Source organism: Phocoena phocoena, chromosome 3 (assembly GCF_963924675.1).
Source record: "Phocoena phocoena chromosome 3, mPhoPho1.1, whole genome shotgun sequence".
In the NCBI taxonomy this organism is placed as follows: Eukaryota; Metazoa; Chordata; class Mammalia; order Artiodactyla; family Phocoenidae; genus Phocoena; species Phocoena phocoena.
This window is the reverse complement of record NC_089221.1, coordinates 121,439,057-122,015,772: the sequence shown is the minus strand read 5'-3', so window position 1 is coordinate 122,015,772 and position 576,716 is coordinate 121,439,057. Positions and strand designations below refer to the sequence as shown.

The window sequence follows — 576,716 nt, the reverse complement described above, 5'->3', positions numbered from 1 at the left end:
CTGCCATTTAAGCAAAAATTTGTAAAACTGAGATAGGAGTATAAGTTAAATTAATCTCTATAATTTCTTGTTGATATGCAGATGAGGCCAAAATGATTGCAAAGTCCTGAGGGAACACTCCCATGGTGGCAACTTTCCTGTAACTCATTCGCAATTTCCTTTCCTAGGCCCTTTCAGTGCATTTCAAATTGGACTAATTTTTGTATTTGTGCATACAATTCCATTTTATCCTTTATGAGTATCTTTTTGCTAAAGGGATCACCCAAGAAAGAGAATGAGACCCTTAAAAGCCTCATTTTTATCATTTTATTTAGTGGAAAATTTGGGGAACAATTTGATACAGTTGACTCTTCAAACACCCTGAAGTTCTATTTCTGAGATACCAGTGAATATTAATAAGACTTCAAATGATTTGCTGGAAACACTAGAAAAAAAAAGGCAAAAGATTGCAGCATGCTGAAGATACAGTTCAAAATAAAGAAATAGTCATTTCGGTTTCATATTAACGTGTAAACAGGACTAAAGCTCTATCTCCTATGTTGACTTTTTTTTTCTGATGCAAAACCTGAGAGTTTAAAATAAAACTCACAGACTTCCTTTAAGTAAGGTTTTGGGCTGAAGCTTCCAGACTTGGAAGTGTGTGTATGTATGTATACAAAACATACACACACTTACATGCAACTGGTATAAATTACACATGGTTTTAGGGGTTAAAATAGCTCCAATGCGGCTTTACCAAGGACTCAAATTATGTGACCTCAGACTCATTTTCTTCTTCTTTTAATCTCCTCTTAGCAAGATTTCCTATTTTCACAGGTTAACTCCCACTCTCTTTCATTCTCTCCCAGCTGCGCCCGCCCCCCGCCCCCCCGCCCCCCCCCATGCCATTTCTAAGCAATACTTTCTCAGAATCAGCTCCTTATTCAGTAAGGCTCTTTCCATATGATTTCAAGACAGGTAGCAGCATATCAGCAGTCCCATACTTCCTTGTCCATGTTCAGCTGGGAAAGAATCAACCTGCTTTTTCATAGCTTAACTAAATACCTTTAATTGTATCTCCTATTTTGGGTCTTGTGCCTATGCCAGAGTCTATTGCTGTGGCCAGGAAGATAACATATGTTGAATGACTTAAGAAAATTGGGGCCAAGTAGCAGAACCGGGAGTGAGATCAATTCCATTCATGAACATGACTGGGAAATTTGGTGTACTGCTAAGAAGAGGGAAAGATGAAATGAATATTAAAGAGACAAACATCAAATGACCATCACAACACTCATGTGGAAATTCAAGTCAAGTATGAGGAAATAAAAACTATCGCTCTGGGTCAATCCAAAGTGGGGGAAATCAGGATTTTTGTCTCTGAAGATGGCACAAAATGATAAGAGTTGGGACAAGTGAATGCTAATCACAATGTTATCTTCACAGATCAGGGTGGTCCCCTACCTTCACTCTAATCAACTTTCAATCAACTGTTCAGATTTTGAGTGACTTCAACCATATGTAAGTAATTTCTCACCATTGCACTTATTTGAAATGAAATATAATTTTCCACTTTCTAGAATCTTTGCTAGACTCTCTGGTTAAAAGCCTAGTGATCAGATAAAAATTAACTCATTTTGGATCATACTGAATTGCTTGCATCCAATGACTACATTAAAAAACAATATCCCCTCATTTAACACTAGCATTAGTTCTGAGTATGTGCCTCGGTGTTAAGTGAAGAGAAAAATCAGATCCTTGATATTTGTACATGAAATGGATGTAAGGTATTATTGCAATTTTATTATATGCATTCTTTCCCATAATTACCCAGCCACATAGAATATCTACACTTCAGGCACTTGTCCTCATCACTAAATATAATATTAAGCTTGTAGTAAGTACCAAAATTCTAAGCTTACGAATCAAAAGATTATCTGGGAGAAAGAATCTTCATGGAAGGTTGCTTGAAATACGTTCAGTTTGTCAATTCCTCCGTATATTTCTTGAATCTACCCAGATGGATAAAGGACAGTATACCTAGGCTACATCAACATACTAGCTATACCAACGGTGATTTTCGATGAATTGTGCCATATAAAACCTCCTTACCTTTATCTAGGGTCATTGTAAAAACTAATAAAAATACTATAGCAATAATTATAAATTTGTCATTGTATCCCCTTTTAGAATGTTGTCAGATATGATGCTCCTTATACCGAACTGTCCACTTTACAATAATTGTCAGGAAGGATTCCGTCTCATTGACTAGCAAGAAAATTGGGCTACCCCTAAACAGTATATGTATTTTTATACTGTGGGCTCTTAAAGTTGCATAACTAATAACCTTTCTCTCTTTTGCTAAAAGCTTAGATCCAAATTTTTCATTCACCTGTAAGCGAATATATTGATCAAGGATAGCAAATTATGGCAAATTCTGTGTAATTAATCCTCCTTTCTGACTCCATTGCAGATACCACTAATCAAACATGGCACTATTTCCCATGAAATGTGGACTCAGAAGCCTTCTCAACCTAGTTCTTCAGGCAGTGTTGGAAGTCCAGGGCTAGTCAGTCTTTATGTATAGATGGATTAGTAATTCCTTTTTCTGAGCATGTTGATATATCCAGGGCAAGATGAGGACAGGATGGCACTCATAAAGCAGATCAAGGAAAGTAAGAATCGATAGAAACTGGCATGGTAGAGCTGAGAAAAATGCAAGGCATTCATTGGTTCTCCGCAGAGGCCCACTTGGTCCACTTTTGATTCACTTTCTCCTTACCCCCTCTAAAACTCACAGTACTGAATTTTTATGTCTTTAAAAAAATAAAGAAAACAGTAGCCTCTAATTTGGGTTTTATTTGGCCTCTACAGTTGTAAGACGTAATTCAAAATGGATCAAAAATATACCCTAGATAGAGCTTATAATACTGCACAAGCTCCCACTAAAACTTTGCTGCTGCTCTGTGACATTTCAAAAATAGTAGAATCTGATGAGATGGCCAGTTCTCCAGTGTACAATTGCCAATCATATCAGAGTCCAGAGCCTGGAAATAAAAAGCAAGCATCTGCCTTTCTCTGCAGTTTCTGCAATGAGATATAGCAAGTTCTCCTTTGCTTATTTCTATGGATTTTATATATGATATAAAGGAAGAAATTGTTCTACTGCAGCATAACAGAGTGATACATTACCTGTGTGCAGAGCTTCAGTTTACGTTTTATTACACAGAGTTTCCAATATAAATCTCACTGGAATGTAAGATTCCAAAGGGAGTCTGTGTCTCCTCTCTTTAGAATGGGTCCTGACTGATGATATGGACTCAAAGAGCGTTTGATAATAAATATTTATTAGTTCAGTAATTTTGGCTGAAAATTAGAGAAAACTAAGACTGGCTTAAAACTGATTGGTTCAAAGGGCTAGAAATCCAGAGGTAAGATGGGCTTCGAGACTGACTTAATCTATGGTCTCTGGACCACTTCTCCTGCTAGTCTCCTGGCAATGCCTCCTTCTGTGTCATAATGTCCTACTCTGCCCATGAGCAAGACAAAGAATGATACTCAAAGGAAAAATGTGGTATTCATTAGTATTCGCCAACAGATATCTCTGGTTTCTTCCCTGGTGCCTGTAGATCGCACATCCTTGCTCCCTTGACGTTAGATGTGGTCGTGCAACTCTTGCTAGTGAAGTGTGAATGGAAGTTATTTAAGTCACTACTGAGTGTGGGCTCTAAAGGCCTATCTCCTCTGCTACAGTGATGAGCAATGTTCTGGAGAGTGGCTACTCTGCCAGCCCATGTCCATGGGAGAGGATGGAGCAGAGGAGAACCCCCATCCCACTTACGATGGAGCAGAGGAGAACCCCCATGCCAGTTATGATGGAAATTAATATAAAAAGTAGATAAACTTTTGTTGTTGTAACCCACCAATAACCCAACCTATCCAAACCAATATTAAGGGAAAGCCATTCCTGGATGGTCTCCCAGAAAAAAAAACAAGAAAGACCTTAATATGAATCCCCCAGATTCCCTCCTTATAACTCATTGGTGTCAATTCCCATCTCCGAGTCAATCTTCATCAAGGGACATCACTGCTGTAAAGCAACCCTAGATCTTGGATCCCAAATTCAAATTCCCTTGAGCCTCCTGGAACGTATGGGGTATATAAAATCCTGAACAAAAGAGGGTTTCTTTAGGTAAGATGAAAAAAATTTCTATCCACAAGTCAATGTAATTTTTGCTTCATTCACTGGGTTTCAGAGGGTGCTTAGTAGTATGTCTTCTTAAGAATAGACAGTAGAAACCTCTTCCTGCAAATTTCCTAGAATCTCAGCTGGACCATTTACAATAGAAAACCAATATCACAAACAGTGTCTTTAAATGATTCCCTCTTTCTCTTTTGGAACAAGAGATAGGGTAGAAAGGATAAAAGAGTAATGGTAGGGCTTCCCTGGTGGCGCAGTGGTTGAGAGTCCGCCTGCCGATGCAGGGGACACGGGTTCGTGCCCCGGTCCAGGAAGATCCCACGTGCCGCGGAGCGGCTGGGCCCGTGAGCCATGGCCGCTGAGCCTGCGCGTCCGGAGCCTGTGCTCCGCAACGGGAGAGGCCACAACAGTGAGAAGCCCACATACCACAAAATAAATTAAAAAAATAAAAAAAAATAAAAGAGTAATGGTAAATTCACTTTTTATTCACATGCTTTTATCTAACTTACTTTTTTATCTATACCCAGCATAGGTAAGAAATATCCACATAATTAATTCCAAGTAACTGAGAAAGTTCAGTTGGCTTTACTGGATTCACTAGTAGTATACTTAGTGCAGAATATCGGCAAACTATGGGGGTCGTCTCTGCAATTACTGTTTATACATTTTAAATTATAATCTGTCTCATACAGTCATCCTCCCAAACGTTTCCTAACAACTGAAAGAGAACATATTTCCGACACACAAAAGATTACTTCAAAATCAAAAACTTCCTTTAGAATAAAATATAATGGAATTATTTGGTCCTTTGAGCATAATATATATTAACTCATCCCATGTTTCAACATTAGAATGAGTTACATGGGGAGAAAGTAACTGTGTAGTTGATTCTAAAAGTCTTATACTAAAATCTTCATCAATTTGCTTAATAACCTCTGTGTTTATTGTTCTAAAGCCCCAAAGGGAGTAAAAGCACAGCAAACTATGCTAGAAACATCTTAAGGATATAAAAACCATTTAAAATAAAATTATGTAGCATGATACAGATACAAGTGAAGTTACCCTAACTCACTTTACCTTGAGTCTAATTTATAGCAAATAGCACCTCTAGTTTGCATGCTTAATTTGAAAGTACTGAAAGGTACAGAATTAAAACAAGACTGAAGTCCTAAATATCAGTAGCAATTCAGAGACTGCTAAACTTCTGTTCCCTATATCTTCCTTTTGGCACATGGTAAATCTTCCAACATTATCTGTTATATCAACCATGAATCTCCAATGTATTTGTTCATTTATTCGTATGTGAATACATTTGGAGGCATGAGAGAAGAAAAGAGGAGAGAGTGTCTTGGTTATCAATGTTGTTAATTGGATAAGCACTACTGTACCCAAATGTATATAATAAGGCCTTTGGGAAAATTATGTCCTGGATTGTATCTTTGCGTCATGGTTGCTCATTTTACTTCTTCAAGATGTTTTCAAAATGGAACAGGAATTTTGAAAGGTGTAACTACCTACAGCCAAGACAATAATCCTGTACCAGGCATCAAGGTCTATAAAAATTCAGGGCAGCACACAAACGATTCATTTCCTAACTCATTTCATTGTACATCCTACAATAAAGACTACAGAGAGTCTTAACATCTGAAAAAAAACTTACGCTCTATGCCTAGAGAGGAAGACTAAAATTTATTCAAAAACTTAAGACACTACAGCAATCTAAAATTACATTAGAAACTTGGTTAACTAGAATTCAAGCAAATAGAACCTTAAAATAAGCTAAGAACTAGAAGAAACTCTAGGGGCCATTTAGTCCAACCTCCTGGAAACACAGTAGCCTCTTCTTCAATATCTTTTTACCGGTGGTCATTTACCTCTGTAAATATATTTCCAGGAATGGAGACTTCCTTCTCGGGATTTCCTATTCCATTCTCAAACAGTTATAATCATGAGATCATTATTTATCGTGATGGAGGTGAAATCTTTCTCCCTCTAATTGGCTATAGTTTTTCAGTTTAAAATGAGAAGAAATGAGTCTTATTTTTCTTAAATTAATATGATACTCTAGTTTTAGATTGTGAATAAAGGGAGAAGAAGCATAAAAAACAAGTAGAAATCAATTTTTAAGTCAAATATTCAACATCCTTGAGTATATTCTATGATACGTCTATATTTCCTCCCAAATCCTCACCCTTGTATGTCCACAGCAGGAACAATAAACATAAACTTCTTCATGTCACTCTTCTCTATAAAATCCTTCAAAGGACTTTATCTTATCTTAGGATAATGTCTAAAGTTTTTACATGGTTTATAAAGCCCCACACACTCTGGCCTCATGCTACCTCTCTATCCTTCTGGATTCTTATGCTCACCTGAAAAATCAATGATCCATTTATACTAAATGTATTTCAATACTTGGAAATATGACACTTTCTCTCTTTTCCTTTTACCTCCCGAGATGCTCATTATTCTCTCTGTCAAAAACATTCTTTCACATCTCTTGCTCTGCATAACGAATTCTAATCCCATATCAAACATCTCTCACAAAGACTTCCCTGACCATCCAAATTTGGATTTGATGCCTCTCCTACAAGGTCTCATGGTATCCTGTAGTCCCATTAACATACCCATACATATACTATATCAATACATTACTCACAAGAACTGTAAGCTACATGAAAGCAGCAGCTGTAGTAACTCACTCATTATTTCAGCCCTTAACTCTGTTATAATGCCTGAAAAACAGTTGACACTTGGTAAATACTTGTTGGGTAATTAAATAAATGATCCAATGTGAATAATAAATATAAGTCAGCACAAGGCCACTTACCCAAGAAGAACAGAATTATTTTTAGTATATTCCACCTAATAAAGCTGAGAATAACCTAGTGTATTTTGGAAAGTTTCCAACAACCAAAAATGATAACAGAAAAAAACATTTCTACCTAATTAAACTATGAGGTTATTGTGGTTAAGCTCTGTATTTTTTTAGTTAATTTTAACAGTTCTTGGCACAGGGGTAGTTGTTCGGTTATATCTTTGCTGGTGGACTTATTTAAGTCTTGTTTTCTGATTAAATTGTGGGACATGTTTTTATAAAATGATACAGTTTCATGACAATTTCTTTTCTTTAACAATAATTGTTAAAAGGCCTACACAGAAACAATTATTATTCTCAACACTAGAGGATGTAATGACTCCAAATCAATGTTTTTCTTCATTTGAAATGGGGTGATGAAAAAGACGACTGTTTCTAACTCTCATACCTAGGGTGGATCATTAAGCCACTATATGTTACCTCTTATAGGACAGGATCATGAAAAGGAATTGACAAGGGGAGTAAATAAATGACCAAGAGATGGACAATTTGCCTTGTAAATCATAAGCACACATCCAGCTTTCCTTACTACCTACCCAGTGTGTACCTACAAAACAGTGAGCCAGGAGAAAAGACTGGAGCTGGATTTTATGTAATCAATGGCATAAGTTACTGCCTGGCCCCATTACACAAGAGCTGTTTCAACCTTGAATGTGGTCTTTTGTTTGAATGTATCGCCATATGTTCCCAAATTGCTGCGCAAAGACTGATTGTTCCACAGTCTCCTATTAATATTTTGCCTGGGCATAATGTTCACTTTTAATTGTCTAAAATGTTCCAAATTCCCAAGCAATTTTTAAAGTAATTGTTAAATTTTGCAAGTAGAATCTGCTATTCTGTGACTGAATCGCACAGTCGAAATATATGAAAACAGTGATCTGAGTTAGGATGCCACAGTAAGACAGAGATGACAATTGTCACTTTACAGTTGAAGGAGTTGAGATTGAAATCCAGAAAGAAAACTTCAAAAGATTATTTTCTTTCCACTGCCATACTATTCATATTCAGCTCATTAGTCTTGAAATAACACAGTAGAATGATGTTTTAGGGAATTTAAATCACTTGAACAATTCTCATTCCAGAGTTTCTAGAAAGGATAGCATATGTCCCTAGTAAAAAATTTTAGTATTAATGGCTTCAATTCTTCCTTTGTTTTCTTCAAGGACATAACCAGTGTGATTCCAGAACTCAAAGGGTAGGGAGGAACCAAACTGGAGAGGAGGTCTTCATCCCCCTCCTCCCCACACCAGCCCGCCTGTCCCCCTTCATGCTATTCTTCTCCAAAATGTAGCACCCAGTACACCCAGTAGTCTATGACAAAGGTGATCTACATGATCTAGGACAATCATACAGCAGCATGCTATGAGAAGAAACAGCAGAAGACAAAAAGCATTCTCTCTCTCTCTCGCATAGGCACACACACGCATGAGTGCATACACACACATTAGTCATTTTTACAATATCCTTTTGGCAAAACATGAGATCAGAGGACATATGAGACATCAAATTGGCACCACCTTAATCTTGTATTGTCCAATTACAGTGTTGAAAATATTATTTCCATGTTAGTCTCCCTCTGTAGACTTTCCTCAGGGAATAGGAACTTTGGTTATTACTTATTTTTCTAGTGTCTCCTGGGGACAGAAAGGCATAGTGATTAAAAACATGAACTCTGGAATCAGACACACTTGGATATGAACCCTGGCTATACTACTTAATAGCCGTGTGATTGCAATTTTCCACAGTTGCAAAAGGGACTGAATACACTTGTGAATGCTACAGGATATGTTTATATTTTCTGTATCCTAAATAAGAAGGCACACATTCAGCCTATGTATAAGCTAAGACTTAGAGATTTGTACCGTATTACCCAAGATCAGACATCTTATAAGTAAAAGAAAGATCTCAGATTTATACCCAGAGTATAGATTTATACTCTGACTTTCTAGCCCACGTTCTTGATTGATCTGCCATACTTACGCCATGGTCCCACTTGTACTGGGAAAGTGAGTGAATCTCTTACAATAAATTAAAAGCCCCACCTATGTATTTGCTTCAGAACCTGGCACATTTGCTTCAAGTAAGCACATTCTATCGTCAAATGCTAACCATGTGACCTTGGGCATACTTAAATTCTGCTTCCTCAAATGTGAAATGGGCATCATGATAACACTAATAACTGTTCTATAAGGTTAAAAGGATTAAATAAGTTAATAAGCCCGAAGTATTCAATACTTAGAACCTAACTGTCATATAGTAAGCAAGCATTATATGCATAAATATATTCTTATTAGTGTTTTGTTGTTATTATTAGTATTACTATTAAAGCATATAATGAGCAACAGAGATCTAACTTTAAGTGACTTCAGCAAATAGTGATATAGTTCTTCCTCATGTAATTAGGGGCCTGGATATGGGCAGCTCTGGGCCGTGGTTCTGTGGCCCAATGATACCCACAGAGGACAGAGTTCTTTCTTTTTCCTCCCCTATGCTTAGCATATTGCTTTTTTATTCTCATAGCCTCAGAATAGTTGCCAGAGATCCAAGATGCATGCTTACATTCAATTCAGAAAGAAAAGAGAAAGGGACCAAAGAAGTGGTGAAAGCAATGACTATCCCTTTCACCAGAAAAGTGAATTTTTTTGAGTGACTTGAAATAGTGGTGATGGGCTGGGGGCTGGGAGGGGGTGAGTTTATATAACAGGATTATCATCACAACAGCATAAGTAATAGTGAGATAAACTTTTTTTAAATTTAAATGGTTAAATAATCCATGACAATAATCCTAGCATGGAACATTATGGTTTTGCAAAATGCAATGTTCATGAAGTCTGTATAATACGGGAAATGCTTGTGATATAATAGTCACTGAAAAAAAAAGATTAAAATTGCATACAAAGAATGGACATAATTATGTAAAAATATGCATTAAAAAAAGCCCTGAAGAAAAGACATTAAAATGTAAACAGTGAAAAAAAATTGGGTGTGATTACACAATGTAATTTTGTGCCTAAATCATTCATTGACTCTTTTTTTTAAGGATATATTCTTTTAAAAACAATTGGTTTAACTCTAAAACTCTGAGTCTGTCCCTTTGAGAACATTCAATTTAACAATGAAATTGTTCAAATATAATCTGACATTGCTTTTAGAAAATTATAAGGTACTTTTAACTTAAAAAAAAAAAAAAGTGAACTTTTTCTCAAAGGCCATCCCTGCACTCCAAAAAGGCATCCACTATGTTTCCTTGATGAAACTACAGCGCATGGCCTCCAAGGTAGGCCGGGAGGGTGCTTTTTTAACTCTCTGAGCTTTTATGTTAGAGATGGCCAAAAGAATGGGTTTGGGAATGGATGTCAGGTTGGTGAATCACACCTGCCCACTGTGCTCACACAGAGGAGCTAAGAAGTCCTGAAATATGAATTAACCTGATAGTGAAAGTGTCATCAGTATTCATTCAATGTTAACTTTTTATTTCAAAAGCACTGAATGTAATGCATGGCAATTCTATTTAACTCAAGTAAAGACAATGTTCTGATTTGTAGCAGCACATTCAAGCAATAGTGAACATTTCAACTGTCCTGTGTCCTGGGAATTTATTTACAGAGATGAGCTCCAAAGACAGCTTTGGAAGCTGGGATTACAATACATAGAGTCCTGCAAATGGGCTCCCATTGATACATGGACACTGACTGAGAAACTGATCAAGAAACTGAAAGGTCATAAAGATGAAACTCAATCCAGAAAGAATCTCACATAACTTGTTTACAAAATAACTTGATACACCAACAGTAATGTAACAAATAAAAACACACATTAAAATAATTTTTGGTTGACTTAGATTGAGTGTTTATGTGACCATTTCCAGTGGAAATACTCTTTGATTTGTGGATTTAAGAATTTCATTGTTTTGGTGGCTCTGACATAGCCTGCCCCCAGGACATCCCCCTGGCCCAGCCTGTTTCCACTCCAGGTCCAGCTGGCTTGCCAAAGCCAGCCAACACAAGCAATCTACACAAGTGATGCTCCTACACAAGGCCACACATTTAAGACTGGGAGAGGTAACTCTTTGGACTAATCCATAGAAATAAACACAGAATGTCAAACAAATGAGAAGGCAGTATATTTTGTTCCAAATGAAAGAATAAGATAAAACCCCAGAGGAATGAAACAGACAAAAGTAACGTACTTGATAAAATGTTCAAAACAATGGTCATTAAAATGTTCAACAAACTCTAGAGAAGAATGGATAAACACAGTGAGAACTTCAACAAAGAGTTAGAAAATATAAGAAAGAACCAGTAAGAGTTGAAGAATACAATAACTGAAAGGAAAAATACACTAGAAGGAATCAAGAGCAAATTAGATAATAGAGAAGAACAGGTCAATGTTCTGGAAGACAGAACAATGGAATTCACCCAGTAGGAACAGCAATAAGAAAAAAGAGTTTTAAAAAACTAGGATAGTCTAAGGGACCTCTGAGACAACATCAAGCATACTAACATCTGCATTATAGAGGTACCAGAAAGAAAAAACAGAGATAAAGCAGGCAATAACTTATTTGAACAAATAATGGTTGTCCCTAACCTAGGGAAAGAAACAGATATCCAGGTCCAGAAAGCAGAGAAGTGTCCCAAACACGATGAACCTAAAGAGATCCACAAGAAGATAAATCAAAATTAAAATGGCAAAAGATAGAGATAATTTTAAAGATATCAAGAGAAAAACGAAGAGTTACATACAAGGGAACCCCCATAAGACTATCAGCAGAAACTATGCAGGAAAGAAGGGAGTAGCATGATATATTCACAGTGCTGGAAAACAAAACAATTACAACCAAGAATACTCTAGCTGAACAAGGTTATCAATAAGAATTGAAGAAGAGAGAGTTTCCCAGACAAGCAAAAACTAAAGGAGTTCTCACCACTAAATAAATTATCCTTACAAGAAATGTTAACGGGTCTTCTTTAAGCAGAAATAAAAAGGCGGTAACTAGAAATAAGAAAAAATACATATATACATGAAAAATATCTCACTAGTAAAAGTAAATATATACTAAAGGCAGTGGGACAGTCATTTAAAAACTTAGAATAAGATTAAAATACAAAAGTAGTAAAATCAACTGTAACTACAATAAACAGTTAAGGGACACACAAAATAAAATGACAAAAATATGATGTCAACAACTTAAACTGTTGGGAGAGGGGGTGTAAAAATGTAATGATTTAGAGTGTCTTTGAACTTAAGTGACTATCAGCTTAAAATAACTGATACACACACACACACAAACACACACACCTACCTCACAGTAATACAAACTAAAATTTAAAATAAGTGTATAAAGAAAAAGTAAACTGAATATAACATCAAAGAAAATCATCAAACCACAAGGCAAAAGAATAGGAAAAGAAGAAAGGATGAAAGAACTACAAAAGGAACTAGTAAACAATTTTTTTAAATGTCAGTAAATGCATACTTATCAATAATCACTTCAAATGTCAACGAACTAAGTGCTTCAATCAAAAGACAATCAAAAGGTTGGCTGAATGGATAAAAAAGCAAGACCCATCTATATGCTGCCTTACAGGAGACTTACTTCAGACCTAGACGTGATAGATTGAAAGTGAAGAGATGGAAAACATATTCCATAAAAATGGAAATGAAAAAGAAGCTGGAAAAAAAAAAAAAAAAAAGAAGCTGGGTGGCAATACTCATATCAGACAAAATGGACTATAAGACAAAGACTGTAACAAAAGACAAAGAAGGGCATTACATAATGATAAAGGGGTAAATCTAAGAAGAGGACATAACATCTGTAAATATTTACACACACAACATAGGAGCACCAAATATATAAAGCAAATATCAAGTGACCTAAAGACAAATGAAAATGGAAACATAACTTTCCAAAATCTGTGGAACACGACAAAAGCAATTCTAAGTGGGACGTTCACACCGAGAGCAGCCTAACTCAAAAAACAAGAAGAATGTCAAATAAACAATCTAACTTTAAGCCTAGAGAAGTTGGAAAAAGGTTAACAAACAAAACCCGAAGTTAGTAAAAGAAAGGAAATAATAGAGATCACAGTAGAAATAAATGAAAAGACTAAAATGACAGAAGATCAACAAAAGCTGGCTCTTTGAAAAGATAAACAAGGTTGATAAACTGTTAACCAGACTGAAAGAAAAAAGAGAGAGGGCCCAACTAATTAAAATCAGAAATGAAAGAAGAGATTTTACTACTGACACAATGGAATATTACACAGCCATAAAAAAAGAAAGAAATCTTGCCATTTGTGACAACATAGATGGACCTAGAGGATATTATGCTAAGTTAAATAAATCAGACAGGAAATGAGAAGTACTGTACAATTTCACTTATGTATGGAATCTAAAAAAAAAAAACAAATGAACAAACATAGTAAAACAGAAACAGACTCATACAGAGAACAAACTAGTGGTTGTCAGAGGGGAGAGGGGTGGGAGGATGAGATAAATAAGTGAAGGGGAGTAAAAGGTAAAAACTTCCTGCTACAAATAATCCACATGGATGTAATATACATCATAGAGAAAATAATAATATTGTAATAAATTCATATGGTGACAGATGGTAACTAGATTTAGGACAGTGATCATTTCATAATGTATATGTCAAATCACTATTTTGTACACCTGAAACTGATATAATATTGTAAGTCAATTATATTTCAACTAAGAAAATGAGGGCTCTTAGAACCTTATAAAAAAGTTCTATAGTTTTTGTCAAAAATATCTTATCATTAAAAATAACATGTAAAGTTGTGTCTTAGGCAAACAAACGTTTAAATGCTTAAGTCTAACACCTAGACACTTTCTAGACAGCTACTAGCCAAGTAAATATTTGAAACCAAATTTTAACAACAAAAGCAAACACATAATATTTGGGAATAGATGTATCATGAGTGTTCGAAATTATAGTCATGATAGAAAATATTTTGAATAAAGAAACATGATAAAAATTAATGACACCATTATTCAATATCTTTATCTTCATTGTGCTTATTTACTGACAAGTTATTGCCTTCCATATACTAAAGTGTGTGGAAATGGGCTGTTGGTCAAGGATGAGTTGGTTCCCTCTAAGGCCATGAAGAGAGGACAATCCGACTCTGAGTTTTGACTTCGTCACCTTCCAACTGCATGACTAGACAAGTCACTTTTTCAGCCTTTTTCCTCATGAGTAAATGAAGAATAATACTTGCTAGCCTACTGGGTGTTCAAGAGGATTAAAATTTGGACATATAGATAAAAAGCCTTTACAAAAAGTCTCCATGCCTGCCATGGAGAAGAGTCTCAATACATCTCAGTCTCTTTGATATTCCCTCAGAAAAATCAGCAGGAATTTGATGTCACAAATCTATCTTTAACTGCTATTTTAAATTTCTCTGATTTGTCTATTACATTTTTACTTTCCCTTTGTTACTACCTGAAGATACATCCCTTTCAAACAAGCAGGAAAGGGTTACCCCAGTGGGCACTATATTCCTACCAAAGGAGTGCAGTAGATAAGAGACTCTGGATTCAAATCCTGGCTCTATTTTTTACTGATAGGTGACCTTTGTCATATTACTTAACTTCTCTGCACCTTAGTTCCTCATTTGTAAAGGAAGGATAAAAGGGTATTAGTCTCATAAGATTTTTTTAGGAGTAGTGGACACACCTGTGATGGTTAATTTCATGAGTCAAAGTGGAGAGCATTTTTGGAAGAGACTAACATTTAAATCAGTGAATTTTGGGTAAAGCATATTTCCCTCCAATGAGAGGAATTCACATGCTCTTTGCAAGGCAAAGTGAAGCAGAAGCTAGCATTCTTTGGAAGGCTAAGAGAGCCAGAAGCAGTAGGCTTCCAGATCTCTTCACAAGCTCCCCTTCATGTCATGGTGCTATACAGACTGATTCATGATTGGTCACTTCGTTCCCCAAATCCAGGGCTTCAGCCTGTGTAATGAACATATGTTCAATCCTTCAGATGTAGTCTTTCAGGTCTTCACTCCCCCAGACCTTTCTTCATTTGTATGAGTCTTAATTCGCATATTAAACCCCTTAGTCACATAAAACTTGTAGTGTATCTTTTGGCTTATCAAGTTCAGAGTGATGTAGTATGTAAAACATAGTGGACACTGTAGCAGTGTTAATTTTTACTATTTCCAAATCACATGTTTATGAATAAATATATCTTGCCTTAAATCTGTCCTAAGAACTTCTTACTTTATTCAATAAGATACCAAATCACACACTAAAAATGGCTTTCTTTTCTATTAGAGGCCAAATCATTAAAGAAAGTCATGATTTGACTTCAATCCTCCCTCTTCCTGACAATCTGACTTTTGTGCATGATTATCATAGAATGTCATCTACAGAGAAAGCAGACACTTCAGGTGACAGCTGAAGATTTGTCAAATTGAAGTTTCTCTTCTGTGACAAATCACTTTGGAGCATGAGAAAAGTTTGTGTTCATTTATTTTATTCAAGACAAGTTGACTCAAAAGGAGGAGAGCTCAGACCCAGAAAGCAAATCATCAATTGGACCAATCGGTAAAATCTATCAAGGGACCCTGGAATGTTCTTCCTCAGCAGGTAAGGCTTTTAATATTTGTCACAGGGCAGTGCTTCCTCCACTTATCTACAGGTGATCTCAATGAGTTGTTCCTTGGATGGCAGGACATTGCAAGAGTTGCACCATTTGATTGCCACACAATAAGTTAATACACTATAAGAAGGGAATGGGAAGAAAATATGAGGTATCTTTATATCTTAATTTTTTTTACAATTAGTAATATTACTATTGCTGCTTATTAATGCTGCTGTTAGAAAACAGAGGTAGCCTGTTTCTGAGTACCCCAAACTAGAGAAGGAAATTTGAATTTGAATGTCATTATGGAATCCTCTTGGATTTTAAAAAAAATGAAAAGGCAGTCTTCACTAAAATATAGTGAGCAGATCATGTCCACAGAGCTTAGCGGTAAAATACAACAATTTTTGTCCATCTTTCCTAAGATAGAAAGAATCCCATTGCTCACAATTTCGTGACAATTTGAAGAAATATTTTTTTAACCAGTTAAGAAAAACAGTATGCTTAATTTCTGAACACTACTTAATACTAAAATAAATAAACGTGGTCTTAAAAATATAATGTATATATAAAAGTATAATAGGGGCTTCCCTGGTGGCGCAGTGGTTGAGAGTCCGCCTGCCGATGCAGGGGACACGGGTTCGTGCCCTGGTCCGGGAAGATCCCACATGCCGCGGAGCGGCTGGGCCCGCGAGCCATGGCCGCTTGGCCTGCGCGTCCGGAGCCTGTGCTCCGTGGGAGTGGCCACAACAGTGAGAGGCCCGCATACAGCAAAAAAAAAAAAAAAAAGTATAATAGACATAACTTTACAGACTTCAATTATCACAAAATGAAACATCAGTTTAACCGCCATCCAAATCAAAACATAAAATGTTACAAGGATCTGAAAGCTTCCCTCATCTTCCTTCCCATCCACCACCCACCAACTCCCTTAAAAGTTACTATTATCTCTACTTTTAGTACTAAAGATTAGTTTGACCATAAGGAGAATCATACAGTATATGTTCTTTATGTTTGACTTCTTTGCTAAATATTCTGTTAATAGGACTTACCTATGTTGTTCCATTTAGGAGTACTTCATTTTTTAAATTGTTGTAAGTATTCCACTGTATAAATATATTACATGTTATTTATCTGCTTTAATGTTTATGGGAAAATGGTTTGTATCTAATTTAGGGCCATTATAAATACTATCCTGGTCCTAAACAGCTAAAAATTAAATTTCTGAATGCTGACCAGAGCTGAAAATATTTTAAGTCATGTAAAGTATTTTGAAGGTCTCAATTCATGTAAGAATACAACAGTTTCCATCTCAGGGTCCCTCAGAAACTCCATTAGCTTCGAATAAAGGAGTTTCTATGTAGTAATTTTTGACATTACTTTTTAATTTGTTAGCAAAAAAAAATTAAGTGATCCTGATGGTTCAGTTTATAAGCAACTAGAGAAATCTGGCCTCACAAGGAGAGAATTAGAGAAATCATACTACCTTGTTCATGATAAAATCTCATCAGTCATCAATACAAGCCCCTTTTAAATTAATTAATTATTTTACTTATCCACAGCTCTCTACTTTAATAATATAGCAAGCACCTACTATGAAACTAACATCCAACACAAAAGGTAGAATACTGGCAATAACTTATATCTACCTATAAGTTCTACCCCAGGAAGACTGAAACCCTCCCTACCTGAGCTACCAAGTATCCTAAATACTGTGTTTTCACCTTGATTACCTTTTCATCTATGCATGGTCTCCAAAAGTATGTTTTTAAAAAGATGCTTCTAAATTTTTATTAAAATGTACAGGGTGTATTGATGTTTCAGAACTTACAGTTTCATTAAATATTATTTTAATGGACTTCTACTTAAGGCCATGATGTAATAACTGGTGTTGGGCCAGCCCTTTTGCTGTAAATATCTAAATATCAGTGGAATTTTTCACAGCACCAGAATAAATAATTTTAAACTTTATATAGAAACACAAAAGATCCCGAATAGTCAAAACAATCTTGAGTAAGAAAAACGAAGCTGAAGGTATCACACTCCCTGACTTCAGACAATACTACAAAAATACAGTAACCAAAACAGCACGGCACCAGCACAATTACAGACACATAGATCAATGGAACAGAATACAGAGTCCATAAATAACCACACACACTTATGGTCATTTAATCTATCACAAAGGGGCAAGGGTATACAATGGAGAAAAGACAGTCTCTTCAATAAGTGAGGCTAGGAAACCTGGACAGCTACCTGTAGAAGAACATTATCTCACACCATATACTCATAAACTCAAAATGGCTTAAATAATTAAACGTAAGACTGGAAACCATAAAACTCCTAGAAGAAAACATAAACAGAACATTCTCTGACATAAATCACAGCAATATTTTTTTGGATCTCTCTCTTAAGGCAAAGGAAACAAAACCAAAAATAAACAAACGGAACCTAACTAAACTTAAAAGCTTTTGCATGTCAAAGGAAATCATCTACAAAATGAAAAGACAACCTACTGAATGGGAGAAAATATTTGCAAAAGATATGACTGATAAGGGGTTAATATCCAAAATATATAAATAACTCATATAACTCAATACCAAAAAAAAACAACCCTATTTAAAATGGGCAAAGGATATGAATAGATATTTTTCCAAAGAAGGCACACAGATGGCTAACAGGCACATAAGAAGATGCTCAACATCACTAATAATCAGAGAAATGCAAATCAAAACACAATGGGATACCACCTCACAGCTATCAGAATGACTATCATGAAAAACAGTACAAATGATAAATGTTGGTGAGGATGTGAAAAAAAGAGAACCCTTGTACACTATTGGTTGTAATGGAAATTGTTGCAGCCACTATGGAAAACAGAATGGAGGTTCCTCAGAAAGCTAAAAATAGAACCACTATATAATACAACAATTCCACTCATGGGTGTATATCTAAAGAATATGAAAACACTAATTCAAAAAATTATATGCACCCCAATGTTCATAGCAGTATTATTTACAATAGGCAAGATATGAAAGGAAAATAAGTGTTCATCAAGAGATAAATAAAGTACACAATACAATACTACTCAGCCATAAAAAAAGAATGAAATTTTGCCATTTGCAATAGCACAGATACAGCTGGAGAGTTTTATACTTAGTGAAATAAGTCAGACAAAGACAAATACTACATGATAACACATATGCAGAATTTTAAAAACACAACAAACTAGTAAATATAACAAAAAAGAAGCAGACTCATAGACATAGAGAACAAACTAGTGGTTACCAGTGGGGAGAGGGAAATGGGGAGAGCAATATAGGGAATTAAGGGGTACAAACTACTGTGTATAAAATATAATCAACAAGGATATAGTGTACAGCACAAGGAATACAGCTAATATTTTATAGTAACTATAAATGGGGTAAAATCTATAAAAATTTTGAACTATACTGTACACCCTGAAACTGATATAATATTGTAAATCAACTATGCCTCAATAAAAAAATATATACACACATACATACCTACATACTAGTCAAAATATTTAAGGTAACTGTTTTCAGACTGAACAGCAACAATACATGACCATAACCCCTGAGAGAAGAGAAGCTCACCAGTAAATTCCTCATTTTTTCCAGCTTTCTGTTCAGGGAATATTTCCTGAATGTTGCAGAGGGGGGTGAATTATAAGCACACAATGGCAGTCCCACTGACCTGAGAGGGCAGAGAGCAGAGTTCTGAAATATCTGAAAACTGTAGGGGTAGGGAACTTAGGAGAGAATTACAGAGAGGAAAGAATCTAGAAGTTTGAGGGGAAGAGTTTCCAGGAAATTATTTGGCTGAGATTGGGCTGCATATGTACAGGACTAGACTTTTTGAAGCTTACCAGGAAGTAACTGCTATATGGTTAAGGGGAGAATGGAGATAAAAGAGATAAAATAGGTTAGAAGATATTGCAAATCTGGACCAACCAGAGTAAATAAATCTTGTTAATACCTAGCCATCTAGCTGAGACACCAAAGAGACCATGCATTAGGACTAAAGACCATGCCGAACACAGACCAAAACAAGCCTCAAAAAAAATAGCATGAGAGACAGAGTTTGGAGTTGAGTCTTGCCACGTTTGTGACATCTGGAGGGAAACTTGGACCATCAGCATAAGTATTTCATTTATATATAACACACACACACACACACATATATATATATAAGATACTTAAACCTGTAGTAAACAAATTATATGGTGGCCTTAGAAACCCTTATATATACATTGGCTAATTTAGGGATACATTGAGTAGATGGTTGATCTAATGGATATTCATTGCCTTATTTTCCATTATCCATTAATATTATTTTAGTAATACTACCCTGATTTTCTTTTGAATCAATTTAAATTGGTTGGCTGCAATTTTAATCAAATTAATGCATAAGACATCCGCCTCAACCCTGGATAAGTGATTATCATCTAAATCAGTTTAGCTGGATTCTCTGTCTCCTAAGACCATGAATCCCAAGTGAAGTGACAGATGTACAGAAAAATCACAGATAATTATGTCAACACTGAGGCACCAAGAATAGTCCAATAATTCTAATAGCATATTCTCAAAAGTGACATAATTCTCCCATTGTTTTGTTCTTTCTGAGTCTGGTTATTTAATTTTTTGTTTTGTCTTAAGATACACTGAATCTGGACAGACCTTCAAGACGGCCGAGGAGTAAGATATGGAGATCACCTTCCTGCCCACCAATAGAGCAGAAATATATCTACATGTAGAACAACTCCTATAGAACACCTACTGAACACTGGCAGAAGACCTCAGACTTCCCAAAAGGCAAGAAACTCCCCCACGTACCTGGGTAAGGTAAAAGAAAAAAGAAAAAACAGAGACAAAATAATAGGAACAGGACCTGCACCTCTGGGAGGGAGCTGTGAAGGAGGAAAAGTTTCCACACAGTAGGAAGCACCTTTACTGGCAGAGATGGGAGGTGGCGGCGGTAGGGGGGGAAGCTACAAAGCAACGGAGGAGAGCGCAGCAATAGGGGTGCAGAGGGCAAAGCTGAGAGATTCTCACACAAAGGATCAGTGCTGACCAGCACTCACCAGCCTGAGAGGCTGTCTGCTCACCAGCTGGGGCAGGTGGGGGCAGGGAGCTGAGGCTCCAGCTTCGGAGGTCAGATCCCAGGGAGAGGACTGGGGTTGGCTGCATGAACACAGCCTGAAGGGGGCTAGTGCACCACAGCTAGCCGGGGTGGAGTCCTGGAAAAAGTGTGGAACTGCCTAAGAGGAAAGAGACCATTATTTCGGGATGTGTGAGAAGAGGGGATGCAGACCACTGCCTAAACGAGCTCCACAGACGGATGTGAGCCGCGGCTATCAGCGCAGACACCAGAGACATGCATGAAATGCTAAGGCTGCTGCTGTAGCAAACAAGAACCTGTGTGCAAGCACAGATAACTATCCACACCATCCCTCCTTGGAGCCTGTGCAGAACACCACTGCCAGGGTCACGTGATCCAGGGACAACTTCCCCGGAAGAACACACAGCGCGCCTCAGGCTGTTGCAATGCCTTGCTGGCTTCTGCTGCCGCAGGATCGCCCTGCATTCTATACCCCTCCCTCCCCCTGGCCTGACTGACCAAGAGCCCCCTAGTCAGCTACTCCTTTAACCCTGTCCTGTCTGTGCAAAGAACAGAGGCCAGATGGCAACCTACATGCAGAGGCGGGGCCAAATCCAAAGCTGAACACCAGGAGCTGTGCGAACAAAGAAGAGAAAAGGAAATTTCTCCCAGCAGCCTCAGGAGCAGCGGATTAAATCTCCACAATCAACTTCATATACCCTGCATCTCTGAAATACCTGAATAGACAACGAATCATCCTAAAATTGATGTGGTGGATATTGAGAGCAACTGTAGACTTCGGGTTTGCTTTCTGCACCTACTTTGTTTCTGGTTTTATGTTCATCTTAGTTTACTAATTAGAGTTTATTGTCATTGGTAGTTTTGTTTATTGATTTGGCTGCTCTCTTGCTTTTTTTATATATATAGATATACAATTTTTTTTCCTTTTTCTCTTTTTGTGAGTATCTGTAGGCTTCTTTGTGTGATTTTACCATTTGTCCTAGGATTCTGCCAGTCTGGTTTTTTTTTTGTTCTTAGTATAGTTTTTAGCACCTGTTATCATTGGTGGATTTGTTTTTTGGTTTGGTTGCTCTCTTCTTTATTTCTTTTTATAACTTTTAAATTATGTTTACATTTAATAATTTTTTTTATTTTAATAACTTTATTTTGCTTTATTTTCTTTTATTCATTCTTTCTTTTTTTCTCCCTCTTATACTGATCCATGTGGCTGACAGGGTCTTTGTGCTCTGGCCAGGTGTCACGCCTGTGCCTCTACGATGGGAGAGCCGAGTTCAGAACATTGGTCCACCAGAAACCTCTCAGCTCCATGTAATATCAAACGGCAAAAGCTCCTCCAGAGATCTCCATCTCAATGCTAAGACCCAGCTCCACTCAACGACTAGCAAGCTACACTGCTGGACACCCTATGCCAAACAACTAGCAAGACAGGAACACCACCCCAACCATTAGCAGAGAGGCTGCCTAAAATCATAATACAGTCACAGACACCCTGAAACACACCACCAGATATGGTGCTGCCCACCAGAAGAAAAGATCCATCACAACACCAGTCCCCTCCACCAGGAAGCCTACACAACCCACAGAACCAACCTTAGCCATTGGGGGCAGACACCAAAAACAACAGGAACTACGAGCATGCAGCCTATGAAAAGACCCCCAACAAAGTAGTTAAGCAAAATGAGAAGACAGAGAAACACAGAGCAGATGAAGGAGCAATGTAAAAACCCACCAGACCTAATAAATGAAAAGGAAATACACAGTCTACCTGAAAAAGAATTCAAACTAATGCAAGTAAGGATGATCCAAAATCTTGGAAACAGTATGGAGAAAATAAAGAAAAGTTTAACAAGAACCTAGAAGAACTAAAGAGCAAACAAACAATGATGAACAACACAATAAATAAAATTAAAAGTTTTCTAGAAGGAATCAATAGCAGAATAACTGCTAACTGACCTGGAAGATAAAATACTGGAAATAACTACTGCAGAGCAGAAAAAAGAAAAAAAGAGAAAAAGAATTGAGGACAGTCTCAGAGACCTCTGGGACAACATTAAACGCACCAAAATTCGAATTATAGGGGTCCCAGAAGAAGAAGACATAAAGGAAGGGACTGAGAAATTATGTGAAGAAATTGTAGTTGAAAACATCCCTAATATGGGAAAGGATATAGTCAGTCAAGTCCAGGAAACACAGAGAGTCCCATATAGGATAAATCCAAGGAGAAACATGCCAAGACACATATTAATCAAACTATGAAATATTAAATGCAAAGAAAAACTATTAAAAGCAGCAAGGGAAAAACAACAAATAATGTACAAGGGAATCCCCATAAGGTTAACAGCTGCTCTTTCAGCAGAAACTCTGCAAGCCAGACAGGTGTGGCAGGATATATTTAAAGTGATGAAAGGGAAAAATCTACAACCAAAATTACTCTACCCAGCAAGGATCTCATTCAGATTTGATGGAGAAATTAAAACTTTTACAGACAAGCAAAAGCTAAGAGAATTCAGCACCATCAAACCAGCTTTACAACAAATGATAAAGGAACTTCTCTAGGCAGAAAGCACGAGAAGGAAAACAACTACAATAACAAACCCAAAACAATTAAGAAAATGTAACTAGGAACACACATATTGATAACTACCTTAAATGTAAATGGATTAAATGCTCCAACCAAAAGATGAAGACTGGCTGAATGGATACAAAAACAAGACCCATACATATGCTGTCTAAAAGATATATACTGTCTATCAGACCTAGGGACACATACAGACTGAAAGGGAGGGGATGGATAAAGATACTCCATGCAAACGGAAATCAAAAGAAAGCTGGGGTAGCAATACTCATATCAGAGAAAATAGATTTTAAAATAAAGACTACTGCAAGAGCCAAAGAATGACACTACACAATGATCAAGGGATCAAGCCAATAAGAAGATATAACAATTGTAAATACTTATTTACCCAACATAGGAGCACCTCAATACATAAGGCAAATGCTAACAGCCATAAAAGGGGAAATCAACAGTAACACAATCATAGTAGGGGACTTTAACACCCCACTTTCACCAATGGACAGATCATCCAAAATGAAAATAAATAAGGAAACACAAGCTTTAAATGATACATTAAACAAGATGGACTTAATTGATAGTTATAGGACATTCCAACCAAAAACAACAGGATACACTTTCTTCTCAAGTGCTCACGGAACATTCTCCAGGATAGCTCATATCCTGGGTCACAAATCAAGCCTTGGTAAATTTAAGAAAATTGAAATTGTATCAAGTATCTTTTTCAACCACAATGCTGTGAGACTAGATATCAATTACAGGAAAAAATCTGTAAAAAATACAAACACATGGACACTAAATAATACACTATGTAATACCCAAGAGATCACTGAAGAAATTAAAGAGGAAATCAAAAAATTCCTAGACACAAATGACAATGAAAACACGACAACCCAAAACCTATGGGATGCAAAAGCAGTGGTAAGAGGGAAGCTTACAGCAATACAATCATACCTCAAGAAACAAGAAACACATCAAATAAACAACATAACCCTACACTTAAAGCAATTAGAGAAAGAAGAACAAAAAAACCCCAAAGTTAGCAGAATGAAAGAAATCATAAAGATCAGATCAGAAATAAATGAAAAAGAAATGAAGGAAATGATAGCAAAGATCAAGAAAACTAAACTCTGGTTCATTGAGAGGATAGACAAAATTGATAAACCATTAGGTCAGACCCATCAAGAAAAAAAGGGAGAAGACTCAAATCAATAGAATTAGAAATGAAAAAGGACAAGTAACAACTGATACTGCAGAAATACAAAGGATCAGGAGAGATTACTACAAGCAACTATATGCCAATAAAATAGACAACCTGGAAGAAATGGACAAATTCTTAGAAAAGCACAACCTTCAGAGACTGAACCAGGAAGAAACAGAAAATATAAATAGACAAGCACTGAAACTGAGACTGTGATTAAAAATCTTCCAACAAACAAAAGCCCAGGATCAGATGGCTTCACAGGTGAATTCTATCAAACATTTAGAGAAGAGCTAACACCTATCCTTCTCAAACTCTTCCAAAATATAGCAGAGGGAGGAACACTTCCGAAGTCATTCTAAAAGGCCAAAATCATGCTGATACCAAAATCAGACAAAGATGTCACAAAAAAAGAAAACTACAGGCCAATATCACTGATGAACATAGATGCAAAAATCCTCAACAAAGTTCTAGCAAACAGAATCCAACAACACATTAAAAGGATCATTCACCATGATCAAGTGGGGTTTATATCAGGAATGCCAGGATCCTTCAATATATGCAAATCAATCAATGTGATAATTCATATTAACAAATTGAAGGAGAAAAACCATATGATCATCTAAATAGATACGGAAAAAGCTGGAGACAAAATACAATATCCATTTATGGTAAAAACCCTCCAGAAAGTAGGCATAGAGGGAACTTAACTCAACATAATAAAGGCAATATGTGACAAACCCACAGCCAATTCTCAATGCTGAATAACTGAAACCATTTCATCTAAGATCAGGAACAAGACAAGGTTGTCCATTCTCATCACTGTTATTTAACATAGTTTTGGAAGTTTTAGGCACAGCAATCAGAGAAGAATAAGAAATAAAAGAAATCCAAATCAGAAAAGAAGAATTAAAGCTGTCACTGTTTGCAGATGACATGATACTATACATAGAGAATCCTAAAGATTCTACCAGAAAACTACTAGAGCTAATCAATGAATTTGGTAAAGTAGCAGGATACAAAATTAATGCATAGAAATCTCTTGCATTCCTACACACTAATGATCAAAAATCTGAAAGAGAAATTAAGGAAACACTCCCATTTACCACTGCAACAAAGAATAAAATACCTAAGAATTAACCTACCTAGGGAGACAAAAGCCCTGTATGCAGAAAACTATAAGACACTGACGAAAGAAATTAAAGATGATATAAACAGATGGAGAGATATACCATGTTCTTGGATTAGAAGAATCAACACTGTGAAAAGGACCATACTACCCAAAGCAATCTACGGATCCAATGCAACCCCTATCAAACTACCAATGGCAGTTTTCACAGAATTAGAACAAAAAATTTCACAATTTGTATGGAAGCACAAAAGACCCCGAGTACCCAAAGCAATCTTGAGAAAGAAAAATGGAGCTGGAGGAATCAGGCTCCTGGACTTCAGACTATACCACAAAGCTACAGTAATCAAGACAGTATGATACTGGCATAAAAACAGAAATATAGAACAGGATAGAAAGCCCAGAGATAAACCCACACACATATGGTCACCTTATTTTTGATAAAGGAGACAAGAATATACAATGGAGAAAAGACAGCCTCTTCAATGAGTGGTGCTGGGAACATTGGACAGCTATATGTAAAAGAATGAAATTAGAACACTTCCTAACACCATACACAAAAATAAACTCAGGATGGATTAAAGACCTAAACATAAGGCCAGACACTATAAAATTGTTACAGGAAAACATAGGCAGAACGCTCTATGACATAAATCACAGCAAGATCCTTTTTGATCCACTTCCTATAGAAATGGAAATAAAAACAAAGATAAACAAATGGGACCTAATGAAACTTAAAAGCTTTTGCACAGCAAAGAAAACCATAAACAGGACAAAAAGACAACCCTCAGAATGGGAGAAAATATTTGCAAACGAAGCAACTGACAAAGGGTTAATCTCCAAAATTTACAAGCAGCTCATGAAGCTCAATATTAAAAAAACAAACAACCTAATACAAAAATGGGCAGAAGACCTAATTTGCCAACAAACACATGAAAGGATGCTCAACATCACTGATCATAAGAGAAATTCAAATCAAAACCACAATGAGGTATCACTCACACCGGTCAGAATGGCCATCATCAAAAAATCTACAAACAATAAACGCTGGAGAGGGTGTGAAGGAAAGGGAACCCTCTTGCAGTGTTGGTGGGAATGTAAATTGATACAGCCACTATGGAAAACAGTATGGAGGTTCCTTAGAAAACTAAAAATAGAACTACCATATGACTCATCAATCCCATTACTGGGTATATACCCTGAGAAAACCATAATTGAAAAAGAGTCATGTACCACAATGTTCATTGCAGCTCTATTTACAATAGCTAGGACATGGAAGCAACCTAACTGTCCATCGACAGATGAATGGATAAAGAAGATGTGGAACATATATACAATGGAATATTACTCAGTCATAAAAAGAGATGAAAGTGAGTTATTTGTGGTGAGATGGATGGACCTAGAGTCTGTCATACAGAGTGAAGTAAGTCAGAAAGAGAAAAGCAAATACCATATGCTAACACATATATATGGAATCTACCAAAAAAAAAAAAGATTCTGAAGAACCTAGAAGCAGGACAGAAATAAAGACGTAGATGTAGAGAATGGACTTGAGGACACAGGAAGGGGGAAGGGTAAGCTGGGCCGATGTGATATAGTGGTATGTATATATATACACTACCAAATGTAAAATAGCTAGCTAGGGGGAAGCAGCCACACTACCAAATGTAAAATAGACAGCTAGCGGGAAGCAGTACAGGGAGATCAGTTTGGGGCTTTGTGACCACCTAGAGGGGTGGGATAGGGAGGATTGGAGGGAGATGCAAGAGGGAAGAGATACGGGGATATATGTATATGTATAGCTGATTCACTTTGTTATAAAGCAGAAACTAACACACCGTTGTAAAGCAATTATACTACAACAAAGATGTAAAAAAAAAGATAAGCTGAATCTGTATAATAAATTTGTGTTCAATAAAACAAAACAATTTTCTTATGTAGTGCTGACTTCCTTTCTGTTGCTTATAATCAAAGAACTCTGGCTTATTAGAAGTAGTATTGGAGAAGTCTTCAGAATTTAATGGCAAGCATCCCACCATTATGAGTTGTCAGTACTCATTTCTCAGGAATTAAGGGCACCCATCCCCAATCTGTCTAGATTCCAAGTTTATGTGTGAACTATTTGGTATGTGATAGGATTTGTGCTTATTCCCAATGACCCAAGCATCTCTTGGCAACTAATTTTATACCTTTCATTTAATTTGCCTTTGGATGAGTGGTTTAAGGTCCTCAGTCTAGTCCAGATTTTGCATGTACATAATGTAACTCTGGCAGTGGGTGTAGGCATTGCTTTCACATATCTTGAAAGATAAATGGACAGGTTTAGTGTGTCACATAGGCATTTTCCAATCACAGTCTATAAGTAAACCCAAGTATAATTTCCCTGTCTTCGAAGTCTCCAGATAAAACACTCTTACAAGCACTGATTAAATTTGGACCAAGTAATAACAAGCTCTCAGAATCACTCTTAGCTGTCTACCTGAAGGATGGAATTTTCAATTATATGAGCTATTGTGGGCTCTAGACATGGCGAGTGGGGATGGCCAATTAAGGGGTAATTAGCACAGGCACTAGCCAAACTCCATGTATGTACTAATGAGAGAGTGTTCAAGGAAAACGGAGAAAAGGGGCTTCCCTGGTGGCGCAGGGTTTGAGAGTCCGCCTGCCGATGCAGGGGACACGGGTTTGTGCCCCAGTCACGGAGGATCCCACATGCCGCGGAGCGGCTGGGCCCGTGAGCCATGGCCGATGAGCCTGCCCGTCCAGAGCCTGTGCTCCGCAGCGGGAGAGGCCACAACAGTGAGAGGCCCGTGTACCGAAAAAAAAAAAAGAAAAACAAAAACGGAGAAAAGTTCTTATCCTTTGTTTTACTTTCCCCAACAGAGTTTGTTGTCCTTAATTACATCTATTTGCTGCTTTTTAAAAACCTTTTTTCAGTATATAAAAGTTACACTTTTCCATATACACATATAACCATATGACTGCCTACAAAGCAGAAAGTGTAAGAAAGAAAGTACAATTTCTCATCAAAAAGTCTTTTGGCAACTCCAAATAGTGTATGTTCTCCTCCATTGTGTAGGAAAACAGTTCATCTTTTCGATGAGGCACAAAGACCTGTTATATTTGGCTTTGAACAACAGGCACAATCTGTTAGTACCATCTCTTCCTGTGAGGGGGAAAATCATCCCAGGAAAGTCTCAGATTCTATTTAGGACCTGTCCTATATGTCTTCCAAATATTATGTCTGCCCATGGCGACTGTGGCTTTTAAGAAATATTTGCCCACACTTTCTCTTTTACATCATATGTGGGGAAAGGAGAACATTCTCTATTGTCTTTGGATCTTATTACTTTCATTCCAGGTTAGAATAATAGCACATGATCCATTTGAAATATCTGATGTAGGTCAGTATAGTTGTTTGTACTCATTATAATCCAATTAATAGGGTTAGTGGGAACTGGCTGTATCTATGCCCATCCATTTAATGTAATTCGTATAGACTAGGTAAACACAGACAAAGGGATCCAAACATTGAAGGCAGTAGTTTTAATAATTCACAGACAAAGCTTCCAGGTAAAGAAAACCTGATATTATTTGACATCTACATTTCTCAAACTTAATAAAACTTGCCTAGTCCTCCACTTCATATTCCCTCTGTACATAACTGATTTACAGAGAAAACATGAGGTTTTAGTGACTCAACTGGAGTATTTTAACACAAAAACCCTATTGAGACTTCCTCCTTAAAAGTCTACTATATTCGGCATGTTCTAAGACGATGCGCAAAGCTAACAAATTTTTTAAATGTGGACAAATGACTAAATCTACAGTTCTTGTAAATAAACTTATAAGAATTTTGCTAAAGCGATGTGCCTGTAGAACAGATGTTGATATATTCATGTTCCAAATAGGTTAAGTTAATCCACCTACCTAGTACTACATGTCTAATCAATGCTTTTTTAGGGGTTATATTTTTAGAAAAGTTTCCTACCTTCAACAGAGAGAAACTTTTGACTCGCTGTAATTAGAATTTATATCATTGCACAAGCTTAAAGTGACTCACTGAAAATATTACTTTGATTAGTTACTGTTATCAAGGTCATATTTTATTATCAAGGTACTGTTTGTTTATTTTGGACAAGAGTAATATTCTTCAGATAGACTGTCTAGATGGCTACCTTTATTACTTTATTTCTGTTCCTTTGCTTGAAAATAACCCAAGAATTTTTATTCACAATTGAGAAAAGGTCTAAAATATATGAACATTTTGGTAATCTGAGCATTTTTTTTCTGGTTAATTTTGATACACCAAAAGGCTAATATAACTGATATATCAAATTGACTAACCCAGTTACAAGCAAATCCATCAAATAGGACAACTGAATGGCAAAGTCAATGACAGTAATATTTACTTATTAGAACACTATGTATTGATGGATATGAATGTTTTAAACACATAGACTATGTATCATTTACTACTCTAAGTGTTTTTAAACTCATTTAATCCTTAATATAAACCAAAAAAAAAAGTTTCTGAAGAACCTAGGGGCAGGACAGGAATAAAGACACAGACGTAGAGAATGGACTTGAGGACACGGGGAGGGGGAAGGGTAAGCTGGGACGAAGTGAGAGAGTGGCATGGACATATATACACTACCAAATGTAGAATAGATAGCTAGTGGGAAGCAGCTGCACAGCACAGAGAGATCAGCTCAGTGCTTTGTGACCACCTAGAGGGGTGGGATAGGGAGGGTGGGAGGGAGGGAGATGCAAGAGGGAGGGGATATGGGGATATATGTATATGTATAGCTGATTCACTTTGTTGTACAGCAGAAACTAACACACCATTGTAAAGCAATAATACTCCAATAAAGATGTTAAAAAGAAGAAAATCATATTGTTTTAATATATACTCATTTTTATGAAGTCCTATATTTCAATAAATAAATTTTAAAATTATCTTCTAAGTAGAAGGTATTATACTAAAATGAAGATAAAAGGGTGTATAAGGGTGTATAAATCTATGTCTACAAGGGATTTGTAATCTATTAAAAATAATAACAAATTAAAATTAATTAATTAATTAAATAAACCTATGAAGTAGATGCTATTCTTATCCCAATTTTATAGATTAGGATACTGAAAGAGAGATTAATAAACTTGTCCAAATCTCACAACAGGTAAATGTGTGGAGACAGGTGCCGAACCCAGAAAATGTGACTCCCAAGTTTGCACTCTTATATTCTCATTGTTCATGTTTTATCACAGAAAATGTCTGTGTAATACAAACCAGAGCATTGCATTTGCTCATAACATGCATCATGGTGGCAGAAGGACTATTTCTAGGAATCTCTAGAAGCAAATGAACAGGATTAAGTCTTTTGCTTTGCTGTAAACATGATTTTCTATAGAATAGGGAATGCCTTTAAATTAAGAAAACAACAACTAAATAGCCTAGAAGGTAGAATCCAAATATGTTGGAGATATTCTAATATCTCTTCCATATTAGTAAGAACTGAAGGCATGCCTAGCTTCTGGAGTGCTATCTACCTATAAAAAATGAGTAGATTAAGTATCTCTTCTACTCATTCCTAAGGCACACACCTGCTATAAGATACCTGTAACTCTAGAATGCTTACTATTTTAGCACAATGGTGTCAGAAACTTCTTTGGTGAATTAATTCAGTCTGAGAAGGAGTGAGTGGGGAAGATACCTCTGTTCAACAGCAAGACAAATATTTGGTTCCTTTAAAAAAACAAACAAACAAAAAACCTCTGGCTTCTAAATCTTTCTAACTACCTTTTCTTCGTTGAATGTACAATAGTCTGCAGAGAAGGTGAGCTGTTTTCTTTGTTGGAACTGTCCTTATCCTTTCAGAAAATCACTGTAACCAGTCAATTCACAGTACAGCTATCAAATAGTGTAATGGAAAATGTGTGAAACTATACTTTTCATTTAATTAGAAGTAGTGTTTTCTCTAAAGTGACAGTTGAAAGAGATTAAAGTAGTAATATCATGTAATAAATTTGATCTTAAATGTAAATATTTGTCTCTTTTCCTCCCTGTTCCCACATTATCAATAAATGTCTCCAACCCGAAATCCCAATGGTTCAAAATGGTTCCATGGATTTCTAAAAGTATTCTTTGTCTCCCTAAAACCTCCAGAGTGAAGGCAGCCCATCTCTTGAGAAGTTCTGCCACACTGTTGAAATACTTTTCATCCCTGTTATTTCTGAGTTGTTCTTACACCCAAAATTGCAGTAATATTAGGAAAATCCCCTTTATTTCAGTGGAAAAACCTGACATTTTTGTGTCATTTTAAAAAAAAATTAACATGAATTGTTCTTTTCCTTAACTTTTTACATCTGCTGATTTTTTGTATCCTTTTATATTATTCAATTTAGTTTAATTGCAATATAAATCCCAGTGAACATATATGAAATATATATGATCCAGCAAAATGCATTTCCCAAAATGATTCTTTTCAACCAGAGGGGAATATGTGAAATCTTCATAAGCATATTTAATGCATATTTATGAAGGTATTTAACAAAGATTCAGTTCACACTTTTTCTTATCTACTGAAAACATTAATAAATTTTTGTCAGTTCACACTTTTTCTTATCTACTGAAAACATTAATAAATTTTTGTCAACACATTCATTCTTCAGTAAGTATCTATCACCAATTATATAAACATCTATATAAAATGATGCTGAGTGTTTAACCTTAATTTATTAGAGTATTCATATACTCTAGAAAACTGTTTCCAATTTATTTCTATTTTTCTCTGTATTAAAATTGACTTTTCAAAAAATAAATACATTCAAATTCTTTCTCTATAGTCATGATGATCTCTCTAGATCATAAGCTTTTTGAACACAGGGGCCAACCACTTCTTACTAAAAATTTTGTTCCAAATTTTTATATTCAAGGACCTAGCAGTTTTTAAATCTCAACACACTATATTTGGTAATTTATGAAGTAGTCTCTATAGCTAATAGAATAGAGAAACTCTCATTGGGACTGCTAGTGAGATGATGCTGCCGGTCATAAGACGATCGGAGGCAATGTAAGTGGTAATTAAGTGAGAATGACTTTGATTCCGACAGACTTGGGCTTAAATCTCACCTCTCATCACTTACTAGCTGTGTTTCTGGGAAAGCTGGTAAATCTCTGTGATCTTCAGTTTCCTCATCTATAAAATGTAAATGATAACAGTACCTACTTGATAGGGTTTTAATGAGAATCAATTGACGTGATGTTTGTACAAAACTTATCACAGCACCTGGTACACTTAATCAATGCTAATTAACATAGTTTTTAACTGCTACTGTTATTACTACATTAGCCTTTTGCATTATCAACTATAACGTAATCTGTGGTGCTGAACGCCTTAACTATTTACTTATCTATTTATTTATACGTAAAATCATCCTTTTTATTAACATAATAAGAACTTGTACACTATAGAAATGTTGAAAATAAACACAAGAAAAATTGTTAAAAATAATAACAATCATAATACAAACTTACATTTATACCACGCCAAGATCTCTGTTGATAACATCTTCAGCTCATATCTTTCTGGGTTTCTTACAGGAGCATGCTCACATACACATGTAACTTTTATACTCTGAAGTAACATCATATTGTACATACTGTTCTACAACCTCCTTTTTTATTAATTGATTTCAACTTTTCCATTTTAGTAAATTTTTACAGCTTTGATATCTAGATCACATTCTACATTTCCCGACTGATCCCAAATAATCTTTATAGCTTATCTACACCAGTATCTAATCCAAGACTATACCTTGCATCTAGTTGTTTTGTCCCCAACCATTCTTCCAATCAAGTACAAATCTTTTTTTCCTTCTTTTTAAAATGACACGGACTCATTGCAGAGAACAAATAACAATACGATTTTTCCCCATCATTTTCTCATTTTTAAAGGAGCCCAACTTAGTAGTCATGTTCTCAAAATTTTAGGTGATAGAAAGAGAGAGAAGACAGCCTTGCCTTCATCTACCATTTTTAAACAACATAGTTTAACTGCTTTCTGTCTCTTTTTAAAATGTTATCACAGATAAAATTTATTCAGTAAATCTTAGATGATTCTATAGGGTATACAATATGTCTACAATATTGCAAGGAAATAGGGTTTTTATTTTCCTCAGCCCTGACTCAGCTAGAAAAATTCTCCCTATTTTATAAATGCTAGTATCTCAGTATTTTCCACAAATGTCTCCTAGTCCCTGATATTTCAATCTTTCACCTGTTAATGTGTGGAGAAAAGGAATAAACTTACTGTTGTGTAAGTGTCTTCTTTCATCTTAGATTTCCAAATAAGCCAAGACCAGACATTTGATAACCCTTGGTGTGCCTTAAAAATCTTAAATTATCTAGATGTTTAGGTATAAAATGCTAACGATAATTCTCTATCCCAGTCTATATGCATATCCTTGGAGGCTTAAGACTAGTCTTCAGCTAAGATTGTACCAGCCCTTAAGTATTATAATACCTAAGACAATTGAGAACACAGAAATGCAAAGTAATTATGAAAATATATATCCACGCAGAGGACGAGATAATGTCCCTTAAAGGGGGAAGGGCAAACAGTTTTTTTCCTGTTTCTCTGAGGGGTTTTTTTTTTCCCCTTTTTGTTTTACTAGTATAAAAGGGAGAAAACTCAGTGATTACTATCAAGATGCTGGATGGTTGATTACATGATTCCTCATGAGATGCTGTAATTCTCTAGAGTGAGAGCCTTTCAACAGTTCAACAGCAAGAACAGAGGCTGACTGATGTGCGGAAGACCAGAGGAGAATGAAAGAGGTCTTCAGGAGGAAGATATACCACTGTTCTGGGGATCCAATAATAAGTAAGTATTAAATGGGACATCACGACCACCTCTTAGAGTATGTGACAGTTAACCAGCCCAAGATCCCACACCCCTCCCAAATGTGCTTACATCATTCCTAATTCTACTGAACATAATCAAGTCCAAATTAATGAATAAGAATGTAGAAAAATAATAAATGGAATGAAGAGGATAATTGCATAAATCTCTGTAGCAAAATCATATCTTTTTGACCTAGAAATTATATTGCTAATTATACACTTAACAGAAATGCATAAGTATGTTCACCAAAAGACACTGTGCAAAAATCTTCATAACACCATTATGTGGAATCAAATACTTTTCAAATTTCAAACTGGAAACTACCCAAATGACATTCAACAGTGGAAGATATGTTTTTAAACAATGATGATATATTTAAATAGTAAAATACGCTAAAGCCATGAGGATAAACAAATGATAATTACACACAATATTATTGAAAGTCTTGAACACAATATTGAGTAAAAGTACTCAGACACAAAAGACTACATACTACTATTTGTTTCCATTATATAAACTACAAAACAGAAAAAAGTCGATCTATCTTATTAAAAGACAGAATATTTTACCCGAGAGGGAGAGATTATAAAGAATATATACACACTCACGTATATAATTCAAAAACTTATTTTGCATCCCTTACAGCTCCAAGTTTTGTCATCTACATAAAAAGCAGGGTTTTCTTTAATTTAAATTTTTATTTATGTCTAGTTATTTTTTTTCGCATCTTTATTGGAGTATAATTGCTCTACAATGTTGTGCTAGTTTCTGCTGTTCAACAAAGTGAATCAGCTATATGTATACATATATCCCCATATCCCCTCCCTCTTCAGCCCCAATCCCACCCTCCCTATCCCACCCCTCTAGGTCATCACAAAGCATCGAGCTGATCTCCCTGTGCTATGCAGCAGCTTCCCAGTAGCTATCTATTTTACATTTGGTAGTGTACATATGTCACTGCTAGTCTCTCACTTCATCCCAGCTTCCCCTTCCCCCCTGTGCCCTCAAGTCTGTTTTCTATGTCTGCATCTTTATTCCTGTCCTGCCCCAAGGTTCATCAGTACCGCTTTTTTAAATTCCATATATATGCGTTAGCATACGGTATTTATTTTTCTCTTTCTGAGTTACTTCACCCTATATGACAGGCTCTAGGTCCATCCACCTCACTACAAATAACTCAATTTTGTTTCTTTTCATGGCTGAGTAATACTCCATTGTATATATGTGCCACATCTCCTTTATCCATTCATCTGTTGATGGACGTTTAGGTTGCTTCCTTGTCCTGGCTATCCTAAACAGAGCTGCAATGAACATTGTGGTACATGACTCTTCTTCAATTATGGTTTTCTCAGGGTATATGCCCAGTAGTGGGATTGCTGGGTCATATGGTAGTTCGATTTTTAGTTTTTTAAAGGACTCCATGCTGTTCTCCATAGTGTGTATCAATTTACATTCCCACCAACAGTGCAAGAGGGTTTCCTTTTCTGCACACCCATTCCAGCATTTATTGTTTGTAGACTTTTTGATGATGGCCATTCTGACCAGTGTGAGGTGATACCTCACAGTAGTTTTGATTTGCATTTCTCTAATGATTAGTGATGTTGAGAATCCTTTCATGTGTTTGTTGGCAATCTGTATATCTCCTTTGCGAAATGTCTATTTAGGCCTTCTGCCTATTTTTGGATTGGGTTGTTTGATTTTTTGATATTGAGCTTCATGAGCTGCTTGTAAATTTTGGAGATTAATCCTTTGTCAGTTGCTTCATTTGCAAATATTTCTCCCATTCTGAGGGTTGTCTTTTCATCTTGCTTATCTTTTCCTTTGTCCACTCTAACCACTGTTATTCAACATAGTTTTGGAAGTTTTAGCCACAGCAATCAGAGAAGAAAAAGAAATAAAAGGAATCCAAATTGGAAAAGAAGAAGTAAAGCTGTCACTGGTTGCAGATGACATGATACTATACAGAGAGAATCCTAAAGATGCTACCAGAAAACTACTAGAGCTAATCAATGAATTGGTAAAGTAGCAGGATACAAAATTAATGCACAGAAATCTCTGGCATTCTTATACACTAATGATGAAAAATCTGAAAGTGAAATTAAGAAAACACTCCCATTTACCATTGCAATGAAAAGAATAAAATACCTAGGAATAAACCTACCTAAGGAGACAAAAGACCTGTATGCAGAAAACTATAAGACACTGATGAAAGAAATGAAAGATGACACAAACAGATGGAGAGATATACCATGTTCTTGGATTCCAAGAATCAACACTGTGAAAATGACTATACTACCCAAAGCCATCTACAGATTCAATGCAATCCCTATCAAACTACCACTGGCATTTTTCACAGAACTAGAACAAAAAATTTCACAATTTGTATGGAAACACAAAAGACACTGAATAGCCAAGGCAATTTTGAGAAAGAAAAACGGAGCTGGAGCAATCAGGCTCCCTGACTTCAGACTATACTACAAAGCTACAGTAATCAAGACAGTATGGTACTGGCACAAAAACAGAAATATAGAACAATGGAACAGGATAGAAAGCCCAGAGATAAACCCATACATATATGATCACCTTATTTTTGATAAAGGAGACAAGAATACACAATGGATAAAAAGCAGCCTCTTCAGTAAGTGGTGCTTTGAAAACTGGACAGCTACATGTAAAAGAATGAAATTAGAACACCTTCTCTAACACCATGCAGAAAAATAAACTTAAAATGGATTAAAGACTTAAATGTAAGGCCAGACACTATGAAAACTCTTAGAGAAAAACAGAGGCAGAACACTCTATGAGGTAAATCACAGCAAGATCCTTTTTGACCCACCTCCTAGAAAAATGGAAATAAAAACAAAAATAAACAAATGGGATCTAATGAAACTTAAAAGCTTTTGCACTAGTATGTCTTTACTGAGGCAGTCCTACCTACCCAATACATCCTTCTCTTCCTTCTTCCTGCCCCATACGTACTAACCCAAAGGGGTTAGTCTTTCTCTTCAGGGAAAAAAACAAAAAACAAAAAACTTCACCAGCCTACTTGGCTCAACTTTAGTCCTTCTACTTTCCCTTTCCTAAGTTTTTGTATAATAAAATCATATTCAAAACTCCAGTATATACAATGGGCAGGGGTAGAATCCAGAGTTTTCTTCTTGGCTTTTCTATCATTTCCCAGGGGATTTAGAACCACTGATGAAGGGAAGTAGACTTTTTCTGTAAAAGTTTCTGCTCTGCTATGCATCCCCTCTCCTGTAGGACAGAAACAGCCATAGACAATATGTTATCTATTGGGTGTGACTGTGCTCAAGTAAAATTTTATTTACAGATTTGACCTGCTGCCTATAGTTTGATGTAGATGATGGTAACAAGGATGATTATGATGATAATGAAGCAGTTAACTGAAACTTTTGGGCATTTACCACATGCCAGGTATTGTACTGAATATTATTTAATTTAATAATGCTATAAGACAGCAATATTTATTGACATTTTATAGATAGGAAAACTAAGCCTCAGAAAGTCAAATACCCTCCCCAATGTCTTCCAGCTAGAATGTATCTGATTGAAGTATTTTTCTCTTCTTCTTCCCTCCTTACTGACTAAAGAAGGGTCCTAAGACCCTTTCCAGATTCAATAATATGTCATTCTTTGACAATTACTGCAGAAATGAGTTTATAGGAAATAATCTCTTGATCCTTACTTTGGTAAGTGCTTACCCTATTATGTCACTCCGTCATCATTACTGAGGCTGTGAGAGCCTTTACAAATGTATAGAGCCCTACATGGGGAATACATCTCAAATTCCAGAACCTTAGTTTGCTGATGCTGCTTTTAGTAAATGGTAAGCTGAACTTTTTTATGGTCTCTGAAGCAGAATGAACCAGTTAATGGACTTACTTGCATGCAAAAAGCCACTGAATCTTTAAGGAAATAGGGCCTGGTACATCTTTGTCCAGGTCTGAAGGCCATGTGACTTGAAAAGTGCTTTTAAAAATCACTCTTTTCAAATATGCCAGATGTGAAGAGACAAAGCCTCCCTGAGGTTTTGGGGAGTTTTTGTTTGTTTGTTTGTTTTGCAATGAGACTAGTAACAAAAGGAATGTTTAGTGATTGTAACACTTCTTGACACTGACTGGTTAAGAGACACTGTCTGACTCGGATTTCTTCAGTTAATGTCGAGAGAGAGTAAAGATAATGATTCCCAGTGCTCAGGGCTCACTCAGAGTGACAAGTCCAGCATCAAAGCCACATCTGAGGCTGACTGCATCGCTGTAATACCCAGACTCAGGCCTACTTTATTACCTACCTCTATTCCTCTCCTGAAGTGGTGGGCTTTGCCAAAAGTCAGCTTTCAGATTTACTGAAGTATATGAAAATGATTCAGTGGAAGAAATTGTGAAGGAATAGAAAAGAGAGGAAATGATGTACATAGAATGTTAGCCAATAACTGATGGAGCACAAGCATAATTAAGTCCATTCCTAAACTGAAAGTTCAGATTCTCCAGAAAAAGTGGTCGTTTTCTAGATTCATGAGGATACCAGAAACAGTGTTAATTAATTCCTCTTCCTTAATCTCATCATGATTATTAAAAGTTCCCTGAACAAGTGCTATCTTTGCCTCCTATATCTATGATACACAAAATATACTACTTTGGATTATTGTTATTTGTGGACTTGTCTATTTCTCAGTAATAAAGTGAGCCAGCAAGTCTTGGTGATTAAGTATACGGGCTTTGAGGTCAGAGTTGGTTTAAGTACTGACTTAGTCTCTTACCAACTATATGATTTTGGGAAAAGTCACTTGCCTTCCCTGATCTCCAGTCTCCTTCCTATAAAGTGGGGATGACAACAGCACCTACACTGTAGGATTTGTACGCAGATTAAATGAAATCGTGTTTTAGCGCAGTACCTGGGATATACAGGGTAAGCAATCGGTAAATGTTAGTTATTATTGGCATTACTGTGAAATCGGGATTTTATGTAAAAATAATCATCCTAGAATGTGCTCAGCGAGTATTTTATCTGTGTATATTCTGCATTTCATGGGGCACACACACCACATAGCCACATAGGGCAGGAGCTATAGGAATATTTCCAATACGGTAGGTTTCCCAACTCTTCTTTAAAATTGATGTTCTATCACTGTGTGAACACTTCTTTCTAACTTCTCTGTAGTCCTCTTGAAAATCAAGGCCATCTACTCATCTACATAATAGATAGGTATGGATATGATAACTGTCCAAGATAAACAAAGCCAGATATTAGTTAAAGCCTTGAAAATAGATTTTATTCAAAAACTACCGGCAGTAGGGGAAAGAGCTGAGCATAACTTGATTTGATTTGATTTGATTTGCACTGAGGTGACTGGGCATTTTAAAGGGAGAATGAAGATGTAGGGAGGGGAAGTGAGTGGGGACTCAAGTGAAAAATTGCAAAGGGTTAGTAAGTACACATGTGATTAGGCTAGTGGGTCTGCTTGCTGGCAATTATGGAGGGTAGGATGCTATCCTTCCACAGAGATTGGGAGACAGAGGTCCTATCCTTCCTGATGATTAATTTCAAAGGAATGGATTTCAGGTCTTCTAGAAAGACACTTCTGAGTGGTAGAGGATACATACATGTCTCAAAGGGAGAGAAAAAGGACTCCCAATTGTAAGCCCTTTTCAGTAAATGCTCTAAGAAAGGGAGGTCAGGGTCCTACCATCAGGCATTGGCTAGAACAAAAAGTAAATTCTTTTTCCAGCCGTAAGCTTTTCCAGACAGAAACTCACAAGGAGGCTGGTTGTCCCGGGGACATGGTCTTAGACTCCTGGAAGCTATATTAAGTCTGGGAAAGTCTCAGTGCAGGAGTTGAATAGAATGTTCATGCCAAGAGATGTCTCAGTTCTCACAACCACCCTGGTATATAGGGCTTCTCACTCCATTCCAGTGGATGTCACTTAGAATGAGAAGACATCATTTTGGACCCAAATGAAAACAGGAACCAGAGACCAAGGCTATGACTGCAAGTTGAATTAGTCCATCCAATTCAAAATAGGCACTTTGTTTTTCTAAATTATATAGTGATCTTATATTAAGCTGGGCTAAAAGACTTCAATGGTTTCTGCTTAGCTGATTGACTGATTTACTTATCCAACAGTTATTTATTAAGAGCTTACCACAAGTAAAGGTATAGTTTCTGCCTTCACAGAGCTTAAAATATAGTAAAGAATATAGTCAGCATATTATGTAAAATAAAGCATGAAACCTGTGACAGGGCAGGTGCAGGCTGCTGTGGAATCTAATACTAGAGAAACGCAATTCAATGGAGGACAATATCTTGGATGCGGTAGAGTTCCCTTTCCGTGTTACTTTTCCTCACATGCAGGCAGCTAGGCAGATCTGTTCTCATTTTCTTAAGGACAGGATGATGCTACAGCAAGCAGAGGAAGAGGTAAATTTTCCTGCCTTTTGAGTGTCAAATATTCATACCCTGAGGAAAGAGAAAGGACTCACGGTCCATAAAAAAAAGATTCAAAAGAAACCTTCACGGGAGAGAGCTATAGGAGCAAAGGCCTCCCCCGGCCAGATAAGAAAATGATTCCTTAGATGTAGTAATCTGAGTCCCAGAGAAAGATACCCCATAAACTAATTCATAGGACAAAATCCCTGGTGGATGTGTTGGATCTGAGAGCAGTTTCTTGCTTCCTAAGTAGAGCCCAACTAGATCCAAGAGAGAGGACATGACTCTTCATTGGTTCTAGACAGCCACAATGTTAGAAAGAGTCACAGTGACTCCCTGAATTTCACTGTGATGCTGACAGACAGATTCTTGTGCCCAAGAATAGCATGGAAATAAAGAAAAGAGTAGCTGAACCAAAAGGGAACATTTAGATGATAATGAGAGACATCTCCTTGGTTACCTATAAAGATGATAGGTCCAGGGCCAGATGGCATGATGGATTACTCAATGAATATCTGTATAGACAGATAACATCAACATATCAGTTGAATACTGCCCTGCCACACTGATGCCTTGGCAATATACAGTGTAACAGAGTGATTTAATGCACAAGCTCTAAATTCAGAGTGTTTGGGTTTGCAACCTAACCAAATGAAAACTATTTGGCTCTCTGTAATCTATATTTCAATACTAATATTTACTCCCAAGGTTGTTATGAGGCTTAAAGATGTGTTCAGTGACGATGATGATGACGAAAAAGAAGAAAACCCCTTCAAATAAAGGGGGAAGGTCCACATTGGCTGAAACTAATTTTTTACTTCCATCTCAGACTGCAGACTACAAATAGAAAATAAACTGAATTATGTGAAGAAATGCATAGTTATAATATACTTATTTGCAGACTAAGATTCACTATTGGTCCACCAGCCTAGAGTTATAGGGAGGTGGTGTCAGGGAAAAAAAACACGTCTCTAATTTCTTTCATACGTGCTGGTCTTAGTACCACAATGGCTTTCTGAATGTCAGAGATGGTGCACTGTCTTTCTGAGGGATCCCACACAGCACTTAGCAGCCAATGAAATCAATAAAGACTTCTGGGTTAATTGATTTTAGTATTAAAGGTATCTATCAATTCTGTATGCCACTTGGGGTTTTCATAGTACTAAAAGGAACATGAATTTAGGTAACCCTTCTGTTGGGTTTCTGTATAAAATGAAACAATTGAAACTTTACCAAAAAGAGGAGAAACGATGATGGAGTTTTCTTGAGTTATTAATTAGGCAAGACTTTGGACTAAAGAAACCCAAGGGGGAGGAAAGAGAAGTCTTTCTAGATGCATTCAAAAATTGTGTTGCACGGCAGTAAAGAAGGGAAATATGAATTGTACTGGTATGTGTGTGTGTGTGTGTGTGTGTGTGTGTGTGTATGCCATTCTATAAATCAAAGCCACCTAAAATAAGTATTTATGTCATATGTTATATGTCAAACAAATAAGAGTGGGTTTGGATGATTTATCACCAGTTAGTGGCCAGAGACATAGAAGACAGTATTGATGTGCTATTATTATGTATTATTTATATGTCTTCTTTCAATAACAGACACAATCCCTTAGCAGATGGGGCTGCAGCTTTTCTGAATATTCAGAGTTCAAATGATAAAACCATGAGGAATCAAATAAGAAAGTTAAGGTAGATTATGGCAGCTTGAGATATTCTACCAGGAATACATAAAATAATATCATATTCACATAGAGGGAAAGGAAATATCACTTATTAAAAACATTTTTTCATGTTAACTAATCTAAAACACTTGAGCATTTATTATTTTTGAATAATAAAATGTCTGAGTATCTACCATTTTTAATAAGATTTTATAACCAAAAGACCAATTCTGATTATACAACAAGTTAAGCTTTTTTTGAAAAATATAGCGTTCTTCTAATTTGCATAAATGGCTATAGGTGATAGAGATAGAAAAGATAATAAACTAGTTCTGTGAGAGGAGACTATGAACCTCACACAAATAATACATCACATGTTAATTAATAAGATATTGTATTTGACCATCATAGTCAAGGTTATACCTGATAATCAGAGGTAAGGGTAAGATGAAAATTACTTTGGAATAAGACAGAAAAAATGAAAATACTTTTGAAAAAAATAGCAATTTATTAATAGTAGAATCCTAATAACTACATATGAAGTAGGTACCATAGTAAAATATAAAATGCCAGAAATATTTATGTAAATGTCCTTAAGAATAAAAGATCTATTGGGAAAATTTGAATATGAGTATTTCTGTTTAAAATAAAAGCTAAAATTTGTAGAACTCTCCTCTCCTTAAAGTCGCACAGTTAACAGCCAGGACTGGATCTTAAACCTGTATCTTCTAATTTTAGATTTAACTTTCTCTCTACACTTGTATAGCCTTTATAGTTTACAAAGCATTCCCACATAAGTCCCTCACTTGCACTTCATGGCAATGCTGTGAAGAAAACAAACCAGAAATAACAGGCAAAATTCTGAAAACATGGTCTAGTTTGAGGACTGACCTCCTGAGTAGACAGAGCCAGTAGTGCCAGTGAGGTTATGTGTGAGAATAGTGGGGATCCAGACCATTTAAAGAATGGGGCTAGACTGTGATGGGCCCTGAAATCCAAGAGGAAGGGCTTACGTTACTCTTGTTTCTATATCAAAAATATATTTCTTTTTTTACTCTAGATTTATGCATTAGTTAGACCTAAATGCTGCAGACTATTCCAACCCTAATATTTTCAAAGATCTGATGGCTTTGTTAAAAGAAGAGGTGAACAAAGACCATCTTACAAGCGGTCAAGACATAGTTGACAATCAAATCCAAAGCTCATTGAATTTCCCAGGTATTTTTTGTTTTTGTTTCTTTTCCTGTTGTGCCGTGCAGCTTGTGGGATTTTAGTTCCTGGACCAGGGATTGAACCTAGGCCCTTGGCAGTGAGAGCTCAGAGTCCTAGCCACTGGACCTCCAGGGAATTTCCTGAATTTCTCAGGTATTCTGAGGAGACAGCCAAGCGAAAGAAGGAACGATGTGGTAATGTCTAAATATAAGTTATAATTCAACCTGCATTTCATTACAATATTTCAAAAGATAAAACTGGAGATATGAGTAGAATTTAATCATATACTTATGTTTTTCAATTTGAGTCTCATAAACCACCTGAGAGGGGTACAGAATAAGCATTAAAACTTCTAATTAATAGATGGCATCCACAGACGTTAACTGCCTTTCCTGGTGTCATATAATCCAAGTCTACTAACTAACTCTAAATTTACTAAGTCTTTCAATCACTCTTCAGCTTCCCGCTGTGAGCTCTCAGAGTCAGAAAAGACGTTTGCTTTCACCACCCCGCCAAATCAGATGACTGACTGCAAGTGTTCCCTGGGTTACCCCCAGGTCCAGCCTGGAAATAATGCCAAATCCTGTTGTATTTGACGGTTTCTGGTCAGAGGCAACTTTCCAGATGTCATGACAATGATCCATTTATAACCTTTGCATTTAGATCTTTATGGTCTGCCCCTGGTCCACTTATATTTTGACAAACAGTTTCAAATTTTTTGGCCATCCAAAAAATTGCTACTTGATTCTTCGGCCTTTGAATTTATCTGCCTCCAGTGAAATATCTTTATGAATTCTCTATTTTATATAGTCCCTAGACTCTGTCTTTGGGCCATCTGCCTCTGGTCAGTAAGAGATACCACCAATTTCCTAATGGACATAAAGTGGCCTACCTAGTCTTCAACTACTGACTCTTAGTTCAAGAGGGGCTTTTAGAGCAGGGCCACCATCTGGAGGAAATGAACTGCAACTACCCTACTACAAACTTACGCCCCTCCAGAGACCTCGTTCTCCTGCCTTATTTCTCACAGTCTTCTATTCTTACATCTATAATTAAAGATCTCATTAGCTAGAAAAAACATACTGGGTAGCCTGATTTTGCCCTTTCCTCAGCTGAGCCTCAAACCCTGAGCTAGACTGGGAGAGACCATCCAGCACAGAGGCTGCTCTTAACAGAGCTGTACTAAGCATGTCCTGCTTGAAATACGTCCTTCTTTATCATGTTTAGTTTTTCTGTCCTTTGGAAAATGTGATCAGGGTATTTCTCAGTAATTCAACTTTATTGCTAACCTGAAACAACAACGTTAACATGAGAGAAAAAGAAAGGGGGTGGTTGGAGGGAAGGCAATCAAGTTTTAATCAACTAAACCCTTTTCGACAGCCTGGAGAGAATGATCAAGTCCCATTCACCATGTTATTCAGTAAGACACAATTTAATCAGGTGTATAAACATATACACGTACTTACCATAACATTGCCGGCTACAAGTCAACAGGCATGCAAGACGCCACACGTGGGTGAATGGCACAATCTCCCCTCTGGAGCTAAAAAATACAACATTAAAATCTAGTCAAGGGTGAAGTATCTTCTACATTGGTGTGATATTTCTCTGGCTTTCCCCAAGCAACAAAACTGGTATTTCAAAATCAGACACACTCTCAAGTCTGAGTTACCCAAAGTGTTAAAATGTATGTTAGAAAGATGATAAGAGGTCAGAAGGGTCTGAGAAAACGTCAGGTATTCTAGACTCTGAGGCTTTTGCTGTCAGGCAAGGGAGCAGATAATACTACAAGTCAGCAAGGCCCACTTGCTTTTTTTTCGAGGTCTCTGATCCAACACGTCCTCAATCTTGAGTCTAGCCTGAATCTCTCAGTCTCAGGTGAAGCTGCCTTACAGCAGTGCACATTTACTCCTTTCTCCCTGCATTCAGTCATCACTTTGTGATTGTTTTAAAAACACAGGTCTCTAGCAGGGACCTCTGCCTCAGCCAGCCTTCCCCACACTGCCATGCTGTTCAGTGAAGTTCAACTAACCACTTAACAATTCTAACTTCTCCAGCTTGTAAATATTTACTGCTTCACAAGCACTCTCAACCATATATTCGCTAAGACTTAGAGAAATAACGAACTGTGGCTCTCTCCAAGGAGATGTGAGATTGTAGAATTTGTTGGGTTGCCATTAAGAATTAAATGGAAGACATCAATTCAACTATACACAGATTATTCAGCATCAATGCCTAGAATTTCTCTGGGTGCCAGTGCAATTTACAATATGTACACTCGAAAGGTAGAAGGGGAACATTAAAGAAAATCTTCTTGATATAGTTTACAAAAACAAAAATAAGACTATCTTAGGAAAAGAGAACATATGTCATGAGGGCATCCACGTTCATCTATTTCCAGGTCAGACATCACTAATTGATTACTGCACACTTCTGAGCCTAGGTTGAGCCTAGGTCAGTCTGTCAACAGAGAGCTCAAGGCAATCACTGCCAATTAAACAGTGTTAGTGTATGAGATAAAGCCTATTTCCTATCCTTACAGTGAGACTGTATTTTTTCTAAATACCATGTAATAGAGCCATTCTAAATCCTTTAATAGTCAGTCTGATTAAACACTAAATGTATGTTTGTTTGATAAATACATGAATTCAAAATTCCACCGCCTCCACATATTTACACACTATAATGTTTACATTATTGTAAACATTATTTGTCGAAATTTCAATGAATAATTCTCACTCTTATTTTACCTCTTTCTTCACTGGACACACCACTATTACTATTGGAGTCATCCTTCCCCTCACACTGGGTTTTTTTAAATTATTTTTCACTTCCAAACTGTTTTGTTGCAGATGAATTTTAAGTATCTGAAAGGATGATACACCTTCAAACAAAGTCTTCCAAATAATAGTCCATAAACCACTTGCGTTAGACTTACTTGGGTAGTATTTTAAAAACAGAGATCCCACTACAGACCTAGCAGACCAAAATCTTGGGGTGGGGGGAAGGGAGGAGAGGGACTGTGGAAGTATGTGTGAATATGGGGATAGGTAAGGAGTATGTAGTTTTAAAATGTGATTCTGACATGCAGTAGGATTTTCCCATTCTATGCCACTGATGCATGGTACAATATTTTTAAAAAACAGATTGATTTTAATGCTTTTAAAAAAAGTGTGTGCCTGTTCACCACATTTTCAACTCAAACTATTTTCCTACCCTCACAGCCTCACACACATATTCATTGGTCTCCTCTTTGTAGACATCTGATTTTATGATCTCTAGCTTAAATCATACACCTCATTGTCCATTTGGCAATCATCTGAGAGTCTTGCTTGACTTAAGTTGAGAAATGGCAATTTTAAGGGTCAAAATTGAAGTCACTAGATAATATTATGTTTCCTTATTTCACTTTGGCTATTTCAAACTTATGCTATATTCCAAGTTGGGACAAACCTAATCTTCCACACTAAAAAAAATCAAGGTTCATATATAAGCTGTTGACTGAGCCATCAGCCCTTTAAAGACATACCCATGATTTTAGGTGTGTCTTGGACATATTTTATCTTCTTCACATTTACCCTCTTCAGAATTTAATCAGTCAAAAAATAAGGGAAGCGATTCCTAAATTATAATTTCAAGAGGGAGAAAGATATTTGTTGTACAGAGTCTGGGCCATTTATTGTAACTTCGGCGTATCCGTTGGAGATAGGTTCGAAAAAAATTCTAATCTAAGGGGTTGTCATTTTCCCATGATTCTGAATAAACAGTTCTTAATGATAGGCTTAATTTCACCAGAGAACTATCAATTAACATTAATTAAGCAAACAGACACTTGTTGGGTACTCACTATATATTAGGAATTATTCTGGGTGACTGAAAACCACTGAACAATGTAAACTCCCTCCTCTCATAGTGTTGACTTCATAGGCTCAAAACTAAGAAAAATAGTCTTTTCATAACACACCAGAGACCCTCAAGCTATAGTTTCAATGGTGTCTCCTCTAGTATCACGGGTACCCGATGTGTGATGGTAAATATCTGCAGTGGATAAACATTTTAGCCTTCCTGGTATTAGTTATGTCTATACAAGATCCCTGTATTATTCCCACTTAAAAAAATACCTAAGAGGAAAGTGAGTAAGGAAGGATAAGAGGAAGGGATTTGCCTGGTGAAAATCTCAGGCACCAGAGAAGTGTTGTATGATCGTTTTTAATAAGAGCCTATGTTAATTTTAGAGTGGTTGATTTCCAGCATAATAAGATCTGTCAAATGCAAGTCATCTCATGGTCCCCACAATGTGAAGAGACATTCATATTATCTGGTATATAGCAGATAGATATTGCTGTTACGGGGAAAAGAGAAAAGGTGACAGGGATGCCTCATTTCTTGGTACGCTCCGGTCACATTTCATTTTAATGTGATTACAGGCCATTCGACACTTTAATCATGGTGATATCTCACATGCCTGGAACACTTAGCCTGGGACAGGAGACTGAACATTGACATTTGCTTTCTCCCCATGTTCAGTGCATCACTGTCACTCCAAGCTGGTGGGTACCAATAGGTGTGTGGGGAAGAATCATGGCTAAAACGTTTTAGTGAGTTCAGCTTGGTCAGAGACCCGATGACAGACGTAGTGAGTCTTTTATAAATGTACTCCTTAATAATTAAGCCAATCCCACTTCATTTCATGCTCTTGTTAGCTATTGGCTGCTTCCCTGTACTGAAGCAAGTCCCCCTAACTGAAATCTAGGTGACATATGCTATTTAAGATGCTAATTCTTTTTTGCTCATACTGAGGTCAAGTTTGGCCAAAACTAATTGATGGTACAGATCCCCAGGCTGGTACTTTTTCTATATAATGCCACATTTAACCATTATTACTGTACTTAGAGATGAATATTTTTATTCCAATTTCACAGATGAGAAAACTGAGATTCAGACATATTGATTTACTTGCTTGAAATTATATAGTTATAAACAGTATGGGAACTGAACATTTCCTCTTGTGTCCTACATCACTGGAAAAATTTAAGCAGCAATAAGAAAACTTCTGCAGATGCCCTTCACGAGAGCACCAAGCATCTGAACCTACATACACTGCCTTCCTGCCGATAGACAAAATATCCCTAGTCCTCTCCAAAGCTAATCCTCCACTTGCACACTAAATCCTACTTCCTCTCATCTACTACAGAACAACTCTCTAGAAACTGAGCATCCTTACGTCATCGATGCTTTGCTCACGACTGCATCATTCTCATCAGTGTGCACACATGTTATTACCCCCCCCACTTAGCAACCCTTCTTTTTATCATGTTTCTCTTACCAGCTTCCAGCTCATTTCTTTGCTGTCTTCTTTTGCAAAAATCTTCTAAAAACATGTCTACATGCATTATTCCTGATTATTCTCTACCCATTCTCTCTTAAAACAATTCCAGTCAGGCTTTATTGAAACTGCTTATATCAAGGTCACAGTGATCTCCATGTTGCCAAATTTTATAATCTATTCAGTCCTCACCTTACTTGACTTGGTAGCAGCATTTTACACAGTTGTTATTCTATGTCCTTGATACATTTTCTTCCTTTGGATTCCAGAGCAACACATTTCCTTGGTTTTCCTCTTATTCTACTGATCCTTCCTTCATAGATTCATCTGATGGTTCCCTCTCTTCATAATATTAAAGTGTCCCCGAGTTTGGTCATTGATCCTTTTCTTTACACTCGCTCCCTTGGTGAACCCAAATGATATTATGACTTCACATAGAATCTCTCTGCTGATGAATCTCAAATTTAGATTTCTTGGCCATGCATGCCTCTGTCACAAATTCTGGACCGGCAAATCCAACTACCTACTCACCACCTGCACTTGGGTGTCTAATAAACATTTCAATTTAACACAATCAAAACCACACCCCTGGCCACTATCAGTCATGAAGTTTCTTTGGTTCACTGATTGTCACAAACACTTCGGAAAGAGCACCTAGTAGACATTCAATAAATGTATTGTGTGAATGAATTAAAGAATAAATACTGCCTAGCACAGTTACTGGTACAGAAGGTATATTTCAATACATGCTTTTTGGGTGAATGAAAGAGTGAATCAAAGAATGAAATAATGGCAGGGCGTGATTTGAATCCTAGCTTGTTTCTTCTCCCTCAGACCTAATTTTAATCTACTTAAGAAGAAAAAAATACTTATGAAATACAAATTATTCAGGTGTGTCCTGTTCAGAGACGGATTTCTGACCACGACATCTGAATGAGCCAAACTTCTCCCACTCCTAACACCCAGTCACTCTCTATCGCGACTGCAGAATTTCCTCACAGCGGTTACTACTCTCTGTAGTCATCTTGTTCACTTAGTCACTTACTTGATTATCTTTGACTGTCTGTTCACCACTGCCTAGACGAGAATGCCTAGCCCACAGCATATACTCAATATTTGTCAAATGAATGAATCAATGTGCTAAAACATGTTATCTTTAAGAGTCAAATTGGATAATTTTGAGAAGAAAAGAGAAACAAGAGCTGCGGTTGATAAGTTAAAGTCTTCAGAGAATAGGCATAGGCTGACCCAGAGATGAAACTTTCTGTATTTTTACAGAAAACAGTTTTTAACACCATGTACAATGGATAGTGATTATTTTGCCACCCCACACCCCCACCCCCCAAGCCCTTCACTATTTAGCTCCTACACAGATCTACTAAGGGCTTTGGAGTCCATCCTTGTAACCAAAATTACCCCTAATCATGGTTCAGGAGCTCATGTATATAATAATTGGAGACCCTACCAAAACATTAAAAGGATGGCGCCATCCACCCCCACAAAAAGAAACCAATCACACTCAGTGATGTCTTTCAGAGCATGGAGTCTTTTCTCTCTTTAACATCTTTATTTGAGTATAAATGCTTCACAATGGTGTGTTAGTTTCTGCTTTATAACAAAGTGAATCAGCTATACGCATACATATATTCCCATATCTCCTCCCTCTTGCGTCCGCCTCCCACCCTCCTGATCCCACCCCTCTAGGTGGTCACAAAGCACCGAGCTGATCTCCCTGTGCTATGCGGCTGCTTCCCACTAGCTATCTATTTTACGTTTGGTAGTGTATATATGTCCATGCCACTCTCTCACTTCGTCCCAGCCTTACCCTTCCCTGCCCCTGTGTCCTCAAGTCCATTCTCTACGTCTGCATCTTTATTCCTGTCTTCCCCTAGGTTCATCAGACCTTTTTTTTTTTTAAGATTCCATATATATGTGTTAGCATACAGTATTTGTTTTTCTCTTTCTGACTTACTTCACTCTGTATGAGAGACTCTAGGTCCACCCACCTCACTATAAATAACTCAGTTTCCTTTCTTTTTATGGCTGAGTAATATTCCTGTCCAAGCGTGGAGTCTTTATCTTCATCTTTCCTTTCCCTTCGTGCATTTCTTTTCAGACCTTTAGTCATTGATTTGGTTTGGACAGGTACATCTCTCACTTTCTTCTTAATGTCTGGCTTCAAGTGAGTGATAAGAGGAGTGTGTGATCTTTGTTGTTGTCGTTCTTTACTTTTGCTTTGATAAGCTAGCTTACAATTTGTTTACCCTTTTTTCCCTTTTTGTGTCTCTAAATTTTCTTTGAGAGCTGTATTCCATCTCTCATTCTGCCTAACATCTACTGATAGTTCTTGCCTGGGAACTGAGTCTGGTGTCTCCTGTAGGAATAGCCGGCCCCTTAGAACCACTGGCATCAAGCAAAAGAAATACTCTCTCAAAATGTTTGGCAAGAAGTATCCAATAAATGCTGACACATTCTTAAGAGCCAAGTTAAAGAGAGTTTTGGAGAACACTGGTATGTAGCTGAAAGTAATTTCTACAGTGCAAAATAGGCCCATTCTACCTATAGGTGTTATAGGTGATACCATCTATGGTATCAAGGTAGTTGCAGTGCAGTGAGTAAGAGCAGGGTCTCAAAACCAGAACCCGAGCCATTTCTGTCACCAGCTTTATGGCCTTGGGGAAATTATTTGCCTTCTCTGAGGCTCAGTTTCTGTGTAGGTTCTTATTTGTACAGTAAGGACAATTGTACCTACTTCATAGGGTTGTGGTACAGATTTAAGGAGCAAAATAGTCAGTACTCCGTAAATAGAATCTATTGTTGTATACATTAATAAATATATGTATATATTTGTGTGTATACATATAGTATATATATAATTATATATGTCATTTGTTTTATTGTCCTCTTAGCATTCATTCTGTCTTTCCTTTCTATGTAAGACATGTTTTTTGCTTGGGGATTACCTGAGAAATAACATGATCTTGGGTACCCTCTCACAATTTTTCACTTCAGTAGTGAACCAGTCATCTAAAATAATCCAGTGGCTATGGTTATCAACTCAGGTCTGGACTGTCCCAATGTGTATAAATCTCACAGCGTTTTCTAGGATTATAGCTAAAGTATTCCCAATATACCCAAGGTCCAGGCATAACGCCATAGGAGACAGTGGAGATTGGGGAACACTTGATGAAGATTGTATGTCCTAACTAAGAGCACCTAAATTAAAAAGTTCTCAACACAGGATGACCAACTAAAAGAAAATTCAGGTCAGATTCTGGGCTACCCTGGTATATACCATGCCTTTTGTGAATGGGAGTGTGAATTTGTACATTTGTGTGATTATAAACATGTACCCATTTGGATCAATGAACTCCCCCTGGGATTAGACTGTTATTTGGAAAGCCCCAGAAGAGGATAAATGGCTACCTGATATGGTCTCGTATCCCAGGACCTTAGAAGGCGTGTAAGTGTTGTGGTTGTTCTGTAAGTCAGAGAAGAAACCCACCATAAGAACCACATCCTGGTCCTCTTCTGCCCCCCTCACTTAGCTTTTCCTACGACAAAGGCATTCTCTGGCTCGTGAGCCCCGGTACTTAGCAATCTGAAAAGCGCTCTTAAGGGGCCTCTTAACCCAGGGTAGGGTAGCTGATTGCAGTATGTATCGATAGCTTAAGTGTAAGATGGCTTTGAGAAATATTTAAAATGTATTGAATATCCTAACTGGCCTACAATTTAATTTCCTTTTTAGAAGTTCCTTTATTTCAATTAAGTCCTTATCTCATCCATTCATACATTCATATTTTCAGCAAACCTTACTGGCTGTACCTTGTGAACATATCCAGAATTTGACTCCTTTTCATCACCTTCGTTCATCCTCTTCTGTCACCTACAAGTCTTCTAACTGTGGCATCCTATATAGTAGCCGCTAGCTACATGTGGTTACTGAACACTTGAAATAAAGCTACTCTCACTCCAAAGTGAGATATTCTGCAAGTATAAAATACACACTGGACTTCAAAGACCTAATGTGAAAATAATGTAAAATAGCTCATCAGGTTAAGTATGTTAGTAATATTAAATTCACATAGTTCTTTTGACCTTTTATGTGGATACTAGAAAACTTAGAATTACACACATGGCTCGATTTTGTTGTTTGCCTTACATTTCTATTGGAGTTTCTCCTGCTTCCACCCTTGCTTCCTTTTATTCTATTTTCAAACAGGAAACCTACTGAAATGTTATTTAAATTGTGGCACTCCTATTCTCAGAGACGGATTTACGTCTTACTAAGAATAAAAGGCAAAGCCTTTACCATTCGCTACAGGGCTCTGTATAATCTGACTCCCGTTTCCTCTCTGACCTCATCTCCCACTTCTCTCCTTCTGCTTCCCATCATTCCAGCAACATTGGTCTTTTGGCTCGTTGCTGAATTTCATGTCTATTGCCTCCGTCTGAAATGTTCTTTCCCCAGAGAATTACATGGCTTGCTGTCTCACTTCCTTCAGTATCTCTCTATCTTTCCAAAGCCTCCTTCGCTCTATTCCCAAATTATTGTTTTAGAATATATCAATTATTCATTCCTGCCTACTTTTTCTCTTTGCCACTTATAACTAATTAACATTATATATGTGTGTGTGTGTGTGTGTGTGTGTGTGTGTGTGTGTGTATTTCATCTGACTTCTTGTATGTCTCTACCCCCAACAATGTAAGCTCTTCCAAGGCTGGAAAATGCATCTAATTTGTTTATAACTGTACTTTCACAATCCAGAACAGTCTGAACAGTGCCTGCTGCATAGTTAATATTCAATAAATACTTGCTGAGGGAGGATTTGTTCCAACTTCCTACTATAGCCTCAAGGCCCTCTATGAACTCAGTTATGCTTACCTCACCACTGTGAATTCTCACCTACCATTTTCTTTTTGAATATCCCACTGCGCTAGCTTTATATTCCTTAAATGGGTCAAGTCCTCCTTGTCTCAAGCCTTTATTTGCTTCTTCTACTACCTGGAATATTCTTACCCTTAGATCTGACTCTGTTATTTTTATATTTCTGGAAACTACTTCCTGAGCATGTTATCGCAAGAGAATATCTGACCTCTTACCTGGCTTTATTTCTCTTTTTACACTTTGTCACTGCATGAAACTGCTTCTTACCTACATCTTTGCCTGGCTCTCTGTTTAGTTACTGTCTTTTCACTTGAACGTGAGCTCATGCTGGGAGAAATTTGTCTCGTTCACCATCTCATTTTCAACGCCTATATCAGTGCCTGACACATAGTAGTACTCATTAAGTATTTGTTGAATAAATACAAAAAAATTGGGGTCCAGGAGACATTAGGTGCTGATGATTCAAAGTAAACAACACACATGAGGCTAGTTTTGTGGGGAGGACTGAACAGTTAGCAATTAAATTAGCGTACGATAAGTTCAAAGACAGAGGTAAGCACAAGAAAGTTCTGCTTTTTGAAACGGTAACTTGAAAGTAATGCTGCAAAATTGGGAGAAAACGTGACCTTGTGATTTTCTTCCCCACACGCTCGCACCTTCCACCCTATTGTGCCTCCTTAAAGAGTCCTCTCTCACCCTGCACCGCACACTCATAGCCTTAAGGATGTTACACAGGGAGAAAAAGTGATGCTCTCACCATACCTCCTAACAATCTCCAGTACTTCTCTCCAGTGAATGAATTAGGGAATTAAAAGCTGTGATTAAGATACTGGCAACCAAAGACTCCATGGCTGCTCTTGATGAGACCCAGGCTTTAGGGTTGTCAGAAGGGAAGCATTTCACAGTGTCACCCTCCGGGGAAAGCCACAGTACAAAGACAACATTCTCTCATTCACAAAGGACACAGAGAACTTCCTCATCTCCAGCACAGACTCATCCCCACCAAACATTCACCCATTCTTTGATCAATCCTGGTATGATGCAGGGCCTTGATACCTAGGCGTGGAACGAATGAACCAATAAAATGACCAGAGAAGTAGAGTCAGGTGGAACCCATGTCTGAACCTTGCTCAGCCCCCTAAAAGTCGAGTGACAACGGCCATGTTGCTTATTTTTGTTAGACTCATTCTCAGCATCTATAAAATGGAGTCAGTGATGCTGTTCTCATAGGGTTGCTATAAATGCAAACACCTGTCATAGTTAGGGGTACATTCTAGGCACTAAATGAGGCTATTATTTCCAGGCTCCTTTACAGAGGTCACACTGTCAAACCTCTCCTGAGGTCTCTGGATATAAGGGCCCTCTCCTTCCCACATGGAGTCCAGTACCACATTCCACCAGTATCAGTGAGTGGAATGGGTCTAGCAGAATTAGTCCAGTCATTACTTTCTATTATTCCTCAGGGAGGAAAGGTATTTCCCCTGAAACACATGGTCACAGACCTAAATGAGACATTAAAGATCCCTTAGTCCAATTCCATTATCTTACGGATGAAGAATGAGTCTCTTGGGTGGAAAAGGAATATGGAAGTACATATTTTTTTCAAGGGTCTTAGCAGACCAATATAGAAAAGAAAAGAAGGTGGGCCAGGAGAAAAGGGCTTTATGATCAAAACTACTCCGAGATCACCGTCAGGATTTTCAGCATTTCTAAATATGCCTATAGTAAAGCAATAAAAGATTTTAATTTGTAAAGGCACCGTCAAGTGAGTCAGCTCAACTTACCTAATGAAATATTATGGGAAGCATCTGTAAACAGATAGTACAACTGGCAGAGGCAAAATACCACCTGAATACACAGAATGCTAGACCCACGGTGTGATCCACTGAGTAACAGACACACACATAACAAACTTCTTGTTTAGAGCAAGGGATTGAGATGGGAAAGTACCATATGTTACAAGCATTCACAGAAACATGCACATTTATCCTCTGAATGACGGTGGCTTTTTCCATGTGCTCAATTCCACCGCTAAAACAGACATTCTTGATTGACTAATAGTGTAGCTAAATGGTTTCCTGAAATGCACAGCCAATGGTAGTAGTTTCGATATCTTTGATAACTTATGAGTATCACTCTGCAGTAAATTCGCAAAGAACTATGAACATAGTTTGGAGACTGGCTTACTTGGAACAACAGGAGGTACCCACTTTTGCTTCCACTTGGCTTTGAAAATCTAAAAGGAAAATTCAGCACTGATGTCTGTGCCATACCATACCTCCAAAAAACTTGTAAGCTGACAGTGGAAATCAGTCTTTTCCCCAACAGCCGACAAATAGGTGATCAGAATTTCACAGTTATAAGGGTATTTTGGAAGAAGAAGAGAGTTACATGTTTCCCTACATTTTTTTATGGCTTCCAAACCTCCAACTTTAAGGAAAAACAATTAAATATTGCTTTGCACTAGGGGGATAGCAGTCAAAGATGCACACTCAGATTGCTCTTCAAGAAAGGACTTGCTACCCAGCTCTGGGGACTCTAGTTAGCTGCTGGCTTCCAGTTGTTAATTCCTCTGGGTCTGCTTCAGCTTTTCAGCCATGCATGACCTAAGCTGGTGACTGGCAAAGCCATGGTTCCAGCGCCAAGCCATTTCCGTCCAACATAGGAATCCTCTAATGGGTAACCTTCCTCTGAAGCATCCCCTTCCACTGTCAGGTCTCCCTCCCCAATCCCATCTTCTCCCCTTTCCTTTCACAGGTTTTTCTCCTGAACACATTTTTTGCACTCCTAACTCAGTCTCAGAGTTTATTTCCCAGGACTCTCAAAAACATATCTGGAAACAACTTCCATCCAGGAAAGAAAAACCTGGGACAGATAGAACAGATATCTAAGCCAAAGTTCTTAAAAAAATTATTTACAAGGAAAACCTACCACCAATAAAAACAATAGAAAATAATTCAAATATTTCTAAGCCCTGCCAAACATGTATAGGATTTATGGAATAGTGGAAGTAAACAGAAAATGCATAGAATGAAACAGATTGTAATTAATGAATGGTCTCCTAATGTCCTTTTAGGCAGAACAGAGCACCTAGCTGCTTCTCTCCCACCAGAGCCAAAGGCCACACTAAGGATTACCACTGCTCACAGCCACATATAACTTGTACACCGACTCTCCTCTGCATAGGTGTGTCAGCGTCCAACAGCAATAAATAAGGGGAATAGATGGAAAACTTTATGCATCATAGAAAGGTAGTTTTTTAAGCATTATGTAAATTGGTGTGTATTTGAAATATACTAATGCACACAACGTCATGTTGATAAAATAACAGATAGCATTTTCATTTTGGGGAGAGATACAATGCGATTCTGTCCTATGCTTGATGGAATCCTCTGGGAACCAGTTGGGTTGTCAGAGGTCTCAATATTAAAATAAAAATGTATATAATTTGGAATGTAATGGACCATGAGACATCTTTTAAAATACTATGACTTAGTAGTATTCCAACTGTGGCTGTTCGCTGCTGCTAACTTTGCCCTGAAATAAAGAAATCCATGGGCACTTTAGCTCCACCAAGAGTTCCTGATAATGCCTAACTCTGTGATAGAAGATCTCAGTTAAATGTGTTGCTCTTTTTAGAACTGTAATGAAAACTGAAGGCCCCAGCGTCCTCAAACTAAAATTATTTTTTTCCTGTATACAGTTATATTAATTCAACTCATTGCTGATTTTGATGAAACCACAGTAGACTAAAATTTTTCATCCAAATGCATCACCTTTAGACTTGAATACAGAAATCTGCCATAATAATTGCTATGAAAGGGATCATCTGGTGGGTGCTCACTATGTTCTAGGTAGTCTGGTAAGTTTTATATGAAGTATCTCAATTAATTCTCATACCACTGCTATCCAACAGTTTTTATTGTCCCCGTTTGATAAGGAGGAAGCTTGCACAAAGTTATACAGTTAGCAAGTAGTGACGCGAGCATGTGAACCTAAGAATGTTAAATTTCATAGCCCTGAGTTTAGAAAGGTTAATAATGCAACTGCAAACAGTGATCCATGCAAGGAGAACCTAACAATAAAGCAGCATGAGCTACGAGCTGAGAAAAAAGAAATAAAATGTGCTCTTACGGGCAGAAACCCTGCCTAATCTCATTTCTTAAACTCCCCAACATCAAGCATAATGCTTGGCGCTCACTGGCTTCTGAAAGATTTAACATCCAAGTCTTGAACTGAGGTTGGGGCACCAATATATATGTAAAGTAGAGAAAATAAAAGAAAAATGTTGTGTATATTATCCTGATATTATTCTAGTATTTCTAAACAAATTCAAAATGACCACCTGGCTATAACATAAGAGGTAAAAGAATGAGTAGCTTGAGCATGTGAATTTGGCCTGAACTCACATTTTGGTTCTCTTCTTTATTAGCTGAGCAAGTTACTTAATCTCTGGGAGCCCCAGTTTCCAAAAAACAAGTTGTATAATACCCGTTTAGGCTCTTTGTAAAGACTGAATGAGATAATGCTTAAAAGGTATTTAAAATATCGTCTAACTAGAATTGGCTCTTTTTTTGTTTATACCTTTACTGGAGTATAATTGTTTTACAACGTCGTGTTAGTTTCTGCTATACAACAAAGTGAATCAGTTATATGTATACATATATCCCCATATCTCCTCCCTCTTGCGTCTCCCTCCCACCCTCCCTATCCCACCCCTCTAGGTGGTCACAAAGCACCGAGCTGATCTCCCTGTGCTATGCGGCTGCTTCCCACTAGCTATCTATTTTACGTTTGGTAGTGTATATATGTCCATGCCACTCTCTCACTTGGTTCTTGACAGTAGTAATTATTTTCCTCCCTAGCCTTGGCCATGAGCACTTTATAGCAATGTATCAATAACTTTCACATTAAACTTATTGCTTTAGTTGTAGTTCAATTATTTTGGTTATGGAATCCATTGACCCAAATGGAGTACGGTACTGTGATCAATAACTTAGCATTCCAAAGTTGCAAACGAACTTTCTGAATCACAGGGACTTTTTGGTTATTAATCTTCTTCCACAGGCAAAATGACAGAGGTAAGACAACCATATGAGTAAATTTAGAGGCCATTTCCTAAATCTAATTCTTCATATTCATAAAATATTGTACATGGTCTTTCTTCATTTTGATTTTATAAAAATACTGTGAAGCAGATAACATTATCCCTGTTTTAACCAATAAGAAGACTGCAAAGTAGAAAAGCAAGATCCATTGCTCAAAGTCCCCAAACTAGCCAGAGTAGAGCTGAAGAGTTTCTTCTGTGAATTACCTGTTTCTTTTCCATGCCTATCTTTTATTGGTATTCAACTTTCAATTACTAATTTGAGAAAGCTGTTTATATATTAATAGCATTAATTCTTTATCCAATTTACTGTTTCATGTATTTTTTTTCCAGTTTGTCATGTTTTTTAACTTTGTTACTATTTTTCTACATATAAAAGCTTTAAGCTTTTATGAGGTGAGATTGATCTTTTTCATTATAGTTTCTAGTCCTGGTAGAATACTTAAAAAGTCCTCCTTTATCGAGTACAGAAGTAATTATCTAACTTTTTCTCTAATCCATCTGGAAAAATCCAAAAGAGCTTAACATCTCATCAACACTGGAATGATTGATATGTCTGGGTGAGTGGGGTATGGGTCATTTTTCACTTTCTTCTCCAGATTGTTGTGGTTTAACTATATCAGTACTCTTCCTACCTCTTTAAATCTGTCTAAACCACCTACCTAAAGGAAACTTACTGGCTCTGGATCTGGTGAGTTCAGGGGTAGTTCCTCTTCAGGAGAAAATGATTCAGGACTCATTGTGATCAGAACCAAGTTGGTATTTCTGGCTTTTTCCTCCTTGGACTTGGCATTTAGTCACTCTGCTGCTTCTGCTTCATTCACAGATACAATCATACCTTATGGTGAAAAGATACGGTCTGGATCCAGCAAGTGGAGTGCTGTCATAGTCCCTTCTAAAGAAGTAAACTTTCATTTTCCTGGAACCCTCAGTTTCTTATGAGCTCATAGGCACCAGTTAGGTCATGTGTCCATCCCTGATATAATCACAATGGCCTGAGACACTTGGAGTGCCTTAAGCAAGTCAAGACCCAATCCCAAAGCTTAGAGTGAGGTCAATATCACAAAAACTATTCTAAGAGTGGGGTAAATTTCTTAAGAGAGAAACAAATGCTATTTGGCCGGAGATATTAACAGATGCCAGTGTTGCAACAAACAAATGCCCTCTACAAATCTATCTTCTATTTCTTTCTTTTCCTGTTGGTTTTTTTTTTGGGGGGGAGGGGGTAGAAAAGGAGTAAATGCTAAAAGAAAATAAAAACACTAATGAAGTAGTTTTTTGTTTTTGTTTTTTCTCTCATCCAATCAGTGTCTTCCCAGAGTAAAGAGAGTAGTTATTTCTGGAAGTGCAAATTGTAACCACCATCCCTGGCTTTGCTGTAAGACTGAACATGTTAACTGTGTGGTCCTCAGAAATGTCTTTCATCAGCTTAATTGGCCCTAAAGGAAGCACTTGTTTCAAATTAGGAGAAACAACGTTTCTGAGAAGGAGATAACAACATTAACAAAGTCAACTTGTTTAAGGCCGAGGGCTTTTAAAGCTGATTTTTAAATGAGACTGACTGGACCAGAACGATTTTTTGCTCACTTGGCTTTCCAGATCTCACAAGCATGTGGATCTTCATCACCTCAAACCACAGCTACCACCCTCATCATCCAGGAGGAAATTATTTCTGCAGTAATTGGTGGGCTACTATTAGAAGAGCAAAGTTGTGATAATACTGCAATCATTACTGTGATCCTAATGAATAACTATTTAGCTTTTGTGCTTCCTTACGGTTTACAGGAGACCTAAACTAGTTTCTATAATCAGTATTTCCATGCAAATATTCACGTATGTTCGAAAAAACTAACTGAAACAGAGAGGGAAAAGGGAGAGTTAAAGTAACAAAGTGAGTTAGCTGACTAAAAGGAGAATGTGTGACTTTTTATTATTTGATCGATTTAAATTATTTTGATAATACTTCTTCCTGAAGAGTTAACAGTATCCATCCAGTTGAATCAACAAGTGAAACTGTGAATAGCTTTGTTTCACCTTTCCAGCTTCCACTGCTGTTCCCCTAGTTTTCTGCAAATAAGCCTATTCTTTTTTACATTTGTGCTTTGATTTATGCTTATCTCTTTACCACAGTTTACTTAGTTTCACCATTATTTCCAGGTTCTTCAAACACTTTGGGAAAATATGTAAATTATTCATAAATAACCGCATATGTGTAGTGGACATATGCTGTTTGTCTGGCCAACCAACTTTTATTTGAGAACTCTCAGTAATGCTGTCAACCACAGATATTGGATCAACTTCCAGCCATAGGAAGGAACACGTGACTGTGGTAGTTAATCAGTGCCCCATACTTACGGCAAAGAGATTAGCCCAAGGGTGAGTTGACATAGGCAAAAGCACCGGAGGAAAGTCTCTCTTTAAGATCACGAGTTGTAATCGTATAGGCTACACAGGTGATCCCTTCCCCACAACATAGAAAGCTACTACCAGAGAATGAAGCTTAATAAAGCCAGTACTCATGAAGGGAAGCAGAGCTGAGTGATGGAAAAAAAAGAACCAAGACCAAAGTTTTTGCACTCAAAGGTTCAGAAGGGCCTAAAACTATTTTCCTGGATCTTCTAAGTGTACGAGCCAGTTATTCCCTTTTTTTGCTTCAGCCAGTAAGAGGTGGGTTTCTGTCGCCCATTGGCTACGATCAATAGCACATCCCTGTGAAACTTATCTTTTTCTTATCTTTTAAAGCTTCACGTTGAGCTACACTTAGTTGGTGCTTAAAAGCCATCTGTTGAACTTAAGCTAATAGCAGTTCTAAATCAAGAGCAGTATACTAAAAAGAATGTGGAAAGAGCCAACCACGAGGATGAGGATAATGGTGGTGATGCTGACCAGATGCAACGATGGTGACATCAAAGTTTTGAGGATGAAGAATTCATTAGCAATGTTGGAAGAGCCTGTCTTCAGGTGCTAAGCTCTTCCTCTAAGCCCTTATCCATAATTTTCTTGTGTTGCTAGTGTAATTGCAAAAAAAAAAAAAAAATTGTTGGGTTCATGTATGCAGAGAGATTTTCTAGTGGAGATATTTTCTTTTAATATACTTGTTTAGAGGAGAGGTTTACTTTTAGTACTCTTGTTTAGAGTCATGTCCAGTGTATCCAGATAAGAGTCAGTTGCTTGTGATGTGGCCTAATGATTAAAAATCAATCCTCCCTGATCATTAAAGACCTTCCCTACCCCAAATCTTACCACAACAGAATGGCAAGACCATTATTTTCTGACTCTTCCTGTTAATTAAGAGAGTCAAACCAGCAGTACAGAATATGTATGTTATCTGTCTCACCAGAGCTACATAGGCCCAGTCTATACTCAATTATATATGTACCTCGAGGCAGTGCAAAAAATATTTTAGAGGCGTCGGCCATATAAGAATAATCATCTTTATAGCAGCATAAAATACTGCAGGGGCAGAAATATGTAGTGGTTAGAAGCACTGCTCATATGTTAGGAACTTGGGTTTAAGACTTGTCTACACTCCTTGGTAACAGATTAACCACGAGTAAGGTAACAGAGCCCACCCAAGCTTGGTTCCTAACCTGTAGAATGAGGATGATAATAGCATCTCACCCAAAGGGTGGTTGTGAGAATTACATGAGAAAATGCTAGAAGGGCCTTTTGCTACGATACTAACGTCTCCTTAAGTGCCTGAGTATATAAATATGTACATGCACATGTTTTTGAATTAGGGCCTACTGAGAGCTACAGAGGATAGCGAAAACCGTAAGTTCTCAGTTCACTAACAGTGAAGCTGAGGCTCAGAGTAAAAAAGGCCATGACCCAAGATAGTACCACCTGATGATGGCAGAAAAGTAGGGAGGGTTCAGTCTTTTAATTCCCAATATGATGAGCACTGCACTGAACTGGAGGCCTTTCCTCCGGAGCCTAGGACATAAACCAAACATCCTCCTAAGTACCAGTTGTAGGTTGGAAATCCACAGACTCTCTTACGCATACACACTCACATCCTCATACCCATGTAAGCTAGTCTTAAAACTCATTTTTCTGCTTTGCCATCATAGACTTCCTGTTTTTCAGATTTCTCTTAAATGTAACCATTACTCCTCTGTTTTGTGTTCTGCCTATAGAATCCTCCCCTCTCCCTCCCTCCCTTTCAACCCGCATGTGTATTTGTGTGTGTGTTATTTTAGTTCAATTCATATTCTAGTTATGCATACACTGAACACGGGAGTACCACAACTACCACTAAGATATGATTAGGTCTCCAGTGGCCTTGCCAGGTAGGCTTGATACAAGCGGAATTGTACAGGCTCTTCCAAAATGCTTTTCAAAGCACTGCTCTCCACCACACCTCAGCTCCTACAAAGCATGACTTCTGAGCTTGTTGCCACACAGAGAGGCCACGTGGAACATTAAACAGACCATAAGCATCTACTTTCAGAATACCATTGTTCAACTTTCAGGAAGCAGCACAACAGCTTCTATAGAGACTTGGTTGCCCTCCACAAATTTGATGTTCAGTTAATGAAATTTGCTTTTTGGTGGTAAACATTTTTATTCTCTTGAACCAAATGCCTTATCTGAGCCTAGAAAAACCTTTTACAATTCCTTCAAAATGTTCTGCAATGATGAGGCAACTCTATTTTTTTTCTTTCCAAAGCAATTGGCTTTGATTTCCTTCTGATTTTTTATATCTTGCTTAAAAAACCCAAGCTGCTGAACCAATAATACAGGCCTACATTTTCTATCCTAAACAATTCTTTACAGAGTGTGGGAACACTTGTAATTTAACATGCCACTTAGGCAGTACAGGAGTTGAGCTGCTTGCCTTTTAACTCAGTAGAATGGGGATGAAAGAAGTCACTGTGGACAAGAGAAAAATCAGCTCATAAGGTACCAGTAGTCTCAACATCATTGCTTTAGGAACCAGAAGAAGTTTCTAGGTTTGGAGCATATGTATAGAAAGCACAGTATTATAAGCTCAGGTATATTAATAGACAGAATATCAAACCATACAGCACTGAACCATGTTAAAATGGGTCAACACAAATAAATAGAACTGTAATTGTGGAATTGTTGGTTATCGTAAAAACCCATGATATAGATCATTTGATATGGGTATCCTCCAACACATTATGTAGGCAGCCACTCATTACATTTATGTACAAGGCTCTAATTTGCACTGAACAAAAATATCTCATTATCTACCATTGCTTTGGTTAGTGGTTGATAGGAGAGGATTTTGGAATTAAAACAGGAATAAATGTTAAGGAAAGAAGGATAAAAATGAATGCCAGAAGGTTCTTGATAGCAGATCTGTCCTAAATGCGAATGAAGTCTTGCAAGATCATAGCACTGAACTTGAAAACAGACCTCATCCCGTAAGTCAACTATGATATGCTGATTTAGCTTTCTGAAGCGATATATTGAAAGAGATTCTGGGGCTGTTTATAGGCTTGATATAATCTAGTATTAATAATTTTTGTTACAGATGTGGAAAGGGGAAGAAGATAGAGTGTCCTGTAAGCCACATTATCAAATTTTGTTCTGAATACTTGTCCTTCATTAAAACTTTCTCTATTAGCTGATACCCAATAACCACTCAGGGTTTAACGAACATATAAACCAAGAACTGTACCGTTATTCTCTCCCACCTGAAATGTCTTTTCCCTATTCGCCTCTGAGTCTTCACTCACTTGAGTCCTTCCAGGGTCCACAGTAAGCAGATTGTGTGTTCCACCAAACAATGAGCCTCTGATTCTATGATGGCCTGACTACTTCACTAAACTCAAGTGTTTCTCAAACACCATCTTCCCACAGAGGCCTACCTGACTTCCCTATTTCAAGTTGCATCATTCAGTCTACTCTTTTTAAAACCTAATTCCCTCATACTGTACAACTAACTTCTTTATTAAGAGTATTGGTAACTACCAGTATCCCCAAGCTAAAATGTGAACTCTACTAGGGTAGGAATCTTTGTATCATCATAGAGGAGAAATACTCCATAAGTATTTGTTAAATGAACAACTTTTCACAGGTAACCTTTTCCACCCAACTGCTATATTAGCATCATGAAATTGAAGGCTGTTTTGTATTTCTTTTGTATTTTCCTGGGACACAAGGCAAAGCACTGGGAAGAGGCACTTCACCAAACATTAATAACTGATTTGACTTAACTTTAATAAACCATTTATCATGCTGTGCACTGCTACCGCAGTAAGAGGAAATATGTTTCAGCACTTAATGTGTACTAGGCACCATGCCAAATGATTTACAGACATCATCTCATTTAATCCTCACAAAAACTCTATGAGACAGTAATGCTTATTATCGCCATTCCCACAAATGAGGAGACTAAGGATAAAGGGGCTACATCATTTCTCCTAAGTCAATGTAGCTAGTAAGTGACAAAATGTGGGTTGCTTTGAGGCCGTCTGACCTCATGGGCCCAGGATTTAACCAGTATATGGATAAAGTATGGATTTGGGAAGGTAGTTTAAGACTACCAAGTTGGAAGAAAGTTTCTAATTCTGGTTCGACTTGATGTTGAGTGATTCACTTTCTTCCCCTCTTGCCTAGGTTTTCCTACCTAATACTGGGTAGGACCACCTAATACTAATCATTGTTGCCCATGCTAAGAAAGCCGACAACCAATCAATCAAGAACTAACATTTGCCTGCAGAAATTATGGGATGCCTACAAAAAGCTTCCTCTACGTTTCTAAGGAAACTATTACGTTGGGCTATGAATAACCTGGGGCTGCGGGAACACTGGATAGCAGTTAGCAGAAAAACAGCTGATAAAAAGTCACAAACTATTAACTCAGTGGGAAACAGAGTTCAAAGTGGAGGGATCCAGAGCAGGAGGGTGGTGCAGCCAGTGCTTTCTGAGAGACGACAACCATGGTACCAAACTGGAGGAAGGTAGCTATATTCAACTCAGCTGGATGAGCTGCGAACTCACAGAAGCCAGTAATATATCTGAACCCAGTTGTTTCAGTGGTATGGTATTGAAATAGCAAAGATATCCTTAGATGTCCTCTACAAATATTAAAGAGAAAACAAATGTCAGCTACTAAACATTAACTTCCAAAGCAGGGAATTAATTAGCACATTGATGAATTCAAGTCCTGTTTCTCTTTCTATCACCCAGAAACACTTGAACACACCAAATCTTTCATTTGGCTAAAGCCTGGTTCACTGCAAAGAACAGAGGCTTACTCAGATACTCTATGAAAAGAGGCGTATTATAAGGAATAAGACCTCATACAAAGACCACCAGACAGGAACCACCATCCAACAAAACATTACTGGAAGTAGAAAGCTGACAAGAAGAAAAGGAAATTAGGGCTGGATCTCATACTCTCAAATGTTCTGCCTCTCTACATACATTAGATACATTTGCCTCTGCTAACCAACATCTCCTTAATCTTAATATTTCCTATTATTTTCATTGTTCTCTTCCAAAACTTCTAACAGACAGAATATTGTATCTCCACATTCCATCACGTATGTGTCTAAATCAAAACCAAAATGAAATATCACTTCACATCTGTTAGGGTGGCTATTATTAAAAAACTAAAGACAAGTGTTGGCAAGGTTGTGGAGAAATTGGAACCCGCGTGCACTATTGGTGGGAATGTAAAACAGTGCTGCAAACAGTAAGGAGGTTCCTCAAAAAATTAAAAGTTGACTTACATTATGATTCAGCATTCCACCTTCTGAGTGTAAATCCAAAAGAATTGCAATTAAGATCTCAAAGAGATATCTGCTCATTGCAGTAGTATTTATAATGGCCAAGATATGGGAACAACCCAAGTATCTATCAACAGAAGAATTTTTTAAATGTGATACATTTTTAAAATGTGTGTGTGTGTATATGTGTGTCTGTGTGTGATGTAATGGAATATTATTCAGCCTTAAAAGATAAGGAAATCCTGACAACATGGATGAACCTGGAGGACATTAGACTAAGTGAAATAAGCCAGTTACAGAAGGACATATGCTGCATGATTGCTAAAATACTCAGAGAAGCAGAAAATACAACAGTGGTTTCCAGGGTCTCGGATGTGTGGGGAATGGGGAGCTGTTATTCAATGGATGCAAAGTTTCACTTATGATGGATAAATAAATTCTAGTGATCTGCTGTACGTGATAGTTAACCCTATGGTATTGTATACTTCAAAATTAAGAGAGTAGATCTCATGTTAAGTACCCTTAGAAAACAACATCCAAAAACAACAATACAACAACAAATAAGAACAACAAAAAAATCCCAACAACAGAAAAGGGACACACAAGGAAACACTGGGAGGTGTGTGTTACCTTGATTGTGCTGATAGCATCACAGATGTTTGCATATGTCCAAACTTGTCAAGTTGTACACATAAATATGTGTGGTTCTCTGTATACCAATTAACTACACCTTAATAAAGCCATTGAAGTTATAGTTGTGGTTCATTATATCAAAAGATAGATAAACACAGATATAGTATTTTAGGAACATATTGAATAATGTTTTTGGTCCAGGAAATCAAGGAAGTCTTCCTCCAGGATGTGAAGTCTAAGTGGTATGTTTCATTAACTACTTAACAAACATTTTTTCAGTACCTATTACATGCCTGAAACTAAGGAATGATACTGAACAAGACAGTTAAGTCCTCTCAGAAAGCTTACAATTTAGTTGGAGAGAAAAGTAATAAACAGTGAGAAAATAAAAGATAAAGTAAGTTCAGATAGTGATCAACACTTTTAAGCCAATGAAGAGATTGACTAGTGGTGGAGAGGTAATTTCAACTTCAACTGAGTAAAGGAGCCAATCAAGTAAAGATCTTGGATAAGAATCTTTCCGTAAAGGTAAGGACTTTGGCAACCCTGAGGACATAGAACGAAGCTGGGGACAGATCATGCAGATTGTTATAGCAGTATGGATATTATCCTATAAAATAAAGGAGTATATATTTTATTCTAATTGCAATGGGAAGCCACTGGAGGGTTTAAAATGGGATCTAATTTACCTAATTTTAAAGTTAAGTTGTAGTAAGCCCACGCAAAAGAAGGACTTGTTGGAAAGGATAAGCCAAAAGAATAGCCATGATATGCAAAGCCGCGGATCAAAGAGAGGGGTGGATGAATCACAGCAGCGAAGAAGAAAGTGGCAAACCATAAAGCTTAATCAGTACAGGGACCAAGATGTGGTGCCTTGAAGGACATGTATAATATTCGGGTCCTTGGCAGAGTGAGAAGCAACGTCATTGATTTCACCTTTCAAAGAGATGGCTTTGGAGGCAGTGAAGACAAAGGAATGTAGGAGAGCCGTAACAGAGGGCAGCGAGAGCAGTCAAATGGCTCTTAGACGTCCAGCTCAGAGAAGATAATGCCGCAGCCTAACGCTAGGGCGTGGGGATGGGAACTATGGGTGGTTTAGAGAGACATCTGGGAGCTGTAATCTATAAGACTGGGTGACAAATTAACCGCGGGTTATAATGACCAGATAGTCTGACTGGAATGACTGTGTGGTTGTTGGTACTACTGACTCAAAGAGGGAGCTCAAAAGGAGTGAACGCCATGGGGAAGATGAAGAGCTCAGCTTTGCTTAAGCAGCCGTTTAGGCACCTGCAACACATCTAAGTTGAAACGTCCAGTTAATTGTTGGGTAAAAAGGTTGAATGTCAGGAGAGAATTAGAGATACAGATTTGGGGCCATCAGCATAGAATTGTTAAAAGAAACAGTGGGAGCGTCTGAGGTCACCTTCCTCCTAAGGAAGGCCATTGTCCCAAACTAACATTTTTAGAAATATAAGAGATCTTAGAAGTCTTTTAGGCCAACTCTATTTCTCAAATGGTCTATCCAGAGAGAGAAAGTGATTTGTAAGGACCATGTAGCGTGAAGTTGGGGACGGGTGGAGAGGGAGAGAGAGATGGGAAAGAAAAGGGGTGGAGTGTCAAAATTCATTTCTCCCAAATACAGTCAACAACTTTATACTACCCTACACATCGAATTATATTGCAACATTAGCGCCCCATAAAATAAAATAGCATATTAGCTTACTTTACTCATATGTAAAAATTATCTGATTTCCAAAAGATCACATTACACCTACGGATTGGTAAAGGAATACTATGTGATTATGATTAATTACAATCTCTAAACGTTCTAGTTATTTTTATACTATTAATTAGATTAATGAAGCATTAATTTAGATTGCAAATATTATACTAGTAAGATTTTAATTTTAGAAATCAATATCTCATTAACAAGTTATTGCTGTATCTACAGGCATCACTAGATTAATCTCCTCCTATACAGGAAGCAATACATATTATGAGGTGTTTTTACTTTTAATTTATTTGAAAGGAATATATTTTCATTCTGTAGGAAGTATAGAATTACTCTGGTTCTGTGCTTCCCTTTGGCTCTAACAAGTCTAGGACACAGTCCTTTTCTTTGTCTTTATGATAATAGAAATATGTGAGCATTTTAATAATTAAAATTTAGCATAATACAAAAAAAAAAGTTTCCAGAACACTGAGCATTTTCCCGTCTCTGTTATTCATGGAACATGAAGGAATTAAGAAATCTTTTCTGTGAATAAGCCCAGGATGCATACCTATTAGTGACTATGCCATCTCATTTCCTTCTAAGCTATGAAAAAATCAGGATTACTGTCCAGTCTTAGAAACTTCAAAAATTACATCCGGAAAAGAGCTTAGCGATCACTGAAAGAACCCTATGTTCCTAACTTCACCCTTGACTTTCTCTTCTGCCCTAACTGTATTCCAGTTACAGTGATCTTTATTGTTTCTTGAGCAGGGCAAGTTTTTTCCTAAATCACTGTTCCCTCTGCCTGGCATGCTCTTTCCCTAGAGCTTTGCATGGCTAGACTATTTTCACCCTTGAGGAACTGATTTAAACGTCACCTTCTCAAAGACGTTCCCTGCCCACCATGTCTAATGTAGATCCTTGGTCCCCTTATTTGCTCTCTAACCCATTTTCTTCTTTTACAGTAGCTATCACCTTGTAGTATAAAGTTATCTTATTTATGTATTTTTAAACATATTGTCCCCTGTCTCTCCCAGCACAATGGAAGCTCCACGGGCTCCACAAATATTTTTGAATAAGTAGATCTAGCATATCTCCTCCAATTTATAGTTTGGGAGCATGTATCCCACTAACCAATGATAATGCGGAGGCAAGAACCCCAATGTTTTCATTTGAAGTCAAGAATCCTTTGTATCTCACACATTACTTTCTTCTATCTCATCTGAAAGAGTCCTCTTCAAGGCCTTTAAATATTTTTGAAATTTTATAAATGTTAACAACAATATGATAGTTAACATTGATTGAACACCATTTAGGTGTTAAACCCTAAGCGTTTTATATGCTTTAGCACATTTAATGTTTGTAATAACTTTAGACTAGTAAGTCTTATTCTTAGATTTAGAGAGAGAGAGAAATGGAAATAGAGACTCAGACGGATCTAAGTTATATGCCCTTGTTCACACAGCTGGGTTTTTTTAATGATTTCAAACACAATATCATAATTTTTTGCTATGTTATGTGTGTACATTTTAATAATTTATTGGGCATTGGGGGAAAAAGAAATCCTCTAAGAAAAGCAAACCTGAGGACAGATAAATAGCAGCAAATCAGACCAGCTAGACTTGTATCCTTTGCAAGCTACAATGTGATGACAACATCGGCAAGAGATTTCACTAGGTCATATCATATTGATCACCGGACCACTAGGCTGTTGGAAAGGTCTATGGCCTGAGGCTGACTGATAGACTGTCCATCACTGTAACTTCTCAAGCGCCTAATGGAGAAGTATCAGCATTTGGGCCCCAAGGATAAAAAGATTAATAAAACTCACAACCCGTATTTCAAGTATATTTTCACCCTAAAATAAAATGAATCCAAACCCTGCACTCATCAAATTGATTTTTCTGTGTGTTAACGTCAGAATTTACAGATTTTCTTTCAAGGTGCTCAAAAGTTCCTAAATGTCGCAATAAATAATAGACAAATAGATTATTTAATTTAGAGAGAAAGAGAATTTCTCTTTAAGCCCCTTTTTGAACAATGGATTTGTTGATTATTTTCAGGGTTGCACAATGTTTAAAAAATAGAAATATTCATCTTCTCCGAGACTGAAGTGGGAAAAGTGGGAATCCATTGAGTCCAGTGTTATTTGTAATTGAACTAGAGCAACAAGGATTATTATAAATATTTATATTGCCATTGATTTCAAACTTTGTTGGGTTTTTTATGGTGTTTAAAAACAAATAAGAGGATGGTGGGATGAATTGGGAGATTGGGATTGACATATATACACTAATATGTATAAAATAAATAACTAATAATAAAAAATAAGAGGAATACATGAATGTCAAATGTTTTTAATATCTTAGCTTCCTGTTTCAAAGAGCCTAAACATCTTAGATGGCATCCCTAAACACACTCCATTTCCTTAGTTCTTAAAGAGAACTGAACAGTTATTATTTTCCCATAATACCTTTTCATTCTTATTCCAAAATAATTCATTTGGGACTTCCTGTTGATGGTATATTTGCCTGAATCCATTTAAACTTGTCCTAATCTATCTGTTCTAATCTATTAGGAAGAGAGTTTCCCGTTGAATTAGGTGAAGGAAGGACGGCCATGTAGTAGAGAGGAGGGCACTAGTTACAGTCTTCCCAGGTGACCCTGCAAGAGATGTTAAAGTTTGTGGTGCCTCAATTTCCTCATGTATAAGAACACAGACATTGAAATAATGATCTCAGAAATGACTTTCGCCCTCAGGCAGCCTTAACCTTAAACCTAAGGTTCTCGTCCCATGCAAGGTCTGTGAATGCTATTCAAAAGGTCAGGAAAACACTGAAATATATTCCAAATCCATGTGTATGTGCATTATAATTTTTTTCCCTTGGTTAAGAGGCAAAGGTTTTATTTCATTGGATTCCAAAAAGAGCCTGTGAACAACTTCCCTGTTCCAATTTTAAGAGCCACAGTCTGCTCTGTAGCTCTGCCTATGAGAGTCTATATTTTATAATGGTTAAGAAAACATATTCTGGATTGAAACTCCTAGATTTCATTCCTACTCTCAAAATACTAATTTTCTGACCGTGCACAAGTTACTTAATTTATTCTTAAGTCTCTCATCAATAACAAAGGATAATAATAGAACATTCCTTATAAGATTCCTTTTAAGACTTAAGTGAGATGATGTAAGCAAAAGAGTTGACGCTATTTTTTTGTTTTAAAATAAAATGTCCATACAGATCAGATCATGTGTTTACCTTTCTAATATGTAAGTAGAAAATAACAGAGTTCAATAAATATTTTTGGAATGAATGAATGAATGAAGGCTTTTGAGTAGGCCAGTAAATTAACCTCGGTCAAAATCAGTGATGACCTACTTTGTGTCAAATTGTGCTGAAAATGTAAAGGGAAAAAACTGAAAATGCTCAGTCATTTAATCTTTATGTCATTTCTCCCCCTAGTACCAGGGCTCTCATCTAACCTTATCATGTAAACAAGCAGCCTACTCAGATCATTTTTGTTTTATTTTTTTGCACTCAGAATGTATTTTCCCCCAAATCACTGACCCAAATGTACTATCGAGGTAATGATTCTTAAACAGTTTTAACTATTATCTCCAACACATACTCTATCTTGAAGGTTTTTTCCTTAATTTCCTCAATCAGAATGTTCACTCAAGGTGCTACACAGATGCATTAATACATATTAAAAAAAAGCAAGTATAAAAACAGTGGGGTTTTTCTGTTGTTCTTGTAGACTAATTATAATACTGTCTTTACTATTTCAATTGTTAGTAGTAAGTGTCAGCAGACATCTGTTGATGTTGGAGTTTTAGGCAGCTTGTTCTGTAACAGATGGAGATCTGAAAGAATGATCTCTGAATACTAAGTTCACCTTTGAAGTGCATGTTGTACTCAACCAATTTAAGGCATTTCTGACACGTCTTAATTATTCCAGAATTGAGACATGGTTTTGGTACATTAGAAACAGCCACACTCAAGGTGGCCTAAGTCCTAGTAACTGCTCCCTCTCCAATTAGCAGGGAGATTTCTGAACAACCTTTAAAATCCCCAGGACTTGGTCTGCTCATTTGTAAAAATTAAGGGTGGGAGGGGTTGGCAGGATGATCTCTATGTTGCTGGCCAAATAATCCTGTGATCCTAGCTCTGTAAAGGGAGTTAATAATGTGAGTATTTTTTAAAAAGAAACCTCATTGAGTTGTTCTTAAACCAACCTGGAAAGTTCAACACAATTTTTTTTTCAGTTATGGATGAACTTGGAAAAAATAGCATAACAATGGCAAATGTCACCTTAAATACTGATCCAAACAAAGCCTCATGTTATCCAAATAAGAAAAGGATGCCAAGGGTTTGTACTCAACCACTTTATGTCTAGCTTGATTCACATTTATATCCCTTCATTGAACATTTGATGAACACTCACTATGCAGCACCCATAGGATGCAGAAATAAGTCTCACATAGTCCAAGCCCTTATGAACCCACAATGCCATGGATTTAAGACTGACAGGTTGACAAAAGCAAGATGGTGAAACAGGAAGCCCCAGACCCACCTTCCCCCTACAGAGACATCAATTCAATTAACCATTCAGAGAACAATTCCTTTTGTGAGAAGTGCAGAGAATAGCTAAGAGGCTCCTGTACCATAGATGAGTGTGAAACCAGTCTTATTGCAGCCAGGAGGAAAATCTGTGGTACCCACTCACCACAGACACCCCACCCAGATCTGCAAGCATAATTGAAAACAAACAAGCAAACAAAAACCCAGATCTTTGGTTCTCTCCAGGGAGGGGAAGAGAAGACTGAAACATATGTGCAATGGTCTGGCTTTTCAGCGGGGGTTCCTGAAGGACTAGTCTGTATCCTACCTAAATCTAAACACTGACAGGAAAAGATGCCAGATTGGGGGCTGCAGAAGACAGGGGAGAAACTTTTGACTAGAAGACCCTCACTCACCACACTTCGTATCCATGGCTAAATGTGGAATAAGATGGGAAAAACCTCCAACCCCCAGCTTCTCCCTGGGGAGGGAAAGAGTTGAAACATACACCCAACATTCCAGCTTTTCAGAGGATTGCCCAAAGGACTGGCTTTTATCTCACCTGTTTTGGAGTGCTGACTAGACCAGGTATACTCTGGTTGCCTGGAGGCTTCTGAGAACAAAACAGAGCAGGACACCTTATGGCTACTCCAAAAGACCCCTGGTGCTGCTCCAAGAAACCCATGGAATATCAGAGGATGATACAGATAGAGACCAGGGGACTCTTCCTGAGGTAAAAAAAAAAAAAAAAAAAAAAAAAAGCACAGAGGCTGCATCCAGTGTTCTGGGTTTTCAGGAGGCTACAAGACAGACAGGTTTCTTTCTCACCTGTTAGAGCACTGATGGGGCCCGGCATAATCATGAATTATGGGGGCCACTGAGAAAAAAGAGAGCTCCAGGGAAAATGCAATACTACAGACAGACACCACAGAGAACAAGAAATTATGAGCTCCTCAAAAAAGAAACTGGCAAATCTCTCTGAGAATTAACATACACGAATCTAGAGAAAATATATCAACAGACAAGGTTTGCAGGTCCCCAAAATCTCTAGCCAGGCTGAATGGTGAAGGCCTTTCCCTATAAAAAGCCAGTCGGTAATGACTTTGAGAGGTGGCTGTTTTTTCAAAAGTGTGGAGCCCAACAAAATGTTAAGAAGCATGTGAAGAAATAGGAAGACATAACACAGTCAAAGGAATAAAATAAATCTCCAGAAAGCAACCCTAAAGAAACGGCAGTATATGAATTAACTGACAAATAATTCAAAATAACTATAGAGATGCTCAGTGAGCTCAGAAAAACAGTACACGGACAAAATGAGAATATCAACCAAGAGAAATGTATTTTAAAAATACAGAAATATTGGGGCTGCGAATACAATAACTAAGTTGAAAAATTCACTAGAGGGGTTCAAAAACAGAACTGATCAACCAAAAGAAAGAATCAACAAACTCAGACAGGTCATTTATATTATCCATTAGAGGAACAAAAAGAAAAAAATAAAGGAAAAAAAAAAATGAAAAGGAATGAGAAACCCTAAGGGACTTACGGGACACCATTAAAAAGACTAATATATGCATTATGAGAATTACACGTGAACAGAGAAACAGGAAAAAAATTATTTGAAGAAATAGCTGAAAACTTCCCAAATCTGGGGAAGGAAATGAACAGTCAGATTCAAGAAACCCAAAAAAATACAACTAGAATGTCCCCAAAGAAGCCTACTTAGAGACATATTATAATCAAACTGTCAAAAGTCAAAGCGAGAATTATGAAAGTAGCATCACAAAAGAGCCCCATAAGACTATCAATAGATGTTTCAGCAGAAACCTTGCAGGCCAGAAGGGAATGGGATGATATATTAAAAGTGCTGAAAGAAAAGGACTGTCAACCAAGGATACTGTATCTGGCAAAACTGTCTTTCAAAATTGAAAAAAAAGGGGCTTCCCTGGTGGCGCAGTGGTTGAGAGTCCGCCTGCCGATGCAGGGGATACGGGTTCGTGCCCCGGTCCGGGAAGATCCCACATGCCGTGGAGCGGCTGGGCCCGTGAGCCATGGCCGCTGAGCCTGCGCATCCAGAGTCTGTGCTCCGCAACGGGAGAGGCCACAACAGTGAGAGGCCCTCGTACCGCAAAAAAAAAAAAAATTGGAAAAAAAAAAAAAAAAAAAAAAAAAATGAAAGACTTTCCCAGATAAAAAGCTGAGTAAATTTATCACTATTAGATTTGCCTTATAAAAAATGCTACAGGAATTCCTTCAAGGATGCTAGAGAAAGCAACACAGAAGCATATGAAAGAATAAAGCTCAACTATAAATGTAAATATATAGACAAACACAAAATAATGTGCTACAGTAATGGAGGTGGGAAAACCACTTTTAATTCTAGCATCTAAGATAGAAGTTGAAAAAAAGTATAAAAAACTAACTATAATTATAAAAATATGTTAAAAGAATACAAAATATAAAAATGTTATTTGTGATATCAATAACAAATTAGGGAGGGGAAGGAAAAACAGCAGAGTTTCTGTATGCTACTGAAGTTATTATTAGCTTAAAATAAATTGCTGTAATTATAAGATGTTTTAGGTGAGCCTCATGGTAACCACAAAGAAAATACCTATAGAAGATACATAAAAGGTCATGAGAAAGAATTAAAACATGACACTAAAAATAAATCAATAAAACACAAAGACAGCAAGAATGGAAAAAAGGGCAAAAAGGTTATTAGACAGAAAACAACAAACAAAATGGCAACAGTAACTCCTTGCCTATCAGTAATTACTTTACATGTGAATGGTTTTAATTTCCCAATCAGAAAACACAGAGTGGCTGCATCGATAAAACAAACAAAAAACAAAAAAAGGTTCCAACTGTACGCTGTTTGCAAAAGTCTCACTTTAGACCTAAGGGCACACAAAGAATGCAAAAAACGTATTCGATGCAAAAGGTAACCTTAAGAGAGCAGGGGTGGCCATGATTACACTAGCCAAAATAGACTTTAAGTCTAAAATTCAAACAAATGAGGAAGGCTAGTATATAATGACAAAAGGGTCAATTCATAGGGAAGATATAACATATTATATATATATATAAATATATATGAAACTGGGCTTGCATGTGTGTGTGGAAGAGGGACACAATAATGCTGTGTAAATTAATAGTTGTGGTCTCAGGTGAGTAAGATGATCACAACTTGAAAGCCCATGAAATGGAAGAGGGATATTATGAAAACCTCCTTGGAATCCTGCCTTGCATTCTAGTTTTCAGCTGGAACTCCGACTCCCCTCTGCCTCCACAGATGCCCTCCAGTGACCCCTGAATCTCTGGGGTCCTGAACCTCTCAGTCCTCAGAATATCTGTAGCATTTAATGTTTCTATGTCTCATAAACACTATCTGTTACCACCTGTTATCTTGAGTTCTTAACTCTCTCTTACATGCCTGTTGTGCTTATTAAACTAGTCTGTAAGTTCTTTGAGGATAGGTATTCACGTCTGGCACGAGATTTACTCAGTTGCTTAGAGATTTTCAATAATATTCATTCTACTCACGCGATACTTGTTTTAATTCACATCGGTTTATTCTCTGTTCTTTAATTAGTTGTTGGCTTGCACACCTCCATGTCTATGTTCATGGTGTTCCCTCATCATAGAAACTGCCCTCCTCTCTCCTTGTCTGCCTGAAAGATTTTTTTTTTTTTTTTTGGTGGTATGCGGGCCTCTCACTGTTGTGGCCTCTCCCGTTGTGGAGCACAGGCTCCGGACGCTCAGGCTCAGCAGCCATGGCTCACGGGCCCAGCCGCTCCACGGCATGTGGGATCTTCCCAGACCAGGGCACGAACCCGCACCCCTGCATCGGAAGGCGGACTCTCAACCACTGCGCCACCAGGGAAGCCCCTGCCTGAAAGATTTTTAATGAGCCTTCAAACTCAGCTCAAACGTTGCATCTTCTCTGTAACTCTCCTTGACGTCCTTGCCTTGCACTCTTGTCTCCGCTCTGAAGTTCTGTGTAACCTCGTCACAGTGCCTTTTGGTTATTTCTTTGGGTGCATGTGTGCTTCACTAGACTGTCAGCTCTGTGAGAGCAAGGTGTGTCCCTTTACGTTCCATGCCTCATATACAGTAAGTACTCAATGAATGTTTATTGAATTGAAAGGGAGTAGAAAGGTACAGAGACTCTGATAGAGATAAGCTAGTCATGCTTTAGACCAGCACTTTGCCTCTCCGTGATGTGATTCTCTATATTCTCAGCAATGAATTTAAAGCATGAAAGCGTTCTGATTTGGGAAACTTTCAGGGGCAATAGTGAGCATCCTACTTTTTGCAGTTTCTTTTTGGTGTGCTAAGTCTTGATCTGAAATGATAGAGTATCAGGCAGATACCTGTTAAAATCGCTATCAAAATTTGCACCAATGCCAAGATTATTCTTGAAAACTCTGCTGTTTTAAATTAACCACTTCCTTCCATTATTAGAGATCATTGAAAACTAAAGGCAACCAAAGCAATACTTAAAATACACCAGGAAGATCTGGAGACCCAAAAACACACGAACTGAGCTGCCAGCAGTTGTCCTAATAACTATCATTTCACCAAGATGTATTTATCAGACATCTGCGAATTGCTAAGTGCTGCCAAAAGTCTTTCAGAAAGAAGCACTGCGCAGTCAGGTCTCTCCTGGGAGGGACTACGCCAGGAGCAACACTGCTCAAGTCATTAGTGTGTGGTGAGCAGATGCTGTGAACCCTCTTTGAGAGGCTCACAGGGAAGTCGCTCAGCAACTCGCAAAGAGTTCTCGTTCTCATTACTGGAAATGCCAGGCAGGGAAGGAAGTGGGTCAGGGTATCCCTCATGCTCCTTGAGATGACATCATGGCAGTTTCTGGCCTTTGTCATTCAATGACCATTTTAATTGCCCTTATTCTGTGATGAGCCATATGTTATATGACTGTGAAGAGGCACCTTTACAAAGCAGAAAGCTTTCTCTACTTCACTCTCATGAATCTGCTATGAGAAATAATGACTCTTTGGTCTGCACCTTGGCACTGTCCTCTAACTGAGTGTTCTGAACAAGAATCAGGTCAGCAGCCATTTCGGCCACTTCGCCTCTTTGTCTTTCCCCCCAGACGAAATGCAGCAAGATGACACTGAATTCCATTACTACAGAGAAAACAGATTCTGAAAGACTCGTCGACTTCTGGACCTGGGTAGGTCCTCTTATGATGTTTAATTCTTTGAAATATAATAAAATTTTCCCCCACAAACTTTTCCTAAAGAGTTTATCTTAAAAGTAAGCATTTTATCCAGAGGCTTTTCCAAAACTAATTGCTAGCCAAAAGATATAAATATGATGATCCCTTTTCAGGAAGTTACAGCATCTCAGAATTTTAGGGCTGAGGGCAACTCAGAAATAACCTTTATCAATTATTTCCTTTCAAACCTGAGGAAGGCCAATTTGACAGGCTAAAGGGCTTTCCCACTACCATACCATTAGTTTGTGGCAGGACTCAGTCTAGAACCTGAGCCTCCTAACTCTGAGCAGAGAGTACATGTTTAATTAGGGTTTTGTGCCAAAGGGGAGAAAACTGTTTTATTGAACTACTAAATCAGTAGAATCACATAATGTGCATGTGATTTTAATCCGCAATGCAAACCAAATAAACACATGCAACCAAGAATGAATAAACCCTCTAATTTCCAAAGAAAAGCAGCTAATGTCAGAATAAATCCCTTGGCCTAATGTCAAGGGTCAGGTTCAGAATATTGGTATGGCGCACGTGTTTTGATCAATTAAATGATTCATCAGATTCAGTCAGAGTTTGTTATCTACATGATGCCAAAAACAAGCACTCAATTCAGTAAAACTGAACAAATCAGTGAGAAAACAATTCCAAATTGCTGTATTCAAAAGAACTGAATATAATGTGTAACTAGATATTGCCAGAAATTAAAAGAGCAAAGGAGAAATGGGAACATAATATCAGAGTCCTACCCTAGGAAACCATAGATATAGAAAGGAAAGCAAACCATCTGGAGATGTGTTTTGACACTTTTTAGAATGCACGCCTTTGCCCACACCCCCTTAATTGTCCCTATCCAAAAATGTGGGCTCTTCGCATGGATGCTTATATAACTCGACTCACTCCCCTAATGAGAGTTGACTGTACCAGAGCAGGTCACCTGAACCAAGCTGGGACAACCAGTACCATCCACTAGGAGTTTGGAATTGGGACAAGAAGAGTCAGTCTCGCTGTGTGAGTGAAACCCTAAAGGGTAACAAAAGACGATATGGACTCCATGTAGACTGAGCGGCAGAGAGAGCTGGTTGACTGAGAAGCTGGCGAGGTACAGACAAGCAGAGTTTATGACTGCAATCAGTGTTCTAAGAAAAATACACAGTATCATGTGATAGAGCATAATGGAGTGAGGATTGTCACAAGAGTGGATGATCAAAGACAGCATCTCTGAGATGGTGATTTATAACCTGAGACCTAATGGATGCGGAGCCAGCCATGCAAGGAGCTAGGTGAAAAGTATTTTACATAAAGTGGATAGCATCTGCAAAGGCCACAAGGGGGGAAGCTTGGCACTTTTCAGGACAAGAAAGAGACCAGTGTGATTGGAGCAGAGTGACTGAGGGGGATGGAGGGTGAGTTTGCAAACAGCTTTTAGTTAGGGTAAAACTATCTGCTCCCATTAGTCCAGAATTGTCTGAGTTTGTGCCTGTTGCCCAAACATAATTATTCATAGCATTCCTTTTACTCTCAAGATGCCCCATCTAGGACAATGAATTATATAGTCACCCTATAATTTCCTACCAAGAGGTAAGAATTTGTTTTTTCTTCCTAACACAAGGAGAAACCACTGAAGGTTTTGAGCTGAGAAGTGTCAAGATAAGCTCTATATTTCTGAGAGATAATTGTAGTAAAGAATACAAATTATATATTAGGAAGCAGAAACTATGGATAACTGGGCTTTTTTGGTCTGACATGGTATTGGTTTCTGTTCTATTCTGGTGTCCTTCGTGTACTTGAGCAGGAGTTCCTGGATAGGTTTGTGAAAGGACATACTAAGGAGTTTGAAATAGTATATGAGTGTAGCTGCTATCAGGGACAGAGGAGAACACCAAACATTCAGGCCACACCAATACAAAGTAGAAAGCGTCCGGATGCCTGGATGACCTAAGTAGTTGTCTCCGCTCTCCTCTTTGTAGGCACATCCTTGGAACAATTATGTATGAACATTCACTCACTTCTATTCAAAGCTGTCACTTAAAGATAATTCCTGTGAAGAAAATGCAAGCACAATCCCGCAGCCAAACCAGAGATGGAAGAAAAGATTAGGTGAGAAGCCAGTAAAGAATTCCACGTGTAGCTGCTGAGTTCTGAACAAGATCAAAGATCATTTTGAAACACCTGAAATAGGGGTGCCTTAAACAGGAAGCTTGCCTGGCAATCATCAGTCCCCAGAAATAAACGTAGTTATGAGGCAAGAAAGATTAACAATTTAAAAAATATTGCTGACTTTCAATAGTACCAGAAAGCACGAATTAAGACAAAGTTGGCTACCTCTTTAAAATGAAAGACTGCTCTCTCTATGCCACCCACTGGTCTTGGATGCTTATGAAGAGTAATGAGGAGTTGCTTGGGCAAATGAGAATTACTGAGAGCTCTGTAGGGTTATCTCTAAAGAAGCAAGAAGGTCAAATCAAGTGTGATGGCTATTTACACAGGAAGTAAACGTCTATTACTGTGGTGGTATGTAAATGTCTCCTCCTATTATGGTGTCCCAAATCATGGTCTATTTCCCTAAATCCAATTTATAGATTTGAGCTATTTTAAAGACACATTCTTTCCCTAGTCCAATCTCTCCACTCTTATATTCCTTACACCCTGCCCTTCAACAAAAGAGACAATATATAATTTCCTCAAACATAGTTGAAAGCCTATCTACTTCATCGGGAACACTTTTCCTTTAAAAAGTAGCATATTCCTAAGGGATGAGGGGAAAGCAAGAGAAATAGTAGAATTTCCATGGTTTAAGCATCATTAAAAGTGCATACTAATATATATATTTATTTATTTTATATATGTTTTTTCAACCTAAAAAATGCGATATAGAATTGTGATAGTATATAAATATCATTCAATTCAATTAAATAAGTGTATAGTAAGATGCCTTTTGCATGCCTTGCATAAGGCTAGGCTCCCTGAGGAACATGGCAGGAAACTAAAAAATGTTCTGTGGTCTTGAGATTATGGTATATTTTGCGAAAGTGTCTGCAAGAAAGAGGGGAAGGAGCAGATGTACGTGAGCCAGAGAAAGAGCCCCAAAAGAGATACAGAAATTGAAGCAGTGTTTGTCAGAGTGTGATCCAAAGACCATCTGCATGAGAATCAGTAGGGGTGCTTGAACACATGTAGATTCTCAGGTAGCTTCATGAACCTCATAAATCAGATTCCCTGGGGATGGCGCCAAGAACGCAACTAACATTCTATCAGTCTCCTGATAAAATCCCTCCAAACAAAATGAGAATAAAATCCAAACACTTTATCAAGACCCACAATGTCCTACGCGATCTGTCACCTGCATGCTTCTCCTACCTCACCTCCTACCCTGTCCTCTGTGCCCCCTCCTCTTTCCTAAAGGCACACATCTCACTCTCTCATTAGTCGCCAGTTATACTGGTATTCTTTCCAGTCCTCAAATAACAAACTTTCCCTACATTGTCCTCTGACTTACTCATCTTGTTTCCTCTTTGGAAAGTTTTCTATCATCACCTTGGCTAGTGCAGTCACCTCACCACTTTGTATACTCTGTATTCCATAGACATATCACTTTCTTTAAAGTATTGTATTAGTTTTCTATTGCTGTGGTAACAAGTTACCACAAACCTAGTGGCTTAAAACATCACAAAGGGATTATTTTACAATTCTGTAGGTGAGAAGTCCAATACATGTCTTTCTGGGCTAAGATTAGTGTGTAAGCTAGGTTGCATTTCTTTCTGAAGGCATTAGGAGAAAATCCATTTTCTTCCTTTTTCCAGTTCCCAGACATCATCCACAATCCTTGGTTCATGGCCCCTTTCCTTCATCTTCAAAGCCAGCAATGTTATAGCTCTCTAAGCCTTCTTCTGTGCTCACAGCCCCCTCTGACTGCAGCCAGGAAAGGTTCTCAGCTTTAGAAGACTCATATTATATTGGGACCACCAGGTTAATGCAGGATAATCTCTCCATTTTAAGCTCCTTAGCTTAATGACATCATCAAAGTCCACTTTGCCACGTAGGGTAACATATCGACAGATCCTAGGCTTTAGGACATGGATATTGTCGGCGGCCATTATTCTGCCTACCACAAATACTTAAACACTATCTGAAATTACCTTATTTGTTTCTTTATGCACTTACTGTATTATCCTGCTAAAACTAAAACTCATCCCAAATACTGAGTGCCTGGAAACTAGGCTAGCATATAGTAGCTATGCAATAAATATTGAGTGAATAAAGATTGAAAGAATGATGGACTTTCATACCAAATTCCTGAATGATTATCATTTTATTTTATGTATGCTCTTTTATTACATATAATACTTATACTTATCAAGGCTACCCAGTTAGTCTAATTTTCAATAATTCCAAACCTCTGACATAGTCTCATCTATACTAAATGGATGGGGCTTATAGTCTATTCGTATTGTATTCTAGAAGTGCCTCGCCTTTCTTGGAAAGTGCCTATAATGGAGAAATGTTTCATGTCTAACAAAAATCTCTTTTATTGCCACTAAAACTGCTTTCTTCCACTGTGGCTTTGAAGAACAGAGAACATACTGTTCTCTCAATACACTTCAAGAGATGCAAAATCAAATGGTTACAGAGGGATGTACAGGTGAAAGAAATGAGTGAGGGTAGAAGGGTGAAAGATAATATAGAGTGGTGAAGACTGTGTGTTCTATAAAATGCATGCTGAGTTGAAAGGAGAAGGATTCTATGTTACTGTAACTTGTTACTTTTCAAAGTGAAAAAAATCTGAATTTTCATGTGAGACGTACTGATGCCTAAAATAATGTGCAGGTAAGAATTCTTCTGCTTCAAGCTATTAAGGAATAGCACATCTCATTAACAACAACTAAAAATCCAAACACACACACACAAACAAACATAGACACAACAATCTGTTTGAAGGTACAGTAAAAACTGCAAAGACAACCAGGATTTGTGAGATCAATATTTCAGAAAAAGGAAGCTCATTGAGGTGAGGTGTAAATCCTGAAAATCACTTTTCTGCTCGGAGAATTTACCATTTTTGCAGAAAGTGAGAGTCTGAGAAGCCAAAAAGCAGGAGGCAGCAAATGCACACAGGTAGACAAGTCATCAGTGTTTGGGCAGGACTGGGAAAACAAAAATTGAAGTTTAAGGCTGTCAAGGCTATAAGTATGAAAGGAAATAAGATTCCTGAGAGGAGGAAGGGTAGAGACATAAGCCTAAAACTCATATGTTTTTCCTTCGAAACGTTTGCCAGTCCTTAAGCTGTGTCTTACTTTATGTCTAACACAAAACCATTTTACTGCCACTGAAGCTTCTTTCCTCTACTAAGTCTGAAGAACAGAGAATATCCTATGCTCCTACTTGATTTCAGGAGAAAGAAATCAGATGGTTACAGACAGAGACCATGCAGCTGATGAAAATGAATGAAGCTATCCCACCGCTGCCGCAAAAAAAAAAAAAGAAAAAGAAAAAGAAAATGAATGAAGCTACTTGTGTGCAAGACAATAGGGAGTGGTGGGGTTTGCGGTGAGCTGGAAAGTGCATGCTGCATCTAAAGCAGGCAGTCACTGAGCACCAAACCATTTTTGCTTTTTAGGAACAAGAATTCTGTATGTTCAAAATAGTATACATTTTTTAAGCAGTTCTGAGTAAACAAAATTGGAGTTGAGGATCCCAAGGAGGAGGGGTCATGATAAGAACTCCAGGCTTTCAGTTGGAACCCCTGGAGAATACCCTAGGAACATTTATTTTTACACTGATATTTAAAGAAACTCTCTCCCTGATTGTATTGACTGTATAAGCCCTATTCTGGCTAACTGCCAATGAAGAGGGTAAATAAATTTCTCGAAGAGTGTACTATCATCCAAAAACCTCTACAATTTCGCCTATGAATATTTAATCAAAAATTACCAAGCGTCTCAAGAAAAGTGACTAAGACAAAAAAGGCAATAAAACAAGCCTAAAGGTAACCCAGATATTTGAGATATCAGGCATAGACTTTAAAATAACTATGATTACTCTGTACAAGAAAAACAGGTAACAAGATGGAGAATTTCACCAGAGAACTAACTGTACTCTAAAAAAAATCAAATGAATATTCCAAAACTGAAAAATATAATAGACATTATTAGTGACCCAGAAAGTAGTTCAGGAAAAAATTAGTAGATGCACAGACATATATAGAGAGAGATATATAAAAGGGCTTAAGACATATATGGAAAAGGTCTAACATAGGTGTAACTGGAGTCTCAGAGAGGAAAAAGAATGAGATACCACATATTTGAAGTCAAATGGATGAGAATTTTCTAAAATGATTAAAAACAAAAATCAACCCACAGCCTTAAGAAGCTCAGCAAATTCTAGGCAGGGTAAATGCACTAAAGCCTTACCTAAGCTCATTATAGTCCAACTGTAGAAAACAAAACAAAAAGGAAATTTGAAGTACAGAGAGGAAAAAGAACATTAGCTTCAAAGTGTCAACAATAAAACGAACTGCTTTTTATTTAACAGAAATAATGCAAACAGTAAGATAATGGAATGGCATTTTTAACCTGCTAAAGGGAAATAAATGAACAACAACAACAAAAATCACTGACTTGGAATTCTGTGCCCGGTAAAACGTGCTTCAAAAACAAGGGTTGAATAAAGACATTTCCAGAAAAACCTATCACTGAGGAAATCTGTCACTAGCAGACGCAGACGCACACACAAGGACGTCATGCTGTGCTTCCATCATCCTTTTTGTTGACTTCTTTTTCTGGTGGTTCATTGCTGGCAGTGACCCCAGGTAGATCCAAGCTTATATTTTTATAATTATCAGTTGAGTGAATAAAAAGGGATCTCTTCCAGAAGTTCAAACTAGAATTGGGTCACTTTTTAACAAATCACTAAATCCCAGGAGCCCCGGTTATGATTATGTAGGCCTTGGTCACACAGAACATCTAGCTAGGAGTGAGTCAAGCTGGCTCACCCAAATCACACAGAAGATATGATGTTCCAAATGAAACAGGAGTTCTGTTATTCACAGGCTGGGGAATGGTAGAAAGGCAAAGAAAGTAAGGGCCCATGCTCCTGACTTGTGACACATTTACAGATTCCTCTAGGGCTCCATACTTTCTCTTGTGTAAATCAGCAGCTCTAGAAAGGTTTGATGGGTTTGTTAAGCCTGGGAGCCTCAAATCATGTCTCAGATGCAAATTCAAGGGAGACAGCACAACTTACTCTTTGTTAGTCCTGGAAGGTCTACATTTGGCCATCTCCTGATATATAGTGACCTGTGACTTTTGGAAACCCACATTCAGCTAGCTCCTTCCTTCCTTTCTTTCCCTCTTTCCTTCTCCGCCTGATCCCCTCCTTTTCTCTTGCTTTTGTTTATGTTTTCCAGCTTTCTATCCTGCATTTATTTGTCCAAGGTGGCTCCTCTCGAAGCCAAGGTTTCCTCCTAAAAAACTTAAAAGAAAAATTCAACTTTTTTTCCTTTACTATCTTTTGGTATTTTGTCCTGAATGTACAACCTTCTTGGATTTTTAAATGACTATCAAAACTTCCATTACTCTCCCCCACAAAGGCACATGCGTGCTTCATTATCAAGATTATCCTAGCAACCTCCTCTTCACCTTCAACACCCAGATCAAACTTCTGTTGTAAAGAACAGAAGACAAGGCTTTTCTGAATGACCTAAGCAATAAGGTATACACGTACAACTTTCATTTCACTTATCAAATGGCATTGCAATTATGGGATAATATTTCCCTCCCTAACACCTTTTCATCACCTCAGTGGTAAGGAGCATCATTAATTAGCGTAGCCTCAGTACCTGGCCACAGAGCCCAGCCCAGATACTTGCTCAACACATGTTTGCTGAGATGAATGGAAAGGAGACTGAACAGAAGATTCTGAACTAACTCTGTGAGGCAAAAGTTCTTATTTCTCTAAATCATTTTGACACTTCTTTCTTTCCCTTCAACTCCCCTCTCCCTTAAGAATTGCTTTATGTGTTTTCTGGGATGTAAAAATTTATGCAATAGCATAATATGATAGCGAAGTTTTTTTTTCCTATCAGATTTTTAGACCATTTAAAAAGTAATTATATGAACTCACAGTGTTATTAGTTATGTTCATTGAATTGGCACTTCCATTATGAATCCATTTTTAATTACATTGGACACATTTCATCAATATTTCTTCTGAGAGCGGCAGAATGTATAATGGCACTTGCAGAGACACATAAACCAGCCTAAATGGAAAACTCTATACCTGTACAGTTACGCCAGCCATGATTGAAGATTTGATAAGACCTCTGAAGAACCTCATCACCTTAAATGTGGTCAACACTAGAAAATAAAATAGAGGAAAGCAAGGGCACATTGCCTTGGTTGTGCAGGTCGTTTGTATCATTCAAGACCCCTTCGGTTACAAGCGTTAGAACTCTAACTCAAGAGGCTTTGGAAGAATGAAGGGGATTTGTTGGTTCATGCACATGAAAAGGCATGGGGGACATCTTGCCATAATAGAAGCTTAACTAAAACATATCTTGACATTTACCAGTACTCTAGTCTGGGAGTTAGCCAACTGTTTTCCGTAAAGATTCAGATAATAAACATTTTAGGTATTGAGAGCCTCATCAGGTCTCCCTTGCATATTTTGGGGGTTTTTTGGTTGGTTTCTTTTTAACAACACTTTAAAATGTAAAAACCATTTTGAGCTCATAAGTCATACAAAAACAGACCCTGGGATGAATCTGGCTCACATCCTGTAATTTGCCTATCCCTAATAATTCATAGTCCATATTCAAAATTTTGTTAATTATTACAACAGTATCCTTTATAACCTTTTTTTCCGCCATGCATAGAACCCAATTCAGGATAATTTGTTGTATTTAGTTGTCATAAATAATTCAGGATAATGTATTGCATGCATTTAGTTGTCATGTTTGTTTTAAAATAAACAGCACCACAGGTTTCTTTCTTTTTTTTACCTTCATATTTTTTAAAAGTACATGTCAGTTACTTTGTTGAGTATCCCTCAATTTGGATTTCTCTAACGTTTCTTCACAATTAGATTAAGCATATGCATTTTTTTATAGGAATGCCACTGAAAAAGCATTCCCAGGGCCTTATGACAGAAGGCACTTGATGTCAATTTACCTCAACATTAGGAGTATTAAATGTTATCTTTGTCATTTAAGGTGGTGTCTGCCAGGTGTCTTCACTGTAAGGTTACAACTTTTTCCCTTTGTAATCAAAAACGTAATTTGTGAGAACTATTTTGACACTCCGCAAATAGCCTGTTCCTCATCAAACTTACAGCTACCAATTTTAGTTGCCATTGATGATTTTTCAACTTCCATACATATTAGCTGTAATTCCACTATAAGAAAGAGCTTTATTTATTTATTTATTTTGGCATAAAATCGGGGAATTCTTACTTTAATTAATGGGTTATAATTCATTGCTATCATTATTTATGTTGACATTTAAAGTATTCAAGATTTGATCGCTGGGAGCCCATTCAAGCTGGTTCCTGTGGCCTTCTAACACATGTCTTCCTTACTTTTTGATAAAATAAGACATTCCTGACTCTTCTTGTCCCAGTCCTGGAATCAGCCATTTCTCCAAGAAAATTTCTTGGTTCTTTACAGTGCAGAGTGGCATATAACATACATGACAAGGACACCCTTTGTGGTATCAGTGAAGGTGATATGGGAAGAGTAACAAGCCTTCTTTAACCCTCCCAGCATTGGTGGTATCAGAAAAGAAGCCTGATGAGTAGTCTGAACTCCCACCCACCACCCAGCAGTACTGAGACATGACCCTACTCAGGAGTGTCTAGGACCTTGAGTGTGGAACTCGGGCTTCCAACCCTATCTGGTGGTTGGATAACCACCAATCCAACCAGGTCGTTATCTACTTGGCCCACTGCATAGTGTCAGTGCTAAAGCAGAAGGTTTAAACTAAAGTAATAGTCTCATAACATAATACCCAAATGTCTGGAATTCAATGAAAAATCACATATACTGCAAAGAACTAGAAAAATCCCAAAGACCATAAAACATGCCAACACTGAGATGACAAGAATGTTAGAATTGAGTGACATGGATTTTAAAGCAGCCAACTGAAAAATGCCCCGGAGGGCAATGATGAATATGCTTCAAAGTAATGGAGAAACAGAAAGTCTCAGAAAAGATGCAGAACATACTAAAAAGAATGAAATAAAAATTTTAGAACTTAAAAATAAAATAACCAAAATATAAAACTTATACATGAGTTCAACAGCAGAAGACAGAGAGGACAGAAGGAAAAATCAGTACACTTCAAGATGAAACAATAGAAATTATCCAATTAAAACAATAACAGGCTGAAAATCTATGAAAAGAACCTCAGAGACCTACAGACCTATAACGAAAGATCTAACGTTTGTGTCACTGGAGACCTCAGAAAGAGAGGAGAAAGAGGGTGGGGCTGAAAAAATATTCAAAGAAATGGAAAATTCTCAAATGGGGCAAATCAGATACAGAAATAAAAAGGTGAGCAAATCCACAGTGCATACTCAATAAGGGATCATTTGATGAGTAAACATCTACTCATATTCAAAGGGTTTTAACAAAATCCGAGTACATCTGTTAGTAACCATCTAATATAGCGGACCCATGTTAGGTCAGTAGCTTTACTGGCTGCCTTTAGATCAGATGTCAACAGTCTGTGGTCAGGAGAGAAGGGGTCTCATGATTCAAAGCGTATAGATTTAGGTATAAGGGATCCCCTGGGGCTTTGTTGGTCAGGGACTATAGCTATAATAGCTCTCAGGGCACCATGTCTATTTCACATGTTTACTACTCAACTGTCGTAAATTAAAAATCAGAGTTTTCTGATAGTCCCTGTCCTAAAGCTGAACAAAGTTTAACAGGTTACTCATAATATCCCTTCTGACTGAGAAGCCCTGGATGACATTGTGCAACTCTTGGATGACTCTCCTTGTAGCTTTAATTAACAGATTGATAACCCATGTGATAGGCCTCACATTAATGAAAAGACTGATGTCCAAGGAGATAAGGGCAAGGATGCACACCAGCTATTCAGTGAGAATGGAAAGAATGTAGGTAAAAAAAAACAAAAAAAGATGGCAGAAATTGCAAAATAAGTAACATTTATAATGCTAGTTAAGAACATCAGTCATTTCTTAGTTTCAAAATTTTTCACTCTCTGTGTATATTCTTGTACCCTTTCCCAGATGGATGGTTATCAATGTACAAAGAATAACTGAGATATTATTAATGGCATTCTGTTCCAGCGCCTCCTTGGGAGCAGGAAGAGGACAGGGAGGCATTGCATTAATAATGTGGGAGAAGAAATGGGAAAGAGGAAGGAGGTAAAGGCTGTTCCCTGGGGTAGCCTTCCATCTCCTGTACCTGCTGTCTGCATCTAGGACACAGGAAATCCACAGGAATCTCCTGATAATGCCATTACTCTCGGCACTCTACAAACATTATTATTATGGGGGAAAATTACTCTCCTTGGGGGAGTAATTTTTCTCCATTCATTGAGCGTGACTAACAGAAGAGTTACAGAAAGAATACCATCAGCTAAACTGAAGCTGCTCAATTCTCCTTGGCCATTAGACAGACATCTTCCTTTTTTGGCACAAAATAATCTGCTAATAGATGGAAAGTACATTACTCTTTGAAGGGAGGGTATGCCTTTCAGGTATGTCTTTCAGATTTTCCCAGTATAAAAACATAATGTAGCACTCTGTACAAAGTAGCTGCTAAAAATTAATACTAAAAAAAAAAAGTTGAACATGTCAAGAGCTATAAGACCCACATCAGAAATTCTAAGAAATTTGCTTCAGTCACAACATAGGATTATAGCTTATATTTCATCATATTTGTGACCTTGACCATCATTATGTAACCAAAGGAGGTAGTTAATATTATTTTCCCCATTTTACATGAGTACACGAGGCCATACAGGTCATAAGCTGTGGAGCCAGGATCTGAATTTGATTCCACCGTCCAAGTCCTTAAACACTATGCAGGAACATAGGCTTCATGATCAAGAAAAGTTTTTTCAAGTCACTACTTGGGACCAAGATGCCTTTGAATACCAAAATAAGGAGTGGGTGCTTTATTCTGCAAGCATTTGGGAATCACTGAAAGTATTCAGCAAAGATGTGACATCATTAGACTGATGCTCTAAAAGGATTAATGTGAGTACAGTATACAGAATACACTGAAGGGAGAAGGAAGAGATATTCAAAAAAAAAGTATGAAATCTACCATTTATTGAGCACCTTTTAAGTGCCCGGCACATTCTATCTAATTTAATGAAAGATATAAGGGCCTGGCATAGAGCAAAAGCAGTGGGATTCAGGCTAAGTGGACAAGCATACAGAATATACAGTAAGTAAAATCAGCAGGATTAGCCATTGATTAGCAATGAGAGTCAGCATTTGACACCCAGAAGCTTCTCAAACAGATCTGCAGTAGCTCATTTCTCTTACCTATAACATGAAGAAAGGGTGATAGTGGCAAGATTCAAAGGCGCTGGGGAAACAGGACGCCGTACTGTGAACTAATCAGCCCTATTGCTGACAAAAGCTGTCATGAACTGAAACTAGTGTTGTGGGTCAGCCTTGGCCAGGCTCGGTCTGCTTCAATCACAGCCTAGGATTACAGCTTATATTTCATCCATCAGTAAACAGCATTTATTGGGAATTCACAATGTGTATAGCGCTAAACCTGCTGTATATCTCTTCTAATAAAATACTCCGAAAGTGGCAAGTAGCACATATTTATTGTGAGATATATATATATATTTAATAATGTATATAGCTCCACGAGGATATCTATATAAAACTTCAGAGCTCACCTCAAATTCCCTCAAAGAGATCCCTTTTTCTTGGATCTGCACATGAATGTTGCAGCATGGGGGCTTTGAAGAAAAATGTTCAAAATTCCAAAACTTCATGAATAACTTTGATGTAAAAGATTTTTGAAGCTCACTGAGCTGAACATATTAGAAGATTTCATTTACTATTTCCATTTTAGGGTTGATCCTAATTTACTAGAAATGCTGGCACAATGTCAGTCAGTCTCTAGAAATTAAGCTAAATTCTCCTCTGATGGTTTCTGTTGCCCACAAGATCCCCAGTACCAGCTCTTTCCAGTGTAGTACAACTTCTCCCTTCCACAGCGTTTTCTAAGGACTGAAAGTGTAGAAAGCAAGATGCATTTCAAGTAGAAAATTCAAATGTGAACTAAGTTCTAAAAGAACAGGTGTCTTAGATGAAAGATAAGGGGTTGGACTGGGTATGGGAAGAAGTGAGTCACTGGGTTTGATTAGAGAGGAGAACAACAGAAAAATGGCACAAAAAAGGAAATTTTCTCTTTAGTAACTATGAATTTTATTAACTATGCTCCAGAGGTGAACACTTAATGCTTATATATTACTTCCAGGGCCTCCGTGACCTGTTATTTGGAAGACATCAAAAAGCTGGTTCTACAACACAATGGCCTTTTCAAGGTTACAGGAGTTAGTTTTACATGGGCCAAAGATCAGGTGAGAAAATGCACAACATGTAGAGAATATTAAAATGCTTAATAAATGAGTCTGACACTTAACAGAATTTAAATGTCCTGTGTGTATCATCTATCACCTTTCATGAGGGAAGGCTGCAGGTGTGCTAAGTACTGGATATACAAACTCAAATAAGAAAAGTCATTTCTTTCAAGGGGCTTATGGTTTTATGTATGGATGGCAAGTTGTGGAATGGATAAATAAATAAATCTCTTTAACTTAGTATTATATAGAGGTACATGCTAGAGGAGCACACAGAAAGGATATAACGTAACATTCAGGAGATCAGGGATGCTTCCCAGAAGAGATGAAATTCAGTCTGAGTCCAACCAAAGTGATTAAAGAACTGGGGAGAGTCATGCAAGATAGAAGGAGCTTCCCAATTTTGATAACTATCGATATCCTGCAACAAAATAAACCCAGCTATGCGAAGGCTTTCTAAACTCTAAAAATGATGCTCATTTTGATGGCTTTCAGTTCCCCGACCTTCAAGAGAATTCAAGCATGCTCCCAAAAATACTTGTGTCACACAAAGAGGATCTCCTTACTACCCAGTTTAAAGGAAACATACCTCCATCACAGTCACTTTCTATTAACCTTTCCCATTTAATTTTCTTTACAGCTCATATCACTTTCTGTAGGTCCTTTGGCTATTTACTGTCTAACTACACCCACCTGAACTCAAGTCCAAGGGAGCAAGGACCTTGCATAACTTGTTCACCCCTCTAATCCCAGTGTCTGGAACAGTCCTGGTCATATAGAAGTTGCTCAATAGATGCTGGTCAGATGAATGAATGGTTGCCTTCTGCACCAACTGGAACAAAGGTTAAGAGCATCTGGTGTACTTGTGCCCTGGCATTTCTAGCAGCATATAAATAGACCACATTTCTTGATTTTAGGGACAACTGAGTCTTAAAGCAACATCAAATTATCTATTCTGTCACATTAGAACTTTTTTTTTTACATCTTTATTGGAGTATAATTGCTTTACAATGGTGTGCTAGTTTCTGCTTTATAACAAAGTGAATCAGCTATACATATACATATATCCCCATATCCCCTCCCTCTTGCGTCTCCCTCCCACTCTCCCTATCCCACCCCTCTAGGCGGTCACAAAGCACCAAGCTGATCTCCCTGTGCTATGCGGCTGCTTCCCACTAGCTATCTATTTTACGTTTGGTAGTGTATATATGTCCATGCCTCTCTCTCGCTTTGTCACAGCTTACCCTTCCCCCTCCTCATATCCTCAAGTCCATTCTCTAGTAGGTATGTGTCTTTATTCCTGTCTTACCCCTAAGTTCTTCATGACATTTTTTTTCTTAAATTCCATATATATGTGTTAGCATACAGTATTTGTCTTTCTCTTTCTGACTTACTTCACTCTGTATGACAGACTCTAGGTCCATCCACCTCATTACAAATAGCTCAATTTTGTTTCTTTTTAAGGCTGAGTAATATTCCATTGTATATATGTGCCACATCTTCTTTATCCATTCATCCGATGATGGCCACTTAGGTAATTTCCATCTCCTGGCCATTGTAAATAGAGCTGCAATGAACATTTTGGTACATGACTCTTTTTGAATTATGGTTTTCTCAGGGTATATGCCCAGTAGTGGGATTGCTGGGTCATATATAGTTCTATTTGTAGTTTTTTAAGGAACCTCCATACTGTTCTCCACAGTGGCTGAACCAATTCACATTCCCACCAGCAGTGCAAGAGTGTCCCCTTTTCTCCACACCCTCTCCAGCATTTACTGTTTCTAGATTTTGTGATGGTGGCCATTCTGACCGGTGTGAGGTGATATCTCACTCACATTAGAACTTTATTGCAGTGCGAGTATTTGACAAAACAGAATCACTGTCACTGTGTCAAATAGCCTTATGATAGCAATCAATGAATCCTGTGCAAATATCGTTAAGTCCCAATTGATGACTGTTATACATAGAGACACATCTTATATGCTTACCTATCTTATATTAGAACAGATAATACAAAGAAAACTAACGCAGTTTTGTGGAGGAGTTATTATGTTCAAACTTTTAGGTGAAAGAATAATTACAACATGATTTAAGGGCTTTCATAAAACAAATCTACATCTTTTTGGAAGACCCAATAAAATTAAGAAGCTTTTCCATTTGTAGACCTGCCTCATGGTACAGGAACGGATTTGAACCCCAGTGAAATAATATTCAATTTTCAATTGTCCAAAGATGGTACCATCTTCCTACACACTATTTCAGTGGTAATCATAGTGATAAATCATAGTTGATGATTCAAATGTATCAAGGCTCACAGCAGGTCAGGCCCTGTGTATAGGGAGCATTCCTGTTATCCTCATCACTGCTTCATTGGTGCGTAGGTGCTACCATTATCTCCATTTTGTTGTGAGAAGACTGAGGCATAGAGAATTTTGTCCTGAAAAGTCATGGAGCTATCAAGTGTCAGGATCTGTAAATATTCCATCACAAAGCTAAAGTTTCTGGATACTAACACCTAACATACTTGCATTTTTCTTTTCAAATGAAAAATCTACTCATCTAATTCTTACCTAGTTGCTTTATAATTCATATTAAATTTTGTTATTACTAGCAGCTTGTCTGTTTATCTACTTTATCATAGATTTAAGTGTACGAAGAATCAATTCTAAATTCATTTGCTATTGAGCTGGAATCTCACTCTCATTTCTGAGGCTCCTGTGGGGAGCTCTGAAGACACAGTGAACATGAAAATGACAGACACCAAAGAGCCCTGATTGTACCTCAAAGCAATTAAAGATCAGAAGTCCTACTCACAACTCTTCTCTTGATGACTTTTCTTAACCAGCAGTTGCTATCCTACTCATATTATGTCATGAGTGAGTTATCACATAGTGTGATATGTTTTCTTCTAGCTGTGAATGCATCCTCACAGATAAGGTGAAAGCGTTTTGTTAACCCACTTAATACTTTCTCTCATTTGCCCTCCTCCCAGGCTCCGGTGATACTTCATACAAATAATGACTTAAAGTGATAGTGAGATCAATAATCTCCAACTGATCTAGCTTTGAGCTCAAACCTGTTTGTTAAAGAGGCCATTTGCATGCAGTAGAAAGCTCAAAAACATCAGCCTTACACAGACCTTGGTTCAATGGTGGCCCTGCCTTGTACCGTACCGTCTGTATGTCCTAGAGCAGGTTGGCTATTCACTTTGGCCCTCAGTTTCTTCTTCTATTTTAAATACATACATACATACATACATACATACATACATATATACATACAATTTATACCTATTTCTGAAGGTTTTTAATTTTAATGAAAAATTTTTTTAAATTAAAGATCATGAAAGTACAGTGTTGTCCGTGAAATAGGCACTTAATAAATAGTAATACACTTTGAGGACACAGCCAAGAATAACCTCAGAATGAATCATTACGGTAAAATTTCCATCATCTCTGACCCTGGAGTTAGTCCGCATGAACCATTTAGGGTAGGAGGAAAGAAAGTTGAGGGCCCAATAAATTTAGGTCTCTTCCTGGCAGACTCTAATCCCTCCTTTATTCACCATAGTGGCTTCCGCTATAACATTTAGTATCCTTGCTCCTATCTCCTGTGGTTGAGGCACAAATCTGACTAGAGGACAAAATCAGAGACCAAGACCAAAGAGAGCTCTTTTCCTTGGGCTGTGAACAATTCACTAATTAATTCATCCATTCTTGGCATTGAGGAGCGAGGAAACTCACACGTACCCAATGTTGATGAGGGATAAACGGCCAAATCTAAGATCTACGTACTGTTGCCAGCAGCTCCTTGACTAGTGAGTCATTAATAAGGGATGGGGGCAAATTTGAGCATCAAGATTCCTAGACTCCCCAGTGTTTTTCCATGGGTATAGCTTATTCATAAACCACCCAGTAAGAATTTGTATATTGTTTCCTTAGGGGATAAGAACTTGATAATATTTTTTTCTTTCAGTGGTATTAGAAGATAAACTATTCAGTTGTATGCATTTCTTTATTTAAAAAAATAACTTAGAACAAATCTTAATAAGATCTTATTTGGGGAAGAGGAAAATAAAAAATCTCCCTACAGGCATAGCCCATGGGAAAACAAACTGGAAAAAAATAGTAAAACATTTTAAATCAGCTTTCCTTAAATGTCTCAAATAATTCAATTCAAAAAATTCATGTTCATTTCTTTTAATCATTACTTTTCTTTCAAAAAATATTAGCCAACAGTGTTATCTCCACTGAAACAGGGAGCATTATCTGGTTTTGCAGCCTGTACTGAGTTTAGTAGAGCCAATGAATTACAAAGAGGTTAGTGACTGGGCCATATTTACATATGTAAATATGAGAACATCTTTGGGTTCTCCAACAGTGTGGCCACAAAATCTCCATCTCCACTTCCAGGACCAAAATACTACATGGAAATGTGATTGAAATCCAAAGGCACGAGTGACAGACAGGGAGACCAGACGACCGTGATGAGGGCAAGGGGATAGGGGTCTTGCTTGCAACTCAACACCAAGTTTTGAGTAGTGACAATTCTTTCTCTTCAAAGCCAGATTAATTCTGTTAGCTGCTTACACTCCAGTGGCTGCTTTTTTATGGGCCAAATAACTCATTTAAAAATTTATGGTTTATCCATTTTTAGTCCAAGTAATCATCTAGGATATAAACGTGCTTCCATAAAATATATGCATGCAACCATACACAAACACCCTTGAATTAATACAAACCATGGAGAACATGCCATCCATACAGATTAATTATTCTAAGTTCACTAACTCATGTGTTACTGAAGCCTTTACCTGCTGTTGAAAGCCTTCTTTGTCTCGCTCAAGCTGTACCCACTCTCTCTGCATTCTCACAGCAATTTCCCTTGGAATTTCAATGTCTGAAGAATTATTAAAAACATGATGATGCAAAGACTTAACCTTACTCACCCTAAGCTGGTGCCTGTCTGTCAAAATGCCTCATTCTGTCCCACGTCACACAGAACTTCAGTCCGAAATGCCACTAAAACACTAAGTTCCACTAAAACACTTAATCTTCATAGGTTGATCTATTACACAATTTGATTCAATCTTCTTTGTACCCCTAATTTTTAACACACTGGGTGACATATACCAGAAGTTTAAGCTCTGTTGGTTGAATGGAAGAACAAACGTTAGCCTTCGGAATTTTGAGTAATTTGGATACATCACATATAGATTTATTCAAAATTAAGCTATAGACACATTAAATCACCAATTTAATATATAGATATAGCAATTTAGTATGTTAAGTACAAAGCAAAAATGTTAAATTAAATTCTACTAGGTCTCCTCACTACCTCTGCACTCGCAGCCCCAGGACCTTGCCACATACTCTTGCTTTGTCTTAAAGGAGTTTCCTCCTCCTCCAGTCATCTATGATCTGACTCAAAGCCCACCTCCTTCCACAACATTTTCTCTGCTTGGTCTAGCTTTTGTTGTGCCTTTTCTTTGCAGGAATCTTTTTTTTTTTTTTTTTTTTTTTTTTGCGTTACGCGGGCCTCTCACTGTTGTGGCCTCTCCCGTTGCGGAGCACAGGCTCCAGACGCGCAGGCTCAGCGGCCATGGCTCACGGGCCCAGCCGCTCCGCGGCATGTGGGACCCTCCAGGACCAGGGCACGAACCCGTGTCCCCTGCATCGGCAGGCAGACGCTCAACCACTGCGCCACCAGGGAAGCCCTGCAGGAATCTTTTTTCAATAAAAGCAGGGAGGGTCATCATATACTTATGGATCTTTTCAGTTCAAAACATGCTAGGGTTTTGTCTACTTCTTCATTCTCCAACCTAGGAGAAGAAGTTTAAATAACCACATCAGAAAACAAAAGGGGTGGAAGCAAGGAAGGATGAGAAGGAGGACGAACACAGGTAATATAACCTTTCTTTTATTTTGTTTCTTATGAAGGCACCCTGCAGCTATTTAATAAAAGCATCCCCTTGCAGTGATAAATTACTTGCAAATTATATCAACCCTAAATTGCTTCTCAAAGTTTCTAGCTGCTGATGGCAGCAATGTTTTATGGAGATTTAAACAAGGTGATTTAGCAAAGGAGCATCAACACACACTTGTACAGCCCTGAAATGATTGTTGTGGTGGCAGAAAGAGACTGAGAAATGAGGTGAACGTCCCAAATACATGATTTGTCACTTTGTGTACTTGTGCTCCCTGAGTTAGCTATGACACAAACATTAGATAGTCAAAGATATTAACCTTCATTAGATATTAACCTGCTTCGGGGAAACCTGCTTAGGGGAACATTTGCCTATATTATTTTAGGCTAAAGAAAAAAAATACTTCTATGAAGATAGCTTCCGACCATAGTCGTCAGTGGGCTTTTGCTGTTTTGTTAGTTTGTTTAATGCCATGTAAAAATACTCCAAAGACAAAGGAGAGGTGAATACTCTCCTTCATTACAAAAGAGAGAAGTGAATACTTGAGTCTCAATTTGTCTCTGTCTCTCTCTCTCTCTCTCTCTCTCTCACACACACACACACACACACACACACACACACACACACAGCTTCTTTTTGCAGAGTGACAGCCTAATAAAATTTTAAATGTTTGGTTCTACTGAACCAAAGTTGAATTGCAATCACGTGACATTTTTGTTTTAAAATGAGATGCAGTCACTGTGTCAGTAAAATATAAGAAGTATTAGACTTAGGAATCAGCTAACACAGATACCTTTCCCGACTCTTGTCTTTTGGGCACAGTTCCTCCCACTTAAATAAGTAGTCAGCTACGTCTCAGGTGCGGGGATTGAGCTGCAGTAGCGTGATCCAGACCACTTCAAGAACATACGCCCATCTCTTTAAAAGTCTTTATTAACAAAACTTTCCCAACATTTTGGATTTCCTGGAAGCCCTTCAAGAGTAAGTGGCTGCTTTCATCAGAAACTGCCTGACTCACGTATGGAAGAGGAGGCTTTTCATGCTTGGGCATCTGGTGTGAGGACACATAATTCCCTAGGGAATGCACCTGCCTACAGTACAGATCAGTTTTATAATCTAAAGCAAAAATTCAGTTTGGGAAGAGGGCTGTTCTGACTAATAGAGCTTTGCAGAAATGAAGTAGACACTTCAGAGATGTCCAAAATTCCCAGATGTAGGTACTAAGATGCTTCGTTTCACTGACCACTTGCACTTCATTCATTCATTCAATTAATAACTATTTTAGAGTGCCCATCACTAGTGCTATGCATTTTGTCAGACACTCTAGCAATGCAGTGGGTATCAAAAGGACAAAATCTCTGCTCATAAGCTTATATTCTGGGAAAGGAAGGAAATGCACAAATCCGATTCTTTTACATTATTATAAGTGCTATAAAGAAAACACATAGGGTATGAGGTACTATGAAACATGGGATGAAGAGAGGCTCTGTTAGGTTGACTGATCCAAGATGTTCTTTAGGGGATCTGAAGTGGCTACATTTCAGCAGGGACCTCAAGAATGACCGAGCACCAGATATCCAGATATGCAAATAAAGCAGGAAGGGGTTTAGGACTGAGCCAGGCTGAGGCAAGAATATGTGCACAAATTTGAGGATCGTGTAATATATTACTGCACTTGATTTGCTAATATTTTGCTAAGGACTTTTGGCCCTTTTTCATGAGGGTTATTAGACTTGGATTGGGGTGTTTTTTTTTTGGGGGGGGGTGTCAGAATTATGCTGAACTCATAAAACATAGAGGAATGTTTCTTCTCCTGTTTTCTAAAAAAAAAAAGAAAAATGAGTAAGACTGCTATTACTTTTTCTTAAAAGTTCAAAAGAATTCACTAGTGAAGTCATCTGGGCCTCAAATTTTCTTGGTAGGAAGGTTTGATTTTTGTTATTTATGAATTCAATATCTTTAATAGATAAAGGTCTACTGGTGTTTTTCTGTATCTCCTTGCATCTATTTTTAAAAATTGTGTTTTTCAAAGCATTTTTCCATGTCATCTAAATTTTCAGTTACTTTCATGAATTTCTTCATAATATCCCCCTATCCTTTCATTATCTGTATAAGCATATAAAACAATAAATTTCTGTCTAACTCATAGAATATATTTTGATTATATTTTCTTCTGATTTATTTTGTGATTAATGAGTTATTTCAAGGATCTTGTTGAATTTCTAAATAATTTGAGTTCTAAATAATTGAGTTTTCTATATATCTTATTGATTTCTAATTTATTATTGTTGTGACCAAAGACAGATTCTGTACAACTTCAATCATTTACAATTTGTTGAGACCTGATTTGTGGTCCACCATATAATCTGTCTTGGTGACTCTTCCATATACACTTGAAAAAAAATTGTATTCTGCAGTTTTGGGGCCATGTTTATAAGTATCAAATAGGTGTAATTATTGATAGCGTTAGACTGATATATGCTGCTCCACTGGCCTCGACTGCTCTGGTTCATTTTTTTCACTCTTTTTTTCTCCAAATAATTCCACTTGGATAATCTTTGAGCTTCTTTATCCTTTTCAGTTATGTCCAGTCTTCTGTTAGGATCTTCATATTTATTTTTTCTAACAATTACTTTCTTTCTACTGTTTCCATTTGGTACTTTTCAATAGATTATTACTCTGCTGAAATTCTCAATCTGTTCACACAATTTGTGCACATTTTCCACTCTACTTTTTAACATAGTTGTCCTAGTTATTTTAAAGTCCTCATCTGTCTCTAATTCCAATTATCTGAATCATTTTTCCATCTATTGACACTTTCCTTTCTCGATCACATTTCATATTTTCTTGCTTCTTTATGTGTGTTATGCTTTAAAAAAAAAAAAACTAATGCTGGATACCATGTGTAGAAGAACAATAGAAAGCGAAGTAAGCAATATTACACCTAGGCAAAAAGGCATGGTTCTTCTTTTGAGGTTGCTAATCCGTGATTGACCTGAGTGTGATTTTTATTGCAGCTTTACTAAGATCCAGTTCACCCTTGGCTCCAAATGTTTATTCAGGAAGAATCAGGATTTTCCCTTTAGCAGGGCTTGAGATGCTAAGTGACAATGATTCTTCAGAAATCTTCACACATAACAGCCTATCTGCCATCTCACCCCACCCCCAGATTTAGGAACCTCAAAAAAACCTGTCTCCACATTCTTGTTCTGTCCTTGGCCTTTAGCAACAACTACGTTGCACATGATGAAGGAGTAGAGTGCCTTGAAGGGTCATCTCTAAACCCCTCAAAAGAAAGAGGAGAGAATTCAGCAGAGAACATTTTACTGAGTCTAGGCAGTTGACTAGAGATTTTTTCTTTTTTTTTCAGTTTCTATGTCTTCCCATTATGGACAAATGGAAATAAGAAAGACATTTCACACTTTCCAAAGTCATGCCCAAAGATTTTTTAACATCTAACATACTAGGTGCTTTGTGATCAGTAGACATTCTGCATATCTTTGTTTATTTCAGTTGAGTGCTAATGTAATTAGAACTAAAAAAAAGTTAGTCAGTAGATTAAAAGTTAACAGTTTTCAGAGCTCATCAATTTACACTATAGCCGATTCAGAGGGGTATGAACAAACAGTGCATCCGGCAATTACAGCACAGGTGAACACACACATCCTGCATTCTTCCCTGTATAAGGGCCTTTCTCATATTTTAAAATAAGTATAAACAAAGTATCAAGAGTTCCCTAGGGGCAGAAGCTGGGCAACACCCATTAGCAGTGTATTCCACTACAAGCATTCTTCATTTTGATATTGAGATCAAGGTGAGTAGGTTAATTGAAACGAGTATGCTTATGTGAACGTCAGTGAAGTCTGACAATTTTGTAACTAACTCTTTTATCTTTTGCATTTGGGGAACACATAATTCACTATTCTTCCTCTGTCAGTTCTTAAGAGATACATGAAACCCACCTTGAATTCTCTAATAATAATACTGTAAAATGTACCACTGTCATTTCCCTTTGAAGAGTAGCTATTACAATTTAAAGTGCATAAGAATCATAAGGTGATGATGCTAAAATGCAAAGACCTCCGTTTCTATCCCAAGAGTCTCTCTGGGTGATGAAACTATTATATAAAGCATTCAGGAGCTCTCAGGAGCCACTGTACAGATATAGCCATTGGAGAAGTATAGAAAGCCAGTCTCTAGAGAGAGAAGGATGAAGTACACATGCAGAGAGGTACGTGGGCAGATAATCCTGTTTACATTCTAGGCTGTGATTATTCCTGAGGCCCAACCACTTTCCTGTCTTTGAGCCTTCTGAGATAGTTATGTAGATCCAAAGTCTGACATGGGTCTCAACAGGCAAAAATCAAAGTGTCTGCTGGGCTGCATTCCTTTCTGCTGGCCCTATGAGAGAATCCAATTCTTGCTCTTTCTAGCTTCTAGGGGCTGTCCACATTCCTTGACTCATGGCCATTTCCTCTATCTTCAAAGGCAGAATGTCACATCTCTCTCTAAACTCAGCTGAGAAAGGATCTCTGCTCTTAAGTATTCAAGGGATTAGGCAGGGTTCATCTGGATAATCCGAAACGGTCCCATTTCAAGGTCCTTAATCTTAATCACATCTGCAAAGTCCCTTGTGCCAGGAAAGGGAACATATTCACAGGTTCTGGGGGTAAGGTCATAGACATCTTTGACGGACCATTATTTTTTCTACCACGCTCAATGTCCCCGAAACAAATTCCCTTGTGTGTATAAACTAGGTCGGCCTGAATTTCTATAATAAAATGAGTCCCCTCCATGGACACTCTTGTATTTTTTGTCAAAATTAGTGGCAATGAAATTCCTAGCTTATAAACCCAGAACTTTCTTTAATGTCTTCTCTTCGTAGCATACATAATATCCAGTTATTCACTAAATCCTGCACAATTTATCCCTAAAATGGAGTCACTAAACTTTTTTTTTTTTGCCAATATCCTAGTTTAGAGTTTTAATTCCTTTTTACCTGCACTACAATAGCCTCCAACCTGGATTCCCTGCCTGTATCTTATTTCTTTTCCCAGCCACTCTTCCCACTGCTAATAGTGTTTGTCTTTTACTAATAATCATGTAAGCACCTAATGCTACAAATTTCCTAACAAAAAGCATTTGATGACTCTTAAAGTCTTTAAATTAAGTCCAGACTTTCATAAAATGACCTAATTTAAACCATGATGTATTAACTTTTGTTTCACTTTTTTCTTCTCCCACCCATCCCACATTCTGAGTGACCTTAAATATTTAATGAATATTCGTGGCATGAAATGCTTGCTTTATCCATCTTTCATTTATGCCTGCACTATATCAGGTACTATGAAGGGCAGAAAGATATGAAAATATAGACTAGGGAAATTTAATAAAAAGTTATTTGGAAGGAATTTGAAAAGTGGGAGAGAAATAGATACACCATCAAGGAGACTGGCAGGGCTTCCTATATTAGAGGAAGTCTTGATGATGAGACACATTAAAATACCTTTTATTAAAATGTATTCATTCATTAATTCAAATATTTTAGAATATTTACTATCAGTCCATGTTTCTAGGAAACAGCAGTGTAAAAACAGACAAAATTCTTATTCTCAACGCATCTACAGTCTAGTGGACAAATAGACAACAAGTAAAAATGTTTTTGTTTTTTTTGTTTTTGTTTTTTTTTTTAGTAAAAATGTTTTTTTAATATACAATTTTAGATAGACTTATTGCAATGAAGAAAATAAAGCAGGGTAAGGGGTTAGAGAGCAGGGGTTTCGGTAGGAAGCTCTTAAGATTGGGTTATAGGAACAATCTCTGAAGGAGCGACATTTAGGATCAGATCTGAATGATAAGAAACACCCCACTACATGAAAACCTTAGAGGAGAAAATTCAAAGGCAAAGCTGTGTAAGTCATGTTTTGGGAAGAAAACATGAGAAAGAGAAAACAGGACAATGTGGCTGGAACAGAGAAAACAAGGAGAAAGCAGTAAAAACTGAAATAAGGGAAGGAAGGAGGCACAAATCCAAAATGGCCTTGTTCATCGTGAGATAGAATTTGAATTGTATCCTAAGTGCAACAGGAAAACACTGGAGGATTTTAATCAGGAAATCTGCAATCCGATTTGTGTTTTAATAAACTCACCTTGTCTGCATGAAGGGAATGGATTTTAGGGATGCAAGAAAGGACAAAGAGACCACAGTACAGGCTATAGCAAGAGTCCAGGCAAGAGAGAAGGGTGGCTGAGGCAAGGAAAGGGGAAAGGACTGTGGTTAGAAATAACTGGATTTGAGACTGCTGGAGAGGCAAAAAAAATTTCTCTGCCCTTCTAGATTTTTATGACCGGTCTAAGAATTAAATTGACATAAGATGGTTAACAGGAGAAAATCACGCAAACGTTTAATAACGTGTACATGGGAGGAACCCAGGAAAACTGAGTTAACTTGCCAAAATGCTCACCTTAAATACCATCTTCGGTTAAAGACATAAAAGGATGTCGGGGATAGTGGTTTGGGATTTCAAAGGGAAGGTAGGCAATTCACATGGAAAAGCAAAATTTGGTAAACAAGTGTTTGCTGGACCATACAGAGACAATAGGACACAGAGTGGACTCTCATCTCCAGGCCCCGCCTGTGTTTTCCCTCACCACACCTAGCCCATATTCTTGGCAGGTATCTCTGGTGGTAGCTGTATTCCGGGAGCCCTCTCTATAAATTCTTTTAGGCAGTTGGGAGAAGGTCAAAGGTTCTTCCTGAGTCTTTTGGGCCTTGATTGTTTTCAACTTGAAATAATCGGCATGCCAAAGACACACGTTTTGGGGTGGCAAATTTTGCTCCCCTATAAGACATGTTGAGGATTGAAGTGACAGGTCTTAAGGAATGGAGTGTAAAGACAGAAGATAAAAGGTCTGAGGATGGAGCCTAGGATGGCACTCCAGGGTGGCTTAAAACTTTGGACCTGGGCTTCCCTGGTGGCGCAGTGGTTGAGAATCTGCCTGCCAATGCAGGGGACACGGGTTCGAGCCCTGGTCTGGGAAGATCCCACATGCCGCGGAGCAGCTGGGCCCGTGAGCCACAATTACTGAGCCTGCGCTTCTGGAGCCTGTGCTCTGCAGCAAGAGAGGCCGCGATAGTGAGAGGCCCACGCACCGCGATGAAGAGTGGCCTCCACTTGCCGCCACTAGAGGGAGCCCTCGCACGGAAACGAAGACCCAACACAGCCATAAGTAAATAAATAAAGCAAACTGTCAACAAGTAAAAATAAATAAACACTATTAAATTCAAAAAAAAAAAAAAAAAACTTTGGACCTAAGGAAAAAGTCTGCAGAGGAGATTAGTAAGAAAGACAGTAAGGTAACCAAAAGAGTAAGAGAGTGTGGTGTCCCAGAAGCCAGGTGAAGAAAGCGTTTAAAGCAAGAGAGAGCGATCTGTCCTGTCAAAGAAGGCTGATACAACAAGGAAGACGAGCTTAGAGGTCATCGTTCACCTTCATAGGAGCAAAAGCCTTATCAGGGCAAAAGCCCTGTTGGACAGGGTTAGGAGAAAAGAGGAGGTGAAGATATGGCCTACTCTTTCAAGGAGTCTCCCTGTGAAAGGGAATAAAAATTAAGTAGTAGGTGACAGTGCACACAGGTTCAAGTGTGCCTATTTTTAACTGATATTAAGATGTTTGCGTGCCTGCGAGGTTTCTGATAAGAAGCTGTATTACAATGGGGTTGACTCCACTACAAATGTCGGTAATGTTTTGGATAACACTTTTCTTCGAAGTCTATTATTATAGTAGGCAGCACACATTGTAATTAAAACGTTGAGCCTAAGTAGGAATTATGACCCTGCTATTGGTAAATGTATGAACTTAGACTAGCCAGTGAAGGCCTCTGAGGCATTATTTCCTCATCCACATCATAAGGATGATAATAATTTATTTGAGGAGGAGAAAATATAATTATATATATATGGCATCTATCACAGTTCCTGAGACACAGTAAGCGCTCAGTAATTGAGAAGAGTTGTCATTATTTCTACTTCGTGCTTGACCATTAATCCCTTCTACAATCAGTAATAGAGCCTATTAGGATTTCAGTGGCCCGAAAAGAAACACTCTCTGTCTTGACTTCCTTCCCCATTATGCATACCTTATTGCAAGGCAGACCCTAATGCCTTTTCCCATTTCAAAGCACCACAGGGGTTATATAGCCAAAGGGATAGAACAACTGTGTGCCAAGCTCCACAGAGAAACTAAGTGAGTTAATGTCATTTTAAACATGGTTTTCTTATGTGTAAATTAGCTTGCAAATCTGCAAGCTCCCTACCACTAATTACTAGATTAGCTAGAGTTAACCTGCAGGGGAACAGCAGAGAGGAAGACAAACATGCACTCTTATGTGAATGTGCGTTTACATAGTTCGTGCCACTCTAGGCTTGCAGAAAACAGCCCCCTGCTTCCCCTAGTTAAATCTAGTATGACATCTACAATTTTGCACAAGAATATTAGACAACAAATTAGCCCAAAGCTGCAGTTAATCACAATCTAGAGTCAACCCAAGGGAAGAGAACTAAACAAATAAATCTCTTAATATTTACCTCTCCTCTTAACCCAGGCAAGTTGGGCAAGATAATTTCCTAACTCAAGAAATGCTCGTTGAAATTGCAGCAAAGCAGCTTCAGTAAGAAAGTTGGGACATTCACGGTTTCAAATATATAGTCATCCGAAATAGATATCTGACTTCAATCTCAATTCTCACTAACTTCTTGCACTGGGAAAATTTAGCCATAACAATCTTGTACGCAAGGAAGGGAGAGACACCTGATCCAAACCGGTTAAGCAAATATATCGGCAAACTTAAAGAAAAAGTTGAGGAAGAGATATGGGAATATATGTATATGTATAACCGATTCACTTTGTTATAAAGCAGAAACTAACACACCATTGTAAAGCAATTATACTCCAATAAAGATGTAAAAAAAAAGAAAAGAAAAAGTTGAGGGATCAAAGGACTGCAGGCCTGACTGGGATCCAAGAGCCCAAAGCATGTAATAAGCAACTGGTCTCTCTCTCTCAGTTCTGCTTTCCTTTCTGTACATCACCTTTAGTGCTAGCAGTCCCAGAAGAAAAAGAGATTCTTTCTTTCTTAACAGCTTGAAAGCATCCTTAGAATTGTATCACATGCCCAATATGAACCAATCACAGTGGGCCATGTTGTTATAAAGCTGATTGGCCAGGCCTGGGTCATGGGTGCAACACTGAGGACAGGATGGAGTCATCTTCACCTAAACTACACCAACAAAAAATGCTGGTGATTTCATTCCCCCAGGGAAAATCAGCATGTTGTTATTACCCTAAGGAAATAAAAATGAGTTGAAGCTAGAAAGGAAATTATAACAGATGCTCACTATTGCAAATGCTTCAACTCATAAATGGTTCAGTTTTTGTTTTGTAAAAATATAAGTAACTATTATTAAAATGGTATCTACCTAATGGGATTACGAACATATGCATAAAGGATAAAGAATTGTGTTTTATTATCAAAGCTTTCTCAAAGTTATTATTCATATGTGCTGGTATTGGCCCTGACAACTGATTTATCATTCCATTACTGTAATTACAAATACATTATGTGTTATAAATTAATTATGTTTTCCTGTTTAGCAAGAAGTTCTTCAGTCATAGGAAGAGAAGTCATTTCCAAAGCCACACATTATATTACAAGCATGGTTAGAGTTAGCTTTCCAGTCACCCAAGCTCAGATATGCCCATCTCTAGTTAGATGAGCAAAGAGAATTTTGTTGAATTTAAGGAGGTCAAACACCAGGACCCATCACCTATAAAACCTCTGATAAACCCCACATAAGGGTCAAGTACAGATACAGTTTATTTGTGAGGTATTATTTGCAATCTGTGCCCAGATCATCACTTGAGAAAAGTTTCCTAATTCCCTGCTGTTTGTATGTGCTTAAAACAATTCCACCATTGATAATATCCCACAGAGGGAAAGAGTAATACTTCCACAAACCTTTCCTTGAAAATAATATACAAATTTCAATTACAGTTAGATAGTTTAAAAATCACAAGAGACTTTCATCCTCACTCTAACAATGCAAACAAACCCAATAATTTATAAAATCAAACAACAAAAAAATCCATCAGAGAGTTCAGGATGCAAAGAACTCTAAAGAAACTAATTCCAGAATGTAACAATTCCTTCATAGAGAAGAGATGGGTAGAAACTATTAAAAAGTATGAAAAAATAAACACTAGAACTGAAAAATGTGGTATCAGAAATGGATAATTCATTTGGTAGAGGCCTAAGAGCAGGCTGAACACAGCAGAAAAAAAGGCAGAACTTGGAAGATTCGTCAACAGAAATATCCAAATGGAAATACCAAAAACTAGGGAAGAGGGGGCTAAAAATCAGATGTTTATGGGACAATATCAGTTGGTCTAACACCTATATATTTAGACAATATATATATTTTTGGTATATATAGACCTATATATATATATATATAGGTCTATATATTTAGAGTTCCAGAAGAAGAGAGAGAAAGGGGTAAACTGTTTGTACAGATAATGGCCAAGGACTTTCTAAAATGGACAAGAGACATCAACTTACAGACACAAGAAGCTCAGTGAGAATGAAGCGGAATAAATGCAAAGAATCTCACATCTCAAATTACCATGGCCAACTGACAGAAACCAAAGACAATGAGCAAGTCATAAAGGCAGAAAGAGGAAAAATAAGATAAAAAAAAATTTAAAGGTCAGCAAATTAAATCCAAAATAATTAAATGATGTTTATCCCTTGATAAACATTTGAAAATCACTCAATGTATTTTACTACAATAAAGAATAAAGGATACAAATCATGCAAAACTTTTTGATAAAATTCAGCAGACACATAAAAATTCTCAGTTAAGTTAAAAGTCAAAGGAAATTTGCTCACCTGAAAGAGGGCATCTAAAAAAATCCTGAAACTTAACATCATATATAACAGTAAAATACTGAACACTTTTCTTCTAAAATAGGAACAAGGCTAGAATGACTGTTCTAATGATTTCTAGGCATATTTTACAGGTGGTCTTGCCCAGTGCAATAAGTCTAATAAGGTTAGAAACAAATCTTTGTTTGTAGATAACATGAATGAATATGTAGAAAGACTGAATGGAATTTCGAAGAAAAAATAAAACTAATAAATGAGTTTAGCGAAAACAGAATATAGTCAATATACAAAAATCACATATATGTCTATGTATTAGCAAAAAATAATTCAAAATTTTTAAAAAGTACTATTTACCATAGCACATAAAACACAAAATACCTAGGAACAAACATAACAACAAATGTATAAGACTGGTAAAAATTATTCAAAATTCCTGCAAAAAATTAAATAAGACCTAAATAAATGATGACAAATAGAATATTGCTGAATTGGAAGACTCAGTATTATTAAGATACCTATTCTTTCTAAATTGATCTACATACAATTAGTATCTAAATTCCAACAGCCCTTTGAAGAAGAAATTGACAGGTTGATTCTAAAATGTATACGGAAATGCAAAGGATCTAGATGAGCTAAAACACTAAAAAAAAAAAACCACACACACACAAAAAACAAGAGAGAGACAGATGGAGAACTTAACATTATTTTATTTAATGACTTACTACAAAGCTTTAGTAATAAACAGTGTTGACTGGCCTAAAGACAGACAAATCCATGAATGGAATATTTTATAAGTAGACAGGCATTGTATGGTCAAAATATTCTCTAACAAGGTGCCAAGTCAAAATTTTTTTGCTTTTGCTCTGAATAATTTTAAATTTACAGAAAAGTTACAAAGACAGTGCGAAGAATTCGTATATATTCCTTACTTGGTTGCCCCTATTGTTAACGTCTTATATAACCATGGCACATCTGTCAAAATTTTAAAATAAAGGTTAAAAAAAAAAAAACCAACATTTGCAATTATTATTAACTAAACTCAAATCTTTCTTCAGATTTCATTTGTTTTGACACTACTGTCCTTTATGTTGTAGTTTCAGGATCCAGGTCAGGAAGCCAAATTGTGTTTAGTAATCATGTCTCCTTAGATTCCTCTGGTTTGTGACAGTTTCTCCATTTTGTTATTGACGACCTTGATAATTTTGGAAGAGTACTGGTCAAATATGCTGTACAATGTCCCTCAGTGTGGGTTTGTCTGTTGTTTTGAAGGTATATCATATGTACTTTTCTCATGTCATCATATCTGGGGTACATGCTATCAACATAACTTATCACCTATAATATTAACTTTGATCACCTGGCCAAGGCAGTATTTCCAGGCTTTTCCAGTGTTGTTTCTCCATTCTACACTATTCATTGGAAGCAAATCACCAAGTCCAGCCCATTGTTCAAGGGCAGGGAGGCAATTAAGCTCTACCAACTGAAAGGGGAAGTGTCTACATAAATTATTTGTAATTCTTCTGTATGAAAAACTTATTTTTTATTTCGTGTACTGGTTTTATTACTAAATTGTTCCAGCTTTGGCCATTAGGATCTTTTTCAGATTTGCTCTTGTGTATCTTCAACAAGCTCCCATCCTTTTGACTTTTGAGCACGTTCTTACGTTGAAGCACTACGAGAAGCACCAGGTTCATCGTGGATTTTCTTTTCTTCAGCCCTAGAATCAACAATTTCTCCAAGAGACCCAGGTACCTATTATTGGAGAATGGTGTCTAGAATCAAAGATTTGGGCACTGAATATCTTCATTGCTACTTGTAACGTCACTACTTTTAGGCTTTCTTTGTCGACAGCACTAAGACATTTATGTATGTATACTAACGCATGTATATATACGTATCTATAATTGTTTCTGGTTCTCTCCAACTGTATTAAGATAAATTAACTATATGTTAACACTAATATCTCCTACTCTAAATCCAGTACCATATAATTCATTCTCACCTCCCCTCTTGCTCATCTGTAACTTTGCTCTCCAACAATGAGAAGTCTATCTTTCACCACCGTCCATATCCATTTAATTGTTTTTTGACCTCAGTATACAAATAAGGCGTTTTCAGAATTGTTTAACCTGTATTCCCATGATAAACAACTTTACTGACTAGAGTACAGTGTTCATGTTCAGTACATTTACTCTTTAGCCTTACGGTTTCTAGTTAAAAATCTATTTTCCAAAGTTACCTAAGTCAACCCCTATTTCCTCATACCTGTCCATGAAGTCATGTCATACATATGCAATATAGACTATTCTTTTGTCACAGTCAACATTTCATCCTGGGATTTTCTCTAACCTCCTGGTTGATTTTTAATTTAATTTGCATACATTAAAGTCTACTCTCTGGAATGTAAATTTCAGTGGGTTTTGACAAATTCATAGTCATGTGTTCACCTTACCATACAGAATAGATCCATCACCCTAAAAATTCTTCTGTTTTCCTTTTGTCATCAACCACTTTCCCCTCCACCAACTCTTGGCAACCACAGATTTATTTTCTGTTCTCGTAGTTTTCCTGTTCTAGAATATCTTATGAAGGCACTCATTTGATATGCAGCCTTTGGTTCTTTCACTCAGCAAAATGTACTTAAGATTCATCTATGTTTGTGTATGAATCAGTAGTCCATTCCTTTTTAATGCTAAATAGAATTCCATTGTATGATACGTATCCATTCACCTATTGAAGGACATTTTGGTTGCCTCCAGCTTGGAGCAACCAAATTATAAATTATGAATAAATTATGAATTTGAGAATTATGAATAAATCTCCTATAAACATATACACCTGCTATCTGCATAAACAAAATTTACAGTTCAAATGGGTAAATATCTAGGCATGTGGTTTCTGAGTCATCTAGTAAGAACATTTTCTTTATAAGAAAATTGCAAAATATCTTTCAAAGTGACTGTACCATTTTGCATTCCAACCAGCAATATATTAGAATTCCTATATTTTCACCAGTGTTTAGTATTGTCTGTTTTGTTTTGTTTGCAGTACGCGGGCCTCTCACTGTTGTGGCCTCTCCCATCGCGGAGCACAGGCCCTGGACGCGCAGGCTCAGCAGCCATGGCTCCCGGGCCCAGCCGCTCTGTGGCATGTGGGATCTTCCCGGACCGGGGCACGAACCCGTGTCCCCTGCATCAGCAGGCCGACTCTCAACCACTGTACCACCAGGGAAGCCCGGTATTGTCTGTTTTTTGATCTTTGTTATCCAATATAGGGATCTGCATACAGCAAACATGAACAAATATAATTCCGTGACTGATTTAAGTAAGCTGTATTGACTAGGATAAGTTAGGAAAATGCCAGTCTAAATTAGTGTCAGGAAATGTGCCTTACAAATGTTTTAAGAAATTAGATCTCATTAAGAGGAAGTAAAACCATTTAGGATAGAAATGACAAAATGGTTCACCTCATGTGATGACTTTGATCAATTGCTAGAGGAATGCTTGGAGCTTCCCATTAAGAAGGATTCCGAGACTATATTGGGTCTCAGTGAAAAAGAACACGGTGAGCAATTAGCAATGCCTATGTTATAAGCAGACAACAAGGCACTGGAGTACAAAAAAAAAAACATTTTGTTTCTAAGGTCTAGACTAACTCTCTGCTATCCAATGAAGGTCCTCCAGAACAACCTACTGTGGTAGGTAGAATAACAGCCTCTAAAGATGTCCATATCTTTACCCCAGGGTCCGTGAACATGTTCTGGCAAGGGGGAATAAAATTGAGGATGGAATTAAGATTGCTAATCTGAACTTGAAATAGGGGGATTATTCTGGATTACTGATATGGCCCACCCGGGTCCTTAAATGTGGAAGAGGAAAGCAAAAGGGTCAGTGTCAGTTTGGTGGCGTGTGGGAAAAACTTGACTGGACATTGCTGACTTTGAAGATGTAAGAGATCATGGGCTAAGGAATGTGGCAGCCTCTAGGAGCTGGAAAAGGCTAGAAAACGGGTTCCCTAGAGCCTCCAGAAAGGAATTCATCCCCCATAAATACCTTGTTTTCATCCCGTTGTGATGCACATCAGAATTCTGACTTACAGAACTGTAAGAGACTCTTGCTGTTTTAATCCACTAAGTTTGTAGCAACTTGTTACAGTGGCCATAAAACACAGATTCACCTACTTTAATAATTAGAAAGCAGAGGTTGAACATTACAGTGTTAACTTTTTATCATAAAAACAAAAAAATTAAAGAGTTTAAAGTCTTTCAAATTCTTAGGCAGATGAGATAGTTTCTCAGCAATTAATTCATTTCTTAGACAATTGTGGAAAAGTAAATTTAAGACTTGTTCCTATTCTTTTAACACTATTTCAGAACTGGTGTGGTAGAAAATAATGAGATTTTCTTGTACTACCTAATCAAGTCATCTAGAGCAACTGAAAACTTCTAGAGGCATTCTGTCACAGTGGCCTGCAAGAACAAGGACCAAACATCATTTGAGGGACACTGGGAAGATGAAAACATCATCATCTCTATCATGTCATAACTGCTCCTCTGTTGATGGAAGAAATCCATGCGTGGGGACTCAGTCTCTGCTTCCTGTATCCAGCTTTCAGAATGAGAACGGCATGTGATTACCATTCAGCCAACCCTGCTATTCTTTTGATAACCTCTGCATTTTATTTACAACTCTGGACTGTGCCAACACATTATGAATGCTGCTGTTATTTTCTGATGGGCTCTGTGTGTTCATGGGTTCTACTGGCCTCATATTAGTGATAAGTTCTCCCTCCCTCACCTCTCAATCCACACCTCCTCATGTTTCCCCTCCGTATGGCATTGGAGGTGAGGGTAGAAGGAGGATCATGCTGTGAGCACATCTTTCTTTTCTCATAGCTATGAGCTGTATCCTTTTTATTAAATTTGAAATTGTACCTAGGGGAACAAAGGCAGCATCATGGATGGATGAAGGAGGTGCTGCTTTCTTCACATGTAATAGAAAATAAAGTCCACGAAGCATGCACACTGGTAAAATGGCATCTTTACAGAAACATTAAAAAAAAAAAAAACCAGAATAGCCTCAAAATCATAACTGGAGGCTATGTCCAAAAAAAAAGTTATTAAATAAATTCCTAAAAGTTAAAATAAAAGAAATGGATAGAAGAGAATGAGATTACTTTTTCCTCCAACATGGCTAAAAGAGTCCTTTTAACCACCAACAGAGCCAATCAAGAATAACAGAAACATTGATGTAGCCCCAAACCAGAACTCAGGGCAGCACAGGGGAAAGCATCAGGGAAGCTGCATTCTCTTCTGGGAGGCAGGAAGGAGTAAGAGGCCTCAGGGCCAGAGGAGCATCCCACAGAGCTGTTAAAAGATACTTTCGGAAGAAAAATCATCCTCTTTTGATCTTACAGTTCACATCCAAAGACATACACTTCCAGCTATTGAAACTTTTTGATGTTTTGTTTGTTTCTTTGATTTTGCCAAAAGTATTCAAGGAAAATCTTTTTTTTTTTTTTTTAACGTCCTCATTGGAGTATAATTGCTTTACAATGGTGTGTTAGTTTCTGCTTTATAACAAAGTGAAGCAGTTATACATATACATTTGTTCCCATATCTGTTCCCTCTTGCATCTCCCTACCTCCCACCCTCCCTATCCCACCCCTCTAGGTGGTCACAAAGCACCAAGCTGATCTCCCTGTTCTATGCGGCTGCTTCCCACTAGCTATCTATTTTATATTAGGTAGTGTATATATGTCCATGCCACTCTCTCACTTCGTCCCAGCTTACCCTTCCCCCTCCCCATGTCCTCAAGTCCATTCTCTTCGTCTGCCTCTTTATTCCTGTCCTGCCCCTAGGTTCTTCAGAACCAGTTATTTTGTTTTTTTTTTTTAGATTCCATATATATGTGTTAGCATATGGTATTTGTTTTTCTCTTTCTGACTTACTTCACTCTGTATGACAGTCTCTAGGTCCATCCACCTCACTACAAATAACTGAATTTCGTTTCTTTTTATGGCTGAGTAATATTCCATTGTATATACGTGCCACACCTTCTTTACCCATTCATCTGTCAATGGACACTTAGGTTGCTTCCATGTCCTGGTTGTAAATAGAGCTGCAATGAACCTTGATTCACGGAAAATCTTTACCCTAATTATTTACGTGGCTTTCTTACTGCTGTTTAACATCCCTGATAAAGAAATGACAGGCATTATAACGATGTCATGAAATTTACATTATTGCCCAAATATCTAGATATAGCACTTGTTACACAGTAAGTGCTCAATATTCAGAAGCTTCGACTATATCTTTGTTACATCTTCCAAAAAGCAGAACACCTAGTCATTTTTGTTGAAGTTATGAATGGGATATTATAAAGGCCTTAAAATGTAATGGGAAGGGGGAGACTTCCTCGTGTCTCATCACAGAAAGAGAAAATAGGACATATCAGACAAGAAATGTTTGCTTGCAAAAAAGTATTATCTGATATTTAACAACGTATAAGCCAAACCGCATCAATATCATCTTTCTCTGGTTTTGTCAGTTTAGTCAAGTCACGTGGGATAGGCTTGCAAGAGAAAATCCCAAAGACTCCGACTGGACTTACTGGTTACTGATCACTGGCAGAACGAACTTTGGCCAATGGCTTAAACTGTCTGAGCCTATGTTTCCTCATCTGTAATATTTCTTCTGAAAATCAGTAAGAGGCACTTAATAGTTACTGAATGACTGAATGAAAAATGAATGAATAAAAGAATGCATTTAGATATCAAGGTCTTCCTCCCCAAACTACTCCACCCATAACCTTCCCCATCTCAGTTGATAACCACTCTGTACATCACACTTCACAACAGATCTGTCAGTAAACATGAGGATCTACCAGAACTTGACCTCTTTCATCATCTTCATTGCTGTCACCTAGTCTGAGCCATCTCTTGGATTTCGGTAATAATCTACTAATAGATTTTCCTGTTAACACCTTCGTAATCCTATAGTCTAATCTCAGAGTGATTTGTTTAAAATAAAAGATAAACTAAGTCCCTCCTCTGTTTAAAACCCTATTTCAATCAAAATAAAAGAACTAAATTCTTACAAACCCTACCTACGCTCCCTGTTACCTCTTTTATCTCCTCCTGATCTGACCCCCTCCTCACTTGGCTTCTGGAACAGAGGCCTCTTTGCTGATGCAAGAACTTGCTGGGCATGCTTCTGCCTCAGGGTCTTGGCACTGGCTGTCCCTCTGCATGGAATGTTCTTCGCTATCTTTATGCTTACATCTCCCTCATCACCACTCTCTCAAGCCTTTGTTAATATCTCACCTTTTCAGTAACGCTTGCACTGACCATACTGCCAATATTGCAGCCATCTTCTACCCCAAATTTTTATGCTTAACTTGTTTTTACCCTTTTTAATAGCCTGATCACTAGGCAATATACTATTTCGCTTATTTATATTATGTTTATTGTTTGTTGTCCACTTCCCTCTGCTAGAACGCAAGCTCTCTGAGGGTTTATTTGATGCATTCCAAGAGCCTAGAATATAAGCAGTGCTCAATAAATAATTGTTGAATGAATACTAATTATTATTATTATTAATACTATCACATAGTACTCATACACAATGGTCTCCTGCTCTCTATCTTACTAAAGGACAACAGCAATGACAGAAAGAAAGTGCTTAGGGTACGGGAAAATTTTTGGCACCCGTAGGGAATGGAGATTGATTTTCTCCTTCCTGACATGTGAGAATAAAGCAGTTGTCTTCTGACGCATATCTGTGGGGATTTAAGAACACAGCACCAAACAATAAACCAGGAAGAATCCAGCTAATGGAATCAAATCACATATCAGTATCAAAATCATCTCCAGGAAAAGAAAAAACAAGGAGGAAAACATCAAACTTTTGGCATCAGGGGAGAAATCTAATAAAGAAAAACCAGTGAAAACTTCAGGGCGAAATAAGAAGCAGAACTCTAATTGTTTTTTTCTCCAAGTTAAAAACTATTTTATAGTATTTCTTTCTATAGACCCTGATATCTGATAACATGCATGCTTGATGGAGAAAGACCACTGTACAAAGATCTTGGGGGCAAAGATAAATTCGGGCCCTGAAATTTCACTGAGATGAGAGTTATCCAAAAGTCTTGTTTCTAATGATCTTGTGATCAAAAGAGTGATGACCAGCGTAGTTCTTGGATCAGATTCCCTGGATCCCCTGTGTGACTTTAGGAAAACACACTTTTCAGTTTCCTTATTGGTCGTATGGGGATAGAGTTCTTGCAAAGATAAAATTAGGTAATGTTCACGAAGCTCTTACCACAGTGCTTACGCAGCAAATTTTCAGTTCTAGCACGTGCGATACTCTCTCACGTTTTGTAAAGGCAAGGCTCAGAGTCTTCAGCAACACGCTGTCAGAGCAGTGCATTCTTTGGTCTCAAGGAGCCATTCTGCAAAGCAAGTGGCAAGGGGAATGTGCTTAGTAATCAGACACTGTGGCCGGGGGCAAGCTATATAAAAATAATCAGATTGATCTCTTCCAAATTAAATGGGGATAATAACATCCACCTCACAGGAGTTTATAGTGCAGATAATATACACAGGGGTAATGCTTACTATACAAGAGGTGCTTAATAAATGGTGTTTATTTTTATTATTATAATTATGTCCACTGAAGGACTATATCCTGTGACTCCCTTCCCACCTGTTTCTACGTATAGATCTCCCGTCTTCATTGCTTTCAATTTTTTGAGTTGTGGCTGAGCCTCTACTGGTTCGGATTTGCTGTCAGCACTTCTCTCTTTGCTGGTCAGGTCAAGAATTTTAGCCAGAACACTCTGTCTTTCTTCTTGCTTCTTTCACCACTTCTTTTCACACTGCTAGCAGATCCCGCAGCTTTTGCCCTAACTCCAGTTTTCACTTCATGGTCCACTCAGAGGGCATTTCTGCTCCTACTTACAAGTATTCCTAATCAGAGAAATCCTAAATATCAGGAAGCATTGGTAGAACTGGGTCTACTTGACTTTTATGCCCATATGAAGATTCGTCATTAGTATTCCCAGCTAACATTTGCTATGTTTACCCTCCCAGCATCCATTTCCTTTTATTTTGGTAATGAGACGCTAGCACACCAGTTTTCTTTCAAGGATCCACATTTCTTCCACTGTTACACTTGTGATGTGGGTGGACATTTCCACACCACCTGTGTCAAGACAGAATATGTGACTGCTTGAATATCCACATGAAAAAGCTTGAGAAGAGTGCAAAGCAGATGGAGACAGAGCTGAGAGATTGTGTCCAAGACATTGTTTGAGTCCCTAGATGAAGCCATACCTGAAGCTGAACCACCCCTGTTTGTTAATTATATCCACCAATATGTTCCTTGATAAATTAATCCATGATTTCTGTCATTTTCAAGTGTACCTTAATTCTCCAACTCTGTATAATTCCTCTTTCTCTGTTTGCTGTGATATTTACGTTTTTATGAGGTCCTAATAGGCCTCTTTGAGAATCTAATGGAAGCTATGAATCCCTCCTTCACTCAAAAGGTATATAATACAGAAACACAAATGTTGCAAATATTTTCATGTTGTTCAGGACTGCCTGGAAACCCAGATGCAGAACCTTACTGCCGTAAGCATGAGGAGAAAAGAAAATAGCATAATATAGCTTTTGAGAGTGAGATAATTATTCCTTAATTATTTGGTGTTAGATGGGTTAAGATGAGATGAATTGTTTGGAGGGTGGGTGTGGTTAATGCCTTTTACAAAATCTATCAGAGCTGTATACTTGAGTCAAAGATAGAAAAACAGAGGGAAAGCTCTGAGATTGCAATCTGCTCTGCAATGGGCCGATTAACCTATATCAGATGCAGTATTAATTTCTGTTATTCTTACTTTCATTTAATTTTTATGGAAAACAACTAACACATACAAAATAGACAATAGTATATGAACCCTCATATACCTAGTATTTAAATCATGGACAATATTTTTTCCCCTATATCACCACCCACTTCCTTCCTCCTGTTTTTTATTCTTTATTTCCTAATTGAGGTGAAATTCACATAGCACAAAACCGACCATGAGAAAGTGAACAATTCAGTGGCATTTAGTACACTGACCACTTTGTTCAACCACCACCTCTATCTAGTTCTGAAACATTTTCATCAGCCCAAAAGGAATTATGTGCCCACTGAGCAGTTGATCCTGTTTCCCACTCCTCCCAACCACTGGCAACCACCAATTTGTGTTCTGTCTCTTTGGATTTACCTATTCTACATATTTCATTAAAATGGAATCACACAATACGTATTCCTTTATGTCTGACTTTTTTCACTTAGCATAATGTTTTTAAAGTTCACTATATTGTACCATGTATCAGTACTTCATTCATTTTTATGCCTGAATAATATTCTCTTCTGTGGATTTAGCACAATTTGTCTACTCATTCATCATTTATGGACATTTGAACTGTTTCCACCTTTTGACTATTGTGAATATTGCTACTGTGAACATGTGTGTACATGTACTTCTTTGAACACCTGTTTTTAATTTTTTGGAGTATAAAGCCAGGAGTGGGATTCCTGAGTGCATGGTAATTCTATGTTTAACTTTTTGAAGAACTACCAAACTGTTTTCCATAGTGGATGAACCATTTTACAATTCCATCAGCAATGTATTAAGGATCCAATTTCTTTACATCCTCAACCAACACTTGTTATTTTCTGTGTGTGTGTGTGTGTGTGTGTATGTGTGTGTGTGTGTTTATTATAGCTGTCCTAGTGGGTGAAAAGTGGTACCTCACTGTGATTTTGATTTGTACTTTCCTAATGATTAATGATGTTGAACATCTTTTCATGTGTTACTTTGCCATTTTTACATCTTATTTGAAGAAATATCTATTCAAGTTCTTTGTCTATTTTTAATTGGATTGTTTGTCCTTTTGTTATTGAATTTTAAGTGTTCTTTACATAGTCTGGATCCTAAAAACTTATCAGATAGATGATTTGCAAATACTTTCTCCCATTCTGTAGGTTGTCTTTTCACTTTCTTGATAATGTCCTTTACTGCAAATGTTTTTAAATTTTGATAAAGCCCAATATCACTATTTTAATTATATTTTATACAATATTTTATGTAATATTCTCACATTTATGATGGTATGATCCAAGTACTCCAAAATTCTTTTGTTCCTCATGCTTTTCATGACATATATAAGAATCTGTTGCCAAGTCCAAGTTCACGACGATTTATCCCTACGTTTTCTTCTTCTAATAGTCTTATGGTTTTAGCTCTTACATTTAGATCACTGATGCATTTTGCAGGTACCATTTTGAGCACTTAGGTAGCAGGAACTTCACGTAAATTATCTCATTTAATCCTCACAAAAATCCTCAAAGTACCTTTAAGTTCTTTTATTATCTCTATTTGATAGACAAAGCAACTATGGCTTAGAGAGTTTAAGAATTGTAGCACTATTTACAATAACCAAGACATGGAAGTAACCTAAATGTCCATCAACAGAGGAATGGATAAAGAAGATGTGTTACATATACACAATAGAATATTACTTAGCCAAAAAAAACCTAAACAACGAAATAATGCCATTTGCAGCAACGTGGATAGACCTAGACATTATCACATCAAGTGAAGTAAGTCAGACAGAGAAAGACAAATATGGTATCACTTATATGTGGAATCTAACAAAAAAATGATACAAATGAACTTATTTACAAAACAGAAACAGACTCACAGATCTCGAAATCAAACTTAAGGTTACCAAAGGGGAATCATGAGGGGAAGTGATAAATTAGGAGATTAGAATTAACATATACACACTGTACATAAAATAGATAACTAACAAGGACCTACTGTATAGCACAGGGAACTCTGCTAAATATTCTGTAATAACCTGTATGGGAAAAGAGTCTGAAAAAGAATGAATACATGTATATGTATAACTGAATCACTTTGCTGTACACCTGAAACTAACACAACATTGTAAGTCAACTATACTCCAATGAAATTTTTTTAAAAAAACAAAAGAAAGAAATATGCCCAAGCTCACAGAGCTAGTAAGTAGGAGCCAGTAGTTGAACGTAAAGCTGTTTAACTCCACAGCCTTTCCAAAACAATTGGAAAGGGGAAACACTGGAGAGGAAAATCGATTTTTCGTCAGTTACTGCTCACTCTTCGATGTGTTCTGTGCTCCCTTCACGTTTTAAATACTGAACTAAGCAATAAGGATACACAGATGGCCTGGAGAACTTCCTAGTCTAGAAGTAAAGGTCAGGGAAAGAAGAAGAAATGCAAGATATATTCTAGCATTTAAAATGATATAGATCCTGGTACTCTGAAATTCTCACCCTGGACCTGTTCCCTGCAGTCTCTAATTGTATGGGAATTCTCTGTTTGTACCCTTTAATCATTATCCATCCTTCTTTCTTTTCTTTATGACCTGAGAGATGACCTTTATGAACCAAATCACCTGGGATCTTTTGCCCTTTCGATTCCACTTGGGTTTGACAGAATATCAGAGGTTGGGACTGGGATATTTCTTCCCCTGTGTTCTTTTCTTGCTCCAGCACTATGTTAAGGCAGTGGCCACACCTCTTTATGACCTCAGCTCCTCTGGGTGGCCTGTGGTCCACACTCCAGCTCTCATAGGCACTGATAATGTTATTTCCTGCCCCTGCCTCTTCAGGTTTAGAGATGGGAACAGGAAAGGGTAATAAAGAGCACCGTGTGGTTTATCCTATGATGCAGGTAAAACGAAGTTGGTGAGATGCGAGAAAACCAAACCGTCATTTCTGCCATTGTTTCTATGGGTACTACTGTTCTGGATCTCAAATAACAAACACTGCAAGTGAGCTTTTGGAAATAAATCTGTTTGTTGGATCAAGGTTCCTCTATTATCTGCCTCTCTGCCTTTCCTTCTCTCTGCAACCTGCAGAAAAGTGTACACTGCACCTTCTCCAACAAGAAGCTGCCTTCAGAGAATGAACTTAAAATATGTCACTATTTTATGGAGTTAGAAAAATTTCAAGCACAGCTGTTAACTTTGGGATATTAGCTGATTCTAAAATTAACAGACCTAGAAGGAAACATGATAAACACCACTAAAATATGGGAGTAGAGAAAACCTTTATAACTATGGATCAAAAATCCAGAAGACATAAAGGAAAAAATAATAAGCCATATAAATATAGAACAGAAAATAAAATATCACAAATAAAGGAGAAAAATATATGACAAACCAGGGAGTGGAAAACTGAAATTTATAGTATAGATAAATGATCAATCTCTAATATATTCAAAATCCTAGCTGAAAATCAAGAAATAATAACAACCTGATTTAAAAAAAAAGGCAACAGACATGTAAAGACTTCGTAGAAAAAGATGTTCCACCTATTTATAACAATAGAAATGCGACTGAAAATCCACTAAAACAGAGAAGTAGTGAAGATGGCGGAGAGTCAGACATGGAGATCACCTTCCTCCCCACAAATAAATCAGAAATACATCTACATGTGGAACAACTCCTCCAGAACACCTAGTGAACGCTGGCAGAAGACCTCAGACCTCGCAAAAGACAAGAAACACCCCACGTACCTGGGTAGGGGGAAAGAAAAAAGAAAACACAGACACAAAAGAATAGGGATGGAACTGGCACCAGTGGGAGGGAGCTGTGAAGGACGAAAGGTTACCACACACTAGGAAGCCCCTTCGCGTGCGGAGAATGCGGGTGGCGGAGGGGGGAAGCTTCGGAGCCGCGGAGGAAAGCACAGCAACAGGGGTGCGGAGGGAAAAGCAGAGAGATTCCCGCACAGAGGATCGGTGCCAACCGGCACTCACCAGCCCGAGAGGCTTGTCTGCTTCCCCGATGGGACGGGTGGGGGATGGGAGCTGAGGCTCAGGCTTCGGAGGTCGGATCCCAGAGAGAAGACTGGGGTTGGATGCATAAACACAGCCTGAAGGGGGCTAGTACGCCACAGCTAGCTGGGAAGGAGTCCGAGAGAAAGTCTGGAGCTGCCGAAGACGCAAGAGACTTTTTCTGGCGCACAAGGAGAGGGGATTAAGAGCGCTGATTAAAGGAGCTAAAGAGACAAGCGCGAGCCGCGGCTAACAGCACGGACCCCAGAGACGGGCATGAGACGCTAAGGCTGCTGCTGCCGCCACCAAGAAGCCTGTGTGCCAGCACCGGTCACTATCAACAACCCGCCTTCCGGGGAGCCTGTGCAGCCCGCCACTGCCCGGGTCCCGGGATCCAGGGACAACTTCCCCGGGAGAACACACGGCGCGCCCCAGCCTGGTGCAAAATCACATCGGCCTCTGCCGCCGCAGGCTCGCCCAGCATCCATACCCCTCCCTCCCCACGGCCTGAGCGAGCCAGAGCCCCTGAATCAGCTGCTCCATTAACCCCGTCCTGTCTGAACGAAGAACAGACGCCCTCCTGCGACCTACACGCAGAGGCGGGGCCAAATCCAAAGCTGAACCCCAGGAGCTGTGCGAACAAAGAAGAGAAAGGGAAATCTCTCCCAGCAGCCTCAGGAGCAACGGAGTAAATCTCCACAATCATCTTGATGTACCCTGCATCTGTGGAATACCTGAATAGACAACGAATCATCCCAAATTGAGGAGGCAGACATTGGGAGCAACGATATATATACTTTTTTTCCCTTTTTCTCTTTTTGTGAGTGTGTATGTGTATGCTTCTGTGTGTGATTTTGTGTGTACAGCTTTGCTTTTACCATTTGTCCTAGGATTGTCTCTCCTTTTTTTTTTTTTGGTTAAGTATAGTTTTTAGCACTTCTTATCATTGGTGGATTTGTTATTTGGTTTGGTTGTTCTCTTCTTTCTTTAATTTTTTTTATTACTTTTTACAAATTTCTTTAACAATTATTTTTTATTTTTCAGTTTAATAATGTTATTTTAATTTAATTTAATTTTTCTCCTTTCTTTCTTTCTTTTTATTCTCCCTTTTATTCTGAGCCGTGTGGATGACAGGCTCTTGGTGCTCCGGCCAGGCATCAGGGCTGTGCCTCTGAGGTTGGACAGCCCAGTTCCAAGACACTGGTCCACAAGACACCACCCAGCTCCACGTAATATCAAACGGCAAAAATCTCCCAGAGGTCTCCATCTCAATGCCAAGACACAGCTCCACTCAACGAACAGCAAGCTACAGTGCTGGACACCCTATGCCAAACAACTAGCAAGACAGGAACACAACACCATACATTAGCAGAGAGGCTGCCTAAAATCATACTAAGGCCACAGACACCCCAAAACACACCACCAGACGTGAACCTACCCACCAGAAACACAAGATCCAGCCTCATCCACTAGAACACAGGCACTAGTCCCCTCCACCAGGAAGCCTACACAACACACTGCACCAACCTTAGCCAATAGGGACAGAAACCAAAAACCACGGGAACTACGAACCTGCAGCCTGTGAAAAGGAGACCCCAAACACAGTAAGCTAAGCAAAATAAGAAGACAGAGAAACACACAGCAGATGAAGGAGCAAGGCAAAAACCCACCAGACCTAACAAAGAAAGAGGAAATAGGTGGTCTACCTGAAAAAGAATTCAGAGTAATGATAGTAAAGATTATCCAAAATCTTGGAAATAGAATGGAGAAAATACAAAAAACTTTTAACAAGGACCTAGAAGAACTAAAGAGCAAACAAACAGTGATGAACAACACAATAAATGAAGTTAAAAATTCTCTAGAAGGGATCAATAGCAGAATAACTGAGGCAGAAGAACGGAAAAGTGACCTGCAAGATAAAATAGCAGAGCAGAATAAAGAAAAAAGCATGAAAAGAATTGAGGACAGTCTCAGAGACACCTGGGACAACATTAAACATACCAATATTCAAATTATAGGGGTTCCAGAAGAAGAAGAGAAAAAGAAAGGGAGTGGGAAAATATTTGAAGAGATTATAGTTGAAAACTTCCATAATATGGGAAAGGAAATAGTTAGTCAAGTCCAGGAAGCACAGATAGTCCCATACAGGATAAATCCAAGGAGAAACATGCCAAGACACATATCAAACTATCAAAAATTAAATAAAAAGAAAAAATATTAAAAGCAACAAGGGAAATGCAACAAATAACACACAATGGGATCCCCATAAGCTTAACAGCTGATCTTTCAGCAGAAACTCTGCAAGCCAGAAGGGAGTGGCAGGACATATTTAAAGTGATGAAGGAGAAAAACCTACAACAAAGATTACTCTACCCAGCAAGGATCTCATTCAGATTTGATGGAGAAATTAAAACCTTTACAAACCAGCAAAAGCTAAGAGAATTTAGCATCACCAAACCAGCTTTAAAACAAATGCTAAAGGAACTTCTCTAGGCAGGAAACACAAAAGAAGAAAAAGACCTACAAAAACATACACAAAACAATTAAGAAAATGGTAATAGGAACATACATATTGATAATAACTTAAATGTAAATGGATTAAATGCTCCAACCAAAAGACACAGACATAGACAATGGATACAAAAACAAGACCCATATATATGCTGTCTACAGGAGACCCACCTCAGACCTAGGGACACATACAGACTGAAAGTGAAGGAATGAAAAAAGATATTCCACACAAATGGAAATCAAAAGAAAGTTGGAGTAGCAATTCTCATATCAAACAAAATAGACTTTAAAAAAAAGACTATTACAAGAGAGACAAAGAAGGACACTACAAATGATCAAAGGATCAATCCAAGAAGATATAACAGTTGTAAATATTTATGTACCCAACATAGGAGCACCTCCATACATAACAGAAATACTAACAGATATAAAATGGGAAATCGACAGTAACACAATCATACTAGGGGACTTTAACACCCCACTTTCACCAATGGACAGATCATCCAAAATGAAAATAAATAAGGAAACACAAGCTCTCAGTGAGACAATAAACAAGATGGACTTAACTGATATTTATAGGACATTCCATCCAAAAACAACACAATACACATTCTTCTCAAGTGCTCACGGAACATTCTCCAGGAAAGACCATAACATGGGTCACAAATCAAGCCTTGGTGAATTTAAGAAAATAGAAATTGTATCAAGTATCTTTTCCGACCACAACGTTATGAAACTAGATATCAATTACAGGGAAAAATCAGTAAAAAATACAAACACACGGGGGCTAAACAATACACTACTTAATAACCAAGAGATCACTGAAGAAATCAAAGAGAAAATCAAAACAACACTTAGAAACAAATGACAATGAAAACACGATGGCCCAAAACCTATGGAATGCAGCAAAAGCAGTTCTAAGAGGAAAGTTTATACCAATACAATCCTACCTTAAGAAACAAGAAACATCTTAAATAAACAACCTAACCTTACACCTAAGGCAATTAGAGAAAGAAGAACAAAAAATTCCCAAAGTTAGCAGAAGGAAAGAAATCATAAAGATCAGACCAGTAGTAAATGAAAAAGGGAAGAAGGAAACGATAGAAAAGAGCAATAAAACTAAAACCTGGTTCTTTGAGAAGATAAACAAAATTGATAAACCATTAGCCAGACTCATCAAGAAAAAAAGGGAGAAGACTCAAATCAACAGAATTAGAAATGAATAAGGACAAGTAACAACTGACACTGCAGAAATACAAAGGATCATGAGAGATTACTACAAGCAACTATATGCCAATAAAATGGACAACCTGGAAGAAATGGACAAATTCTTAGAAATGCACAACCTGCCAAGACTGAACCAGGAAGAAATACAAAATATGAACAGACGAATCACAAGCACTGAAATTGCAACTGTGATTAAAAATCTTCCAACAAACAAAAGCCCAGGACCAGATGGCTTCACAGGCGAATTCTATCAAACATTTAGAGAAGAGCTAACACCTATCCTTCTCAAACTCTTCCAAAATATAGCAGAGGAAGGAACACTCCCCAACTCATTCTACAAGGCCACCATCACCCTGATACCAAAACCAGACAAAGATATCACAAAGAAAGAAAACTGCAGGCCAATAACACTGATGAACATAGATGCAAAAACCCTCAACAAAACACTAGCGAAGAGCATCCAACAGCACATTAAAAGGATCATACACCATGATCAAGTAGGGTTTATCCCAAGAATGCAAGGATTTTTCAATATACGTAAATCAATCAACGTGATACACCATATTAACAAATTGAAGGAGAAAAACCTCAATAGATGCAGAGAAAGCTTTCGACAAAATTCAACACCCATTTATGATAAGAACCCTGCAGAGAGCAGGCAGAGAGGGAACTTTCCACAACATAATAAAGGAAATATATGACAAACCCACGGCCAACATCGTCCTCAATGGTGAAAAACTGAAACCATTTCCACTAAGATCAGGAGCAAGACAAGGTTGCCCACTCTCACCACTCTTATTCAACATAGTTTTGGAAGTTTTAGCCACAGCAATCAGAGAAGAAAAAGAAATAAAAGGAATCCAAATCGGAAAAGAAGAAGTAAAGCTGTCACTGTTTGCAGATGACCTGATACTATACGTAGAGAATCCTAAAGACGCTACCTGAAAACTACTAGAGGTAATCAATGCATTTGGTAACGTAGCAGGATACAAAATTAATGCACAGAAATCTCTGGCATTCCTATACACTAATGACAAATCTGAAAGAGAAATTAAGGAAACCCTCCCATTTACCACTCCAACAAAAAGAATAAAATACCTAGGAATAAACCTACCTAAGGAGACAAAAGACCTGTATGCAGAAAACTATAAGACACTGATGAAAGAAATTAAAGATGATACAAATAGATGGAGAGATATACCATGTTCTTGGAGTGGAAGAATCAACATTGTGAAAATGACTCTACTACCCAAAGCAATCTACAGATTCAATGCAATCCCTATCAAACTACCACTGGCATTTTTCACAGAACTAGAACAAAACATTTCACAATTTGTATGGAATCACTAAAGACCCCGAATAGCCAAAGCAATCTTGAGAAAGAAAAACGGAGCTGTAGAAATCAGGCTCCCTGATGTCAGACTATACTACAAAGCTACAGTAATCAAGACAGTATGGTATTGGCACAAAAACAGAAATACAGATCAATGGAACAGGAGAGAAAGCCCAGAGATAAACCCACGCACCTATGGTCACCGTATCTTTGATAAAGTAGGCAAGAATATACACTGGAGAAAAGACAGCCTCTTCAATAAGTGGTGCTGGGACAACTGGACAGCTACATATAAAAGAATGAAATTAGAACACTCCGTAACACCATACACATAAATAAACTCAAAATGGATTAAAGACCTAAATGTAAGGCCAGAGACTATCAAAGTCTTAGAGGAAAATATAGGCAAAACACTCTAGGACATAAATCACAGCAAGATCCTTTTTGAACCACCTCCTAGAGAAATGGAAATAAAAACAAAAGTAAATGGGACCTAATGAAACTTAAAAGCTTTTGCACAGCAATGGAAACCATAAACAAGACCAAAAGACAACCCTCAGAATGGGAGAAAATATTTGCAAATGAAGCAACTGACAAAGGATTAATCTCCAAAATTCACAAGCAGCTCATGCAGCTCAATATCGAAAAAACAAATAACCCAATCCAAAAATGGGCAGAAGCCCTAAATAGACATTTCTCCAAAGAAGATATACAGATTGCCAACAAACATATCAAAGAATGCTCAGCATCATTAATCATTAGGGAAATGCAAATCAAAACTACGAGTTATCATCTCACACCGGTCAGAATGGCCATCATCAAAAAATCTACAAACAATAAATGCCGGAGAGGGTGTGGAGAAAAGGGAACCCTCTTGCATTGTTTGTGGGAATGTATATTGATACAGCCCCTACAGAGAACAGTATAGAGGTTCCTTAAAAAACTAAAAATAGATCTACCATACGACCCAGCAATCCCACTACTGGGCTTATACCCTGAGAAAACCATAATTCAAATAGAGTCATCTACCAAAATGTTCATTGCAGCTCTATTTACAATAGCCAGGACATGGAAGATACCTAAGGGTCCATCAACAGATGAATGGATAAAGAAGATGTAGCACATATCTACAGTGGAATATTACTCAGCCATAAAACGAAACGAAACTGAGTTATTTGTAGTGAGGTGGATGGACCTAGAGTCTGTCATACAGAGTGAAGTAAGTCAGAAAGAGAAAAACAAATACTGTATGCTAACACATATATATATGGAAGCTAAGAAAAAAAAAAGAGTCATGAAGAACCTAGGGGCAGGACAGGAATAAAGACACAGACCTACTAGAGAATGGACTTGAGGATACGGGGTGGGGGAAGGGTAAGCTTGGACGAAATGAGATAGTGGCATGGACTTATATATACTACCAAACGTAAAATAGATAGCTAGTGGGAAGCAGCCGTATGGCACAGGGAGAACAGCTCGGTGCTTTGTGACCACCTAGAGGGGTGGGATAGGGAGGGTGGGAGGCAGGGAGACACAAGAGGGAAGAGATATGGGGACATACGTATAACGGATTCACTTTGTTATAAAGCAGAAACTAACACACCATTGTAAGACAATTATACTCCAATAAAGATGTTAAAAAAATAAAATCCACTAAAATACCTTATTTTAACCAAAAAGCGTGGCATAAATCAATACTCATAACAATATACTGTTATTGGCAAGTGTATGAAAAATGTTTAGACCGTTTGTAAAAATGACCACAATGATTCCCCTCCCTATAGCTACACCTCTTTGCTATGTGACTCTGCAACTCCTCCCATCAAGATATCGTTTCATTTGTGGGCTGCCCTTGTGACAGTGACTGAGTTTGACAAATAGAATACAGGAGAAGGAGCATCAAGTCAGGTCTCTCCTAGGTCTCACGCAGATTTCACTTGCTCTCTTTGTCCACTGCCCTGTAACCACGTGAACATGCCTGGGTTAACTTTCTGCATGAGAGACACTTGGTTTTGTCATCTCCCTTCAACCCAAACAAGAGCCTACCAATCTCAAAAGCTGACCTGCAGATGATCTCAGAAACATGACAGAGCCCAGTCTAGAGAACAGAAGGTCTATTTAGTTGTGCCTAGCCTAAATTACCCACCTGCATAATTACGAACTAATTAAATTAAATGGTGATTCTCTTAAACTAGTGGCTTTGGGGTAGTATTTTATGCAGCACAAACTGATACAAGGAAACAGGCATGCTCAGACATAGCTGGTAAGCGTATAAATCTTCCCTAGGAAAGGAACTCTGGCACTATCTAACAAAATTACACATGCATTTAACCCTTTGACCAGCAATACCATTTCTAGAAATCTATACTAAAGGTATACTTGCAAAAGTATAATATGAATTATGCATAAAAGAAGATTATTTATTAGGCTGCATTTTGTTTAGGAAAAGAGAGGAAATAATATGTATGTATATAGGCTTCTGCTGGAAAAAAAGAATCAGTGAAAAGATAAATCAAAAACTATTAAAAATGTTACCTATAGTGGGTGGGAGAGCTGACATGATAGCAACAGAGAAGGAAGTGAGATTGCCTGAGAGTATCGTTTCATATAGAGTTTACTCTTGAACTGTGAAAATATTTTATATATTAAAAAAGGAACCAAAATAGTCAATAACAAAAATACCCTAGTAACACAATAGAAAAATCATTTTGGGTCCCTTCAAAATGCAATTCTTGAACTGAATGTACAAAGTGAGATATACACTAAGGACCAAAAAAATTTGCAAAAAGATAAAATTCATTTAGTACTTTTAAATGTAATCTGGAAATGTTTTACAGACATGGTTGGAAAATGTGAATCAATGATTATGTTAATGTAATTAGAAATCACGGATTTTCAAAATAAGAAAAAGGAGACAGACAAAAGTGTAAAATCAAAGAAATTAAGTAAAAACTTAAACTCAATATGATTTTTTCACAAACACAAATATATGTTTTTATGTTAAATATATTTATTTATACATATTTAACTGGGTTAATTAAAAGAGCCTAAAGGCAAAGGCATTCTAGGACCAGATTTTGGTTTCCAAGCACCATTCCTATTAGAATTTGAGTTCCTTGGAGAAATAGTTATTTCCAGGTCTAAAGAAGGGAAGGACCTAGGTGTACCTGGGACATCTTTTGCCTGAAAGCAAGAAAATTTTCAGAGACTAATTGGATTGTATTAAAAGGATAAAGTTGATAACTGGAAGGCGGTAACTCAACTGAGACAATTTGGGTACAAAAAATAAAACTCTAACTTATTGAAACACATTAATATGTTAAAATTCTTGATTCTATAATTATACCTAAAAAGAGGAGCCAAAACCAAAGCAAACACATAAAAATCCTCATTTGCCACCAACCATTACTCTGAAAAATTATGCTTAAAAGGAAACAATTGTTTATCCTTTACAAAGGATTTACAAAGGATACAAGAATTCAGGGTAACAAAAACAGTCCTAGTGTTTAGAGAAAGAGATCTTTTTCACAGATGAATTATAGTGAATAAATGTATAAAGAATCACAGAATTAGAAAATCAATGCCTAATAAAATAATCAAATTAAGAAGAAAGCATTGATGAATATTGAAAGAATTAAATAAAATGTTACTGGAAAATTGCATACTCACAAGATGTAAAGTATCAACCATAATCTTTCCAGGCACAAAGCATAGGGAATGGGAGTTTACAATGGAGGAATCTAGCCTTCTCTACCTGAACCCAGTGATCAATCATATAATCACTATTAATTAGTAGGAAAACCATGTGTTACATGCCTCCTAACATGATGCATTATGAAATAAATAGTGTCGCCTATAGTATTCTTGCCAAAAATTTTTTTATCTGAATTTAGTCAAACCTTTAGATCTAACATTTACAGGAAAAAGGAAAACAAGATAATGAGACAACAAGGAAATAATCAGACAAATCCAGAAAGTGGGACATTTCTAAACGATAACAGGCTCAAATTCTTCAAGAAGTCAATGTGGCTGGTGGGGCAGGGTGAGAGGGCTGTCAGGAGTTGGGGGGGAGGAAGAGGCTTGGAGAGAGTGTTCCAGATCGAAATTTTAAGAGGTATATTATCAACCAAATGAAATGTGTCATCAATGATGACATCCTGGTTGGAACAATTCAGCTGAAGAAGTCATTTTTGAGATAATTTTGAAAATATGAGTTTATTAAGAATAATGTATTTAGATTCTATAGGAAAAATCTTTATTTTTCAAGATGCATATGATGAATTTAGACATCAAATGTTGTAAATTCTATAAATTATCTTAAGAAAACTTCAGTAAGTATATATTTATATACATGTACACGCATATCCATACACATATATGAAAAAATTGTTAAATCTAGTAGACAAATATATGGTAATAAATTTGTTCTTCTATTTCCCTAACATTTAACAATGTTTATAATAAAGATATATATATAACAAATAGGTAATAATGAGTGGGGAAAAAATAAGAGGGTTTTCATCTAGCACTAATCCCATGATGTCCCGTGCAGTTATAAAATTTTACTTCTAAGGAGGTCCTACTATAGTTTAATGGTATGGAATAAGATTTAGTTTAACCCTAGCTCTATGAGCTTAGACAAATTAAGTAAAATTTCTGATATATAGTTTCTCAGTTTTGAAACCTCTTCATATAATCCATTAGGATTAAATGAGATAATACTATGCGCTTAGCAGATGGCAAGCATTCAATTAATTTTAGCTATAATCATTATCATCATCATGATTCTGCCAACTGTAACTTATTCCATTAGATATACTATTTTACATATCAAATATATAAATTAATCCTGCTGACATTTGCAAAGGTGGATGAATTTGCCAAATAGCTAAATTTAGCTCTAATTCTCTAGGCCAGTGTTTCTCAGTGTTTATATTCTGCATAAACCTAATTTCAGGAGATATTAGTGTTGATAGATGCATCACAAATCAAAACAATTCTACTGCAAACAAAGAGATCACAAACAAAAATTCTATGCTCAAATAATATGGGAAAATATTATCTCTAGCCCTTCTCTGAGATTCATATTTCATGGTAGTATATTAGAAGCTCTTAGAAGTCTGTAATAAAGAAACCTGTGCATTTGTGTTTATCTGCATTTACATCAGTGTTTTTAAACTTAGGAAGCACTGAACTCTTTGCATGCTGCTCACTTATTAATATCATGGAGGAAAGTGTTCTGTGAACACCTGTTTGGGAAATGGATCCATGTGAGCATCTGCATGAGGAATATAGAGTCAGCTGTGAATGAGAATTTCTGAGGGTTTCATTTTCTGGGTGTTCATTACCTACAGAGCTCTGGTATCTTTAGCTCCTAGCATCCACTAACTGTTTTCCAAGATCAGCTCTGAACTTGGATCCACAGAAGTGTCTACATTGCCACTCTCATTGCTTTTGTTTTGTTTTTTTAAATTGTGTTAAAAATACATATCATGAGATCTACCCTTTTAATGAATTTTGACGTGCACAATACTGTATTGTTAACTACAGACACAATGTTGTAGGGCGGATCTCTACAACTTATTCATCTAGCTTAACTGAAACTTTATACCCACTAAACAAAAACTTCCCATTTTCCTCTTCCTCTAGCCCCGGGAAACAATCATTCTACTCTCTAATTCTATGTGTTTGACTATTTTAGATAACTCCTATAAGTGGAATCATGCAGTATTTGCACTCCTGTAACTGGCTTATTTCACTTACATAATATCGTCCAGGTTCAGCTATGTGGCTGCAAATGGCAGAATTTCCTTCTCTTTCATGGCTGAATAATATTCCATTGTGCGCATAAACCACATATTCTTTATCCATTCTTCCAGTGATGAGCATTTAGATTGTTTCCATGCTCTTATTTTTAAGGAATTCAATATCCAAACCAGCTTCATTTCCTTCATTAATGCTTATTTTATACATATATGTATTTATTCATTTATTTTTCACTCTTTATCTGAATATCCATCATGAGAAAGACACTACGCTAACAGTTCTGACAGAGGTTAAAAAGATGCACTATTCACCCTCCTTGCCCTGAAGAAGTTTGCAATCAAGTTATTTTTGTCCGATTGATTCCCTATAAGTGTAATTTTAATTTAAATGTCATTTTTCCTCTCCCACTATACATGAATGCATTAGGCTAACAGTTAGAAATGCATACAAAGAAAAAAAGAAAATCTAAACTCATTCCAAGAAATGACTTTAATATTGAAGTATAATTAATAGTTAATTATCCTAGCAGAATGATTCATTCTAGTTTTGTTATTGTTGGTGTTTTTTTTTGTTTGTTTTTTTTTTGTGGTAGGCAGGCCTCTCACTGTTGTGGCCTCTCCCGTTGAGGAGCCCAGGCTCCGGACACGCAGGCTCTGCGGCCATGGCTCACGGGCCCAGCCGCTCCGCGGCATGTGGTATCTTCCCGGACCGGGGCACGAACCCATGTCCCCTGCATCGGCAGGCGGACTCCCAACCACTGCGCCACCAGGGAAGCCCTGTTGGTGTTTTTTAATGAGCAAGTACTTTGTTTAATGTTTGTGTAACTGGGTCTGGGAGTTTTTCCACCCAAATTTATGAGCATTTTCACAACATGTGATACACATCCTAAATGTACTGATTAACAAAACAAAAGGAAAATGTATCTCCTCGCTGAATTCCAAGCTCAAAAAATAAATCCTTGAATCCATTTGCTTTCAACCAACAAGGCATAATACCTCATAGCTCAAAAAAGAAGAGGGAAAGAGTTATTTTTAAGTCTTCCCTAACATTAAATAGCATTTTTCCACTGATATATGACATAGGCTATGGGGAAGATTGGGAACAGAAATTTAGGGATTAAAAAACTTAGGCAATTTTTTAGATTCCACACATAAGCAATATCATACAGTATTTGTCTTTCTCTGTCTGACTTATTTCACTTAGCATAATAACCTTCAAGTCCATCTATGTTGCTGCAAATGGCAAAATTTCATTATTGTTTAGGGCTGAGTAGTAGTCTATTGAGTATATATATACCACATCGTCTTTATCCATTCATCATGAATATAACAGAAAAGCAGATGGGTATATAGAGAACAAACTAGTGGTTACCAGTGGGGAGAGGGAATGGGGGAGGGGCAATGTAGAGGTAGGGAATTAAGAGGTACAAACTAATAGGTATAAAATAAACTATAAGTATATATTATATAACATGGGGAATATAGCCAATATTTTATAACTATTTATAGTTATACTCCGTTTGTGGAGTATAACATTTAAGAATTGTGAATTGTACATCAACTATATCTCAATAATTTAAAAACACCTTAGGTAAACCCTCATGTCACTTCAGAGAAGTCACTTCCTCTCTGTATTTTTCAGTTCTGTCATAAAATTGATAAAAATCTAAAATTATATTGATAAAAATTGCTGTTCAACTGCATTTTCTGTAGAGACATTTGCTACAATAGTCTAAATCTTCCATTGGTCTCACAATAAAGATATTAGGATAAGAGAGTTATTCTGCATTCAGTCTAATTCTATTGGTACAGAATTCCACTTACAGTAGCTACTTAATGAATTCTCTCTGAATGAAGCGTTTCACTGAAGAGAGAGGATTCTTGATTTTTAATTGAAATTTAAAAGCTTCATCCTGGAGTTAAAAGATGATAGTAAAAGCTGGTTGTAAAACAAAATCATAATTGGTTTCAAGATAAATAGCTTCTCATCAGCCAAATGTTTCTTGTAATGTTGGAATGTAGAAACTCATCATCAAACAATTTAATTTTCATTACAATACAGTGTACATCAGGTAGTCATGCCCTAAACATTTGAATCATATGCATCTAACCTGCATGAATTTTTATGAATATTATACCTGTAGAAAATGTTTTGAATAAATTGGAGATTTTCTCTTTTCCAATTAAGAGAGAGAATGTTCAAGGTGTGGGGAGATTTGGGGGGAGGAAAATTGGTATACAAATATGAAAAAGCTCTTCCTCAAGTAAAAAAAATATTTCTGAGTTGTCTGTGTCTAGGAATCCTCAGTTCCCTTCTGTAATAATCGCACAGTATAAAACCAGAGTGAAACACCTGCTCTGGCAAATACAAGCTTTGCATGCAAACTGGGTCATAAATGCCTTAGCCTTCATCAGAGGAAAGGAACATGATTCCATTGAAATCTTACTACATGCCACACAGTTGACTCTGTTTTACCCGTCCCGTTTACAAAACAGTTCTGTGCATATCTTATATGGAATTATAAGGATAAATAACATTGCATTTTCCTTTCTTCCCTCAGGGTCTTATTCTTAGCAAAAACTACATTTTTTAAAACTATTAGTAATACTTATGATTCCTTTTAAAGTTGGTAGAATTTCCTGAATAGAGTCCAAGGAACTAACAAGATACTGTGGGAAACTGGACTAGGATGTGTGTTTGAGAAATGGTGAAGTCCAATATCATACCATCAAAAAATGAATTTAGAGTAAAACTTTTAAAGGTTCATTATAGTCTAGATATCTTTGGAATAAATCTAACAATCATCATACACTATGAAGAAATACATGTAAGTAAATTTCACATACTATGAAAAATACTTTCCACCTCCCATGAAGTGGACACAAATTGGGATGGCTGACTGACAAAATGTCCAACACTGTGTCACAACCCTATCCCTCACAGCTATTTCCAGGAATACACTCAAACTGGTTATAGGGGAAGGTGCTAACCCAAACTGATAGACTCATAGTACGCTCTTCCTTCCTCCATCACAGTTATTGGTCCAATGTGTGGGCATGTGACCTAAGCAAAGCCAATTGGACACTGCCCAGAATTTTTCAAAATCTAGCTGGGATTAAGGAGATTCTCCCTAAAGAGATGGGAACATGAAGCCATGGACATTGCTGGGTGAACCCCCATCTACAGTAGAAGAGATAAAAAAGCTAAAGTTCAGAGATCAGCAAAGAAAGGAGAGAGGTCGGGAGTGGGGAGATGTTGATCAATTCCTCTTATCTTTGATGTCAAGTTCTCTCCTCTACAGACCTACACGAATTCATGTTTGACTTCTATCACTTCCAAATGATAGCGTGCTGTCTAATATGCTTGGCAGTTTAGAACCGTCTGTCAACACTGGCTAAATCAAGTGTAGGTTTGAAGCGTTTAAACAGATTTTTTTTTCATGAAAACCTGGAATTTGATTCATTGTCAATAGCAATTAAAGTCACAGGGAAATCTACCATCACAGCTAATTTTAAAAATTCAAACTATAACTCCCATTATTATCTATGTATTTTTGACTTTTTGGTACACTAATCATCTCAATCCTCCATGCAATCAAGGTCTTTTTACTTTTGTTTACTCTGATCTATATACTTAAGTGATTAGACAATTAATAATAATACGACAAATTAATTACATTATACCATTATTAGCAGCTCGTATAACACATATCAACTATAAGCCAGATACTATGCTCTGTTTTAATTGCCTCAATACTCTTATATGTCAGTTATTATTAAAATCCCATATTATAAATAAATTGAGGCATAGAAAATGTACTCAGAGTTGCACAGCTAGTAAATGTAAAAGAGCTGGGGTTAAAACCCAGGAAATTTACCTCCTTTAAAGAGGGTATATTCAAACCTAAAGCAGTGTTTGCAAGACTGATGAGTTCTGAAGTCACAAAATAGTGGAAAAATCTATTTGTATCAAATGAGGTAGCGAGAAGAATAAAGGCAGTTCACTATCATCACGTCCAGGCTGTGCTCCCATCCCCACCGGAATTGTCAAAGTGATGTTGTGGGCTTTTGTTTAAAATCTCTCTCATCCCCTACACAGCTTCTTAGTTTTCATAGTATCCCTAGTGCCTGGCATAGAGTTTAGGACACAGTCCTCATTTAATAAAAACTACATGTATGAAAGAGTAGAGTCATTAAATGAATGAATCAATAATCTAGGGGAAAACGAGAGTGGAGAACAAGAAGTGTGTAATGAAAAATGAATTAAAGGATCTGTGAAATCTGTGAAGGGCATTGCAGAAAATTAAATCCCTCCAAAAGAACTCAGAATCAGATTGTACTCCATCCCCCCCGCCCACCACAAGGCCACTATCCTATTTTCCCTCCTCTTTGGAATGTTGAAGAGTTCAAGGATATCTTATTCCTACCTCCCCCTCCTCTTTTGCCCCCAGCACTTCCTTAGCTAAGAATGACTATATAGATGTAGTGTGCCTATTTTAGACATCATTCTCTGGCTTTCCAGCTACAGGCTTCTGAAGACCTGCTTGTTTCTTGCACATTTAATAAAGCCCACAGGCAAGTGGAAAAACAGCATAGAAAGGAGGTCAGACCAAGATCCATCTTTTTTTCCCGTTTAGCAGTGTGCTTTAACTGTGATAGCTAAGCGATGAGTAAAACCTTAAAGTGCAGGGTCCTTTTCTATGTCCCTTCTTTAGCTCCTTTGCCAAGAAGACATGAGTGTTACACTGAGGATCTATCTGTTCATTGCTGGACTTCTCTCCTCTTCTTCACTTGTCATTGTTGGAACTGGGGACAGAGTATATGGGGTTGGAAGGGGGTGGGAAAAGCAGAGAAACTCTATCTAGTCCATCACTAATTTCTCAAGTGCTTACTTATTCCGAATTTTAACACAGAAGGGAATTATGTGTAAGCTGAATTAACCACTGACTCCTCTGCTTTCTGGAGACTGTTCTATTAAAACAAATGATTTTAACCTCCTAGGTCAGATGACACATTGGTGCTCTCTGCTCTCAATCTAGTCTGCATATGTGTTTTGTTTTCCTAGTATTGTCTTCAAAGATATTTTCAACATTTTTAAACTGAAAGGTTTTTTCCCCACTAAGATCAGAGTAAAAATGTCCCCTTACCACTCCTTTTAAACATCACACTCAACGTTCTAGCTATTGCAATCACAAAATAAAAGGAAATAAAAGACATACAGATTGAGAAGGAAGAAATAAAACTGTCTTTGCAGATGATGTCTATGTAGAAAATTTGAAGGAATCAAAAACAAAAACTCCTGTAACTAATAAGCAGTTATAGCAAGGTTGCAGGATACGTGGTTAATATATAAAAGTTAATCACTTTTCAATACACCAGTACTGAACAAGTGAAATTTGAAACACACAATGCCATTTACCTTAGCATCCAAAAAAATGAAATGCTTAGGTATAGATGTAACAAAATATGTACAAGATCTATACGAGAAAAGCTACAAAATGGATGAATTAAATCAAAGAATAACTAAATAAATGGAGAGAGATTCCATGTTAATGGATAGGAAGACTCAATATTGCCAAGATGTTAGTCTTCCCAACTTGATCTGAAGATTCAATGAAATTCCAATCAAAATCCAGGAAATTACTTGGTGGACACTGACAAACCAATTCTAAACTTTATATGGAGAGGCAAAAGGCCCAGAATAGCCAACAATACATTGAAGGAGAAGAAGGAAGTTGGAAGACTAACACTACCTAACTTCAAGACTTACTATAAGCGATAGTAATCAAGACAACGTGGAAATAAGAGACAAATAGATCAGTGAAAGAGAACAGAGTCCAGAAATAGACCTTCATAAATATAGTCAACTAATCTTTGACAAAAATGTAAAGGCAATAAAATGTAGCAAAGATATTCTTTTTATCAAATGGTGCTGAAACAACTAGATATCTACATGCAAAAAAAAAAATCTAGATACAGACCTTATATCCTTTATAAAAATTAAGTCAAAATTGATTGCAGACCTAAAACTACATAACTAAAACAAACAAACAAAAAAAAACCCTAGACAATAACATAGGAGACAACCTAAATGATCTTGAATATGGCAATGGCTTTTTAGATATAACGTGAAAGACACAATCTATGAGAGAAGTGATTAATAAGATGGATGTCATTAAAATAAAAAACTTTTACTCTGAAAAAGACAATGTCAAGAGAATGTGAAGACATATCAGACTTGAAAAAAATATTTGCAAAAGACACACCTGATAAAGGACTATTATCCAAGATATACGAAATACTCATAAAACTTAGCAAACAACTCAATTAAAAAATGAGCCAAAGATCTTAACAGACACACCTCACCAAAGAAGAAATACAGATGGCGAATAAGTGTATAAGATGCTCCACATACACGTCATCAAAATGCAAATTAAAACAATGAGATACCACTGTACACCTATTAGGATGTCCAAAAACCAAAGCACAACACCAAATGCTAGGGAGGGTACGGAGCAAAAGGAATTTTCATTCATTGCTGGTGGAAATGCATAATGATACAGCCACCTTGGAAGACAATTTGGTAGTTTCTCACAAAAGTAAACATACCATTCCCAAACAACCGAACATCACTGCAGTCCTTGGTATTTACCCAAAGACTTTGAAAACTTCTATCCACATAAAAACCTGTACACGATTTTACAGAAACTGTATTCACAAGTACCAAAATTTGGAAGCAGTAAAGATGTCCTTCAGGAAGTTAATCAACTGCAGTACATCCAAACGATGGAATATTATTCAGTACTAAATATTTTGAGTTATCAAGTCATGAAAAGACATGGAAGAAACTTAACTGCATATTACTAAGTGAAAGAACCAATCTCAAAAGGTTACATACTATATGATTTCAATTATATAACATTCTGAAAAAGGCAAAATCATGCAGTCAGTAAAAAGATTAGTGGTTGCCAGGGGTTAGGGAGGGTGGAGTAATGAACAGGCAGAGCATGGAGTATTTTTAGGGCAGTGAAAATACTCTATAGGATACCATAATGATGGATAAAGGCCATTATACATTTGTCCAAAATAGAATGTACAACACCAAGAGTGAACTATAATGTAAACTGTGGACTTTGGGTGATTTTGATGTATCTATGTAGATTCCTCAGTTGTAACAAATACACCAATCTGGTAGGTGATGTCAATAATGGGAGAGCTATGGGTATAGGGGCAGGAGGTATAAGAGAAATCACTGCAACCCTCAATTTTTTGTGTGAACTAAAACTGCTCTGAAAAATTATCTTAATAAAAAGAACTGGGAAGTTTCACATACAACATTCTAATTCTCTTCAAAAATCAATCATTTTTCTCTTGATAAAGCCTAGCAGTCCTTGGGAAACTAGGCTCAGAGTCACTTGCCCTTTGTCATTGAGCTTATAAGGATTTTTTTTCACAGAGTAGAGAAATATCTCTGTCTCTCTCTCTCTCATCCTCTCTGTGTCTCTTAAAAGTAGGACTATAAAGGAAAGATTAAGACGGCAAAATGATTTCTTATGCCTACCTTACTTCACTCATATGTTACCCGTTGGCCCCTATGGACTATAGAGTTTATGAGCCTTAGTTATGGATGGTAAAATGATGCCTATTCATGGAAAAAATAGTATAGGAGTCACAATGATACTGATAATAGATAACATTTAATAGAGCACTTACTCCTACTAAGTGCTTTATATACAACATGTAATAAATATTATTATAACCTTCATTTTACAAGTGAGGTAAATAGAGGTTAGAAATGTTATGTAATTTCTCAAGGACGCTTACAACTAGTTAGTAGTGGATTTAGGAATCTAAACCAGGATTTTTTGATATCCAAGGCCATACTTTGAACAAATATGTATACAGTACTAGCTCCATAAAATATAAAGTGTTCGACTTAAGCTAGAGACTAGTTCTCTTTATAATTTTATATTAATGATTCCTAGGACTCCTCTCAGTAAGATTTCTACATGAGCATTGAGAGTGATAGTTATCCAAGATCAGCATACATGAAAAACATAAAACGTAAGAAATAAACGCTCAACAAGTTTCCAATATTAACTCTTTTGCATGATTATTTACTGGTTTGGTTAATTCGTGTGTGTTTGAGTGGGTTGTCAACAACATCAACCTGAATTCTAAATGGCGTTTTCCAGGGCTATTGGTTCTGGGATATAACTTGATAACTTGATATGTGGTAGGATTTCTTGGGCCAGACACCAACGGCTGAGTCTTTGAACACTACAGGTTTAGACAACTAGCCAGAGAGTGGGAAAATACATTTCTCTGTATCACTTGGGATCTTAGGAAGAAGCAGATAGTACACACAAATGGGTAATCTGAGGAGAGTCTTACATGTAGGCAGAATACTAGGAAACCATGAGGCATCATTACCGTTCCTAAGATAAAACAGCAAAGTAAGGAAGCAGTTACCAGAACCTGGAGACTGAGAGAGCTCTGTGGAAAGGGTCACCTGAAGCACTATAGCTTTGGTTAAAGGAAGCAGTCAGCATTGGTGATGTTATAAGAATGGACCCAGGGAAATAAACACCATCACCACACTCTTCTTCAGGCCTCCATTCTCCTACCAGTTCTTGGCACAGGCCAGAGAACCCACTGATGTAATCTAACAAGTCAGCTCTCCTAAGGTACACACAAGGTGGAAAAGGGCAGAGAGTATATCTGGAGTGGAGGAAGAAATTCAACACACAAATCCTGGCGGAAATGACTAGGGTTTTCAGGCTGACAGACATCTTTTCAAACATAAATCAGGGCAAACCATTAAGCAACTTACATTTTACTGGGTAAGACTCTGAAATAATGAAAAATACTGTACAAAATTTTAATATAGGAATATGCTTAGAGGTCTAGTTTTACACCTTTTCTGAAGCATGAGTCACTGCTAACAATACTCCCAAACAGTGGTCTCATCCATCCCCGGTTTGAGCATCTGAAATGATAAAGAACTCGCTTATCCCTGAATCAGACAAGACTCCTTAAGTTGCAAGAGACTGAAACCCAAGTCTGACCATTGACATAACCGGAATTTGAAGCGTGGCGTTCATGCAAAGGTGGATCTGGGGGCTCAGATAAGATCATCTGGTACTGTTATTATTGTTATCTTATGAGGAACAGAAAGGTTAACTGGCCCTAGGTTATTCAGCTAATAAAACAGAATATGTACAAGTAATTTTGCTTCCCAAGTTTGTACTATGATCCACTAAAAAATCAGAAGGCACTGTAATGGTATATAAACCCTCAAGGGAAATTTTTTCAACCACACTAGTAAGCAAAGAAATAAAAATTCTTCCAATATGAGACCACTTTTAGCTGTCAAACTGGCATGTTTCAATAAAAATAATATCCAAAATTAGTCAGCAAGAAATGCAAACTCTCTTCTGCTGCTGGTGGAAGTTGTGTAAGAATTCTGCAAAACAATTTGGCATTATGTAACCAGAGTCTCAGAAACATATATTCTTTGGAAACACATAGCCTATGGATGTATTCAAATCTATAACTGCAATAATGTTAAATGCTATGAAAAAAAAATATCAGAAACAATCTAAACACTGAACACTTAGAAACTGATTAAATTTTGAGACATCCACCCTATGGAATACAAAGCAACCATTAAAAATGTTGACACACTTTGCTGTATACCTGAAACTAACACAACATCGTAAATCTAGTACACTTGAATAAAATTTTTAAAAATAGACAAAGGACCTGAATAGACGTTTTTCCAAGGAAAACATCCAAATGGCCAACAGATACATAAACGATGCTCAACATCATTAATCATCAGGGAAATGCAAATCAAAACCACAATGAGCAATTACCCCACACCTGTTAGAATGGCCATTATCAAAAAGACAAGAGATACCAACTGATGGCAAGGATGTAGAGAAAAGGGAACACTCATGCACTGTTAGTGGGAATGTAAACTGGTGTAGCCACTATGGAAAATGGCATGGAAGTTCCTTAAAAAATTTAAAATACAACTACATTCCTCTTCTTGGTATATATCTGAAGGAGACTATCTTGAAGAGATATCTGCACTCCCATGTTCATTGCAGCGTTATTTTTTTTTTCAAATTTATTTATTTTTTTATTTTTTAAACATCTTTATTGGGGTATAATTGCTTTACAATGGTGTGTTAGTTTCTGCTTTACAACAAAGTGAATCAGCTATACATATACATATGTTCCCATATGTCTTCCCTCTTGCGTCTCCCTCCCTCCCACTCTCCCCATCCCACCCTTCCAGGCTGTCACAAAGCACCGAGCTAATATCCCTGTGCCTTGCGGCTGCTTCCCCCCAGCTATCTACCTTACTACGTTTGTTAGTGTGTATATGTCCATGACTCTCTCTCGCCCTGTCAAAACTCACCCTTCCCCCTCCCCATATCCTTAAGTCCGTTCTCCAGTAGGTCTTGCAGCGTTATTTACAATAGCCAGGACAACATGGAAACAACCTAAATGTCTGTCAACAGAAGAAGAGATAAAGAAAATGTGACATACATCTATATCTATATACAATGGAATGTTATTCAGCCATAAAAAGAAGAAAGCCTATTATTTGCAACAACATGGAAAAATCTTGAGGGCATTATGCTAAATGAAATAAGTCAGACGAAGAAAGACAAATAATGTATGATCTCATTTATATATGGAATCTAAAAAAGCCAAACTCATAGAAACAGAGTAGAATGGTGGTTGCCAAGGACTGGGGGATGTGGGAAATGGGGACATGTTGGTCAAAAAATATAAACTTCCACTTATAAGATGAATAGGTTCTGGGGATGTAAGGTACAGCATGGTGACTATAGTTAACAATATCATATGGTCAAAAGTTGCCAAGAGAATAGATCTTAAAGGGTTTCAACACACATGCAGAAAAAGGTAGTTATATGAGGTCTTGGAAGTGTTAAACTAGCCTAATTGCAGCAATCATTTTCCAATATATACGTGTATCAAATCATCACACTGTATAACTTAAACTTCCACAATGTTACAGTCAATTAGGTCTCAATAAAAGCTGGAAAAAATGTTAATGCCCTTAAAAAATAAATAAAATTAAAATGCTGATATACAATAATTAATAATACACAAATATGCTTATTTTATTTTCACTGAATGAGCTAAAAAAATAGAAAAGTAAATTGAGAGAAACTGGAATTTCTCTCCAGAGAATTTCCAAGGGGCTCACTAACCCTCATACAAACTCTCAGCAGAATTAATTTACACAGCAGACTCCCTTAAGAATTCAATTCAGAGAAATGTGATGCCTACAAATCTTTCTAGGAACATTTCTAGGACAGAGGGTAAGCATACCTGAACTAAGTGAGAGCTCTCGGTGCCTGCCCCCCACCTTGGCAATGGCCATGATTTATCAGCTTGTGTTATGCTCTGGTGGACAGAGCATCAGTGATAAAGGAATATCCATTCTCTACCTTGATTCAGCAGGTGTGTGTGAGAGAAAATCTCGATTAGGTCTTCACAGCTACCTCATCTCGTGTCCTTTCAGAAAAAGACATGTGGAGGCCTAAAGTAAATGACTTCTGTCTTCACTCCCATGAGATATTCCTCAATTTCTCTCTGAATTTAGTTGAAAAATAAAGTCTCAACCATATTCAAGGAGACTTTTTCCCTCTGCTTTGTACTAGTCAAGCCATACAACTTGAAGTACTGTATTTTGGGATACAAAGTAACACCGTGTTCAGCTTAGAATATGTAAAAAATAAGACAAACTTTTAAAAAATGGAAGAAGAGAAAATAATCCAAAATCCTACCACTAGTAGTATCAATACCACTTTTAACATTTTGTGTATCCATTCCTAGAATTTTCCTTTGGAAATATACACGTTTTTGGTTTTGTTTTTTTTGTTTTTTTGCGGTATGCGGGCCTCTCACTGCTGTGGCCTCTCCCGTTGCAGAGCACAGGCTCCGGACGCGCAGGCCCAGCGGCCACGGCTCACGGGCCCAGCCGCTCCGCGGCATGTCCCGGACCGGGGCACGAACCCGCGTCCCCTGCATCGGCAGGCGGACTCTCAACCACTGCGCCACCAGGGAAGCCCACACCTTATTTATATCCATGAAATCACACTCGGCATCCTGTGCTATAAGGCTTTTACACTTACTGAAACAACATGAATATCTTTGCCTATTGTTGTATACCCTAAAGCAGGATATTTACCACCCAGATGTGAATTTGTTGGTAAAAAAGAAAAGCTAAGGGTTCTCAAGGGAAGAGAGCAAGAAAGCAAGAAACTTTAATGCTGCTGGTGTGCGCTGATGTTCCGATTGCCACTAAAAACAATTAGGGATGAGAAGGAAACAATTAGGAACCTGATGTTTATAATTAACAAGACCTCTTACTAAGTACTTTACATTCACGAACTCATCCCAGTCATCACCCCTGGAGGCAGGAATGTTTATTCTCCACTTGCCATGTGAAGAAATTGAGACTCTGAAAGATTACGTGCCTTACCCAAGGTTGTGTTGCTATAAAATAGGAGCCAGGACAAAACTTGCTGTGTCTGACGCCCATCACCTTCCTACAGAATAGGAGAACTGGGACGCAAACTCAATTATATCGATTCCAAAATTGTCATGCTATTTCCACTTTACCACTGCCTCCTGGAATTTCTTTACAAAGTTCACTTCTTTTTTTGGACAAATACCTATTGAATGCTTACTATCTTTCAGTCACTGGGTTAAGAACTGTGCATGCAAAGCTAAACTAGCCAGAAAGAGTCCCTCTCTGATGAAGCTGATGTGCCAGAGAGGAAGACAAGAAATGGACAAGTAAATAAATAAATAACTAACACTAACCAACAGGCCCTTCCACCAAAATACTCCCACAGAAAATGAGGTCCACAGTTTGGGCTTTTCTAGACAGGGTCTCTGAGTCAAAGGGCTGTGCCCTAGAAACACTAGGCATTAGGTCAGTGCAGATTTGGGGGCTTTCTTCCAGAAAGATCCTTAACTCTTTCACCTAGGGCATGATAGAGACTAATAATATTCACCCCCCACGGAGCACCTATCATGAAAGGCTTTCTTCCAAATCAATGGTCATGAGACTTTTGGATTGAAAGACAGGAAAACACAATAGCCTGTATTGTCATGGTATATTACACACCGCCTCAGAGCATGAATTCTGGAGTCAGAGAACCTGGGTTCAAAACTTTCACCAGTTACTGTATGAGAGGGCTTGGGCAAGCTCTTCAAGTATTCTCGGCCTTGATTTTTTCCTATTTATGAAATGGGCAGAACAAAAACAATAATATTGTAATAATACCTATCTCACAGGTCAGTGTGAGCATTGAATGAGCTCAAACGCAGAGAACTCTGAACAGGGCCAGGTACGCAGTAAGTGCTTTGTAAGTGTTATTGCTATAGCATCATTACATGATGCCCCGGGACCCAGGGCATTGGACATACACCTTGACATTATGAGCACAGGAGATGAGCACATCTTGGCATCATATGGGCCTTATCACTCACTGCCTGGGTGATATTGAACATTCCCCTAAATTTATTTTTTTCAACCTTAAAAATGTGGACTTTAACAGTACCTACTCTTGGATATTGTTTTGAAAATAATATGGAAAAAGGACTGAGCACTGAGCTTAGCATATGGTACGATCCAACAAAATGTAACTATGATTAAAGTTATAATCACAGAACCTATTAGAAAGGCACTTTCCCTCCCACTTCTCCAAGCCGGTCCTCTTAAGGGGACATCAGGGCCTCTGGCCTTTAATTCACTGAAACCTCCTGTGGTCAGGAGAAAAATCTCATTTGCTGTCAGGTGAGATGTTTACTATCAGTAAGGCTAAAACAAGAAGTTAAGGCATGAGAATAGTGTGTGTGTGTGTGTGCATGTGTGTGTGAGAGTGTGTGTGCATACACACACATATGTTAAAGAAATGGATTAGCCCTGTAGTCTGAGAGTGTATCTTTCTGCTTGCAGACTTTCCTTACATTGTGCTTTCTATTGTCATACCATTTAAAAATTTCTCTGAGTATATTATAGTATCAGAGTTATCTTCCTCTTTTGATTATCTGGAACTATTATGCAAAATAAGAAAAGAAATGAGTTTTGCCATGAGATTTAATGTGTTGCTTTTCAGAAGTCCCCTTAACACCATGTTACAGTAAACCTATGAGCCATTTTGCCAGTAATTCTCAGCCTCGACTGTTGCTTTCTTCGCTGTCTTATTATGCCAGGAATGCATTTTCCCTTAGAGTGTCAGAGAGTCTCTGATCATTGAGCAAAGTCTACCTCTTGTTTTGCCTTTTTCATAAACCCCACATTCAGGCACTGATTCTCAAGTACGGATGCAACTGATACGCTAGAGAAGTGAATTTTACATGGAGTAATTAGACACACTGGCTCCCATGATATTTTCTTCTCACTACAATATTCATCTGCACTTTTAACAAGGTTTCCTGAGTGCCTACTACGTACACTGCATTAGGCATTCAGCATTGACCAAGACAGGTGAGTTCTTACCTGAATTATTGCACATTTCAGTGGGGGATACTGACAATTCACAAACACACAAATAAATGTGAAAATGCTATCCTGAAAATTGAAAACTATAGGGAGTGAACAGAGTTGAAGTTTGCAGGAGAGGAGTATCAGGAAAGACCTCTCGGCAGAGGTAATACCTGAGCTATACTAAGATTTGGATGCTAGAAAGACACAGTAAAGTCCAGAGGAAAATGAGCCCACAGAAAGTAGGTAGTGAAACATCCTTGAGGTGGAAATAAATCTGGAATATTAAGGCACAAAAAGAACTGTGCAGCTGGAGCATAGGGGTGGGAAGCAATGGGAAGGATAGGAAATCAGAGAAGCGGGCCAGTAGTCCTGCTTGCTCAAAGCTTGGAAGGAACTCTGGTTCATGGTGTCTTGTTTCTGTTAATAGTAAAGTAGTTGGAGGTGAGAGGGAAGACAGCTACAACAGTGAGGGTTCATGTGTGTCCTAGACAATGCAGTACCACTTTCTGTGACTATATGACACAAGCATAGATCAGTCTAGATTGGAGTCCACGCTCGCCGTCTCACACTGTAATCCTCAAAGGCAGGATACAGGAAACTTACGCTAAAATGGGGTTCTTATAAGCCTTGGGTTCCTCATCTGCAAAACGGAGCTAATAATAATAGCAAATCAATACAAGCACATGATATCCACAGCACGAAGCTGCAACATTAAAACACATGAGAACCAAAGAGATATCTGCACTCCCGTATTCACTGCAGCCTCATTCACGACAGACAAGGTACGGGGGAAGCCAAGTGTCCAATGACAGAGGGATGAATAAAGAAAAAATGTGGTATATACATACAATGGAATATTATTCAGCCTTTAAAAAGAAGGAAATTCTGCCATATGCAACAACATGGTTGAACCTGGAGGACGTTATGCTGGGCGAAATAAGCCAGTCCCGGAAAGACAAATACTGCAACAGTTATATGAGAAACCTAATGTAGTCAAATTCAGAGAAGTAGAGAATACAACAGTGGTTGCCATAAGGTGGGAGGTGGGTGATACGGGGAGTTGTTCAATGGGTATAAAGTTTCAGTTATGCTAGATGAATGTGTTCTGGAAAGATCTGCCATATAACATGGTGTCTATCTATACTTACCAATATAGTATCGAGCATGTCAATATCTGTGAAGCGGGTAGTTCTCATGTAAAGTGCTCTTACCACAAGGACACAAGGAAACTCTGAGACTTGATGGATACCTTTATTACCTTGATTATGGTGATGGTATCGTGACTGTTTGCACATGTCCAAACTCATCAAAGTGTGTACATTAAATATTTGGAGTTCTTTGTATATCAGTTATACCTCAATAAAGCTGTTAAAAAGGCAGCTAGACTCTTAAAAGGTACATTTCTGGGACAATGTGGTGTTAATCTATATTTTAGTTTCTGCCTTTACGCGGCAGCTGGGGAACTGCCTTCTGAGAAATCCAACCTTGTGTTCATGGCCATGCATGACTCCACAATACATTTTCAAGGCATAAATCATTTTCTCTTTACCTCTGTTATGCTTCATAATGATGCTAGTGGCTGAAAGGTTACCAATTTCCTGTCTGCTTAGAGTCAGCAGGGTTAATTTTTTCAACTGGCCAGAAAATGTCAAGCCCATCAGTAGCGTTATTCACTTCATTAGCTAATGCAGTTTAATGTTTGGGGGGGTCAAGAAAAGGCACTTTTGAAGAATACCTTGGAATAAGATCAAGGTTATTATTCAAAAGGGAAATTCTCTACTTAAATTACCATCATCACCACAGCTGATTATCTTTTCTCGGAAAATGACCCCATATGTCTGTATGTCATTTCCCAGAGAGCCCGAAGCCATGCTTAAAATAATCCTTTATAACCATTATTATATAATCATTCTAACAGCAAATATTTATTAAGCTCTTAATATGTGCAAGGCTCTGAGATGAGCATTTTAAATAAATTGCCTCAGAGAATACTCATGACATTCTCATGAGGAAGGAACTGTTGCTCTCATTTTGCAAATGAGGGATTGGATGTTTCCAAACCTCTAACTGGGGGAGAGCCACCATGCCTCTGAGGCCTCACCAGTTGAGATGCTAGGTGTGAGTACAGGCACCAGCCTCGGCTGGCTCTCGGTCATGGCTTGAAGTCAAGGGTAGTGCTATTTCAAGGTTTCAACAACAGTGAGAACACATGCCAACATTTTCAGCTTCATTCCCAGCTCTGCACCAGCTTTGCATCCAGCCTTTCTTGTTTCACTCAAATCTACTTTACTGGAAAGTTAACCATCGAGAGAAGAAATACATGATTGGGCGGGGTGCTCCCTACCCAGATCCCACATGATCTAGTCCATGACTACCTCTTGGAACACATTTCCTGAAACCTTCCTCTCCATGCAGCTAGCTCCAGCCACCGTGGACTCTGTCTCCAGCATGTGTTACAGTGCTAGCACATAGTGGGTACTCAGTAAAATCATGGTACATGCATTATTCAATCCTAGAGTGGGAAACATTAACCTGGGATGTTACTTGCCATCCTCTAATTAAAACAGAGTGTTTTTTTTAATTTTTTGTGCTGTTTACTGTCCTTTTTTTTTTTTTTTTTTTTTTTTTTGCGGTATGCGGGCCTCTCACTGTTGTGGCCTCTCCCGTTGCGGAGCACAGGCTCAGCGGCCATGGCTCACGGGCCCAGCCCCTCTGCGGCATGTGGGATCTTCCCGGACCGGGGCACGAACGCGTGTCCCCTGCATCGGCAGGCGGACTCTCAACCACTGCGCCACCAGGGAAGCCCTACTGTCCTTTTTTAACACCTTTATTGGAGTATAATTGCTTTACAACGCTGTGTCAGTTTCTGCTGTATAACAAAGTGAATCAGCTATATGCATACATATATCCCCAAAACCCTCTCCCTCTTGCTTCTGCCTCCCACCCTCCCCATCCCACCCCTCTAGGTGGTCACAACGCACCGAGCTGATCTCCCTGTGCTATGCAGCTGCTTCCCACTAGCTATCTATTTTACATTTGGTAGTGGATATATGTCCATGCCACTCTTTCACTTCATCTCAGCTTACCCTTCCCCCTCCCTGTGTCCTCAAGTCCATTCTCTACGTCTGTGTCTTTATTCCTGTCCTGGCCCTAGGTTCATCAGAACCTTTTTTTTTTTTTTAGATTCCATATATATGAAAACACAGTTTTTAGATCTTTATTTTCATTCTTACTTGAACACCACATCTAGGGCATAGAAATTAATTGAAAGACAAAGCCAGGTGCAAAATTTGCTCAGTGACTAAAGTAGAGATTGTCACCGAACACTCTAAATGACAACTCATTTTTTGCATAATGTGACAGCAAAGAAAGTGATAATACTGACCTAAAATCAATAAGAAATAGACCTGCAAGTAAGAAATCCTCTAATTCAACATGATGCAAACTTACAGCTGCCTCAAAAAAAAAAGTCAAATAATGTCTTTACTACCTTAAATAGGATTGCCAGAATACTACCACAGGGGTAAAACATTCTTATAGCATAATTCCCAGGAGAAAAGTAACCAAAAATAAAATAATAATAATGTTAGAGAATAGTATCATTTTCACAATTCTTTAAATGGGTTAGGGGAATACTCCAGCAACATTTGTCCCATTTTTTTGCTAATTATTTCTTCCCTGCTGATGTAATGGTAAGCCCTAAGCCATTAAAAAAAATATTGTTGTGGTTTTCAATCAGTGTTATTTATAGCCCAGTAAATCTAATAACCCAGAGCTGATACTGAAATGTCTGCCCCAACAAAGCAAAAGTGAATTCCCTGCTTTCATATTCCTGTGCTGTGAGCAGGGGCAGATCACTCCTAAGTGCCTAGAGATGGCAAAGCTCACAGGATGGGATGAACACCAAGGTTGAGTGCTCAAAGGAATGCGGGAAGAGAAACTCTCCATTTTACAATTTTCTCAAAAGTTAGCTTTCGGAAAACAGATGGGGGAAAAGTGCTTCTGGGCTAGATCTATGAATGATCCACATTAAAAATGAAAGGGGTGGCCAGAAAAAAAACCGCAAGGAAAAAAGCAAACCCTCGTCCACTGACACGGTGTCTTGTGTTTGGTATCGGGAGTCCAGCAGACCTGCCGTCTGCATGCTCTCTGCCACTTATGAACTGTGAGGCTTAGCAACATAGTTTAAACTCTTGGTCCCAGATTTCAGCCCTGTAAAGCGAAATAATAACAATTCCTATCTCAGAAGCATTTCTAGTGATGATCAAAACAGACTATTTAGGAAGAAAGTTCTTTGTAGAATAAAATGTCAAACAACTGCTCTTTGAAGCAGTTTCCAAGGCACTGAAGAGTGACTGGAATTGATCCATTTTCATTGAAACCCCAGCTCGTGAGCTAAAAGACTTCAGGCAACTGACTCTTGCTCTCGGAACCTTAGTTTTCTAATCTGTCAAATGGGAGTATAACAGTACCCCGTGGGCCAGCTGTTTTCTATTGCTACCTCACAGTCACTCTCCGTACTTGCCCAGGCTGCTCTCAGCCCTGGGAGATGATCTCTGTGGAGCAGATCAGTAGGCTGCCTTGCATCTAATTTCCAGCTGGATGTGGCTAATAGGAAGCCCAGATGAGCAGAAGATTCAGGGAAAGTGAGATATTGGTGTTTATAACTCTGGATCCCTTCCTATTATGTCTCAATGGCTTGCCTGCTGCTCTACCCAAGCCATCAAGTCTGTTAAGTGGTCCTCTCCTGTAACCACAGCTACTGTCTGAACTCTGCTAACTACTCCTTTCCCTTGTTCCCTCTCCAGACCTAGAGGTGTCAACACATAGCAGTGTCCGCAACAGCTAGGGCGCTTCACCATCCCCTGTTATCCTCTATTATGATCACAACTTTATAGTCACTTTATTAAAATTTCTTTAGCCCACATAAATGTCTTATTTGTTTCCTTCCAAGACCAAAACCACAGCTGATACAATAGGAAGAGCCTGTGGAAACCAGCCCTGCTGACGCAATTCTAAGATGAGGTTGCCCATATATTTGAGGAGGGCACAGATACCTTCCTTCTAAGAGATAAATGAAACAGCAGTATTCCATGGGATGCAGTGGCATTATAGTTAAATGAGTAATCACTGAAGATGGCTTGGCATGAAGTGCAAATGGAAGACAAGGGATGAAGAGATTATGTAACTGTGGCCTTTAGTTTCTATGGTAACAATGTTGATCAGGATGTTTGGGGAGCTAGTTAGTTGTTTCTGACAGCCTAGAGAGCTGACGGACCCCCAGAGAAAGAGTCAATGGGAGTCTTTAACTGCCCAGCTCATAACTCAAGTGGAAAATCAGAAAGCCTTTATGATAACTTTGCAGTAGCGCTTTGTCTCCTATAGCCATAGGGCTAATATGTCTGTGATGGAAACCAGAGTCTGATGGTAAGTAATGCTGAGTCGGGATACCAATTAGATGCTCAGCTCCACCAGATCTTTTATGTAATGGCTCTGATGGAGAAGGGTGAGACCCTGACAACGAGAAGGCTAAATGTGGACAGAACACAGATGAGGCTGAGAACTCTGTGCCCCTAAATCTCCCTGACAGAGACAGGTACCTCTCTGTACAAAACAATAAAAGGTAAATCCTAGCATATCCAAGGCAGAGAATTCAAGGCCCCATCTGGGAGGAAATAGCTTATATGCCAAAAGAGCTGTAAAAACATTGCCAATTTATATCCAGAGGAGTAAGTGGGGGTAGGATGCATGAGAGTAGACACTAACGGTATTAGACCAAAGATGCCAAAACATAAAACTGCATTTAGGCCACATTTTTTGATACACTCACCTCACTGGGAATAGAATGAAAAGTCTTCTTGGATGCCTAATTAAACTTGGATTCAGGAATGGCCTAAGGCCAACGAAGTTGTAATGTCAGAACTTTCCCGGCAAACGTATAGGGGGAGGAGTCAGAAGGCTCAGGGAGATGGGAACGGTAGACCAGGCCTCATACATATACCCTCTTCAGCCATGCCCTAACCATCACAACTCCAGGAGACCCAAAGGACACTCCCTTCACCAAAGTCTTAAAAATGCATCCATGAAGGGGCATTGGCTTTCTTTGAAAACAGTATGTTGGCCATTCTTCCATGCTAGAGATGACTAGAGGAGTTACAAAGAAAATTGCTTTCCTGACCTCAGTGGAAATAATGGGATTCTGGAGTAGTAGAGGGTATGGGGAATATTAACTATTATAAGCTCCACAGAGAACAGAGTGGTGGAGGGTTTTGATGTCCAGGAATAAAATGACAGTGGTTAGTGGGCTATTTGTCATCAGGCATTAAATAGACAGCTTTGAGTTCCACTTGACATACATGAGTAAGCAAATCCCAGGTATTGGTGGTGTGGTGAGAAATCTAATTCAAATTTGGGGGCTGATTATGACCTCTTACATAGTGTTCAGACCTAGGCTAATTTATAAATCCAAACCCCCTTCCATCTGAGGACAATCTCAACAAGTGGCCTTCGGTGTATATTATAAATATTCATCCAAGCATTCCTTGAGGGAATCTGTGGACATTTGCAAACTCTATGAGAGTCATTAGGTACTGACTTCATACTGAAGTTAGCTCCCTGAGACCTAAAACACTACTGTGATCTACCACTCATAACATCAGTCAGGTGATAGGTGAATTCTTGACCCAAGACCATCTCCCAGTAGGTCCAGTGGGACAACTGACCCATGTTGTTTCTTCCTCTAATCTTAGAATATTTAGTGGAAAGAGATGGAACAGAGCTCCCAATTTTGTTCTTTGACCCATTGAGAGCTATCACGTTAAGAAGGACTCAGTGGAAGCCCCTGGAAATGTTCCCACTCCAATGTACGCTGATATACTTTTATCCATGGTCAGGGGTGGGGATTGCAGGTGGGAGATTTGGTTCACCATCAAAGATGGTGAATGCAGAGGTGGGTATCACTACCTCATCTGCATTTAATCCACATATTTGGCCAGAGCTAATTCTAATAAGATAATATTTAAATTTACAAGCATGTGCAGATATCACACCGTTAAAATCATAGCAACAGTAACAATTATGTAATTGATGTGGCATTTTCACCTATCACCTAGGAGCCATAACTTGGGTCACTATAGAAAGGAAATAAATTCATCCAATTGAATAGAAGCTTATATTGTGGAGGGAAAGGAGGGAGACTTTAAAAAATCTATTTCTAATATGTGTTCAAAGAATATGAACTCATCTGTGACCAGAGTCAATAAAGCAATACTCCCCTTGCAATGCTTAGCCCAGCAACCATCACAGAAAGACCTTCCCTAAATGGATCATCCCTCCCCTGATCCAATTAAGTTTTTAATAGTAAATATAAAACCTAAGGAGGAGAGCAATACTTTTAGACAGATTAACTGACACAATCTAATTCTACAGAATTTTGTTCCTTCCACCCAATGAGAGACCTAGGAACTCTGATATTCGAGATCTATCAATATTACATAGGTGACCCACCCAAATTTGTAGAGTTTCATCCATAATCTAGAGCTAACCACTATTTCCTCCTTTTGCCCACGGACATTTCTTAGCACATTTCCTCTGATACCAAATAGCAATTAGATACTATTTTATTCTCCTCTTGGTTTCCAAATCGACAGTGAATAAATGACTTCTTCAACTAATACTTGGGATCAGCGAAGACTTTTCCTTTCCTGACCTCCATTTTCCTAGAGGACTCTGTCCCAGGGTATTGCTGCCTCAGTCTTCCCACATGAGTCTAAGGGGCTCAGAACAGATGACTTACTTTCTGGTGAAGCCTGGATTTCCAGTAAGTTCACTAGGAATGGAGCCTGGAATCATTTGGAATGTCTCGGAAAGCACATGTCCTTTTAGATAATGCATGACAAGTCTCAGATGTGCCAAGAGTGAAAAAAGGATGGCTTCTTAGCTAGAAGGGAAATACAAAATAAACAAACAAGACACTCAGAATCCCCAAGCTAAATCTTGTAAGGTTCAAAATGAATATAAGTTTCAGGTATCAGGAAATTCTTCCCAGTTGCTAAAGAGCACGAGCTTTTGAAGTCACAGGTAACTGTTAAAAAGAGGTTTGGACAAAATCCTTAAGGTAAGCATAACATCAAATGCTTCATTTATGTCTTTCTGTAGTATCCAAACAGTTTTTAAAACCTATGACCTGAGCCCCATTAGAAATTAGGAGAGGGGAGAAAGAAGTCATTTATATAAGGAGAAAAGTAGGACGCTGTTAGGGTAGAGAAAATGCTGTTCTTCTTGACTAACGTATCTATCACCATTGCCAGGCATGGTGCTTAACAAAGAGTAGGTATTTAATACATGTTGCTTGAATGAACGCATGAACAGAAGAAAAATATGGTAGGCTGAAGATTTTTGGAAGAAAATTCCTAGGTACATGATTCATCATTTCCCCATAAGCTGAGCTTCAAGCCATCATGAGGTACTTCCTCTGGAAAACTACAGCTCTTCCAGAACACTTTCTTATTTTGCTTATAACTCAAAAGAAAATAAAAAGCAGACATGCAAGATTAATTATTCTTTTTCATTATTTGTTTTGAAACAACTGTGCTCCATAGCATCTTCTCCAGGATTTCACCCAGGAGGTGGTTTATTTGTTTAATATATCATTATACTGTCCAGAAGATAATCTTAGGGAAATAAATATATCTTACTGAGTATTCCAGTTGTATTCCTTAGTATTTTCAAACAAGTTTCTCCATCCTCTTTCCTGTCTTCTTTCCCTTAATTTTTTTGCCCCTTCTTTCTTCTCCAATCCCAGTTATATTGACCCATTTTGTTCCCTTCTCTGCTTCTGTATTTGTGATAAAACATTTCCTGTCTCTTCTGCTTCTTTGATTTAAATATTATTCATGTCTCCTTGACGTAACAATTTAATTACTCTTTCTAGAGAAAAACTGTGTCTAATATTAATTTTCCCTCCTTCCTCATAATTGGATAATTGCACGTTTGGTAGCTTAATCAGTTAATTATGTATGTGCAAAAAATGCCTTAATATGTTAAAGACACTTTTATTTCATTGTTAGCAAAAGGGATTAATTTTGGGGTTTAGAGGATTTGTGAGTAGATTACTGTATAGTTTCCACATCCTATTAATGGCACCTTGGGCCAAAGGGACTTCTGTTCTTAAGGAAAGAATGGCTTCTAATAGACAGACTTTGGAACCTAAGGAGAATTGAATGGAGCATATTTCTTAGAACTAAAAAGCCTGTGCTTTTACAGGTATGGGGGCATTGTGGTTGTTGTTGAATTGATTGTCCAAAGCAGCCACAGCTTTTGTGAAAATGGTAGACAGTGTATAGAAAATGACATATCTTATGAAGGTCAAAAAACTTGCTCAGGCCCTAATTTTTAAGGATTCCTTATTAAACTTTCATGATTGACCACCCTGGTCTCTAGAAGTTAATTGATTTTTTTTTTCTATCCACCATGGGTAAAACACATTATCAGAAATTTTTAAAGAGATCCTCCCAACACTAATCCCTGGCCTAAGGAAAGGTTCCCGTAAGGAATGGGCTTGAAGGGAACCATTGGCTACTTCACCCTTCCTTGCAGTCAGTGCATGTAAAAGTGAATTCAGATTTTGAGTACCAGGAAGCTCTGAGGAATAGCTGATGCCTCACTATGGTTATAAAAAAATCTGCCCTGACTCTATTCCACTCCTTGCTTCTTGAAGATGCTGAAGTAGATAATGGGTCAGTTGCCAACTCTGCAACTCCTCCAAATGACAAGAAGGGAAATTCTTTTTTTTTTTTTCTTTAAGCACAGTGAAATTTACTAAACCTTAAACACTCTTGAGCTAGTGCCTGTGTCTTATTTGTCTTTGTGTCTCCAACACTGAGTGAAGATAACCAACATGACCAATGATCAATAAATGACAAAAGAAGAGAAGATTGAAAAACAGGTAGGAAGAAATAAAAAAATGTAGCAGACAGGATGGACCCAGGGTCCAATGAAGTGATAATGTAATGACAGAAGAACACTTAAAACACATCAAGAATAACTGTTACTGTCTTCTTCAAAGGCAGATGGACCCCTACCCAAAAACATGGTTCCCATATCAAGACACGATGCCACACAGAAACACACACACACACACACACACACACACACACACACACAAGAGGGTAAGCAAATGTTTTTTACTTAACATAAATTAAGTCTCTGGAGTGAGCAGGGAAGGCCTCTCAAGCAGATGCAAAATGGCTTCAGAGAACAAGAGGAGGAGATGACTCAGAGTGTGTGCCCCGGTAGAAAGTCAGAAACTAACATGGCAAATATACAACTACCAAGCAAACTTGACATTCACACCAAACCCTGGGTGGAGTCCATCTGCCTCTGCAGGTGACCATGAAGACAACCCACTATAGAATAATACACAGGGGTGCCAAAGAAGAAATTACAAGGCACTGTTTAGATAATAACTCTTGCAAGAATTCAAAGAAGTTAATACTCTCCATGACTTGAAATCATTAGGAGAGGAACCGGAGAAAATAACATGAGTCAGACACATTTATTCCAAAAACATCTATTGAGTCAAGCCCTGTGCCAAGCATGATGGATAGAGAGTCAATATGTAGCACAGGTTTCCTTCTGAAGTCCAGTGGTGGACTAAAAAATACGTAAATAACTGTAATACAACAACATACATTCTATGACAATAATAAGGACCTGTATAATAAGCACTGGGGCAATAGTATGAAGTTGGTGTATGGAAGCCTGGTTGAGTTACTGATTAGAGAAAGGGAACAACTGAGAAGAGAATCAAGCAGAGACTCCATATTCATGACACGGGCTGGCTTTTGTAGGGAAAGATATGTCTACTGAGCCCAGTGGTCACTCTGTCCACTTGAGCCACCCCTCACTAAAAACCCCCTTTGAGCTCCTAGGACAGAGCTACATCTAAGAATACGCAAAACGAAAGTTTAATCTTTCACTCTCTGCAACCAAAATGTTATGTAAGGGCACATTAGTACCCTGACAACAGCCACGTCCTCTGCTTATGAAATAACTACCACCTTATTGGAAATATCCTTCAATATAACAGGCATTTTAAATGCTCTCTCTTAGAACCTCTAAAACTGAAACTCTAACATCTGTATGTGTGTTTGTACCCGTTCTCCAATTCACTCAAGTGTTCTTTTACTATAAAGGTGATAAAAAGAAAACCAGTTCTGAAATACTCTAAAAATGTCCCACTACTGTGATCTAAACTCTTTCAGGTTCAGAGATGGTTGCTGATCATAATTTCAGGATTCTGCACACTAACCACTTGATAATCTTACCAAATAATCATGTATTACTAAAAAATACAAAGTCTTGGCTGAATGGATACAAACAAAAGACCCGTATATATTCTGTCTACAAGAGACCCACTTCAGACCTAGGGACACATATAGACTGAAAGTTAGGGGATGGAAAAAGATATTGCATACAAATGGAAATCAAAAGAAAGCTGGAGTAGCAATTCTCATATCAGACAAAATAGACTTTAGAACAAAGACTATTACAAGAGACAAAGAAGGACACTACATAATGATCAAGGGATCAATCTAAGAAGAAGATATAACAATTGGAAATATTTATGCACCCAACATAGGAGCACCTCAATACATAAGGCAAAGACTAACAGATATAAAATGGGAAAATGACAGTAACACAATCATGGTAGGGACTTTAACAATCCATTTTCACCAATGGACAGATCATCCTAAATGAAAATAAATAAGGAAACACAAGCTTTAAATGATACATTAAACAGGATGGACTTAATTGATATTTATAGGACACTATCCAAAAACAACACAATACACATTCTTCTCAAGTGCTCATGGAACATTCTGCAGGATAGATCATATCTTGGGTCACAAAGCAAGCCTTGGTAAAGTTAAGAAAATTGAAATCGTATCACGTATCTCTTCTGACGAAAACACTATGAGACTAGATATCAATTACAGGAATAAATCTGTAAAAAATACAAACAAATGGAGGCTAAACAATATGATACTTGATAACCAAGAGATCACTGAAGAAACCAAAAACAAAATCAAAAAATACCTGGAAACAAATGATAAAAACACGATGACCCAAAACCTATGGGATGCAGCAAAAGCAGTTCTAAGAGAAAAGTTTATAGCAATACAATCCTACCTTAAGAAACAAGAAACATCTCAAATAAACAACCTAACCTTAAACCTAAAGCAATTAGAGAAAGAAGAACCGAAAAACCCCAAAGTTAGCAGATGGAAAGAAATCATAAAGATCAGATCAGAAATAAATGAAAAAGAAATGAAGGAAACGATAGCAAAGATCAATAAAACTAAAAGTTGGTTCTTTCAGAAGAGAAACAAAATTGATAAACCATTAGCCAGACTCATCAAGAAAAAAACGGAGAAGACTCAAATCAATAGAATTAGAAATGAAAAAGGAGAAGTAACAACTGACACTGCAGAAATACAAAGGATCATGAGAGATTACTACAAGCAACTCTATGCCATTAAAATGGACAACCTGGAAGAAATGGACAAATTCTTAGAAATGCACAACCTGCCGAGACTGAACCAGGTAGAAATACAAAATATGAACAGACGAATCACAAGCACTGAAATTGCAACTGTAATTAAAAATCTTCCAACAAACAAAAGCCCAGGACCAGATGGCTTCACAGGCGAATTCTATCAAACATTTAGAGAAGAGCTAACACCTATCCTTCTCAAACTCTTCCAAAATATAGCAGAGGGAGGAACCCTTCCAAACTCATTCTACGAGGCCACCATCACCCTGATACCAAAACCAGACAAAGATGGCACAAAGAAAGAAAACTACAGGCCAATATCACTGATGAACATAGACGCAAAAATCCTCAACAAAATACTAGCAAACAGAATCGAACAGCACATTAAAAGGATCATACACCATGACCAAGTGGGGTTTATCCAGGAATGCAAGAATTCTTAAATATACGCAAATCAATCAATGTGATACACCATATTAACAAATTGAAGGAGAAAAACCATATGATCATCTCAATAGATGCAGAGAAAACTTTTGACAAAATTCAACACCCATTTATGATAAAAACCCTGCAGAAACTAGGCATACAGGGAACTTTCCTCAACATAATAAAGGTCATATATGACAAACCCACAGCCAACATCATCCTCAATCATGAAAAACTGAAACCATTTCTACTAAGATCAGGAACAAGACATGGTTGCCCACTCTCACCACTCTTATTCAATATAGTTTTGGAAGTTTTAGCCACAGCAATCAGAGAAGAAAAAGAAATAAAAGGAATCCATATCGGAAAAGAAGAAGTAAAGCTGTCACTGTTTGCAGATGACATGATACTATACATCGAGAATCCTAAATATGCTACCAGAAAACTACTAGAGCTAATCAATGAATTTGGTAACGCAGCAGGATACAAAATTAATGCACATAAAACTCTGGCATTCCTATACACTAATGATGAATAATCTGAAAGTGAAATTAAGAAAACACTCCCATTTACCATTGCAACAAAATGAATAAAATACCTAGGAATAAACCTACCTAAGGAGACAAAAGACCTGTATGCAGAAAACTAAAGACACTGATGAAAGAAATGAAAGATGATACAAACAGATGGAGAGATATACCACGTTCTTGGATTGGAAGAATCAACACTGTGAAAATGACTCTACTACCCAAAGCAATCTACAGATTCAATGCAATCTCTATCAAACTACCACTGGCGTTTCTCACAGAACTACAACAAAAAATTTCACAATTTGTATGGAAACACAAAAGACCCCGAATAGCCAAAGCAATCCTGAGAATGAAAAACGGAGCTGGAGGAATCAGGCTCCCTGACTTCAGACTATACTACAAAGCTTACTTGATTACTACAGTAATCAAGACAGTATGGTACTGGCACAAAAACAGAAATATAGATCAGTGGAACAGGAGAGAAAGCCCAGAGATAAACTCACGCATATATGGTCACCTTATCTTTGATAAAGGAGGCAAGAATACACAGTGGAGAAAAGACAGGCTCTTCAATAAGTGGTGCTGGGAAAACTGTACAGCTACATGTAAAAGAATGCTATTAGAACACTTCCTAACACCATACACAAAAATAAACTTAAAATGGATTAAAGACCTAGATGTAAGGCCAGACACTGTCAAACTCTTAGAGGTAAACAGGCAGAACACTCTATGACATAAATCACAGCAAGATCCTTTTTGACCCACCTCCTAGAGAAATGGAAATAAAAACAAAAATAAACAAATGGGACCTAATGAAACGTAAAAGCTTTTGCACAGCAATGGAAACCATAAACAAGATGAAAATACAATGCTCACTATGGGAGAAAATATTTGCAAATGAAGCAGCTGACAAAGGATTAATCTCCAAAATTCACAAGCAGCTCATGCAGCTCAATATCAAAAAAACAGTGTAATCCAAAAATGGGAAGAATACCTAAATAGACATTACTCCAAAGAAGATATACAGATTGCCAACAAACACATGAAAGAATGCTCAACATCATTAATCATTAGAGAAATGCAAATCAAAGCTACAATGAGATATCATCTCACACCAGTCAGAATGGCCATCATCAAAAAATCTACAAACAGGGGCTTCCCTGTTGGCACAGTGGTTGAGAGTCCACCTACCGATGCAGGGGACACGGGTTCGTGCCCCGGTCCGGGAAGATCCCACATGCCACAGAGAGACTTGGCCCGTGAGCCGTGGCAGTTGAGCCTGCACGTCCAGAGCCTGTGCTCCGCAACAGGAGAGGCCACAACAGTGAGAGGCCCGTGTACCGCAAAAAAAAAAAGAAATAATCTACAAACAATAAATGCTGGAGAGGGTGTGGAGAAAAGGGAACCCTCTTGCACTGTTGGTGGGAATGTAAATTGATACAGCCACTATGGAGAACAGTATGGAGGTTCTTTAAAAAGCTAAAAATAGATCATATGATCTAGCATTCCCACTACTAGGCATATACCCTGAGAAAACCATCATTCAAAAAGAGTCATGTAACACAATGTTCATTGCAGCACTATTTACAATAGCTAGGGCATGGAAGCAACCTAAGTGTCCATCAACAGATGAATGGATAAAGAAGATGTGGCACATATATACAATGGAATATTACTCAGGCATAAAAAGAAACAAAACTGAGTTATTTGTAGTGAGGTGGATGGACCTAGAGGCTGTCATACAGAGTGAAGTAAGTCACAAAGAGAAAAACAAATACCGTATGCTAACACATATATATGGAATCTAAAAAAAAAAGGGTCATGAAGAACCTAGGGTTAAGAAAGGAATAAAGACACAGACCTACTAGAGAATGGACTTGAGGATACAGCAGGGTGGGGGGGGTAAGCTGGGACAAAGTGAGAGAGTGGCATGGACTTCTATACACTACCAAACGTAAAATAGATAGCTAGTGGGAAGCAGCTGCATAGCACAAGGAGATCAGCTCGGTGCTTTTTGACCACCTAGAGGGGTGGGTAGGGAGGTTGGCAGGGAGGGAGACACAAGAGGGAAGAGATATGGGGACATATGTATATGTATAACTGATTCACTTTGTTATAAAGCAGAAACTAACACACCATTGTAAAGCAATTATACTCCAATAAAGATGTTAAAAAAAAAAATAGTCGAACACAGTTCCCTCTTACTTCCCTCCCCAACGCCCCCACACACATACCATGGATCAGAACTAAAAGAATATATGAAGAGTCAAACAATGCTTAGGTCACTTGCCCCAACATCCATAAGAATATAAATTAAGAATAAAGAGAGCCCCAAAATTAAATATTCTGAATACCATGAACATAGCTTAATACCAAGAATCTGACAGGAATGTTTGTTAGATTGAGACAGAAAAAAATCCAGTGAGAGTCCAGGGTTAAATCCCTTTCAACATCCCAATATTTATAAGCAAGCAAAGAAATATCAAGGGCCTCAATCAAATTCTGTCCAGAGCAATCATCAAATGGCTGGATAATCTGTAGTCGCAGTTGAAGAATGGTACTAAAAATAAATCAGCAAATTAGCAAAAGAAATTCAAAGGAGGATAACTGCATTTTCAATAATGATGTTGGAGCAATTAGACATCCATAGACAGAACAAAACCAAGAAACAAAAACTTTTAACTAAACATCATACCTTATACAAAATTTTGAGTTAACTCAAAATAGATCATAAATGTAAATGTAGAAATGAAACTATGAAGCTTCCAGAAAAAAAGCGTAAGAGAGAGTCTTCTATATCTAAAAGTAAAAAGTTAGATTTGACACCAGAAGCACAATCCAGGAAGAAAAAAATCCAAAAATCGGACCTGATCAAAATTGAAACCTTTTGCTCTGTGAAAGATCTTGTCAAGAAAATACAAATTACAAACCGGGAGAAAATATTTTTAATTATATATCTCACAAAGTTCTTTTATTTAGAAGATATAAAGAACTCTCAAAAGCCAACATTAAAAAAAATCCTCTCAGGGCTTCCCTGGTGGTGCAGCGGTTGAGAGTCCGCCTGCCGATGCAGGGGACACGGGTTCGTGCCCCGGTCCGGGAAGATCCCACATGCCGCGGAGCGGCTGGGCCCGTGAGCCATGGCCGCTGAGCCTGCGTATCCGGAGCCTGTGCTCTGCAACGGGAAAGGCCACAACAGTGAGGGGCCCGCGTATCGCAAAAAAAAAAAAAAAAAAAAAAAAAAAAATCCCCTCAGAAAATAGGCAAAATACAGGAAGAGATGTTTCACTGAAGAAGATATACAGATGGCAAATAAACACATGAAAAAATGTTCAACTATTATTAGTCATTAGAGAAATGCAAATTAAAACTAAAGTGGTATGTTAATGCACACTTGTCAGAAAAACTAAAATAAAAAATTGTGATAATACCAAATGCTAGCAAGGATGCAGAGAAACTGAATCACTCATACATTACTGGTGAGACGATGAAATGGTAAAGTCACTCTGGAAAATTGTTTAAGTTCCTTTTAAAACTCAAAATGAATGTATCATACAACCTAACTTTTGGATGTATATCCCCAAGGAATGAAAATATATTTTCACACAGAAACTTGTACACAAATATTTGTACCAGCTTTATTTGTGGTGAAAACCTAGAAACTACCTAAATGAACCTCAAGAAATTATAGTGAGTGAAAAAAGCCAACTTGAAAAGGATATATATACGTCATGATTCCATTTATATAACATTTGTGAAATAACACAATTATAGAGATAGACAACAGATTAGTTATTGCCAAGAGTTAATGGGGGAGGACGGGTGATTGTGTCCAAAAAGGGGTAGAATGAGAGTCTCATGTTGATGGTCAAGTTAAGTATCTTAAGTACCTATTATCGTGGTGGTTACATAAAGCTACTCATGAAGTAAAACTGCATAGAGCTATACATACACATACCACACTGGAGTGCATATGTAACTGATAAAAATCTGAATAAGCTCTATGACTTGTACCAAGGTCAAATTCCTGGCTTTGATATTGTACTATGGTCATACATGATGCTAACATTGGGGAGATTCGGTAAAGGGTCACAGAAACTCCCTGTATATTTCTCTGAAACTTCCTGCGAATCCATAATTATTTCAAAATAAAGTGTTCTTTGTTTAAAGTAAATTGGAACTTTCAGTCCAGACATGATAGTATAGACCCACTTTTACCCTGCTCCTCCCCACTAAGTACAACTACAAACCCTGAAAATGGATTAAGAGACAAGAGAGGTAGAAGTCTGAACAGTGTTAAGAAGGTGAGCTGGTTTGGGACCTCAGGACTGGAGAAACAGCACAGTGGCAGGGCTTCCTGGCTCCCCCACGCAGCTGAAAGCCACACAGACCTGGTGTTTCTCAGTCCCTGACTTAGCAACCGAAGGCAGCTCATGTAAGCTCATTCCTCCCCTGGGTGGAAGACATTGCCTTGACAACATCAGGCAAGCCTAACACAAATGGCATGAAGAATCCTTTAGGAGTCTCACCAAAAATAAGCATGAAGGGAAAGCACTCTCTTTCTCTTCCTGGTCCAAGACTCCCTCTTTTGCCAAAAGATACCCCAGTGGCAAGAGAAATGAGCAAGAGAGATACAGCAGCTCAGGCTGAGGAGCCAACTTGCCCCTGCCGTCCCAAAATGCTCCTCCACCTCCCAGAGACACCCGAGTAGGCAGATGGGACAGGAAACAAGGACCAGTCACAGCAAGTAGCCTAGCCTAGGAAGCTGCTTTGTTCTGTGGCCAAGGCTTTCAAGCCCCTACCAGAGATGTGGGGGCAATGGTCAGAGCTGAAAGCAGGATCCAAGTACATCAAGTCTCCAAATCTGGGAAGCCTCAATAGTAAAACAAAAACAAAAACAGACAAAGCAAAACAGAAAAAACAGACAAACAAAAAGAAACACCCCACCCAAAACAACAAAAGTAACAATAACAAAAACAATACAATAATACAATTAGAAAATGGGGAAAAGAAATGAACAGCTATTTAACTGAAGAGGACATAGAGATGGCAAATAAGCACATGAAAAGATGTGCAACAACATTAGCTATCAGGGACATGCATATCAAACCCGAATGAGATATAAATGTACGGCTATCAGAATGGCTAAATTAAAAAAAAAAAAAGTGACAATACCAAAAGCTGACAAGGCTATAGGGAAACAGTCACTTATACACTGCTGGTAGAAGGTAAAATGGTGCAACCACTCTGGAAAACGGTTTGTTAGGTTCTTATAAAACAGAGCATACAACTACCATAGGATCTAGCAATTGCATGCCAAAAGAAATAAAACCTATATTTTCAGAAAAGGTAAATCTATATTTACCTTTTAGGTTTATCCAAGAGAAATAAAGAGAAATAAAACTTATATTTTCAGAAAAGGTAAACATGAATGCAGCTTTATTCATAATAGCCACAAACTGTAATCAGTCCATATATCCTTCAACAGATCAACAGTTAAATTACGGTATACCCAAGCCACAGCAATCATATAAGAAAAAGAAATAAAAGGTATACAAATTGGACAGGAAGAGGTAAAATTGTCATTATATGTAGATAACCTGATTCTATATACAGAAAACCCTAAAGACTCCACACAAGATCTACTAGAACTGAGAAATTCAGCAAGGTAGCAGGATACAAGATTAACATTCAGAAATCTGTTGCATTCCTTTACGCTATCAATGAAACACCAGACAGGGAAAGTAAAAGCACAAAAACAGATATATAGATCAGTGGGACAGAACAGAGGGCCCAGAAATAAACCCACACACCTATGGTCAATTAATCTTTGACAAAGGAGGCAAAAATATACAGTGCAAAAAAGACAGTCTCTTCAGCAAGTGGTGTTGGGAAAGCTGGACAGCCACATGTAAATAAATAAAGTTAGAATACTCCCTCACACCATACACAAAGATAAACTCAAAATGTTTTAAAGACTTAAATATAAAACAGACACCATAAAACTCTTAGAAGAGAACATAGGTAAAACATTCTCTGACATAAATCATAGTGTATTTTCTCCCAAGGTGATAGAAATAAAGCAAAAATAAACAAATGGGACCTAATCAAACTTATAAGCTTTTGAACAGCAAAGGAAACCATCAACAAAAGAAAAAGACAACCTATGGGATGGGAGAAAATATTTGCAAATGATGCAAACAACAAGGACTTAATTTCTAAAATATACAAACAACTCATACAACTCAATATCAAAAAAGAAAACAAACAAACAACCCAATCAAAAAATGACAGAAGACCTAAAGAGACATTTCTCCAAGGAAGACATACAGATGGCCAACAGACCCATGAAAAGATGCTCAACATTGCTAATTATTAGAGAAATGCAAATCAAAACTACGATGAGGTATCACCTCCAGTCAGAATGGCCATCACCAAAAAGTCTACAAATAATGCTGGAGAGGGTGTGAAGAAAAAAAACCCTCCTACACTGTTGGTGGGAACGTAAATTGGTATAGCCACTACAGAGAACAGTATGGAGGTTCCTTTAAAAACTAAAAACAGAGTTACCATATGATCCTGCAATCCCACTCGTGGGCATATATCCAGAGAAAACCATAATTCAAAAAAATACACGTACCTCTATGGTCACAGCAGCACTATTTACAATGGCCAAGACATGGAAGCAACCTAAATGTCCATTGACAGACGAATGTATAAAGATGTAGTATATATACACAATGGAATATTAGTCATAAAAAAGGATGAGATAATGCCATTTGCAGCAATGTGGATGGAGTAGAGAATATCATACCTAGTGAAGTAAGCCAAATATATGATATCACTTGTACGTGGAATCTGAGAAAAAAAGATACTAAAAAAGACTTTAAAAAGGCAACATTACGAAATCAGGAATGTGGAATCCCCCCCAAAATTTCCCTTTACTGTCATTTTCGTGGTGTTTCAGGAGGGAATTAAATACACTCATTTGTTAAATTCATTGCAGTAATCAAAGTGACCATCAATTTCTTTTCATAAAATAAAATTTATTATGTATTTTTTAAAAACTGCATGTCAATCTGCAAGTATCTAAATAAAAATGTCAATTTAAAAAGTTGATGCAAGGCCCATCATTAAAGTAGAATTGAAATGAACTCATATGGGAATTTTCAAATATGCTGCTTTTGTCCCAATCTCTCGTAAGCTCTGTAAAGCAAGATGATCCTGAATGGCAGCATGGATAGTGGCTTTCTTTTGATTTTTCTGCTCCCAGTTATTTGAGTAATAATACATCTGTGCGACAAACAGACCCACAGACACTAGATGCAGTTACAGTCCTCTGTAAACAGGCTGGAAAGGTCATAAAGATGAAGAATGTCATTTTCCTCTATCTGATATATAAATTTTAGAAGATTTTTGAAGTTTAGTATGGTCTGGCAAGAAAGCTGATTGTTATTTGGTCTATTTAAAATAGCAAGATGAGAGAACATCTAAACGTGACATCTGTATCACAAGGCTGCTTTTATCCTGCTCAGAAGTCCCTATATCATGATCCTGCCTCTCTCTTCTCTTTCTTCTTCCCTCCCTTACCTCCTCTCCCACCCTTTTCTTTCTGTGTCTCTCTGGCTTCATCTTACCCCAGTCTCCTTGCTTATTCTCTTCTAACCACCGTGCCCATTCTATAAACCCCTGAAGATGCATTCCCACCTCAGGGTCTTTGCATTTGCTGTTTCCTCAACCTGGTTACGTCTTCCATCAGTTATCAGTAGTCTGCTCCCTTCCTTCAAATCTCCAAGCAAAGTCATCTGATCAGACAGACTTCCCCTAAGGACACTAAATAAAGGAGCACTAGTTCTCCCCAGGCAACATCATCTCCCTGACTCTGTTTTTTCTTTACAACAGCTGTTAATATCAGGCAGCCTGTACATTTGTTTGTGTCTCCCCACTAGAATATATGCTCCTTGAGGTCAGGGACTGTGTTCACTGCTATTTCCCAACACATGGAACAGTGCCAGGAACAGAGCTGGCATTAGTAAGTTTGTGTTTAATAAACTTTGTGTAAATAACATTCCCTTCTCCTTGCTGGAACTGTTATGGATGCAAGTGGTTTTATCATTAGGTTGTATGCAGGGCATGGAATTAGCGAGAAAGGGCTTGGGATTTTAGCATCATCTTGTAACTTGCAAGATGTTTGTGCAAACCTGTCTGTCTGAATCAGGGGTGGCTCCTGTCACTGATTCACCCGCTTGTGTGGTATGGAGGACATCAGACATGAGTAAACTTTGCAAAGACGCTTGCTTTCTAGAGTACAAATTTTAAATTTACAAAGTGGTGTTATTTTAATTTGCATTATCCTAGACCCATGGGCACAACTGGAGGGGATATGCTGAGGGCTACATCCATAACAAAACCAAGGTTTGGGCAATACTCCTTTGTACTGTTTGATGATCATTTTGGATTTTTCTCTCTTGCACTTTAGCACGAAGTAAAAAGCGTCCTGTTTATGATTCTTAACTCCTCATACCACCTATATTCAATCTGCATCACCCGTTAGACTTTTGCGATTCAAATAATTTTCTCCTCCTCTCTCCCCCCTTCTAGAAAACTAAAAAAGAAGAGAAAACTCTTTTCCCTGGCACCATTTGCCTTGCCACTGACCACTTAACATGTTTTCTCCCTTTCAAGGCCTACCAGCTCAGGGAAGATAGAGCTGCAGCTGTTATATTGGCTTTCTCATCTCTGCTCCCTGATATTTACTATATTCCAGTTTCTTCTTCCTGCTAAGGTTACTACTCTATTCTCTGCTTTTTTTTTCTGCAGGAAACATCATTTTGTCTTCTGCAGCCTCCAACTCCAGGAGATTTTTGTGAATATCATTGAGATTATCAGATGTCCAAGATGTGAAAGATGAAGACATTCCATCGACGTTCTCTTGGCTAATATACATGTGTCCCCTGGGGAACAAATTTCTTATCAAATTTCTTCACTTGTGCCTTCAAAGGACAAATGGAATGAGTTGAAACAATTATGCAGCAACTCCAGACCTTAGGAGGAACAGCTGCTTCCAATAACGAAGTAGGATTTTGTTCCAAATGATATCACCACTAATCATATTTCCTAGATAAGTTCCTGACTCTCTACTTGACCTCAGTGGGAAAAGACAGTACATAGGACACTAGAGTTGGGAACAGAGAAGAGTTAACCTGGGGACTTAAATCAATTGAAGTTGCTTTTGGATTTCAGCCTCTGAATAGAACAGTGGTGATCTATCACACGGAGCAATTCATTTCTCTAATCATTGTAAAGCCAAATGACAGCCATGTGTCTAGCCTGCCTCATCTTGGGTGTTTTCTTAAGCTCCACGTATACAGATAAGTCCCAAAAAAGTAAAGTAACAAGAGAAAACGTGGAGCAATTCTAACCTGGGTTATTTCGCTATTCCAGAAAAAGTGTTTTGGGGGCCTGGAATAGTTTTCTTTCTCTATTTCCTGGGACTAGAAATAACCAGTGCTTAAGGCTAGATCTCAGCCAGCATTCTGCTGCAATAAAGAGCTGACCTGTGCAGACGACTGTACACAATGCTTTCTTAATAGTTAGACCCGAGGTCCCCAGCAAGAAAGCTTCAGCCTGGAATCACTTGCACACTCGTCAGCCATTTGCTAATATCATTCGTGCGTCTGCATTGAAAGAAATGGTCACCAACTGCCAAATTAATACCATCTAGGCTAGTTTGCTGAAGCTCAGCCTTCAACATCCATGAGAAAGACAATCCTGGGTTGCCAAGCGGGCAAGAGGCTTTTAAAAAGATTTACATGTCAAAGGATCAGAGAAAGAATTTAAAATGACACATCTCCTAAAGACAATGCTCTAAAAAAAAGGAGGTGAGACCCACCCAAGACTCAGGAAAAAGCCTGTGAAAAGTTTAGTCAAGCTGAGGGGAATTTAAGGCGGTCTTGGTCAGTAGAGAGCAAGGGGAAGAGAGGGATGGGATGAGGTTATGCAGACAGGCAGGGGCACTGCTGAGCACCACGGTGGTGGGAGAGAGAGAAACCACTCCGAGTGTGGCCCGAAGCCACTCGAGGTATTGAGCAGGACAAAGAGTTATTCATTTATACAGATACAATATTTGCTATAAAGGAAATTTACATTTATCACCAAATTACAATGTACAGCACATGCGTTTTTTTTCATTTAAGCCTCATAATCTTGATGTGACGTTGAAAAGAAAAGCCTAGGTAACTTTAATTACATGTTGATTATTTAGCTATATGGCCATTTAAATAGCATCTTCATTTTAAAGTTGAAAGAATGGAGGCTCGGAAAGATTAAGCGACTAGCCCCAAGTTACCAAGTGGCACCTCATTTCCCCGAATTCCTAATATTGAAGAACTCTGATGATTTGCAGTTTCAGTCAACATCCAGTTCCTTGGGGATCTCACCCAGTCTCCTGACTTTAAATGCCATCTGTAGAGTGACGACTTCACACTTTTCTCTCCAGCTCAGACCCTTCCATCAGCTAGGTGATGTCATTTAATGTGGGTGTAGCCACCGAGATATAGAGCAAAATCTTTCAGGGGAGTTTCTGAAAAATAAGTTCCACTCTGATAAAAAGAGAGAGATGTATGAAGACAACTTTCTAGCCCACCTCATCCTTTCTTTAACATTGCTGGATAAGGATGTGATGGTCACTGTTAACGTGATCCTTATCAGAACATAGAGGATGATGGAGTAGAAAGATCGGGACGTGCTGGGTCTTTGATGATTATTGAGCCATAAAGCACTCCAGGATCATTGTTCTGCAGAATGTTTATCATGTAAGAGGATATTAAACACCAATTGTTTGTCTCTTTTTTCTTGATTAGTTCGTCACTTTGTAGCTGAAAGCAACCTAGACCCTGGCCAACACAGTGATTAATCAGAGCCTGTGATCTGGCCAATCCAACTTTCTCACTATTCAGCATGATTGTTGTATAATTACTTACTGAGGCACATCCCAGAAAGTCCAAGTGCCTGCAATACCCAAAGCCCCCCTGTGGAGAAAATAACCTCCAGGTGATTTCTTTCCTGCATTCATTCAATGAACATTGAGCATGTGTTACATGCCAGGAACTATTCTAGGCTTTGAGGATATAGCAACAGTGAACTGAACAGGAAAATATCCTTGCCTTATGGAACTTACATTCTAGTAGGGGAAGACGATCATGCACGGTTTGGATTTCTAGAGCTCGCCCATACACCATTCTCCTCTTTCTGGCCATTTACTGCTACTCTTAGCAGGAAGGGCCATGTGACAGGTTCTGATCAAGGTCTGGCTAATGTCTTGTGAGCAGAGCTGACACGCCTTTCGAATGAAAACATTTCACTTTCAGGGCAAGAGACACTCTGTTCCCATGTCTTCCATGCTTGAAGAAATATGTATTGAGATGGAGGCAACACAAGTGGTCTGGATTTCAAAGTCACCTCATAGAGGACAGTTGTCCTAGAGTCAGACCCTCAGTGCACTTTGCATGAGAAAGAAACAAGCTTTATTATGTTTGACCGCTGAGATTTTATAGTTGATTTTCATTGTCTATCCTAATACACTGTCCTGTTAGATAATGCATTTGACTATAAACCTTTTTAAATACTATAATTTTCCCATATAAACACAGCTTATGAGCATTTAAACGTTTTTTTCAGCTATATTTAGGATTTATTCCCTCTCAACAGCATGCACCATTTTAATTTCAGTGTGTGATACACAGGCACACATACATCGAACCAAAGTAAGCAAACTCAGATTCTTATTCCTATCAGTCACTGGTCACAATTTCCCTCTAAACACATTCTCTCCTGTCCCGAATATCACAAGGTAAGAATTATAAGAATTCTTACATTTTTTTCAAAACAGTTCAGGGCACTGGGAGAGAGATACTTAAAAAAAAAAAAAGCTAGACTAAATTGGTTGTCATTTAGAATAGAAATTGGAATCAGATGAAAAAGTGAATTTCATCCATTTGCTGTAGAATGATGACTGACTCTCCACAATGTTTTGTTTTGTTTTCTGTGCTTTTTAATATGACTCTGAATGTCCCAGGAAACTAACTGCCCATCTGTCATCCCAGGAGATTACTCTGTTGTGAACAGTGTTCTTTTTCAGCTGTTTTCTGAGGTATTTGCTCTATAATTTTTTCACTCCTAATCATTTACCACTGTAGTCCTCCTGCAAGATTTCAAGTACAAAATTCATCGTATCATAACATGTTTTTAAAAGGATTAGATTAACTCTCATAAGACACATTTATATTACTATAACCAGGATTTCCTCCTATCTCCATGAAGTCTCTAGGGAAAGGCCCCTTCATTGTAAAAACTGGATAAATTTTTCTTAAATGGTCTTCTGGAGTTTCTTGCATAAGATGTCACTTTGGGAGACTATGGGCTGTGGCTTCGTGAGCATAGGGAACACACCTGCATCACCCACTGCTGTTATCTCCAGCACTCAGCTTAGTGTTGTACACAGCAGGTATTCAACAAAACATTATATACTAGCCCATCTTAACTCCCCTTAATTGATTATTTGCATAAAACCACTATAAACACACATAGCAGTGCTCAATTGTTTTAAATGAATTAAAAAGATGAATTAACATATAAATTCAGTTCTCTCTCTGAGCTGGAGATCTACTGCCATTAGTTTGATTTTATGGCAACCTGGTCCCATTTTCCAAAAGTAGTACCATTTTTTAAAATAATAAAAATTTGAATAAGCATTATGTTACACACCCCCGGAAAGATTATGATATAAACTAAAAGCCATCATAAATGGTAACAGAAAATCCAGATTTATCTACATATCTTGAGTTATTTATGCCTTCATGCCTTTTTTAAAATGATTTCTTCCTTATTGCTGAAGTTGCAATGAGAGAAAAGAGAGACCGAGAGAGACAAAGGGAGAGGGAGGAGACAGGGAGAGAAAGAGTGACAAAGATTGCTGACAATCAATGAATCTGGGTGAAGAGTGGGTGTTTTAGGTGTTCGGTGTACCACTATAGTAGTCAGAATAATGGACCCTAAAGATGTCCATGCCCTGATCCCCAGGACCTGTGAGTAAACAGCAAAAGGACTTTGCAAATGTGATTAAGTTAAGGATCGTGAAGTGAGGAAATGATCGTCGTTTATCCACGTCAGTCCAATGTAATCACAAGCACCCTTATGAGGTAACAAGTGAGGCAAAAGAATCAGAGAAGGAGATATGACAACAGAATCAAGAGTCAGTGCCAGAGAGAGAAGCCACATTGATGTCTTGGAAGATGGAGGAGGCCATGAGCCAAAGAATGAAGGTGGTCTTTAAAAGTTGAAAAAAGGCAAGAAGACAGATTATCTCCTAGAGTATCTCAGTGGAACGCAGCTCTGTTGACTTATGTTTGATTTCTGTACTCCAGAACTTTAAGATAATAAACCTGTTAAGCCATTAACAAATTTCATTAATTTGTTATAGCTGCAGTAGTGGTTACAACTACTATTTCAGATTGCTAGAGATTTAAAAATTGTCAGATTGTAAAGTTGGAAAAAATTATTGAACTTAACATTAGCCAGTATAACATAATCATTTTAGGACAAATTTTCCAATACTTTTTCCTTAATGATACATAATTTACATGATATAAAAAGATTATAAGAATAAAATTTGATGAGTTTTAACAAAAATATAGAATTGTGTAATATTCCTGTAAAGATACACATTTCCATCACCCCAGAAATTTTCCTTGTGATTCTTTACAGTTAATCTCCCCAGCTACTTAAGATTACTTGTCATTTTAGATTATTTTCCCTGTTTTATATATGTTTTTATATAAATAAAATCATATTCTTTTCTGTCTGATATTTTTCATTCAACAAAATTATTTTGAGATCCATCCACATAAGCAGTTTGGATTTTTTTTTTCTTAGAAGTTCTGTATTATATAAATATATCAATTTGTTTCTCCATTCACCTTTCGGTAAGCGATTTGGTTGTTTGGGGTATTTAGCTATTATGAATAAAGCTGCTAAAAAAGCAGTCTCACAGAAGGTTTTTTTGTGTGTAGGCACATGTGTGTGTAGGTACATGCTTACATTTCTCTTGGATACATAACTAGCCTAGAAGTTAAATGGCTGGGCATAACATAGGAGAGTATTTAACTTCGTAAGCAACTACTAAACTGATTCCAATTAGATGTTCCATTTTTACATTCCCATCAGCAGACACTTCAAGAAAATTTTTTTTTAATTTACTAGATAAATTTGAGATGTAACACTGTGTAACCTTAAGGCATACAGCATGTTACCTGACACATTTATAAGTTGTAATATAATTTCCATTATTAATGTTACATAACTTTTAGTACAATATTACCTATATTCACGATACTGTACAGTAGATCTCTATGGCTTATTTATTACTCATTACAAATTTGTAACCTTAAGCATGATCAGTCTTATCCTATTCCCTCATCCCCTGGTAACCACCATTTTACTCTCTGGTTTTGTTTGGTTTTTAACAAATCTGATCTTTTTATATTCCACATATAAGTGGAATACAGTACTTGTCTCTCTCACTTTCATAATGTGCTCAAGTCCCATCCATGTTGTTGAAAATGGCAGGATATCCTCCTTTTTCATAGCTGAATAATGTTCCATTTTGAATATATGCCACATCTTTTTTGTGTGTGTCATCCACTGATAGGCATTTGGGTTGGATCCATATCTTGGCTATTTTAAAAATGCTGTGATAAACACAGCAGTGTATATAGCTTGTCAAAATTCTGTTTTAAAACAGCCCATGCAGCTCAATATCATAGAAACAAACAACCCAATCAAAAAATGGGCAGAAGACCTAGATATTTCTCCAAAGAAGACATACAGATGGCCAAGAGGCATGTGAAAAGATGCTCAACATCACTAATTATTAGAGAAATGCAAATCAAAACTACAATGAGGTACCACCTCACACTGGTTAAAATGGCCATCATTAAAAAGTCTGCAAATAACAAATGCTGGAGAGGGCATGGAGAAAAGGGACCCCTCTGACACTGTTGGTGGGAATGTAAGTTGGTGCAGCCACTATGGAAAATAGTATGGAAGCTCCTCAGAAAACTGAAAATAGGATTAGCATACGATCCAGCAATCCCACTCCTGGGCATATATCCAGACAAAACTGTAATTCAAAAAGATACATGCACCCCTATGTTCATAGCAGCACTATTCACAATAGTCAAGACATGGAAACAGCCTAAATGTCCATCAACAGATGAATGGATAAAGAAAATGTGATACATATATGCAATGGAATATTACCCAGCCATAAAAATGAATGAAATAATGCCATTTGCAGCAACATGGATGGACCCAGAGATTGTCATACTGAGTGAAGTAAGTCAGACAGATAAAGACAAATATCACATGATATTGCTCATATGAGGAAGATTTTAAAAAGGTACAAATGAACTTACCTACAGAACAGGAATAGAGTTACAGATGTAGAAAACAAACTTATGGTTATGGGGGGTAAGGGGAGGGGGAGGGTTAAATTGGAAGATTGGGATTGACATATACACACTACTGTATATAAAATAGGTAACTAATAAGGACCTACTATATAGCACAGGGAACTCTACTCAGTACTCTGTAATGGCCTATATGGGAAAATAATCTTAAAAAGAGTGGATATATGTATATGCGTAACTGATTCACTTTGCTGTACACCTGAAACTACCACAACATTGTAAATCAACCATACTCTAATAAAAATTAATTTTAAAAAAAGAAAGGATACATTCACTCCAATGATCGTTGCAGCACTGTTTACAGTAGCCAAGACATGGAAGCAACCTAAATGTCCATCGACAGATGAATGGATAAAGAAGATGTGATACATATATACAATGGAACATTACCCAGCCATTAAAAGGAATTAAATAATGCCATTTGCAGCAATGCGGATGGACCTGGAGATTATCATACTAAGTGAAGTAAGTCAGACAGAGAAAGACAAATATCATATGATATAGCTTATATGCAGAATCTTTTTTAAAAAATGATACATTTGTAAAATGAACTTATTTACAAAACAGAAACAGACTCACAGTCTTAGAGAACGAACTTATGGTTACCAGGGGAAGGGTGGGGTGTAGGGATAGACTGGGAGTTTGGGATTGACATGTACACACTGCTATATTTAAAATAGATAACCAACAAGGACCTACTGCATAGCACAGGGAACTCTGCTCAATATTCTGTAATAACCTAAATGAGAAAAGAGTTTGCAAAAGAACAGATACATGTGTATGTATAACTGAATCACTTTGCTGTACACCCAGAACTAACACAACACTGTTAATCAACTATACTCCAATATGATAAAATATTTTTTTTAATTCTTTAAAAATCGTTTTTTATTTCCTTTGGGTATATACACAGAAGTGGAATTGCTAGATTCTATGGTAGGTCTATTTTTAATTTTTTTTCCATAGTGGTTGGACTAATTTATATGCCCACCAACAGTGGATAAAGTTTCCCTTTTCACCGTATCCTAACCAGCACCTGTACTCTCTTGTCTTCTTGATGATAGCCATTCTAACAGGTATGAGGTGATAACTTATCGTAGTTTTTGTTTGCATTTCCCTGATGATTAGTAAAGTTGAGCATCTTCTCATATGCCTACTAGCTATTTTGATGGCCTCTTCGGGAATATGTCTATTTAGTTCTTCTGCCTATTTTTTAATAGGGTTATTTGTTTTTTCTTTGTTATTAAGTTGTATAGGGCCTTATATATTTTGTTTAATAATTTCTATTGATCTACCTTCACGTTCAATGACCCTTCCTCCTGCATTTTATTATATAATCTATATTTAAACCCAATCACTGTATTCTTTAATTTCATGTGTAGTTTTTTTAGTTCCAGGATGCTTGCTTGGTTCCCTTTTAGAATTTTCGTATCTCTTTTGAAGTTGACGTGTCTTACTTTCACAGGGATTCCTTTTACATATTTTAATTGCTATTTTAATGTCTTAGCCCAGATACTGGAATTAGTAGGCAATCTGTGGGTTTGCTTCTATTGACTATTTCTCCTTATAATTATATTTTGTTGACTTTTATTGTGTCTGGTAGTATTTGACACTTGAACATTATAAATGATACACTGTAGATACTCTGGATTACTTGTGCTCCTCTGAAGAGTGTGGAGTTTTGTTCCCACAGATACATAGTTAAATGATGAATCACCTTTATCCATGGCAGATTGGTCACTGAAGGTCTATTTTGGATTTTCCCTTAATCCTAGGGCACAGACCTTAGTTCTGTCATGTGGTTCTTATACCTAAGGCATGATCCTATTGGGATTTTACTCAAAATCCCCAACTGTTCACTAAGCTATTAAAGCTTGATAAGGAGTGAACCCCCAACTCTTCCCAACACCAGAAAACTGTTAAATTCTAATTTTTTTTAGCCTTCCAGCTCTTAATTTTCTGGGAGCCTCACCCCATGCATGTACACTTTAGGAGTATATTAATATTGAGGGGAAAATATATATGCAGATTGTTGAAGCTTCCACCCCCTGTGACTCTCCTCTTTTCCTGGATTCCTGTTTCAATTTCTAGCCATTCTCACAACTAGGGAAAAAAATAATTTAAATGTGGATTGAAACTGTCATATTTTCTTTTCTTCAAACATTTTATTCCCTAAAATTTCTGCCAATGTTTTATCATTCTTCTGTGCTTTCAAATAACTATCATATATATCTTGCTTAACATTTATAATTGTTAATAGCAGAAATATTAGTTTAATGAAGACTACGTGACGATTATTCAAAGTAAAAGTCCTTAGGGAAACTTTTAAAAGAAATGCCTGAAATATAAAACTGAAGCAAAAATACGTAAAAATAAAAGAGACACACCACAAATGAATAGATTCTGAATCTAATCAAGTCTTTCTATCCACCTACAAGCTTACAGGAAAAAGAAAAGTAAGATAAGCCAAACCATGAGGGAACTGGTAAATTCATAATGTACAACATTCTACAGTACAAGTGACATGATTTCTCCGACAGATCAACGGCATAAAAATGGGATGGGGGGGACCTTCCAGATGGCAAAGGAGTGAGACGTGGAGATCACCTTCCTCCCTACAAATACATCAAAAATACATCTCCATGTGGAACAACTCCTACAGAACAGCTACTGAACGAATGCTAGCAGAAGACCTCAGGCTTCCCAAAAGGCAAGAAACTCCCCATGTACCTGGCTAGTGCAAAAGAAAAAACAGACAAAAGAATAGGGACAGGACCTGCACCTCTGGGAGGGAGCAGTGAAGCAGGAAAAGTTTCCACACACTAGGAAGCCCCTTCACTGGTGGAGACAGGGGTGGTGAGGGGGATCTTTGGAGACATGGAGGAGAGCACAGCAACGGGTGCAGAGGGCAAAGCGGAGAGATTCCCACACGGAGGATCAGTGCCGACCAGCACTCACCAGCCTGAGAGGCTTGTCTGCTCACCCAGCAGGGCAGGTGGGGGCTGGGAGCTGAGGCTCGGGCTTCGGAGGTCAGATCCCAGGGAGAGGACTGGGGTTGGCTGCGTGAACACAGCCTGAAGGGGGCTAGTGCGCCACAGCTAGCCGGGAGGGACTCGGAAAAACTCTGAACCTGCCTAAGAGGCAAGAGACCATTGTTTCAGGGTGTGTGAGGAGAGGGGATTCCTTCCCTGTCTGCCCACAGAAGGCAGAGAACTGCCTAAATGAGCTCCAAAGATGGGCACTAGCTGTGGCTGCTTGGACACCAGAGACAGACATGAACCGCTAACGATGCTGCGGAAGCCACCAAGAAGCCTGTGTGCAAGCACAGGTCACTATCCACAAACTCCCAGGAGCTTGCGCAGGCCGCCACTGCCAGGGTCCCGAGATCCAGGAACAACTTCCCCAGGAGAACACACAGAGCGCCTCAGGCTGCTGCAACGTCATGCTGGCCTCTACGGCCACAGGCTCCCCCCGCATTCCAATTAAAAGTACCCAGGGCTTCCTTGGTGGCGCAGTGGTTGAGAGTCCGCCTGCCGATGCAGGGGACACGGGTTCGTGCCCCGGTACGGGAAGATCCCACATGCCGCGGAGCGGCTGGGCCCGTGAGCCATGGCCGCTGAGCCTGCACGTCCGGAGCCTGTGCTCCACAACGGGAGAGGCCACAACAGTGAGAGGCCCACGTACAGCAAAAAAAAAAAAAAAAAAAAGTACCTTACCCCTTCCTCCCCCCAGCCTGAGTGAGCCAGAGACCACTCATCAGCTGCTGCTTTAAACCCTGTCTCAGTGGGAACAGAAGCCTTAGGGCGACCTACACGCAGAGGTGGGGCCAAAACCAAAGCTGAACCCCAGGAGCTGTGGGAACAAAGAAGAGAAAAGGAAATTTCTCCCAGCAGCCTCAGCAGCAGCAGATTAAATTCCCACCGTCAGCCTGAGGTACCCTGCATCTGTGGAATACCTGAACAGACAACGAATCAACCCAAAATTGAGGTGGTGGAATTTGGAAGAAACTGCAGACTTGGGGTTTGCTGTCTGCGACTAATTTGTTTCTGATTTTTATGTTTATCTTACCACAGTTTTTAGAGCTTGTTATCATTGGTGGATTTGTTGATTGGTTTCATTGCTCTCTTCTTTTTTTAGTTACTTTTTAATTTTATTATAATATTTTTTTAATTACTTTATATTATTAAAATTTTCTTTTTCTTCTATATTTCTCCCTTTTCTTCTGAGCCACGTGGCTCACAGGGTCTTCGTACTCCACTCAGGTGTCAGGCCTGAGCCTCTGAGGTGGGAGAGACAAGTTCAGGAAATTGCACCACCAGAGACTTCCCAGCCCCACATAATATCAACTGATGAGAGCTCTCCCAGAGATCTCTGTCTCAACACTAACATCCAGCTCCACGCAATGGCCAGCAAGCTCCAGTGCTGGAGGCCCCATGCCAAACAACTAGCAAAACAGGAACACAAAGCCACCCATTAGCAGACAGGCTGCCTAAAATCATACTGAGTTCACAGACAACGAAAAACACACCACTGGATGCCCCCCTGCCCACCAGAAAGACAAGATCCAGTCCCACCTACCAGAACACAGGCACCAGTACCCAGTCCCCTCCACCAGAGAGCCTACAGAAGCCACTGAAGCAACTTTATCCACTGGCGGCAGACATGCAAAACAATGGGAAAGACAAACCTGCAGTCTGTGGAAAGGAGACGCCAAACACACTAAGAAAACCCACCAGACCAAACAAATGAAGAGGAAACAGGCAGTCTACCTGAAAAAGAATTCAGAGTAATGATAGTAAAGATGATCCAAAATCTTGAAATAGAATGGAGAAAATACAAGAAACGTTTAACAAGGACCTAGAATAACTAAAGAGCAAACAAATAATGATGAACAACACAATAAATGAAATTTAAAATTCCCTAGAAGGAATCAACAGCAGAATAATTGAGGCAGAAGAACAGATAAGTGACATGGAAGATAAAACAGTGGAAATAAGTACCACAGAGCAGAATAAAGAAAAAAGAATTAAAAGAATTGAGGACAGTCTCAGAGACCTCAGGGACAAAATTAAACACACCATACATTCAAATTATAGGGGTCACAGAAGAAGAATGAAAAAAAAAGGCCTGAGAAAATATATGAAGAGATTATAGTTGAAAACTTCCCCAATATGGGAAAGAAAATAGTCAATCAAGTCCAGGAAGCACAGAGAGCCCCATACAGGATAAATCCAAGGAGAAACACACCAAGACACGTATTAATCAAACTATCAAAAATTAAATACAAAGAAAAAGTATTAAAAGCAGCAAGGGAAAAGCAACAAATAACATACAAGGGAATCCCCATAAGGTTAACAGTGGGTCTTTCAGCAGAAACTCTGCAAGCCAGAAGGGAGTGACAGGACATATTTAAAGTGATGAAAGGAAAAAACCTACAAACATGATTACTCTACCCAGCAAGGATCTCATTCAGATTCAACAGAGAAATTAAAACCTTTACAGACAAGCAAAAGGTAAGAGAATTCACCACCACCAAACCAGGTTTACAACAAATGCTAATGGAACTTCTCTAGGCAGGAAACAACTCTAGGCAGGAAACACAAGAGAAGGAAAAGATCTACAATAACAAACCCAAAACAATTAAGAAAATGGTAATAGGAACATACATATCGATAACTACCTTAACGGTAAATGGATTAAATGCTCCAACCAAAAGACAGAGACTGGCTGAATGGATACAAAAACAAGAGCTGTATATGTGCCATCTACAAGAGACGCGCTTCAGACCTAGGGACACATACAGACTGAAAGTGAGGGGATGGAAAAAGATATTCCATGCAAATGGAAATCAAAGAAAGCTGGAGTATTCATTCTCATATCAGACAAAATAGACTTTACAATACAGACTATTACAAGAGACAAAGAAGGACACTACATAATGATCAAGGGATCAATCCAAGAAAAAGATATAACAATTGTAAATATTTATACACCCAACATAGGAGCACCCCAATACATAAGGTAAATACTAACAGCCATAAAAGGGGAAATCAATAGTAACACAATAATAGTAGGGGACTTTAACACCTCATTTTTGCCAATGGACAGATCATCAAAAATGAAAATAAATAAGGAAACACAAGCTTTAAGTGACACAATACACCAGATAGATTTAATTGATATTTATAGGACATTTCATCAAAAAACAACAACATACACTTTCTTTTCAAGTGCTGATGATCTATCCTGGAGAATGTTCCATATCTTGCGTCACAAATCAAGCCTTGGTAAATTTAAGAAAACTGAAATCATATCAAGTATCTTTTCTGACCACAATGCTATGAGACTAGATATCAATTACAGGAAAAAAACTGTTAAAAATACAAACACATGGAATCTAAACAGTACACTACTAACTAGCCAAGAGATCACTGAAGAAATCAAAGAGGGAACCAAAAAATACCTACCAAAAATGACAATGAAAACACAAAGACCCAAAATGTATGGGATGCAGCAAAAGCAGTTCCAAGAGGAAAGTTTATAGCAAGACAAACCTACCTCAAGAAACACCTCAAATAAACAACCTAAATTTACACCTACATAAATTAGAGAAAGATGAACAAAAAAACCCCAAAGTTAGCAGAAGGAAGGAAATCATAAAGATCAGGTTAGAAATAAATGAAAAGGAAATGATAGTAAAGGTCAGTAAAACTAAAAGCTGGTTCTTTGAGAAGATAAACAAAATTGATAAACCACTAGCCAGATTATCAAGAAAAAAAGCAAGAAGACTCAAATCAATAGAATTGGAAATGAAACAGGAGAAGTAACAACTGACCCTGCAGATATACAAAGAATGGTGAGGGATTATTACAAGCAACTCTATGCAAATAAAATGGGCAACCTGGAAGAAATGGACAAATTCTTAGAAAAGTACAACCTTCTGAGACTGAACCAGGAAGAAATAGAAAAGATGAAAATACCAATCACAAGCACTCAAATTGAAACTGTGATTAAAAATCTTCCATCAAACAAAACAACAGGACCAGATGGCTTCACAGGCAAATTGTATGAAACATTCAGAAGAGCTAACACCTATTATCCTTCTCAAACTCTTTGAAAATATAGTGGAAGGAGGAACACTCCCAAACTCGTTCAATGAGGCCACCATCACCCTGATACCAAAACCAGAGAAAGATATCACAAAAAAAGAAAACTACAGACCAATATCACTGATGAACACAGATGCAAAAATCCTCAACAAAATACTAGCAAACAGAATCCAACAGCACATTAAAAGGATCATACACCATGATCAAGTGGGGTTCATCCCAGGAATGCAAGGATTCTTCAATATACACAAATCAAACAATGTGATATTAACAAATTGAAGCATAAAAACCATACAATCATCTCAATAGATGCAGAAAAAGCTTTCACAAAATTCAACACCCATTTATGATAAAAACCCTCCAGAAAGTAAGCATAGAGGGAACTTACCTCAACATAATAAAGGCCACATATGACAAACCCTCAGCCAACATCGTCCTCAATGGTGAAGAACTGAAATCATTTCCACTAAGATAAGGAACAAGACAAGGTTGCCCACTCTCATCACTATTATTCAACATAGCTTTGGAAGTTTCAGCCACAGCAATCAGAGTAGAAAAAGAAATAAAAGGAATCCAAATCGGAAAAGAGGAAGTAAAGATGTCACTGTTTGCAGATGACATGATACTATACATAGAGAATCCTAAAGATGCTACCAGAAAACTACTAGAGGTAATCAATAAATCTGGTAAAGTAGCAAGATACAAACTTACTGCACAGAATTCTCTTGCATTCCTATACACTAATGATGGGAAATCTGAAAGAGAAATTAAGGAAACATTCCCATTTACCACTGCAACAAAAAGAATAAAATACCTAGGAATAAACCTATCTAAGGAGCCAAAAGACCTGCATGCAGAAAACTATAAGACACTGATGAAAGAAATTAAAGATGATACAAACAGATGGAGAGATATACCATGTTCTTGGATTGGAAGAATCAACACTGTGAAAATGACTCTACTACCCAAAGCAATCTACAGATTCAATGCAATCCCTATCAAACTACCACTGGCGTTTTTCACAGAACTAGAACAAAAAAGTTCACAATTTGTATGGAAACACAAAAGACACCGAATAGCCAAAGAAATCTTCAAAAAGAAAAACGGAGTTGGCGGAATCAGGCTCCCTAACTTCAGACTATACTACAAAGCTACAGTAGTCAAGACAATATGGTACTGGCACAAAAACAGAAATATAGATCAAAGGACCAGGATAGAAAGCCCAGAGATAAGCCCACGCACCTATGGTCACCTAATCTATGACAAAGGAGGCAAAAATATACAGTGGAGAAAAGACAGCCTCTTCAATAAGTGGTTCTGGGAAAACTGGACAGCTACATGTAAAAGAATGAAATTAGAACATTCCCTAACACCATACACAAAAATAAACTCAGAATGGATTAAAGACCTAGATGTAAGGCCAGACACTATAAAACTCTTAGAGGAAGACATAGGCAGAACACTCTATGACATAAATCACAGCAAGATCCTTTTTGACCCACCTCCTAGAGAAATGGAAATAAAAACAAAACTAAACAAATGGAACCTAATGAAACATAAAACATTTTGCACAGCAAAGTAAACCATAAACAAGTGGAAAAGACAACCCTTGATTTGGAGAAAATATTTTCAAACAAAGCACTTGACAAAGGATTAATCTCCAAAATATACAAGCAGCTCATGCAGTTCAATATCAAAAAAAGAAACAACCTAATCCAAAACTGGGCAGAAGACCTGAATCGACATTTCTCCCAGGAAGATACACAGATTGGCAACAGACACATGAAAGGATCCTCAACATCACTAATCATTAGAGAAATACAAATCAAAACTACAGTGAGGTATCATTTCACACCAGTTAGCATGGCCAACATCAAAAAATCTACAAACAATAAATGCTGAAGAGGGTGTGGAGAAAAGGGAACCCTCTTGCACTACTGGTGGGAATGTAAATTGATACAGCCACTATGGAGAACAGTATGGAGGTTCCTTAAAAACCTAAGAATAGAACTACCATGGGCACCCAGCAATCCCACTACTGGGTATATACCCTAAGAAAACCATCATTCAAAAAGAGTCATGTACCACAATGTTCATTGCAACTCTATTTACCGCAGCCAGGACGTGGAAGCAACCTAGGTGTCTATCGACAGATGAATGGATAAAGAAGATGTGGCACATATATACAATGGAATATTACTCAGCCATAAAAGGAAACGAAATTGAGTTATTTGTAGTGAGGTGGATGGACCTAGAGGCTGTCATACAGGGTGAAGTAAGTCAGAAAGAGAAAAATACCATATGCTAACACATATATATAGAATCTAAAAAAAAAAGAAAATGGTTCTGACGAACCTAGGGGCAGGACAGGAATAAAGATGCAGACATAGAATGGACTTGAGGACACGGGGAGGGGGAAAGGTAAGGTGGGTCGTAGTGAGAGAGTGGCATGGACATATATACACTACCGAATGTAAAATAGATAGCTAGTGGGAAGCAGCGGCATAGCACAGCGAGATCAGCTCGGTGCTTTGCGACCACCTAGAGGAGTGGGACAGGGAGGGTGGGAGGAAGAATCAAGAGGGAGGAGATATGGGGATATATGTATATGTATAACTGATTCACTTTGTTATTCAGCAGAAATTAAAACTACGTTGTGAACCAATTATACTCCAATAAAGTTGTTAAATAAATAAATTAAATGACCAATAACAAGAAAAAATTGTTCCTAATCACAAAAAAAAAAAAAAAAATGGAATGAGGGCTTACAGCATAAAAGAGACCAAAGACCCATAACAACCAAATGTTATAACTGGTCCTGGTTTTATAGTTTGATTTTTAAAAGTAACTATAAAAGAACATTTTGGGGATAATTAGAGAAATTTGAACGTTGACTGGGAATTAGATGATATTAGTAACTTATTGTTATCTTTCTATGTAACAATGGCACAGTGGTAATGTTGGCATAACTTTCTCAGAAATGTGTCCTGAAATATTTAGTAGTAAAATGATATCACATCTAAAATATGTTTTAAAATTTAACAGGGAGTAGAAACATGATACAGCATTGAAAAAAGTTTGATGTTTTATGATATATAAAGTTTTTGTTATTTTTTTATTTATTGTATTACTGTTTTAGGTATCCTTGACATTATTTATTAAACATAAAACAATATCTGCATAAGAGTGGATTCAAGATGTTTACTTAAGCCAGGAATGGAAAAAGTGTAGTATGTATGTCACTACTCCTACGTTCTGTGCCTATGGAAGACACTGTGAAACGATGAAGACACTTTTCCTAATAAGCAAGGTTAGCTTTCTCAGCCAAGCCCTCTGGACAGCTAGAAAACAATGGATTGACGCTAGCATGAACGATAAAACATCCCTACAAATGTCTCTTCATTCCTTTTTATTTTTTCTCTTTCTCTAAGAACCAGTATTTTCTCTGATTTTTCCATGAAGTGTTTAATATGAACACCTAAGAGTCTACTGGAGAGGGGAAGGTTGTGGAAGATAGTACTAGAGCTCCCTGATACTCATTTCACACTCTGGACCCACAGATACCTCTTGTGTTGAGCTGGTGAAGAAGTGAATTGCAACTTGTGTATCTGAGTGACTGTACAGAGGACAGGTGACCTGAGGAGTTCTTTGGAACCACAGAAGACTTTGGATCAACAAGAAATAGTATTTTGTTGTTTTAAATCTCTGATATTTGAAGGATCTGTTGTCTGTTGTTCTTACTGACCTGCCTTTAAGCCCAGACTAACTCAATAAGGGGACAGAAATGTCAATAATTTTATATATGAGATGATCAAAAATGGGGTGTTTTAAAATTGTACACTACATTTTTACTGATAATAATAACAGCCATTTATTGGTACTTTTTTATGTGTTAGGAATTCTTAGTGTTTTAGATTGTTATATTCACTACATGAATTACATTCATAGAAAACCTAAAAGGAGGGTTTTGCATTTTACACACAAGAAAATTGAGGTTCAAAGTTAATAAATAATTTTCCCATGACCATGTAGCTAAGAGACAAGGAAGCCAGAATTTCAAACGAAGTCTGTATAATTTGAAGCCTGTGCTCTAAACCACTGTACTGTAGACTCTTTGAGGGTAGATATGGGACCTTATATTTTTACTGTATCCTCCAGTGAACTCGGTAAAAAATAGTAAGTCCACATTTTATTCAGCATGAGTTGAATACAATGAATGAATACATTCTGATGCAGGAAGTGAAGAGGACAATTTGAGGAAATAGATTGGGTGAGGGAATTCCACTAATAACAAGTTTTCTCTCTTCCGTATTTTAAAATCATTCATAACATGTTGGCAGTTGCTGGTGTACTACTACATTGCCAAGTATACCTTGCTCTTAAAGGGCTTATAGTTTAAACAAGCAATATGTGTGTGAAGGTGAGAAGGGAATTGGGAATCTTATTACTTATGCTGCTTACAAATATTTGTTGAGTATTACAGGTATTATAGTAAGAGAGTCATGGCTAATATTTATGGAGCATTTTATAATGAACCAGGCAAGGTTTTCACATACTACCTCACTTAAAAGCCAAGTAGAGCTATGATAACAGTACTGCTGTCATCCACATTTTACAGATGAGGAACACGAGACTCAGGGAGGTTAAATGACAGATGATGTAAGTGGTCTAAACACTGATCTAAGTCCAGATTTCAAGTTCTTAACTACTATACACTCTGTCTTCACAGGTGTCCTTCCTGCTTCTCTCTGCCGTCTAAATCAATGGCAAAATGTTTTGTTAAAAAGAGAAAGATTTCTGGTAGAAGTTGGATTCTGGTAAAAACCATGAAAGTTCTTGATTTATTCATTTTTAGAAAGTTATCTTCTTCTGAAAAAGTCAGTCCTTGGCATTTCCTCTTTGGCCAAATTCATGGCTTCTTCTAAAAATTCTGAAAACTATGTCTGGGTTTCCAGAAACATCTCAATGGAGATGAGCAAATTTTAATAATTAAGGTTCCCATATGAAGTAGAGAATTTGGGGCTCCTCTTACAATTAGCTCAGCAAGACCAAGACCTATGTAAACACTGACAGTACCTTCCCAATCAACTTGAGCTTTGGCCAAAACCTTTCTTCAGCATCTGTTGTCCAATTCTGACCTTTAAAAAGATCAGTTGGAGGCAGGAATAAAAGACTTAAATATAATACCTATGAATCATAGCATCTTAAACTTAGAAAACACTGTACGTTATCATCTAGTCCAACTCTTTCATTTCACAAATGACAAATCTGAGAGGAGGGATTTTGTGACCAAAATCTCAATGGCAAAGTAACATTTTTTTTTTCTGAAACACAGTCCAGTGCTCTTTCTACCTCATCATAAGGGAGGGATGGGGAGATGGACTGTTTACAGAAGGCAAGGTAAGAAGCTGATTATCTATATGAGGCCATTCTTATCAGAGGACTGAACAATAGGTAGTAAGCTTCAGTTTAAGCACTGGAGGAGTTCAATTAGGAAAAAAAACTCCAGTTATTCAGGGTAAAAATATTCTGGAGATGTCATGTATAGCATGGTGAATATATTTAATAATACTGTATTGTATACTTGAAATTTGCTAAGAGAGTTGATCGTAAGTGTTCTCAGCACACACACACACACACACACACACAAAATCGTAACTATGTGAGGTGATGGATATGTTAATTAGCTTGACTGGTAATAATTTCATAATGTACACATATATCAAAACATCATGTTACTAGAGATTATCATACTAAGTGAAGTCAGAAAGAGAAAGACAAATACCATACACTATCACTTACATGTGGAATCTAAAATATGACACAAATGAACCTATCTATGAAACAGAAACACGGACATAGAGAATAGACTGGCGGGTGCCAAGGGGGAGGGATGAACTGGGAGTTCGGGATTAGCAGATGCAGACTGTTACATAGAGAATGGATAAACAACAAGGTCCTACTGTATAGCACAGAGAACTATATTCAATATCTGATAAACCATCATGGAAAAGAATATACAAAAAAAAGAATATACATATAACATATATATATGACTGAGTCACTTTGCTGTACAGCAGTAATTAGCACAACTCTGTACATCAACTATACTTCAGTTAAAAAATAATAAATAAAACTATACAACTTCATCAATTCAAAAAACAAAACAAAACAATCACGTTGTATATGTTAAATATACACAATTTTTATATATTAGGTATATCTCAACAAAGCCCAGAGGAAAAAAGAAAATAGAAGCACAGTGAGGCACACACATACACAAAAACCCTTCTATTAGAAGTAGTTAAATAAAGAAATAGATAGGGGAAAAAGTTAGTTTCCTTCTCTATAAGCCTAAAAAATTCAAGTGGTTCTCACCAACGTAAAATGACATCTTTATAATCCCCTCCATAGTCAATCAACATTCATTCGTCTCTTCATAAATATTTATGTAATGCTCTTGACCTCCCTAATTGCTTTTCAGTTTAAAGAAGCAAACAACACAGAACAGATACCTGTCCTTATGAAACATTTTAATAGGGGAGACGGGTTCTTTAAAAGTACGCAAATCAACAAGATAAATGCACCCTGCGATGTTATGAAGGACAAAATAAGGCAATGGGAAAGTACATGGGGAGGGTCCAATATATAAAGGGTCTTCAAGGAAAGTCTCTTGGGTTGGGATCTCAATGACATAAACATGACAACTAGGGAAAGAGTCAGAGCAAAGGATTCCAGCTAGAAGCAACAGCAACTGCAAGCAGAGGCAACTTGTATCCATAAACAATATGGTTTCAGGGGCAGCTAAGTAAGAAAATGATTTTCCCCTGGCCTCAGCAAATTCTGCCATCCTCACCCCGGTCTTTCAATTTCCCTACCATTATCTGCTTACGTTTCTAAATTTTCTTTTTTCCCCCTGAATTTCTTTAGTGCTTTGATATAGATGACCATCTGGTCCAACTTAAAACCTCTAAGGAGACTCTAATCTTTTAATAATCACCAGAGATATCCTCTGTAAACATTTAATTTCAGTACTTCTGTACTGATCAATCTGATTTCTGACAGAGGCAAACAGCCAATATCTATGTGTGCGTAGACAGATGGAAAATAAATGTCTAATATCCTACCCAACAGAGAGTCTCCTCAGTAATTCCCTGACCACCATACCCATGTGACAACAAGAATAAGCACTTCGTGATATCTGTGCTGTGTTGACAGAACACACTGATTATCATAGTTGGTGTGTATTGTCAGTACGTCAGCTTCGATTTTTCACTCTGACAGGCATTTACTACTATGTATGGGCCTGTCCTAGGTACCACACAGATTTACAGATCAAAACTAAACTTATGGTTTCTTTTTTCCTTCAAGATTATATTTTTCTTCTCTGAGGGTAGAGAATGGGCTTCATATTCATGGCTATTCACAGTAACCTCTATTTCTCCTCTTTAGCATGTATGTTAATTGTAATATAATATCCTTGTGCGTAATTATTTAATATTCTGCACTAAATGTTAATAGGGGGCAGGTTTGTCCTGTGCACCATTGTATTAAGCATCTTTCACAGTGGGTAACCCATAATAAGTGCCAATCAAATCTTCTTGTATATATAAATAAAGAAATTAATTAAAGTGTATTCACAAGCTAGAAGGGTACTAGTCTGTTTGGATTTAGTTGATTGGATTTGGGAGAGGCAAGACATAAACTCATGAAATGCTTAGGAGGTGAGGCAGTATTCACTCATTCAGCCAGTATTTGAATAACCGTTACGTGATTGGCATTATGCTGGGGATAGATTATTGAGTAAAATCAGGAAAAGTCTTCAGGTTTACTGAGCTGAATTTCTGCTTGTGGATCCAGATGCTAGTCAAATAATCACACAAAATGGAAAACTAGAACTCAGACAAACGCCATGAAGTTGCTGTATAGTGATTCATTTAGATTTTAGGAGCTCTAAGCAAGGGACTGCCAAGAGAAAAGTAAGGACAATTGACCACAGTCAGGTAAGTATAGCTTTGATTTGCTCCATTACTGTTAATAGCTTCCTCTCTGTCCGTGGCCACAGGCAACATAGAACCTGTTAGCACATCTCAGCCAGTGAGACACTCTTTTCAGGCCCTACAGCCGACCCTCCTTTGGAACCTTTCTTCCTGACTGGTACCATGCTCCCTCACTCCTGTAATCTACCCCTTCATCTGGTCCCTTTGCATACCTGTCACATTTGGACAGTTAGCTTGGTTTGCTCGCACCCTACATCTAGGTACCTCCTCCAGTATTAATCCATCCCAGCAACCAATTTGTAGCTTAAAATCCCAATCTCCTGGTTTTTCTTCGTGCTGTAGGGGAATTGTGCCTTATGTCATGTACTTCCCTGCCTCTGTACCTGTATATGCTCTTCCACCCACCTTCCACCCATTCTTCCCAGCTTCTCCAAATCCAACCCAAAGGCTTCAGCTCTATTTCAAGTCTGATGTCCTTGAGGAGGAGGTTTCTGATACTCCATTATCTCTGTACTTTGCAGTTTTCTGTTACTTTACTCAGAAGTAAAAGTAAATCACTTCATGCCACTTCCTGCTCAAAACTCTCTAGTAAGCTTCCTTTTCTACTGAAAATAAAACCCAAACACCTTACTATGCCCTGCAAGGCCCTGCTCGAACTGCCCGTAGAGTCCTCTCTGATGACACTCAGTATTTGTTCATCACCCCCACTTACTGATCATCTGCACACTGGCTTTCTTCGAGTTCCTAAAACATGTCAACCTCATTCCCACCCAACAGCCCTGGAGCTTGCTATTCCCTTTCCTGCAGAACCTTCTTGATATTCAAGAACATTACCAACCTGGCTACTTCCTGCCAGACTACAATTACCTGCTCTGAGAGGTCATCCCTGGGCATCCACTTTCAAGTTACTTCTGCCTCACCCTTGTCAATCTCTATTAAATTATCCTCATTTATCTTCTCCATGGCTCTTACCACTCTCTCAAGATATCTTGTTTACTTACGTAAGTATAAATGGACACTCTAATAAGTACCTAACCAGCTGATCTTCATTACTGAGGAGTATGAATGCATTTCTATTGCACCTGGCCACTTACTCCTTCTTTGAACATAAGTATCTATTGGTACTTCAAGTTCTTTCTTCTGAGGTCTCTTCAATATTCCCTGCAGCCCTTCTAGACAGAAGTTAAATCATCAGCCCCTCCCCCCATGTTTTCGTGCACCATTTTTCCATGGAGCATATTTATATACTATGTTCTTCAAAAAATTCAAGGACTACAGGCCACTCAATGTCCCTTCAATCCACTATCAAAGCAGCTAGCCAACTTTTCACTTGTTGGATTTTCTAGAAGGACTCAGACTCAAGGGTACTGTGTTCCCCAAACTGAAGAAGTATCACGTTAAACCCTGACTGGTCTCCTTAAAGTATCTCTCTCTTAAGATGAAGAAGGAAGTAAGCCTATCCTTTCCATCCTTAGGGAAGGAAGGACACTCAGAGAATCCCCAATGCTCTCAACAAAAATCCTCTGCTTTTATCTTCAACTGTTGACTTTTAGTTATGCTCATTGCAGGTGAGGATTTTAATAGATATGGAAGTGGATTTCAATACCACTTTTGAAATGTATACATATATATAATGACTTGCATGTCACTTTGGAGTATGGTATTTATTGTCATGGTGCTTCATCCAAAAAATTCCATTTCAACATCTTTATGAAGTATCTGTATCCAGAACTGCATTCATGATCTTTAAAAATGACTATGGGGGCTTCCCTGGTGGCGCAGTGGTTGGGAGTCCGCCTGCTGATGCAGGGGACACGGGTTTGTGCCCTGGTCCGGGAGGATCCCACATACCGCAGAGCGGCTGGGCCCGTGAGCCATGGCCACTGAGCCTGCGTGTCCGGAGCCTGTGCTCCACAACGGGAGAGGCCACAACAGTGAGAGGCCCGCGTACCGCAGGGAAAAAAAAAAAAAAAAAAAGACTATGGCATGGGAACCTACAAATCAGAATGGAAACTAGCTGAAAACAACTGGTACAGCCGAACTATTTTATAACAGATTAACATCAGCCCTCTCTGTCTCTTCCCACTAGGATCTACACCCTACGGAAACAAGGCACTTATCTGTCTTGTTCACCACTGTGGATCCTTAGAGCCAAAAACAATATCTGTCACAGAGCACCTGCTCAGTAAATTCAGCTGAATGAATTAAATGACTAAACACTTACTATATGCCAGACAACACTGATACAAGCTTTGTGTTAAAATACACACCTCAAAGATAGTTATTGTTCTTTGTTAGATAAACGAACCGAGGTTCGAAATGTCTAAGCTGGGATTCCAATCTAGGCAGTCTGACTCGGGACACTCAACCTTCTCTATCAGACTGTATTAGGTGCAAAGCTAATAGGTACAGTATACTGCCAGCCCTCGAGGGATGGAACTGAGACTGACATTTCTTATATTCCAATGAAAAGAATAACACAGGGTACAGACAACTATGGTACAATGGAGAATACATGTGCAATGAGAAATACATGTGCTGTAGAATTTCAGGATAAGGCACTATCAAATTTATTGGGCAAGAAGCACTTTCAGAAAAGATTCTTAAAGTTGAAGCCTTCTCAGATTTCTCTGCAAAGATGTCTTTATTTTCAATAGCTACAGATGGGGAGTGAAAACATTCTAAGAGAATGAAAGGGTAGGGATGGAGTGAGAACAAAAAGAAGAGAATCAAGAGAAAATATAAAGCCAAATCCATCAATCTTGGTAGCGGATCAGACATTGTAGATAAAGAGAAAGAGGAATTGACTATTGATATAATGATTTAAGAGCTCCAAATTGACATCAGGAAGACAAAGGAAATGTTACCACCATTAAGAGAAATAGGAGCTTGGTGATGCTTTGGAACAGAAGCTAAAGGGAATATGACAAGAGTCTGGAGAATCAGATGCATAAATAAAAGGACTAGCTAGAATTTGGGGAGCCCACCCCAGAGAGTGAGTTTCACAAATTTGTAATGGACCCAAATAGCATCTTTCAAGAGATGGATCTCTGTTCCAGAAAATGAAGAAATCAGTTAATTATGCTCTTTCCCCAGAAGGATAATAGGTGGTAATAGAGCCAAATTAATCTTGGGGTACCCAATAGGTCTTTACCATTTCTGGGCCCTTCATTGTAATGTTTGGCAGATATACACAGACCATGTTTGACTTCTTGGTATCTGGTTGCCTCCAGGTTATACACAATTTTGGCCTTTTATATGTGGCTACGGGAGATGCTCCCTATAAGATGAGTTGAGAATTCCCCATCCTGCCTGTGGACAATGTGAAATAGACAGAGGCAATTCTCAAGCTATATTTATATCTATAGCTATAGGTATGTTTATACCTATATCTATTATTCTTTTCTCAAAATACTGAACAGGAATTTATTCCCCAGAATGTTTGACTCATTTGAATATGTCAAAACATAGAATAGTTCCTGCATCACCAAGGACAGAATAAAAGAAATATTTCTAGATTGTATTTTAGGATTCACCTCAGGATTTCTAGTTCCAGAAATAAAATGATACTTGTGGTGCTGGGTTCTCAGCTCAAAGCTTAACTGTTCAAATGGGAGCAGCTACCCTTCACCAAGTTAAAAAGATATTTCAGCATGCTTACAGTTTATTTGAAGGATATAAGTAGAAACTTTGGAAATTTTCCTGTCATTCTTGGCCTGTTCTTTGGCAATCAGCAACATTTGTCTTGTGTCTCAACTATGCCTCTAAAAACAAGAACAGGGTTTCCCTGGTGGCACAGTGGTTAAGAATCCACCTGCCAATGCAGGGGACATGGGTTCAAGCCCTGGCCCAAGAAGATCCCACATGCTGCAGAGCAACTAAGCCTGTACACCACAGGCACTGAGCCTGCACCCAAGAGACCATGAGCCACAACTACTGAGCCCGCGTGCCACAACTACTGAAGCCGCATGCCTAGAGCCCATGCTCCGCAACAAGGTAAGCCACCACAATGAGAAGCTCGCGCACCGCAACAAAGAGTAGCCCCCGCTTGCCGCAACTAGAGGAAAGCCTGGATGCAGCAACAAAGACCCAACACAGCCAAAAATAAATAACTAAATAAATTTAAAAACAAGAACATAAGGAGTAATAGCGGAAACTAAGGTTGACAGATCCCTACCTTACTTTGCCATATCAGAAAAATAAAGTGGAGCCATTGGAAAATGCAAGTCCCAGCTCCATGTCTGTAAGGTGAAAACAAGAGTTTTGTCGTTCTCTGCCTACTTCCTGAGAATAGAAAGGTTATAGTGAATGCAGAACTTTTCAATCAGCAAAATACTTTCATCCACTCATTTTCCTTTTGATGTGTTCCTTCAAATATTTACTGAGTATACATTTGTGTTAGATATTGCACTACTCTCTGGGTATACATTGCTGGGAAAAACAGAAATCGTCCCTGCTCTTATAGATTTTTCTTACTTTATATGTACAATGAGGATAATAATAGTTGTTCCATCTTAGGGTTGCTAGAATTTAATGAATTTTTAAATCACTCCATGTAAGCTGACACACCTAGAATCCTCTATAAATTATAGCTTAAATTTTTCACTTGGAGATGCTCTTTTTGCCATGAAGCTTGTCACTGAGGGCTACTCAGCAATTTCTAAATACTTCAGATGGCTAGAGGCAGGCCCAGACACAGGTTCAGGTACTTACTGCAGGCTGCTTGATTTCTGTTCACTCCTATGCACGATTCTCAGGCCCTGGTGCCCCCATGAATGACTCAATGCATGGGGAAGGTATATCCCCCTCAAACGTTCCTGCCAGCTTCATGGGGGTGCGTGGCCCCTGCAGCAGCTGGGAGTGGTGGCAAACGAGGCAAATTCCACCTCAGGGAAACTTGCTAAGGAAACATGGCTGCTCCACTTCCAGAGGAAGCAGCTAACTTTCCACCAGCAAATCTCCAGGAACTTGGATGGAAAAGGGAAATGTGGTCGGCAGCACCCTTCCTCACCAGCCTACCGAAGAGGCTGGGGATGGAACCGCTGTGCTGCCAGCCCTCTGGTTGTCTAGGGCCCTTGTGCTGGTGTGTGACAGGCCACCTCAGAGGGCCAATTAGCAAAGCCACCAGGTCTGGTTTGGGAAGGATCGCTGTGTTAAGCCTGCAGGAGTGTCAGGGGCCGCTTCCGCAGGGTCTCACTGCATGCACCACTCTGTCAGCTCCTGCTACTTGAAAGGAATTGGAGCAGGTGCTACATTAATATTTATCATTCCTCCTTTAAACAGCATTTCATCTGAGAGTGTGAAATACCAGGCACAGAAACTTTCCCACGAGCCAGGTCTCCGGTGTCCTACTTCTCTCCATGACTCCCGCTACCTGAAATCTGGAGCCTAGAATTTCCAGTTAATTAGTTCAGGACTTGCCCATTCTGAACCATCACAGTGAGAGTGATGAAATGCCCATTTTCTTATAGGTCTATTTGGAGTTATTTTCTGCTGGTTCTTATCAAGGATACTACCTTAAACTTTAAAGAGTGTGTATTAGTTTCCTAGGAATGCTGTAACAAAGTACCACAAACTGGGAGGCTTAAAACAGGGGAAGGGCTTCTCTGGTGGCGCAGTGGTTGAGTCTGCCTGCCGATGCAGGGAATGCGGGTTCGTGCCCCAGTCCGGGAGGATCCCACATGCCACGGAGCGGCTGGGCCCGTGAGCCATGGCCGCTGAGCCTGCGCGTCCGGAGCCTGTGCTCCGCAACAGGAGAGGCCACAGCAGTGAGAGGCCCGTGTACCACCAAAAAAAAAAAAAAAAAAAACACAGGGGAAATGTATTCTTTCACAGGCCTGGAAGCTAGAAGTCCAAAATCAAGGTGTCCACAGGGTCGGTTTCTTCTGGGGGCTATGGGGAGAATGTATTTCATGCCTCTGCCCTGGCTTCTGTAGTTCCCAGAAATCCTTGGTGTTACTTGGCTTGTGGCATCGTAAGTCCAATCTCTGCCTCCATCTTTACAGGGACTTCTCTGTGTGTTTCCTCTCCCTTTGTCTCCAAATCTCTCTCTCCTTATGAGGATACCCATTATTGGATTTAGGGCCCACCCTAATCAAGTATAACCTCACCTTACATCTGCAAAGACCCTATTTCGAAATAAAGTCATATTCACAGGTACCAGGGTTAGGACTTCAACAGTTTGTTTTGGGGGAAACCATTCAGCCCACAACAGGGTAGGATGAAGGAATAGCCAGAGTTTTCTTCCGTACTTGGACAAGTTTCTTTGAAATGTTTCCTGGTCTTCCATACAATGAGTATGTGGGGGAGCCAGAGCCAGAATTCAGAGTCATGCTATCTACTCTGTGACCAGAGAAAGTCAGAGGAAAATGGTACAGTCGATTTTCATTATTCATGGTAGTTAAGTTCTATAAAGTAGTCACAAATACAGAATTAGCAAATATTAAAACCACTGCTTCTAGAAGAAATACAGGGTTAGGTTCCTGTGAGCTTCTGGTCACAACATTTTTGTCAACTGATGAACACATAGTCTTGTTTTTTGTGTGTTTGCGTTTAAAGACACCTTATTTCATGTGTCATGTTAATTCATTAGCTTTGAACTCACAGCCAGCAGCACTGTATCTCATGTCTGAACAAAGCTTTTCTAACACACGCATTTCCTCCATAAGTCACATCACAGCCTACTTGCGCTTAGGGACACTAGACAGCACTACGCTTGGAGTCCATTTTAAACAGCCAAGTCAACCAATGGAAAGCTCAAAAAAGTGAAAAACACAGAACTCAATAGACTCGAAAGGAGACTGACTTACAGTATGAGAGTGAAACAAAAAGGCAGAGTATAACTGTGTTCAGCCTCAATTGGGAATGTGTATGTGAAACAATTTCAATCTTTTGCTGCTCTTTGTATGTCTGCGTGTGACTGTGAAAGCACCATGGCTATTGATTGTAGATTATAAGTAAATCATAGCAAGTAGGAAATTTTACAAATATGGAACCTGCAAATAATGAGGATTGACTGTTTATTGCAGCCAGTCCCAGTAGCTTTCATGTAGGAAGGTACACAAATCAGCTGCAGATGCCAAAATAAATGAATTGATTTTAGGATTTCAAACAAATTAAGTAGGCAAATTCATAAATGTGGAATCTATGGAAAATGAGGATAGACTGTATATTGCAGCCATTTCTAGCAGGTTTTGTGCTGGAAGTGCACTCTCTCATCTGCAGATGCCCAAATGGATGGAGGCTCACTATCAGAGAGCACCACAGTATTACTGCATGTCTCGGTGGGCGCCAGGCTAGATGGATCCAGACCAAGCCTTGGAAGACCCATCCCCATCAATAACAATCTTGAATAAACCCTAGATGATACAATCTACATCAGGAAGAAGGACAGGGGAAAGAGACCCTGAATTTGACTGATTTTACCTATAAATATAAAAGTAATGGAATTACCTAGATTAATCAGAATCATCTTTTTCTGCTGACAGGTAATAACAATGGATACCCAATATGTACAAATGTGTGCCTAACGCCTAGTCTATGGCCTGCCATATAATAGGTGTTTAGAAGAAATATCTTTGACTGTAGGTGTCAGTGAGCAAGTCCTTGAGAAAATGATATTTAAGCTCATAGCTGAGGATGAGCTAGCCTCACAGTTTAGAAGGAAGTGGTATTCCCAGCAGACTGACCAATGTTTGTGAAGTCCAGGAACTCGGGAGAACAAAGTGAGATCAAAGAACGGAAAGTTTGGAGCGACTGCAGTGTAGTATGCGAGGAGGAGAACAGTTCAAAATGAGCCACAGCAGCAAAAAATCAAAAATATCGGTGTCGGCAACATGAAGCAGTTTGGCATCAGAAGTGTTTCCTGTATAATGGAGTGAAATATCAACTTCTTCAAAACCCAGCTACTTAAACGAAGGGCAGCTTGATGTAAGGTAGCAATTCTTCCATGAACACCGAAGTCCCCAAGACCCTGCTAAGACACCCACGAGCTCAAAACTGTGTTCCTGATAACACTAAGACATTATTTGCCTTTTTCACTGGATTGACATTTGTACTGAAGGTGCAAAAGCAATGGTGAGAAAATTACTCGTGCCTTTGTACAAATCAAGTCACTGGCACGAGACCGTCCTAGTAGTTAACTGTTATATGTGTTAGCATCACACACTCCACAAAAAAGGCCCATTTCCAGCAAAGAATATTCTTGTGGAAGCAGTATAAATTATTAAATTTTGATATTTTAATCGAGTACACATCTTGTCAATATTGCATGTGATTAAATGATGAAATGGGGAGTATGCATGAGACATTACTGCCGCATAACAACGTATGACGATTGCCTTGAGGAATAATGTTTGTGTGAGTGTTTAACTCTAAGTTGAACTAGCTGGACTTTTTTCCATGAAATGTAAACTCTGGTTGTTCAGACTTGGAAATCTGACATAAAAATATTTTCTTGAGAATTTCTTGAGAAAAATGAAGTAAGCCTGGCACTTTAAGGAAAACAACTAATATTTGTTGTTAAAGGTAAGATCTGAATGGAAAATGAGAGTTCTGAAAACCTTGTGTCTGCAGCCACAAACCTGACAGCTTCCCAATACATAAGAACTCTTCCTACGGCATTATAGTGCCATTAGCAGATGTGATGTTTTTGGTACTATATAATAAAATGTGACAATATTTGAAAAAGCCTCATAACAGTGAACAATATTTTTCAAGTAACCATGGCATGAAGTCATAAAATCTTACAGTTGTAAAATATTCATTCAGAATGCAGGAATGCCATCGTATCACAACGTAACAGTGTACAAAATTGCACTGAAAAGCGTTCAGGTTGCATATCACAACAGATCTCTCAGAAACTATCACTCGTTGAGTGTTGGTATAGCATCAAAATATCCACAATTATCTACAAAGGTGATTAAAATATGTCTTCTTTTCCAACCATGTATCTCTGGGTGGTCACATTTTTTTCACACTCTTCAACCAAAACGTCACCTTGTAAAAAATTAAATGCAAAGAAAATATGAGAATCCAGTTCTCTTCTATTAATCCAAACACTAAAGAGATATTTTAAAGTGTTTAAGAATACAACTGTTCTCACTAATATTTTTGTTTTGAAAAATGATTTTTTAAATTAAAATATATATTGATATTATGATATAATTGGTTTATTAATGTTATCTTAAATGAAGTGCTAAATAGTATTTTAAAATTTCCTCAGTTTTAATATAGATGTTTAAAAACATTTCCTCAGTTTTAAATTCTAATATGGTAAACCACAGATATAAAACCCCATGAACAAAAGATCTTTGGGGTCCTCAATAATTGGGATCCTAAGGCAAAACATTTTAGAACCACTGATATAAGGGAAAGAAAATGGACTTGATAAAGTCAATGGCCTGGACTCCCCTTCTCCTGCATCAGTAATTAACAGTGTGCTCCTAGATAAGTAACTGAGCTCTCCAATGCCAGGTGCTTCTTGCATAAAATAAGAGTAATAATAATCATAAATGCTGATAGGGTCACTATAAGGATAAAGTGTACTCATATATGAGGAGGTACTTCGTACCCTCCAAAGCGCTGTACAAGCGTTATTTCCTTACCATTACTCGTGACAATAACACTTTGTACTAAAATGTGACAAATCATGTTAATAACAATTACCTTTCTGTGATAAAAAACGAAAACATGGATCAGCTAAATCGTAATGCAAAACATTTTTATCTCATCCCTAGCACAGGTCAATTTGATTGGTTTTCATTATTTTTTAAAGTCTTTAGAAACCTCAGAAATTCTGATTACAGGTAAGACCAATCTGCACAACGGTTCGTAAATAATTATTTTGGAGTGCGTGTGGATATTGCAGCAAAACTCAGGAAAAGACTCACGATGATCTGAAAGTCATGTACTACTGTGGCTGCATGAACCATCTATGAGATCCAAACTAAAACACAAAGATAAGATACTCTGGGGCTTCCCTGGAGGCGCAGTGGTTGAGAGTCCGCCTGCCGATGCAGGGGACACGGGTTCGTGCCCCGGTCCGGGAGGATCCCACATGCCGCGGAGCGGCTGGGCCCGTGAGCCATGGCCGCTGAGCCTGCGTGTCCGGAGCCTGTGCTCCGCAACGGGAGAGGCCACAACAGTGAGAGGCCCGCATACCGAAAAAAAAAAAAAGATACTCTGATCACTTACTTCCTGCTGATATGGTAAAAAAAAAAAAACATTCATGTCTGAAGAAACTTTAGCAGCGCTTTTATCCAACATCTCATGTAAAGCTAGAATCTCTTCCCAAAACCTCTGACAATTTATCCAGTCTCTACTTAAATACTTCTAGCAGTTGGAGATACAACACCTGATACGGCAGTTCATTTTACGCATTACAGTTTTTTCAACGTGCACATGTAACTAAACAAAAGGCTAATGATCTTTCTGAATTTCTAACGAGTTCCCAAGTGATACTGGTGTTGCTGCTCAGGGGCCACACTTTGAGAACAGCTGACCTAGGTAGGGGTCTCACCACAATTCCTCACTCAGCTTACATGATAACATGTTGGGAGTTACATGCAACTGAATTGCAACATAGCCCGTTCATAGTTTTGAGGCTGTTTGGATGGTGAACTCTGAATAACTGTTTGTTAATAGGAGGGCAGTAGTATGAATTATCCACTACTGTGGATAATCCAAAAGCCATTTCAGCTTGGTTTTGGAAGGTGTTCAAGTCAGATTTTAATTTTGCAAGAGCACTGGATTTGCCCTCATAAATAGGTTTTGTGCTGAGGCCAATATTAAAACTGAGTGACTGTTTCCTCGGTAAACACGTGCTTTCTGCAGTGGGGAAGGCAAGCGAGCCAGCCCGGTGTGCTGGCCATGGAGACAAACTTGACACTCATAATTCACAAAGCAGACAAAAGATAACTGAGAGCTGAGTCCATGTAAGAATTTTAAAAATCATAGTTCCTAAAAATATGCATGAAGTTTGGGAAGATTTGGGGGAAACTCATCAGTTCTTCTTTCTATACAGATTAAACTCACGTAGCTCATGGAATTCAAACTATTTCCCTTGTACCCTGTGTTCAACCCGTACACACACGCACGTGCGCGCACACACACACACACACCCGTGTGAGTGTGTATGTTTATGATTTTGCCTTTAGGAGGTCATAAAAGAAAAATACTTCTCAAAAGCTCACAAATCGCATTGCTACAACTGATAGGCATATCGACGTTTATGGTGAGAGGTAGTCATAATCTATAAAAGTGATTTCTGAACTTTAGCTTGTGGATAGACTGAATCAGAATAACCTGAGAACCTAAACAAAATACAGATTCCTTCCCCTCCACCCACAGCTGAAACTGTGTTCCTAGGTGTCTTTATACAGACCTAACTCCCTGCACACACAGCCCACCACGTCACACCTCAGGTGTGCTCTGTGCACTGCTCACCTCTTTCCTCAGGTGTGTCCCTTGGATGCTGGGGTGGTGGATGCTGCTGGGGAGCATGAGGGATTTAATGCCCGATGGGGAGAACCATGGACCAATAGGAGCCTGGGGGGAGCACATCAATGTCTTCCTTCTTGCCTTGCATGAACTGTCCTGAGAAGCAATCTGTGAACTTCTCTGAAGACAGCCCTCCAAGATGGAGCTCAGTCCCACTTCAAACCAAGTGGTTGCTAACTTGGTCACATGGCTTATATTGGCTCATTGGTTCCCACACCTTCCCTGCCTCACACCCCTTCTCCTTCAGTCAGGCTCCCTGGAGTTGCATCCCCTTCGTAAAATAATACCACAAAAGCCTTTTCTCAGGCTCTGCTTTCTGAAAACTCAGGCTAAGACAATGTGGAACTTCCTAGCTCTAAGATACATACAAAGGGCAGTGCTGCTTTTAGCTCCTGTAGTGGGTGGAGCAAAAGGGGAAGAAGAAAGCTAAGAAATGGAATAACTAGAGGATTTTGTTTTGACTTCTTTACAACTATTTCCAGCAAAAGCCCTCCTGTGCTCTAAACCGTTCAACACAAACATTGCCACAGCTTTGTAAACAAAGAGGGGCACAGGTGGAAACAGGCAAATACTGAATGGCCTGGTTTTTCTTATAGGGAAGTTCTCCCTCGTTGTCTGCCTCCAGGCCTGAATAGAACTCACCGTCCTGAGAATCCAGTCTATTGAGGCTATCCCTTGTAAACGCCTGCCAATGAAAAGAGGGACATGAGCCTCTTGAAACCAACCTCAGAACTAAAATGACCCTTCCAAGCCTCACTCCAGGTGGAATTTAAAAACCATGGTTATTTCCCCAGAAATTAAGCAGTCTGAGGAAGTTGTGGCTCAGGTCCAGAGCTAGAAATGAGCAGGTGTGCTGCAAGAGACAGGTTCTCAGAACCTTCTCCAGGCAAACAAAATTAACATGTGTTTCCTTTCTTCTCTATCCTAGGAAAATCTGTCCAACAGACCCAGAAAAACAGAACAGATAAAGGAAAGGAGAATAACTATTTCAGAAATCCTTAGAAAGCTTGTATCTATATATGCTGAGTGAAATGTAGAGCTGAAACATGTCTAAATAATACAAGCTCCAGAAATATTGACCTGGAATAAGTATTTAGATATGAAAGCACTAGATAAGTGCGGTTTCTATTGCATGTTCCTACACTTACCGCATTTGATAGCATGTGTCAATTCACCAGAGTTCTCCATAGTCATAACGATCTTATGTGAGCTATAGATCAGATAAATGGAGAAATTCTAATATGGCCATGCCAGGGGTAGAATAATAATGCAGACCCTTGGTGTGTCTGGGTGTGTGTGTATCCAAAGTCCATACTTATTTTTCTGAATGAACGTTTACTGGGTTTAAAAATGGATGGTGGGCTATTACGATATTACAGTTCAGAAAACACATATTAAGTTTGGATAACATGGCAAGTACTATGCTGGGATTCCTTTACAGTAATACAAAAACATACGTAAAACATAATCCCTCCCATTTTACAGTGAAGAAACAAAGGCTCTGAGAGGGTAAGTGATACAGTCCTGTTCACAAGGTTAATGGGGTAGCTACTTGAACTTTTGTTCCTTTTGATTCTAAGTTTACAGCTCTTTCCTCCACCAACATGCTCCCACTGAATCCCAGACTCTGGATTCTATGTTCAGGGCCTCCAAAAGTGAGTAACCCTGCAACCCTGCTCTGCCTTCCACTCAGGATTGCCCTGAGGCTTTACAATGGAAACCCACGGAGGCGATGACCAAGTATCCATCCTTCTCCTTAGGAAGTGTTCCTTCCTAAGGGACGGACCCTGCCCGTCCATGCCCTTCTGGTTATAGTTGATTCATCTGTAGGTAAGCAACTAACTCAAGTCAAACTAACCGGTTCCATTTCCTACAATGTCTGTACCTTAAACCAGATGGAGTCAGACTCTTTTCTTTCTGGAGATTGAAGACATACAGAGAGAAAACTCAAAAGCTACAGACACTATTCTTTGCTCCTTGAGGAGACAGCCAGGCTGCAGTTAAGAGAGAATGAAACTGACTTTGGAAAGAAGCGGTGCTGGGAGTCAGGGGGAAAGACTTGGCAGCATTTGAGTTCCGGGATCCATTTGTTCTGGTAGTCCAGTTGTCTATCTGCCTTTTTCTCATGTATTTATTCAACCCTTTCTCCAATTCTGTGAATTAATAAATTTCCTTCTTGGACTGAATTTAATTCAAGTTTCATTCCTCTCACACATAATCAAAAATAACTTAACCTAATACAATACCCAGTGAGGAAACAGACCAAAAACACCAAGTCGTTTATGAATGTACCTACTTCTTTTACTGGGACTCGCTTTTGGGACCACATTGGACCCTCACTTGCTATCTGACGCACCCGGCCTCCGCCTCGTCTACCCAGCGGAGGCCACACGCCTTGCCTGTGTCTGTTCACACCATCTGACAGCCACAGGACAGTACTCCCTGCTCCCTCAACAACCTACTCAAGCTGCATTTTCAGGGCCATCATGTTGGATTGAGAAAAGAGGTCTGTTTTGGCTCTGATGACAGGATACATACCAACTGCTGCTATTCCTGCCTGGCAACTTCCTAGGAGGTCCAGATATAAACTCTGGAACAAGAAGGTTTCTCTCCTATCCTTCCAAAACTGCTAAAGCCTAGAAAGGACAGCTCTGTGGATGGGGGCTGAGGAAGGGGTGATCTTATGTTAGATCCCTTAGATGCAAGCTTGAAATAAGGTTTTGGAAGGTCATGATTTATGGAGAGAGGGCTTTATTAGACATCTCATTGATTCCCATAGTTCAGGACCCTTAGATGCCATTCCAACCTTGTCGCCCTTTAGAATAATTAAGCCCACACCTTGTTCCTGATGACTTAAGTGTTAGCCTCTGATACTCCGGAATCCTATTATCCCCACTGCTACCAGGAATCTCGGTTCTGTACCAGAATCTTGTACTGTCAGTCCCCGCCTATACAGAGAGCCCCCACTGAGATTCTCAAGGACCACATGCTGCAGGCACTGTCTTCCCCGACGTGCTCTGCAACACTCTGGTAAATGGCGTGTGCTCAGGGTCATCCTCAGGATATCACTGTCTGGTGGCTTTTCTGTTCTCATACAGAAGACTCATTCTAGCATGCCATTCTCTCATCTCTTCCGACATGTTTCTGCACTGTCTGCATGGCAGGTCTGCATCTCTATGCCATTTACTGTGGGATGTCACTTTAACCAAGCTTCTAAGGCTTATCCTGGAAATGTAGTAGGACCCGCTCTGAGCGTCCTAAGAGGGTGTAAAATCCTGTGACATGGGAGAGTGTTCCTGCATCAACAAGCTCTCCATAATCCAGTTCCATGTTCTCCCCACCTTAATTCTGCACCCTCAGAATCCAACTGGGCCTCCTCTGTACTTTCAGTTAATATATGACAGCCAAATCGCGTGGCCCCTTTGGCATATAATTCCTTCCACACCTTAGCAGATTCAGCGTTTGTTACCATCTGCCTCTGGTAATTGGCCTGGTAACCAGGAGAGACGGAAGACAAGGCAGATCGTAAAGACCAGCATTATCTTGTAAGGCACTCGTCTCATTTGAGATTTCTCTATAGCCTCAAGCTTCAGGCAGGGGTTGGCAGGCAGGGTGAGTTCTATCTCCCAAAAAGGGGAAGTGGGACACTTCTGCAGGCACAGAGGGATCAAGGGCACCTGGATGCTCAAGAACGTCTACCGAGGTATCTTTATTCCAATCTCAGGACCACACGCCTCTATGGGCCCTGACTTGTCATAGGACACCTGCCCAAGCTGAGAACTTCATCTTTCTACAAAGTTCTGTTAATCTCCCAGTCACATTATCTGCATAGCCCTCAGCTCTGCTGCCCTCCAGCTGCAGGTGATAAAGGTCTCTTCAAATGCTGCCAAGGAGGACTTCCGACCCTCATGCGTTACTTGAAAATGGGTGCTGATTCTCCTGGGCTTACCTTTTTCCCTCTTGAGGTATCAGTTGTGGTCCGCACAATAGGATCATTATAATTAGTATTTCCTGCATCTTTCAAATGCTTGAGCTGCATGAGATGGTGTGCTCCTTCCTCTTATATTGTACTAGTCCGCGGAGAGTCAAAGTCTTAGCTTAACAAGTGCACTGTAGCCTCGTGTAGGGGTTGCTGCTACTCTACCTGCCATCAGTGACAGTGTCCTCATCTCTAACTGGTGGTGAGTGATCCAACTCCAAACTCACTCCCAGCAAACTGCTTCCTAGGACCACTCCTGCTATCAGCTCTCATAGGCAGGTTCCCCAGAAGCAGAAACTGAAATAGGAATTCAGGGGCCATATTAAGAGAGTACCCATTGGGTTTCCTTCTTTTTGAGATCAAAAAGCAACAACTTTGAGCAACAACTTTGTGTTGTTGCTTCTCTGTACTTATCTACTTAATTGCCTCCTTCTCTACCATTCTCTTCTTATTCTCTCTCTCAATCTCAAGGCAAACTTTCTCTATTCCTGTGTGCACATAGCCAAGAATGACAAAAAAAAAAAAGTTTAAACCTCTTCTCTTCAAATAACAAGTGGTCTTTTAAGTATCCCTAATTTCAAATTCTAGATTGAGAAAAAATCTGATTTACCTAGCCATGGTTAAGAGCCAATCAGCTATGGCCACGGGAGATTGAGATGGTAATGTGACACCTCAACTTACTCTTGCAAGTGGCAGGAACTTACCAAGAGAAGAGAATGATAGGTTAAGCAGGTACTCCAAACTTCAACAAGACATGTGAGACATAGCACAGCATTGTAAAGACCAGTAGAACGGAAGCTTCCTGAGAGAAAGAATTTTTTATTTTCCCAGCACATATAAAATTACCTAGGTCATAGTAAGTTGTCAGTAAATTTCTTAAGTGAACAAGTTAAGAAAAGCGTGATGTTAGAAAGATCCGTTTTACTGTCCTAGGTCTGTGCATTGAATTCTGGCTCAGTTTTCTTGTCTATGAAATAGGGAGAATAATACCACCTATCTTACAGGGTTATTTTGAGGGTGAAGCAAATATTGACGTTATCGCATTGACCACAGCTCCAAGCACATAGCAACTGTTGAGTAAATGAGAGCTATTATTAACAGAAAGTCACGCCAGGACACAATAATGGCTACTGAAAAAAAAAGAAAGCTTACTTGGCGATGGCTTCTGCAATGAAAATGAACCATAGAATGCAGAGTAATAATACATTCCGAGGGAAAAAACACATTTTCCTTTTTTGGTGAATTGAGACAATAATACAGATAAGTAATTAGAGCAGAACGAAAAGTAGTCATCCCTGCAAAAGCAGATCCTTCCAATTGGTCACACACACAAAAAAAATTAACTAAAAGCAACAGTAGCAGAGCAGCAATATCAATAATACCATTAGCATAAAACTCTCTTCTGACAGTGCCACCTCTAGAGAACCAGTGGTCTCTGCCTTACCTTCTCCACAAAAACTGTTACATGTTCATGGAGGAGTGATTGGATGAAAGGAAACGTACTCTGGATGCTACATCTATACTGTGCAAGTAAGAGGCCCTTAGGATACAGGAAAGAGAGTCTACATTTGAGCGAATCACGGCTGTAATGAAGACTGTGTCTAACTCTTTCACCTGCTTTTTTTTCCCTTTTCTCCCCGCCCCTTGCAAACAGCACAGATGGGGAGGAGAGAAGCAGATGATTCAAATTGGTACATTATGTGGGCACAAACAAGTTTGGGAAAAACATCTTTGCATGGTGAGAAAAATTCCACTCTTTTCTTGGGAAGTATTGGAAACCATGGTAACCAATATAAATGTAGCCAGTGCATTGTGCATTCTCAGTCTGAAACAATAAAAAACAAACTTAATCTGTTTTTTTTAAAAAGTTAAAAATAAATGTAACTTGGACAACAGACTTCAACAAGCTTCTTATTCCCTCTGCCGAAAATGTTTGCAAAACGGGCATTTTGAAAGAGAAAGAGCTATTTAGATTTAGTTTGTCTAAATATATACATACATATATACATATATATGTAGACATACGTGTATATATGGCACACGTATATTATATAGTATATAGTAATGCATATAATTATGCTATATATTATACATTTTATTTTATACATTATTATATAATATAAAATAGTATTCTATTACACATTACATAGTATATGTGCATGTATATGCATAGTATATATGTACATCCCCAGGACTGTGTTCATGAAACAAAGTCTTATTAAATAATAATCACATAATTATATATTAATAAATATGAATGGATTAATAAGTATATTTAATGTAAAATCCATATCATTCAATAATACCATGTTTCTGGAAAAAACTTGGCACTGAGAATATGGTAATACATGGACAAATATAATCCTTGTCCTCTTGGGACATATAGTCTGGTGGGGAAACAAAGATATTAGTCACATAACCAAAGAAATGAATACATAACTACAAACAGCTCTAAGTTCAATGAAGTGAAAACACACAGTAACATGAATAAGTATGACAAGGGATCTAATTTAGGTGGGGGGATATGAAAGTTGTCTAGAAAAATAAGGAACTAGCTTTGACAGCATGAAAAACAATTGTGTGCATTGTTTTGAAAACAGTTGTAAAATATCTCAAGGTGCAGAAAAAGATATTCAATTAGTAGAAGAGTGAGAAGACAGGCTGCTCCCTGACTGGGCCTCATTAGAGAAAGCAAGCTGAGGGATCAATTATTTCTATTAGAGGAAGGAGAAAAGTTATACCAGGTCTCTGTTGCAGCATGGAAAACTCTACTTGAATACTTGGAAAACATCATCAGAATCATTTGGCAATGGAACAAGCTGTTGATGGAAGCAACTTCCCTGGGGAAGCCAGAGGTAGTGAAAGGAGGAAAAGTTACTTGAAGAAATACATTTTTCTCACATCAGAAAAAATCTATTTTTTTTTCTCAGGACCATGAAAGTCCTGTCCTGAAATACCGCCCCAAAATGCCAGGCAGACCCATGAGCCAATTAATTAAATTGCTCTACCACCTTGCTTTTTTCCATATCTTGGTTTTAGATCTCAAAGCCCCAAATAAACTTTAACCAGAATTCCTCTCTTACGAGGAGGTATTATTATTTTTTTTTTTTAATAAATTTATTTATTTATTTTTGGCTGTATTGGGTCTTCGTTGCTGCACGCGGGCTTTCTCTAGCTGTCATGAGCGGGGGCTACTCTGTGTCATGGTGCGTGGGCTTCTCGTTGCGGTGGCTTCTCTTGTTGTGGAGCATGGGCTCTTCAGTAGTTGTAGCACACGGGCTCTAGAGCACACAGGCCCAGTTGCTCCACTGCATGTGGGATCTTCCCGGACCAGGGCTTGAACCCGTGGTCCCCTGCATTGGCAGGCAGATTCTTAACCACTGCGCCACCAGGGAAGCCCCACGAGGAGGTATTACTAATTGCATTTTTTGAACAATAAATGAAACAAATGATTCGTGTGGGTCATTCAATATAGTTGTTGGCTGGTCCAGAAACTGAGCTTATATATTCGAACTCTGATTTGTAGGTATTAGCCAAGATTGTATTCCATGCCCTATACTGGGAACTAAAAACTTAGTGCCTGAGTGAGAAATAACATAAAGCAAAAACGGCAACTAAACCATACACTTGAGAAATTATCTTCACATTATGTGGACATTTTCACATCCTGAAACAGCCTGTTTCCTACATTTAATAAGTTTGAGTTTGCTGTACTCAGCATAATTGGACACAGCTGCCTGCATTTTCTGCCAGGGTTTGAGAAAAAATGGAGTTATTATTAGAGCTTGTTATAGCAACCTGCCTGCCCAATGTAAATCTTAAGATTCAATTGTTTATTGGTTGTGAATTTTCCATTGTAAGGGCACCTAGGAAGTGTTTTCTCTAATAAGGGTCTGGAAAAATGGGCTGGAGAGCTCCCAGTATCCAAGAAGAAAATTAATTGTTTGACCCATCCATAATGTCAGAGTCAAAAATAGAGACATCAGACCACACAAAATTGGGTGGCCCTCTAAATGAATAACTGCAGGCAGCAAATTCCAGGACTTGCAATTGAAGGTCATGATGCTTTAAGTCAGAGGTCTTTGTAAAAGCATGACTTCTATAAAGGAGTGGGTATGAAATCAGTCTTGGTTTGAGTTTCCCCAGAAGCACACGCTGAGATAAGAATTTGAGTATAAGTAGTTTATTTGGAAGACAGAGAACGCCAGCAGCAAAGACAATGGTATCAAAGGGAAGACAAGACAGAGAATAAAGGTCCATCATTTAGCCAGTTACCACGATGAGCAAATGGAGCTTAACCTCCTGGGAAAGCTCTGGGAGATTTCGTTAAAGACGCTTCATAACTATTCTACCCAAAAGGCAAGGGAGCTGGGGTATTTATACAACGACTCCTGAGGCTGCTCCCAGGGGTATTAATTCATTGGCATTCCTGTCCTGCCATGTGTAGAAGTGGTGCCAGCTTCAGTGACTTTGGAGAAAGCCCATGGGCAAAAGACACACAGATATTGGCAATGGAAGTCAGCTAAAATGTACTAGAAGCTTAGAAAGAGAGGACTGGGGGCACTAACAGAGACCACTTCAACATTCTTTTAAGTATGGCTATTCCATCGAAAACTTGGAGGCTAAAATGCCAAATCCACTAAATTGGTAATAACTTCCAGGAGTACTAAGTGGAGGGGGATCCTAAGGCAGATGGATAAGGATACTATAACCCACTAAAGATGCCTGCCATAGGCAAGGTAGAAGAGAGAATCAGCACATAAGCCATGCATGTTCCATCCCTGATCTACATTAGGAGTCAGTGAACTTTTTCTGTAAGGGACCAAAGTAATACTTCGGTAAATATTTTAGGCATTGCAGGTCACATGTACAGTCTCTGTCACACACTGTCTTTGTTAGTTGTGTGTGTGTGTTTGTTTAACAATTCTTTTAAAATGTTAAAGCCTTTCTTGGCTTGTGCGCTATACAAACACAGGCTGCTGGCTGGATTTGTCCCGGAGGTCATAGTTTGCCAACCTTCTACCCACAGATTAATAATTTCTAAACTTCTCCTGTATGAGGACCCTTTTTTTTGGCGGTACGCAGGCCTCTCACTGTTGTGGCCTCTCCCGTTGCAGAGCACAGGCTCCGGACGCACAGGCTCAGCGGCCATGGCTCACGGGCCCAGCCGCTCCGTGGCATGTGTGATCTTCCCAGACCGGGACACGAACCCGTGTCCCCTGCATCGGCAGGCGGACTCTCAACCACTGCGCCACCAGGGAAGCCCCCCTTTTTTATTTTTAAAGAAATATTTTTAACAGCCAAGCTACTACAAAATAATCTGTGTGTTTTACATTACATTTCTTGAAATTTATATTTTAAATATGATTGTGAAGGTCTTGGAAACTTTAGCTGCTCTCCCATCCTGCCTGGGAGGTTCTTGGCACACAGACTGAAATCCACTTACCTAGTTCAAATGCCTAAGTTTACAAAAGAGGAAACTGAGACCTAGAGAGAAAAAAAGACTTGTCCAATATCAAATGCTTAGTGGTTCATCAACCAAATATTGTTTAGTGGGTGCTAAGGTCCTTATTAACTCAGAACACATAAAGCTATAGCAGAAAATCCAAACTCCATGATACATAAAGTACAAATCGGGTCCTTCTAGGAGCCTAGAGGAAAGAAGCATTCAATGCAGGATGAAAGAATAGGGAAAGGCTTCATGAATAAAGACTCTCCCAGGAAAGGAAAAATCACTTTTGTTTTATATTAATTCAACAAATATGAACTGAGCCCCTAAATTGTGTCAGGTACCATGTGGATGGAGGACATAGCATTCCAGGGTACAGGTACCATAAAAGAAATGGAAATGAACGCAGTGTGTTTCTGCTTTAGGTGCAGATTCATTAACATCCAGCCAAATGCTTTGCACATAGTCCTCAATTAACTTTTCAATGAATGAACGGTTCAAATAGCAGTTTGGGCTCAGAGAATGTATCACAACTGCAGTAACTCATACGCATGAGGAATAGGGTCCTTTGTGTCTTTTACGTGTCCAAGCTTTGTAAATCTGTTAAGTTTTTAGTGATGCCTGGGACCTGGAAGAGCAAACTCATATTCTTCGTCCGTAATATGATATACAGAGAACACAACCAAGTAAATCTATCCTGACTCAGGAGGAAAGTCTGAGCTATCATCCTTCACTTTCTGAAGGTCTGGCCACTCCTTGGCAAATCTAAGGGTAGAGTAAACTTACAGAGTTGAGAAAGCTAGCCAATGCACCCAGTTATGCGGAGACCAAAACCTCAGTACATCAGCAGCAGCGATTCATAACCAGTTGCAAAATAATCAGGGAAGGAGTGACAAGATTGCCAAGACTTGCTGGGCAAGAAGCCAAGAACACTCAACCCACTGAGCTCAGCAGAATATGGAACAAGAGATTCCATATTCCTGTGGCTTTCCTGGAAACAAGGAGCTGTCCAACAGGCCAATCTCTTTAAATACTTCCACCAGCTTAACACGCAGCACCGTCCGGTGTGGGGTATGTAACACATGACACACTTAATTGCTTCAACTAAATAGTTCCGGAGTATTATCATCAGAAAGCAAGTGGCCTCGGGATATGGGAGTGTTTAATAATGATTAAATCTCATTATTATGGTTATTTTAGTGGCATACGTACAACAAGAAGCATGTGTTATGCTCACAGGCTCTGTGAATCAAGGATACAGGCAAGGCACAATGGGGTTGCCTAATCTCTGCTCCACAGTGTCCAGGCCCTTAGCTGGGGACACTAGAATGGCTGGGAGTGACACAAACACTCAGGACAGGAATCTTCTGAAGGATTCGTCGTTTATATGTCTGACAGCAGAGCTGGGACATCCTGGTTACCAGAGGATAAGGGGGGGAGGGATAAATTGGGGGATTGGGATTGACATATACACACTATCATATATAAAATAGATAACTAATCAGGACCTACTGTATAGCACAGGGAACTCTACTCAATACTCTGTAATCACCTATATGGGAAAAGAATCTAAAAAAGAGTGGATATATGTATACGTATAACTGATTCACTTTGCTGTACACCTGAAACTAACACAAGATTGTAAAGCAACTATACTCCAATAAAAAATTTTAAAAATATATTATACAGCAACTATACTTCAGTTTAAAAAAGGAAAAAAAAGGGAAGTTGTGTTCGTATGTGTGTGTTAAAAAAATATATAATGTATGGCATAAGTGGATGCCCAGTTAATGGTAGTTGAAAATCTAGACACTTAAAGTAAAGAAGTGAACAATGGTAATAAAGAGGAAAGTGTTCAATTTCAAAAGAACAAAAACAAAAAAACTAGCATCAGCTGGGACAATTAACTAGCGGCACCTCCACATGGCTTCTCTAGATGGCTTGAGTTTCCTCACAGTTTGACATCGTCAAGTTAGTTAGATAACTTTCCTCTCAGTTCAGTGGTCTGTTAACAGACGTTCCAGGTAACAGGGTAGAAGCCGCATGGCCATTTATGGCTCAGTCTTGGAAGCCACATAATATCACTTTCACCAAACTCCCCAGATTCAATGGGAGAAGATATAAACCCACACCTTTCCATGGGAGGACTGTCAAAGAACTTGTAGCCATGTTTTAAAACAACTACATCCATTATTATTATCTGATTTTTATAAAATGGACTCAAATACTAAAAGACAGCAGAACATAGTGGCTAAATGAGTGCTGGGTTCAAATACCGACTCTCTCACTTCTTGGTTGTGCGTGCATTATTTCACCTTTCCCTGCCTCAGTTTTTTTCCTCTATAGAGTAGAGGTAATAATTACTATACCTAATTCATGAGATGGTTGCAAGGATCAAATGAGTCAATAAAGTTATTAGCGTCTGAAACAAAGAAACTCTCAGTAAATGTTAGCGATTATTATGCATGGATTCATTTATCGAATATCAGCATAGTGGACAACTCTTCCCACTGTGGCTGTGACAGTATCTAGGGATACAAAGATGAATAATAGATCCCTGATACTCATGAGCTCATACTCAAATTAGAGAGGGGACTCATTAAAAAAAATACAGAAACATCTGATATGCATACATCCAAAATAATATTGTGTAAGGGGGAAACATTGATTGTGGAGTCAGAGACTAGAATTCTTTTTTTTGCGGTACGCAGGCCTCTCACTGTTGTGGCCTCTCCCATTGCGGAGCACAGGCTCCGGACACGCAGGCTCAGTGGCCATGGCTCACAGGCCCAGCCGCTCTGCGGCATGTGGGATCTTCCCAGACCGGGGCACAAACCCGTGTCCCCTGCATCGGCAGGCGGACTCTCAACCACTGCGCCACCAGGGAAGCCCCCAGAGACTAGAATTCTTGACCAGAATCTGACACTTTCTAGCTGTGTCACCTGCTTAATCCACTAAACTTTTCCCACCGTTATCTTTTCTTATTTATCAAGTCAGACAAGTACAGCATTTTCAACCCATCTCGTAGGATATCATACAGATTAGTGAAATAGAATTATAAAAGTGCTTCACAGACTCTAATATAAGTCACCATCATTGACCAGGCAATGAATGCTGAACCCTACATGTTGGGGTTTAATCACCAAGGGAACAGTACTGCAGAGGGGCTCCCATATCCTGTCCCCAAACTAATTTCACATAAGAGAATCTATAGCATGGCAACATTTAAAATCCCATAGTTCAGTATGTCTATTGTTAAAAATATTTTTTAGGTAAATACTTACAAACTATGTCTCTCTTCTGTCACAGACCAGAGATTTAATCTAAGTTCCAAGTTGGATAATTTGCTATGTAGAAGGGGATGTTACAAGAAACATCACTGAGTGACATCATCAAGTGCGTCACTTGAGAGGCGGCAGGTCTACTTTTTTATTTGTGATCAGTCATAAGAGATAAGTAAATCCCAGAATGTGGTTCCCTGACAGTGATGAAGAATAAGAATATTTTAAAGTTTACATCTTTGTGCTATAAAGATGTAAACTCACAACATTGCTGTCCTGGAATAGAAAGGAATGGGACTTGAAAGGAATATACTATTGTTGTGCAAGCAGGTATTTTTGCATCATGAAACTTTTACATGACATGTGACTATGCATAGAGCTTTCAGAATGTTTGCTCAAAGTAGGAATTGGCCTTGGATGGGCTTGTGTATATTTCTACTTATGAGAAGGCAATGGCAGCAAGTTCAAGTCCTTACTGTATATAATACAAGAGTAATATATGGGATGGCTTTTAGCAGGGAGGGAAGAGACTCAAGGTGGAGATGACAAGATGAGTAAAAGGATAAAAAAAAAAAAACACATAAAACCAATTTCAAAAAAAAAAAAATGACGACAGTATTTGTTTGCTGATGGATATAGGAAGAAAGAGGGAGGAGAGTCCCAGATTCTGAGCATCCAAATTAAGAGTCTTGGAGATAGTGTCTACCAGGTGGTTGAGGAAAACATTGGGATCTCAGGAAGAAGTGCTAGAAAAAGTTATAGATTAAACTGTCATCAGCCTAGAGATGAGGACTGCAGTGTCAAGACTGGATGACTTCACCAAGGAGGACACTATGGGAGGAGAGAGTTCATGGAAGTACAAGAGATCTTAGAGAGAAGGAAAAATCAAAAGAGCTACTAAAGCTGCAGAGGAATTAATCACAGAGTACGGAAGAGAAGCAAGGTAAACCTAGGGTACCAAGGGCGGAAAAGATTTCTAAGATATTGAAGGGATGACTAATAATATCCTAGGTGACAAAGAGAAGAAAGAGAGTAAGGAAATAAAGACCCCTAGATGTATTATTTTCAAACGAATTATTTTAGTAGAAAAAGCTTGGAAGTTGAGTCATGTGTGTGTGAAAATAAAGAAGATGCATCACGTGTAGACTACATTCTCAAATGAGGGATTTAGATAAATTTTCCATCTGAGGAAAAGGAGTGAGTACAGATAGCCGAAGTTTCAAGGGAAGGAAAACATAACTGATGAATCAAACACTGAGAGACCCAGAAATGGTAATTGATGGTGATCCCTTAATTAGAAACAAAAAAGAAAGAAAAGAGGAAAGATAGTATAATCTGGGATATAGAAAAAGGGATGTTGGGGAAATTCATACTGAATTATCTTGGTCTTCTCAGTAACATGTTCTGAGGTCCTAAAGTGATTAGGAATGGTCTGGAACACATGCTATGTATACTGTCACAGCTACAGATTAACAAACGATAACAGATTTTTGTAAAAACATGTTGTGTATGTAGCATGTGTGGTGTGTATAGTACATAAAATATAATGTAATATAACAAATGTGTATGTATATTACAACATATTATAAAGTACCTTAAAACACATAACAGACAAGCACTAGTACCTTGTTCCCCACTTTTATGAATATTTCATATGAAATTTTTAATAGGGAAAATTTCCCATTAGGAATTGAAATATGAAAAAATAGAAGGAATCAAGGAACATTTGCTAAGAAATCTTCAGGAAGGAATGGAATGAAGGTAGAAAGAAAAACTATTGATGTCTTCTCTCACGATAAAGAAGGCTTTCTAGAGAAGAACTGAAGGACTTCTACACTAAATTCCACTTCCACTTTCTAAATGAGATGAGGAAAGGTAGGATTGCACAACAATGATGGGATGGTTAAGATGCAGGATTTCCTCCCAGAGAACAGGACTTCAACAGGAAAAAAAAAATCAGCTGAGTTTCTCCCAGTGAAGCAAATAGAGGAAATACTCCTAAATATAAATTGCAGGTTAGAAAAAGAGAATCACCTTGAAAACAGAAATCACAGGGATTCCTCTCCGACATAGCAAACAAACAGAAGAGCATTTTAAAGAATTTGACGTGTGTTCCCAAAAAGATTCAAGAGGACACTTTATCTGTGAAAGTAGAGCTAAGCATTTATTTTTTAAAAAGTCTTCTAAAATCAGTAAAGATTATATAAAGTTTTTAAAAATATCGAGGTAAAAAACAGCAGGTTAGATACTTCCCATAAATTAACGATTTACACGATAAATTTGAGATGACGACAGATGATGCCACAAAATATTAACATGATGGGAGAGATGAGAGAAAAGGTAAATGTAAAACAAGAATCCCAAAAAGGAGAATAGAAGGATAAGATAAAGATAATAATAAAAATAAAAGAAAACTTTGCTGAGGAAAGACACAAATTTGCAAAATGAACAGGCTCTTTATGTACCATAAAGTACTGTAAGTATAAAGTATCATGAGTATTATATAAAATGCATATAGATCAAAAAATCTTTTGTGATCACTTAATTTCAAGGACAAAAAAAACTCACATATAAGTAGCCAAGAAGAAAAAGCAGCTACTCATACAGTCCCAAAACACTCTTCTTGAAAAATAAATTACTTAAAGGTGTATAGCAGCCTTCCAGAGATAAATCAAAATGAATATCTCCAAAAGGAATGGTTATTATATGAGACTGCACTGTGTGTAATAAAACTAAATTAAACAAGATAACATTGAAATAATTTTTGTCAATCTAAAGTAATTTTAGGCCTTGGCACATCATTTAACAGCTTATAACTAACCAATAATAATTTGGGGTTAAAATCCAAACAAACATTGGGATTATATGAACAAACACTGAGAAGACAGCAGGTGGAAGGGAGAAGTAATCTTACACAGTCAACAATTTTTTATTTCAGTACAGATTTTGGTAAATTAAAAAATTCAAATGTGTTTTTTAATTTAGAAGTAACCACAATTAGAATAAAATATGATATAACCTATTCCACAAATCTGGGGTTTAAATATAGTCACCTGTCTTGTCTTTCCAGTTAATTGCTCTAGCCAACAAATGTCCCATTGTCAGGAGGTTTGGTAGCTCCCTTTTGAGACTTTCTTCTCTCTCCAGTAATCTACAGAGCCTAGGGACTTACTCACACCCAAGAGGACTAGTCTGAAGGACATACCTAATAGAGAATGCCCTGGGGTGAGATGTGTTAACCACAGCTATTCCTCCTCACTTCCACAAAGCGTTGCTATTGAGGAGTGGTTGTTCACAATCTGAAAAGTACTCTGGCCCACCCCTGGGAGAATTATTCATGGATTCTGATCACTGCACCAGTTGTCCTGATTCTTCAATGAGTATGATCAAGGCAGGACTGGGCAGGAGTACTCCTGGCTTGGGCTCCTAGTGTTATAGCTCTTAGCACTCAGCTCTCTGGGTTTTTATAACCACCTCCCAGGAAACCATCCCCACTCTCCTTGGGAGTGATGATACAGAAGTTTCCAGGCCACCTCCTCCTGGACTCAAAAACACATCTCTCTTCCTGGAGAAAATTATTTTAACTGTTTTAAAGGTCCTTTTAGCATCTAGTTTCCTTGGACAAATGAGCTTCTCAAGTAACCTCCTATGGAAGATCCCCTCAGCAACTCCATGGAGGCTTAAAAATCTGAGGGAGCTACCTTGAAAGACTCAATGTTGGTGTACTTCTAAGGGTAACTCTCCAAGTGACCTGAGATGATGCTTTGTTCCACCCTTCAAAGAAAGAAACACATATATGTACATTTGATATAGTCCTACTTTAGATGTATATGCCTCTCAAATTAATATAATAAAAGAAAAAAGTGTGCGTGTGTGCATTTGAGTGTCACATAACAAAAGATATGGAAGGAGAAAAGGCATCATCAAAAAAGAAAAATCTTAAAGTAAGATGACTGTAATAAGGCTGTACTTATCTGCTATCTGACTGAATGTAAATGAAGTAAATCCCCTACTAAAAGTAAAGGGCTTACAGGTAGGGGGACTAGGACTCAAATAAAAGAACTTACAAAGACATATCAAGGGGAAAAACGTGGGCTGGCAAAATAATCGAAGTATGATTTAAATCAAGGTAAAATTTTAAAAAGAAGTCATTTATATTGACAAAAGTTAAATATAGGGTAAAGAAATTAAAGATGTGAGTCATGAACCTTCAAGTAGGGAATACAGAATTGAAATACAGTAATCAAAACTGTCAGAATTATAGAAAAAAATTGTCAGAAACACAAAGTGGGAAATTTTAATATACCATAGTCAGCTTCTGACAGAACAAGAAGAAAAAATAATATGTGTAAACAATATATAGAAGTTTCAAACATAATTCATGATTATGTATAGAACAGCTTTTTACAGATCAAGAATCCACCTTATTTTCCAAAGATTATGGAACATTTACCAAAATTGGTTACATTCTGTGACATAATAAGAACTGCGTAAGTTCTCAAAGGTAGAAATTATATACCACCTTCTCTAATAACAACCCAATAAAGGTAGAATTAAACAATAAAGTAGTTTTGAAATGTATCAAAGAAAACTTTTTTAAAAAGAAAAATCAAAACTATAATTATGAGCTATTTATAAAATAATGCCAATAAGATTACTATAATATAGGAAATGGCTAAAAGAAAAATTCATACCTTTGAATTCATACCTTTGAATCAGATCAATATTTTAAAAGAAATGAAAGGAAATAAACTAAACTTTTAACCTCAAGATTTAGAAAAGGAACACTAAAATTCACTTGAGGAAAACTATAAGAAAATTGTTAATTAAAAATTAACTAATCAGAAAAGTACATTCAAACAAACAAAAGCATAGAATTGATACATGAGTCTACGATGTGGTTTTTGGGTGGGTGCAGGATCTCAGGTCTGGTGAAATCAATAAAAGAGCATGAAGAAAACAGGAAAATGTAGCAACACATATTGAGTATTTGGATCTTTTTCTATTTATCTAGATATCTATTACATAGGTACTTATTCTGTACAGAGGCATATACATATAAAGTATATAGCATTAAAAAAAAAAACATGAAAAATTTAAAGAAAATAGGACAAGTCCTAAAACAAAAGTACCAAAACCTGCCTAAAAAGAAAAACAAACAGATGAACTGAAAAGAATGACAACACTGGGAGTAACAGAAAAAGATGTTGAATAATTGCTTGTAAAGTTAGTAACTTGCTTAAATGGCTTTATAAGTGACAACAATTGAATATTTAAGACAGGGATAACTCCCACTTCCATCACCTCTCCATAACACCATGGGGGCAAATATAAAACTTTTCATTTCACTTTTTTATTTCATTCATAAGATATTACAACAAAATCTTATTGATATATTGAACTAGATTAAAAATGTTCAATAAAATGTTAGTAAATTAAAACTACTACTACATTAAAATAATAAAACAATAAGATACAAGGTCAGTCAGCCTAGTTAAAACTTGAGTTCACCATTAATACTAGCTTTGAGAACTTATGACTTAACCTTAAGGAGTCTCCATTTCCTCAAATGTAAAATATTAACAGTACTGACTTAATAGAATTGTAGTGAGGATTTAAAAAGATAATACATATGTGCAAAGAATTTGGTAACATTTATTGAGTGTATGTGGGTAAACACTCAATAAATATAATCTTTTCTTATTGTTAGCTTTTCAAACATATTTACCTGAAGAATGCAAAAAGATTTAGTACTAAATGTGTACTAATACATTTCATCACATTAATAAGTCAAAGAATAAAAATTATGCGACCATCTTGATATATTCTAAAACAGCATTGATAAAATTTAAAGTGTTCTTCATAAAACACTGGGTCCCCAAAATGAGAGATATACAAGAGGCATTTTATAAACTGAAAATGTATTCATGAAATAGAAAAAGGAAAAATGCTTAACTACCTTTTGCTTGAAAATAAAGTCATTAAGTGAGCATTCCAATACTTCTAAGAAATCATCTAAAAGCAACAAAGAGAATGTGTACATTCGATTCTCAGCTACATAAAGTGACAGCTAAGCCTCAAATCTCAAGATGTGTCAAAGGACAGCTAAAGCCATGGAGAGAAAGCAGGAAATCATGCAGGCAATATGTGGAACAAGTTCCTGGCCTCCAATAGCCAATGTTTTGAAGAACACTCCTGAAGGTAAGAGGAGACACACATTATGCAGTGCCTGAATCCTTGGTCTACACCTGTCCAAAAGGGCACATGGTCTGGTATCAGAGGTTTCCCCAATTGAGGCTCCAATCAACCAGCCAAAGGAAGCAGCACATACATAGAAACTCATCACATGAACAAACGACATGTTCAGAAACTAGTCTACATCTTTGGAAGCAGAGAAGGTAGATGTTTCATTCTGAGCCACCTCCTCTCTCCTTGGTCCAAATTAAACTACTCTCAATTGTGAATCATTGCTATAGAGAGAGAGAGAGCAAACTGACCAAACACTATAGGCCCCCAAAGCACCAGACCCAAATTTTAGAGGGAAGTTTTACCAAATATTTGGAAAAAAATAATTACAATGGTGTTTAAAATTTTACAGAACACAGAAAAATAAGACGTCTCTAAATAATTTTAATTACGTGAACATACTTTGATACCAAAAGTTCAAAAATAGACAATCGTTAGAGAAATGCAAATACAAACTACAATGAGGTATCACCTCACACCAGTCAGAATGGCCATCATCAAAAAATCTACAAACAATAAATGCTGGAGAGGGTATGGAGAAAAGGGAACCCTCTTGCACTGTTGGTGGGAATGTAAATTGATACAGCCGCTATAGAAAACAGTATGGAGTTTCCTTAAAAAACTAAAAATAGAACTACCATATGACCCAGAAATCCTACTACTAGGCATATACTCTGAGAAAACCATAACTCAAAAAGAGTCATGTACCACAATGTTCATTGCAGCACTATTTACAATAGCCAGGACATGGAAGCAACCTAAGTGTCCATCGACAGATGAATGGATAAAGAAGATGTGGCACATATATACAATGGAATATTACTCAGCCATAAAAGGAAACGAAATTGAGTTACTTGTAGTGAGATGGATGGACGTAGAGACTGTCATACAGAGTGAAGTAAGTCAGAAAGAGAAAAACAAATACCGTATGCTAACACATATATATGTGGAATCTAAAAAAAAACGGTTCTGAAGAACCTAGGGGCAGGACAGGAATAAAGATGCAGACATAGGGAATGGACTTGCGGACACAACGAGGGGGAAGGGTAAGATGGGACGAAGTGAGAGAGTAGCATTGACATCTATACACTACCAAATGTAAAATAGATAGCTAGTGGGACACAGCCACATAGCACAGGGAGATCAGCTCAGTGCTTGTGTCCACCTAGAGGGTGGAAGGGAGATGTAAGAGGGAGGGGATATGGAGATATATGTATACATATAGCTGATTCACTTTGTTATACAGCAGAAACTAACAGAACATTGTAAAGCAATTATACTCCAATAAAGATGTTAAAAAAAAAAAGAATTCCTCCAGAAAATTTAAAAAGAAAAAATAGACAGGGTCAGTCTATAAACCAATCTATTTATAAATGTCATGTTAAAATCTTAATATATTAGCTGACAGAATTCTGCAATATATTAAAATAATTATGTACCATCAGTAAGTGGGCTTTACTCCAGGAATGCAGGTGTAGTTAAACCTCAAGGCATTTATTAAAATATGCAACATATCTAAAAAGAAAATTTATGTTTATCTTCATAGAGGCTGAAATATTCATTTTATAAAATTCAAAACAGATTTTTTTTTAAAAAAATAGGAACAAATTGCTACTTCCTAACATCATAAAATATGTGCCTCTCAACCCCAAAGTCAGCATCTCACATGATGAGAAATTACTTGAGGCATTCTCAATTAAAATCAGGAATAAGACAAAGGGGTCCATAGCCACCATTATTGTTTAACATTGTTCTGGAGGATTAAAACTGCAATTAGGAAACACAAAAACTAGAGATACAAAAAACAAAAACAGAAAGGAGTTAAAATTACCATTATTTGTAGAGGATACTATTGCAAACAATGAGACTATAAGCAAATTAACTGGAAAACAATTACAAACTAAGAGAATTGAATAAAGTAACACAAGGAATCGACAGTCTTCATATACTATACAAACAACAAGTTAGAAGTTATAATAGAAAAATAAATCCGATTTGAGACTGCAACTCTTCCCTCCCTTTAAAAACAACAACAACATAATACCTAGGAATGAACTATGTAAGGAGTGTGCAGGATCTACATGAAGCAAATTTAGAGAGTCTTAAAAGATATAAAAGAGGACTTAAGAACGTTTAAAGGGATGTCATGTTCTTGGATACGAAGTTTCAACCCATAAAGATTCAATCCTTTCTAAAGTAAACTATAAATTTAACCAAACCATAAAACAGAGCAAAATTCACTGAATTTGGTGAGGGGAAACTAGAAAAAAATAATTCTAAAATTCAAATGGAACAATAAAGAGGCAAGAATACACAGGAAAATTTTGAAAAAGAGAAGTAATAAGGGAGACCAGCCCTACAGTATATAAAATCAAATCTTAAAAGTAAAATAATCAAAGCACTATAGTACTGGTAAATGACTAGAGAAAGTTTTATAGCACTCTATGTTCAAGGTATTAGTTACTGAAGAAATGTTCACTAAAATTCCCAGATACTATTTGAACAATTAGTAATTATTCAGATAAAGTTAATGCGCCAGGTTGGCAAGGGTTTAGAGAAACAGGAAATCTCATATGCTATGTAAAATTGATACAAACTAATTATTACCTAACACTTTAAATAAATTTATACAGTTGAATCTCTTGTACTTCTATTTGTAAAAACAAAACCAAAAAAAAACCAGTGTTTAAGAACTAAATAGAGATGTACTCAAATGTACTAGAATACTCATCACACCATTATTTAAAATGGTGACAGGCTGATCCAATCAAAATAATCAACAATAGGAAAAAGGTAAAATAAATCCGAATACTTACATAAAATAGATTATTTTGTAGTCATATTTGTGTAAGCTACTGAATATGAAAAATAAAAAGATAGAAATGCAGTTGAAAATGTGCAAAGAAATGAACAAGCAATCTGTAGGTAGGAAACTGCATATGGATAACCAAAACAAAGACTTTCTCAAATTTACTGCCTTTAGAATATGTCAGATTACATCCATCAGATTTCAAAAAGTTTCAAAATTTGGATTACATCTAGATTTAACATGGGGAAATGATATCCTCAAGCACTACTTATGGGAGGCTTAACTGATACAGGTGTTCAAAAAAATTATCTGACATCACTTGTAGAAATTCAATCTGCATATGCCTTTTGACTGAGAAATGACACTCCAGGAACAGAGCCCAGAGATATTTTTGCTCAATTCCATAAGGGAACATGTTCAAGGATACTCCTCACAGCACTGTTTATAACTATAAAAGGTCTACCAACTGAGGAATGGAAAAATAAAGTGTGATGGATGATCATTATGGATAATATAAAGCAGTTAAAGGCAGTTAGAAATAAACATACAGAGAGAGAGAAATCTTAAAGTACAGTGAATGAAAAAAACCTAGAAAGGAGCCTGGTCTTAAGTAAATTATAATCTCAAAACTTTGGAAAACATACAAAATTTTTATTTTGTTTTATAAGACTATTTACATGTCTAGGTCCATATATTAGACATATAAAGAGAGAGTGTCTATATGAATTGAGGGAGGTGTGGGATATAATGTGAATGCAGGGCTTCCCTGGTGGCACAGTGGTTAAGAATCCACCTGCCAATGCAGGGGACAGGGGTTCGAGCCCTGGTCCAGGGAGATCCCACATGCCACAGAGCAACTAAGCCCACAAGCCACAACTACTGAGCCTGCACCCTAGAGCCCGTGAGCCACAACTACCGAAGCCCATGCACCTAGAGCCTATGCTCCGCAACGAGAAGCCACTGCAATCAGAAGCCCTCGCACTGCAACGAAGAGCAGCCCCCCACTCGCCGCAACTAGAGAAAGCCTGCATGCAGCAATGAAGACCCAACACAGCCAAAAATAAAAAATAAATAAATAAAAATAAAAGAATGTGAATGCAGATCAGTAATGACAGGTCCTGCAAATTCTGAAAATGATGATGTGCCCTGAATTCTCTGCACCAGAGGCTTAAACAAAACTGGAGAAGTCATGATGCAGAAGATGATTTAATGCCATTAGAACATGTGTATAATTTAAATAATTTTAAAAATCAAAATACAAAACACTATATATAGATTATCTCACTTTTGTTTAAAATATATTAAGAATGAACAGAACAAAAGAGTAACAGGATGTTTACAACAATGATAACTGAGTTGTGAGTACTTTTCATTTCTTTTTTCTTTCTACTTTTCAGATTTTTTGCTGTCTGCTTAAAACCCTTGATTACTTTTATAATGAAAATAAACAGTAACTGTTAAGGAAAAGAAAAACAAAACAAAACAAAACATGAATGAGCAAAAAGCAAACAGAAAAGAATGCCTCATTTCAAATCCTAGCTCTCTAGTGTATTAGCTCTGTGATCAGGGACTTACATTTTTAAACCTCAGTCTTCGTATCTGAAAAATGGGTGCAGCAACGTATTCATTACACCTCAGGATTGTTTTAAGGATTATACAAGGCAGCACGAGTGCAACTATTTAGAGCCCAAAAATCTAAGGGTGTACAGGTCCACAATTCTTTACCTGAAATACCTGGGACTGGACATGCTTCAGAATTCAGAATTTTTCTGTTTTAAAGACATAACAGTGTAGAAATATATGTTACATGCCATCCCAAGTAGGGTCGAGGGAACCATCTTGTAATTATGTTTTTCTTCAGTAAAATATTAATCTTCTCACTAAGAGACAAAGTATGTAAGTAGTCCCAGGTCAATTCAGGTTAAGGTGCTGTTGACAAATTATTTCAAGCTACATCAGGTTTTGCCACCAAGTAAATTGCAAAACCATTTGATTTTCACATTTTTTGGTATTAGATAAGCAAATGAGACATAATCTTATTGTCTTGTCCCTGTGAAATTAGAACAGAACTCAGTATTTTTACATAAATTTAATGTAAAAATATCTAGCTAGAGACCTAGATGTTTCAATAAAATTGAAAATAGAGTTTATTTCAGAATTGGAAGTTGGCAAGTAGATTGGGCAAAACTTGGAGGTGAAAAATATAGCAGGTGATAAAGGGAACATAGCTGAGAGGGAGGAATTAGACCCTTGATAAGAAAGACTTGATGGCCTTAAGGCTGAGACCAAGTTAATCGGGGGTGAAGAGAAATAAGATTGTGCTGAGGGGGGATTTTCAGAGTTCAAAGCCTTGGCTGGGTGTAAAAATCAAGGAAGTTGATTCTAGGTTTGCCACTCTAACCACTGTTCCCCAGCTCTCCCAGCCATGCTTAACTGTGCATTTATCCTCCCAGAAGTGAATCCTGGCTTCCCCGTTGAGCAATGTTGTCAACTGTTGCAGCTGCCAAGACAACAGATGGTGTGAGCGTGTGTCACCAGCAGTTTCCAAGTGTAAAACTATAGTCATTTAGATGTTTTCTGTGTACACCCATTTCCTCATTAATCTTCAAGTGCGGCTGCAAATGGGTAATTTCCATGTGAAACATAGTGGCACTCTGGCCACCTTCATTCACATACTTTTGGACCACGTGCCATATCCCCAGTATTATGCTACAACAGGAGGTGAGCGAACAACACAGGACAGAGTCCCTCTCGTATTTTTCTCTCATTATTTAGTGATTCTGTGTTTTACCTCACCAACTATACTTAAAGCTTTTTAAGAAAGGGCACTACACTCATTTTTTTTATCCCAGAGAACACAGGGCATCACTTATCACAAAAGAGTTAAGGAATGTTTCTAGGGGGATGGTGGAAAAAGGGAAATGTTGGTAAAAGGGTACAAATTTTCAGCTCCAAGTTGAATAAAGTGCAAGAATCTAATGTATAATATGCTGACTATAGCTGATAACACCGTATTGTGTAACTGAAAACTGATAAGAAAGTAAAGCTTAAATGTTCTCACATCATATATATATATATATATATATATATATATATATATAGTGATGGATGTGTTAATTAACTAGATGGGAGAGGAATGCTTTCACAATATAGACATATATCAAACCATCACAATGTATATTTTAAATATCTTACAATTTTATTTGTCAATTATACCTCAGTAAAGCTGAAAAAAGTAATTCTTAAGTTGATTTAAAGTCAAAACTAATTTGTAAGAAATGCCTACATTCCCTCGAAAAAAAAGAAATAGGAACACACACGTACAAGACAGAAACAAAAACAGAAGCTGAAAGAATGACTCTACAAACTGTAAAGCCAAATATAAATGGTTACTGAATTGTTTACTACTTTTGTTTTGTAATCACTATTAAGAAGAACAAGTGAAAGCTGTAAATCTATTCATTACTTCTTACCTTGAGGCTAGCAAGAGTCTCAAATTAGAATCTATGTCACAAATGCCTCCCTTCTCCAATTTATCTGAGAAGTTCTGACCAAATTAATCTCCCTCAAGTACACAGCCAATTTCTCCAGCTTAAAACAATAGAGTTTCTACTACCTATATAAAAATATTTTTTAAATCACTGTCCTAGCAATTTTTCATTATCTCGAGCCATACTGCCCTCTAATTACAGGAGAGAGCCATCTCTCATTACTCTTCTAGTTGATCCCTAGGCACCATTTACCAGGCGGTTGTTCACTCCTCTACTGTCAGCTGCCATTCCTTTCTGTGCACATAGTCTTGGAACATGCTATTGCTTCTGCCTATGCCAGTTCCTGACATCTTGGAGGTCTCTACTCCACCAGCTCCGTGAGTAAACAAGTGACCCAGGCCTGGCCAATCACAGAACACCTTCTGCCTAGCAATAAGCATTGGTTCAGTGACGCATGAAGGACCTTTGCAGGAACTTTTTTTTTTTTTTGAGGTACAGTTGACTTACAATATTATATTAGTTACAGGTGTACAGCATAGTGATTCAATATTTTTATACATTATACTCCATTTATACTTATTATAAAATAATGACTATATTTCCCTGTGCTGTACAATATATCCTTATTGTATCCTTAAGAGATACATAGTATCTCTTATTGCCCTACCCCTCTCTAGCCCTTACCTCCTTTCCTCTCCTATCTGGTAATCACTAATTCTTTATATCTGTGAGTCTGTTTCTGTTTTGTTAACTATATTCATTTGTTTCATTTTTTAGATCCCACATAAGTGACACCACAGAGGATTTGTCCTTCTTTGTCTGACTTATTGCATTAAGCATAATACTCTCTAGGCCCATTCATGTTGTTGCAAATGGTAGAATTTCATTCTTTTTTATGTCTGAGTAATATTTCATTTTATATATATATGCATACATATATATATCACATCTTCTTTATCCATTCATCTGTTGATGAACACAGTTTACTTCCATACCTTGGCTCTTTTAAATAGTGCTGCTATGAACATCGGGGTGCATATATCTTTTCAAATTAGTGTTCTGGGTTTTTTTTAATATATACCCAGGAATGAAACTGCTAGATCATTTAGCAGTTCTATTTTTAGTTTTCTGAGGAATCTTCATATTGTTTTCCATACTGGCTGCACCAATTTACATTCCCACCAACAGTGCACTAAGGTTCCCTTTTCTCCATATTCTCATCAACATTTGTTATTTGTGTACTTTTTGATGATGGCCATTCTGACAGGTGTGAGGTGACACCTCATAATGGTTTTGATTTGGCTTTCCCTGATGATTAGTGATGTTGAACATCTTTTCATGTGCCTGTTGGCCAACTGTATATCTTTTTTGGAGAAATGTCTATTTAGGTCTTCTGCCCATTTTCATTTAGGTTTTTTTTTTTTGATATGGGTTGTGTGAGATGTTTATGTATTTTGGATATTAACGCCTTACTGGTCATGTCATTTGCAAATAGTTTCTCCCATTCAGCAGGTTGTCTTATTGTTTTGTTGATGGTTTCCTTTGTTGTGCAAAGGCTTTTAAGTTTAATTAGGTCACATTTGTTTATTTTTGCTTTTGTTTCTTTTGTCTTAGGAGACAGATCCTAAAAAACAATGCTACAATTTATGTCAAAGAGTGTTCTGCCTATGTTCTCTTCTGGTTTCAGGTCTTCTATTTAGGTCTTTTGTCCATTTTGAGTTTATTTTTATGCTAGATGTGAGAAAAAATGTTCTAATCTCATTCTCTTATATGTAGCTGTCCAGTTTTCCCAGCACCGCTTACTGAAGAGACTGTCTTTTCTCCATTGTATGTTTTTGCTCCTTTGTCACAGGCAAATTGACCATAGGTGTCTAGGTTTATTTCTGTTCCATTGATCCATGAGTCTGTTTTTGTGCCAGTATCATGTTGTTTTGATTACTATAGCTTGGTAGTACAGTCTGAAGTCAGGGGATGGGATACCTCCAGCTTTGTTCTTTTTTCTCAACATTGCTTTGACAATTGGGGTCTTTTGTGGTTCCACACAAATTTTAAGATTATTTGTTCTAATTCTGTTAAAAATGTCATGGGTATTCTGATAGGGATTGCATTAGTTCTATACATTGCTCTGAGTAGTATGGACATTTTAACACTATTAATTCTTCCAATCCATAAGCATGGGGTATCTTTCCATTTCTTTGTATCATCTTCAATTTCCTTCAACAACATTTTATAGTTTTCAGAGTATAGGTCTTTTACCTCCTTGGTCAACTGTATTCCTAGGTATTTTTACTCTTTTTGATGTAATTTTTTTTAATGTAAAAAAAATTTCTGGCCATGCCATATGGCATGTGGGATTTAAGTTCCCTGACCAGGGATCAAACCCGTGCCCCTTGCATTGGGAACACGGAGTCCTAACCCGTGGACCTCCAGGCAAGTTCATGATGTAATTTTTAAATGGGATTTTTTTTCTTGCTTTCTCTGATAGTTTGTTATTAGTGTGTAGAAAAGCAACAGATTTCTGTGTGTTAATCTTATATCCTGCAAATTTACTGAATTCATTTACTAGTTCTAATATTTTCTGGGTGGAGACTTCAGGGTTTTCTATATCTAGTATCATACCATCTGCAAATAGTGACAGTTCTACCTCTTCTCTTCCAATTTGGATGCCTTTTCTTCCCCAGAGTCTTCTGTTGGAACCTTTGGGGAAAAAGACACACACTTCTCACAGAAGTACTATTTGTAACGCCCATGTAAGCCTAGAGCTGTCATTGGCTTATTTTTTTCTTTTCCACAAAGGCACCCTGAAATTAAGGATTTATTTCTTAAATATTCCTTACCTGCTTGAGAAGGAAGTTTTTATGGGAAAGTAAAGAGATGAAGCAAAGCAGTGTCATGACCATACTACCTAAACCCTAGATTGTCTGATGCTAGATCCTTGATCTACCCAGTTAAGTGAGCCAAACAACTTTTTTCATGGTTTATTAATTAATTCTAATTGGATTTATTTCATAAGTACCAAAAGACTCCTAATACAGTGATCTTTATTGACTTGAATTTGAACCTTGAGATGAAAACAATTTGGAAAGCACAGGCTTTCCAAAGCATGAAAACCCAAACCCTAGCCTATTCGCAATAAAAATAACGGTAATAAAAATAACTAATACTTCTTGGACTTCCCTGGTGGTCCAGTGGTTAAGACTCCGTGCTCCCAATGCAGGGGGCCCAGGCTCTATCCCTGGTCAGGGAACTAGATGCTGCATGCCGCAATGAAGACCTGGCACAGCCAAATAAATAAATATTTTTTAAAAAAATAACTAATACTTCTTGATCTCATATTATATGCCAGGCATCAAGCCAGCCCCCTTACATCATTGTCTTGTAACCCTATACAATATTAGGGATGCCCCCACTTGGAAAGTGGGGGATCTGAGGCTCAGAAGTTGAAAAACTTGCTAAAACTTACAGAGAAAGGCAGTGCTAGAGCCTGACTATGAACTCAGGCAATGTAATTCAAGTTTCTCTGTAATTGTTTGTGGCCATTGCAGAAGAGAAATATCCACTGCCTCTTAATCTTTCTATTTCTGAACAATCAGATGACACTGAGAGCCCCTTTGTTAAAAAATAATAACTACCACATTCCTTCTGTCCCCTCTTGCCTTTAATTTTAAATATTTTAATCAATCCATTATGAGTGATTATGACTGCTTAAAAAAAACTCCATTTAAAGAAATAAGGGAATATGAAAAGGAAAAAGAGAAAAGGCAACATGGGTATCTTTGAGTCCAATCGTCCTGTTTAGCCTGACCACTAACAGCTTAATGAACTGTGTTTTGTTGGTGGTGCTGGATTGTTGGTGGTGCTGGAAAAATTAGATCATTAAACACACAAATCTAAGATCAGAATTCTCACAATTGCTGATTCATCTTATATCATGAATCTAAAAGAACCACCTAAAACTATTTGCCTAGTTCAGCAACTCCTATAATTTATCTACTCTGTTTCTTAGCCCCTACTTCAGTTACAATAGGTTAGGCGATAAAATAAATGTGCTATGTAAATCTGGCAAGAAAATATCCCAAATAGTATATGACAGTTAAGAACTCTGATATCATTCTTTCCACTATTAATTGTCCTTTCTTTTCAATATAGGCACTGTATTGCTAGATACTGTTATCCCTGATAGCATGGATCATATTCACCACTGTAACAGTGGCTACGACAGTAGCCGGCGCAGAGGAGTCGCTCACTATGTATATGAAGGAAAAAAAGACTAAGTGATATCACACTAATGATAGCCATGAGCTGTCCAGCCAAATCATCCTTTCTCTGATATGGCCATTAAGAGACAGTTTGTGCCATTTGCTTTCTTTGTCAATTTCAGAGAATAAAAACACACTGAAATATCCATTAATTGCTATTTTTAGCTTTTTAAAGATCTTTTTTTTGAAGTAGAGTTGATGTACAATATTATGAGTTACAAGTGTACAATATAGTGATTCACAATTTTTAAAGATTATATTCCATTTATAGTTATTATAAAATATTGGCTATGTTCCCTGTGCTGTACAATATATCCTTGGAGCTTATTTTATACATAATAGTTTGCACCTCTTAATCCCCTATCTTTATATTGCCCCTCCTCCCTTTCCTCTCCCCACTGGTAACCACTAGTTTGTTCTCTGTATCTATGAGTCTGCTTCTTTATTATATTTACTACTTTGTATTTTTTAGATTCACATATAAGTGATATACAGTATTTGTCTTCCTCTGTCTGACTTATCTCAGCATAATACACTCCAAGTCCATCCATGTTATTGCAAATGACAAAATTTACTTATTTTTTGTGGCTCAGTAGTATTCCATTGTGTGTGTGTATACACACACATATATATACACATACACATACCACATTTTCTTTATCTATTCATAATTAATGGACAGGTTACTTCTATATCTTGGCTATTATAAATAATGCTGCTATAAATATTGGGGTGCATGTATCTTTTCAAATTAGCATTATGGGTTTTTTTCAGATATATACCCATGAGTGAAATTGATAGGTCATACAGTAATTCTATTTTTAGTTTTTTGAGGAAACTCCATACTGTTTTCCATAGTGGCTGCACCAATTTGCATTCCCACAAACAGTGTAGGAGGGTTCCCTTTTCTCCACATCCTCACCACATTCATTATTTGTGCTCTTTTTGATGATAGTCATTCTGATAGGTGTGAGACGGAACCTCATTGTGGTTTTGATTTGCATTTCTCTGATGATTAGCAATGTTGAGCATCTTTTTATGTGACTGTTGGCCATTTGCATTTCCTCTTTGGAAAAATGTTTATTCAGGTCTTCTGACCATTTTTAAATTGGGTTGTTGGCTTTTTTGACGTTGAGTTGTATGAGCTGTTTATATATTTTGGATATTAACCCCTTATTGGTCATATCATTTTTGCTGTGCAAAAGCTTTTAATTAGATCCCATTTGTTTGTTTTTGCTTGTTACTTTGCTTTATGGGACAGACCTAAAAAGCTATTGTTATGATTTACATCAAAGAGTGTTCTACCTATGCTCTCCTCTAGGAGTTTTTGGTTTCTGGTGTTACATTTAGGTCTTTAATTCAAACGGTCTAATCTCATTCTTTCAGTTTTCCCAGCTGTTCAGTTTCCTCAGCACCACTTATTGAAGAGATTGTCTTTTCCCCACTCTATATTCTTGCCTCCTTTGTCATAGATTAATTGACCCTAAGTGTGTGGGTTTATTTATGGGCTCCCTATTCTGTTCCACTAATCCATGTGTCTGTTTTTTGGCCAGTACCATACTGTTTTGATTACTGTAGCTTTATAGTACAGTCTGAAGTCAGGGAGTGTGATTCCTCCAGCTGTTCCTCTTTCTTAAGATTGTTTTGGCTATTTGGGGTCTTTTGTGTTCCTATACAAATTTTAAAGTTATTTGTTCTAGTGCTGTGAAAAATGCCTATGGTATTTTGATAGGGATTGCATTGAATCTGTATATACTATGGTCATTTTGGGTAGTATGGTCATTTTAACAATATTCTTTCAATTCAAGAACACAGCGTATCTTTCCATCTGTTTGTGTCATCTTCAATTTCTTTTATCAGAGTCTTACAGTTTTCCGAGTATAGGTCTTTTACCTTCTTAGGTAGGTTTATTTCTAGGTATTTTATTCGTTTTGATGGGGTGGGTAAATGGGATTGTTTCCTTAATTTCTTTTTCTAATGGTTCACTGTTATTGTATAGAAATGCAACAGATTTCAGAGTATTAATTTTGTATCCTGCAACTTTACTGAATCTATTGGTGAGCTCCAGTAGTTTTCTGGTGGTATCTTTAGAATTTTCTATGTATAGTATCATGTTACCTGCAACAGTGACAGTTTTACTTCTTCCTTCCCAACTTGAATTCCTTTCAGATTCATATACAGTTGGAAGAAAGAATACGAAAAGATCTCATATAACTTTCATTCAGTTTCCCTCCCGATGGTAACATCTTACATAACTATTGTACAACACTGCAACCAGGAAATTGATGTTTACAAAATCCATCAAGTTTATTCAGATTTTTCCAGCTTCATGTCTCATTGTATGTATGTGTGCGTATTTAGTTCAATGTAACTTTATCTTACATATAGATTCATGTGGCCATTACTTCACTCAAGAGACAGACCATCCCATCAAAAGGATCCTCGGTCCTACCTTTTTATAGATACTTTCTCCTCCCCCATTCTATCACCGTGCCCAATTCCTGGCTGCCACTACTATGTTCTTCATTTCTACAATTTTATTATTTAAAGTATGCTATACAAATGGTGGATCATGCAGTAGATCATTTTTTGAGACTGACTTTTCTCTCAGCATAATTCCCTTGAGATTAATCCAAGTTGTAATATAGTAGTTTTTCGGTTTCTGGTTTTTTGCTGTGTTCCATCATGTAGATATACCACTGTTTAACTATTCATCCACTGTAAAACATTTGAGTTGTTTTCAGTTTTTGGCTATTACAAATAAAACTGCTATGAAGATTCATGTACAGGTTTCTGCAGGAACTAAGTTTTCATTTCTCTGAAATAAATGCCTAAGAATGTACTTGCTGGGTCATATGACAAGCAAATGTTTAGTTTTGTAAGAAACTACCATATTCTTTCAGAGTGGCTATACCACTGTACATTTCAAGTAGCAGTGTACATGTGTTAAAATTTATCCACACCTTCACCAGCATTTGGTGTTACTAATATATATTTTTTTAATTTTATCCATTCTGATAGATGTGTAGTATCACCTCATTGTGGGTTTTATTTGTATTTCCCTAATGACTAATGATGTTAAATGTCTTTTAATTGCTTATTTGCCAGCTGCATATCTTCTTCAGTGAAATGTCCATTAGTGTCCTTTGCCTGTTTTCTAACTGGATTTTAATTGTTTAGTTTGAGAGTTCTTTACGTAATCTAGATATAAGTCCTCTGTTAGATAGGTGATTCGTAAGTATTTTCTCCCAGTCTATAAATGTTCTTTTCAGTCTCTTAACAGGGCTTTTTGTGGAGCAAAAGTTTTTAATTTTGATGGAGACCAATTTATCAACGTTTCTTTTTTATTGGATTTTTGTATGTCTAAGAACTAGCCCTAAATCCTGAAGATTTTCTCTATGCTTCTTCTAAAAGTTTTAGTTTCACATTTATGTCCATGGTCCATTTTCAGTCTTTGTATGAGTTGTGAGGTTTAGTCAGAGGTTCTTTGTCCTTTTTTTCTTTCCTTCCCTTTCTCTGGGTATCCAATTGCTCCAACACCATTTGTTGAAAAGACTATCCTTTCTCCATTGAACTGGTTTTGCACCTTTGTCAAAACTCAGTTTGGCATATTTGTGCAGGGCTATTTCCAGGTCACTCCACTGACCTATGTGTCTATCCCTCTGCCAGTGCCACACTGTCTTGATTACTCTGTGTAGCAAGACCTACCATAGGGTAGAGTGGTTCTCCCACTTTATTCTTTATCATAATTACTTTAGCTATTCTAGGTCCTATTTCTTTCCATATACATTTTTGAATAAGATGGTCTATTTCTACAGAAAACTTTGCTGAGATTTTGATAGGAATTGGATTAAACCAATACATAAATTTGGGAAGAACTGACAACTTCACTGTCTTGAGGTTTTAATTACTTTTAAATAATGTATTGTGTATCCGTTACCTATAATGAGAGGCTTTTTGATTTCCCCAAACTCTAGAAGAATGAAACTGTCATTACTACATCAAGCAAAAGATTTTTAAGTAACTTTTTTTCAATAACCTAGGGAGAAAATGCTTTAAAATATCTCTATTAGCATATATACACACTGATATTTTTCACACATTTGTTAACAAAATACCACATAATGCATTCAACTGTTTTCTCTCATTTTGGAATCAAGGAAAAAACTGAAATTGAGTCAGATAACTAGGGGATAAAATAATATGAGTATATTAATATAAACGAAATATTATACTGTTAAGTAAACCACTGAAAGTATTATTAAGTAGTTGTTGAAACAATCAATGTAAGTGGTGGCATAAGGAAATTAGGTTTGATATGGTTTGGATAGACGCTACAAGCAAAATATCGAAGGACCACAATCACAGTTACCACAATTTTCCCAGATCTTGTCCTTTGACAAGAGTTCAGGGACCCATATTTCAATATCTTCTGGGATAGAAAGGTTTGTTTACTCATACAAGCACTTTAAATCTTCAGATTCAACATCCCAAACAGAGTATTATTATACGCACATGAATATACTTCTGACTCCTAATTTCCTATTTCAGTTATTGAAATCACTATCCAAATGCTTGCCCCAGCCAGAAGACTTTGCATAATCTTTCACCACCCTCATTCAAAGACAGACTAAGCCACACAGATTCAAATTCAGGGTGATGAACTGTTAGCCCATGATCCACATTTTCCTAGAAATGTAGGGGGGGGTTGTTTTTGTTTTTGACCCACAGGGTGTTAGCCCACACAGTCTTCCGCAGTTTAAAATCCAAGAGATTTTGCATAGAAATCTGGGTGTCTGACTTCTCTTGAAGAAAAATCAGATTTGACAGCACTGGGTCTGCACTTCCATGGGAGAATATTTAGCTGCAGGTGAGCATGGCGGCCCTCTCTAGATAAGACAAGAATGTGTCATTTTTCACAGCTCCCTCTTCCCCCTATGATCTCATACCTAAACTGCTTCATACATTTATATTGTCTACCTGGACAGTGTAGGCATTTGAGCTTGAGGCCCCTGTCAAAATGTACTGATTTTCTTCTGTTTCTTCCTCATTGCCACAATCTCTAAATAATCTCCCATCTGCAGTAGTTCCCCCATTCTGCACATCCTTCACACACCACCAGAATTCTGTTACTATATACTTCCATCAAGACTCACTTCTTCTGTAAAGTCTTTCCCAGGCAAAAGTGATTGTTTCTTTGTGCTCCTGAAACACTTTTAAAATGCTTTTTGACCTTTTAAAATAGCACCAAAAAAATAAAATAAAATAAAATACCTAGGAATAAACCTGACTAAGTAGGTGAAAGACATATGCTGAGAACTATAAAACATTAATAAAGGAAATTAAAGAGAATTCAAAGGAATGGAAAGGGATCCCATGCTCTTGTGTTGGTAGAATTAATATTGTTAAAATGGCAATACTACCCAAATCAATCTACAGATTTAATGTGATCCCTATCAAAATACCCATGACATTTTTCACAGAACTAGAACAAACAATCCAAAAATTTATATGGAATCTTAAAAGAATGATAATTGCCAAAGCAATCCTGAGGTGGGGGCGGGGGAAGAAGCAGGAGGAATAACTCTCCCAGACTTCAGAAAATACTACAAAGCTACAGTAATCCAAACAGTGTAGTATGGGTACAAAAACAGACATACAGATCAATGGCACAGAATAGAGAGCCCAGAAATAAACCCACACACCTACAGTCAATTAATCTTCAACAAAGGAGGCAAGAATATAAAATGGGAAAAAGACAGTCTCTTCAGCAAGTGGTGCTAGGAAAGCTGGATAGCTGCACATAAAATAAATGAAGTTAGAATACACCCTCACACCATGCACAAAAATAAACTCAAAATGGCTTAAAGACTTAAACATAAGACATAACACCACGAAACTCCTAGAAGAGAGCATAGGCAAAACATTCTCTGACATAAATCATACCAATGTTTTCTTAGGTCAGTCTTCCAGGACAATAGAAATAAAAACAAAACTAAACAAATGGGACTTAAACTTACAAGTTTTTGCAAAACAAAGTAAACCATTAAAAAAAGACAACCAACAGAATGGAGAAAATATTTGAAAATGCTGCAACAGACAAGGGCTTAATCTCCAAAATATACGAACAGCTCATACAACTCAACAACAAAAAACCCAATTGAAAAACGGGCAGAAGACGTTAATATACATTTCCCCAAAGAAGACATACAGATGGCCATTAGGCGCATGAAAAGATGCTCAACATCACTAATTATTAGAGAAATGCAAATCAAAACTGCAATGAAGTACCACCTCACACCAGTCAGTATGGCCAACATTAAAAAGTCTACAAATAAATACTGGAGAGGGTGTGGAAAAAAGGGAACCCACCTACACTGTTGGTGGGAATATAAGTTGGTGCAGCCACTATGAAAAAACAGTGTGGAGGTTCCTCAGAAAACTAAAAGTAGAATTACCCTATGATCTAGCAATCCCACTCCTGGGCATATACCAGGACAAAACTGTAATTCAAAAAGATACATGGGGACTTCCCTGGTGGTCCAATGGTTAAGACTCCATGCTTCCACTTCAGGGGGCAGGAGTTCGATCCCTGGTCAGGGAAGTTCCACCTTCCGTGAGGTACAGCCGAAAAGAAAAAAAAAAATACATGCACCCTTATGTTCAAAGCGGCACTATTCACAATAGCCCACACATGGAAACAACCTAAATGTCCATCAACAGATGAATGGATAAAAAAGATGTGCTACGTATATACAACAATACTACTCAGCCATGAAAGAAGAACAAAAGAACAAAAGAATGCCATTTGCAGCAACATGGATGCAACTAGAGATTATCATACTAAGTGAAATAAGTAAGAGAAAGACAAATAACATATGATATCACTTATATGTGGAATCTCAAATATGGCACAACTGAACCTATCTACAAAAGAGAAACAGACACACAGACATAAAGAACAGACTTGTGGCTGCCAAGGGGGAGGGGTGTGAGGGAGGGATGGATCGGGAGTTTGGGATTAGCGGATTCACGCTATTATATATAGGATGGATAAACAACAAGCACAGGGAACTATATTCAATATCTTGTGGTAAACCATAATGAAAAATAATGTAAAAGAATGTCAGTATGTGTGTAACTGGGTCACTTTGCTGTACAGCAGAGACTGGCACAAATCAACTATACTTCAATTAAAACAAAGGAAAAAAATGCTTTTGGTTTCCTTGTGAAAAAAAGCTTTGCCCACTCAAGTTTACAAAAAATATTCTGTTTTCTCCTAGAAATTTTAAAGTTTTAGCTTGGACATTTAGGTCTCTGATTCACCTCAGTTTTATTTTTTAATTGTATATTTTTCAATTATGGAGTAAAAGTTTGGTTTCACTTATTCTGATCAGTATATGAGGTAAAATTTATAACCAAAAAGATACCCATTTTAAGGATACTGACTGATGAGTTCTGATTATCTTGTGCTGATGTAAATACCATTATAATCAAGATCAAGAACAATTTCCATTATCCCAAAAGTTTCCTTTGCAGGCAATCCTTCCCATCAACTACTTATATTTTATCCTGTGTTCCAGCTATTCATAGTAAAAGTGGAAATATACCACTTACTGAATCATTGCCAGAGCAGGACACTCCTAAAATATTATATTCCTATCTTTATTACAGTATTTATCACACTGTTTAACAATTATTGTTTTACATTCTGCCTATTTCAATTAATGGACCTCCTGAGGGGACGAACAGTACACTAGAACCCCTAATATAATTTTTGATACATTATTGGTGAATAAGTGTCTAAATGTTTACGATTACATGAAAGATGAATAGACCTACTCTTCCAAAACTGTCCTCAGTTGTCCATGGCTAGATTTGATTAATATTCTCATCATTTCTCATTAAAATCAAATAATTTATCAACAGTCCATTAAACGGCTTCCCTGGTGGCGCAGTGGTTGAGAGTCCGCCTGCCGATGCAGGGGACACGGGTTCGTGCCCTGGTCCAGGAGGATCCCATGTGCTGCGGAACGCAGCTGGGCCCGTGAGCCATGGCCGCTGGGCCCGCGCATCCGGAGCCTGTGCTCCGCAACGGGAGAGGCCACAGCAGTGAGAGGCCCGCGTACAGAAAAAAAAAAAAAAAAAAAAAGTAAAAAAAACAGTCCATTAAAGAAGGGGCAACCTTTACTAAGCAAAATGTGTAAATTCCCATAGTACAAATTCACCCAGTCTCTCACATCAGTCCAAAGGGCAGGTTAGAAACAGAAACAGACTCATAGACATAGAGAACAGACTTGTGGTTGCCAAGGGGAAGGGGCGGAGGGAGAGGGATGGACCGGGAGTTTGAGGATGGTAGATGCAAACTATTACATTTAGAATGGATAAACAACTAGGTCCTTATGTATATAGCACAGGGAACTATATTCAACATCTTGTGATAAAACAAAGGCACTAAATTACTGGATCCTGAAGTCGTTTTTTGTATATATTCCAAAAGCTCTTCAAAAATATCTCCCCACCAGAAAAAGATTCCCAGACATAAAAAAACATACTCCCCAAACATATCCCGCCTGACTTCAATAATCTAACCTGACTTTCCAGTTGTCATGTCCTTGGGCCTGATTTTAGGACCTTGGATTTCCTGCTCCCTAATTGATACTTTGGGTTTGGGTTGTGTATTCTGTCACATATATAACCCTAAGATTTAGTTACCGGTCAAAGAGGTTGCTTACTAAAGAGATCTATACAAAAATGAGGACTAGGTCCTGGCAAAATGTTTACACGACTTTTCAATATATTCTCCTTTGACTCACCTCTGGCACCCCAAACGTTCACTGTACTGCCTACAGTAACTCCTTATCTTCCTCTTGCTACATCCATAGGCCCAAATCCTGGAGATTTCCAAATCACCAAATGCAAACCTCGGACTTCCTCAGAGACAACTTATTGTGGATTCCACTGCAGATCAAATATCCCCTTTCCACCCCCTCCTACCTCACCGAACCACCACATATTTACGTGACATAGACACACCGGGCTAATTCATTGAGAAAATCAGCCAAAACCTTTTTCTTTTGTTGGCTTAATGTAGGTTATCAACAAACAGCTGACTGACTCTTCACTTTCTATTCAGCTGGTTTCTCCCTGAGTACGTAGACCCAGGCTTTGATCATTTATTTGCTGTGCAATGATTTTGAAAAATGCCTTGCTATTTAATTCTGACCTGTATGTTCCTCTCACGTGTGCCAAGAGAAGGGCTGAACTGGAGCTGGGGCTGGGGTTTGCAAAGAGCTGCTCTGGCAGAAGAAGATACGTGTAGGCAGGTGGTTGGCAGAGTGATGCTACCCAGCTGGCTGTGTTTGAATGGAAAGGTGGGTAGGTCTGGCTGTCATCGCCAGGGCTTGTTGGCTCTTGGCCAAAAAAGTGAGTGGAATTTTTAATACCAGAAAATGCCAATCCAAGATGTGAAACAGAGGCATAGATGCTTGTGTGGGAGCCAGACGTGGACTCTACCAAAGTCAGTAGGCTGTGGGGCAGGTCCACGTGGTCTGGAGGGAAAGAAACGTGGGCAGAACTCTACCCATGAAGAGCATTTATGGGGGTATTATCTTGATGAGTGGGGAAGTGGGGAGATTACATCACGGCACACCGGAAAGCACACAGGACTTTAACAAACCTGAATGCAAGCATCACCTTGACCAGCTTCAGCTTCCTCAGGGTATTTTATTTCTTTTCATAGCATTTTCTTCAACCGTTGAATGACAGGGTAAAGAACACTAGGCTCTTAAGGTTGCGGAAAAAAATTCACTGATACACCACTGTATGCAAATGTTTTGTGAATGATATGATGTTTGCAAACAAATGTTAGGCGTTGTTATTTGGCAGGGGCATAATTAATTGCCTTTTAAAATAGAGGTTCTAGAAGAAATAGACAATTCAACAATGATTGCTAGAGATTTCAATATCCCATTTTCAGTAACAGAACTGCTAGACAGAAGATCAGCAAGGAAACAGAAGACTTGAATAAAACTACTAACTAGACAGCTATAGAGCACACCACCCAATAAAAAGGAAATACACATTCTTAAGTGCCCATGGAACAGTCTACAGTACGGACCACGTTAGGCCATAAACTAAGTTAAAAAGTCTCAATAAGTTTGAAATCATAGAAAGTATGCTCTCCAACCACAATGGAATAAAACTGGCCACCAATAACAGAAGAATATTTGGAAAATTCACAACCAAATGATACATAAATATCATATTCCTCAACAACCAGTGTACCAAAAAAAATTAAAAAGGAAATTAGAAAGTGCTTTTATATGAATGCCAATCAAAACTTAAATGATTCTAATGAAGCAATGCTCAGAGAGAAATTTACCTGTAAAAAAACACGTTAAAAAGTGTGACATCTCCACATGACACTGTATAGAAAACCCTAGTCTCCAAAAAAGAAAAAAAATTAGAATGAATTCAGTAAAATTGGAGGATACAAGATTAATATACAGAAATCTGTTACTTTTCTATACACTAATAATGAACTATCAGGAAGAGAAAGCAAGAAAACAATCTTGTTTAAAATCACATTAAAAAGAATAAAATACCTAGCAATAAAGTTAACCAAGGAGGTAAAAGACCTATGCTCTGAAAACTATAAAACATTAATGAAGGAAATTGAAGATGATATGGTATGTGTATATATATATATATATATATATATATATATACACACACACACACACACACACTGGAATGTTACTCAGCCATTAAAAAAGAATAAAATTTTGCCATTTGCTACAACGTGGATGGACCTAGAGAGTATTAGGCTTAGTGAAGTAAGTCAGAGAAATATACTCTACATTATCACTTATATGTGGAATCTAAAAAATAAAACAAATGAATGTATTCAACACAACAGAAACAGACTCACAAATATAGAGGACAAACTAGTGGTTATCAGTGGGGAGAGGGAAGGGGGTCAGATGGGGTAGGAGATTAAGAAATACAAATTACTATGTATAAAAAGATAAGCAACAGGGATATATTGTACAGCACAGGGAAATACAGCCAATATTTTGTAAGAACTATAAATGGAGTACAATCTATAAAAATATTGAATTATGTTTTACATATGAAGTTAATATAATATTGTAAATCAACTATACTTCAATAAAAGAAAAAATAGGAGGGGAGGGAGGCTGGGAGGGAGGGAAGAAGGAAGGGAGGGAGGGGAAGAAAGGAAGGAAGACAGAGACATCTTGGCTACTGTGAATGTTACAATGAACATGGCAGTACATGCGTATCTCTCTTCAAAACAGCCAAGACATGGAAGCCAACTAAATGTTTGCTACATTGACTGATGGATGGATAAAGCTTATGTTAATGCAGAATCAAATGGAGTCTATATTTAAAAGTAAGAAAGAAAAAATATTCTGAAAAAAGGGAGGGAAAATTGTTAAAGATCCATAAATAGTGAAAAAGTGCTCTCTTAGTATACCAAAGATTTAATAAAGGAAGACTAAAAATATTCATTGTCCTAAGAAAAACCTGTTTTCAGCTAAACCGGAGTTGGTCAAAATCACGTGCTCTTAAGAGAGACATATTAATCTTTTGAAAAATACTGACACTATGGATTATAAAGGATTTATTGCAAATTTACAAAGGAAAACACGTTTTTGCAACATCAAAATATTTAGCCAATTCATTAAACTATTTTGTCAGTGAGGTTGTTGGATACTATTCATAGAAAATGGCCAGGTGAGCAAGGGTAACACTGAACTATATTCTAGCACCAAAGCAATGTTGATTGTACAATATTTTCACAAAATTGCAGAGTACAGAACTATGCCTGGGTGCTTATGCTATGATCATTAGTAAAACCAGGTGCTAATTAACCAATATTTATGCCACAATGACTGTAAAAGGTGTGGTAATTGGAAGTAGAGTTAGAAATAGACAGCAAACACATACAAAATATCCAGTACACGGTTGGCAGTCACCAAATGTCTAATGAATGGAATTAAATCCAGTCAATGAGATAAGACATATATATAAATGTGTATATATATATAGACTTATATTATAAATGTATATATAAGTCAATGATATAAGATAAATATAAATATATATTTTTTAATACAGGAATTTGAGTTAGACCAGAAAAGCTTATCCAGTACAAGTGGGATTCACGCTGATCTTGAAGAACTCAGGCTCTTTAAACAGGTAAATAGAAATAAAGAAGAGAGAGGAATCACGTGAACCAATACCCACTGCGGAATTGGCATTGCATGGTCAGGGTGCAACAGCGACTTAAACTCTTTTCACAATACAACAAGAGATGCCTCAAGTTGGCCTTGAGTAGAAGAACATATGAGCCTTCAGGACTCAGCCCTTCTTAAGATGCAACCAGAGGCAGGCTAGGAAGCCACTCCTGGTCCTTTCCCCTTAGCCATCCCCTCTATTCTGGAACCCTGGATATTACAGTCATCCTCAGAATTCTCACTCACAGAGGAAGCGGCCCCCATAAAAGTGAGCCCTATAAAAAAAAGTCCAAGAACCCTAGAACCTTATGCACTGCAGTCTTAGCATCTTACAAGTCCTGGGGATTTCCTAGAATAAACAGATAAAGCTGATCTACAATAACTTGGGAAATGTCACCCTCCTAATAAAGTCCAAAGACTGCAGGGGGAAATGCTATGTGTCATCTCAAGCCCCTTACAAAGGGTTGTGTATTAACAGCAAATCACCAACTACCTCATCCTCCCATGCACATCAAGAAGGATGGCTTTTGGTGTCAATCTTTTCCAGAGTTCTATATTCTGTAATGATATTCATGGAAAACATCTCTAATCATTTCCTGACACTCAGATTTTTGGTGAGAGAATAGTGAAATTCCTGCCTTTGAAGACTCCGAGCTGTCTAATTTCCACAGAACATTACAGAGTCCAGGTTCCCTTCAGGGCCATGAAAAGCTTTAGGCAGCAAAGATAAGGAGGATTAGCCAGAAGGTCTTAAAACAATTAGCAGCAGTAATGAAATGAACAAAAGGAAGGTTTATAAGCATATGTCTGGGCAGTCACCTTATTAGTCCTTCAAGTAATTTTCAAACCCCTCAAGATGACAGATAAGTTGGGAGAGAATCCTCCAAGGTGTTACCTTACCTATGTGGTTTACTTCATTCTGTGTTATCATCAAAGCCTCTACTACCTCAACATAGGTTAACTCATGTATCCTGAAGCAGCACCTCCTAAGCCCTTCCTAAATGGTAAGAACCCTGCTGGGGATTTCAGATACGAAGGCTGATAGGGCTCAGTGTCTGTCTTCAAACAGCTTACCGTGTATCATAGGAGACAAATAAGTCGGTGCTGGGCTAGGAAGCAGAGTAGTAAGGGCCTCCATTTCAGTGGGTGACTTGAGAGCACAGACAAGCCGGCCCAGGAGGAAAGCGTGAAACAATGAAGACGTGGAGAAGGAAGGGGTATCCGAGCTGAGTAGGTAAGGTAGCCAAAGAAAGATGGAGAGAAAAGGGAGGAAGAACTAAATCAGGCAGAAGAGACAGCATGTGAAAGTGCAGGTGGCGATGGTGAACCTCCTGCATTTTGGAAGATGTGGGAGTTCCGAAAGGCTACATTGTAACTGCAAAGAGAGGGCTGGGAGACAAAAAGCCTGGGAGGTAATGGAGCCATTTATGGAGGGAGGGGATATGAGAGAAGGAGCAAGCTGGGAGGAAGATCGACGTTGTAGTGATTATGAAGAGTTCAGTATCGAGAGACATCATTTAACAAAACGATTTGAATATAAAACGTCTTTCCTGAGGCTAAACTTAATATTCAATTTGTTCTATAGAGAAACAACTTTTTAATTTCCTTGGGGCTATTGGTTTCGACTTCATAAAAGTATTAAATTCACTGAAAAGTGTAAGTACAGCATGGACTTGTTATTGTAAATCTCCTGTTCTGCTTATATTGGCAAGCTGTCTTACAACCATGTTGACTCTTAAGAAATAATTATGAACTGTTCCTCATGGGGTTTGTTAATTGAATTATTGAGTGGTGCTGCACACAAAGGTCAAAAGCAGGATTTTCTATGCACAATACACACTAATTTCCATTGCTTGGACAGGACAGAATTATTTAGGTGTCTATTACTGCAATGGGGATCTACCAAGGAACTACAACTTTTAAATGAAAGAGTCATTCAGGCCAAAAGATCCACAAGGGAAATTGATATTCTTCTCTACATTTCCCAAAGACACAAAAGCACAGAGAGGAAAGGTAATTGTTTTGAAACCATGCGACATGTTGAGAATGTGGGACAAAACCCACATTCTCAGAGTTTATAAGGTGTTGCTATTATTGCAGTTTTGGTGCATTAATTCAATAAGAAATCAAAAAGTTACACAACCCATATGATAAAGCTTTGTTTGGAGTTCAATGAAGACACCACTGCCTCCTAGCTACAGAGACCACATGTTCGTCTGTGTCAAGAGCAGCTATGCATCATGTATAAAACCAAGGTCAAATGTGCAGATTTCATGCTAATCATTATCTCCCAAGAGATCATTCTGCAGTTTTTAGAGGGAAATTGGCCTCAATTTGTTATTTTTTTTAAACAAAAATGTCAAGCTGCATATGTTTGAGTTTATCTTAAATTTGTCTGAATAAAGCAATCCCTCCAACATATTTCCAGCATTTTGCAACGTCAGATGTCGCTTCCAGCTGCAAGAAAATGTATCCTTTATGCTCCTTTATGCTCTAAGTAATTTAGAATGTTTACATCTGTAGCAACAGTAGCTCCAGGTGGAGTCCAGCACCCAAGAGGTGGTTGTTTCTATGCACTACTGGACTATATCAAAGACAGCATTGTCCCCTAGGATGACTGGCTTTGCATGTGGGACCCAACATTTCAACAGAGCCTTTATTATTCATACCAATCTGGCTTCAGTTCATCTTCCACAGACATTCCAGATTAAACTTTCTTCATTATTATAGAACTAGACGAATAAGTGGCACATCTGCTCATAGTTTATTATCGGTTCTGATAAGGTTTGAGATGGAGTAGACAAATGCACCCAGGTTTACGCCCATTGTGAAACGCAAGACTAGCTATGCTTTCTCTGAAAATCCATGGGTCTCCCCACTCCATTGAATGGGGAATTATTACCTAATGAGCTGATACAGATTATCATGACGGAAAAATGCAAAACAGACAGGAATCAAACCAAAGCAAATGCACAGAAACCTGGCATGTGACAAGAGCCTAATGAAGACCTTATATGGTTCAATTCAATTTCCAGCCCATCCTTCCAGAAGATAATCTGAAGATCTGTAAATGTTTTCCCAACAATCCCATATCAGATATTTCTGATGCAGAACAAGCCTGTATAAGTAAATCTGTTGATGATGATGAAGACATCAACACGTTACTGCTGTCCCATTCACATGGGGTTTACAATCAACCTTTTCTATTGCTCTAAGGCCCATGGTATCCATCTCAGGACTAGCACGAGGCCTACACAGTGTGAAGAGTCTCTGCCACTTCTGAATCAGCTCTGCCCAGGCCTATGTTCATGCAGTTGTTGGCATGAACAACTGACTGTACCTCCCATTTGCCACAGCCCAGCTGTATAGCTTAGTGAAGCTGAGGGCATAGGTATGAACGTTTTTCCTCCAATACAATCTGCTGTAGACACTTTTTTTTCCCCCCGGTACGCGGGCCTCTCACTGTTGCGGCCTCTCCCGCTCCAGAGCACAGGCTCCGAACGCGCAGGCTCAGCGGCCATGGCTCACGGGCCCAGCCGCTCCGCGGCACGGGAGGGGGTCTTCCCGGACCAGGGAACGAAACCCCGTCCCCTGCATCGGCAGGCGGACTCTCAACCACTGCGCCACCAGGGAAGCCCTGCTGTAGACATTTTTTAATGCTAACACATTTAAATCGATATAATCATTTTTGCCAGCTGCAAATATTCAATTGTATGTATGTATCATAATTCAGAACCTTCCGATCTGTATGCCATGAATGGGCTTCAGATATGCCTTCAGATATTGATCTACTTGGTCCTCAGGGCAGCCAGGTAGAACCAGGGGCTGCTCAAAATACAGCTGTATTAGAGTAATTTTCTGATGGCACTCCTCAGGCTTAAGCTTTGTGAAGACAGCCATTAACTTCCACTCTTTTTAGATAGTTATGCTCTTTCCAAACGTTCATTATTAGAAGCAAATCATTGTAAACATTGTTAGGCACATATATCTTCTCAGTTGAGGGATCTGATAATAGAAATTTAGACCCTTGTATTTTCAGGTTTTTAAAGGCTGCAAGAAAAAGACACGCATAGAGTTTTATTGCAGAGATATGTGGAAATGTAGAGAAATAGTGGTTGTATCTCCATCAGCTGCATTTCCTTCCTTCCTAGGCCTATGAAATTCGCAGTGCAGCAAGCATCACAAACAACAGTCAAGTTCATTTGACACCACTTGGGATAACAGAACAGAAGGGACCTGTTTCACTGGGCTTACTGGTATTTATACATCCTAAAATAGAGCTATTGTCAAACTAAGACAAAGGAAGCTGGCTTCCCTAATGTTCAGCTCCAATATGGTTGCTTTGAGCCAGTATTTGATCCAAGGTACTAGAGGGGGTTTCATTTACATTTCCCATTGTTCTGTGTGTTTTGCATGTAGATGTGCGAGAGGAAGAGAAAAACAGACAGGTAAGCAGACAAAAAAGACAGGTAAGCCACATTTTCTAATGAACTTGGCTGAAGTTTAAAAGGATTAAGTTAGAAACCGAAAGAAACATTCTTCCGAAAGTAGGTATTACTAGCCCCATTTTACAACAAAAGATAAATGAGGCTCAGAGAATAACAAAACCAGCAAGTTTTCAAAGCAATCATTGTCTCAAAATCTCATGTTCCTTTAAGCCAGCACTACCCTCCAGAAATAAACTATTAGCATAGTCTGCTTACATGCCAATTTAGGAATGTATGGTAAAAAAAAAAAAAAAAATGCATTTTGATGTAGATGAAACTTGATCTTTATAAACCAGAACAATTTGGTAAGTTCTCCATATTCAGTGTGAAGGTGCAATATCCACATTAGAAGGGGACAATCACAACAGATTGCCCAGACAGACCTCTATGAAAAATGGTTACCTTAATGATTACCCACTGACCAGTCTAAGTTCTGGGAAGATATTTGCCAAGAATGTCCCCAAGATGCATATATAGCTCAGCACCATGTACTATACAGCTTGGTTCTTTTGTAGGGCTTATCATTCTTACACAATCAGACTACAGAAAGGTTACCAATATACAGACATAGAATCAACTGGGTCAATGACATCTTGATGTTAAATTCTGTAGAAACTGATTCATAAACTATGAAGTTGTAGTAAGTTATTGGAGATGATTAAAATATAATTTTATGCATCATTGGTTTGAACAAAATAGATGCTGCTTCTGAAAGGAGCCCATCATATACATTCCACCTGAAAAAAATCAGAGCTTTGCCGCCAATGTTAAATACATTCATTTGAAAAATAGATCTTAGATGAGCAAAACATGTAGAATAGACATGCATCGATACTCATTTTATCCTGTATATAGTTAGCCACTTGTTTTCTGAATCAACAAAATAGTCCAGATCTGAACTTGTTCCATTATTAAACTCTTAAGGTCATTTTCTTCCACAGATACTGCTTTAGGTCATACCCTGGGCGTACAACAAGGATGCAACAGTGAGCAGGATGTATATGGCCTCTGCCTTCAAAAAGCATGAAGTGTAGAGAGAAATAAACAGGTAAAAAGGCTATTACTACACATTGTAATAGGAAGGCTGGTTGGAGAACAGCAAGCACGGTGGCCCCTAACCTAGACTTAGGAGGAGTAACATCTAATCTGATCTGACCAAAGACTCAGGTGACGGATGATCTGTAGGGAGAACAGTATGTGAAAAGGTCAGGTGGTTAGAGAAGGTATATGTTCAGCGAACTGCAAATATCCAGACGTAGCTAAAACACAGTCTACATGGGAAATGGTGTAATAAGAGGTTGGAGAATTAAGCTGTAAACAGATTGCAAACCCTACGCAAATTAAAGAATTTGAACTTTATTCTGAGTGCAGTGGAGGGTGGGGTAGCTGTCATGGTCCGAATGCGGGTTGGAAACGAATTTCCAGACACAAAGCAAAATGGAAAGAAGATAGAATTTATTAGAGGGAAGGGCTGCTGCCAGAACAGCAGGCCGACTTCCTAGTAGTCTGGGAGAGTTGAGCCCAAACATGTGCTACTGATCAGTTTTTATAGCCAGAAAACAAAGGAATGGTCCAAGGTGAAAATTTCCTTTACTGATTGGTCGAGGCACATACACCTTCCTTCTATAGGGCGGGAGTGGGACAGGCCAGATGCCTTTCCTTATTTGGGACAGGTCCCCTTTCCCAGGTGGGCGTTGCCCAGGTGGGCTCAGAAATTTCGTAACCGTGGCAACGGGGTTGGGAGGGCGATTAAGAGTCCAGTAGGGGTGTAACATGACCCTTTTTCAGGCAGGGTCACCCTTTGTCCTTGAGGCACCCTTGTCCTTGGAGCACCACGGTAGCCAGATAAAAAGAGGCCCAGCTAAATTTGAATTTAAAATCAACAATGAATAATTATAGTGTGTCTCAAATATTGCCTAGAATATGTCACACTAAAAAAAAAAAGATCATTGTTTATCTGAAATCCAAATTTAACTGGGTGTCCTGTATTTTTATTTGCTTACTCCGGCAAACTTAATAGGAAGCCACTAAAAAAGTTTAACCAGGGGAGTGATGTGATATAATCTGAGCCTTAGGAAGATACCCCTGAGTGTGATACAGAAAACAAATTTCTTTTTTTTTTTAAATCTATGACAGTATTTTTGAGCAGCTACCTTATATACTAGACAAAGCTTTAGATAAAACAACACACTTTCGTGATACCAGGTGAAACTTAGAGCAATGTCTCTTGAGCAGCAAGCTCCCTGTTTTTGCCAAGTAATTCCACCTATATTGATACTGAAGAGGTAACCGAGTGACTGTGGAGGAGAGTAACACTGACTGTGGAGCCAGAGACCTGGATTCAGCCTTTGGCTTTCTCCAGGCATGAACTGTGCAACCCTGACCATGACATTCAACCTCTATATCCCAGAGTGTGTGAAGTGGGAATATAATAGCACTTTTTGCAAATTACGACCAAATGATAATTAAATACAAGTAAAGCCTGACACAGGAAGAAATGCCATGAAAGCATCAACTCTTGCTGTATTAATTGACATTCTTTTCTACAAGCAGAATCATTTTAACTTAGATAAACTTACCTAAAATAAATGGAAAACCGATTTTGCTTACCATGAATATAAGGTAATTTAAAAACTAAATACAGCAGCAACAACAACAACCAATCATACTGGACTTATTCTTTTAGAAAATAGCAATGAAACATTTTTAAAATGTTAACTGTTGCATTTTACAGAAGAGAAAGGGATTTGTCCCAAGGTCTCAGGGTGGCTTAAACACACAGCTGGGAATTTATGCTCTTTAACAAGTACAGAGATTTCTCTAATATACTTATGGTTACCCTATCATATGCCTCTAGCATACACCTTCACCGAGTTGTGTAGCCTTGAACCTCCAATGATTCTAAAAATCTTGTAGCTCCAGTCTCACCACTTGGTTTCCCATCTCTGAACCTTTCTTTACTGTTGCCCATCTCTCTTTCCTCTCACCTTTCCAAAGTCCTTTCTCCCTCTGCTCTTAAGGGTGGGTGAACTGGGTGAGAAGCAGAATTCTCTAACTGGAGTTTCTACCATCATGGGAGATAGGCCCTCAATGGAGAAGTTTCAGAAGAAGCTTCTAACACACACACACACACACACACACACACTACTACATCTGGAACTCTTTATATCTCTGGCATGACCCCAGGGTCCAATACCTCTCTTAGCATTGGGTCCCTTCTCTTTTCACTTCCTTTAGCTCCTCTCTTCTTTACTCCCTCTTTTGTTCCTCTTTAGTTGTTTCTATTTCTGAACCTCTGGAGGCAAGGAAAGTAGGAAGTAGACTCCATCACCAGGCTTAATGCAAAAAACAGACAAATATTTCAATTGCTAAAAATCAAAATATTTGCTCATGTGCCACCTAAAATTATCCTGCCTGACACATTTCAGAAACCTCTGCCATAAAGAATTCTGTCCTGAAATACAGGGAAAAAGAGAATCAAGCACAAACAAGGAGCACACAGCTGAAGCCCCAGTCATCTGACACTGAGAATGCAACACCTGTCCCAGGAGCCAACACTGATAACCAAGGACAAAGCTTTTACTTTTCCCTGGCAAGTCTTTACACATGGAGTGATGATTTATGAGCTCGCAGAATAAACAACGCCCTGATAATGCCTACGCACGAGCCTAGCACCATTTGCCTTCCCACATCTATTTGTCAGATTTTACAAGTCAAGGCGGCCCTCATAACGATTTTGATAAAACAATGTGATTCATACCTGGATGGCTGCAGAGAACATTTAAAACACAAAATCCATTTAGTACCCATTAGCCTTAGAACATTATGTAATCTGTCACAGTGGCAGATATTAGCGAGAACATTTTTCTCTTTCCTTTGCAACAGTTTATCAATCACCCTTGCTCCTGACAAACCCTTCGGAGGAGAACATTTATCAGGATGTATTAGAAGACTCTAAAAATAAAAGCTCAAACTCATGTTTTACAAGGAGAATACCGGCTGATTGTAAAACTTAAGAAGAGCCTGTTTAGGGGCCACGTCACTGCAGGCAACAGGAGAAGGTGAGCTTGCAGAGATGCACTGGGAGTGCTCTCGAGTAGAGGGAAGGACCCTTCCGGAGACTTGCTAAAAACTTGTAAAGTGCAGAGCTGAAGGAGTTAACACAATACAATGATCAACACCTGGCTTCCGACAAGACAAGGGAAATGCATCGAAAATTCAGGGCTTTTCAAACTTTCAAATGTCCCAGAATTCGGGTTACCCAGGAGTCAAACAAGAAACAAAAGTCTTGTATGAGGAATGATAATATTTAGTGCTTACACGATATTATGCTATTCATCTTGAAAAAGGGGCGGGAAGCGCATTTCACAGCGAGAGCAGCAATCTGCAAGTCCTACAGCTCAGTCCGTGTTTCTACTTGGCCAGTCCTTTAATTCCACCAAGGCCTTTATTCCACTTTCGGGAAAACCGTTTTCCGGCGTGGCCTCCAGGAGCGGAAAAACAAAGTTTCTCAGTGCTGGCAGCGTATTAAAATTACCTGGGAAGCTTTAAAAAGGAAGCACTAAAACGCACCCCAAAGCTAGCTAAATACCTTCTGGTGGTGTCGGTTCCCAAACCGGCCCCCAATACACAAAGGACAAGGAGAGACCTAAGAAAGAGGAAGGCCACTCCAGACTGTGGTAGGTGGCAGTTTTAAGAAGAAAAGCAACTTACATTCGAGGCTTGTTGTGGACGCCGCGAGAGACGAGTCGATCTCCACACCTACCCACCCGCGTCTTCAAAGTTTATAAAGACTGCTTAGGTGCTTTCAGGCGTGGATCCCCTCCAGGTGGTTTCAATACCTCAATGCTCTCTCTAGGCTGCCTCCTTGAAAAAGGCTTCAGCTGCGGGAACGGTGGGCGGGGCTTACATTCCAAGGACGGGGGTGGGGGGTGGGGGTGAGTAGCCTCTGATTGCTGGGGTCAGCCTCAAGGGGCAACCAGCAGTCCCAACCTCTCTAGGGCCTCCCCCAACATTTTACCCCTTGGGACCAGCTCTTACCATTTTACTCGCCCCGCTGAACGGTCAACAAGGGGTTTCATTGGCACAGTGGTGGCTCCTTTGGTGGCTGTTTGGCAGCATCCGAGGCAGATGCCACAGCAGGAGTATAGGCCCATGTAAGAGAAAATACAGATTACGACATTAATTCCCAAAATAAGTAACATTTTTTTTCCACCAAGAGCCCCGTGATCCCATCCGTTGACTTACTAAGTCCCCTAAGCTGGCAGTCTGATCACTTAAGGTGTTCACTTGTGTTCTCATGTGATTTAATAAAGGTGATACATTAGCGGCCTTATCAAGTATAAACACAACACAACACCCTGGATAATGGCATGGGTGAATCCCTGCAAGGAAGTAATAATGTCTAAGGCCAACTATGATACTGTAATTTGTAGTAAGAAATACAAATTTGTCTTCATCCCAGTTTCCGGCACAGAGCTCCTAAAATTCTTGGAATTTCCTAATTGATGGGGGGGATGGGGGAAGGAAGGTGTCTTTCATTATGTTAATGAGATGACTATTGGACCCTACTTAAGGGTGAGGTGCTGGTTGCCAGGGGAACCAACCACTGGATGAAAGGTCTGGAAGTTTCAGTTCCACCCTCTTGACCTCCAGGGAGGGGAAGAGGGGCTTGAGGTTGATTTAATCACTAATGGGCAAGGATTTGGTCAATCATGCCTATGTAATGAAGCTCTTATAACAGCCAAAAAGAATGGGGTTTGGAGAGGTTAGTGAACACATGGAGATTTGGGGAGAGTGACAGACCTGGAGAGAGCATGGAAGCCCTGTATTCTTCCCACATACCTTGCCCCAGGCATCTCTTCCATATGGCTGTTTTTGTGTTGTAACCTTTTATAATAAACCGGAAAATCTCATAAGTAAAGTGTTTTCCTGAGTTCTGTGAGCTGCTCTAGCAAATTAATTGAACTTAAGGAGGGGGTCTTGAGAGCCTCTCATCTATAGCCAGTGGTCAGAAGTACAGGTAAAAACCTGCACTTGCAACTGGCATCTGAAGTCCAAGGAGGAGGCTGGGAATCTCCCATCTATAGCTGGTCTGTCAGAAGCACAAGCACAGGTAACAACGTGGGCTTGTGACTGTCATCTGAAGTCTGAGGTTGGGGGGGTTGGGGGTGGCAGTCTTGTAAGACTGAACCCTCAGCCTGTGGAATCTGATGCTGTCTCTGGGTAGATAGTAACAGAATTGAGTTGAACTGGAGGAGAGCCCGCTGGTGTCTGAGAACTGTCTATTAGTGTTGCCTATCCCTTACTCTTGTTGGATCATCCTATTTCGGAAGACAGCTTTTCTTATTAGAGACGTTTCGGTGCTCAGTAAAGACAGGTTTGCCAGCTATCATTTAAGGCTTGTTGGGTGAATTTAGTAAGGGCTTCTGTGTGCGTTGTAACGTCCTGCAGGCCAGTGTAGAGGACAAAGCAGCCACGTGATCATACCAGTGGAAAAGAGAAGGTGCCCACCTAGCCTTGATGAGAGGAAGGCTGGTCATTTTAGCTATGGCGGGGTGGATTCTCCCCTGTGGCCAGGGAAACCCAGAGTGCAAGCTGTTCAACCACTCAGGTAGAAGCCAGGACCAAAGATCTGTGCCACACAACCACTGGGTCCCACGTAGGACAACCCAGTAAATACCTGGGCGACACAACCAGCCAGTGCCAAACCAGTCACTAGCCTTTGGTATGACAGAATGACTACACAGTTCCAGTGATATCCATCATTCCACATCCCTAGTGCAATTGGGTTTGTTCTGTTTAGAGTGATTTTTTTTTCTTCCCAACTTAGGGGTGCCAGATGCTAAAATGTCCATAACGTGGAGTGAGCCACATGAACCCATCTCAAATCTGAGTGTAACTACCTGTGGCTCTGAAGGTGATATTTTTAGGACCCTTCCGGTCAGCAGTTTGATGGGCTGCCCATGTAGTTTCACTGACAGAAAAAGAATACCCATGCCCAGTGTTATTGATATTGTGTGCCACAGGCCAGGTTTTGGGAGCAATGTTGGTAATATTAGATGAATTAAGAGTACTAGTCTTAAGTTTTTCTTCCTTAGTGTATTGTTTTATGGCCTTCTAATCTTCTGCCTGGAATGGTGATATTCACCATGGCAATCCTGAAGTATTGGGAAGTTTTAAAATCCAAATCCTCAGGTCACATTCAACACCAATTACATCACAATCTGTGGGGATAAACCCAAGCATGGTGTTTTGTAAAGCTCCCCAAACGATTCTCACGTACAGCCAGATTAGTGGACCAGTGGTCGAGACCACTGCATCTCAACCTTTATTGTGCATACGGATGATTCAGGGATCTTATTTTTATATAGATTCTTATACAGTACATGGAAGCTGCACTTCCAGCAAACTCCCAATGATGCTTCTGTTGCTCCTCTGAGGACTGCATTTTGGGTAGCAAGAGAGATCCTAGAGGAATAAATGCAAACTACTTACGTATCCATTTAAAGCCCCCTGTATTCATCAGAAAAATAAAATTACATGCTTGGCCTAGAGAGCTACAAATTTTTATCTCATGAAGAGCTATCTAAGACCTATAAGCTCTTACTTAGCACATTCCCATGTACTTTTCTACATCCTTCCTCTTCGAAGATACAGAAAAGGGGAAAATGAAGGATGACTATTACAAGAGCAATTTGAAACCATCATTTGGTGTCCAGTCATACATCCTGCTTGGATCCATCCACCATTTCCCTAGAGGGAAACAGCAAAATGTTCTATGTCACTAAAATGTGGAAACTACGAGCAACCCAGTCTAGAGACTTGAGCCCCAAGAGCTGCAGACTATAGGAACCACGCTGTGAGTCTCCCCTTGTAAATGGCCTGAGAGTCTGACTGAGCTTAGAAGCTGTCCCAACTCATATATTGTAGTAACAGCCGAATTCGGTGTCAGAAAATCCTTAAAGTATATAACCATGGTGGGAAGTATCTGAGAACAGCCAGCTCTTCAATACTCTTAGTAGATATTTCTTGTAATTATCTCCCTATTTTGATTTTCACAGTAATCATCCTTGTCCAGACTTCTTTTTGTTTTAAATCCTAAGACTACTCTATCAATTTCCTAATTGGCCTCCCTATTCCATTCTCTTCTCTACTCCATTTCATACCCCAAATTTCTATGCAAGTAATGTTACTAGAAGACAGCTTTCATTATCATGCCATATTTAGAAATCATTAATGGTCTCCACTGCAAGTAAAGTAATCATTGTTGGATGACTCCAGTGGATGAACCTCTGAGAAACCCACAAGCATGCTCTAAGAGCGTAACCAGCTACTAAGCTTCCAATGCACACAGGACTCAATGTTGGATTAAAACTATACCGGCTACTGAGAAACCCCAGCAGGAACAAGCACAATGAGCACCCAGATCCTGGTTTCTAATACTATTCTCCAGTGAAATAAATTAGGTCTCCTAAGAAATGGCTAATTCTCAGGCCAGGGCAGGGAAAACGCAAGATGAGCCGAGAGCACCTCTTAGCATCTCTTAGTGTGCAAAAGTAAAGAAGTACTCAAAAATCAAAGGATGGGAGCTTGTCAAAGGGCCACAAGAGCCAATCTAAAAGCTGCCAACGGCCAGAGGTGGAACAATTGAGCGACAAAATAAATCATGAACACAGTATCATATTACAACACAAAATATAAAATAAATATACCTGAATTCATGCTGATATAAATGAATGAATGGATGGATAGATAGGAAGATACAATTGGAGAAGAAGCAAATCTTCCTTACAGAAGAGTTCCAAATAATTTATGTATAAATACCAGGAGGTGAAGCTTCTCACCTCTTTCCCACCTCTTTCCCACCTCTTTGAGTGTGGCTGGCCTTAGTGACTTGCTTCTGAAGAATAGACTGTAAGATGGGAAAAAGCAACTTTACAATGCAGAACCTGGAGAACTTTACCTTGGCCAGGGTATCAAGATTAACATCACCAGGAATAATGTAACCAAGCAGGACCCTATGAGGCCTTCCCAGGACATACCCCTGCCTCCCCATGTCCTCCGCCTGCCTTTTGTCTGTAGAAGAAATTTAGTCAAAGAATAAATTTAATCAGAGAAGTGAGAAAATGCAGAAAGAAATGGAAACAGTCAAGCAAAACAAAATAATAATAGTTTAGCTATTAAACAAATTCAAGAACTTTTAGTTCCCCCTCAAGGGCTATAGAGAATATTCTGAGCCATGTCCTTTGAGCTGTTTTGCAGATACTGAAACCCCCACTAGGTGGAAGAAGTTAATTGTATGCTGCCCACAAGCATGTAGACCCCAGACCGGTTGGAACTAGAAGGTTGATAATGTTGACTCCCAATTACCTCACCACCAACCAATCAGAAAAATGTCCATGAGCTGATCACGCACCCCACAACCCCCTCCCTCAACCTGTCTTTAAAAACCTTTCCCTGAAAGCCTTCGGGGAGTTTGGGTCTCTTAAGCACCAGCTACCTGGACTCCTTGCTTGGCGGCCTGCAATAAACGCTGCACTTTCCTTCACCACAACCTGGTGTCAGTAGATTGGCTTTACTACATGCAGGTGAGGAGACCCAATTTTGGTTCAGTAAAAATAAGTCATGTTCACAACACTTACCCTGAGGTGATGTAATGAGAAAGGCGCTTCATCTCTGCGGTCTTCTCAAAAACTCACAACTTCAGTCTAACCAGGAGAAAAATATCCGACAAACCCAAACTGAGGGTTTGGGTTTGTCAGAAGGAAAGACACTGTACAAAATACCTGACCAGTAGTCCTTAAAACTGTGAAGGTCATTAATAATGAGCAAAGACTGAGAAACCTTCACAGACCAGAGGAGATTAAGGCTATATGCAAGTGGGTGTCTTGGATGGGAACCGAAAGCAGAAAATGGACATTAGTGGGAAAACCTGTGAAATCTGAATAAAGTGTGAGTTTGGTCAATAGCAGTGTAACCATGTTGCTGTCTTAGCTGTGACAAATGTCCTGTATGATAATGTAAGGTGTTAACATTAGGGAAAACTGGGTGAGTGGGTATATGGGAACTATCTGTACCATCTTTGCAACTTTTCTTTAAATCTAAAACTATTTTAAAATCCAAAGTTTCCTTCTTTAAGAAAATACCAGCCATGTCAGAGACAACACTCTTCACCTTAATTAGCCTCCTCCCCACCTGGACTCTGACCCTGAAGCAGCTAATAAATATGGAAGGAGATGGACCCAAAAGGAGAACAAGTTTTACAGAGCCTGGCACGTAAAAGTTACTCAAATTTTTATTAAAGAAAAAAAAAAAACAGAATTAAAGATCGTGCAAAGAGTTGTGGAAAGAAGGTGTAGAGTTGGAATAGACAGACTTAAACTGATGTCACTGAGAAGATAAGATGGAAGGATAAAAAACTATACCACAGAGAGAAAGTGAATTGTGCCATCAGTTCTCTGTGAAAATTGAGAGACGTTTATTCTAACTGGAGGGTTCAGATCCATTATCTTAAAACAGTCTCACAAGAGTATCTAGACAGATGTGAGTATTTCCATTTCATAGTTGAGGAGACTCAGACACAGGAAGGTTAAATGCTTAACTGGATGTCTTCTTATGTCCTTGAAGAAAGATGTTAGCAGACGGCAATGAAGGAAAATTTGTTCTAGGCCCACAACTTACTGATGAAACATAAATGACATACAATCTCCCATCTCTAACACCTAAGGATTTATTAATTAGCAAGTGTAGAAGCTGCCAGATTGTGTTGCTCTAAATGACAATGGGCAGGATCTATGCGTTAACGTTAGCAGAGTGTTAAACCGATCTGGCTTTTGAAGTTTGGAAATTCTTTAACAAATTGAATAAGTGTGAATAGGATTACCTAACAAAACAATCTGAATGCCTAGACTTACAACCATCCGCTGAGCCAAAATTCCTAAACCTTCTCTAGATCACAACTCAAATTCAAGCGTTAATTTTACTGTCTTCTTTCGTACTGAGCATCTCACCAGTAGGCTGTTGGGATCTCTCACAAGTGTGACACACCTCTTTGGGAGGAGGGAGAAGGGTAGTGCACAGGTGGCAGGAAAGCTCCCTCTAATGTGGTGAGTATCAATTCTGCTGCTCCACAAACCAGTGCCAGATCTCCACATTGTCCCTATACCTCTCCAGAAGGCACCTCCTTGGCAAGGACTTGCAGAGATGATGCCAAGCAAAAGGGCTCATGCAGTTGTGGTCACCAGCTTTGAAAACTCTTCAGGTTAGCTGGCACTCCAGTTTAATCTATTTTTAAAAATCTCTTTTGAGACCAGGTGCACTTCCCAAATGAAGGAGCCCTGAGTTCTAAAATTAAACATTGTCTGTTCTGGCTTGGGTCTTCTCCTCTATGGGTTAAAATGTTGCCCTCTTTTTTGTTGTAATTTTTGTCTAGAATCTCATCATCATCATCTTCATCATCACCACCACCACCACAATTAATCACAGCAATATTTTACCGAGCTTTTGCTCTGTGTGAGATGTTATACTAGTCAGTCTATGGGCATTATCTCCTTCCGTCTTAAAAAAAATGTTCCTATGAACTGATTCACTTTGTTATACAGCAGAAACTAACACACCATTGTAAGGCAATTATACTCCAATAAAGATGTAAAAAAAAAAAAGTTCCTATGGGGCAAGTACTCCTATTATTAACCCCATTTTTTGCAGAGGGAAAAAACAAGGATACCACCAGGAAATAACAGGACCCTGATTCAAACCCAGCTTCAGAGGCTTTGCTCTAACCATTTGGTTAATGTGCCTTCAGAGTTTAGGAGAAAACTTGTATGTTCTGTTCCTCATCTACATTCGGTTAGGTTAGATTAGATTCCTTCTCGGGGTCTTTCTGACTTTGACATCAGAATGTAAACTCCACAAGGGCAGATTTTGTCTCTTTCTTTTCATTTTCACTGCTGTGTCCCCAGAGCGGGACAAATGCCCGGCACAGAATGGGCACTCAATAACTTTTTATGGAACAAATAATTAATAACACTCTGTGGAAGGAGTAAAATATATTGGAAAATCTTGAAACTTGGAGTCACACAAACTTTATACTTACCAAGTAAATTAATTTTAGGCAGATTACGAGATGTCTCCGACCTAAGAAAACAAACATAGCAATTCTTCCTCTTGAGGACTAATGAGAAAACCTACACAAAACCTCAGAATTGGCACATTATGAGACGTCACGATTGCCACCTGTCAACAGAAGTTTCATCTCATTGCCTCTTTCTGTCTTCTGACCAGTTTTCTTATTAGAAATCATGTAAATGAATTCAAATTAGCCCCTCAATAAATCTGGCTCCATCATTCATTGGTCGAACCCCTTCTGTGAATATTCAGCAGATACATGTGGATTCTAGTTTCATAAACAAAAGTAGCCTCGCCAGAATCATCGCGAGAATCTGCCTGAATGGAGATGATAAGCCCGAGTGACAACTGATCAGTGGAGAGCAAAGATGGGTCGGCTTTCATTTCAGGCAAGTAGGGACAAGGGCATTCATGAGAAACAGAAGTTAGTGGTTTGGAGGAAGGAGATATTACAACAAAAGGGATCATTGTGGTTGACATGCTTCTACTGTAAAGTACTGCAGAGAGTACGATCTTTCTTTGATTCCTCAAAAACGAAGCACCATGTGCTAGTTGGAATTCTCTGTAGACATCTGAGTCTGTGTGTACGTTCCAGTTCAAGCCTTTGGCAAACGAAGAAAAAGTTTCAGCACAGATCACAAGACCAATGTTCTCCAAGGAGGGAAGAGAAAGCTAAAGTTTCCACAAGGCTCTTTAGTATTGCTAAGTACATCCAAAACTATTTGCCTTCTCCTGCTCCAAGAATTTTCTGTGTTCTTCTCAGCACCAGCACAGTAGACCTGGAAACCAGTTTCCCTGGGGCCAGGGGCTGGCACTGAAGTTGATCAGTGTAATTCAGGTCGCATATCACCAGGCAGTTTGTCGACTCCCAACAGATGTTGCAAAAGGCAGTCCAGATTGGCCATCCTTTCCCTGGCAGCTTTCCTGTTTGGTCTTCTGAGGTCTGATGCTTCCTTGCAGTACACGGTATCTGCAGAGCGGATGTGTCAGAGAGGGCTATTATTCTAAGCTACCTCCCCTCTACTGTTTGCCGATTAAATCCCAGAATGTTCTCTGTATAGGCTTCTCACCAAGAGGAGGGAACGGAACTTATTCAAAGCTGTCTCACATCTGACAATTTGAAATTATGCATTTGCCTTCCCTGGAAAGAAATAATGAAAGTATTTTATTTCACACCGAAAGTTGTTCAACTATGATATACAAGAAGGGGCACAAAATATGATTTACCTATGGCTGAAAATACTGAAGTTGGTCTGAACTACATTTAAAGGTGACTTCGAGTGCCTGTAAAACACACTAGCTATGCTATGTACACACAAAAAAAGGTAAATGTCACTACTTTATCCAAATACTAGTTGGATGTTCTTTTTCTGTGCTGCCTTCTGATTTTTTTGCTGATACACTAGCTCCAGAAATGCCAATATATAATTTCTCTGGAAAGCATACAGTGGAGAATATTTTCCATGGATGTTCTCTCCCTTCCCACCCAAAGCATTTTCATGGATACAAGACAAATTTCAGAAGAATTCAAGAAGCAGTATCTTTACCATTTCACTGACTAGCCTGGACAATTTCAGTTGTAATGAACAAAGGTTTTTATAGGTTATGTTGAGGAAGGGGGGTTACTGTAAGGATACACACAGACTAGAGCAGAAGAGTGGACTGGTCCAAATCCAAGCCAGCTTGAAGGGCTGCCTCCTGTCCTGTCTCCTCCTCTATGGCTCCATAGCCTCTACCTCATGATAACCCACCTTATCACCGTATGATGCCTCCATCTTCTCCCTCTACTGGATCGCTCCTCTGTTCTCTACCCTGGAGCCAAATTATAAGTAGATTTACCGTATGCATATTCATCTTTCAGTTCTTCCCACATACACACAGAAGTGAGCATAAGGTAGGTGTCCTAAAGCTGCTGTTCTCTCCATCACTTTCAGTTTCCAGGTGCCTCCTGTACCATGATCATCTCATGGCACCAAGTGTAATTCTAGTATTTAGAGATACATATTTTCAGTAAAACATGGCCTCTAAATGCAAGCCAACTGCTTCATCTGGTACGCTACTGAAGAAGCCACAGTCTATTCCAAAACGATAGAAAAATCATATTATATTGAACTTATCAAGAAACAGTATACTGGTCCCAAAGTGGCACCTCTGTAAGGGATTTCAAGGGTAAATTTGACTGCCTGTAACACCAACTGCCTTTAGGTACCAGGCTCCAATCCATGACTGCACTGTACATCTTTTATGCATTCTTGTAACGCTGAGCCCTAATGCACTCCCACACATTTTTGCCTTCCAAATAACATCTCAGCCCCACAGTTCTCATCTCCAAATTCTGAAGGAGAATCTGATTGTCTTACCTGACTTTTTATTTCAGAAAATCATTCAAATTTTACTGACCAGCATCAAGACTGCTTGTCCATAGATCACATGTTTATCTCCAGTCCATTTTCCTGGAGCACAGAGCCTCATGGATACGGCTGCCTAATATCATGAATTGTAGACAGGACAATTTTCTATAAAAACCTGTATGAAAAGGCCCATATGATATCATCAGCCAAAATATTTTAGTTTTTAGAAGTTTTTAATAATCCTCCCCAATAAAGTAGCAATAAGATTACTTTTAAAGGTAAGTGAGGGCTTCCCTGGTGGCGCAGTGGTTGAGAGTCCGCCTGCCGATGCAGGGGACGCGGGTTGGTGCCCCAGTTCGGAAGGATCCCACATGCCGCGGAGAGGCTGGGCCCGTGAGCCATGGCCACTGGGCCTGCGCGTCCGGAGCCTGTGCTCCGCAACGGGAGAGGCCACAGCAGTGAGAGGACCGCGTACCGAAAAAAAAAAAAAAAGGTAAGTGAATCTTTATTTCATAGAAAGACAAGCAGCTCAAATCATGTTCAGGGTTTCCATGGCGTTAGCATCTACAAAGAAAAAGAAGCTCAGGGAAATAGTAAAACGGTCTTCACACTTATAAACAAAGTAACTTATGAAATAACTACTTAATCAGCAAGCCAACACTAGATACCTCAGGGGATATAGGCTATATTGGACATGGAACATGCCCACAAGGATTTTCTTTTCTTTTATATTCTTTCCTTTTCATTTTCAGAATTTTCAGAGAATGACAAAGTGTGTTTTAGAGATCAACACTAAAACAAAATAGGACCGATAGCTGTGAAAACAGAGAGAGAGATGGATCAGTTGCTTTGGGACACTGGGACTAGGGAGCTATGATTTCCAGCTGGGGAGAACCATACTAGACAAGGAGGAGAAGGAAGAGATTCCAGGCTAAGGCAGTAATAGAACAGTTAATACTGGGGCACTCAGTGAGTAAAAGAGAACTGGTAAAATGAGTTTGGATTGAAAGTATTTGAAATTTTGAAAGGCAGAAGAAGCAAGGTTTTATACCTTATCCAAAAGTCCAGGGACGCCAGAACCTGGAAGTGGTGGGATCAGCTGCATGGTGATAAATCTGGAAGGAATGAGAAAGACAGATTTGTGAGGGCAGAAAGTGGAGGTGGGCAAACAAGTTAAGAACTTACTGCAAATTTACTTCGAAGGAACTTATCCAACAGAAACAAACTCAAGTGTACAAAATATTTATTGTATTTCTATAATAGAGAGAAAAGAATGAGTTATTTTGATATAAGTACAGGTATCTTTAATATGTGAAGTAAAAAGAAGGAAGTTGCAAAACAACATGTATAAAGTCATCATAATTTTATTTTTAAAAAGCAACAAAGAATACAGTAAAGTGTGAGGTTCTGGAGTTAGCTAGGCAAGGTTAGAATTGTGGTTTAATCAGTTATCAGATAGTACAACAGGGGCTACATGAGAAAACGTATGTAAAGTGCATAACACACCACTGGCTCATAATAATTCCTCAATAAATATTAGCTAATTTGTGTTTGTGATGCATATGTTGATATGAATGTATTATATTGATAGATAAAGGTATATATACATATATTTTATGGGCATAATAAAATCATGAAATAACCCTTGTTAACAGTTGGGCAGTAAGGTTAGAGAAAAAGAGACTTTCAATTTTTACTTTATTCACTTTTGTTTTATTTGATTTGTTACCTAAAAAGCATGCATTATTCTTATAATTAAAAAGAAGCTGAACACTTACTTTGAAGAAAAAAGGTTATATGATCTGAACTTGAACTTCAGTGGAAGACAAAAGGATACATAAAAATATCTCTAAATTGACTCAAGAGAAAACACTTACCCACTGAATGGAAACTAAAGGCAAAGAAGAGGAAGAAATTAAAGATGACATGGATGCTTGGAAGCTTGATGCCTGAAAGAACAGCACTGCTTCCTAACAGCAGAGGGGAGGAAGAGTTGGGAAGCAAAGCGATTTGTACTCTACTAACTGATAATTATGTAACGATTACACAACCATCCATTCTCTTTGTGAAAACTTCTCCCAGCAGGATTTTCACTCCTGTTGATGATGAACCTGGATTAGAGGGGGGAAAAGTTTCTAAGGTTAGTTTCTCTTTTCTTTTTTCATCTTCAGCAGCTTTCAGTGTTGTCAGCATTCCAGATTTTGGCCATTGGAATAGGTGTGTAGTCGTACCTCATTGTTTTGATTTGTAATTCTGTAATGACATACGATGTTGAAGAACATTTCATATGTTTATTTGCCATCTATATATCGTCTTCGGTGAGGTGATTATTCAGGTCTTTTGCTCTTGTTTAAGCAGGTTGTTTATTTTCTTATTGTGGAATTTTAAGAGTTCATCATATATTTTAGATGATAGTCCTTTATAAGATGTCTTTTGCAAATATTGTCTCCCAGTCTGTGGCTTGTCTTCTCATTCTCTTGAGATTGTCTTTTGCAGAGCAGAAGTTTTAATTTTAAAGAAGTCCAGCTTATCAATTATTTCTTTCATGGATCCAGCCTTCGGTGTTGTATCGAGGGTCACTGCCATACCAAAGGCCATCTAGGTTATCTCTTATGTTACCGAAACCTTAGGTCAGGTTTTCATAAGAGAAATCCTCTACTTTCCTGAAAATATTTTAAAGAACCTAGAATCTGATTTTGACTAAAGGACAAATTCTTTTTTAATCCCAAACTTTCAAGTTTTCATATAGGTCATACTGATTCACAGAATTGGTCCTATTGAATGAGGATGATTTTCCAAGCCCCGCATCTTGAGAGTGACTTCTGTGTCATCAAGTTAGTGTGATTTCAAACATCTAGATGTTTAAAAGAACATTCTGTCAGCCAGATGTTTCCAAATGTCCAGCTACTTGGCATTGTGTGTACAGCTGGTTCCAGAAACATCTAATTGATTGATAGACCCTTTTTACTTTTTATCTACCTGTTGGATATCAGTATACACATCCACCTTCACTTTAACATCTTTGCTCCTTCTATGCATATAATCAAACAAATGAGGACTAAAAGTTCAGATTAAACAATGCAGGGCTAATTGTAAGTAATCAGAGATGCTACTTTAAGCCCATTAACTAAAAGATCTAGTGAAAGAACAGATTTTTCTAGAGAAAGGCAAACAAGAAATCTAATTATCAATTGCGTTGTATTTTTTTTATATTGCTGTCATTATAGTGTTACCTTCTGCAAGTCTGCATTCAGATTTTGAATCTTTTATTTATGAAGTGTCTCATGGCATGCCAAGCGATAGTAACAATTTCATTAACAATTTTAGGCTCCAGGTTCTTGAAGCCAAAAGTTGTCCATATAATAGACATGCAGTTGTTACACTGGAATAAACAATAATACAGATACAGAATGAGGATCTAATTCTCCTACTGCAGTAGATTACGATCCAGCTGACCTATGAAGCTATAGACCTTACAATGTGATAGATTAGAATACAGTTGATATATAGAGCGGTAATCCTTATACTAGAGTAGTCTACAAAATAGTCAATCTGTAGAGCTATAACCTTTGCACTGGACATTACAACAAATATGAAAGAGTTAGACATTATGTGAAAAAATATAAGCAGGCCCTGTAAAGATAGTAGGATCCATATACAAGAACTGAAAAAATTAAAAGTGTATTACTCAGGGTTCTCTGGAGAAACAGGACCCATAGGATATATATAAGAGAAGATTTATTATGGGGATTGGCTCATGCAATTATAGAGGCCAAGAAGTCCCATGATCTGCTATCTGCCAGCTGGAGAACCAGGAAAGCCAGAGGTGTAATTCAGTCTGAGTCCAATGGCCTGAGAATCAGGGGAATAATGGTTAAGTCCCCATCTCAGTCCAGAATCCCTTGAACCAGGAACACCCATGCCCAAGGGCAGAAGATGCATCTCAGCTCAAGCCCAGAGAGGTCATCAACCCTTTCTCCACCTTTTTGTTCTATTTGAACCCTCATTGGATTGGATGAAGCCCACTCACTTTGGCGAGCGCCATCTGATTCACTCAGTTCACAGATTCAAATGCTAAACTCTTCCAGAAACACCCTCACGGATGCAACCAGCCCGGTCAAGTTGACACATAATATTAACTATTACACAAAATAAATTAGAACTCTATCAACTCAGACTGGGGACGTGGGGGAAGGAATGGAGATTGGAAATATGGCAAGGTGTGATGGTCAAGAAGATTTCTAAGAGAAGGTGAATTACTACTTAAATCTTAAGAGAGGGCTTCCCTGGTGACGCAGTGGTTGAGAGTCCGCCTGCCGATGCAGGGGACGCGGGTTCGTGCCCCGGTCTGGGAAGATCCCACGTGCCGCGGAGCGGCTGGGCCCGTGAGCCATGGCCGCTGAGCCTACGCGTCCGGAGCCTGTTGCTCCGCAACAGGAGAGGCCACAACAGTGAGAGGCCCGCGTACCACAAAAAAAAAAAAACCACAAAAAACCTTAAGAGAGGTCTTCATCTGTCTCTTCCGGCTGTGGTGTGTAAATGAAAACTAAGAATGGAATTAATGTAAGAAGGGTCAACTCTAGGCTGCCCTGGCTCACGGTTCACTGCATCTTGACTTAAGGATAGCTCTTTATGATCCAGGAATATACCCTGCCTGGCAATTGTGTTCTTAATCACACATTTTTGGTAATTTTCTTCATCCCCCAAAATATCAAAGCCATAAACATTATTTTTTTTAAAAAAGACAGAAATAGCAAACTGTACTACCTCTTCACTCAAGCATAGGTGTTATTAGAGGAAATATATAATAAAAAACAAGAAAAAGCACTGGGGATATGATGCAAGATAGCATTCAGTCAAACACTTGTTTAAATCTGGAAATATTTTGATTTGAGAAGTTTTTGGACCCTCACTCATCTTCCTAGGGTCTGAGTTCTTTTGTTGAGGATGTCTGGCCAGCTATATATAGTGAGAATCATCCAAATGAACAACTGATGGAGACAGAATTTTTGCATCCATAACATAAAGCCAGTGTAGGGGACCTGGACAAGAGCAATTAGTGTAAAGCTTGCTGCTCTAGGCGTTAAGAGAGACCTTTAAGGTCCATCACTGGAAATTTCATATTTTTAATCATAACAACAACGATCACTTATGGAGTTTCCAGTCATTGGCAGACACTAAGCTGGGTGCTGTAAATCAGAATTGTATACGGCTTAAGTATTGGAAAACTTGAAAAATGGATATGTGCTCATCTTAACAAAATAGCCGTAAGAATATTTTCCCATCACCTCCTTCCAACAAGGATGTGACCATCCCAGAAGACAGACATTGCCGTGGTTATTTTCTCCACTTTACAGATGAGGAAACTGATACTGATACTCAGAGACATTTACCTTTCTATCTCTCAGGGCACCAAAGCTCAGGAACAGAGATTTGTCTAAGGGCCTGCTTCTCTGACTACATATTCTACACTCTTTCCATACTTCTCTCCTGTGTATTTATAAATGCTCTTATTAATTTGGGTTCTCAAATACTTAGGCATCAGATAAGACACATTATTTGAAAACTAAAATTTTCAAATTGTTGTCAGCTTCAATGAATATCTTATGTCCTGTTGCTGAATCTAACATTCAAAGCCAAGAGAAAAGGATAGCTGTTTAGCTTAAGAAATCCCTAAAAGAAAATAGTTAGACACAAGTTTAAACACACAAACTCTACAACAATAATAAGCATATTAAGGAATTATCTATGCAAACAATATCATGTTTTCTTTGCTTTTCAAAAGTCCCTTCCTTAATTGCCTGGTATGGTCCACTATGGTTAACCATCCCATTTAGATTAGCTGCTCCAGTGAAAATCATGAAAACCACTGCACTAGATTATATGTTAATAACTACGTAAATATTCCCTCAAATAATAAAATTCTCATGGAGATATAAGATAGAAATTTTATAAAACAAAATATGGAGAAAATGAAGATCATTTAACTTCAATGTGGTGAAGCAATATTTTCTATCGTTTAAATATCTGATCAGGGACTTGGAAAAGTATAACATAGAAGAAGTTATTAGTCGTATATCAACAATAAAATAAAAAGCACAGAATAAACATTGCAGCATTCTGTAAAAAAGTATAATGATGAAGAGCTTTGAAATAAAGAATTTGTAACAGATCAGTGAACTATGAGTTTTTTTTTTTTTGCGGTACGCGGGCCTCTCACTGCTGTGGCCTCTCCTGTTGTGGAGCACAGGCTCCGGACGCGCAGGCTCAGCGGCCATGGCTCACGGGCCCAGCTGCTCCGCGGCATGTGGGATCTTCCCGGACCGGGGCACGAACCTGTGTTCCCTGCATCGGCAGGCGGACTCTCAACCACTGCGCCACCAGGGAAGCCCAACTATGAGATTTTTGACTGCAACCATTATGTCTTACCTCTGTATCCCCAGACGTATGGTTAATATTTTATAAATATTTGAAAAATAAAATAAATGGGATTTATAAAGATAAAGAAGTTGTGACATCTGGGAGATGGGGAGACATTTAAGGTTCAAAAACTACATTTCACCATATAAATTAAGTAGAGCATTAGAGATATCTCAGTTCCTTATTTGGGTCATCAGAAGGCAGGATACCATGTTAGGTAAAAAAGAGATTTAAACTTTGGAGTCTTAAAGACCTGGATTCAAATCCTAGCACCACCACTTACTATATGTAAGATTTTAAACAAGTTACTATGTCTTTACTTCATCATGTGTAAAATGAGAAAATATGACCCAGCACTGGCATCCTCCATACCTAAGAATCGTGTTTCCTGCCCTAGGAAACCCATGGGCTTAATTTTTTGGAAAAGCAATTACACAGGACTACTTCATTATTCCTGGAAATTAAGTTTGATTAAAATTAGGCAAAACGTATTATATCACTTTGTGGCTGTCATACCAATAACCAAGCAGAAGCCACTTGGCTTTGAAAATATAAATGGCATAAATGATAAAAAAGCCACTTTTTCTAGTTGCACTGAGTAGTAGTTTGTAGGTCATTTCAGTTTATTTTTCATCACAAGCATCCCCAATACAACAATGTCTCATTAAAGCAGGTCCCATTCCAACCTGAAGTTTGGCATGACCTGGGTCTTAGAACTTATCCAATGTAATTTTATTGTTAAAATTCCAGAAGGAACTTATAAAGTACATTTTTTTTCACCTAGAAAATAGTCCCACAGCAGAGACAGCTTCCAGAGATATTATAGGCTTATTCCTGAAAACAGAATTGATTCCCAAGGCATACAGCCACACCACTAACATCATATACAAAATAATCATCAAAAACAATAGGCAACTGACCTAAGGACATTTAGACAAGCTAGGGAAAAGGATTCCTATAAATTTAGCAACACATCTTCCCGCTTCTATTAGATCTATTGGAGAGAAAGAGTGTTCCCTGCAGTATCCCAGAAAACAGTGGCTATTAACAAAGAAACAGGGCAGATTGAAATTGGACTCCGGAGAAATTCATTTAATGACGCTTCGAGTTATTTTCAGTAAATCGGCAAATGTGTGAGTTCAGTCAATCCTGAACAGGGGACCTGATCAAATAAGGAAATATCAGTTTCTTGACTTTCATTAGTAACTCACAGGAAAGCTCTTTAATAGAACATATCACTTCCAAGTCTTTGTCTTACTGACAGATCTTCCTGCTGTCTTTTCCTTATCATACACTATCAGTTAGCCCTTGTTGAGCCAGATTCCCCTTGGACCTAAGCTACTCACTGAAGAGAAAAGAGCAGCCTGGGATGCTGCCAAGCAGGCAGCCAGGTGGTCCAGCTGATTCCAGGCTATTGATGATCACAGTAAGCAACCAGACTGCCTGGGATTCCTGTGGTTGCCTTAACAACTCAGTCAGAACTACAGGATGCCTTAGTAAAGCTCAGATGGGTAATGCATTGTGTACACAGCTCATGTGAGGAATTTCTAGAGTTAGGCTGCCTGGGTTTGGATCCCAATTCTACTTCTTAGTATCTTCTTGAAGTTGAATATAATTTTGTAACCTAGAGCATGCCTCCATTTTCTCATCTATAAAATGAGAGGTTATAACACTATCACATGGGTTGTGAGAATTAGATGAGATGATATTTTCTATGGCTTAGTGCCTGGTACATTGTAAGGGATCAACAAGGTTAAGATGCTTATAGAAGTAGTCGTAGTGGTTGGTGGTGATGGTGATGGTGGTGGAAGTGGTGCTCATGGTGGAGGTCATGACAACAGTAATCGTGATGATGGTAGGAACAGTTGGTAGGAATACATTATTGAAGTGCTGTGATGTAGCATTAACTACAATGAAAAGAGTAGTGATCTAGTCAGTTAGATGAGGATCCAAAGCCCCATTCATTCAACCTTTTTTTTTTTTTTTTTAATTTTTATTTTATTTATTTATTTATTTATTTATGGCTGTGTTGGGTCTTCGTTTCTGTGCGAGGGCTTCCTCTGGTTGCAGTGAGCGGGGGCCACTCTTCATCGCGGTGCGCGGGTCTCTCACTGTCGCAGCCTCTCTTGTTGCGGAGCGCAAGCTCGAGACGCGCAGGCTCAGTAGTTGTGGCTCACGGGCCTAGTTGCTCCGCGGCATGTGGGATCTTCCCAGACCAGGGCTCGAACCCGTGTCCCCTGCATTGGCAGGCAGATTCTCAACCACTGCGCCACCAGGGAAGACCCCATTCAACCTTTTAAAAACACTAAGCACTGGGACTTCCCTGGTGGTCTGGTGGTTAAGACTCTGTGCTTCCACTGCAGGGGGCACGGGTTCGATCCCTGGTCAGGGAACTAAGAGCCCACATGCTGTGATAAGGCAAAAAAAAAGAAAACCCACAACAAAACAAAAACAACAACAAAAAACAAACAAAAAACCCCACTAAGCATTCTGAGCCTTCGATAGCCTCAGACTTAGCATAGTGGTCCTTAGTACTCCTCTTGGAAGATTATGAAGGCTCAATTAATTTATTTTTTGGGGGGCCATGCCATGTGGCTTGTGGGATCTTAATTCCCCAACCAGGGATTGAACCTGGGCCCCAGCAGTGAAAGCACCAACACCTAACCACTGAACCTCCAGGGAATTCCCTTAATTAACTTATTGGTTGCCTATTATATGCCACATATTTTAAATGTATTATCTAATTTAATCCTTACTATGATCCTGCAAGATATAATATTATCTCTACTTTATGAACAAGGAAACTGAGGGTCAGAGAGGTTAAGTGATTTTCCTAGGATCACAGCAGTAGGGTGTGGTAGGTAATCTGACTTCAAACCCCAAATTCTTTCCCCCAAGCTTCTACTCAACATTCCTTAAGGTACGTAAGAGTGTCTAGGCACAGAGCTTGCTCAAAGCAGTTACCAAATAAATACAATCCCTCTTCTCTAAGCCTATATTACCTTCGCTCTGCAGGCCCATGGAGGACTTGGGGGACATCCAGATATGCCCAACCAGCTCACTGTTACTAGTCGGGACTTTCTTGCTGCATGTGGTAGAATCCATTTCAAGCTACCTTTGTCTCTGACGTGTTACTTCTTAAAACTGTGTTATATTTATATTGGCTTATTTCATTTTATATTTACTTTTTCTGTCTTCCTCCCAAAGTAAAATATAAGCTCCATGAGGGCAGAGACTTGTCTCTTGCTCTCATCCACACCCCTACCACGTAGCACAGTACAGGACACACAACAGGTGCTTAATAACGAACTCTTGGTTGAATGGGTGAATGCATTTTTGCAAGAGCATTTGTAGACCGGTGGCCATCCTTTTTCCAGGTAACCTACATGCAACGCTCTAGCTTGACAGAATATGCATCCTCAATTTAAACAGCTCTGTTGACGTCTACCACCAACAAGAAAGGCAATGGGGAAAGTCTGTAACTTTCAGTTAAGTAAAAACGCTCCGCCTTGATGCTGGCTCTTTAAAAATAAGGGCATGCTTTCCTCTCTCTAGTATGTTAGACTTTATTGCCCATGTAACACTGCACACCAGGCAGTTTTTCATATTCCTTTTTTAAGGTCAATAAGGAGGACAGAATTACATAAACAAGTCCTACTCCAAATTCGCTCATTGTTCTTTCCTACTACTAACACAACTGGATTTCAGTCTTTGGCCTTACAGGGAAAAAACAATTCCTCTCCCATCCATAAACCTGGGCTGTGTATTTATACAGGATATCTAATGTCTTATGGACACTTTCTCCCTGTGGATCCATTTTGACTCCCAGCAGCCAGTTTACTGTATATTTCACTCAACCTGATAGACTGCAAGTAGGTGGGTATTTTCAGATGATTTGTCAATATCAACTGATGTTTTCTTGTCACAGATAAACAGCCTCTGCCATGAATCAATACTGTGTCGGCAATGCTGTCATAATCCTCCCTAATGTGTGTGTGTCGTATTGACAGCAGATATATTACCCTGAATGTCTGCCAATGAGAAACAGCTTAGCTATTTGTGTGCCACGCTCCGTGCTTCTTTACAATGTAGGGCATTTGTTTCAGTGGTGGCCGGGGAACATGACCGGGGCTGGTCTGCATGGACAACAGCAGACAGCTCTGGTCCATCCCATTGCAGCTGTAAGTTTCCATTGAACCGATTAGCTGAAATCCATCTAGGCTGTGTGGCTTTGATTACACAGCTGTGCCCAAAACAACGCTCTGATGTTTTCGTTCACATCGGAGTTATGCAGTGTCCTGAACCACAGCCCTCCGAATCAGCACTCTGTATATATCCCAACACAACTGGTAACATGTGAGTCAGGCCAAGATGTCCCCGGCTCAGACTTCTGGGTCAAACAGATTTTCTCTAAAGGGCTCCCAATCCCAGAGGTATCAGGATGACATCATTAATCCAAACAGAGACATCAACAGCAGGTGAGTCCAACCTGAAACCTTGATGGATGTCTTCAACAATCTCTATATTGGACAGTATTGGGCTTTGCAGTTAGACTAACCTTGTTTCTAATCCTTTCATTCCCTATTTATGACCCTGAGCAAATCACTCAGGCTCTGTTTCCTTATTTTAGAGTGAGAATCATAATAATGTAACCTGGTTGTTAAGAAAGCTTAATGAGATACTATGTGTAAAACTTAGCCTAGGGCCTGGCACTAAATATGTTCTCAAAACCTAGAAATTATTATTTTAAAAAAATGAGCAAGGGCTTCCCTGGTGGCGCAGTGGTTGAGAGTCCGCCTGCCGATGCAGGGGACACGGGTTCGTGCCCCGGTCCGGGAGGATCCCACATGCCGCGGAGCGGCTGGGCCCGTGAGCCATGGCCGCTGAGCCTGCGCGTCCGGGGCCTGTGCCCCGCAACGGGAGAGGCCACAACAGTGAGAGGCCCGCGTACCGCAAAAAAAAAAAAAAAATGAGCAAGATAAAGAAATGAGAAGGTAAGGTTTCAATGAATGGTCTGTCTCATTGCAAGATGCAACTGATGTTGCTGCCCTGACATGGAAATGAACAGCCAACCATTTATATGACTTGACGTTATGGGATAAATGCCACCCCCATTTTCCTTTATACAGATGTGAGAATTTTTAATGTGCTTGAGGATAAGACAAAGAATAAAACCCTTCCAGAGTCCTATGCACGAAGGCCTGTCTTAGTAGAAATTCCTAGCTGATTGTCACTTGACACATGGTAATAATGTCTACTTAATTCACTCTGATTTTTTGTTAATAAATACACGAAAAAAAAAGAAATCCAGGCAAACAATAAACTCTATTTTTGCAAAGGCTTATGTTCCGTCAATACCACATTTTTACCAAAACTATAAATATATTCTTAGAAAGGCATGCAAATGTAGTCTTACTTTTCTCAAGAACACTGTGAGATAAGTAGATCAGGGGGTAATGTTCCCATTTCTCAGGTGAGAGGAGCAGTTCTTAGCAAAATGACTTGCCTGAAATCATGTACATGATAACGCCCTAACACCCAGGCAAGGGCAGATGCTGCTCCAGGTTCCAATCCTTGGAGGGACCTACATAACAAAAACACACACAAAATAAATGTAAGGATGCGTAGATACCTCAGCACTCAGAATCCAGCACATAGACCAGGACCCTGTGACCCCAAATCCTAAACATCCACCCTCCTGATTAATACTGTTCAGGCCAATGAAACATTTCTCCACCTGTCTTTCCTTATTCCCCCTAAAAAGGCAATTATGTCAAAAAGCAGTGAACCTTTGTGGTTGTCTGAGGTTGACATTGGAGACAGGGCTTCAGAGAGAGTAGTGTAGGATGTGAGCTGCAGAAGTGCTCAGGTAACAGGAAAGGCAAGTTAATTAACTTGTCAAATCCTTTCTTTCAAATAGTATGAAAGCAATAGATTCCTGCACAACAAAGTAGCCTCTCCCAGAGTGCCTGTGTTTTCTCACTTCTATTTGTTTCACAATTCAGAGTTCCAGAGGCATTTAGGAATTAGTGCAGCGTGCTCTTTATCGTGGCTGGGAGTATTTGCAATATTAAACAATGCATATTACCCTGAAATTCCCATAGCATGCTGCCGATTCTTCCCATGTAATCAGGTGATTGAATGTGTAGGGGTTCGGAATGAGTCTCCCCATGATGTGCCACTCAGGAAGAACCTTTGACCTTCCCCCTAACTGCCTAAAAGAATTTAGATGGAGGACCTGGTCCAGGAAGGGAACTATCACCATAGACAGCTAGAGCATAATACTGTACAAACTAGGTGTGGTAGCCGGGGAGAGACCTAGCACGGCCTTGTTTGATCAAAATCCTCCCTGTGTTGCTTAGGGATGGCCCAGAAAACATTTGTTTATCAAGCATTTACTCTTTTATTCTTCCTCTGAATTGCCTTCCTTTCCTTTGAAGTACAGGCCCCTAACCCTTTCTCCTGAGTCCAGAATGACGTGTATACCTCATTTTACCTGTCTTTGCAATTTCTCACGTTAATGTGGATTTCCAGTATGTACGTAATTAAATTTGATTTTCTCCTCTTAATCTGTCTTATGTCATTTTAGTTATTTGACCAGCCAAAAGAACAAGAAAAGAAGGGGGGTAGTTTTCCCAAATATTAGTATTACAAATAGTTTAACATAAAATTATTTAATGAGGTAATTACATTTTCATAATGGACTTAAAATTAAATTACAAGTTTTTAAATTTAAAAAACTATATTTTTAAGTGTTGATGTTCATTATTAATAATTTGAGCTTTTACTTTTTACAAATTTGCAGAATTTAGAAAACATTTTGAAAACACATGGGAAATACTTTTTGTGTTTTGTAACTTACTATTGATACATTTTCTACGATTTGCTTTTTTGAGAAAATATAGTCAAATTGTGGACATTTTGAATACAATTATATTTTTAACCTTTAAATAGTTACTCTTGCAAAACCAAATTATTTGGAAAGATCTTGATCTTAACAGCCTTTAGTGCTTTGGCTGAAATAAATCAAGAAAAAAAATTGAGGGAATGGGTATTAATAAGTTATTAGTTATGCATGTCCTTATTGTTATTGCAGGCCTGTTAATAAAAAACACCCAGGTAGATGCAATAAGAACTAAATTCAGTCGTGTTTGATATTTTGCAGACTTTCGGTCATAGAAAAGCCAAAGCTTTCCACATTTTGACTTTGTCATTATGAAAGTGAAGTGACAGAATATATTTTATTTAACGGTTTTTAAGCTTGATTTTTTGTCTTTGAACATTTAGACATATGGGTGCTGCCATCCAAGTGTACTCTCGCCCCAGGCTCTACATTTTTAGGGCCCGAGTGCACAGTTACTAGCTACCTGAAGGAGGCTCAAGCCCCTCATGTTTGAATCCAAGTCCAGGTCATATTTCTAGCATTCACCACTAGACACATGTACCTCCCACGTGCCAGGCCCGCTTACGCTAGGTGCTTTTTACATCGTTACACATCCAAACGTCACAGCCACTTTAGAGTCTAGGCAGGGATCCGAGGAGTGACAGATTTCTCCCAAGGCCAGTCTCACCTGGGGGGCAAAAGCAAGGGGTCCCTCCTTTGTAAAGGACCAAGAGCCCAGACCCAGGGCATGCCGCTTCCTTCAGGTGCAGTAACTAAAGTCACTGAAGGTTCTGGCAAAAGGACCACTCCCCTGCCAACCACACACACACACACACACACACACACACACACACATACACACACACACGCGCGCGCACCTCACCCTCTGAATCATACATTTGCACCTTATTCTCTGTCTTCCTTTAAACCAAATAATGTCCCTTGTTCTCTTAAATTCAAACCTTGTCAAACCCCAATCTTCAAACTCAAGTCAACGTTTTTCTTTACCATTGCCATTGGACACTCTGTCTTCCTACTAACAACCACTGAGCTGCTAGCCTGGATTTAGATTTAGAACTCCCAGCTTTCAGTGGAGGCCCGGCCTCTTCCTAGTCCTCTGACCTAAGACCAGTTCCCAACCTGTAGGGGCCAGGCTTCTGGCCAAGCCTGGAGCAAGTCTGTAAAAACCAAAAGATGTGATAATACATCCCTCTTAAATTCTATCTAAATCCAGATCAGACCTCCCTGAGAGGTCCTTTTCTACACCGATACAAATGCAAATTCGCTTCCATTCCCCTAGGGATCTGCTCTCTGCGGGAAGGCTAATCTGATAAACAAACACAGTGTTAATATGTGCTAATAGATTCATGCATTTATTGCTCCCAAGTAATATTTGCATTTTAGCAAGAGCCTTGGATGCCTTGACAAGGAGGTGTGATTCGGGCCTGACAGGTGTTGGTGGAAGCGGGGGTCCTGGCAGGATGGGGTGCTAGTGGGTTACAGGAATCTTAAACCCCCTGTTACAAGGGGTTGCCTCTAAGCACAACTAACGCCCCAGAGTCCCAGAGTGTCTCCCACACTTGTGTTTCTCCAAAATTTACCGCTAACACTGAATTATTCATCCTCCCAGGCTGGGATCATTTACTCTAAAAGTTGAGAATCCCTGGAGAGCATTTCGAGAGCCTGATAACCAAGGAGAAAGGCAACTGTGGAGCTCCTGATGGAGGTGCTTAGCTCAGCGGCATTATTAGTGGCTCCATTTACCCCTGACCTGTCTGCCCCGAGGACAGGAGAGCTCCCTGCTTGGTAAATGGGGCACTCAAGCCAGGGCAAGCCTGATTTCAGTCTCCAGGTCAGAATATCAGGTCCTGAGCCTCCCTTGATTCTGCCAGAAAAGAGAAACTGGGGTGGGGAGGGGGGGTTATTCCAAAGGAACTTTGTAAGTTTGCTTCATAATTGGTATCTAATACTGATGAGTGAATTTCATTTCTAAGCAGCTGTTTCTTACAAATAAAAGGGCAGTTTTTGAACAGGGAAGTGTCAAAATAATAATAATGATTAAAAATAAGGCTCAGCATTTATTAAATGTCTACTGCTCTTCTGAGGCCGTGTGCATCAAATCAATAAATCATCACACAAAAACCCATGAATCATCTCTGTTTTACAGGTTAAGGAAACAGGATCTGTGGAAAGGTGAAAAATGAAAGTGACCAGGACACTTAAAGTTGAAATCCCAGCCCTACTACTTTCTGCTGTGTGACATCGAGCAGGTAACCTCTCTGAGTCTCATAAGTAATATGGAGATACCAATATTTACTTCATTGAGCTAAGAAGGGGACTAAATGAAAGAAAGTTACAAAGGTATCTAATAAATAATATATTCACCATAAATGTTCATTCTTTTCCTCTCCTTTGCTTTACAGATAAAGGGAAAAGAGTTCTCAGGCTATTAAATAACTTGTCCCTGAGTAAGTTCTGTGTGTCTCAAAGAGAATCTAGGTTCCCTGAGCCTTCACACTGTTCCCTTTCCAGGCTTCTCACTGTCTGCTTAGCATGGTTTCAGCTAAGTGGCTCTTTCTCCAGATTCTTCCATGTGGTCTCACAAGGAGCTTGGGTGGTAGCTGCCAAAGTGTCTCTTAGGAATAATGAACTTGCTGGTTTCCCACAAGACTTCCTCAGCTGATATTTATTCTACTAATTTTGGTGTACATTAAGTGTCTGTGTGTGCTCCCACTCTACGAGACAGAACCAATCCATCTGAATAATGTGAGTTTTGTGCCTCAAATCATTATGGAATGAACTAAACCATTGTCTGAACTTCAATCAAGAAAACTTGCCTAGGGAGGAAGAAAATTTGTCAAGGGCTGTTCATCTATATACCTGTTGGGAGGCCTGAGCCGAAACTAACACCTCCCCCCCACCCCCACCCACACACACGTATCCACTCATATCAGCATCTCAGCATCTCAACCTTGGCACTATTGACATTTCAGACTGGTTAGTTCTTTGTCATGGGGGCTGTCTCATGCATTGTAGGATGTTAAGCAGGATCCCCCACCTCTAGTCCCCCGGCCAACAACCACAACTGTCTCCAGAAGTTGTGAATGTCCCCTGGGAGGGCGGGGGTGAAATTGGCCTCAAGTGAGAACCAACTGGCTTACATGATTTCAACGAGCCTTCTGAGCACTAGTTTTTCTCAATGTCCACCCCTCCCCACTATCACCCAGAGCAGAGGGGTACTTGGAGCAGAAGATGGATGAGACTTTAGGTCGCCAATTGTTTCTTCTTTCCCAGATTTCTGCCCTGAGACCTGGGATGGCTCTGAGTATTCAAAAGATGGTTCTTGGCTTTTATATGAGATGAGCAAGTCCCCGGGGGCCAGGGGTGTGATACTTCCAAACAGAGCTTCCTTATAGGATGACCTGTGGGTCCCAGTCAAAGCTCACCTCCCTTTTCCTATATCCCTTTTCTCAGACTAACACGTAACTCTATAGCAAAAGAAGGGAGATGATGGAGACTATGAGCTTAAATGAAGGTGACTCCCTTTCATTTACTGAATAGAGTTTAGTATATGGGAAGGCTGGAAAGGAAAATTAGTAAGACAAACCAACCATCCCCTGCTCCAAAGAAATGTGAAGTTAGCAAACGCCCATTGATTTAACTAAAATATAAGATCCACTTTAAAAACTAACCCCTCCTGAAGAAGCACTACATTTTACCACAACTGACCTGCGTAGGATGGAGTTGCAGTGGTCTTTCCCTTTCTGGTTTACACATTTTGATCTCCGGGGGTGGGGAGGGCAGTTAATTTTAATAAGTATGCATTACGTGGGTTTAGGAGGAAAAAGAGACATTTTAAAACAAAAAGATCAGGGGAACATATATCAACACGATAATAGAAACTGTCACTTTATTTTCCAAATGTTCTAAAATATACAGCATCACTTTATAATGTTTATTAAACTACTTTATTGAAGCATATTTCTTGATCATCCAAGTCAAGAAATAGAACATTATTGACCTTCCAGAAGCCCTTGTCCTGCATTCCCTATCACTACCCACCTGTTCCTCCTTGATGGGAACCACTACCGTGATTTCTAACAACAGAGCGTAGTTTTGTTTGAAATATTGCATAAGTGGTTTCATTCAGTATTTTTGTTTGTATCCAATCTATTATGGAAAGGTATTTAGGCTACTTCCAGTGTGGAATTTTTGCTGATATTTAACAGATAATGCTGAAACAGCACATAACACATTGACCAGCTTAAACCGGTTTAGCCTCTTCAAATAGGTTGTTGATTAATCAAACCTGGAATTATTTTACGGAGACAGCACTGCCATTGCGCGTGTTCAGGACAGGAGCCCTTGTCGACAGGTGACCCGGGAACGGAGAATCTTCAGTCTGCAGCGCTTACAGAATACATATTTTGCCCCCAGAGAGCATTATGAAGCGGGAAGTCCTTCAAGGAAAAGCTGGCTTCCAGCAGCACATGTAGCTTATTACGGACTGATTTGAGACTAGCCAATCAGCTTCCAAGTTTGAAATTTCCCCAACCCCTTAAATTTCACCCCAGCCCTGCACTGGGAAACAGATTTGAGCTGTGCCTTCTATCTCCTTTCTGGCTGACCTCACAATAAAGCTCTTTCTTTTCTAAAACTCGGGTTCGATAGTGTTGACTTCTAGGGGCGTTGGGCAGCAAACCCTTGCTTGGAAACAGTGCTAAAAAGATATCCAAAGTAGCTGTACTACTCTATTCTCTTACCAGTAATGTATGAGAGTACCCACTGCTCTACATTCTTGCCAACATTTAGTATAGTCAGTCTTTTCAGTATTAACATTAAAAAAAACTAATATTATTAATGAAAAAAATCTTTCCTAAAATTCATTTGCATAAAGTATCAGAATATGTTATAAACCAGAAATGAAAGTTACAGTTGGCACTTACATTCCCATCCCTATAAAGTTAATACATTACACCTAAATAATTGTATATCAATGTATTAATATATTATTATATAGTTTGGCATTTATTCATGCTTTGTAACTAATTTATATTCTTAATAATATTTTACCTATATGAATTATATATAATAAATATTTTACCTATATGAATTATATATATAAATATATATATTTATCTATATGAATTATATATATATACACAGTACATACATATATACAAAGAAAGTGGAAGACAGGGTAAAATGTTAACTATGATTATAGCTGAGGGTTACAATTATGGTTAACTTTTATTGTTCTTTCTGTTTATATTTAGATGCTAAACTTTTACATTGAAAAATTTTTATACAGTGTAAGAAATTTTTAAAATTTAATAAGAAACATTTCTTCATTTAAGCACTTACTGGTGGTATTTTTATTGCCCACATGGCAACCTCCACATCACCTAATTTCATGGCTGCACTTGGAACAATCCACCTCTCATACATCCCTTCACCCTCGACATCTCCTTCTTACCTCTGAGGCTATCTCCACACATTCTACCATACCTTATAGACCAATGCTTCTCAAACTGTAGTGTGCCTGTGACACCTGGGTTCTGCTGAAATTCAGATTCTGATCCGGTAGGGGTGTGGGGGGTGGTCCTGAGATTCTTTAGTTCTAACAGGTCCCCAGGTGATGCCACTGCTGCTTATCCTCAGGACAGACTTTGAGAAGCAAGCTTCCAGACCTCCCTTCCCTTCCCCTCCCAGACCCTGTTTCATTCCAAGTCCTTACTGCCTATTTTCTGCCTCTCTTCTAGGCTACTCTGAGAAATTCCAATAAGATAACCAGAGCAGAAACAGCAGTAGTGTCAGAGGGAGGGAACGATCTTAAGGAAGGAAAAGTTCATGAAGTTAGGTTAAGGAAGTTGGTCCATGAGAAACATCCTGAGGTTTTGTAGCTATGGGAGATATAATTGTTTGACCTCTTGTCATTTTGTTCTATTTCCCATGGTTTTTGCAGAAACATCCTCAGAGCTCAGCACTTGCGGAGATGTCTTTCAGCGCCTCCCTTAGGGTTCCTTGCATCTCGATCTGTGTGTTTCAGAGGCCTCTTTTGTTTGGATGATTTCACTATCTTGGAACTAAGAAGATGGGATCTATATTGCCTAAATGTCATAAACCAGAAAATAATCAATTTCCCCATTCAAACAAGAAGACACCCCTTGTTTATGTTTGTCTTTGGTTGACATTTACTTATTAATAAAAGAGGACTACAAAATATGGGAAACAACTGCACTGAACATATTTCTATGTTACCTTGTTAACTTTTATTCTGCTATATTTCCAGCATCTCCTCAAAGACTCATAAATATCAATACAAGGTACTCAATAGCTATATAGACCCATGTGACAGATTTAAGATACTCAGTAGCTATATAGACCCATGTGACAGATTTAAGAGGAAAACGAGAGGAGAATCCTGACCTTTTGCTCCTGCTTTTGGAAACTTCAGATGAACAAGCATATTCACTGAAAACTTCAAGGTGCCAGATGACAGACAGTGTGCACTTAATCCCATTATGAACATAGAAATTGGGCTTTGGAAAGGGACCTGCAGGTAGCAGCTCCCTGAAGAGTAGATCAAGATACTTACCATGCTACTCATTGACTTCGGCAGAAAAAAACCCTCCCTTATGCCTCAGGTACACAGACCTGGTAGTTATTAACATCTCTGTTTCCCTCCTCGTATGCTGTCACATTTGTCAGTGTCAGGTGGCAGAGATAGTAGAGTCTATCTCCTTATTTTTAAAAACATCTGACAGTTTATTATTTCTAGGTACTAAGGGACACATTTTCCCAGGGACAAAGGGGAGGAAGAACAATTTGCTGTCAACTGTGTCACCCCCATCTCCAACTCCAGTTAGTTGACTATTTGTCCCGCTTGCCAATCCCTTCCCATCTGTCCACAGTGAAGAGAAAATGGAAATTCACACTGGGCTTGCTGAAACAAAAGCTGCAGCCCTGGGTGATGCAGGAGGTGAGTCACTGGGTGTCCACTTCACCCCCTGGGAGGCCCATTGTCAGAGGGAAGGGTGAGGACAGCTCATCCATTCACAAGAACTTTGGAACAACAAATTTTTTGTTTTAACATCTTTATTGGAGTATAATTGCTTTACAATCTTGTGTTAGTTTCTGCTGTATCACCAAGTGAATCAGCTATATGCATACATATATCCCCATATCTCCTCCCTCTTGCGTCTCCCTCCCACCCTCCCTATCCCACCCCTCTAGGTGGTCACAAAGCACCCAGCTGATCTCCCTGTGCTATGAGGCTGCTTCCCACTAGCTATTTTACATTTGGTAGTGTATATATGTCCATGCCACTCTCTCATTTTGTCCCAGTTTACCCTTCCCCCGCCCCATGTCCTCAAGTCCATTCTCTATGTCTGCATCTTTATTCCTGTCCTGCCCTTAGGTTTGTCAGAACCTTTTTTTTTTTTTTTAGATTCCATATATATGTGTTAGCATATGGTATTTGTCCTTCTCTTTCTGATTTACTTCACTCTGTATGACAGTCTCTAGGTCCATCCACCTCACTACAAGTAACTCAATTTCGTTTCTTTTTATGGCTGAGTAATATTCCATTGTATACATGTGCCACATCTTCTTTATCCATTCATCCGATGATGGGCGCTTAGGTTGTTTCCATCTCCGGGCTATTGTAAATAGAGCTACAATGAACATTTTGGTACATGACTCTTTTTGAGTTATGGTTTTCTCAGGGCGTATGCCCAGTAGTGGGATTGCTGGGTCATATGGAAGTTCTATTTGTAGTTTTTTAAGGAACCTCCATACTGTTCTCCATAGCGGCTGTATCAATTTACATTCCCACCAACAGTGCAAGAGGGTTCCCTTTTCTCCACAACCTCTCCAGCATTTACTGTTTGTAGATTTTTTGATGATGGCCATTCTGACCGGTGTGAGGTGATACCTCATTGTAGTTCTGATTTGCATTTCTCTAATGATTAATGATGTTGAGCATCCTTTTATGTGTTTGTTGGCAATCTGTATATCTTCTTTGGAGAAATGTCTATTTAGCTCTTCTGCCCATTTTTGGATGGGGTTGTTTGTTTTTTTGATATTGAGCTGCATGAGCTGCTTGTATATTTTGGAGATTAATCTTTTGTCAGTTGCTTCATTTGCAAATATTTTCTCCCGTTCGGAGGGTTGTTTTCTCATCGTGTTTATGGTTTCCTTTGCTGTGCAGAAGCTTTTAAGTTTCATGAGGTCCCATTTGTTTATTTTTGTTTTTATTTCCCTTTCTCTAGGAGGTGGGTCAAAAAGGATCTTGTTGTGATTTATGTCATAGAGTGTTCTGCCTATGTTTTCCTCTAAGAGTTTTAGAGTGGCCTTACATTTAGGTCTTTAATCCATTTTGAGTTTATTTTTGTGTATGTTGTTATGGAGGGTTCTAATTTCATTCTTTTACATGTAGCTGTCCAGTTTTCCCAGAACCACTTATTGAAGAGGCTGTTTTTTCTCCATTTTATATTCTTGCCTCTTTTATCGAAGATAAGGTGACCATATGTGTGTGGGTTTATCTCTGGGCTTTCTATCCTGTTCCACTGATCTATATTTCTATTTTTGTTCCAGTACCATACTGTCTTGATTACTATAGCTTTGTAGTATAGCCTGAAGCTAGGGAGCCTGATTCCTCCAGCTCCTTTTTTCTTTCTCAAGATTGCTTTGGCTATTTGGGGGTCTTCTGTGTTTCCACACAAATTGTGAAATTTTTGGAACAACAAAACTTGAAAGGATAGACCAGCATCCAACTTACCTCCTTATCCTTTGTTCTCTCTTAGGTAGGCCAGCTGTTTTCAAAGACAAGCTGAAATGGTCAACTTGTGGGCACCACCAAAGCCTCCTCTCCCCCCTCTTACCCATGCCCTCACATCAGAGACCAGCTAGGGCCTAGGTAAAAATCATCAGAGAGAAGGAATGGCAAATGGTACCTAGAAGTGTTTCCTCCAAGTTCTTCATTTACAGTTCAGATGAGGAAGCTGAGGCCTGGAGAGAAGTGTGGGAGTGGGGGTGAGGGTGTTGAATAAGGGGTACTGTGGTTTATTCAACATGTTTTTTGTGTGTATCAGACATCCAAAGAGCAAACAGAATAAAAAGAGAAAAACAGAAATGCAGAGGTATGGAAGTGGAGAGGCCAGGAGAGATGGAGAGAAGAAAAGCTTTATTTGTGTGAAGGGTGCTTGGAGTTTGTGATTTTTCTGTCTTGGAGGCGGTAGATTTCATCGCTTTACATCCACCAGGGATTTCCTAGGCTCGGACCACACCTTTGAGCCCAGACCTAGTCACAGACGAACAGCAAACCCATTTCAATGGTGATCTTCAAGTACATGGGATGTTTTGTCTCTTGGTACCGTATGGGGGCCGGGGGGATACAGTGAGCAAGAAGGAAGGAGAAAACAAGCTGGAGTTTGGTGCCCAGACTTTCTTTCTGGCGCTTTCATGACAAGATTTCTGAGACTAAGCAATGTGGGGCGCTCTCTGGGATTCTGAGCATTCGGAAAACCTGCCCTTCCGGGCTTCTGCTACTGACACATTGTTATTTGTGAGCCCTGGCTAGGGGCTGTTACCAGCCCCACTACTGGGATAAACACCTAAAGTGACTTGTTTCAGTGGTAGCTGCCATCAGGGTCGAGATTGACGTGGCTCTGGGTGCTTGGCAGGCCTGGGAAGGAACGCTACCTTTGGGTTGAACTTAGATGGGAGGAGAAGTGTTGTCTGAGAAGGTGGTGTTTTTCCCTATTTCACTGACCTCATGCCAAAAGCTATGATCCTTCTGATGAAGTCCTGTTCGACTCAGTTTGTCAGACGGACAAGTTTTTGGACAGCAACTGTAAGCCTTTGCTGGCTCTTTGTTAACTTCAAAGCTGAGATGGATGAAGCCTCCCAGAGACTCTCCAGGTCTCCCCAGAGAGCTCAAGGTGGAGTCTTTCTCCTGACTCACCACCACTATACTCCTGGCTGGGCCCCCTGACACACCTTCTTTTCCACGCAGGCTCCAAGCTAAGTAGAGAGGGCAGCCTCCTCGTGTCCTCATCACAGAGGCTCTTGGGAGTGTTCTCGGGACGCTGGATTTGGGGAGGACCTAGCTGCTGTGCGAGGCAGAACTCATCCTTTAAAGTCGCAGCCACGTTTTCCTCTTGATGTGGCTCCTTCACTGTCTGTATTATTCTGGAACACGGGAGGCAATGTCTTTCTCTGTGACCTGCACCTGATGAAGTTTCAGCTCTACAAAAGCAGTTTCTGGGGCTGCAGAAGTCAATGACTTCACAGTTTCTCAACACAGGGGTCTTCTCGCTAAGTTTTTTGGAGGAAGCTCCCAGCCTCCCATATAAGAATTCATAGGAAAACTCCCCTCCAAACCCCTCCACCACTTTGGTCCATTTAAGCTGTTACCCCTGTGGCGGGTGGAGGGACAGCCCGGCCCAGGGTCTGTGTCACGGTAGTGACTATCTCTAAAGATCGATTTGGGAGGCCCAAGCAGGCTCAATGTCTGTCCCTCAGCAATTTCAGGGGTGACTGAGCCTAAGGAAGGATTCCTGTTCGCTGCATCCTTGCTTTTCTCTTGCTTGGGCTTCAGTATCTCATGCGACTCTTTACTTTGGGTCTGTGCTAGTAGGATGTTATGAATTTAGAAGGGTTTTTCAGATCAATGCCATTACTCTTGTCAGTCATCTAGATAAGACTTGTTTAGGAAGAAGTGTCCTAGCCTGGGTCCATAGATGGGGTTCTAGGCCCAGGACCATCACACCTTCAACACATCCCTTCCCCTCTCCGGGGCTCAGCTCTCTCTTCTGTACAAGGAGGAGACTGGGCTAAATTAGCTTTTCTGAAAATGCACACCTTAGAACTAGAAGCATCCTTAGTGAGAGAAGTCTGGAAGATTCTGGGTTAAATAGAGTTTGGAAGTTCCTTTACTGCATAACTCTCAGGGCTTTAAGTGTAATAAAAAAAGCACTTAAAAACTACAAAGAGGGGTGTATGAAAAGGTTATATTTCCCAAACTCTACTTCATCCAATTCCCTTCATTTTTTCAGCACAGATCATGGGACAAGTGTTCTGCTGAGTATACTCCACAGCAGCAAAAGGCTGAATTATTACTAAAGCACCAACCCAAGCTGTAGAACTCCCTTTTTTCCCTGTGTAATTTTTCCCTCTTGATTAAAAAACATACTGAATGTTTAGCTCTATAGGCAATACTGTAAAAGGCTAAAGAGGAAAAAGAAGAAATATATTCAGACTGTTGAAGCCAAACTCCTCTTTAAGATCTGCATTTTGGATAATAGTAATGCAAATGGGTAGGGATTATTAAGCATTTATTTAGTGTACTAGGTACTGTGCTAAATGCTTTAATTGGATTATCTAATTTAATTCTCACAGCAACCTCATGAGGTGTCTATTACTTTTATGCCCTATTTTCAGATGAGGAAACTGCCGTTCAAAGAGGCTTGATAAACAGTGTGAGGCCCCCCAACTAAGAAGAGGCAGTGGCAAGGCTTCAGATCACTGCAATCTCATTCTAAGAATTTTAAATAACCAACTTATTAAGTCTCCTTTTTTGTACCCCAATCCAGCAAGCTGCCATAACAAACCAGAAATAAACTAATTGCAATGGTAATTACCTTCCATCTAAAATTCTTAAGTTAGCATGAAATAACGTTGAATCATCAGTCTCTCATGAATACTGAAAATAGATATCTCTAACAACTAAATGTTACCAAATGATTTATTATGATTGGCGCTAAATTACAATGTATATGAAATGGAGTCATTTATGGAAACACATAAAAAATAGTTACCTATTTCTGTAATTATATTCACACAAGAATCTGAAATATAGTTTCTGGTCTGCCTTTTAAAATATATCCACAGAATGACTTTTGTAGTTTTCACCACACAATTTTACAATACTGATACCGCACCTGTATCACTTACCATACTATAAGAACTAAACAGAATATGAAAGCAGTTAATAGCAAATTAAAATTTTTATATCCATCAATGATTCCAAAGAAAACGGTTTGTTTCCACTGGCAGTGAGAATAGATGGTAGTAATTCGCATTGTAGATATTGCATACATAAATATGTATGTATATATTTATACGTTGCTCAGGGCCATTGTTCTATCATAGGCAGTTGCCTTTGGGGCGGACCAGTGATTGCCAAAATGATGTGCAATTCCACTGGGACAATTAGTAGTACTATCTTTTATCATGTTTCTCTTGCAAAACAAATAGGTAAGAAAGAAATACAACAAGCCAAAATTTACAGTGTTACATACCAAGGTAAAAACAGTTACTGAGTTATTAGAGTCACAGTAATTTATGTATATTTGCTATTCACAGACCGCAGACTTTTTGCTGGATAACCGAGCTGCTGGGAATTGACGACATGTAGACATGCATTCATGTGAGTCCATGATTAATGATGTTTATACTGTAATAAGCACATTCATTTTAACACCATTCAGTAAACAGATTAAAGTTTGAGCTAAATCTGCTATCACAATTACACACAAAAAGAACCTGTAAACAATTTGACATTACACTTATGTACAAGCGAACTGCACTGGAAAGGAGAAGAGGTAATTTCAGCGGGTGTCACTTGGTATGCATCAGTGTGCAACAACCTGACCCAAGTCATCAAGCACTTGAATGAGGTCAGGAAAAAGTAACATGAGCAAGGCCCCAGTAGAACACCACTCAGGGTTAGTACCAGTGAAATTCAGACTCCTTTATCTATGGTGACATCACATTCAAAGCATCCGAGATGGATATAAGAGGAGCTTGAGGATCCCTGGCAAACTGTACTTGGAGATCACAGGTAGCATAATTAACAGGGTCTTTATAAGCGCCGATCGAGAGCGATGCCGATACTATTTAAACATGTTGATTTAATTTGGACAAATTATTTTGTTTGTTAGATTCTACCCCGTGCTCTGCTGGTTCTGAAAGATGTGGGGAACAGGAATTCAACTGAGATCATTCATTCAATTCCTTCAGCCAACACAAAGATTCTTGATGTTACAGACTAAGTTCCTAGCAGAGAAACAAGTGAGATGCCATCACTAATATAAGTGGTGACCCACTTACAGGAGATCCCATTAACAGCTTTCAATGGGACTCTGAAATAGGGCCCCCTACGTATCTGTTTTTGTGTTTTAAGTAGGGTACCACTCCAATAATTCCTGAATCCATTTCCTTAGATCAGAAACAGGGTAATGAGGGGTCTGGCACACCCACTTCTCCACCCCTCATGCTATACACACACAAAAAAATTAATCTGTCCTTTTCTAAACTAAGCAGAATATTTTAAGCAAAATTACCCTGATTCAACATTCTCCTTTAGAATAAAAATGAATGAAAGAAAATGATAGGAGAACTTGAAGCCAAGGTTGATGTTAAACCTCCTCTTCTGCTCTAAAATTTTGGGGAAAAACAAACATTCCTTCTTCAAGTGTCCTTAAACCTAATTAGAACATGAAATTGCTACAAAATTGGTTTTCTTTCGTATGCTTTTAAGACCACATTTGCAGGGAGATTTGGGGAATAAAAAAAAGGAATGACCATACTCGATAGGTTTGCAAATGTTTCTGACTGTCTGAGCAAACCTGACAGGTCCCTGGGAGGAAGAGTCTGTGCTTGGACCAGCAGCTAAGACCTGGCCTGGGAACCAGGCTGAGTTTCTGAAGGTATGGGCTGTATGCATACGGACTGATCCCAAGGAGCACCAGGGAAGCCCTGTTTGCATAGGTTGACTTAAAACACTTTTCATATTCTCCAAAATATGCAAAGCACATGCCTATGAATGAAAACATAACTTACTGTATCCTTAAGAGTGCCCAAATTTCAGTCATTTGGTCACATGCATATAGGATGCCAAAACAGATAAGTAACATTTTCTTTCATTTAACTTTATGTCGTTCCTTCTTTGAGCAACTATTTTGGTATCTGTATAAACAGGCTTAAAGGGTTACTTGCAGGAGTCTAGGAAATGTTTGGTTATTATTACAATGTGCCCTTGAGCTTTAGTATATGTTTACAATATGCATATTAATTATTTACTATAGTTTTAAAATAATTAAACAGATAACTAGCTCCACCTACAAATACAAAAGGCCACGGGGGCACCCCCCCATGAATGATGAAGTAAAATCAATGAGAAGATAGTAAATTAACCAATAGGTAGGTGAAGTACCATTGGTATGGTAATCATTGGATTTGTGCTATCATAGACCTACATTTTCTTATTCTTTTCTTCCTAAACATCATCACATTCATTTGGTGGGTTGTGTGTGTATGTGTGTGTGTGTTTTAATGAGCAAGTTTGAGAACACATACAGCAGTTTGAAATTCCAACAAATGGTTCAAATTAGAAAGCCAGTTTTTCCAAGTTTGGCTTTTCCTTAAATGCACTTTTATTTGGTTTTGCATCCATAGATGTTAAACCTAGGTATTCTAACCATATTCTCTGTACCATAGATATATACATATACTCATAGTGGAAGAGACTTTTGGAAATTAGAACTATTTTAGACTATCTAGGAAATCAAAAATAAATTATAAGTCCCTCAAACCCAAAATTCCAAACAGTTTCAAACTAAGATTTATGTCTGTATACAAATGTATAGATATAGATATATATACATTTAGATAGATGTACACTCATATATACATATATATACAAAACTTATACATAAACATACATACAAAACACACAAGTATACACACACTCCTCACACACACACTCACATATTTCAGTGCAGTTTCTTTTCTCTAGATGACTCTCTTTTTTCCAACTTAGAATAGTAATGATGAGATGCTAGGGGCAGTCAATAATATTTGGATTTCTGACCTGTCATGAACAAAAACTGAAATTGTTTAAAAAGCCAAAAAGTAAAAATGGCAAATACGTGCATGTACATGCACACACACACATATACAGACACATTTTACTTTTCGTGAAATTTGCCCCGGTCACCTGTGAACAGCACAGCCAGCAGCTGAGGGCGCTATCCTCCTGACATGGAAGCTATCTTACCACTGTGGGTTTCATAGGGCTCAGTACTCACTAGATACCTGTTCTACAACAAAGCCCCCTGATAGGGCTTTTACCATTAAGTACAGTCTGTGGTACCCCCAAAATCTTTTTTTCCTTGATCTCCTAGGGATATGCCTGTCCAGTGGAACTTGCAACTCAAAATAGCAAACAACTTGCAGGAAGGATGTCAGGCCGGAATCATCCTGGCTACCTTTTGCTTAGAACAGAAGAAACTATAAAAAGGTGAAATCCAGAAAACAGAGAAGAAGAGCTTATGTCATGAGGTGGTGAAGCTGTCAGCCTTGGGAGTCTAATAAACCCAGATGAAAATCTGTCTCTGCCGTTGTCAGGCTAGGTGCTGCTTTACCTTTTCAGAAAGAGGTCTCACTGACCTCATCTGTGAAAAAGAGGAGAGTAACAAGATCTACCTCATTACGTTATTCTAGGATTAAATAAGGCATAGAAAACACCTAGTAGAGTTTCTAGCGCATAACAAGTTCGTAGTCTACATTGTTTATAACTTAAAATTTAAACCATAGGGCTTCCCTGGTGGCGCAGTGGTTGAGAGCCCGCCTGCCAATGCAGGGGACACGGGTTCGGGCCCTGGTCTGGGAAGATCCCACATGCCGTGGAGCAAGTAAGCCCGTGCGCCACAATTACTGAGCCTATGTTCTAGAGCCAGCGAGCCACAACTACTGAGTCTGCGAGCCACAACTACTGAGCCCGCATGACACAACTACTGAAGCCCACATGCCTAGAGTCCATGCTCTGCAACAAGAGAAGCCACCACAATGAGAAGCCCACTCACCGCAACCAAGACCCAACACAGCCAAATATAAAGAAATAAAATAAATAAATTTTAAAAAATTTAAACCATAAATCTAGAACGTTGATCAAAGTTACATACAAAAATAATGTTAGCCTAGGATGCGAACTTGATCTGAATTCAAGTTCTGTATCCCAAGTTCGATTCCCTAGTAGATTATAATGCTCATCACGGTGACCTGTACACGGAATGCACTAAACAAATACCCGCCGAGTGAATGCATGAACAAATGAATAAGTGAATGTCTGACTTCAACTCTCTGGGTCTTCAGTTTCCCTTGTACGAAATGGAGGTAGAATGATTGGACCTTTATTCTATCACTGTGATGTTGGTGTGATAAATTAAAAGAAAAATGCCAAATTATTTAAGATACAAACCTGCTTTGTGTTCTAATGAGGTCAGTACAAGTAAATGAAATAATGAGGCTCAGTAGCCAGGGCCTTGCTTAGACTTGTCATAGCTCTGAAAACGTGGGCATGGGGGTCATCTGTGTGGGTCTGAGGATCATATTTTCCAAGATCTAGATATCACCTTTAGTGAGGATGTTCGACCCAAAGAAACAAAGTACACAACGAGCAGATAAAGATGGAATTGTTGGCCTGTTCTAAGCACCCTTGCCCCCCCTTTCCTGTTTCCTTTCTGAGAGCACCTTGCCCTCTACTGTTGATCAGCTTGAAAAGCATCCTTAATCGGGTCACACGAACTCAGAACGCTCCCAAAGCGCTTCACAACAAACACATTTAGCTGTTTTAAGGTTGATAACTTCACTGAAGTATCATTTTTCTGAGGCAGAAAAAGATTTAAGTAGAAGACAGAGTTAGACCATAGGCCTGCTTCGTCACTACTGGAACCCTGGGAAAAAATGGCATATTTGTCTCTAAACCTCAGCATTCACATCTGTATAAAGGGATAATAAATAAACCTTACACAGATTTCAGGTGGTACAAATTATTATCATTCATTTCATCCTATCCCTTGGCCCAGAAGTCTTTCTCTACATGGTTAAGAATGCCTTGGAAAATCTGAGCCAACCCTTAACTCAGGGTTTCGCAACCTCAGCACTATTGACATCTGGGGTTGGATAACTCTTTGTTGTGAGGGCTGTCTTGTACATGGTGGGATGTTTAGCAGCATCCCTGGTTTTTACTCACTGGATGCCAGTAGCACCTCTCAAGCCACAACAATAAAAAATATCCCCATGGGGCTTCCCTGGTGGCACAGTGGTTGAGAGTCCGCCTGCTGATGCAGGGGACACGGGTTCGTGCCCCAGTCCAGGAGGATCCCACGTGCCGCGGAGCAGCTGGGCCCGTGAGCCATGGCCGCTGGGCCTGCGCGTCCGGAGCCTGTGCTCCGCAACGGGAGAGGCCGCAGCAGTGAGAGGCCCGCGTACCGCAAAAAAAAAAAAAAAAAAAAAAAAAAAATCCCCAGGCATTGCCAAAAGCCCCCTGGGGTGCAAAATCACGCCTGGATGAGAGTCACTGCCTTAAATGCACATAACCCACGCAAATCAGAGCCTTTCCTGAAACTGTTTCTGTCTCTCACATGTAAGAAAAACCACTGACCACTGGCTGTAGTTGAGAAAAACTGCTAGTGATCAATGTGAATTCTGTGCATATTTTAGCTTTCAAGGCTTCCTTTTTTTTTCTTTTCTTTGAGTATGATGTCACTAGTGACTATATAAATGAAAATGAGTTTGATTTTCATCCAGAAATCCGTAACGTTTGAATTTTGTGTCAGGAGACCAGCTTTACTCAACCTTCTCAAGTATTGACAAACGACTGTGCTGAATTAAAAGCTGTTAAACTTTGTGACCAAAGACTTTTTCCCTGAACTTGGATAGCATTACCATGGGCACTAGCCACCGACCCAACACTGACCTAAAAATTGCACATGTATTTGTACGCAGAGACACATACACACACAGACACAATTATAAAGCAGTTCTCCTCCACTACTTAGTTGCGCGTCAATCCTCTTCCATTTGTGGTGGGTGCGGCCAACAACAGCAATAAGAGAGTCTGCAGTTATGTTGATTTTCATTGTGCAAGCGCAGGTAAATTAGCTAAAGGTCAATTCTAAGAATAAACTGACAAGATGGAAGAGGTCGCTGGAGACAGGAGACTTACTTAACCCTCCAGTTGGCGTGTAAGCGCTTTTAGAAGGCTGATTAACAGGAAAATCACCTCCTCACTCCCCCAGAAAAAACCCCTTGATAATCACTGGACTGGGACACATTTTTCTTCAGGCTTTTCAAAGTAAATTCCCTAAATAAAGCAAAGATGACAGTCTAGGAACTAAAAATGCTTTATCAAATAAACAACACAATTTGTTCACAAACAAGAAGAACATTTTTTTAAAGGTTAGGAAGCTAGGGAATAAAGAGAAGTAAACTTCCCTTGGGAAGTAAAGGAGGGAAAAGAAACTGAATCAAATTTAAGATTTAAAAAAAATTCTTGGCCAAATAATCTTAATTAGTGGCAAAAGTGCATTCGTTTCATTAAGCACTCTTCACTTTCCTTTCATAGTAGTTTTTACTTAAATATTAACTAATATCATGACAAGCATGAACTTAAGCCATCTATTCTCTATTTCCCGTTGCATGTGGGAATCTGGTACATCTCCGGTTACTGTGTTACATGGATAGGACCAACTGGGTCATTGAAACCTCCAAAATTTTTTTCTTTCTGAATAATCATAGTACGGCCACCTCTCCTAGTCAGAGTGACTGGAAAATTAGAGAATTTCATGTCATTACAAATGGAATTTTGAAACCACTCCTTATTTCTTTTTTAAAAATTTATTATCCCCCATGGATTTTGCTTGAAGTTTTTAGTTAATGTTGGGGTTCGGGGTCTTCAACTCTGAGAACTTCCTAGTCCTGCTTGAATCAAATTGGACAAACTTGGCAATACAATGACTCAGGATTTCATCCGTGAAGTAGAGCTCAATTCACTAAACATTCCATATTCATTTTAGTGGCTTGTATGTGCAGTTATTGGAACCCCCTTTGGGGCCATACACCTCATTACATTACGGATCACTCTAAGGTTCCTCTGACTCAAACTGTAAAAGGGCCTAGGAATGAACAACTTTCTTTGGAAAAGGTCATTATTTTTGTTCCTTGTTGGGTATCATTAGGACACATCTCACTCAGAGATGTGCTCCCATCTACCCAGCCATAAAACTATATTGATGTAGGTTTTCAGTTTGGAAAAAAAAAAAGGCACAAACATCAAACATACACAAAAAGAAGAAAATGTTACGATTGACAGGCAGATGACAGGGCAAACAAATTATGGAAATCTGCTCTGCCCTAGTCCTAGAATGTTCTTTGGGTCTTTTTTCTTAAGATAATGAATTATGCATGCTTTGACTCATTTGCAGTGGAAAGAAAGTGAGAGGAAGTGCCACTAGGAAGTGAGAGGAATGCTGACTTCTGCAGAGTCCCTAAAGAGCAGAGTTTCTCAAAGGAAGGTCCACAGACCATCTCATCAAAACCATTAAGGATGATAGCCCAAGATGCAGATTCCTTGGCCCCGCTTGAAGTTTCTGAGTCAGACTTTCTGGGGTTAGGGTCAAGGAATCTGCATTTTTACGCAAGTGCTGCAAATGATTTTATGCATGCTGAGTATTGGAAACACTGCCAAAACTTCTGCAGTGGAGGTCACCAGGGGAAGAATCTCCATTCCAATGTATATGGCAAGATGAGAAAAACAGACGTTCCAAACAAATAAGCTTTGTGCTTGCATCACAAAGCTGTGATTATTAAAGTTTAACAAGCACTCTTTTCTTTCAGCAGGGGTGGAAAGCAATAACCATTTCTTCTAAAATCAGAATGATGAAGGTAATATAAATCAAACCCATTTCAGCAGGTTTCATTTGGTCTAATTTCTCTGCAGATATTAATCATCGTACAGTCCTGTTCAGACGACATCTAACTCCATATTACCTCAGAATACAGAATGCTCACTCTGATTCTTTCTCTCTTGTGTTATTTTGACAATATAAAAGAAAATAAATAAATTGGAACAGTGGGCCATCAAGATTGCAAGATGCCAACAGTACCAAGACATTAAGAGAGAAACGGCCCATGCTAAACGTATAACCCAGCATGCAAATTGGCAAAAACATTCATCTGCCACAGAGTCATGGGGGAAAAAATAACTCCCATCATTTTTCCTTTGAAAATTGCCATGTCACGTGAAGGTGACAAACGATTCTTCCTAAAAGCTCACAGAGTTTTAAATCTAGGAAATATCCTCCAGAAGACCAAGACAAGTCAAGTTGCACGTTATGATAGCTCGTGGCAGAAAATACCAGCACTTAAGTGTTCTGGATTGAGACACTATAAATACAAAGTTGGAACTTTGAAACTGTAACAGAGAAAAATATATGAGAATCAAAGTTTGTTTCCCATTTGGGGAGTTGGGGGTCAAGTAATTTTGCAAAACACCATATATGCCTTTTCTTTGTCTCACTGGAGCATGTTTTGCTTGGCACAGACAAAGGATAATCAGAAAGGAATCTAAATCTAAAGGAATCAGAAAGGATGATCAGAGAAGCAAAAGTAATCCAGAAGCACAAACAGTGGGAACTAAGAGGACCCCAAGTGAACAATACACATCTGGTCTGTGCCTATGGATAAAGGTGCCCCAGACAAGGCCAATGGAAAAGTGAAAAAATCCTTGTTAGCTCCCCTTTGATAGATGTAACCCCTGCAAATGAATTGGTTGGGGGTAGACACAGCTATGGAGGAATAAAGAACAAAGGGAACACTTACGGTTTGTGAATTGTTCCCCTTTTAATATAATTCATCATGCATGTATTTCCAGGAAGGTAACTGTGCCTACAATTACAAAGGATAACATCACTGCAACTTTTGGAAACCACTTGACTTTGATGTTTTATAGCCATATCTCAGGGCAATTTTTTTCTTAGCAGGGGGAGGGAGAGCACACTACCACAATGACCCAACAGTTTTATTTTCCTGTCTTCCCCCTTTCCTGCTAAACACAGATCACTCCCTTTTTGACAGTGGGTAGGGGGACTTTATTTTAAATATAGTTCTGCCTTCAGAAGACCCATGTACCATAGAGAATGACCTCCCCAAGCTCAATGGATTTTAGCATTGCAGAATTTTCTAGGAGGCTACCTGAGTAGGGGCTCTGCACATATGATTCATTATTCATTTGACCTATTTGATGCTACTAGTCTCTTCATATCAGCCCTTGTCATAACCAATATTCAAGAAGCGAGCCATATATATTGTTCTGTCCGGAAATGGACTAAAAGTTCTTCCAACTATTTTAAGTTCAGGAAAATGGGCCTGATTCATGGTGCAGGGCCACTACGGCATTTCATCTTCTAACTCACTTACCCAGAACTCATCTCCAATGTTGCAGGCCACACAGACCTCACTTGAACTCCACCTGAACTAGGACTGAAGATGTCCATGGACTCGGTGCCTCTGCAGAGCCTTTTACTGATCAGGTCTACCGTCATCTCCACACCAACAACCACACAAATGAACACCATGTTGTTGTTTCAGCTACTTGGACTATTTGGTGTGAGTATCGGTCTAGAGCTGACTCAGATTTAAAATGTTACTGTTGTTTTAAACAGACTTGCCACCACTGGTTTTGTTCACTGGGGGTATAAAGACAGCCTAAACAGAAACAAATTCATGACAGGTCAAAGAACAGAGAAATAATGCCATGAACATTTTCTTTTGCAGTGTTTAATTTCCTATTTAAAGTATGTAGTAGGAGTAGTGTGTTGACTGTCATCTTACTAGTTCTCTAATTCTTATTAGTGTGTTTCTATCTTGAAGGCACGACAATCAGGTCTGAAATTTAAGAAAGTTGGGACTTTGGCCATTTTAGGTAGACCCCCAACTCTCTGACAGAACTTCCAGTAGGACCATAAGAATCATTTGACCAAAGTGAGTTTGGGGATATTTTCACCAAATTCAACTTCTTGGCCCATTAAGTTCTATGATCCTTTGCAGAATCTTCTATTATTAATATGATATTTTGATGTGGTATAAAGAAACACTGAAAAGAATGAAGACATACGGTACAAAGCTAGGTTGTAGTTAAGATTAAACGTCTGCTAATATACTACTGCAAAAAAGAACACCACTTAAACTCATAGTTATAATTCTCTTGACAACTCAGCTCCCCAAATGACCTTTCTTTTCCACTTCAGCAAAACTGTAAAGTCCATTCGAACCATTAGGACAAGAGAACATTGGCTGAGTCTGTTGCCCAGGTGTAAGAATTAATAAAAATTCAGAAAGATATCCATATACTAATGGGCAATAGTAACGGGAATCAAGACAGACCTCTTACATGATAAATGTGCATCAGTGAAAGATTTCAAAAAGGAGCAATTGGTCATTATGTTTCCCTCCTACAAACATCATCCAGTTGCCTTTATTACCTGTGATACATATACACATGCACACACACACACACACACACACACACACACAGAGTAAAAAAAAAAAGTTAGTAGTGCTTGGCACACAATTAATGATGGACAAATTATATTTTCAGTTCCCACTGAAATGCACAAGGAACGCTGAAAGTAAAAACTTGCCCTTTAATCTTCACTTACCACAAGTCTATGAAAAAACTATTGGTACGTTAATAGAATACAGAGTCACATGGATGGATGGCTGTTAACAGTATCTTTTTGGCTGTGTCTATATAGGTGAAGGATATAATCAAGAAAGACAGTTCAGAAAGCCAAAGTCTTAATTTCAGAGCTTCAGTTATCTAGCTGGGTTGTTCACAGACATCACAGAAACGACAGCCAAATCCTAGTATGGACACAGCCAAACCCCAGATCCCAAAGGCAAAAAAAAGAAACTGGATATAAGGAAGTAACAGTGAAGCACTGCAATTTGAACAAGTTATGAGACATTACTAGGAGGGGTATGGAATACAATTTCCTCTTAAAACAAAAGGCTGGACGCTCATCCAAGTGCTGTGTGTTTTTCTTACTTCCACAGCTACACGGGAATGCAGAGAACTCAACGTGGATGACGTGAAAAGGCCACACGATGAAAATGTGGGCAGTAAGGACTCTGACACTGCGAGAAGGAAGGTAATTCAGCTCAGGGTAGAGAAGGCTGCACATGGGGTCGTTTTGCAGTCGTTTTTGCGGATTAGGGATGTTTTGTTTTTTTAAAAAAAACACAAAGAATATGTGACTAGCTCTTCTTACCTTCTCCTAGTGCAGGGAAAGAGCAACGCAGTAAAATGGAGCCTGAGGGTGTTAATTTTGAAATAAGGAAGGTAATTTGTTGATGATGAAGGTTGTTGCCAAGAGAGGTTGGGAAATCTTCCCAGAAGGGTTTTAAGATAAGAGCAGAGGCTCCTGTGTCTGCAGGACTCTAAGAGGGTGCTGCTGGGAGCAGAAGCACACCTCTTAGGATGCCCAGGCCCTGGGCTCATGTGCACTGTGTGTATATACACACTTTGTTGGGCTTGTGTTGCACGAATACTCATGCATACGGAGTCCATATAAACTGGCACATAATCGATTTGAGTGAAAAGTCATATAAATCTGCCATTCCCCCCTTACCCCACAAACAAAAGGGAAAAGGAACATTTAAAAAGTCAGACCTATGGCAATGGGTCAGATCTCTACCATATCCTCATTCAAAGGAGGGAGGTAGAAGAGGAGAGCAAAACCCAGTTTGGGATAAATGATTCCCAAGGCCTCTCAGCTATACTTATGTAGCTGGCTCTCATTATACGTAAGATACTCAGCACACGGGACCAAGTTAACAAACAAATAAAGAACAAAAAGAAGCGAGAGAGATTCTCATACTTCCACATCTGGAAAGAAATCTACCCTGTGGATTGACGTGTTAAGGTGAACTAGGTAAACAGGCAGTAGTATATCAATGGGCTACTGTATTCTAACAAACGTGTATTGTTAGTTATTGTTTCTCTTTTCAAATATGAATTTCTTTCAGGAGGTTTACTTCAAAATGGTGACACGATCTGTTTCTTCTCCCACCTCCCCCGCCCTCCACTATAGATGATACTTCCGTAAAAGTTCAGATTGCCATGGATGTTTTCGCTCAGGGAACCTCTCTGGGATTTTGATCTTCAGGAAATCCTGGATGCATTTCTCCAGCTCTTCCTCAATTGAGAGCTTTTCCTTAACAGGTTTTTTTTTGCTGCTCACGTTTGACTCCCTGGAGCCCGAAGTCAGAGTCCGGAGCAGATCACTTTTCCGTCGCATCTCTGACTGCTGGATCAGTTGGACGGGGCCCTTCTTGATGGGACGGTCCAGAGTCTGGATGTTGGTCTGGCGCGTCACAGGCCCACAGATGACTGTCTCCTGGGGAGAGCTGGCCTCAGATTGGCTGTCGCAGCTGGAGCTGGAGAGGTCATTGCAAGAGGTGCCACTCTCTCCTTCTTTGTCACCCTTGCCATTCTTGCAGCAGCAATCACAGTGCGAGGATGACCACCGAGATGGCTCACCTGCAAGGAAGCACAGGACCCAAGGGATGAATGCCAGGTAGCTCAGTGTGGAGTAACAACACAGCATGTGAACACACACACACACACACACACGAGCATCCACAACCATGTCTTTAGAAGAAATGGGATGGCGCACGGAATGGGCTGCAACAGGAGTACCCAAGTTCATCGAGCGAAGCAAGTTCACGATGGCGTGCTGCGTGACAAGGAATATACCATAATGCTTCAGCCCATGGGCACTGGAGTCAGACAGTTACTCAGCTCTGCCATCACTAACCTTGCTACGCTGGCACATCCCTTAAATTCTCAAAGCTTCAGCGTCCTTATCTGTGAGATGAGGATAATAATTTCCCCACTTCCAAGAGTTGCAGGGTGGATTTAGACAAGGCAAGTGAAATTCTTAATGCAATGCGTGGCATGCAGTAAGCGCTCAATAAATGCTAGCTGATTTTACTGTGGCTGATGTTAAACCCTAATCCAATGCCCCATGTTATTGCAGCCAGGTAAATGGGGGGAGTCTAGAAGAGTGGAATGACAGCTACCAGTCAGGGAGGGCTTACTTTGTGCTGGCCCCCATGTAAGCTCTTTGCATGCATCAATTCACCGGGTCCTCATGATAATTCGAAGAAATCAGTAGCTCCACTCCCAGTTTCCATACAAGGAAACTAAGACCCTGGGAATTTAAGAAACTTGTTGTAGTTTGCACTACCTGTAAATGGCAGGGCTGGGATCTGAATACAGGTCTCCCAAATACTATAACCAAGGCTGTCTGTAAAATTCCTGCTTCTCTTTCAAAACAATTTTCAAGGTTTCATTCCTCTCTGGATCCTTGTTTACCTATCCTCAGAAGTAGTTGTTAAATTTTTCCTGTGAGTTATGGTCTACTTTTGTAAATGCATCTATTATTGCACATATCATATTTTGTTATAGTTCTTTTCTACCTTAGGCATCTCAGCTACTATACCATGAGTGCCCTGAGGTGGACAAGGTGAAATGTTCTTTGTTGTCCTCCCAGAAGATAGCTCAAGTCACAGTGTAGAAATTCATTAAAATACTATCCTAACAATAACGTTTAAATACCTGGATCCAGCCATACCTGAAGCTAGACCTGTCAATGAGCTTTCACTTATATGACCCACTACAATATATTTAAGCCAGTGTGCATTCCTCTCTCCCTATTTCCCTAAGTCTTGATTCATAGCATTGCGTTGAGCTATCTGGAGGCAGAGCCATTTTTCAGATACTCAGTTGGTGGCTCCCTAAACTAGGAAATCCACAATTATGGCACAAAGCAATTTCCTAAACATAAGTCACTGCTCCCAGCCTTCCACCCTCTGAACAGCCACAGTCTTCTTGGAGTCATGAGTTTAATATTGTTTACTGATCATATGTTATACGCTGGGTACTTCATATAGTTCATTGCACTTAAGCCATAAAAAAAAGGGAAATCAGGGCTTCCCTGGTGGCGCAGTGGTTGAGAGGCCACCTGCCGATGCAGGGAACACGGGTTCGTGACCTGGTTCGGGAAGATCCCACATGCCGCGGAGCGGCTGGGCCCGTCAGCCATGGCCGCTGAGCCTGCGCGTCCGGAGCCTGTGCTCCGCAGCGGGACAGGCCCGCGTTCCGCAAAAAAAAAAAAAAAAAAGGGAAATCAATCCCCTTTATGATGCTAATATTGAGGACAAGGATAATGTGGTACGTTTATACGTTTTAAAAGAGACCTAGTTTTGATTTGCACTATATCTTATACTCATAAATAATAAGTCGCATGATAATAAGATCTCACTTTATTGTCATTTCTAATGTGGTCAAAGTAGAGGAACCCTAGAATGGAAACCATTAGGAAAGTTATATCCTGCCGTCTTTTACAATGCCTGCCCTCTACATAGCTAAATGATTTAAATATTTATAGCAATTTATACATTTTTCCCCTGAGATAGTAAAAAAAAAAAAAGTCCCTGTAAAGCACAATTCCAAAAGTCTCTCTCACGTATACCTGCTCTTCTGAACCACTTTTTAAAATGTGACTGAGTATTCCTGTACTTATATACCCATTAAACGAAAGGCAACAATCCCATTAGCTAGAAGGAATCACCACAGCAGTAATGTCCTACTTATCTCAGGCTATTACAAACAAATCTCTTCCGTGCAACAGAGAAACTGTTCAACACGTGCCAGCTGGTAACAGAAAACAGCAGCAACAGAAAATGCTTTCTGTCTGCCAGCCCAGACCCTGAGGTGAACGTTTTTTCTCCTTCAGAAGGCAGACTTTGCCTCTGCCTCTCCAAACCTGACCATCCCTATACTAATATGACTCCATGGAAAAATGGCTCCAGCTAACTGGGCCAAGGAAAAGTAATCACCTCAACCCAGAGTTGATCTAGTTTTATTTTTTTTTTTTGAGAAAAGTTCAGAAATTGAACTTAGCCTTAAAAAAAAAGAAAGAAGGGGAACAGGAGAAAGACAGAGAGGAGACGAAGAAGGAGATGTGCTGGAGTACTCCTATTACCTTAAAACAAGACGACAAAATATTTTGGCCATAAAACCTGCTGTACCGGTCGAAATACAAGCCTGTGTTTCTCTGCCCAGCAGTTACCTTCCCCTGAAAGTCATTCCATTCAGTAGACTTGGAGGGAAACCTTAGGCTTTTCTAAAAGGCATTTTAACAACGCAAACACCATCATGCGAGGGAGTCCTGTGTATTCATGTGGAAAACTGCACGCAGCCCTCCAAGATCTGTCCAAGCCAAGAACCTGGCACAGATGCATTATTTCCTCCCTGGACTGCCAGGATGATCACGGATTTAAATGTCAGCTGGGATCCACCAGCTTCTAGGCAAACAGAAGTATTACTTTCCACTTATTCTAGGCGCTATCACTACTAAAGGGAAATGAAACAAATTAATTTTAGTGGAGCTTGTCATACTACCACGTTTCAATATTTAACGAGCACATCTGAATGTTTTACTATTTTGGAAAGATAATTCATAAGATGGCTTCTGAAGTCTACATATTAGGTTGAAATCAAGGAAGAATATGGGATTAACACAGTCTAGCTGGAGGTGCTTCGTGAAGAGTCATTATGAAATTTGAAAAATAATCAAACGTGAGAAGAGAACCACGCTGTTTCTTTTTTGGAAGCAGTGTCTGGCTGATCACCCTCTTCCCGAGAATTTAACCACAGCAGACAGATGTTATAAACCAGAACACAGAAAAGCCTTTCGCCCTTGCAGTCCCACTGACATGTACTCATCTGTTGTGGAAAGTGTAAATACATCTATGAAAGGTATGTTCTGTAACTCTAGGTATTCTAGGATCCCCCCAATTACAGCAAAATATGATCTCCTAAATACCTTGGTACTTCAGGTTGCAACATACTTTTGCTCTCAATTTGCTGAGGTTTCAATGCTGGCTGGAATAAATCTCTCCATTTGAGGAGAAAATAGGTTACAATTGATTAGTCAGATATAGGGAGAAAGCCATTTCATTGCCAGGAAAGTCTGATTTATTGATATTAAAAAAGCAAAACCTCCACTGCCTTTCGAGGGGTGTATTAACTAGTTGCTGGTCAAAGAGCCTAATAGCTCTTCCTTAGTTTTAAATAAACCATTGCTGAGTTTGTTGGATTTCACTTTTGCTGCCTGGCACATAATAGAGGTTTGATAAATGTTTGATGATTAAATGAATGAGCCAGACACATGTGTTGAATTATATCAAGTTGATAATGTAGCAGACAGATGTCAGGCTCCAGAGTCAGGCCCTGAAATATGTCAGCTTGGATCAATTACTTTACCTCTCTGAGCCTCAGTTTCCTCATCTGAAAAATAAGGCTAGTAATAGTATCTTCCTCATAAGGGTTTTAGGAAAATTAAATGAGATAGTTAATGAAGGTAAAGATGTTTCACGGTTTGTGGCATCCAATACGCATTTCAATCAGTGTACACGTTCCACATTTGTTCTACCAGAAGCCAGACACTGATCTACATAAACGAAAAAGATCAGGAGCTTGTTAGATATGATGATTATGTTTCCACTAACACGCTATAAAACCAGTTCTTAGGTCTGGCTGGAGCATGATGTTGGGAAGAACACTGATGCTATAATTGGACTCGTCAGGAAAATGTACACTGAGCATTTCATAATGTCTGACTCTATTTGGGACTGGACAGGAACATAGTATATGACCAGGGGATCATTTTGGAAGGAAGGTTCCTTCAAAGTGCAGTGCTTAGAATTTCACAAATGGATGAGTCTTCCAGGATAAAAATTTACTTTAGGACGCATCAAATAAATTTAAACCCAGAGCCCAGGGAAATTTGTAGTTTGGATTAAATGGTGAGCGGCAGGAAACTCAAGGGCCTCAAGTCCTTAAACACTGAATCTTCCAACATTTTACAGCTTGGAAAAATTGAGGACCAGTCAAGAAAATTATATGATTACACTCGGCCCCTTTCCACTGTAGCCCTAAGTCCTTACTGACAAAGAAGGAATAAAAGAGGAAAGACAACAGAATCTTTCTCCCCTATGAAAAATTCAAACCGGACCGTGTGAAGGACGACTTAGAAAACTCACAAAGTGCTTATGCATTTTTAAAAGAGGCAGCTCTGCAATCTACCCACACTTCAAATTCTCCACCTGCTAATGGCTGTGAACACAATGCACATCATTTACAGCAACAACTGGGAAAACTGCTTTGCCCTGTCTTCTCTGTCAATGATGTAGGAACCTGCCAGTCTGGGAGCTAGGTGGTCAGATTTAATTTATCAAGGCTGCTGAAACACTTTCTCGGTGTCCCAGATGAAAAGGCAATAATGCCCAAGTTGATGTTTTAATAATTCTGCTAACCTTGGAAAAGATATTGCATAGTGGAGCTTGGGAATAGGCAGACCGTGCAAGCATCTGAGAAAAATACATCTTCCAGCTTGACAATCATCATTTCTTGCTTGTGGTTGACCTTTTCCACTCAGGGACATTTGGTCTTGAAGGGACCCAGCTGGGGATCCTCATTAAGACATGGCAAGTTTGGGCAAGAGCAGACAGTTAAACCACCCACGCATCTGCCAGGGCCAGTCAGGAAAACAGACGTTCCACCTGTTATCTGAATAGGGAGAATTTAATATAAGGAATTGGTTAAACAGATGTTGGAGGAGTCAAAGATAGTGACTGCAAGAGGCCGATACCACCCTTAGGGCTGGGGAGACAAATAAAAGAGAGGGGGTTACTAGAACCTAGATGCTGGCAAAAGGCATCCTATGGGAGGTGAGACCCAGGCATGTGAGGAGGGCACCATGACTGCTGGTCCTGGTATCTCTGAAGAAGACTGGCTCTGGGGATTACAGAAAAAAAAAAAAAAAAAAGAGAAGTGGAACCAACTGCTTCTGGGGTAAATAAAAGTTGAGTTGATTCTGATGAGCAGGAAGCAAATAAGGAGTCCTTCTTCTCCCCCTGTTATTACGGTCTTCCTCTAGCGCCCCCTACAGACAGAATCTAACAGGAAGCCAGCTTGGCCAATGAAAAGGGTGGTTAGTTGAATCCCAGCCTCAGCGTCAGACAGCACAGTATAGAGGGGTGGGTTTGAAGCCGAGAGACAACAGCTTAATAACAGCACACAGACCCCGCTCGGGATGCAACAGAAAAGAAAGACACAGCTCTCGACCTGCTGGACCATGACTGCAAATGGAGGAGTTAGGGAATGGAAGTAAGAACCACCATCTCGGGCTTCCCTGGTGGCGCAGTGGTTGAGAGTCCGCCTGCTGATGCAGGGGACACGGGTTTGAGCCCTGGTCTGGGAGGATCCCACATGCTGCGGAGCAGCTGGGCCCGTGAGCCACAACTACTGGGCCTGCGTGTCTGGAGCCTGTGCTCCGCAACAAGAGAGTCCGCGACAGTGAGAGGCCTGCGCACCACGATGAAGAGTGGCCCCCGCTCGCCGCAACTGGAGAAAGCCCTCGCACAGAAACGAAGACCCAACGCAGCCAAAAATAAATAAATAAATTTATAAAACAACAACAACAACATCATCTCAGTTCAGTTGCTGCCCAGCTGCCCTTTCTTATACCTTATTAAGTGTTTTGCATCTGATCATCCCTCTACCAGCAACTTATTCTTCTGACTTTCACCTGTTCAGCACTTTTTTGTCCATCCCTTTCTCAGAGCGCCTTACCTCTTCATCCCCCAACCCAATTTAAGCCAGTCCTAACTTCCAACCTGTTTCTATCACACCACCACAATGTGTAACTATGGATGTGTTTCTAGGTTGGTTTAATGTCCGTTTCCCTGTGTTAAAGCCTGCGTTTGTTCTCTTCTGAATTCTAATGCACACTCCAGGGTACATGAACACTAGGCTACCAGGGCAGCGGGAAATACCTGCATGAAAATGAACGGGAGAGGAAATGGATGATGTGTACAGAAAGTAATTTTTGGTTTAGAGGGTTTGTGAGAGGCAGTAAACCTTCCACCAAAAGAAAAAAAAAAAAGACAGAAAAAACTGACCTGCAAAATGGAAAATATTTATGCATATCACTAGACATTTATATGCATGTGACAAAAACATATAACATGCTGATCAACAGAGATAACAGCAAAATCCATCCAGAACTGAATAACTGTATATACAGATTTTCTAATTGACCGTCACTCATAGTCATTTATTAATATCCCAAAATTCCCAAAGGCATTATACAACTTCAGTAAAAATGAACTTTCTTAACCACTCAACTATGGTCTCTAGTCACATAATTTTCCACTTTGGTGATGCTCAGACACCCTCCTAGCTCAGGCTTTTCACCTGTGAGGTGTCTCTCTCAATAAAGCAATGCGATCGTGTGTATAAGTCTGTAATCCTGACCTTTAACTTTCTGGCCTACTGCCTTGCTCTTTCAAGTGCTCCTTGATGACACATTTATTTCACATTCTCCAGGGTCTTTTGTCCTTCTCTTGCTTTCCTCCTCTTTACTGTATTTCCTCCTTTTAAGTCTCAGCATTTTTCAGCTAAGATCATACTGAATTACTCCTGTCCCCAAAGTCCTTATTTGCCTATTTCATAGGGAGTTCTGTGGCCCATCTGATCTCTCTTCCCCCCCAGTCTTGGGACTTGCTTTTATATTTTTCTTCACCAATTTTCATAAACTTGAACAAGTCCCCCAAATAATAAGTTCTGCTACAACTCCTCTCAATCAATATCTCAGAGTATTTTATCTCTTAGAATGAAATGTATATGAAATTATTACAGGGTTTGCATGTCCCCCTTTTCCAGTAAAACCACCCTTCTTTTCCTTTAGGGAACTGCCTCTTCCCTATCACATCCTGAAGGGGCTGTCAACCATGGTGCCACGTCTGGCCATAAGGGGAGGACACATGGACCAAACGTGAACTTACCATCTCCCAGCTGTAGTGGATGATTCAGGCACGGTCAAGTGAGCCAAGCTGGGTGAATCGGAGTCCCCACTGTGACTGTTTTACTTGAACTTATGGGTAGTATCTGCCTTATGATGTGGGATGTACCAAACCAGGAGGATGTGAGTTCACTGGCTATTTTCCTTACCAGTTCGAGAGAATATTCATGCATGAAGAAGCCAAGCAGGACAGGCAAAGCTGACAAAGAGACAGAGCCCTACATCTAGTGGTATCACAAGTTGGCCCCGTTCCCAGCATTATAATTTTACAAGCCAAGAAATTCTCTGTTGGCTTAATCTAGTCAAAGGTAATTTTGTGTTACTTACAATAAAAGTCTTGAAAACTATATCAAATTCATATTAACACCTTTAATTTCTGTCTAGTTTACCTCTGTCATCTTCTTAACACTTGTACAATTCTACCACTAATATTGGCCAGTGCTTTAGGGCACAAGTACTGTTAGTTTTCTAAGCTACTTTGTTGGTGACTTGTTTTTTTTCTGGAATCATAGCCTCTTTGCTACACTAGTCCCGACAAATTTGACTAACACTCTCAAGAGACATACTAAGGCAATACTGCCACCTGTTGTACATAGTTATTCCAACAATAAATAAGACAATAGCTCTACCTCCCAAACCAGAAACTAAGCATAATAATAGATATCATTTATTGAGGACTCCTATGTGCCTAGCATTGTGCTTAGCTAATCTTCACAGTAACTCTACAGGTGGATTGTTACTCTCTTTCCTTTTTGAGGAAGACAAAACTGTAGCTCAGAGTGGTTAAATTATCTGACCCAAAGTTGCAGAGTCTACATGTGGCAGATTAAGAACCCTGATCTTAGACTTCCAGCCCCCAGAACTTAAGAAATAAATTTCTGGTTTTGATAAGAAAAAAAAGAATTCAAGTCTAGGTCTCTTTTAACGCAAAGCCTCTGCTCTTTTTGGTGGACATATTATTCAATATCACGAGAACTTTCTACTAGAGATATTTAAAAATACTAATAGGCCAAAAGGGTTAAAGTGTGGACTTTAAGACATGACAGTCCCAGTGGTAACTTTTCCATCCCTTTGGTAACTTTTCAAAGTAACCGCCTGATCGAACAACTTGAAAATCCGGGTTTTCATAGGTCTTTAAAAAATCATTATATTTATATGAGAAATCTCAGCTCCCTTCCCCGAGTTCACTGGAAAGAACTGAAAATGACTAAATGAAGGATGAAGAGCTCTGGTACATTCCTGATGTGTGGGGTATGTCACGCCCCTCCACCCATCTTCTGTTCTACCCAGGCTGCCCTGGTAGCAATCAACAGTGTTTCAAGTATACATTTAATTAGCACAGGGAAAAAAAGCCCTTTGCCATTTAATTAAGATTTAATATTTGCTAATACTGTTTAATGAATTTTCAACAACCAACCAATATATGATACCTCCTCAAAGTGGGGAAAATCAAAACACAATAATATATGGCTTATGGGTAAATGCAAACATAAATTTCTATTGATTCTCCTGGTAAAAGAAAAAAAAGCCAAATTAACCCAGATCAGTTGTCCAAGAGCCAGAGTACCCTGGGAATTTTTTGAGAATCACAGATAAAATAACTGTCTTAGAACACTTACAAGTCATAAACTGCTTTGAAGTCGGAGTTAACCAGAAAACTTCAGAGGGTGAGAAAGCCAATCAGGATGTAGTGCAGAACTCACTGTAGACAGAATCACGGAGTGCGAGACCTGGAAGGGACCTTAGAGGCCACTGAGCACGCTTGTTTACAATGAGGAGAGAGAAAGAGTCCTAGCAATAGTGTCAAAGCCCAGCTCCAGGTCTGGAGCCTGTCTGGGACCTTGCCAGGGACAGAGCTGGGAGGGTGTAGAGCCATGTAGGCAAAAATCAGACCCAAGTGGAGAGGTTTTTGTATCTGAAGAGTCTATCGCCTGGGGGAGAAAAGCTCTCAGGAAGAGACCATTATTGAGTACAGTGAAGATAAACACAGGGCAGAGCAATCTGGAGAAAGCAGATTCCTCTAATATGACCACATGCCTAATGGAGAGAGACAGACAGAAAGTCAGACAGACACTAAGTGATGCTAACACTGACCTACGCTTGCACCTACCCTATGCCGTACACAGTGCTGGACACTTTACCTGTATCATCTCATTGAATCTTCAAAACCAGTGAAAAGAGGTAAATAGTTACGGTGATGAATTCCCACCTCCCTGGGGGAAAGAGGAGGTGCGTGGGGACCAAACTTCCCCAGGCGCTAGGGAGGCTGGCGTTTCATCATAGAGATTTACTCAGAATCAGCATCTAAAAGGCCTGCTTTGAAACTGCACACACCCTTGATGGAAGAATGAGTCTGACACCTCCGCGCGAATGAGTTTATCACAATGCCTGGACCTGACAGAGGAAGCCTGGGAACTCACATTAGTAACTCCCTGCAAACGACATTAATGAATTATGAGCTCCGACCACATGTCAGAGGTGGTCTAAGTGCTTTACAAATATTTTTATTTTATTCTAGCAACAACACGAAGGCAGAGTTTCTCAACCTCGGTATGACTGATGTGGGGGCCGTCCTGGGCATTGTAGGCTGTGAAGCAGCATCCCTGGTTTCTCCCCTCTAGCTGTCAGTAGCACCTCTGCCACTCAGGCACGACAACTACAATCACCTTTAGTTGAGAACCACTGCTCTGTGGTTAATATGATTCCCATTTCATTAATGAGGAAACCGAATTTCATACTTGTCGACTCATTTGCCCATGAGTCACAAAGCTAATAAAAGATGACACCAGGATTTGATATTTGGTAGATCTGACTCCAAGACTAACTCCTGTTCCATCAGTATTTTGTGATGTTTCAGTGAAATGATATCTTTTTGAAAGGAGCTTATTGGGCAGAGACCTAACCATTCCATTCACCGTAAGTTCCAAAAGAAGGCCAAAGAAAGGAAATGAAGGAAATGGAGTTGCCCTTTCACTTTTCATAAAATGAAAAGAGCACCTTATTCTCACCAGGCTGTCTTCAGATGATAACAGAAAAGAAAGATTTACAGAATTTAGCAGCTCCAACTGAACATGGATCTCTGCCAATTGGCCACTGATTAATTACTCTTCTTTTAATTAGGATTTCAAAATGGGACAAAGATGGCTTTAATCTAGGATTTTCCCATATAGCCAGAGCCTATATTCCTATCACGTAATAATAATAGACAACATTAAACTGAGTGTTTACTACATGCCAGGTGCTATTCTGCACTTTCCCTGCAGAATCTCATTTGAGATTTACAACACCCTTATGAAGTGAGCGCTACTGTCATTCACATTTTACAGGAGAGTGAACTGAGGTACACAGAGGTTAAGCAACTAAAAGGCTTTAAGAGACGAGCTGTGATGCAGACTCAGGCAGTCTGATCCCACAATTTCCACAATGAGGCAGGTAGTAAAGCCTAGTGGTTCAGAAACTGGGCTTTGGCGTCAAAGAAACAGGAATAGGCCACAACTCCGCTGGTGACTAGCAGTTTTTGTCATCTGAAAATGTTGGAAATAACAATACTGCTCCAGTAGGAGGGTGAGAATTTGTCTCTAGCATGATAACAGTGCCTCGAATATATTCAATACACATTGGGTATTTTTTTAAAAAGATAATTACTTTGATACCCAAATTAACGATGTTCATATCAATCACAGTTGTAAAATATTTAAAGGGTAGTTTCAATAAAGATACTTTATAGGTCATCTCCCGTCTTTCTGCTTTTCTTTCAATAGACAGTCTACCCACAGCCCAACTTCATATTACCTAACCAACGTCTCTACTTTCTACTCTCATGGGCTATTTACCAAAGAATCGATTCCATTCGCATAATTTATAATATTTAGGAAAGCACCGCTGATGAACAGAATGATTAAGGGAAGTTTTCCTCCTCTTGGCTCTGGAGCAAAGATTGCCTTATATGACCAGCATGTCATGTCTTGTTGCTCTAAGGGCAACAAGAATTCCTAAAAGAGGGGGTATATTATGTTCTGTGATGATAGTTCACTATTACTCCTTTATATATGATTTGCCTTTTTTGTTAAATCATATTAATTACAAACAAATGCACAACCTCATAAGATTGCCCAACTCACCCTTCTTATAGGGAGAAATATCTTTCATTGTGGATCCCACCATTACTTTTATGGTTAATTCACTTAAAACAGATATTCAAGTGGTTGACAGATGTATCCAATAAGCAATGAATGCAATGGAGTGCTATCAACATAAATGAGCACTAATGATTTCCAGACCAAAGGGGATGGAAAATATGATCCCTGTGATAACCACGGGGAAGTTAGATTGTGAGATTCTTGAATACTACATTGCTTGGCCCCTGGTTATTAAATATATTATTCCCTTTGCATTAATAATTAGACCCTTAGTAACACACTCGATTGTTAACATTTGGAAAATACTGTAGAAAGGAAAGAGCTTTTAAAAAAGATAACCAAAAGAGTGGTATAAGATAAAGGTCTGATTTCATTCTCCTGCAAGTGGTTATAAAGTTTTCTCAACACCATTTATTGAAGAGACTATCCTTTCCCCATTGTGTGGTTTTTTTTTTTTTTTTGGCTCCCTTGTCAAATTAGTTGACCATACATATGAAGGTTCATTTTTGGGCTCTTGATTCTGTTGCATTGGTCTGTGTCTATTTTTATGCAAGTGGCATACCTGTCATACTGTTTTGATTACTATTACTTTTTAATATAATTTGAGTTCAGGGACTGTGATGTCTTGATGCCTCCAGCTTTGTTTATTTATTTATTTTTAAAACCAGGATTGCTTTGGTTATTCAGGGTCTTTTGTGGTTCTGTATAAATTTCATGATTTTTTTTCTATTTCTGTGAAAAATGCCATTGGGATTTTGATAGAGGCTGCATTAAATCAAAATGGATTAAAGTATTAAGCATAGGATCTGAAACCGTAAATCTCCTAGAAGAAAACATAGGGTAAAAGTTCCTTGACAATTGGTCTTGTCAATGACTTTTTTGGGTTGTGTAACCAAAAGCTCAAGCAACAAAAGCAAAAAAGTAAGTGGGACTACATCAAACTAAAAAGACTTTGTACAGCAAAACAACCAACCAACCAAATTAAACGGCAACCTACAGAATGGGAGAAAATATTTGAAAATCATATATCTGATAAGGGGTTAATATCCAAAAAAATATTTAAAAACTCATATAACTTAACAGGTAAAACAAACAAACAACAACGAAACACTCTGATTTTAAAATGGGCAGAGGAACTGAATAGACATTTTTTCCCCAAAGAAGACATACAAATGGCCAACAGATATATGAAAAGCTGCCAGGAAAAGGAAGAGACTAAGGGCAGAAGGGAGTAGGATGAAGATAATTAGTTAAAATTGAGAATTCTTATGGGCCTGTAGAAATTCCAAATTGAAAAATCTTGCTCTCTCCCCACATCAACAGTATTTCAAATTTCCTTTTTCCATGCTTCTCCCCTAATTCTATACAATAATTCTATGTGACATACATGCAGCTATATAGTTACATGGGGTGGTACGGTACAAAAGAAAAAAACTGACCTTAGCAAATGAATATAGGCTATCGTCAATTTTTTCATAAAAATAATTTATTTTACTCTTCATGCTAATCTTGTCTTTCATTAAATTGTAAGTTCCTGGAAAGTAAGTTCCCATTTGGAAGAGTTCCTGGCTGAAAATTATGCTTGTTCCATTTTGACAAAGATTTGAGAAGAGTCATGACTTAACAGGCGAGAAGAAATGAGAAAACCTAGTATTTGTAAAACACTTGATAGATTATAGAACCATTTCCATTTTTTATACCTCATTTGATCCTCACACTTATTCACTCAGCACTCAACTAATACTTGACTGCACTCTTAGGCAATGGGTACACAGCTGGTCACTGGTACTTTACGTTCTAGCAAGGAAGATAAACACTAAACAAGTAAAAGATAAAATTTCAGGTAGTGATGAGGGCTTTGAAGAAAATAAAACAGGATAATATGATGGAGTGAGTTGGGTGAGAGAGTTGTAATCAACAGATAGAATGGTCAGATGGCATCTCCAGAGAAGTTGATGTTTGAGTGGGAACCTATTGTCCACAAGAAGCCAGTCTATGAAGATCATGTAGAAGTCATTATAAGCCAAAGAAACATCAGATGCAAAGGTCCTGAAGTAGGAATAAGGAAGAATATGCAAGGAACAGAAAGAAGACATGCATGGCTTGAATATGGTGAGAGAGGAAGAAATTCAGAAAACGAGGTTGAAGAGAGAGACAGTGGCCAAAATGTAAAGAACTACGAAGGCTACGCTCAGGAGTTATGTAGGGCAATGAGAAGGATGGTTTAAACAGAGGAATTACACGATCTACTTTATCTTTGTTACAAGCCTACTCATGCTGCTCTCTAGAGAAGAGATTATAGGTGAGTAAGAATGGAGGTAGAAAAGCCAGTTAGGATGTTATTACAGAGTCCAGACATGACTCATGGGGGTGACTTCTAGGAACGGAGATGGAAAGCAGGGACTCTATGAGACAGATGTCCTCATTCCTGTCTTACAGATGAGGAAAATGAGGCTCAGAAAGCAAAGGATTTGTCTAGGCTGGGTATTAGAGTGGAGAATTTTTCTGTTTCTAAGTCCAGTTCTTCCCCCATTATGCCACGGTTGTATCAATGGTTAAGGCATCCCAATATACAGACTATTCAAATCTTCAACAATCACTCAGTTTTTGAGAGATGTCTCCAGCTTTATTGTACATCAGAACACTTACTTGGTTAGTCCTTCTGCTGATCTGCACCTGCTGGGGTTGTTTGGTTGACTTCACAAACTGGAAGCCTGGAGTTTAATTTCACCATCAGGAATCATTATATTGTTTGTAAACAATGACAGACGATGATAAATATGCATTCCAGTTAATTACTGCCTTCCCATGTGCCTTCTTCACTTTCTCATTTCCATCATCCTGTCACATCTTAATACCTGATTGTACATCCTCTACAACAGGGAGAGAGAAAATAGCTGCAAACACATTGAAATGCAAGAAGACAGCCCTGCATCCTGTCAGGTTCTTGGGAACAGAAGCCAAACCTGAAGTTCAAACACTGCTGAAAATTAACAGGTTTTCAGTGTGTTCAGCTTTATAGCATCCCTTTGGTTTGTACATTAGGTTTTTATTCAAGGGGCAGTTTCGAATAGATTTCCATGACAGCCCCACCCCTGAAGCTGAATTAAACAGTAAACCAAGTTCCATTAGGATCTGACACGTTCGGCTTTTTGTTATTCTCTCTTTCTCTCTTTCTTTCTGTTTTGACAGCAGGACCAAGGACTAGTTAGTAAACATTCTAGGATGGGGTTTCTTTAGCTATAGAACAGCAGCCTCTGCAGCAGAATTCTTGGAACAGAGAAAGAAATCTCCATATGGTTTATTTAATACCAACAATTCACATACGGTACAGTACAGGTGTTATGTACATCAAGGAGCAGTACATGAGAAAGGCAGTTACGCACGGTGGTGATGAGCTTGGGCTGTGACGTCAACAAATCTCAGTGTCACTGCACTTCTACGTGTCGCTTGTGTGACTTAAGCAAGTTGCTGAACCTTGTTTTGCTCACCTGTAAAATGGGACCAATAGCAGCCCTTGAGCTAAGATGCCTTGGTTCCATGGGCAGGTGGTATGCTGTACCAGTCGTGGTACGAGACCCATGCCCCAGCCCTGATATGGTTCCAACAATTTATAAGGCTTTGGCCAAATTATTAAAATCCCTATATTTCTCTCATCCCTAATTCTGACAGTATTATTACCCTACTTACAGCTTGCTAGGTTCTCTCTGTCAAATAAGAATATCCATGAAGATATTTTGCAAAATAATAATAATATCACGGCATTTAACTTTGAGGTAGAATTTGTACCTTTGGTATTGTTATCATTCTTGTTTTCAGCCTTCAGTTTGGTCTCATTGACACTGGATTACTCTCCTTCACAGGACAAAAGGGACTCTTGATCTGGTATTTGATTCTCTCTTTAAACTGGTCTCCTTCCATGCTCTTTACTCATTCCTTAGTGTTTGTGTATGAGGCTTCTTGCCTCATTGACTTTACTCAGATTGTCCCTTCTGCCTAAATATCTTTCCTGTCTCCTCTTCCCTTTGTCTGAGTAACTAATCAAGGAAGAGTCAGCTTAGTTGCACCTTTTCCAGAAAGTCTCCTGATTTACACCAAGCCCAACCCAATGCCCTTAGAGGTCGAGTTATTGACCCCTCATCTGCCCTTTCACCTGGGGCACCTCTCTCCTGCACTTACAGTGCCGTGTTGTACTCTGTGAGTAGCTCCCACATCAGACTCTGGGTCCCTTACCAGCAGGGACCATGCTTATTCATTTTCTAACCCCATAGAAAAGCAGAGTATTTGGCACGTAAGGGCCACCGCACTTCACTCCCGTCAGTGGAGTGAACAAATAGATGAATCATCTTTTAATCAACTAGGCTATCTGATGACAGATTCACTAAGTACTCATTACATTTAAATACACATATCCCAGTGATTACTGCCTTTCCATCACAAGTTTGTACTTCATCTGAGCAAGCTTCATTATTTTCTTAACTACCTCACTTGAAGCTTAAACTACTTTCGATCTATGGCTATATGCATACTTTGTTTAGAAAATTTCTGCATTCCCCCTCCTCTCAGATCTTCAAACACCACTTTTGAATAAAAAGTCTGTGTAGCATAAGGTGTAAAAGAATATTGTGGGAAAGACAATTTCTAAGTGTCTATCTTTTCAAATACTCATCTGTACAGTCATTACAAGAGGTTATTTGTTTCTTTTTCCATTCACCAGGAAAAAAGAAATGTGGTATAGTATCACAGAAAGTGTTGCCAAAATAAATTCAAAAGCCGAGATCTACCCAACTCTTGATGGATCCACCAAAAATACATTCACTAGTCAAATAAGTCACTGAATCGTGCATTAAGGAAAATGAAGAGTAAACCTGAGACCACGGCAGTGTATCTTCCTCAGCTGAATGAGAAATAGGCAAGAGAAGTTTGATAGTCAAATTGTACTGTAACGTGCCCCTAATGAGTCTAGCCTGGGATACATTGGGCGTGTGTGTTTGTGTGTGTGAGGGGCGGGGGAAGGGAAGGAACGGACAGTAAAAAAAAGCGATAGAGCAAGTCAGAGAGAAAACAGAAGTACACACTGAGTTGGGAGGCAGGTTACGTTTTCAGTCGTAGTAAATTTTAGTTAAAAGAAAAGCATACGTGTATTTTAAGTTAAAATGTAAGCGTTAAAGGTCAAAAAGTCATACACTACTCTGATGCTCTCCCTATTGTTCTAAACCGCAGCACAGTTATACTTTTTTGTTTGTGCATACGACAGAAGTATATAAAGAATTAAAAATAGTGAAAATATACAGAGAATTTAAAATAGCCTATGCATATAAAGAATTATACATGCCTTTTTAGATATACCTAAAGAAAAGGGTTAAATTCCAAAAGAATCTTCTTGTTCCTAGAATTTGAAGATAATGTGTATATACCAAATATTTATTTCTATGAGTAGAGGATCATGGAAGTTTGGCACAATTTTAAAATGGCATAATATGAGACATGGCAATGGCTGCAGATTATCTGTGAATCAAGTTTGTATTTATAGTATTTCTAATGCTGCAAACAAATTTCCCTTCTTTGACATTGTAGCAGGAGAATCAGGCACTGACACAGGGCACCAAGACAATTATGCCTCGAGAGCTGCACCTATGTTCAGACATCCCCAGACTGATGCACTCCCATTTGTGCAAGTCCCTTTATTAAAAAGCGAAAGCTACCAAAGATTCTACTCCAATACTTAAATACTCTCTGAATATTGCCAGTCCTACCTAGAAACATCCCTTCCCCTTCCTTCACCCCACTACAAATCGTTTAAGCTGCTACAATCCCTGGCTCCCTCATTCAACCATCAAGGTCAATGCTCTATTCTCCAGTAAAGATAGGTACGGTTGCAGAAGTTGAATGTACCTCCTTCTTCTCATATGTTGCTGAGGTACCATACTCAGTAACCCAGGAGGCATGGAGATAAATTCTGGTTAAGGGGAAGGAGTCTCCTGCTTTGGAAGGGAGGGGGCCATGTAGAAGCAAAAGAAAGTTGAGTGAGACTCTCCCACTTGTATCTCTCCCATCTGCTCCAGACTCAGGGCTGTGCCCCTCCTCAATGCTGCCATGTTGATGGAAAGGAGGAAGGGCATGCTATGAGTCACAGGGAAATGCTGGAGGTGGGGCCACTCAGACAGCAGGCAGTCTGTGACCTCCTACGACCAATGCTTGTAGCAGTCATCTCAAAACTTAAGGCTCCTGATATGCTCAAGAACATGAGTTCCCTGAGACCAAGTGGTTGTTGTCTCTTTTATCTACCGCTGTATCTGCAACGCCTACAAGGATATTTGCACGTGCTAGATACCAACCCAAAAAGTTTCAATTGAGTGAATCACCGTGTTGCACTGGCTTTGGCCATTATTTATATCACCATATTCCTATTCCAGGAAAGCTTAGGTGGAGTAGTCTTTTATGGCTCTAAATTTCCTCAAAGATTTTACCAGATATTTAATGATACTTTATTAGTATCATTACTTTCTTCCTTATTAGAAAAAAATGTCAAGAATGATGAGGTGCAGGGTCCCCGTCATCTCAGATATTTGACAAGAAAAAGGAGGAAATCTCAAGCAGAAGGTGGAAACTGCTTCAGTGCCTTCAGAATGTGGTTACTTCAAAACATGGTGTTATGGTGTTGAGGTCTATAAGAAAATGGTAGCACAATCACTCCCCGGATGGACCATTTTTGGTGGCTTGAAACTTCAAGTCTATTGTTTTTTGTTTGTTTGTTAATTTACTTGTTATTATGAACATCTCTCCATCAAGACCGTAAAAAGCCCAAGCCCAATGCTCTCTTAAAAGGAATTAAAACTTGGCTTAACCCAGAAAAAAGATATGACCCAGGCAAAGAAACCCCTGGTAAGGGGAAGAAGGCATCTCACACCACCAGCTTAGTGAAAAGAGAATCAGGTTTGAGAGGAGCTTCCTTCTCAGAGTTGATTTATCAACAAGGGATCTTTATATATGAAATCCCAAGACTTCCCATAGAAATTGTAATGACTTTAAAAAGCTTCTGACATCTAATTAGGGACCTAACCACAAACTTTAGCATTATTTCTATGAGGAAATATCATATAGATTCAATGTTTATATAATTGCAGAAATGTGACCCATTCATAATTTGGGCACCTCCTGAAAAAGTTGGCTGAGAGAAGAATCAACATTCCCTGAATATTATCAGGGGCAGAAGATAGAGGAGTATTAATAATAATTAATAATAATAACAAGGACACACTCTCTTAGAAAACTCAAAGTTGATTGGCACCATGTCCATGTGACGAAAACAAAATATAAAGTTGGTATGGGTACTTCTAGTTTTATGAATGCTTTGATTTTATGGAAGATAAGGGTAAAGTTGTTTTTTCCTTTGCGGTACGCGGGCCTCTCAATGTTGTGGCCCCTTCCGCTGCAGAGCACAGGCTCCGGACGCGCAGGCTCAGCGGTCATGGCTCACGGGCCCAGCCGCTCCGCGGCATGTGGGATCCTCCCGGACCGGGGCACGAACCCGCGTGCCCTGCATCGGCAGGCGGACTCTCAACCACTGCGCCACCAGGGAAGCCCTAAAAAGGTAATTTATACTTAAAGAAAATGAGGTAGAAACTGGTTGGATGGGTAACTTCCTCAATTCTAACTTATGCAGCAAAATAATGCATAGCATAAGGATTTAAGACAAGCATAGAGCTGACATATACATGTATGTGCTTAGGGTCTACTGATTCACCATTGATTTCCCCAGCATGGCTAGAATACCAGTGAGAACAATGGTGTGCCAATTTCTTATCAAAAGAAATCTGAGCGTTCAATCCTCCATGTCTTATCCCCATCTGCTAAATTTACTGAGTCTGGGTTCAATGGTACACTGAATATCTTTTCCATGAGGTCATACTGAAGTCAGAGGGGGCCACCTCTGAGACCTTAGAGAAATTAACTCTCGCAGAGGGTTGGTACATTTAGAAATCTCAGTCCTAGTTTAAGGCCAGCCTAAAACCAGTAGAGTAGGTAGCTACTATAGGGTATGATATTAGAATTTTGATGTAAGCACCCCTCCTCTTCTGCCCAAAATACCTCTTTCACTGGCCCGTAAAGAATTCTACCATGATGAAAATGGTAACACTAACAACAATTACTCAAGGCTTAATAGTTTGTTAGTGGATTTCATACAGATATAATCACACTTTAATCTTTAACCTGTGAAAGAAAGGATTCTTTCTTCCACTTGCCAAATTAATAAATTGTGATTCACATTAATTAAGGGCCTTTCCCAAGGTTCCACATGTAGTGTGGCCTCAAATTGGGTGCTTCTGACGCTAAATTCTATCATTGTTTCTCTTAAGGCATTTTTGCTTCAAGAGTCTCCTATGAAAATCCACACACACAGTAAACACGTAGTGAAGTGGGGAGGAGAGACTGACAACTTAGGGTGAAACAGCTTCTTTCCAACATCAAGGTGAGAGGAAAACTAGAGAAGTGGGATATATTTCAAGTCCCTTTTTTTTTGCGGTATGTGGGCCTCTCACTGCCGTGGCCTCTCCCATTGCGGAGCACAGGCTCCGGACGCGCAGGCCCAGCAGCCATGGCCCACGGGCCCAGCCGCTCCGCGGCATGTGGGATCTCCCCGGACCGGGGCACGAACCCGTGTCCCCTGCACCGTCAGGTGGACTCTCAACCACTGCACCACCAGGGAAGCCCTCAAGTCCCTTTTGATGGTGAGGGGGAAATGTGCTCAGATTAGGAAGTCAAAGCATGCTGGCTGGGGGACTTCAGCGAGAGACTCTGAAGCATCTTAGGCTGCCCTGGGCACCTGGAGCCTGAACATCAACTTAGAGGAGGAGGGACATGAGCCCCACAGGGCAGAAAGTGTGAGGATACAGAGAGAAATAGCTGTCCCTGAACCATCTGTCTAGGGTGAGTTCTAATTATGGATCATCTTCCCAATGATGCAAAAAGGTACAGCTAGCTCTATCTTCAGGGAAGAAAGGGCCTACAGGACCAAATTCATCCCTTTAGATCCTTCTCCGCTTCCTCCCAGGTACCTTTGCATTGGTGTCCATCTCTGGCAGCACTGGACTGAATGATTTTTAAGAGCCAATTCCCCCATCTCAGGTATGATCAGTGAGATACGTTGAGGGTAGCCTGTACCATTCTCAAATAATAGACTCTGAAGCTTGCAATTTGCGAGAAAAGCAGCCAGATTCTCCACTAATGTAGGCACTTAAAGAAGGTCCAGTTTTCTTTCCTATTCTCTTGGGGTGCTGCTTGCTTTCCTTGGTTTTTTCCCCTCACTCAGCTTTCACATTCAGCTTTATTGTCACAGTGATGGGAGATGATATTTCATTTAGGTCTAGTTTTGCCACCTGATTTGGCAAATAACTAAGGTCAACTGGTCATTTTAAAATGCTCAAAGTGGACATCGCAAAGTAAACCTCACATTTTTAAACGTGGATACTCTGCTTTCCTGTAGCAATGCTCTCTTCTTTCTTTCTGTTTTTCTCTTTATTTCTCTTCTTCTCTCTCCTTCTCTCTCTCTCTCTCATTGTATTAACACTTATTACATACATCTTCTGGGTGATTCACTCCCTTTCTCCCTTCCTTGATTCCTTTGGAACAAAGATTATTATGTGTCACTGGATAAAATGCCACCCTTAAGTCTGTACTGTATTCAGGTCTCATTCTTTTCCTTGATTCACCAACCTTGTTCCTTGAGATGGGTAATTTTACATGGTATGTTCAAGCTCAGATGATCTCAGAGTTTACCATGTGATCAATCTCAGGGTTATGTTAGATCCAATGTTCCTCAACATCAAAGTACCTCTTGGAGGGTAAAAGGACTAATGTTTCTAAATGTGGAAGGGGTGCATCTTTCCACGCACTCTGGCCAATGGGGAAATATTTAGAACCAGCTAAAGGCTTAGATGGGAGATGACAGAGGTGTCCATTTGCAGTACCAAAGAGAACAGACCAAGAGAAATTAAGATGCTGCGACTCATACCAGTTTCCCTCCTGAGTATTCTATCTTTCCCTCTCTCCCTCCTTCCTGATGATTCTCATTGTTAAGGGAGATGTCTGAGGTCCTTCTCACAGTTAATGAGTTAAGTGTGCTCAGGAGAAGTTTCTCAGAATACCTGCTTCTAAGCCAGGGTGTTGAAGTGATAAAACCCTAGTTCTAAATTGCCTCGGGAAGTGCAATGCATTCATGTTCAAAGTACAAAGCCCCTCAAACTCACTTTGAAAGTTTGCTTAGAGTCTAAATAAATCAAATTGAAAGACTTAATTATGAAATCCCAGAGCTGGTCATGAGGATAATAAAGTGCCTGGGTTTCTGTTTCAATAGATGTGTTAATATTTTAGCAGCTCCTAACTGCCTGTGTTCTATTCCACAATTCATGATTAAAGTTAGATTTTAATAGAGCTTCCAAAAAGAGTGAGATTTGTGTTTCAATGCCTTCTTACTGCACTGGTTTGTCCTTTCTAACATGTAATTAATGTCTCCCTCTTAGCCATTATCTCTTGGCGAGGCAGAACCAGCACAGACAAAGCTGAGCCCTATGGGGCAACCAATCCATGCAACACGAAAACAGACACAGAATCACCAGTTGGCCTTTCCTGTGTCCTCATGTGCCATTTATCCCAAGTACAGGATTGGAGAGTAAAAATAATTTTAACAAATTAACTATCCAGTCAAAAAAATATTCTCTCTCTCCTTTAATTGGGAATCATAACTTGAGACCTCTGCAGCATTGAGAAGTGAAAGGAAGTAGGTTAGGTTGCTTTGAGACACTCTTTAGCTTCTCTGTTCAGATGAAAAATATATGAAAAGTATGAAAAATATGAAAAGTGATGGATTCTACAAATCCCTCAATAAAGTCTTGAAAAAGGCAATCTCTCCTACCGTAGAAGAAAACTTTCTAGCTACACCTAACCTCTTTAAACGTATATGTATGAAGACGTTCACCATTAGAAACTTGGAAAGATCAGATGAAAACACTGGAACAAACATAAAACCACCTGTGTGCAATTTCATCAAAAAGAGGTAACTATTTTTACTATGTTGGTTTGAATCCTTTCAGACTTTATATCATCATCTTTCCACAACTGTAAAGATGAATCTATGACATTCTTTTCAACTGCTTCAAGATGGTTCATTGGTTGTACCAAAAGTTTATCTTATTCCAAACAAAGGTGAGTTATTTGGTATCTACTGGGACCTGATGTGATACAATAAAAGCCATTAGGAAGAAGTGGTTTCTCATTTTTCCTAAGGGTACAAGCATTAAGGAAAGGAGATTTGATTAAGAGAATATGGAGACAAATCAAAATCTTTAATCCAGGGCTTAGCATTCTGGAATCATGATTTAGCCTAAAACAGGAAGGCTCCTTAGAACTGTCATTTAAAAAATATGCTTGCTCTTGTCTCTGCTGCTGTTTTAATGCAACTGCTGATAAGAATCCACTCTTCACAATACCAGAGCCAGACCAAGCATATTTTAAAGTGGCAGGTCTAGTTTCCAACTTCAGCCCCAGTATTATAAATATAAATCATCGCTCAGAGAAGTAAACTCCCTATAGAGGTCCTGGTCAGTAACTAATCCTTCTCAAAAAATTTCTCAAAGACCAGAACTCTGGTGATCTGGAGATCACCAGAGAGAGCTGAAGGCTCACCTCCGAGCAAGAAATGGTTCATAATATCACGAAGTCAGATCCCACACTGAGCACAGTATTAAGAAAGAAAACCTAAATTTACAAGAATCAGCCATCTCCCTTACTTTTTGTTAAAACCAGGTACCTGTAATAATCTTTAGATCTGCTACCATCAAGCTATATGGTGATCATCAGGTGAATAGTTATTTTAGAGGGAAAGGGTAATTTGAGGCAAAGAGAACAGTATATGCAAAGAGACAGGGTAATGAATTTTAGTACTATAAGTAATTTGATATGACTGATGTGTGGATTATATGTGGGCTTGTTGGGCAACATCAACATGGAGAGATAGAGAAATAGAAAAATGCTGGATCAGATGGTCAAGGGCCTTCTAGTCAATGGTTCTTAAATATTGGGATCATCTGGGGGAGCTTTAAAAAATATAAATGCCTGGGGCTTCCCTGGTGGCGCAGTGGTTGAGAGTCAGCCTGCTGATGCAGGGGACATGGGTTCGTGCCCCGGTCCGGGAAGATCCCACATGCCGTGCAGCGTCTGGGCCCATGAGCCATGGCCGCTGGGCCAGCGCGTCTGGAGCCTGTGCTCCGCGACGGGAGAGGCCACAACAGTGAGAGGCCCGCGTACCACAAAAAAAAAAATATATATATATATATAAATGCCTGATTCCATCTGCAGAGCTTCTAATTTAATTGGTCTTGAGCACAGTCTGGGCATCAGGTTTATTAAAAACACCCTAGGTAATTCCAGTACCAAGCAAAGTTTGAGAACCACTCTTCTAGGCCATTTTAAGAAGCATGGACTTTATCTAAGGATAATAAAAATATATAAAATCACAATTTTTAAAGTACAGAAGTATCATATTTAGATTTATGTTTGTTCTGCAGGATTTGGGAGAAATGGAAGAGGTGGCAGCATTGCTTTAAAACACTTGAATACCCACATAAAAAGAGGAATTGAAAAATCAGCATACATAGGCAATTAATTTATAACAAAGACACCAAGAATATACAATGGGGAAAAGATAGTCTCTTTAATAAATGGTGTTAGGAAAACTGGACAGCCACATGTAAAAGAATGAAACTGGATCCCTATCTTATACCATATACAAAATTCAACTCAAAATGGATTAAAGACTTAAATTTAAAACCAGAAACCACAAAACTCCTAGAATAAAACACAGGGGGTAAACTTTTCCACATAAATTTTGACAATGATTTTTTGGATTTGACACCAAAAGCAAAGGCAACAAAAGCAAAAATAAATAAGTGGGACTACACCAAACTAAAAAGCTTCTGAATAGCAAAAGAAACCATCAACAAAATGAAAAGGCAACCTAATGGAATAAAATATTTACAAATCATATATTTGATAAGGGGTTAATATCCAAAATATATAAAGAACTCATACAACTTAATAGCAAAAAAACTGATTTAAAAATGGACAGAGGATCTGAATAGACATTTTTCCAGAGAAGATATATAAATGGCCAACAGGTACATGAAAAGGTGCTCAACACCACTAATAATCAGGGAAATGCAAATCAACAATGAGATATTATTACTTTACATTTGTTAGAATGGCTATCAAAAGATAAGAGACAAGAGATAACAAGTGTTGGTGAAGATGTGGAGAAAAGGGAACACCTGTGCACTATTGATGGGACTGTACATTGGAACAGCTACTAGAGAAAACAGTATGGACTTTCCAAAAAAACATTAAAAATATAAGTACCACAGATCTAGCAATCCCATTTTTGGATATTAGCAAAAGGAAATAAAATCAGGATCTCAAATAAATATCTACACTCCCATGTTCACTGTAGCACTACTCACAATAGTTAAGATATGGAAACAACCTATGTATCCACCAATACATAAATGTAAGAAGAAAATGTTACATATGATATATAACATATATATACAATGGAATATTATTCAGCCATGAAAAAGAAGGAAATTTTGTCCCTTGCAAAAACATGGATGGACCTTGAAGACATTATGCTAAGTGAAATAAGTCAGACAGCCAAAGACAAATAATGCATGGTATCACTTATATGTGGAACCTAAAAGAAACTCAAACTCAAGAAACAGAGTAGAAAAATGGTTGCCTGGGGCTGGGGATGAGGTAAGTAGGGAGTGGTTGGTAAAAGGGTACATACTTTCAGCTGTAAGATGAAAAAGGTCTGAGGATCTAACATAAGATAGTGACTATGGTTGATAATGCTGTATTGTGTAACTGAAATTTGCTAGGAGTAGAATAAAAATTGAACAAGATAGAACAGAAATAAATGAAAAATACAGTGTGGGCCAAAATGAGAAGAATGTAGCCAGGAAATCTGAGAGAGCGGCCACCATGTTTTTAACATTATATTAAAACAACAGAAGGGAGAGCTCTGTAAAATTAGAACATCCCTGAACCTCACCTCATTCTAAAAGGTCAGGAAAGATAATTTCCCACAAAAATAAGCAACATAAAATTGTTGAGCTCAAATTCTATACAACAAAATAAGAAAAGTGAGAACAGGTGGCAGAGTAACAATTTCCAAAAAAAAAAAATTATAAGAAGTAGAAAAAAAGAGCAAAATAACATACCTACAGACAATGAATACCTGTCAGAAAAACATGCATGTAAAGAAGATTAAAACTACAATTCATTATTTCAAAATAAGCTCAAAAAAAAAAAAAAAAAGCTCAAATACTTTAAGAGATTAATGCAAAATATTGAAGAATAACACAAACTGGAATCAGAAAAGACACAATTTAGATGACAGTGTTTATAAAAGAATAATAATAAAGAATACTTTAAGAAATAAAGACAGCTAGAAGGAACACAAGAGTGCAAAAACACAACACATGTCTTAACAGAAATAAAAGGTGAAGAAAGGATACTTATAAAAATAAAAAATAAGAGATCAAAAGGGTTCTAAATGAAGTAACAAATACTGAACAGAAGCAAAAAATTTTTTCAACAAATAGATGATAGACATTGCTAAAGAAGAAAACTGAAGCAAGGGAACTGAGAACATGTTAAGGACTATAAATCAAGAAAATTCAATTATTTCATATATGTATATTTGACTTTAAGGAAAATAAAAGAAACATCTGATTTATTAGGGAAAGAATATTAAATTATCATCAGACTTTTTGATAGAAATACTTCACACCAAAAGAAAATGGAATATCATATTTAGGGTGTTCAAAGAAAGAAGGTATAAGCCGAGATTTTATATCTAGCAAAACTATCTTACAGGTATAAGTGGCACAAACTGTTATCAACTGTATTTACTAAGGGAATATTCTCTTGAGAATTTTCTGGAAAATCTATAATACAACAAGCTTTAGCTAACCAAAATGACTAAAAAGGTGCCAAGATAAGGACTTGTGGTTAACATTAAACATCTCTATTTGAAGTAGTAGTTTACTGCTAAGTCAATTTAACCAAGCTAGAGTTGTGTTTTCCAGAATTCCTTTCCCTGTATATTCCTAGATTAGAGTTGTCTATAACAGAAATCTGCATAAAATTTGGAAAGCAGAAGTAGAACTGTAGCCATTATTCTGTGAATGTCAGTATGGGACTCCATGTACTACTACAGCTTGCCCATGTAGTTGCTATCTACTAGTTCACCTTGTTGGTATCTGGCATCAGGTAGGTCCTAACCCCCTTCAATTCCTATCAAATATCTTTCTGCAGCTTCTCTGAGTCCTCAGTCAAGCATGTGTGCAACTCTATGGCAAAGGGCACCAATTTCTTCTGCAATCACTACACTGCTGGGGTTGTAGGTAGTGAGAAACAAACATTAGACACAGATTCTCTTTATGGGTTCCACTTTTTGCTTGCTTTTTTCTGCTTCATGTGCAGTGTTTCTTCCCTGCTTACCTACAACAGCTTCAGACCCAACACCAGACTCAGAGGAAATGACCTTCAACAGACTTCTTCACCAGCTCTCACAATTATGTAAAACCTAACCCCCAAGACCCATCCCTTACTCCATATCATTCAAAATGGTCTGCTTCCCTGATCAAACTGATATACTTGTAGAACTAAGATTAAATGAAGTCTAGGAGAAAGAGAGAATAGTGTGCATTGATTATATACTATAATTTCTGATGTGGAGGAAAGGAAAACATATACTAGAGAAGAGCTTAAGTAAAGACCCTGAAGTTTTTAATCTGAATTGTAAGTATCAATATGAATCTATAAGATATGTGTACATGGCTACTCCAGTACCAATGAGCACTTTTACCACCCAGATTGTGATTTTGAAATACCATTTCTCACTAAAATAAACCAAACCTTCTTGGAGAAAATTAATTCCAGGTCAGAGGCAGAAAATATAGCAGATGAGCCTGGAATACCTCATCATACCTGATAGCAAGGAAGTCATCAATGACTACTAAATTCATGTCAAAAAGACTCAGAAGACAAACTGAAGAAACTCCCACAGGCCAAAGACAGAACAATTTGAGCTTTATAATGATAATAAATGCAATAAATTTAAACTGATTATATAACTTTAAACCCATGAATTGATGATGATAATAAAAATATAGTCGGGCTTCCCTGGTGGCACAGTGGTTGGGAGTCTGCCTGCCAATGCAGGGGACACAGGTTCGTGCCCCGGTCCGGGAAGATCCCATATGCCACGGAGCAGCTGGGCCCGTGAGCCATGGCTGCTGAGCCTGCACATCCAGAGCCTACGCGTCTGGAGCCTGTGCTCCGCAATGGGAGAGGCCACAACATTGAGAGGCCCGCGTACCACAAAAAAAAAAATGTATATATATATATATATATATATATATATATATATATATATATAGTAACATCACATATGGAGGATGACAGGGAACCAATTCATTATCTTGTCACCAGAATAGGTGTACCAGTAGGAAAGAAGAGAGAAAAAATACTTGAAGAAGTAATGTCTAAAATGTTTCCAAATTTAATTTAAAACATTAATTTACACATCCAAGAACTTCAGTAAACTCCAAATAGGATAAATACAGAGATTCACACCAAGGCACATCATAATAAAAGTGTTGAAAGACAATGACAGAATGTTAAAAGCAGCATGAGAAAAATAACTCACCATGTACAAAATCTCCAATACGGTTAACAAGTGACTTCTCATCAGAAAACAATGGAGGTCAGAATGCAGTGGGGTGGCATAGTCAAAGTATGGAAAGTAAAAAACTATCAACCAAGAATACTATATCCAGCAAAACTATATTTTAAAAATGAAGGCAAATTAAAGACATTCCCAGGCAAACAAAACCTGAGAGAATTTGTTGCTAACAGATCTTCCTTACCAGAAAAACTAAAGAAAATTCTTCATGCTAAAAAGCAAGTGACACCAGATGGTAACTGCATGATAAAACAAAGAGCACCATTAAAGGTAATTATATAGGCAATTTCAAAAGATAGTATAATTACATATTTCATTTTGTTTGTTCTCTTGACTGATTTACAAACAATTACATAAAACAATGTGATATAATTGTAACATGGAGCCTATATCATACAAAATTAATATTTTTGACAATAGCACACAAAGAAGACTGGTCAGAACAAAGCTGTACTGGAGTAAGAAAATGAAACCAGATGGCAACTCAAATCCAAAGGAAGGAATAAAGAGAACTAGAAAGGGCAAATAAAAAAGTTAACATAACAAACTCAATAAATATATACTCACTTTCTTTTCTTCTCTTAGCTTCTTTTAAAGATATAAAATTATACAAAGTGAAAATTATAACAACGTATTTTTGGTTTGCAACATATATAAACATAAAATGTATAATAGTAAATGCACAAAAATGTTGGAAAGATGGGAGGAAATGGAGCCATATAAAAGTAACACTTCTATATTTCCCTGAAGCTATGAATAAATTTGAAATAAGGCTTAGAGCAACCACTATGAAAAGAAATACAAAAAGGAATTAAAATGGTACACTAAAAATTACACTTACTACAAAAGAGGGTAATAAAGGAGAGTAATATTTTTTTTAAATACTCTAGACATATAGGCAACAAAAAGCAAAATCACAGATATAAATCCAAACATATCAATAATGTTATATGTTAATGGTTTACATAATGCAGTCAACACGCAAGGATTGTGAAATGGGATATAAAATAAGATCCAACTATATGCTTTGTGTAGGAAACATACTTTAGATGCAAAGATACAAATAGTAAAAGTTTATAAAAGATATGCCAAGTAAGCAACAACCGTAAAAGACCTGAGCTGGCTAGCCTAATGTAAGAAAATAGATCTTATAATAATATGAGAATATTATTCTCACATACAATATATAATGAGATTGTATATTAATTTTATATAATACGGGAATTCTTTAAAAATATTATTCTCAAATAATAATATGAAAATAGACTTTAAAAGAAACAAAAATTATTGGAAATGAAGAGAGACATAACGACAAAAGGATAAGTCCATCAGGAAAATATAACTACTATAAACATACAGTTGGCCCTCCATATTCATGGTTCTGCATCTACTGATTCAACCAAATGCAGATAAAATATATCAAACAAAAAACAGTCTTCAGGAAGATCCAAAAAGCTAACTTGAATCTAACATACTGGCAACTATTTACATAGCATTTACATTGTATTTACACCTATTTATATAGCATTAACATTGCATCAGGTATAAATAATCTAGAGGGGGGAAGCTTCAAGATGGCAGAAGAGTAAGACATGGAGATCACCTTCCTCCCCACAAATACATCAGAAATACATCTACACGTGGAACAACTCCTACAGAACACCTACTGAATGCTGGCAGAAGACCTCAGACTTCCCAAAAGGCAAGAAACTCCCCACCTACCTGGGTAGGGCAAAAGAAAAACAGGGCCAAAAGAAGAGGGACAGGACCTGCACCATTGGGAGGGAGCTAGGAAGGAGGAAAGGTTTCAACACACTAGGAAGCCCCTTTGCGGGCGGAGACGGGGTTGGGGGAAGCTTCAGAGCCACAGAGGAGAGCACAGCAACAGGGGTGCAGAGGGCAAAGCGGAGAGATTCCCGCACAGAGGATCGGTGCTGAACAGGACTCACCAGTCCGAGAGGCTTGTCAGCTCACCCGCCGGGGCGGGCGGGGGCTGGGAGCTGAAGCTCGGGCTTTGGTCGGAGCGAAAGGAGAGGACTGGGGTTGGCGGCATGAACACAGCCTGCAGGGGGTTAGTGCACCACGGCTGGCCGAGAGGGAATCCGGGGAAAAGTCTGGACCCGCCGAAGAGGCAAGAGGCTTTTTCTTGCCTCTTTGTTTCCTGGTGCGCCAAGCAGAGGGGATTAAGACCACCGCTTAAAGGAACTCCAGAGACGGGTATGAGCCGTGGCTATCAGCGCAGACCCCAGAGACGGGAAAGAGACGCTAAGGCTGCTGCTGCCGCCACCAAGAAGCCTGTGTGCAAGCACAGGTCACTAGCCACACCTCCCCTCCTGGGAGCCTATGCAGCCCGCCACTGCCAGGGTCCCGTGATCCAGGGACAACTTCCCAAGGAGAACACACTGCACGCCTCAGGCTGGTGCAACGTCCTGCTGGCCTCTGTCGCCACAGGCTTGCCCCACATCTGTACCCCTCTCTCCCCGCAGCCTGAGTGAGCCAGAGCCCCAGAAGCAGCTGCTCCTTTAATCTCGTCCTGTCTGAGTGAAGAAGAGACACCCTCAGGCGACCTACACGCAGAGGCGGGGCCAAATCCAAAGCTGAACCCCAGTAGCTGTGCGAACAAAGAAGAGAAAGGGAAATCTCTTCCAGCAGCCTCAGGAGCAGCGGATTAAATGTCCACAATCAACTTGATGTACCCTGCATCTGTGGAATACCTGAGTAGACAACAAATCATTCCAAACTGAGGAGATGGACTTTGGGAGCAACAATACATATATATTTTTTCCCTCTTTCTCTTTTTGTGAGTGTGTATGCGTATGCTTCTGTGTGTCATTTTGTCTGTATAGCTTTGATTATACCATTTGTCCTGGGTTCTGTCTGTTTTGTTTTTTTTTTTTTTCATTATAGTTTTCAGCACTTGTTATCATTGGTGAACTTGTTTTTTGGTTTCATTGTTCTCTTCTTTCCTTCTTTCTTTTTTAATTATTTAAAAGTTATTTTTAATAATTATTTTTTGTTTTAATAACTTTTATTTTACTTTATCTTATATTTTTCTTTCTTTCGTTCTTTCTTTTCTCCCTTTTATTCTGAGCCATGTGGATGACAGGCTCTTGGTGCTCCAGCCAGGCATCAGGGCTGTGCCTCTGAGGTGGGAGAGCCAAGTTCAGGACATTGGTCCATCAGAGACCTCCCAGCTCCACATAATATCAAATGGCGAAAATCGCCCAGAGATCTCCATCTCAATGCCAAGACTCAGCTCCACTCAACGACCAGCAAGCTACAGGGCTGGACACCCTATGCCAAACAACTAGCAAGACAGGAACACAACTGTACCCATTAGCAGAGAGGCTGCCTAAAATCATAATAAGGTCACAGACATCCCAAAACACACCACCAGACGTGGACCTGCCCACCAGAAAGACAAGATCCAGCCTCATCCACTAGAACACAGGCACTAGTCCCCTCCACCAGGAAGCCTACACCACCCACTGAACCAACCTAGGCTACTGGGCAGACACTAAAAACAATGGAAACTACAAACCTGCAGTCTGTGAAAAGAAGACCCAAAACACAGTAAGATAAGCAAAATGAGAAGACAAAGAAACACAGAGCAGATGAAGGAGCAAGGTAAAAACCCACCAGACCTAACAAATGAAGAGGAAATAGGCAGTCTACCTGAAAAAGAATTCAGAATCATGATAGTAAAGATGATCCAAAATCTTGGAAATAGAATGGAGAAAATACAAGAAATGTTTAACAAAGACCTAGAAGAACTAAGAGCAACAAAAAATCATGAACAACACAATAAATGAAATTAAAAATTCTCTAGAAGGAATCAATAGCAGAATAACTGAGGCAGAAGACCTGGAAGATAAAATAGTGGAAATAACTACTGCAGAGCAAAATAAAGAAAAAAGAATGAAATATATTGAGGACAGTCTCAGAGACCTCTGGGACACTGTTATATGCACCAACATTTGAATTATAGGGGTCCCAGAAGAAGAAGAGAAAAAGAAAGGGACTGAGGAAATATTTGAAGAGATTATAGATGAAAACTTCCCTAATATGGGAAAGGAAATAGTTAATGAAGTCCAGGAAGCACAGAGAGTCCCATACAGGATAAAACCAAGGAGAAATACGCCAAGACACATATTAATCAAACTGTCAAAAATTAAATCCAAAGAAAAAATATTAAAAGCAGCAAGGGAAAAACAACATACAAGGGAATCCCCACAAGGTTAACAGATAATCTTTTAGCAGAAACTCTGCAAGCCAGAAGGGTGTGGCAGGACATATTTAAAGTGATGAAAGGGAAAAACCTTCAACCAAGATTACTCTAACCAGCAAGGATCTCATTCAGATTTGGCGGAGAAATTAAAACCTTTACAGACAAGCAAAAGCTAAGAGAATTCAGCACCACCAAACCAGCTTTACAACAAATGCTAAAGGAACTTCTCTAGGCAGGAAACACAAGAGAAGGAAAAGACCTACAATAACAAACACAAAACAATTAAGAAAATGGGAATAGAAACATACATATCAAAAATTACCTTAAATGTAAATGGATTAAATGCTCCAACCAAAAGACACAGACTGGCTAAATGGATACAAAAACAAGACCTGTATATATGCTGTCTTCAAGAGACCCACTTCAGACCTAGGGACACATACAGGCTGAAAGTGAGGGGATGGAAAACATATTCCACACAAATGGAAATCAAAAGAAGGCTGGAGTAGCAATTCTCATATCAGGCAAAACAGACTTTAAAATAAAGACTATTACAAGAGACAAAGAAGGACACTACATAATGATCAAGGGATCAAGCCAAGAAGAAGATATAACAATTGTAAATATTTATGCACCCAACATAGGAGCACCTCAATACATAAGGCAAATACTAACAGCCATAAAAGGGGAGATTGACAGTAACACAATCATAGTAGGGGACTTTAACACCCCACTTTCGCCAATAGACAGATCATCCAAAAAGAAAATAAATAAGGAAACACAAGCTTTCAATGATACATTAAACAAGATGGATTTAATTGATATTTATAGGACATTCCACAAAAACAACAGAATACACTTTCTTCTCAAGTGCTCATGGAACATTCTCCAGGATAGATCATATCTTGGGTCACAAATCAAGCCTTGGTAAATTTAAGAAACTTGAAATCGTATCAAGTATCTTTTCTGACCACAATGCTATGAGACTAGATATCAATTACAGGAAACAATCTGTAAAAAATACAAACACATGGAGGCTAAACAATACACTATTAAATAACCAAGAGATCACTGAAGAAATCAAAGAGGAAATCAAAACATACCTAGAAACAAATGACAATGAAAACACAACTACCCAAAACCTATGGGACGCAGCAAAAGCAGTTCTAAGAGGGAAGTTTATAGTAATACAATCCTACCTTAAGAAACAAGAAACATCTCAACTAAACAATCTAACTTCACACCTAAAGCAATTACAGAAAGAAGAACAAAAAACCCCAAAGTTAGCAGCAGGAAAGAAATCATAAAGATCAGATCAGAAATAAATGAAACAGAAATAGAGGAAACGATAGGAAAGATCAATAAAACTAAAAGCTGGTTCTTTGAGAAGATAAACAAAATTGATAAACCATTAGCCAGACTCATCAAGAAAAAAAGGAAGACTCAAATCAATAAAATTAGTAATGAAAAAGGGGGAGTAACAACTGACCCTGCAGAAATACAAAGGATCATGAGAGATTACTACAAGCAACTCTATGCCAATAAAATGGACAACCTCGAAGAAATGGACAAATTCTTAGAAATGCACAACCTTCCGAGACTGAACCAGGGAGAAATAGAAAATATAAATAGACCAATCACAAGCACTGAAATTGAGACTGTGATTAAAAATCTTCCAGCAGGGCTTCCCTGGTGGCGCAGTGATTGAGAGTCCACCTGCCAATGCAGGGGACACGGGTTCGTGCCCCGGTCCGGGAGGATCCCACATGCTGCAGAGCGGCTGGGCCCGTGAGCCATGGCCACTGAGCCTGTGCGTCCGGAGGCTGTGCTCCACAATGGGAGAGGCCACAGCAGTGAGAGGCCCGCATACCCCCCCCAAAAAAAAAAAAAAAGTCTTCCAACAAACAAAAGCCCAGGACCAGATGGCTTCACAGGAGAACTCTATCAAACATTTAGAGAAGAGCTAATACCTATCCTTCTCAAACTCTTCCAAAATACAGCAGAGGAAGGAACACTCCCAAACTCATTCTACGAGGCCACCATCACCCTGATACCAAAACCAGACAAAGATGTCACAAAGACAGAAAACTACAGGCCAATAACACTGATGAACATAGATGCAAAAATCCTCAACAAAATACTAGCAAACAGAATCCAACAGCACATTAAAAGGATCAGACACCATGATCAAGTGGGGTTTATCCCAGGAATGCAAGGATTCTTCAATATACGCAAATCAATCAATGTGATACACCATGTTAACAAATTGCAGGGGAAAACCATATGATCATCTCAACAGATGCAGAGAAAGCTTTCGAAAAAATTCAACACCCATTTATGATAAAAACCCTCCAGAACATAGGCATAGAGGGAACTTACCTCAACATAATAAATGCTATATATGACAAATCCACAGCCAACATCATCCTCAATGGTGAAAAACTGAAACCATTTCCACTAAGATCAGGAACAAGACACGGTTGCCCACTCTCACTACTATTATTCACACATTTTTGGAAGTTTTAGCCACAGCAATCAGAGAAGAAAAAGAAATAAAAGGAATCCAAATTGGAAAAGAAGAAGTAAAGCTGTCACCGTTTGCAGATGACCTGATACTATACATAGAGAATCCTAAAGATGCTACCAGAAAACTACTAGAGCTAATCAATGAATTTGGTAAAGGAGCAGGATACAAAATTAAGGCACAGAAATCTCTTGCATTCCTATATACTAATGATGAAAAATCTGAAAGTGAAATTAAGAAAACACTCCCATTTACCACTGCAACAAAATGAATAAAATACCTAGGAATAAGCCTAACTAAGGAGACAAAAGACCTGTATGCAGAAAAGTATAAGACACTGATGAAAGAAATTAAAAACGATACAAGTAGATGGAGAGATATACCATGTTCTTGGATTGGAAGAATCAACATTGTGAAAAGGACTATACTACCCAAAGCAATCCCTATGAAATCCTTATGAAACTTCCACTCGCATTTTTCACAGACCTAGAAGAAAAAATTCCACAATTTGTATGCAAACACAAAAGACCCCGAATAGCCAAAGCAATCTTGAGAAAGAAAAACGGAGCTGGAGGAATTGGGCTTCCTGACTTCAGACTATACTACAAAGCTACAGTAATCAAGACAGTATGGTACTGGCACAAAAACAGAAATATATCAATGGAACACGATAGAAAGCCCAGAGATAAACCCACGCACATATGGTCACCTTATCTTTGATAAAGGAGGCAAGAATATAAAATGGAGAAAAGACAGCCTCTTCAGTAAGTTGTGCTGGGAAAACTGGACAGCTACATGTAAAAGAATGAAATTAGAACACTCCCTAACACCATACACAAAAGTCAACTGAAAATGGATTAAAGACCTAAACGTAGGCCAGGTACTATCAAACTCTTAGAGGAAAGCATAGGCAGAATACTCTATGACATAAATCACAGCAAGATCCTTTTTGACCCACCTCCTAGAGAAACAGAAATAAAAACAAAAATAAACAAATGGGACCTAAGGAAACATAAAAGCTTTTGCACAACAAAGGAAACCATGAACAAGATGAAAAGACAATCCTCAGAATGAGAGAAGATATTTGCAAGTGAAGCAACTGACAAAGGATTAATCTCCAAAATTTACAAGCAGCTCATGCATCTCAATATGAAAAAAAGCAAATCCCAATCCCAAAATGGAGAGAAGATCTAAATAGACATGTCTCCAAAGAAGATATACAGATTGCCAAAAAACACATGAAAGAATGCTCAACATCATTAATCATTAGAGAAATGCAAATCAAAACTACAATGAGGTATCACCTCACACCGGTCAGAATGGCCATCATCAAAAAATCTACAAACATGGGGCTTCCCTGGTGGCACAGTAGTTGAGAGTCCGCCTGCCAAATTGCGGGACGCGGGTTCGGCAAGATCCCACATGCCGCGGAGCAGCTAGGCCCGTGAGCCATGGCCGCTGAGCCTGCGCGTCCAGAGCCTGTGCTCCGCAACGGGAAAGGCCACAACAGTGAGAGGCCCATGTACCGCAAAAAAAAAAAAAAAAAAAAAAAAAAAATCTACAAATCATAAATGCCTGAGAGGGTGTGGAGAAAAGGGAACCCTCATACACTGTTGGTGGGAATGTAAACTGATACAGCCACTATGGAGAACAGTATGGAGGTTCCTTAAAAAACTAAAAATAGAGCTACCATATGACCCAGCAATCTCACTACTGGGCATATACCCTGAGAAAACCATCATTGAAAATTAGTCATGTACCACAATAGTCATTGCAGCTCTATTTACAATAGCCCAGATGGAAGCAATCTAAGTGTCCATCGACAGATGAATGGATAAAGAATATGTGGCACATATATAATGGAATATTACTCAGCCATAAAAAGAAACAAAATTGAGTTATTTTTAGTGAGGTGGATGGACCTAGAGTCTGTCATACAGAGTGAAGTAAGTCAGAAAGAGAAAAACAAATACCATATGCTAACACATATATATGGGATCTAAAAAAAAAAAAAAGGTCATGAAGAACCTAGGGGCAAGACAGGAATAAGGACACAGACCTACTAGAAATGGACTTGACACAGGGAGGGGTAATGGTAAGCTGGTAAAAAGAGTGAGAGATGAAGTGGGAATTATGTTGAGGTAAGTTTTCTCCTTCAGTGAGAGAGTGGTAGTGTATATATGGACATATATATACTACCAAATGTAAAATAGATAGGTAGTGAGAGGCAGTCGCATAGCACAGGGAGATCAGCTCGGTGCTTTGTGAACAGCTAAAAGCGTGGGATAGGGATGGTGGGAGGGAGGGAGATGCAAGAGGGAAGAGATATGGGGATATATGTATATGTATAACTGATTCACTTTGTTATAAAGCAGAAAGTAACACACCATTAAAGCAATTATACTCCAATAAAAATGTTAATAAATAAACAGTGTAGAGATGATTTAAAGTATTTAGGAGGATGTACATGGGTTATATGCAAATCAACACCATTTTATATAAGGGGCTTGAGCATCCTCAGACTTTGATATCCACGTGAGGGTTCTGGAACCAATTCCCCCATGGATACCAGTGGAGGACTGTATATGCAATGAACAGCATATCCCCAAAACATATGAAGCAAAACTTGACAGACTAGAAAGGGGAAAAAAAAAAAAAAATAGAAGAAAACTCAACATAGTAGTTGGAGACTTCAATATCCACTTTCAAAAATTGTTAAAACGAACTAGGAAGAATAAATAAATAGAAAACTTAAACCACTTAGTAGCTTAAATCTAAAAATCTATAGAATACTTCATTCAACAACAGCAGAATATACATTATTCTCAATTGCAGAAGGAACATTCTCCAGGATAAACATATGCTAGGCCATAAAATGTCTTGAAAAATATAAAAGGATTGAAATCATGCAAAGCTTGTTTTCAATCATAATGGAATTTAATTAGAAATCAGTCTGTGAATATTAAACAAAACATTCTTAAGAAAGCAATTGCTTAAAGAAAAGAAATCACAAGGGAAATTCGAAAATACTTTTGGATGAGTGAAAATGAAAATACAACATAACAGAACTTATGGGATTTAGTTATATCACTCCTCAGAGACAGAAATTTATATGTAAATGACTACATTAAAAAAAGAAGATCACAAATCAGTAACCTAAGATTTTACTTAAGAAACTAGAAAAAAAAAAGCAAACAATGCCCAGGATAATTCAAAAAAAGGAAATAACAAAGACTAGAGCAAAAATAAATAAAATACAGAATAGAAAGAATAGAGAAAAATCAACAAAACCAAGAGGTTTTTCTTTGAAAAGATCAAGAAAATTAACAAATATTTAGCTCTACTAAACAAAAACAGTAGAGAAGTAGAGAAGATTCAAATTATTAAAATCAGGAATGAAAGAAGAAATGTCACTACCAACATTACAGAAATAAAAAAGGATTATAAGAAATTACCATGAACAACTACATGTCAAAAAATTAGATAATTTACATCAAATGAATAAATTCCTAGAAAGACACTAATTACTGAAACTGAGTCACTAGGCAAGAGGAAATCTGAATAGTTTTATACCAAGTAAAGAGATGTAATCATCAGTTTAAAAACTTCCCACAAAGAACAGCCCAGGCTAAGATGCCTTTACTGATAAATTCTACCACACATTCACAGAAGTAATACCAATCCTTTGAAAACTCTTCCAAAAAATAGAAGAGGAGAGAACACTGCCTAATACAACCTAGGAGGTCAATATTACCCTGATATCAGACAAAGATATCACAAGAAAGAAAATAACATAAAAATATCTTTTATGAATAAAGACACAAAAACCTCAACAAATTACTAGCAAACCCAATCCAGCAACATGTAAAGAAGCATTATACATAGCAACCAATGCAGATATATCTCAGGAATGTAAGAATGATTTAATATTCAAACAACAATTAATGTAATAAATTACTTAATAGAATGAAGGCTGAAAACCATGTCACCATCTCAGTAGATACAGAAAAAGCATTTGACAAAATCTAATACCTTTTTTGATTAGAATGTTCAACAAATTAGAAAAGAACAGAGCTTTCTCAATCTGATAAAGGACATCTACAGAAAACCCACAGCCAGCATCATCCTTAATGATGAAAGAATAAATGCTTTCTCCCTAAGATTAGGAAAATGACAAGATGTCAACCCCCACTACTTTATTCAACATGTACTAGAGTTTCTAGCCAGAGCAATAAGACAAGAAAAAGAAATAAAAGGCAACCAGATTAGAGAGGAAAAAGTATTGTAAAAATATATTTATTTGAAGATGACATGATCTTATATAAAAAACATTCAAAGAAATTTAGGGGAAAAAAAACTATTAGACCTAATAAACAAGTTCAGCAATGTGTCAGAATACAAGATCAATACAGCAAAAAATCTATCAAACTCTCATATAGTAGCAATGAGTAATCCAATAATGAAAGTAAGAAAACAATTTCCTCTACAATAGCATCAATAAGAACAAAACAGTAAGGTACACATTTAACAACAGAAGTGCAAGGCTTGCAAACTTAAAGGAAGAAAAAGGGCTTCCCTGGTGGTGCAGTGGTTGAGAGTCTGCCTGCCGATGCAGGGGACACGGGTTTGTACCCCGGTCTGGGAAGATCCCACATGCAGTGGAGCAGCTGGGCCCGTGAGCCATGGCCGCTGAGCCTGCGCGTCCAGAGCCTGTGCTCCTCAACGGGAGAGGCCACAATAGTGAGAGGCCCACGTACCACAAAAAAAAAAAAAAGAAATGAAGTACTGATACATGCACCAACATGAAAGAACCTTAAAAACATTAGGCTAAGTGAAAGAAATCAAGTACAAGATAACATATATTGTATGATTCCATTTATATGAAATGTTCAGAATAGGCAAATCTATAGATTAGTGGTTGCCTAAGGCTTGAGGATGGGCTGGGGTGGGATATGAAATAACTCCTAATAAGTATAGGGTTTCTTTTGAGAGGAGACAAAATATTCTAAAATTAGATTATGGTGATGCTTTCATAACCACATGAATATATTTTTAAAACTTTGTATTGTATATTTTAAATGGATGACTTTTATGACATGTAAGTTTTATATAAATAAAGGGTTAAAAATAAATAACTAAAAATTAAATAATAGAATCAGCATGTCACCATTTTACAAATCACAATGACTTAATAGAAATAGGTATTAAATATCAATGGCTACTAATCACAAAATGAAAGACAACCAGATATGTGTCATCATAATCTAGCCAAGGAATCTACTCTGAGTCAGATCCAGTCTCTAGACGCAGCTACTATTTTGCAGAAAATACAAAGGGCAGAGGAGCGTATTGAATTATTTGATGTGTTTACATTCAGCCAAATCTAAACTCTGAGAAACTCCATAGTTCAAACAGCCTGAGTTTTTTTTTTGTTTTGTACCCTTCATTTTCTTTTTCTCTTTTTAATTTAAAAAAATTTTTCATTGGAGTATAGTTGATTTACAATGTTGTGCTAGTCTCAGATGTACAACAAAGTGAATCAGTTATACATATATCCACTTTTTTTTAGCTTCTTTTCCATTGTAGGCCATTACAGAATATTTTTCATATACTCAGAGAAAACCATATCTCAAAAAGACACATGCACCCCAATGTTCATTGCAGCACTATTTACAATAGACAGGTCATGGAAGCAACCTAAATGTCCATCAACAGATGAATGGATAAAGAAGGTGTGGTAGTACATATATCCAATGGAATATTACTCAGCCATAAAAAGGAACGAAATTGGGTCATTTGTAGAGATGTGGATGGACCCAGAGACTGTCATACAGAGCGAAGTAAGTCAGAAAGAGAGAAACAAGTATCATATATTAATGCCTATATGTGGAATCTAGAAAAATGGTACAGATGAACCTGTCTGCAAGGCAGAAATAGAGACACAGACGTAGAGAACAAACATATGGACACCAAGGGGGGAAAGGGGAAGGGGATGTTTTGGGAGACTGGGATTGACATATATGTGCTAATATGTATAAAATAGATAACTAATGAGAACCTGCTGTATAGCACAGGGAACTCTACTTCATTGTACAGTAGAAACTAACACAACACTGTAAAACACCTATACCCCAATAAAAAATTTAAGAAAAAGAAGCCTGAGTTTTTAATAGTTTAATTGTAATGCAAAGAAAGATGGAGAAATAACTATAAAAATGTCAAGGAAATGTTTAGTATAAAAGTTAGGGTGGTTTTAACTTTAGTATAAAAGTTACAGGGAGGAACAAAGGGATTGTGTTTGGACTGGGGCTCATGGAAGGGGCTTCTAGAGTATCTGGCAGTGTTCAATTTCTCTCACCTGGTTGTGGTTACAAAAATGTTTGCTTTAGAATAATTCATTGTCATACGTTTTGTTTTGTATAGTTTTCTACCCATGATTTTTTAAAAATCATTTTAAAATGATTAAAAAAATATGTTTCATTAATTAAATAACTAACTCTGTAAGTAGTGTGGAAAGTAGATTTTGTATTTCAGCAAAATGAGATTAGGAAGCTAATGCAAGAGCAGGGATGTTGGGTTAAGTATGAAGCTGTCTAAGCGGCAAATTAACAGGATTTGGTGACTGACTGGATGAAGTATGTGAGGAAGAGTGGAAGATGATGACTTAGAGGTAAGCATGAGATAAAGAACAGAGGAAGGGGAACCCTCTTTCTCCCCCTGAGAGCCTCTGATGATTGATTTTCCCTGCCCAGCAAGCCATTCTGACTAGTTCTAGGAACAGAAACCATATTTTCTTGGTGATCCTCATTCTCGGACCATGGGGTTCAAATGACTGTCTCCAACTGTGATCCAGAGAGTGCCCGGTGACCCAGGTCTGGCTAATCAAAGCATAATATGCCATCCCACAGTGATCAGTGCAAGCATGGGCACATGACCCAAGCCAGATTTGTTGGAACTAAGGGGATGAGACCATCTCTTGTTCTCCTAGACTAGGAGGTATAAAGCTTTAGATGTATTAGTGCTGTGGTTACCGTGAAATGAGAACCTGCCTAGGAGTGAGGCCAGCACAGTGGAAAACAGAGCAAAGAGATGGACACACAGAGTTCACATATATGCTCACACAGGGTGTTAATGACATAGATTTAGTTCTTAGATTCTAGTCAAGTCTGAAGATAGGCTATTCCTGTACTTTTCAGTTATGGATGAGCCATTATATTCCAAATACTCCTATGTTTTAGAGAAAATTGAGTTGGATTTCTGTCAGTTGAAAATGAAAATATCTTGACTAATATAGGGCTCAAACATTAAACTGTTTCCAGAGTATTCAATTATGTAACTGCTCTAGCCCAGCACTGGCCAATAGATATATAATGTACACCACATAAGTCATTTAAAATTTTCTAGTAGCCACATTAAAAAAAAGGTAAAAAGAAATGGGGGGATTTAATTTTAAGAGTATGTTTTATTTAACCATATATATATGTATATATATATGATATCATTTTCACATGTAACCAATAGTTCAAAAAATTCCTATTATAATGACTTACATTCTTTCTTTTCGCATGAAGTCTTTGAAGTCTACTGTGTATTCTACTCTTACATCACATTTCAGTAGAGACTGGCCTCATTTCAAATGCTCGACAGCCACAGGTGGCTGGTGCCTATCTTAACTGGCAACAAAATTGCACCACATTCCCTATCTTTTCCCAACAGTCTCTCTGCCTTTTCCTGAGTCCCATTCATAGTATTTTACAATTGTCAGATACCTTAAATGTCATGTGCCACCCTCTCATTTTACAGATGAAGAAGGAAATAATAGCCCAGGCTGTTGAAAACAAGCTAGTTGCGGAGCTGGAATTCATAAATTGCAATAAGAAAAACTGCCATCAGTATTGAATGTTTATTATGTGTAAGTGTTGATATTGGTGGGGTAGGTTTGTTTGTCAGTTTTTGTGTTTGGCTATCCGGTATTAACTCCTTCCTATCTGAGAAAATTAATAATATTAAGAGACAACTCTGGTGAGCTTACTCTATGTCAGATATTGTTCTAAGAATTTTACACCTATCAATGCATTCAATCCTCAGGATAATTCTAATGAGGTACGTATCTTAACCATCTTCATTGTACCCATGAAGCACAAATGGATTAAGGATTGGGGCCAGGACTTGAACCCAGGGCCTCTAGATCCCAAATCCATGCTATTAATCACCCCATTATTCTTCCTTCACGGTCTTGTTGGAGGCAGCATCCTGTTTTCCATCATAGAGGACAAATGAGGCAGTTACTCCTTTTCCTTGTCCCTGGCAGCCTGGGTATCACAGTACTTAATTCAGCCTGGGGCAACTGATTGCTACCCTCAGAAATTCGAACCTTGGTGAAATGGGGTAAATACGAATAATGTATAAGTATTCACGGTGGAGACCAAGGGCACCCTAGCCAGATTGTGCCTGTGGCCAGCATTCCAAGGAGCCCAATTCTTGCCTGTCTTCTAGAACTGATTCTATAGCCTCCTATTAATCTGAGAAGTCCTGATACATTTACAGAAAAAGTCCTTCTGCTTAAAATGGCCAGACTCCATTTTTATTACCTATAATCAAGAATGTTGATCGATAGCAGTAGGAAATGTTATTATAACCATTTTATGCAGGCAGAACCTAAATCTTCAAAAAGTTAAATATTTTCCCCAGTATTTCCTAGGAAGTAATGGGCAGAGTGGAATTTGGACCCAGACCTCTAGTCTCTTAACTACTTGCTATCCTGGGACTAGAATCGAGGTCTCCTGACCCCAAGATCAGTTTTCTTTCCATGATACCGGTTCCCTAGGCCAAAAACAATAGCCTTTTAAAGGGAGGACAAAGAGATAAAGTGCAGTTTTTCATACAGTCCCTGAAAATTAAATCCTAAGGGGAGAATGTTCCACACTACGGCAGAGCAGTGCAGGAGATATTTAAGGAACCAGGTAATTGTAATTGGTAGTTGGCAGTCAACTCCATTTGCCACCACACTAGGTCTGCCTCTTCTAAAGAGTAAACACTCATTAAAGTCCCACAGGACTTTAGCTTTAGAACAGCAGAGAGAAAGAGAAGAGTCAAGACGTGGACTGCTTCTACTTTGGAGTCACATCCGTACAACAGGTCACTAAGTTAAAACCAAAGTTGTTTCCCTGGAAAACTAGATAGAGCAGCTCTATAAATATGCTCCTAGAAATACAGCTGTTCTTTGCCCTTTGGGTGTGTGGATGGCTGAAAGCAGTGTGCCAGAGAGTGGAGTCAAAATAAAACCACACACACACACACACACACACACACACACGACAAGGTACTCATGAGTACCGCACAACAAAATCACTTCCCTTGATGCTGGCAAAAGTGTAGAGAAAAGGGGAGTCTCAGATACTATTAACAGAAGTGTAAGTCAACTCAGCTGGTTTAAAAGACAATTGGTAATATTTATCAAACTTAAATACATAGATCCCTTGTCCTAGTAATCCCATTTCTGGTAGTGTAGAAAGGGTATATGTGCAAGGATATTTATCGCAGAATTTTGTTTGTAATAGCCTAATAATGGTAATCATGTAAATATTCATTAAAAGAGGACTGATAACTACAGTGTGTTCACATTTTGAAATATAAAGCAGGTGTTAAAAGAATGAGATAGTCTCTACGTGAGAACGTGAAATGTTATTCCTGATACATTGGTCTGGTGAAAAGCGAGCGGAGGAATAAAATAGCAGATAAATTAGATCAACAGACAGAGAGATACACTGATCTGAAATGACATTGCTATAAGCTGTTTCCATACATTAATTCATTTAAACCTCACAACAAACCTATGAAGGTGATACTACTGTTATATCTGATTTATAGACAAGGATACATAGCAAATTACAGAGAGGTAAAGTACGTTAACCAAGGTCTTGTCTGTTTGGCAGAATGAAGAGGGTAGAAGACCAACTACCAGTTTTTCCTTTATACAATTTCATACGGTGTTATTTTTCTTCAATAAACTACCATTTTTATGAAGCTAAAAAAGGTAAGAATGAAAGAAAAACAATAGTGTGAACATCTTTTTAAGAGACCCAAAAAACTGTGAACCCACAGATTCTCTGTTGCTCATCTCTGGCCCCCTCCCCACCTAAACCCCACGGCACATTTCTCAGCTCCCCTCCTCACGTGCTTCCCTTTTCCACTTTGAAATGACACAACGAACTCTGCTCTTCTTATTTCCCCAGAGACATCTTTAGGGAATATGTGTTGATACTCCGACTAAAGGCACCTTTGCTTTGTTGCCTCTCACAGCGTGTGCTGTATTAAAAATGCAGGATGAAGTGTTTTATGTGACCTACTGAATAGTAACTACCACTATATCCAACCGTGTTATGACATGTATTTCAGATACTAATTAGGCCAGTATTCTAATCACTTCAACTAGAATGAAGGAATCGGCTTTGGGTGATGCCTGCAAAACATTATCAGCTCCTTGTACCAAATCCAAAAGGGTGTCATGTAGAGCATTACGTGAAAACTGATTGAAAAACAGGGGTGTAAGTAAATGAGATGAAGCATGAGGCCAAGAGACCTTAATCTTCCCTCCCTCTGGCCTTTTAAGAGGATTACCATAATTCACGTCAGCGATAGTGTTTCATGAGCTACACACTCCTCCCTCATTTAACATCCATGTACTGAATATTATGTTTATGAATATTGTTGTTTCCTCTGTGAAATGTAATTAATTTAACTATTAATCCCTGCATCAACCATAAAAACATTACTAACATCAAGTAAAGGGAAATCACTTCTCACATGGAGAGTGGATTTCGGGTTTGAAAATAAGAGACAAAGATCGCTCAGAAAGGTAAAGTTGCCCACATGGTCAGCTCACTCTTCAAGGTTAATTATGTCCCAACAGTTAACATTTCTTTAAAAACCCCAGAGATAAGCCAACTGTCACAGGTGAGTAATTTCCCAGCTCAACAAACTGGCTCAGTGGATAGTTTTGTTTCATTGAAGAAAGCAATTAGTGCTTTTAGTATGCTGGAAAGTGGGAAACAATTTCACAGGTTAGTAGAGCTGAGGGCTCTGTCTACTGGTGATGTCCGTGGCTGGCAAGAAGCACTTCCCACACGCTTTCTGGGCCAGCATCATCAGCAGATGATAACGCGGCATACAGGGCCAGCGGCTTCGGGTGACGGGCTCTTAACCAAGAGAAGGCATTATTTGAAAAACCTGATGACAGCGACTACAACGACAAAGAAATAATTTACACTGCCACATTGTTTTTCATAAGCAAAAGGGCGTGACATCATATTTAGAACAAGAAAGACCAAGTTTTAAGGACTTCAAACATCATCATTACTGTAGACATGTTAACTCTACCAGGCACATAACGAAAGAACGGGGGAATTTAATAAAGCAGAAGGATGAGGAACTTACCATGGTCTACTTGGGAAGTCAGAAAAGCTGACTGCTATGTCATACACTGGTTTTCTATTTATTTTTAAATGTCAAATAAGTAATAATTACAGAGGTAGAAAATAAGTGGTCTAGAAATTTGATTTGGCTGGCAGACTTATTTTACTTAGCTGACATTTTAAAATTAAAAAAAAAACTGAGACAATTTTAAAAAATTAAGAGATGTTACATAAAAATCTAGAGTCCCAACTTTTCTTGAAAACTCAGAGAATCTGGTCCCCCTAGATCATTATGTTCTCATGCAGCAGTTGGCTTGGGAGGAGTAATGGCTGCTCCTCTAAATGGCCAATTTCAGAGCAGTGCAGACTCCCCATCGTTTCTCAATGCCAAGGAGGACATTGCTTGTCCTTTATTACTGCACTTGACCTGTAATTTTCTAATAGCAGAGAAACATTTCTCTGTTCCCAGCTCTCTATTTAAACTGTAAAAACAGACAAGTGACCAAAAGAGCCAAGTAATTTCTTCTTTTTACTCCTGCCAGGTACACTCATTTTCATGACTAGTCTGGCATTCGAGTTTGCGATTCCTGCTAGAGCTCGTAAGAAGCTATGAGAACAAGCTTTCAAAGTCAGGCAGACTCGAGAACAAACCCTGGTTCTGCCACTTAATATGTTTGGCCTTGAATAAATCATCTGATCTTGCTACAAATCTGTTCTTCCGGGAGTAAAATGGGAATAATTACGGCAATAATGTCTACCTCCTATATCAACTATGAAAACTAACTGTATGTATGTGTGTGTATGTATATACATATATTGGTAGCTAGCACATAATGAGAACATAAAAAGTGATAGGAAAAGAAAACTGAGGTAATTCAAGAAAAATCGGGCTTGACTTAGAAGATAATACATATAATAATAAAATTAGATTAGCAGATGAAAGCAATTTGGATAAACTGAAGTCTTATCAGTAACCTATTTTTTCCCCTAATATCAAGGAGATTTATACACACACACACAGACACACACACACAATCAGGCTTTGTTTTAGTCTTTGCCACTGGACTACGAATCTGATCCAATACAAAACATTCTCTCTGGCCCAGGTGGACCACTGACAAATTATAGTCATGATACACAAAGTTTGTTCCAAGGAATCACTTCAGTAAGTCCTGATAACACAAGTACGCTGGAAAAGGGTCATTAAAATGTTAAATAAAGACAGTTTCCAATTCCACTGGTTACTGGCTGGGCGACTTTGAGCAATTTACTTCTCTGAATCCATAACTTCAGCCATAAAATGGGTATAACAATTGCTTCTTAAAGGCGTTGTCCGTGAGGCTTAGTCAGCACAACGGCTATAAAGCACTTATCAACATTCCTAGCACATAAAAGGAGTGAACACATGTGATTCCATTTACCTTTATTCTAGTGATTCATTTGAAAAGCAACCTACTCACAGTTTAAAAAGAAAAAAAGAGACAATTTTGGTTTTATTTTTAAAAGAAAACCAGGCCAGTTTCAAACATTGATGAAATGGCACTAAGGTGACCTAAATGTCCATATCATCAAGAAGCATCTATTTGCAAGGTGAATTAGAATAACAGAAAAAAAAGGAAGTCACCACACCATCTATTTCATTTTTACTGAATTATAGAACGTTCATGGCTCCTTTTTCAGGATTAGAAAATGAGCAGTTTAAAATGATCAACATACTGAAAAAACATCGTGTAGGAAATTTAGTTGGGATTCCGAAGACATATGGTTTGGTGCTAACATTTTCCATTGCTTCGTATGTTATGGTATGCAACACCCTGCCAAACGTTTCTGAGCCCAGGCAATTTTCCCATGATTCACTAAAGCAGGAATAATTCAAGTTAATGAGCACTTATGATCTACTTTATACAAGGTATTGTGTCAGAACAAACCACGATCTTTGCCTCACACGAGTGCCATGTTTCTCAAAGTGGGACCTCGGGACCACTTGCGTGAGAATCACCAGGAGAATGTTTTAAAAATGCATATTTCTTGGCCCCTCTCACATACTCAGAGATCCCAAATTTTGTGATCTGGACCTGGCAATGTGCATTTTAACACACCAGGTGATCTGTATGCCCACTAGGTTGAAGAGCCACTCATCTACTTGCACAAACTGAGCCAAAGAGTTGAACTTGATTCCATTAGTAAACGGTGTGCCGGGGAATTAGTTAACTGTACACTAGAACGTGAAGTGCATTATAACCGACACCAACCTTAAGGGGCCATTAGTCTAACCACCTCCTTGTACTTGTGAAAAAACTAAAGCAGGTCTCTTCACCTCTAAACTGACTGACCGGGCTTCCCTGGTGGCGCAGTGGTTGAGAATCTGCCTGCCAATGCAGGGGACACGGGTTCGAGCCCTGGTCTGGGAAGATCCCACGTGCCGCGGAGCAACTGGGCCCGTGGGCCACAACTACTGAGCCTGCGCATCTGGAGCCTGTGCTCCGCAACAAGGGAGGCCACGATAGTGAGAGGCCCGCGCACCACGATGAAGAGTGGCCCCCGCTTGCCACAACTAGGGAGGGCCCTCGCACAGAAACGAAGACCCAACACAGCTGTAAATAAATAAATAAAAATAAAGTGACTGACTACTTAACTCAATTGCTATCGTACTTAAGTGAAACAACCAGTCACTTAAAAGAGAAATCCTTGAATTTTTCCTACTGAAGGAACTAAACACGTAGCATGTATAGGCAGTGGGCTGCTACTTAGTTTTGACAGAGGTAACTTGATTAAAATACATAATAATTTTTTCTAATTTCACAATTTATAATTACAAATGTTTTGACATGATGTTAAAGTTTTATTTCATTTAATATCAGTGGTCCTGGAAGGCTACTTTGGGGCTATATGTTTGGTCTTTAGGAGGGCTATGAAATTCCTGAAATTTTATGCAAAAAAAGGGGATATTCATGCATTTTGGTAGGAGATCCATGACTATAGTTAGATTCTCAAGGAGCTATGTATCAAAACACAGCTTCAAACCACTATAAAGTGTTAACTGGGAAAGCAATATACGAAAATCTCACTCCAGAGATGTTGCCAGTAAAGATGGAGAGACCCTCGGCTTGTTTGCATGGATGGGAGTCTGGACCAGTTTCCTCATACTCTTCCCCAGGAGGAAAATGCCTCATCTCTCACATGGAAAAATCCTAGCAAATCAACTCCCGCTGAAGCACTAATGACAGCTGATGGTTTAACATGTTACCTGTCTCGTTGCTTGAAATCTTTCTCACTGAACCCAGACATAATCCTTCCCATAGTTAATTGATCAGAATTGGCACTTATGATGAAACAGTTTGCCATCCATGATTTAATTCAATCTCTCTCATTTCAGAGATGAGAAATTTGAGGTCCAGAGAAGTGAAATAACTTCCCTGAGGCCACATAGCAAGCTGGTATCACAGCCTGGCATAGTAGCCAAGCCTGTGGCCCCTAGTAAAATGCATCTGCCACAGCCAAACTGACAAACACAGAGACCTCGTTGTCTCTCACTCTGCCTGACCTAGCCCCACCCCTTTCCCAAGCATTGTATCCTGGGTGTTCTCCACCATTTTGGTTTGTCAGCAATTCCTATTCCAAATGTTTCATCTTTTTATTTTAAGGAAACAGTGAGTTATGTCCATGGAATATAAAATAAAGCCAACTAGTAACTGGAAGATAAGCTTATTTGCAAAGTAAGAAGGGAAAATGAGGTCTCTTGTGTTGCTGCTTTGCTTCGTTTTAAAAAAATGACCACACAAGGAACCTGCACAGGGACCATGTCCTCTGAGATACTGTGTAGACTAGCTGAGCTTGTACATTTCATATTATATTTACTGTTTTTTTCTTTTCCCACTGCTATCATTTTAATCATCTCACAACCTTATACATTCGTTATTCTATAAAAGCTACGCCTACTGGCTCTCTCAACACATTTCCTTCTTTTCTCTTGTCTATTTCTCCTCATTTTTCTCTTTTCTTTCACTTTTTGCTTTCATCTCTGGATGTTAAAGGTATTTGTGAATATGTCTTAGTTCCCTGGCAGGACATATATTCCTTGAGGACAGTGTCTATCTCTGTATCTCTGTCTACCTTACTCATCTTTGTATTCCTCAGTTTAGTTCCCTTCAATTGTTGTTCAGGGAGAGTCTGCTTTCACTTCCCATCCCCACTCCCACCTTTCCTTATAATACTTCTTTCCTTGAGGAATATCTTCTCTCCAACTCAAAACATGGTTCTCATGGTAACTGTCAATCATGGTACCCTGCCACCAGCCAAAGATGGGTGCATGACTCAGATCTGGCCAATCATAGCCTACCATCCCCCCAATGCAACGTGATTGGTTAAAGGGAGGTATGTGACTCACGCTGGGCCAGAGTCCATCACAAGATTGTTTAAGCTGAGCTGTCAAATCTTGGATCACTCAAATAAAGTGGTGTTAGTTCACTGCCTGAGGCCATGTTCCCTTGTGCTTAGGGAGGAACCTCCTGTTGCTAAAGAGAGTAAAAGCAACTTATAGAGGGAAACAGAAGCCATAGGGAAGCCAGCTTTCTTCTCTTCTCTGTATTCTGTAAGCTACACCAGTATCCTTCCAATAAACTCTACCTCTTATGTGAGCTTGCTCACGTTTCATCTTTGACACTGTCAACCAAATACACTCATAATGCCTTGCCCCAAATAAGTGCTCAATAAAGACTTACTAAAGAATTTTTCTTCCAAATCAGTCTATTCCATTTTTCTCATCTCTGCTTCCTCCTATTTTACCTTCCTTCCTGCCCAACTCCTGTCTTCTTTTCTGTTTTCTCCTTCAGGAGAAGCTCTTTTACTGCCACCTGCTGCAGATGTTTTCATGCAAGGTGTCAGTGGCAGGTAGCAAGCAGCAGAATACCCAATCCTGAAAAGACATTTCAGGAAAAAAGAAATATTATTCTTGTCAACTAGTTTTGGCAGAAAGTAAAAGTTGGGAGAGGGGAGGGAAAAGACATGGTGTTCATCTTAAGAACATCCAAAACGATCATTTAGGGAACAGCATCTGCTCTTCTCACTAGCTCCATCTCTTCCTCCAGACCCTAACTGTTGCTAATTCTACTTTCCGCTGTGCTCGTGTCACTGGTTGTGCTCCTTCCAAGTCCGTAAGCACCTTGGGAGATAATCTCCCTTTGGAAAGCAACCACTTTCAGCTTCAGCCTCCTAGACTTGCTATTTCCCATGCTGTATCCCAACAATGAAGTGGTAAGGCTTGAAAACAATATTCCTTATTATTCTCAGAATACATGAAGAATGGCTTGCCTTGAAATTTCAAGAAAGGTAATCCTTGCAAAATGCCAATTTGATTTAAGTCATTTACTCAGGTGAACATGGTTCCTGGAACACCCCGCCAAAACCACACAAGAATTAAAGGTCTTACGATGGATGAGGGAGCAAGATCTAATTGGTATTTTAATAAATGTATTCTGACTTGGTAATCTACCTAGATTTATCAACACAAAATGCCCCTGTCTAAATAAAATTATCAAGTTATGGTATAAAAGCAATGACAAATGCCTTGTAATTGGCTTTTATACAAGTGCTGGCAGGCAGACAATAAGCAGGATATTGGTGCCTACAATTGTTTTCAAAATTCTGAGTAACAGATAAGTGACAAAGGAGAGGATGGCTGACCACCATTTTATCTATTTCAAATGGTCTTGAGTCAGAACCGGTGGAAATGCAAGCTCTGAGGAAGTCGTACGTGGACTAATGAGCTTGGGAGGATACTGCCAATTAACTCAGCATCCTTCCAGGTAGTCTAAGGAAAAGAAAAGACCTATTGTATCTATAAAAGGAGCAAGCACAGCCTTAATGCTGCCACATAGTGAGGGCTAGGAACACTCCATATGGAGGTATATATTCATCTTTGTAACCTACTTTTCTGACTTAGCATTACACTATAGGTATCTTCCCATGTTATTAGATATTCTTCTTACACATGGCATCATTTTAAATAGCAACATATTCTTCTATAGAATACCATAGCCTACTTAATAAATCTCCTATTGTTGGGTATTAGATTCTTTTCTTCCTCCCGCCCCGTTATATAAGCTTCTTTATCATTCATTTCATAGACAACGATGATGGGTGAATTTGACTTTTGATGTTGTCCAGTAGCATCATTCATTTCTCCAACCAGACATCCAAATCAGACACACAGGGCTGTACTACTTGGACACAGAGCTGAGACGGACCTGTGCCACGCAATAAGCATAAATAGCACTTGCTGAAAATTTTCAGTACAGCCTGTTGTATTTTTCACGGAAATAGGGGAGCATAAATACTTCCATTTGTGGATCTGTTTGAAATTTTTAAAATGTGGATGTTCTAACTTTCAAGCTTCCTAAGTAAAGTGGGAGGATGAGTGCATGGCACACCAGTCAGATTCCCAAATCAACACACAATCAAACAGAACATTTAGATGGAAATCAACAGCTCAGAGAGCCTGGTCTTGGCTTCTCTTCCACAAACGCTAGACCACAGCCTTGATGATTATCAGCTCAGCAGAGCTAATGGCACTTTCAGATTTTACAAAATAAGCAGCCCAGAGTTTAGCCAGGCAATTTGTTTCTAATCTCACATTCTTTGCTTTGTCACTCAGAAAGCAGAGATTTTCGATGACATTTAAGAGTCAGAGAATGTGATAAGTAGATGGGGGACATTGACTGAAATCCTACCAGGGGACTCACTCCAGGTTTTTGATTAAAGTTCCACTGCACATATAGATAAGTGTTTTCCTGCCCAGGGCTTTTATGGCAAACCTAGTATCTCAGATGCCTTTAAGTACAAATGAGGTAAGATGACTCAAACCCTACTCAAACTTATTCTGGAAGGCTTCAGACCCTCCTCATCAGAGTCTCCCACACTTTCGTCCTGGGGATCCCCAGAGTTGACTCTGATGTGCTCAAGTCTACTTACGTTTCTCACGTTTATCATTTCTGCAACCAATGTCCACGCTCCGTATGGATGTTCCCTAAGTTGCCAGTCCTAGATCTGCAAAAGTAAGTGTAACGTCCATGCAGTGATAGTGACCCTCTCTCTGTCTCTCTGCCACACACCCTCTCACTTAAGCCTTTGAAAACAAATTCCTTCAGCCCCGGCTCACTCTCTTACCCTACTGGCATTCCAACCCAGTCCAAGGAGTAAGCTGGAGGACTCATGACATGTCATTCTATCTTGTTCCAGACCCTAGGCACCCATGCAAAAATACTTCCTACTCCTTTAGCTAACATACAGAAGCCCCCTTATAGGTCAACCCATGCAAACAGATGCCTGCCTGACTCCCCAGGCCAACCGACTCACACACAGCCCAGGTATGAATACAAGTGTGGGCTCAGATGAACACCCTCTTCAAACATATCATAAGTCATCTCCTTGCAGGGAGAAGCGGGGCTTGGGAGAATCATTTGATTTCACTTTGAGATCGAATGACTTGTCTGATTTTAAGAACCAGTCAGGAAACATCCACATGAAGTCATTCGGAGTTAAAGGACAAATAATTTCTTCATGTATATTCGGAACAAGATTTTCCAACTAAAAATAAGTGGCTAATGCAAGCTTAGACTTGCCCTTGTGGCCTGCCACACCACAGCTGGGAAAAGGTCTGAGAAACCAGAATCACAAAGTAGAGCTTAAAACCACCAAGGAAAAGAAGCAGGGAGAGTTGCTGGAGATGCTAGAAGAGAACAGAAGCCAAAGCAGATTACACAAATCTCATTTCCTCTGCCCAAATTCTTTCCACGGGTTTTGAGATGACTTACATCAAGCATGAAATTCACATTCAGGGGGCAATCCAAATCAACGCCACGAGTGAAGTTATTGTGAGGGTTATCAGTGAGCACAAGACAGCTACTTCCACCCAGCCTCTCTCCTTCGATAGGGTCCCCAAGAACGTAGCCCTCCAGGATATATTAAGGCTGCTATAAGCAAGGTGTTTTCTCTTTGTATTTTTATCAGCCTTCAGGCAGAGACATCAGCCACATATATGCATCTTTATAGGATACGTCAGGTTCTTAAAGTGCAGCCCCTTCCCAAGGTGGGAATTAAAGTTTATTCCCCTTCCTGAGGACACCCAAATACGGATTGAGTTCTCAGTCCCCACGAGAAAACCGCAGCTGCCCTGTTTTAACCATGGTATCTGGAAAAGGAACAGAGACACAGACGCACGCACACACACACACACACACACACACACACACTAAGAAGAACTTCAGAGACATCTCTGATTCCCTTCTCCCTTACCCCCAGATCTAATCAGTCACCAAGTCTTGTCAAGACCACTTCCTAAATGTCACCATAATCTGCCTCTTTCCTCTCTATTCCCATAACTATTGCTTTAGTTTAAGCTGTGTTATCTTTCACTAAGTTACTGCAGCAGCCCCTTAACCAACCATGCCCTCTCCAGCCCATCCTCTACTTTGAAGCCAGATATTGAAGAACACATCTAGCAAGATACAGTTCTACTTAAAACCCTTCAGAGGCTCCTCAAAACCTATAGGATAGGTCTGAGCTGCTTAAAATAGCACACCAGATCATGATCTGGCCTCTAGCCTCCACCCCAGCCACAGTTCTGACCACTTCCCATCTCCTGCTGCTCACTTCAGCCAGACCAGGTACTGTAAGTCCCAGAAACACCATGTTCTCTGCCACCACCAAGTCCACCAGGCACATATGGTGCCTTTTGACTGCAATGGCCTTGTCACCTGTTTCACTTCACTTAGTCCTATTTATAACTCAGCTTGAACTCAGTCCATTCCCCAAGTGCTTCCCCACTAGCCCACCCTGGGGTGGCTGGGTACTGAGGGTAGCATTAGGCAGACTCTACTTCGGTTTCATGTTGACATGTATGTATATGTCTTCCCCACTAGACTGTGAACTCCTAAGGCAAGGACTGTGTTATATTTAATACTGCGTCTCCAGAGCTTAGGTCAGGGCCTGGGAGATTATACTAGATAGCTCGGGCTACTATAACAAAATACCACAGCCTGGGTAGCTAAAAAAGCAGAGACTTACTTCTTACAGTTCTGGAGGTTGAGAAGTCCAAGATCAAGGTGCCAACAAGCTAGGTTTCATCCCAAGGCCTCCTCCCTTGGCTTGTAGGCACCTGCCAGTTTGCTTTGTGGTCACATGACCTGTTCTTCGTCCAAGAGCAAGCTCCCTGGTGTCTCTTCTTACAAGGGCACCAATCCTATCACGAGAGCCCCCCCTCATGACCTCATCTAACCCTAATGACCTCCCCAAAGCCCCACTTCCAAATCAAATTGGAGGTTAGAGTTTCCACATATGAATTTCAGGAGGCACAAACATTTAGTCCATAACAGAGAAAAAAATTAGCGTTCCATAAAATGTCATAATTGAGTTAACAAATGAAATCTTTGACTTAATGTGTCCATTTCTTTCAGACGATTAGGTACAATTATCTACCCATCCACTAGACCAGTGATTCTCTTTTGGAGGAGGGGGACAACTTCGCTCCCACAAAGAACATTTAGTAACATCTGCAGACACTTTTGATTGTCACAACTGGGGTAGGGGGTGTACTGGCATCTGGTGAGTAGAGGCCAGGGATGCTGCCAATCAGCCTATAATGCATAGGACAGCCCCTCACAACAAAGATTTATCTGAACCAAAACTGTTTTGCATCACATGGTTTCCTTTAGGCCTAAGGCATGAAATAACAGAGATGTGTATTTAGGTATCACGGACACAGCAGCTGCCAGTCAAAACGCTGTTCTGCAGCAACATTTACAATCCCCACTGTCAAAAATTTAATAGCTAACAGCAGTAAAGAAGTTTTACATTTTACAAAACATTTCTAGAACATGTTTTCAAGTTTGATCCCCTTAAGAACATAAGGAATAGGACTGTCTAGAATACTTGGTCCCATTTTCGAAGAGGTACTTGCCCCAAATTAAACAGTCAAGAGTTTTGTCCATGGATCAGGATTTTTTCCACTGTCCCTCAAAGCTTACCGTAGGCCTATGTCTATAGGCATGGTTTCTGTTGAAAGTGACAGAAAGTGCAACCCCAAGTATCTTAAACAACAAGGGAATTTATTGGCTCATAAAATGGATAAGTGCAAAGGAAGGTCTAACTTTAGGAGTGGCTCAAACAATGTCACCAGGTTCAAGTCCCTGCCTATCTTTTGGCTCTGCTTTGCTTCCAATGACTGCATCCTCAAGCTCCATTGATGGCAATATGGTTGCCAACAGCTTGAGACCAATCAACACTCAGGTAAGACCAGCTAAAGAGGAATGTGTGCCTCTGTCTCTCAGCAGTGTATCTCAGTATAACTGGGTCACATGTCTATCCCTGAATCAGTTACTACGGACACAAGGATATAATGCTTTGATTGGCAAGGCCCAAGTCATTTTCCCACTCTTGTGGCTGGTGGCAAAGTGACTTTAACCCAAAACCCACTGACAAAGAGTTGGAGAGGGAATGACATCCCAGAAGAAAACTGGAGTGTAAGTAAATGTTGGTCAGTTAACTGACTTTGTAGAAGTCTTTTTTTTTTTTTTTTAACATCTTTACCGGAGTATAATTGCTTTACAATGGTGTGTTAGTTTCTGCTTTATAACAAGGTGAATCAGTTATACATATACATATGTTCCCACATCTCTTCCCTCTTGCGTCTCCCTCCCTCCCACCCTCCCTATCCCACCCCTCTAGGTGGTCACAAAGCACCGAGCTGATCTCCCTGTGCTATGCGGCTGCTTCCCACTAGCTATCTATTTTACGTTTGGTAGTGTATATATGTCCATGCCACTCTCTCAAGTCTTTTATGTTGGGGGTTATGTACCAGGAAAATTCTGATATTTATTCATTTATTTATGTAAAAATCATGTACTACGTGCTTACTTTAATACAATGCCTAGAGATTTAATGATTATAAAATATCATCTCGGACTTCCCTGGTGGCGCAGTGGTTGCGAGTCCACCTGTCGGTGCAGGGGACACGGGTTCATGCCCCAGTCCGGGAAGATCTCACATGCCGCGGAGCAGCTAGGCCCGTGAGCCATGGCCGCTGAGCCTGCGCGTCCGGAGCCTGGGCTCCACAATGGGAGAGGCCACAACAGTAAGAGGCCTGCGTACCGCAAAAAAGAACAAAAACAAACAAAAGAAAACATCATCTCTGCCCAAGTTAAGCCCATAATCTGAAGATTTGAGTGGGATAACTTTCTATCTTCACACCATTCCTGGCTCCAGCTTTCCCACTGCAAAAATAACATGAAACAGTTTGCAGGGACACACAGGCCATGTATTCCCAGTACACTATGCAGGATAGAAATGTCATCAGTCGTCATGACAACCCATTTGGGTTCTGAGGCTATGTAGCATTTTTCATACTATCAATCAGAAGACAGATTTATTTTACAATACTACACAGCATTGACCCCATGGAGAGGAAAATGTGAATGAAATAACTAGATGGACATTGAAGGAACAATGGTTTATAATGCTTCTATTAACACCTTCAAAATTTGGAAGCAGAGCTAAGTTTTCTACAGTTTGACTTCTATAACTAGTAACTGGATGGACTGCTTTTAAACCCACCAAAAAGTCTAAGAGGTGTGAAATGTTTTTCAACCACATTTACCCACTGGGGACACTCCATAAACGTTAAGGATAGAATGGACCTACAGGATCATCTAGGACAATCCCTTTAGCTCAAGGATGACAACTGTGAGATCCACAGAGGAAAAGTAGAGGGCCCAAGGTTCCACGGACCTAGTGACAGATCTAAAACCCAGCTCTCCAGATTTCTCCATCGATGCTCATTCTACAACACCAACTACTTAAACCACTGAAGACCTGTCCATTCAAAAGAGTACCTATACATTTTGTAAATTATAAACTGAATATTCATTCCAAAGCCTATGATATCATTTCAGCTCACAGTTCTCTATCCTGACCGTGCTCCGAAGATGGGATGACTCACCAGTATCATTATCATAAATACCACAATTCCTGATAACTGATGCATTCGCTTTAATCCTTCTTATATTCCCTTATTTCCTCCCCTTCAAGGGGGTCTTGTAGACTTGTCAGGGGAAGCTGATAACACTCTTGACAGCAAACCCTGATAATACATTCCTAAAAAAATACATGTAAACATTTCCCCTCAAATCAATCCAAGATATAGTAGGCTAGTTCATAAATGAATGAATTATGTGTAATCTTCAACTTCTCCATATAAAAAAGGGGACAGAGTTTGTATTCGTTTGTGAGGACTGTCATAACAAAGTACCGCAGACTGGGTGGCTTAAACAACAGAAATCTAGTTCCTCACAATTCTAGAGGCTAAAGTCCGAGATCAAGATGTCAACATGATTGTTTCTTCCGAGGTCTCTCTCCTTGGCTTGTGGGTGGCTGTCTTTTCCCTCCGTCTTTTCATAAACTTTCTTCTGTGCATGTCTGTGTCCCAATCTCCTCTTCCTATAAAGACACTGGCTAAATTGGATAAAGGCAAACTCATATGACCTCATTTAACCTTAATCACCTCTTTAAAGGGTATCTCTAAATACAGTCACATTCTGAGGTAGCTTGACATATGAATTTGGAGGGGGGACGAAGAGCCCTAAAACTCAGTCTATAGCGAAACTGTATTCATATGTCCTTAGAACAAAGTTTCAAATCATCAGACTTTTACAAATTAGCACAAGATAACTTCTTTGGTGTTCACAGGCATGACCAACATATTGAAAGGGAAAAAATACCAGAAATGCCATTTTTCCAACAGTATATCGCCTAGTACCCAGTCCCTAGCACCATGACAACATGCGCTGAGAACCTGGGGGACTCGACGTTAAGAAGAATAAAAACTGAATGTCACACAACTGATGAATAAGCACATAAGGCTGTTAGCGGGAATTGGCAAAGTTTGAAAATCCACTGTATTATTTAGCGCTATTTTCTATATTCCGTAAGGGGAAAAAAAATGGAACTTCTCTGCAAATAGTTCTCTGAAATCATCCCAGTTAAATATGAGATTATGTGTAGGGTATTATGATGAAAGTCAAATGAAATCGCGAGGTGGTACCAATCTTGTATCTTCTATAGAAATGGATTTAATATGCTAGTGCCGTGGAGAATACGTAAGTTAACAGGTGCCCAAACCAAACCATTTGTCCTTTTCTAGATCTTGTGTCTCAGAAGACACTTACGAAGGCCTCTTCCTTTAGGAACCAGAGAACCAAACAATGTAAGATGACCTTGGCTTTGCCACAGCCAGGCTCCGTTACATTTCTCAGTCATCTCCCTGCAGCCTCTGCTCCATCCAGTCTAACTGCAAAGTTTAATGGAAACATGTCATGCTCTCTCTCCCTCAGAGGCCTTCACACATGTTAGAGCCTCTTCCTGGAATACCCTTCCCCTCCTCATCCTCACCAGGGTAACACGAGCTTTCTGGTCATGTTTGAACTGTCACAGTATCATGGAAGTATCCCTGATACCTCCTATTTATGTTAGGTGTTCTGCTAATGGGCCATCAGAGAACACTCCCCTATCATGGTACTTACCATCGTATTGATATTGCTGATTGTAGTTTTTGTCTTCTTGAGAATGTAAGAACCTTGAGAGCAGAGGTCTGGCTCATTGCTGTATTCCCAAAAGCCTAATTTGTCCCTGTTTCTCAAAGAATGCTTGTTGAATGAATGAGAGATAACAACATCGTTGTCCCAAGAACTATGTCAAAGGCTCAGTCGGTGGGAGCTGTTTGTGAAATGGTCTTGTGGAAATAGTCTTTTAGGCCCATAAAGTGAAACAGGATTCAATGAAGCACAGCCAATGTAAAAACTTAAAATCAGATGTGAAACTAACCTTGGAAATCTGGCTCAAATGTTTTCATTATACGAAAGGTGAAGTTGAGACCTAGAGAGTTCTAGGAATGAACACAGCTTAATAATGGGAAAGACGGAACAGAACATAGATCTTTAGACTTCCAGTTCATTCGGCTACTCAGTAGTGCTGATTAAACATGTCTATGTGCCAGTCATTGGAGATACACAGGTGAATGAGAGAAGGACCTCACGCTCGTAAAGCATATATCCTGCTGAAGGAAGACAGACCATAGACCGTTAAAAAAGGAATTACAGAGAAATGACATAATAGAGAGCTTGATGCTATATGAAGTGGTCAGGGAAGGCCTCTCGGAAGAGGTGGCATTTGACTTGAAGTTCAGGAAAGTGTCAGCCATGTGAAGATCTGGGGATGCAAAAAAATGGGACGAAGGCTGGAACACTGGAAGAAAAGAAAGGAGGCTGAGATGGTGGAAGTATAAGGAGCAGTGAGGATAATCACGTAAGATCAGGTTGGAGGCGCAGGCAGGGGCCACAGCACGTAGGCCTGGGACACCAGGATAAGCAGTGTGGATTAATTCTGAGTGCATGGAAAGCTCTGAGAGGGAGTGATGCATAGATATATCTCCACCTCCAAGGTCTTCTTCACCAAAACAGTGTCTTTGCTTTACCCAGTCATCATTGTTGAACTGATGTGAACCAGGGTGAAAAATTTGAGAAATAATGTAGCAAAAGAGCCAAGGATTTGTTTCTAATGTATTATTCAGAAACAAGAGGAAGCTTTTGTAGTTGTCCATAAATATATTTGTGTTTATTCATTCCAAGAGCAATCTGACTAAGGCAAGGGTGCTGAAACTGTACAGTGGAGCTAGGCCTTCCTTGCAAATTCCATCAAGTTATGGTAGCCGAGATGGTGTTCCAGAGAGGACTCTCTCCACCGGTGGGGTGCAGAGCCGGGGACTGTTTACAAAGATTTTTCAAACACTAGCCCTTCTGCTCCTGGCTTTGGGCTTTATCCCAGCTGGTCAATGTGCGGAACAGCAATGGTAAGAAAATGTAGCTGAGATCTTAATATCTTCCCTTAAACATACCTGATTACTCAAGGCCCCAAACTTCTACTTTACATTAAACATGAATTTAATGAGTTTGTAATGAATTTCTAAACAAGCCCTAAGCGAAACTGCTTTCTGCCTTATCTATTCTAGGGTTTTCAGCTCAAAATTCAGTTGGTGGAATAGAAAAAAAAAAAAGAACAACATTAGGAAAAACAGGGTGAAGAGTCTGGAAACTCTGAGAGCCCTGCACATGGCATTTTTCCAGCTGTCTTTCTTCTTCCCAGCCGCTCCCATCAAAGGCACGAACTTTACAGTGAAATGTCTATTGGAGGGCCCTTGGTTGCCTTTGTCAAAGGCCTTCCTCCTGTTGACTCACCTAACTGCAGGGCCAAGGGAACCAAGCTTTTCCTTTAAAGATCATCTAAAAATCCAACTTTTGTGCCCTGCATGAAACAGTTAAATAGTGTTTGATGATAAAGAGTAATTGGTCACTTGGAAGTGGATAAGGAATGAGATCATGTCAGCCTCCAAATCCTAGGAAGTATCAAACTGCAGAATGACCAATGAGTTTCTCTGCCATATAACTGCATAGAGAGGTAGGTGGCAGATAAAGAAAAGATCCTAGGAGACGCCTGCATGGATTGGCACATTGCTGGCTTAGCTGGGATCTCCCCTATCTAAACCCTTTGTCTTTTTCTATTTCTAATAGCTTTCACCCTCCATCCCCATCAAACCATACTTGCCCTCTATTGGTTGTTGCCTAATGAGCGCTGCTGGCCAGGCTTTGTGAAACAGGTGCTGCTTGATTATTTGCACCAATGTGATGTATGTGTTATTATGAAATGAGATGAACCGTAACTAGTGCATCTGGACCACAGGATAATAAGGAGGGGGAAAATTCTTGCCTTTTGACAACTAGGGGAGAAAACGGTCACTTACAAATGAAGATTTTTTTTTAGAATGGATCATTGGTAAGGCACTTAATGAGGACCTACCATGGAGTTGATTTTTAAATCCTTTCCTCAGTTAAAATGATTAATAACTATCTGACCTTTAACGACTTTTTTCTTCCTTCTTGGCATATTGTAACAAACAAATGTCCTTCCGTGACAATAAATTTGAGACGAAGTAAGGAGCTAACCCAACTGTGCTTCATGATGGGAAAACATCAATCACTGCCTCTCAGCCACTGCTTAGGGCTAAAATAACTTTGGCCAAACTAAAACACTGTGTGCTTGGTGTGGGTTTCCTTTCACTAGACTGAAATAGCTTTGGGAATTCTCAGGGCACTACCTAGTTATCTAAGTAATTCCCACTGTGGTCAGGTACAAGGGCTACTATAGTCACATCATTTGTTAATGCAAGTCGCCTTGTTTGTAGGGTACTTACAATATTGTTATGAGCAACCAGCTCCAATAGTTCACCAGAATAAAACAGAGTATCAACCATTTTCCTACTTTTCAGCAAATCCATCCTATAAATAGAATTAAGATCAGCTTTGTTTTTCATCCACTCCCTTGGAAACTCAAAATTAACTGGGGTTGCCAATGGTGCTTAGGGCCACCAATGGCTTCCACGTGGCTACTGAGGAGAGAGAGAAGACTCACAGCAGGAGCAGACAGCCCTACTGTCCTGGGTCTTTCCAGTCATTTGGCTGGAGATGCCCACTGTTCCCTCTGCCATCCCAATCAATGGTGTGAAAAAACAGAGCTGTTTGCCTACAACAGCCCAGCGAAACCACCGTCATCAGGGAAGCAGCTCCCAGCAGACGAGATGCTTGCTAGAATGCTTGGCCCAGGAGCTACAAGCTCAGAGCTACCTGGTGAGCTATGAAAAGGAGAGTATCTAAGTTCCCACCTTAGCAGGATGACGCTTTGCGTGCGTTACATAGAAAGGAAACTAAGACAGGAGTCCAAAGAAGAATCTTCAGGCACAATGAAGGCTTATTTTGAGGAAATAGTTACTGGCAGATCTCCATCTCTGCTTAAGACAGACGAGCGGAATGAGGTTCATACGGTGACAGCAGGGATTAAGGCATCCTGGAAAGTAATTTTCTAAACATCACAGGGTCCTAGCAAAGTCTTTTCAGCTCATGACATTCTCATTGGCCTGAATTCACCCCACTCTCCAGCAAAATGGGGTCTGTAGGAAACCATGCTTAAACTTTCTGTTGCTTTTTACCGTAATTTCCATACTGCATGTTACAGAAAAAGTACCAAAACCAAGTGGGTTTTATTTAACATGGAATATGAATTTCCAGAGACAATTATGGTAAGATGGTTTAAAGCTTAGCCTTTGGAGTTAGAAAGTCCTAGGTTTAAATCTTGACTTTGGTATTTTATATCTGTGATAGTGGACAAATGACTAAACCTCAGTGTCCTCAGAGGAAAATAATAGTGTAAAGTACTTAAGAGAGCACCTGTTACCCCAAAGTACTTAATCAATATCAACTAAGTATTATTATTACTATTCATTTCTGAACTCTATTCATGATCCGGGAAAGATCTGGCTTAATGTGTTCCTGTTACAGAATGGAAGCTAAATGCCTGAATTCCCGGGCAGTGCTCTGTGCTCTGGCCACAGTGTAGCCTCAAAACACCCTGCATCCAGCTGTGTAGATGGGATCCAGGGACTGGAAAGATACCCTACCTCTGTCTCAAGTGAAAGTTTCCCCACCAACATAAGGACAACCAAGTAAACCTGTCACCTCTCTACCACAGCAAGATTCATAACAGAACACTCCCAATGTGTCATGAAGCCAAATTCCCTGTTCTGGCTTCTCAACAAAGAATAGGATCCAGTGGGTTTGCCTACTCAATTTTCCTCTATAATTATACGTTTCTGCTTTTCTCTTTCCAAAACGTGTCCAGCTCTGCCAACTCAGATGGATCACAGTCTTAGTGTTCTTGTGACACAAAGAGGAAATAAGAGACCATGCACAAATGATGGTTGGGGGATATCCCCCATTATCAGAAGATTGACCAACCAGATCATATACATCTTCCCCAGATTGACAGGGGGAAGTATTCATTGACTATGAAGGATAGTCAGATAGCTGACAATCCAGATTACGGGGAAAGGCAGAACACAGCTGTGAACACGATGAAAATAATACCAATATTCATTAATACTTATTGTATGCTTATGACTACTGGTGGGGTTGGGATGGGGGGCTTCTGCCCATTTTGCTCTCCATTTCCATATCAGTCCATAAGGAGTAACATTTTTTCCCTTCTTCCAGTGGGTGGGGTGGTTGTTACATTGAAATTTTCTAAATTCTTTTTTCCATCCTCTTTCTTTCCCCAGAAAGAAGTGTTGTTTTTAAACAGATCCAGAAAAGGCTAAGACAAGTTTCAGGCTCTGATTTTTAGTGGTGAGTGAGAGTGCTGTGTGTTAAAGATTGGGTTCTACTCTCTGCCCCTTCTGGGTACACCCCATGCAGTAAGGTCCTTGGGGGGATGCACAGGGTCTATCTCCCAGGCCTGGCCGACTGCCTCACATACTGTGAGATCACAGCATGTGCACATGATGGAGTCAGTGGCCCTGAGTTTACCAACTCAGAATCAGTTGCAATCAGTGCAGAATCAGTGCAATTTAAGGAAGCCTCATTTACCCTCGTTTCCAGAACTACAGCTTGTACTTTGGTACCACTTATCAGAGAGTCCTGTATTAAGGGAGTGGCGGAGGGAGGATTGAGCAATATGTGTGGGAGGTGGGCTGAATAATGGTCCCCAAAGATGTCTACATTCTAATTCCCAGAATCTAAGAATGTGTTATCTTACACAGTATAGTTCCTAGGGTTACTGTAACAAGTTACCACAAACTGGTAATTTATTCTCTCACAGTTCTGGAGGCCAGAAGTACAAAATCAAGGTGTCAGCAGGGTGATTCCTTCTTGGAGACTCAGAGGGAGAATCTGTTCTCTGCCTCTCTCTCTTAGCTTCCAGTGGTTGCTGACAATACGATCCTTGGCCCTTCGTTGGCTTATACACACATCACTCCAGACTCTGTCTCTGCTGTCATATGGTGTTCTCCTTCTATGCCATTTGTGTCTGCACATGGTGTTCTGTTCTGTGAGTCTGTGTCCAAATTCTTCTTGTCACATGAAGACAAGAGTCATTGGATTAGGGTCCACCCTCATCCAGCATGACCTCATTTTAACTTGCAAAGACACTATTTCCAAATAAGGGCACATTTGGTTATACCAAGGATTAGAACTTCAACATATCTTTTTTTTTTTTTTTTTTTTTTATTTTTGGCTGCATTGGGTCTTCGTTGCTGCACGTGGGCTTTCTCAAGTTGCAGCGAGTGGGGGCTACTCTGTTGCAGTGTGTGGGCTTCTCATTGCTGTGGCTTCTCTTGTTGCAGAGCACGGGCTCTAGGCGCGCGGGCTTCAGTAGTCGTAGCTTGCGGGCTCAATAGTTGTGGCTTGCGGGCTCTAGAGCACAGGCTCAGTGGTCGTGGCACACGGGCTTAGTTGCTCCGTGGCATGTGAGATCTTCCCGGACCAGGGCTCGAACCTCTGTCCTCTGCATTGGCAGGCGGATTCTTAACCACTGCATCCCCAGGGAAGCCCAACGTATCTTTTTAAGAGACACAATTTAACCTATAGTACATGGTAAAGAAAGACGTTGCAGATGAGATTAAGGATATTGAAATGGGCAGAGTATCCTGGATTATCCAGGTGTGCCCAATGTAATCACAAGAGTCCATAACAAAGGAAGACAGGAGGGTCAGAGGTCAGAGAGGAGAAGGCTATTTGACCACAAAGGCAGAGATTAGAGTGATATAGCCACAAGCCAAGGAATGCTGGCAGCCCCAAAGTCTGGAAGAGGCAAAGAAAGTATTCTCCCCTGGAGACTCCTGAAAGAATTAGCTCTGGGTTACCTTAATTTTAACCCCTTAAGACTCATTTCAGACTCTGACCTTCAGAACTGTAATAGAATAAATTTATTCTGTTTTAAGCCACTACATTGGTGGTAATTTGTTGCAGCAGGAATAGGAACTAAATATACCAGGTGATTTTAAAAATTAGTTTTCCATTAATACTATGGGCCCTAGTTGCCTTAAAAAAGCAAAAATGAGTTACTGGTAGGATTTGAACACCAAAATTATGCCACCAACCTGTAACAACTTGGTTACACCATTTAGCTAAACTCTCTTGAGGGATTATCTCATGAACTCTTCAAAACAACCTTTTGCAGTAGGTACTATGATAATTCCTAATAAAAAAAGGCTGAGAAAATTGAAGTCAAGGAACATTAACTAACTTAGAAATGGTAAGTAGTGGAGCCAGATTTTTTTTTTTTTTTTCCCTTTGCGGTACGCGGGCCTCTCACCGTCGCGGCCTCTCCCATTGCGGAGCACAGGCTCCGGATGCGCAGGCCCAGCGGCCATGGCCCACGGGCCCAGCCGCTCCGCAGCATGTGGGACCCTCCCGGACCAGGGCACGAACCCACGTCCCCTGCATCGGCAAGCGGACTCTCAACCACTGTGCCACCAGGGAAGCCCCCGGAGTCAGATTTTGAACTCAGACCAAAGGGTTCTCTAAGACATATTTTTCTTTATCGCTAAGTCATACTCTTCTCCCACCCATATGTAGTCAGATGGATGACTTAATTGGACACAGGACATAAAACTTGGCCTACAAATATGGCAAAAGTATCCCATTGTCATTTGTCTTCATGCAAAAATAACAGCCACTGTTTACCTGTCCACCTAAGGGGAGGTAGCAAAAGAGAGACCAAGTAAACATCTTCCTGCCTCAAATGCTATTGTGAGATAATCAATGCAGCAAAGCCTTGTCTAAAGCCAATGCCAGTATCCAGCTGGCCAAAGAAGAACAGCCCTGGGCACTGCACATGCCAGGAGATTCTGGCTTGTGCACAAGCTGACCTGTCCTTCTCTTTTGAAAACTGAATATGAGAAAATCATCCGCTCCTCTCCATTTCCGTGGGCTATTTCTGAGACACTGGAAGGTTGTCCAGCATAGACTGCAAACTCTATGAGGGCACCATGCCTGATGTTTCACTTCTGCTCTCTGGGCCTAACACAGTCCCTGGGATAGATGTGCTCCACAAATACTTGATAAATGAAGAAGAGGGGAGTCAGATATGTTTGGATCCAAACATCAGTTCTATCATCTATCAGCTGTGTTAACTTGTGTCATTCGCTTCACTTCTCTGAGCTTGTGTCCGCATCTGTGAGATACAGATGTAAACTCTAGGCAGCAGTGACTTTGTCTTATGGAGCGGTCTGGAGCTCCGCAAGATGTGTGGCGTAGAAGTTATTTCTTAGTAAGTGCCCGTGATTGAGTCAATATATGAAAGGATAGACAGGTAAAAGTAAGCTAAACACATCTTTGTTGCCCCAAAGTGACGCTAATAGTGCAAACAACCATCTGTTTGCAAGTGCCCAGGAAGCCCCGTTTTTCAATGCTGGTGGTAGACTCAAGATGGCCACCAGCTAGGTCAGAGTTCTGTGGGACCAAATTAGAAGTACACTCGGAATGAGTTTACCTCCTCTTCACATGCATTGCTTTGTGTGTCTGCTTTTGTGTCCATGCATTCTGTACATGTTTCATACACCATGAAGAACTAAGGAGACAATGCTGGTTTGCAGTGTTTCCCTCGCCTCTGGGCATGGTCTCTCTTCTTTTGTTTCTTATCAATATTGCTGTTAAGAATTTCATGTGAGTGGTGCTATAACCCCCCATTATGACATGAAAATTGATATATGACATAAGAGTTTAAGTGAACCCCTATTTTGGCGGGTGTGTGTGATGTGGAGGTCAGAGCAGCAATCAGAGCCCAGGCTGCCACTAAGCACCCTGGTCAAGGCATTTTGCCTCTCTGAAGTTGAGCTCTTTCATCTTTAGAAGGAGGGATGCACATTGATCTTTGCCTTGGCCTACAAGGTGTCATGATATGGCTCCTACCTACCTTTCCAAACTTTGGCCAACCATTCTCTTCTCTTATTCTGCTCCAATCACACTGCTCTTTTCTCTGATCCCCAGTACATAAAGCTTTTCCCACAGCTCATGGCCTTTGCACTGGCTGTTCCCTCCACCTGGAAAAACTCTCCCTGCAAACGTTCATCCCACGGGCTCCTTCTCTTCCACAGGTCTCAGCTCAAGTGCCTCCACCTGGCTAAGTCTTTTCTGATTGTTCAATCTAAAGTTGTCATCCAATTACTGTCGTATGATCTTGTTTTGTTTTCTTTATAGTATTTGTGAATATCTCATATTTTCTTGATAGTTATTTATTTGTCTTTTCTTTAGACAGTAAGATCCACCTAGGGAGGGACCTTATCTGCCTTGCCCATCACTGAATCCCCAGCACCCAAAACAATGCTTGGCAATATAGAGGGTGTTGAATGAATGATTTCCAAGGTTCCCTCCAGGTGTACTGTTCCATATCATGTTATATTATACTGCTATTCATCCCACATTGCTATTCCAAGTAGTAAAACTAGACAAGCATGCTGATGTGTTACACAAGGGTTCACATGGTGGGTGCCCTGGACAAGAGGTTCTGATACAAGTACTGTGGTTTGGACCTCTACCTCACTGGCTGCTAGAGTGCTCTAGTTGGCTACCGCCTTCCTCCCTCTTGGGCTTTATATCCCTTCCTTGTTCCAAACCAGTAGGGATATCACACCTACGTGAGTCAACTGTGTGAACACCTCTCAAAGGCCTCCCACTGCTCTCCCTTCTTCACTGCAAGGCCCTTGCCCCGTCCAGCTGGCACCCACCCCCCAAGAATTCTATCCCAATTTAGCCAAACTATCTTTCCCCACTTGAAACAGAACTCAGAGACACTCTTCCTGCTAAAAGCCAAGGGTGAAGTTGTATCATGCACAGAAAACCAATCGCAGCATTTAGAAAGTAAAAATATTGAAGATGAAGAGGCACTGACGTCATAGCTATGTCTAGTTTACGGCTACGGCCTTAATGGGAAAGACGGGAGCAGCGCAAGTGAAAGGAAAAGGATTTGGCCTCAAATTTACAGATCCTCAGAGGAGACGTTCTAGCATCCCAAATTCCTCGGTTCCTGTCTCTACCACCGAGGTAGAATCAATCTTTAGATCTTTTCTCATGTGGAGAGTTAGAAAATATGCAACTGCAGTACACTTTTGGTACTAGAAGAAAGGCAGAGGATGAGAAAACAAAATGAGTATAAGAATGTCATAATAACTGTTGCTATATTCATGAGAAACTCATTTCTATGTATGAAGTGCTGTTTATCTGATTTATCAATCAGACTAGTGAAGACTACAATGAATGTATTTCATGGACTGGACTGGCTATCAGTGAAATCTCTCTTCAACATTTCGATAAAATTTCTAGCGTGAGGAAAATGTTCATATATTTTCATTATCTATTCAAATGACTGCACTTCAACAACTGTACCCTAGTAATTGACATGGCAGCCCCCCAAAAGGTAAAACATGCCCATTTTGCTCACTGAAAACTGATTCTATTTACAAATGATCAGAAAGAACAAATTACAAAAGCCAGAGAAGCCTAGTTACTGTCTATAAAAAACAAAAAAGGGATGTTCTGATTTTGCACTCATACTAGATTCCACACACACACACACACACACACACACACACACAAAATTCCAGGAGAAAAAAATTCCCAGTTAATAGTGAGCTGCTTATAACTGAGGGAAGGGAGAAAATAGCAGTAACTTAGATAACTTGAGGGCACAACATAATTTTATGTGAATCGTCTTCTAAGTTAGATAACTCTGATAAAGCAGTACATCTAGGTCGTGAGTGTCCCTAAGGCTCAGTATGCACAGCACTGGTGTCGCTTTAATCTTCAGATTCTCCCTAGCGCCAGGTATCACACTCCACACATAGTAGGAATTCAGTCAGTGCTGCTTCAAGAGAATGTTAATCAACACACTGCTCCTCTACATAAGCAGACTTGCTGCCATTTCTCTCGGGTACCTACAGTAGAGATGCAGGCCGGAGACTTTAAACCACGGGAACTGAGTGAGAATCTCATATTTCACTCGTCCAGCAAAGGTTTTTTAAAAAGTTACGGTATATAGGATATAAATGCAAGGAACTACTGAAATACACCACCAGAAACAGCATGGTTTTTGGATTGCAGCCCTTTCCTAAATCTTGAAGAAATAAAAATATTTTGAAAAAAATAGTACAAATACATAGCTAAAACAAGGAAACTGTACTGGAGTCTCTCTTTGGGGTCAATCTCTATAAACGTTAATCTCTATAATCTCTATAAATGCATTGTGTGTGTGTGTGTGTGTGTGTGTGTGTGTGTGTGTGTGTATAATGTATTCAAAAGTATGTGTACCAGGAGCTTACTTGTATTAACTACTCTAAACCTTTTTACAGAAGGAGGCATTTTCACATCCGGTCAAGCTTCAAAACTTGTGAACACATTTTAAAAGCAACTTGAAGATATAAGATAACTAATATTTTTAGAGCTTCTGCTGAAAGGACTTAGTGGGGAATTAGCCATGAAGTAAAGAAAATTCTCACTTTCTCTTAACAATCTGCCTGGTACTCTGGCTATGTAAATTAGCACGAGCTCAAAATCAGGTCGGGCTAAAATAAATCAGACTGGACATAAACATGAGAAGACTGAGGAAAAACAGGATTTCATAAAAATGTTAAAGTGTATATAATAATAATAGGTACAGGCAGCTCTTCTCTTTATTATCTGATATGTTCCAATGTAAATATCAAAAACAGTAGTAAATATATTACCTAATACTTTGTAAAACTATCGATTAGCAAAATACCTACCCATTACTGGAAAAAGAAAAAACGCTGAGCAAAATCCAGCTGATGCGTTTTGCTGTGGGATTTCCGTTTCAAGCATGACACCCAGTCAGTAAGTTCACCACAGAGCTCTTTGGATTCGGGTATTAAGAGCACAAAATAATCAAAACCATGGTTTCATGGTTCAGCCATTTTGATTACTTTTTCATCAAACGAGCTCACCTACGGGGTTTTGTAACCAGTTGCTAGAGTGAGCACTGGGCTTTAAGGCCTCATGTAACATGTTCTAGCCACATGGTCATTTTACCTTCTTGAACCGTCTCAGTGGGAATCTGAGACATGTTCTCCCTACTACCATGAGGATAGATTCTTTTTCATAAACTGTTTTCTCTGCGTTTCCATCAATTCCAAAATAATATAAGACAAATAATTCTGTAAAGTGAATCCAACAATGCTAAAAACAAAAGTGCATAAATAACGAACAAAGTACTGGACTGGGAGATGTTAGAAGTCAGTTTCCATCTCAGAAATTGGAAAGCAGGCTGATTTTTCTCTGACACATAGGATCATTGATCAGCATGAAAACTATCTTGAGCCTGTTGGAAAGACACAGAGCAATGGTTGGATTTTTTTGATTTGCAATGTTAGGTTTGATCAGAAGGCCTGATGGGGATCTGAGAAGTGACTAAAATATATTATTTGGGCAAGTAAACAAGCTCAGAAAACCTCTGTGCTTATCTCTTTAATGGAGCCTCTGACCCTCAATGATCAATGATGCAAGAAAATACCAGTTAAGTTTTAATTTAGTCCACAAAGAACTCTACCTCATCTCTTCAAAATCAAGATCTAGGTATGTCATCTGCATTTTATTTAACTACCTAAACACAAATGTCATTGGAGGTAAATCATGAATTGTGGCCAAGGAGCTCAGGTGATAAGTATCAGACACCAAAATAAGGTACTGAATCAAACTGTGTGTTTTCAAAAGGTGAGGCTAAGACCGGCTTTATGACTCTTAGACCACTCACTTCCGTCAGGGGAACAAAGGTGTCGAGAGCTGAAAAATAAAGAGAGGAGTTACACTGGGATTTCTTGGATAGAGCAGCTTCCATGTGGCTACCTCCTTCCCTTAAAGGTAAAGGAGGGGTAGGGGTGCTGCAAGGAGACTACCTAGAGTTCTTAACAATCCCTGGAGTTTGAGAGGCAAAGGGGACTGACTTCCCATTACCTCCTCCTGTTTCCTTCCCCTTTCTCCCCTCCCCCACCCCCAGAAATCTAGAACAGGGTTGGCAAACATTTTTTGCAAAGAGACTGTAAATATTTTAGGTTTTGAGATCCATGTAATCTGTACTATGCTGTAGTGCAAAAGCAATCATGGACTATACATAAAAGAATGGACGTGACTGTGTTCCAATAAAACTTTATTGAAAAAAAAGGGCAGCAGGCCAGAGCTGGCTCATGGGCCATAGTTTACTGCCACCTGGTCTAGATGCTGACAGACATCTCAGGTGGCAGAGCCTGGAGAGTGGCTGCTGCGTTGAGGTCAGCCTACTTGACCACAGCTAGATTAGCACCATGTTGGGAAGAGAAAGCCAGCCTAGAACTGCTTGAATTCTGCCCAAATGGACTACCCAGGAGGGCACTAAGACTCCACCAGGGTGATTACTGTGAAGGGAATTGCCAGAATATAAGGTTGTCAGCAGGGAAAAGAAGTACTGAGTAGGGAGGGTGTGAATGAGGAAGAACAAAGAAGCCTGCAAGGGGTTTCCCCTGCAGCCAGCCCACCTGGGGTGGAGAGAGGACTGCATTGAGGCCTATTTGCCCTTAAAGTGTCCATGAGACTTTTATTGCCTCAGAATGCCTGGAAAAGGTCTCCAGGAGCTTTCCACTCAAGGCAGGGAAGACCCTCTTTCAGTGAATAAATTTTAAAGGAAGCTTGGAAAATGAAAATAAACTTGCATTTTGATTACATTCCATGTTATCTGATTCAATATATCAGCTCCAGGAACTTCCTCTCCCCATCCCATACATGAAAAAATAAATAGATAATTGAAGCAACTATCTGGGTTTTCAACCCAGTTAAATAATATTCCCATACCCACTTTAGTTTAAATCACTGGTTCTCAAACTTTAGCAAACATCAGAATCAGCCGGGAGGCTTCTTAAAACACAGATTTCTGGGCCCCATACCCAGGTATTCTGAGTCAGTAGGACTGGGTGGGGCCTGAGAATGTGCATTTCTAATGAATCCCCAGGTGATGCTTATGTTTCTGGTCCAGGACCACACTTGGAGAACCAGTGGTTCAAGCCAAGCCTGGTTTCCAGCTCTGAGTTGTCCTCTCGTGAAGAATAGGAAGTTCTAGTGTTAGCCCAACACTCTACTTGTTCACATGGGCCATTAGTCAACCCCGTTCAGTTTTCGGAGAACAGCTATGGCTACAAAATGATTCGTTTGTGTTGCCAACACCATCCATCTCTTCTGTTACCATGGGCAATTTTTCTCAAGGAACCTGGATTTTCTGGCCTTACCTCTTCTTTGCTCACATATGACATGAAGGTAGTTACCTACCAATAGCAAGCATTTTACATAATGTCACCAATCTATCCAGTGCAAAAAAGGATATTGAAGGGAGTTTACTGACATATTGTCTGACATTGTCATGATCCATGAGTGGCAGAAAATAGACACCCAGTGAGTAGGCAGATTTCCATCTGGCAAGTAGATGGCTGTAAGGAACACCAATGTGAAATGACAGGTAGTAATAGAAACTAGAAAGTCGATGGGAAAATTAGCTTTCCTCATTTCACATCTGCACAACAGGGGGAGCTGCCAATCACAGTCTCCAGAGAGAGAGAGAGGCTTATCTGGGTTCCTGACCACGTGCAAAGCCATGTTCTCCTAAGTTAAAAAAAAAACAAAAAAACTCATGGGGGAAAAAAAATAGAATCAGTCTGTTAGAAAGCCTTAAACAAATGTGGGGCTGTGAAACAAGCTGTCACAAATTGGCACAGAGAATGCAGAAAATCAATGTGAAATGAAAGCTGCCTCTCCCAACAAATAAAGCAGGCAATTAACTCTTCCTGTTCCTGCTGCAGCCTCCAAGCCATTTAAACGGTAGAATGCAGGGTTGCTAGGGAATGGGCTGATGCTTTAAATATGCAGCCTACTCTCTCCTATAGCATGGGTGGGTATGTGGGTGAAAAATAGGCACACAGGTGGCAAGGAAGAATCAACTTGGCTTTTATATCTACATACCTAAATACATCTATATATTTTATATATAGATATAGTTTATATATACACACATATACATACATAAATGTGTATGTCTATACGTACATGTATGTATATATGTATGTATACACACACACATTAATCACATGAGACTAAGAACAGATACTTGAATCCTCAAAATTATATGTGTTGCCTAGGTTGAGTAGGAATGACACAGGAATAAGAAAGCATCTCACAAGAGTCTTAGTAATAGTCACATAGAGAAAACATACAAATTCACCACTTTAAAAAACAAATTAGAGAATATACCAACTCAAACCGCCTGTATGCTTTGCTGTTCAACTCTATCTCTGTTTTTAATGATCTACAAATGATAACACATAAAAGGAGGTAGCTAAAACAACTACAAAAGTATTGAAAATGTACTTCTTAAAAGGCTAGGATATTGATATAGTTCACTAATTAATGTCATAAGAATATTGCTCTGAATCAGAATATAAAGCAAATACAACAAAGATGAGCTATAATTCTGTCAACAGAATTCAAAAGGGTCATTCGTTATAGTATCAACGTATTTGTAAAAATGCAAAGTTTATCTGAACATTAATTAGTATGCTTACCTGTAAGCATAGGACCGGTCAAGACACTTGCTGCTGCAGTAACAAACAACCCCCAAAACTCAGCGGCTCCTACCCAGCAAAGGTATACTCTTTCCTCATACTATATCCAGTGTTTCTCAGCAGGGGGCGCTCTGTTAATCATAGTGATTCGGGGGCCCACACGGATGGAAGCTCTTTATGAATGTGTGTTTCCAGGAACATCAAGGAGGAAGAGAGGGAACACAGAAAACCAGTCTGTTCTTAAATTTTCTGTCCAGACGTGACAAGTTACTTCTCAGTCTCATTGACCAAAGTTTTAAAAAGTTCATAACCTAACTTTAAAAGGAGTTGAGGAGTGAAATTTCCTGTGTTCTCAGAAAAAGTAGAACCAGGAACACGTGATAAGCAGCACCAGGACAACCACAATCATCCCCATTTCCTGCCCGGATACTGCCACGAACTCTTTGCCAGTCTATCTGTTTCCACATAGATTCACCTTTAATCTATTCACACAACATCCAGAGACTGAAGCCTTTTTAAAAAACCATAAATCTAGTAGCCCTGTCAGTTTCACGCTTTAATACCCTTTAGTGGCTCTCAGTGAACTTACAATAAGATTGAGCATCTCAACCATGGGTTATAAGGCTTTGCATGATCTAACCCCTACCCACAAATATGACCTCACCCTTCTATTTGACCCAGTCAAAGCACTTTCACCACCCACCTCACTCATAGGCACATTGGTTTTCTTTACCTTTTCTGAATTTATGAAGCTTGGTCTATGTGTTATTCCCCCTGCATCCTTCTGCCATTCATGACTTGGCTTTACTCCTACTCATTACTTCAACATCAAGCTTTCACTCTCCAGCCTCTCCCTCTCACAGACCTTATAGTTTTTACTCCATAGCAACTCACATGCTTTTAATTATAAATTTATAATTATATAGTTATTTATGTGTTTAATATCTTCCTCCATCTATAAATTCCGTAAAGGAAAAGATGATGTGGTTTTGTTTTCACTAACTATGCAAAGCACTTAGTACACTACCCGCCATTCACTAGGCACTCAACTGCCACATGAATAAGTAACTTCCACACTTCCCTAATGACTAATAAAGATCAACGAGTCAGTTGAAACATGTGTAGCAGAGAGCCATTAATCTGGGACTCAAAGTGAAATCCAAATGTTAGAACTGAACATGCCTTTACGTCTTTGTCTACACTTCAGAGTTTGTAAAGAAGATGTACATCCAGTATGACAATGATCCTTCCGAGCTACCATAGGTAGGTGAGTTAGCGGAGTGACCATTTTCCAATGAGAAAACAAAAGCTGGGAGAAATGAAGAGACTCACCCAGTATCATACTGCTAGTAACGGGCAGAGCCCGAAGGTGAATGAGACACTTCTAACTGTACATCTGCTTCACTTTCCACATGCCAACCTGTCTCTTAATTCAAGAAGGTCAACCTTAGAAGTATTCATGTCGGGACAGTGGTAATGAAAGGTAAATTATTAACATAACACCTGGGCCAGATTCTGAATAGATATGCAGAGGATGACGTTCAGTCTCACTATGCATTTCAGAATCTCTGCCCAAAGGAAATGACTGGGCAAATGAAGAACTTCATTGAGGGGTCAGCTTTATAATACATTTCTCCCTGATATCACTAAGGACCTTGAAAGCTCCAACTTTAGATCATGCCACGGCATGTTTCTAAGGAGTCTTTCCAAAGTACCTGTGGTATTTGGTAGGGGTCACCTATTAAGCTATGGCCACATTTATTCAAGAAGTATATTTGGAGCACCTACTATATCCCAGAGGTTATGCATGATACAACACGCCAGATCAGCTGGGAATGGAGACAGGAGGCTTATGCCTTAATGAGCGTAAGGATTATAGTACAAGTACAGGGTAGGGCTGGGTGGAATCCCATGGGAGAAGATGGAGGGAGAAAATGAGCAGTAATTGTTGAGTGTAGAGGGTAAGAGGAAGCTCATAAAGGCACCAGCCACCTTGGAACAAAAGGAGAAAACACCAAAGGAGAGAAAGAAGAGGGAAAATAGAGAACTAGAAACACAGAAGATAAATGTCACAATTACGTCCTAGTCGTGACTGATCAACTCAATCCTGGTTTGAGAAAAACACTCTTATAGCCTGTTTGAGCGTTTCTTGTGAGTTGATTGAATGATTTAATGACCTAATTTTTAGCCACGGTGAAACGAGCTGCACTTCCAACTGCCGTGCACAGACCCTTCCAACACTAATTGGAGCTAGACTCTCTTGTCCCCTCTCCCTTCTCCCTGTGGGTTCCGACTCCAACCTTTCCCTTTTTCTTTTGAACATGTCACCATTTCCAGCTTCTGCCGCATGGGGCCCCAAATACATGCTTCTCCTTGTTCTCAAAAAGGAGATTTAATCATCAGTGTTAGGTAGTGCTGCGTTAGAAACAAGGAAATCCACCTGGCTGGGCAGATAGCCGCGATAACTTAACACACACAGAAAAACGTACTAAATAGTTAGATTGGCTATGATTCCATTCACATCTATATGAAAGAGCCACATAAAATATTAAATGTGTGTAGCCACTTGCTTCAGAGATAAATGATAAGACTCATTAGTCATGAAAAAAGAATTTTTAAAATATGAGATTATGTGCGAATATCCTCAAGAGGTTCTATAGAAGATGACACACATTCACAGATAATCTACATTCTGGAATCCAATCTTAATTAGGTCACTGTTCCAGCAATCACCAAGACCTTTAGAAGAAAGAGAAACTAATTTTTCTTTCTCTCGTGCAGGGAAAAGATCAAATCACTTCTGAAGTTAAAACTTTCATAACCAACAGAAAGGGCAGCTTGATACAATCAAGAGATTTTTATAAGCATATCTATACATCACACCCTGTATATATGTCTTACAATTTTTCTGGTTGTTTCTTACTTGATGATTTCCGCCTTTGGCAATCATTTATTTCTAATGACTTGTTCGCAGAGCAGAAATGTCCATTTACCCTGGGACCCTCTTAGTCTGCTGCGATAGGCAACTCCAGAGGTAACGTGCCTGTTGGGAAGGAGGAAAGGAAGCTACCCTCAGAGGCTAACTTCCCATAGCTCTCAGAGGTCCTCCATGACTTCACGTATAGAATATCCACCTACAACTACTATTCTTCATCACTCTTACCTAGCTTTCTTCATCTCTACAGCATTTACTATCCTTCAAACACTCATGTATAAACACACACATTCACACACATATATATGCATATACTCTTATCTATTTTATTTACCAGAATGAAAATTTCATGAGAACAAGGTCTTTGTTTAGGTCACTGTGTCTTGAACAGTACACCCCAAACATCGTGGGTATTCAATAATTATTTGTTAAATAAATAAATACGTTCCCCATGCTGCTGCTTCTCAGTGTGGCTGGGAAGAAGAGATGGAGTAAGAGGCTCAATAAATAGCTGAGAAACAATTCCATTCTACTCCAAATCATGAAGGCTGAAAATGTAAACCTACCTAAGGTTTTCATGGAGAGCTGAGACTGCATAAATTACAGTTCTAGGGTTAAAATGAAAGTTTTCTTCTGCACTAAATGCTGGATATTCTATGGTATCCAACTCTCAAGTAAGACTAAAGTTGAGGATAACAATCTCAAGAAAGGGTATTAAATTAAATTAAATCCAAGATAATATTCAGAGTGAATTAATAAAGGAAAAGGTAAAGATTAGTAATGAGAAGAAAGCAATGATACATAAGAAGTTCATTTATTTTAAAGGCTTGCTCTAGAGTTGAAATGTGGCTTATTTTCTTTTCCTGATTAATAATAAATAATGTGTTCTATGTAACATTTGACCTAAAAAAAGTGATAACAATTAATGGAGAATAGAAATGCTAGCTTTGCTGCTTACTAGCATTGTGTCCTTAGGTGAGTTATTAAACCTCTCTGACACCAGGATTGCTGATTGGTTAAATAAAGGGAGAGGGGTCACTAATGAATTCCTAATGTATAGGGTCACTGCGAAAGCACCTACTGCTTATAGGCTGGGCTGAAGAGTTGTTTGTTTAATTTTTATTGGGGTATAGATGCTTCACAATGTTGTGTTAGTTTCTACTGTAGAGCAAAATGAATCAGCTAAACGTATACAAATATCCCCTTGTTTTTCTATTTCCTTCCCACTTAGGTCCCCACAGAGCACTGAGTAGAGTTCCCTGTGCTGTACAGTAGGTTCTCATTAGTTATCTATTTTACTCTCAATAGTATATATATGTCGATCCCCATCTCCCAATTCATCCCACCCCCCTTCCCCCCTTGGTGTCCATACATTTGTTCTCTATGTCTGTGTCTCTGTTTCTGCTCTGCCAATAAGATCATCTATACCATTTTTCTAGATTCCACATATATGCGTTAATATACGATATTTGTTTTTCTCTTTCTGACTTACTTCACTCTGTATGACAGACACTTGGGCTGAAGAGTTGTGTCCACCTGGTGGCAAAGCTATTGCTGGGTCATGTTTCAAGAAGTAAAGAAATCACCTTTTAAGCTACACCTACACAGGCATTCATGTGACTGACAGAAATTCTCACACTCCTAAACTCTTGAATACCTCAGCTCTCACCACAGACCTCCATGCCTAGCCCAGGGCTCAGACGTAATTCCAAAACCTGTGGGTTGGATGATTTCCTTTCTGATAAAGCAAAGGGGTACCCAATTCTTTCTGTAAACTTTGAATAAATAAGAAACGCCATTACTCATTAAAACAGTAGATTATTACCCTGGAATATTTGTTCTACAATAGAGGAAGGAGTTCAGACTTAGATTCAGAAACACAGAGCTTGAACCTTGACTTCACTATTAAGTATGTGACCTCAAACCAATGATTTTCTCTCAATGAACCTGTTGCTTCACCTGTAGCATGGAGATAACAAAACAGCGCCCTCATGAGGTTGTTGAGAAAACTGATAGGGATACTACATGTGAAAGTGCTTTGCAACAGTAAAGGACTCTACAAATGTAAGCTATATTAGTTGAGATGAGCCTGGTGTTGTCTTTTGTGATAACAATCGTACCCCTTTACAGCTTATCAAGTACTCTCCTGTGCATTAATTCATTCAAATCAATGTAGTCTGAGTTCCTGTGATTCGTTCTAATTCTTTGAGGAATGGCAGGAGTTTCTTTTGTTTTGTTTCTTTTCCCCCAAATAAAGCTTCAAACGCACTCTGAAAGTGTCTACTTGTATTCCTTTCTTCCTTCATCCACTATGTAATAATTGAGCATTCTTACAAGCACCGTATTAAGCTAAAAATCTGGAAGATATTAAAAATGGAGATATCTTCCTTTTGTAAACACACATATTCATTCATTTAGTAAACACACATATTCATTTTCATTCATTGTAAACACACATATTCATTCATTTAGTAAATGTGTATTGAGCATTTCCAACGGACTACAGAGTCAGATGAGCAAATACAGAGTCAAAGTAAGAACTCATGTAAATGAAAGAGAACAAATGTGACCACAGTACCATAGCCCTACCACAGAGGGGTCAATAACTACCTAAGAACAATAAGAAGTACTACATCAATCTCAAATCACCAATCACTAGTCTTTTTACAATGCCTAGAAATCTCCAGAAATAAAGACTCAAGAAATTCCTCTTGTCACTAACTTCATGAAGGCATTTGGGGTTGACTGGGATTGGTTACAATGCAGCTGGAGTGCTTCAGCGGTGGAACTGCCATTCAGAATATGTGCGGTGCCCATCCTACACATTCTAAATTCAGAGGGCCTTTTACAATCAGCTGAGAGGGAAAGTCAACAGTTATTCAGCTCTGCAGAAGAGAAGAGATTAAAAAATATTTGCCTTGCTCTTAACTGAGCTTTTCTGCCAATCCAGGAGACATACCCATTTTATCATTTTCTGTCTGTACACATTTCTAGGGTTCTATCTCTCAGTGGCAGCTAGATGATGTGAAAACCTTATCAGAACGATATTTAGAATCCCAAACAGTGATTACTAGGTAGCTCAGCCTCACTCTCCACCAATAATATTTTTAATGAAGAGCAGACGGCATGTGAAAATTTTTAAAGGCAACCTGGATGCCTTTTTAAAATAAATGTCACTATGAGTCCCTACTAGGCCCACATAGGAAGTGGTGGACATCCCATTTTGGGGGAACCACTTCCCCTTTGGGGAAACCTGTCCCTAACCACCCCCCCAAATGCACCACACATACCCTTACATGATTTGAGTGGAAGTAACATTTCAGTGCAATATGGGTACTACTCATGGAACAGCTGAATGGTCCAGAGATTTATATGCTTGCAAACTTGGGATTGGGGTCAGGAGTTGATCCAGTCTCTTCTGGGTGGCTGGACAATTAATACATGAACCTGAGACCTTATGGTGGTCCTATTTTGTATTGTGAGAATGGGAAGCAGTGGAAATCATTTTATAGTGATGGAGTGGCATGAAGCAGATATCTGGAGGAAAAAATAAGAGATTTAATATAGAAGAGAGAGGATTATATTTGGCCCATTCCACCCACTGTCAGTGAAGGTGGAATAATATCCCAAACAAGAACAGGGAGCTGCACACAGAAGAAGCAGAAGTGGTTGTAAAGGAAACAAACAAACAAACAAAAAAACTAAATCCGTATGGCTTAACTCCAAGCATATTAATGAAGACTATTCAAAACTAAATATAGAAAAGTAACAGATACATATGTCATGTACCTCATTACATTTATGTTCCCATGATTTGTTGATATAATGCAATATACTGTCTTCACTAAAGTCATCAGTATCTATGAGTAATTGAAAATATTTTTCTGAATTTATGTGCCTTGTATTTTATTGAAAGGTTATGGCCTGAATCAACATTTCCCTTTAGTGACAGCTATAATCAAGGCAAATGTTTTTTTATTTATTTAATATATTTATTTAATTTTGGCTGCATTGGGTCTTCGTTGCTGTACACAGGTTTTCTCTAGTTGTGGTGAGCGGGGGCTACTCTTTGTTGGGGTGCACGGGCTTCTCATTGCGGTGGCTTCTCTTGTGGAGCACAGGCTCTAGGCGCACAGGCTTCCGTAGTTGTGGCACGTGGGCTCAGTAGTTGTGGCGCACGGGATTAGTTGCTCCGTGGCATGTGGAATCTTCCCAGACCAGGGCTCAAACCTGTGTCCCCTGCATTGGCAGGCGGATTTTTAACCACTGCGCCACCAGGGAAGTCCCAAGGCAAATGGTTTTTAAGCCCATGTATTATTATTTCACAATGAACTGTGAAGGGAGTCATGATTCATGAGCTTGCTGCTTGTTTGTTCCCAGCTGCAGACAACATCCCCTTTGGCCAAAACACAAACTATAATGCCCCACTTTTTGGGATGCCAGGCTTTCAGCAACGAATTCAAGATGGAATGAGCTTTTAAATAGCCGACATAGACACCAAAATGTCTGCACTTTGTTCCATGAAAGAGTCCATCCAATAGCTATATTGACTCTCACTTAAAATGTCACCTTATTTTACACATCTGATTATTTATCCGTCCAAAAGCTTTAAAGGGTAGTCAAGTGACCATCATTAGAAAGCGTAAACTGGAAGCCAGAAATACAACCCTTTGAAACATTGGCCACAGTTACTATAAAACTCCATTAGTTTAGTAGCATTCAGTCTCCACACTAAATAAATAACACTGCAAATAACAGTAATGCTCACAGAATTACTGGATGTTTGTAAAACCCAACTTCAGGCATTAGAAAAAGGATAAGTTATGTTCAATATGTTTTGTGTTAAGATGAGAGCAAAGTGGGAAATATACATTGGAAGATGTACATTCCGAGTGGAATTTTATTTTAAAGTTCCTTGGAAAACAGACCTATGTTGAAAACGTCATTGTGAGGTATTAGTATGTTCAGAAGTAATGCAGCTAGTGCTGCTGTTTCCAACAGATGTTTGATGGAGACAAGAGAGGAAGGATTTCAAGCATGGGCTGGCCCATCTCCTTTCCCACCCTTTTCCTCAGCCTCCAGTTCTGAAGCCTTACCTTTGCCTCCTTACCAGCTTTTCATGCCTGCAAGGATGCTGAAAAGGGCCTAAAATCTGTATGTCCATGACAAGGAAATGATGGATACCCGTTGTGCAAAGGTTTGAAATAAGCCAGCAGATGCTACCTATTCATGGGGGATCATGAGAGAAGGCTGTGAGCCATCTAAACTCTCCATCCTAATCCCTCTCCCATTTTACTGGCTACTACTCTGCTTGAAAGTCAAACCCTGGGAGGAAAAAGTGTTATTTCTTCCATTGCAGAAGGACTAATACTTCACTAGGGGAAATCATCTTTTCATAACTGTCAATTCATAGCTGCCACATTTACTATTTTCGTTTTTCTGATCAAAGAGATGTCTACAACTCGCCATTTTTAATGAATAGATTTTTACATAGTTATCATAATACTGGTTCGTAACCCAGTGTTTCACACCCTTGAGAACTGCTGCTAAGCTTCAGGCTCAGTTGGTCTATAAGGCAGATGATATAACTGGAACCCAATATAAGATTAGCAAGACAACCCTAGGGTGGTCACCATAACACATCTGGAAATTTCTAATGTGTGACTCTCATTCGGCTCTATGATGAAAAACTACCAGCCACCATTTGCTTGGCAAAGCACTGATCCTGGAACCTCATGGGCTATTGTAAAACAAAAACAAAAACAAAATCTCCTGAAAAAATATTGCAGTTTCAGGAAAACAGTGTTTCCAGCTGCTGTAATCATTCTAATTACCTTAGAATGTTTCTTTTTTTCCCCCTTCACCCCCCTAGGGCCTTTTTGCCTTCAAATCAGCTACAGAAACAAAGCAACTTAGCACAGTAAAAAAGTTTATTAACACATGATGCAGTTCAACGGCATGAGAAAAAGCTAGGGAGAAAACAAGTATTATCCTTCCCATGAAAAAAGGTAGATCTGAATATTTCAAATAAAAGAAGCTGAGCTGGGGAGTGAATAACTCAACAAAATGTGAGACGAAAGGTCATGACAGCAGCTCTGACTGCAGAGAAATCTCAGCTCTATGAGATGGAAGACGGCAGTTTAATTCCTCAACTTGCGCAGCAAGTGCAGTTCATGGTTAAGGTGGGCAAGTTTCTAAATCCTCATTTATCATTTAGGAGAGTCCCCAGGTTCTCATCCACTGTGATTTCTTCTGCTTTTTGCAAACTTATTTGTGAGACACCAGGGAAGGTGAAATGGCTCCACTGACATACGGAAAGCGAATTTGAAGGGTTGCGCTTCTCCGCAGAGGTAATAGGAAGGAAGGGTGAGGGTAGCAGTGAATTGGCAAGGCCATTTTATCAGAGTATGGTGGGAAGACAATCTGATGCTGCTAACCAGAGAATTTTGGGTGCTTATAGTAGAAAAGAAGAGTGTGCAAGATATGCACGAGTTGGACAGAGCCATGTGAGAACTGAGCGGTGACTTTATCATCAGAGTCTTATTTTCTTGAACCAAGTAGACTTCACCTTGAACAACATGAACATGGAGGGTCTTGCACTGGATACAGAGATGCTTTGTCTCCCCATGAATACCTATGTATCCATTCACCACTTGGCTATCACGTATCCGCTGTACGTTGGGCATGGTGTTAGCGGCTGGATATGTGGATATGAATAAAATAAATTTCCAGTTTTCTTGGAGCTCATAGTATAATATGGGAGAAAGGCTACATATCTACTCAATATTCATTCATTCAATACATGTGTATTGAGCAACCACCTACAGTAAGCTCAGTAAAAGGAGTCTAAATATGACGTCAAAGGAGAGGGGCATGGGATACAGGGAGCCTTCCCGGAGTTGCTGATGTCTGCGCTGGGTTTTAAAGGTGGATTCTGTATTATGGTGAACGGTATTCTAGGCAGAGGACACCACACTCACAAATGCACGTATGCATGAAACTGGCACACTGCTGGGGCATAGAATTTGTATGTGAAGAAAATGAGAAAAATTAAATATAAAGACCACTTATATGACACAGCACATATAAGTGTTGAAAACACTTGGATAGTTGGTTTACTCTTTTAGCTACACTTTGTTTGATTTGAACACAACTTCCCTGGCATATTTCTGAAGGCAGTGATGCAGTGATGAGGATCTGAAGCTACAACCCCTGATTCACTCTAGCTAAAATTCTCAGTATCAGACACTAACCATAGGGGAAAAAGCATGGGTAATCTTATTTGGTGCAGTTTGTAGGCGCTATCTTTGTGGAACTTTAAAAGGAAGAGTGAATAATCCCACATTGGTATTTTCTGTCATGCCTCTACAAAGAAATCTATCTGAAAAATTGTCAACAGTATTATCTTTGAAAATAAAATAACAGTATTTAGGACTGTAGCATGTCCCAAGTCCCCCTAATGGACTCCTGGTCTCTAATCTCTCATGATGATGTCCTTAAAGATATCCTCCGACAGTATCTTCCAAAGCCTCCCTCAGCAACGTGCTCTGTTCGCTCATGGTCTTTATGGTCACAAAGCTTACTTACCGAACACCTAAATTCCTCTCATTACAATTCCAAACCCATGTCAGATTAAGTCCATCTTCTTCCAAGACATGAAAAGTCTCTTTATTTATTAATTCCCCAGTTCTCATCCGAAGTCCAGCCCAATGTGTAAACACAGCCTAAAAGACAAAAAGAGCCTCCTTCCTGTGACTGTCTTGTCATCAGTGGAAATGCCTGTGGAGTGCGGCCACAGAGTACTCAAAAAAATGGGAAGAACTAATGGGCAGGAGAGAAAGCATGGTTAGGTAGGGGTAAAAGTCATATAACTGCCTTGAACATTTCATGTTAAACCGAATCTACTTTAGAGGACAAAACATACTAAGGGCAGAAAGTTCTTCTGGCAATACCCAAAGTGTGGGTGGTAAATGAATATTCACTCTGAAGCCAGACACCTAAGAGAAAGCCCGCAATTAATATAGCAAAATCCCATTTCATAGACGCTTGCATCTTTTCCTACGATGAATTTTAGTTTAGGATCAATGCACTGTAAAAAGTCATTTAAGTCAAAGCAATCATGTGTCTATACGCAGTGAAGCGGAGAGAACAGGCCAAATAATACCTTGGTCCAGCTCAATCTATGCCTGAGACATTAGCTGTTTCCTTGCATAATTTAAAAACACAAGTCTGTTCCGTGGCCTTGACCAGTGCTAAACTTCATCAAGTTAAGCTGCCATCTATGACACATGTGGGATGATTCTTTCTAATGCACTTAAAACATCTTATTTAATTTACACATGAAAGCAACAAAGGCATAGAAATGACACAGCCAATAAAGTCGGATTCTGAAGCTGTTAAAAAGAAAAAAACACTGCAAATCAACTGTAGCATATCTGCACACATCCGAAACGAAATAACTATTTCTCTAACTTCACTACAGAAATTAAAACCACTCTGTGATGAGCTAGATACAAATTTTCAGCAGAAGAAAAGCTTATAAAGGCTCAGATGTGTTATCAAAGAAATTTTTAAAAGAAGATTGACTTAAATCCTATAAACCACTTAATGATCTGACAAAGCAAAGAACTAGATTTGGTGTATGTATTTTTTACTTGACTGCATACTGATTTATCCACATACACAACAGTCTCATTTCAGTCCTGTGTCTGAAATTCTTAGCTGTTAAGTTCTTGTATTACTTTTCACTACAGGTTTTTCCTACAGCTCTAACATACCTCTCCCCCACCTCCACACCAGCCTCAGGGCTAGGAGAATCCCCTTCTCTGGAGAAAAAGAGAGAGGGCAAGAGAGGAGGGAAGGGCGTGTCCTTTGAAATTCATGAAAACATTCTTAAAAGTCCAAACTAGGGCTTCCCTGGTGGCACAGTGGTTGAGAGTCCGCCTGCCGATGCAGGGGACTGCCTTGAACTGCCCGGTTCGGGAATATCCCACATGCCGCGGAGCGGCTGGGCCCGTGAGCCATGGCCGCTGAGCCTGCGCATCCGGAGCCTGTGCTCCGCAACGGGAGAGGCCACAACAGTGAGAGGCCCGTGTAGAAGTCCAAACTATACTTGGAAATCTGGAGAGCTGCTGAGTGTTCAAGCTCTTTTATTTTTTTTAAGTTTAATGCCCCCCCCAACAGATTCTTGTCAATGATATGTATGTATGGGAGAGGATACACACCACACACACAACACACACGCACACCACACACACACACCACACACCATACACACCACACACACAACACACCATACACGCCATACACACACACACACACACACGCACAACACACCACACACACCACACACTCCCCTGCATGTAATGTAAGTAAGTAAGAAAAACAAAGTCTGTATAGAAAGAGAGGGGAAAGATAATTACCCAGTGAGCTACACAAAACCGTGGCACTGTGGAACGAGAGATGGAGGTTTGTGTAATTATTTTTCTAATCTCTATGCTCCTACTCATTCCTGAGTCTGGGGACTTACTGGACCTGAGATAACACTCTTAGCACAATAGCCTGCAAAAGACTTGTCAGTAGGATGTTTTATTAGCTATGAAAGGTCTGAGTGATTTCTGGATAATCTTCCTAGATGCCTAAACCTAGGGGAGGCTTCTCCTCTCCCTTCTTCAACTTGCAGCAACTTAAATGTGTGTGGCAGCTTGGGTGAGTTTATGGAAGAAAGCATTAAACCAAAGGTCATAAATTGATGAAATGTAGATTGGCTCTGGCCCCAATGCTGTAAAATCAGTAATATCACATACAGTTCCTAACTGAATATTCTGTTGAAAATCAGATCTGGCTACACTAGATCTGGGTTTATAGTATAGTTGAAATATATACAATTGCTGCCTGGTAGCAATCAGCTAGAGTTGAGCGTAAGTTGTGCCCTTTAGCCAGGATAGAAATTCACCAGTTTACCACAGGCCTCACCATTCCTTATAGTCTGACATCCAGCCACTTCACTCATGTGTGGTATATACAGGATCTCCAATAACCCTTAATTTGAGGATGTTATGGTTAACATGATCAAGGAACCCCAAGGGAAAGTAAAAAGAGAGAAAGTTCAACAGGGGCTCTCTCCTTTAACAGACAAAGGCTCCATGAAGGATGGCCAAAGCATGTCATGGGAGAGCTAAGATTACAGGCCTGTTGGGAAGGTGAGGTAGGAAATGAGTTGAATAAAGTAGAGCAACCACTCCCCAAACTCCACCACCTCATCCAATGTTATCCCAAATCTGAACGGGCAGGTATATGCATCCAAGCCTCCAATAAAGGATACTCTGCTGGATTTATTCTGTGAGCTTAAGTGGTTAACAGAAATACTGCTCAATTACAGATGGCATAAGGAGCATAGATAGCACTGTGGTCACACCAAAGCATTGATCACCTCTCATCTTTACTTTGTTAGTGACAAAAGCCAATGAGATGATGATTTCCAGTTTATAAATGTCAATATCTCACCTTAACACACAACTCAGCCTTTTAATAAGCTTCTATTAGAACGCTAAACAGACCAAGAATATTGTAGGATTTTTTAACTGAAAAAGTACGGCTCACAAGAGGGGTTCATATTCTACTGTATAATGCATTTCACTTAAAAATATAACTATGATACATGATTCTTCTTTCAAGAATCCCTGGCTGCTCTGTAAATCAGAGCATCATCTCCCCCTGTCCTTTTCCCTGTATAAACCAGAACCCTCTCCTTTTTCCTCTCACTCCTTTATTACACAGAATAACCCTCCTTTTCTGCATGAACTTGGGTGCCAGTTTCACGCCTGGAACCAGAGGCTCATTTCTCCTCTGTGGAGGTCTTATCAAATCATTTTCTCTGCAAAACCAATCCCTCACTATAAGAGAATCACTAAACCAACTACCAAAATTACAACATATTATGAATATCATTGCACATGTATTCAGTATATTCCTTTTTGATAAAGAGTGTACCTTCTATATATACAGTGTAAAATGAATACGCTTGAAAACATGTATCTATAATGAGTTAGCTGTCAACCAGGAGAAAGCTAAATCATAAATGAAAAGAAGGGTGTGGGGGTCCAGACGTCCCAAGAGAAGGGAAAAGAATTTATAATAAGAGAAGAAAAAAGTAGAAATGAGTCAGAATGAAGAAGATTTAGCCAACAGAAAAGGTTTAATGTGGCGGTCCTAGAGAACTTGCCCTAGAAAGAGACTCTTGGGGATTGACTTCTCCATTTCCAGATGGGAACACTGAGGTGAAGTTCTCTGTAGTAAAAAACACCAATACAACTGCTGAAAAAAGAATTTTCTTTCTCTCACACAACAGTAGGGGCTACCCCATAAGCCCTTCTTGTACTCAGGTTTCACCCATCTCATGGTTCCACCATCACTTAGGGTTCTCTTCTGCAAGGTCAGCATGGCATGACATGTCATATATACGTCCTTGATCATGGGAGAGGAGAAAAACAGGAAGTTCAGGTCAAGTGTTTTCCTTTTAAGCAAGTAACTTTTTATTACATGTGCTTACATTTCATGGGTGAGAAATAGGACATCTTCCTATATATATCTGCAGAGAGATATGCAATTGTAGGACCCAGTCATTCAACTGGAATTCTATTCTAATAAGAAAAGAAGGAACTATGCTCTTGGAGAGACTGAGCCGACTGGTGTAGATATCAAGAATGTTAGATACTTGCCAGAGGTCCTGTACTATTCCAACTAGTCTAGGGTCCAAACCAAGGGTTATGGCAATCTTGTCTGTGATATCTCTCTTCTCAAAGAGCAAGGCAAAGAATCCCACTAACTGGGAAGAAATGAGACTTCAGGAAGTGAACGAAGAGATTCTAAATGAAGGCCATTCCTGAGAAGACCATAGCTGGCCCATCTGAACGTAGACAATGCTCTTGTCAAGAACAAAGCAGTGCTGACTGAAGAGGTATTGCAGTTAAATGCATTATTGCTGGGGAGCATCACATAAAGCAGTGTGGACCAGGAGACAAGAGCAGTCCCAAAGTGAAAACCCCTGAGAAGGAGGCTTCCCATATTTTGTGTTGGGTAGAAACCAAGACAGTAGAATCAAAATAAACCTGTCTCCAGGAAAATCATAGCACAGAAAAGAGATTGTGGTGACAAAGGCTACAGGCATATCATTCACATTAGCTGAGTAGAACTTTATAAGGAAAAAAATAGCTATTTTTGTTTCTTGGTAGAGCATAAAGACCACAAGACTGGCCACAGGCTATTGAAAGAAATTAAGAGTCAAAGGGATTGTCATCCCAGACTCCTCTGCTTGCCTTTCTACCACACACAGGCAAATTCCATTTTCATGAAAAAGAAATGAAAAACTAAAGGTTCTAGTGTGAGATCTCATTCTAGCAAAAGCAGTTAGATCTATAAAGAAATCTGAATTCGTTTACCTTCTCTCTTCCACTTAGTCTATACTGCAACATTATGAGGTGATGCTATTTTATCTTGTGACTCTTCCTACCATTTCAAATATTAACCTTGCTATCCAATCTCACTCTCCTAAATTGCTAAAAATGTTAGATTTTAATGTCTTCAGAGGTTGAAGTTATAATCTCTACTACATTCCAGAGTACTTAGAAGAATGCATCAGCTATCATTCATTGCTGTCTCTTCCAAAGCATGAGGATGGTACAGGTCCTAATTGAGATGATGCTTCCAATCTCAATCATTTCTTACTGGAATTCTAGCATTTTGGTTTTGAAATATTTGTCATGTTATAGGCTGAATAATGCTCCTCCCCACAAGATGTCCACGTCCCAATCTCCAAAACCTGTGAATATGTTACTTTATGTGGCAAAAGACACTTTTTCCATATGATTAAGTAAAGATCTTGAGATGGGGAGATTCTCCTAGATTATGCATGTGGGCCCTAAATGTAATCATAAAGGTCCATATATGAAGGAAGAAAGAGGGAGAACACGATGTAATGACTAAAATAGAGACTGAAGGGGGATTCAAGATGGCGGAGGAGTAGGAGGACATGGAGTTCATCTCTCTCCACAGATGCATCAGGAATGCATCTATAGATGCAACAATTCCCACAGAACACCAGTTGAAAACTAGCAGAAGACCTTGGACACCGGAAGGACTATAAAGATCCCTGCATAACTGAGTAGGACAGAAAAAAAAAGGGAGAAGGAGGAGGAGAGGAAGTGGGACAGGACCTGCACCCTGGGGCAGGGGAGCTGAAGCAGAGGAGAGATTCCCGAATTCAGGGAAACCCCTCTCTGACTGTGAAATCAATTGGGACAGAAGGGAAGCATTTGAGGTTGTCGGAAGAGGGTGAAGTGGCCAATGGGTGGCAGACAGGACAGAGTGAGAAATACGCAGATGGTCCATACCATGCTCCAATGTGCCCTGGACTGGGACGTGTGTTCACAGGTGTGCGTGGGGATTGGGAGCTGGTGCGTGGGGACTGGAGAACAGGCCCGGGGTGAGAACTGCCGTTGGCTGTGGGGAGACGGACTGAGGGGACAGGAGCAAGGAAATCTGCAGCAGGGAATGCCTATGGAAGAAGACCGGACGGCCATGGAAGCAGGGCACCATTGCTGAGTCACATGCAGGGGGAGGAGCCACTATTGTAGCCCCTCCCTCCCCACACGCAGATGCCTGCCAATGAACAATAAAAGAAGCCCCGTTAGGACTGGCCCACAAGTGCTGGCTGCAGGGCAAAAAAAAAAAAAAACCCTCTCAGGCCTGGCCCTCACACACCTGCTACCAGGCACCAGAAAAGGCCCTCACTAGGGCCATATCTCTTGTGCCCGTGGCTGCCGGCTTCTCTAAGCCTTTGGTGCCACTGGGGCTCCCGCGTTCCGAGCAGTCATACTACTTCTGTACCCTGTCCTCACTGGGGCAGACCCAAGAACTCCAAGGCAGCCTCAGGACCAGACTCCTGTGGGTGGACCATATGCAGGGGTGGGGATAAAACCAAAGCTGAACCCCAGGTATGGGGAGACTAAGGAAGAATACTGAAAATGTTTCCATCAGCTGTATGAGCTGCAGATTAAATCCCCGTGATCAGCTAGGTAGACCCAGTGTTTATGGAATATGTGAGTAGACAATGAGTGTTCCCACAAATGAAAACAGTCTAGCTCTGGCAGCTGTGGACTTTGGGGGCAGCACACGCAGGAATTAGAGCAGACCAGAGTCTGAGCGGTCCCCACAGGGTCCACAGCAGATCCAGAGATCAGCCCAGAGGCAGAGGAGAGGCTCTTGGGGAGCTGGAGGTGGGCTGTGTCTCATGGCATATGCAAGGACACTTACAGCTGAGACCCCAGGGAAACATAATTATTACTATTAATTTTATTATGTTTTAATGCATTCTGTTGTTGGTTCTGGCTTTTTTTTCTTTTCTAGTCCTCTTTTCTTTCTTTTTTTTGTTTGTTGTTGTTTTAGTATTTTTTTTTTTTTAGTCTTTTGGGATCTTCATGTTCTATAACATATTTTTTATTTTTATGTTTTTATATGTTTCTATTTTTACTTTGCTTTTCTGTTGTTCTGTGTCCTTTTCCCTTATTTTTTCTTCTTCTTTAATATATTTAAAAATTTTTTTAATATTTCCATTTCTACTTTGCTTTTCTGTTGTCCTGTGATTTTTTCCCCTCATATGTTATTTTGTTTTTTTAATCATTTTTATCAGTTTGTTCTTTTTTCTTGCTTTATTCTTCAGTTGGCACACTGCTTTGGTTTGTTTTTACGTTTTGTGCTTTTCTTAGTTTGGACCCTAATTGTTTGATTTCGTTTTGGAGTCCTTCTGTTTCACTGGTTGTTCTCTTGTTTCTGTTTTATTTGGTTCTGTTTTTGTTTCTTCTGTATGTGCGTGTGTTTTCCTTGTTTCTGGTTTTTTGTGTTTTTTTTTTTTTTTGCGGTATGCGGGCCTCTCACTGTTGTGGCCTCTCCCGTTGCGGAGCACAGGCTCCAGACGCACAGGCTCAGCAGCCATGGCTCACGGGCCCAGCTGCTCCGCGGCATGTGGGATCTTCCAAGACCGGGGCACGAACCCATGTCCCCTGCATAGGCAGGCAGACTCTCAACCACTGCACCACCAGGGAAGCCCTCCTTGTTTCTGTTTTTGTTTGTTTGATTTTGTTATTACCATTTCTCTGGAGTTTTGTTTGTCTTTTTTGCTTTGTTTTGTTTTCTTTTTCCTTAATTTATTTTCATATACTTTTTTATATTTCTATTTCTACATTGCATTTCTGTCATTCTGTCTTCTTTCCCCTTTCTCTTTTTTCTTTTTTATCATTTTTGTCAGTTTGTCTTGTTTCTTTGCTTCTTTCTTCAGTTGGCACTCTGCTTTCATTTTGTTTCTTGGTTCTGTGTTTTCAACAGTTTCCTTTTTAACTGTTTGATTTCATTCTTGGGTTCCTTTGTCTGATTGTTCTCTTGCTTTTTCATTTATTGGGTTCTGTTTTTGTTTCTTTTGTGTGTGTGTGTGTGTGTGTGTTTCCTTGTTTCTGTTTGTTTGATTTACTTTTTACCATTTGTCTGGGGTTTTGTTAGTCTTTTTCTTTTTGGTTATTTTTTTAATCCCCTTTATTACCGGGATGAGCAACTGGTAGGGTCTTGGTTCCTTGACCGGAAGTCAGGCCTGAGGGTCTGGGGTGGGAGCACCAAGGCCAGGACGCTGGACCACCACAGAATTCCTGGCCGAAGGGAAGATTAATTGCTCTCACAGAGACCTCTATCTGAATCCAAGACCTGGCTCCACCCAACTGCGAGCAGCTCCCAGCACTGGACGTCTCACACCAAACAACAAACAAGACAGGAACACATAAGCCATAAGCACACAGACTACCTAAAGTCATACTAAGCTAACAGACACCCCCAAACACACCACCTGACACGGCCCTGCTCATCAGAAGGAAATGACTCAGCTCCACCCACCAGAACGCAGGCACCAGTGCCCCCAATCAGGAAGCCTACGCAAGCCACGGGACCAAACTCACCACCGGGGGCAGAGAGCAGAAGCAAGGGGAACTAAAATCCTGAAGCCTAGGGAAAGAAGACCTCAAATACTGTAAATGAGACAAAATGAGAAGACAGAGAAACACCTTGCAGGCAAAGAAGCAAGATAAAAACCCACAAGAACAAATAAATGAAGAGGAAATAGGCAAACTACCTGAAAAAGAGTTCAGAGTAATGATAGTAAAGATGATCCAAAGTCTCAGAAATAGAATAGAGAAAATACAAGAAACATTTAACAAGGACCTAGAAGAACTAAAGAGTAAACAAGCTGTAACGAACAACACAATAACTGAAATTAAAAACACTCTAGAAGGAATCAATAGCAGAATAACTGAGGCAGAAGAACAGATAAGTGAGCTGGAAGATAGAATGGTGGAAATAATAGACCCAAGAACAAACACACCGAGACATGTATTAATCAAACTAACAAAAATTAAACACAAAGAAAAAATATTAAAAGCAGCAAGGGAAAAGCAACAAATAACATGAAAGGGAATCCCCATAAGGTGAACAGCTGATCTTTCAGCAGAAACTCTACAGGCCAGAAGGGAGTGGCAAGATACATTTAAAGTGATGAAAAGGAAAAACCTACAACCAAGATTACTTTACCCAGAAAGGATCTCATTCAGATTCGATGGAGAAATCAAAAGCTTTACAGACAAGCAAAGGTTAAGAGAATTCAGCACCACCAAATCAACTTTACAGGAAATGCTAAAGGAACTTCTCTAGGAGGAAACACAAGAGAAGGAAAAGACCTACAAAAGCAAACCCAAAACAATTAAGAAAATGGTAATAGGAACATACATATCATCACCTTAAGTGTAAATGCATTAAATGCCCCAACCAAAAGACACAGACTGGCTGAATACATACAAAAACAAGACCTGTATATATGCTATCTACAAGAGACCCACTTCAGACCTAGGGACACATACAGACTGAAAGTGATGGGATGGAAAAAGATATTCCATGCAAATGAACATCAAAGGAAAGCTGGAGTAGCAATACTCATATCAGACAAAATAGACTTTAAAATAAAGACTATAACAAGAGACAAGGAAGGACTGTACATAATGATCAAGGGATCAATCCAAGAAGATATAACAATTGTAAATATCTATGCACCCAACATAGGAGCACCTCAATACATAATGCAAATACTAATAGCCATAAAAGGGGAAATCGACAGTAACACAATAATTGTAGGGGACTTTAACACCCCACTTTCACCAATGGACAGATCATCCAAAATGAAAATAAATAAGGAAACATAAGCTTTAAATGACACATTAGACCAGATGGACTTAACTGATATTTATAGGACATTCCATCCAAAAACAACAGAAAAAACTTTCTTCTCAAGTGCACACAGAACATTCTCCAGGATAGATTGCATCTTGGGTCACAAATCAAGCCTCGGTACATTTAAGAAAACTGAAATAGTATCAAGTATCTTTTCTGACTACAATGCTATGAGACTAGATATCAATTACAGGAAAAAAAAAACTGTACAAAATACAAACACATGGAGGCTAAACAGTATGCTTCTAAACAACCAAGAGATCACTGAAGAAATCAAAGTGGAAATTAAAAAATACATAGAAACAAATGACAATGAAAACACAATGGCCCAAAACCTATGGGATGAAGCAAAAGCAGTTACAAGAGAAAAGTTTATAGCACTACAATCCTACCTCATGAAACAAGAAACATCTCAAATAAACAACCTAAACTTACACCTAAAGCAATTAGAGAAAGAAGAAAAAAAAACCCAAAGTTATCAGAAGGAAATAAGTCATAAAGAAAAGAAAGAAAAAAATGAAAAATAAATGAAGGAAACAACAGCAAAAATCAATAAAACTAAAATCTGGTTCTTTGAGAAGATAAACAAAACTGATAAACCATTAGCCAGACTCATCAGGAAGAAAAAGAGAGAAGACTTAAATCAACAGAATTAGAAACGAAAAAGAAGTAACAATGGACACTGCAGAAATACAAAGGATCATGAGAGGCTACTACAAGCAACTATATGCCAATAAAATGGACAACCTGGAAGAAATGGACAAATTCTTAGAAGAGTACAACCTTCCAAGACTGAACCAGGAAGAAATAGAAAATATGAACAGACCAATCACAAGCACTGAAATTTAAAATGTGATTAAAACTCTTCCAACACACAAAAGCCCAGGGCCAGACGACTTCACAGGTGAATTTTATCAAACATTTAGAGAAGAGCTAACACCTATCCTTCTCAAACTCTTCCAAAATATAGCAGAGGGAGGAACACTCTCAAACTCATTCTACGAGGCCACCATCACCCTGATACCAAAATCAGACAAAGATGTCACACAAAAGAGAAAATTACAGGTCAATAAAACTGATGAACATAGATGCAAAAATCCTCAACAACATACTAGGAAACAGAATCCAACCGCATTTTTTTTTTTTGGTGGGGTACGTGGGCCTCTCACTGTTGTGGCCTCTCCCGTTGCAGAGCACAGGCTCCGGACGCACAGGCTCAGCGGCCGTGGCTCACGGGCCTAGCCGCTCTGCGGCATGTGGGATCTTCCTGGACTGGGGCACGAACCCGTGTCCCCTGCATCGGCAGGCGGACTCTCAACCACTGCGCCACCAGGGAAGCCCCTAACAACATATTAAAAGGATCATACACTGTGATCAAATGGGGTTTATCCCAAGAATGCAAGCATTCTTTAATATACACAGATCAATCAATGTGATACACCATATTAACAAACTGAGGGAGAAAAACCATACAATAATCTCAATAGATGCAGAAAAAACTTGACAAAATTCAACATCGATTTATGATAAAACTCTCCAGAAAGTGGGGATAGAGGGAACCTACCTCAGCATAATAAAAGCCATATATGATAAACCCACAGACAACATCATTCTCAATGGTGTAAAACTGAAAGCACTTCTTCTAAGATCAGGAACAAGACAAGGGTGCTCACTCTCACCACTATTATTCAACATAGTTTTGGAAGTTTTAGCCACAGCAATCAGAGAAGGAAAATAAATAAAAGGAATCCAAATTGGAAAAGAAGAAGTAAAACTGTCACTGTTTGCAGATGACATGATACTATACACAGAGAATCCTAAAGATGCTACAAGAAAACTACTAGAGCTAATCAATGAATTCAGTAATGTAGCAGGATACAAAATTAATGCACAGAAATCTCTTGCATTCCTATACACTAATGATGAGTAATCTGAAAGAGAAATTAAGGAAACACTCCCATTTACCATTGCAACAAAAAGAATAAAACACCTAGGTATAAACCTACCTAAGGAGACAAAAGACCTGTATGCAGAAAACTATAAGACACTGATGAAAGAAATTAAAGATGATACAAACAGATGGAGACATATACCATGTTCTTGGATTGGAAGAATCAACACTGTGAAAAGGACTACACTACCTAAAGCAATCTACAGATTCAATGCAATCCCTATCAAATTACCAATGGCATTTTTCACAGAACTAGAACAAAAAAATTTCACAATTTGTATGGACACACGAAAGACCCCAAATAGCCAAAGCATTCTTGAGAAAGAAAAATGAAGCTGGAGGAATCAGGCTCCCTGACTTTAGACTATATGACAAAGCTACAGTAATCAAGACAGTATGGTACTGGCACAAAAATAGAAATATAGATCAATGGAACAGGATAGAAAGCCCAGAGATAAGTCCATGCACATATGGTTACCTTATCTTTGAAAAAGGAGGCAAGAGTATACAATGGAGAAAAGACAGCCTCTTCAATAAGTGGTGCTGGGAAAACTGGACAGCTACTTGTAAAAGAATGAAATCAGAACACTCCCTCACACCATACACAAAAATAAACTCAAAATTCATTAAAGACCTAAATGTAAGGCCAGACACTATCAAACTCTTAGATGAAAACATAGGCAGAACATTCTTTGGCATAAATCACAGCAAGATCTTTTTTGACCCACCTACTAGAGAAATGGAAATAAAACCAAAAATAAACATATGGGACCTAATGAAACTTCAAAGCTTTTGCACAGCAAAGGAAACCATAAACAAGACGAAAAAACAACCCTCAGAATGGGAGAAAATATTTGCAAATGAAGCAACTGACAAAGGAATAATCTCCAAAATTTACAAGCAGCTCATGCAGCTCAATAACAAAAAAACAAACAACCCAATCAAAAAATGGGCAGAAGACCTAAATACACATTTCTCCAAGGAAGATACACAGATTGCCAACAAACACATGAAAGAACCCTCAATTTCTCTTATCTCTATTCTCTACTCCCATTATTAGTAGTAAATTTAGAACAGGCTGCCTGGTCATTTCTTCCCCAGACTAATGTAATACCTTCTAGCTGGGCTGAGTGACTTTAAACTGTGTTCACACAATTCCCCTCATGAGAGGCAAACAAAAATAAAGTCATCGCCCTCCTTCTTAAAGATCTTCACAGGCTCTGCCTTCTGGGCCACGAGCCCTCTAAAGGGCCTGAAACAGGTTTTTATGATCTAGTACTTCCAATCTTTCTGTCTTCTTTTACTTACTGTTCTCCGACCAGACCCCCTGGATCCAATTATGACAATAACACAGAACTTCTTTTCCCATCCTATCACCAAACCTTTAAAGATGCAGTTCCTTCACCTGGCATGCCCACCTATCCATCCAGTAATACCTCTTCACCCTTCAGGATTTGTCACAGAGGTTGCCTCCTGGGTCACCTGACTTCGATGTCTCAGTCCCTAAACTCTCATGGTACTTTATAACATACCAAGGGTACAGCTGTAGGCTACAGCATTTGCCATTAGAATGTAATTAAGCACTATGGAATCTGCAGCCCCACTTCTACGCAATCTGTGGACTCCTAGAAAATACCACATTCTATGTATTTCTGTATCCCCCAGCACATGGCACAGTGACTGGCACAAATAGGTAATTAATACATGGTTGCCAAATAACTTCACAAATGAATGGTTAACTTTTATTGGAGCCTTACTCTATAGTAGGCATAGTGTGAATATTTTCCAACTGAATCTCAACAAAAATCCTAAAAGATAGGTAATACTATTGTTTGCATGTCATAGATAAGGAAACTAAAGCACACAGGGGTTAAGTAAATTTCCCAAATTTACCCATTTAGAAATTGCAGAGAAACTGAGGCAATCTGACTGTAGGACATTAGCTTCTATGCTGGAATGAATGAATGAATGAATGAATGAGAGCGCTAGCAACCTCCTGACTCTTCCTGTTAGTATCCAACATGTAAGTCTCCAGCCTCATCCTTAACCTGTCAGTGAGACAGACATATCCAATCCATCGTCTTTATTCCCTGTTGCTTTGATAATGGGGTGAGAAAGTGAGGAGGGATGTTATTAAACAGAACATAGGTGAGAACCCATGACAGCTAGAGGGAAGAGAGGAAGGGGAGGTTTGGAGTTATTAAGTAGAGTGTTAATTATTCATTAATAGTAAGTTGTGGCTCTTGCCTAGCAGCTATCCCATAAATGGCATGACAGGAGAAAAAACAGCAATGGTTTTGATCAAATATTTCTTAGGTCTAAATTAAGAAGACAGCCTTCAAGGTGAATTTAATTCCTCACCACATTGTAAGCTTCCCTGGAGCCCATGAACATCAATGCTATGGAAGCTAAACTAAAGAGAATGTTTTTAATTGCAGCAGAGTTCACTAACCATTTGGACTTGGTGACATATATAGAATCAGCAGCTTCTGGTTGCTGTGCTTAGAGTCTAGGAATGAGGAACATTCAGAACCCTTCCCCGATACATATGCGGGAGACGCAGATAATAGATCTTCGTCTTATGAGAGAGAGAGAGAAACAGAGGGCTTGAGAGGCTGTCATTTGGGCAAAGTTACACGGCAATTTAGTGTTTGACTCTCAAATCTCCAAACAGTCCTGAACGACATGCCTCTCAGTCACAGCAGAAATGACCAAACAGGGACAATTTCCATTATGCCGTATCACTGAAACCATTATTTCAGACTTACGGTTGAAAAAAAGTGTATTTCCAGAAATATCTCAAAAGCCTAAAATCACTGTACAATGTAGAGAATTCAGGTAAAGGGAAGAGTAAATATGAGGTTAGCATGCCTATCTTGTCAAAGCAAAATGAGGCAGAAATTTTCATTTGCTACTGGCAAAAACCACTCCAAACTGTCTTAGATCCCAAAGGGACAACTTAGAAGTTCCTATCACTAAACAAAAGGGAGAGAAAGGGCAGGGCTGGTCAGAACCTGAGACTCAACTCCAGTAGGACCTTTGCATCTTTGTTTCTCAAATGATAGCATTCATGAGGAAATGGACTGGCCCCATGATTAGGACTGCGATGGATGGCTGACGGAATAATGGAATCCTCTATAGCTTTTCAGCAACATTTGTATTTTCTTGAAAAGATGTTTGTATCTGAAGTTTAACAGAGGTAATGTCAGTAACCAAGGGAGCCGATCCAAGACGTTAGGCAACTCACCTTCCATCTTTATTGCCTAATAAATACAATTTATATTCCCACGAATAAGAAACTGTGTAATACCTTGTCTCCAAATAGATGCCTAAGGGTTAGCAGCAGATTCTTTCCTTTATAAAGAACTGTTCCTACAAGCTACAGAATTCCAAGCCTCTGAAATATGGGAAAGGCAAATAGGGGGAAAGGGCAGCAGAAAGAGTATTATTTCTAATAGGACTCAGGCACATGCATGCAGGTTCCCCCGCTTAGAGAGTTTTTAAAACTCCCTACACCAAATGTATCAAACACCCTTTAAACAAAGTTCTACTAGGGTGAATATGTAGAATTGTAACTAAGGGGGCTGCAGGAAGAGCAACTGCCTACCCTGAGCACATCCTCCACAAGTGGCTTTTCAACTATTAAAAGAATTTAAATATGTAAGGTTATAATGGTTCTGAAGATTATGGTGATAAAGCATACGAGGGAGTAGTATAAAAGCAAAAGCACAAGACTGGCAGAAAAGAAGTCCAGGATTGGCACCCTTCTCTGGATTTGTGCTCTATCAAATATCCCCACAGGGCCTGGGGTTTAATTCCTTGTCTGCCTCTGACAATCCGCATCAGGATGAGTACCATCTGAGAGGGAGTCAGGAGTCAAGGATGGTATCTGCGAGACCTTGGAGAAATCATTTACCTTCTCCGTGTCAGAGGTTTCTTATCTGTAAAATGATGAGGATGATCATGGCCCTTTTGGCTCCAAAATTCCATGAAGACGACATGGACTCCATAGTCTATCAAATGGAGCCACAGTAAATTCTGCCATCACAAAAGAAATAAAAGACTCTCTCGGTGTACAGCCTGCTTGCAGGTAAAGCAATTTGGAAGCCATAGTCACTCTCTTAGGCCAACAGGAATTGCATTCATTTTTCCATCAGTCTGGGTAGAACTAGAAAAAAAAATTTGAAGGCAGCTATATTTGACAGGAATAATCTAAAACTTCACTGTCAGGGGCTCTATCCCCTCTGTCGTGGCTCCTAGCAGCCTTAGCGCTAACCTCTCCTCTGTCCTCATTTTATTCCGCGGGGGACCAGGATCTTTTTCTCTCTTTTCTTCTCCTAATGTCTGCTTTGGAACTAATCGGATGAACTGAAGAGAAGTCACACTATGGCAGACATTCCCAGATATCCATCACCCACAAACTGCCTCCATATTGCCTCCCCCTCTTTTTACTCCCTACATATAATAATAATATTTTCCTTTCGACAGACACACTATTTTTACTTACTACTAACTTTAGCCTTGTTAGAAATCATGCACTTAACATGCCATGTATGTTTTCTTACAGTTCATATTAAAATATATAATTATTCAAACCGTATGTTCATCTGTGAATCACCTAAAATCATTTCACGTACCCCCAGTGGTATGCCTTTGACACCTGAAAAATGCTTTATTCGAGTATGAATGACAAATGCCTTTTACCAGGGGTATTAGGTTTAGATTGAATGAAAAATCCCTGACACCTTTTAAGCTACTTGCTATTTTCTTATAACAACGTGCATTTCAGAAGTGTCAGGGAACGGATGCCAAAGGTAAGAAAACATTTCACAGGACCAAAGGAATGGGAAGATCCCTTAATTGTAATTCCATACATCTTGGAGGCTGGGAGAATTTCTCCATGCCCCTGAAATAATCATATAATAATAGCGTGGTAATAATAACAGGAATGACTACATACTGCGTGTTGACTGTTGCCGGGCTTCAGAGAGCTGCCCTGTCTTCCCTTTATTTGTATGCCCGCCTGCATCACTGGCTGCTATATCGTACAGAGGATCTGGGAGACCTTTCTCATGCCTGCCCTTATTTCATCTTTAAAAACAAACAGTAGGGGGGAAAATAGCCAAACCAAGCTTGATGCACCGTGTCTCTCAGGCTTCAGCGCAAAACCCCATTTCATGCTTCAGAGCCTTGACTATGACATGGCGCTCAGGTTGCCAAGCAGGGTGGGAGCTGGGCCCCAGATGAGCTCCCGCCACAAACTGACTGCGGCTAAATGGGCCCTGTGGGCAGCACGGCCACTTCCTGCAGGTGCAGAGCTGCTGTCTGGCTCCTTCTGTCTCTCAGAAGAGCAAGCAGAGAGGGGGTAATATGAGCTACGTATCCAGCACAATGGTTCCTGGGACTCACTGTATCTTCCAGGATGATGGGGCAGTTCTCAGTTCCAGCTGGCTGAAGTTTAACATCTCATTTGATGAACAGCTTGGGTTTAGGCCTCTTTCAAACAGACCAGGGTTCAAATCCTGGCTCTGCTGATGACTGATGGGTATTATTTTGAACCAGACTCTCTAAGCCTTAATTTCCTCATTTGTAACTGAGAGATGCAAGAGTCTCTACTTCCTAGGACCCCTTGATGATTCTGGTGGAGTGACTGTAAAGCACGGTGCCTATTGCATAGTGACTTGGTTTCCTATGACTGTTGTAACTACCTACCAGAAACATAGTGACTGAAAACGACAGCCATGTATCATCTCACAGTTTGCACAGGTCAGAAGTCCAGGGTCAGAAGTCCAGGCACAGTGAGGCTCAACTAGGTTCTCTACTGAGGGTCTCACAAAGCCAAAATCAAAGTGCTGTCTGCACTGAGTTCTTAGCTGGAGACACTGGGAGAGAATTCACTCCCAAGCCCATTCAGGTGGTTGGTAGAATTCAGGTCCTTGTGACTGTAGGTCTGAGGTCCCCATTTCCTTGCTGCCTGTCAGCTGGGGCCACCCTCTGCTCCATCTAGAGCATCTAGAAATCAGCCCTTCCCAGTACCGCCCCCCCCCGCCTTTCTCCTCTATTTTTAAGGGCTCATGTAATTGGGCCCTCCCAGATAATCCAGAATAATCTCCCTATTTTAAGGTCAATTGATTAATTTTAATGCCACCTGCAACTTCCCTTTGCCACGTAACTAACATATTTGTGAGTGTAACACCAGGGGCAAATGTTATGGGGGCCAAAAATCTGCCTATCATCATCATTCTATATTAATTATTGTTCATAGGCCAGCTCTACAAAGCAGCACAGTTTATGTACCATGACTGCCTACAATGCATAGAGATTAAAAACCATAATCATAATCCCTCACTTTAATCTTTGCAATAGCTCTTGAGTAGGAGAGGTAGCATTGTTATTCCCATTCTACAGATGTTAGAATGTATTCGAAGGGTTTAATATCTGGAGATTTGAAAAGATTCCGGGGGTATGGTGAAAAAAAAAACCAAACAGATTACTTTCCTCAGTGGGAATTTATGGCAAGGAACATTGGGGCCATAAGTTGTGGCCTCCTTAGGGGCACACAAGGTTACTCTGGGTCTCAGAGTACCTTCTGAGACTGAGATGCATGGCAGTGGCCAATGTAGAAAGCCAGCTCTCTTGGTTGTGAGTAATGGAAATCCCCTTGACACAACATAAACAAAAAAGGAAAAAAGGGTTTGCAGACTTACTATTAGAATACAAAGGACTCTCACATAACCCATAACCAAAGACTAGAACCAGGCACAAGAAAGCCTCCGAAATACAAGCAGCCACTCCTGCGATGTCACTCATCTTTGCACAGATGCTTCATTCTTTACTTTTGGCAAAGCTGCCTCCTTGCACCATCCCACACCCACCCTTCCCCCAGATCCAGAGTTCACACGTCTGCAGTTCAAGTGAGCAACTTGATGAGGGCTTCTAAGTTCAAATTCTAAATTCAGGGGGGTCGTTTAAGCCAGTTGTCCATCTCTGTTCTAATCAGCTACAACCAGAGGGCCAGTCATGCAGGACGGACATGGCTGCCAGGCCCAAATATGTGTATGAATTTATGAAGCAGAGGGCACCTCTCAGAGAGGCAGAGACCATGAGCTGGGTAGATAATGCCAAAGGGCATTTCTCAGCATTCTTCTCAATATAGCCAGAACTCAAAGGATCCACTTGTTCTATGTATTTTTCTGAGCAATCTCATTTCCTACAGTGAAGATCTGACTGGATCTGATTGTCACCATCCATGTGATCAGGCTAGAAACTTGTGCTGAGTAGATTTGGGTGACAGGCCTCCTTCATAGCCAGCCCACATATGATTGGCTTGCACCTCTGCTCAGTAATTTTTTTTTTTTTTTTTGCGGTACGCAGGCCTCTCCCGTTGCGGAGCACAGGCTCCAGACGCGCAGGCTCAGCAGCCATGGCTCACGGGCCCAGCCACTCCGCGGCATGTGGGATCTTCCCAGACCGGGGCATGAACCCGCGTCCCTTGCATCGGCAGGCGGACTCCCAACCACTGCGCCACCAGGGAAACCCCGCTCAGTCTGTTTTGAGTAGGGCAGTAGGATTGGTTTCCTTCCAGACACAGCGTAGACTCCTGAGAGACCTCCTTCTGGTCTATAGGCACAGCTGCATCTTGAAGCTCCTTAGACTGCCGACAAATAGAGCTGGATCTTTATCCCAGGTGTTAGAACTCCAAATTCCTTACTCCTCCAATTCACTCTCTTAGAAAAGTTATGGGAATTCATGGAAACATCTCACAACCGCATGATCCATTTAAAGCAAATAATGATAGTAAAGGATGTCAGGGGACATACTTATATTGCTTAAGTAACGTCTGGCACAAAAACCAGTGTTCTGGCCATTTAATATCCTCATACTCCTCTTTCGGATCTGCAGCTCAACAAGACTCCGACAGTGAGTTTTCTGAGCACTGGTGATTTCAAGCAGTCAAATCTTTGACAGGGTACTTGGAAATATAGATGTTAGCATTATTTCAGTCATGAGCCAGCTTTCCATGACTAAGTACAACAGTAATAATAGCTAATCTTCACTGAGCATTTTTAGTATCAGGTATACGTGTTTGTATGTGTATGTTCCAAGTAGGCAAAACATGCATACGTAAAAATAAATATACTAATTAAGCAGTAAAAAGTGTACCTCCTCCCATCCTAATCCCATAAACCCATCCCAAAGGCAAACTCTGTTACCAGTTTCTCGGTACACTGAGAAACTCCACTGTTCTGTCTAATTGCTATTCATATCCCACTGCCTTTTACATTACCTGCAACACAAGGATTTTTCAGGAAAATAACAGACTAACCTCAAGCAACTAATAAAGAGTACTGATCCTTATTGGTTTTGTTCCTAAAGATGCATGCAATTATGTTACCTGAATTTCAAATGGGAATAGGAAACAAGTACAAAAAGAAACATTCTGGCAACATGGGCTTAATTGGTTTCCAACTGTCTTTTTTTTCTAAACTAACTTGAGAACAAAAAAAGCTCCCTGTTTATCTAATGAGAAGTAGTAATTAAATGAATAAATAAGTACTAAATAAATAAACTGGATATTTGTAGAATACAAGACAGTTTAGAAGCCTGGCTTGAGTAAATGAATGATCTTTCTCTAACCCACCCCCTCCTGTAGCAAATAAATTAGTGGCTAGAGCAAACGAGAATGCTCTCCAATGGTTATCTTTTAAAGATTTCCTTTTCTAGAAAGAACGTCTCCCTGCAAGGAAGTGTAGGTATAAAAAAGAGTCATCCTACCAATTATTAAAAATAGCAAACAGAAATGGTCTTAGGACTGATAAGCTCACTGCTGAGTTTGTGGTCATGACAACTTGTCATCAACGAAACAACTAACAGACATTAAAAAAAAAAAAAAAAAGAGGTTTAGCTCTGTTTTGAAATAACGTGCACTGCATTTTGAAAGCAACCACTAATGATAACCACTAAAAGAGCCATACGTAGGATTTGTTCTTTGGAAATCATTCTCTTGTCCATATTGCTTCAAGTAAAATAAATAAATGAATGAATAAAAATAGTATGGAATTTGTCTTGATATGACTGCAGGGCTGCTGATAGCTAGCTCGCATCACCTATCAAAGGCAAGATTCATCTGTTTATCTCACTGTTTTACTTGGAACAATTCCTTTCCCAAAATAATTATAAAGCAATTACTCGCCGGTTTTCACTTTATTGGTTACTACTTTTACTCAAAGACTAGCAATTACTACATAATTACAGTACATGGTTATCTGAGCAGTCTTAACTGTGCCTACCAAGGATAAATTATACAGTCAGTGTAGCTCTAATTATGTATCCTATAGAGCATAAATATGTAATGACTGTGTAGTTACATATTAATAAGTCCCTCTTTATTTTTCAGAGCCTAGGACAATAAAAGGCCATTTGATCTACTTCCATGAGGTTACCTCTGGAGTCAAGCACATTGTTCTGCTTCGCTTTCTGGAAGCCGACGGACTACAATGTGCATTTAGCCCTTACCACCGGTCCTCACCCTCATCTGAGTACATCCACCAGGGCAGAGAGAAAATTGAAAAAAAGAGAAGTAAAAATTTGTTTCCAACCCTCCTTTTTAGCATGTGTCCTTTTTGATGGAAACTCAGCAGCTGTGGCTTAGATTCAAGAATTGCAGGTGGAGAAGCTTGAAAGTGCCACCGCAGCCTTACCTACACATAATCACTGCATGCAAAAATGCCCCAATTCAAAAGCAGGGAAGAAGCTTGAAAATGTGCTTTTGAACCATGAATGTGTTGTTTATAGTCTTAGGATATTATTTTGGTTCTTAGGCTATAGTGTTGGTTCCAAAAGTGACTGTAGGGAATCATGTATCTGAAACCAAAGGGTTTAGAAGGGCAATCCTCTAATGGACATTTAAAAATTTTTTTCTGTTTTTCTGTTTAATCATAAAACCAAATTTCAAAAAAAAGTTTTGAAATAAGCATGTTACCCCCAAACTAAATAAAGCTAATCAAACTGCATTACATCTGGGCTACAACACAAAATTCAATTGTACAAACAAGGGAAGGGAACGGATAACAAGGAAGAGCTTCATGGAAGCAGAAGACAAAAACAAGAAACAGCTCTCCTAGGGACCTCCCTGGTGGTCCAATGGTTAGGACTCTGCACTTCCACTGCAGGAAGCCTGGATTTGATCCCTAGTCCGGGAACTAGGATCCCCACATGCACAGAGCGGCCAAAAGAAAAAAGAAACGGCTCTCCCAGCCATTCTCATGCTGAGGGATGGATCCTGACATGCACAGGTGAGGTGTGAACAAAATGAGGATAGACAACTTAGCAACATGCCCTCCTGCCCTTGGCCAACACACCCTCTCCTGCAGCCATCGTTCTCTGAAAAATTGCTCCTTTCCTGTGTGCCCCTGATGTTCCTGGAGCAGAGATCATGCTGACTTGCCAATTATTCCTCTCATAGGGAAGAGCCTGTCACAAAGGAGGAGGAAGAGACAAGGGCAGAGAACACTCATCCCCAGATAGACAGCCGAGGCCACTACTACTTGGGTCACCACAGAAGACAGGCTATGATAAGTATTAGACCTATCCTCCTTGAACAATGGCCTTGAGGTCTGGATTCAGGTTAGTCCACAATAAACAGTTTTTAACTGAATAATAAGTAAATGAGTGAATGAGGAGCTCTATAGAAGTTTTCAGTTGAGAGCAATGTAAATCAAAGACACTGAAAGGAATTAAGGAAAGAGAGAAGACTTCTAAAGAAACTATTACCAAGCACCCAACACTCTACATACACCCTCTTCTTTAAAATTAATTTTTATTGAAGTATAGTTGATTTACGATGTTGTGTTAGTTTCTGCTGTACAGCAAAGTGATTCAGGTATACATATTCTTTTCCATATTCCTTTCCATTATGATCTATCACAGGATACTGAATATAATTCCCTGTGCTATACAGTAAGACCTTGTTGTTCACCCATTCTTTGTGTAAGAGTTTGCATCTGCTAATCCCAGCTCCCACTCCATCCCTTTCCCAACCCCCTCCCCTTTGGCAACCACAAGTCTGTTCTCTATGTCTGTGAGTCTGTTTCTGTTTTGTAGATAGATTCATCTGTGTAATGTTTTAAATCGTACATATAAGTGATATCATACAGTATTTGTCTTTTTCTTTCTGATTTACTTCACTTAGTATGATAATCTCTAGGTCCATTCATGTTGCTACAAATCATACACACTCTTCTTTAATCTTTGCAAGAACTCTGTGTGGTGGATATTATTATTCTTGTTTAACTGATAAGGAAGCTGAGGCCGGGACTGATGAACTCCCAGTATCACACACTAAGTGAGTGGCAGGGCTCAAGTCTGCCAGACTTAAATATCCCATGCTCACTCAACTGTGATGCCCACATCTAATAACACCTGAGAGTACTAAGGACCAAATTTAATAAGTACTTACCAGTGCCAGGTGCCTTACGCACATCATTTTATTCAATTCTATGAAGTAAATCTGTTAAAGAATCGGTGATAACTCTATTTTCATTCCCAATCCACAGATGAGGAAACTTAAGGAAGTGCCTTAAGGAAGCGAACTCTCTTTCCCAAGATGATATAGTAAGTACTATATCATCATGATATAATGTATGATGATGATATAAGTACTATATCATCAGCATTTAGTACTTACTATGATATAGTAAGTACTAAAGCTGGGATCAAACCCAGATCAAATAGCAAAACGTGTGCTCTTAATCACCACCCTCTACCACTCTTATTCCACAGAACCAAAAAGAAGAGGTGGTGTTCTGGCCCCAAGGAGGTTTACAATCTAGCATGGCTCTGGCCGTCCCACAGGAATCATACCTTGTCATAGGAATTCATTACCGAATTACATGCAAGTGGTAAATGAACACATTTTTCTTTCCTTGTCTGGATCACCTTTATTTTCCCCCCCTGACATACTAGGGGATTCACCTCCACACTCCCATAGCACCCTGAATATGGGCTTGTCTTCTTTCCCTACTGTGTCCTGATAGATTTTTAGGTCTAAAAGTGTAATTCTTATTTCTGTACCTACAGGACCTGGCTGGGAGCAGGTGCTCAACTGCTTTGGAGTGATGAATGAGTAAATGAATGAATGAACGAACAGACATAGAATTCTAGACTGGAAGGGCCTTTGGGAAAATCTATTCCAGCTACCTTATTTTACAGAATTCTTCTGGATTCAGAAAAGTGTTACGTGACTTGACCAACAGTCATTTCTATATAAATATGTTAACATACATACACGTACACACACACACCACAACCAAGAGTAAAGTGTATAAAATGTAGCTCTCTTGGGACCAATCTTTATGCATATTTTGAATTTCTTACAGATTTTTTAGCTATATAGGCCACAGATTGTGATAAGAACACACCCTAATTTGGCAAGTGTTTTGTATCCATAATGAGATTTCTAAATGTTATCTGTTTTTAGTATATAAAGATATCCCAAGTAAAATATTTAATGTAATTGTGGCACTTGTCACATAGACTTTCCTCCTTCTATACCCCAAAGAATTACATAGCCTGAGGTGGAAGTCAGCAAGGAAGAGGTTCTGTATATTTGTGTATTTTTCCTGAAAGCACTTTTTAAGCATACAATTTATGCCTCAGCAGTGAGCAATTCCTGAAATTGAAAGAGAGACTTGAAATGGACACAGTACACCTGATTTGCAACCTGGTAACTCACCAGGTCAACCCAGGACCGGATACATTTGAAAATGAAAGGGGATGTCATTAATAATTAGGTCTGATACAGATGGCCAATAGGCACATGAGAAGATGCTCAACATTGCTAATTACTAGAGAAATGCAAGTCAAAACCACAATGAGGTATCATCACCTCACACCAGCCAGAATGGCTGTCATCGAAAAGTCTGTAAATAATGAATACTGGAGAGGATGTAGAGAAAAGGGAACCCTCCTACACTGTTAGTGGTAATGTGAATTGGTGCAGCCACTATGGAAGACAGTATGGAGGTTCCTTAAAAAACTAAAAATAGAACTACCATATGATCCAGCAATCCCACTCTTGGGCATATATCCAGAGAAAACTTTAATTCAAAAAATACATACACCCCAATGTTCATAGCAGCACTATTTACAATAGCCAGGACATGGAAGCAACCTAAATGTCTATTGACAGATGAACAGGTAAAGAAGATATAGACACACACAATGGAATACTACTCAGCCATAAAGAAGAATGAAATATTGCCACATGCAGCAACATGGATGGACCTAGAGAATATTATACTTAGTTAAGTAAGTCAGACAGACAAAGACAAATATATCACTTATATGTAGAATCTAAAAAATAATACAAATGAATCCATATACAAAACAGAAACAGGCTCACAGACATAGAAAACAAACTTATGGTTACCAAACTGTAGAGGGAGGCGGGTAGGGATAAATTAGGAGTATGGGATTAACAGAAACAAACTACTATACGTAAAATAAATAAGCAACAAGGATTTACTGTACAGCACAGGGAACTATATCAATATATTGTAATAAACAATAATGGAAAATAATCTGAATATATATATATATGAATCACTTTGCTGTATACCTGAAACTAACACAATATTGTAAATCAACCATACTTCAATAAAATAATAATTATGAGGTCTGTCATGGCCCAAGCATCTTAGGACAGATAGTCACCCTACCTGTCATCATCCGAACACGTTTACAGAGCAATGTTAAATAAGTTTTCAATGAAGGTGACAGGCATGGTTGGAAAACAAGTCATGCGGAAAACATTCTTGGTATGGGAAATGACAAGAGACAGAAGGTTTGTAATCTGTCACCTTTGAGGGATATGAGAATCTGATAGAAATCACAGACTTCCTGTAGACAATGTATGTACACACAAACTTTTGCCCAAATTTTGGAAGGTTCATAAATTCCTTGAAGTCCATCCATAGTTTCCTGGACTGTCGAGTAAGACCTTCAGATTAAGAACCCTGGCTCCAGAACAGGATTTCTAAAACTTGGCACTATTGACATTTTGTGCTGAATAATGCTTTGTCATTGGGGGCTGTCCTATGCAATGAAGGACACATAGCAGGATCCCCAGCCTCTACCCTCTAGATGCTGTTAGCACCCCACCCCCAAATATGACAATGAAAAATGTCTCCAGGCATTGCCAAATGTCCCATGCGGTGCAATACTGCCCCTAGTTGAGCTCACTCTTCTAGAGGTATGAGCGTGAAAGCCTCACATAAAGGATAAAAATTAGACATAACATAACTCCCCTTTGAATCTGCCTGTGCTCTTAATTCACATGTAAAGAGATAACCATTCTTAATTCACATGTAAAGAGATAACCATTCTCTTTACAAAGGAGAGCTAATGACACCTACTTAGGAGAATCTGGCTCCTCAGAAGAGCTCCTGGGCCCTACCGCCTCACGCCACCGCCTGACAGGTGTCGAGTGGAAATGATTCTGCAGGAAACATTCCGAAGTGTTTGTAATGAGGAGAACTTGTAACCCAAACTGTGAGAAACATTCTGGGAGGCTGTTCCAATTATAATCAGTCCTACAGAGACAGGGCATATTAAGCACCTGGAGAAGAGTAGTTTCTAATTCAGTAAGTTTATTTATGCCTGTTTATTAGGCATGCACTGATTCCTCAGCATCTTCTCTCATTTGGAGACACGTGATCTCAAAGATCCATTTAGCCATAAAGTTTTGTGATTCTATTAGTGTGTGTGTGTGTGTGTGTGTGTGTGTGTGAGAGAGAGAGAGAGAGAGGCGGTATATATACACACACACACACATATATAAAATATATATTATATCTAGATATACGTATATATCATATATATGATATATATGTCACTTTCTGAACCTTCTGAGCTTCAGTTTCCTCTGTACACTGAGGGTGGATAACCACACAGCAAGTCCCAAATGTGGGTCTACAGATGAGCACTTGGTACCCACATAAGACACCCCTGAGAAATTTGTTAATAGGGCTAAAGGGGAGGGGGCAGGGGCTTGAAGTGTCATTTGCCTCAAGGCCCCATATTTTAAAAAGGCCTCAAGTGTTAACTTTTTGTGCTATCACCAATCAAGCTTATATATACAATCATTCTGTTTTGAACATGTGTTAAAATTAACTCGCTTAATAGAAACATTAAAAGCCACAAATTTGGCCCCCTCTTGTGGAATTTCTTCAATTTGAATATACCAGGAGCTTCAAAAAGTAGAAGCAGCTTAAATCCCTCGCTACCTATGAGTCTCTGCTTATTATGAAAATAAATGCCTGTGTCCATCCCCTATAGGTTCTATCTCCGTAGCTCTGTGGTGGATCCCGGGAATCTGCATCTCAACAAGTACCCTGGGTGATTCTGAGCTCCTGGGTGGCAGCAGACTTTAACAAGCAGGGATTTAGCTAAAGGGAGGAAAAGGAAACAGGTATCTTTCCCAGGATATTAGACAAAGAGGAATGCACAGAATTATGGGTGACCTGAGAAGTTAATGCTAAAACATTTTCCTTTGCTTCCTTCTTATTCTTCTTATCAACCACCCACTGCTCATTCTTCAAGGCCCAAGTCAAATACCACCTCCTCTGTGAAATCTTTAAGACAATCCCCTGTTCCATTAGTTATTGCAACATCCATTGAGTTGTAAGCTTCCAGAGAGACAGAGAACACCTTGCTTATACCTTATTTATACAGTGCCTGGCACCAGACATATTTAATACATTTGATGGCTATAGTATTTTATTTCATCATTTTCTCCCTACTATAATTTGTCCCAGAAGATTTCAAATTTCAAGAGAAGGCCATAGCTTCTGATCTTACAATGAGCATAATTACATTCTGGAGCAAAACCTGAAATGAGAGGGAATTGCCGGCATGGTCAGGTGAGGGCCCTCTTCCGGGCTGCAGACTTGTTTTGTATCCTCACATGGCAGAAGAACTAAGAGTTTCTCTGAAGACTCATAAAAGCACTCATCCCGTTCCGGGGGGTTATACCCTCAGAACCTAATCACTTCCCAAAGGCCCCACCTATCACCTTGGGAGGTTAGGGTTTCAGCATGTGAACTTTTGGGGACATAAACATTCAGACCATATCAATGCACGTTTCACTGAGTAAAACTGTGGGAGATTCTAACCATGTTAAGTTATGCGGGAATTACAGAAGCATAAGACATAGTCCCTGCCTTAAAATTTTTGCAATCTTCTTAGGAAAAGTACATTCATGTATGAAACAAGAGAGCAATCAACTCAGAAAAACTGAGAATTTAATTGTGTTCTACAAGCTCCTGAGAGGGAGGTCAACAAAGGCTAAAATTTCTCCTTTCAATGTCTCAGAAGCTACAGAGATATTTCTCCCAAATGGACTGACCTTACTAGACTTAAGCTGATTTAGAAAAATAGAAGGGATTTTAATAGAGAGAACAGAACGGGAAGGGCACTCTGGGCAAGGGGAAATAGCTAGAGGGGGAGAAAAAAGGCAAAAATCAGCATGGTGTGTTACTAATACATGCCTGAGACTGGTCTGAACAAATCTGGGGTAAGAGAAAGGAAGGAGGAGAGTAGAGAATGATTATAAAAGACCAACTGTCAGAAACTACAGAAAAATAGTAGGTTAAAAAAGAAAGAAAAAGAAATGACATGTAGGAGGACACATTAATATGAGAAATGTAAGCGATATTGCATTGTATCACCACTCACCATTTTATGGAAGGAAACCAAGGACCACAGAAGGTGAGAGAAACACCATGTCAGTGGGTCTTCTGGCTAGCCCGCCATGCTTTCACTACCTGTCTCTTCCCAATGGGTAACACTCCTCCAGAAGCTTCACACTTCCTAACATAAAAACTGAGTTTGAGAGTTAGTTTGGAGATTTGATATTCCTTAAATGTAAATGGCCATCTTCTGAAAACTGCTTCTGTAAGCCTCTGAACTGAACAGCAAGAACATAACTTGGGGGATTTATTTTTCTATTTCAATGTTGTTTATATATTTGTTTTGATCTGCAAATTTTAAGGCCATGCGGACAGGAGCTAACCAGACAGTTATATCTCAAATGATATGTTCAATATTGTTGTCATCTGAAAGTGCCAATCTACAGAATGGGCAGAGGGCAGGCCATAAACGTGGCACTCATAGGTTTGTTTTCTGACTCCAGAACTTTCTACATGTGTAACACTGGGCAACTCACTTTATCTCTATAAAATTAGGTTCCCTCCTCTATAAAATTAGGTTGATAAAATCCTGGGAATGTTGTGGGGACCAAACAGGATAAGGCAGGCAAAGTACTTAATAAAGATCCAAGAGCATGTTGAGTCCTCAGTAAATATTAGGTATTATTGGCTATAATACTTTCAAATACATGGTGCTTTATAAGAAAATTTGGAAGTTATACCTTAGAGTAGCAGAGTATGCACTGATTTGTAAGCCTTATATTAAATTCACTTAATATAATTCACTGTGCTTTCTGGTTCACAGGTGAAGTTAATTTTGATATTAACCAAGAGATAGACTGAGCACATATTTCACACCCAGCAGAGAAGGAATCCTCATAAATGACTTCATTCTACTTCAATGAGTGTATTCCAAATTTTGCAATCATAATATCTAGAACTAAGATATTTTAATTTCAACACATATTAAAGCTTTGTGTTTTACAGTTTATTATTGTTTTATGTGTGATTAAATATGGCAGGTAATTTTTACATAGTTTAGGGGCTCTAAGGGTTTTAACTGGTCATATAGGTGGCAGGGTAGAGAGGGGCTAAGGGTGAACTCTAGGGGGATCATAAAGTCCCTGAAATTGTATGCACACCTTGGATGCTTGAGAGGGTCCAGAGCTATTATCAGATTCTCAAAAGAGTTCATGATAATGAAAGCTTACGATCTACTGAACAATATCAATGAGAGAATGATAAAATCAATAATTTCACACATATATAACAGACTAATCAAAAGCAGTTCTTACAGTTGGGTGTGGTTCAGGGTGCAGTGGTTAGTGAGTGATGCTGACCTAAATCTTCCTCTTTTTAGTTCCGATTCCAAGGAGCCATGGCATAGCTTTCTACTGGGTTGGCCAAAAAGTTCGTTTGGGTTTAAAAACCCAAACGAACTTTTTGGCCAACCCAAAAGAAGGTTGCAAAGGCCTCTCAAACACTGGTTAGCTTCTGTTTTTCAATGTAAAAGACATTGATAAAAAGTCTATGATATATTGTGATAAAAGCAAGTTATAGAATTATTTCTTTTAGTTGCAGGATGGTGTTCATGGTACATATCTTTATATATACTAAATAAATTTAGTATTTCTAAGCAGACATCCTGTAGTACATGTTTTTATAAAATAAACTTAAATTGTGTATATATATGTGTGCATGTGTGTGTGTACTGTGTATGTAATTTAAAGAGCTTAAAAAATATATTCCAATGGTTAATAATGGCTATCTTTAGGTAGTAAAAATAATATATGAGGTATTCATCTTTACTATATTTTCTCAATTGTAAGTTGTTTTTCTCCATATTTTAATATTTATGAAACCAGAATTCACTATATAATCAAAATATGTATCTAATTAAGTATTTCTTTGCTCCCTCTTGCCAAAAAAAGGAAACCTCTTATTAATATATGATAAGTCTTGTAATTGCGGGAGAGTTCTAGTCAAGAAGATACAGCATGTATATATCTCTGAATTAATTAAATTCTTTTCAAGAGGCAAATATCTGTTTTATGACTTTTTTCTCTAAAACAACTACTGGGAGTTTACGTTTTTTGAGCACAAGCCACCTGTTCTCCTTGCTTGGCCCTGAAATAAACCTTTCTCTGCTCCAAAAAATGAAATGAAATAAAACAAAATAAACTACCAGAGTACATAAATTTTAAGCCCCTTACTTTTATTCCATGTTACTATTCAAATAAACTAGGTCACAGGAATGTTTATCTGCCTATAGAAATTCAGTATTTGCATATATTTGCATACTGCTCAGTATCATTAAATGTTAATTCCTTAAACCTAGGAAAGCGCTCCAGTGGTAAAATAGCACTACCAAGAAATGCTGCAGCTAGAGGACTCTTGCTCTGCCCTCTCATATGATACATAATAATATGTACATATTTATAGAGTTCTAACCATCTGTGAGGCACTGGTCTGTGCCCTTTACATGCACGATCTTATTTAATTTTTACAATAATGACACAAAATAAGTTCAATATACTAAACCCAATTTCAAGTGAAGAAAGCAAGGCTTAGAGATTGCAAATTATGCTGAGTTGCATAGCTAGTGTGACACAGGGGCAGAAATGCTACAGATCTCTGCCTGCCTCTAAAGCTTCATTTTTATCTATTGCACTGCTTCATTTACACTTCTTCTAGCTTCACCCTCTTGACCAAAGAAATAGTATAAATGTACCTGGAAATTATTGTCTGTGGTCAACTGTGATTAAGCCAGAGTGTTCCCCAAACAGGCGGCATGAGCAATAACACAGGGCAGACCAGCATCAGGAGTTCATTCAAAGATTTCTCAAAAGCAAAGTGCTTACTGGGCTCTATACTTCCCCCAAATGTATCAGGGTCTAAATATGGCCCACTGGGGCAGACACTATTTGCAAGGGTTCCTTCACATTTGGCAGAAGCAGGTGGCAAACATTAGCCCTGGTCTACATTTAATTAAGATTTTATCAGGTCTGTTCTTATTTAGATTACCAAGGTTTGTACAGTTTAAAAGACATGTTACCACCTTAAAAGCTAAGTGGAACGAACCAACTCTAATTAAGTGTGATTTGCTGGTTGACTCAGTATTTATAAGCAGACAACGCACTCAGAAGTGAGTTGTTGGTATCAGCAGAGCAGAAGATATTCAGAGAGGTTAAAAATAAATGGCTGGAAGATGAAACAAAAACCCATTAGTGCCAAGTAAGATGATTTATTTCCATAAATCATTCCAATGTTCAGATTTCATGTGTTAAAATAATTCAAAAATAATTCTGCACCCCCTTTTGATCTGAAATCATAGCGAGTGCTGCCATTGAAGCAGATGAAAAATTAAGGGTCTCCATTTCTTCAGAACAGGGCACAACCAAATTGCTCTATCGTAAATTTTACCATCCACAACTCAGTGCTTTGTGGGGACTGTGCTCAATTTGTTAGGTTTTGCTACCATGGAAACTGAAGAGCAATTAGCTATAGGACAGAAAACCTGGAAAGAAAGCCTTAAGGACAGAAAGGACAATCAAAAGAATTTTTCAAGTAGCTCAATTTCAGGGGCGAGAATAAGAGAGTCTATGTGTGTCACAGGTGTTTTGGGTGTGAGGTTATCAGCTGACACCACTGATTCCCTTATATTTGTTTAGCTGTCATCCTCTGCCTGTATTTCTCCTCCCGGTACCCAGTGTGAACGTTCAAGTTTGCTATCATCTGCACTCCCTTCACATTTTTATCCTGATGACCTGCCTCCTCTCCTTGCTATCAGTCCCTAAACTAGATGGAATCAAGGTTATTGACATTATTGTATTTTTAAGAGTAGACGTGATTATATTATGCTCCTGCTTTCAAACATTTGGCTCCTTATTACCGGCAAAATCAAGTTCAAATCCATTAGCCTGGCATAGACCTGCCTTTGCATTTGGCCTTACCCTCCCTTTCCAGAGTCATTGCTCACCACCCTTTATCAAAACACTTCCTCTCTCTCGGTACAAGGAATACCTCCCCATTCTCCAAACAGGATTTGCACTTTCATGTCTTCAGATCATTATTCGTGTTATTCTTGCAGCCTAGAAGGTTCTTTTCCCAACCTCTCCTTCTGTGTCTGGTGAAGGCTCATTGTCCGAGGCCCAAGTCCAGTGTCAACTCCCTGGAAAAGCTTCCTGGGGAAGAATTACATGGTCCCTTTCTTTATCCAAATAGTACATTAATCATATCACAGCTACTGTGTTTGTTACATCATACTGTACTGTTTGTCAGCCAAGCTGAGCAGTGCCTCTGTTCACTAAAGAGTAGACGCCTTGAAGGCGGGGACCCATGTCTGACCCAACAATATACAGCACTGCACCTTGCACAGGACAATCAAGACGTGCTTATAAAAGAGTCAAAGAGGGAGAGATGAGGACAGAGACAGAGAACAAAGACAAGGATCACAAATCTCCATAAAACATTTTGAATGGCAGTAACGTGAGTTGCTGATCATAAGCGTTCTCGCCCATGATCCACCAGACACGCACACTCTATTCCACTTTGTAACCTATTTTTAAAGTGTATTTTACTTCAGTGGTGTCCAGACTCTATTTTTTTAGTGAAATACATTGCCTTACTTCTTATCAATAAGTTTTTCTTTTTTTTTTTTTTTGGGTACACGGGCCACTCACTGTTGTGGCCTCTCCCGTTGCAGAGCACAGGCTCCAGACACGCAGGCTCAACGGCCATGGCTCACGGGCCCAGCCGCTCCGTGGCATGTGGGATCTTCCCGGACCGGGGCACGAACCCGCGTCCCCTGCATCGGCAGGCGGACTCCCAACCACTGCACCACCAGGGAAGCCCTCAATAAGTTTTTCTTACATACTTGGATCTAGGGGTAGTCTTATTTACATGGAACACTTATACAAGCTCCATGCCACTCTAATAAGCAAACAAAATATCTGAGGGTCTTAGCACAAAAGCAGCCACGTGTAACAGAGGGGACCAATAATAACTGCAGTCTGTGGAAACATCAAGAGGGTTTTAAAGAAAAGAAAAAGAGAGAAAACTGAACCATCCATGCTGGTTTACCTCAAAAGAGAAATAGCATAATCTCATTAAGATATTAATTGCTTAATGCTGCAAGGAATGTTTCCTTTTCTGGACTTGCTTACCCACAGCTCTGAGTACCAAGATTCAACAGCCCCCCATCAAGTGGCTGCAATTCAGAAGTCCTCATTTACTGGGAGTTTACTGCAGCAATGAGGGACAGCATGGGACTAAACACTGTACTCCTTACCAAGGAATTTGGGGAAAGTCACTAACTTCGTATAACACAGCGTTCTGCAAAAAATTAGTATGCCAGCGTGTTACAAAACTGAGAAGCCTGCAGACCCGTCTGCACCTCTCCCACGGGATTTCTATCAGCCGCCTGAGTCTGGGCTACTCTCCCTTCTATTCTCCAGACAGTGCAATTATAAAAGGAGATAGTGGGGCTGATAGATATTGGTCAGGGCTGCTAGAGAAAGGGTCTGCCTTCTCCGAATAGGGTTGTCAACCAAAATAAACATCAAAACTACGCACAAATCAATATTTTTCAGGCTCTAGGAATCTACAAAAAATGTCCTTTGAGATCCAAGAATTCTGTAGGAAATTTTTTTAATTCAGTTTTTTAACATCAGTTAAGTTTTTTGAAATAATAAAGCATGTTCTAAATTATTTAGAATACCACCCCTTTGCAACTATCCTGGGCCACGTGAGTGATCATGGAAAAAGCAGATGCTATAGAGCTTCTCACACTGGGAAAAAAGGCAATTTATTTGGCTTCTTCAACGTCTCAAATTTGAGAGGCAGTTCAATGAAGGATAATAGGTTGAAGTAACAAGATGAGGATGAGTAGAGTATGTGGGAAAAAACACTGAATTGGAAGTCAAATATTTGGGCTGGGCCATGGAGCATCTTGGTGATTTGGGTCAGGGCATTGCAACTTCCTAGCATCATTTTTTCTTCTCCTCTATAAAAATGGGGATGGGAATGGTGATGATAAAGACTATGATAGTCATAGTAATACTGATGGTACCAGCCACACCTCAAGTGTCAAATGTGTTCCTGCACGTGCAAGTGCTTTGAAGTGCTATGAAAAGAGAACACTAGAAACAGAAACATAGATAGGCCACTGGGAGATGCTGCAGGGAGAAGAGTCAGTGAACAGATTAGCAAGGGAGGGGTGGGAAGGGGACAAATGCAGATGGTGGAGAGACAAAGTGTTACAGGCACTGGCACACGGATAAAGAAATGACTTCAGAGAAAGGAATCTTCTTCTCTTCCCAGAAAAGATTTAGATGTGGAAAGTAGGTTAGGCAGCAAATATCTCCTGTGCCACCTGGGGACACCTGGAGTGTGAGAAGCTGAAAGGGCATGGCCAGAACCACTGGGCCATAGGTCAGCTCCGCCATCAGCTGTATGGCAGGGAAGACATGGCTCCACTGGGAAAGAGCGGAATGGGATCTTCCTGGCCGGTCTAAAGCCTAGCCACGCTCCTAGGCAGAACCGCTCCTCCCAGAGGAGAGGCTCATGGAAAGTAGACATCTCCAGCCCGGGTGTGGGACTGCGAAGGGGCAGACATTCAGCTGGAAGAGACACATTCATTCAGCACATTCAGGGCACTCCTGAGACAACTCATGCCAGACGTGTAAGCCTGCCGTTCCCTCTGCCTGCCATCCTTTTCCTTCAGATCCTTGCAAGTCTGGCTCCTTGTCACCCATCCCTCTCTAGTCCCTCTCTCTGAAGTTCGGCCCATCACATCACCTGTGTATTCCCTCCCAGCACTTTTCACAATCTGAATAGACATCGGCTCTGCATTTACTTGTTTACAGTCAGCCTCTTGCACTAGAACTGTGCTTTCTAATACGATAGCCACTAGCCCTGTGTGGCTATTTATATTTAAATATAACACGTTAAATAATTCTAAAAATTCAGCTCCTCAGTGGCACTATCCATGTATTAAATGCTCAGTAGCCACATGAGGTTAGTGGCTACTCTAGTGGACAGCAAATCAGCCCCTAATCTAATCTGATCACACTACATGCCCATCATCACAGAAACTTCTGTTGGAGAGCGCTGATCCAGAATGTAAGCTTCATAGGAGCAGCGCCCTTACCTATTTTGTTCACTGCTGTGTTCTCCTTGCTCAAGACAGTGCCCAGCATATATAGAGGCTCAGGAAATATCTTCCAAACAAATGAGTCAAAGAATGAGGTAATCCCCTGGCAGTCCAGTGGGTAGGACTCCATGCTTCCATTACAGGGGGCACGGGTTCGATCCCTGGTTGGGGAACTAAGAGAGCCCCAAAGTCTTACATCAGTCCTAGGTAAGAATAAAACATAACTAATATAGTTGAGGAAAATGGGCTTGCAGACTGAAATCACCCAGGAATTTTCAATATCTAATTTGCATGCAGCCTATAAAAATTAATGTGTGACATGTCTGTTATATTGCATTTTCTGCTAATTAAGCTTCCTAACATAATATAACTTTGCGGCCAGTCCCATACTGCAGATATTCCCGGGAACTCTCTGAAATGAAGGTGAGGTAATAACATACTACTGAAAATTTTCTATGAAATGACTTAACATAAGAAATGGCATAAAACCAATTCACGAATCCCATGGTTACAGAAATGTGTGCTGTTCATGGGTGAGAAAGCATGAGAGAAAGGTACTTACATTTCCTATGGGGCTAGGCAAGCTCAGCTTGTTTCTTTAACAAATACATGAGCATATGCTCCAGGAAAGTGAGAATAGCCTGTTCCCTAAAATCCAAACTCTATGTCCTACTGTGGCTGAGAAATACGAGCTCAGAGCTGCAGAGGTGCCTCCTCACACTGCACTGAATCAACCAGTTACTAGTGGGTGAACTGACGCAAGCTGTTCTGCTTCGTGAAATTAAAGATCAACAATATGAATACTCTTTTTTTTTTAACAGTTTTTTAACCAATTTTATTTATTTATTTAAAAAAAATTTTTATTGGAGTATAGTTGCTTCACAATGTCGTGTTAGTTTCTACTGTACAGCAAAGTGAATCAGCTATACGTATACATATATCCCCTCTTTTCTGGATTTCTTTCCCGTTTAGGTCACCACAGAGCACTGAGTAGAGTTCCCTGTGCTGTACAGCAGGTTCTCATTAGTTATCTATTTTATACATAGTATCAGTAGTGTATATATGTCAATCCCAATCTCCCAATTCATCCCACCCCACCCCTTTCCCCCTTGGCATCCATACGTTTGTTCTCTACGTGTCTCTATTTCTGCTTTGTAAATAAGATCGTCTATACCAATTTTTTCAGATTCCACATATATGCATTAATATACAATATTCGTTTTTCTCTTTCTGACTTACTTCACTCTGTATGACAGTCTCACTCTTCTGAAGGTGTTTTTTTGCTTGTAATGAAATTAATCCACTCTGTCTAACATGGAGTCTTGTTCATTGCAGATATTCAAATCTCTGTTGAGGAAATACATCTTTTGCTATGCTCTCCATTCAGAACACAGAGGGGTCCATGAGATGGGCTAAGGGCAGGCAATGAGAAGGAATGCCATTTTAGAGTCTATCGCCTAATCCTGATACCAAGCAGGAACCTGTGGAGCTCCTGGGCACAAAAGCCTTTCTGTGTCCCCCATTTCTTGATTATAGGAAATAGGCTTCATTCAGCCTCCATGACCTTCCCTGAGTTCCAAGGGGCAGGTTCAAACAGTTGCTAATTAGGGAAGGGAGGGGATGCGGAGACAAGGGAGGCGCAGTCAAAAGAAACAATAGTGCAGCCTTGGGGCAGGGTTCTGATTCACCCCTCAAGGGATATATATAACAATATCTTTGAGCTGTTTTGCGGATACTGAAACCGCCACCAGGTAGGAGAAGTTAATGGTATGCTGCCCACAAGCATGTAGATCCCAGACCAGCTGGAACCAGGAGGTTGATGATGCTGACTCCTACTTACCTCACCACCAAGCAGTCAGAAGAATGTCCATGAGCTGATCACGCCCTCTTTGAACCATTACTAGAAAACTCCTTACTACCCCCTCCAGGTCAGGAGACACAGTTTTGAGGGCATTAGCCCACTGTGGCCCCCTTTGCCTGGCCAAGCAATAAAGCTATTCTTTTCTATTTCACCAAAACTCTGTCTCCAAGAATTAATCTGGTGTCGGGCTACAGAGGCCAGATTCGGCTTCAATCCCTAACAGAATGTCCCTTGATGTATGTGTCTGATTTGGAAAATACGATTTCTCCCCAAGTGAGCAAGGTGTGATAGTGTCCTGTTATCACTCTATCTCCATCTCTACCCCTCAGCCAGAGGAAAAAAAGAGAGTTCCCCGTTCCTGTTAGCCATTTATGAAGCCAGCTAGTCGCACAGCTAGAGAAATTTGGACACATCCAGCTGGGCGATTCATGCCCCAGGACAGCCTCATCCATCTCCCAGGGTTCTCGTCAAACTCCTCTCTCTAGTTCTGCCTTGCAGATCCTGATTTGCAAGCATGTATCCCACCTGCCTTGCTTCTAGTAGATGAACAGAATGCATGAGAATTACCCAAAGCCCCCTCCTCCTTCATTTAATCTTTGGTGCTGCCCTTCTTGCCCAATAGTTTAGTCCTTTTTGGGATTTTTATAAAAGGCATCAGTGAAAGCATTATCTTACTAACTGTTGAGTGGGGGATAAGCATTGACCAGAGGCCCAGGAGACATGCATTGCATCCTCACAGTGGATCAGAAACATGTTTTAATTATATTCATCTCACTCTGCACTTTACCTGTACCTCAAACACCTAGCACAGTATTTGGTATAGAACACTCATATGACAAATATCTGTGGAAGGAAGGAAGGGAAGGAGGGAGAAGGGGAGGGAGAGAAAGGAAAGCAGGCAAAAGTGCTTCCCATCTTTGGGAGTGTCAGCTAAAATATGGCATTTATCGAAGTTCTCGAGGGCGCTGGACCACACCTAACAACACCATATAGTCATTAAGTACTTTCTGCCAGTACCACATCAGGCATTATAGAGAAACAAAAACACAGAGAAATAGAATCACTCTGCAGAAAGCTTGGCACGCTATATGTATTCCATAAATGTTGAGAGATTGAGCGCGCCACCAAGAGCCTGGGCGAGGACAAGAGTAGGAGGGGAGAGGTGGTGAGGAAGGAAATGCAATACGCTGGGGAAGTAGGGGGAAAGGAGAGAAGGTAGCAACTGAACGATAACTGTGCAGAGAGATCATGTAAAGCTAACGTCAGAGACTGCGAAGAGCAGTGGCTTTGGAGATAGGCAGTCCTGGATTTCACTTTGACCTTAGCACTTATTAGCTGTGTGAGCTCTCCAAGCTTCAGTTTCCTCATTTGTAAAATGAGAATAAAAGTAGCACATGCTTTTAGGGTGCTTGAGAGGAGTAAATGAGGTAAGGCACATAATGTACTATGCAGAGAACCTAGTCCTGAGGAAGTGCTCCATAAATGGTAGATGATGAAGTGGAGCCTAAGTGATGCTAATCTAGGTGGCTCACCCTTCTTCTGTGGATGTGTCAAAGTATTCCTCTGGAACAATTCTCACCTGAAGACCCAGGGGATGGATAAATGGAGATGATCTCTCTTCAGTGTAGAGCACTGTGCTAGCATCACTCTTGCTAACCACCAGGAAATTGGTCTACACGTTTTAAGCGCCTCTTTGCCCAGATTCCAGGGGCCCTGAAAAAGTGAGGGGAAGGAGACTCATCTCCATGCATCTCAGAGAGCAACCTTTGGGCCTTCCACCATCAGAACCCAGGCCTGCCTTTTCAGCTCATTTTCTATCACTCCTATACCTGAGCCACCAACTTCACTTGAAGTAGATGGTTTTCATCCTATGTTTCCCCGTATGCCTGCATATTCCAATGAAGAAGTCGGGGTTAATGTCATGCTACCTCAACTGCCTTAACTTTACATGGGGAGGTCAGGATTGCTCTAAGAAGATGGCATTTGAGCAGAGAGCTGAATGATGAAGAGAAGGAGCAAGTCTTGCCAAGATTTGGGGGAAGGACATTTCTAGGAAGCAAATTGTTAATGTCTACAAATGTCTAATATGGCATACAAGTAGTTAAAAACTTCATGAGAAAAATCCAGATACCAAATATATGCAAGATATAAACAATGTACATAAAAGAAACTGTAAATATTAAGTAAGTGCTGGAAGAAATAGTTCATGCTTCCTACTAATCATGGAATTTCAAATTAAGGCAACTTTGCTGTACTATTTTACAGCTAATAACAGATTAATAAAATGACAAAAAATTCTTCAAATCATAGCATACTACTGGGAAAATTCTGGTGAAATTGGTATGTTCACACCCCTTGTGACGTAAAAAGTGTGTACTACCTGTTTTAGAAAACAACATGAAAATAATTAGAAGCTCTAAATTTTTTTAGAGTCTTTGCCCCAATAATTCCACTCTATGACCCTTATCCTGGAGAAGTGTGCCTGCAGCAAACAATGTTCATTACAGCTTTGGTTATAATCACAAATACTTGAAATTGAAATGTCCAAAATTAGACTACAAGTAATTGAATTACGATACATCAATCTATGCAATGTTATGTAGTAGTCACTAAGACAGTAATTATGAAGACAACGAAGTAACTTGGGAACATGGTTGTAAACATTATCTGAATAAAGCAAAATGTAAAGGTATATAAACAATAATGATGACCATCACGTATTAATATGAATACCGACACCCACCCACACGGACTTCTTTCCTTTCTTGAGTTTCACATAACTTTGAATTCCCCAGATCTCAGTAACCTTCCACAGTTTTCCAAATATAAGGGACATGCATGATTGTGTGTGGGTCAATGTGTGTATCGGGGTAAGTGAAGCAGCTTTCAAAGGGAAGAAGGGAGCATATGAATGAAAGAGGATTCATAAACATGCGAACAAGCACTTTCTTTCTTGTAACTCTTGCAGAACAGTTTGTCTTTTTCATCTAGAAGAAATCATAGAAACAGGCTTACCAAAAACCTGGCAACGTCTTTAATTTAAACAAGTGGGAAATTCCCAGAGCTTTAAATGAATGCCCTGGATGGAACCAGAGCCTAGCTGTGTTGACCAGTCAAGCATGGGGCCAGAGGCAAAGAGACTTCTGAAGTATTTTCAGGCTGATAGAAGCAAAAGATGGCATTAGGGGAATCCACAGTGACAGCTTGCTTACTAATTCACAGCATGAAAATGCAGATGCTCTTCTTGGCTTCCAAGTTGCCTCGTTCTTTCACATCATGTTCCAGTCATGGAACAGCCGACTTTGTGGACTAAGGTACAGGCCTGCATACACCTTCATGATTTGCTCACATCCATACTGCTGTTACAGGTGTCAGAGAATGAGGTCAGTGGCTGTGCTAGGAGCCTGCTCTGTCAGCATCCCAGCTTCTCCAGCACCAGAAAAAGGGAAGAAGAATTAGAACTTCTCAGAAACAGATTTTGTAGCAGCTCTGCTTTTGCAAGGGCCAGTGCACAAGAAAGCCTGTCTTCCCAGATTCTGTCAGTGGGGGGATGCCACGTGATCTCACAGGAAGGTCCTTTCAGCTAGACGGATGGCATTGGACAAGTGGCACCTCCGCTCTGTGCCTCTGCTGGTCCTATTGGAAAACAAGGGCAAACCCTGCCCGACACAGGTACTGAAGCATTTCACCATTGCAGCTTTTACTTAATGATGGATTTTCAGGTTCTTAAAAATCGATGGCTCCCATTTTCGAAGAAACATCTCCATTTTCTCAGCACGACCCTTCATGATCTGGACCCTCTCAACATTCATTTCCCACCATGCCTTCACCCTCCCACTCTGTCACGCACCTACTGTGGTTGATCATATCAAAGAGCCGTTCCGACTTTTGTGTTTATTGGTTTTCTTTCTGAGGAGATTCTTCTCATTCTTCATGACTCAGCCAGATTGCCACTTCTTCCATGAAGCCTTCCCTGGACTCGGCCCTTGTTCCTCACCCTCACATCCAAACCAAAGCCAGTCTCATCATAGAGATCTTTGCTTCAGCCCTTTCCCAGGCCCCATATCATCATCGTGTGTGTGTGTGTGTGTGTGTGTGTGTGTGTGTGTGTGTGTCTTCTTCACTAGAACCTGAGCTCCTTCAGGGCCAGGCCTGCCTTACTCATTTCTCTAACCTCTAGACCTTTCTTAGAGTAGTTTTCCAATAAATGATTGTTGGACAAACAAAGTAATTTTCATATGTAGAGCCCTCCAGGGTCCTCTCAATGGCATCACTCCCCTGCCTTCCACCCATGCTGGCTATAAGCTATTTACTTTCTATAGGTCTGGACCACATTTTTTCAAAGCCTTTAGCAGCATCATGGACACACTAAGGGCTTAATAAAGATTAGTAGTAGTATAATAACTTCTGTTGAATGCGACCTGCTCCATCATGGGAATTAGTTCTGGGGTGAACACTCTGGAGAATGCAGAAGATTCACAATTGCACAAGACTGGCAAAATGTACGGCATGAGAAGAGTGATTCAGAAGACAGGTTCTGGAATTGTACTGCCAGATTCCTTTTGTTACATTCCCTTCAATACCATGTGAAATTCGGTAAGTTATTTGACCTTTCTAAAACTTGGTTTTCTATAAAACAGGGATAATATTAACTTCCATAGTATTCCCATTAAGATTAAATAAAATTGAGGAGGTAAAACATTTATCAACGTGATACATACTTGGCAAATGAAAGCTATTATTGTTGTTGTTCATGCTGTCACAGGGTAAGTTAATAATAAAATAGTTTTTGCCATAATGATAATATTTAAAATTTTAATGATCTATAATTGTATATATTTAGATTAGGTGTCATCACCCATTTGTCATTTAATCATTAAGTCTACTCTACAGATGTGGCAGACTGATGGCATTGATGGACCCAATTCTTCACTTCCCTTGAGCCTGGACTCAGCCATGTGACATGCTTGGGCCACTGGGACATTAGCAAACATGATGTGAGCAGAGGCATGAAAATCACGTGCACACTGGGGTGTGTTTCCCTTTTGCTCCTCTGCCTTTGCCAAGAATGCATCCAGAGGAGACTGAAGGAGGATGAGACACTGAAGCAGAACTGAGTCGCCCCCAGTCATCATCCCAGCCGGAACAATCGGAGACGAGCCAACATTCTGCTGACCCCATAGACACCCAGAGGCTCACAGAAAGAATGCAGCCGAGAAATGCAGAGCTATCAGGTCACCTGCAGCTGCCCACACGCCAACGAGATGAGTGAGCCCAGCCAACACCAGAACCACCACCTAGCCGACCTGCACACTCTTACATGAAAGAAAGCCTTATATTTTTAAGCCACTGAGATTTAGAGTAGCTTCTTTTGCAGCATTATTATGGCAATACCTAACCAATACACTAGGGACCAAGTGTAGAACAGAAGAGAAGAAGAAAAGCTGCATTACAGTAGCAAACATCTGTTTATTTTTCAAGATTTTTTGACCGGGGAACTCGTAAGTAGACGCTCCTTTGGCACAACTGCCCAGTGATTTCAACACTATGGAATAGTCACTGAAATCTTCTAATATTAATGACATTATCCTGGACGTCCGAAAGTACATAAGGCAATTATTTTAAAAAACTGCACTGGTTAGGAAAAAAGTGCAAATAGCACTATAACACATTTACGGACAGGTTTTCCAGTAACATGAGCAAACAGAGATCTGGCCCTTTCTTTGAGGAATGTCAAGCGTTAGTATTTTAGTGTCCCCCACTGCTTGTTGGGAATACTAGTTTATCTCGAAAGGAATTCTCCAATTTCTTGCCCAACTATTTAGAATTGTGAGAGATATACACAGGACAGACATTAAGAGTCTTGGGAGTCAATGAGTAGCTTTTAACTTAACTCCCTATTTTCAGTATAGTATTTCAGCATTGCCCTCTGCTGGGTTTGTTGTCTCTTAGTCCAAAGCCTCTCATTTATCTGAAGAACACCCTCCCTGTTCCTAGCGGGGTGAGGAGGGTAGGTTACTTGGCTACACAAGGTGGGTGATTTACTGGGTAGCCTAACCCTACGCAGGCTTTCAGAGGATGCCTCTGTTTCCAGCCCTTTCCCTTTGGATGTCCTTAGCAACCCGGAATCCTCAGTCCCCCTGGGCCTTGCCAGAGTCACAGACTCAGCCTCTTCCTGTCTTTCCCTCCACGTAGCTTCAGCTGCCTCCTCTCCACTATGTCAGTTATCTCTTGCCCATCCACCTTCTAACTTCCAACATGTTGTTGACATTTCTCATCTGGTGCCATCTTCTGGGCCACTCTCTTTGTCCTTGTAGTTTTATAAATTTTATTCCTCTTTTGTCATGTTAGGGGTGTTAATAGGGATCAGAAGGGGGGAAAACCTGTGTATTCAATCTGCTGCCTTTTACCAAAAGGCCTTCTCCTTTATTTGTTTAATATGCACGAGCTTCCTCTAAGAATTCAAGCATCTTCTTCTAGTCGTGGTGGTCCGTAGGTCACAATTACGTATGCTCTGAGGATAGGAATTATTCTTTAACCTCAAAAGGCACAGAGGAGCTTTCTTACTTGCTTCCTAAATAGATCATAAGGGGCAGGAAAATTTCAGTTTGAAAATAAAAGTTGAATTCAACTACACCAAAGCGTTCCTCTTCTTTTTTCCAGTAAGCTCTGGGACTCTCCTACTGCTCCCTAAGGACAGAGAGTACTCCTAGGATGTTGTTAGGGTTTTCTCAGACGCTTTTTCTTTTCCTTTTTTTTTTTTTTTTTGCGGTACGCGGGCCTCTTACTGTTGTGGCCTCTCCCATTGCGGAGCACAGGCTCCGGATGCGCAGGCCCAGAGGCCACGGCTCACGGGCCCAGCCGCTCCATGGCATGCGGGATCCTCCCGGACCGGGGCACGAACCCGTGTCCCCTGCATCGGCAGGCGGACCCTCAACCACTGTGCCACCAGGGAAGCCCCCTCAGACTCTTAATGATATAAAATTCTCAGACTCCTGATGATGCGATATCATTATTGGTGAGTGACAGTAACATCCTACCTTCAATTAGAGACCTCAAAGTCTTCAAGTCTGTAAAGAAATGGACAGACCCCCCACTCCTCCCCCTACCTGAAAGGATATATCCCATCTAGGGTAATACATTGTTTGCCAGGTGACAACTCTCATTCATTCTGCTCCTGGGTGATTATATTCTCCCTGCTTTCCAACCTATGCTACATTCTCCTGTGTGAATTAGATGAAGACTTGAAGTCTTTTTGCATATTTAAGTAGCAATCGGCACATTATAGAGGGCTGATAAAGACCAGCGCATCGAAAGGATACTGCTGTGTGTTACCAAAACAACTAGTCCAGCCATGGTGCTGTTCTCTGTGGTCTGATTACTGTAAACGTTTGAGGAGCTTTTTTTTAGTTTAAAGCAAGAGTAATGACAGGACCGTGCCAGGGTTATAATCAATACCTCAAGCAACTGAAACAGCCCCATGAACGACATGAGGATTCAATAAACTTTTGGTAACCCATGAAGACTCTCTATGCAATATTCATTGTACAAACAGTGAGTCCTCTCTATGCAGTATCCAAAGTTGAAACCCTTAGATGTGACTCCATGCTTTTGCTTATGTTTTCCTTTCTTCCTAGAATGCCTTTTACTCTTCTTTGCACAGAAAAGTTCTCTGGCTATTTTAATACCTTACTTAAGTTCCACCTACCAAGGCAAATCCTCTCTAATTTTCCTCACTTTGTGTTCCTACAACACTTCATTCATTCCTTTGTTATTGAACTTCCCCTAGTTTATTGCTACATTTTCTGTTCCTGTGTCTGTCTATCCCAGATCACGAGCCAGGGAGTAGAACGTGGAAAGGAAGGGTCACAGAGAGGCTAAAAAGTATAAGCTTCTGGATCACACCAGCCCTTGAATGGAATCCAGGTTGGCCTCTTACTGCTTACTTGGGATGTGAGCCTCAATGACCTCATCTGCAAAATAAGGATAATAACATATAGAAGGGGCTGGTTATAGATAAGTGTCACAAAGTATTTTAAGTGTTTAGCACTTTGCCCAAAATACCATAAGCTAGTAGCAGGAAACATTATCTAATATTGTTATTTTGTTCTTAAAAGCAGGGATAATGTGTTAGTCATTTGTGCAGCTACTATAGCATATACAATGCCTGGTGCGCAGAAACTCTAAGTAAATTTTAAATGAATAAATGAAGGGATAAATGAGCAATCCTGTAAGAATCAGAATGTTTTTATAATCCAAGTAAATAAGTTGTAGATGTCTTTTTAAAAAGTGATGAACTATCTGTGTGCATTTTCCATGTTATTCTAATAAGCTGAGTATCTTACAAATGGTGACTTTACTTTTCACTCTTGATGGTCAGCCTACTTCTGTGGACTTGGTGGATTTAGAATGGAAGCAACTATAGCTTTGCTGGTAGTTTTGAAGCCATGTAGTATAACACACAGGAGAGACACTAAAGCCACTCATGAAAATTTCAACCTCACATCGTTCAATTTCTTTGGACTTCAAATGCCCTCATCTCTAAAATGGAATGACTACGAATTACACCTGGCCCTTCCGAGGGTTGGTGGATTGAACATATGATATATGTGAAAGTATTTTGCCAACTGGTGAGACCTATGCAAATACTTCTGTCTGTGTGTTTGTTTATTTAATTGATTGTTTATTTGAAGAAGCTTATTTCTTGGCACCACCTGAAAATTCCTATCCAACTTCACTAATATCCACATTCCTCCAAATATATCTAACAGATTGACTCAAGGCCACCAACAAAATCTGTTCCTGTTTTTCGTGCGTAAGAGAGCTTTGCGATTTTCCGTAGTAAAACCCAAGAGGGCCAATAAAATGTTTTCATTGACCGCAGTGTCAGTTTTAGATGCTGCAATGGTTCCAAACAAGAGTCATCTTTTACCACTCTGTTGTGGATTTACTTTTTATGGTCCTGGGATCTAGGGGGTAAATATGGCCTCTGCATTAACACTAACCTGAAGAGACAAACCACTCAAGAGGACCATTTCATCTTTATGCTTTTCCAACCCTGGAGCCATAAATCCTATCAGCCTGCAGAGAGGAGGCATCCTAAAGATTACAGTGGCACAGAGGTGCTCTCTGAGTGAACCAAGCTAATAAAAATTCAAGTTCAAAGTCACTGGGTAATCTAAGACATGCATTACACCCACCCTGAGCCAGTTAGGGCTGATCAGCCAAATGGATGTCAGCCTGACGAACAGCCAGGAGAAAGTAAATACCTCTCAGATTCCCCTCCCCTCCCCCCAGGGTGTCAGCATTGTAGAGTGCACACAATATTTCAAGTAAATGTGCCTTGGAAAGCACTGGAGGTCTTAAAAAACTTTTCAGAGTCTCCAGGCTGGAATAGAGATGGGTGGCATATTTACAGTTCGTTCACTGAACAACTAGGTGCAGATTAAAATCACTATGGCAACCAATCTGAACTAAGAATGATTGGCATCCATGAATCAGACAGTAAGAAATCAGATGCTGGTTCAAAAAAGAAGGAAAGGAAAAAATGGGGGCAACGGCAAAGGTCCTCCCAGCCAGAAGACTCAGGAAGATGAAAATCCTTTTCACAATGAAACAAGACAGAATGATCCTAAAAAAACAGGCTGGCAAAGCCCACAGTAGGTCTTCAGCTGTCCGGAGTAGCCGGGAATAGGAGGACACACACTTGAGGCTGGATGAGGGAGGGCCTTGCTGGTCAGGCTGGAGAGTTTAGAGTCTCTCTGTTAGGCTCTTAGGATCCACAATCAGTTTTCACGTTCATCATGGGATGACAGGAAGAAATGGATGTTGCGTCACTTAGTCTGGCAGGAGTGCACGCTCCCTGCCTGGGGCAAAGAACAGCAGATTCTCCCCTTCCCTCTTTTTCCCCATCCACACACTCAAATCACCAGTCGGCAAGTCTGCTGGCCCCAGGGGATGGTGCCCCCTGAAAGAAATGGGACATAGATGGATCCTGGAACTATCCTTTCTTCCTCTTCCTGGGCCTCTAAATAAGACAAATGAAGAGATGGTGTGTAATTGCCTGGTGAATTCACAACTGCATCCACACCTTTCCATGAATTATCAAACTTGTCTGAGTGTCACATTAACGTGTGACTTTAATATTACCACTGGCATAACTCTGACGGTGTTAACACAGGCTAAAATATGAGTAGAACTTTCCATTCGTCATTTCTTCCTTCTGCAAATATTTACTGAGTGCTGGGCTAGGTGTTTTGGGGATGAAGAGATAAAAAGCACCATCCTACTCTCAATTTTCTCACCTTCTAGGTGGGGAGAGAGAAAAGTAAACTCATTTTTTCAGACAGTGCTGTCCTGATAAAGTGTGAAACTAATTTTTTGTAGAGTTAATCCACCAATATTAAATAGCACACGCCCTGTGACCCTGAAATCTCAGTGTTTGGGTTGTATCCTGAAGACATACTCGCAGCAGTTCACTAGGGATCTTCACTGCAGTGTTTGTAAAGACAAGAAGCGGCAAAGAATCAAAGTGTTCGTAACTGGGAGCCTGGGTAATTATAATTTATAAAACATCCATAAAAGAGAATTACTCGGCAGCTGTTTAAAAGAACGAGGCAGGCCTGCATGCATTCATAGAAATATATCCCAAACAGAGTAAATAAAAAGCAGAGTGAAAAAGATTGCCTAAAATACGGTCTTTTATGTGATTTCTTTAAAATCCATGTTTATGTTTAGTTTCATGTGCATCAGTAATATGCAAAATTTATGTTTTAGGGAAAGAAGCCCAAGAAACTGTTAACTGATTATCTGTAGAAAGAGGGATTGAGGTATGTATATAAAACAACAGAAAATTATTTCAAAATATAGTGTGGTAACTGTACACAGCTCTATAGTGGATACCATGAAAACACAAGGAAGGGCTCTTGAATTCTAATGGGAAAGAGTCAGGGACACCCAATAAAGCTCTCTGAAAAAGGTAAAAGTGGGAGAGAGGGCCAGCGTTATGCTCGGAGGAGCAGGCAGAAAGGCACAAAGGTGTTCTAGAAGAGGATCTTTGGAGAACCACCGAACTTTCAAAGCAAGTAGGTGTACATCTCTCAGAGCAAGCAGAAAGGCTCAATTGGAAACAATTTCCAAATTCCATAAATCACTAGAACATGTGCTCTTAGGTCAGGTCACCAGTGTTACACAGTTTTAGAAACCATGACATACTTCTGTCAGAGGAAACACTATCACGCACAGACCCAAAGGCCAAAACTGCCGCCAAGCTTCCTGCTCTAAATAGTTTCCCTTCCATAAATAAGCTCAAAATGGATGGTTTAATTCCCTCTTCCCTCAAAACTCCTAAACTTCCTCAAAACTTCCTGTGAACTCCTAAACGATACTGAATTTAAGCATACCCTAAACACTTCAAAAATGTCAGGGCTGACCATAACAATATATTGAAACTATGGGAACAGGAAAGCTTTTGATTCTAAGTACAATTTACCTATTTTATAGAATCTATTACTGAGGTTAAAGATTCTTTGAAAAGCTTTTATTGGAGTATAGTTGATTTACAATGTTGTGTTAAGTTTCTGCTGTACAGCAAAGTGATTCAGTTATACATCTACATATATCCACTCTTCTTTAGATTCTTTTCCCATATAGGCCATTACAGAGTATCGAATAGAGTTCCCTGTGCTACACAGTAGGTCCTTATTAGTTATCTATTTTATATACAGTAGTGTGTATATGTCAATCCCAATCTCCAATTTCTCCTTCCCCCGCTTCCCTGGTAACCGTAAGTTTGTTTTTTACATCTGTGACTCTCTGTTTTGTAAATAAGTTCATTTGTACCACTCTTCAAAGTTAAAGATTTAAAAAAATATTTTACTAAAGCCTGTTTTCTGAAATTCTTTCTTGGGATAATGTATTTTCCGAAAGATAACGAGTTAGGCCCTGGAGGCAGATGAACAGAACTGGATTTTTTTCTTTCTTCTTTTGAGTGAATCTAAACTGATTTTCAAACTAGGTAAAAGTCTGGCTTAGAAACATCTATAGAAATCTCCTAGCCATCATCTACGGTCAAGAAGAGAACAGTGGGGCTTCCCTGGTGGCGCAGTGGTTGAGAATCTGCCTGCTTATGCAGGGGACATGGGTTCGAACCCTGGTCTGGGAAGATCCCACATGCCACGGAGCAACTAGGCCCGTGAGCCACAACCACTGAGCCTGCGCTCCGCAACGAGAGGCCGCAATAATGAGAGGCCCGCACACCGCGATGAAGAGTGGGCCCCGCTTGCCACAACTAGAGAAAGCCCTCGCACAGAAACGAAGACGCAACACAGCAAAATTAATAAATAAATTAATAAACTCCTACCCCCAACATCTAAAAAATAAATAAATAAAATAGTTGGGTAGGAAGATATCACTCTTCATTTAAAAAAAAAAAAAAAAAAGAGAACAGTGGAGGTACTGAACTTAGGAAGCACAATTAGTTATAAGGTCCAATTTGATCCGTGACACAAGTGTTTCCACTTCAATTTTAATATTTCGAGTCATATATATTGAGTGGAGTTTCATAAGCTAGATGGTAAAACACCTCAACTCATCACAAATTTACACTTGACAGAAAAGACAATAAGCATTCAAAAAACTCAAGATGTATTTGCTCTTCTACTGGATAATTATTTTCTATTTTTCTCCTGCCAGTCTCTGACACCCATAATCTCTGATCACATTGACATTCTATATTTATTTACTGTTACTCTCTCAAAGTTGATTACTTTATAGACTTTATCATCATAGATGTGGGCATCCATCTTAGAGAGGAGGTTTTTGAAGGAAGGTATCCCATGGTAACTGATGGGATAAAATAGTCACATATTTATACCACTTGGTGTCTTTCTTTTAACAAGTGCAAAACATTTTATAAAACAGAACTGACTTTATGGATGGCCTTAGGTCTATGACAGAACAGGACATTTAACCATATCATTAAAATAACCATATGAAAAATGTTGCTGAGTCTCTTATTATTGTTATTAAATACCATTCTGAAAGGTCTGTCTATAAAAATGAAATGGAATACACATAAAATCATTTGTATACCGTGAAGCCTCTACACAAATTCTTTTCTTATCAAACAAGCATTTATTGAATGCCTACTGTGTGCCAAGCCTTGTTCTAGACATTGGAGCTGTGACAATGAACAAGTCATAGTTCCTACGTTCATGGTCTTTACAGCAGAGGGGAGAGGGGAAACAGGCAAGTCAAGAGGCAGCTATGACACAGTGTGCCAAGGGTTTTCACAGGGAAGGTACTTGGTGCTCTGGAAGCTCCTGGGCAAGGAGCTTCTTCAGGATGCATTGCCCATGAACGCCTCCTGAAGGCTGGCATGTTCAAGCTGAGACTTGAAGGAGAACAACAAAGAGCTAGGCTGAAAGGGAAGAGAGAATGAGAAAAGAAGGAAGAGAAGAGTGCTCCAGTCAAAGTGAAGAGTTTATTCCAGGGTCCAGAAGTGGGAGAGCAAACGACATGCAATTCAGTGGGCTGTAGCATGGAGTCTAAGATGGGAGAAGAGGACGTGGGGAAGGAACATGGGGAGATGGAAACAGAGGGCACAAAAGGCCTCTGAATGCTGTTGAAGGGCTTAGACCATATCCTGAGGGCAATGAGGAGTGAGTGCAGAACCTAGATCTCCCACTGCACACAGGGAGGTTCACCTGGGACCAAAGAGGCTAGAGGAGTCCACCAGAGACATCTCAACAGGAGATGGTGGAAGTCTGGACCACTGTAATGAGAGGCGTGAAAAGAACTGTGTGTGTGTGGGGGGGGGGGGGTGGGTGTGTGTGCGCGCGTGTGCGCATCTAACATAATCACCAACGTTTTTCACCCAAGTAGTCAAAGGGAAGCAATCTGGTCTATAAATGCTGCAAATACACCCATGGATAGCACACAAAAGCAGTTTTTTGGGCCAGTGCATTGAAAGTCCAATTAACTGGTCACTGCTGGGAAATGCAATCACTGGATAGCTTCATAGGTGGAAATTAAACAAACACATTGACTCTCAGGCTGCTCAGGGAATACCAGCTGGAGTCTGGGGTCCTATTTAGTTACATAGTGGCAAATGTAGGAGACGGAGGTCAGTTGAGAGAGAAGACAGTCCTGTCTCATGGGATCACTTCTGTATAAAGCATTCCCAAACTTCAACCCATGGGAAGAGACTGACTTTGGGAGCAGGTAAGAAACAAAAGTCACACAGAACTTGTTTGTCACTAATGTGGAGAAGCAAATTAGGGCATTAACCTAATATCGTGAATCCCTGAACACAGCACTTTCGTTTCAACAGTGGTGAGGCCTTACATACTATTTTACATGAGGACATAATTATAAACTGTGAGTAAAGCATCTCTACAGCTTGCAGTTGCAGGTGTAAGGACTACACCTGCAGGTACAGGTACAGGACAGATCGAAGGACTGCACTGTAGGTAAAAGAATAAATGTCTGGTTACTAAAAGCTTTGTGTGGAGTGTGAGGTCTAGAGACAGATGACAATTCTCACTGTTCTAAACTCTATTCAGGAGAAAACAAAATTTATTAGTAACAGAAAGTAAAGAATAAGGCAAAATGCAGACATGCTGAGGCTCTGCCTGCCCTGGTCATCTGGGAGACAAGGAATGTCAAATAAAGAGGCTTTTAGTTACTTTAAAAAATAGGCAAGGGCTTCCCTGGTGGTGCAGTGGTTGACAGTCCGCCTGCCGATGCAGGGGACACGGGTTCGTGCCCCGGTCCGGGAGGATCCCACATGCCGCGGAGCGGCTGGGCCCGTGAGCCATGGCCGCTGAGCCCGCGCGTCCGGAGCCTGTGCTCTGCAACGGGAGAGGCCACAGCAGTGAGAGGCCCACGTACCGCAAAAAAACAAAAAAACAACAACAAAAAAGGCAAAATGGCAGTCATACAAAGCCCAAAGAAGAAACTAAATGGACATAAGCTCAGAAACCAAAGAAGAAGTCATCATGATGTGAAAATCCAACCAACATGGCTGCTTTGCCCACAACAGAGCCTGAGAAAAAGGTGACAGAAAGGTTCTTGGTCACCACAATGACTATGGTAGATGATAATCAGCTTTATGGTTGAGACACAATTTACCACACTGACCCATAGCCTGGACCAGTGGTTCTCAAAGTAGGGTCCCAGAAAAGTGCTCAAAGTGCTCCAAAATGTGAACCCTTTCTTCATTTCATCAGCAAATGGCACACTCTTCCAAATACTTTTGTTTTTACGTATAACTAAAGAATAACCTACTAATAATCTACTGTGGGAAATAATTAGGGATTAATAAAATTAACCCACGATTAGTATTTAGGGGCTGGAGGTTACAAATTACATTGCAAATTGCAAAGCCCCCGTTCTGCACGTGTACCTACAGAGAGCTGGAATTGCCACAACTTTAAAGTAAAACACTGCACTGTCAGTATGCTAAAATATTTACTGAGCGCTTACTATGTGCCAACTACAGTGCTTAGCTCGGTGATATAACAGTAAGCAAGAATGGCATAGTCTCTGCCTTCCTAGAGTATACGATCTGTTGGGAGAGTCCATCAGTGTTATCTAAGTTGATCAAGATAGGTTCTGGCCATAGATGTGTCATGTTCGGTAGTCCTGAGCCATCAGTGGAATGCAGGACAGTGATTCCTAAAACTGCCTGACCATCAGAATCCATGGGCCCCTTTATAAACATTCAAATTCAGGGGCGCTGCCATAAACCTACTAAGTCTGAATCTCTTGGCAGAGGTTCTGGGAATAATTATATTTAACGAACTACTCAGGTACTTACCAACATTAAATTTTGAGAAGCTGGGAGAAAACTCACCATGGTTAGAGAAAATATATGAGTATTTTCAATCCCTAAGTATATCTAACAATAATGTTTTGCTCACCAGTCTCTCATCTCCCCTCATGACGCTGATGCAAGACTGCCCTGATACCAAACTTAGTTCTCTATTCATGTTAAAATAGCCACAGAGCCCTAATTTCTGCTTTTGTTGCTTGTGCTTTTTATCCATATTCTAAAAGTTTTATAGTTTCAGGTCTTAAGCCTCTAATCCGTGTGAGTTAATTTTTGTGAATGATGTAAGATAAGGACCCAACTTCATTCTTTCGCACGTGGACATCCAATTTTCGTGACACTACTAAATGAAGAAATTATACTCTCTCCACTGTGTATTCTAGGTACCTTTGCTGAACATTAACTGATTGAACATGCATGGTTTACTTCTGGGCTCTCTATTCTGTTCCATTGGTCTATATTTCTGTTCTTATACCAGTTCAATACTGTTTTAATTACTTCAGCTTTGTAACATAGTTTGAAAACAGGAAGTGTAATGTCTCCAGCTATGTTCTTGCTCAAGATTGCTTTGGCTATTTGGGGTCTTTTGTGGTTCCATATGATCTTTAGGAAGATCTATTTCTGTAAAAAATTGGCACTGGGATTTCTGATAAGAAATGCATTAAATCTGTAGCTTGTTTTGGGTAGTAGAAACATTTTAACAGTATTGTCTTCCAATCCATGAACATGGGATGTCTCTCCATTTATTTGTCTTATTTTTTTCATCAATGTTTTATGAGTTTCAGTATACAAGTATTTCATCTCTTTGTTAAGTTTATTCCTAAGTATTTTATTCTTTTTGATGCTATTCTAAATGAGACTGTTTCCTTTTTGAATAGTTCATTGTTTTTTTTTTTTTTTTTGGTTTTTTTTTTTTTGCGGTACGCGGGCCTCTCACTGTTCTGGCCTCTCCCGTTGCGGAGCACAGGCTCCGGACGCGCAGGCTCAGCAGCCATGGCTCACTGGCCCAGCCGCTCCGCGGCATGTGGGATCCTCCCGGACCGGGGCACGAACCCATGTCCCCCGCATCGGCAGGCGGACTCCCAACCACTGCGCCACCAGGGAAGGCCCTAGTTCATTGTTAATATGCAAAAACACATCTGATTTTTGTATCCTGTAAATTTATTTAATTCATTTATTAGTTCTAACAGTTTTTTTGTGAAGTTTTTAGGGTTTTCTACATATGATACTGTTGGGGAAACTGGATATCCACATGTGAAAGAAAAAAAATTGTTCCCTTACCTTACACCACACACACACAAAAATCAACTTAATTATATTAAAGACTTAAATATAGAATCTGAAAGTGTAAAACTTCTAGAAGAAAACAGGGGAAAAATTCATGAATTTTGCCTTGGCAATGATTCCTTGGATATGGCACTGAAAACACAGGCAACTAAAACAAAAATAGACATGGGACTACATCAAGCTAAAAAGCTTCTGCACAGCACAAGAAACAACACAGTGAAAAGGTAACCTATAGAATGGGAAAAAAATATTTCCAAACCATGTATTTGATAAAGGGTGAACATCCAAATATATATGAAACTCCTATAACTCTAGCAACAAAATAAAACAAAACCAAATAATATGATTTAAAAAGTGGACAAAGGACTTGAATCGACATTTCCCCAAAGAAGGCATACAAATGGCCAACAGGCAAATGAAAAGATGTCCCACATTGCTAATCATCAGGAAAATGCAAATCAAAACCACAATGAGATATCTCCTCACACCTATCTGAATGGCTGTTATCAAAAACAAAACAATTAACAGGTGTTGTCAAGGATGTGGAGAAAAGGGAACTTTTGTGCACTGTTGGTGGGAATGTAAATTCGCGCAGCTACTGTGGAAAGCAGTAAGGAGGTTCCTCAAAATATTTTTTAAAATAACTGCCATATGGTCCAGAAATCCCACTTTTGGGTATTTATTCAAAAGAATTGAAATCAGGATCTCAAAGAGATACCTGCCCTCTCATATTCACTGCAGTGTCATTCACAGTAGCCAAGATATGGAAACTATCTCAATGTCCATCAATCAATGAAGGGATAAAGAAACTGTATATACATACAATGAAATATTATTTGGCTTTAAGACAGAAACCCTGTGACATCATGGATAAACCTGGAGGACATTATGCTAAGTGAAATAAACCAGTCACAAGAGGACAAACACTGCCTGATTCTACTTATATGAGGTATCTAAAATAGTGAAACTATATATAGAGAAGAATGGTGGTTGCCACGGACTGGGGGCCAAGGGAAATGCAGAGTTGTTGTTCAACGGGTATATAGTTTCAGTTACACAAGGTGAATAAGTTCTAGAGATCCGCTGTATAACATCGTGCCTGTAGTTAACAATATCGCACTATGCATTTAAAATTTGTTAAGAGGATTGATCTCCTGTAGTGTTCTTACCAGAGTAACTAAAAATAAACATCTTTTAATAACAAAAATGAAAACAAAATAAAAGTAGGACAAGGAGTGCTTTGCCCAGAGAACTAGTCAGACACCTCCTTTCTGCCTATTGCCAAGCTAGTTTTATGGCTCAGCTTCCTATGAATGGGCTACAAAGAATATAACTGACAAGGACCTGATTATTTCTGAGGAGTAAAGATACTTCATTCATTTAGTTAATAAATGCTATTAAGCGGGTTGTGAGCCAACACTGTGCTAGGCTTTGGATTTAAATTATAAGCAAAATCAGACATCATCCTTGCTCTCACACTGGAAAGACAACCATATGAATAAATATATAATTACACACTAACATAAGTCCTAGCTATAAAAGGAATACAATTTTAGGAGCTCAATTCTTGGAGGCTATATTTTAAAAAGAAGCTTTACTAGACTGTGGGGTCAGAGAAGTCCTACCTGATTAATTTATTCTTAAACTGAAACCAGAAGGATGAGCAAAAAGCAAGTGGTTAAAGGAGAAAAGTGGGGAAAGTAATGCAGATAGAGAGAGTGCTGAGTGCAAAGGCTCCGGAATAGGATGGAAAAGGATCCTCTGATGTACCAAAAGGAGATGAGACAGACCTGAGAGACTGGGCCAAAACTCCTAAGTGAAATACATTAGTCATTTCAGATCCACTGTTCAGATATAGTCTCTAAAAATAGGAACCTATGGCTAGGCATCTATAAATAAGCCTATTCCTAAAGCCTTCATGTTTGTTACCATCATTATCATCATCGTTGTCATCATCATTAACAATTTTTGAGCACTCACTATAGGCCATACACTCTGCTAAGCAGTATCTATAGCTTATCTCATTTAATCTTCACAATGACCCATGAGGTAAGGGCTGCTCTTACCCTCATTTCATGTGTAAGGTACACTGACGTTAAGTGATTTGCCCACATCCACATAACTACTAAGCAATACAGCTAAGATTCTAACAGAGTTGCTCTGATTCCCACGTCCATGCTTTACAGTATGTGCGGTGGTCGTGAAAATGTACCTCACAGAACTTCAAACACAGGGAGCAAAACTGACCAAGGGTCTCAGCTGCCACACTCTGAAATCCATCACTGTGCACTACAGACTGAAGGCTTGTGTACCCCCCAAATTCATATTTTGAAACCTAATCCCCAGTATGATGGTATATGGAGTGGGACCTTTGGGAGGTAATTAGGTCATGAGGGTGGCGCTCTCATGAATAGGATTAGTGCCCTTATAAGAGAGACCCTGGAGAGCTCTCTCACTTCTCCCAGGTTAGGACACAGCAAGAAGATGGCCATCTATGGACCAGGAAGTGGGTCCTCACCAAACACCAAATCTGTCAGCACCTTGATCTTGGACTTGCCAGTCTCCAGAACTGTGATAAATAGCCATCTAGGCTATGGTCATTTGTTATAGCAGCCCGAACAGACTAAGATGCTGTGTTTGTACACTGAGTCAACACTTTCATAGGCTGTCCCCAGCCCAGGACTGAGAGCAGCAGGCATATTAGGGCAGGCCAATTTCTAGGGGACATCGGGCTTTAGCTCGAGGACTCCCTGACAGCCTTGCAAAACCTAGGACACGTCTAACCTACTCTTTCTTCCTCTAATTGTTCTCCCAGCCTTTTCCAGCCTCCTCCCCGTTTCCTTTCTGGGGGATGTTTCTTTCCCTAATGAAATTCCTGTACATTCTTGCCTTTTCTGGCATCTGTTACTTGGAGGACCCTGACTAAGATGGTATTCGAGAAAACATTTATACAACCAAAAAAGGCTACTAGAAAGCAAAAGGTCTCAAGGCTTTTCAGCACTCCGATTGGTCCACCATTACAGTTGGTTAGAGCACAGTACAAAGGTTACAGATTTTAATCCACTTATTTTCAATCTATTCTGTACTATCTATCTCAGTCTCTCTGGGACAGTCTTAGTTTGCACCTGTTGTTGACATAATAGTCCCTCCCTTTCCTCTCAAATGTTATCCAATGAAAGGACGATGTCTGGGATTCACTTCAAAATAATAGTAGAGGTGGGAGAAGTTGATGGGATGTGAGTGAGGCAGGACTGGCCAATGGATTGATGGTGTTGGAGCTTGCTGATGGGTTCAAAGGAATTTATTATATTATTCTGTTTACTTTTATGTAGGTTCAGAATTCTCCATAATTAAATGATAAGGGGGAGGACTATTCTGCTTCATATAATACATTATATCATCACCCTACCTCTAACCCAGGCCAGCTACCAATCCGCTCCTCTGGTCACAAAGAAGACTCAAGAACACATGCAAGATTCAGTGCAAACCCATTCCCATTCTTGGAAACTCAGGAGTTCAGAAGGTTTTTAAATATTTTCATGTCTTTTTGTTGTTGCTGCAAGTGATAGAAATCCAACTCACAATGGCTTAAGCAAAAAATAGAACACTTTGGCTGCATAATGTTGAAAAAAATAGTAGGTAACTTTAGGCTTGGGTGGATTCAGGGATTTAAATTCTGTCACCAGGAATTGGTCTCATGACCCCCTCCCCTCTTTTTTCCTATGATGGTAGACTTGCCTTTCATGGTGGCAAGATGAGTGTCAGTTTCTCCAAGTTGATGCCCCGTGTCCTCGGTACACATCTTTCTCAATTGCTCTAGAAATCCTAGGATGAGCTCTGATTGGACCAACTTATATCACATACCATCTTTAAGCCAATCACAATTCCCAGGAGAATGGAATATGCTGATTAGTCAGTCCTGGGTTGACTGTCCAACTATGGATGTTGACGGTTGTTCCCACATAGACTAAGAGAAATGATTATTCCACATCAGGATGCACTTATCAGAAAAGAGAAATGGATGCTGGGCAGGAGACAGAACAGGTGTCCACCAAGTATCTTCTTTTCTTCCTAGGTATCAACTGCTTAATCATCATGAAAGTGAGTAGCAGACTTTTTTCCTTCGCTGAGGAAGCATGACTTTAAGTTTACTCAAAAACTCAGGCTAATAAAAAATTATATTCTTATCCCTTGAGATTCATTATAAGTGATACAACTGCAAATCCTCCAAATAAGATTTATATTGCTCTTACTCTTCCTCCTTCTTTATCAGCAAAGAATTTGTTTTGATTTACCTATATTTTTAAAAAATAAAATGAGATTGGATTTTTACCCCACTAATTAGGTACAATACGCAGCTAATTGTGTAGCAAGGACAGAGTTAAGAGCAGAATAAAGGGGAGGTTTTTCAATACATGTATTATTCTTTTTTCCTCTGAGAAGACATGCTTGAAGCTGAATTTTAAACACTTCAGCAATGGTGAAACAAATTAATGATGGCTCAGACACAGAGGTGTTGCATGTTATTCATGATCTTGAAATTATTAATGTCAACACTGAGCCATTATTACCACATATTGCCAACAGAGTAATTAACACATCTTATCTAATAGAAAAAGGCCATCAAATCAAACTAAGAAGTAATTAAGTTACATAACTACACAGCTGAGGCAGAAAGATGCAGGTAGCTCACCTAGGCAGTTCTGAATAGCTAAGCATGGTGATTTCTTATTTACTGTCTAGTTTACCATTGCTAAGTCACTTCACTGTGTCGTGCTTCAATTTCTACGTATCGTGAGGAGATCAGAACAAAGTCATTACCAACCTCTAGTGTTCATATGAATTACCCAGGGAGCTTCTGAAAAATCTATCTTCCCTGGTCTCCCCTGAAGACATTAATTCACACAGTCTAGAGTGGAGACCTGGAATATATACAGTCTTACCCCCAGGTGATTTTAAAGTCGGTGATCCACAACTCACGTTTTGAGGAATTCTAGAAAAAAAGATTTTCAGAAGCCCCTTCCAATCTTAATGATCAGTCATGAGATCATTGGCTTTCCCAGATATGGTAGAGAGGTTTTGTCAGGAACTGACATTTGTTTACATATGGAATGCCCATGATCCCCATTATCTGCTTATGATCTGACCCTTCTCTTCCTTGAAACTAGAAAAAAAGTAAAAAGCAGATGAAGAGAAAAATAGCCATTTTCAACTTTTAAGAACTGTCACTCAGCTCTGAAATTATTCCGAACCGTAATACTTATGTCCTATCCTAGATAGTAAATAAGCCACACAGAAGAAACCATAAACATGGGGAACACTTTATAATTTTAATGAAACTAAGAAAACTCTTCCTCCAAATGTATTTTCCTCCAAATGCCTTTTCCCTTTAGCCCTCTGATTGCACAGAGTGGGGACTACTCAGAGAGAATGCACATGGTCTTAAACTTTAAAAGTTTACATTTGCTTTAAATGAGAAGCTACTGGTATCCCAAGATTTACTGAAGATCTGAAAATGGCTTTCAAGAATGTACCCAGGGGCTTCCCTGGTGGCGCAGTGGTTGAGAGTCCGCCTGCCGATGCAGGGGACACGGGTTTGCACCCCGGTCCGGGAGGATCCCACATGCCGCGGAGCGGCTGGGCCCGTGAGCCATGGCCGCTGAGCGTGTGCGTCTGGAGCCTGTGCTCCACAACGGGAGAGGCCACAACAGTGAGAGGCCCGTGTACTGCAAAAAAAAAAAAAAAAAAAAAAGAATGTACCCAGGTTTTATTTATCAGATTGTGAGACTTAATCAATATTTAGCTCATCTGTACTGCCCAGGCTAATAGGTCATTGCGCTCAGTACAGCATAGACACAGTATAAATACAAAGCAAAGGGTGGGGAGAGAAGCTCTTGGTCAATTTAAAGGTATAATTGTTTAGTTCTACCAGTGAAACAGACAAATATCATCATAAAACATTTATAAATTTACTTATACATTCATATGTAAAATCACCAACAAAAAAAATAGTAATTTTGAAAAACTCTATTTCACTCTTATCAAGTCACACCTGCACCTTTGACACTGACGTCTTAGGGACCATCAGAGCCACTTCTTGAGTCAAGCAACACAGTTGTCCAAAGCAGTGTTGTCACTGCCATAAGAGCTGTTTGAGACGGAGTTCTGTTTGGGTCAGCATATGATGAAGTCCCTGGGAGTCTTCGCTTAAGCCGTGACATGACATTCTCGTAACACTGGCAGTGAAGCTGAAGAGGTGTTCCAGAGGAGAGGGTACAAGAAGAGTCTAGAAGTCAGGCTTGTTCAGGGACTTGGAAGACTTCGTGAAGTGCACGCTGTTTAAGCAGGCCAGCTCCGGCCAAACGTATCAAAGGCACAGTCTTGGCGGAACACTCGTCACAACAGAGCTATCTGAGCGAACCTTTAACGTACTGGAACAGTTTTACCACCTTAGGGAACCCAGGTGGGACTGGAAATAAAAATTCAATCTTAACTTGTAGTATCTATGACTCAGGGACGCGCAGAAGCACACTTGGGGTTTGGTGACAGAGAAGAGACCTACCACCACTAGCTGTGTGAAGCTGCGTAAGTTATTTTCTATGCCTTGGTTCCTTCATCTCTAAAATGAAGACAAATTATCAACTTACGCGTCAGAATCAAAGGGCGTATTGTATGCAACACTTATGGCCCAGTGACTGGGCACAAAACGAGTGTGTAATTAAGAGTAGATACTATTATTATTTTAAATATTCATTTATTCATTCCAATAAACATTGATTAAGCACCCACCACATATCAGGGACTGTCCTATATCACAATATTTCTACACTTTAATTACTAGAATATCATTTTATTTTAGTCATTGCTATTAGCTTAGATTTTCTGTTAAATTGACTTACTTCAGCACCCACTTTGCCTCCCTCTAAACATCACCTCTGTGAAATCACAGGTTTTATGTGCTAGTTTTATTTTTTCTAGTCAACATTATAAACATATCACAATTAAAAATTTGTAAATGTTTACCCATGAACCATCTAAAATCATCAGTGGTAGGCACAGCTCACTTTGGAGATGATCAAGACGGTGTCTCTATCCTCTAAGAGCTTTTTTCCTTTGCCAAGCAATTCTGCAACTACGTATAGGACAGGCGAACGCACTTGCTAAGAAGCATTTAGGAGCTGGCTGTCAGGCAGGGCCAATGAGATGTACGGCCTGATGGAAAGGTGACCGCAGGGAAATAGTTCTGAATGTGAGTGGGACTCACAAAACTGATGGGCCAGCCCAAGATTCCCCTTAATGAATCTGAAAGTGGCAGGGTAATACAATTACCTTCCTCTAACAGACAGTATCTTCTGTGGCACCCTGAGAATCACATTATGCACGCAGACCGGTCTCTGCTGAGAATACATTAGCCTTAATGAAATAAACCCATACATTCTTTCAGCATCACGTGGCTGTCACACAAGGTGCCATCAACATCAACCAAGTGAGATCAAAGTCTGAAGTAATATATACGGAAAATCTTCCTCTTAGTCCCTCGCTGCAAAGGGAAAGTACTAACAAAAGCTCGGAGCAGGCAACTCAGGGCTGTGCCTTTGATCTCTCTTTCAAGGCTGGAAAGAGATTTGCAGGAATGGCCACGCAAGGAGCCTCCTTCTTCCATCTCCCCAACCCAGGGCTGAAGGAAAGCACTGCAGTCAGGAGAATGGGTCACAGCCAAAGGGCATCCATGCCTTCCCATCTCAGCATGCTGGGACACCAAGACTTCCCCCAGACTATGTGTTCACTCATTCAGCAAATAGTTGTGGAGCACTATTATTTGCCAAGCATGGAGGTAGACCCTGGGGACATAAAGGTGAACGAAACCCCACCTCTGCCCTCCTGGATTTCATGCTGTAGTAGGAGCAACACACAAGCCAAAACGTAGTTGTAAATCTGGGTGACATGTCCTAAAATAGAAATACCATGTACAGTGGGGACAGGGTAATGGAGTCAGGTGAAGGAGCCCCTCGGTTCTGCCCTAGGAGCTAAGAAGTCCAGGAAGGGATCAGAGAGAAGAAGGCACTAGTGGGGATTTGAAGGGATTTTCTTAGTGGGAAAGGGAAGGAAAAGGTGAGGGTGTACACTCCAAGAAGGTATAAGAGCAGAGGAACTGACTCCAGAAATAGCATGGCAGGATCAAGCATGATAGGTGGTTTGGCTAAATGGAGAGTCGGGGGCTGGATCATATACCACCTTATAGCCATGCTAATAAGTTTGGGCATTCTCTGGAAAGAAAATAAAAAGGCAGTTCTTAATACTAGATTTATGCTGTTGATTTCTTCAGTTCTGTTTCACTTTTCTAGTGTTGGCCCAGTCTCATGGGAGTGGCTCTAGAATTTTTCCTTCCTGGGGAATTCACTGTACTCTTTCATGTTCGTGTTTTTGAAGTCTTGGTTGCCAAGACTAATTGAAATTGGAGAGGTATATGAACTTACATACAAAAGATGCAGAAAAAGAAGTGGGCCAACAGGCTTTGGTAAGCATGCACCCTTACAGGTGTGGGGCATGGAAAAAACACAAGATTCCCCTCAATGAGCAACTTCTGCAGCTGCCTCTCAGCATGCCTGATAACTCCACTGTAAAGAAGTTCTCCTAACTGAACTTGACTTTCCCAATGTACCTACAGGCTCTATTTCCCTCTGCAAAATGTTCAGGCGATGCCCAGGGAAGTGCTGAGGGCTTAAAGCTATAAGCCCCAGGCATTTCTGGCCTCACACATTGACTGTACTGTTTGCTTACCAAGAACCAGTGGCTTTTGTCCCCAGACTGGTTAAAGCCAGTTTTATACTTGTTGTAATGACCTAGTTTCCTTTAAAATTACACAAGTTCGTAAAATATAAGAACAAAAGGAACTGCTTGTATGAAAACTAAATTAATTGTTTTGGGAAGGCTCCATAAGGGAGAATCTCTTTAAATAAAAAAATAAAAATAGCCTGTGAAGAATTTACCACCCACTACAAAGTCACAACAATTATGGGTGTGGTTTAATTAAGAAAAGCAAACGGTTTAGCCACCCTTAAGAAATGGCCTTAGTGTTAAATCAATGGTTAGGGAATTAATGTATAAATGATGTACACTTTAAGTTAAAATAAAATATTAAGGTGTGCATAGTTCATCTTTTATGATTTAAAAAGTTAAATAAATGACCAACCGTGATCCATCAGGTTTAATACAGTAACTGGAGCACAAATTCACACTTTTAATATAATAATTAGGTTCTAGCTTTGCTATTGACTACCTGTGTGGTGTTGTACAGACCTTTAACCTTTCATTCCTCAGCTTCCTTATGTACTAAACTGGGAAATAATATTATTTACCTCACAAAACTATTCTGAGAGATACATTTGCTAATGAGTCTAAAAGCTTAGATTGGCACATAGCACTTAATAAATGTATTATTTTGGCTTTAATTATCATCATTATATTTGGGATGAGGTTGCAGGGAACTTCCATTTCTACTTTATGTACTTCTCCACTGTTTAAAATTTTACAACAGCAGTATATAATTTATGCTTAGTAAAAGTAAAGATATTTATACTTTGGAAATAAGTCAGGAAAAAAGGTCTTTCTAACATAGAAGAATAAAAACCTTCAGGGTCCATTAGGAAAATTGTTTCAAAAGGAGGAACAATAGGGAGATATAACAGATTTGCTGTTTTCACACAGTTGCATTAGTTCAGGGATGATGGTCCACAGCGGAACTGACTGGAAGAAAGGTTCAGGGGAGGATGTGAAGATGAGACCCTAATGCCCCCAAATCAACCACAGAACGGTAGGGGCAGCACACCGGCCTTAACGCAACATTTGTCAGGACACCATGGAATATCACAGTGTGGAAGCGCTTGTGTCTTGAAAATACCTGTGAATATTAGAAACCCAGAAGGACAATGCAAAATGCAGAACAACTAGTATAATAAATGATAATGATTAGACCTTTCCATTAGTCACAAAGCCCATCACGGTCTTTAGAACACACCCCTGCTGGCACACCTCTGCCTACTGAAGCTTTAGTAGCACAGAAATCTAGGCAGGAAGGTGAGGCTGAAGGATGAATGGATACGGACAAAGAGGTATAGTTTGGTCCTTTTAATTAGCCCACCAGCATTTCAGCATGAAGTTTCCAAGGTTTAAATGTTCTATTTTTCTGTGTGTGTGTGTGTGTGTGTGTGTGTGTGTGTGTGTGTGTGTGTATGTGGGCACTCATGCATATGTGTTGAGAACAGTTTGGCAAATAAATATAACAAAAAACCTATGTGTATTTAAAAAATAGCTCCTCTATTTTTAAGAGAAGGGCAACTAAGTGAAGAACAAAGCCAGATGCCTTTCATCATAATTCTATCCTCTAGTCCTTCCTGTCTCTACCCTCTTGTCCCCAGAGAACAAGGCCTAAGTGTCTAACCCACTAGCTGGATTGCAAACCGAGATCTGGGCACAGGGCACCTCTGAGTCTGTGGTCCCATCTTTCACAACAGTTTTGTTATTGGGCTGCCTGACCTACCTCTCCTAAACCAGAGTAGAAGGTACATTTTTGTAGCTCGTTAACCAAACACGTAGACTCCAATAACAGCAGATGACACCGTCAAAAACATGTGCTAGAAATTTCCTGTGCCTGGGCTTTCATTACTCCCAAGACAGTTATGCTTTGTCTCAATTCGCTGGGGTTGAGCACTCCCTGATAATCCAAAGAATTCATGTCTCCCAGTCACAAGAAAAGAAGAAGAACAACAAAGTACTTCCATTACCACCCAAATACTTTGGGGTCCAACTATAATATCTGTATGAACCATCTGCGTTGATTAACAAACCTGCTAAATGCCACTGGGAACAAATCTCTTTTGTTCCCAGTGAAATGAAATTGAAAGGGAAATTATTGAAACAATTCCAGTCTCTGTGAGATTCTTATAAATGGGTGTTTAACTACATGGTGCCCGATATTAGACTTTCTAAGTCAAAATCCACTATTTACCTCTGTATAATCTTAAGCAAATTAACTGATCTGTAAAATGCAGAGATAGTAATAGCATCTATCTCAATGGGTTACTGTGATGACAGAGTAAGATACTACATACCAAACACTAATCCCGGAGCCCTTTCAATATGACCATAATTGACAATGCCAGGCATAGTGTGGGCTTAATCAACGTTTATTACTACTATTACTACTACTACAATCACTACTGAGAGACAAAAACACTTCTGGAGGCTCGGAATATTCCAGACTGACTACCTGCATGGATCAGTTTTATCACATAAATTTTCATCTTGCCACTATAAGGATGTCGTAATCATAAAGAAAGCAGCCATCACTCCCTGGTTCCCAAAAAGGGGAGGTTAGTACTGTTTATAAAATTTAACTACATCTTGGGTGCCATTAAATTAAAGTAAAAGCATTCATAAATGTGAAGCAGTTACTCCTGTTTACATAATTAAAAAACAAAACAAAACAGTACTGCAGTTTCTAAATTCTGATCTACCCTCTGATAACAAAACCTTATGGTGGGTTTAGTGTGTTTCACCTCCCATCACAGGTGACACTCTAAGGCTCATTCAAGCAACGAGGGCCCAAGACCATCACAGTAAAACGTTAGCTCATCTACAGCTTAAGACACTGCAAACAGGCTGTGTTTGGCAGAAAACCTCTGTTGGCAAAAGTTGAGATTTTATGAATGGTTACGTCTAGCAGCAGATGGGTGCTATATGAAACTGACCCATTAATGCTCATGTACTGTTTAACTCCAGTATAGTTGATATTCCTGCTTTTTGTTTCCTACTGATCTCTCATCTCATCACAGCCATATGAAACAAAACCCTACACATTCCCACTCACTTTCACCATCAATTCAAAATGGTTTGGTCAGCTTTTCCCAGTGCCCTAAAAATACCCTGTATACAGGCTATAACTATACTGCCATTATTTTCATACCTTTTTTTCTGAACTCCTCTTTCATTTCTCCAACCTTCCACTATCATTACCACTCTTACCTTTGCTACCTACAGGGGTTTTTTTGTTTGTTTTGGGGGTTTTTTTGGGTTTTTTTAGTAGAGAAAGTTTTATTACAGGGTCATGCAAGGAGAACAGGTGGCTCATGCCCTCAGAAAACCCCAAACTCCCCAAAAGGTTTCAGAAAAGCACTTTTTTTTTTTTTTTTTTTTTTTTTTTTTTTTTGTGGTACGCGGGCCTCTCACCGTTGTGGCCTCTCCCGTTGCGGAGCACAGGCTCGGGACGCGCAGGCCCAGCGGCCACGGCTCACGGGCCCAGCCGCTCCGTGGCACGTGGGATCCTCCCGGACCGGGGCACAAACCCGCGTCCCCTGCATCGGCAGGCGGACTCTCAACCACTGCACCACCAGGGAAGCCCCAGAAAAGCACTTTTAAAGGCCAAGAGAGGGAAGGGGTTCACAGGGTATGTGATCATCTCGTGCATAATTCTCTGGTTGATGGTGAGGTAATAGGGCAGTTAACATTGTCAATCCACCAGCGCCAGAAGGTCTGGGGGGCTACTGCTCATGACATCAAGTAGTTAATTTCTTCCATTTGGTGGCGTTTTTAGCAACAGAAAAACTCAGGAAATGTGCATGAGATACTATTATCTTGGTACTTCAGAGAAGAGCTACAGCAGAGGATATGGGGGAGGGATCTGTCCCAGGAAGGCCCCATAGGGCACTGCTCAGATTACGTGACTATCACCAACTACTGAGATTTCTGAAATTTAAACCAAATTTATTTCTACTGGCAATTACCTACTGTTACTACATGACGTATTTTGATCACTGGAATATCCCCACTGAAACAGTACATTTGTAAAATACTTCACGAAAAATTAGCAAATAGATTGAGGGCATTTGCATTATTTCATCTGTACCACATAATATGAGATTAAATAGTCTGGGATTATCTAGACTTTGATGTATTTTTCTTAGTTGCCACACTTCTGTAAAACAATATTTAGGATATTTTTGAGTAAAAAATTAAAATATCAGATTAGAAATGCCCAATTTTCGTTTTCTACCTCAAAAAACATGAGATAGTCTCTTTTTTGAATTGGAAATGCTTTCTTTTTATTAAAATTAGTTAATACACTTTAGAATAGTTTCAGATTTACAGAAAAATTTAGATAGTACAGAGAGTTCCCATATGCCCTTTACCCAGTTTCCTCTATTATAAACATTTACATTAATATGGCATTATGTGTCACTATTTGAGATAGTCTTATATACTAAACTGTACGCAAAGTGCTAGATCTTTCTTTTCATTTCCATTATGAAATTTTATCTTAACGTTAGTGAATAGCAATATCCTGGGCTACTGTATATACTTGTTTTATTTTTATTATTTATTTATTTAACATCTTTATTGGAGTATAATTGCTTTACAGTGGTGTGTTAGTTTCTGCTTTATAACCAAGTGAATCAGCTATACATATACATATATCCCCATATCTCCTCCCTGTTGTGTCTTCCTCCCACCCTCCCTATCCCACCGCTCTAGGTGGACACAAAGCACTGAGCTAATCTCCCTGTGCTATGCGGCTGCTTCTCATTAGCTATATATTTTACATTTGGTAGTGTATATATGTCCATGCCGCTCTCTCACTACGACCCACCTTACCCTTCCCCCTCCCCATGTCCTCAAGTCCATTCTCTACATCTATGTCTTTATTCCTGTCCTGTCCCTAGGTTCTTCAGAACTATTTTTTTTTTTTTAGATTCCACATATATGCGTTGGCATACGGTATTTGTTTTTCTCTTTCTGACTTACTTCACTCTGTATGACAGACTCTAGGTCCATCCACCTCACTACAAATAACTCAATTTCGTTTCCTTTTACGGCTGAGTAATGTTCCATTGTATATATGTGCCACATCTTCTTTATCCATTCATCTGTCGATGGACACTTAGGTTGCTTCCATGTCCTGGCTATTGTAAATACAGCTGCAATGAACACTGTGGTACATGACTCTTTTTGAATTATGGTTTTCTCAGGGTATATGCCCAGTAGTGGGATTGCTGGGTCGTATGGTAGTTCTATTTTTAGTTTTTTAAGGAACCTCCATCCTGTTCTCCATAGTGGCTGTATCAATTTACATTCCCACCAGCAGTGCAGAAGGGTTCCCTTTTCTCCACACCCTCTCCAGCATTTATTGTTTGTAGATTTTTGATGATGGCCATTCTAACTGGTGTGAGGTGATACCTCACTGTGGTTTTGATTTGCATTTCTCTAATGATAAGTGATGTTGATCATCCTTTCATGTGTTTGTTGGCAATCTGTATATCTTCTTTGGAGAAATGTCTGTTTAGGCCTTCTGCCCATTTTGGATTGGGCTGTTTGTTTTTTTGATATTGAGCTGCATGAGCTGCTTGTATATTTTGGAGATTAATCCTTTGTCAGTTGCTTCACTTGCAAATATCTTCTCCCATTCTGAGGGTTGCCGTTTTGTCTTGTTTATGTTTTCCTTTGCTGTGCAAAAGCTTTTAAGTTTCATTGGGTTCCATTTGTTTATTTTTGTTTTTATTTCCATTTCTCTAGGAGGTGGGTCAAAAAGGATCTTGCTGTGATTTATGTCATAGAGTGTTCTGCCTATGTTTTCCTCTAAGAGTTTGATAGTGTCTGGACTTACATTTAGGTTTTTAAACCATTTTAAGTTTATTTTTGTGTATGGTGTGAGGGAGTGTTCTAATTTCATTCTTTTACATGTAGCTGTCCAGTTTTCCCGGCACCACTTACTGAAGAGGCTGTCTTTTCTCCACTGTATATTCTTGCCTCCTTTATCAAAAATAATGTGACCATATGTGTGTGGGTTTATCTCTGGGCTTTCTATCCTGTTCCATTGAGCTATATTTCTGTTTTTGTGCCACTACCATACTGTCTTGATTACTGTAGCTTTGTAGTATAGTCCAAAGTCAAGGAGCCTGATTCCTCCAGCTCCGTTTTTCTTTCCCAAGATTGCTTTGGCTATTCGGGGTCTTTTGTGTGTCCATACAAATTGTGAAATTTTTTGCTCTAGTTTTGTGAAAAATGACATTGGTAATTTGATAGGGATTGCACTGAGTCTGTAGATTGCTTTGTGTAGTATAGTCCTTTTCACAATGTTGATTCTTCCAATCCAAGAACATGGTATATCTCTCCATCTGTTTGTATGATCTTTAATTTCTTTCATCGGTATCTTATAGTTTTCTGCATACAGGTCTTTTGTCTCCTTAGGTAGATTTTTGCCTAGGTATTTTATTCTTTTTGTTGCAGTGGTAAATGGGAGTGTTTCCTTAATTTCTCTTTCAGTTTTTTCACCATTAGTGTATAGGAATGCAAAAGATTTCTGTGCAATAATTTTGTATCCTGCTACTTTACCAAATTCATTGATTAGCTCTAGTAGTTTTCTGGTAGCATCTTTAGGATTCTCTATGTATAGTATCATGTCATCTGCAAAGAGTGACAACTTTACTTCTTCTTTTCCGATTTCAATTCCTTTTTTTTTTTTTTTTTTGCGGTACGCAGGCCTCTCACTGCTGTGGCCTCTCCTGTTGCGGAGCACAGGCTCCGCACGCGCAGGCTCAGCGGCCATGGCTCATGGGCCCAGCTGCTCCGCGGCATGTGGGATCCTCCTGGACTGGGGCACGAACCCGTGTCCCCTGCATCAGCAGGCAGACTCTCAATGACTGCAGCACCAGGGAAGCCCTCGATTCCTTTTATTTCTTTTTCTTCTCTGATTGCTTGGGCTAAAACTTCCAAAACCATGTTGAATAATAGTGGTGAGTGTGGACAACCTTGTCTTGTTCCTGATCTTAGAGGAAATGGTTTCAGTTTTTCACCATTGAGAACAATGTTGGCTGTGGGTTTGTCATATATGGCCTTTATTATGTTGAGGAAAGTTCCCTCTATGCCTACTTTCTGCAGGGTTTTTATCATAAATGGGTGTTGACTTTTGTTGAAAACTATCTCTTCATCTATTGAGATGATCATATGGTTTTTTTCCTTCAATTTGTTAATATGGTGTATCACATTGATTGATTTACGTATATTGAAGAATCCTTGCATTCCTGGAATAAACCCCACTTGATCATGGTGTATGATCCTTTTAATGTGCTGTTGGATTCTGTTTGCTAGTATTTCGCTGAGGATTTTTGCATCTACGTCCATCAGTGATATTGGCCCGTAGTTTTCTTTCTTTGTGACATCTTTGTCTGGTTTTGGTATCAGGGTGATGGTGGCCTCGTAACTACCTACAGTTTTTGACTTAAGACCATGGGTGGAAGTATAGTTATTAAAAACTTTCTTTAAAGGCTATTTAAGGGATATAAATGGGACAGCTTTTCTTAAGAATCCAAAGGAGTTTCTTCTGCCTTGTCACTTCCCATTACAGAGTTTCGCCGTCGTGTTTTACAGTGAGCTTCAACAGCATTTCAAACTCCATGAGAAGTCCTAGGGAAAGAGTTAAACGGGAAGTCTTCACTCCCCTTTCCAATGGAGGTTCCTCCAGCACTTTGCCCACAAGCACTGTCTTCCACTCTCCCTTTGTGGAAGACACCTCATTTGAAGGAGAACAAAATCAAGACAGAATGTTTTCTTCTTCTCTTCTATGTGCTCATTCTGAAAAAATCAGATTGTAAACGGTATTCCATTTTGAGGACATATCAGTACAGTGAACAAACTGAACTAAGCACCTAAAAGATCCTTGGCTTCCTTCCGCAGGTAGAAGTGGCTCCGGATTTTCTACGTGAAAGGGGCTTAGGACAGCAATCTGATCGAAAGGGTTAGGAGACTTATGTTGAAGCTACACTGGAGGTCACTTTCATTTCTACTTCAGGTGAATATGCTTAATCAGGGTGATGAGTACCAAGGATGGTGGACATCACCAGTGGGGCTGACATAGTCCAGCAGCCCTTGGCTCAGCCCCTGTGCACACAGCAGAAAGACATAGGGAAGCAGAAGCCCCAGTTCCCACCCCTGTTAACAGAGACAACCAAGTGCAATGCATTTCCCTCTCCTGTGCTTTGGGATGATTTGGTACAGTCTTAACTATAAGGGAGCAGACTGAATATGTTTTTGTGAACCATCTAGTAAAGTGCCTGGCATCTAATAGACTCTTTATAAATATTTGTTGAATGGAGTTGAATCAGAGAGTCTCGGCAGAAATCTGTGGCAAGTGGCTTTAACAATATGTATGTTAATTTTTTTTTTTTGAAACAACTTTTTTATTGGAGTGTAGTTGATTTACAATGTTATGTTAGTTTCATGTATACAGCAAAGTGACTCAGTCATATATATATGTATACATATATATACTTTTATATACACTTTTTCAGATTCTTTTCCATTATAAGTTATTATAAGATATTGAATATAGTTCCCTGTGCTATACAGTGGGCCCCTGTTGTTTATCTGTTTTACATATAGTAGTGTGTATCTGTTAATCCCAAACTCTTTTTCTGAGTGTGTACTATGTGCCAGGTAGTATTGACTAAGTAGGAACTCATGTAATCTTTATGACAATCCTTGACTTGGAAACTACTATTGTCTCCACTTTACAGGTGGGGAGACTGAGTCTCAGAAAGAACTGGCATTTCAAGAGCCTTAGGCAAATCTCAGAAGACCTGGCCTGCCCACATCTAAACCAATCAATGGCAAGGGAGGTAGAATTACCGTGACTGACTTGGGGTGGGAAAGATGACCCTCCACTGGACATGAGGAAATCAATCACAATGCACCCTACACTATTATTATTATTATTATTATTAACATCTTTATTGGAGTACAATTGCTTTACAGTGGTGTGTTAGTTTCTGCTCTATAACAAAGTGAATCAGTTATACATATACATTTAAAAGACCAAGATGCCACTGCTGCAGCCTTGTGAGGAAGAATGTGCAGGGGCACTGTGGGGAGTGTATTCGCCCACTTCCCAGAGCTGCCCCATGGGAATAAGCATTAGGTAGAGGTAGGAGCAAGAGTAGGAGAGGAAAAAAAAAAAACAAAAAAAACCCTGAGGTCTTTTAGTGCATTTAAGTTTTGGAAATTTGCAATTGTTTACCAAGCAACTTAGTATGTACCTTCACAGCCACATACAGTGGGAAACAGAAAAAAACACAGCCAATTCTAACTCTACAGCACTAAGTTTCTGGAACTGCTCTGTATGTTAAAGATACCAGCCTGGAACAGACTTGAACATCCAGTTTTAACCATTAGGATGACAAGTTTTTAAAAGACAAAACTTTCATTTCTGCTGGCTTAAGACAAAGCACATTTGGGAAAGAAGAAAAGAAATTCACAAAAGACCAAAAAAAGATTTCACAAATTATTTCTTAAATATACATGATGACACCATGCAGAACTGAAAATAAATTAAACTGTACTGTATACAAATTTTCCTGTCCTCCTCTCTCCTCCCACCCTTCTTCTGCTTCCATGCTACTCAGTAAGTTCCCAAGGAAATAAATTCTCCCAGGTAACACTGTCGCTGCATTCTCCCACTAATCATATCCCCAAATGGTCCATTTCTTTTAAGATCTCCTTTGGAGTTTCTCAAACTTAGAGCCAGTGTGTGAGTTCTTCAACAAGCCACACTTGGTGGATTGGCTAAGCAGATGTGTCGCCTCCAGGACGTACCTCTGAGGTCTCTTCTGCCATCTGGATCCAGACCTCAGAGGATTAAGAACCAATACTTTGACCCAAAACAGTAACAGAAGTTTGTCTGGTCTCAGGACTCTGTCATCAGGATTACAAATTGACCTGGCCCATTTCCCAATCTAACAAGGCTTGGAAGACTCAAAGATTACCAATGAAGGCTTCGTTCAAAATATGCCAAGAACGTGTCAACCCACATCACACGTCCTGGGTTTTACAGGCAATTGGCTTGACTATGAACCACTGCTATCTTTTCTGCCTGGAAAAATAAGAATCTGGGGAGATTATGAATGTCGTAAGTCTCCAGTCAAGAGGATGTTACTCTGGGTGGGTACCTATCCTCCTGGAGTTGTAGGATGCATTGATCAGGAGTTTCAAATGTAGGTATTCGAAGAGTACATAAAGTGCTTTGGGCAGTTTGGCACAGAACTGCCCATTAAACACAGCAATGAGGGAGAAGGTATCGATTCCTCCTAACGTTTCACCTCCTCTCACAAATAAGCGGCTTGTTTCAGAGAAGAGGTAGTGTGAAATGTGTTGAGAAATGTGGCAGTTCATCACAGCAGCTAGAGGTCAGCACCACGATAAGCCAGCGTGTGACCCCAATCCCAGCATTTACAATCCCTGTGATCGTACTCCCTCTTTTCATTATAAGTTATAACTTATTATAAGTTATTACTCTCTCTGGTTCCCAGTCTTCTCTTCTGTGGAAAAGGGACAATGAAACCTATCTCAAAGGCCTAGGATGAGAATTCAATGAGACCCCATGTGAAAACTGCCCAATGCTATGTAGTGCTCGATACTGGCTAATTCTCTTCCCTGTGAAGAAATAAAAGGGGCGGCAAGGGAAGGGGGAGCTGCCACACTTTGTCCTTTTTTGCTTTCACTATCTTTTTTCTTTCTCGCAAGTTTCTTTCTCCCACCCAACTCCATCCCACAATTTGAGGATGGAGACAGGTTTATATCTCTTTGTGTCTCATTAGGTTTTTCTGTTGATTTGAGTGGATCTCAGTGTGACAGATATGTAGATGATAGAGAGATAGGGTATACATATATGAATATCAACATTAAGATATGTACCTCCACAAATGATAAGTCAAGGCATTGTCAGTGAGACCAGTGGAAGATGGGATTTGCCAAGACCCCAGACCCCCGCCAAATGGAACTTGGGTTTCCTATAGAGGTGATGTCAGCCTGGAATATCTGGATGCTCCAGCAATTGAAGCAGCTCAGTCATAAAAAGCAACACCTGCCCACCAGCCTCTGGCAGGCTAAATTTTGCTTGTTCAAATTAGAATCTGCCCACTGAGCCAACAGAAATAAAGCCAAGGGATAGCAAATTTCCTCAGGATATATGCTTACCTGACTGGTTGGCGGTAGCCATTTTCAGTGCTGTGTGTGAAAGTGTCACTGGGGACCATCTTGGGTGTGGGACCAGAATGTGAGCATGTATTTTAAGTGTACTGACATGGGGGTGGGTTGCTATGATAGAAAGATAAAGGTCCGTGTCCCAGGCAAGCAGAATAAAGGCAATTAAAATATCAGAGGGCCTAACCTATTCTTCTAACTATTACTAATGCTGCCCTGCTTCCCCACCTAAACCTGTATCTTCTATTACTCCCTTCAGACTAACAGGTACACAGCCGTGAGCTTGAGAGATAGGAAGAGTCCGCTGAAGAACCTGAGCCAGGCGGACCATCTGTTGGCATGATTAACGCGCTGGTTAACATTCCTCTGTTCTTTCAGAGAATGGAAGTTGCATCCAACACATCACCTTTGTTCAGCTGCCGTATGGCTGGGCCAGGATTGGCAATGCACCTCCATCCTTAACAACACTCGGGGGCTCTTGGCAGCAACAGCAATCATGACTGGGGGCCGTTCCATGAGCTCACCTTAACATAAATTAGTTCTTAAAACGGAAAGGCTATTTCATCCAAATCAATTCAGCCTGCGTATACTGAGTGCTGAAAGCAGCATTATACATTAGCGTTGAGACATCACAGAGAAATGGGTTCCAGCGCTGCCTCTACCATTTGCAAACAGCAGAATCTTGGGGAAGCTATTCAACCTCTCTAAGCTTTCCAGGCTGCATTTTAAAAATGTTGCCTATTAAATGAAATAACGTATACTGAGCACACAGCTCGGCTCATAGCAAATGTTTAACAAGTGACAATTATTGCTCTAAAGTTGGCTCACAGTAAATGTTTAACAAATGACAATTATTACTCTAAAGTCACTGAATGGATACTGGGGGCAGGTCTACAGGAAGACTAGACACTGACCTAGTCCTTAAGGAGTTTAGTGGAGGGTGATGCTGAAATAAACACTTAAAACTATAATAGGGCTTCCCTGGTGGCGCAGTGGTTGAGAGTCCGCCTGCCGATGCAGGGGACACGGGTTCGTGCCCCGGTCTGGGAAGATCCCACATGCCGCGGAGCGGCTGGGCCCGTGAGCCATGGCCGCTGAGCCTGCGCGTCCGGAGCCTGTCCTCCGCAACGGGAGAGGCCACAACAGTGAGAGGCCCGCGTAACGCATAAAAAAAAAAAAAAAAAAAAAAAAAACTATAATAATGCAGCTGAGAGCAAGGCCAGGCCCTAATGGAGTTATGAAGACTGGGTGATGGTAACTCAAGAAGGGATTCATTCCAACTCAGGAGACTGAGCAGGTTTCTATGGAGAAGATCACACTTGATCTAGGATTTCAAAGATGGACAGAATTTAAAGAGATGGTTATGAGAGGAAAAGGCATCTTAGACAGAGAAAACTGCGCAAGCAAAACATGAGATGTAATGACGGAACTATAGCAAGAAGACCCATGAAGCTGGAGTGCGATTACGGATAAGGCCCGAGAGGTGGGCTGTTGTCTAGTTAGAAACGTCTGGATACCACACTAAGGAACTGGGCTTTATTCTGCAAGCAGTAGAAAGGCACCAACCGTTTCAGGGTAAAGAAATGATCTGCCTAGACGAGATGAGAGGGGACAGAATTTGTCTTTGGCTCTGGTATGTGTTAAGAACAACTGTGTAATTGAAAAGGTTTGCCTACAACACAGCAAGGAAATTCCTAGAAGGGAGGAACTCTGACCTCCATAAATAACAGCTGGAGCATCCAGTGCTATGTGGGGGCCTTTAGAAAGGTTTGTTAGCAAACAGGTGAGACCTTGAGGGAAAGAGGAGTTGCAGGTGAGCTTCATTAATGCTAACAGTTGTCCCTACACCACCAGGCAATCCCAAGGCAGGTCCCTGCAGCTCAAGTCAAACAGAGAATTGAGGGTGTAACGTGAGTAGTTTGGGCCAAGGGAAAGTCACTTAGTCCTAATAGGTTTATATCTGCTGAGGAGTTTGTAAAGGCCACTGCTCGGTAAAGCCAGTCCCAGTAGCAATCACTGGCATAAAGTGGGCTGTGAAGTGACCCCACCCTGAACATAGCTCCAGCCGTGGCAGCCAACTGTGGGGAAACAGAGAGGGCAGGATAAGGCTTGCCATGGCTGGGCTGCTGGTTGGGGACTGTCAGGATGGCTCTGGTTGGATCTCCTATCACAGCAGCCACAGCTGCAAAAACACAAACTGCTATGACTTCCCCCTTCCCTGCAATTTTTGCTCCAACCACGTACAGGCTAGAGAATATTCAGAATGATTTAGGATCGAGCTGAGCTGCTGCATTCTCTGATCCAGCCCTAGAAAAGTGCAATACTTATAAACTCCTAGCAAGGGGGGTGTGGTTATAGTTATGTGAATCTCCGTAGAATCGTCACCTGCTGTTGATATAGGCAATGATAATATAGTGATGACAACAGATTTCTTGGGGAATCTGCTGGGGTCCATTTGTCAAAGAACTTACACTGACCACCTGTATTCATTTGTTAGGGCCGTCATAACCAAATACCACCACAGACTAGATGGCTTAAACAACAGAAACTTATTGTCTCACAGTTCTGGAGGCTAGAAGTCCAAGATTAAGGTGTCAGTTAATTGAGTTTCCCCTGGGGCCTCATTCTTTAGCTTGCAGGTGGTCACTTTCTCAGTATGTCTTCACATGGTCTTTCGTTGATGCTCATATGTACCTGGCTTCTCTCTGTAGGAGCAAATCTCCTTTTCTTGTACGGACACCAGTCGGATCAGATGAAGGCACACCCCACCAACCTTGTTTTACCTTATTTACCTCTTTAAAGGGACTATCTCCAGGTAGAGTCACATTCTGAGGTTCTGGGGCTTAGGGCTTCAACATATGGATTTTGGGGAGGACACTGAGACAGGAAGGAAGGGAGCAGGGCACAACGATTAAAAGAATGAAGAGGGGGACACAGCCACTGAGAAAAACAGGATATGACAAAAACTGGTCTGGACAAACTAGGCCCAAGATAGTGGAAAATTTGACTTCCAGGAGACCTTGAGCCTCATTATATGCTCACTGTAATACATCAGAGAAATGACACACCCACCGGCACCATGACAGGCGCCATGACAGTTCTAGGGCCAACCATGAAGGGCCAAAAAGTGGGCAGTGGCCCAATTCCTGGAAGTCCCTGCCCCTTCCCCAATAAGGTAAGAATATTCCTCCCACTTGTTAGCATATTAAATTACTCAGCCCATAAAAACAAACCACCCCCATACCCCCGGGGCTGCTCTCACTTTCTGAGACGATCCAAATTCTGCCTATAGAGTGTATACCTCTGAATAAACTTGCTTTTGCTTTTCTTTGGCTTGCTCTTGCATTCTTTCCTGCATGAAGCCAAGGACCCTCACTTGGTGGACCATTCCAGGAACTCACCTGAGACCTGGGACATGACCATTCTCCCACTCTCCCTTCTCCTGCAACAATACCATTTATCCCATAACGCCACCTATGCTGGTAGGTCCTCCTAACAAACAACTCTCACCCTATCTCAGGGTATAGTTTATGAAAACCAGGCAAACACTTGCCCCAAACAAGACACAACAGAATCTTCCTCCTAGGAATTTGGGTGTGCCTTCATCTGATCCAACTGTTGTCCGTACAAGAAAAGGAGATTTGCTCCTACAGAGAGAAGCTAGGTACATATGAGCATCAACGAAAGACCATGTGAGGACATAGTGAGAAAGTGACCACCTGCAAGCTAAACAATGAGGCCTCAGGGGAAGCTAAATTAACTGACACCTTAATCTCGGTCAGTTTGATCTCTTGCTCTACAGAGCTCTAAATGCAGAGTTGCCTACATGCTGGGTGAACTAGACAGAGCAGGTGACCAGGAATTAACAATGAGGTCTGCTAGCCCAGAAAAGAACTCAGGGAAAAAAAAAATAATAATAAATTTGATATTCTCAGTGGCTTTGAGGTTCTGTTCCAGTACTTCAAGAGGATCTTTGGCCATCTTTATTTGAAATCCATTCATTATGGTTAAAGGAGGTAACCATAAGATTGGGGGTGGGACTTCCCTGGTGGCGCAGTGGTAAACAATCCGCCTGGCAATGCAGGGGACACGGGTTCAATCCCTGGTCCGGGAAGATCTCACATGCCGTGGAGCAACTAAGCCTGTGTGCCACAACTACTGAGCCTGCGCGCCTAGAGCCCATGAGCCATAACTACTGAAGCCCGCACGCCTAGAGCCTGTGCTCCACGACAAGAGAAGCCACCGCAATGAGAAGCCCACACGCCGCAACAAAGAGTAGCCCTCCGCTGGCTGCAGCTAGAGGAAGCCCGTGTGCAGCGATGAAGACCCAAGGCAGCCATAAATAAATAAATTTATATTAAAAAAAAAGATTGGGGGCGACGGGGATGATAGTGAGGTCAAACAAGACTATATCAGATTAAAGTGCTGAGCGGTGGCTCTTTAACACCAGGGTGACCAGATTAATCGCTTGCCTTTTCTCTATTTGATGATCCCCTGGGATGAAGATATCAAGACATCTCTACGTAGACCCTTCTAGCATTTCGCCACCCTATTATGCAAGATCCTGTCCTTCCTAGTCGTCAACAGCATCTCCATTGCTTTCATTTAGGCTCACTTATTCCAGCTAATGTCTTTACTCATAGATACAGAGGAAACTGCTTTCCATTCTCAACATGAAAATACATCCCATCCTCTTCTCTGCAATCAATTCAAATTCCTTTAGCCTTTCCTCAAAAGAAACAATGTCTGTTCTTTTAAGCTCTGGGTACTTCTTGGCTTTTTCATATCCCTTTTAAGGGTCCCTGACCACATCTGGACTCCCCTATAATGAGGGTCAGACCAAAGCTGAGGACAGTGAAAAAATGACTTCGAGACACCATGTAACAGGTTTTTCATGTTGCATTTCAGGATTATGCATCCCTTTTCCTTCCCCCACAACAATAATACACTAGCTATTCACATTCAACTTCTATCTAACTGACACTCTGGCCTTTTTTTTCTATCTAAACCAAGTCAGTTTTTATCCTCACATAATTTGCTTTGTTCCTTTAAAAAAGTTTTTACTAGAAGGCATTTATTTCATTTAGGTCTTTCATTTGCTCTTTTATGAAAACAGAAAATTTAGACCAAAAAAAAGAAAAAAAGAGAGAGAGACGGTTTCGATTATATAGCCTAGCAGTGGTAAACTGATAACTATTGGCCAAATATTTCCCATAGATGAATTTTCTGTGAGAGGATATTTTTAAGTGTGTTAAGGCTGCAATGCCTTTAGGCCAGGTGGACATGCTCTCTCCAATTGCCACAGACCTCATCTCTACCTTCTGTATTATGTTCTTTGCCCAGGCCTCTAATGGTATTTGAATTTAAACTCCCCAAACCAACCAACTCGTATGAAAAGAACGTGGAGTGGAGAAATTACTTCCCATTGTCACAGAGCTATTTAGTGGAAAGCCTGAACCTCAACCTAGAGCTTCATTTTTATCACTCAGCCTAGTCCTTCCATCAGCATGTTTGTTTTTTTGGCTCATTATAATGGCCAGGGAAAAAAATTAAGTGATGAAGAGTTTTAGGTATTTCAACTGGTATTGTTGATGCCAACCAAACAGGTGCAGATCACTCTGAAATAACGAGCATAAAAAGCTCGATCACGTTTGAAACTTAGTTTTGACAAGAGGCTGAACCTTGGACCATTCTCATTACCCTTGCCACACAAAGGCCCAGACTTCTATTTCCATCTCTGAATGATCCCTCCCCACCTGGAGGCCCTAGAGAATCTTAAAACGCTAACTGGGTTTTTAACATATCGTAAGGGATTTAACAGACATCTCAGGGGCCTATAGAGCACTGCTCTGCTACTACTCTACAGGAACAATCACTTCCAAGACTAGGTAACTAACAGTCAGTTGAAGCTTAGAGGGCTTGCACCTGAAATATAATTCCAACGACATTTGCAGAAGAAAAAAAAAAAAGGGTTAACTAGAGAAAGCCAGCTACCCTTCTGTAGAAAGAAAGTTTGCTTTTCTTCTTAGGTCTGTTCTTCGTGACATGTCTGTCAAGGTTGCTAATGACGAGCAAACACATGCCCTGTGAGAGGAGGCACTAATGCTCTAACTAGGCCACGTATATAACAACGCTAAACAAAACAGCGGAGAGGAACAGCCAGATGAACGATCGATAGAGGTAATTAGGTTTCCCCTCTGCATATATAAAAATGATTTCCATATTCCACAACCTCCCACGGCTCATTCTATAGACTGCACTTCTTTTCCACTGGTTATAACCAACCCAAAGGGATCCAAGTTATAAGAGACGGAACAATGAAGAAGGAAGAGGTGAGTGGGCTTTTTAATCATTCTGTCTGTATCAAATTACGAAAAACATTCTGACCTTCATATACAACTGTGGCATAATCTCTCATGTTATTTGAGGACATGCTGTATGCGCCAGAGCAACTGCTTTCACTGAATATGAGAATCTCAGACCCCAAATCAGGTTTTACAATTAAGTTATTCTTTCCTTGATACTGTATTTGAAGTATGATAATAAGTATTCCGAAAGCTAGAATCATTTGGGCTGATCCTAACCAGAAAGAAAAAATAGTGGGTGAAGATTTATGCATTTGTTAACAGGTCCAGAAATAGCCTGGGAGTAAGTGAAGCTGCAATCCACCAAAACGTTTATACTCTTAAGTACACAGTTCTTCTCTACCAAGGACGGAACCCAAAGCCACGGTTGAGGGCCATCTTTTACTCCCTGCCATGAAATCCTCCTTTGTTTCTGTCTTTCACCTTTCATTTCATTCAAAAATATTTATTATGCGCTCACTGTGACAGCATACGTTCCTGTTTTGAACTCATTTCTCTTTCTTTTATTCCTTTTTAACTTTTATTTTTCCCTGAAGCCTGTCCAGAGTCTCTCAAAATCATGTCACTGCAATGATACTATTAGGGTCCCAGCACGTGACCTCTGTGCTACCCTAAATCTGCCTATCTCGTCATTTTTTATAGTGATGAGTGTGCTTTCGGGTCAGAAAACCTGGGTTGGAAGCTCTTCTGTCTTTAGTTACTTGCTATTGGACAGGTTATTTAAACTCTATGTGTCCCAATTTCCTCATTTTTAATATGGGATAGTAATAAAACCTACCTCAGAGTGAATGTGTAAAAATTAAATGAGAAAATGTCCTCAGAGTACTTGGAGGGGTGACAACCCCAGAGTAAGTATTCAATAATGAAACCTGTGATTATTATTAGAGATAACAATAATAAAATAAAATAAAATGAAAGATGAAATAAAATAATGATTTTGAGATTTATGTTTTCATCTCCATGAATCCTAAAAATATCTAAATCTTCAAAAGCTACTATGTTGAAGATTCAAAAAAGAGAATTTTTGATGGGAAAACTTCTGGACATTTGGCTATCAAGGGACACGTCAAGATAATTTTCATTCATGGAGTAATTTACAAAGTGGTAATTTCCATGTTGTTAATAATGAGAGCTTTATTAAAAACATCCTTGTCACTGGGTCAGGCCTACACTGTGCAAGTACATTTTCCTAAGTAAAGATGGGTTCCTAATCTATTAATACGGTGAGTATTTTCCAAGCATCTACTATGTACACAGAATTATCCTGGAAACAAAGAAAGACAAGCAAAACGTAACTTATGCTTAATATCTCCCCAAGGAACTTAGAGTTTTGCTGAGGAGTCAAGACATATACTCTCGTCTGGCTTAAGAATTCATCATCTCTTTTCTTACCTACTTAAAACAGCCCACAACTGATCTTACCTCTGGCCTTACTCCCTTTCAGTTCAATCTCCATGGGGCTTGGATGGAATTATTTCTCTACCTAAAATGCTTCCTTCAGAAAAAAATCCACCTCCTCTACATCACTTTCAAGGTCCTTCACCATCTAAGTGATTCTATCTTCCTTGCTCATCTTGCCTCATCCTCCTTTACCATACTCTGGTCAAATTCCCCACCATTTTCCGACTATGATTTGTCCTTACTCTGTGGCTGCTGGGCATTCCACTTGGCCTATCTTACTTCTGTTTCCTAGCAAACTTCTGCTTAGTATTTAAGATGCAGTATCTAATAGTATGAAATCCTTTGGGAGAATTCTCCTGTTTCACCCAGCCACATGGCATATTAATTACGAGCTTAGATGGCCGTACTATTTCACCAGTGTTGGGTCCTCACTAGTGGGATATATCTCCTTCATCTCATATCCCCTATAATAACCATGATGTCTGCCATGGGTTAAAAGATCAGTAAGTATTTATTGCAGGATTGACTATAGAAAGTCAATTATTACTTACATATTACATATATATAACACACTGCACTGCAAAATACCTTGTGGATTACAACATGCTTCCTGCTACATTATCTGAGTGAAATATTACAAAGATATTTGTGCCCTATTTAACAGTACAAGTTGTAAAAGGTGGGTATTCAAAATCAGCAGCAGCATTCAGGATAGGATGCAATGATTTGAGAAAAGAGATACAGAGTAAGGACTGGAAGGGTGACATTGAAGCAGAGATGTTCTGTGATGCCAGACATAAAATAACCAGATCTATTTGGTGAAGGAGTAACTGGCAATTATCAGGAGCCCAAGAGACTTACTTCCCTACACTTTCCAAGTCAGTCCATATCTTCTTTGATTCAATGCTCTTCCATTTGAGGGGCTGAAAAAACTGTTCTGGCACTGATACAAGCACACGCTTGGGTCATATCTGAGTGTGGCCGAGTGGTTTCATTATAGTCGACCACAGCCAGTAGGCTTGACTGGTTTAGAACACTGCAGTTATATTGATCATGAAAGAATCTACGTTGATTTCTAGGATAGCCAGCCAAGAATGGTTACCGACCAGTTTTTCTGGGCTGAAATCCCTTTATGTATCCATGTACAATGAAACTTAACTTTGTGCTGACAGTATCAGCATTATAGATTTCTTATTTCTCTGTGAGACACATAAATACCTGTCCTTGTATTTTCTGTTATTGTTAAAAATCAAATTTTAATTTTTGTATTATGCTTAGTTGTAAATACCTTTCCTTTCCATGTAATTTCTTTTTCCCAAAACCTCTGTCTCTTTCTTTTTATTATTCTAATCCCAGCATATGCACATGATCCAAAACAGTAGGCCAAGGGACATGGCTGTAAAAAATAAAAGTTTACCACTTCTCAATATCTGTAAGGTTGAGAAACAAATGGGGCACTTTTTTTTTTTTCAGCAGAGGAATCTAGTGAATCAGATAACCCACAACTGACATGTGAATGCTTTGGTCTTAGAATATGAATTTGTTGGAATGAGGACATTCATATTTTATTACAACATACCTCTCCGTAAAGATACTGATAATAGCCTAACAGCATGTTAGGGAGGCCATATAATGTAGTTGTTAGGACCAGCTGTGTGACTTTACACAAGCGACTAGCCTCTCTAAACCTCGTACCTAATCAATGAAATGAGAATAATAGTATAAGAAAAACATCAACGTCAGAGGCTTATATGAGAATTGTGTGATATAATTTATGTGAAATGTTTAGCATACCAAATTTTTGCTATTATTTTTATCACCTTTCTCTGAACTCAATATAAAACAAAATGAACCTTTTTCATTCCAATATGTAGACAGAACTGCCCCAATCCCTCTCGTAAAAAAGGTACTTTCAAGCAGGCACAGTCTTGGATAAATAAAAATATGAAAACTCTCCTCTGTTTGCCTGGTACTCCTTCCCCACACCTCCTGTGCCTTCTGTTTCCTGTACTCTGGAGTCCTTGGTCTCAAAAATGCTATCAAGAGAAATGGGCCCAGACCTCTCCTCCAGGTAATCTTCTCGCTAAACCATAGGCAGAAATGGTATTCTCCTTCTACCTGTTATATAGGAAACAAATAAAAGCCACTCGCCTTACCCTCACATGCCCACTGCTGTCCAATGAACCAAGATCTAGCTTCAAAGGACAGAGCTTGGCTTTCAAAGGAAGCCAGGAGAGGTCCCAAGGAGACTCACTCAGGTAAACTTCTCTCTGTTAAGGTCTAACTGTCCTAAAGCAGTAAAAGATCTGATATTACCTTTTTAAAAAGGTAATACAATGTACCTGACATAAATGCACCTGGATTTTCTACCCAGTCTCTAGTTTCATTGATAGAAACAGCCTGCAAAGGCATAATCAGCAATATTGTCCCCAAAGTACAGGGCACTAGCTGACTTGTTTCTGCAATTCTGTCTGTCTGAGCACTTTCTTTCGGACAAAACACAAAAACTAAAGTGATAAAACTAATGGTGGATGTAACTAATTCTCCTTTCAAACCTAGAGGGCAGCTGGTAGTTAGGCAAGTGGCAAAAGAAAAATGAAAACCAAATGGAGTACCCATTTATACGTGCAACACTAAAATGCAGCCTATACTTCTGAAAGCAAAGATGAATTTAGGTCTGCATGATCACCCATCACCCATGGGCAGAGGAAACTAAAACCAGGGTGAGAAAGACAGAAAACAGGCAGTACGTTTAAGATCAGTGGGACCTCTTCCTTATCTGAAGTTTTGCCAAACTATTTTCATGTGGATCATAATGGGTCATTTTAACAGAACAAGGCTGTCAGCAAAGCAGGGGTGGATCCTTCTGATGAATGGCAAAGTGGTCTTGCTTCCATTCTTGGCCCTCTTTGGGGAAGGGACTAAAAAAGTTTGAAGGTTTCTGCCGAAGTATTAGTGATCCATTGCCTAGGATCTCTAGGCAACACCAAATAGCTCAGTGACAAGGGAAAGAAAAATGCATTACTCCATTTTATGTAGGCATAACATTCTCTTTTATGCCTTGCTTCTTAAGAGAATTCGGCCTTAACCCGCTCCATTCCTGAGACTTCATTGTGCTGATCAGAATACTGGGTAAAAAGGAAAACTAAAAGAACACTGGACAGACTAAACTGATCTACGTAATAAAGAGGAAGGTCAGGAAAAAGGACTTAAGAGAAGGGCCAGAGTTGGGGAGAGACCGAAGTACAATGGGGAGCATTCGTGACAATGAGAGAATATTAGAAAAGGGAAGAAGAATTTTTAGATATTTTTCAGTGTCATACAAAACAACTGCCCTGTGTCTGCTTTGAGAGACTCATCAAATAAAATTTTTATGCTCGTTTGGATATTAGACTGGTATTGCAGCTGGGCGTTAAAAATGCTAACACAAGCCTTCCCTGGTGGCGCAGTGGTTGAGAGTCCGCCTGCCGATGCAGGGGACGCGGGTTCGTGCCCCGGTCTGGGAAGATCCCACATGCCGCAGAGCGGCTGGGCCCGTGAGCCATGGCCGCTGAGCCTGCGCACGTGGAGCCTGTGCTCCGCAACGGAAGAGGCCACAACAGTGAGAGGCCCGCGTACCGCAAAAAAAAAGCTAACAGAGCGGCAAACAAACTTTCAAGGAATTATGTCCCAGAAGGCATCTTGAGACTGTATGCACTTGCAGGCACCATACTAAGCACTTATCAACATGATCTCATTTCACCATCACAACAACTGGGTACCTACACCCAGGGCTGTATGTCCAATAGTCATCACCATCCCTTCACTTTCCTCCTTACTGGCAGAGCTGGCCTCCCACTCTAGAGGCTGAACGTAGCTTTTACAGACACACAATTCCCAAGCCTTCTTTGCTTCTCGACATGGTAAGTGATCTAAACCTGACCAATGTGATCCAAAGAAAAGTAAGCTAGGATGGAATGGGGAGATCTTGAAAAGGTTTTACTCCATATTAAACGAGACTCACTAACATAAAATTCTTCTTCAACATACATGGTATACCTATACTAACACACGTATGTGGAATCTAAAAAAAAAAAAAGGTTCTGAAGAACCTAGGGGCAGGACAGGAATAAAGACGCAGCCGTAGAGAATGGACTTGAGGATGCAGGGAGGGGGAAGGGTATGCTGGGACGAAGTGAGAGAGTGGCATGGACATATATACACTACCAAATGTAAAACAGATAGCTACTGGGACGCAGTCACACAGCACAGGAAGATCAGCTCGGTGCTTTGTGACCACCTAGAGGGGTGGGATAGGGAGGGTGGGAGAGAGACGCAAGAGGGAGGGGATATGGAGATATATGTATCGCTGATTCACTTTGTTCTAAAGCAGAAACTAACACACCATTGTAAAGCAATTACACTCCAATAAAGATGTTAAAAAAAAAACACAAACATACCTGGTATAACTGGATATATCTGAATCTCTGCAGTCAAGTTGGGACCATGACCAGAGTCATCTCTGATGTGATCAGTTGAAATATGGAAAGCACCTGGGTCTTCAATTGCACCACTAAACCAGTCCTGAACTTCCCAGGTTTCTCAACTTCCTCGCAGAGGTAATAAACCCCTTATTGTTTAAGCCTCTTTTGGTTGCATTTTTCTCTTTCTTGCAGCTAAAAGCATTCCTACTAATGTAGCATTTAAATCTAAAAGGTGTACACTTATGGTTCTACACCTCATGCATCAATACAAGTATTACTAAAATGTTTTAGTGGAGGAGAAAAAGAAGAGAATGTCACTTAAAAGTGATACGAGGGGGAACGAGAATGAAAGGGAATACTGATCTGACACTTCCACCAGCATCTCCCAGGCAAATTCCCACAACCTCATCTTTAATCTTATCAGATTTAAAGCATCTCTTGAGTTCAGGTGATCTGAAGCGACGTAAAATTACAGAAATCATGTCCCCAATCATCTGTCTTTCTCTGACTCTTGAATACATGGATATAGAATCAATCATTCACGTACACAGATTTTGTTCTAATTTAACTATAGGGAAGACAATTCCCTTAGAGTTCTTGCCCTGGCACAAAAGGTGGGAAAGGGAGTAGGGAGGGAGGACAACCATAGAAAAGTGGAAAATATTCCATTAGCTTATTTTTCTTGATCTTGACTTCTCAAAACATTTGCTTCCAAAGGCCGTTCCTTTTCCATTTCTAGGTAGATTTATTTTGTTTTTCTGCCAAGCAATCCAAATGCTCCAGAGGATGGTGAATTCTCCAGCTGGTTAGTTACAGAAGTTTACAAGTCAAGCACTTAGAATGCGATGAAATTCTCCAAAGAATTGTTGAATTTTCTGAAGGATTTCTACAGCAAAGACATAGCTTTAAAGTTTGCTTGTTTTTATGATGTCTATAGAACGCTTTTACATTTCTAATCCACTGGTCCCTTGGAGAACTTAAAGACAAGGGGAAGGCATGACGTGTAGAAGAATGTTTTGATTGCCAAATACTCTCTTTGAAGGGGAACTGCCAACATGTCTACCTGGGACAAGAAGCCATTTCTTACACAGTCTCTCTGCTCTAGTAGTTCACGTAAATTTGTTTGTTCAATTACTTATTCATTCATCCATCCAGGTAAAAAACGCTCATCCAGCACTGTACCAAACACTTTTGGTGGCTCTCCAGATCTCCTGGGGTCCCTTTTGCCATTTCTAAGTTCATTCTACTTTGGTGTACTCTTGCCTCCAATTCCTTAGCTGCAAAGGTTCTTCGGAGAATTTCCCATAGACAGCTGGCGCTGCCCTGCACGTAAGAGCAGAGGGACTCGAGTGTCTATGAGTTTTTGTAGCCGTGTTGGTTTCCTATGGCTGCTATAACAAATTACCACAAACTTAGTGGTTTAAAACAATGCATATTTATTACCTTACAGTTTTGTAGGTTAGTAGCCAGGACACAGTTCTCACTGGGTGTTGCCAGGTTGTGTTTCCTTGTGGGGAGAATCCATTCCCTTGCCTTTTCCAGATTCTTGAAGCCGCCCACATTAATTGGCTCATAGCCCTTCTTCTTCCATTTTCAAAGTCAATAATATCACTTTTCTCTGTCCCTTCTTCTGTCACACATCTCTCTCTGATCTTAGCTGGGAAAGGATTTTTAAGGATTCCTGTGACTAAGATTGGGCCTCTCTGGATGACCCAGGATAATCAATCTTCCTATCTGAAAGTCCATAGCCCTAATCACATCTGTGGAATTCCCTTTGCCATGGAAGGTAATATATTCACAGGTTCCAGGGATTAGGGCGTGAAAATCTTTGGGGACCATTATCCTGCCCACCATAGTGCCCCATGATTCACTTAGTCTATGAGGGGCAGGTACAATGATGGACACCTCTCCTATCTCAGATTGGGAATGCGCTGAGGGATGATTTACTCTCCAGAGTCCCCTGAAGCATCAGGTCACTGGAGTTTGCCTCATCCTACCCTTCCTTGGCTTCTCCTACTGTCATGTTCTGCTTTCCCCAATTCTTTACCAGTTTCTCCTGGGAGAACTTCCCTAATTAATTATTTGAGCACAAATTATCATCTTGGAGTTTGCTTCTAAAGAACTCTACCTCGGACAAGAGCCTGATATGTGCTAAGAAGGATGCTAGGCACTGGAACAACACAACAGGGGCTGGTCAGGAGACTTATAAACTAACAATAATAACAATAATATTTTTAAATCTATCATTTATTGAACGCTTACTATATGTCTGTCACTTTGTTTATCACTTCCTTGGATAATATCAGTTCATTTGCATAAATTTATACGATAGGTGCCATCCTCCATTATGCTCCACTTATATGTAAGCTCCATCAAGTCAAGCACCATGCCTATCCGTAAGAGTTTACATAGCCCCTCCCATATAGTAAGTGCTCAACAAATGGTAGTTGAATGAGGGACTGAACAGTACAGATAAAGAAACTGAGGTGTGGAGAGGTTAAGTTAGCATATGTACACTGTAAATAATGAAGCAGTGATTAGAACCCAGTTCTGCCAACTCCAAAGCCCACACTCTAACTGTGCTATTTTGCCACCTAAATCTACCTGTTCAATCCAAAAAGAATACAGGGCTGAAGACACTACATGGGACAAATTAGGAAAGGTTTCTTTTGTTCTCTCCAAGTCCCTACCCTGAAGTGAAAGTATTTATAAAAGGATTCCTCCACAACTAATGGCCTTAAGACTCTGATGAGGAAAAAGCATATTTATGAGAAATTCTATGAATTGTAAACAAATGTGCAAAATTTGAGTCGGATAATCTGATAACATAGCATGTAAAGAAAAATCTCCCCCATAAGAAAAAACAATGTTCATGTGCAAACATGCCCACACATACCCAGAGAATTAAGTATCTGGGATTGTGGGTGTCATTAAACATCTCTATGCACCTTAGAAAAGATACACCTTAGACATTTAGTTAAAAAGCAAGCTGCATCCAATTATCAAATAATTGATAAACTGGACTTCATTAAAATTAAAACCTTCTACTCTGCAAAAGACAATGTTACAAAATGAGAAGACAAGCCACGGACTGGGAGAAAATATCTGTAAAAGACACATCTGATGAAGAACTGTTATCCAAAATATACAAAGAACTTGTAAAACTCAACAATAAAAAAACAAACAATTCAATTTAAAAAATGGTCCAAAGACCCTAACAGACACTTCACAAAAGAAGATATACAGGTGGCAAGTAAGGATATGAAAAGATGCTCCAAGTCATGTTATCAGGGATATGCAAATTAAAACCATAATGAGACACCACTACACACCTATTAGAATGGCTAAAATCCAGAACACTGACAATACTACATGCTGACAAGGACATGGACCAACAGGAACCCTCATTCATGGCTGGTGGGAATGCAAAATGGTAGCCACTTTGGAAGACAGTTTAGTGGTTTCTTACAAAACTAAACAGATTCTTACCATATGAGCCCGCAATTATGCTCCTTCATATTTATCCAAAGAAGTTGAAAACTTACGTCCACACAAAAACTTGCACACAGATGTTCAGAGAAGCTTTATTCATAACTGCCAAAACTTAGAAACAACCAAGATGTCCTTCAGTAGGTGAAAAGATAAGTAAACTGTGGTACATTGAGACAATGGAATATTATTCAGCACCAAAAAGTAATGAGCTATCAAAGCACGAAAAAACATGGAAGAAAATTAAATACATATTTCTAAGTGTAAGAAGTCAATCTGAAAAGGCTACATACTGTAGGATCCCAACTATACAACATTCTAGAAAAGGCAAAATTATGGAGATAGTAAAAAGATCACTAGTTGTCAGAGGTTATGGGGAGGGATGAATAGGTGTAACACAGAGGATTTTAGGGCACTGAAAATGCTCTGTATGATACCATAATAATGGATACATCTCATTATATATTTGTCCAGTCCACAGAATGTAAAACACCAAAGACTGAACCCTGATATAAAGTATGGACTTTGGGTGATCATGATATAGATTCATCAGTTGTAAGAAATGTAACACTCCAGTGGGGGATGTTGATAATAGGAAAGTTATACATGTGTGAGGGCAGGGGATATATGGGAAGTCTCTGTACTTCAGCTCAATTTTGCTATGGACCTTAAACTGATCTAAAATAATAAAGTCTTAATTTTAAAAAAGCAAGTTGCACTGAATTACAGAATTATCAGCCTATCTTCGATGGTTATCAATTGAAAATAAGTCAATAGCTATTTAAAAATTCATGATAATCTGTTCCAGGTCATTACTTCCTTTTAGTGTCAGCAAATGATCTGTTCCAGGTCATTACTTTCCTTTTAGTGTCAGCAAAAGAAAAATAAGATATGACATATTGGTATTCATTCAAAAAACACAGCAGTTTTAATTTAAGAGGATACAGGGTTTATATTCTAGTTAAATTACTAGACAATCTCCTAAGAAACATTCAACATTCTATGCAAAATGCAATTGGCTTCTCATTTAATTACATTAAAACTGACTAATGAAATGGATATTTTGTTTTATTAAAATATGCTTTTGTGGTAAGTTCATCATCGAAATTGGCATGGACCTAAAGGTAATCAGTATTCCAGATGCAGTCTACTGAGTAGGCTACCATCTTTCTTGCTGCATATGAATGCTTTTGAAAGTCTTTATAGATGGATCAAGCTTCAGTCAAAATTTTAAGATACTTCAAAATAAAATTTCAGCAATGGTTGTTGGGGTCAGACATGACAAGAATAAAGCATCAGTGCATTTTTATAAGAGCAGACCTTAATAAACAAAGATTTAAATTTCTAGAAAAGCCACAATAAAAAGTTATGGAAACAATAAACATGGACCATTGGAGAAATGTTAAAGAGCAGACATCAGCATGGCTCCTTAAACGTTCATAAAGGGAACAAATTAGGCGAGCGGCTAGTTGTGGAGATTTGAGGGTTACTGTATCATGGTAACAATTTTTAAAAGCTTGAGAGAATTAGTATAAGATTATAAAATTAGACACTCTGGAAAAAAGCCACAGACTATCTAATAGAGAGAGGAAAACCTTGGAGAAAAGGCCATGCAGTGAAAGAAAAAAAGGAACTCAAGTGATCAGAGAGTGGCCTTAACAGAAACAAGAGTCGGATTTGGATGCTGTGAGAGCTGTAGGAAGTGAGGCCAGTAAAGAGATATAGCCAAGCTCCTAACGAGTTCAGTAACACCATGCATGGAACTTGGCCTTCAGTGTCACCAAGCTTCTGTTCAAATAGGCAAAGGAATTTTATGACTTGAGCTTCACAATCTGAGGCCAACCTGGGCCCCTGGTCACTGCTGAACACTGGCTCTTCCTGGGCAGCATGGTCTCTTCTAAAATATGTGCCGCCCAGGAGTCCAGCTTGCCCTTTGAATCCAGACTCCACAGTGGGTAGATGTTGGGCAGAGATCACTGGTTACTCCTGAGGAGTGGAAAGCTGAGAACTTTCTATTGAATCTGAATCTTCCTGCCTAACTCTCAGCCTCTTCTCTCGTTCTGCTCTTTCCATTGATGACTACTTTGTTCTTTTTTTTTTTTTTTGCGGCACGCGGGCCTCTCACTATTGCGGCCTCTCCAGTTGCGGAGCACAGGCTCCGGACTCGCAGGCTTAGCGGCCATGGCTCACGGGCCCAGCCGCTCCGCGGCATGTGGGATCTTCCCGGACCGGGGCACGAACCCGTGTCCCCTGCATCGGCAGGCGGACTCTCAACCACTGCGCCACAAGGGAAGCCCTGCTTTGTTCTTTTTATTTCATCTCTTCCCTCTGTAATGGTAGCTTTCAAATCCCTAGCTTCACACTGAAACGCCAAACCAGCATCTAAATCTAACAAGATTTTTATGTTACCTCAAGCACAGGATCATCAAAATCGAACTCTTGCTCTTTTCCACCCAAAACAGCACTTCCAGGGCTCACCTCTATCTATTTCTTCTGTTTCACCCTTGTGAGGTCCAGGCCAAGTCTTCATCTTAAATCCTAATGGCCAGCCACCTTTGGCGAGGCCTCCCCATCTCATAGCTGAGCTATAACAAGATTTCTAAGTGAGTTTGACCCTCGAACCCATCCTATCTAGAACAACCTGACCCAATTCAACCAAGCTCTGCTCAGTAGTATTCTGGATTATCCAGGCTTCCAATTCTAATTCATTACCGCAGCAAGGACAACTTTACCATATCCCAAAATACCATTACCCTGAATTGGGCTTGAAAGACGCTGCCAACATCCCTCGTAAACCCTGTCCTCAATGAGCTTACAATGCAAGTGCTCCTAACCACTGTTGTGTCAAATATCCTGTCAGCAATCTAATGAAGAGCCCATGAACTCTTTCTCATAATAAGGTTTTTAAATTCATAAAATAAAATACGTAAGATTATAAAGGAAACCAATTATATTAAAAATAGTTAAGATAGTCCTTTAAATCTATATGGAAACATATGAGCTCCTTCACTGATGGGTCAAATAGCTAGATTTAGCAGCAGCCTAATAATTTCCCTAAGTTTGAAGAAGTGATCTTAAACAATTTCAAGAATCTGAAATAACTGAGATGATACAAAAATATTTATAATGGGCTTCCCTGGTGGCGCAGTGGTTGAGAGTCCGCCTGCCGATGCGGGGGACACGGGTTCGTGCCCTGGTCTGGGAAGATCCCACATGCCGCGGAGCGGCTGGGCCCGTGAGCCATGGCCACTGAGCCTGCGTGTCCGGAGCCTGTGCTCCACAACGGGAGAGGCCACAACAGTGAGAGGCCCGCGTACCGCAAAAATTAAAAATAAAATAAAAAAATAATTGTGGTTCTGTCTGAACAGATAGACAATTGCTTGACATGAGGTCACAGTTCAAGGGAAACTGCGTGCAATAATTCGAACACTCAAGGATGACTTCTAGGGACATTAGCTGAAATTACTGAAGGTGAAAACTATTCTTCTTAACAGGCATCAAGAGAAAATAAAAACAGAACTTTTTTGGAAGCAAATGTCTTGGTAATGTACATAACCAAAAGAGAAGATTTCACATCTGTCGATAAAGAATACCATTAATGGATGCTCAGAAGGAAAGATCTGACTGATATAAAAGAGCAAGAGATCCTTGAAAAAGAAGTAATTATGGAAACCGCTTTTCCGTGGACATTTACTATTCCAGTAATTGAGCAGCATTCAGGCACACTGACTTGATGATAAACATGTTTAAGATGGATAAAGTAAAGAATACTTATGATTATAAGAGGAAAATTTCAGTATGAAAAATAACAATAATCTTAATGGATATATTTTAGTATATTTCATCCATATAATTCACACAGAAAATGTTCCCAAAAGGAAAATTTATGGTAAAGGTTTTTATTGTTTGGTTTTATATGCTTAATAAATGTTTATTAAAAGTTTCCATTTGGATTTTCTTTTCATTTCATTTATTTTTGATAGCTCTCTTAATTTTATGGTATAAAATGCATTTCTAGAAACAAAAGTACAATTTACAATTTTCTGCCAATTGGAAAGAGTGCCCAGCATTAAGGATATTTTAATGTGTCACCAAAATCAGGTAACCAGTGAGGTCTTAATAAAGGTGTTGCCTCATCTTATCTGACCCTCATTGAAACATGTATTATTACCCTCAAGTTACAGACAAAGAGACTGACACTCCAGGTAGCTAAGTGGATTTTTCCTTTCCTAACATCTTTGGCTCAAGAACATAATGTAGAGGAGAAAAGCACCAAGGTAGAATCAGTAGAGGGAATGTGTGTGGCATTGTCCAGTCTTGGACAATAGGTATCCCTCTCCTATCAGATAGTGTGTCCTAGGCAGACAAGGGAAGGGTGATGCGGGACCAGTGATAAGTAATCTCCATAGACAGGTAAAAAAAAAATTAATGACAGGCATCTCACAGCCTTAAAACTCAGTCCTCTTAAATCCTTAGCAGATAGGCATTGGAGCTGATCCCTGAGATTTGCTCTCATGGGATGTAGGAACATTAGATATCCTAGGGTGAAATGCACCAAGATGCAGGTTCGGGCACATTCTAGTTCCCATAGGAAACTGGAGGAAGGGACAAGCAATAAATGAAAATTTTCTTCATCTTCTACAGCACTCTGATTTACTAGCACTGTTAATTTTTTAAAGTAACCAGTGATGCCATGAATAAAGGGGAAAAAATGCATCAATGAAATGCCTTTTCGAAGACTCCATTTTCAACAAAGACACTCTCTAAAGACATGATGTGACTCACTGGAGAAGTAAAGGAGAAATTAATTATTTGATTTATTGACTACTTTAAAGACATTCCTTTTTTCTTCACCTGGATTCAAAGGCAGATAGCAAACATATTCAAATCCGAAGCACATGACATACCCACAAATAACCAGGGTCCGCTGACCATCTGAGAACCAATCAGGCATCATCGTAACCACCATGTGCACAATGCTGTCCAGACTATCAAACCATGTTTTCACATCTGGTCCGGCGGGAACTCACAGCAACCTGGTGAGCCCTATTTAGTTAATTTTTGCTGTTATCTCCATTTGCAAATTTGTAAACTGGGTTTAACAAGTTTAAGTAACTTGTCCAACTTTTCACAACTAGAAATTGGCACCATCAGAATTTAAAGCACCCTTTTCTATCTCCAAGCCCAGTATTCTTTCTCCAGAGCAATGTTTATGAAAGTCTGATTCAAGAATCATTTGCAAAGGATCACTACGGATAGCCTTAAAAGGGTAAATGCTGAAACCTCACCCCAGGCTGCCTGTGCCAGAATCCGTATCGTAAGGAGCTATTCATCTGTACATTTAGTAAGTCCCTGGAGTGATTTTATACCAGCTAAAGTTTAAGAAGTCTGTTCTAGATCTTCATATGGTGCTTTTGTCTTAATAGTATCAAAGACTATTAAAGTATAACCTTAAGAGTTGATCTAGCAATTGAAAGCATGGAATCTGACATCAAGCTTCATAGATTGGAATCCTGGCTCTGTCACTTATGAGTTGTTAACTTTGGGCAGATTACTTAATCTCTCTGTTGCCTTAGTTTTTCTCAACTGTAAAACAGGGTTGAGGTAAGGTGTGGTGGCCATGAGAAGACACCTACAGACTTCCAGCCACAGGGAGCATAACGGATCAGTCGACCAAGGGCCCTGGTCCCTGTGCTCTGAAATCCACAGCAGTTATTTGTACCAGTGCCCCACTTCACACAGGCTTCTCCCTGCCAGTAACAGAGCACAGGAAAGGGATTAAGGCAGGCCTTTTTCTGGAAGACACAAGACTCCTTAATGGCTAAACTGGACTCAAAGACTCCCCCATAGTCTTGCCTAGCTTTCCCCAAACTGATGGCAATCTCATCAGATCCTTCCACCTAAACTTCCTTCCCTTTCTCTCTCACTTGAGGTGAAACTTGGAAATAGAGACACAGATGTAGGGAACAAACGTATGGACACCAAGGGGGGAAAGCCGCGGGGGAGGGGAGAATGAATTGGGAGATTGGGATTGACATATATACACCAATATGTATAAAATAGATAACTAATAAGAACCTGCTATATAAAAATAATAATAATAAAATTTAAAAAAGAAAAAGCCTAGCAGGCCTTCTAGCCTCTTCCAACTCACTCCCCATTTTCCCTCACAGGCATTTTCCCTAATAAAATGCTTGTCTGTACAACCCTGCCTTGGCATTTGCTTCTGGAAGGACTTAAACTAATACATAAGGATAAAGGGAGGTAAATCGTAAAATGTATTTAGACTAATACCTGATACATAACGAGAGCTCAGTAAACAGTCGACATACTATCATCATTACTCTTACTTCTGCTATTACTACTGTCATTATTGCAATTATCAGAGGAAGTAGATTTTTTTTCCTCACCACTAAGTGAAATCACCACCACGATATCATTGATTTGATTCTGCGGAACTCAGTTTATATAAAAGGACTTTGCAGATATTCTTAAAATTAAGAGTTGAAAAAGAAGCATAATTCTTCTGTGTAAAGCTATAGAGTTAAAATTAAATGACAAACTCTAAAGCACAATGCAGATGTGCATTAATTATAATATCTGTTTCTGCACACCCAACCCTCATCCTTAGGGACAATGTTCCCAAAAATGATAGCAGAAATTACAATGATGTCTCTGCTAGAGAATCTCTAGGCCAGTCCAGACCTATGTATGTACCTGAAACTCACGAAATTGGGAATAAAATCTAAATATAATATTTATTGGGGTGAAAGAAAGAAGATATCTTTCCTCACACACTTGTGATGTATATGATATTTGACCATGATCCCAAACAAAGCAACCAGAAACATAAAGAAATAGAGCTATCTAAAAATAAAACAAAACAAAAATCCCCAAACCTTCAGGTTTCATATCAAATTGGGCCTGACAATTGGCGATGACTCAAAACAAAAGAGAAAACATTCCTGTCCAAAACATCAAGTGATCATGCCAGTGATTTATATCCTTTATCAGAAAAAAAAGCCATTTATTATCACCATTAGCAGATGGCTTGAAGGAAAAAAAAAAAAAGACTAGTAGGACAGCCACGACAATCATATGCTTTCCACTTAGGCCTGTGGTTGAAACGTAAAAATTCGGTACATCTAAAAATTGTTCTATCTGGTATTCTGAGTTTTGAAGAAATGGATAAACACTTACAAAGGGATTGGTCCTTTAATTAAAGGTTTGCTGCCATGTTAGATCAACCAAATACCAACTACAAAATACTACTACTGGAATCCAAAGCCCCATGTTTGCAAAATAGACAGCAGTGTAGTTTTTCATACTCCAGTAGTTTTATATTTGTGGGGTTCCTGGTAGCACATGAGAACATATACACCATGAAAGTGTTTTGGGTAGCTCCAGTGAAAACTCCATGGTATATCTGTGCTATGCTCAGAAAAACAAAAAGCCATTGAGTTCCAACATACATATTTAGAGGGTACACAGCATATTAAGGCCCCTTGGCTCTAGAGAAGCCAGATGGGGGAAAAAAAGGACTGTAACAGGAGGCTGCCAAAGAGGAAATGGGAAGGGTAGGAGAAGACATGGAAGGAGAGAACACTAAGAAAGTTGTAAGCAAAAGTTTCCCTTTGAGATGCTTTCAGCCAGTTAAAGGTGGCTATGCCAACTACTTTACATGTCAGACTTCGAATAAAATGTTAAAGTATTTGTTCCCTTATCTTCCTTTTTCTTCTCATCCCAAAGGTGTTGAGGACTAATTTTAGGCTCTCAGATTTTCTCACGTGCTGAATAGTCACCCTGCCATGTGCAATAGGCCAAGAGACTTGCCTAAATCTCTGATCTTTCTTGGTTCTCAGGAAATTTTTCTTTTGTGATACAGCTGCAGTAGCAATTACACATGACTCCTTGTGGAGACCTTCTTCACACCATCCTACAAACTCCCCTCCGGTGGGGAGAGACTCAGTGTTTCGGGAAGCAGTTTTGTCTCCAAGTGTATCTATCACCTCCACGCCTCTGGTGGCAGCTGAACAGTGGTGGTTTATGTGAGGTGCTTCTGTGATGGCATATTTCAGATGATTCCTCAGGGATCCTGGCCCTGACACTCAACCCTGGATCCTGAGCAAACCAGTTTATAGTGAGAGCTATGGAAGAGGAGAGAGGAGCATTCATAACTTAAGAAATGCCTACCCTCTTCTTCTTCTAAATTCTTTTCTTCAAGCAATGTTCTGTTTTTAATTCTTAGCAATATTTTTCCTTAGCTATAAAGATGTTGACATTAAAAAGTGTATCTGGGGCTTCCCTGGTGGCGCAGTGGCTGGGAGTCCGCCAGCCGATGCAGGAGACGCGGGTTCGTGCCCCGGTCCGGGAGGATCCCTCGTGCCGCGGAGCAGCTGGGCCTGTGAGCCATGGCCGCTGGGCCTGCGCGTCCGGAGCCTGCGCTCCGCGACGGGAGAGGCCACAGTGGTGGGAGGCCCGCGTACCGCACACACACACACACAAAAAAAGGTGTATATGATATACTTTTTAACTTAAAAAGCAATCTTTTTTTAACTTGAAATCTGTTTCTTATTTTTTTAATAAGTAACAAAATATAGCAGGTAGCAATTAGTAAAAAAAAAAAAAAGAAACATGGCCTGTTTTTTGTATATGCCATTCAATATTACTGGAGAATGGCATTTACTATACCTTTCAGTGCTAAAATCAGGGACAATAAAAACTCAGCAGAATTCACTTACTCCCCTGGATTCAAGGGAATTGTCACTGCTAGAGATTTAGAAAACCAGCCTTTGAGCTTTCCTTCTCACACAAAATAGGCTACTAAGCCACACTGTGAAGTGGGAAACGTTTCTTTTTATAGCTTTCCATCCTTCTTTTAACATCGCCTACAGAATGGATAGCTCTTGTTTTGCCTTTTTATAATCAATGCCTTCTTCTTATGTTCATAGAACCTCAAATTTCCTGGGGGACTTACTCTTTCCTCACTTGTAGTCCCTGTTCCATCAAGGGCTAAGCCTACTTCCTAGGGCTGGACAACCAGAATAACAGTCGATGGTTCAGAGACGGGAATAAAGCCCAATCCAGGCCAATCGATGAGAACCTCCAACTTCCAATTATGATTTTGCAAAAGATACTCTATTTGATAGAGTTACTCTGACGAAAAATGATAAGTCTGAAGTCACTAGTGACCTAGTTACTAGTTACTAGCCACATCATGGGAAGAATCTGCCCGAGAATGAAGCCAACAGAAACTGGGACTTCCCTGGTGGTCCAGTGGTTAAGACTCCATGCTTCCACTGCAGGGGGCACAGGTTCAATGCCTGGTTAGGGAACTAAGATTCCACATGCCACGTAGGGAGCGGCCCCAGAAAAAAAAAAAACCTATACAAGCCATGAAAATGAGGAAGACAGATCCCTGGCTACATAATTTGAGTAAGTGAATGTAGCCATTTATGAAGCCATATTACTCCTAGATTTTTAAATACATTTCTTTCCTAGTTTAAGTCAAATAGTGTTGGATTTCTGTGATCACAACCAAAAGAGTACTTCCTGATAAAATCTAATACCTACTGATTTGTCTCCCATGTAAACAAAGCTCTTATTTATCCTTCATTTGTTAAGGGACATATATTTTAATGCCCTACAAAGACACGGTGTTCATAAAGCCAGCCTCCTTTCCATTTCCATCAAGGAAATATAGTTCTCCATTTTTGTTCTTGTTTTCTCTTAGTTATGATCTATGCTAATGATTATCTATTGAACTGATTAGAGTTACGGCATAATTGGCTGAAAACAGTTGGCTGTCGCACTTGCATCAGTCACGTGTGTTAAAAGTAGTACGTAATACGGAACTTCACGCATAATAATGGAACTGATTAAGAAGGTATTTTTGACCAAAATGACAGAGGAAGTACGGGGAGGAATCTTCTGAGCTGTTCAGTGTGGAGTAAAATATGGTTTACGAGGTGATGGCTCCAGCTACAATGCTGTAAGCTCATTCCATACTTGCTCTAATTACAATTAAAATTCCTGGATAGCATGCATAAGGCCCCTATCTGATAACACTAAAAGTAAATAATAGAACTAGAAGCGTGACCAACATGGTACAGACATTCCTGTGTTTTTCCCTCCCATACCTCCGAGCTTGAACTCCACAAAGTCCTGAATCCCAAGACCATGCAGCAGATGCAATCAGGACACACTCCAAGAGAAATTTGCTTCTTCTCTCTTCATGGCCAGAAAACCAGGAAGACGCCCCCATGTGGGATGGATACGTGGGGGGAAGACTGGTTTAATTTAATATTTTTTACTCTCCTGTGCTGGTCCCAGGCAAGGCTCAGTCATGAGAGAATACTCCTGTGCAGACTTTTGGATAATTGGAAAGGATATATTTCTCTATGACTAGAGGAACTGGGAAATGGGGTCTTGTGATCTCAAGTGTCTTTCTTCCTTCCCTCTCCTTCCTCTGTCACCAAGTCAGTCACAGGACTGGCTACATAAAGATAAGATAAGCAGAGTTCCGAATAAGAAAAATTACCAGTGATAATGAGGGACATTACAAAATGATCAAAATAGGGTTAATTCATGAAGAAAATATAAAAATCCTAAATGTATCTGCACCTAATAACATATTCAAAATATGTGAAGCAAAAATGAATGCAACTGGGGCTTCCCTGGTGGCGCAGTGGTTGAGAGTCCGCCTGCCGATGCAGGGGACGCGGGTTCGTGCCCCGGTCCGGGAAGATCCCACATGCCGCGGAGCGGCTGGGCCCGTGAGCCATGGCCGCTGAGCCTGCGCGTCCGGAGCCTGTGCTCCACAACGGGAGAGGCCACAGCAGTGTGAGGCCCACGTACCGCAAAACAAACAACAAACAAACAAAAACCAGATATCATGATTGTTTAAAAAAAAAAAATGAATGCAACTAAAAGGACAAGTAGGCAAATCCATAATTATACTTGGAGACTTCAACACGCATCTCTCAGTAATCAAAGATCAAATGGAAAGGAAGTCAAGAAGGATCAAGAAGTCCTGAGGCACAGTATCAATCAACTTGACCTAATTAATATTCATAAAGCACTCCACTCAACAATGGCATAATACATGTTCTTTTCAAGTCCACATGGAATATTCAATGAGAGAGACAATATACTGGGTCATAAAAACAAACTTCAATAACTTTTTTAATTGAAAAAATGCGAGGTATTATTCTCTGATCATAACAAAATCGAACCAAAAATCAATAACAGAAAGATATCTGAAAAATCTCCAAATATTTGAAAGTTAAAAACACACTTCCAAATAATCTATGCATCAAAGAGTAAGTCTCAAGGAAGTTAGAAAATATTCTGAATTGGATTCTCTTTGCAGGTGGCCAAGATGACAGAGTAGAAAGACCCTGAGCTCACCTCTTCTCATGACCACACCAAAATCACAACTATCTGTAGAACAACCATCAATGAAAAGGACTGGAACCTACCAGAAAATATTTTGAATTGAATAAAAATAAACGTATATCATATTAAAAGTTATGGGACGAATCTAAAATGGTGCTAGAAGACAACTTATATCATTTAATGTTTCTATTAGAAATGAAGAACACTCTCAAATGGATAATTGAAGTTTCTAGCCTAAGACACTAGAAAAAGAACATGTGGAACTTAAGCAAGTAGAATGAAGTAAATAACGAAAATAAAATAGAAAAAGAGGGGCTTCCCTGGTGGCACAGTGGTTAGGAATCCGCCTGCCGATGCAGGGGACACGGGTTCGAGCCCTGGTCCAGGAAGATCCCACATGCCACGGAGCATCTAAGCCCATGTGCCACAACTACTGAGCCTACGCTCTAGAGCCCATGAGCCACAACTACTAAAGCCCGCGCACCTAGAGCCCATCCTCTGCAACAAGAGAAGCCAACGCAATGAGAAGCCCGAGCACCACAACAAAGAGTAGGCCCCGCTTGCTGCAACTAGAGAAAGCCCACATGCAGCAACGAAGACCCAATGCAGCCAAAAATAAATAAAATAAATTTAAAATAGAAAACAAAAAAAAAAATCAATAAAACCAAAAGCAGCTTCTTTGAAAAGATCAAGAAAATTGGTAGAATTCTGTCCAGATTGACAAAGAAAAAAGCAGGAAGGCACAAATTATCAATACCAGAATACATCACTACAAATTCCACAGACATTAAAATAATTATAGGGGAATTCTAAGAATGACTTTATGGCCATAAATTCAACAACTTAGATGATGTGGACCAATTGAAAGACACACTACCAAACCAAACTCACTCGAGAAGAAAGAAATAATTTGAATAGCTCTATATCTATTTAAAAACTTTAATTCATAATTTTAAACTTCTAACAAAGAAAACTCCAGGCCCAGATGGTTTCTCTGGTGAATTTTACCACGCAGGTAAGAAAATAATAATACCAATTCCTCACAATTTCTTCCAAAAAACAGAAAAGAAGGGAATACTACTCAACTCATTTTATGATGCCAGCAGGACTCTGACAACAAAGCCAGACAAGGACAATATAAGAAATGAAAACTACAGACCAATATCCTTCATAAATACAGATATAAAAGACCTCAACGAAATATCAGAAGTCAAATCCAGCAATATATAAAATGAAACTCAGACTAAGACAAAGTAGGGTTTATCTCAGAAATGCAAGGCTGATTCATTATGAGAAAATAAATCAATGTAATCCATCATATTAACAGACTAAGGAAGAAAATGACATTAATCATGCCAACAGATAAAGAAAATTTTTTGGTGGAATTCAATATTAATTCACAGCAGTAAAAACTCTTAGCAAACTAGAAATAAAAGGGATCTTCCTTAACCTGATTAAGGATCTCTATAAAAACATGAAGCTAACATCATAATTAATGATCAAAGAATTAATGCTTTCCCGCTAAAATGGGCACCAAGGTAAGGATATCACTTTCACCATTCGTATCCAACACTGTATAAAAGCCCTAGTCATTGAAATAAGGCACAATAGAAGAAATAAAATACATAGATTGAAAAATAAGTGAAGCTGTCTCTACTCACAAGCAACATCACTTGTCTGTATAGAAAATTTCAGGGCATCTACAGAAAGCTCCTGGACCTAATAAGTGAGTTCAACATGCTTGCAGGATTCAAGGTCAATACATTAAAATAAATCACATTTCTTTACAGTAAGCAACGAACAACTGGAAATCAAAATTTGAACAGATATTTCAAAAGTTCCAAATAGACATTTTTCCAAAGAAGACACCCAGATGGCCAACAGGTACATGAAAAGATGCATCAGTAATAATCAGGGAAATGAAAATCAAAACCACAGTAAGATACCACCTCATACCTGCCAAAATGGCTATTAGCAAAAAGACAACAAATAACAAATGTTGGCAAGGATGTGAAGAAAAAGGAACCCTTGTGCACTGCTGGTGGGAATGTAAATTGGTGTAGCCACTATGGAAAGAAGTATGGAAGTTCCTCAAAAAATTAAAAATAGAAATACCATATGATTCAGCAATTCCACTTCTGGGTATTTATCTCAAGAAAACAAAAACACTAAATTGAAAAAATAGATGCATCCCCATGTTCATTGCAGAATTATTTATAATAGCCAAGATATGGAAGCAACCTAAATACCCACTGATGGATGAATAGATGAAGAAGATACAGTAGCCATATGCAATAGAATACTACTCAGCCATAAAAAAGAATAAAATAGTGCCATTTGTGACAACATGGATGGACCTTGAGGGAATTATGCTAAGTCAGCTAGAGAAAGACAAATACCAGATGAGCTCTCTTATATGTGGACTCTGTTTTTCAAAAAGTTTATAGATACAGAGGATTGGTGGCTGCTAGAGGCAGGGGGTGAGGGGTAGCAGAAATGGATCAAAAAGTTTTTAACAATGATGTTCATAAATGCTCATAAGAAAACTATTAGGATTTAAACACTATTGACATTGCAATAATCATACTTGTAGGGTTCTGTTATGCACATACATTGGGCATGCTTGGAAAGAGGGAGGGAGGGAGGGAGGGAGGGAGGGAGGGAGGGAAGGAAGGAAGGAAGGAAGGAAGGAAGGAAGGAAGGAAGGAAGGAAGGAAGGAAGGGAGGGAGGGAGAAAGGGAGGGGGGGAAGGAGGAAGGAAGGAAAAGCAAGCACATAGGTGGGCAAGCCTGCCAGATAATTCAAAGAAAAAGAAAGAAAAAGAAAACCAAAAATTGTGTAAAATACTCCAAAACATGAAATACTTAGGGATAAATGTAACAAAATATTATGTGCTACATCTGTTGCCGAAAACTCAAAAACACAGATGTAGGAAAGTAAAGAAGAATGCAAATAAGTGAGGGATATACCATGTGTGTTGATTGGAAACCTCAGTATTTTAAGAGTTTAATTTTCCTCAAATCTCCCCCAAATTGATCTATGAATATAACACAACTGCAATAAAAATTCTAGCAGGATTTTTGTTGTTGCTGTTAGAGATATTGACAAAGCGGTTCTAAGTTTTAATGAAATGCAAAGGAACTAAAGTGGCCAAAACAATTTTGAAAAAAAAGAACAAAATTGGAGGACTCATTTAATTTTTTAAAACACTTATTATAAAGTTACAAAACAAGACAGTGTGGTATTGCTGAAAGGACAGTTAAATAGATCAATGGAATAGGAGACTCCAGATACAGACAACAGAAATTGGTTTTTGACAACAGTGTAAAAGCAAGTCAATGGAGAAAGAATAGCCTTTTCAACAAATGGTGCCAATGGAACATCCATAAACAAACAAAAAAAAGATAATGGTAATCTCTACTTATACCTCATATGTTAAATAAAATTTAACTCAAAATGGATCCTACACTTAAATGGAAAATATGAAACTATTAAACTTAGAAGACAACACAGAAGATCTTCGAAACCTTGGGTTAGGCAAAGAGTTTTTAGATACATCAAATCACAACCCATAAAATTAAAAATTGATAAATTTGACTTTATCAAAATTAAAACCTTTGCAAAAAACTTCTGCAAAAAAATCAACAAATGAAAAGACTAACTACATACTGGGAAAATATAGCCACAAATCATATATCCAACGAAGTACTAATATCCTGAATACGTACATATATATATATATAGATATATATACACACACACACACATATATAGTATTCACACACATGCACACATAAACCTCAGAACTCAACAGAAAGGCAACAAATAACTCAATTAAAAACTAGATTAAATATTTTAACAGATAATACCCCAAAAAAGATACATATATGGCAAATAAGCACATGAAACGATGCTCAACCTCTTTAGCCATTAGGTAAATGCAAATTAAAAACACAATGAGATATCACTACAAACGTACTAAAATGGCTAAAATCTAAACACTAACCATTACAGGTACTGGCAAAGTTGTAGATAACTGGAACTCTTATTCTGGTGGAACTGCAAAATGGTGTAATTACACTGGTAAATAGTTCAGCAGTTTCTTGTAATGTTAAGTACATACATATACCCAGCAATTCCTACTTCTGGTTGTTTAACCATCTACTTCTAGCTATCTACCCTAGAGGAACACCATCTTATGTTCACACAAAACTTGTAAACAAATACTTATAGCAGCATTATTTTTACTCACTGAAAGTTAGAAACAACCCACTTGTCCTTCAGGGGGTGAATGGATAAACAACCAGGGGTGTAGTCATACAATGGAATGATATTCAGAAATAAAAAGATATGGACTTCTGGGCTTCCCTGGTGGCGCAGTGGTTGAGAGTCCGCCTGCCGATGCAGGGGACACGGGTTCGTGCCCCGGTCCGGGAAGATCCCATGTGCCGCGGAGCATCTGGGCCCGTGAGCCATGGCCGCTGAGCCTGCGCGTCCGGAGCCTGTGCTCCGCAACTGGAGAGGCCACAGCAGTGAGAGGCCCGTGTACCGCAAAAAAAAAAAAAAAAAGATACGGACTTCTAATGCAGTCAGCAACATGAATGAATCCTAAACATATTATGTAAATGAAAGTAGCCAGGCTTAAAAGATGAAATACTGTATGCTTCCATTTATATGATACCCTGGAAACAGCATGACCAATTCAGAGGTCGAAGTTGCTAGAGGTTAGTGATGGAGGAAGGCCTGGACCACAAACGGGCAGCACGTAATTTTTTGGAGTGATGGAACCGTTCTGTATCCTGATTGTGTTGGTGAATTTGTCAAAATTCACAGAACAATACACCAAAAAGGAAAAGAATTAAATTTTACTGTACGTATTTTGAAAAGTAAAATTTTTAAAAATCTGGTTTATCATGCTGGCTCTGCCATTATCGTGCTAAGTGATCGCAGATACTCACATCATCTCTTTGAGATGCAAGTTTCTTAGATGGAGTAAGAGGGTGTTGGTCTAAGTTCTTTTCCAGGTTTAGCCACCTGGGATTGAAATTATACAATGCAAATACCTGTCTATTCTCTAATTGAGCTTAGTATGCATTCTACAAAGGGAAGTCATTCTGCAGTTTATGAGGGTTTGTTTTTTTTTTTTTCTCAGTAAGGCTTCCACTCAGCCCAAAGGAGCCTCATCAACACAATCATCCTCTGAGCTATGTACACTGCCTGAACTCACAAGATAATTCAATAATTCCAGACTATGAAGCCCCCCAAATAACACAAAGAACTATACAATTGCAAATTACTATTTCTGCCCTACAGCAAACTTTCCAAAGAGAAATAAAACCCTTAGGGGAAAAACACAGAGTGAGTTTTTCAGCCTCAGGGAAGGATATAGAATCTATGGATATATAACAACACTGAATAAATGATATTAACTCCATCATTCAGAGCTCTGCTTCACACCCTGTCATTTGCACTGTGGATTAAACACAGGATACGACTGTCATCATTATGTAATTTCTTGCAACATTGCTATGTTTTAATTACACAGATTATGGAACAGAATATAAATAGGAAACAAGACCTCTCCTTCCAGGAAACCAGAACCTATTAATCAAAAAGGAACATTTCCAGGTCTCTGCCAGATACAGAAGGCTAAGAGAAAGGGGCAAATTCCTTGAAAAATGAGGATCACAGTAATTCCATTTCTAAGTACCTATCCTAAATAAACCACATGCAAAAATATTCCCTGCAGCATTATTTATAATAGTGGAAAATTATAAGTAATCTGTCTGCCATTCAGAGGCTGGCTAAATAATCTGTGATATAATCATACAATTCTAAAAGCAAATAAATGAATTAAAGATACATACATCAAATTGATAATTCCCTAAGAAATACTGAGAGGCAGAAATAATATTGTAGAACAATGTCATTTCCTTTTTCAAAAAGACACACACAACAGTTCTGTACATCATCTATAGATATATATTAGAATTATTTTGAAGAGTACACACCAAATTCATAACAAAGTTGACTCTCGGAGAAGAGGCTGGTACTGGGTTTAAAACAAAAGAGCTTTTAAGAAAAAATGTATTCACGTATTTTTTTGTATAATTAAAAATTACTTTCAAACAAAGGATGCAGTGAACACTACCAAAGAGAGCTAGTTCATCAGGACATTCACCCAAGGCCAATTTAGAAAGATCCTAAAGACACATCACCTAGCGAAACAATGTCAGAGGATAGCATGCTCAGCCTTGCAAGAAAGGCTTTGCTCACGACCCAGGCTATTTTAATTTGGGAGCCGCATTTTAGGAATTAGGAGTCCATGCTACATTGTTCAACCACACAGTCCTGAAATGATCTCCAACATTACATTTTCAAGTCTTTTGAGCAGATCATGATTTAATTTCACTCCCACCACCCACCTGACTCGCAGCGTACATCCTTCACCACCTAATGGCCCCAAAGCACAAAATGACACATTTATTTTTAAATTTAGAGTGAATGAAAACTAATTTTGTTTGAGAATACCATGATACCCTTTGGGATAATTAGGAGGACCCTGCGGTGTCACAAAGGCAGAACTGGGAAAGCATTGGCTTGTATCGTTGCCATGGGAATATGCCTTCTACAACCATCCAGTGCTAGAGAGAGCAGGAGACGGGAGAAATCTCGTAAGGGCTGTAAATAGGGCAAGGCAGAGTCACTAAGTAAATAATACCAGTGGGTCAGAAGCTTTGCCTTCCCCTGTCTGTCCCGGCAACATGACATGAGAGGAAGGAAGACAGAGAATCTGAACTGGTTATCAGATTGCACTGAGTCCACTCTGCTCAGGTCCATTTTGCAGAATTACATGCAGAGGGAGAAGGAGGGACTGGGGGGTGGGACTGTTTTTCTCTGCAGTTGCCCAAACCTGTCACTGACCAACTGTGTGATTACAACGCAGGGGGTCCAGAGCTCCGCTTTCCTTTCTGCTGTTAAGAGTATCAGCCCCTCCATGGAGGTGTATTATGTTTCCCAATTTTAATTTTAGCATCTACACTTTGGCAATTTGCATTTAAATGTGTTGTCAGAGAACTTCCAGAAATCTTTAATAGGAAGACCGATTTGCATTTTAATATGCTGCTAAAGAATTTGAAAATATCTTTTTTTAGTGTGAATACATATTACCAGAGGAATGGCCACACTTAATGAAATTATAATTACCTGGGTACAATTTAAACAGAGCTGGCTTTCAGAAGCCCTGTGGTTTTGTTGGACTTTGCTAAAAGTTCCTTGTAAAACAGAGAGTCGGAAAGAAAAGGGAAACCTTCTGACTGATGAGACTTTAAAGGTAGAATTGATACCTTCAAAAGTACAGAAATCCAAGCAGAGAAGTGAGTACACAAGGGTTGAGGTAGGTTAGTTAAAAGAAAGGAAGGTTGTCTCAAAGAGGAAACTGGAAGATAGCATTTTCCTTGCTGTCCCTTGCCAGTGCCTCACCCAACCCTTTCTTCTCGGCTGAAGTCCAAAGGCTGAATACAGACAGGTCAAGTCCCAACAACATGTAGAGCAAATGTTTCTGCCCACCCTTCTCATTTACTATTTCATAAGCACAATCATTATCCTGGACTGTGGAGAAATACTGATGAGGTCACGACCTCACATTCAGAATAATAAAAAATATTATACATCCCATTCCTTCTGCCTCCTCATGCACAATAACTCTGGGTTACCTTGTCTTAGCAACCTCTACACACTTTTGCAACTGTTAATTGCTGCACTGTTATAGTGACCTTTAACCTTCCCAAGCTACCTGTCTCCTACACGTTCTTGCTCCCTGAAGACTTCTTACCATAAATGCCACACACTCTGAGCTGGATTGAAGAAGGAGAAAAGGGGGAGGAGAAGGAAGAAGGGACAGAGGAGAAAAAGAAGTAAAAAGAGGATGATGAGAAAGATAAGGAGAAAGAGAAAAGAAGGAGAAAAAGAAGGAAAAATTCAGAAAGTCTGTCTTCTGGAAAACCTTTTAACCTTTCTCCTGCCCACGTGGTTTTAAATAACTAATGTCTCCTTTTATTGAATGAAATTCCCCTTAGAAGCCCCCAGATGAGTTTATTTTGCAAATGGTGCTTTTGTATTGTTAAAAAATAAGACAACCGGCCCAATAATGGGATTGCTTATGCTAAGCCCCGCATCAAATGGAGACTTAATTGAGTTTTTGGCTCTGCCAGAAATGGAATCTCAAACCAGCCAATCAGGAGACAGCTGATGAGTACTAGTTAGGTCATCTACCTGTCAGACCCCTGCCATCCCCTAAAGGAAAGTCACCTTGCCATAAACAACCTGCTTTTTTTTTTTTTTTGCGGTACGCGGGGTTCTCACTGTTGTGGCCTCTCCTGTTGCGGAGCACAGGCTCCGACGGCGCAGGCTCAGCGGCCATGGCTCACGGGAGCAGCCGCTCCGCGGCATGTGGGATCTTCCTGGACCGGGGCACGAACCCGTGTCCGCTGCATCGGCAGGCGGACTCTCAACCACTGCGCCACCAGGGAAGCCCAACCTCCTTTTTTGTCTAGTGTAACCTCCTGCTCCTTTCTGGCTCTAAAGTCATTTTGCACTGCCCCTCAGAGATCCTTCCTATTGGCTAGATTGGATGTTTCCGATTGGACTGATTTTTGCTCCAACTTAAAAATTTTTAATATGTCTCAGTTTATCTTTTCACAGGTCTGGGGACAAAAGAGGGAACCCAAGGAGACCCTCGACAGCCCTCAGGAGCAATAAGCAACAACAGCAAAGGTACCTGCAGAGCCCCTGGAGTCACAGCTTTCTCGCTGCCTCTAGGTAAGGTCCCTAGAGGGTGCTCCATCCACAGCTTATGTGTTGGGAGCTTTCAGACTTTGAGCATTTCTTTACCTACCTGGGTCCCCAAACTGGCAGGAGTTGGGCTGGATCTGACGTAGAAATCAGACTGTTTCCAGTGACGGACTGGGTCCGAATTAGAAACAGGGTAGGTCTGACTTAAGCTGGACTGTGCCCAGAGTGAGGCCTTAGGTGAATAGAATTTTGTCTGAAAGCTGAACAAGCTGGTCAGGCTTACCAAAGACAATGGTGAATTACAGTGGTCACAAGCCATTCCAAAGACACAGAGCTCTAAATCTAGAACACAGGAATTTCTTGATTTCCATCTTAAAGATCCTCTTCCTGATATAAAAAAGCAAACTGAGGATAATGTAGTGGGATGGGAGGGTCAGCCTCCATATCATTCAGATTGCAAACCTATTCTTTGAAAAATTTAAAACAACTGAATTTGTTTACAAATCAAATTTTTACAAGACCAGAAATGTGGCTCTAGAAACGATCCAAAGTCCACCTACCCTTTTGTGAGTCCTCACACCTCCCCTATTCATCTCACAAGGCTTGCAGATATTGTAAAGCATCTTGACTTATGGAACAAAGTCCTTCTTGGTGAAACTTGCATTCTTTCTCTGTGCCTTTTGAGATGTTAAGTATTCTACCTGGTCTTCTCTAGGAACCAAGGTAATTTTTATCAAGGGAAAAGAAAAGGAAAGGCTATTTTGCAAACTAGGCCTATGAAACATCTTAAAAGTTTCTTTCACAAATATTAGTAAAAAGCTTTAGCCCTCTGAGCAAGTAACCTCAACTTATTCCATGTGTCAGAAACACAATTTGAATCCAACTGTTCTTTTACAAACTAGTGAGCTTTGCATTATCAAACTCATCTCATGGCTAAAATCTTAAAATGAAAGCTGTAAGATCTCTTTTTGTGTCTATCTCTATGTTTATGTAGATCTATGTATGTATGTTATAGATGTGTGATGTTTTTCTATCTTCAGATGGTATTACCAAAACTAGTTTGCAAAGAGTTTTATTTAATTGGCTTAAAGACAAACAAGCATTATATAAATCAAGTCTACTCACAGAAATATAGAAATTAACCCAAATTTTTTCCAAGTTCATGTGATCTAGGATAATCTTCAGTAAATAAAAGCCAGTTTAGGTTTGTTGATTTAATTAAAGCAGGCATGTCTTTAGAGTTATCAACATTAAATATAATACTTTTATTCTACCTAAGATTACTAAAAGTTAAATAAGCTTATGTTATCTCTATTACAGAATCTGTCAGCAAGAAAGATAACTTAAGATGATAATTAGCTGTTTAATGTCTTATGAGATTTTCATGACTAATCTAAACATAATTGTTAAGAACAAATGTATTGGGGCTTCCCTGGTGGCACAGTGGTTAAGAATCAACCTGCCAGTGTGGGAACATGGGTTTGATCCCTGGCCCGGGAGGATCCTAACATGCCACGGAGCAGCTGGGCCTGTGCACCACAACTACTGAGCCTGTGCTCTAGAGCCCATGCTCTGCAATAAGAGAAGCCACAACAATGAGAAGCCCATGGACTTCAAGGAAGAGTAGTCACCCCTCGCCGCAACTAGAGAAAGCCTGTGTGCAGCAGCGAGGACCCAACGCAGCCAAAAATAAAAAACAAACAAATAAACAAATAAATTTATATAAAAAAAGAACAAATGAATTAAATAGATGTAAGTGAAAGCTTGTAAATAAACTTTTCAACAATTATGCTTTACAGTATGTCTACTTTAAGTAGGTTCCAAAGTCTTTTGGGTAACTTGAAACCTTAAAGTTACATTTAGCTAAATTAAATAATTGATATTCATTAAATATCTATATCATTTTCAAATAAGATAAAATCCTGAAATATTAACTACTGAACATAGGTTTATCCACTCTGTCTTCCTTTTACAGAGGAACTAAAGATATTTAGGTATATTAGTAAACACGGCTTGTGAAACACTGGAAAATTTACTATGAAGAAGAATGTACTTATAGAAATTACGAAATGCATTTGTAAATTTGTCAATCCACAGAATTCGATTGTAACAATCAATCCACAATTACTTACCTCTCAGTTTTCACTAGGAATTTAGGATTCTACAGGTTAAGAATTCTAATCAATATATATAATTAAATCTACTTTGAAATAATTAATCACATGTAACTGAATGAACTGATGAGGATGATTATAAGTTTTATAACTTTTCATTTGAAACACTGATAGTTCTTTAATGGTTTATATTTCCAGATTTAAGGAAACCTTTTTTCTTAAGCTATCTATGACTTACAGCAATTGGATAAAGTATACCTTTGTAAACAAAGATGAAACAGTTACTTTTTTCACTACCTGATCCACTAGAATCCAGAAACTCTTGAGTATTTTTTTTCATGGCAATATAGTTAGATATCTGCATAAGTTCAATAAGAATCTGTTCTCCTTGTAATGAGACACCACTGGAAACATTGGTTATATTGCCAAGGCTTTAGGTGGAATGCCATATTTGAGAATATGTGTAGAATCAGATATGACCAGACAGCTTTAAAGAACTAAGGTTGGCTTTATGGAGTCAAAAAAGCCCCTTGAAAAAATAGGCCTGGTACCTTGCTTACAGGGTTATTAGCAGCCTTAATAGGTGAGTAAGGAAGGTCACTTCCTGGCAGGCTCAGGAACCTCAATATATTTAGGGGACCTTGGGAAGAGAGGAATTCATCCAAATCTACAGGTATTGCAGGTGAAGTCTGGTGGCAAGTCTGATGCCAAGTCCTTGGCTTGACTTCCTAGCTTTTAAGAGTTCAATCTTAGATTCATAATGAAAAGCACCAACAAAACAGACTTAAAAAGAGCCTATATAGTCCATCATTATTCTTGCTGCACTTATGTAAATAATCAGGCCAAATTTAATGCAAACCTATTAGTTTTACTGTGATGATCTTTGGTAAAAATGGGGGTGATTACAGAGGAAAAATTATGTTTGCATCTTCACAGATATTTGATTCTAATCCTGTTAATTATCTTTGAGGTTTTATGATACACCTAAAGGTTTTGCTATATACCTGTAAAGTGGACTGAATCCTAAATTCTTCTTGTTGCCTCAAATACCTAGCTAATTCTCCAAACCAAAGTTTCCAATTTTCTCCCACCCTTCTGATTTGAAATCACTAAGAACAAAAACTACTTTGAACTTCCTTGGAAGGGACCATACCAGGTCCTTCTCACTATTCAGGTGGCAGCCAAACTTCATATACTTGAATCTTGGGTCCATATCTCCCAATTAAAAAGGGCTCCATCAGACTCTTAGAACTGCACAACAGCTAAAGATCTAAAATTAAAATTGATTAGGGAGGTTCCTCCCCCAAAGCAGTTAAGATCTCAAAATAAACAGCTTTCCCAAGATCACAGACCAAAAATCTTCATTTCCAAAATGAAACCTTCATTCCTTTTCTTTTTTGCTACTTACGTTTTTTTTCTCTGTTAATGCACAGGAAGACACTGTTCCTTAACTCTGGCAAATATCTTCTGCAAAAGCAATTAGCTGCCCAGCAAAAATCCCTAGACTCTCTGACCAAAGTTCTTGATAATAGGATAGCCCTTGATGATTTTTCAACTGAGAATAGAAGTGTTTATGCTGTGGCCAATTTCACTTGCTGCACTTGGATTAACACTTCCAAGGAAGTTGAGGCTTCATTACATGAGCTCACTGAACAAGCCAGTTGGCTTGAGAAAGTTACTCCTTCAACGGGGTCTTTTTTTGACTTATTTTGATACTGACTGGTTTGGACCTTGGGGACCATGGCTCCAAAGTGCACTCCAGACATTGGGAATTCTCCTGGTTATAATAATCATAGTAATCTCCCTGCTGTACTGTATTTTCTGAAAAGACTTAAATGCATGTTCATAGCCACTAGCCACCAGGCACATAATCAGTCTCCTCAAGAAGAGAACTTTGGAAAAGGAATGACCAATGTAAAGAATGTGAACCTAAAGTCATGATCTGTGAATACCACACAGAGGTTTGGCAAAAACTGCAAGAACTCCAGAGTGGTAGCTGGGAGTAGAGCTAATGCCTTAAATTTCTGATAGAGTCTCTCAGTTAGGCTGAGAGTCTGATCTAAAGGGGGAATTGTTAAAAACAAGACAACAGGCCGCAAATGGAACTGCTTAAGCTAAGCCCCATGTTACCAAACTAAGACTTAATTGCAGTTTTAGCTCTCCCAGAAATGGAATCTTAAACCTGTCAATCAGAAATTGCTGGATCAGCACTAGTTAAGTCATCTGCTTGACAGACCCCTGCCATCCCCTGAAGAAAAGTGACCTTGCAATAACCAACCCACTTTTTTGTCTAGTGTAACTTCTTTTTTCCTGCTTCCTTCTGGCTATAAAAGTCTTTCATTTTGTATCGCTCCTCAGAACTCCTTTCTGTCTGCTAGATCGGATACTGCCTGATTCACATTGATTTCTGCTCAGATAAACTCTTAAAATATGCCTCCGTTTATCTTTTAACATTTTAACAGTTCAGAGAGATTATCTGTTAACAAGTAGAAAAGTAAACACTCAAAGTCATGTTAGCTTAAATGGATCACTACAGATTTGTCACTTGAGGGAAAGAATGGAATCTACTTTGACAAACTGCCTCTTTATTTTGCCTCCTCCACTGGCCAGGCTCATTGCCCGTGGGAATCTTGGCGTGGAGAATCAAGGGTACCTGAGAAGGACAGCAAGGACCCATTAAAAACAATGTACAGTGATGGAAAGCAGGATGAAATACACAGAAACAGATACAGCCATAGCTTCAGGATGGAAACTCTAGGAAGCACCCATTCATTTGTTCAATTAGTATTTGTTGCATGCCTTCTGCATGTCAGGTAGAAGAGCCTCACATAGCACATGTGTTAAGACAAGACAGGATAATTGAGAGCAGCTAGCATTTTAAAGTGCTTCCTGTGGACCAGCCCTGCCCTAAACACCTTCCATTTATTAACTTACTTAACCCTTGCAGTAACCTCCTTAGGCAGGAGCAATTATCTACAGTTAATAAGCAAGGAAGCTGGGACACAGAAGATTTAAAGAAGGTATTCAATGTCATGCAGCTCATATGTGGTGTAGCTTCAATTCAAACCAGGCCCACACTTTTGCCACTAAGTCAATCTTATTCTTCTCTGAGGATCCACCATCTTCGGCAAATGCTTAAAATCTCTCCTTGGGAGTGATGACGAGTTTCATGAATCATCCACATTTTCTTGCATGGCTCACCTTGTGACCAGAGAAACAGATTTTACGATGAGTACATGCCAAGTATGTATGTCAAGAAACACAAATCAGTGGATTAAAATTCTCTGGGGGAAATTCATACTTAATAAGGAGGAGATGGACTAAAATATCATTGCTGTAGAACAGGGAATATAAAGTCAGCAGAGAGATTAAATAAAGAATTGATTCAATCACTTCTTCCCAGAGATAAGCACAGCATCCAACCGCTGGCTGTTAAAAAGAAACAACAACTAGAAATCTTGAGTCCTCAGCTGGGATTATGCTTTGTGCACATTGCCTGTTAAGCATGACATGGAAGCTGAAATTTTACACACTAGGTGGGCAATTACAATAAATTCATTTTTGTGTTACAGATTTTTTTCCCCAAGAGGGAAAAAAAACATACTGAGGTGGGGAACGGCGTCAGGTCAAAGCCTTGATATTCTTTTATTAAGATTTTTTTTAAAGCCCATTAGATTCTCAGGCTTTTGAAGCGATTGTGCAGTTTTTGATAAAACATTACCCAAGTGAATTATTTATAAAGCTGCAGGAAACTGCAAACTCTGGTGAACAAATCTTCTTGATGTCCTCATCTCCCGCAGGGCTGTTTGGGTGCCACCCTCTGTTCCCTTCTGAAGATATTCTGGGCTCTCTTTGGTTATGGCTACCCATTTGCCTCAAAAGGCAGCCCAGCTTCCAAAGAGAAAGAAGCAAATGATGGGAAGAAGGTATCCAATCAAGATGTCCCTCTGGGGCTTCCCTGGTGGCTCAGTGGTTGAGCCCTGCCCAATCTGCCAGATTGGTGAGGAGAGATTAGACAGTAGCAAAAGAAGATTAAGACAATGGACCCATATACATATACATATACAGTTGTTTTCTAAACGGAGCCTAAACTGTTAATGTCTGTCAGTCCCCAAACGTTCCTCCCAACCCTTTAGAGTCAACTCATTAAAAAAAAAATCTATTTCACAGTCCCAGGAACGCACATGGATTCCTTTTTTTTCTTTTCTTTTTTTAAAATAATGTCACTATCCTCAGACCATACAAAAGAATTTGAATCTGCACCCTTGTAGTTTTCCTTTTTCATATATGAAGCCCTTTTTGAGGTCATGTAACTCTTTTGCATTCTGTAGGAGAAACACTTGTAGCACTGGCATCAGATAAGTCTAGCTTCGAATTCTACTCCCATCACTGTGTGGACTTAACACTTCTGAACTCGTTTCTTCAATGTGACAATACAGATAACAACAACTACAATTTAGAGTCTTTGTGAGAACTGGAACTATTATAGTAAATCACAGCACCTAATACATCTTGGCTATTTAGAAACAGTAGCTATTATGATGATAGCACATTCATTCAACAATATTAAAGAGTTTTCTAGGAACCAACAACTGTTTCCAGCACAGAGGATAACTTCATGGATTCCCAGTCTTTGTGGAGACTATACATAGTCTTAATGTTGAGTGGAGCTGGTGGCAATGGACAAGAGTTTGTTTCAAGATCAAGGGTTACCTTCTTAGTTGCACTGTTTCCTGACAAAGTGCTATAACAAGATCGTATCGTCCCATACTCTCACCTCATAACATCAAAATCAAGTGGTGGTACAGTCATTGTCTCTCTGGATAGAGAACTCCTTAGGGTGGGGAGCAGGAAACTATCAGTGGAACAGCAGGTTATCACATTGGTGTGGAGTGGTTACTGTTCTGCTCGTTGTTGTTGTTTAAACCATCTTGCCTGCTTGTGATTAAGGTAATAATGTTACTCCGTGCTGATGTTCTGCTTTGGAAAAAAAAAATGTAAACAGACACTTCTGACACCTATAGCATTCTTATAAGTAGATAATCATCTCCCTATACCTGTTGGTTTGGTATAGCAATAGATTCCAAGCCATCTCCTCTCACTGAAAATTAGAACACAATTCAGTCTGCTATGTTTTTATTCCTCCATAGTAGGAAGGTAAGTTTGCAAAGAGCTGGAAATTGTACATCTCTGGCAAGTAAGAAAAGCAGGGATTTAAATACACGATTTCCAAAAGGAAACTTCACTCATCTCACTATAAGTGACTGAAATTGTACTTAGTAAAGATGTGTCTTAAGTTACTTGGTAAATATGGTCCTCAATATTAAATGTATGTGAATTTTGAGCAAATTAAACTTTTAAGTACACAAGGAAAGGTTTGATATTTAAAGTCATTCTAGGGCTTCCCTGGTGGCACAGTGGTTGAGAGCCCGCCTGCCGATGCAGGGGACACGGGTTCGTGCCCCGGTCCGGGAAGATCCCACATGCCACAGAGCGGCTGGGCCCGTGAGCCATGGCCACTGAGCCTGCGCGTCCGGAGCCTGTGCTCCACAATGGGAGAGGCCACAACAGTGAGAGGCCCGCGTACCACAAAAAATAATAATAATAATAATAAAGTCATTCTATTGTTTTTAATAGATAAAACCATAACCCTTTTCTTTTATGTAAATTTAGATTAACATATATGTATTAACATTTTGAGTCAAAATCATCATATTCATAAAAGTTAAAAAAAAAATCCCTCACATATTACATGCATTTGTTCCTAAATTGTGATATCCTGTTTTTAATTTTCATCTGTAACTTAAGTATTTTCCAGGATCATATTCCAACAATAAGCATGCATAATTTTTATAATGAGAAAAAGATTATAAAAATAAATAAAAGTAATATATACACATTTATTTTTCTAAATTATTTTAATTTAAATTAATTTCACTTGAATATTTTCTAATAAGTGTGAATCTTCAAGGTAGGCTCAGAAACAAGGTTGGGAATCACTGGTCTGATCCAGCTTCTTAAATGTCAGTCATTCGTACATTAGTTTCATGGGTTTTGTCCAAATCTATGTATGACTTTCAGCATATATATTTTAAATCTTATACTTTTTACTTCAAAAGTTTAATTGAAAACAAAATTTTCTATCCCAATCCTAACTGGTAACTGATCATAATTTGCCATGAAGAAAGGAAAGCACAGAAGTAAATATAACTAACATAACATTAAATTCCAGCCGAATATCATTTCTTGTTCAAAGGCTCTGATCTTGAGGTTTGTTCCTTTCCATTTTTTAAAAAAAGGAAGATAAGCAGGGGTTTGAGGGGGTTAAAGATAATCTGACACCTAACGGAGAGTTTCTCTTTGTAATAATTAGAAATGGTAAAGTATTCATGTATTCTATTACTATTTGTTATGTAGAAATGCTAAAGTAAAATTGAAAAGTGAATTGCTATAAAAGTGTGAATCTATATTATTTAATCTTGATTCCCTTGCCACCTACAAACATCTCCTGCATGATTATGTCTCTCATGCTTTGAGAACCATTGGTCTAAGCCAGCTTGGGCAAAAGAAGTAACAGTGCCTTATAAAAGACCTCTAGAATGAGAGTTCACAATTCTTCTCATATTCATTACAAGGATTACCAAGGTGGCCATACATTCCAGTTCTGAGGGTGTCCAGTCCAACTTTACACTGTTGCCCCAGCATAATCATTAATTGCATTCCCTTTGACACTCCAATGTGTCATGATTTGGGACGATCCATTCAACTGCCCATCCTTTTTTGAGCACCTACTCTGGAACCTCCTCTGTGATAACGCTGGAAATACAAAGGTGAGTAACATAGTTTGCAGCCCTCAAAGAGCGCACAAACAGAAGATCGAGGCAAAGGATGACTTATAATGTCAATACAAAGTGATAACAATACAAAGTGCCGTGTGCTTTGGGATCACAGGGGAGGATGATAGATAAATCAAAGGGATACTGCAGTTTCCTCAGTGTAAAGAGCAAGAAGACCAGCTAATTAGTAATGAAACCATGGATGAATCAGCTCCAGAGAGGCAAGTAGGTCTTTCCTTTATAAAACAATGTTTTACTTTGTGTTCCTGGGTGTTCAGGGAACTGGTGTGGTAAGGATTAAAGTGGGAAGAACACATACAGTTTCCTACTTATATTCTTTCAGTGGGTGTAAGGCATGAGAAAACCTGCACTGCCTGGTTGAATCTTATGTAAAGACAGATAAAAATGTTCGCTGAGGAAGGATATTCTCCAAAATCCCCTAGTTTCAAAACATGAACCGGATCATGTTACCGCCTTGCTTAAAACCCTTCACGGTTTGATCATTGCTCTCAGAATAAAATCCGCTCTGCTTCCCAAGGCCCACAAGCTCTGCCCTTCCTCTGCAGCCACATATCCTGCTCTTCTCACTCCTGTTCACTAAACTTTGGCCACCTTCCCATACGCCAAATTCTTTCCCACCTGAGCTCTTGTCTTCACTTTCGCTGCTCCCACTACCTGGAGCACTCTTCCTCCTGTACTTTAAAAGTCTGACTCATTCTCATGCTTCAGGCCTCAGTTCAAATGTCAACCACTTACAGACGCCTTCCCTGATCCGTCCATTCCCACCCACTTCATCCAGCTCACCATGTTTGTCATCTTCATAGAACCGACTCAGTGTATCTGTTTCTCGTTTACTGTTTCTTTCTCATGAAGGGAGAAACATGACTGTAGTGTTCCTTGTGTCTAGCACAGTGAGCAGTAACGAAATAAGTGTTTAAGAAATAAACATTTGTTAGCTTGATTAATAGACAAGTTTGCGGGCATAAAAGGAAACATGGTCAAGTACTTATCTAATCAGAGTAATTCATTTTAAGATCTTAAAAAATAGTCATGTTCTGTCCTCACTCAGCTTTGGGAACAGAAGAGCTAGGAAAGAGGAGGGCTGAAGTCTGGATTTCCAGACATGCGGGGTTTCAGTGAGGCTGAGAAAAGGCAAACTAGTAGGAGCCTCCCTGTAAAGACCAAAGAAGATTATTCATCCCTTCAGTAGTACCTGCCAAGGGATGAAATGAGTCTGCATCTGCAGTGAGGCTGCAAGGTATTTATACACTTTGAATATCCATTTCCAGATTATACAAAGGACTTCCCAGGTGACCTTGAGTAAGCCATTCAGGTAAGTTTCTGTGTTACTTAAATGAACCATCTCTATGGAGAGAAGTGAGGAGGCCTGTTAATTTACATTTGTAAAACACTTTGAAATCTCTGGATGAAAGAATTTCTGCAGAGAGGTACAAAGGATGAGGTAGTATGTTGGGTCACATTTTACCCTTTTACAGCAGCAGAGAGGGAGGGAGTAGGCAGGCTTGAGGACACCTAAGGGCAGCCTCCAGCATATTATTTTTCAAATTAATCTTCTAAGAAAACTCCCTCCTTTCAAGACATCAAGTGTTTTAATCACACATATAAGTTATTCGTCTAGCAATTATTTTCCTTCACCATTTCTGTCCTAAAATCCCAGCTCAAGTGCTCATGGAACATTCCCCAGGATAGATCACACCTTGGGCCACAAATCAAGCCTTGGTAAATTTAAGAAAATTGAAATCGTATCAACTATCTTTTCTGACCGCAATGCTATGCAACTAGATACCATCAATCACAGGAAAATATCTGTAAAAAGTACAAACACATGGAGGCTAAATAATAGGCTACTAAATAACCAAGAGATCACTGAGGAAATCAGAAAGGAAATAAAAAAATACCTACAAACAAATGACAATGAAAACACGACAACCCCAAACTTATAGGACGCAGCAAAAGAAGTTCTAAGAGAGAAGTCTATAGCAATACAATCCTACTTCAAGAAACATCTTAAATAAACAACCTAACCTTACACCTAAAGCAATTAGAGAAAGAAGAACAAAAAACACCCCAAAATTAGCAGAAGGAAAGAAATCATAAAGAGCAGATCAGAAATAAATGAAAAAGAAATGAAGGAAAGGATAGCAAAGATCAATAAAACTAAAAGCTGGTTCTTTGAGAAGATAAACAAAATTGATAAACCATGACCCAGACTCCTCAAGAAAAAAGGAAAACTCAAATCAATAGAATTAGAAATGAAAAAGGAGAAGAAACAACTGACACTGCCAAAATACAAAGGATCATGAGAGATTACTACAAGCAACTATATGCCAATAAAATGGACAACACGGAAGAAATGGACAAATACTAAGAAAAGCACAGCCTGCCAAGACTGAAACAGGAAGAAATAGAAAATATGAACAGACCAATCACAAGCACTGAAATAGAGACTGTGATTAAAAATCTTCCAACAACCAAAAGCGCATGAGCAGATGGCTTCACAGGCGACTTCTATCAAACATTCAGGGAAGAGCTAACACCTATCCTTCTCAAACTCTTCCAAAATATAACAGAGGGAGGAAGACACCCAAACTCATTCTACAAGGCCACCATCACCCTGATACCAAAACCAGACAAAGATGTCACAAAACGAAAACTACAGGCCAATATCAGTGATGAACACAGATGCAAAAATCTTCAACAAAATACTAGCAAACAGAATCCAACAATACATTAAAAGGATCCTATACCATGACCAAGTGGAATTTATCCAAGGAATGCAAGGATTCTTCAATATATGCAAATCAATAAATATAATAAACAATACTAACAAATTGAAGGATAAAAACTATAAGACCATCTCAATAAATGCAGAAAAAGCTTTTGACAAAATTCAACGCCCATTTATGATAAAAAAAACTCTCCAGAAAGTGGCCATAGAGGGAACCTACCGCAACATAATAAAGTCCATATATGACAAACCCACAGCAAACATCATTCTCAATGGTGAAAAACTGAAAGCATTTCCTCTAAGATCATGAACCAGACAAGGATGTCTACTCTCACCACTATTATTCAACATGGTTTTGGAAGGTCTAGCCACGGCAAACAGAGAAGAAAAAGAAATAAAAGGAATACAAATTGGAAAAGAAGAAGTAAAACTGTCACTGTTTGCAGATGACATGATACTATACATACAGAATCCTAAAGATGCCACCAGAAAACTACTAGAGCTAATCAATGAATTTGGTAAAGTTGCTGGAAACTTTACCATTTACAAAATGAATGCACAGAAATGTTTTGCATTCCTATACACTAATGATGAAAACTCTGAAAGAGAAATTAAGGAAACACTCCCATTTACCATTGCAACAAAAAGAATAAAATACCTAGGAATAAACATACCTAGGGAGACAAAAGGCCTGTATGCAGAAAACTATAAGACACTGTTGAAAGAAATTAAAGATGATACAAACAGATGGGGAGATATACAATGTTCTTGGATTGGAAGAATCAATATTGCGAAAATGACTATACTACCCAAAGCAATCTACAGATTCAATGCAATCCTTATCAAATTACCAATGGCAGTTTTTACAGAACTAGAACAAAAAGTCTTAAAATTTATATGGAGACACAAAAGACCCCGAATAGCCAAAGCAGTCTTGAAGGAAAGAAACAGAGCTGGAGGAATCAGGCTCCCTGACTTCAGACTATACTACAAAGCTACAGTAATCAAGACAATATGGTAGTGGCACAGAAACAGAAATATAGATCAATAGAACAGGATAGAAAGCTCACAGATAAACCCACGCACCTATGGTCAACTAATCTATGATAAAGGAGGCAAGGATACACAATGGAGAAAAGACAGTCTCTTCAATAAGTGGTGCTGGAAAACTGGACAGCTACATGCAAAATAATAAAATTAGAACACCCCCTAACACCTTGCACAAAAATAAACTCAAAATAGATTAGAGACCTAAATGTAAGACCAGACATTATAAAACTCTTAGAGGAAAACGGAGGAAGAACAGTCTTTGACATAAATCACAGCAAGATCTTTTTTGATCCACCTCCTAGAGTAATGGAAATAAAAATAAACAAACGGGACCTAATGAAACTTAAAAGGTTTTGCAAAGCAAAGGAAACTACAAACAAGACAAAAAGACAACCCTCAGAATGGGAGAAAATATTTGCAAACGAATCAAGGGACAAAGGATTAATCTCCAAAATATATAAACAGCTCATGCACGTCAATATTAAAAAAACAAACAACCCAATCAAAAAATGGGCAGAAGAGTTAAATAGACATTTCTCCAAAGAAGACATACAGATGGCCAAAAAGCACATGAAAAGCTGCTCAACATCACTAATTATTAGAGAAATGCAAATCGAAACTACAATGAGGTATCACCTCACACCAGTCAGAATGGGCATCATCAGAAAATCTACAAACAACAAATGCTGGAGAGGGTGTGGAGAAAAGGGAACCCTCTTGCACTGTTGGTGGGAATGTAAATTGATACAGCCACTATGGAGAACAGTATGGAGGTTCCTTAAAAAACTAAAAGTAGAATTACCATATGAGCCAGCAATCCCACTACTGGGCATATACCCTGAGAAAACCATAATTCAAAAAGATGCATGCACCCCAATGTTCATTGCAGCACTATTTACAAAGCCAGGTCATGGAAGCAACCTAAATGCTCATCGACAGACGAATGGATAAAGAAGATGTGGCACATATACAGAATGGAATATTACTCAGCCATAAAAAGGAACAAATCTGGGTCATTTGTAGAGATGTGGATGGATCTAGAGACTGTCATACAGAGTAAAGTAAGTCAGAAAGAGAAAAACAAATATTGTATATTAACGCATATATGTGGAACCTAGCAAAATGATACAGATGAATCGGTTTGCAGGGCAGAAGTAGAGACACAGATGTAGAGAACAAACATATGGACATCAAGGGAGGAAAGTGGCGGAGGGGGGGTGGTGGTGGTGGGATGAATTGGGAGATTGGGATTGACATGTATACACTGATGTGTATAAAATGGATAACTAATAAGACCCTGCTGCATAAAAAAATAAAATTCAAAAATAAAAGAGTCATGTACCACAACGTTCATTGCAGCTTTATTTACAATAGCCAGGACATGGAAGTAACCTAAGTGTCCATCGACAGATGAATGGATAAAGAAGATGTGTTACATATATACAATGGAATATTACTCAGCCATAAAAAGGAACGAAATTGAATTATTTGTAGCAAGGTGGATGGACCTAGAGATTGTCATACCGAGTGAAGTAAGTCAGAAAGAGAAAAACAAATACCGTATGCTAACACATATATATGGAATCTAAAAAAAAAATGGTTCTGAAGAACCTAGAGGCAGGACAGGAATAAAGACGCAGCCGTAGAGAATGGACTTGAGGACATGGGGAGGGGGAAGGGTAAGCTGGGACCAAGTGAGAGAGTAGCATGAACATATATACACTCGCAAACGTAAAATAGATAGCTAGTGGGAAGCAGCCACATAGCACAGGGAGATCAGCTCAGTGCTTTGTGACCACCTAGAGGGGTGGGATAGGGAGGGTGGGAGGGAGACACAAGAGGGAAGGTATATGGGGATATCTGTATACGTAGAGCTGATTTACTCTGTTATACAGCAGAAACTAAGACACCATTGTAAAGCAATTAAACTCCAATAAAGATGTTTAAAAAAAAGAAAATATTCTATGTTTGATACATAAAAGAATGAATAGTCTTAAATAGTATAAATGTTGGTGAAATTGAAACATTGGAGTATAGCTCAATGAATTAACAGAGATGTACATACAGTCAAAGCGAAAACGTGGTTACAGATTATCTAAACATCCCCAAGAAATCTAGGTCTTACAGAGCTCTTCCAGCTTGGTGGCGCTGATAGATGATGCTGTGGCAGCCCAGGTGAAGCTGGTGGTCTCAAATACTGCACAATTCATCATGATAAGCTGATTTCCAAGAGTCTAACAAGAGACTATGCCTAAACTTCTGCTGATTACTCCATGGGACGAAGAGAAGAGAAATGGCTTTTTGAAACAATTTTAGGATTTGCAAACTTGAAACAAATATATTTTGTCTTAGTGATTCACTAGCCATAGGTGTCCTCAGTTGCATTGATCTTACCTGGCAGATAAAAAATGCTTAGTCTTATGAGTCATGCACATTTATAAAAAAGATTTTCCTATAGTTCTCTGAAATTGAGGCTCCTCTGCTGTGGTGACAGCAGGAATGTTTTAGAATAAAAACAATTCCTTGAATTCACTTGTTCAATATTGTACTTTGGGGGATATCGGTAAATCATACACACACCTCTGCCCTCTAAGAACTTACGATTTGGGAGGGATGCAAATACATATATAAATAACTCAAATAAAAGTAGAACGGTAATAAGATACAAAAAAAATCTTAGTGATTATGATCTACATATTCCTTTACAAAAGGCAAAATTTTTGCCACACTGGTCACCTTGCATATTCTGATCTCTCACTACTCCCCAGTCAAAAAGACTGTTAATAGCTTAGAGATTTTATGATGTCAGTAAACACCTTCTCAAGTTCTGTATGAAAGATGCTGATCACACTCACTACCTGAGCTTTTGTTTCACCTAATATACATAATCCCACTGATGGCTCACATTCTTCACATGCAGTAGCATTAAAGTCCTAAAATTCTAGTAAATAATGATTTTCCTTTAGCAACATGATGAATGACCCAAAAACTTCCCATTTTGGTCACTATACCTCTTAGGACTTCTTGTTGCTTTTGTAGTGTCATTAAGAAGGTGTTCCTTTTCGTTTATCCGCAGGGCAAGTCAGGCAGACAGACTAGCAGTATTAAAAGACCCCTCGGGGACTTTTGGGAGGTCACAGTTGCTTATCTTCCCTGATACCGTCCTTCCTAATGTAGCACAGGTAATAATGAACGTGTGGATGTAAATTTATTTTCTGTCCCTAAAAACTAACTTACGGATGATTCTGTTTGCAGAACCCTAAAAAGATTTACCTCCAACTGATACTCTGACAATCTTTCTCTTAGCACAAGACTTTGCAATCTCCCTGATCATTTGTTTTTTTTTTTTCAAGTGGGAAAAAAGAGGTCCACAGAAGTCAACTGTTTTGATCGAGATCATAGCACTTAGAGTAACTGAAGAGTTTCTTTGCTTTTAGACTGCAAATCGTAGGAAGAATGTGGTAGAATAGATACACAGACTGTAGAATGCGATGTTCATACCTCTGCAAAGAACCACCATTGCACTTTTTTCTTCTGTCTAAATAAGGCTGTACCTATTCCCACAGATAATTCCTGGTCAGTGAAGCATAGAGTTTGAGAAAGGGGGCATCTAGATCTGAAATGCCTGGATTCAAACCCAGACAATAGCAACATAATGACCGTAATCTCATTTTATCCAGTGGAGGTTTGAAAGCATCCCAGTACAACTCGTGGAAGCAAAAAATGGATGACGTACAGGCCTGGCATATACAGCATTATTATCTCCCTGGGTGACTGTAAATGAGCCAGGAACCCACTTCTAGAGATCTACTTCTGCCAATAATTATCTGGATGACCTCAGGTAAATCACTTAATTTCCCCAAATCTCTATCATCTGTGAAAGAGTCAGACATTCTCTAAGGTTTTTACTTGCTCAAAGTCCTATGATTTGTGTAGGGTGTCCTCTTTGCTAAATGTTGATAGATTTATATGTCCCTCCATTGTCTGAAGCAAAATGAAGTGATTTTAGAATTGAATTCACTCTGAGCTCCAGGAGCTACACTTTTTCCAAAGTCAAAAGCTATTTGGTCTGTTCCTTCAACATCAGAAATTAGTTGGAGCAAGAGTCAACACATTCAAAGAGGAAGAAGTTCTTCTGGTTGGGTTGCCCTCTTACTGTCAAGAAAAGCACTTTCCAGATAATGTGGTGAGTGTTAGTATATGCATTTGCCAACCATATAGGTTTTGTGCAGAGACCTATCCAGGCCTTAGATACACAGGTCCATAGGGAACAAATCGTTACCCTACAGATGCCCACAATCAACTGCCTACTTCTTCCCTGAGTCACAGGTGAGATCAATGGTGATTCAGTAAAAACACAGCCAACAACAATCCTTTTTTTAATCCCTGAATAAAAACCCCAGAGACCTTTACATGAAACAACAGTTTTTTAAAGCTCTAAGTATAAAACATGCTTCCAGATTTCATTAGCATTTAAGTTGGTATCAGTAGATGTATTTTCCCCCTCTTTGAGAGGCATTTAATCTCTCAGGGTCAAGTACCTTCAAAGAGCCACCATCTCAACATGTAATAAAAGACATATTTTTAGGGGAGGAAAAAGCCTGTTATAAGTTCGTCTCCACTCAACAGGTATAACATCTTGAGAAAACTACAAAAAGATGCCCGAATGGTCCTCTTTTTAAAAAAAAAAATGATTCTATTATTTTCTATAGCCACATGTGTGCAACAAGTTCATTTTTGAACCCCCCCCAAAAAAAGGGAAGAGGGACTCCAACTACTGAAATTATACAAAGTTTTTCGCTATTTTTGAAAAAGGAAATAAATTTGATAAATAGACAACCATCTTGATGAAGAAACTTGTATAAAACACGAGTTTTGTGCTAGTGACAATTCTGGGGATTATGAGCACAGAAAACATTCTACTCCCTGAAATGGGGTTCATTACACTACTCTCACTATTTTTGTAGAGGTTTGAGGGTTATCATAATTAAAAAAATGTTTATTGATCCCCAGATTCCAATATTACATGACTAGAAGAAAGTGATATATGACATCTTTCTGTAATATATAATTATATATTATGTAAATATGTAATACCTGTAAGTGGTAGGGTACAAGGAGATAATACGCTGACTTGGGGATAACAATGAAAGGGGGTTCAGAGTGGGACATGGCGAGATGACCATGGATCTTCAAGCATAACATATCCTGGATGGAGCTGTGAACCCTTCCCAAATGGATACATCTAAATTGCAATACTCTCAACTCCATTCTCTTTATTAAGAGAATTAGAAATGGCTCCAAGCAGGTCTGGCTTTAAACAATAGGTCATAAAAATGATCTACTGTGTTCCAATTGGTCATTGACCAAATGAGTTCCTAACAGTAGAGACATCAACTCAAAGTGAGGACAGAAAAGAGGGAGAGCAAGGGGGTGGGGGGAGATGGGGGAGGAGTGAAACAAGACAAAAGAAGATGAGAAAAAAGAACCTGCTTTAGGCTGTGACAGCCATTCTGTAATCAGAGTTAGAGATAGTTCCAGATGGAGGAAACTTCCCTGACACTCAGCCTTTGCCCTGAGACTTGCCTAATGTAGCATGTTCTAGTTGCATGTCTTTTCCAGCAAAATGTTCCATCATGGTTTTCTGACAGGAGCCTCACTAACACCCTGAAACCCAAAGAACTCAGTAGAATGACTCTTTGTGATCTGGTTGAACCCCACTGAGAGAAAAATTCACCTGTGAGACTGCAGATGCCAATCGTCACCCTAGCGTGTACTAATCAAAGGTGAACGCTCTTGGCTCTTTTAGTTTTTCTAGGGAAGTGACATTTCCTATTTATTATTCATCCACTTTAAGTTTTCATGAAAAGCATTAGGCCACCTGTCCAATGTTTGCACCTAAAGAAAACTGACACACTGAAAATTAATAATGGCAGGTTGAAATATTTGTAGATTTTCTAAAAAGGCAGAAAAGAAAAAAAAAATCAAGATTAACTCTGATTTGGCTTTTGGTAGCTCTCTCCATAATGCTATTTACTTGAAACGATTTATGCAGACTTTTGCCCACCCAAATAAATGGACACTTGGATTTAGAAAGATGACAAGTGGGGTAGTGGTCTCTTACGTTTTAAAAATAAATTAATGACAGCATTTTTCTAAACAAAGACTTCTCCTTTTTTTTGCTTAAAATATTCAATTTGCAAAAACTAATTGAATAGATTAGCTTTTCAGGAATAGATTTACTACCTACACTATACTGATAGATCCATAAACTACAAGCAGCCAATGGCATGTCAGTATATGTAAGTTGCATATGTACATGCCACTTTGCACAGAAATTCTTTTTTTTTTTTTTTTTTTTTTAAACATCTTTATTGGGGTATAATTGCTTTACAATGGTGTGTTAGTTTCTGCTTTACAACAAAGTGAATCAGCTATACATATACATATGTTCCCATATGTCTTCCCTCTTGCGTCTCCCTCCCTCCCACTCTCCCCATCCCACCCTTCCAGGCTGTCACAAAGCACCGAGCTAATATCCCTGTGCCTTGCAGCTGCTTCCCCCCAGCTATCTACCTTACTACGTTTGTTAGTGTGTATATGTCCATGACTCTCTCTCGCCCTGTCAAAACTCACCCTTCCCCCTCCCCATATCCTTAAGTCCGTTCTCCAGTAGGTCTGCGTCTTTATTCCTATCTTACCCCTAGGTTCTTCATGACATTTTTTTCCCTTAAATTCCATATATATGTGTTAGCATACGGTATTTGTCTTTTTCTTTCTGACTTACTTCACTCTGTATGACAGATTCTAGGTCTATCCATCTCATTACAAATAGCTCAATTTCATTTCTTTTTAAGGCTGAGTAATATTCCATTGTGTATATGTGCCACATCTTCTTTATCCATTCATCCGATGATGGGCGCTTAGGTTGTTTCCATGTCCTGGCTATTGTAAATAGAGCTGCAATGAACATTTTGGTACATGACTCTCTTTGAATTTTGGTTTTCTCAGGGTATATGCCAAGTAGTGGGATTGCTGGGTCATATGGTAATTCTATTTGTAGTTTTTTAAGGAACCTCCATACTGTTCTCCATAGTGGCTGAACCAATTCACATTCCCACCAGCAGTGCAAGAGTGTCCCCTTTTCTCCACACCCTCTCCAGCATTTATTGTTTCTAGATTTTTTGATGATGGCCATTCTGACTGGTGTGAGATGATATCTCATTGTAGTTTTGATTTGCATTTCTCTAATGATTAATGATGTTGAGCATTCTTTTGCACAGAAATTCTTAAAGTCACCTCCAGCTAGAAACTGACTGCATAAGTGGTCAGGAAACTCTTGGAGAAAAACCAAATCTTTGGGGATTGGAGAAGAGGTTTAAAATGTCACTTTTCACGGCTGTCTTACTCAAAATTTATCACCATGCCCACTTTAGTTATAAAATAACACCGAAAGGGCTGTCTTTTGTTTCTGCTACTTGCAAATCAACTGTTCAGTTCTGTTCAAATAATAATAACAATAATAATACAATAATAGCTATCATTTATTTAGTGTTTTACCAGGCTCTCAGCTAATAATGAACTTGTAGTATCTCATGATGTTCACAAGAAGCCTATGATGTTGGTAATATTATTACACATGAGGAAACTGAGGCAAATAGAAATTATATAATTTGTCCAACATCATGCAGCAGTGAACAGTGGAGCTGGGGTGTGAACTTAGGTAGTTTGGCTCCAGAACTCCCTTTTAAACAGTATGCTCCTTCACTACCTACCCACAAGTGTTGATTTAAATATAGATTTGTCACTCAAAACTCTTCAAGCAAAAAAAAAAAAAAAAAACTCTTTAAGCTTCACCTTAATTAACCCTCCCTGATTTATCTCTTATATTTCAAGACTTCTCCACACAGATTACAGAATCTGGCCAAACTGGGAATGGCCACTTCCCCACACACCCTGCACTTTCCCCCTTTCCAACTTTACTAATGGTATTTCCTTAATGCAAAATGCAGTCACTTATGAAGAGCAGAAGGAATTGAAACCATTTTAAATTTTATATACAAATTATATAACAATTATATAAAGGCTAACATTTATCAAGCACTTACTACGTGCCAAGAACTGTGTGAGTCCATTTACATAAATGTACCATGAATGCAACTGGGTGAAATGACACGTACGGTTATTGTTACCCCAATGTTGCAGGTGAGGAAATCAAGTCTCAGGGAGCTTAAGTATGCTGTCTAAAACAACCTATCTAATAAGTAAATAGTCTCAACCTAATTCCAAGTCTGCCTGACTCCAGGTAGCAAGGTTTAAACCATACATTCTAGGCTACATCTGTCCCAAATTCTAATTTCCATTATAGTTGTTTGAAAATAAGTTCGATATCTTCTTATAAACTGTATACTTCTTAGAACTAAGACTAGATATTGTATCTCTGCCCCACTCCCAACACACACACAGTACAATGAAGTAAGTAGAGGCAAAGTAAGAAAGTGAAGTAAGTAAAGGCAAAGAATTCCAAAGCAAAATGTCAATTGTGCGACTTCTGGGATACAGAGTCCCTGAGAGGAGTTCATCACCCCCACCCCTTGAAGCACCACCTCTGCTAAGTGTGCATTACTGTTGCCACGGGTAGACTGACATGGCAGCAGACTACTGCAGAAAGAGCCGGTGCACCATGGGTCCTCTTCCGTACAGCTATGCCAGAAACATCTCCTCGATGCAAAATCTAGCCTTGGTTCCAAGAAGTATACAGTTTAGTAGGAAGATACGGCTGTGCCTGAAATATACCCAGGTGGAAACGGCTCACAACCCCTCACCTTGCTGTGAATGCTGTGGTTTGTGAACATATTGGAACCCACTGTTAATTCAGGCTTCTCAGAGATTATAAAGCCCCAGAGACTGTACAGTTAGTTAAAAATTTTTAAAGGAGCATGTTCCCAGTGAGATTGCTTGTATTCCCAGTTACACAGCCAGGGGTCAGTCTGATAAATAGGTATGTAAATTAAAGAAAGTTACTTAAAACCTATCAGAGCCAGAAGATATTAATAAATCTGATCGTGATTCTAAAAATGGGCAAAGACTCGAGTTATCAAAATGCGGGACCACTTCTAATTTTATCTGACCCATTTGGTTATGTGCTGCTTCTTGACAATGATATTGTCATTACGTGACAACATCAGTCCCTATGGTATCATAGAGAACTAGCACAGTGTACGAAAAGAACGCCAGACTCAAACTCAAGAGATGTGGATTCAAGGTCAGGTCAGACTGTCACTTAAAAGCAGAGTAAGCGCGAGGAAGTTATCTGGTTCCTGTGAGCCTTATTTTCCTATGTAAAATGGAGATGGCCTGACGTACTGAATTTGTATTCTTAGCACAAAACCCACAAGGAATATTTTGCCATTTGTAAGGTCTACAACATGAAGTGTATTAATAAATGGGGGCAAAATTGTAGCCAACATAAAGACATTATGTGATATACATTTTTTATTTGATTTTAAGAGAGAATAGGCTTTCTTCTCTCTACCTCCTCCTTTTCTTCACACTTCCATTCACTTATTTAATATTTTTATAGTCACAAATATTTACTGAGTGCTTCAAATGTGCCAGATGTTGTATTAGGTGTTGGGAATATAGGGACAAACTAATCAGATGAGATACCTTGTGGGGCAGGGGTGGGGGATGACAACCAGTGAATGTGTAAATATATAAATAAATAATTTCAGAGGAGGGCTTCCCTGGTGGCACAGTGGTTGAGAGTCCACCTGCCGATGCAGGGGACATGGGTTCGTGCCCCGGTCTGGGAGGATCCCACATGCCACGGAGTGGCTGGGCCCGTGAGCCATGGCCGCTGGGCCTGCGCGTCCGGAGCCTGTGCTCCGCAACGGGAGAGGCCACAACAGTGAGAGGCCCGCGTACCGCAAAAAAAAAAAAAAAATTCAGAGGATGGGAAGTACTATGAAGAAAATGATAATAATTACAAAAGAACTTTTTGAGGCAATAAAACATGGTCTGAAATCAAAATAGTTAAAAAGAGTCTCTAGTATAAAAGAAAAAGTGGGAAGAATAATCGAGAAAAAGAGAACAGCAACTGCAAGTCCTAAAATTGAAGTATGTCTCTTGGCATGTTCAAGAGACAGAAATAAGGCCCCTACAGAAGCAGCATAATGAGTGAAGAGGAAGGTATCACAAGGTAAGGTTGGTCAGGCAATACCTATAGGAAGGGTCTTGGAGACCCTGGTAAAAAAAAAAAAATTTAGATTTTAGTCTAAAGGTGGTAAGTAGCCATTGGAAAGTTTTAATTAGGAGAGCAACTTAATCTGATTTGCATGGTCAGGACCTTTGATAAGACCAAACAGAGAGGCAGAGCCTATTAACATTATAACACTGAATTTTTTGTTAAGAGAAGCAGGCAATATTTAGCTTTAAACAGGTTCTTCCACTGTGGAGATTAAGAGACATCTCAAACTCAATATTCCAAAATTGGGAACTCTCCAGCAATCTTCCCACTTTCAGGAATGGTCACTATATGCTTCCCGTTTTCAGAACAAAAATCAGAAAGTCATCTTTGACTCATCCAGTTCATCAGCAAAGCCAGAAGCCATTTTTCTCACCTTCTCCATTGCTACTACCAAGGCCCAAGTCATATCCAATATTGGGCAAGTTCAATAAACAAAGTGAGGTGGGGTTGGGGGAATAACACATAAGTCAGAGGGTGTGAAAAGGGGAGATGAGTAGGAAAAGAAAAAGAAACTTGGTAGGAGCTAGAGCACTATGATGGGACCTGGTCAAGGTTCAATTACCATGTTGTGACTTTGTTTTATTTGAATGGATATGAAGGTAGCATAGAAAATATCCTACATCCAATTCTTCCTAAGTTAACACAAGCCAAGTATTTAAGACTTTAATAAAAAATCAAACATGATCAAAGTTCTATATTATCCATTTTATTCCATTATATTTTAAACATTTTGAAGAAAGAATTTGTTTGAATATTCCCAATATTTTGCTCTTTAAATGAATGTCTAGTGGATGTAACTTAAAGCCAAATTTGGCTTATTTTTTATCCTAATGACTTCTGCAAAACAGTCGCCATTTATTCATTGAGCAAATGGACATAGTCTGATGATTTTTTAATGCTACCTGGAATTATATTCAGTGCCTTTTCAATAATGCACTCCAAGGCATAAACTTACAAATCCTGATTTGTACTGAAGATTTCACATTAAATTAGTCTTCTCTGTGAACATAATGACAGAAAATGGAGTACTCAACTCAATGATATGAAGCCCAATGAGGGTCATCTCTCTGCCCAAACATCACCTGACCTCTGGGATATAGCATCCTCATTACCACATCATTCCCCTGAACACTTCAATGGCTCCCTCACTGTCCCTGGGACGAAGACCAGAATCTTTAATGTGGCCACAAAGCACTGCAAGGTCCAGACCTTGCATATCTCTCAACCCCATCTGATGGGCCACTTCTTCCTTGCTTCTACCTTCTAGACCTTCTGGACTTCTTTAAGGTTTTTGAACATGTCATTCTCCCTTTCACCTCAGAACTTTTGCAGATGGTAGTCCTTTGGCCTGGAATACTCTCACTTCCTCCATGTATCTTGCCAACCCCTATACGTCAAGTCTCATGGCAACTGCCACTTCCTTGAGCATGTTTTCCCTAACCTCTCTGACCAGGTCAAATCTTCCATCCTCTCATTATATATTCCTGTAGAAACATAGTCCTCTCCATGAAAGTATCTATCACAGTTGTGACGTCACATTGATTGGTTTGATTCTTTAATTTTTATCTCCCTCACTAGGCTGTGAGCTCCTCAAGGACAAAGCTTGTAGGTATATTTGCTCTGAAATTCCCAGCATCCAGCACAGTACTAAAACCAAGCAGGACCCTGTGGGGCTCCAGGCCATGGAAGCCTGTGTCCCCCATTTCTTGGAAATAGACTTCAGCCTCCATGACCTTCCCTGAGTTCCAAAGGGCAGGTTCAAACAGCTGCTAATCAGGTAAGGGAGGGGGATGCAGAGACAAGGGAGGGGCAGTCAAGAAACAATAGGGCAGCCTTGAGACAGGATCCTGGTTCACCTCAAGGAATATACATAACAATATCTTTGAGCTCGTTTACAGAACTAAAGCCCACAACAAATGGAAGATACTAACTACTTGATGAAGCATTCTTCGGAGATCAGGAGACCACCTGAGGCCAGATTAAAGGAATACAGGCCTTTTATCAGCAATCCCGCCCTTGAACCAATGCTATAAAATTCACCAAATTCTCCAGGGTAGAGACACAGTTTTCGGAAGGGGTGAGCCTGCTGTGTCTCCCTTTGCCTGGTGAAGCAATAAACTGTGCTTTTCTACTTCACCCAAAACTCTGTGTCTGAGATTCGATTCGGCACTGGTGCGCAGAGGCCAAGTTTTCGGCTTCAGTACCAGGCCCATTTAAGACACTCGGTAATTATTTACTAAATAAGTAAATGGATGAATACATGTTAAGATGAATAAATAAGCAAAAAAATCACAATTCAGGTTTTTGAGGGTCTCAATCAGCTTTTAACAGAATAATCATCATTATCTCCCCATATCCAGAGCTTTTCTAATCTTATCATTATCCCCATAGTTCACAATCTGATGACAAAATACAGTAAGTCCCCTACATGCGAACGAGTTCAGTTCCCATCTGAGAGCACATTCTTAAGTCCAATTTGTTTGTAAGTCCAACAAAGTTAGCCTAGGTACCCAACTAACACAATCAGCTATATAGTACTGTACTGTAACAGGTTTATAATACTTTTCACACAAATAATACACAAAAAACAAACACAGAAAATAAAGAAAACTTTTTTTTTTTTTTTGCGGTACGCGGGCTTCTCGCTGTTGTGGCCTCTCCCGTTGCGGAGCACAGGCTCCAGACGCACAGGCTCTGTAGCCATGGCTCACGGGCCCAGCCGCTCCGCGGCATGTGGGATCTTCCCGGACCGGGGCACGAGCCCGCGTCCCCTGCATCGGCAGGCGGACTCTCAACCACTGCGCCACCAGGGAAGCCCAAGAAAACATTTTTAATATTAGCAGTACCAGCTATATCACCACTGCTTTTATGCTTACTTCCAGACATCCTGGGATTGAAATAAAGATTCTATACTACTGTACTCTACACAGTATGTACAGTAAAGTACACAAAAGCACAACCACTTATAGAGGAGGCACTCACATGACAACGTACTCCAGACACGTGAACTAACTTACGAGATTGGACATGCAAACTCACATTCACATCTTTGAAAGTTCGCAACTTGAAGGTTTGTATGTCGGAGACTTACTGCATTAATAAGGCATAATTTACACATGATTCTGCTTTCAAGGAACTTCTCTTTCACTATTACATTTCATTTGATTTATTGATAAAGAATGTGAAATTCAAAATGCCACATAGTTAACAAGACACAAAGTTAAGGCTACAATTCTAACCACACCAAGGCTACTGGCAAATCTGATAAGGGAAGGTGAAGAAATGCGAATTGGGTCCAATTCTGCAGGCTCATTGGGAAAGATATCTAAAAATAGAGTTATCTCTCCAACCCCAAACGAAAACACAGATTTAATTTATTAAAGGGCTTATTTTGTTAAAATTGAGATAGATTGGGTCACATACCCACCTGACCAGAAAGTGTGTTTTATATGGAAGCATAAAAATGGAAAAGAAGCCAATTAGTCCAATTCCATGGCTTGGACAGCAACCCTCACCACTGTCTCCTTCATGTACCTGTTTTGTGCTTGCTCTTTATATTGTGCAATTATCAACTTAACAGAGACTCTCCTATCCTCTATTTGTCTATACAATGCAGTTTAGCATTCTATTACTGAACTGGCTCTCAATGTTTCCTTTATATACTTTCAGTCTCACAAGTAAAATAGAAATAGGTAGGAACTATGTCTAAACACAGTTTGGTGCCCCATACTCAAGGGTCTTACAGATCATTTGACCCAACCACCTCTTTCTAAGGAAGTCACTGGGCACAGGTCAATCCAAAAAAAAAAAAAAAGACTAAGAAGCTTAGCAGAAATTTTGAGAGTGTTGTATTAGAAAGACAAAAATTGAAGCCCTGATTCCACCAAGAAGGGGGAGACCTGGAAATTCCCCATGCTTTGATTTGGGTACCTCAAAAGGTACCCAAAATAAATAAATAGATCAATAGATCAATCTTCACAGTAGCGGAAGTCCTGTTTCAAATTATCTCAATCTTTGAATTGAGATGTAATCCAGGACTCCTAGTGGCCCTAGCCTCCTGCTAGAACCAGAAATAAATTCTCTCTGGAGGAAGACCATCTTAGACCTCACTTTACCCTGACATTTTTTCAAATACAATGTCTGGAATTCAATAAAGAAATCAACCAGGCAGAAGAAGAAATAAGACAAAAGGATCACAGACCAAGAGGAAGAAAACAAACAATGTTAAATATACTCACATGGGATCCAAGTAATAAAGTCATGGGACACAGAATATATTTAACATGTTCAAAGAATTGATAGACATAATTAGGAATTTTGACAGGGAACTGGAAACTATTAAAAAGAATCAATGGAAAAATATATAACTGAAAATTATAATAATCAAAATTAAGAACCCAATGAAGGTTTTTCATAGTACAGTAAATCCAGTTGAAGAGTGAGTTAGTGAACTAAAATATAGATCAGAAGAAAATATCCAAAATAAAAGGTGAAGAAACAAAAGGATTGTGGGGGGGGACCAAATCAATCTGACTGTACTGTAAATGTACGAAATAATCTCACTGAAGAGGATGGAGGGAAAAGGTGCTGACCTAAGTAACACCAGAAATACATGGAGTCTGTAAAACTAAAAGCAAAAGAAATTGTACATAAGCACTTTTCTCTAGTTGGTAAAGTTGTGCCCCACACGGTACAGGTTACCAACTCTGAATTTGCTATACATGCACACTGGAATTGAACAATCATGTAAATGGATAGCAGATAGTAGGAGCAAATTTCTCACCGTTGGAAAGGGTGTTTACAGATAAACGAGGGAAGGAAGCAAGAACAATCCATATATTAACAAATTAGAGTTGAGACATCAGTATGAACCCATATTTAGCTTAATACAGATACAGATGGTTATACTATCTGTATAATAGATAGATGGATAGATAGATAGATAGACAGATAGACATACATGGTTAGTAAACACACATTTATGTTCTTGCTATGTCAGATAAGAGAGACTAGAAGCAATGCCACTCTAGTAGCAATGAGCTCACCTAGCAACCAGATTCTGATTTCTAATACCATTATCCAATAAAAGAAACCAGGGCTCCTCAGGGAGATGGTTGATCCCAGGACTGGGGTAGAAAATATTCAAAATAAGTCTGGAGGATCTTATAATACTTGAAAATAATGAAGTGCTCCCAAAAAACCCACAAAAACAAAAAAACCCACAATGATGGAGCTACATCAAAGGAACACAGGAGCCACTGAAAGAGTTCCAAATGGTCAAAGCCAAAACATCTTGAGCAACAAAATTAAGTTTTAATACAAAGTTGCATTATAACTCAAAGTATAAAGGAAACGTCCACAACATAAATAAATGATCGAATAAAGAAACAAATGGGAAAGAAGAGACAAATCTTCCATGCAGGAGAGTTCCAAATAATTTAAATAGATATTGTGCCCTTGAGGAGGAATATAACTCTCCACGACTTAAGTGTGAGTGGGCATAGGACTTCTTTCCAAAGAGTACAGGGTGGAAGGGAAAAAATAAAAAAGAGTAAATTTATAGTGGAGAAACTTGACAACCACTAACTCAGCCAAAGGATTAAGGTCAACATTAAAAGTGATGTCATGTTGATAGTGTGAACCCTTGATATGACATGATAAAAATAGCACTTTACCTCTGTTGTCTTCCTCCCACAAGCCCACAACCCTAGCCTAATCATCAGAGAAACATCAGCCAAGAGGAGCCTAAGGAAATAAGACAACTAAATGTAATGGTAACTTGGATGGAATCCTAGAACAGAAAAAGGACACTAGGTAAAAACTAAGTGAATCTAAATAAATTATGGACTTTAGTTAATAAAGATGTGTCAATATTGGTTTATTAATAAATGCTGACTGTATAAAATTATTATAATGTCTGGTGAGATTTAAAATACATGTATAATTAAAAGATGCGACAATAGTAGCACATTAGTTGGGAAGTTGGCAAATGCGTTACTGAGGTGGGGGGAAGTATATAATTGTCTATGGTTTGTATTATTTATTCAATAATAATAATGATAATGATAATAAAATTGTATTATGGTGAAATGCTTATTACTTTCTACAAAACACACCTGCTAAGAACTATATATGTTTTATAGACAACACTTCCATGACCCCCGTCTGTACACTAGAATGCCGGTACATGGTCTCTAGATAAATAAGGAGTTCCTGGTTTTGGAAGTCCAAGGAATGGATCTTGCTTTAATATCTCTTAATACTTACAAGAAGTCTACAAAACATAAAACACATTTCAAACACCACCTTCCTTTTCAAAAAAACACAAACTCTTTAGATTGCCAGCTCTGCTTCTGAATTTATAAATTTCAACTTACAACTTTTAGAGAAAGTGGGTAAAGTGTGGTGTACTCAATGTACTGTTCCTCTAAAGAACAGAATGGGAACCTTAAAGTCTCAACTGCAACATGGTCACCATACTATATCATAGATGTGGCACAGTTAAATGAAGCAAGACATTGAAATGAGATTCTTTTCACGTTTCATAGAACATAGGGATTTGTGGGGGTTGTTTTCCCTTTGGAGGGGTAAAGATTGAATGTAATATTTCAATCATACCCAAAAGAACGTAAGTTAATATTTCATAGCTCCTTAATCCACTCATTCAGAAACGGTCATGCAAATGTTCAAATATTTACGCTTCGTAGGCAAAACGTGGCACCCTGAATTATTGTATTGTACTCTCTTATGTCACTGACTTACGATTCATTTCAGATCAGGTAACCAGAAAATTACTGTATTCAGCAGGGGAACACTAGCAATAAACTCTTCATATTCACAATCCTTTCATTTTTATTCATACACAAGCCTCATCTGCCTCCTTGAATAAAATTAAAATATCCACCAACGTCAGTGATTAAGGAAGGGATTAGTATAAAAAAATGTGAGTTTAATTGATCTGATTGCAATTTCCAATCTACATTATGTACAATAATTCAAAGGCGTTTGTAAGGAGTGATTCTAATGTAATATCCTGTTATTCTCAGACATGAGTCCTTCAACATAAAGTCTCCACACCAACCATAATGAAAATTGTATGTTGAGTTTTCAACTCCACCCTTTTTTGTGTTTTGTGTTTTGTTTTTGTTTTTGTGGTATGCGGGCCTCTCACTGTTGTGGCCTCTCCCATTGCGGAGCACAGGTTCCGGACGCGCAGGCTCAGCGGCCACGGCTCACGGGCCCGGCCGCTCCGTGGCATGTGGGATCTTCCCGGACCGGGGCACGAACCCGTGTCCCCTGCATCGCCAGGCAGACTCTCAACCACTGCGCCACCAGGGAAGCCAACCCCACCCTTTAATGCTCCTGAAAAGTGTTCTGAGAGCGTAAGTAAGGTCAGAGGGGAACTGCATTATTTGGAATGTTTTTTACTCATTTAGTTCCCTTCTTTCTACTCTCACTATCCCCAGGCTATCAAAGTAGAAAATCATGTTCAGACAAAAGCTTAAGACCGTTCAGAGTGAATTTCAGAGTTAAGAAGAGGACCACAGGTACCATGCATGACTTGAGAGAGGAACCTGTCTTGTTCTACATTGTAGTAGTTTCAAAGTATGAAGAATAAGATACAAGGATGAGAGCTCATCACCTCCCACTTCCAACCCCTGTATACACCAACCCAACTGTTCTCTTCAGAGATACATTTCCTCTTTTATGTCCTCACTAGCCTAAACAATCTAGTAGCATTGAGGGACATTTTAAAACCATATACTGTCATCAAGTACCCCTTGATATGAAACACTGAGAAGGACACATCACCTCTCTGGTATCCTTCTCAATAATGTGTAATCTCAATCTCATTATCATCAGACATCAGACATTGAGAGGCATCAGTCAAAGTAACTGATCAATACTCTTCAAAAGTGTCAAGGTTATAAAAGATAGGCAAAGACTGAGGCATTGTGACAGACTGGAAGATACCATAGAGACATTACTAAATGCAACACAGGATCCTGGATGGGATCTTCTAAAAGAAAAAGGACATTATTGGAAAAAATGGTGAAATCCAAATAAGTTCTGTACTTTAGCTAACAGTATTGTACTAAGGTTAATATCATAGTTTTGGTAAATGTTCTATGGTTATATAAAATGTTAACATAAGGAGATGCTGAATGAAGGGTAGACAGGGCTTTGTACTATTTTCTCAACTCTTCTTTCAGACTTAAATTATCTCAAAATTTTAAAAATTAACTGTTAAAAATACAATGCAAAAAAGTTAAAGGGAAAAAAAAACAAGAAAAAAAAAGTTAAAAGCACCATATACTGTGATGAAGGAAAGAGATTCTAATTTAAAGAGACACTTAGGAAGCTTCAAAACCACTAATTCCTCTGAAAATATGAATCATTCATTTGAAACCTTTCTGATGCACAGAGTCAGAAGATGGCATAATATGACGGCTAATAACATGGACCTTAAGATCAGATATATCTTAGTTTAAAACCTCATTTTACCACTTATTAGCTATGCGTCTAACGACACATTACCTAATGTCTCTGAAACTCAGTTTTTTCTTATGTAAAATTGGGGCGTGAATAGTACCAATTTCATAGGATTGTTATGAAGGTTAATACACGTAATGTTCTTAGCCTATGTCTAACATATAGAAAGCACTTACTAAGTAGAAGCCACTAAGGTTATCCCAGAAACTGGCACTATTAACTCTATTCATCTCCAAAGTTTAAGCCTTTCCTTTCACCTGGAAAGATTAATAATTTCCCCATTCCATTCAGCCTTATCTAAATCTTATCCATCCTTCAAGTGCCAATGTGATCTCAATGCCTTCATAAACCTCTGGTAAGTTCTCAACCCCCAATCTTGCTTATGATTTATGTATTGTGTAGTTATTATTACTATCGTTTTATGTGGTAGTCACGTTCCATCATTTAGACTATAAGATCCTTGATGGTAGATACCATCTTGTTTCTTCTCATATCTTCTTTGGCATCAGTGTTGACTAGGCATTCAAAAAGGCATGGTAGCTCATGATTATGCTATTTTTAAAGGTTTCTAGGGGAATCTGGTGATAACGTGGATTTAATCACTGAGAATTTAGAGACCTGTCAAAACAGGATTTGAAGAGGTAAACATATCCTTAAAAGCTCTTTTAAAAAGAAATAAATGTCTTTCAGAATTCTCTTCACTCCAAATGCAAAACTAAATTAGATCCTTCATTACTGTTTCTGGGGTCTGTCATGTGTTTTTGTCTTGTAAAGAAGACACTTTAAAATAAAGTCTCTCAGGGGCATCGATAGACACAATTCTTTGGCTGTAATCCATTCTCTTAGGAAATTTACCCAAACTTCTTAATAACTTCCACATTGTTACCATGACCAAACACGCCAGGAAAAGCACATCATTTCTTTTAACACTTCCCTTATCCAGCATTGTGGTTTCCTAAGTGCTTTTAAGTACATTGTTTTAATTGATTCTCGTAAAAACTTTTAGGGGCTGTCTAGAAAGGTATTATCCCCAGTTTGCAGATAAGGCAACTGAGGCTCAGCCCCAAATCACACAATTAGTAAGCCACAATTTAAGATTCTTGTCTCAGTCAACAAGCATTTATTGAGTGTCTCCCGTAGGTTTCCTCTGCCCTGTGTGCTCCCTCAGCCCCACATGCTTGCTCCTATCATAGCATTGTGCTTATCGTGAAGGATTGCAATTGTCTACCTACTTGTCTGAATCCTCCCCTGGACCATAAGCCCTTTTCAGGCAAGCATCTGCCTTGCCCTAGATGTATCCCTAGTACCTAGCCCCCAAAAGGCACTCAGTAAACACTTATGGAATAGATGAGTGGGGATAACTTGAAAAATGATAATGAAGTGCTAAAGGGGCTCCAATTAATTGTTTTGGATGAATGCAACTTATATCATCCTTTTCCAGATCTCAGCATCTTAAAACCCAATTCTTCTCAACAGACAGCAAGGCTGTTGGGAGATTAAAACACTGCACTCCTGAGGAAGGAGCAAAGCCTATCACTGAGATAAGTCAACAAGACCAGGTGATCATGGAGAAGCATGAGATGAAGCCTGGTTATTGTTCCGCTCTCCAAATAAAGCTGTTTACCTGGACGAGCTTCAATCCTGACTATGCCACACTCCTTAGGCAACTCTCACTTCCTCCAAAGAAAAGGACAGAAGTCACAACCTCTGACTTCAAGTTACCAAACTAAAGGGAACTAAAGCTCCTTAATGAAAGGAAGAGGAGGAGCTCATTGACTCTGGGGTGGTGAAATACCGAAATGGATTCCCAAGGGTCGCTGAGAAGTCAGCCCCTGAAAATCTTCGAGAAGACAATGGAAATCTATGTGAAATGTCTGCCTTCCTGAGTCCTTCTCAGCTGTAGCATCCTCTGACCTACTTCTCTCATTATCCTGCATTCTAAACCAAGATTATTGCTACTGCCTCCTTTTAGCAATCCATAGCCATCTGGTTGCACAATCCCCACCTTCGGAATCAGAACCGCGAAACATTTGCAGAACTTGTGGTTTTTCAGAAAGTTGGCAGAGAATTCGTTCTCCATAGTGATGGTATCAATTTCCCCATGTGGGAAAAACGCCAGTTGCTAGTAACAGTATCTGATGCTAAGCAACCAGAGTGGTTCCGGAAGGCACTTCAGTATCTGAAAAGAGTACCAAACAGGAATCTGGAGACACGGTTCTGGGCTTGACCCTTCCAAACACTTCCATGTGACCTCAGACAAATCACTCAGTTTCTCTGATGCTCCGTTTTGTTTTTTTTTTTACCTCTAAAGCAAGCATCGGCCCTTCCGGAGCCTGTATATTAAGTTCTGCTCTGCTACTGACAACTGTCACTGGGGGTGGATGAGGACGGGGGTGCATGATTAAGAACTCTTGACAACCACAGAGCTTTTTCTTCCAGACTAATGAACGGTGTGGCTTGTTTTTGGTTTTTTTTTTTTTTTAATTATTATTTTTCTCCTCTTCCAGAAAACTTGGAAAACCAAAGCCACAGGATTAGGGGAGACGATCTGGGTCAACACTGAGGGAAAATAGGTATTAATTAAAATCAAAGACTTTGTCTAGAAAAGAATAAGAGAAACCATTTGTAATCACTAGTAACACAAAAATCGCAAAAGAAAAATGGTATGAAGTCACATTTATGTTTAACCTGCTCTAAATAAAAATAACGAACAGATAAGTTCACTGTTTGGACCATCTGTATCTGAAAAGCATAAGTCTAAATCCTGACACCATCTGCTCAACTGAAATTTAGTACTGTATCAATATACCAAATTACAATTATGATAGCAAGGACAGCAGCCTCGTGGTGTAGGATCTAAATAGCGACCATTCTTGAATGGGATGAGAAAACAGAGCCAAACCACCGTGGTTAGAAATTATTTTAGTGTTCTATATGCACCCCAGTTAAGACCCAATAGAGGCACGTGACTGGCAAAGCCAAGCAACCAGACTTTCATAGAAGAAACGTTCAGAGTAGGGGCCCAGAACACCCACGAACCTTGGATGGATGAGAAGAAACAATGAAGGTGGAGGATCAAAGAAGAGATTCAATAGTATTTCCATCCATCTAGGGCTAGTCACTGGTACCTGGCCACCTGACCTGCTTAGTCATGGGGCATTTTTCAGTGGGGAACAGGCAAGCCATTAAAACAAAGTTCAGGAGTGAGATAGCCACTGCCAATATGATAAATCCTTAAAGTTTGAGACAATAATAACAATAATAAAAGCTAATATTTATTGAGGGCTTACCATGAGCCAGGTACTTTGCTAAATATCTTATATTCATCATTTCATTTAACTTTCTCAGCAACTCCATAAGGTACGTACTACCATCATTCCCATTTTATAGATGAGGAAACTGAGGCATCAAGGGTTTAAGTATCTGTGTACACAAGGTCAAACAAGAAATAAGTGGTAAAGGTTTGACCCAGTCAGACTGACTCTATGGCTCCTGCTCTAAACATAAACCATGGAAACAAAGAGCTCAGCAAATTTACTGAAGAACCTTGGGCCAATGAGGAAACAGAGGACTCTATCCTCTCTTAGCTGTGGTCAGAGAAACTACACCCTTGTGAAAGGGAGTAGAATTTGCCCCCAAAATAAGTCTCTTTGGCAAAAGGATTATTTTAGGCCGATTATCTTCAAGAAGCAGCAGACACAGGAAAAGCTCTAAAAACTTAGAAATTACCTTTTTGAAAGATACATTTACATAAGGGAAATCTCCATTTGTAAGGGTGTCTCTCTCTCTCTCTTTACCAGGAAGAGGATTATCAAATCTCTTGAAACTCTTGTCAAAGGAGAAAGCAAGGACTTAAATCTGCATAAAATCTTATCATTGTATATTGTGCTTTGCCTGATAACTGCCCATAACTGGCTCCACCCCCCCCCCCCATCTTCTTTTGTCTTTAGCTGAAGATGGTATTTAAGGTGATGGGTTGGGCCATTTAAGGAGTTACTCAGTTTTCCTGGGTATCTCCCATGTATACAGAAGGTATACATATTATTAAACTTTTGTTTGTTTCCCTCCTGTTAATCTATCTTTTATTATGGAGGGGTCTCAGCCAGGAACCTAGAAAGGTACAAGGATACTGACTTTTCCTCCCCTAAGCTTGGGAGAGGCACTAGAACCTCCAGAGAAAGGGGAAGCATGAGACTTTTAACCCAGAGGAATAATGGATTGTTAAAAGGTTGAGATCCCTGAGTCGGTAGACTTAAGATTTGTGCATAAAAACAACATGATCAGCCATGCAAAACGATTCCCCCTAAAAGCATACACTGAGAACATTTTATTCCATCAACTGGGTGTGCTTGTGTACTTTCATGGGATAGAAATTGAGCTGGGCTTCAGTGAGGCTAGTGTGTGTATTTCCTGGCAATCATTTATTTATTGCTTATTGGACAGCTTTCAGCTTTTACCCAGAGGAGACAGAGTTAGTGATGTACTCCTGTTTTCATCAGGAGAGAAAGGAAAAGGCTGAGGTCCCTTTAGGGAGAGACTGGTTTCTTGCCCATCTCAGTAACTCATTTTTGATCATAATAACTTTTATCTTCGGAAAAGGGATGGATTCTGATGCATACGGTTTATATATGTATTAACTTCTTTGTACACTGCTTTATAGATTGCCAAATGTTTTCCTGTAGACATCATCTTCTCTGAGCCATATAACAACCTAGTAAGGTCAGTGGATTTGTTCCCATTTTTCACAGGAAAGCCTGACTCAGTTGTACGCTTTGGCTCACAAAACGGGTAAGTAGCACAAATAGGATATAAGAGTCACTGTAGCCTGATTCCAAGTCCTGGATCTTCCATGGAAGAGCCATTTATCTTTGTGGTTTGAGTGAAGCTGCTTACAACCTACCTCATTGGTTCAGCACCTCTCATGCTACCTAAATAGCTTGTGATCCCTGGGATAGAGAAGGTATCACGGTAAATAGGAGCTATTTGAGCCAAGACAGAGTGGGAAAAAAAAATGAGTGAAGCTTTTATATATTACATTTCTCACAAGAGAGTGAAATCCTGAACTTTCTCTTGTGGGGTGAGGTTACAGAGCAACAGCTTAAGAGATGGCCAGCTTTTATATATTACATTTCTCACAAGAGAGTGAAATCCGGAACTTTCGGAGCAACAGCTTAAGAGATGGCCACAGTGTCTACCAAACAGGGAGGTCTGAACAATTCATCTTGACTTTTGAATTTGGAACATCCAAAGGAAACATCAAAAACAAAAATAACTCATTTCCTCCCCATTGTAAGGCCAACTGGCCCGAGGCAGGGGAACACAATCAGATTCACAGGTTGCATCAGACCGAAACTCTCCGGACCACCCAGTTCCAGAAACTGACCTGGAGACATTCCGGACCACCCAGTTCCAGGAACTGACCTGGGGACTTTGAACCCAGCCCAGCCTTCCGGCCTTTAGAGGGGCGGGACTAACGGTTCCCCAGAATACCCGAAAACACCACCAAATAAGGAATACCCTGCGCCCTCCCAGATTCACCACACCCCTTTCCCTTCTTGCCCTGTAAAGTCTTGCCCAACCCTCGCCCGGGTGCGACTTCTCTGGCCCCTATTTCTCGGACCAGTGAACCTCGCCCAGGAGCGCTCCCTAATAAAGCTCACTTGAAGCTTTCCTCTGTTTCGCGGTGCCGTTTGTTAAGATCCGACCTTACACCCATTACTGAGACTTGGCTATAATATGGTACCTGTTTGACATCAGATAACTGGGAGTGCGAATAATTCTGTACAAAATCAACCTACAATAATTGAAGATTGTATTCTTTAGAATAGATCATATCCTCCTGCTGTTATTTATTTAAATCTGTTTTTACCTAACCAGAAAATATTATGATTCTGTTTTAATCCTTGAAGACTACTGTCTAATAAATACTATGGTTTCCTAGTTGCAACGCAGATACTGCAGAGATTAAATGATGAGTACTAGCAGGCCCAGCCGCTCTGGCAGACTAGGGCACGAACCCGTGTCCCCTGCATCGGCAGGCAGACTCTCAACCACTGCGCCACTAGGGAAGCCCCTAATTAGTGTTTTTAAATTCTTCCCCTTCTCTCTCCCCTTCCCTAGGATTGACTGCCAGGACAGGAAAGGATTTATCACAACCAGATAAAACCAGCCAGCACAATTCAAACACCTGGGCAATTTTGCCTTATCTTCCTAGGTAAGCTGGGTTTCTTTTATGTTCATTATCTGTCCTGTTTATGGAAGATCTAAAGGGTGTAAAACAAGAAAAACCTACTGGAACAATGGATTCCATTTAAAGTGCAAATAATGTAATAGCACAGTCCTTTAGGGATGGGACTAAGACAGAACCTGAAGCCATTATCACTAAACTCTTTGTTTTTTACAATAAAATAAAATAAAAATGGGGTAGGATGGAGAAAAGAAAAAAAAACTTTTAAGGAGGGCTGACATACAAACTTCACACATCTCTTTGCTTTCTTCTTCTTTTTCTCTTTCCCAGGCTTAGGGAGAAAGCTCTGATAGATAAGACTCCCTGCTGGCTATAAAATTCAGCTGGAAACAGAGTTGACCTTGATGGTATCAAGCCCTCACAATGTAGATTTCAACATAATAAGAGAATGAATTTAAAATGATAGAATCGGAGTTTCTCCTGGCATTTTAGAAAAGTGACAAAGATCACAACCTTCATCTCCACCTATGCCTACAAGAACAACAAGAGCAAAGTTAACTTTTACAACTGATGTCACTGTGTTTTATTTAATGGTTTATATGGCTTCCATTATGAGACTGGAGGCCCACTCAAGCTGGAAATATGGCGGGTACCTGCAAAGCACTGATCCAAATTGGGAAGACACAATTCTACAATGATTGAAAAACAATTGCTCTGCCTGAAACAAAGGTTCCGTGCTTTCAATCTGGCATGAAAAAATAGCTACAAAATCTCAGGGTATACACATGAATCTATATGTGCTATCACTGAGCAACCTGGGGTTCCTTTAAACACAATCTGCTAAAGCTTCACTTCCCAAGATAGCAGCCACCAGTCACATGTGGCTATTGAGTACTTGAAATATAGCAAGTACAACTAAAGATCTCGAATTTTACATTTTATTTAGTTTAAATGATTTAAAAAATTTAAAAACTGAAGTCCTGAAAAATATTCAGAAATATCCTGAAATGATATTTTTGATATATTGGGTTACATAAAGCGTTTTATTCCAATTAATTTTACTCTTCTTTTTACTTTTTGTCACGTGGCTACTAGAAAATTTTAAATTACATACATGGCTCACTTAATGTTTCTATTGAAGAGTATTGCTCTAAAGACTGCAGAATCTACCTTAGGGATAGAATCTACCTTAGACCTGATGGAGGAATCTACTTTAAATTCCACCAAAAGGTGTTTATTTGCCAGAAAGAAAAAGACTAGAAGCTTGGTCTTCTGGCAGCACAGCTACATATCACATGGAGGATGAGAGCCCAGGTTCTAGAAACCCATGTCTTAGATGTGAATCCCAGCTCTATTTGTTACTAGCTTTATGATCTGGGGCAACATGCTTAGCCACTTTGAGCCCATCATTTTGAGTGTTCAGACAGTGGATCTAATACATTTGGCAAGTAAGTGCCCAAAATATATTAGCTATTACTATTGTTGTTCTCATTAGTAGAAGCTTTGTTACTTGAACTCTATTAGGAATTATCTAAAATCGAAACATGAGTTTGAGAAAAACTGTGATCTTATGGACCATATATACAAAACTGTAACAGAATAATAGTTTATCCTTTGGCAAACCATCAAGTATCAGGAACATTCAAACCTGAAAATAGCTCCCTCTTCTTAATGTAGATTTCATGATATAGTTGGAAACCTTTTATCTTTTCTTTTTGTGATACTTCCATTTCTGGAACACCCTTGACACTTGTAGGGAGCAAAGGTACAGCAGAGAATGGGGAGGACCTTGTCAACCTCATAATTCAGCCTAATGCTAATCTTACAGGCAGTATTCATGGCTAGTGATTTATATATGAATTTGCTTATCAGTCTATGTCCTCCACTAGAATATAAGCTTCACAAGAGCAGAAATTATGTTCACTCTGAATCCCTAATGCTTAGAAAATATCTGGTAGATAGTAGATGCTCAATAAATATTTATCAAATAAATGAACGAAGGTAAAGAGTCAGTAAACCACGTAAGCTGAAAGGAAGAAATTTATGAGAATGGGCCCATAAACATGTACCTCAAATAATACAGTCAGATACCACAAAGTGTTATACAAGCATCAAACAACAGTGCTGTGAATTTAGGTAACACTAAATTAGCAATGAAAACAGAAGGAAGACACTGATAAGAATGAATTGTGGTTACTAGGTGCCTACAAGTCTCCCCACCACGTAGGATGAAGTCTAGCAGCTTAGCATGTCATATAAGGGCATTCACTATCTACTTTCTATTTAGCTCTCTATACGGAGCCTTTGTCTGCTCCCTGCCCTTACATTCTAACCATGAGGTTCAGGAAACAAGCCATGATGAATCTCATTTCCATGCCTCAGCACCTCCTTCTGCCCATAATGCTATTCCTTGTATTCTTTGCTTAATAAATTCCTCATTCTTTATGACTTTGCTAAAGAACTGCCACCGCAGGGAAGACATTCCTGATCATTCCACACAGAATTAAGTATTTATTTCCTCTTCTACTTTTTCCCAATACCTGTATCACTTCTATATTATAAAAGCAATCCCTATGTTCATACATAACATACCTCTTAAGTCATGTATAAAGATCTGGTTGCAAAAATCAAACCACAGATTTACACGTTACATGATAGGCATACCAAATTTAGAAAAAAATAACATTCCTAATTACACCTTTCATTTTAGATAGTATCTTTGAAATATAGCTCTTATAGTTAATACTTTTTTTAAAATTATGATTTCTTTTCCTTCCGAACTGAAAATTCACTCAACTGGCTTAAATCCAATGATATCCACATGAGGCTAAAGATTTGCCTCTCTCAGCATGCCTAAAGATTTCCATCTTTGTCTCAACTACATTAAGTTTATGAGATACATGCGTCTTATCACCAATATTAGCACTCTCACTCGCTATTTTCTACTCATTTTTTTATAAGATAATAGGGGCAAGATGCAAGAAGATATTCAAATAATTATCCAAACACTTTCATACTGGCAAAGATGACAATGCAGCTGAAACTGAATTCTGCAATTCCTTGCAATACCTTTCACCCTTGTAGCCCCGGGACATGGAACAGTGCAGTGCACTGGTGTTTAGTAGGTGCTTAATAAATCTGTGTTGGTGAATGACAGATTTGGTAGGCAAGTGACACAAAGCATTTGACATGCCTCAGTCCCTTTTAATTAACCATAGCATAGAGGCAGGGAAACATACCATACATAAGCCATTATGTACATTATGTGGGTAAAAGAGATGAGTCTTGCAAGCCAGATTAAAATCCCAGTACTGATGCCTCCTAGGTTTGGGATCTTGGACTTATTTACCAACTCTTGGCCTCAATTTTTCTTTCTAAAATGATGATCACAGATTTGTTATGAAGTTGAAATAACTTAATTCTTGGTGCTATCAATACCCAAACAGATGATCTCTGAAAACTCCCAACTCCTCTCTTCCAGTAGTCACATTTTCCACCCTCCCTCAGCCAGCTTCTTCCAGGGCCATATCCTGAAATATGTCATTATTAATCGCTTGACCCTCTGTAAGTTCAATTACAAACATCTCACCATCTCCTCCTAGCTTTGGCTGATTTTCTTCAGTACTAGATTCTAACAACCTTTGACTCCACAGAGACCTTCAATCCACTGATCCTACACCTCTTTATTGTCCTTCATCTCTTTCATGTCCTTACTGCATTTCTTACCCAACTTAAATTCAGTAGTCAATCATTTTAATAACTCTCTTGTTTACATCTTCAACTCTTTTGCCCCCATTTTGCAAAACCTCATACTTGCTGGTTAGGATCAAATCTGAGTCTGCTCCCCACCTGTACCCATACAGCTGAACATGGCTGGAGAAAAATGTACAACCATGCTGAATGATCTCACTTTAAATTCATGGCCACTTACTTCAAGTGAGTCCTTAATGCTGCTGGTCAATAACTTTCCCTATTTCACTCACCCCCCCCCCCCACAGTACAAAAGAACTATTTAAACCATCTATTCTATCTTCAAACCTCACTTACTTCCTTCCCCATCCTCAGTCTTTCAGCTTCTTTTTCTACTGAGCAGACAGAAGCAATCCAAAGAGAACATCAACAAGCTCCCACCAAAGCATACCAACTGTGTCTGTACCCATATACTCTATTACTATTTGTTATATATATACGTATATATACACACACATAAATATATGTGATTGTATGTACATGTACTATTACTATATCTATTATATATCTAGTCTGTACTCATACATCTTATTACCATGAACGAACTGACAATGAACATAACATGAACATAACAAAGAATAAACCCTGTATGTACTCAATTCCATTCCTTCTTACTTATCCAAGGATATCACCCTAGCTATCTCTCCTCTCTCTCCTGTATTGATTTTTCCCTAACCCCTGAATGCTTCCGACCAGCATACAAATATGTTGTTTCTTCTACCATCTTAAAAAAATCTTTCGATCTCAGTTTCTGTTCTACCATCTAATTTTTATATTTCATTTTATAGAAAAGATCTGTACTCTGTGGACAACCAGTATATCTCAGCAATTAAAAAGAATTTACAGTCTTAGGAGTCAGACAGACTTGACTGAGTCTGAACCTTCACTTTATTTTTTACTAGTTGTGAACTTGGTTAAGGATCTCCCAAGGTCTCAGTTTTCTCATCTGTGATATGGAAAAAATAATCCACACCTCCTAGAAAAGGTAACCCTCTTGCACTGTTGGTGGGAATGTAAATTGATACAGCCACTATGGAGAACAGGATGGAGGTTCCTTAAAAAACTACAAATAGAACTACCATACGACCCAGCAATCTCACTACTGGGCATATAGCCTGAGAAAACCATAATTCAAAAAGAGTCATGTACCACAATGTTCATTACAGCTCTATTTACAATAGCCAGGACATGGAAGCAACCTAAGTGTCCATCGACAGATGAATGGATAAAGAAGATGTGGCACATATATACAATGGAATATTACTCAGCCATAAAAAGAAACAAAACTGAGTTATCTGTAGTGAGGTGGATGGACCTAGAGTCTGTCATATAGAGTGAAGTAAGTCAGAAAGAGAAAAACAAATACTGTATGCTAACACATATATAGGGAATTAAAAAAAAAAAAGAATTGGTTTTGAAGAACCTAGGGGCAGGACAGGAATAAAGATGCAGACGTAGAGAACAGACTTGAGGACACGGGGGGCGGGGGAAGGGTAAACTGGGATGAAGTGAGAGAGCAGCATGGACATATATACATTACCAAATGTAAAACAGACAGCTAGTGGGAAGCAGCCGCATGGCACAGGGAGATCATCTCGGTGCTTTGTGACCACCTAGAGGGGTGGGATAGGGAGGGTGGGAGGGAGACGCAAGAGGGAGGAGATATGGGGACATATGTATATGTACAGCTGATTCACTTTGTTATAAAGCAGAAACTAACACACCATTGTAAAGCAATTATACTCCAATAAAGATATTAAAATAATAATCCATACCTCCTAAGGTTGTTCTAAAAAGAGAACACTGTAATATCTGTACAGCACTTATCATAGTGTCTGCCGTGTGATTTGTGCTCAGTCAGTGGCATCTATAATTTTAGAGAACAGTTAAATGAAGAAAAACAAAAACCAAAAGATATGGGGAAAAACAAGAGGCTACACTTCCCCATATCTAGGGTTTTAGGATTTTCATCCAGATTCAGAAGGAAAAGGGGTTGTGAGGGTCAACGAGTTTCAGTATCAAGAATCAATTTTTCTTTTTAGTTTTTGTTTGTAATCTTGCTGTTATATATGTCTAGACCTCTAAGGTATAGAAAGCTGCTAGTAACATAAAATAGTTATACCAATATTATATTCTTAAGGAACTCTCCTCAAATTCAAAACTAGGCGAGCCTGTAAGAGAAGAGCTCATTTTCAGTATACTTCATGATTTAAACAGAGTTTCAGGTTAGTCATAGGTTCATGCTTAAATGTGCCTTTTCTCTGGAGACTAAGAATGCCTGTCAGAGCATCTGGATTCATCTTCCATCAGACTACCTCACTCATTTCCGTTTTGCTAGATTCAAGAAACAGAACTCGCAAATATGCCTTTGAATTTTTTTTTAATTTTTAAAGACTATTAATTTAGCTTAGGTATTTCGTGGCGTGGAGGAAGACAAGGATAAGTCTTTCCTGTTCCATTTCAAATGTTTTTTGATGTCTTTTTGTACTGTGAAATCTTGTGCCTTTTCATATCCATGGTACCTAAGAAATCAAATTCTTAAAAATAATGCTGTGTAGGAGTCTCTGGGAGAAGAGATCATATCCCAGAAGTTTTGTGTGGGTAACTGAGGACAGATTTGCAGATTTCAGCCCAATCTGGTTTAACTTTTTTTTAAGCTGTATCATGGGAAAATCGTGTTCATAGGCTTGAAGTTTGAAGGGGAGAGAGAAAGAGAAATCAGTCCTGTCCAGCACCTTCTGCCATGCCACCCCCTGGGGGAGGCTGTATGTGGGCTTCTCACTTAATCTTGGGAGTCGGCTTCCTTGAAGAGCTGCTTCTGGCAGTTCAAAAAAGATAGGACTGCCATCTGGTATTTCGGTGGTATTGCATGACAGTCAAGAGTGCTGGAATTGGGGTCAGGGCAGCTGGGATTTGAATTCTGCTCATAGCAATTATGAGATCTCATAGCAGTAACTTGGGTCTGTGGTGTAGGGAGAAATTACTTTCAAGTTCAGCCCCAACACCCAGCCTTGATCTCCATCAGTCCACCCTCACCTTCATGCTTGAGATGAGTGAATGAACTTTGCTCAAACTTAATGCTACAGAAATTCTGAAGCATCCACTAACAGTGACCTTGAGCAAGGTAAAAATCTCTAAGCCTCAGTTTCCTACTGTAGAGGCTTCATGAGAACTACATGAGAAACACTTGACATGATACCTGACATCAAGTTCACATATAAAAGAGCTATGATTGTGGTTAGGATCTCAGAATTTAAATATATGCCACTGCATACCTGTATTTTGTTTCTTTCTGCTCAGGAGGACTTCAGCAGCAAATTAAGACAGTAATTATTTGATTACATTGCATCTGGTTGTTTGGAAGAAAACCTGTTTTCCCGTAAAAGGAAGCAAACTACCAAGGCAAATCACAGACTATAAACGATATGAAAATACAGCTATGATAAAAAGAAAGTGTTCCTGCTGTTTTTATACAGAAGAATATCACTGGTATGAGGGATTATTTGCAAACACCCCCAAAACATATTTTTTTTTGTTTACAATTAATTCTTCATGTTAGGATAGAAAGCACCATCTCAACCAGAGATTTTACCACAGTCCCTTAAGCTCTTTGGAGGAAATATACATTAATAAAATAATATACTAACCTCAGCCTTTATTCACAATATATAAAACAACTCCAGACTACCAGGTGCAAACATAAAAAATCTGTTGTATTGACCATTTTCCATGCTTTCCTTCAATAGCAATAACTCCCATTGCTTGTGTTGTTACAGAGAAAAAAATGTAACGTAGATAATTAAGGCAACTTTCTCTGTAACATACCAAAGATAAGGGTAAAATTATTTTGCTCTTTACCTTTTTTAATAATTGCCTTTCTCCAGTCCATCCTTCATTTTGAGTTGTCTTGAGAACTACACATAAGTCAATGAAAATTTAAAAAGTTGAAAGGAATACACAGCTAAGAACCTGGCCCAAAAGATAAAAAGCTAATTTTTCAAAAGACAGAAATTCACCATATGTTTAGAATGTCCGGGTTAGAGTTTTCAAACATCTACACTGGGCCCTAGGTTTCTTGAATTGCCCCAAGGGCCACCACAAAAAAAAAAGGGGGGGAATAGGGAGGAACATCTTACTCACACCCAATTCCTACTTCAATCAAAAGAGTGTCACTTTGAAAGATTCTGTGTGGTGGCTTCTACCTAGAACCTCATTTAAAGCCTGGAGGCTGTGAGAGGAAACTGAATCATGAAACCATGAGATCCTCCTACCTCCCAGGATGCTCTGATTTTATAAACCAAGTTGGTACTTTTCCTAGTGTAAAAGATACGCTTCAAGCTCCCATCCAGCGTTACAGTTTACAGGGCTCGATAAGGAATTTATTTTTATCCTTTTAACCAGTACCTTCAGACCATAGGTGGCATGATCATTACACAAGTAAAGGAGACCAAAATAGACCCAACATATCTTTGATGCTGTGCTACTCAGTGTTATGTAAAAAGAGTGCTGGTGCTGCAGTCCCATTAAAGCCCGTCTACTTTTTTTTTTTTTACAAATTTATTTATTTGTTTATTTATTTATTTTTGGCTGTGTTGGGTCTTCATTGCTGTGTGCAGGCTTTCTCTAGTTGCAGTGAGTGGGGGCTACTCTTCATTGTGATGTGCGGGCTTCTCACTGTGGTGGCTTCTCTTTGTTGCAGAGCACGGGCTCTAATCGCACAGGCTTCAGTAGTTGTGGCATGCGGTCTTCAGTACTTGTGGCTCGCGGGCTCCAGAGCGCAGGCTCAGTAGCCGTGGCGCACGGGCTTAGTTGCTCCATGGCATGTGGGTCTTCCCAGACCAGGGCTCGAACCCGTGTCCCCTGCATTAGCAGGCAGATTCTTAACCACTGCACTATCAGGGACGTCCTGCCCGTCTACTTATTTTGACCATGAGTATCCAAATGCTTTAACAACTTTCTAAATGAGCAGATTTAATCTCTCTCTTTGTGGATGGAGTTACCTTTCCTTAAGACATTCTCTAGGCGTTCACTCAAGCTAGGATAAAATCTGCCTTAACAGCAGACATCTAATCAAGCAACAGTCACTTTACATATGTCATATTATTTGCTAGTTCGTGTCCTATGAGTTCCACTATACCTGTTATACAACTGAAGTACCTGAGGGTTGGAGAGGGTAAGTGATATGTCGAAGCCAGTTTCCCCACTTCTGTCTACATCTTGTATTCTTTCAGGATTTAATTTGCCCTTTTCCATTTCTCATGTTTGTTTCCAGTACACTAGACAGAGACAGATAGATTATATAATATTTTATGTGTGTGTATATCAATATCTATATGTCTATATATCTGTATCTATATCATCAGTTGCCTTCACCATGAGAGGGAATCCTACTATTATAATTTTACATGGTGGGGTAGGGAGGATAAAGAAAAAATAAGTTAGTGCCTCCTATGCTCCAGATGCTGTGCTAGGTGCTACGCATACGTAAGAACAGGACAAACAGAGTTCCTAGCTCGTGCCCCCATGAAGCTTACAGTCTACAGAGAGAGAAAATAAACAAGTAAAGCAAGCAAATATTTACACATGTAAACAGTGCTATGGTGGAAACACGGAGCTCAACGGAGAATGACAAAGACATTGGCTACTTCAGCTGGGATAGTGACAGAAGGCCTTTCCAAGGAAAACCCATTAAAGCCTGACCCAGAAAGGCAAGGAGTAGAAGGAAGAGTTCACAAGTGCAGTGTCTCAAGGTGGGAAACAGACCGGCCTATTGTAATAACTGTCAAAAGGCAGTGTGACAGCGCTGCAGATAGGCCAGTGCCTGCAGAAGGGGCAGGAGAAGTAAGCACACCAAGGGGACTACAGGAATGTGTCATGTGATGCATTTTCCCTTTCTCTAGGGTCTCATATAGTATTAGTCCATAGGGAAACCAGCGAGAAGCAACTTGACTTTTGAGAGTGGGCAAGATCAGCTCCATGAGATCCATATTCTCTCAGTTTCTTCTTCTGAATCCAAACATACCTATTTGTAAGATGAACCAAAAGAGCCTAGAGACGAAATGCCTGGATATTAATGAGACAAGCAAACAAGATGGCATGACCTTGGCTTAATCCTATAGTACCGCCATGAGAGAAGCTTCCATGTTCCCCTTTTAGAGATGAGTGTTCTGAGGTATCAAGAGGTTAAGACACTCTCCCAAGAGTGCCCTGGTAGGAACGGATGGAACTAAGGTTTTTATCCAGATAGGTCTGATGCTTTTACTGTACTCAACCATATTTTCACTGTCGTTCATAGGGGTGCACATCCATGGTTAAAAGTAAGTATCAAGTAAATCTGATATTTTCATTCATTTCACATTTCATTCATTTTACATTTCACTTTTTATTTCTCTAAATTTTATTTCTTTTAAATTTTACTTCTTTAGAATAAAATTAATATTCTTTAAAATGTGGTCTTATGGGGAATTCCCTTGCAGTCCAGTGGTTAGAACTCTGAGCTTTCGTTGCCGAGGCCTGGGTTCAATCCCTGGTTGGGGAGCTTGTTTGTTGTGTGGCAAACAAATTAAAAAATAAAATGTGGTGTTATGAATTTATTTATTCATTCCACAGATGCTTAATGAGCACCTTCTGTGTGTTCAGCACTGGGGTAGTTACTGAAAAAGAGTTATGCATGACATTGGCAAGGCAAATCAGTAATCCTTAACGTTAAAATAATAATCATGGGCTTCCCTGGTGGCGCAGTGGTTGAGAGTCCGCCTGCCGATGCAGGGGACACGGGTTCGTGCCCTGGTCCGGGAGGATCCCGCGTGCCGCGGAGCGGCTGGGCCCGTGAGCCATGGCCGCTGGGCTTGAGCGTCCGGAGCCTGTGCTCCGCAACGGGAGAGGCCACAGCAGTGAGAGGCCCGCATACCGAAAAAAAAAAAAAGAAAGAGGTTAAAATAATAATCATGACACCATTTTGAGAATCATTATAAAAAGAGACTACAGGGCTTCCTGGTGGCGCAGTGATTGAGAGTCCGCCTGCCGATGCAGGGGACGTGGGTTCGTGCCCCGGTCCGGGAAGATCCCACGTGCTGCAGAGTGGCTGGGCCCGTGAGCCATGGCCACTGAGCCTGCGCGTCCGGAGCCTGTGCTCCGCAACGGGAGAGGCCACAGCAGTGAGAGGCCCGCATACCACACACACACAAAAAAAGTCCCCTCTCTATCCTCAAATCAATTTACACTTACCCATCACACAAGATTGAAATTACCCATTTACTAGTCTAATCTCTCCCTAAACAATGTGCTCCATGAGAACACTGACCATATGCTTCTCATTCACAGGTGAATCCCTGGAACTGCGTGCAGCCTCAGGTGCACAGTAGGTGTTCAAAATATATTCTAGAAGGAATGTATAAGCCAACCATTGCAGAGATGTTTAGGAACCTAACACACACAAAAGCAAAGGCATAGCAACATCCCAGGGCCTGGCATGTATTTGCATGGCCAGAAGGTAGCGATCAGAATTCTGTACAAGCAACACAGGTAGGATGGACTCTGCCTATTAAAGGAGGTCATTCTGATGAAGGGATGGCACCATCTTGGTATAAAACACATCATGCTATGTTTTATTTTTTGTCTGTGTAAAAGGATGCAGATGATGAAAGGCTGGAAGGGCCTTCAGCTTCCAGTCCATGAGGCCCCGTGCACATTGTGAATCACTTCCCTGGCAGATTGCGGAGAAGTACTAGAAAATCGTGAGCATGAGGACTTTGTGAATTAGGATCTCAATTCTTTGCATACAGATAGGATATCTGCTACCTAACTCATCTGGACGACCCTACAAAAAACAGAAAAGGTACTTTATATAAGACAGGTCCTCAGTGAGTATGAAGCAATCAGATCTTCCCAAATAAATATTTTACATTACTGAGCATCCAAAGACCTGAAAATGGCCTTTAAAATTTTAAAGCATCACACATTATAGCATTAGTCATTACTGCTCCAGACCACAGGAGGATTTATCCAGAAAAGCCGAGCAACTCTGCTATTTTCTAAGGCATGCTTTTCTTATGCAAATAGGAATGAACATCGTGCTATTTCACGGCAGCTTCGCAAGATGTACAACTCCACACAGGTATCCCTCTGGTTAAAGAAAAAACGAGATTTCACCTAGTTGGCTAGAAAGCAAATTAGTGCAAACGGAATCTTATTTTCCATTTGCATTTTCAGTGTAAATGTGCAAGCACGTGCCCATAGGAAAATTTCTCCACCTGACAAAACTGAATGCTTAACACTGTAAGAAAATGAGCCGTGATGCCTGGCCAGTGCTCGATGCGCTTCTCATTGTTGGCCAGCTCTTCCTCTGTCAAGGGCTCTGCAACATTTCCCCAAGTCTGGAGTACTCCCTTGGTTTTGATTTTATGCCTCTGCCACACTCTAACAGTCATACACCCCATTTCCCTTATCCCAGTCACTAGAATTTCTCTGCTGCTCCACACACAGAAAGCTCCCTTCACAGAAAAATCACCGTTACCAGAGCCTAGCTCTCCTTTTCTCTATGTAGTGGCCTAGCAGTGTCAGTCCATAGTCTACAATATTGTCTAAAACACAACATACAGCAGCCCCAAAGTCTCTTGTGCACCAAGTTATATATAAAGAATGGGTCACCTCCTATTTTCATCAATGTAACTACTTCACCATCACATTATATCAGATACACTCAGAATAAAAGGTCACTGTAAACGGGGGTGTGGAAATTATTAGAACTTTCTGCTTCAGAATGGGATAGATGAATGAAAGTAGAAACGTATGAATTTCTTCACATGGGGCAGCTTTTGACCGGGTCACGCAGCAACAGCCCCCATTAGCAATCTTGTTTCCATTCAAAGCCACACAGAACAGCTACTCATGGTGTGAAGAAACATGTCTTGTTTTCATTTCTGGAGCAATTTAAATGATCTTATTGTTGGAGGTGTACTCAGTAACCATTTTCTGTCACCATGAAGGAGAATTCTCTCTAGGCTGAGATTCCTAAAAGGTTATTCTAATTCTGCAGTGACTGAATATATAATTTAAATTATGTTCTTAATTTTCAATGCTACCACATATTCTCCCAGGTTCTGAAAAACCACAAGTTGAAAATAAGGTAGGGAGAAAAGCCATTATTAATGACTTGCATTACGGAATAGCCAGGGGGAAGAAAAGAGTTACTGCAATTGGAAGCTTTCTGAAGGATTTACTTTTATGTTTATTCAGATTCAATTAAAATCAATAGCTTGAATTTCCTCTTTAAAAGTTACTTCTAGATGTTTTTGTTTGTTTTTTTAACATGCATAGAATCAACAGACTGAACAAAGTATCCAAGAGGACTATTATAAAGAATCAGGTAAGTTTTTTATAGGAAGGACCTGTATCTTGTCATGTCAGTATTCTCAGAGGTCCTTGAAATTATTTATTAACATTTCCATAGCATTGCCTGGGTGCCAGGTGCTGTCATCAGCACTTTATATATAGCAACCTATTGGTTTCTCGTAACAACCCTATGAGGCAAGTACCACTGTTACCATCTCCATTTTCCAGGTGAGGAAACTGAGGCATGGAAGTCAAGTGATTTGCAGGTGATCAAACAGCTAGAAATTCAAACTCAAGCAGTGTGGGCTCCAACACCCAGGCTCTAAACCACCATGTTATGTTGCCTCTGGCATTAAGGAATGATAGCTAACGGGGTAAGAAGGGAGGGAAGGAGGAAATATCGATAGAATCCTTTAGCAGTAAGAAGATTAAGAAGGCAACCTGGTCAGCCTCACAGCACACTTTGCATTCTAGCAGAGCTCTTCGCCTATTGAAGTTATTCTCTCAATTTTGCAGCACTTTTCTGAATCCCAAGTCCCTCCTAGGGTTGTTCCTTAAATGCTGCCCACCCACCCCCTCCCAGCTTCAATTTGCTCCTGCTTAGGTGAATCAACTAAAAGGAAAGCACAGGAGACTTCGCTGCTGAAAAAGTGTTTTTCTCAGTTCCCCAGAGCTAGAATCTTTGTGCAGGTGTTAAGAGCAGAGCATCTTTCAGGGAGAATTCCAATTTGTATGTAAAGTGCGTAACCCTGAGAGGGCAGACAGCAGAAGCAAGAAGAACTACAATTCTGCAGTCTGTGGAAGGAAAACCACATTCACAGAAAGACAGACAAAATGAAAAGGCAGAGGACTTTGTACCACATGAAGGAATAAGGTAAAACCTCAGAAACACAACTAAATAAAGTGGAGATAGGCAAACTTCCAGAAAAAGAATTCAGAATAATGATAGTGAAGATGATCCAGGACCTCAGAAAAAGAATGGAGGCAAAGATCAAGAAGAGGCAAGAAATGTTTAACAAAGACAGAAGAATTACAGAACAAACACCTAGAAGAATTAAAGAACAAACAAACAGAGATGAACAATACAATAACTGAAATGAAAAACACATGAGAAGGAATAAATAGCAGAATGACTGAGGCAGAAGAACTGAGAAGTGACCTGGAAGACAGAATGGTGGAATTCACTGCTACAGAACAGAATAAAGAAAAAAGAATGAAAAGAAATGAAGACAGCCTAAGAGACCTCTGGGACAACATTAAATGCAATGACATTCACATTATAGGGGTCCCAGAAGGAGAAGAGAGAGACAAAGGACCCGAGAAAGTATTTGAAGAGATTATAGTCAAAAACTTTCCTAACATGGGAAGAGAAATAGCCACCCAAGTCCAGGAAGTGCAGAGAGTCCCAGGCAGGATAAACCCAAGGAGAAACATGCCGAGACACATAGTAATCAAACTGACAAAAATTAAATACAAGGAAAAATTATTAAAAGCAACAAGGGAATAATGACAAATAACATACAAGGGAACTCCCATAAGGTTAACAGCTGATTTCTCAGCAGAAACTCTACAAGCCAGAAAGGAGTGGCATGATATACTTAAAGTGATGAAAGGGAAAAACGTAAAACCAAGATTACTCTACCCAGCAAGGATCTCATTCGGATTCGATGGAGAAATCAAAAGCTTTACAGACAAGCAAAAGCTAAGAGAATTCAGCACCACGAAACCAGCTCTACAACAAATGCTAAGGAATTTCTCTAAGTGGGAAACACAAGAGAAGAAAAGGACCTACAAAAACAAACACATAACAATTAAGAAAATGGTAAGAGGAACATACATAAAAATAATTATCTTAAGCGTGAATGGATTAAATGCTCCAACCAAAAGACACAAGCTCGCAGAATGGATACAAAAACAAGACCCATATATATGCTGTCTACAAGAGACCCATCTCAGACCTAGGGACACATACAGACTGAAAGTGAGGGGATGGAAAAAGATATTCTATGAAAATGAAAATCAAAAGAAACCTGGAGTAGCAATACTCATATCAGATAAAATAGACTTTAAACTAAGAATGTTACAAGAGACAAGGAAGGACACTACATAATGATCAAGGGATCAATCCAAGAAGAAGATATAACAATTATAAATAAATACGCACCCAACATAGGGGCACCTCAATACATAAGGCAACTGCTAACAGCTATAAAAGAGGAAATCAACACTAACACAATAATAACGGGGGACTTTAACACCTCACTTACACCAATGGACAGATCATCCAGACAGAAAATTAATAAGGAAACACAAGCTTTAAATGACACAATAGACCAGATAGATTTAATTGATATTTATAGGACATTCCAACCAAAAACAGCAGATTACTCTTTCCTCTCAAGTGTACACGGAACATTCTCCAGGATAGATCACATCTTGGGTCACAAATCAAGCCTTGGTAAATTTAAGAAAATTGAAATCATATCAAGCATCTTTTCTGACCACAACGCTATGAGATTAGAAATCAATTACAGGGGAAAAAAACATAAAAAACACAAACACATGAAGGTTAAACAATATGTGACTAAATAACCACGAGATCACTGAAGAAATCAAAGAGGAAATCAAAAAACACCTAGAGACAAGTTAGAATGAAAACATGACGATCCAAAACCAATGGGATGCGGCAAAAGCAGTTCTAAGAGGGAAGTTTATAGCAATACAAGCCTATCTCAAGAAACAAGAAAAATCTCAAATAACAATCTAACTTTACACCTAAAGGAACAAAAGAAAGGAGAACAAACAAAACCCAAAGTCAGCAGAAGGAAAGAAATCATAAAGATCAGAGCAGAAAAAAATGAAATAGAAACAAAGAAAACAGTAGCAAAGATCAATAAAACTAAAAGCCAGTTCTTTGAGATGATAAATGAAATTGATAAACCATTAGCCAGACTCATCAAGAAAAAGAGGGAGAGGACTCAAATCAATAAAATTAGAAATGAAAAAGAAGTTACAACAGACACCGCAGAAATACAAAGCATCATAAGAGACTACTACAAGCAACTCTATGCCAATAAAATGGACAACCTGGAAAAATGGACAAATTCTTAGAAAGGTATAACCTTCCATGACTGAACCAGGGAGAAATAGAAAATATGAACAGACCAATCACAAGTAATGAAATTGAAACTGTGATTAAAAGTCTTCCAACCAACAGAAGTCCAGGACCAGATGGCTTCACAGGTGAATTTTATCAAACATTTAGAGAAGAGTTAACACCCATCCTTTTCAAACTCTTCCAAAAAATTGCAGAAGAAGGAACACTCCCAAACTCATTCTACGAGGCCACCATCAGATACAAAAACCAGAAAGAGATACTACAAAAAAAGAAAATTACAGACCAATAGCACTGATGAATATAGATGCAAAAATCCTCAACAAAATACTAGCAAACAGAATCCAACAATACATTAAAAGGATTATACACCATGATGAAGTGGAATTTATCCCAGGGATGCAAGGATTCTTCAATATATGCAAATCAATCAATGTGATACACCATATTAACAAACTGAAGAAGAAAAACCATATGATCATCTCAATAGATGCAGAAAAAGCTTTTGAAAAAATTCAACACCCATTTATGATAAAAATTCTCCAGAAAGTGGCCAGAGAGGGAACCTACCTCAACATAATAAAGGCCATATATGACAAACCCACAGGAAACATCATTCTCAATGGTGAAAAACTGAAACCATTTCCTCTAAGATCAGGAAAAAGACAAGGATACCCACTCTCGCCACTATCATTCAACATAGTTTTGGAAGTCCTAGCCACGGCAAAGAGAGAAGAAAAAGAAATAAAAGGAAAACAAATTGGAAAAGAAGTAAAACTGTCATTGTTTTCAGATGACATGATACTATACATACAGAATCCTAAAGATGCCACCAGAAAACTACTAGAGCTAATCAATGAATTTGGTAAAGTTGCAGGGTACAAAATTAATGCACAGAAGTCTTTTGCATTCCTATACACTAACAAAGAAAGATCAGAAAGAGAAATTAAGGAAACACTCTCATTTACCATTGCAACAAAAAGAATAAAATACCTAGGAATAAACCTGCATAAGAAGGTAAGATACCTGCACTCAGAAAACTATAAGACACTGATAAAAGAAATCAAAGATGACACAAACAGATGGAGAGATATACCATTTTCTTGGATTGGAAGAATCAATATTGTGAAAATGACGATACTACTCAAAGCAATCTACAGATTCAATGCAATCCCTATCAAATTACCAATGGCATTTTTTTACAGAACTAGAACAAAAAATCTTAAAATTTGTATGGAAACACAAAAGACCCAAACAGCCAAAGCAGTCTTGAGGGAAAAAAACCAAGCTGGAGGAATCAGGCTCCCTGACTTCAGACTATACTACAAAGCTACAGTAATCAAGACAATATGGTACTGGCGCAAAAACAGAAATATAGATCAATGGAACAGGATAGAAAGCCCACAGATAAACCCACACACTATGGTCAACTAATCTATGACAAAGGAGGCAAGGATATACCATGGAGAAAAGACAGTCTCTTCATTTAGTGGTGCTGGGAAAACTGGACAGCTACATGTAAAAGAATGAAATTAGAACACTCCCTATCACTACACAAAAGAATAAACTCCAAATGCATTAGAGACCTAAATGTAAGACCAGACATTGTAAAACTCTTAGAGGAAAATGGAGGAAGAACACTCTTTGACATAAATCACAGCAAGATCTTTTTTGATCCACCTCCTAGAGTAATGGAAATAAAAACAAGAATAAACAAACGGGACCTAATGAAACTTAAAAGCTTTGTAAAGCAAAGGAAACTACAAACAAGAGGAAAGGACAACCCTCAGAATGGGAGAAAATATTTGCAACTGAATCAATGGACAAAGGATTAATTTCCAAAATATATACACAGCTCATGCAGCTCAATATTAAAGAAAACAAAGAACCCAATCCAAAAATGGGCAGAAGACTTAAATAAACATTTCTGCAAAGAAGACATACAGATGGCCAAGAAGCACATTGAAAAGCTACTGAACATCACTAATTATTAGAGAAATGCAAATCAAAACTACAATGAGGTATCACCTCACGCCAGTTAGAATAGGCATCATCAGAAAATCTACAAACAACAAATGCTGGAGAGGGTGTGGAGAGAAGAACCCTCTTGCACTATTGGTGGGAATGTAAATTGATACAGCCACTATGGAGATCAGTATGGAGATTCCTTAAAAAACTAAAAGTAGAATTACTATATGACCCAGCAATCCCACTACTGGGCATATACCCAGAGAAAACCATAATTCAAAAAGACACATGCACCCCAATGTTCATTGCAGCACTATTTACAATAGCCAGGTCATGGAAGCAACCTAAATGCCCACTGACAGATGAATGGATAAAGAAGATGCGGCACATATACAGAATGGAATATTACTCAGCCATAAAAAGGAACGAAATTGTGTCATTTGTAGGGACGTGGATCTAGAGACTGTCATACAGAGTGAAGTAGGTCAGAAAGAGAAAAACAAATATCATATATTAATGCATATATGTGGAACCTAGCAAAATGGTACAGATGAACCGGTTTGCAGGGCAGAAATTGAGACACAGATGTAGAGAACAAATGTATGGACACCAAGAGGGGAAAGTGGCTGAGGGTGGGGTGGGGGGGGATGAATTGGGAGATTGGGATTGACATGTATACACTGATGTGCTTAAAATGGATAACTAATAAGAACCTGCTGTATAAAAAAATAAATAAAATAAAATTCTAACAAAGTGCTTATCCAAGCACCTGAAGAACTCAGTGGACGTTAGGAAATGCCATCATTATTACCAATCACACCAGAGCAATCACACCATCATTGCTCTCTAGTTCTGTTGAGATAATGTAATGGTATATGCAAGACAGTGGCACCTATGACCATAACAAAAGCCTGCAGTGGGCATTTAGTTTCCTTCTTTGAGAAATATTTATGGAGTGCCTACCTTTTTGCCAGGTTCTGTGCCAGGTATATCATGATGAAAGTGACCGACACAGTTCCTACCTTCACGGAGCTTGCAGTCTAATGTTACAGAAACAGTTAAATAAGAAAGTATAATACAGTACTATTTGTGCCACAGTAATGGAAAATAGGATCCTATGGAGCAAAGATAAGAGGTGCCTAATCTAGATATGGTGGGCTAGAAAGGCTTCCCATAAAAGGAACCTCTAGATTGGGACCTGAAGTATGTAATCAAAGCAGGTGAAGGCACAGTTCCAGGCAGAGGGAACATTATGTACGAAACTGAAGAAGCAAGTGTATAACAGCATTGAAGAGCTAAAAGAAATGGGGTAGAGCTGAGGTTAAAAATGTAACGGGTGCGAGGGCAACAGAAGAGGCTAAGGACAGAAGCAGAGGTCATTCCACCAAGAGCTGTGATTCATGTTAAGGAGTGACATGGTCAGGCTCACATTTTAGAAATCTCACCATTTTTGCAGCAGGAAGAAGAGACCCAAAGGGGACAACACCAGATGTGGGTGGGAAGGACAGTTTCAGTTTCTTTGCAGTAATCTAGAAAAGCAATGCCAGTGGGCTTGGTAGCATCAGTGGAGACGGGAAGAAATGGACGGATTAGAGACGGATGAAGGAAAAGAACCAATAGGACTTGGAGACTGGAGAAGTGGTTAGGGAGAAAGAAGAGTCACTCAGGTTTTATTCCTCCCTGGGGAACCGGGCAACAGATGAATCCATTTACTGAGATAAGGAACACTAGGAGAGAAGAGGTTTGAGAATGTACACGATGAGTTCAGTGGACATTCCGCACAGTTTAAAGAATCCCAGAATACAAAATTAGAATAGCCAGGAGGCAAACTTTCCCACTCAGAATGATTCTTCCTCCCAGTCAACAGGAGCCAGTGCACATCTTGGTAGGTTCACTGCACCCCTGATGGTAGCCCGGCCTAATGACAAGAACAGCAGTGGAATACTAGATAGTTCTTGGATGACTAGAAGGAAAAACTGGAGCCTCTTTTACTGCCTGCTGTATCGTCAGAATCAACTTGAACAATGGAGAGAACAGATCCCAATTGCTATTTGTCCATATGATGATCATGAAAAAACTAACAGGGCTTCCTTGGTGGCGCAGTGGTTAAGAATCTGCCTGCCAATGCAGGGGACACGGGTTCAAGTTCTGATCTGGGAAGATCCCACATGCCGCGGAACAACTAAGCCCGTGTGCCACAACTACTGAGCCTGCGCTCTAGAGCCCGTGAGCCACAACTACTGAGCCCACGCACCACAACTACTGAAGCCTGTGCACCTAGAGCCCGTGCTCCACAACAAGAGAAGCCACCGCAATGAGAAGCCCGCGCACTGCAACGAAGAGTAGCCCCCAGTCGCCACAACTAGAGAAAGCCCACACTCGGCAACAAAGAACCCAACACAGTCAAAAATAAATAAATAAAACAAATAAAATTTTTTTTAATGGAAAATTTTATTAAAAAAAAAAGAAAAACGAACAATGAGAGGTCCCTCCCTTGCCTCCAAAGCAGATAGCATTTCAGTCTGTCAAAGCAAATTAAAAATGGACCTGCCAACGCTTGTGAAGTTTTCTTGCAAGAATCTGATCAAGCCTTAGAATCTGGTGTTTAGCGCTAACAAATTTACAGAAAATACAGGGGTAAGAAAAAAAATGTGTCAATAAAATCACAGAGATCACAGAGATGGATGAGCGAAACCCAGAGTGCCAGACATTCGCCACGACAAATAACTTGGTTTCTTCAAACAAACATATTGAAAAAGAAAAGAAGGAAAGAGGGAGAGAGAGAAAAAGGGAGCAAGGGAAAAGGAGGGAGGGAGGGAGAAATTAAAAGAGATTTAAGATTTTTGCCACTTTGTCGTATATGCCATATGCAATCTTTTTTTAATTTTTTTTTTTTTTTTTTTTTTTTGCGGTATGCGGGCCTCTCACTGTTGTGGTCTCTCCCGCTGCGGAGCACAGGCTCCGGATGCGCAGCCTCAGCGGCCATGGCCCACGGGCCCAGCCGCTCCGCGGCATGTGGGATCCTCCCAGACCGGGGCACAAACCCGTGTCCCCCGCATCGGCAGGCGGACTCTCAACCACTGCGTCACCAGGGAAGCCCTATTTTTTTAATTTTGAAAGAGAAAATAAATAGCAATAAAAGATAATGGATGGACCTCATTTGACTCTTGATTCAAACAAGAGTTTGACAACTTTAAAAATAATATTGTGAGAAAATCAAAGAAGTCTGAACACCAACTAGATATTAGAAGATATGAAAGAATTATTAATTTTGTATGTGATAATGGTATTGTTACGTATCTTAAAATTCATTTTATTTTGGAAACATACAGTATAGTGTTTGTGGATGAATGAAATGACTGACTTCTATAATTTGTTTCAAAGGAATCCAGTGCAGACAGAGGAGAAAGTAGGTAGGAATATACATGAACCAAGATGAGTCTTGTAATGATCTCTGTAATTTTTGGAGCTGGGTTTCTCTACATTTGGATGTGTTTGAAAATTTCCATACTAACATGTTTTAGCTGACTTGCCAAGAAACGCAGTATTTGAGGAAAGCTAGAGCAAAGACCAAAGAAAAAGAGCAATAGTCAGCTATGATGCAGAGACTGAGCATCACCTCTGCATTTCTGAAGAACTGTTTTCTGTGCATCAGACTGGCACTCTCTTCTATGCCCAGTCACTCCTCTCCATGCTTTGTGTTTGGAGGTGTTCCAAATGGAGCTCTGTGGTACATTCTCAGCTATTTCTATCTCTAATTCCTTTGGTGAGATCTAAACCTCCTTAGACTATCAAAATCATTTGGTCTTCTCTTTCCAATCATATACATACGTTTTTAATATATTGAGGTACTTGGGGGCAATCACAGAGATCTCCCCCTTTCTGCCTACATACTGACACTTCCCTTGCTGCCAAATTCATTCAGGATGCCAGAGACCTAGGAAGAAATGATTCAAATCATCTCCTACAAGGAACTGGGCTCAGGTAATATACCTTGTTTGGCATGAAAGTGAAAATGGCATAATAGAATATTTTACTAACACGCTTACATCCCCGTTGCGTTGAGCCCAACGGTCGGAGAAGAGCATCTTAAAGAGATAAGAAAAAATGATACCCACTACCCCTTTCTTTTATCATCATCATCACCATCCAATATGTGCCCAAGCAGGGTCTAAACCAACTTCATGATGAAGCCTTATACTTAGATTATGCTATATATTTAAATTATAAATTAACAAGGCTCAAGTCTTAACAACACTCCCTTTGGGATACAAAGTCACTGGATCCACAGTTATTAAAAGGTTTCTTATGTATAAAATCCTCTGAAAAAAAGTAACACCGTGCCTTGAAAATATTCTAAATAAAATGACAGAACAGAATTTTTACTGACGTCTTGATTATGGCATAGAGAGAGAACTTGACAGCAGGAATGACTAAAGGAAGAGGAACAGAGAACATCTTAGATGGAAAAGACAGAAAAACATCACAGAAAGAGGAGAGGCAGGTGTGGTAAAGACCAGACCCTCACAGTTTGGACTTCATTGTTCCGTGGCTTCATTTTGAATGTGCCAACATCATATTTCCATGCACAATAAAAATTGAAGCTATCATTGGTAACTTTTGAGGAAATAGGAAAAAAAGAGCTAGAATCATTTCAAGATAGATGCTTTTCCACCTGTTTTCCTTTAAAAACACACCCTCTTATGGAAGCTTTTAAAATCAACTGGGTAAGTTATTCACAATGGCCAGAACCACCATTTCTTCCCAATACAAGATCATGCAGCTGAATTCTAAGTGAGAAGTCATTTCCTGATCTACTTTTCTCCAACACTCCATCTCAATCAACCACCCTGAAGATATATACTGCGTATATAAAGCAAATTAGAAACTTTTGTGGAAACAACCCTTTACATTTAAGAAAACCAAGTAAAGAGAAAAAAGGTTAAAATGCACCTACAAGCAGTAATCTGTTGAAAAGGCAATGAATTGGTGTCTCCGTAATTCACAGAACTCATAGTTTATGTTTTTGGATCTAATGAATTAAACTCCCTATTTGTGGTCATGTTATCACAGTTCTATTAGAGGCAAATGCCTTTGAATCTGAATGGTTTCAGGCACTTGTCTGAACTCACTCATGAGTAGGATTAAGGAAATGTACTTAATTTTCTCCAACCAAGAGCAAGCTTCCCTAGGGCACTGGAAGAGGGCTAATAAGAGGTTCATTTATTTCCCACACCTGTGATTTTGTTCTTAAGTGGTGTGAATGGCTATTGAGTTCAATATCAGGACTTCTCGTTGCCAAATTACTTAGCTCTCATTTCATCTAGAGGTGAATCAAGAAGGCATCCTCTGATGTTTATGATATTGCCTTCCACATAACACTTGGAGAGAAAACAGAGGGAATTGTTTACCTAGTTGGGTGAGAAAGGTGGAAAAGTACCTTCTCGTTTTTTTTAATTAAAATACTTTGTGAGGCAATCCTAGGACAGACATTTCTTTACTTGCTATATCGCTCACATTTTTTCAGTTGCTGATAAGTGAATCATAATCCACAGTATCTCACATATTTTGGTGCGTACGCAACGTAGACAAACACCTTTCTTGCTGCCCTTTTGAACACACACAAACATGGGTTGACTTTAACTGTTCATAGTTCTGCAACAACGAAACACTCAGTCAGAACTGCCTGATGTTGACCATCAATTCTAGGTCCACGTGAAGACTGAATGAGGCAAGAATCTAACCTGTTAATAATTGACAGATTTCCCAATGTCCCCTTGGAAAACCTGGAAGAAAATTAGGCAAACAGAGGAAGAAGGGGTCTTTCCCCATGACTGTCAACCACCATATGCAATGTACTAATTTCTTGCTGTTCATTTTTTACTGTGATCTGGATCCAGACAAAGTGACTCTGCATTATCCCTTGGTTATTAGAAGAGTCTAATTGCTTGGAGTTAATTACTTGCACCTAAGAAGTTTGTCACTACGTATCTATATCTTTATCTACAGATATTTTTATAACATAGGAGGAAGTTGAGTCCCCCGGCAAAGAGCATCTTTTCTGTTAGTTGGTTGGTTGGTTGGTTTCTTTGAGGTTGGGGGAGGTGCTCACCAGAGACACACACTGCCCCTTCGGATCTGGCTGGCAGGTGGTGGCTTCTGGGCTCCACACCCTCTGCAAAGCGAGAGGTGGCTTGGTGCTCACAGTTGGTTGATTGGCAGGGCTCGGAGCATCTTTGCGTACAAGCTTTAGAGCACCTCCTGTAGTTTTGTCCCATTAACCTGAGCACAACAGCTTGGATTTGGTTATAGAGGCACAGTTGGCAGCTTCTAATTAAATAATTATACCTAAGCAGCTGCACGGAAGCTGTCATGCACCTTAGAAAGACAGTAGCCAGTTTTATTGATCCTAAGACAGAGGAAGAGTTAACACTTAGCTCTGGTTGTTACGTACAAAGGGCAAGTATATCATATGCAGTACATGTGCTGTGCAACATGAAGTTGCTGTACGTTTGTGCTAGCCTGTCCATGGAGTGACGGAGAGCAAACCTTGGCAACCTCTCAGCAACCCAAAAGAGAAAGAAGCGATTATATGATCAAAGAACAGAGTCTGTTGAGAGCAATCTAAAAGGGACATAGTATTATATGGATGAGTCTTGGATGAAAACAGAAATGTCACTGAGCTAGTAGGCAAATACGCTCAGGTTCTGGGTATCATTTAGATGAGCAAGTGATTAGAATCAAGTGTAGTCTTTTTGAGGGGCTATGGTTGGTAGGTTTTCTTTTATTTGACTGAAGCTTCTTAAGAGGCTGTTTTCAAATATTAGAAATTGGAGAACAAGGTAAATATCACATACCTAGATTTAAACTCTATGATGCATGTTTTCCCCAAAAAGTTAGAAGATATTTATTCTACAGAATCACAGATAATGTCACACTCCTTTGTAGAAAGCTAAAAAGCTAAAGCCTTATCTCTATACTAGTGGAAAATTCACCAGAAGGAAGAAAGCAGAATCTGGCAACTAAGTTCCAACATAGAGGAAGGTACAGATTACAGATAAAGGCCATAGGTAGGGATACTGGACCAAATAATGCTTGTTCCAACACATGAGAACGCTACTGAACTGCTGGCTGATTTCACTTTTCTACACAGGCTGTTCTTTCTACACAATCCATTTGTCTTCACTTCCAAAAACCAAACGTGTGATAACCCAGTAGAGAGCAACTCGGCTTCCCACAGGCCTTGTCACCAAGGTTCCCAGCACCATCTCCAAACGAATAAACACAACTGTAGGCAAAAACCAGTCCAGGAAATTCAGTCGTATCTTTATGTGTAAAGACATTTAGATATTTTAATCCTCAAAATTTATGGATTTGCCTTAAAATAAGAACAGAGAAAAACTGGAAACATATTTCTTATGGCATTCACTTCACCCATCTCCCAGACCTGTTGAAAATCAGCAGTTCATCAAGCCCTACGCTTTACAGATTGATTGTTCTCCTTTCAGAGATCAATGGCTTATCTTTAGAATAATGCCATTTCTTAAAATAAGGCATTCCGTACAGTCATTTAAACAAATGGACTGACCTCTAACAAACTCTTACTTTAAAGGCACAATTTAAAGGTACAATTGTTTCCTTTCTTTTTTCCCTTCTGCTTTCCTTTTATGTCAGTGACTATCACCCCAGCTATCTGAAGACGACTGCATGTGACTGACAGTTCTCAAGGATTCATTCCTTTTAGATGACTCCTAAATGAAGCTCGACTTAATTAAGTCTGCACTGCAACTCACATCTCAGTACAAATTGCCAAGGAATCAAATCACAAAACTGTAAAGCCTAGAAAAGCAAATTTCAGACTTCGGGTCGGGGTGGGGGGGGGGGAGAGGGTCTTTCGTCAGTCTAGGCTGCCATCTAGCCAAGATCGTGTCATTCAGTGCAACATCCATTTGTGTTTTCAACGCCCCCATGAAAGCCAGTCTTCAGCAACCAGCTTAAGAGACCCCAAAGTTAGATAAAAGAATAGAGAGCAGCACTTCAGCCACTCTGAGTCTATCAACCTCCTGTGGACCAACAGCTAAGTTCTAATGTTCTTATGTTCACAATTCAATATCTGACAGAGACACACATGCCTGTTTTCATTCCACATATGACCTATACCAATATAATTTGCATCTTGTGATGTTTGAGGCCTTTAAATATTCTGTGATTCTTTAAATAGTTAAATAAATATTTATATAAATATTATAAAATAAATATTTTATAAATATTCTTTAAATATTCTGTGACTGGAAAAACAAACGTCGTCTTAGGTAAGACATGAAAGCTGACTATAACCTCTAATCTTCTAGCTGTACCTCAAGGGTTAAAAAAAAGAACCAGAACAGTATTCCTTAGACATAGACTGAACATGCAGACACAGATTTCTGTTAAGAGGATCCATACACATGAAAAAACAAAAAGAACCCGTGGTACTTACGATAGAAGACGTACTCGGTGTAACTTGACCAGACCTTGTCATCTGTGTATTGGCTGACGAAAGACGCTGTCACTGAGGAGTTACAGGCCACCATGTGGAATCCACATTCTGACAACATATCAAAAGCCCTTTCCAGATGCCTGAATTTGAGATAAAATCTGGAGGTGTATCTTTCTGGGGCTCTGTCAGGGTCTCTGCTCTCATTCAAAGTTTCTCCAAAGACCTCCTTTGCCAAGGAAATCCTTCCACAAACCAAAATCCGGGGAACTCTCCGAAACTTGGCATCTGCCTGCCCCTCTCTGCCCATGGTGCAGGACCCCCTGTATCCCACAGTAATAAAACCCCACTTGCGGTCAGCAGGGAGTAGCGAGGAAGGGGGGCATATTCTCGTGTCACTTCCTTGGGAGGCATCTTCAAAGTCACTATGGCAGAATTCATCTGGGCTTTGCTTGATTTCATCAGGGGTCAGGAGTTTGACCAAGTCTGGGAGCTGGAAGTACTCAGCTTCCCTTTTCAGTCTTCCCCTTTCTGGAAAGTGATCAGGCAGGACCACCTGCCGGTCCCTGAGATAGTCCAGAATATAACGGAACAAGAATCCATCTCTGTCAATGAAAAACCTTCCCTTGGAGTCCTTGGCTAGATCGTTAGCTGTGTCTCTCTTTGGGGAAAACATTTTCCACAGGAGGGAATGAGGGATGCTTATTAATGTGGAATGGCGAGTGAAATAAACTTGACCCCCAACATTCAGCTCCACAACCTCAGGGAAGGAGTTGGGAACCGCAGCCCCTTGTTCTCGAGGATAATAACGACTACAGTTTCCACTCAGAGCCATTGTCCCTTTCTTCTTCTTCTATTTTGATGTGAAGGTGTAGTTCAATGGAGTCAGAGCCTGATCTTTTGCACCAACTTGTAAGGGAGGGAGAGGATGCTAACTTGTTAAGAAAACGGCCTTCTCTTACCTAGTTTTTTCCCCAAGAAAGCAAAATTTCAAAGACTCCACAGGTGAAGTGATGCTGCAAAAGTAGTTTAAACCCTGGCAGGTGGTAAGCTATTACTTCATGGAATATAATCAACTCATCTGCATCCAATCTTCCCCCAAGCTCAGTAGGCAAGGCAGGCCAGGTCTCCAGTTACTGAGAGGTCTGTGTGAAGGAAAAGAGAGAAAATTATTTCCTCAATCCCAGCATGAGTCAGAAAAAAAGAGACCACTGGAGAGAGAAGAGGGAAGGAGAGAAGCAGGAAGGACGGAAGGAAGGGAGGGAGGGAGGAGGGAGAGGTTATTTTACATAAGCAGCCCTGGAACTACTGATTTCACCCATTCTTCAACTAAATCGTAGCTTCTCTCAAGCTATTTCGTGTCTGCATATTTATCCATATTCCTCTGTCTCCAGCATTTAGTATTAAAAACATTTCTATTTGATTTCTGCATTAAAAAGGAATATGCAATTTTCAACTTCTAAAAGGGGATTTTTTTTTTTTTTTTTTCCTGGCTGGACAGGAAAAGTAATAAGCCTCGAACTTACCTTAGTGAGTGCTGGAAACAGCTCTTGCGCAGAAATACCCATTTGCAAAGCAGTCGGAATCCACAACCACACAGAGTCTGGAGCTTGTCAAATCCCAAAGAGGTAAAGGACAGAGGTATCAATGAAGGGTGCCAGAGAGATGTGCTCTTAGAAAATAATCATATATATATGTGTGTGTGTATATATATATTTAAAGATTTATATAAATGTACATTTGTGTATATATTCACTTCCAATCTCAAGTTAAAACAAGTCACGAAAAAGTTAAACCGTGACGAGAGGTTGGATTGAAGAAGCAAAGCAGAGAAAAATATTCATCCAAAGCTTCTCCAGGAAAAAAATAAAAAAATCAAACCTTTGGAAAGAATCCTTAAAACAGAAGAGAGTTGCAAGAGGTACTGGGACCTAGAAGCTTTTCAGAAAGCCCAGAAGCAGAAAGAAAGACAGATGTGCCCTGCTGGGGTCCCAGGTAGCCACCCCACCTGCTGGCAAGGGCAAGCGGGCTCCCATGTTCCCAGCCAAGTGGGAGCCGGTGGCCGCCGCAGCGCCGAAATGACAGCGGGGGGCTCGGGCTCGGGCTTCTCCGGCGGCGGAGCTGGGTGGTTCCACAGTTCCTAGTGCAGTTCGGATGCTGTTGTTTCAGCAGTGCAGGCAAGAAACCATCCAGGGAAATGACTATTACATCATCTTAAAGGAATATGGCTTGGAGAAAGCGGAGGCAGCTCCGAGTCACGTCCGCCTCGCTGACAGGTCGCCAGGACTGCACGAGGACGCCGCGCTCCGGCCGTGAGCACGCGACTCCTGGGCGCTCCGGGCTCGGGGCGGGGACGCAGCGCTGCGCAGCCACTCCCCGCCCCACCCCCTGTCCTGTCCGGAAGTCTGGAGTTTCCAAGGGCCTTTGCTTTGCCCTTTCCTCCTGTCTTCAGACCTCCACCGCTACCACCATCCCCCAGAAACAAGCCCCCAACCCAGTGGAGACGAACACAGAGATTTTTCATTTAAAAAAATCAACAAACATGCCCGTCGCACGTGCACTGAATTTCTGCGGAAGGGCAAATTGCCCCTCTAAAGTTTGTTTTTATAAAAATTTTTAAAAAAGGAAGGAAGGAAGGAAAGCACACCCAACGACCCCCAATATTCAAGCTACAAAGTAGTTCTTTTTTCCAACCAAAGAGGATGAAACCATGTTCTCTCAGATGCCCTCACCTGTTTTTTCCCTTCTCCATCCCTCTGCCACCCCACCACAGGAAATAAATAAATAAATAATAAATAAATAATAAATACATACATGCATAGGTACAGTCTCTCTGGAATTAATGCTGCTCCTTCAAAAGAATCCACGAAGCATTGGTACCCTCAGAAAACCCAGGGTTTATATCAGTAAGTCATGAGCTTAGCTTCCATGTAAATTGTGACCTGCAACCTTTTTTCTGGGGCTGCTTCCATACAGAGCATCTCTTTGGATGTACCCCCGCCCCCTCCCATCTCATCCCAAGAGGACTCTGGTGGAAGATTCGCCTGCAAAGAGACATTTTACTCCTGTCCCACAGGGTTCCCTTAAGTGCATCATTAGAGTTTCAGGAAGGCATTTCCAGGGCAACCTAATCCACTAACAAAGTGCTTCCAGTTGATCCTGCCAGTCAATAATGGCCCAGCCAACAGCTTACAGTAAGTCAGCCATTTCCCCTTTCAAACACCAACGTCTTAGGACTCACATTCCTAATGAGAATATAGTACTTCATCAATGAATAATATATGTGAGGCACACTCCATTCCAAACAATTGCTATTTTTAAAAAATGAAAGCCAAAACTGGAGAGGAAAGTATGAACTAGATAGATTTTATGGGATACACGTGTTTATGGCCAACTCTTGCCCCAAGAATTAGCTTGAAGACAGACTCAGCGGTAGTATAAAATAATTTCTAATTTAACGCTCTTTTCTTTCACTAAGAACCGGATTACTGAACATATTCAGAGTGTTAGCTAACACTCCAACGCCTGATTATATTCGACTTTGTTTCTTTAACGAATGTATTAACCTGTTCTGCCCTCAATCATTGGGATTTTAATGCTGGACCAATCAAAGATGTGTCTGTTATTTGATGCACTCATATCGCCATCTAGTGTTTTCAAACTATCAGTGCAATCTGTATCTGGCAACTTACCTGAGCCAAAAAGTTAGATTTTTTTTTCCCTTTACTTTAAAGTCTTTATAGTGGTTTGAGTATTTCCAGAAATGTTCTGTTCACCAAGATGACAAAGTAAACATTTAGTTGCCATCTGGTTAAGGGAAAAAAATAAGTCTGAATCTATACCTATTAAGTACTGGTTTTGGTTGTAGTTAAGAGCAAATTATTTTGTCTAAGAGAGTAGGCCAGTACGCCATGACAATAGCTTTGGAGATTAGATATTAAAATATTTGGGGGGCAGTCTGACAGGAAGTGAAGAATGGGAGGAAGAAAAATCATAGTCTTTTAAAGATAAAAGGAACTTGTGAAATGGAATCACTATCTTGTCTTAAAGATACGGAAACTGAGTACCAGAGAGGGAAAGCACTTCCACAGGGTCACACAGCTGTGGAGTAGCAGGGTAGGGGTTAGACCACTGCCTATTCAGAATGATCAATGTCCTGTTTTTAACCTTATGGATTCTAGAATAGGGATGGAGAAGTGGCAAGCAAAGAAACGAAGAATTTCAAGATTATGACACATTTGAAAACAAAAGAACAAGTCATTTAAAAGAGCTTTTAGCATTAAGTTGAGTTGAAAGGCTAAAATATTTTTACCATTTAAAAGTAGAGTAATCTGAATTTCAAAAATGAGGAGCTCTGTTTATTTGTCTGGGTTCCATAGGGTAGGCAATTTTTTTTTTTTTTTTTTTTTTTTTTTGCGGTACGCGGGCCTGTCCCGCTGCGGAGTACAGGCCCCGGACGCGCAGGCTCAGCCGCCATGGCTCACGGGCCCATCCGCTCCGCGGCATGTGGGATCTTCCCGGACCGGGGCACGAGTCCGTGTCCGTTGCATCGGCAGGCGGACTCTCAACCACTGCGCCACCAGGGAAGCCCAGGGTAGGCTATTTTTGAGACAAGTAGTTTTTAATGTTTTTGGAGAATGGACTGCTTGGAGAATCTTAGGAAATCTAGGAAATGAATACACACGCATAAAAGTTCACATTCAGTGTCGGGGCAGAGCTTCTCAGAAAGGTCTGAGTAAAGAGAGAAACCAGGGAGATCACGTGGCCAGGGACTCACATTCCCAGCAATCCTCAAATTTTGACCACGAACTTTCTTTTTGAAATGAGATTACACACACAGAGACACATTCTGAGGATTGAAAAAAATAGAACATAAAACATTCACCACACGACCTTAACCTTGTGACCACACCACCTGAAATGCACTCCGAACTCGTATTTCTTAATATTTTTTAATGAACACTGTAACTATCCCAGGCTTTACGCACTTGTATTGCTGTATGTTGCTTTGTGCTAAAAAAAGTTCATTTATTGTAATAAACTGTTAAAAATAAACAACTGTTTTGCCAGCCCTCTTTAGGCATATTTACTTTTTTAATCTACCTGGAGCCTCAAGAAATTGAGAGGTTCTGGACCTCTCATCTTTTGAGACGTCAGGGGTTTGGGTCAACATTGGCCCTAAGCCTATTCATGTCGGGTTCTGTAGAGCACAGGTTAACATCTGATCCATACTCTTCCTTATTCCTTTAGTCTCTGGGATACAAAGGCTTGAGAAGTGGGCTTTGAGGAAACAAAGCAATACACCATATAGAGAGATTTAAATAGTGCTAGAGTAATCGAGTATGTCCCAGGGTGTCTCAGGAAGGTTGTCAGTAATCCCGGCTGTTTGGTTTCTGAACAAGAGGCAAGAAGCCAAGTCTAAGCAGTTAGTGTGTTCCTGTCCTTCGTGTCAGCAGATAACGCTGCTAGTGTGATTATTCTTTTCTGGCAGCTTTCCGCTGAAACACTGTGGGATGCCACACTCAGCCCGAAGGCTGAACATCCAGCAACAGATTTCTCTTAAGGGAAGAGCGAGGAAGAATGTTCCATCCTGTTCCTTGTAATATTCAAGCCCACAGCACATGAAGACACACCATGGGTAATTTGTGGTATTGATAAAACGTGTCAGCTTCTGTTTCCTGTTCCCCACTTTCACACACCCCCAGAGCTGAATGTTGAAGAGTATATTCTCAAAAGGACAATTTTAATTTTGGAATAATGGGATCACTTCCCATAGCCTCACCCCCTAACACATCCTTAAGTTTCCTCTCCCGTCAAGCACTGATAGCTTTTATGCTGACTGTCTTTGATATAAGGGAGGGAATTGATCTCATAAACTTACTCATACTAAGATGCAGTGCACTCATTGCGTTACATGCCCCCAAGGACTCCTGAATTAACACCATCATCTTAATAGCTACTGTTTATGGAGGGCCCGCCATAGTCATCACCTCTCTCCCTGACTGGTGGCGTAACAGCAGACAGGAGACTCAATGTCTCTGAGCCAGGGTAAAACGGAGAAAATGAGAAGACCTGCCTCCCAGGTGTGCTGGGCTGATAAAATACTATGATCTGCATGTTGGACCCCTAGCACGTTCCCTAGCTCTAGCTGAGTGCTTAATAAATGACAGCAGTATCAGTGATAGTGGTAGAAGCAGCCATGTTTGTTGTTAGACTCAAGCTGAGGCACAAAGAAGTTACAGAAGATGCCCGAAGATTGAAATTCACTTCTACTTCCAAAATCATTCATCTTCCCGCTGTGCAGTTTTAGGTAAAGATCATTGCTTGTTATAAATGTATTTCTTAATAATGGGGGGATTTCAGGCTTTGGTGAGGGGGATGGGTGGCAGAATGGGGAACTGAGAATAATCAATACCACGATGGTTAAAAATAGAAATTCCACTATCTTTTGCCAGACAGGGTTGCATTCCTGGTACCCTTTCATCCATTCCACACAGATTTACTAAGTCCCTATGTTGTATGCATCACAGTGCTAGGGTACTTAAGATACAAAGCTGAATTCAGTACAATCTCTGAACTCAAACACGAACACACTCACACTCAAAATCATAGCAATGGAAGACAAAGATTAAAAGGTTCTAGATCCTTGAGTACTGCCACTTATTAGCAGAAAACGATGCCTGCTGCTGTATTCAGCTTTGGGTCCTACATAGTTCGCATATGACTTGGACAAACCACTTAACCTCAGGTGGCCTCTGCTTCCATATCTATAAAATGAAGCTGTCCCCCCTTATAGAGATACTGTGACTGATGGCAAAAGAAAGATAAAATACGGCTGCCAAATCTTCAGAGACATACTGGGAAGTAACAGAGGAAGATGGCAGCAAACAGCAATCTCTCTTGTTAAAATAAAGCCTCACAAGAAAGAATTGGGAATAGACTTGTATAATTTTAAAGTTGGAACAGGAGACCCTTCAGTATCATCCACTGCACCCGGAGACTCTGAAAGGAGAGTCTGCCGAATAAAGTTCTTCCAAGTGAACTCATTTTGAGATCTGAGTTTTTTTTTAATTTTATGCTGATCTGAAAAGCAAGTATGGACTGCTCTTCACATGTGAAGGTGACATCTTTTCTTTTTCTTCAAAACAAGGAAGCTTTTCTGGAACAAACGGTCCAAGTTAGGAGTGCACCATTTGATCATGAAGTTGAGTGAAGCCAAGTCCACATATGTGTTTTGAAACTGTGATCTCATCAGCATGAAACCTAACCAACAGATATACTCGTCCTTAAAATGGATTGGAGAATGGGTGGGGAGGGGGAGAAGAATATAGCTGCCCAGTTATCAAACAATTGGTTCCAGCAAATACATAGGCAGTATTTTAGGCATAACCAGAAAAAACAAAAGAGGTCTACCCTGGCCACCCGTACAGTCCCACTCCAAGAAACCTGCCTAACCGTGCTGTATCATTCACAGTGTGATGCTCATTGTATATGTTGTGTTATGCATATTGGCACCATCCTTACTATGTTTACTACACATTATGCAACATATCTCTTGGTAAAGGAGCGGTGTAATTTGTAAGCCAGTAACTGTCAATCTTTTATCTTCTACCATGAAACCCATCTTTCAAACGACGTCTTGGTCACCTTTCCAAAATATGCAACAGACAGTAGCAATATCAAATCCACAAACGCTTAGGTGTTAAGTTCAAAAACATTTATTTATTTAAAAAGCCATCAGTCAGAAATTGCAATAACACGTCAGTGGTCTCTGGAGTGCATTTTAATGTTTTTCTAAATAGTTTTATATACGCATACATGGAATTTATTGAACTCCCTGAAACAACTTGCGGGAAATGGAGTCTGAAAAGCCTAGTTATAATGAAAAGGAACAGGTTTTAGAATCAGGCAGAGCAAGGTTTGAAAGAGGTACCTACCAGCTGTATGATCATGAGCTAATCACTTTACCTCTCTGAGGATATTTGCCTCTTGTATATAATAAAGAAAGAAGAATCCACTTTGTGGAATTGATGTAAAGATTAGAGATAATATTCTGCAAGTGCTTGGCACATAGCAACTGTTCAATAGGTGAAGGGCAATGTGATTATATTTATGCTTTGCTCCATCACTTCCTCTCCCTCTTCCTCCACTTTCTGCCTGCACGCGATGGGTCTGTGTGAATGAGTGGGTGGGAGGGTACCACATCACTCATTCATACTGGTGATGTGACTGATCCCTTTTCTAAAAGTCTGCTTCTCCCTGCAAGGAGTGGGATAGGATAAAGGAAAGGGATACTGGGAACTCTAAGCACAATTGTCCTAGGAGATGGATAATTTGTTCATTTAGGGCTTCCCTGGTGGCGCAGTGGTTGAGAATCTGCCTGCTAATGCAGGGGACACGGGTTCGAGCCCTGGTCTGGGAGGATCCCACATGGCGCGGAGCAACTAGGCCCGTGAGCCACAACTACTGAGCCTGCGCGTCTGGAGCCTGTGCTCCGCAACGAGAGAGTCCGCGATAGTGAGAGGCCAGCGCACCGCAATGAAGAGTGGCCCCCACTTGCCACAACTAGAGAAAGTCCTTGCACAGAAACGAAGACCCAACGCAGCAAAAATAAATTAATTAATTAATAAACTCCTACCCCCAACATCTAAAACAACAACAACAAAACAAACATAGTCACCTGCCTTAGAAAGTAGCTATACTTTTCAAAGAATGATGAATAGAGGAAAGCTCATTCAGGACATCTCACATCATTTTACGTTGATTCAGCAGTCACTTTGGTGTAGCCACTGTTTGTAGAAGGCATTTTTCACAACTAAATCCAAACATGTCATACTCGTAGGTTGAAATGAATCTTACCAATAGCATCTGCACACAGGGAAAGCAGGAAGAGAGAAGGGCAAAGACCAAATAACAAATGGAAAATTTTATCTCAAGGAACAAAATTGAACTGTTTTATTAGAGGACTTGAGAAATCAAAGCTGGGAATTTCAGGCATGCTCTGAAATACCACTTTGATAGCCAGCACACTTTTCCCCTTGCCTTTGAATTATCTGCAAGAAATCCAGGGATCATTTTTCATTCATCTTCATAGCCCCCAGCAGCTAGCACAGGATCTGGCGTCTGGAAGGTACTCAATTAATGTTTGTTGAATTTAATTGCAGGAGCAAGAGTGTTTTCTCAGAATGGTACAAAAAGTGGTATATTAAGAAACTGACAGGGTCGTGTCAGAATGAGCTGTTCGTTGGTAGATGATTTCAGTTTAGCTCTCAAAACATTGAGTTCTCCATGCTGTCAACTAAAAAAAAAAATACACAGCTAAAAAGTTGAGAATTACGTTTTGTCTTCCGGACAAAACTGAGCACTTCAGCCTGGGACGCAGCCTCTTAGATAGTTCTGAGGGACTGCTCTGAAGAGGTAAGGGGGGCAGCCAGGATACATTGGAGTTTTTGCAACAAAGACCAGGTAGTGGAACTTCAAAAGATTACTGTTAATTAAAGAAAACCAGACATCTCAAGTTAATGAATTTAGCACTTTTCTTTTATGTTGGGAAGATGCAAAAATCTGGCTCCTTGCAATCATTCCTTTGATATGCACCTTAGCTCTCTGGGGCCAGAATCCTGCTTTTCTCCATCCTGAATCCCTCCAGGTGCACAGCTGGGGGCTGCTGCACCACATGGGGGCGTCTGTAGTGGCTTGATGGCTGCAACATCCTTTGTCTACTGATATGGCAGGCGACATTTTTCGTTCACGAGGCTACTAGGGACTTTTGCATTTGGTCAGGACCCAGAGAAATCAACTAACTGCAAAAACGGCCGTTCTTAACTCAACACTGCAGAGAGGTCATCCAAGAACCCAGTGACCAGTCCAAATGGAGTGGAAAAAGGAAGACCATTTACACCCTTGGAAGAGGAAGACGCCACAAAGTTTTTAGTTTCAAAATTGCACTGACACCAGTTTCTTAAAATATTCATGTCTGTGTTTGTGGCCAAACAAACTAACAAATAAAACACGCCGACTGCCAGACATATTCACCTACGTTGTCTCTTTTAATTCCTACAACAATCCTGAACTGTTGGTATTGTGGGGAGAATAAAAGAGCTTCCAAGAGGTTAAATAATTAGCAAGAGGTCACACCAAGCTTGTCTGATGCCAAAGCCCCCTTTTAACGACACCAAATTACTTAGGCATAATTCCTTGTATTAAATATCCTTAGTCTGTGTCTAATATTTGGATTTGCTCACACAAAGCAGCATACATTCCTAGCATAGATCACCACTGTATCCCCAATCCTAGTTCTGTGCCTGGCACAGAGAAAGCACTCTGTATGTGAGGATTTGTCAAAGGTTTGTTAGAATGAACAAGTGAATGAATAAATCAACGTGTGAGGGACTTCCCTGGTGACGCAGTGGTTAAGAATCCGCCTGCCGCGCTTCCCTGGTGGCGCAGTGGTTGAGAGTCCGCCTGCCGATGCAGGGGAGACAGGTTCGTGCTCCGGACCGGGAAGATCCCACGTGCTGCAGGTAACTAAGCCCGTGCGCCACAATTACTGAGCCTGTGCTTTAGAGCCTGTGAGCCACAACTACTGAAGCCCGCACGCCTAGAGCCCGTGCTCCACAACAAGAGAAGCCACCGCAATGAGAAGCCCGTGCACCTCAACGAAGAGTAGCCCCCACTCACCACAGCTAGAGAAAAGCCCGGGAGCAGCAGCAAAGACCCAACACAGCCAAAATAAATAAATAAATAAAAATAAATAAGCAAATAAATGAACAAACTATCAGCTGGGACAAATGGTGTCCAGAAATTTTAGCTGGAAACAACAAGGTTCTGATCTCATGTGGTGTGTCTAATTGTCTTTACTCCCGAAATTTTGGTTCCAAATGGAAGACTGATTCCAACGATGAAAAAGTGGTCCAAAGAGGAAAAATTAAAAGTTTTTCATAACAGCATCAAAGAATTGGCCCTTCATGAATCCACAAGGCTGAGTACTATAGATTTATATGTTTATGTTCCAGAATTTAGAAGCTTTTAGAAATAAGAAACTCCTTTGGAGATAAAGCTAAAAACCCCGGGTGTTTTTTTTAAGTGCTTAGATGGTGAAAAAAAAATGCGGTTTACTTAAAAAAAAATCTTGACAAGGTACCAGGCAATTCTAATCCCGTCATTTTATGCATCAGTCACTCTGCATCCTTTCCAAAAATATGTGTGGAGTGGAGTTGGAAGTCCTGATAATGATTGACCTATACAGACACACACACTGGGCACAAGATTTAAGAAGCCAAAGCACACAGTTCAAATGTGAGTTGGGAGACATCACTCTTTTGCTGTAAAATGCAGATGTGCACAGCTGCTGCCAAGGAAATCGCATGTTACCTTTATGGAGAGTGATCTGAGCCTCAAGTACATCTGCCAGTTATCCTAGGGTCTATCAAAATGACAGGCTGGTTTGCAATGTATGGTTGCAATGGCCGCCAGAGGATATTGGGCAATTGTTTGAAATACAGCCACTGCTGTATATCTTTCTGATAAATCTGGTTCCCATTCATTAGGAAAAAGAATGCCTGTGAAAAATGGAGTGACATGAGAAAAGATTTATGGATCTGATAGAAACTGGATTCAATCTGATGTCTCTTGACCAACCCCTGGAATTTTTCATATATGTAAATGAGATTTTGAGAGTAGTTCATACAGCTATGTTGTTGAAGTACCATCATATTGAACACAGAGGCTAAGGGTACCCCTAGATTGGATGTTAAATAAAATCTTAAATTAAGATGGAAAATTAGAGAAAGGATGGAAAAGGAGTGGATTTCTAATTTGCACCAAAGACTGTAAGCAAATGCATTTCTCTTATTGCCATTTTGCCCAAGGACATTTGTGCCTATAAGTCTAAAGAAAGAAAGAGAAAGTAACTGTCCAATGAAAGTGACAGAGGGGATGGAGTCCACTTTGAGAACATCCACTTTGGGCTTCACAATAATAACCCCCCATTCCCAAAAAAGTTCACCTGCAGAGGCACTGGCTAATCAGAGTCCAGATAGAGTCCTTCCCCAGAAACCCCATTAGTTAATGACAACTAAGTTTGTTGAAGTCCAACCAAAAAAAGCTTTTGAAATCCCACTTCTGCTTATCCTCATTCATTTACTGAAATTTTTACACGTCTATTTGTACAGAGAACTATGTTAGACACTGTAGAGGATGCAACTATTAATCAGACAAGAGAGTTGCCCTCAATAAGCTGATAATACGGTAGGGCAAAACAACTTATTCTGTGTTCAAATTGGAGATAGATAATTGATGCACGGAGGAGAGTGATGGTTGCTCTTAAAAGAAATGGAGAAAGTTCTATGAGACAGGCACAGAGCTAACCAAAAGGAAGTCATTTTTTGAAACTCTGAGGAACACCATGTTAGCACAAAGTGCCCATTAATGAATTATTGACGGGCTAAAGAAAGTGCCACCTTGCATCCCTACACATTTACTGGGCATGAAGTCGGAGGCACTCATTTAGAATTCATTTAGAACCGCCCCAAACTGTGCTGATTCATTAGAGTCCTGATGCTCTCAGAAATATTTTTGTAAGCCCATGACAGCACTAGTCTGTACAGCTAATTCGTATTTGGTTCTCAGCCAACAAGGGCTAAGAACCATTTGTGTGGTCCTCCACGGTCGTTTACTTATTCCACCAGATCCCTCCTTCTGCCATTACTTGTGTGGCAGTGAACACGTGGGTTCAAGATGGCTGACCAAAGGAATACAAGTGATGGTGCTGAGGATTCCACCAAAGACCAAGGAAGATACCGGATGGTAGAAAGCAGGCTTCACCGCAACAGCTCCAAATGCCTTCAAGGAGATAGTCTAAGAAACCCAGATCGACAGACAATTGTTGCCTGGTAGAAATCCTTTGACATTTTGAAGGGCAGTATAAGCCTCAATGCAGCCTAGAAAGATTGCCCAATAACAGTATGAAGCATAAATAGAAGAAATCTATGGCCAGGGGCATATCACAAATTCAGGAGACTTCAGGGGAAAGAAGAGCAATTGCCAAAGTATGACATCAGTAGCACATCCCCAAGGACGTTGCAATAATCCCATAGAGCACCCATTTAGTTAACATAATTATATCCGGGAACAGATTCCCACAATAAATGGGGTATGCCTATAGTTTCAGGCTGGCGGGGTGGAAGTGGAGGACAATACAAAACACTATTTCTATTTCAGATACCCCAGGAGCCCTGTAATTAAGGATATCCTGAGGGCTTGGGGAGGTTGACTTTCTGTAAACAATAGCAATTCTTTAAGGCAATTGTGTAATACAGAGGAGATCTAATAAAAGAACATGAGTAACTTTTTTTTTTTTTTTTTTTTTGCGGTACGCGGGCCTCTCACTGCTGCGGCCCCTCCCGCCGCGGAGCACAGGCTCCGGACGCGCAGGCCCAGCGGCCATCACGGGTCCAGCCGCTCCGCGGCACGCGGGATCCTCCCGGACCGGGGCACGAC

General features: G+C 39.3%; 1 protein-coding gene across 1 annotated transcript; it reads right to left on the bottom strand.

Annotated features, from left to right (window-relative positions):
- Window positions 1-302,409: 302,409 nt before the first annotated feature.
- KCTD16 (potassium channel tetramerization domain containing 16) lies at window positions 302,410-564,051 on the bottom strand. The gene is made up of 2 exons (XM_065875032.1): window positions 563,220-564,051; window positions 302,410-302,892 (listed from the first exon to the last, which is right to left on the bottom strand). The coding sequence occupies exons 1-2, from the start codon at window positions 564,049-564,051 to the stop codon at window positions 302,438-302,440; spliced, it is 1,287 nt and encodes a 428-aa protein (XP_065731104.1). The 3' UTR covers window positions 302,410-302,437.
- Window positions 564,052-576,716: the final 12,665 nt, after the last annotated feature.

Coding starts and splice junctions, on each gene's coding strand:
- KCTD16 (XM_065875032.1), bottom strand. CDS start 564,051: ATGGCTCTGAGTGGAAACTGTAGTCGTTATTATCCTCGAGAACAAGGG. Junction 302,893..563,219: donor CACCGAGTACGTCTTCTATC/GTAAGTACCACG, acceptor GCTTCCTTGCAG/GTGAGCCATCTCGGTGGTCA.